We start from the raw sequence: 539,050 nt of genomic DNA, 5'->3' as shown, positions 1-539,050 counted from the left end.
GCAATTAGAGGTCATGTTGCACATTTTTGGTACGCTCCATCGGGCCCCAAGGATCTGCAAGGGCCTCCAGTCGGGCATCCACTGACTGGTACCCTTGAACCAGCATCGGGTTCAGCACCGGTTCTGTTGCTGATGTTTTTCCTGCGCCACCTTCTGCGCGAGTTCCTTTCGTATGCATGACACCAGAGGAGGATTAACAGCCTATTGTGCTATCGGACTCTGAGCAGAATCTGCCATGACTTAGGCCACAGCTCTGCCGCTCTCCAACCAGCAAATAGGCAATCCTTTCCATTCCGACTCTTTACCCATAACACAACTGTTTAGTGTCAATTTTTTGGTTGGATAGTAATGATGAAAGGAACACTTATCTCTCACAATATGATGAGTAAAACTGGTAGAAAGAATTCCAAGATGGTCTGGGTACTGGCTTTGTATCTACCTGGCCCTGTTAGGGAGGAAAGCACTTTCTTCACAGGTTTTCTGAAGGGGGCCACAGAATTCTTAGACCTAGAAGCTCCCAGTATGGAGGTCAAAACTAATTGTTTTTCACTTGGGTACTTCAGCATGATCTAACATATCCTCCAAGGGGTGGCAGGCAATCACTTGTAATTAGTGGGCCCTCCAAATTGTCCATCAGGGATTAATCGTTCCATTTCTTTCTACTGTGCCACACCTTCCACCACTATCAAAGCAGTTGGTGGTGGACCATTTGTCTGTCTTGGAGCAGGAAGTGCAGCCCTTTTGGCCATAAAGAGTGTTCCAGCCTAGGAAGTAGGAACTGGGTGTTAGTCCAGCTACTTCCTTGTGCCAATGAACAGATTATTTCGCCCTATTCTGGATCTTCACCCTCTCAGTTCCTTCCTTCAGAAGGACAGACTCAAGATGCTCCTGCAACACTAGGTCCTCTCGGTCTCAGACCTATTAGACTGGATTGCAGGACACTTATTTTGATATCTCAGCCCTGGAGGCCCACATGGACTACCTACTGTTCTATGGTCCAGGAGCATTTCCAGTTCGCAGTGCTTAGTTTTGGCCTCACCAGTGCCCCTCTGGTGTTAACGAAATGGTTGATGGTGAGGGCAGCACACCATCGGGGGTACCAGTCGTCCCCTACTTTGACACTAGGTAGTCTCAACCCTAGCAGTATTAGGAGGTGGTTAACTATCAACATGCCAAAGTCGCACCTGAGTCCTTCAAAGACGCATTAATTTATCTGAGCTATTCTGTATACAATAACGTTTTATGTCCCTTCCCCGAAGTTGATGGTGGTCGCAGACTGGGTTGGAGAGGATATCTGGGAGAGGTGGAGATGGCCTCTGGTGGAGACTCCACAACAATTTGTTAGAGTTGAGGGTGATACACTTGGCACTGAAGGCTTTGCTGCTTACCTGCAGAGGAAGGCTGCTCTAAAGACAACTCAATTGCCATGTGGTACTGCAACTAGCAGGATAGGTTCATATACTCTGTCAGGAGGTTCTGCACCTCTGGAAGTGGCTCGACCACCAGGGAATTTCTCTGCTGTTTCAAACCTAGTGGGACTCTTTAAACACCGTTGTCGTCCAGTCATGTGAAAACCCTGGTGCAATGTTTTTGCCACTGCAGAGAACAAAAAATGTCAGCACTTTTGTGTGTTAAAATTTCCAAGGCAGCTTTACCTCAGAGATGCCTTTTGTCTAGAGGGGTGCTTGGGATACCTATATGCCTTCCTGCCACTGCCTAGAGCAGGGTTCTCCAAAGTTGATCCTGGAGGGCTGGATCCATGCCAGATTTGTATGATAACTATGTTTATCTAAATGGGAATATACAAAAAAAATCTGCCATGGACCCGGCCATTCCAGAGTGACTTTGGAAAAACCTGGGTGATAGTTCTGAAGCTTGGCAATGGCTGGGCCCAAGTCATCCTAGTGGGACCAGATTTGGCCAAGACTATAGTAAATAGAACTCCTGAGCATGAACATCTGTCCAAGTATTAAAATGGTGTATGCCAGTCATTCGGACAACTTTATGGATCGGTGTGGCACCTAACAAATATGTGCTTAATTTGAGCCTGTGGTTTCCGGTGCTCTGCACCGGCACTTATGACAGTCTGCCACATGGTGGACTGTTTGTCCGTTTCAGAGTAAGCACAACAACAGTTGTTTACTAACTCAATATACGTTAAAAATGACTATTACCTGCCGCCCAGGCTCATCTTCTGGCTTTGAAGGCATCGAATAGTAGCTGGTTTGGTACTGTCATTGGTAGCGCTAACAGGGAGTCTCGATGGTTGGAAGCATATAGTCGGTAACTGTTTGCTTCCACGAGCTCGGTCCTTGAACACGTCCTGCATGTTTACATGGGCTACCTCTGGGACTCGGAGCGTTTCCTTCCCCCACTTTCAGAAGGCCCCCCTTGCTGAAATTGGGTGCGCCCGGATGGGCGTGAGCTGGCGCAACTTTCAATTCGGTCTGCCATGGACACTACTGATTCTGTGGGTCGGGCAATGCTCAGATCAGTCGCTTTGCGTCGCCATGCTTGGTTTTGTGATCGCACTTTTCCAGAAAATATTCAGGTGCGTTTTTCGGGACTTACCGTTTGATGGAGCCCATCTTTTTGACAGCCATGCTAACTGAGCGGTTCAGTGTCTTTTGTCTGGTTTTCGGTAAAGGGCATTGGTTCTAGGCCCTTGTGATGGACTTCTTGTTTGAATTGGTTGCAGTGTTGTCACAACTTTTCTCTGATGTTCGTTGCTGGGTTCAAGTTGTTATTTCACAGTCGGACTGTACAGCTATACAGCTGGTTCTGCCTTTACTTTGTTTCTTCTGTCTAACAGTTAGTCTCAAGAGGTAATCCCTTTTTATGGGACGTGACATACCCTATGTGAGGTATTTGTTGGTTATTGTGTACCCATTCTAGCTTGCCACAGGCAGTGTTGTACATTGTTCCAGGGAGAGTTTTTTCCTGGGTGGTGCAGGTCACTCCTGAGGATGTGGCGTGCTCCTCCGAGGATTGTTATCGTTCTCCTCTCTGAGGCGATTTGTTCTGGTATATGCCATAGCAGTGTAGCACTAAAGGAAACAAGACTTGTTCTTGTTTCGTAATGCTCCACTAGATGTTGTAGGATTTCTTCTTAAATGAGCCTACAGGGGTAGCGTACCCCTCTTGGAGCTTCCATATTTACATTTAACTTTGTTTGGTAGTACTCGTTCTGCCTCTGAGGATGCAGACCTCGCTAGCGTGCTCTTGGTTTACCCCCCGTCTGCCTATCACGGCGTGCTCACATATGCCCCCCCCTCTGCTTCTTTTGAGCATTCCGTTGTGTTTACACCACTTGGCCTAAGTTGGCTGGCTACGCTGTAAGCCAATGTCTCTTGTGAGAATGTTGGTCTGTTCCCCTTACGGAACAGTTGCCTTTCTGGTTTCAGGTTGGCATGGTGTGCTCAAACACACTGGGTATGTTATTGGACACGCTGTGTTGCTGGTCCCACATGTCACAGCATTGTCTGGGTTTGATTCCGGTGGTATTGTCTATTCCTTCCTCTCTGGAGTCCGTAAGTGCTTCTGTCCTTGGTCTTTCCCCCCCATGGCTCAGAACCTGTTTGGGTGTTTTTCCTGGGCAGCTGTGGTTCTACCACTTTTTTGTTGTGTACTTCTCTGTCAGGGGCCAAGGTCGCACTGCTCCTGGTTTCTGCCACATGTTGCCCATATTCGTCTCTCTTCAAAGATGCTCTTGTCCCTGCTATACCAGTTTCAGGTTATATGTCTATATATCTCTATTTCCTGTTTTGCGAGCTGCTGTACTTGTCTTGGGCATACTCTTCGAGCATTTGTTTAAAAAAAAAAACTACCCAAGAAAATAATAATACATGAATGAGTTTTGAATGTATATGTGTTTGTGTGTATATATACACAAAATACTTTTATTTATCTGTATCTGGATATATATCTCTATATGTGCATATGTCCATTTATATAGGTTTGCGTGTTATATGATATACACACTGCGACGGAGCACACTGCCTGCGTCTCTCTTATGACAGCGAGCTTGTGTGTGCGCACCTCCGGCTTCTGCCGGTGTCCTTTCACCGCTGTCCTTCTGCGTAGGATGGGTTGGTATGGCTACCTAGGGGTACATTCTGTATCTTTCTAACCACGCAGGTGTGCTGTCGATGCTCCGTTCGAGGGGCTTTTTGTATGTGTGTGGTGTGACTTCACGGTCCACACAGTATGCGTCAGCAGGTCCCTCTTAACTACATACCTGTATCTACCTGTGATTATGGTTTTGTATGTCTTGGCATGGGTGACATCTGTCCCTACACATGTCCGTTTTGGTATCCCCTGTCGTGTACACTTATTTTGTACGGCCAGACTTGTCATACTGTTTTGCCCATTTCTGGGACATTATTTTTTGCAGAGCCATGGATCTTGTGCATTGTTCTGCTTCTTAACTTATTGCAGCTGCTTATGCATTTCTTCCATTGTGTACTGTCATTTCAAGTCTATGTTTCTCTTTCGTCCTTTCTTGGGAGGTGTAAGTCTTGAACTGTCCTCTGACAGACTGTGGTGCCTTTGTTTGTTGATGCTCCCTTTCGAAACTTTAATGGTCTAGTGTCAGCTACGCTTGCACTTGTGGTCTCCACCTGTTTTAGTCCATTTTCTTGGCGGACTGGTTCTCTAAAGGAACCTGGTGGTGTTGAGTTGCAGACCCTCCTCCCAAGGGGGATAGCTTTGGTATCTATTCTAAGTTAAGGAATCTGTGGCTAGATGTCTCTATCCAATGTACAAGTTACTTAACTTCGGTAACTATGTATCTGGTAGAGAGACAGTCTAGCCGCTGATTCCTTAACGCCAATCCATCCTCCCCGCTCTGCAAGGGCATTTTCAGGTTGGTTTTTAATCTCTGGTTTTCTACCAGTACTGTCTTCATTCGTGTTGGTATACTTCACATCTTTCACCTGGTCAGGTTGTGTTTTTCTGTTTTATCTGCTGCTTCTCTGCCCATTCTATCCAATGGGTGGTGGGCTCATATGTCCATGCGTGTACTTGCACCCTGGTTCTTCCATTGTGGTTGTTGGTCATGTCCTTTTCCCGTAGTGATGATTTTTTGTCTATTAGTTTGGGGTCTATTTGACTTTGATGCAGCCAATTGATCATATTTAGGGGGCGTGGTTGCACAGTCTCTGTTGCAGAAATCTTCTCTTTAGCCTTACATTCATGTTGTCAAGGTCTTGTTGTTGTTTACATTGGCATTCATGTGGTTGCAGACTGCTTGTCGTTGACAGTAATATTGATTGGCTGTTTTGCCTCATTGGAGGGTCTCGCTTATGCCAGACTGTGTCTGCAGGGCGAGTGCTCTCGTCCTTCAGGCTTTTCCATTATGTAGTGTTCCTCTCTTAAATGCATTGTGAAGTTTCTCATCATCATTGTTGTCACAACAGTTGTTTACCCGTTTTTGGCACACTATGCCTACATTTAGCTTTAGTATTGGCTTTGCGTTTTTGGTGCAGAAAAGTTTCACAGTAAAAAACTGCCATGCGACGCAGTCCCCCAGCGCGCTGAGGCACTGCTGAAGAATCTCCAGATCCAGACTGGTGCCTTGGGAGATATTATAAGTTACAGAATCTGCGGCTAGACTGCATCTCTAGATACATTGTTACCGAAGGTAAGTAACTTGATCATCAACCACGTGAGATACTTCCCTGTATATAAGTATCAACCATGTGAGATCCTTCCCTGTATATAAGTATCAACCAAGTCACTACCTTCCCTATATATAGGTATCAACCTAGTCACTACCTTCCCTATATATAAGTATCAACCATGTGAGATCCTTCCCTGTATATAAGTATCAACCTAGTCACTACCTTCCCTATATATAGGTATCAACCATGTGAGATCCTTCCCTATATATAAGTATCAACCACCTGAGATCCTTCCCTATATATAGGTATCAACCACGTGAGATCCTTCCCTAGATATAAGTATCAACCACCTGAGATCCTTCCCTATATATAGGTATCAACCACGTGAGATCCTTCCCTGTATACAAGTATCAACCACGTGAGATCCTTCACTATATATAAGTATCAACCTAGTCACTACCTTCCCTATACATAAGTATCAACCACGTGAGATCCTTCACTATACATAAGTATCCACCATGTGAGATCCTTCCCTGTATATAAGTATCAACCACGTGAGATCCTTCCCTGTATACAAGTATCAACCATGTGAGATCCTTCCCTGTATATAAGTATCAACCTAGTCACTACCTTCCCTATATATAAGTATCAACCACGTGAGATGCTTCCCTATATAAGTATCAACCATGTGAGATCCTTCCCTATATATAAGTATCAACCACGTGAGATCCTTCCCTAGATATAAGTATCAACCTAGTCACTTCCTTCCCTATATATAGGTATCAACCTAGTCACTACCTTCCCTATACATAAGTATCAACCACGTGAGATCCTTCCCTGTATATAAGTATCAACCTAGTCACTACCTTCCCTATACATAAGTATCAACCACGTGAGATCCTTCCCTATATATAGGTATCAACCATGTGAGATCCTTCCCTATATATAAGTATCAACCACCTGAGATCCTTCCCTGTATACAAGTATCAACCACGTGAGATCCTTCCCTGTATACAAGTATCAACCACGTGAGATCCTTCCCTGTATACAAGTATCAACCACGTGAGATCCTTCCATATATAGGTATCTACCTAGTCACTACCATGTGAGATCCTTCCCTATATGTATGTATCAACCACGTGAGATCCTTCCCTGTATATAAGTATCAACCACCTGAGATCCTTCCCTATATATATATGTATCAACCACGTGAGATCCTTCCATATATAGGTATCTACCTAGTCACTACCATGTGAGATCCTTCCCTATATGTATGTATCAACCACGTGAGATCCTTCCCTGTATATAAGTATCAACCTAGTCACTTCCTTTCCTATATATAGGTATCAACCATGTGAGATCCTTCCCTATATATAGGTATCAACCTAGTCACTTCCTTCCCTATATATAAGTATCAACCACGTGAGATCCTTCACTATAAGTATCAACCACGTGAGATCCTTCCCTATATATAGGTATCAACCACGTGAGATCCTTCCCTAGATATAAGTATCAACCAAGTCACTACCTTCCCTATACATAAGTATCAACCACGTGAGATCCTTCCCTGTATACAAGTATCAACCACGTGAGATCCTTCACTATATATAAGTATCAACCACGTGAGATCCTTCCATATATAGGTATCTACCTAGTCACTACCATGTGAGATCCTTCCCTATATGTATGTATCAACCACGTGAGATCCTTCCCTGTATATAAGTATCAACCTAGTCACTTCCTTCCCTATATATAGGTATCTACCTAGTCACTACCATGTGAGATCCTTCCCTATATATAGGTATCAACCATGTGAGATCCTTCCCTATATATAAGTATCAACCACCTGAGATCCTTCCCTATATATAGGTATCAACCACGTGAGATCCTTCCCTATATATAAGTATCAACCATGTGAGATCCTTCCCTGTATATAAGTATCAACCTAGTCACTTCCTTCCCTATATATAGGTATCAACCATGTGAGATCCTTCCCTATATATAGGTATCAACCACGTGAGATCCTTCCCTATATATAAGTATCAACCATGTGAGATCCTTCCCTATACATAAGTATCCACCATGTGAGATCCTTCCCTGTATATAAGTATCAACCACGTGAGATCCTTCCCTGTATATAAGTATCAACCATGTGAGATCCTTCCCTGTATATAAGTATCAACCTAGTCACTTCCTTCCCTATATATAGGTATCAACCACGTGAGATCCTTCCATATATAGGTATCTACCTAGTCACTACCATGTGAGATCCTTCCCTATATGTATGTATCAACCACGTGAGATCCTTCCCTGTATATAAGTATCAACCTAGTCACTACCTTCCCTATATATAGGTATCAACCACGTGAGATCCTTCCCTAGATATAAGTATCAACCTAGTCACTTCCTTCCCTATATATAGGTATCAACCTAGTCACTACCTTCCCTATATATAAGTATCAACCACGTGAGGTGCTTCCCTGTATATAAGTATCAACCTAGTCACTTCCTTCCCTATATATAGGTATCAACCTAGTCACTACCTTCCCTATATATAAGTATCAACCACGTGAGGTGCTTCCCTATATATAAGTATCAACCATGTGAGATGCTTCCCTATATATATATATATATATATATGTATCAACCATGTGAGATCCTTCCCTGTATATAAGTATCAACCACGTGAGATCCTTCCCTGTATATAAGTATCAACCATGTGAGATCCTCCCCTGTATATAAGTATCAACCTAGTCACTTCCTTCCCTATGTATAAGTATCAACCACGTGAGATCCTTCCCTAGATATAAGTATCAACCATGTGAGATCCTTCCCTGTATATAAGTATCAACCTAGTCACTTCCTTCCCTATGTATAAGTATCAACCACGTGAGATCCTTCCCTAGATATAAGTATCAACCACCTGAGATCCTTCCCTGTATATAAGTATCAACCACGTGAGATCCTTCCCTATACATAAGTATCAACCACGTGAGATCCTTCCCTGTATATAAGTATCAACCTAGTCACTTCCTTCCCTATATATAGGTATAAACCTAGTCACTACCTTCCCTATATATAGGTATCAACCATGTGAGATCCTTCCCTATATATAAGTATCAACCACCTGAGATCCTTCCCTATATATAGGTATCAACCATGTGAGATCCTTCCCTGTATATAAGTATCAACCACGTGAGATGCTTCCCTATATAAGTATCAACCTAGTCACTTCCTTCCCTATATATAGGTATCAACCTAGTCACTACCTTCCCTATACATAAGTATCAACCATGTGAGATCCTTCCCTATAAGTATCAACCACCTGAGATCCTTCCCTATATATAGGTATCAACCATGTGAGATCCTTCCCTATACATAAGTATCCACCATGTGAGATCCTTCCCTGTATATAAGTATCAACCTAGTCACTACCTTCCCTATATATAAGTATCAACCACGTGAGATGCTTCCCTATATAAGTATCAACCATGTGAGATCCTTCCCTATAAATAAGTATCAACCACCTGAGATCCTTCCCTAGATATAAGTATCAACCTAGTCACTTCCTTCCCTATATATAGGTATCAACCTAGTCACTACCTTCCCTATACATAAGTATCAACCACGTGAGATCCTTCCCTGTATATAAGTATCAACCTAGTCACTTCCTTCCCTATATATAGGTATCAACCTAGTCACTACCTTCCCTATACATAAGTATCAACCACGTGAGATGCTTCCCTATATAAGTATCAACCATGTGAGATCCTTCCCTGTATATAAGTATCAACCTAGTCACTACCTTCCCTATATATAAGTATCAACCACGTGAGATGCTTCCCTATATAAGTATCAACCATGTGAGATCCTTCCCTATATATATATGTATCAACCACGTGAGATCCTTCCATATATAGGTATCTACCTAGTCACTACCATGTGAGATCCTTCCCTATATATAAGTATCAACCATGTGAGATCCTTCCCTGTATATAGGTATCAACCTAGTCACTTCCTTCCCTATATATAGGTATCAACCTAGTCACTACCTTCCCTATATATAGGTATCAACCATGTGAGATCCTTCCCTATATATAAGTATCAACCACCTGAGATCCTTCCCTATATATAGGTATCAACCACGTGAGATCCTTCCCTATACATAAGTATCAACCACGTGAGATCCTTCCCTGTATATAAGTATCAACCTAGTCACTTCCTTCCCTATATATAGGTATCAACCTAGTCACTACCTTCCCTATATATAGGTATCAACCATGTGAGATCCTTCCCTAGATATAAGTATCAACCACCTGAGATCCTTCCCTATATATAGGTATCAACCATGTGAGATCCTTCCCTGTATATAAGTATCAACCACGTGAGATGCTTCCCTATATAAGTATCCACCATGTGAGATCCTTCCCTGTATATAAGTATCAACCTAGTCACTTCCTTCCCTATATATAGGTATCAACCTAGTCACTACCTTCCCTATATATAGGTATCAACCATGTGAGATCCTTCCCTATACATAAGTATCCACCATGTGAGATCCTTCCCTGTATATAAGTATCAACCTAGTCACTTCCTTCCCTATATATAGGTATCAACCTAGTCACTACCTTCCCTATATATAAGTATCAACCATGTGAGATCCTTCCCTGTATATAAGTATTAACCATGTGAGATCCTTCCCTGTATATAGGTATCAACCTAGTCACTTCCTTCCCTATATATAGGTATCAACCTAGTCACTACCTTCCCTATATATAGGTATCAACCATGTGAGATCCTTCCCTATATATAGGTATCAACCACGTGAGATCCTTCCCTATATATAAGTATCAACCATGTGAGATCCTTCCCTATACATAAGTATCCACCATGTGAGATCCTTCCCTGTATATAAGTATCAACCTAGTCACTTCCTTCCCTATATATAGGTATCAACCTAGTCACTACCTTCCCTATATATAAGTATCAACCACGTGAGATGCTTCCCTATATAAGTATCAACCATGTGAGATCCTTCCCTGTATATAAGTATCAACCTAGTCACTTCCTTCCCTATATATGGGTATCAACCTAGTCACTACCTTCCCTATACATAAGTATCAACCACGTGAGATCCTTCCCTGTATACAAGTATCAACCACGTGAGATCCTTCCCTGTATACAAGTATCAACCACGTGAGATCCTTCACTATATATAAGTATCAACCACGTGAGATCCTTCCATATATAGGTATCTACCTAGTCACTACCATGTGAGATCCTTCCCTATATGTATGTATGAACCACGTGAGATCCTTCCCTGTATATAAGTATCAACCTAGTCACTTCCTTCCCTATATATAGGTATCAACCTAGTCACTACCTTCCCTATACATAAGTATCAACCATGTGAGATCCTTCCCTATATATAAGTATCAACCACCTGAGATCCTTCCCTATATATAGGTATCAACCACGTGAGATCCTTCCCTATATATAAGTATCAACCATGTGAGATCCTTCCCTATACATAAGTATCCACCATGTGAGATCCTTCCCTGTATATAAGTATCAACCACGTGAGATCCTTCCCTGTATACAAGTATCAACCATGTGAGATCCTTCCCTGTATATAAGTATCAACCTAGTCACTTCCTTCCCTATATATAGGTATCAACCTAGTCACTACCTTCCCTATATATAAGTATCAACCATGTGAGATCCTTCCCTATACATAAGTATCAACCATGTGAGATCCTTCCCTATATATAAGTATCAACCTAGTCACTTCCTTCCCTATATATAGGTATCAACCACGTGAGATGCTTCCCTAGATATAAGTATCAACCTAGTCACTTCCTTCCCTATATATAGGTATCAACCTAGTCACTACCTTCCCTATACATAAGTATCAACCACGTGAGATGCTTCCCTGTATATAAGTATCAACCTAGTCACTTCCTTCCCTATATATAGGTATCAACCTAGTCACTACCTTCCCTATACATAAGTATCAACCATGTGAGATCCTTCCCTGTATATAAGTATCAACCTAGTCACTACCTTCCCTATATATAAGTATCAACCACGTGAGATCCTTCCCTATATATAGGTATCAACCATGTGAGATCCTTCCCTATATATAAGTATCAACCACCTGAGATCCTTCCCTATATATAGGTATCAACCACGTGAGATCCTTCCCTATATATAAGTATCAACCATGTGAGATCCTTCCCTATACATAAGTATCCACCATGTGAGATCCTTCCCTGTATATAAGTATCAACCACGTGAGATCCTTCCCTGTATATAAGTATCAACCATGTGAGATCCTTCCCTATATATAAGTATCAACCTAGTCACTTCCTTCCCTATATATAGGTATCAACCTAGTCACTACCTTCCCTATATATAAGTATCAACCATGTGAGATCCTTCCCTATACATAAGTATCAACCATGTGAGATCCTTCCCTGTATATAAGTATCAACCTAGTCACTACCTTCCCTATATATAAGTATCAACCACGTGAGATCCTTCCCTATATATAGGTATCAACCACGTGAGATGCTTCCCTAGATATAAGTATCAACCTAGTCACTTCCTTCCCTATATATAGGTATCAACCTAGTCACTACCTTCCCTATACATAAGTATCAACCACGTGAGATGCTTCCCTGTATATAAGTATCAACCTAGTCACTTCCTTCCCTATATATAGGTATCAACCTAGTCACTACCTTCCCTATATATAAGTATCAACCATGTGAGATCCTTCCCTATACATAAGTATCAACCATGTGAGATCCTTCCCTGTATATAAGTATCAACCTAGTCACTACCTTCCCTATATATAAGTATCAACCACGTGAGATCCTTCCCTATATATAGGTATCAACCTAGTCACTTCCTTCCCTATATATAGGTATCAACCACGTGAGATGCTTCCCTATATAAGTATCAACCACGTGAGATGCTTCCCTCTATATATATGTATCAACCACGTGAGATCTTTCCCTATATATAAGTATCAACCACGTGAGATCCTTCACTATAAGTATCAACCACGTGAGATCCTTCCCTATATATAGGTATCAACCACGTGAGATCCTTCCCTAGATATAAGTATCAACCAAGTCACTACCTTCCCTATATATAGGTATAAACCTAGTCACTACCTTCCCTATACATAAGTATCAACCACGTGAGATCCTTCCCTGTATATAAGTATCAACCACGTGAGATCCTTCCCTATATAAGTATCAACCACCTGAGATCCTTCCCTATATATAGGTATCAACCACGTGAGATCCTTCCCTATATATAAGTATCAACCATGTGAGATCCTTCCCTGTATATAAGTATCAACCATGTGAGATCCTTCCCTGTATATAAGTATCAACCTAGTCACTTCCTTCCCTATGTATAAGTATCAACCACGTGAGATCCTTCCCTAGATATAAGTATCAACCACCTGAGATCCTTCCCTATATATAGGTATCAACCATGTGAGATCCTTCCCTGTATATAAGTATCAACCACGTGAGATGCTTCCCTATATAAGTATCAACCATGTGAGATCCTTCCCTGTATATAAGTATCAACCTAGTCACTACCTTCCCTATATATAAGTATCAACCACGTGAGATGCTTCCCTGTATACAAGTATCAACCACGTGAGATCCTTCACTATATATAAGTATCAACCACGTGAGATCCTTCCATATATAGGTATCTACCTAGTCACTACCATGTGAGATCCTTCCCTATATATAGGTATCAACCACGTGAGATCCTTCCCTATATATAAGTACAACCATGTGAGATCCTTCCCTGTATATAAGTATCAACCACGTGAGATCCTTCCCTGTATATAAGTATCAACCACGTGAGATGCTTCCCTATATAAGTATCAACCATGTGAGATCCTTCCCTGTATATAAGTATCAACCTAGTCACTTCCTTCCCTATATATAGGTATCAACCTAGTCACTACCTTCCCTATACATAAGTATCAACCATGTGAGATCCTTCCCTATAAGTATCAACCACCTGAGATCCTTCCCTATACATAAGTATCCATCATGTGAGATCCTTCCCTATATATAGGTATCAACCACGTGAGATCCTTCCCTAGATATAAGTATCAACCTAGTCACTTCCTTCCCTATATATAGGTATCAACCTAGTCACTACCTTCCCTATACATAAGTATCAACCACGTGAGATCCTTCCCTGTATATAAGTATCAACCTAGTCACTTCCTTCCCTATATATAGGTATCAACCTAGTCACTACCTTCCCTATACATAAGTATCAACCATGTGAGATCCTTCCCTATACATAAGTATCCACCATGTGAGATCCTTCCCTGTATATAAGTATCAACCTAGTCACTTCCTTCCCTATATATAGGTATCAACCTAGTCACTACCTTCCCTATATATAAGTATCAACCATGTGAGATCCTTCCCTGTATATAAGTATCAACCATGTGAGATCCTTCCCTGTATATAAGTATCAACCTAGTCACTTCCTTCCCTATATATAGGTATCAACCTAGTCACTACCTTCCCTATACATAAGTATCAACCACGTGAGATCCTTCCCTGTATACAAGTATCAACCACGTGAGATCCTTCCCTGTATACAAGTATCAACCACGTGAGATCCTTCACTATATATAAGTATCAACCACGTGAGATCCTTCCATATATAGGTATCTACCTAGTCACTACCATGTGAGATCCTTCCCTATATGTATGTATCAACCACGTGAGATCCTTCCCTGTATATAAGTATCAACCTAGTCACTTCCTTCCCTATATATAGGTATCAACCTAGTCACTACCTTCCCTATATATAGGTATCAACCATGTGAGATCCTTCCCTATATATAAGTATCAACCACCTGAGATCCTTCCCTGTATACAAGTATCAACCACGTGAGATCCTTCCCTGTATACAAGTATCAACCATGTGAGATCCTTCCCTATATATAAGTATCAACCACCTGAGATCCTTCCCTATATATAGGTATCAACCACGTGAGATCCTTCCCTATATATAAGTATCAACCATGTGAGATCCTTCCCTGTATATAAGTATCAACCATGTGAGATCCTTCCCTGTATATAAGTATCAACCTAGTCACTTCCTTCCCTATATATAGGTATCAACCTAGTCACTACCTTCCCTATATATAGGTATCAACCATGTGAGATCCTTCCCTATATATAAGTATCAACCACCTGAGATCCTTCCCTATATATAGGTATCAACCACGTGAGATCCTTCCCTATATATAAGTATCAACCATGTGAGATCCTTCCCTATACATAAGTATCCACCATGTGAGATCCTTCCCTGTATATAAGTATCAACCATGTGAGATCCTTCCCTGTATATAAGTATCAACCTAGTCACTTCCTTCCCTATATATAGGTATCAACCTAGTCACTACCTTCCCTATACATAAGTATCAACCACGTGAGATCCTTCCCTGTATACAAGTATCAACCACGTGAGATCCTTCCCTGTATACAAGTATCAACCACGTGAGATCCTTCCCTGTATATAAGTATCAACCATGTGAGATCCTTCCCTGTATATAAGTATCAACCTAGTCACTTCCTTCCCTATATATAGGTATCAACCTAGTCACTACCTTCCCTATACATAAGTATCAACCATGTGAGATCCTTCCCTGTATATAAGTATCAACCTAGTCACTTCCTTCCCTATATATAGGTATCAACCATGTGAGATCCTTCCCTATATATAAGTATCAACCACCTGAGATCCTTCCCTATATATAGGTATCAACCACGTGAGATCCTTCCCTATATATAAGTATCAACCATGTGAGATCCTTCCCTGTATATAAGTATCAACCATGTGAGATCCTTCCCTGTATATAAGTATCAACCTAGTCACTTCCTTCCCTATATATAGGTATCAACCTAGTCACTACCTTCCCTATATATAGGTATCAACCATGTGAGATCCTTCCCTATAAGTATCAACCACCTGAGATCCTTCCCTATATATAGGTATCAACCATGTGAGATCCTTCCCTATACATAAGTATCCATCATGTGAGATCCTTCCCTGTATATAAGTATCAACCACGTGAGATGCTTCCCTATATAAGTATCAACCATGTGAGATCCTTCCCTATATATAGGTATCAACCACGTGAGATCCTTCCCTATATATAAGTATCAACCATGTGAGATCCTTCCCTGTATATAAGTATCAACCATGTGAGATCCTTCCCTGTATATAAGTATCAACCTAGTCACTTCCTTCCCTATATATAGGTATCAACCTAGTCACTACCTTCCCTATACATAAGTATCAACCACGTGAGATCCTTCCCTGTATATAGGTATCAACCACGTGAGATCCTTCCCTATATATAAGTATCAACCATGTGAGATCCTTCCCTATACATAAGTATCCACCATGTGAGATCCTTCCCTGTATATAAGTATCAACCACGTGAGATCCTTCCCTATATATAAGTATCAACCACGTGAGATCCTTCCCTAGATATAAGTATCAACCTAGTCACTTATTTCCCTATATATATATATATATATATAAGTATCAACCTAGTCACTACCTTCCCTATATATAAGTATCAACCACGTGAGGTGCTTCCCTGTATATAAGTATCAACCTAGTCACTTCCTTCCCTATATATAGGTATCAACCACGTGAGATCCTTCCCTAGATATAAGTATCAACCTAGTCACTTCCTTCCTTATATATAGGTATCAACCTAGTCACTACCTTCCCTATACATAAGTATCAACCACGTGAGATCCTTCCCTGTATATAAGTATCAACCTAGTCACTTCCTTCCCTATATATAGGTATTAACCACGTGAGATCCTTCCCTAGATATAAGTATCAACCTAGTCACTTCCTTCCCTATATATATATATAAGTATCAACCTAGTCACTACCTTCCCTATATATAAGTATCAACCACGTGAGGTGCTTCCCTGTATATAAGTATCAACCTAGTCACTTCCTTCCCTATATATAGGTATCAACCACGTGAGATCCTTCCCTAGATATAAGTATCAACCTAGTCACTTCCTTCCCTATATATAGGTATCAACCTAGTCACTACCTTCCCTATATATAAGTATCAACCATGTGAGATCCTTCCCTGTATATAAGTATCAACCTAGTCACTTCCTTCCCTATGTATAAGTATCAACCACGTGAGATCCTTCCCTATATATAGGTATCAACCACGTGAGATCCTTCCCTATATATAAGTATCAACCATGTGAGATCCTTCCCTGTATATAAGTATCAACCATGTGAGATCCTTCCCTGTATATAAGTATCAACCTAGTCACTTCCTTCCCTATGTATAAGTATCAACCACGTGAGATCCTTCCCTAGATATAAGTATCAACCACCTGAGATCCTTCCCTATATATAGGTATCAACCATGTGAGATCCTTCCCTAGATATAAGTATCAACCTAGTCACTTCCTTCCCTATATATAGGTATCAACCTAGTCACTACCTTCCCTATATATAAGTATCAACCATGTGAGATCCTTCCCTATACATAAGTATCAACCATGTGAGATCCTTCCCTGTATATAAGTATCAACCTAGTCACTACCTTCCCTATATATAGGTATCAACCACGTGAGATGCTTCCCTATATAAGTATCAACCATGTGAGATCCTTCCCTGTATATAAGTATCAACCTAGTCACTACCTTCCCTATACATAAGTATCAACCATGTGAGATCCTTCCCTATAAGTATCAACCACCTGAGATCCTTCCCTATATATAGGTATCAACCATGTGAGATCCTTCCCTATACATAAGTATCCATCATGTGAGATCCTTCCCTGTATATAAGTATCAACCACGTGAGATGCTTCCCTATATAAGTATCAACCATGTGAGATCCTTCCCTATATATAGGTATCAACCACGTGAGATCCTTCCCTAGATATAAGTATCAACCTAGTCACTTCCTTCCCTATATATAGGTATCAACCATGTGAGATCCTTCCCTATATATAAGTATCAACCACGTGAGATCCTTCCCTAGATATAAGTATCAACCTAGTCACTTCCTTCCCTATATATAGGTATCAACCTAGTCACTACCTTCCCTATACATAAGTATCAACCATGTGAGATCCTTCCCTGTATATAAGTATCAACCTAGTCACTACCTTCCCTATATATAAGTATCAACCACGTGAGATCCTTCCCTATATATAGGTATCAACCTAGTCACTTCCTTCCCTATATATAGGTATCAACCACGTGAGATGCTTCCCTAGATATAAGTATCAACCTAGTCACTTCCTTCCCTATATATAGGTATCAACCTAGTCACTACCTTCCCTATACATAAGTATCAACCACGTGAGATCCTTCCCTGTATATAAGTATCAACCTAGTCACTTCCTTCCCTATATATATATATATAAGTATCAACCTAGTCACTACCTTCCCTATATATAGGTATCAACCATGTGAGATCCTTCCCTATATATAAGTATCAACCACCTGAGATCCTTCCCTATATATAGGTATCAACCACGTGAGATCCTTCCCTAGATATAAGTATCAACCTAGTCACTACCTTCCCTATATATAAGTATCAACCACGTGAGATCCTTCCCTAGATATAAGTATCAACCTAGTCACTTCCTTCCCTATATATAGGTATCAACCATGTGAGATCCTTCCCTATATATAAGTATCAACCACGTGAGATCCTTCCCTAGATATAAGTATCAACCTAGTCACTTCCTTCCCTATATATAGGTATCAACCTAGTCACTACCTTCCCTATACATAAGTATCAACCATGTGAGATCCTTCCCTGTATATAAGTATCAACCTAGTCACTACCTTCCCTATATATAAGTATCAACCACGTGAGATCCTTCCCTATATATAGGTATCAACCTAGTCAATTCCTTCCCTATATATAGGTATCAACCACGTGAGATGCTTCCCTAGATATAAGTATCAACCTAGTCACTTCCTTCCCTATATATAGGTATCAACCTAGTCACTACCTTCCCTATACATAAGTATCAACCACGTGAGATCCTTCCCTGTATATAAGTATCAACCTAGTCACTTCCTTCCCTATATATATATATATATAAGTATCAACCTAGTCACTACCTTCCCTATATATAGGTATCAACCATGTGAGATCCTTCCCTATATATAAGTATCAACCACCTGAGATCCTTCCCTATATATAGGTATCAACCACGTGAGATCCTTCCCTGTATATAAGTATCAACCTAGTCACTTCCTTCCCTATATATAGGTATCTACCTAGTCACTACCATGTGAGATCCTTCCCTATATATAGGTATCAACCATGTGAGATCCTTCCCTATATATAAGTATCAACCACCTGAGATCCTTCCCTATATATAGGTATCAACCACGTGAGATCCTTCCCTGTATATAAGTATCAACCTAGTCACTACCTTCCCTATACATAAGTATCAACCATGTGAGATCCTTCCCTATAAGTATCAACCACCTGAGATCCTTCCCTATATATAGGTATCAACCATGTGAGATCCTTCCCTATACATAAGTATCCATCATGTGAGATCCTTCCCTGTATATAAGTATCAACCACGTGAGATGCTTCCCTATATAAGTATCAACCATGTGAGATCCTTCCCTATATATAGGTATCAACCACGTGAGATCCTTCCCTAGATATAAGTATCAACCTAGTCACTTCCTTCCCTATATATAGGTATCAACCACGTGAGATCCTTCCCTAGATATAAGTATCAACCTAGTCACTTCCTTCCCTATATATAGGTATCAACCTAGTCACTACCTTCCCTATACATAAGTATCAACCATGTGAGATCCTTCCCTATATATAGGTATCAACCTAGTCACTTCCTTCCCTATATATAGGTATCAACCATGTGAGATCCTTCCCTATATATAGGTATCAACCATGTGAGATCCTTCCCTATATATAAGTATCAACCACCTGAGATCCTTCCCTATATATAGGTATCAACCACGTGAGATCCTTCCCTATATATAAGTATCAACCATGTGAGATCCTTCCCTATACATAAGTATCCATCATGTGAGATCCTTCCCTGTATATAAGTATCAACCACGTGAGATGCTTCCCTATATAAGTATCAACCATGTGAGATCCTTCCCTATATATAGGTATCAACCACGTGAGATCCTTCCCTGTATATAAGTATCAACCACCTGAGATCCTTCCCTATATATAGGTATCAACCATGTGAGATCCTTCCCTATATATAAGTATCAACCACCTGAGATCCTTCCCTATATATAGGTATCAACCACGTGAGATCCTTCCCTGTATATAAGTATCAACCTAGTCACTTCCTTCCCTATATATAGGTATCAACCATGTGAGATCCTTCCCTATATATAGGTATCAACCTAGTCACTTCCTTCCCTATATATATATGTATCAACCACGTGAGATCTTTCCCTATATATAAGTATCAACCACGTGAGATCCTTCACTATAAGTATCAACCACGTGAGATCCTTCCCTATATATAGGTATCAACCACGTGAGATCCTTCCCTAGATATAAGTATCAACCAAGTCACTACCTTCCCTATACATAAGTATCAACCACGTGAGATCCTTCCCTGTATACAAGTATCAACCACGTGAGATCCTTCACTATATATAAGTATCAACCACGTGAGATCCTTCCATATATAGGTATCTACCTAGTCACTACCATGTGAGATCCTTCCCTATATGTATGTATCAACCACGTGAGATCCTTCCCTGTATATAAGTATCAACCTAGTCACTTCCTTCCCTATATATAGGTATCTACCTAGTCACTACCATGTGAGATCCTTCCCTATATATAGGTATCAACCATGTGAGATCCTTCCCTATATATAGGTATCAACCATGTGAGATCCTTCCCTATATATAAGTATCAACCACCTGAGATCCTTCCCTATATATAGGTATCAACCACGTGAGATCCTTCCCTATATATAAGTATCAACCATGTGAGATCCTTCCCTGTATATAAGTATCAACCTAGTCACTTCCTTCCCTATATATAGGTATCAACCATGTGAGATCCTTCCCTATATATAGGTATCAACCACGTGAGATCCTTCCCTATATATAAGTATCAACCATGTGAGATCCTTCCCTATACATAAGTATCCACCATGTGAGATCCTTCCCTGTATATAAGTATCAACCACGTGAGATCCTTCCCTGTATATAAGTATCAACCATGTGAGATCCTTCCCTGTATATAAGTATCAACCTAGTCACTTCCTTCCCTATATATAGGTATCAACCACGTGAGATCCTTCCATATATAGGTATCTACCTAGTCACTACCATGTGAGATCCTTCCCTATATGTATGTATCAACCACGTGAGATCCTTCCCTGTATATAAGTATCAACCTAGTCACTACCTTCCCTATATATAGGTATCAACCACGTGAGATCCTTCCCTAGATATAAGTATCAACCTAGTCACTTCCTTCCCTATATATAGGTATCAACCTAGTCACTACCTTCCCTATATATAAGTATCAACCACGTGAGGTGCTTCCCTATATATAAGTATCAACCATGTGAGATGCTTCCCTATATATATATATATATATATATGTATCAACCATGTGAGATCCTTCCCTGTATATAAGTATCAACCACGTGAGATCCTTCCCTGTATATAAGTATCAACCATGTGAGATCCTTCCCTGTATATAAGTATCAACCTAGTCACTTCCTTCCCTATGTATAAGTATCAACCACGTGAGATCCTTCCCTAGATATAAGTATCAACCATGTGAGATCCTTCCCTGTATATAAGTATCAACCTAGTCACTTCCTTCCCTATGTATAAGTATCAACCACGTGAGATCCTTCCCTAGATATAAGTATCAACCACCTGAGATCCTTCCCTGTATATAAGTATCAACCACGTGAGATCCTTCCCTATACATAAGTATCAACCACGTGAGATCCTTCCCTGTATATAAGTATCAACCTAGTCACTTCCTTCCCTATATATAGGTATCAACCTAGTCACTACCTTCCCTATATATAGGTATCAACCATGTGAGATCCTTCCCTATATATAAGTATCAACCACCTGAGATCCTTCCCTGTATATAGGTATCAACCATGTGAGATCCTTCCCTGTATATAAGTATCAACCACGTGAGATGCTTCCCTATATAAGTATCAACCTAGTCACTTCCTTCCCTATATATAGGTATCAACCTAGTCACTACCTTCCCTATACATAAGTATCAACCATGTGAGATCCTTCCCTATAAGTATCAACCACCTGAGATCCTTCCCTATATATAGGTATCAACCATGTGAGATCCTTCCCTATACATAAGTATCCACCATGTGAGATCCTTCCCTGTATATAAGTATCAACCTAGTCACTACCTTCCCTATACATAAGTATCAACCATGTGAGATCCTTCCCTATAAGTATCAACCACCTGAGATCCTTCCCTATATATAGGTATCAACCATGTGAGATCCTTCCCTATACATAAGTATCAACCACGTGAGATCCTTCCCTAGATATAAGTATCAACCTAGTCACTACCTTCCCTATATATAGGTATCAACCTAGTCACTACCTTCCCTATACATAAGTATCAACCATGTGAGATCCTTCCCTGTATATAAGTATCAACCACGTGAGATGCTTCCCTATATAAGTATCAACCATGTGAGATCCTTCCCTATATATAAGTATCAACCACCTGAGATCCTTCCCTAGATATAAGTATCAACCTAGTCACTTCCTTCCCTATATATAGGTATCAACCTAGTCACTACCTTCCCTATACATAAGTATCAACCACGTGAGATCCTTCCCTGTATATAAGTATCAACCTAGTCACTTCCTTCCCTATATATAGGTATCAACCTAGTCACTACCTTCCCTATATATAGGTATCAACCATGTGAGATCCTTCCCTATAAGTATCAACCACCTGAGATCCTTCCCTATATATAGGTATCAACCATGTGAGATCCTTCCCTGTATATAAGTATCAACCACGTGAGATGCTTCCCTATATAAGTATCAACCTAGTCACTTCCTTCCCTATATATAGGTATCAACCTAGTCACTACCTTCCCTATACATAAGTATCAACCATGTGAGATCCTTCCCTATAAGTATCAACCACCTGAGATCCTTCCCTATATATAGGTATCAACCATGTGAGATCCTTCCCTATACATAAGTATCAACCTAGTCACTTCCTTCCCTATGTATAAGTATCAACCACGTGAGATCCTTCCCTATATATAGGTACCAACCCCGTGAGATCCTTCCCTATATATAAGTATCAACCATGTGAGATCCTTCCCTGTATATAAGTATCAACCATGTGAGATCCTTCCCTGTATATAAGTATCAACCTAGTCACTTCCTTCCCTATGTATAAGTATCAACCACGTGAGATCCTTCCCTAGATATAAGTATCAACCACCTGAGATCCTTCCCTATATATAGGTATCAACCATGTGAGATCCTTCCCTAGATATAAGTATCAACCTAGTCACTTCCTTCCCTATATATAGGTATCAACCTAGTCACTACCTTCCCTATATATAAGTATCAACCATGTGAGATCCTTCCCTATACATAAGTATCAACCATGTGAGATCCTTCCCTGTATATAAGTATCAACCTAGTCACTACCTTCCCTATATATAGGTATCAACCACGTGAGATGCTTCCCTATATAAGTATCAACCATGTGAGATCCTTCCCTGTATATAAGTATCAACCTAGTCACTACCTTCCCTATACATAAGTATCAACCATGTGAGATCCTTCCCTATAAGTATCAACCACCTGAGATCCTTCCCTATATATAGGTATCAACCATGTGAGATCCTTCCCTATACATAAGTATCCATCATGTGAGATCCTTCCCTGTATATAAGTATCAACCACGTGAGATGCTTCCCTATATAAGTATCAACCATGTGAGATCCTTCCCTATATATAGGTATCAACCACGTGAGATCCTTCCCTAGATATAAGTATCAACCTAGTCACTTCCTTCCCTATATATAGGTATCAACCATGTGAGATCCTTCCCTATATATAAGTATCAACCACGTGAGATCCTTCCCTAGATATAAGTATCAACCTAGTCACTTCCTTCCCTATATATAGGTATCAACCTAGTCACTACCTTCCCTATACATAAGTATCAACCATGTGAGATCCTTCCCTGTATATAAGTATCAACCTAGTCACTACCTTCCCTATATATAAGTATCAACCACGTGAGATCCTTCCCTATATATAGGTATCAACCTAGTCACTTCCTTCCCTATATATAGGTATCCACCACGTGAGATGCTTCCCTAGATATAAGTATCAACCTAGTCACTTCCTTCCCTATATATAGGTATCAACCTAGTCACTACCTTCCCTATACATAAGTATCAACCACGTGAGATCCTTCCCTGTATATAAGTATCAACCTAGTCACTTCCTTCCCTATATATATATATATAAGTATCAACCTAGTCACTACCTTCCCTATATATAGGTATCAACCATGTGAGATCCTTCCCTATATATAAGTATCAACCACCTGAGATCCTTCCCTATATATAGGTATCAACCACGTGAGATCCTTCCCTAGATATAAGTATCAACCTAGTCACTACCTTCCCTATATATAGGTATCAACCTAGTCACTACCTTCCCTATATATAGGTATCTACCTAGTCACTACCATGTGAGATCCTTCCCTATATGTATGTATCAACCACGTGAGATCCTTCCCTGTATATAAGTATCAACCTAGTCACTTCCTTCCCTATGTATAAGTATCAACCACGTGAGATCCTTCCCTAGATATAAGTATCAACCACCTGAGATCCTTCCCTATATATAGGTATCAACCATGTGAGATCCTTCCCTGTATATAAGTATCAACCACGTGAGATGCTTCCCTATATAAGTATCAACCATGTGAGATCCTTCCCTGTATATAAGTATCAACCTAGTCACTACCTTCCCTATACATAAGTATCAACCATGTGAGATCCTTCCCTATAAGTATCAACCACCTGAGATCCTTCCCTATATATAGGTATCAACCATGTGAGATCCTTCCCTATACATAAGTATCCATCATGTGAGATCCTTCCCTGTATATAAGTATCAACCACGTGAGATGCTTCCCTATATAAGTATCAACCATGTGAGATCCTTCCCTATATATAGGTATCAACCACGTGAGATCCTTCCCTAGATATAAGTATCAACCTAGTCACTTCCTTCCCTATATATAGGTATCAACCACGTGAGATCCTTCCCTAGATATAAGTATCAACCTAGTCACTTCCTTCCCTATATATAGGGATCAACCTAGTCACTACCTTCCCTATACATAAGTATCAACCATGTGAGATCCTTCCCTGTATATAAGTATCAACCTAGTCACTTCCTTCCCTATATATAGGTATCAACCTAGTCACTACCTTCCCTATACATAAGTATCAACCACGTGAGATCCTTCCCTGTATACAAGTATCAACCACGTGAGATCCTTCCCTGTATACAAGTATCAACCACGTGAGATCCTTCACTATATATAAGTATCAACCACCTGAGATCCTTCCCTATATATAGGTATCAACCACGTGAGATCCTTCCCTAGATATAAGCATCAACCTAGTCACTTCCTTCCCTATATATAGGTATCAACCATGTGAGATCCTTCCCTATATATAAGTATCAACCACCTGAGATCCTTCCCTATATATAGGTATCAACCACGTGAGATCCTTCCCTGTATATAAGTATCAACCTAGTCACTTCCTTCCCTATATATAGGTATCTACCTAGTCACTACCATGTGAGATCCTTCCCTATATATAGGTATCAACCATGTGAGATCCTTCCCTATATATAAGTATCAACCACCTGAGATCCTTCCCTATATATAGGTATCAACCACGTGAGATCCTTCCCTGTATATAAGTATCAACCTAGTCACTTCCTTCCCTATATATAGGTATCAACCATGTGAGATCCTTCCCTATATATAGGTATCAACCTAGTCACTTCCTTCCCTATATATATATGTATCAACCACGTGAGATCTTTCCCTATATATAGGTATCAACCACGTGAGATCCTTCCCTAGATATAAGTATCAACCAAGTCACTACCTTCCCTATACATAAGTATCAACCACGTGAGATCCTTCCCTGTATACAAGTATCAACCACGTGAGATCCTTCACTATATATAAGTATCAACCACGTGAGATCCTTCCATATATAGGTATCTACCTAGTCACTACCATGTGAGATCCTTCCCTATATGTATGTATCAACCACGTGAGATCCTTCCCTGTATATAAGTATCAACCTAGTCACTTCCTTCCCTATATATAGGTATCTACCTAGTCACTACCATGTGAGATCCTTCCCTATATATAGGTATCAACCATGTGAGATCCTTCCCTATATATAGGTATCAACCATGTGAGATCCTTCCCTATATATAAGTATCAACCACCTGAGATCCTTCCCTATATATAGGTATCAACCACGTGAGATCCTTCCCTATATATAAGTATCAACCATGTGAGATCCTTCCCTGTATATAAGTATCAACCTAGTCACTTCCTTCCCTATATATAGGTATCAACCATGTGAGATCCTTCCCTATATATAGGTATCAACCACGTGAGATCCTTCCCTATATATAAGTATCAACCATGTGAGATCCTTCCCTATACATAAGTATCCACCATGTGAGATCCTTCCCTGTATATAAGTATCAACCACGTGAGACCACGTGAGATCCTTCCCTGTATATAAGTATCAACCATGTGAGATCCTTCCCTGTATATAAGTATCAACCTAGTCACTTCCTTCCCTATATATAGGTATCAACCACGTGAGATCCTTCCATATATAGGTATCTACCTAGTCACTACCATGTGAGATCCTTCCCTATATGTATGTATCAACCACGTGAGATCCTTCCCTGTATATAAGTATCAACCTAGTCACTACCTTCCCTATATATAGGTATCAACCACGTGAGATCCTTCCCTAGATATAAGTATCAACCTAGTCACTTCCTTCCCTATATATAGGTATCAACCTAGTCACTACCTTCCCTATATATAAGTATCAACCACGTGAGGTGCTTCCCTATATATAAGTATCAACCATGTGAGATGCTTCCCTATATATATATATTTATATGTATCAACCATGTGAGATCCTTCCCTGTATATAAGTATCAACCACGTGAGATCCTTCCCTGTATATAAGTATCAACCATGTGAGATCCTTCCCTGTATATAAGTATCAACCTAGTCACTTCCTTCCCTATGTATAAGTATCAACCACGTGAGATCCTTCCCTAGATATAAGTATCAACCATGTGAGATCCTTCCCTGTATATAAGTATCAACCTAGTCACTTCCTTCCCTATGTATAAGTATCAACCACGTGAGATCCTTCCCTAGATATAAGTATCAACCACCTGAGATCCTTCCCTGTATATAAGTATCAACCACGTGAGATCCTTCCCTATACATAAGTATCAACCACGTGAGATCCTTCCCTGTATATAAGTATCAACCTAGTCACTTCCTTCCCTATATATAGGTATCAACCTAGTCACTACCTTCCCTATATATAGGTATCAACCATGTGAGATCCTTCCCTATATATAAGTATCAACCACCTGAGATCCTTCCCTGTATATAGGTATCAACCATGTGAGATCCTTCCCTGTATATAAGTATCAACCACGTGAGATGCTTCCCTATATAAGTATCAACCTAGTCACTTCCTTCCCTATATATAGGTATCAACCTAGTCACTACCTTCCCTATACATAAGTATCAACCACGTGAGATCCTTCCCTGTATATAAGTATCAACCTAGTCACTTCCTTCCCTATATATAGGTATCAACCTAGTCACTACCTTCCCTATATATAGGTATCAACCATGTGAGATCCTTCCCTATAAGTATCAACCACCTGAGATCCTTCCCTATATATAGGTATCAACCATGTGAGATCCTTCCCTGTATATAAGTATCAACCACGTGAGATGCTTCCCTATATAAGTATCAACCTAGTCACTTCCTTCCCTATATATAGGTATCAACCTAGTCACTACCTTCCCTATACATAAGTATCAACCATGTGAGATCCTTCCCTGTATATAAGTATCAACCTAGTCACTACCTTCCCTATATATAAGTATCAACCATGTGAGATCCTTCCCTATAAGTATCAACCACCTGAGATCCTTCCCTATATATAGGTATCAACCATGTGAGATCCTTCCCTATACATAAGTATCCACCATGTGAGATCCTTCCCTGTATATAAGTATCAACCTAGTCACTACCTTCCCTATATATAAGTATCAACCACGTGAGATGCTTCCCTATATAAGTATCAACCATGTGAGATCCTTCCCTATATATATATGTATCAACCACGTGAGATCCTTCCATATATAGGTATCTACCTAGTCACTACCATGTGAGATCCTTCCCTATATATAAGTATCAACCATGTGAGATCCTTCCCTGTATATAGGTATCAACCTAGTCACTTCCTTCCCTATATATAGGTATCAACCTAGTCACTACCTTCCCTATACATAAGTATCAACCATGTGAGATCCTTCCCTATACATAAGTATCCACCATGTGAGATCCTTCCCTGTATATAAGTATCAACCTAGTCACTACCTTCCCTATATATAAGTATCAACCACGTGAGATGCTTCCCTGTATACAAGTATCAACCACGTGAGATCCTTCCCTATACATAAGTATCAACCACGTGAGATCCTTCCCTGTATATAAGTATCAACCTAGTCACTTCCTTCCCTATATATAGGTATCAACCTAGTCACTACCTTCCCTATATATAGGTATCAACCATGTGAGATCCTTCCCTATATATAGGTATAAACCATGTGAGATCCTTCCCTATACATAAGTATCCACCATGTGAGATCCTTCCCTGTATATAAGTATCAACCTAGTCACTTCCTTCCCTATATATAGGTATCAACCTAGTCACTACCTTCCCTATATATAGGTATCATCCATGTGAGATCCTTCCCTATACATAAGTATCCACCATGTGAGATCCTTCCCTGTATATAAGTATCAACCTAGTCACTTCCTTCCCTATATATAGGTATCAACCTAGTCACTACCTTCCCTATATATAAGTATCAACCATGTGAGATCCTTCCCTGTATATAAGTATCAACCATGTGAGATCCTTCCCTGTATATAGGTATCAACCTAGTCACTTCCTTCCCTATATATAGGTATCAACCTAGTCACTACCTTCCCTATATATAGGTATCAACCATGTGAGATCCTTCCCTATACATAAGTATCCACCATGTGAGATCCTTCCCTGTATATAAGTATCAACCTAGTCACTTCCTTCCCTATATATAGGTATCAACCTAGTCACTACCTTCCCTATACATAAGTATCAACCACGTGAGATCCTTCCCTGTATATAAGTATCAACCTAGTCACTTCCTTCCCTATATATAGGTATCAACCTAGTCACTACCTTCCCTATACATAAGTATCAACCACGTGAGATGCTTCCCTATATAAGTATCAACCATGTGAGATCCTTCCCTGTATATAAGTATCAACCTAGTCACTACCTTCCCTATATATAAGTATCAACCACGTGAGATGCTTCCCTATATAAGTATCAACCATGTGAGATCCTTCCCTATATATATATGTATCAACCACGTGAGATCCTTCCATATATAGGTATCTACCTAGTCACTACCATGTGAGATCCTTCCCTATATATAAGTATCAACCATGTGAGATCCTTCCCTGTATATAGGTATCAACCTAGTCACTTCCTTCCCTATATATAGGTATCAACCTAGTCACTACCTTCCCTATATATAGGTATCAACCATGTGAGATCCTTCCCTATATATAAGTATCAACCACCTGAGATCCTTCCCTATATATAGGTATCAACCACGTGAGATCCTTCCCTATACATAAGTATCAACCACGTGAGATCCTTCCCTGTATATAAGTATCAACCTAGTCACTTCCTTCCCTATATATAGGTAGCAACCTAGTCACTACCTTCCCTATATATAGGTATCAACCATGTGAGATCCTTCCCTAGATATAAGTATCAACCACCTGAGATCCTTCCCTATATATAGGTATCAACCATGTGAGATCCTTCCCTGTATATAAGTATCAACCACGTGAGATGCTTCCCTATATAAGTATCCACCATGTGAGATCCTTCCCTGTATATAAGTATCAACCTAGTCACTTCCTTCCCTATATATAGGTATCAACCTAGTCACTACCTTCCCTATATATAGGTATCAACCATGTGAGATCCTTCCCTATATATAAGTATCAACCATGTGAGATCCTTCCCTATATATAGGTATCAACCACGTGAGATCCTTCCCTATATATAAGTATCAACCATGTGAGATCCTTCCCTATACATAAGTATCCACCATGTGAGATCCTTCCCTGTATATAAGTATCAACCTAGTCACTTCCTTCCCTATATATAGGTATCAACCTAGTCACTACCTTCCCTATATATAAGTATCAACCACGTGAGATGCTTCCCTATATAAGTATCAACCATGTGAGATCCTTCCCTGTATATAAGTATCAACCTAGTCACTTCCTTCCCTATATATAGGTATCAACCTAGTCACTACCTTCCCTATACATAAGTATCAACCACGTGAGATCCTTCCCTGTATACAAGTATCAACCACGTGAGATCCTTCCCTGTATACAAGTATCAACCACGTGAGATCCTTCACTATATATAAGTATCAACCACGTGAGATCCTTCCATATATAGGTATCTACCTAGTCACTACCATGTGAGATCCTTCCCTATATGTATGTATCAACCACGTGAGATCCTTCCCTGTATATAAGTATCAACCTAGTCACTTCCTTCCCTATATATAGGTATCAACCTAGTCACTACCTTCCCTATACATAAGTATCAACCATGTGAGATCCTTCCCTGTATATAAGTATCAACCTAGTCACTACCTTCCCTATATATAGGTATCAACCATGTGAGATCCTTCCCTATATATAAGTATCAACCACCTGAGATCCTTCCCTATATATAGGTATCAACCACGTGAGATCCTTCCCTATATATAAGTATCAACCATGTGAGATCCTTCCCTATACATAAGTATCCACCATGTGAGATCCTTCCCTGTATATAAGTATCAACCACGTGAGATCCTTCCCTGTATATAAGTATCAACCATGTGAGATCCTTCCCTGTATATAAGTATCAACCTAGTCACTTCCTTCCCTATATATAGGTATCAACCTAGTCACTACCTTCCCTATATATAAGTATCAACCATGTGAGATCCTTCCCTATACATAAGTATCAACCATGTGAGATCCTTCCCTATATATAAGTATCAACCTAGTCACTTCCTTCCCTATATATAGGTATCAACCACGTGAGATGCTTCCCTAGATATAAGTATCAACCTAGTCACTTCCTTCCCTATATATAGGTATCAACCTAGTCACTACCTTCCCTATACATAAGTATCAACCACGTGAGATGCTTCCCTGTATATAAGTATCAACCTAGTCACTTCCTTCCCTATATATAGGTATCAACCTAGTCACTACCTTCCCTATACATAAGTATCAACCATGTGAGATCCTTCCCTGTATATAAGTATCAACCTAGTCACTACCTTCCCTATATATAAGTATCAACCACGTGAGATCCTTCCCTATATATAGGTATCAACCATGTGAGATCCTTCCCTATATATAAGTATCAACCACCTGAGATCCTTCCCTATATATAGGTATCAACCACGTGAGATCCTTCCCTATATATAAGTATCAACCATGTGAGATCCTTCCCTATACATAAGTATCCACCATGTGAGATCCTTCCCTGTATATAAGTATCAACCACGTGAGATCCTTCCCTGTATATAAGTATCAACCATGTGAGATCCTTCCCTGTATATAAGTATCAACCTAGTCACTTCCTTCCCTATATATAGGTATCAACCTAGTCACTACCTTCCCTATATATAAGTATCAACCATGTGAGATCCTTCCCTATACATAAGTATCAACCATGTGAGATCCTTCCCTGTATATAAGTATCAACCTAGTCACTACCTTCCCTATATATAAGTATCAACCACGTGAGATCCTTCCCTATATATAGGTATCAACCACGTGAGATGCTTCCCTAGATATAAGTATCAACCTAGTCACTTCCTTCCCTATATATAGGTATCAACCTAGTCACTACCTTCCCTATACATAAGTATCAACCACGTGAGATGCTTCCCTGTATATAAGTATCAACCTAGTCACTTCCTTCCCTATATATAGGTATCAACCTAGTCACTACCTTCCCTATATATAAGTATCAACCATGTGAGATCCTTCCCTATACATAAGTATCAACCATGTGAGATCCTTCCCTGTATATAAGTATCAACCTAGTCACTACCTTCCCTATATATAAGTATCAACCACGTGAGATCCTTCCCTATATATAGGTATCAACCTAGTCACTTCCTTCCCTATATATAGGTATCAACCACGTGAGATGCTTCCCTATATAAGTATCAACCACGTGAGATGCTTCCCTCTATATATATGTATCAACCACGTGAGATCTTTCCCTATATATAAGTATCAACCACGTGAGATCCTTCACTATAAGTATCAACCACGTGAGATCCTTCCCTATATATAGGTATCAACCACGTGAGATCCTTCCCTAGATATAAGTATCAACCAAGTCACTACCTTCCCTATATATAGGTATAAACCTAGTCACTACCTTCCCTATACATAAGTATCAACCACGTGAGATCCTTCCCTGTATATAAGTATCAACCACGTGAGATCCTTCCCTATATAAGTATCAACCACCTGAGATCCTTCCCTATATATAGGTATCAACCACGTGAGATCCTTCCCTATATATAAGTATCAACCATGTGAGATCCTTCCCTGTATATAAGTATCAACCATGTGAGATCCTTCCCTGTATATAAGTATCAACCTAGTCACTTCCTTCCCTATGTATAAGTATCAACCACGTGAGATCCTTCCCTAGATATAAGTATCAACCACCTGAGATCCTTACCTATATATAGGTATCAACCATGTGAGATCCTTCCCTGTATATAAGTATCAACCACGTGAGATGCTTCCCTATATAAGTATCAACCATGTGAGATCCTTCCCTGTATATAAGTATCAACCTAGTCACTACCTTCCCTATATATAAGTATCAACCACGTGAGATGCTTCCCTGTATACAAGTATCAACCACGTGAGATCCTTCACTATATATAAGTATCAACCACGTGAGATCCTTCCATATATAGGTATCTACCTAGTCACTACCATGTGAGATCCTTCCCTATATATAGGTATCAACCACGTGAGATCCTTCCCTATATATAAGTACAACCATGTGAGATCCTTCCCTGTATATAAGTATCAACCACGTGAGATCCTTCCCTGTATATAAGTATCAACCACGTGAGATGCTTCCCTATATAAGTATCAACCATGTGAGATCCTTCCCTGTATATAAGTATCAACCTAGTCACTTCCTTCCCTATATATAGGTATCAACCTAGTCACTACCTTCCCTATACATAAGTATCAACCATGTGAGATCCTTCCCTATAAGTATCAACCACCTGAGATCCTTCCCTATACATAAGTATCCATCATGTGAGATCCTTCCCTATATATAGGTATCAACCACGTGAGATCCTTCCCTAGATATAAGTATCAACCTAGTCACTTCCTTCCCTATATATAGGTATCAACCTAGTCACTACCTTCCCTATACATAAGTATCAACCACGTGAGATCCTTCCCTGTATATAAGTATCAACCTAGTCACTTCCTTCCCTATATATAGGTATCAACCTAGTCACTACCTTCCCTATACATAAGTATCAACCATGTGAGATCCTTCCCTATACATAAGTATCCACCATGTGAGATCCTTCCCTGTATATAAGTATCAACCTAGTCACTTCCTTCCCTATATATAGGTATCAACCTAGTCACTACCTTCCCTATATATAAGTATCAACCATGTGAGATCCTTCCCTGTATATAAGTATCAACCATGTGAGATCCTTCCCTGTATATAAGTATCAACTAGTCACTTCCTTCCCTATATATAGGTATCAACCTAGTCACTACCTTCCCTATACATAAGTATCAACCACGTGAGATCCTTCCCTGTATACAAGTATCAACCACGTGAGATCCTTCCCTGTATACAAGTATCAACCACGTGAGATCCTTCACTATATATAAGTATCAACCACGTGAGATCCTTCCATATATAGGTATCTACCTAGTCACTACCATGTGAGATCCTTCCCTATATGTATGTATCAACCACGTGAGATCCTTCCCTGTATATAAGTATCAACCTAGTCACTTCCTTCCCTATATATAGGTATCAACCTAGTCACTACCTTCCCTATATATAGGTATCAACCATGTGAGATCCTTCCCTATATGTAAGTATCAACCACCTGAGATCCTTCCCTGTATACAAGTATCAACCACGTGAGATCCTTCCCTGTATACAAGTATCAACCATGTGAGATCCTTCCCTATATATAAGTATCAACCACCTGAGATCCTTCCCTATATATAGGTATCAACCACGTGAGATCCTTCCCTATATATAAGTATCAACCATGTGAGATCCTTCCCTGTATATAAGTATCAACCATGTGAGATCCTTCCCTGTATATAAGTATCAACCTAGTCACTTCCTTCCCTATATATAGGTATCAACCTAGTCACTACCTTCCCTATATATAGGTATCAACCATGTGAGATCCTTCCCTATATATAAGTATCAACCACCTGAGATCCTTCCCTATATATAGGTATCAACCACGTGAGATCCTTCCCTATATATAAGTATCAACCATGTGAGATCCTTCCCTATATATAAGTATCAACCATGTGAGATCCTTCCCTATACATAAGTATCCACCATGTGAGATCCTTCCCTGTATATAAGTATCAACCATGTGAGATCCTTCCCTGTATATAAGTATCAACCTAGTCACTTCCTTCCCTATATATAGGTATCAACCTAGTCACTACCTTCCCTATACATAAGTATCAACCACGTGAGATCCTTCCCTGTATACAAGTATCAACCACGTGAGATCCTTCCCTGTATACAAGTATCAACCACGTGAGATCCTTCCCTGTATATAAGTATCAACCTAGTCACTTCCTTCCCTATATATAGGTATCAACCTAGTCACTACCTTCCCTATATATAGGTATCAACCATGTGAGATCCTTCCCTATAAGTATCAACCACCTGAGATCCTTCCCTATATATAGGTATCAACCATGTGAGATCCTTCCCTATACATAAGTATCCATCATGTGAGATCCTTCCCTGTATATAAGTATCAACCACGTGAGATGCTTCCCTATATAAGTATCAACCATGTGAGATCCTTCCCTATATATAGGTATCAACCACGTGAGATCCTTCCCTATATATAAGTATCAACCATGTGGGATCCTTCCCTGTATATAAGTATCAACCATGTGAGATCCTTCCCTGTATATAAGTATCAACCTAGTCACTTCCTTCCCTATATATAGGTATCAACCTAGTCACTACCTTCCCTATACATAAGTATCAACCACGTGAGATCCTTCCCTGTATATAGGTATCAACCACGTGAGATCCTTCCCTATATATAAGTATCAACCATGTGAGATCCTTCCCTATACATAAGTATCCACCATGTGAGATCCTTCCCTGTATATAAGTATCAACCTAGTCACTTCCTTCCCTATATATAAGTATCAACCACGTGAGGTGCTTCCCTGTATATAAGTATCAACCTAGTCACTTCCTTCCCTATATATAGGTATCAACCACGTGAGATCCTTCCCTATATATAGGTATCAACCATGTGAGATCCTTCCCTAGATATAAGTATCAACCTAGTCACTTCCTTCCCTATATATAGGTATCAACCTAGTCACTACCTTCCCTATACATAAGTATCAACCACGTGAGATCCTTCCCTGTATATAAGTATCAACCTAGTCACTTCCTTCCCTATATATAGGTATTAACCACGTGAGATCCTTCCCTAGATATAAGTATCAACCTAGTCACTTCCTTCCCTATATATATATATATAAATATCAACCTAGTGACTACCTTCCCTATATATAAGTATCAACCACGTGAGGTGCTTCCCTGTATATAAGTATCAACCTAGTCACTTCCTTCCCTATATATAGGTATCAACCACGTGAGATCCTTCCCTAGATATAAGTATCAACCTAGTCACTTCCTTCCCTATATATAGGTATCAACCTAGTCACTACCTTCCCTATATATAAGTATCAACCATGTGAGATCCTTCCCTGTATATAAGTATCAACCTAGTCACTTCCTTCCCTATGTATAAGTATCAACCACGTGAGATCCTTCCCTATATATAGGTATCAACCACGTGAGATCCTTCCCTATATATAAGTATCAACCATGTGAGATCCTTCCCTGTATATAAGTATCAACCATGTGAGATCCTTCCCTGTATATAAGTATCAACCTAGTCACTTCCTTCCCTATGTATAAGTATCAACCACGTGAGATCCTTCCCTAGATATAAGTATCAACCACCTGAGATCCTTCCCTATATATAGGTATCAACCATGTGAGATCCTTCCCTAGATATAAGTATCAACCTAGTCACTTCCTTCCCTATATATAGGTATCAACCTAGTCACTACCTTCCCTATATATAAGTATCAACCATGTGAGATCCTTCCCTATACATAAGTATCAACCATGTGAGATCCTTCCCTGTATATAAGTATCAACCTAGTCACTACCTTCCCTATATATAGGTATCAACCACGTGAGATGCTTCCCTATATAAGTATCAACCATGTGAGATCCTTCCCTGTATATAAGTATCAACCTAGTCACTACCTTCCCTATACATAAGTATCAACCATGTGAGATCCTTCCCTATAAGTATCAACCACCTGAGATCCTTCCCTATATATAGGTATCAACCATGTGAGATCCTTCCCTATACATAAGTATCCATCATGTGAGATCCTTCCCTGTATATAAGTATCAACCACGTGAGATGCTTCCCTATATAAGTATCAACCATGTGAGATCCTTCCCTATATATAGGTATCAACCACGTGAGATCCTTCCCTAGATATAAGTATCAACCTAGTCACTTCCTTCCCTATATATAGGTATCAACCATGTGAGATCCTTCCCTATATATAAGTATCAACCACGTGAGATCCTTCCCTAGATATAAGTATCAACCTAGTCACTTCCTTCCCTATATATAGGTATCAACCTAGTCACTACCTTCCCTATACATAAGTATCAACCATGTGAGATCCTTCCCTGTATATAAGTATCAACCTAGTCACTACCTTCCCTATATATAAGTATCAACCACGTGAGATCCTTCCCTATATATAGGTATCAACCTAGTCACTTCCTTCCCTATATATAGGTATCAACCACGTGAGATGCTTCCCTAGATATAAGTATCAACCTAGTCACTTCCTTCCCTATATATAGGTATCAACCTAGTCACTACCTTCCCTATACATAAGTATCAACCACGTGAGATCCTTCCCTGTATATAAGTATCAACCTAGTCACTTCCTTCCCTATATATATATATAAGTATCAACCTAGTCACTACCTTCCCTATATATAGGTATCAACCATGTGAGATCCTTCCCTATATATAAGTATCAACCACCTGAGATCCTTCCCTATATATAGGTATCAACCACGTGAGATCCTTCCCTAGATATAAGTATCAACCTAGTCACTACCTTCCCTATATATAGGTATCAACCTAGTCACTACCTTCCCTATATATAGGTATCTACCTAGTCACTACCATGTGAGATCCTTCCCTATATGTATGTATCAACCACGTGAGATCCTTCCCTGTATATAAGTATCAACCTAGTCACTTCCTTCCCTATGTATAAGTATCAACCACGTGAGATCCTTCCCTAGATATAAGTATCAACCACCTGAGATCCTTCCCTATATATAGGTATCAACCATGTGAGATCCTTCCCTGTATATAAGTATCAACCACGTGAGATGCTTCCCTATATAAGTATCAACCATGTGAGATCCTTCCCTGTATATAAGTATCAACCTAGTCACTACCTTCCCTATACATAAGTATCAACCATGTGAGATCCTTCCCTATAAGTATCAACCACCTGAGATCCTTCCCTATATATAGGTATCAACCATGTGAGATCCTTCCCTATACATAAGTATCCATCATGTGAGATCCTTCCCTGTATATAAGTATCAACCACGTGAGATGCTTCCCTATATAAGTATCAACCATGTGAGATCCTTCCCTATATATAGGTATCAACCACGTGAGATCCTTCCCTAGATATAAGTATCAACCTAGTCACTTCCTTCCCTATATATAGGTATCAACCACGTGAGATCCTTCCCTAGATATAAGTATCAACCTAGTCACTTCCTTCCCTATATATAGGTATCAACCTAGTCACTACCTTCCCTATACATAAGTATCAACCATGTGAGATCCTTCCCTGTATATAAGTATCAACCTAGTCACTTCCTTCCCTATGTATAAGTATCAACCACGTGAGATCCTTCCCTAGATATAAGTATCAACCACCTGAGATCCTTCCCTGTATACAAGTATCAACCACGTGAGATCCTTCCCTGTATACAAGTATCAACCACGTGAGATCCTTCACTATATATAAGTATCAACCACCTGAGATCCTTCCCTATATATAGGTATCAACCACGTGAGATCCTTCCCTAGATATAAGCATCAACCTAGTCACTTCCTTCCCTATATATAGGTATCAACCATGTGAGATCCATCCCTATATATAAGTATCAACCACCTGAGATCCTTCCCTATATATAGGTATCAACCACGTGAGATCCTTCCCTGTATATAAGTATCAACCTAGTCACTTCCTTCCCTATATATAGGTATCTACCTAGTCACTACCATGTGAGATCCTTCCCTATATATAGGTATCAACCATGTGAGATCCTTCCCTATATATAAGTATCAACCACCTGAGATCCTTCCCTATATATAGGTATCAACCACGTGAGATCCTTCCCTGTATATAAGTATCAACCTAGTCACTTCCTTCCCTATATATAGGTATCAACCATGTGAGATCCTTCCCTATATATAGGTATCAACCTAGTCACTTCCTTCCCTATATATATATGTATCAACCACGTGAGATCTTTCCCTATATATAAGTATCAACCACGTGAGATCCTTCACTATAAGTATCAACCACGTGAGATCCTTCCCTATATATAGGTATCAACCACGTGAGATCCTTCCCTAGATATAAGTATCAACCAAGTCACTACCTTCCCTATACATAAGTATCAACCACGTGAGATCCTTCCCTGTATACAAGTATCAACCACGTGAGATCCTTCACTATATATAAGTATCAACCACGTGAGATCCTTCCATATATAGGTATCTACCTAGTCACTACCATGTGAGATCCTTCCCTATATGTATGTATCAACCACGTGAGATCCTTCCCTGTATATAAGTATCAACCTAGTCACTTCCTTCCCTATATATAGGTATCTACCTAGTCACTACCATGTGAGATCCTTCCCTATATATAGGTATCAACCTAGTCACTTCCTTCCCTATATATAGGTATCAACCACGTGAGATGCTTCCCTATATATAAGTATCAACCACCTGAGATCCTTCCCTATATATAGGTATCAACCACGTGAGATCCTTCCCTATATATAAGTATCAACCATGTGAGATCCTTCCCTGTATATAAGTATCAACCTAGTCACTTCCTTCCCTATATATAGGTATCAACCATGTGAGATCCTTCCCTATATATAGGTATCAACCACGTGAGATCCTTCCCTATATATAAGTATCAACCATGTGAGATCCTTCCCTATACATAAGTATCCACCATGTGAGATCCTTCCCTGTATATAAGTATCAACCACGTGAGATCCTTCCCTGTATATAAGTATCAACCATGTGAGATCCTTCCCTGTATATAAGTATCAACCTAGTCACTTCCTTCCCTATATATAGGTATCAACCACGTGAGATCCTTCCATATATAGGTATCTACCTAGTCACTACCATGTGAGATCCTTCCCTATATGTATGTATCAACCACGTGAGATCCTTCCCTGTATATAAGTATCAACCTAGTCACTACCTTCCCTATATATAGGTATCAACCACGTGAGATCCTTCCCTAGATATAAGTATCAACCTAGTCACTTCCTTCCCTATATATAGGTATCAACCTAGTCACTACCTTCCCTATATATAAGTATCAACCACGTGAGGTGCTTCCCTATATATAAGTATCAACCATGTGAGATGCTTCCCTATATATATATATATATATATATATATATATGTATCAACCATGTGAGATCCTTCCCTGTATATAAGTATCAACCACGTGAGATCCTTCCCTGTATATAAGTATCAACCATGTGAGATCCTTCCCTGTATATAAGTATCAACCTAGTCACTTCCTTCCCTATGTATAAGTATCAACCACGTGAGATCCTTCCCTAGATATAAGTATCAACCATGTGAGATCCTTCCCTGTATATAAGTATCAACCTAGTCACTTCCTTCCCTATGTATAAGTATCAACCACGTGAGATCCTTCCCTAGATATAAGTATCAACCACCTGAGATCCTTCCCTGTATATAAGTATCAACCACGTGAGATCCTTCCCTATACATAAGTATCAACCACGTGAGATCCTTCCCTGTATATAAGTATCAACCTAGTCACTTCCTTCCCTATATATAGGTATCAACCTAGTCACTACCTTCCCTATATATAGGTATCAACCATGTGAGATCCTTCCCTATATATAAGTATCAACCACCTGAGATCCTTCCCTGTATATAGGTATCAACCATGTGAGATCCTTCCCTGTATATAAGTATCAACCACGTGAGATGCTTCCCTATATAAGTATCAACCTAGTCACTTCCTTCCCTATATATAGGTATCAACCTAGTCACTACCTTCCCTATACATAAGTATCAACCATGTGAGATCCTTCCCTATAAGTATCAACCACCTGAGATCCTTCCCTATATATAGGTATCAACCATGTGAGATCCTTCCCTATACATAAGTATCCACCATGTGAGATCCTTCCCTGTATATAAGTATCAACCTAGTCACTACCTTCCCTATACATAAGTATCAACCATGTGAGATCCTTCCCTATAAGTATCAACCACCTGAGATCCTTCCCTATATATAGGTATCAACCATGTGAGATCCTTCCCTATACATAAGTATCAACACGTGAGATCCTTCCCTAGATATAAGTATCAACCTAGTCACTACCTTCCCTATATATAGGTATCAACCTAGTCACTACCTTCCCTATACATAAGTATCAACCATGTGAGATCCTTCCCTGTATATAAGTATCAACCACGTGAGATGCTTCCCTATATAAGTATCAACCATGTGAGATCCTTCCCTATATATAAGTATCAACCACCTGAGATCCTTCCCTAGATATAAGTATCAACCTAGTCACTTCCTTCCCTATATATAGGTATCAACCTAGTCACTACCTTCCCTATACATAAGTATCAACCACGTGAGATCCTTCCCTGTATATAAGTATCAACCTAGTCACTTCCTTCCCTATATATAGGTATCAACCTAGTCACTACCTTCCCTATATATAGGTATCAACCATGTGAGATCCTTCCCTATAAGTATCAACCACCTGAGATCCTTCCCTATATATAGGTATCAACCACGTGAGATCCTTCCCTGTATATAAGTATCAACCTAGTCACTTCCTTCCCTATATATAGGTATCTACCTAGTCACTACCATGTGAGATCCTTCCCTATATATAGGTATCAACCATGTGAGATCCTTCCCTATATATAAGTATCAACCACCTGAGATCCTTCCCTATATATAGGTATCAACCACGTGAGATCCTTCCCTGTATATAAGTATCAACCTAGTCACTTCCTTCCCTATATATAGGTATCAACCATGTGAGATCCTTCCCTATATATAGGTATCAACCTAGTCACTTCCTTCCCTATATATATATGTATCAACCACGTGAGATCTTTCCCTATATATAAGTATCAACCACGTGAGATCCTTCACTATAAGTATCAACCACGTGAGATCCTTCCCTATATATAGGTATCAACCACGTGAGATCCTTCCCTAGATATAAGTATCAACCAAGTCACTACCTTCCCTATACATAAGTATCAACCACGTGAGATCCTTCCCTGTATACAAGTATCAACCACGTGAGATCCTTCACTATATATAAGTATCAACCACGTGAGATCCTTCCATATATAGGTATCTACCTAGTCACTACCATGTGAGATCCTTCCCTATATGTATGTATCAACCACGTGAGATCCTTCCCTGTATATAAGTATCAACCTAGTCACTTCCTTCCCTATATATAGGTATCTACCTAGTCACTACCATGTGAGATCCTTCCCTATATATAGGTATCAACCATGTGAGATCCTTCCCTATATATAGGTATCAACCATGTGAGATCCTTCCCTATATATAAGTATCAACCACCTGAGATCCTTCCCTATATATAGGTATCAACCACGTGAGATCCTTCCCTATATATAAGTATCAACCATGTGAGATCCTTCCCTGTATATAAGTATCAACCTAGTCACTTCCTTCCCTATATATAGGTATCAACCATGTGAGATCCTTCCCTATATATAGGTATCAACCACGTGAGATCCTTCCCTATATATAAGTATCAACCATGTGAGATCCTTCCCTATACATAAGTATCCACCATGTGAGATCCTTCCCTGTATATAAGTATCAACCACGTGAGATCCTTCCCTGTATATAAGTATCAACCATGTGAGATCCTTCCCTGTATATAAGTATCAACCTAGTCACTTCCTTCCCTATATATAGGTATCAACCACGTGAGATCCTTCCATATATAGGTATCTACCTAGTCACTACCATGTGAGATCCTTCCCTATATGTATGTATCAACCACGTGAGATCCTTCCCTGTATATAAGTATCAACCTAGTCACTACCTTCCCTATATATAGGTATCAACCACGTGAGATCCTTCCCTAGATATAAGTATCAACCTAGTCACTTCCTTCCCTATATATAGGTATCAACCTAGTCACTACCTTCCCTATATATAAGTATCAACCACGTGAGGTGCTTCCCTATATATAAGTATCAACCATGTGAGATGCTTCCCTATATATATATATATGTATCAACCATGTGAGATCCTTCCCTGTATATAAGTATCAACCACGTGAGATCCTTCCCTGTATATAAGTATCAACCATGTGAGATCCTTCCCTGTATATAAGTATCAACCTAGTCACTTCCTTCCCTATGTATAAGTATCAACCACGTGAGATCCTTCCCTAGATATAAGTATCAACCACCTGAGATCCTTCCCTGTATATAAGTATCAACCACGTGAGATCCTTCCCTATACATAAGTATCAACCACGTGAGATCCTTCCCTGTATATAAGTATCAACCTAGTCACTTCCTTCCCTATATATAGGTATCAACCTAGTCACTACCTTCCCTATATATAGGTATCAACCATGTGAGATCCTTCCCTATATATAAGTATCAACCACCTGAGATCCTTCCCTGTATATAGGTATCAACCATGTGAGATCCTTCCCTGTATATAAGTATCAACCACGTGAGATGCTTCCCTATATAAGTATCAACCTAGTCACTTCCTTCCCTATATATAGGTATCAACCTAGTCACTACCTTCCCCATACATAAGTATCAACCATGTGAGATCCTTCCCTATAAGTATCAACCACCTGAGATCCTTCCCTATATATAGGTATCAACCATGTGAGATCCTTCCCTATACATAAGTATCCACCATGTGAGATCCTTCCCTGTATATAAGTATCAACCTAGTCACTACCTTCCCTATACATAAGTATCAACCATGTGAGATCCTTCCCTATAAGTATCAACCACCTGAGATCCTTCCCTATATATAGGTATCAACCATGTGAGATCCTTCCCTATACATAAGTATCAACCACGTGAGATCCTTCCCTAGATATAAGTATCAACCTAGTCACTACCTTCCCTATATATAGGTATCAACCTAGTCACTACCTTCCCTATACATAAGTATCAACCATGTGAGATCCTTCCCTGTATATAAGTATCAACCACGTGAGATGCTTCCCTATATAAGTATCAACCATGTGAGATCCTTCCCTATATATAAGTATCAACCACCTGAGATCCTTCCCTAGATATAAGTATCAACCTAGTCACTTCCTTCCCTATATATAGGTATCAACCTAGTCACTACCTTCCCTATACATAAGTATCAACCACGTGAGATCCTTCCCTGTATATAAGTATCAACCTAGTCACTTCCTTCCCTATATATAGGTATCAACCTAGTCACTACCTTCCCTATATATAGGTATCAACCATGTGAGATCCTTCCCTATAAGTATCAACCACCTGAGATCCTTCCCTATATATAGGTATCAACCATGTGAGATCCTTCCCTGTATATAAGTATCAACCACGTGAGATGCTTCCCTATATAAGTATCAACCTAGTCACTTCCTTCCCTATATATAGGTATCAACCTAGTCACTACCTTCCCTATACATAAGTATCAACCATGTGAGATCCTTCCCTATAAGTATCAACCACCTGAGATCCTTCCCTATATATAGGTATCAACCATGTGAGATCCTTCCCTATACATAAGTATCCACCATGTGAGATCCTTCCCTGTATATAAGTATCAACCTAGTCACTACCTTCCCTATATATAAGTATCAACCACGTGAGATGCTTCCCTATATAAGTATCAACCATGTGAGATCCTTCCCTATATATATATGTATCAACCACGTGAGATCCTTCCATATATAGGTATCTACCTAGTCACTACCATGTGAGATCCTTCCCTATATATAAGTATCAACCATGTGAGATCCTTCCCTGTATATAGGTATCAACCTAGTCACTTCCTTCCCTATATATAGGTATCAACCTAGTCACTACCTTCCCTATATATAGGTATCAACCATGTGAGATCCTTCCCTGTATATACGTATCAACCTAGTCACTACCTTCCCTATACATAAGTATCAACCACCTGAGATCCTTCCCTATATATAGGTATCAACCACGTGAGATCCTTCCCTATACATAAGTATCAACCACGTGAGATCCTTCCCTGTATATAAGTATCAACCTAGTCACTTCCTTCCCTATATATAGGTATCAACCTAGTCACTACCTTCCCTATATATAGGTATCAACCATGTGAGATCCTTCCCTATATATAGGTATAAACCATGTGAGATCCTTCCCTATACATAAGTATCCACCATGTGAGATCCTTCCCTGTATATAAGTATCAACCTAGTCACTTCCTTCCCTATATATAGGTATCAACCTAGTCACTACCTTCCCTATATATAGGTATCAACCATGTGAGATCCTTCCCTATACATAAGTATCCACCATGTGAGATCCTTCCCTGTATATAAGTATCAACCTAGTCACTTCCTTCCCTATATATAGGTATCAACCTAGTCACTACCTTCCCTATATATAAGTATCAACCATGTGAGATCCTTCCCTGTATATAAGTATCAACCATGTGAGATCCTTCCCTGTATATAGGTATCAACCTAGTCACTTCCTTCCCTATATATAGGTATCAACCTAGTCACTACCTTCCCTATATATAGGTATCAACCATGTGAGATCCTTCCCTATACATAAGTATCCACCATGTGAGATCCTTCCCTGTATATAAGTATCAACCTAGTCACTTCCTTCCCTATATATAGGTATCAACCTAGTCACTACCTTCCCTATACATAAGTATCAACCACGTGAGATCCTTCCCTGTATATAAGTATCAACCTAGTCACTTCCTTCCCTATATATAGGTATCAACCTAGTCACTACCTTCCCTATACATAAGTATCAACCACGTGAGATGCTTCCCTATATAAGTATCAACCATGTGAGATCCTTCCCTGTATATAAGTATCAACCTAGTCACTACCTTCCCTATATATAAGTATCAACCACGTGAGATGCTTCCCTATATAAGTATCAACCATGTGAGATCCTTCCCTATATATATATGTATCAACCACGTGAGATCCTTCCATATATAGGTATCTACCTAGTCACTACCATGTGAGATCCTTCCCTATATATAAGTATCAACCATGTGAGATCCTTCCCTGTATATAGGTATCAACCTAGTCACTTCCTTCCCTATATATAGGTATCAACCTAGTCACTACCTTCCCTATATATAGGTATCAACCATGTGAGATCCTTCCCTATATATAAGTATCAACCACCTGAGATCCTTCCCTATATATAGGTATCAACCACGTGAGATCCTTCCCTATACATAAGTATCAACCACGTGAGATCCTTCCCTGTATATAAGTATCAACCTAGTCACTTCCTTCCCTATATATAGGTATCAACCTAGTCACTACCTTCCCTATATATAGGTATCAACCATGTGAGATCCTTCCCTATATATAAGTATCAACCACCTGAGATCCTTCCCTATATATAGGTATCAACCATGTGAGATCCTTCCCTGTATATAAGTATCAACCACGTGAGATGCTTCCCTATATAAGTATCCACCATGTGAGATCCTTCCCTGTATATAAGTATCAACCTAGTCACTTCCTTCCCTATATATAGGTATCAACCTAGTCACTACCTTCCCTATATATAGGTATCAACCATGTGAGATCCTTCCCTATACATAAGTATCCACCATGTGAGATCCTTCCCTGTATATAAGTATCAACCTAGTCACTTCCTTCCCTATATATAGGTATCAACCTAGTCACTACCTTCCCTATATATAAGTATCAACCATGTGAGATCCTTCCCTGTATATAAGTATCAACCATGTGAGATCCTTCCCTGTATATAGGTATCAACCTAGTCACTTCCTTCCCTATATATAGGTATCAACCTAGTCACTACCTTCCCTATATATAGGTATCAACCATGTGAGATCCTTCCCTATATATAGGTATCAACCACGTGAGATCCTTCCCTGTATATAGGTATCAACCTAGTCACTTCCTTCCCTATATATAGGTATCAACCTAGTCACTACCTTCCCTATATATAGGTATCAACCATGTGAGATCCTTCCCTATACATAAGTATCCACCATGTGAGATCCTTCCCTGTATATAAGTATCAACCTAGTCACTTCCTTCCCTATATATAGGTATCAACCTAGTCACTACCTTCCCTATACATAAGTATCAACCACGTGAGATCCTTCCCTGTATATAAGTATCAACCTAGTCACTTCCTTCCCTATATATAGGTATCAACCTAGTCACTACCTTCCCTATACATAAGTATCAACCATGTGAGATCCTTCCCTGTATATAAGTATCAACCTAGTCACTACCTTCCCTATATATAGGTATCAACCATGTGAGATCCTTCCCTATATATAAGTATCAACCACCTGAGATCCTTCCCTATATATAGGTATCAACCACGTGAGATCCTTCCCTATATATAAGTATCAACCATGTGAGATCCTTCCCTATACATAAGTATCCACCATGTGAGATCCTTCCCTGTATATAAGTATCAACCACATGAGATCCTTCCCTGTATATAAGTATCAACCACGTGAGATCCTTCCCTGTATATAAGTATCAACCACGTGAGATGCTTCCCTATATAAGTATCAACCATGTGAGATCCTTCCCTGTATATAAGTATCAACCTAGTCACTTCCTTCCCTATATATAGGTATCAACCTAGTCACTACCTTCCCTATACATAAGTATCAACCACGTGAGATCCTTCCCTGTATATAAGTATCAACCTAGTCACTTCCTTCCCTATATATAGGTATCAACCATGTGAGATCCTTCCCTATAAGTATCAACCACCTGAGATCCTTCCCTATATATAGGTATCAACCATGTGAGATCCTTCCCTGTATATAAGTATCAACCACGTGAGATGCTTCCCTATATAAGTATCAACCTAGTCACTTCCTTCCCTATATATAGGTATCAACCTAGTCACTACCTTCCCTATATATAAGTATCAACCACGTGAGATGCTTCCCTATATAAGTATCAACCATGTGAGATCCTTCCCTGTATATAAGTATCAACCTAGTCACTTCCTTCCCTATATATAGGTATCAACCTAGTCACTACCTTCCCTATACATAAGTATCAACCACGTGAGATCCTTCCCTGTATACAAGTATCAACCACGTGAGATCCTTCCCTGTATACAAGTATCAACCACGTGAGATCCTTCACTATATATAAGTATCAACCACGTGAGATCCTTCCATATATAGGTATCTACCTAGTCACTACCATGTGAGATCCTTCCCTATATGTATGTATCAACCACGTGAGATCCTTCCCTGTATATAAGTATCAACCTAGTCACTTCCTTCCCTATATATAGGTATCAACCTAGTCACTACCTTCCCTATACATAAGTATCAACCATGTGAGATCCTTCCCTGTATATAAGTATCAACCTAGTCACTACCTTCCCTATATATAGGTATCAACCATGTGAGATCCTTCCCTATATATAAGTATCAACCACCTGAGATCCTTCCCTATATATAGGTATCAACCACGTGAGATCCTTCCCTATATATAGGTATCAACCACGTGAGATCCTTCCCTATATATAAGTATCAACCATGTGAGATCCTTCCCTATACATAAGTATCCACCATGTGAGATCCTTCCCTGTATATAAGTATCAACCACGTGAGATCCTTCCCTGTATATAAGTATCAACCATGTGAGATCCTTCCCTGTATATAAGTATCAACCTAGTCACTTCCTTCCCTATATATAGGTATCAACCTAGTCACTACCTTCCCTATATATAAGTATCAACCATGTGAGATCCTTCCCTATACATAAGTATCAACCATGTGAGATCCTTCCCTATATATAAGTATCAACCTAGTCACTTCCTTCCCTATATATAGGTATCAACCACGTGAGATGCTTCCCTAGATATAAGTATCAACCTAGTCACTTCCTTCCCTATATATAGGTATCAACCTAGTCACTACCTTCCCTATACATAAGTATCAACCACGTGAGATGCTTCCCTGTATATAAGTATCAACCTAGTCACTTCCTTCCCTATATATAGGTATCAACCTAGTCACTACCTTCCCTATACATAAGTATCAACCATGTGAGATCCTTCCCTGTATATAAGTATCAACCTAGTCACTACCTTCCCTATATATAAGTATCAACCACGTGAGATCCTTCCCTATATATAGGTATCAACCATGTGAGATCCTTCCCTATATATAAGTATCAACCACCTGAGATCCTTCCCTATATATAGGTATCAACCACGTGAGATCCTTCCCTATATATAAGTATCAACCATGTGAGATCCTTCCCTATACATAAGTATCAACCATGTGAGATCCTTCCCTATACATAAGTATCCACCATGTGAGATCCTTCCCTGTATATAAGTATCAACCACGTGAGATCCTTCCCTGTATATAAGTATCAACCATGTGAGATCCTTCCCTGTATATAAGTATCAACCTAGTCACTTCCTTCCCTATATATAGGTATCAACCTAGTCACTACCTTCCCTATATATAAGTATCAACCATGTGAGATCCTTCCCTATACATAAGTATCAACCATGTGAGATCCTTCCCTGTATATAAGTATCAACCTAGTCACTACCTTCCCTATATATAAGTATCAACCACGTGAGATCCTTCCCTATATATAGGTATCAACCACGTGAGATGCTTCCCTAGATATAAGTATCAACCTAGTCACTTCCTTCCCTATATATAGGTATCAACCTAGTCACTACCTTCCCTATACATAAGTATCAACCACGTGAGATGCTTCCCTGTATATAAGTATCAACCTAGTCACTTCCTTCCCTATATATAGGTATCAACCTAGTCACTACCTTCCCTATATATAAGTATCAACCATGTGAGATCCTTCCCTATACATAAGTATCAACCATGTGAGATCCTTCCCTGTATATAAGTATCAACCTAGTCACTACCTTCCCTATATATAAGTATCAACCACGTGAGATCCTTCCCTATATATAGGTATCAACCTAGTCACTTCCTTCCCTATATATAGGTATCAACCACGTGAGATGCTTCCCTATATAAGTATCAACCACGTGAGATGCTTCCCTCTATATATATGTATCAACCACGTGAGATCTTTCCCTATATATAAGTATCAACCACGTGAGATCCTTCACTATAAGTATCAACCACGTGAGATCCTTCCCTATATATAGGTATCAACCACGTGAGATCCTTCCCTAGATATAAGTATCAACCAAGTCACTACCTTCCCTATATATAGGTATAAACCTAGTCACTACCTTCCCTATACATAAGTATCAACCACGTGAGATCCTTCCCTGTATATAAGTATCAACCACGTGAGATCCTTCCCTATATAAGTATCAACCACCTGAGATCCTTCCCTATATATAGGTATCAACCACGTGAGATCCTTCCCTATATATAAGTATCAACCATGTGAGATCCTTCCCTAGATATAAGTATCAACCTAGTCACTTCCTTCCCTATATATAGGTATCAACCTAGTCACTACCTTCCCTATATATAAGTATCAACCATGTGAGATCCTTCCCTGTATATAAGTATCAACCTAGTCACTTCCTTCCCTATATATAGGTATCAACCTAGTCACTACCTTCCCTATATATAAGTATCAACCATGTGAGATCCTTCCCTATACATAAGTATCAACCACGTGAGATCCTTCCCTGTATACAAGTATCAACCACGTGAGATCCTTCACTATATATAAGTATCAACCACGTGAGATCCTTCCATATATAGGTATCTACCTAGTCACTACCATGTGAGATCCTTCCCTATATATAGGTATCAACCACGTGAGATCCTTCCCTATATATAAGTACAACCATGTGAGATCCTTCCCTGTATATAAGTATCAACCACGTGAGATCCTTCCCTGTATATAAGTATCAACCACGTGAGATGCTTCCCTATATAAGTATCAACCATGTGAGATCCTTCCCTGTATATAAGTATCAACCTAGTCACTTCCTTCCCTATATATAGGTATCAACCTAGTCACTACCTTCCCTATACATAAGTATCAACCATGTGAGATCCTTCCCTATAAGTATCAACCACCTGAGATCCTTCCCTATACATAAGTATCCATCATGTGAGATCCTTCCCTATATATAGGTATCAACCACGTGAGATCCTTCCCTAGATATAAGTATCAACCTAGTCACTTCCTTCCCTATATATAGGTATCAACCTAGTCACTACCTTCCCTATACATAAGTATCAACCATGTGAGATCCTTCCCTATAAGTATCAACCACCTGAGATCCTTCCCTATACATAAGTATCCATCATGTGAGATCCTTCCCTATATATAGGTATCAACCACGTGAGATCCTTCCCTAGATATAAGTATCAACCTAGTCACTTCCTTCCCTATATATAGGTATCAACCTAGTCACTACCTTCCCTATACATAAGTATCAACCACGTGAGATCCTTCCCTGTATATAAGTATCAACCTAGTCACTTCCTTCCCTATATATAGGTATCAACCTAGTCACTACCTTCCCTATACATAAGTATCAACCATGTGAGATCCTTCCCTATACATAAGTATCCACCATGTGAGATCCTTCCCTATATATAAGTATCAACCATGTGAGATCCTTCCCTGTATATAAGTATCAACCATGTGAGATCCTTCCCTGTATATAAGTATCAACCTAGTCACTTCCTTCCCTATGTATAAGTATCAACCACGTGAGATCCTTCCCTAGATATAAGTATCAACCACCTGAGATCCTTCCCTATATATAGGTATCAACCATGTGAGATCCTTCCCTGTATATAAGTATCAACCACGTGAGATGCTTCCCTATATAAGTATCAACCACGTGAGATCCTTCCCTATATAAGTATCAACCACCTGAGATCCTTCCCTATATATAGGTATCAACCACGTGAGATCCTTCCCTATATATAAGTATCAACCATGTGAGATCCTTCCCTAGATATAAGTATCAACCTAGTCACTTCCTTCCCTATATATAGGTATCAACCTAGTCACTACCTTCCCTATATATAAGTATCAACCATGTGAGATCCTTCCCTGTATATAAGTATCAACCTAGTCACTTCCTTCCCTATATATAGGTATCAACCTAGTCACTACCTTCCCTATATATAAGTATCAACCATGTGAGATCCTTCCCTATACATAAGTATCAACCATGTGAGATCCTTCCCTGTATACAAGTATCAACCACGTGAGATCCTTCACTATATATAAGTATCAACCACGTGAGATCCTTCCATATATAGGTATCTACCTAGTCACTACCATGTGAGATCCTTCCCTATATGTATGTATCAACCATGTGAGATCCTTCCCTGTATATAAGTATCAACCTAGTCACTACCTTCCCTATATATAAGTATCAACCACGTGAGATGCTTCCCTGTATACAAGTATCAACCACGTGAGATCCTTCACTATATATAAGTATCAACCACGTGAGATCCTTCCATATATAGGTATCTACCTAGTCACTACCATGTGAGATCCTTCCCTATATATAGGTATCAACCACGTGAGATCCTTCCCTATATATAAGTACAACCATGTGAGATCCTTCCCTGTATATAAGTATCAACCACGTGAGATCCTTCCCTGTATATAAGTATCAACCACGTGAGATGCTTCCCTATATAAGTATCAACCATGTGAGATCCTTCCCTGTATATAAGTATCAACCTAGTCACTTCCTTCCCTATATATAGGTATCAACCTAGTCACTACCTTCCCTATACATAAGTATCAACCATGTGAGATCCTTCCCTATAAGTATCAACCACCTGAGATCCTTCCCTATACATAAGTATCCATCATGTGAGATCCTTCCCTATATATAGGTATCAACCACGTGAGATCCTTCCCTAGATATAAGTATCAACCTAGTCACTTCCTTCCCTATATATAGGTATCAACCTAGTCACTACCTTCCCTATACATAAGTATCAACCACGTGAGATCCTTCCCTGTATATAAGTATCAACCTAGTCACTTCCTTCCCTATATATAGGTATCAACCTAGTCACTACCTTCCCTATACATAAGTATCAACCATGTGAGATCCTTCCCTATACATAAGTATCCACCATGTGAGATCCTTCCCTGTATATAAGTATCAACCTAGTCACTTCCTTCCCTATATATAGGTATCAACCTAGTCACTACCTTCCCTATATATAAGTATCAACCATGTGAGATCCTTCCCTGTATATAAGTATCAACCATGTGAGATCCTTCCCTGTATATAAGTATCAACCTAGTCACTTCCTTCCCTATATATAGGTATCAACCTAGTCACTACCTTCCCTATACATAAGTATCAACCACGTGAGATCCTTCCCTGTATACAAGTATCAACCACGTGAGATCCTTCCATATATAGGTATCTACCTAGTCACTACCATGTGAGATCCTTCCCTATATGTATGTATCAACCACGTGAGATCCTTCCCTGTATATAAGTATCAACCTAGTCACTTCCTTCCCTATATATAGGTATCAACCTAGTCACTACCTTCCCTATATATAGGTATCAACCATGTGAGATCCTTCCCTATATATAAGTATCAACCACCTGAGATCCTTCCCTGTATACAAGTATCAACCACGTGAGATCCTTCCCTGTATACAAGTATCAACCATGTGAGATCCTTCCCTATATATAAGTATCAACCACCTGAGATCCTTCCCTATATATAGGTATCAACCACGTGAGATCCTTCCCTATATATAAGTATCAACCATGTGAGATCCTTCCCTGTATATAAGTATCAACCATGTGAGATCCTTCCCTGTATATAAGTATCAACCTAGTCACTTCCTTCCCTATATATAGGTATCAACCTAGTCACTACCTTCCCTATACATAAGTATCAACCACGTGAGATCCTTCCCTGTATACAAGTATCAACCACGTGAGATCCTTCCCTGTATACAAGTATCAACCACGTGAGATCCTTCCCTGTATATAAGTATCAACCTAGTCACTTCCTTCCCTATATATAGGTATCAACCTAGTCACTACCTTCCCTATACATAAGTATCAACCATGTGAGATCCTTCCCTGTATATAAGTATCAACCTAGTCACTTCCTTCCCTATATATAGGTATCAACCTAGTCACTACCTTCCCTATATATAGGTATCAACCATGTGAGATCCTTCCCTATATATAAGTATCAACCACCTGAGATCCTTCCCTATATATAGGTATCAACCACGTGAGATCCTTCCCTATATATAAGTATCAACCATGTGAGATCCTTCCCTGTATATAAGTATCAACCATGTGAGATCCTTCCCTGTATATAAGTATCAACCTAGTCACTTCCTTCCCTATATATAGGTATCAACCTAGTCACTACCTTCCCTATATATAGGTATCAACCATGTGAGATCCTTCCCTATACATAAGTATCCATCATGTGAGATCCTTCCCTGTATATAAGTATCAACCACGTGAGATGCTTCCCTATATAAGTATCAACCATGTGAGATCCTTCCCTATATATAAGTATCAACCATGTGAGATCCTTCCCTGTATATAAGTATCAACCATGTGAGATCCTTCCCTGTATATAAGTATCAACCTAGTCACTTCCTTCCCTATATATAGGTATCAACCTAGTCACTACCTTCCCTATACATAAGTATCAACCACGTGAGATCCTTCCCTGTATATAGGTATCAACCACGTGAGATCCTTCCCTATATATAAGTATCAACCATGTGAGATCCTTCCCTGTATATAAGTATCAACCATGTGAGATCCTTCCCTGTATATAAGTATCAACCTAGTCACTTCCTTCCCTATATATAGGTATCAACCTAGTCACTACCTTCCCTATACATAAGTATCAACCATGTGAGATCCTTCCCTATACATAAGTATCCACCATGTGAGATCCTTCCCTGTATATAAGTATCAACCTAGTCACTTCCTTCCCTATATATAGGTATCAACCTAGTCACTACCTTCCCTATATATAAGTATCAACCATGTGAGATCCTTCCCTGTATATAAGTATCAACCATGTGAGATCCTTCCCTGTATATAAGTATCAACCTAGTCACTTCCTTCCCTATATATAGGTATCAACCTAGTCACTACCTTCCCTATACATAAGTATCAACCACGTGAGATCCTTCCCTGTATACAAGTATCAACCACGTGAGATCCTTCCCTGTATACAAGTATCAACCACGTGAGATCCTTCACTATATATAAGTATCAACCACGTGAGATCCTTCCATATATAGGTATCTACCTAGTCACTACCATGTGAGATCCTTCCCTATATGTATGTATCAACCACGTGAGATCCTTCCCTGTATATAAGTATCAACCTAGTCACTTCCTTCCCTATATATAGGTATCAACCTAGTCACTACCTTCCCTATATATAGGTATCAACCATGTGAGATCCTTCCCTATATATAAGTATCAACCACCTGAGATCCTTCCCTGTATACAAGTATCAACCACGTGAGATCCTTCCCTGTATATAAGTATCAACCATGTGAGATCCTTCCCTGTATATAAGTATCAACCTAGTCACTTCCTTCCCTATATATAGGTATCAACCTAGTCACTACCTTCCCTATACATAAGTATCAACCACGTGAGATCCTTCCCTGTATACAAGTATCAACCACGTGAGATCCTTCCCTGTATACAAGTATCAACCACGTGAGATCCTTCCCTGTATATAAGTATCAACCATGTGAGATCCTTCCCTGTATATAAGTATCAACCTAGTCACTTCCTTCCCTATATATAGGTATCAACCTAGTCACTACCTTCCCTATACATAAGTATCAACCATGTGAGATCCTTCCCTGTATATAAGTATCAACCTAGTCACTTCCTTCCCTATATATAGGTATCAACCTAGTCACTACCTTCCCTATATATAGGTATCAACCATGTGAGATCCTTCCCTATATATAAGTATCAACCACCTGAGATCCTTCCCTATATATAGGTATCAACCACGTGAGATCCTTCCCTATATATAAGTATCAACCATGTGAGATCCTTCCCTATACATAAGTATCCACCATGTGAGATCCTTCCCTATACATAAGTATCCACCATGTGAGATCCTTCCCTGTATATAAGTATCAACCTAGTCACTACCTTCCCTATATATAAGTATCAACCACGTGAGATGCTTCCCTATATAAGTATCAACCATGTGAGATCCTTCCCTATATATATATGTATCAACCACGTGAGATCCTTCCATATATAGGTATCTACCTAGTCACTACCATGTGAGATCCTTCCCTATATATAAGTATCAACCATGTGAGATCCTTCCCTGTATATAGGTATCAACCTAGTCACTTCCTTCCCTATATATAGGTATCAACCTAGTCACTACCTTCCCTATATATAGGTATCAACCATGTGAGATCCTTCCCTATATATAAGTATCAACCACGTGAGATCCTTCCCTAGATATAAGTATCAACCTAGTCACTACCTTCCCTATACATAAGTATCAACCACCTGAGATCCTTCCCTATATATAGGTATCAACCATGTGAGATCCTTCCCTATACATAAGTATCAACCACGTGAGATCCTTCCCTGTATATAAGTATCAACCTAGTCACTTCCTTCCCTATATATAGGTATCAACCTAGTCACTACCTTCCCTATACATAAGTATCAACCACGTGAGATCCTTCCCTACACATAAGTATCCACCATGTGAGATCCTTCCCTGTATATAAGTATCAACCTAGTCACTTCCTTCCCTATATATAGGTATCAACCTAGTCACTACCTTCCCTATATATAAGTATCAACCATGTGAGATCCTTCCCTGTATATAAGTATCAACCATGTGAGATCCTTCCCCGTATATAGGTATCAACCTAGTCACTTCCTTCCCTATATATAGGTATCAACCTAGTCACTACCTTCCCTATATATAGGTATCAACCATGTGAGATCCTTCCCTATATATAAGTATCAACCACGTGAGATCCTTCCCTAGATATAAGTATCAACCTAGTCACTACCTTCCCTATATATAGGTATCAACCACGTGAGATCCTTCCCTGTATACAAGTATCAACCACGTGAGATCCTTCCATATATAGGTATCTACCTAGTCACTACCATGTGAGATCCTTCCCTATATGTATGTATCAACCACGTGAGATCCTTCCCTGTATATAAGTATCAACCTAGTCACTTCCTTCCCTATATATAGGTATCAACCTAGTCACTACCTTCCCTATATATAGGTATCAACCATGTGAGATCCTTCCCTATATATAAGTATCAACCACCTGAGATCCTTCCCTGTATACAAGTATCAACCACGTGAGATCCTTCCCTGTATATAAGTATCAACCTAGTCACTTCCTTCCCTATATATAGGTATCAACCTAGTCACTACCTTCCCTATACATAAGTATCAACCATGTGAGATCCTTCCCTATACATAAGTATCCACCATGTGAGATCCTTCCCTATACATAAGTATCAACCACGTGAGATCCTTCCCTATACATAAGTATCCACCATGTGAGATCCTTCCCTGTATATAAGTATCAACCTAGTCACTTCCTTCCCTATATATAGGTATCAACCTAGTCACTACCTTCCCTATATATAAGTATCAACCATGTGAGATCCTTCCCTATATATAAGTATCAACCACGTGAGATCCTTCCCTAGATATAAGTATCAACCTAGTCACTACCTTCCCTATATATAGGTATCAACCACGTGAGATCCTTCCCTGTATACAAGTATCAACCACGTGAGATCCTTCCATATATAGGTATCTACCTAGTCACTACCATGTGAGATCCTTCCCTATATGTATGTATCAACCACGTGAGATCCTTCCCTGTATATAAGTATCAACCTAGTCACTTCCTTCCCTATATATAGGTATCAACCTAGTCACTACCTTCCCTATATATAGGTATCAACCATGTGAGATCCTTCCCTATATATAAGTATCAACCACCTGAGATCCTTCCCTGTATACAAGTATCAACCACGTGAGATCCTTCCCTGTATATAAGTATCAACCTAGTCACTTCCTTCCCTATATATAGGTATCAACCTAGTCACTACCTTCCCTATATATAGGTATCAACCACGTGAGATCCTTCCCTGTATACAAGTATCAACCACGTGAGATCCTTCCATATATAGGTATCTACCTAGTCACTACCATGTGAGATCCTTCCCTATATGTATGTATCAACCACGTGAGATCCTTCCCTGTATACAAGTATCAACCACGTGAGATCCTTCCCTGTATATAAGTATCAACCTAGTCACTTCCTTCCCTATATATAGGTATCAACCTAGTCACTACCTTCCCTATACATAAGTATCAACCATGTGAGATCCTTCCCTATACATAAGTATCCACCATGTGAGATCCTTCCCTATACATAAGTATCAACCACGTGAGATCCTTCCCTATACATAAGTATCCACCATGTGAGATCCTTCCCTGTATATAAGTATCAACCTAGTCACTTCCTTCCCTATATATAGGTATCAACCTAGTCACTACCTTCCCTATATATAAGTATCAACCATGTGAGATCCTTCCCTATATATAAGTATCAACCACGTGAGATCCTTCCCTAGATATAAGTATCAACCTAGTCACTACCTTCCCTATATATAGGTATCAACCACGTGAGATCCTTCCCTAGATATAAGTATCAACCACCTGAGATCCTTCCCTATATATAGGTATCAACCTAGTCACTACCTTTCCTATACATAAGTATCAACCACGTGAGATCCTTCCCTGTATACAAGTATCAACCACGTGAGATCCTTCCCTGTATACAAGTATCAACCACGTGAGATCCTTCACTATATATAAGTATCAACCACGTGAGATCCTTCCATATATAGGTATCTACCTAGTCACTACCATGTGAGATCCTTCCCTGTATATAAGTATCAACCATGTGAGATCCTTCCCTGTATATAGGTATCAACCACGTGAGATCCTTCACTATATATAAGTATCAACCACGTGAGATCCTTCCATATATAGGTATCTACCTAGTCACTACCATGTGAGATCCTTCCCTGTATATAAGTATCAACCACGTGAGATCCTTCCCTGTATATAAGTATCAACCACGTGAGATCCTTCCCTAGATATAAGTATCAACCTAGTCACTTCCTTCCCTATATATAGGTATCAACCTAGTCACTACCTTCCCTATACATAAGTATCAACCACGTGAGATCCTTCCCTGTATATAGGTATCAACCACGTGAGATCCTTCCCTATATATAAGTATCAACCACGTGAGATCCTTCCCTAGATATAAGTATCAACCACCTGAGATCCTTCCCTATATATAGGTATCAACCTAGTCACTTCCTTCCCTATATATAGGTATCAACCACGTGAGATGCTTCCCTAGATATAAGTATCAACCTAGTCACTTCCTTCCCTATATATAGGTATCAACCTAGTCACTACCTTCCCTATACATAAGTATCAACCACGTGAGATCCTTCCCTGTATATAAGTATCAACCTAGTCACTTCCTTCCCTATATATATATATAAGTATCAACCTAGTCACTACCTTCCCTATATATAGGTATCAACCATGTGAGATCCTTCCCTATATATAAGTATCAACCACCTGAGATCCTTCCCTATATATAGGTATCAACCACGTGAGATCCTTCCCTAGATATAAGTATCAACCTAGTCACTACCTTCCCTATATATAGGTATCAACCTAGTCACTACCTTCCCTATATATAGGTATCTACCTAGTCACTACCATGTGAGATCCTTCCCTATATGTATGTATCAACCACGTGAGATCCTTCCCTGTATATAAGTATCAACCTAGTCACTTCCTTCCCTATGTATAAGTATCAACCACGTGAGATCCTTCCCTAGATATAAGTATCAACCACCTGAGATCCTTCCCTATATATAGGTATCAACCATGTGAGATCCTTCCCTGTATATAAGTATCAACCATGTGAGATCCTTCCCTGTATATAAGTATCAACCTAGTCACTACCTTCCCTATACATAAGTATCAACCATGTGAGATCCTTCCCTATAAGTATCAACCACCTGAGATCCTTCCCTATATATAGGTATCAACCATGTGAGATCCTTCCCTATACATAAGTATCCATCATGTGAGATCCTTCCATATATAGGTATCTACCTAGTCACTACCATGTGAGATCCTTCCCTGTATATAAGTATCAACCACGTGAGATCCTTCCCTGTATATAAGTATCAACCATGTGAGATCCTTCCCTGTATATAAGTATCAACCTAGTCACTTCCTTCCCTATATATAGGTATCAACCTAGTCACTACCTTCCCTATATATAGGTATCAACCACGTGAGATGCTTCCCTATATAAGTATCAACCATGTGAGATCCTTCCCTATATATAGGTATCAACCACGTGAGATCCTTCCCTAGATATAAGTATCAACCTAGTCACTTCCTTCCCTATATATAGGTATCAACCACGTGAGATCCTTCCCTAGATATAAGTATCAACCTAGTCACTTCCTTCCCTATATATAGGTATCAACCTAGTCACTACCTTCCCTATACATAAGTATCAACCATGTGAGATCCTTCCCTGTATATAAGTATCAACCTAGTCACTTCCTTCCCTATATATAGGTATCAACCTAGTCACTACCTTCCCTATACATAAGTATCAACCACGTGAGATCCTTCCCTGTATACAAGTATCAACCACGTGAGATCCTTCCCTGTATACAAGTATCAACCACGTGAGATCCTTCACTATATATAAGTATCAACCACCTGAGATCCTTCCCTATATATAGGTATCAACCACGTGAGATCCTTCCCTAGATATAAGCATCAACCTAGTCACTTCCTTCCCTATATATAGGTATCAACCATGTGAGATCCTTCCCTATATATAGGTATCAACCACGTGAGATCCTTCCCTATATATAAGTATCAACCACCTGAGATCCTTCCCTATATATAGGTATCAACCACGTAAGATCCTTCCCTGTATATAAGTATCAACCTAGTCACTTCCTTCCCTATATATAGGTATCTACCTAGTCACTACCATGTGAGATCCTTCCCTATATATAGGTATCAACCATGTGAGATCCTTCCCTATATATAAGTATCAACCACCTGAGATCCTTCCCTATATATAGGTATCAACCACGTGAGATCCTTCCCTGTATATAAGTATCAACCTAGTCACTTCCTTCCCTATATATAGGTATCAACCATGTGAGATCCTTCCCTATATATAGGTATCAACCTAGTCACTTCCTTCCCTATATATATATGTATCAACCACGTGAGATCTTTCCCTATATATAAGTATCAACCACGTGAGATCCTTCACTATAAGTATCAACCACGTGAGATCCTTCCCTATATATAGGTATCAACCACGTGAGATCCTTCCCTAGATATAAGTATCAACCAAGTCACTACCTTCCCTATACATAAGTATCAACCACGTGAGATCCTTCCCTGTATACAAGTATCAACCACGTGAGATCCTTCACTATATATAAGTATCAACCACGTGAGATCCTTCCATATATAGGTATCTACCTAGTCACTACCATGTGAGATCCTTCCCTATATGTATGTATCAACCACGTGAGAGCCTTCCCTGTATATAAGTATCAACCTAGTCACTTCCTTCCCTATATATAGGTATCTACCTAGTCACTACCATGTGAGATCCTTCCCTATATATAGGTATCAACCATGTGAGATCCTTCCCTATATATAAGTATCAACCACCTGAGATCCTTCCCTATATATAGGTATCAACCACGTGAGATCCTTCCCTATATATAAGTATCAACCATGTGAGATCCTTCCCTGTATATAAGTATCAACCTAGTCACTTCCTTCCCTATATATAGGTATCAACCATGTGAGATCCTTCCCTATATATAGGTATCAACCACGTGAGATCCTTCCCTATATATAAGTATCAACCATGTGAGATCCTTCCCTATACATAAGTATCCACCATGTGAGATCCTTCCCTGTATATAAGTATCAACCATGTGAGATCCTTCCCTGTATATAAGTATCAACCTAGTCACTTCCTTCCCTATATATAGGTATCAACCACGTGAGATCCTTCCATATATAGGTATCTACCTAGTCACTACCATGTGAGATCCTTCCCTATATGTATGTATCAACCACGTGAGATCCTTCCCTGTATATAAGTATCAACCTAGTCACTACCTTCCCTATATATAGGTATCAACCACGTGAGATCCTTCCCTAGATATAAGTATCAACCTAGTCACTTCCTTCCCTATATATAGGTATCAACCTAGTCACTACCTTCCCTATATATAAGTATCAACCACGTGAGGTGCTTCCCTATATATAAGTATCAACCATGTGAGATGCTTCCCTATACATAAGTATCCACCATGTGAGATCCTTCCCTGTATATAAGTATCAACCACGTGAGATCCTTCCCTGTATATAAGTATCAACCATGTGAGATCCTTCCCTGTATATAAGTATCAACCTAGTCACTTCCTTCCCTATGTATAAGTATCAACCACGTGAGATCCTTCCCTAGATATAAGTATCAACCATGTGAGATCCTTCCCTGTATATAAGTATCAACCTAGTCACTTCCTTCCCTATGTATAAGTATCAACCACGTGAGATCCTTCCCTAGATATAAGTATCAACCATGTGAGATCCTTCCCTGTATATAAGTATCAACCTAGTCACTTCCTTCCCTATGTATAAGTATCAACCACCTGAGATCCTTCCCTGTATATAAGTATCAACCACGTGAGATCCTTCCCTATACATAAGTATCAACCATGTGAGATCCTTCCCTAGATATAAGTATCAACCTAGTCACTTCCTTCCCTATGTATAAGTATCAACCACGTGAGATCCTTCCCTATACATAAGTATCAACCATGTGAGATCCTTCCCTAGATATAAGTATCAACCTAGTCACTACCTTCCCTATATATAGGTATCAACCTAGTCACTACCTTCCCTATATATAGGTATCTACCTAGTCACTACCATGTGAGATCCTTCCCTATATGTATGTATCAACCACGTGAGATCCTTCCCTGTATATAAGTATCAACCTAGTCACTTCCTTCCCTATGTATAAGTATCAACCACGTGAGATCCTTCCCTAGATATAAGTATCAACCACCTGAGATCCTTCCCTATATATAGGTATCAACCATGTGAGATCCTTCCCTGTATATAAGTATCAACCATGTGAGATCCTTCCCTGTATATAAGTATCAACCTAGTCACTACCTTCCCTATACATAAGTATCAACCATGTGAGATCCTTCCCTATAAGCATCAACCACCTGAGATCCTTCCCTAGATATAAGTATCAACCAAGTCACTACCTTCCCTATACATAAGTATCAACCACGTGAGATCCTTCCCTGTATACAAGTATCAACCACGTGAGATCCTTCACTATATATAAGTATCAACCACGTGAGATCCTTCCATATATAGGTATCTACCTAGTCACTACCATGTGAGATCCTTCCCTATATGTATGTATCAACCACGTGAGAGCCTTCCCTGTATATAAGTATCAACCTAGTCACTTCCTTCCCTATATATAGGTATCTACCTAGTCACTACCTTCCCTATATATAGGTATCTACCTAGTCACTACCATGTGAGATCCTTCCCTATACATAAGTATCAACCACGTGAGATCCTTCCCTATACATAAGTATCCACCATGTGAGATCCTTCCCTGTATATAAGTATCAACCTAGTCACTTCCTTCCCTATATATAGGTATCAACCTAGTCACTACCTTCCCTATACATAAGTATCAACCATGTGAGATCCTTCCCTGTATATAAGTATCAACCTAGTCACTTCCTTCCCTATATATAGGTATCAACCTAGTCACTACCTTCCCTATATATAGGTATCAACCATGTGAGATCCTTCCCTATACATAAGTATCCATCATGTGAGATCCTTCCATATATAGGTATCTACCTAGTCACTACCTTCCCTATATATAGGTATCTACCTAGTCACTACCATGTGAGATCCTTCCCTATACATAAGTATCAACCACGTGAGATCCTTCCCTGTATATAGGTATCAACCACGTGAGATCCTTCCCTATATATAAGTATCAACCACGTGAGATCCTTCCCTAGATATAAGTATCAACCACCTGAGATCCTTCCCTATATATAGGTATCAACCACGTGAGATCCTTCCCTGTATATAAGTATCAACCACGTGAGATCCTTCCCTATATATAGGTATCAACCACGTGAGATCCTTCCCTGTATATAAGTATCAACCATGTGAGATCCTTCCCTAGATATAAGTATCAACCTAGTCACTTCCTTCCCTATATATATATATATATAAGTATCAACCTAGTCACTACCTTCCCTATATATAAGTATCAACCACGTGAGGTGCTTCCCTGTATATAAGTATCAACCTAGTCACTACCTTCCCTATACATAAGTATCAACCACGTGAGATCCTTCCCTGTATATAAGTATCAACCATGTGAGATCCTTCCCTGTATATAAGTATCAACCATGTGAGATCCTTCCCTGTATATAAGTATCAACCTAGTCACTTCCTTCCCTATGTATAAGTATCAACCACGTGAGATCCTTCCCTAGATATAAGTATCAACCACCTGAGATCCTTCCCTATATATAGGTATCAACCACGTGAGATCCTTCCCTATATATAAGTATCAACCATGTGAGATCCTTCCCTGTATATAAGTATCAACCTAGTCACTTCCTTCCCTATGTATAAGTATCAACCACGTGAGATCCTTCCCTAGATATAAGTATCAACCACCTGAGATCCTTCCCTATATATAGGTATCAACCATGTGAGATCCTTCCCTGTATATAAGTATCAACCACGTGAGATGCTTCCCTATATAAGTATCAACCATGTGAGATCCTTCCCTGTATATAAGTATCAACCTAGTCACTACCTTCCCTATATATAAGTATCAACCACGTGAGATGCTTCCCTGTATACAAGTATCAACCACGTGAGATCCTTCACTATATATAAATATCAACCACGTGAGATCCTTCCATATATAGGTATCTACCTAGTCACTACCATGTGAGATCCTTCCCTATATGTATGTATCAACCACGTGAGATCCTTCCCTGTATATAAGTATCAACCTAGTCACTTCCTTCCCTATATATAGGTATCAACCTAGTCACTACCTTCCCTATACATAAGTATCAACCATGTGAGATCCTTCCCTGTATATAAGTATCAACCACGTGAGATCCTTCCCTGTATATAAGTATCAACCACGTGAGATGCTTCCCTATATAAGTATCAACCATGTGAGATCCTTCCCTGTATATAAGTATCAACCTAGTCACTTCCTTCCCTATATATAGGTATCAACCTAGTCACTACCTTCCCTATACATAAGTATCAACCATGTGAGATCCTTCCCTATAAGTATCAACCACCTGAGATCCTTCCCTATATATAGGTATCAACCATGTGAGATCCTTCCCTATACATAAGTATCCATCATGTGAGATCCTTCCATATATAGGTATCTACCTAGTCACTACCATGTGAGATCCTTCCCTGTATATAAGTATCAACCTAGTCACTTCCTTCCCTATATATAGGTATCAACCACGTGAGATCCTTCCCTAGATATAAGTATCAACCTAGTCACTTCCTTCCCTATATATAGGTATCAACCTAGTCACTACCTTCCCTATACATAAGTATCAACCACGTGAGATCCTTCCCTGTATATAAGTATCAACCATGTGAGATCCTTCCCTGTATATAAGTATCAACCACGTGAGATCCTTCCCTGTATATAAGTATCAACCACGTGAGATGCTTCCCTGTATATAGGTATCAACCTAGTCACTTCCTTCCCTATACATAAGTATCAACCATGTGAGATCCTTCCCTATAAGTATCAACCACCTGAGATCCTTCCCTATATATAGGTATCAACCATGTGAGATCCTTCCCTATACATAAGTATCCATCATGTGAGATCCTTCCCTGTATATAAGTATCAACCACGTGAGATGCTTCCCTATATAAGTATCAACCATGTGAGATCCTTCCCTATATATAGGTATCAACCACGTGAGATCCTTCCCTAGATATAAGTATCAACCTAGTCACTTCCTTCCCTATATATAGGTATCAACCACGTGAGATCCTTCCCTAGATATAAGTATCAACCTAGTCACTTCCTTCCCTATATATAGGTATCAACCTAGTCACTACCTTCCCTATACATAAGTATCAACCATGTGAGATCCTTCCCTGTATATAAGTATCAACCTAGTCACTTCCTTCCCTATATATAGGTATCAACCTAGTCACTACCTTCCCTATACATAAGTATCAACCACGTGAGATCCTTCCCTGTATACAAGTATCAACCACGTGAGATCCTTCCCTGTATACAAGTATCAACCACGTGAGATCCTTCACTATATATAAGTATCAACCACCTGAGATCCTTCCCTATATATAGGTATCAACCACGTGAGATCCTTCCCTATATATAAGTATCAACCATGTGAGATCCTTCCCTGTATATAAGTATCAACCTAGTCACTTCCTTCCCTATATATAGGTATCAACCATGTGAGATCCTTCCCTATATATAGGTATCAACCATGTGAGATCCTTCCCTATATATAGGTATCAACCACGTGAGATCCTTCCCTATACATAAGTATCCACCATGTGAGATCCTTCCCTGTATATAAGTATCAACCTAGTCACTTCCTTCCCTATATATAGGTATCAACCACGTGAGATCCTTCCATATATAGGTATCTACCTAGTCACTACCATGTGAGATCCTTCCCTATATGTATGTATCAACCACGTGAGATCCTTCCCTGTATATAAGTATCAACCTAGTCACTTCCTTCCCTATATATAGGTATCAACCTAGTCACTACCTTCCCTATACATAAGTATCAACCATGTGAGATCCTTCCCTGTATATAAGTATCAACCACGTGAGATCCTTCCCTGTATATAAGTATCAACCATGTGAGATCCTTCCCTGTATATAAGTATCAACCTAGTCACTTCCTTCCCTATGTATAAGTATCAACCACGTGAGATCCTTCCCTAGATATAAGTATCAACCATGTGAGATCCTTCCCTGTATATAAGTATCAACCTAGTCACTTCCTTCCCTATGTATAAGTATCAACCACGTGAGATCCTTCCCTAGATATAAGTATCAACCACGTGAGATCCTTCCCTATACATAAGTATCAACCACGTGAGATCCTTCCCTGTATATAAGTATCAACCTAGTCACTTCCTTCCCTATATATAGGTATCAACCTAGTCACTACCTTCCCTATACATAAGTATCAACCATGTGAGATCCTTCCCTATAAGTATCAACCACCTGAGATCCTTCCCTATATATAGGTATCAACCATGTGAGATCCTTCCCTATACATAAGTATCCACCATGTGAGATCCTTCCCTGTATATAAGTATCAACCTAGTCACTACCTTCCCTATACATAAGTATCAACCATGTGAGATCCTTCCCTATAAGTATCAACCACCTGAGATCCTTCCCTATATATAGGTATCAACCATGTGAGATCCTTCCCTATACATAAGTATCAACCACGTGAGATCCTTCCCTAGATATAAGTATCAACCTAGTCACTACCTTCCCTATATATAGGTATCAACCTAGTCACTACCTTCCCTATACATAAGTATCAACCATGTGAGATCCTTCCCTGTATATAAGTATCAACCACGTGAGATGCTTCCCTATATAAGTATCAACCATGTGAGATCCTTCCCTATATATAAGTATCAACCACCTGAGATCCTTCCCTAGATATAAGTATCAACCTAGTCACTTCCTTCCCTATATATAGGTATCAACCTAGTCACTACCTTCCCTATACATAAGTATCAACCACGTGAGATCCTTCCCTGTATATAAGTATCAACCTAGTCACTTCCTTCCCTATATATAGGTATCAACCTAGTCACTACCTTCCCTATACATAAGTATCAACCACGTGAGATGCTTCCCTATATAAGTATCAACCATGTGAGATCCTTCCCTGTATATAAGTATCAACCTAGTCACTACCTTCCCTATATATAAGTATCAACCACGTGAGATGCTTCCCTATATAAGTATCAACCATGTGAGATCCTTCCCTATATATATATGTATCAACCACGTGAGATCCTTCCATATATAGGTATCTACCTAGTCACTACCATGTGAGATCCTTCCCTATATATAAGTATCAACCATGTGAGATCCTTCCCTGTATATAGGTATCAACCTAGTCACTTCCTTCCCTATATATAGGTATCAACCTAGTCACTACCTTCCCTATATATAGGTATCAACCATGTGAGATCCTTCCCTATATATAAGTATCAACCACCTGAGATCCTTCCCTATATATAGGTATCAACCACGTGAGATCCTTCCCTATACATAAGTATCAACCACGTGAGATCCTTCCCTGTATATAAGTATCCACCATGTGAGATCCTTCCCTGTATATAAGTATCAACCTAGTCACTTCCTTCCCTATATATAGGTATCAACCTAGTCACTACCTTCCCTATATATAGGTATCAACCATGTGAGATCCTTCCCTATATATATATGTATCAACCACGTGAGATCCTTCCATATATAGGTATCTACCTAGTCACTACCATGTGAGATCCTTCCCTATACATAAGTATCCACCATGTGAGATCCTTCCCTGTATATAAGTATCAACCTAGTCACTTCCTTCCCTATATATAGGTATCAACCTAGTCACTACCTTCCCTATATATAGGTATCAACCATGTGAGATCCTTCCCTATACATAAGTATCCACCATGTGAGATCCTTCCCTGTATATAAGTATCAACCTAGTCACTTCCTTCCCTATATATAGGTATCAACCTAGTCACTACCTTCCCTATATATAAGTATCAACCATGTGAGATCCTTCCCTGTATATAAGTATCAACCATGTGAGATCCTTCCCTGTATATAGGTATCAACCTAGTCACTTCCTTCCCTATATATAGGTATCAACCTAGTCACTACCTTCCCTATATATAGGTATCAACCATGTGAGATCCTTCCCTATATATAGGTATCAACCACGTGAGATCCTTCCCTATATATAAGTATCAACCATGTGAGATCCTTCCCTATACATAAGTATCCACCATGTGAGATCCTTCCCTGTATATAAGTATCAACCTAGTCACTTCCTTCCCTATATATAGGTATCAACCTAGTCACTACCTTCCCTATACATAAGTATCAACCACGTGAGATGCTTCCCTATATAAGTATCAACCATGTGAGATCCTTCCCTGTATATAAGTATCAACCTAGTCACTACCTTCCCTATATATAAGTATCAACCACGTGAGATCCTTCCCTATATATAGGTATCAACCTAGTCACTTCCTTCCCTATACATAAGTATCAACCACGTGAGATCCTTCCCTGTATATAAGTATCAACCTAGTCACTTCCTTCCCTATATATAGGTATCAACCTAGTCACTACCTTCCCTATACATAAGTATCAACCACGTGAGATCCTTCCCTGTATACAAGTATCAACCACGTGAGATCCTTCCCTGTATACAAGTATCAACCACGTGAGATCCTTCCATATATAGGTATCTACCTAGTCACTACCATGTGAGATCCTTCCCTATATGTATGTATCCACCATGTGAGATCCTTCCCTGTATATAAGTATCAACCTAGTCACTTCCTTCCCTATATATAAGTATCAACCAAGTCACTTCCTTCCCTATATATAGGTATCAACCATGTGAGATCCTTCCCTATATATAAGTATCAACCACCTGAGATCCTTCCCTATATATAGGTATCAACCACGTGAGATCCTTCCCTATATATAAGTATCAACCATGTGAGATCCTTCCCTATACATAAGTATCAACCACGTGAGATCCTTCCCTGTATATAAGTATCAACCTAGTCACTTCCTTCCCTATATATAGGTATCAACCTAGTCACTACCTTCCCTATATATAAGTATCAACCATGTGAGATCCTTCCCTGTATATAAGTATCAACCACCTGAGATCCTTCCCTATATATAGGTATCAACCACGTGAGATCCTTCCCTATATATAAGTATCAACCATGTGAGATCCTTCCCTGTATATAAGTATCAACCATGTGAGATCCTTCCCTGTATATAAGTATCAACCTAGTCACTTCCTTCCCTATATATAGGTATCAACCTAGTCACTACCTTCCCTATATATAGGTATCAACCACGTGAGATCCTTCCCTATATATAAGTATCAACCATGTGAGATCCTTCCCTATACATAAGTATCCACCATGTGAGATCCTTCCCTGTATATAAGTATCAACCACGTGAGATCCTTCCCTGTATATAAGTATCAACCATGTGAGATCCTTCCCTGTATATAAGTATCAACCTAGTCACTTCCTTCCCTATATATAGGTATCAACCTAGTCACTACCTTCCCTATATATAAGTATCAACCATGTGAGATCCTTCCCTATACATAAGTATCAACCATGTGAGATCCTTCCCTGTATATAAGTATCAACCATGTGAGATCCTTCCCTGTATATAAGTATCAACCTAGTCACTACCTTCCCTATATATAAGTATCAACCACGTGAGATCCTTCCCTATATATAGGTATCAACCTAGTCACTTCCTTCCCTATATATAGGTATCAACCACGTGAGATGCTTCCCTAGATATAAGTATCAACCTAGTCACTTCCTTCCCTATATATAGGTATCAACCTAGTCACTACCTTCCCTATACATAAGTATCAACCACGTGAGATCCTTCCCTGTATACAAGTATCAACCACGTGAGATCCTTCCCTGTATACAAGTATCAACCACGTGAGATCCTTCACTATATATAAGTATCAACCACGTGAGATCCTTCCATATATAGGTATCTACCTAGTCACTACCATGTGAGATCCTTCCCTATATGTATGTATCAACCACGTGAGATCCTTCCCTGTATATAAGTATCAACCTAGTCACTTCCTTCCCTATATATAGGTATCAACCTAGTCACTACCTTCCCTATATATAGGTATCAACCTAGTCACTACCTTCCCTATATATAGGTATCAACCATGTGAGATCCTTCCCTATACATAAGTATCCACCATGTGAGATCCTTCCCTGTATATAAGTATCAACCTAGTCACTTCCTTCCCTATATATAGGTATCAACCTAGTCACTACCTTCCCTATATATAGGTATCAACCATGTGAGATCCTTCCCTATACATAAGTATCCACCATGTGAGATCCTTCCCTGTATATAAGTATCAACCTAGTCACTTCCTTCCCTATATATAGGTATCAACCTAGTCACTACCTTCCCTATACATAAGTATCAACCATGTGAGATCCTTCCCTGTATATAAGTATCAACCTAGTCACTACCTTCCCTATATATAGGTATCAACCATGTGAGATCCTTCCCTATATATAAGTATCAACCACCTGAGATCCTTCCCTATATATAGGTATCAACCACGTGAGATCCTTCCCTATATATAAGTATCAACCATGTGAGATCCTTCCCTATACATAAGTATCCACCATGTGAGATCCTTCCCTGTATATAAGTATCAACCACGTGAGATCCTTCCCTGTATATAAGTATCAACCATGTGAGATCCTTCCCTGTATATAAGTATCAACCTAGTCACTTCCTTCCCTATATATAGGTATCAACCTAGTCACTACCTTCCCTATATATAAGTATCAACCATGTGAGATCCTTCCCTGTATATAAGTATCAACCACCTGAGATCCTTCCCTATATATAGGTATCAACCACGTGAGATCCTTCCCTATATATAAGTATCAACCACGTGAGATCCTTCCCTGTATATAAGTATCAACCTAGTCACTACCTTCCCTATATATAAGTATCAACCACGTGAGATGCTTCCCTATATAAGTATCAACCATGTGAGATCCTTCCCTATATATATATATGTATCAACCACGTGAGATCCTTCCATATATAGGTATCAACCTAGTCACTTCCTTCCCTATATATAGGTATCAACCTAGTCACTACCTTCCCTATACATAAGTATCAACCATGTGAGATCCTTCCCTGTATATAAGTATCAACCTAGTCACTACCTTCCCTATATATAAGTATCAACCACGTGAGATCCTTCCCTATATATAGGTATCAACCTAGTCACTTCCTTCCCTATATATAGGTATCAACCACGTGAGATGCTTCCCTAGATATAAGTATCAACCTAGTCACTTCCTTCCCTATATATAGGTATCAACCTAGTCACTACCTTCCCTATATATAAGTATCAACCACGTGAGATCCTTCCCTATATATAGGTATCAACCTAGTCACTTCCTTCCCTATATATAGGTATCAACCACGTGAGATGCTTACCTATATAAGTATCAACCACGTGAGATGCTTCCCTATATATATATGTATCAACCACGTGAGATCTTTCCCTATATATAAGTATCAACCACGTGAGATCCTTCACTATAAGTATCAACCACGTGAGATCCTTCCCTATATATAGGTATCAACCACGTGAGATCCTTCCCTAGATATAAGTATCAACCAAGTCACTACCTTCCCTATATATAGGTATCAACCTAGTCACTACCTTCCCTATACATAAGTATCAACCACGTGAGATCCTTCCCTGTATACAAGTATCAACCACGTGAGATCCTTCCCTGTATACAAGTATCAACCACGTGAGATCCTTCACTATATATAAGTATCAACCACGTGAGATCCTTCCATATATAGGTATCTACCTAGTCACTACCATGTGAGATCCTTCCCTATATGTATGTATCAACCTCGTGAGATCCTTCCCTGTATATAAGTATCAACCATGTGAGATCCTTCCCTGTATATAAGTATCAACCATGTGAGATCCTTCCCTGTATATAAGTATCAACCTAGTCACTTCCTTCCCTATATATAGGTATCAACCTAGTCACTACCTTCCCTATATATAGGTATCAACCATGTGAGATCCTTCCCTATATATAAGTATCAACCACCTGAGATCCTTCCCTATATATAGGTATCAACCACGTGAGATCCTTCACTATAAGTATCAACCACCTGAGATCCTTCCCTATATATAGGTATCAACCACGTGAGATCCTTCCCTATATATAAGTATCAACCATGTGAGATCCTTCCCTGTATATAAGTATCAACCATGTGAGATCCTTCCCTGTATATAAGTATCAACCTAGTCACTTCCTTCCCTATATATAGGTATCAACCTAGTCACTACCTTCCCTATATATAGGTATCAACCATGTGAGATCCTTCCCTATATATAAGTATCAACCACCTGAGATCCTTCCCTATATATAGGTATCAACCACGTGAGATCCTTCCCTGTATATAAGTATCAACCATGTGAGATCCTTCCCTATATATAGGTATCAACCATGTGAGATCCTTCCCTATATATAAGTATCAACCACGTGAGATCCTTCCCTAGATATAAGTATCAACCTAGTCACTTCCTTCCCTATATATAGGTATCAACCTAGTCACTACCTTCCCTATATATAAGTATCAACCATGTGAGATCCTTCCCTGTATATAAGTATCAACCTAGTCACTTCCTTCCCTATATATAGGTATCAACCTAGTCACTACCTTCCCTATATATAGGTATCAACCATGTGAGATCCTTCCCTGTATATAAGTATCAACCTAGTCACTACCTTCCCTATATATAAGTATCAACCACGTGAGATCCTTCCCTGTATACAAGTATCAACCACGTGAGATCCTTCCCTAGATATAAGTATCAACCTAGTCACTTCCTTCCCTATATATAGGTATCAACCTAGTCACTACCTTCCCTATACATAAGTATCAACCATGTGAGATCCTTCCCTGTATATAAGTATCAACCTAGTCACTACCTTCCCTATATATAAGTATCAACCACGTGAGATCCTTCCCTATATATAGGTATCAACCACGTGAGATCCTTCCCTATATATAGGTATCAACCACGTGAGATGCTTCCCTAGATATAAGTATCAACCTAGTCACTTCCTTCCCTATATATAGGTATCAACCTAGTCACTACCTTCCCTATACATAAGTATCAACCACGTGAGATCCTTCCCTGTATATAAGTATCAACCTAGTCACTTCCTGCCCTATATATAGGTATCAACCACGTGAGATCCTTCCCTAGATATAAGTATCAACCTAGTCACTACCTTCCCTATATATAGGTATCAACCTAGTCACTACCTTCCCTATACATAAGTATCAACCACGTGAGATCCTTCCCTGTATACAAGTATCAACCACGTGAGATCCTTCCCTGTATACAAGTATCAACCACGTGAGATCCTTCCATATATAGGTATCTACCTAGTCACTACCATGTGAGATCCTTCCCTATATGTATGTATCAACCACGTGAGATCCTTCCCTGTATATAAGTATCAACCTAGTCACTTCCTTCCCTATATATAGGTATCAACCTAGTCACTACCTTCCCTATACATAAGTATCAACCATGTGAGATCCTTCCCTGTATATAAGTATCAACCTAGTCACTTCCTTCCCTATATATAGGTATCAACCTAGTCACTACCTTCCCTATACATAAGTATCAACCACGTGAGATCCTTCCCTGTATACAAGTATCAACCACGTGAGATCCTTCCCTGTATATAAGTATCAACCACGTGAGATCCTTCCCTGTATACAAGTATCAACCACGTGAGATCCTTCCCTGTATACAAGTATCAACCACGTGAGATCCTTCACTATATATAAGTATCAACCACCTGAGATCCTTCCCTATATATAGGTATCAACCACGTGAGATCCTTCCCTAGATATAAGCATCAACCTAGTCACTTCCTTCCCTATATATAGGTATCAACCATGTGAGATCCTTCCCTATATATAAGTATCAACCACCTGAGATCCTTCCCTATATATAGGTATCAACCACGTGAGATCCTTCCCTATATATAAGTATCAACCATGTGAGATCCTTCCCTGTATATAAGTATCAACCTAGTCACTTCCTTCCCTATATATAGGTATCAACCTAGTCACTACCTTCCCTATATATAGGTATCAACCATGTGAGATCCTTCCCTATATATAAGTATCAACCACCTGAGATCCTTCCCTATATATAGGTATCAACCACGTGAGATCCTTCCCTATATATAAGTATCAACCATGTGAGATCCTTCCCTGTATATAAGTATCAACCATGTGAGATCCTTCCCTGTATATAAGTATCAACCATGTGAGATCCTTCCCTGTATATAAGTATCAACCTAGTCACTTCCTTCCCTATATATAGGTATCAACCTAGTCACTACCTTCCCTATATATAGGTATCAACCATGTGAGATCCTTCCCTGTATATAAGTATCAACCTAGTCACTACCTTCCCTATACATAAGTATCAACCACGTGAGATGCTTCCCTATATAAGTATCAACCACGTGAGATCCTTCCCTATTTATAGGTATCAACCTAGTCACTACCTTCCCTATATATAAGTATCAACCACGTGAGATGCTTCCCTATATAAGTATCAACCATGTGAGATCCTTCCCTATATATATATGTATCAACCACGTGAGATCCTTCCATATATAGGTATCTACCTAGTCACTACCATGTGAGATCCTTCCCTATATATAAGTATCAACCACGTGAGATCCTTCCCTAGATATAAGTATCAACCTAGTCACTTCCTTCCCTATATATAGGTATCAACCTAGTCACTACCTTCCCTATACATAAGTATCAACCATGTGAGATCCTTCCCTGTATATAAGTATCAACCTAGTCACTACCTTCCCTATATATAAGTATCAACCACGTGAGATCCTTCCCTATATATAGGTATCAACCTAGTCACTTCCTTCCCTATATATAGGTATCAACCACGTGAGATGCTTCCCTATATAAGTATCAACCACGTGAGATGCTTCCCTATATATATATGTATCAACCACGTGAGATCTTTCCCTATATATAAGTATCAACCACGTGAGATCCTTCACTATAAGTATCAACCACGTGAGATCCTTCCCTATATATAGGTATCAACCACGTGAGATCCTTCCCTAGATATAAGTATCAACCAAGTCACTACCTTCCCTATATATAGGTATCAACCTAGTCACTACCTTCCCTATACATAAGTATCAACCACGTGAGATCCTTCCCTGTATACAAGTATCAACCACGTGAGATCCTTCCCTGTATACAAGTATCAACCACGTGAGATCCTTCACTATATATAAGTATCAACCACGTGAGATCCTTCCATATATAGGTATCTACCTAGTCACTACCATGTGAGATCCTTCCCTATATGTATGTATCAACCTCGTGAGATCCTTCCCTGTATATAAGTATCAACCATGTGAGATCCTTCCCTGTATATAAGTATCAACCATGTGAGATCCTTCCCTGTATATAAGTATCAACCTAGTCACTTCCTTCCCTATATATAGGTATCAACCTAGTCACTACCTTCCCTATATATAGGTATCAACCATGTGAGATCCTTCCCTATATATAAGTATCAACCACCTGAGATCCTTCCCTATATATAGGTATCAACCACGTGAGATCCTTCACTATAAGTATCAACCACCTGAGATCCTTCCCTATATATAGGTATCAACCACGTGAGATCCTTCCCTATATATAAGTATCAACCATGTGAGATCCTTCCCTGTATATAAGTATCAACCATGTGAGATCCTTCCCTGTATATAAGTATCAACCTAGTCACTTCCTTCCCTATATATAGGTATCAACCTAGTCACTACCTTCCCTATATATAGGTATCAACCATGTGAGATCCTTCCCTATATATAAGTATCAACCACCTGAGATCCTTCCCTATATATAGGTATCAACCACGTGAGATCCTTCCCTATATATAAGTATCAACCATGTGAGATCCTTCCCTATACATAAGTATCCACCATGTGAGATCCTTCCCTGTATATAAGTATCAACCACGTGAGATCCTTCCCTGTATATAAGTATCAACCATGTGAGATCCTTCCCTGTATATAAGTATCAACCTAGTCACTTCCTTCCCTATATATAGGTATCAACCTAGTCACTACCTTCCCTATACATAAGTATCAACCACGTGAGATCCTTCCCTGTATACAAGTATCAACCACGTGAGATCCTTCCCTGTATACAAGTATCAACCACGTGAGATCCTTCACTATATATAAGTATCAACCACGTGAGATCCTTCCATATATAGGTATCTACCTAGTCACTACCATGTGAGATCCTTCCCTATATGTATGTATCAACCACGTGAGATCCTTCCCTGTATATAAGTATCAACCTAGTCACTACCTTCCCTATATATAGGTATCAACCTAGTCACTACCTTCCCTATACATAAGTATCAACCATGTGAGATCCTTCCCTGTATATAAGTATCAACCTAGTCACTTCCTTCCCTATATATAGGTATCAACCTAGTCACTACCTTCCCTATACATAAGTATCAACCACGTGAGATCCTTCCCTGTATACAAGTATCAACCACGTGAGATCCTTCCCTGTATACAAGTATCAACCACGTGAGATCCTTCACTATATATAAGTATCAACCACGTGAGATCCTTCCATATATAGGTATCTACCTAGTCACTACCATGTGAGATCCTTCCCTATATGTATGTATCAACCACGTGAGATCCTTCCCTGTATATAAGTATCAACCTAGTCACTTCCTTCCCTATATATAGGTATCAACCTAGTCACTACCTTCCCTATACATAAGTATCAACCATGTGAGATCCTTCCCTGTATATAAGTATCAACCTAGTCACTTCCTTCCCTATATATAGGTATCAACCTAGTCACTACCTTCCCTATATATAGGTATCAACCATGTGAGATCCTTCCCTATATATAAGTATCAACCACCTGAGATCCTTCCCTATATATAGGTATCAACCACGTGAGATCCTTCCCTATATATAAGTATCAACCATGTGAGATCCTTCCCTGTATATAAGTATCAACCATGTGAGATCCTTCCCTGTATATAAGTATCAACCTAGTCACTTCCTTCCCTATATATAGGTATCAACCTAGTCACTACCTTCCCTATATATAGGTATCAACCATGTGAGATCCTTCCCTATAAGTATCAACCACCTGAGATCCTTCCCTATATATAGGTATCAACCATGTGAGATCCTTCCCTATACATAAGTATCCATCATGTGAGATCCTTCCCTGTATATAAGTATCAACCACGTGAGATGCTTCCCTATATAAGTATCAACCATGTGAGATCCTTCCCTATATATAGGTATCAACCACGTGAGATCCTTCCCTAGATATAAGTATCAACCTAGTCACTTCCTTCCCTATATATAGGTATCAACCTAGTCACTACCTTCCCTATACATAAGTATCAACCACGTGAGATCCTTCCCTGTATATAAGTATCAACCTAGTCACTTCCTTCCCTATATATAGGTATCAACCTAGTCACTACCTTCCCTATACATAAGTATCAACCATGTGAGATCCTTCCCTGTATATAAGTATCAACCTAGTCACTACCTTCCCTATATATAAGTATCAACCACGTGAGATGCTTCCCTATATAAGTATCAACCATGTGAGATCCTTCCCTATATATATATGTATCAACCACGTGAGATCCTTCCATATATAGGTATCTACCTAGTCACTACCATGTGAGATCCTTCCCTATATATAAGTATCAACCACGTGAGATCCTTCCCTAGATATAAGTATCAACCTAGTCACTTCCTTCCCTATATATAGGTATCAACCTAGTCACTACCTTCCCTATACATAAGTATCAACCATGTGAGATCCTTCCCTGTATATAAGTATCAACCTAGTCACTACCTTCCCTATATATAAGTATCAACCACGTGAGATCCTTCCCTATATATAGGTATCAACCTAGTCACTTCCTTCCCTATATATAGGTATCAACCACGTGAGATGCTTCCCTATATAAGTATCAACCACGTGAGATGCTTCCCTATATATATATGTATCAACCACGTGAGATCTTTCCCTATATATAAGTATCAACCACGTGAGATCCTTCACTATAAGTATCAACCACGTGAGATCCTTCCCTATATATAGGTATCAACCACGTGAGATCCTTCCCTGTATATAAGTATCAACCTAGTCACTTCCTTCCCTATATATAGGTATCAACCTAGTCACTACCTTCCCTATATATAGGTATCAACCATGTGAGATCCTTCCCTATATATAAGTATCAACCACCTGAGATCCTTCCCTATACATAAGTATCCACCATGTGAGATCCTTCCCTGTATATAAGTATCAACCACGTGAGATCCTTCCCTGTATATAAGTATCAACCATGTGAGATCCTTCCCTGTATATAAGTATCAACCTAGTCACTTCCTGCCCTATATATAGGTATCAACCTAGTCACTACCTTCCCTATATATAAGTATCAACCATGTGAGATCCTTCCCTATACATAAGTATCAACCATGTGAGATCCTTCCCTGTATATAAGTATCAACCTAGTCACTACCTTCCCTATATATAAGTATCAACCACGTGAGATGCTTCCCTATATAAGTATCAACCACGTGAGATCCTTCCCTGTATACAAGTATCAACCACGTGAGATCCTTCCCTATATATAAGTATCAACCATGTGAGATCCTTCCCTGTATATAAGTATCAACCTAGTCACTTCCTGCCCTATATATAGGTATCAACCTAGTCACTACCTTCCCTATATATAAGTATCAACCATGTGAGATCCTTCCCTATACATAAGTATCAACCATGTGAGATCCTTCCCTGTATATAAGTATCAACCTAGTCACTACCTTCCCTATATATAAGTATCAACCACGTGAGATGCTTCCCTATATAAGTATCAACCACGTGAGATCCTTCCCTATATATAGGTATCAACCTAGTCACTACCTTCCCTATATATAAGTATCAACCACGTGAGATGCTTCCCTATATAAGTATCAACCATGTGTGATCCTTCCCTATATATATATGTATCAACCACGTGAGATCCTTCCATATATAGGTATCTACCTAGTCACTACCATGTGAGATCCTTCCCTATATATAAGTATCAACCACGTGAGATCCTTCCCTAGATATAAGTATCAACCTAGTCACTTCCTTCCCTATATATAGGTATCAACCTAGTCACTACCTTCCCTATACATAAGTATCAACCATGTGAGATCCTTCCCTGTATATAAGTATCAACCTAGTCACTACCTTCCCTATATATAAGTATCAACCACGTGAGATCCTTCCCTATATATAGGTATCAACCTAGTCACTTCCTTCCCTATATATAGGTATCAACCACGTGAGATGCTTCCCTATATAAGTATCAACCACGTGAGATGCTTCCCTATATATATATGTATCAACCACGTGAGATCTTTCCCTATATATAAGTATCAACCACGTGAGATCCTTCACTATAAGTATCAACCACGTGAGATCCTTCCCTATATATAGGTATCAACCACGTGAGATCCTTCCCTAGATATAAGTATCAACCAAGTCACTACCTTCCCTATATATAGGTATCAACCTAGTCACTACCTTCCCTATACATAAGTATCAACCACGTGAGATCCTTCCCTGTATACAAGTATCAACCACGTGAGATCCTTTCCTGTATACAAGTATCAACCACGTGAGATCCTTCACTATATATAAGTATCAACCACGTGAGATCCTTCCATATATAGGTATCTACCTAGTCACTACCATGTGAGATCCTTCCCTATATGTATGTATCAACCACGTGAGATCCTTCCCTGTATATAAGTATCAACCTAGTCACTTCCTTCCCTATATATAGGTATCAACCTAGTCACTACCTTCCCTATATATAAGTATCAACCATGTGAGATCCTTCCCTATACATAAGTATCAACCATGTGAGATCCTTCCCTGTATATAAGTATCAACCTAGTCACTACCTTCCCTATATATAAGTATCAACCACGTGAGATCCTTCCCTGTATACAAGTATCAACCACGTGAGATCCTTCACTATATATAAGTATCAACCACGTGAGATCCTTCCATATATAGGTATCTACCTAGTCACTACCATGTGAGATCCTTCCCTATATATAGGTATCAACCTAGTCACTTCCTTCCCTATATATAGGTATCAACCACGTGAGATGCTTCCCTAGATATAAGTATCAACCTAGTCACTTCCTTCCCTATATATAGGTATCAACCTAGTCACTACCTTCCCTATACATAAGTATCAACCACGTGAGATCCTTCCCTGTATATAAGTATCAACCTAGTCACTTCCTGCCCTATATATAGGTATCAACCACGTGAGATCCTTCCCTAGATATAAGTATCAACCTAGTCACTACCTTCCCTATATATAGGTATCAACCTAGTCACTACCTTCCCTATACATAAGTATCAACCACGTGAGATCCTTCCCTGTATACAAGTATCAACCACGTGAGATCCTTCCCTGTATACAAGTATCAACCACGTGAGATCCTTCCATATATAGGTATCTACCTAGTCACTACCATGTGAGATCCTTCCCTATATGTATGTATCAACCACGTGAGATCCTTCCCTGTATATAAGTATCAACCTAGTCACTTCCTTCCCTATATATAGGTATCAACCTAGTCACTACCTTCCCTATACATAAGTATCAACCATGTGAGATCCTTCCCTGTATATAAGTATCAACCTAGTCACTTCCTTCCCTATATATAGGTATCAACCTAGTCACTACCTTCCCTATATATAGGTATCAACCACGTGAGATCCTTCCCTAGATATAAGCATCAACCTAGTCACTTCCTTCCCTATATATAGGTATCAACCATGTGAGATCCTTCCCTATATATAAGTATCAACCACCTGAGATCCTTCCCTATATATAGGTATCAACCACGTGAGATCCTTCCCTATATATAAGTATCAACCATGTGAGATCCTTCCCTGTATATAAGTATCAACCATGTGAGATCCTTCCCTGTATATAAGTATCAACCTAGTCACTTCCTTCCCTATATATAGGTATCAACCTAGTCACTACCTTCCCTATATATAGGTATCAACCATGTGAGATCCTTCCCTATATATAAGTATCAACCACCTGAGATCCTTCCCTATATATAGGTATCAACCACGTGAGATCCTTCCCTATATATAAGTATCAACCATGTGAGATCCTTCCCTGTATATAAGTATCAACCACGTGAGATCCTTCCCTGTATATAAGTATCAACCATGTGAGATCCTTCCCTGTATATAAGTATCAACCTAGTCACTTCCTTCCCTATATATAGGTATCAACCTAGTCACTACCTTCCCTATATATAAGTATCAACCATGTGAGATCCTTCCCTATACATAAGTATCAACCATGTGAGATCCTTCCCTGTATATAAGTATCAACCTAGTCACTACCTTCCCTATACATAAGTATCAACCATGTGAGATGCTTCCCTATATAAGTATCAACCACGTGAGATCCTTCCCTATTTATAGGTATCAACCTAGTCACTACCTTCCCTATATATAAGTATCAACCACGTGAGATGCTTCCCTATATAAGTATCAACCATGTGAGATCCTTCCCTATATATATATGTATCAACCACGTGAGATCCTTCCATATATAGGTATCTACCTAGTCACTACCATGTGAGATCCTTCCCTATATATAAGTATCAACCACGTGAGATCCTTCCCTAGATATAAGTATCAACCTAGTCACTTCCTTCCCTATATATAGGTATCAACCTAGTCACTACCTTCCCTATACATAAGTATCAACCATGTGAGATCCTTCCCTGTATATAAGTATCAACCTAGTCACTACCTTCCCTATATATAAGTATCAACCACGTGAGATCCTTCCCTATATATAGGTATCAACCTAGTCACTTCCTTCCCTATATATAGGTATCAACCACGTGAGATGCTTCCCTATATAAGTATCAACCACGTGAGATGCTTCCCTATATATATATGTATCAACCACATGAGATCTTTCCCTATATATAAGTATCAACCACGTGAGATCCTTCACTATAAGTATCAACCACGTGAGATCCTTCCCTATATATAGGTATCAACCACGTGAGATCCTTCCCTAGATATAAGTATCAACCAAGTCACTACCTTCCCTATATATAGGTATCAACCTAGTCACTACCTTCCCTATACATAAGTATCAACCACGTGAGATCCTTCCCTGTATACAAGTATCAACCACGTGAGATCCTTCCCTGTATACAAGTATCAACCACATGAGATCCTTCACTATATATAAGTATCAACCACGTGAGATCCTTCCATATATAGGTATCTACCTAGTCACTACCATGTGAGATCCTTCCCTATATGTATGTATCAACCTCGTGAGATCCTTCCCTGTATATAAGTATCAACCATGTGAGATCCTTCCCTGTATATAAGTATCAACCATGTGAGATCCTTCCCTGTATATAAGTATCAACCTAGTCACTTCCTTCCCTATATATAGGTATCAACCTAGTCACTACCTTCCCTATATATAGGTATCAACCATGTGAGATCCTTCCCTATATATAAGTATCAACCACCTGAGATCCTTCCCTATATATAGGTATCAACCACGTGAGATCCTTCACTATAAGTATCAACCACCTGAGATCCTTCCCTATATATAGGTATCAACCACGTGAGATCCTTCCCTATATATAAGTATCAACCATGTGAGATCCTTCCCTGTATATAAGTATCAACCACGTGAGATCCTTCCCTGTATATAAGTATCAACCTAGTCACTTCCTTCCCTATATATAGGTATCAACCTAGTCACTACCTTCCCTATATATAGGTATCAACCATGTGAGATCCTTCCCTATATATAAGTATCAACCACCTGAGATCCTTCCCTATATATAGGTATCAACCACGTGAGATCCTTCCCTGTATATAAGTATCAACCATGTGAGATCCTTCCCTATATATAGGTATCAACCATGTGAGATCCTTCCCTATATATAAGTATCAACCACGTGAGATCCTTCCCTAGATATAAGTATCAACCTAGTCACTTCCTTCCCTATATATAGGTATCAACCTAGTCACTACCTTCCCTATACATAAGTATCAACCATGTGAGATCCTTCCCTGTATATAAGTATCAACCTAGTCACTACCTTCCCTATATATAAGTATCAACCACGTGAGATCCTTCCCTATATATAGGTATCAACCTAGTCACTTCCTTCCCTATATATAGGTATCAACCACGTGAGATGCTTCCCTAGATATAAGTATCAACCTAGTCACTTCCTTCCCTATATATAGGTATCAACCTAGTCACTACCTTCCCTATACATAAGTATCAACCACGTGAGATCCTTCCCTGTATATAAGTATCAACCTAGTCACTTCCTGCCCTATATATAGGTATCAACCACGTGAGATCCTTCCCTAGATATAAGTATCAACCTAGTCACTACCTTCTCTATATATAGGTATCAACCTAGTCACTACCTTCCCTATACATAAGTATCAACCACGTGAGATCCTTCCCTGTATACAAGTATCAACCACGTGAGATCCTTCCCTGTATACAAGTATCAACCACGTGAGATCCTTCCATATATAGGTATCTACCTAGTCACTACCATGTGAGATCCTTCCCTATATGTATGTATCAACCACGTGAGATCCTTCCCTGTATATAAGTATCAACCTAGTCACTTCCTTCCCTATATATAGGTATCAACCTAGTCACTACCTTCCCTATACATAAGTATCAACCATGTGAGATCCTTCCCTGTATATAAGTATCAACCTAGTCACTTCCTTCCCTATATATAGGTATCAACCTAGTCACTACCTTCCCTATACATAAGTATCAACCACGTGAGATCCTTCCCTGTATACAAGTATCAACCACGTGAGATCCTTCCCTGTATATAAGTATCAACCACGTGAGATCCTTCCCTGTATACAAGTATCAACCACGTGAGATCCTTCCCTGTATACAAGTATCAACCACGTGAGATCCTTCACTATATATAAGTATCAACCACCTGAGATCCTTCCCTATATATAGGTATCAACCACGTGAGATCCTTCCCTAGATATAAGCATCAACCTAGTCACTTCCTTCCCTATATATAGGTATCAACCATGTGAGATCCTTCCCTATATATAAGTATCAACCACCTGAGATCCTTCCCTATATATAGGTATCAACCACGTGAGATCCTTCCCTATATATAAGTATCAACCATGTGAGATCCTTCCCTGTATATAAGTATCAACCATGTGAGATCCTTCCCTGTATATAAGTATCAACCTAGTCACTTCCTTCCCTATATATAGGTATCAACCTAGTCACTTCCTTCCCTATATATAGGTATCAACCACGTGAGATGCTTCCCTAGATATAAGTATCAACCTAGTCACTTCCTTCCCTATATATAGGTATCAACCTAGTCACTACCTTCCCTATACATAAGTATCAACCACGTGAGATCCTTCCCTGTATATAAGTATCAACCTAGTCACTTCCTGCCCTATATATAGGTATCAACCACGTGAGATCCTTCCCTAGATATAAGTATCAACCTAGTCACTACCTTCTCTATATATAGGTATCAACCTAGTCACTACCTTCCCTATACATAAGTATCAACCACGTGAGATCCTTCCCTGTATACAAGTATCAACCACGTGAGATCCTTCCCTGTATACAAGTATCAACCACGTGAGATCCTTCCATATATAGGTATCTACCTAGTCACTACCATGTGAGATCCTTCCCTATATGTATGTATCAACCACGTGAGATCCTTCCCTGTATATAAGTATCAACCTAGTCACTTCCTTCCCTATATATAGGTATCAACCTAGTCACTACCTTCCCTATACATAAGTATCAACCATGTGAGATCCTTCCCTGTATATAAGTATCAACCTAGTCACTTCCTTCCCTATATATAGGTATCAACCTAGTCACTACCTTCCCTATACATAAGTATCAACCACGTGAGATCCTTCCCTGTATACAAGTATCAACCACGTGAGATCCTTCCCTGTATATAAGTATCAACCACGTGAGATCCTTCCCTGTATACAAGTATCAACCACGTGAGATCCTTCCCTGTATACAAGTATCAACCACGTGAGATCCTTCACTATATATAAGTATCAACCACCTGAGATCCTTCCCTATATATAGGTATCAACCACGTGAGATCCTTCCCTAGATATAAGCATCAACCTAGTCACTTCCTTCCCTATATATAGGTATCAACCATGTGAGATCCTTCCCTATATATAAGTATCAACCACCTGAGATCCTTCCCTATATATAGGTATCAACCACGTGAGATCCTTCCCTATATATAAGTATCAACCATGTGAGATCCTTCCCTGTATATAAGTATCAACCATGTGAGATCCTTCCCTGTATATAAGTATCAACCTAGTCACTTCCTTCCCTATATATAGGTATCAACCTAGTCACTACCTTCCCTATATATAGGTATCAACCATGTGAGATCCTTCCCTATATATAAGTATCAACCACCTGAGATCCTTCCCTATATATAGGTATCAACCACGTGAGATCCTTCCCTATATATAAGTATCAACCATGTGAGATCCTTCCCTGTATATAAGTATCAACCACGTGAGATCCTTCCCTGTATATAAGTATCAACCATGTGAGATCCTTCCCTGTATATAAGTATCAACCTAGTCACTTCCTTCCCTATATATAGGTATCAACCTAGTCACTACCTTCCCTATATATAAGTATCAACCATGTGAGATCCTTCCCTATACATAAGTATCAACCATGTGAGATCCTTCCCTGTATATAAGTATCAACCTAGTCACTACCTTCCCTATACATAAGTATCAACCACGTGAGATGCTTCCCTATATAAGTATCAACCACGTGAGATCCTTCCCTATTTATAGGTATCAACCTAGTCACTACCTTCCCTATATATAAGTATCAACCACGTGAGATGCTTCCCTATATAAGTATCAACCATGTGAGATCCTTCCCTATATATATATATGTATCAACCACGTGAGATCCTTCCATATATAGGTATCTACCTAGTCACTACCATGTGAGATCCTTCCCTATATATAAGTATCAACCACGTGAGATCCTTCCCTAGATATAAGTATCAACCTAGTCACTTCCTTCCCTATATATAGGTATCAACCTAGTCACTACCTTCCCTATACATAAGTATCAACCATGTGAGATCCTTCCCTGTATATAAGTATCAACCTAGTCACTACCTTCCCTATATATAAGTATCAACCACGTGAGATCCTTCCCTATATATAGGTATCAACCTAGTCACTTCCTTCCCTATATATAGGTATCAACCACGTGAGATGCTTCCCTATATAAGTATCAACCACGTGAGATGCTTCCCTATATATATATGTATCAACCACGTGAGATCTTTCCCTATATATAAGTATCAACCACGTGAGATCCTTCACTATAAGTATCAACCACGTGAGATCCTTCCCTATATATAGGTATCAACCACGTGAGATCCTTCCCTAGATATAAGTATCAACCAAGTCACTACCTTCCCTATATATAGGTATCAACCTAGTCACTACCTTCCCTATACATAAGTATCAACCACGTGAGATCCTTCCCTGTATACAAGTATCAACCACGTGAGATCCTTCCCTGTATACAAGTATCAACCACGTGAGATCCTTCACTATATATAAGTATCAACCACGTGAGATCCTTCCATATATAGGTATCTACCTAGTCACTACCATGTGAGATCCTTCCCTATATGTATGTATCAACCTCGTGAGATCCTTCCCTGTATATAAGTATCAACCATGTGAGATCCTTCCCTGTATATAAGTATCAACCATGTGAGATCCTTCCCTGTATATAAGTATCAACCTAGTCACTTCCTTCCCTATATATAGGTATCAACCTAGTCACTACCTTCCCTATATATAGGTATCAACCATGTGAGATCCTTCCCTATATATAAGTATCAACCACCTGAGATCCTTCCCTATATATAGGTATCAACCACGTGAGATCCTTCACTATAAGTATCAACCACCTGAGATCCTTCCCTATATATAGGTATCAACCACGTGAGATCCTTCCCTATATATAAGTATCAACCATGTGAGATCCTTCCCTATATATAGGTATCAACCTAGTCACTTCCTTCCCTATATATATATATATATATATATAAGTATCAACCTAGTCACTACCTTCCCTATATATAAGTATCAACCACGTGAGGTGCTTCCCTATATAAGTATCAACCATATGAGATCCTTCCCTATATATAAGTATCAACCATGTGAGATCCTTCACTATATATAAGTATCAACCACGTGAGATCCTTCCATATATAGGTATCTACCTAGTCACTACCATGTGAGATCCTTCCCTATATGTATGTATCAACCACGTGAGATCCTTCCCTGTATATAAGTATCAACCTAGTCACTTCCTTCCCTATATATAGGTATCAACCTAGTCACTACCTTCCCTATACATAAGTATCAACCATGTGAGATCCTTCCCTGTATATAAGTATCAACCTAGTCACTTCCTTCCCTATATATAGGTATCAACCTAGTCACTACCTTCCCTATACATAAGTATCAACCATGTGAGATCCTTCCCTGTATATAAGTATCAACCTAGTCACTTCCTTCCCTATATATAGGTATCAACCTAGTCACTACCTTCCCTATATATAGGTATCAACCATGTGAGATCCTTCCCTATACATAAGTATCCATCATGTGAGATCCTTCCCTGTATATAAGTATCAACCACGTGAGATGCTTCCCTATATAAGTATCAACCATGTGAGATCCTTCCCTATATATAGGTATCAACCACGTGAGATCCTTCCCTAGATATAAGTATCAACCTAGTCACTTCCTTCCCTATATATAGGTATCAACCTAGTCACTACCTTCCCTATACATAAGTATCAACCACGTGAGATCCTTCCCTGTATATAAGTATCAACCTAGTCACTTCCTTCCCTATATATAGGTATCAACCTAGTCACTACCTTCCCTATACATAAGTATCAACCATGTGAGATCCTTCCCTGTATATAAGTATCAACCTAGTCACTACCTTCCCTATATATAAGTATCAACCACGTGAGATGCTTCCCTATATAAGTATCAACCATGTGAGATCCTTCCCTATATATATATGTATCAACCACGTGAGATCCTTCCATATATAGGTATCTACCTAGTCACTACCATGTGAGATCCTTCCCTATATATAAGTATCAACCACGTGAGATCCTTCCCTAGATATAAGTATCAACCTAGTCACTTCCTTCCCTATATATAGGTATCAACCTAGTCACTACCTTCCCTATACATAAGTATCAACCATGTGAGATCCTTCCCTGTATATAAGTATCAACCTAGTCACTACCTTCCCTATATATAAGTATCAACCACGTGAGATCCTTCCCTATATATAGGTATCAACCTAGTCACTTCCTTCCCTATATATAGGTATCAACCACGTGAGATGCTTCCCTATATAAGTATCAACCACGTGAGATGCTTCCCTATATATATATGTATCAACCACGTGAGATCTTTCCCTATATATAAGTATCAACCACGTGAGATCCTTCACTATAAGTATCAACCACGTGAGATCCTTCCCTATATATAGGTATCAACCACGTGAGATCCTTCCCTGTATATAAGTATCAACCTAGTCACTTCCTTCCCTATATATAGGTATCAACCTAGTCACTACCTTCCCTATATATAGGTATCAACCATGTGAGATCCTTCCTATATATAAGTATCAACCACCTGAGATCCTTCCCTATACATAAGTATCCACCATGTGAGATCCTTCCCTGTATATAAGTATCAACCACGTGAGATCCTTCCCTGTATATAAGTATCAACCATGTGAGATCCTTCCCTGTATATAAGTATCAACCTAGTCACTTCCTGCCCTATATATAGGTATCAACCTAGTCACTACCTTCCCTATATATAAGTATCAACCATGTGAGATCCTTCCCTATACATAAGTATCAACCATGTGAGATCCTTCCCTGTATATAAGTATCAACCTAGTCACTACCTTCCCTATATATAAGTATCAACCACGTGAGATGCTTCCCTATATAAGTATCAACCACGTGAGATCCTTCCCTGTATACAAGTATCAACCACGTGAGATCCTTCCCTATATATAAGTATCAACCATGTGAGATCCTTCCCTGTATATAAGTATCAACCTAGTCACTTCCTGCCCTATATATAGGTATCAACCTAGTCACTACCTTCCCTATATATAAGTATCAACCATGTGAGATCCTTCCCTATACATAAGTATCAACCATGTGAGATCCTTCCCTGTATATAAGTATCAACCTAGTCACTACCTTCCCTATATATAAGTATCAACCACGTGAGATGCTTCCCTATATAAGTATCAACCACGTGAGATCCTTCCCTATATATAGGTATCAACCTAGTCACTACCTTCCCTATATATAAGTATCAACCACGTGAGATGCTTCCCTATATAAGTATCAACCATGTGTGATCCTTCCCTATATATATATGTATCAACCACGTGAGATCCTTCCATATATAGGTATCTACCTAGTCACTACCATGTGAGATCCTTCCCTATATATAAGTATCAACCACGTGAGATCCTTCCCTAGATATAAGTATCAACCTAGTCACTTCCTTCCCTATATATAGGTATCAACCTAGTCACTACCTTCCCTATACATAAGTATCAACCATGTGAGATCCTTCCCTGTATATAAGTATCAACCTAGTCACTACCTTCCCTATATATAAGTATCAACCACGTGAGATCCTTCCCTATATATAGGTATCCACCTAGTCACTTCCTTCCCTATATATAGGTATCAACCACGTGAGATGCTTCCCTATATAAGTATCAACCACGTGAGATGCTTCCCTATATATATATGTATCAACCACGTGAGATCTTTCCCTATATATAAGTATCAACCACGTGAGATCCTTCACTATAAGTATCAACCACGTGAGATCCTTCCCTATATATAGGTATCAACCACGTGAGATCCTTCCCTAGATATAAGTATCAACCAAGTCACTACCTTCCCTATATATAGGTATCAACCTAGTCACTACCTTCCCTATACATAAGTATCAACCACGTGAGATCCTTCCCTGTATACAAGTATCAACCACGTGAGATCCTTCACTATATATAAGTATCAACCACGTGAGATCCTTCCATATATAGGTATCTACCTAGTCACTACCATGTGAGATCCTTCCCTATATGTATGTATCAACCACGTGAGATCCTTCCCTGTATATAAGTATCAACCTAGTCACTTCCTTCCCTATATATAGGTATCAACCTAGTCACTACCTTCCCTATATATAGGTATCAACCATGTGAGATCCTTCCCTATATATAAGTATCAACCATGTGAGATCCTTCCCTGTATATAAGTATCAACCACCTGAGATCCTTCCCTATATATAGGTATCAACCACGTGAGATCCTTCCCTATATATAAGTATCAACCATGTGAGATCCTTCCCTGTATATAAGTATCAACCATGTGAGATCCTTCCCTGTATATAAGTATCAACCTAGTCACTTCCTTCCCTATATATAGGTATCAACCTAGTCACTACCTTCCCTATATATAGGTATCAACCATGTGAGATCCTTCCCTATATATAAGTATCAACCACCTGAGATCCTTCCCTATATATAGGTATCAACCACGTGAGATCCTTCCCTATATATAAGTATCAACCATGTGAGATCCTTCCCTATACATAAGTATCCACCATGTGAGATCCTTCCCTGTATATAAGTATCAACCACGTGAGATCCTTCCCTGTATATAAGTATCAACCATGTGAGATCCTTCCCTGTATATAAGTATCAACCTAGTCACTTCCTTCCCTATATATAGGTATCAACCTAGTCACTACCTTCCCTATATATAAGTATCAACCATGTGAGATCCTTCCCTATACATAAGTATCAACCATGTGAGATCCTTCCCTGTATATAAGTATCAACCTAGTCACTACCTTCCCTATATATAAGTATCAACCACGTGAGATGCTTCCCTATATAAGTATCAACCACGTGAGATCCTTCCCTATATATAGGTATCAACCTAGTCACTTCCTTCCCTATATATATATATATATATATATATATATATATATATATAAGTATCAACCTAGTCACTACCTTCCCTATATATAAGTATCAACCACGTGAGGTGCTTCCCTATATAAGTATCAACCATATGAGATCCTTCCCTATATATAAGTATCAACCATGTGAGATCCTTCCCTATATATAAGTATCAACCACGTGAGATCCTTCCATATATAGGTATCTACCTAGTCACTACCATGTGAGATCCTTCCCTATATGTATGTATCAACCACGTGAGATCCTTCCCTGTATATAAGTATCAACCTAGTCACTTCCTTCCCTATATATAGGTATCAACCTAGTCACTACCTTCCCTATACATAAGTATCAACCATGTGAGATCCTTCCCTATATATAAGTATCAACCACCTGAGATCCTTCCCTATATATAGGTGTCAACCACGTGAGATCCTTCCCTATATATAAGTATCAACCATGTGAGATCCTTCCCTATATATAAGTATCAAACTAGTCACTTCCTTCCCTATATATAAGTATCAACCACGTGAGATCCTTCCCTAGATGTAAGTATCAACCTAGTCACTTCCTTCCCTATATATAGGTATCAACCTAGTCACTACCTTCCCTATACATAAGTATCAACCATGTGAGATCCTTCCCTGTATATAAGTATCAACCTAGTCACTTCCTTCCCTATATATAGGTATCAACCTAGTCACTACCTTCCCTATATATAAGTATCAACCACGTGAGATGCTTCCCTATATAAGTATCAACCATGTGAGATCCTTCCCTATATATAGGTATCAACCATGTGAGATCCTTCCCTATATATAAGTATCAACCATGTGAGATCCTTTCCTGTATATAAGTATCAACCACGTGAGATCCTTCCCTGTATATAAGTATCAACCACGTGAGATGCTTCCCTATATATAAGTATCAACCATGTGAGATGCTTCCCTATATATAAGTATCAACCATGTGAGATCCTTCCCTATATATAGGTATCAACCATGTGAGATCCTTCCCTGTATATAGGTATCAACCACGTGAGATCCTTCACTATAAGTATCAACCACGTGAGATCCTTCCCTATATATAGGTATCAACCACGTGAGATCCTTCCCTATATATAAGTATCAACCATGTGAGATCCTTCCCTATATATAGGTATCAACCATGTGAGATCCTTCCCTGTATATAAGTATCAACCATGTGAGATCCTTCCCTATATATAAGTATCAACCATGTGAGATCCTTCCCTATATATAGGTATCAACCATGTGAGATCCTTCCCTGTATATAGGTATCAACCACGTGAGATCCTTCACTATAAGTATCAACCACGTGAGATCCTTCCCTATATATAGGTATCAACCACGTGAGATCCTTCCCTATATATAAGTATCAACCATGTGAGATCCTTCCCTATATATAGGTATCAACCATGTGAGATCCTTCCCTGTATATAAGTATCAACCATGTGAGATCCTTCCCTATATATAAGTATCAACCACGTGAGATCCTTCCCTGTATACAAGTATCAACCACGTGAGATCCTTCCCTAGATATAAGTATCAACCTAGTCACTTCCTTCCCTATATATAGGTATCAACCTAGTCACTACCTTCCCTATACATAAGTATCAACCATGTGAGATCCTTCCCTGTATATAAGTATCAACCTAGTCACTACCTTCCCTATATATAAGTATCAACCACGTGAGATCCTTCCCTATATATAGGTATCAACCTAGTCACTTCCTTCCCTATATATAGGTATCAACCACGTGAGATGCTTCCCTAGATAGAAGTATCAACCTAGTCACTTCCTTCCCTATATATAGGTATCAACCTAGTCACTACCTTCCCTATACATAAGTATCAACCACGTGAGATCCTTCCCTGTATATAAGTATCAACCTAGTCACTTCCTGCCCTATATATAGGTATCAACCACGTGAGATCCTTCCCTAGATATAAGTATCAACCTAGTCACTACCTTCCCTATATATAGGTATCAACCTAGTCACTACCTTCCCTATACATAAGTATCAACCACGTGAGATCCTTCCCTGTATACAAGTATCAACCACGTGAGATCCTTCCCTGTATACAAGTATCAACCACGTGAGATCCTTCCATATATAGGTATCTACCTAGTCACTACCATGTGAGATCCTTCCCTATATGTATGTATCAACCACGTGAGATCCTTCCCTGTATATAAGTATCAACCTAGTCACTTCCTTCCCTATATATAGGTATCAACCTAGTCACTACCTTCCCTATACGTAAGTATCAACCATGTGAGATCCTTCCCTGTATATAAGTATCAACCTAGTCACTTCCTTCCCTATATATAGGTATCAACCTAGTCACTACCTTCCCTATACATAAGTATCAACCACGTGAGATCCTTCCCTGTATACAAGTATCAACCACGTGAGATCCTTCCCTGTATACAAGTATCAACCACGTGAGATCCTTCACTATATATAAGTATCAACCACCTGAGATCCTTCCCTATATATAGGTATCAACCACGTGAGATCCTTCCCTAGATATAAGCATCAACCTAGTCACTTCCTTCCCTATATATAGGTATCAACCATGTGAGATCCTTCCCTATATATAAGTATCAACCACCTGAGATCCTTCCCTATATATAGGTATCAACCACGTGAGATCCTTCCCTATATATAAGTATCAACCATGTGAGATCCTTCCCTGTATATAAGTATCAACCATGTGAGATCCTTCCCTGTATATAAGTATCAACCTAGTCACTTCCTTCCCTATATATAGGTATCAACCTAGTCACTACCTTCCCTATATATAGGTATCAACCATGTGAGATCCTTCCCTATATATAAGTATCAACCACCTGAGATCCTTCCCTATATATAGGTATCAACCACGTGAGATCCTTCCCTATATATAAGTATCAACCATGTGAGATCCTTCCCTGTATATAAGTATCAACCACGTGAGATCCTTCCCTGTATATAAGTATCAACCATGTGAGATCCTTCCCTGTATATAAGTATCAACCTAGTCACTTCCTTCCCTATATATAGGTATCAACCTAGTCACTACCTTCCCTATATATAAGTATCAACCATGTGAGATCCTTCCCTGTATATAAGTATCAACCTAGTCACTACCTTCCCTATACATAAGTATCAACCACGTGAGATGCTTCCCTATATAAGTATCAACCACGTGAGATCCTTCCCTATTTATAGGTATCAACCTAGTCACTACCTTCCCTATATATAAGTATCAACCACGTGAGATGCTTCCCTATATAAGTATCAACCATGTGAGATCCTTCCCTATATATATATGTATCAACCACGTGAGATCCTTCCATATATAGGTATCTACCTAGTCACTACCATGTGAGATCCTTCCCTATATATAAGTATCAACCACGTGAGATCCTTCCCTAGATATAAGTATCAACCTAGTCACTTCCTTCCCTATATATAGGTATCAACCTAGTCACTACCTTCCCTATACATAAGTATCAACCATGTGAGATCCTTCCCTGTATATAAGTATCAACCTAGTCACTACCTTCCCTATATATAAGTATCAACCACGTGAGATCCTTCCCTATATATAGGTATCAACCTAGTCACTTCCTTCCCTATATATAGGTATCAACCACGTGAGATGCTTCCCTATATAAGTATCAACCACGTGAGATGCTTCCCTATATATATATGTATCAACCACGTGAGATCTTTCCCTATATATAAGTATCGACCACGTGAGATCCTTCACTATAAGTATCAACCACGTGAGATCCTTCCCTATATATAGGTATCAACCACGTGAGATCCTTCCCTAGATATAAGTATCAACCAAGTCACTACCTTCCCTATATATAGGTATCAACCTAGTCACTACCTTCCCTATACATAAGTATCAACCACGTGAGATCCTTCCCTGTATACAAGTATCAACCACGTGAGATCCTTCCCTGTATACAAGTATCAACCACGTGAGATCCTTCACTATATATAAGTATCAACCACGTGAGATCCTTCCATATATAGGTATCTACCTAGTCACTACCATGTGAGATCCTTCCCTATATGTATGTATCAACCTCGTGAGATCCTTCCCTGTATATAAGTATCAACCATGTGAGATCCTTCCCTGTATATAAGTATCAACCATGTGAGATCCTTCCCTGTATATAAGTATCAACCTAGTCACTTCCTTCCCTATATATAGGTATCAACCTAGTCACTACCTTCCCTATATATAGGTATCAACCATGTGAGATCCTTCCCTATATATAAGTATCAACCACCTGAGATCCTTCCCTATATATAGGTATCAACCACGTGAGATCCTTCACTATAAGTATCAACCACCTGAGATCCTTCCCTATATATAGGTATCAACCACGTGAGATCCTTCCCTATATATAAGTATCAACCATGTGAGATCCTTCCCTGTATATAAGTATCAACCATGTGAGATCCTTCCCTGTATATAAGTATCAACCTAGTCACTTCCTTCCCTATATATAGGTATCAACCTAGTCACTACCTTCCCTATATATAGGTATCAACCATGTGAGATCCTTCCCTATATATAAGTATCAACCACCTGAGATCCTTCCCTATATATAGGTATCAACCACGTGAGATCCTTCCCTGTATATAAGTATCAACCATGTGAGATCCTTCCCTATATATAGGTATCAACCATGTGAGATCCTTCCCTATACATAAGTATCTACCACGTGAGATCCTTCCCTAGATATAAGTATCAACCTAGTCACTTCCTTCCCTATATATAGGTATCAACCTAGTCACTACCTTCCCTATACATAAGTATCAACCATGTGAGATCCTTCCCTGTATATAAGTATCAACCTAGTCACTACCTTCCCTATATATAAGTATCAACCACGTGAGATCCTTCCCTATATATAGGTATCAACCTAGTCACTTCCTTCCCTATATATAGGTATCAACCACGTGAGATGCTTCCCTAGATATAAGTATCAACCTAGTCACTTCCTTCCCTATATATAGGTATCAACCTAGTCACTACCTTCCCTATACATAAGTATCAACCACGTGAGATCCTTCCCTGTATATAAGTATCAACCTAGTCACTTCCTGCCCTATATATAGGTATCAACCACGTGAGATCCTTCCCTAGATATAAGTATCAACCTAGTCACTACCTTCCCTATATATAGGTATCAACCTAGTCACTACCTTCCCTATACATAAGTATCAACCACGTGAGATCCTTCCCTGTATACAAGTATCAACCACGTGAGATCCTTCCCTGTATACAAGTATCAACCACGTGAGATCCTTCCATATATAGGTATCTACCTAGTCACTACCATGTGAGATCCTTCCCTATATGTATGTATCAACCACGTGAGATCCTTCCCTGTATATAAGTATCAACCTAGTCACTTCCTTCCCTATATATAGGTATCAACCTAGTCACTACCTTCCCTATACATAAGTATCAACCATGTGAGATCCTTCCCTGTATATAAGTATCAACCTAGTCACTTCCTTCCCTATATATAGGTATCAACCTAGTCACTACCTTCCCTATACATAAGTATCAACCACGTGAGATCCTTCCCTGTATACAAGTATCAACCACGTGAGATCCTTCCCTGTATACAAGTATCAACCACGTGAGATCCTTCCCTGTATACAAGTATCAACCACGTGAGATCCTTCACTATATATAAGTATCAACCACCTGAGATCCTTCCCTATATATAGGTATCAACCACGTGAGATCCTTCCCTAGATATAAGCATCAACCTAGTCACTTCCTTCCCTATATATAGGTATCAACCATGTGAGATCCTTCCCTATATATAAGTATCAACCACCTGAGATCCTTCCCTATATATAAGTATCAACCATGTGAGATCCTTCCCTGTATATAAGTATCAACCATGTGAGATCCTTCCCTGTATATAAGTATCAACCTAGTCACTTCCTTCCCTATATATAGGTATCAACCTAGTCACTACCTTCCCTATATATAGGTATCAACCATGTGAGATCCTTCCCTATATATAAGTATCAACCACCTGAGATCCTTCCCTATATATAAGTATCAACCATGTGAGATCCTTCCCTGTATATAAGTATCAACCACGTGAGATCCTTCCCTGTATATAAGTATCAACCATGTGAGATCCTTCCCTGTATATAAGTATCAACCTAGTCACTTCCTTCCCTATATATAGGTATCAACCTAGTCACTACCTTCCCTATATATAAGTATCAACCATGTGAGATCCTTCCCTATACATAAGTATCAACCATGTGAGATCCTTCCCTGTATATAAGTATCAACCTAGTCACTACCTTCCCTATACATAAGTATCAACCACGTGAGATGCTTCCCTATATAAGTATCAACCACGTGAGATCCTTCCCTATTTATAGGTATCAACCTAGTCACTACCTTCCCTATATATAAGTATCAACCACGTGAGATGCTTCCCTATATAAGTATCAAGCATGTGAGATCCTTCCCTATATATATATGTATCAACCACGTGAGATCCTTCCATATATAGGTATCTACCTAGTCACTACCATGTGAGATCCTTCCCTATATATAAGTATCAACCACGTGAGATCCTTCCCTAGATATAAGTATCAACCTAGTCACTTCCTTCCCTATATATAGGTATCAACCTAGTCACTACCTTCCCTATACATAAGTATCAACCATGTGAGATCCTTCCCTGTATATAAGTATCAACCTAGTCACTACCTTCCCTATATATAAGTATCAACCACGTGAGATCCTTCCCTATATATAGGTATCAACCTAGTCACTTCCTTCCCTATATATAGGTATCAACCACGTGAGATGCTTCCCTATATAAGTATCAACCACGTGAGATGCTTCCCTATATATATATGTATCAACCACGTGAGATCTTTCCCTATATATAAGTATCAACCACGTGAGATCCTTCACTATAAGTATCAACCACGTGAGATCCTTCCCTATATATAGGTATCAACCACGTGAGATCCTTCCCTAGATATAAGTATCAACCAAGTCACTACCTTCCCTATATATAGGTATCAACCTAGTCACTACCTTCCCTATACATAAGTATCAACCACGTGAGATCCTTCCCTGTATACAAGTATCAACCACGTGAGATCCTTCCCTGTATACAAGTATCAACCACGTGAGATCCTTCACTATATATAAGTATCAACCACGTGAGATCCTTCCATATATAGGTATCTACCTAGTCACTACCATGTGAGATCCTTCCCTATATGTATGTATCAACCTCGTGAGATCCTTCCCTGTATATAAGTATCAACCATGTGAGATCCTTCCCTGTATATAAGTATCAACCATGTGAGATCCTTCCCTGTATATAAGTATCAACCTAGTCACTTCCTTCCCTATATATAGGTATCAACCTAGTCACTACCTTCCCTATATATAGGTATCAACCATGTGAGATCCTTCCCTATATATAAGTATCAACCACCTGAGATCCTTCCCTATATATAGGTATCAACCACGTGAGATCCTTCACTATAAGTATCAACCACCTGAGATCCTTCCCTATATATAGGTATCAACCACGTGAGATCCTTCCCTATATATAAGTATCAACCATGTGAGATCCTTCCCTGTATATAAGTATCAACCATGTGAGATCCTTCCCTGTATATAAGTATCAACCTAGTCACTTCCTTCCCTATATATAGGTATCAACCTAGTCACTACCTTCCCTATATATAGGTATCAACCATGTGAGATCCTTCCCTATATATAAGTATCAACCACCTGAGATCCTTCCCTATATATAGGTATCAACCACGTGAGATCCTTCCCTATATATAAGTATCAACCATGTGAGATCCTTCCCTATACATAAGTATCCACCATGTGAGATCCTTCCCTGTATATAAGTATCAACCACGTGAGATCCTTCCCTGTATATAAGTATCAACCATGTGAGATCCTTCCCTGTATATAAGTATCAACCTAGTCACTTCCTTCCCTTTATATAGGTATCAACCTAGTCACTACCTTCCCTATACATAAGTATCAACCACGTGAGATCCTTCCCTGTATACAAGTATCAACCACGTGAGATCCTTCCCTGTATACAAGTATCAACCACGTGAGATCCTTCACTATATATAAGTATCAACCACGTGAGATCCTTCCATATATAGGTATCTACCTAGTCACTACCATGTGAGATCCTTCCCTATATGTATGTATCAACCACGTGAGATCCTTCCCTGTATATAAGTATCAACCTAGTCACTACCTTCCCTATATATAGGTATCAACCTAGTCACTACCTTCCCTATACATAAGTATCAACCATGTGAGATCCTTCCCTGTATATAAGTATCAACCTAGTCACTTCCTTCCCTATATATAGGTATCAACCTAGTCACTACCTTCCCTATACATAAGTATCAACCACGTGAGATCCTTCCCTGTATACAAGTATCAACCACGTGAGATCCTTCACTATATATAAGTATCAACCACGTGAGATCCTTCCATATATAGGTATCTACCTAGTCACTACCATGTGAGATCCTTCCCTATATGTATGTATCAACCACGTGAGATCCTTCCCTGTATATAAGTATCAACCTAGTCACTTCCTTCCCTATATATAGGTATCAACCTAGTCACTACCTTCCCTATACATAAGTATCAACCATGTGAGATCCTTCCCTGTATATAAGTATCAACCTAGTCACTTCCTTCCCTATATATAGGTATCAACCTAGTCACTACCTTCCCTATATATAGGTATCAACCATGTGAGATCCTTCCCTATATATAAGTATCAACCACCTGAGATCCTTCCCTATATATAGGTATCAACCACGTGAGATCCTTCCCTATATATAAGTATCAACCATGTGAGATCCTTCCCTGTATATAAGTATCAACCATGTGAGATCCTTCCCTGTATATAAGTATCAACCTAGTCACTTCCTTCCCTATATATAGGTATCAACCTAGTCACTACCTTCCCTATATATAGGTATCAACCATGTGAGATCCTTCCCTATAAGTATCAACCACCTGAGATCCTTCCCTATATATAGGTATCAACCATGTGAGATCCTTCCCTATACATAAGTATCCATCATGTGAGATCCTTCCCTGTATATAGGTATCAACCACGTGAGATGCTTCCCTATATAAGTATCAACCATGTGAGATCCTTCCCTATATATAGGTATCAACCACGTGAGATCCTTCCCTAGATATAAGTATCAACCTAGTCACTTCCTTCCCTATATATAGGTATCAACCTAGTCACTACCTTCCCTATACATAAGTATCAACCACGTGAGATCCTTCCCTGTATATAAGTATCAACCTAGTCACTTCCTTCCCTATATATAGGTATCAACCTAGTCACTACCTTCCCTATACATAAGTATCAACCATGTGAGATCCTTCCCTGTATATAAGTATCAACCTAGTCACTACCTTCCCTATATATAAGTATCAACCACGTGAGATGCTTCCCTATATAAGTATCAACCATGTGAGATCCTTCCCTATATATATATGTATCAACCACGTGAGATCCTTCCATATATAGGTATCTACCTAGTCACTACCATGTGAGATCCTTCCCTATATATAAGTATCAACCACGTGAGATCCTTCCCTAGATATAAGTATCAACCTAGTCACTTCCTTCCCTATATATAGGTATCAACCTAGTCACTACCTTCCCTATACATAAGTATCAACCATGTGAGATCCTTCCCTGTATATAAGTATCAACCTAGTCACTACCTTCCCTATATATAAGTATCAACCACGTGAGATCCTTCCCTATATATAGGTATCAACCTAGTCACTTCCTTCCCTATATATAGGTATCAACCACGTGAGATGCTTCCCTATATAAGTATCAACCACGTGAGATGCTTCCCTATATATATATGTATCAACCACGTGAGATCTTTCCCTATATATAAGTATCAACCACGTGAGATCCTTCACTATAAGTATCAACCACGTGAGATCCTTCCCTATATATAGGTATCAACCACGTGAGATCCTTCCCTGTATATAAGTATCAACCTAGTCACTTCCTTCCCTATATATAGGTATCAACCTAGTCACTACCTTCCCTATATATAGGTATCAACCATGTGAGATCCTTCCCTATATATAAGTATCAACCACCTGAGATCCTTCCCTATACATAAGTATCCACCATGTGAGATCCTTCCCTGTATATAAGTATCAACCACGTGAGATCCTTCCCTGTATATAAGTATCAACCATGTGAGATCCTTCCCTGTATATAAGTATCAACCTAGTCACTTCCTGCCCTATATATAGGTATCAACCTAGTCACTACCTTCCCTATATATAAGTATCAACCATGTGAGATCCTTCCCTATACATAAGTATCAACCATGTGAGATCCTTCCCTGTATATAAGTATCAACCTAGTCACTACCTTCCCTATATATAAGTATCAACCACGTGAGATGCTTCCCTATATAAGTATCAACCACGTGAGATCCTTCCCTGTATACAAGTATCAACCACGTGAGATCCTTCCCTATATATAAGTATCAACCATGTGAGATCCTTCCCTGTATATAAGTATCAACCTAGTCACTTCCTGCCCTATATATAGGTATCAACCTAGTCACTACCTTCCCTATATATAAGTATCAACCATGTGAGATCCTTCCCTATACATAAGTATCAACCATGTGAGATCCTTCCCTGTATATAAGTATCAACCTAGTCACTACCTTCCCTATATATAAGTATCAACCACGTGAGATGCTTCCCTATATAAGTATCAACCACGTGAGATCCTTCCCTATATATAGGTATCAACCTAGTCACTACCTTCCCTATATATAAGTATCAACCACGTGAGATGCTTCCCTAGATATAAGTATCAACCTAGTCACTTCCTTCCCTATATATAGGTATCAACCTAGTCACTACCTTCCCTATATATAGGTATCAACCATGTGAGATCCTTCCCTATATATAAGTATCAACCATGTGAGATCCTTCCCTATACATAAGTATCAACCATGTGAGATCCTTCCCTATATATATATGTATCAACCACGTGAGATCCTTCCATATATAGGTATCTACCTAGTCACTACCATGTGAGATCCTTCCCTATATATAAGTATCAACCACGTGAGATCCTTCCCTAGATATAAGTATCAACCTAGTCACTTCCTTCCCTATATATAGGTATCAACCTAGTCACTACCTTCCCTATACATAAGTATCAACCATGTGAGATCCTTCCCTGTATATAAGTATCAACCTAGTCACTACCTTCCCTATATATAAGTATCAACCACGTGAGATCCTTCCCTATATATAGGTATCAACCTAGTCACTTCCTTCCCTATATATAGGTATCAACCACGTGAGATGCTTCCCTATATAAGTATCAACCACGTGAGATGCTTCCCTATATATATATGTATCAACCACGTGAGATCTTTCCCTATATATAAGTATCAACCACGTGAGATCCTTCACTATAAGTATCAACCACGTGAGATCCTTCCCTATATATAGGTATCAACCACGTGAGATCCTTCCCTAGATATAAGTATCAACCAAGTCACTACCTTCCCTATATATAGGTATCAACCTAGTCACTACCTTCCCTATACATAAGTATCAACCACGTGAGATCCTTCCCTGTATACAAGTATCAACCACGTGAGATCCTTTCCTGTATACAAGTATCAACCACGTGAGATCCTTCACTATATATAAGTATCAACCACGTGAGATCCTTCCATATATAGGTATCTACCTAGTCACTACCATGTGAGATCCTTCCCTATATGTATGTATCAACCACGTGAGATCCTTCCCTGTATATAAGTATCAACCTAGTCACTTCCTTCCCTATATATAGGTATCAACCTAGTCACTACCTTCCCTATACATAAGTATCAACCATGTGAGATCCTTCCCTGTATATAAGTATCAACCTAGTCACTACCTTCCCTATATATAAGTATCAACCACGTGAGATCCTTCCCTGTATACAAGTATCAACCACGTGAGATCCTTCACTATATATAAGTATCAACCACGTGAGATCCTTCCATATATAGGTATCTACCTAGTCACTACCATGTGAGATCCTTCCCTATATGTATGTATCAACCACGTGAGATCCTTCCCTATATATAAGTATCAACCATGTGAGATCCTTCCCTGTATATAAGTATCAACCACCTGAGATCCTTCCCTATATATAGGTATCAACCACGTGCGATCCTTCCCTATATATAAGTATCAACCATGTGAGATCCTTCCCTGTATATAAGTATCAACCATGTGAGATCCTTCCCTGTATATAAGTATCAACCTAGTCACTTCCTTCCCTATATATAGGTATCAACCTAGTCACTACCTTCCCTATATATAGGTATCAACCATGTGAGATCCTTCCCTATATATAAGTATCAACCACCTGAGATCCTTCCCTATATATAGGTATCAACCACGTGAGATCCTTCCCTATACATAAGTATCCACCATGTGAGATCCTTCCCTGTATATAAGTATCAACCACGTGAGATCCTTCCCTGTATATAAGTATCAACCATGTGAGATCCTTCCCTGTATATAAGTATCAACCTAGTCACTTCCTTCCCTATATATAGGTATCAACCTAGTCACTACCTTCCCTATATATAAGTATCAACCATGTGAGATCCTTCCCTATACATAAGTATCAACCATGTGAGATCCTTCCCTGTATATAAGTATCAACCTAGTCACTACCTTCCCTATATATATATATATATATATAAGTATCAACCTAGTCACTACCTTCCCTATATATAAGTATCAACCACGTGAGGTGCTTCCCTATATAAGTATCAACCATATGAGATCCTTCCCTATATATAAGTATCAACCATGTGAGATCCTTCACTATAAGTATCAACCACGTGAGATCCTTCCCTATATATAGGTATCAACCACGTGAGATCCTTCCCTATATATAAGTATCAACCATGTGAGATCCTTCCCTATATATAGGTATCAACCATGTGAGATCCTTCCCTATATATAAGTATCAACCACGTGAGATCCTTTCATATATAGGTATCTACCTAGTCACTACCATATGAGATCCTTCCCTATATGTATGTATCAACCACGTGAGATCCTTCCCTGTATATAAGTATCAACCTAGTCACTTCCTTCCCTATATATAGGTATCAACCTAGTCACTACCTTCCCTATACATAAGTATCAACCATGTGAGATCCTTCCCTATATATAAGTATCAACCACCTGAGATCCTTCCCTATATATAGGTATCAACCACCTGAGATCCTTCCCTATATATAAGTATCAACCATGTGAGATCCTTCCCTATATATAAGTATCAAACTAGTCACTTCCTTCCCTATATATAAGTATCAACCACGTGAGATCCTTCCCTAGATATAAGTATCAACCTAGTCACTTCCTTCCCTATATATAGGTATCAACCTAGTCACTACCTTCCCTATACATAAGTATCAACCATGTGAGATCCTTCCCTGTATATAAGTATCAACCTAGTCACTTCCTTCCCTATATATAGGTATCAACCTAGTCACTTCCTTCCCTATATATAAGTATCAACCACGTGAGATGCTTCCCTATATAAGTATCAACCATGTGAGATCCTTCCCTATATATAGGTATCAACCATGTGAGATCCTTCCCTATATATAAGTATCAACCATGTGAGATCCTTCCCTGTATATAAGTATCAACCACGTGAGATCCTTCCCTGTATATAAGTATCAACCATGTGAGATCCTTCCCTGTATATAAGTATCAACCTAGTCACTTCCTTCCCTATATATAGGTATCAACCTAGTCACTACCTTCCCTATATATAAGTATCAACCATGTGAGATCCTTCCCTATATATAGGTATCAACCACGTGAGATGCTTCCCTATATAAGTATCAACCACGTGAGATGCTTCCCTATATATAAGTATCAACCATGTGAGATGCTTCCCTATATATAAGTATCAACCATGTGAGATCCTTCCCTATATATAGGTATCAACCATGTGAGATCCTTCCCTGTATATAGGTATCAACCACGTGAGATCCTTCACTATAAGTATCAACCACGTGAGATCCTTCCCTATATATAGGTATCAACCACGTGAGATCCTTCCCTATATATAAGTATCAACCATGTGAGATCCTTCCCTATATATAGGTATCAACCACGTGAGATCCTTCCCTAGATATAAGTATCAACCTAGTCACTTCCTTCCCTATATATAGGTATCAACCTAGTCACTACCTTCCCTATACATAAGTATCAACCATGTGAGATCCTTCCCTGTATATAAGTATCAACCTAGTCACTACCTTCCCTATATATAAGTATCAACCACGTGAGATCCTTCCCTATATATAGGTATCAACCTATCTCACTTCCTTCCCTATATATAGGTATCAACCACGTGAGATGCTTCCCTAGATATAAGTATCAACCTAGTCACTTCCTTCCCTATATATAGGTATCAACCTAGTCACTACCTTCCCTATACATAAGTATCAACCACGTGAGATCCTTCCCTGTATATAAGTATCAACCTAGTCACTTCCTGCCCTATATATAGGTATCAACCACGTGAGATCCTTCCCTAGATATAAGTATCAACCTAGTCACTACCTTCCCTATATATAGGTATCAACCTAGTCACTACCTTCCCTATACATAAGTATCAACCACGTGAGATCCTTCCCTGTATACAAGTATCAACCACGTGAGATCCTTCCCTGTATACAAGTATCAACCACGTGAGATCCTTCCATATATAGGTATCTACCTAGTCACTACCATGTGAGATCCTTCCCTATATGTATGTATCAACCACGTGAGATCCTTCCCTGTATATAAGTATCAACCTAGTCACTTCCTTCCCTATATATAGGTATCAACCTAGTCACTACCTTCCCTATACATAAGTATCAACCATGTGAGATCCTTCCCTGTATATAAGTATCAACCTAGTCACTTCCTTCCCTATATATAGGTATCAACCTAGTCACTACCTTCCCTATACATAAGTATCAACCACGTGAGATCCTTCCCTGTATACAAGTATCAACCACGTGAGATCCTTCCCTGTATACAAGTATCAACCACGTGAGATCCTTCCCTGTATACAAGTATCAACCACGTGAGATCCTTCACTATATATAAGTATCAACCACCTGAGATCCTTCCCTATATATAGGTATCAACCACGTGAGATCCTTCCCTAGATATAAGCATCAACCTAGTCACTTCCTTCCCTATATATAGGTATCAACCATGTGAGATCCTTCCCTATATATAAGTATCAACCACCTGAGATCCTTCCCTATATATAGGTATCAACCACGTGAGATCCTTCCCTATATATAAGTATCAACCATGTGAGATCCTTCCCTGTATATAAGTATCAACCATGTGAGATCCTTCCCTGTATATAAGTATCAACCTAGTCACTTCCTTCCCTATATATAGGTATCAACCTAGTCACTACCTTCCCTATATATAGGTATCAACCATGTGAGATCCTTCCCTATATATAAGTATCAACCACCTGAGATCCTTCCCTATATATAGGTATCAACCACGTGAGATCCTTCCCTATATATAAGTATCAACCATGTGAGATCCTTCCCTGTATATAAGTATCAACCACGTGAGATCCTTCCCTGTATATAAGTATCAACCATGTGAGATCCTTCCCTGTATATAAGTATCAACCTAGTCACTTCCTTCCCTATATATAGGTATCAACCTAGTCACTACCTTCCCTATATATAGGTATCAACCATGTGAGATCCTTCCCTATATATAAGTATCAACCATGTGAGATCCTTCCCTGTATATAAGTATCAACCACCTGAGATCCTTCCCTATATATAGGTATCAACCACGTGAGATCCTTCCCTATATATAAGTATCAACCATGTGAGATCCTTCCCTGTATATAAGTATCAACCATGTGAGATCCTTCCCTGTATATAAGTATCAACCTAGTCACTTCCTTCCCTATATATAGGTATCAACCTAGTCACTACCTTCCCTATACATAAGTATCAACCACGTGAGATCCTTCCCTGTATATAAGTATCAACCTAGTCACTTCCTTCCCTATATATAGGTATCAACCTAGTCACTACCTTCCCTATACATAAGTATCAACCATGTGAGATCCTTCCCTGTATATAAGTATCAACCTAGTCACTACCTTCCCTATATATAAGTATCAACCACGTGAGATGCTTCCCTATATAAGTATCAACCATGTGAGATCCTTCCCTATATATATATGTATCAACCACGTGAGATCCTTCCATATATAGGTATCTACCTAGTCACTACCATGTGAGATCCTTCCCTATATATAAGTATCAACCACGTGAGATCCTTCCCTAGATATAAGTATCAACCTAGTCACTTCCTTCCCTATATATAGGTATCAACCTAGTCACTACCTTCCCTATACATAAGTATCAACCATGTGAGATCCTTCCCTGTATATAAGTATCAACCTAGTCACTACCTTCCCTATATATAAGTATCAACCACGTGAGATCCTTCCCTATATATAGGTATCAACCTAGTCACTTCCTTCCCTATATATAGGTATCAACCACGTGAGATGCTTCCCTATATAAGTATCAACCACGTGAGATGCTTCCCTATATATATATGTATCAACCACGTGAGATCTTTCCCTATATATAAGTATCAACCACGTGAGATCCTTCACTATAAGTATCAACCACGTGAGATCCTTCCCTATATATAGGTATCAACCACGTGAGATCCTTCCCTGTATATAAGTATCAACCTAGTCACTTCCTTCCCTATATATAGGTATCAACCTAGTCACTACCTTCCCTATATATAGGTATCAACCATGTGAGATCCTTCCCTATATATAAGTATCAACCACCTGAGATCCTTCCCTATACATAAGTATCCACCATGTGAGATCCTTCCCTGTATATAAGTATCAACCACGTGAGATCCTTCCCTGTATATAAGTATCAACCATGTGAGATCCTTCCCTGTATATAAGTATCAACCTAGTCACTTCCTGCCCTATATATAGGTATCAACCTAGTCACTACCTTCCCTATATATAAGTATCAACCATGTGAGATCCTTCCCTATACATAAGTATCAACCATGTGAGATCCTTCCCTGTATATAAGTATCAACCTAGTCACTACCTTCCCTATATATAAGTATCAACCACGTGAGATGCTTCCCTATATAAGTATCAACCACGTGAGATCCTTCCCTGTATACAAGTATCAACCACGTGAGATCCTTCCCTATATATAAGTATCAACCATGTGAGATCCTTCCCTGTATATAAGTATCAACCTAGTCACTTCCTGCCCTATATATAGGTATCAACCTAGTCACTACCTTCCCTATATATAAGTATCAACCATGTGAGATCCTTCCCTATACATAAGTATCAACCATGTGAGATCCTTCCCTGTATATAAGTATCAACCTAGTCACTACCTTCCCTATATATAAGTATCAACCACGTGAGATGCTTCCCTATATAAGTATCAACCACGTGAGATCCTTCCCTATATATAGGTATCAACCTAGTCACTACCATGTGAGATCCTTCCCTATATGTATGTATCAACCACGTGAGATCCTTCCCTGTATATAAGTATCAACCTAGTCACTTCCTTCCCTATATATAGGTATCAACCTAGTCACTACCTTCCCTATACATAAGTATCAACCATGTGAGATCCTTCCCTGTATATAAGTATCAACCTAGTCACTTCCTTCCCTATATATAGGTATCAACCTAGTCACTACCTTCCCTATACATAAGTATCAACCACGTGAGATCCTTCCCTATATATAGGTATCAACCTAGTCACTACCATGTGAGATCCTTCCCTATATGTATGTATCAACCACGTGAGATCCTTCCCTGTATATAAGTATCAACCTAGTCACTTCCTTCCCTATATATAGGTATCAACCTAGTCACTACCTTCCCTATACATAAGTATCAACCATGTGAGATCCTTCCCTGTATATAAGTATCAACCTAGTCACTTCCTTCCCTATATATAGGTATCAACCTAGTCACTACCTTCCCTATACATAAGTATCAACCACGTGAGATGCTTCCCTATATAAGTATCAACCATGTGAGATCCTTCCCTATATATATATGTATCAACCACGTGAGATCCTTCCATATATAGGTATCTACCTAGTCACTACCATGTGAGATCCTTCCCTATATATAAGTATCAACCACGTGAGATCCTTCCCTAGATATAAGTATCAACCTAGTCACTTCCTTCCCTATATATAGGTATCAACCTAGTCACTACCTTCCCTATACATAAGTATCAACCATGTGAGATCCTTCCCTGTATATAAGTATCAACCTAGTCACTACCTTCCCTGTATATAAGTATCAACCTAGTCACTACCTTCCCTATATATAAGTATCAACCACGTGAGATCCTTCCCTATATATAGGTATCAACCTAGTCACTTCCTTCCCTATATATAGGTATCAACCACGTGAGATGCTTCCCTATATAAGTATCAACCACGTGAGATGCTTCCCTATATATATATGTATCAACCACGTGAGATCTTTCCCTATATATAAGTATCAACCACGTGAGATCCTTCACTATAAGTATCAACCACGTGAGATCCTTCCCTATATATAGGTATCAACCACGTGAGATCCTTCCCTAGATATAAGTATCAACCAAGTCACTACCTTCCCTATATATAGGTATCAACCTAGTCACTACCTTCCCTATACATAAGTATCAACCACGTGAGATCCTTCCCTGTATACAAGTATCAACCACGTGAGATCCTTTCCTGTATACAAGTATCAACCACGTGAGATCCTTCACTATATATAAGTATCAACCACGTGAGATCCTTCCATATATAGGTATCTACCTAGTCACTACCATGTGAGATCCTTCCCTATATGTATGTATCAACCACGTGAGATCCTTCCCTGTATATAAGTATCAACCTAGTCACTTCCTTCCCTATATATAGGTATCAACCTAGTCACTACCTTCCCTATATATAAGTATCAACCATGTGAGATCCTTCCCTATACATAAGTATCAACCATGTGAGATCCTTCCCTGTATATAAGTATCAACCTAGTCACTACCTTCCCTATATATAAGTATCAACCACGTGAGATCCTTCCCTGTATACAAGTATCAACCACGTGAGATCCTTCACTATATATAAGTATCAACCACGTGAGATCCTTCCATATATAGGTATCTACCTAGTCACTACCATGTGAGATCCTTCCCTATATGTATGTATCAACCACGTGAGATCCTTCCCTGTATATAAGTATCAACCTAGTCACTTCCTTCCCTATATATAGGTATCAACCTAGTCACTACCTTCCCTATATATAGGTATCAACCATGTGAGATCCTTCCCTATATATAAGTATCAACCATGTGAGATCCTTCCCTGTATATAAGTATCAACCACCTGAGATCCTTCCCTATATATAGGTATCAACCACGTGAGATCCTTCCCTATATATAAGTATCAACCATGTGAGATCCTTCCCTGTATATAAGTATCAACCATGTGAGATCCTTCCCTGTATATAAGTATCAACCTAGTCACTTCCTTCCCTATATATAGGTATCAACCTAGTCACTACCTTCCCTATATATAGGTATCAACCATGTGAGATCCTTCCCTATATATAAGTATCAACCACCTGAGATCCTTCCCTATATATAGGTATCAACCACGTGAGATCCTTCCCTATATATAAGTATCAACCATGTGAGATCCTTCCCTATACATAAGTATCCACCATGTGAGATCCTTCCCTGTATATAAGTATCAACCACGTGAGATCCTTCCCTGTATATAAGTATCAACCATGTGAGATCCTTCCCTGTATATAAGTATCAACCTAGTCACTTCCTTCCCTATATATAGGTATCAACCTAGTCACTACCTTCCCTATATATAAGTATCAACCATGTGAGATCCTTCCCTATACATAAGTATCAACCATGTGAGATCCTTCCCTGTATATAAGTATCAACCTAGTCACTACCTTCCCTATATATAAGTATCAACCACGTGAGATGCTTCCCTATATAAGTATCAACCACGTGAGATCCTTCCCTATATATAGGTATCAACCTAGTCACTTCCTTCCCTATATATATATATATATATATAAGTATCAACCTAGTCACTACCTTCCCTATATATAAGTATCAACCACGTGAGGTGCTTCCCTATATAAGTATCAACCATATGAGATCCTTCCCTATATATAAGTATCAACCATGTGAGATCCTTCCCTATATATAAGTATCAACCACGTGAGATCCTTCCATATATAGGTATCTACCTAGTCACTACCATGTGAGATCCTTCCCTATATGTATGTATCAACCACGTGAGATCCTTCCCTGTATATAAGTATCAACCTAGTCACTTCCTTCCCTATATATAGGTATCAACCTAGTCACTACCTTCCCTATACATAAGTATCAACCATGTGAGATCCTTCCCTATATATAAGTATCAACCACCTGAGATCCTTCCCTATATATAGGTGTCAACCACGTGAGATCCTTCCCTATATATAAGTATCAACCATGTGAGATCCTTCCCTATATATAAGTATCAAACTAGTCACTTCCTTCCCTATATATAAGTATCAACCACGTGAGATCCTTCCCTAGATATAAGTATCAACCTAGTCACTTCCTTCCCTATATATAGGTATCAACCTAGTCACTACCTTCCCTATACATAAGTATCAACCATGTGAGATCCTTCCCTGTATATAAGTATCAACCTAGTCACTTCCTTCCCTATATATAGGTATCAACCTAGTCACTACCTTCCCTATATATAAGTATCAACCACGTGAGATGCTTCCCTATATAAGTATCAACCATGTGAGATCCTTCCCTATATATAGGTATCAACCATGTGAGATCCTTCCCTATATATAAGTATCAACCATGTGAGATCCTTCCCTGTATATAAGTATCAACCACGTGAGATCCTTCCCTGTATATAAGTATCAACCATGTGAGATCCTTCCCTGTATATAAGTATCAACCTAGTCACTTCCTTCCCTATATATAGGTATCAACCTAGTCACTACCTTCCCTATATATAAGTATCAACCATGTGAGATCCTTCCCTATATATAGGTATCAACCACGTGAGATGCTTCCCTATATATAAGTATCAACCATGTGAGATGCTTCCCTATATATAAGTATCAACCATGTGAGATCCTTCCCTATATATAGGTATCAACCATGTGAGATCCTTCCCTGTATATAGGTATCAACCACGTGAGATCCTTCACTATAAGTATCAACCACGTGAGATCCTTCCCTATATATAGGTATCAACCACGTGAGATCCTTCCCTATATATAAGTATCAACCATGTGAGATCCTTCCCTATATATAGGTATCAACCATGTGAGATCCTTCCCTGTATATAAGTATCAACCATGTGAGATCCTTCCCTATATATAAGTATCAACCATGTGAGATCCTTCCCTATATATAAGTATCAACCACGTGAGATCCTTTCATATATAGGTATCTACCTAGTCACTACCATGTGAGATCCTTCCCTATATGTATGTATCAACCACGTGAGATCCTTCCCTGTATATAAGTATCAACCTAGTCACTTCCTTCCCTATATATAGGTATCAACCTAGTCACTACCTTCCCTATACATAAGTATCAACCATGTGAGATCCTTCCCTATATATAAGTATCAACCACCTGAGATCCTTCCCTATATATAGGTATCAACCATGTGAGATCCTTCCCTATATATAAGTATCAACCATGTGAGATCCTTCCCTATATATAAGTATCAAACTAGTCACTTCCTTCCCTATATATAAGTATCAACCACGTGAGATCCTTCCCTAGATATAAGTATCAACCTAGTCACTTCCTTCCCTATATATAGGTATCAACCTAGTCACTACCTTCCCTATACATAAGTATCAACCATGTGAGATCCTTCCCTGTATATAAGTATCAACCTAGTCACTTCCTTCCCTATATATAGGTATCAACCTAGTCACTTCCTTCCCTATATATAAGTATCAACCACGTGAGATGCTTCCCTATATAAGTATCAACCATGTGAGATCCTTCCCTATATATAGGTATCAACCATGTGAGATCCTTCCCTATATATAAGTATCAACCATGTGAGATCCTTCCCTGTATATAAGTATCAACCACGTGAGATCCTTCCCTGTATATAAGTATCAACCATGTGAGATCCTTCCCTGTATATAAGTATCAACCTAGTCACTTCCTTCCCTATATATAGGTATCAACCTAGTCACTACCTTCCCTATATATAAGTATCAACCATGTGAGATCCTTCCCTATATATAGGTATCAACCACGTGAGATGCTTCCCTATATAAGTATCAACCACGTGAGATGCTTCCCTATATATAAGTATCAACCATGTGAGATGCTTCCCTATATATAAGTATCAACCATGTGAGATCCTTCCCTATATATAGGTATCAACCATGTGAGATCCTTCCCTGTATATAGGTATCAACCACGTGAGATCCTTCACTATAAGTATCAACCACGTGAGATCCTTCCCTATATATAGGTATCAACCACGTGAGATCCTTCCCTATATATAAGTATCAACCATGTGAGATCCTTCCCTATATATAGGTATCAACCATGTGAGATCCTTCCCTATATATAAGTATCAACCACGTGAGATCCTTCCCTAGATATAAGTATCAACCTAGTCACTTCCTTCCCTATATATAGGTATCAACCTAGTCACTACCTTCCCTATACATAAGTATCAACCATGTGAGATCCTTCCCTGTATATAAGTATCAACCTAGTCACTACCTTCCCTATATATAAGTATCAACCACGTGAGATCCTTCCCTATATATAGGTATCAACCTAGTCACTTCCTTCCCTATATATAGGTATCAACCACGTGAGATGCTTCCCTAGATATAAGTATCAACCTAGTCACTTCCTTCCCTATATATAGGTATCAACCTAGTCACTACCTTCCCTATACATAAGTATCAACCACGTGAGATCCTTCCCTGTATATAAGTATCAACCTAGTCACTTCCTGCCCTATATATAGGTATCAACCACGTGAGATCCTTCCCTAGATATAAGTATCAACCTAGTCACTACCTTCCCTATATATAGGTATCAACCTAGTCACTACCTTCCCTATACATAAGTATCAACCACGTGAGATCCTTCCCTGTATACAAGTATCAACCACGTGAGATCCTTCCCTGTATACAAGTATCAACCATGTGAGATCCTTCCATATATAGGTATCTACCTAGTCACTACCATGTGAGATCCTTCCCTATATGTATGTATCAACCACGTGAGATCCTTCCCTGTATATAAGTATCAACCTAGTCACTTCCTTCCCTATATATAGGTATCAACCTAGTCACTACCTTCCCTATACATAAGTATCAACCATGTGAGATCCTTCCCTGTATATAAGTATCAACCTAGTCACTTCCTTCCCTATATATAGGTATCAACCTAGTCACTACCTTCCCTATACATAAGTATCAACCACGTGAGATCCTTCCCTGTATACAAGTATCAACCACGTGAGATCCTTCCCTGTATACAAGTATCAACCACGTGAGATCCTTCCCTGTATACAAGTATCAACCACGTGAGATCCTTCACTATATATAAGTATCAACCACCTGAGATCCTTCCCTATATATAGGTATCAACCACGTGAGATCCTTCCCTAGATATAAGCATCAACCTAGTCACTTCCTTCCCTATATATAGGTATCAACCATGTGAGATCCTTCCCTATATATAAGTATCAACCACCTGAGATCCTTCCCTATATATAGGTATCAACCACGTGAGATCCTTCCCTATATATAAGTATCAACCATGTGAGATCCTTCCCTGTATATAAGTATCAACCATGTGAGATCCTTCCCTGTATATAAGTATCAACCTAGTCACTTCCTTCCCTATATATAGGTATCAACCTAGTCACTACCTTCCCTATATATAGGTATCAACCATGTGAGATCCTTCCCTATATATAAGTATCAACCACCTGAGATCCTTCCCTATATATAGGTATCAACCACGTGAGATCCTTCCCTATATATAAGTATCAACCATGTGAGATCCTTCCCTGTATATAAGTATCAACCACGTGAGATCCTTCCCTGTATATAAGTATCAACCATGTGAGATCCTTCCCTGTATATAAGTATCAACCTAGTCACTTCCTTCCCTATATATAGGTATCAACCTAGTCACTACCTTCCCTATATATAGGTATCAACCATGTGAGATCCTTCCCTATATATAAGTATCAACCATGTGAGATCCTTCCCTGTATATAAGTATCAACCACCTGAGATCCTTCCCTATATATAGGTATCAACCACGTGAGATCCTTCCCTATATATAAGTATCAACCATGTGAGATCCTTCCCTGTATATAAGTATCAACCATGTGAGATCCTTCCCTGTATATAAGTATCAACCTAGTCACTTCCTTCCCTATATATAGGTATCAACCTAGTCACTACCTTCCCTATATATAGGTATCAACCATGTGAGATCCTTCCCTATATATAAGTATCAACCACCTGAGATCCTTCCCTATATATAGGTATCAACCACGTGAGATCCTTCCCTATATATAAGTATCAACCATGTGAGATCCTTCCCTATACATAAGTATCCACCATGTGAGATCCTTCCCTGTATATAAGTATCAACCACGTGAGATCCTTCCCTGTATATAAGTATCAACCATGTGAGATCCTTCCCTGTATATAAGTATCAACCTAGTCACTTCCTTCCCTATATATAGGTATCAACCTAGTCACTACCTTCCCTATATATAAGTATCAACCATGTGAGATCCTTCCCTATACATAAGTATCAACCATGTGAGATCCTTCCCTGTATATAAGTATCAACCTAGTCACTACCTTCCCTATATATAAGTATCAACCACGTGAGATGCTTCCCTATATAAGTATCAACCACGTGAGATCCTTCCCTATATATAGGTATCAACCTAGTCACTTCCTTCCCTATATATATATATATATATATATATATAAGTATCAACCTAGTCACTACCTTCCCTATATATAAGTATCAACCACGTGAGGTGCTTCCCTATACAAGTATCAACCATATGAGATCCTTCCCTATATATAAGTATCAACCATGTGAGATCCTTCCCTATATATAAGTATCAACCACGTGAGATCCTTCCATATATAGGTATCTACCTAGTCACTACCATGTGAGATCCTTCCCTATATGTATGTATCAACCACGTGAGATCCTTCCCTGTATATAAGTATCAACCTAGTCACTTCCTTCCCTATATATAGGTATCAACCTAGTCACTACCTTCCCTATACATAAGTATCAACCATGTGAGATCCTTCCCTATATATAAGTATCAACCACCTGAGATCCTTCCCTATATATAGGTGTCAACCACGTGAGATCCTTCCCTATATATAAGTATCAACCATGTGAGATCCTTCCCTATATATAAGTATCAAACTAGTCACTTCCTTCCCTATATATAAGTATCAACCACGTGAGATCCTTCCCTAGATATAAGTATCAACCTAGTCACTTCCTTCCCTATATATAGGTATCAACCTAGTCACTACCTTCCCTATACATAAGTATCAACCATGTGAGATCCTTCCCTGTATATAAGTATCAACCTAGTCACTTCCTTCCCTATATATAGGTATCAACCTAGTCACTACCTTCCCTATATATAAGTATCAACCACGTGAGATGCTTCCCTATATAAGTATCAACCATGTGAGATCCTTCCCTATATATAGGTATCAACCATGTGAGATCCTTCCCTATATATAAGTATCAACCATGTGAGATCCTTCCCTGTATATAAGTATCAACCACGTGAGATCCTTCCCTGTATATAAGTATCAACCATGTGAGATCCTTCCCTGTATATAAGTATCAACCTAGTCACTTCCTTCCCTATATATAGGTATCAACCTAGTCACTACCTTCCCTATATATAAGTATCAACCATGTGAGATCCTTCCCTATATATAGGTATCAACCACGTGAGATGCTTCCCTATATAAGTATCAACCACGTTAGATGCTTCCCTATATATAAGTATCAACCATGTGAGATGCTTCCCTATATATAAGTATCAACCATGTGAGATCCTTCCCTATATATAGGTATCAACCATGTGAGATCCTTCCCTGTATATAGGTATCAACCACGTGAGATCCTTCACTATAAGTATCAACCACGTGAGATCCTTCCCTATATATAGGTATCAACCACGTGAGATCCTTCCCTATATATAAGTATCAACCATGTGAGATCCTTCCCTGTATATAAGTATCAACCATGTGAGATCCTTCCCTATATATAAGTATCAACCACGTGAGATCCTTTCATATATAGGTATCTACCTAGTCACTACCATGTGAGATCCTTCCCTATATGTATGTATCAACCACGTGAGATCCTTCCCTGTATATAAGTATCAACCTAGTCACTTCCTTCCCTATATATAGGTATCAACCTAGTCACTACCTTCCCTATACATAAGTATCAACCATGTGAGATCCTTCCCTATATATAAGTATCAACCACCTGAGATCCTTCCCTATATATAGGTATCAACCATGTGAGATCCTTCCCTATATATAAGTATCAACCATGTGAGATCCTTCCCTATATATAAGTATCAAACTAGTCACTTCCTTCCCTATATATAAGTATCAACCACGTGAGATCCTTCCCTAGATATAAGTATCAACCTAGTCACTTCCTTCCCTATATATAGGTATCAACCTAGTCACTACCTTCCCTATACATAAGTATCAACCATGTGAGATCCTTCCCTGTATATAAGTATCAACCTAGTCACTTCCTTCCCTATATATAGGTATCAACCTAGTCACTTCCTTCCCTATATATAAGTATCAACCACGTGAGATGCTTCCCTATATAAGTATCAACCATGTGAGATCCTTCCCTATATATAGGTATCAACCATGTGAGATCCTTCCCTATATATAAGTATCAACCATGTGAGATCCTTCCCTGTATATAAGTATCAACCACGTGAGATCCTTCCCTGTATATAAGTATCAACCATGTGAGATCCTTCCCTGTATATAAGTATCAACCTAGTCACTTCCTTCCCTATATATAGGTATCAACCTAGTCACTACCTTCCCTATACATAAGTATCAACCATGTGAGATCCTTCCCTGTATATAAGTATCAACCTAGTCACTTCCTTCCCTATATATAGGTATCAACCTAGTCACTACCTTCCCTATATATAAGTATCAACCATGTGAGATCCTTCCCTATATATAGGTATCAACCACGTGAGATGCTTCCCTATATAAGTATCAACCACGTGAGATGCTTCCCTATATATAAGTATCAACCATGTGAGATGCTTCCCTATATATAAGTATCAACCATGTGAGATCCTTCCCTATATATAGGTATCAACCATGTGAGATCCTTCCCTGTATATAGGTATCAACCACGTGAGATCCTTCACTATAAGTATCAACCACGTGAGATCCTTCCCTATATATAGGTATCAACCACGTGAGATCCTTCCCTATATATAAGTATCAACCATGTGAGATCCTTCCCTATATATAGGTATCAACCATGTGAGATCCTTCCCTATATATAAGTATCAACCACGTGAGATCCTTCCCTGTATACAAGTATCAACCACGTGAGATCCTTCCCTGTATACAAGTATCAACCACGTGAGATCCTTCCCTGTATACAAGTATCAACCACGTGAGATCCTTCACTATATATAAGTATCAACCACCTGAGATCCTTCCCTATATATAGGTATCAACCACGTGAGATCCTTCCCTAGATATAAGCATCAACCTAGTCACTTCCTTCCCTATATATAGGTATCAACCTAGTCACTACCTTCCCTATATATAGGTATCAACCATGTGAGATCCTTCCCTATATATAAGTATCAACCACCTGAGATCCTTCCCTATATATAGGTATCAACCACGTGAGATCCTTCCCTATATATAAGTATCAACCATGTGAGATCCTTCCCTGTATATAAGTATCAACCACGTGAGATCCTTCCCTGTATATAAGTATCAACCATGTGAGATCCTTCCCTATACATAAGTATCAACCATGTGAGATCCTTCCCTGTATATAAGTATCAACCTAGTCACTACCTTCCCTATACATAAGTATCAACCACGTGAGATGCTTCCCTATATAAGTATCAACCACGTGAGATCCTTCCCTATTTATAGGTATCAACCTAGTCACTACCTTCCCTATATATAAGTATCAACCACGTGAGATGCTTCCCTATATAAGTATCAACCATGTGAGATCCTTCCCTATATATATATGTATCAACCACGTGAGATCCTTCCATATATAGGTATCTACCTAGTCACTACCATGTGAGATCCTTCCCTATATATAAGTATCAACCACGTGAGATCCTTCCCTAGATATAAGTATCAACCTAGTCACTTCCTTCCCTATATATAGGTATCAACCTAGTCACTACCTTCCCTATACATAAGTATCAACCACGTGAGATCCTTCCCTATATATAGGTATCAACCTAGTCACTTCCTTCCCTATATATAGGTATCAACCACGTGAGATGCTTCCCTATATAAGTATCAACCACGTGAGATGCTTCCCTATATATATATGTATCAACCACGTGAGATCTTTCCCTATATATAAGTATCAACCACGTGAGATCCTTCACTATAAGTATCAACCACGTGAGATCCTTCCCTATATATAGGTATCAACCACGTGAGATCCTTCCCTAGATATAAGTATCAACCAAGTCACTACCTTCCCTATATATAGGTATCAACCTAGTCACTACCTTCCCTATACATAAGTATCAACCACGTGAGATCCTTCCCTGTATACAAGTATCAACCACGTGAGATCCTTCACTATATATAAGTATCAACCACGTGAGATCCTTCCATATATAGGTATCTACCTAGTCACTACCATGTGAGATCCTTCCCTATATGTATGTATCAACCTCGTGAGATCCTTCCCTGTATATAAGTATCAACCATGTGAGATCCTTCCCTGTATATAAGTATCAACCATGTGAGATCCTTCCCTGTATATAAGTATCAACCTAGTCACTTCCTTCCCTATATATAGGTATCAACCTAGTCACTACCTTCCCTATATATAGGTATCAACCATGTGAGATCCTTCCCTATATATAAGTATCAACCACCTGAGATCCTTCCCTATATATAGGTATCAACCACGTGAGATCCTTCACTATAAGTATCAACCACCTGAGATCCTTCCCTATATATAGGTATCAACCACGTGAGATCCTTCCCTATATATAAGTATCAACCATGTGAGATCCTTCCCTGTATATAAGTATCAACCATGTGAGATCCTTCCCTGTATATAAGTATCAACCTAGTCACTTCCTTCCCTATATATAGGTATCAACCTAGTCACTACCTTCCCTATATATAGGTATCAACCATGTGAGATCCTTCCCTATATATAAGTATCAACCACCTGAGATCCTTCCCTATATATAGGTATCAACCACGTGAGATCCTTCCCTATATATAAGTATCAACCATGTGAGATCCTTCCCTATACATAAGTATCCACCATGTGAGATCCTTCCCTGTATATAAGTATCAACCACGTGAGATCCTTCCCTGTATATAAGTATCAACCATGTGAGATCCTTCCCTGTATATAAGTATCAACCTAGTCACTTCCTTCCCTATATATAGGTATCAACCTAGTCACTACCTTCCCTATACATAAGTATCAACCACGTGAGATCCTTCCCTGTATACAAGTATCAACCACGTGAGATCCTTCCCTGTATACAAGTATCAACCACGTGAGATCCTTCACTATATATAAGTATCAACCACGTGAGATCCTTCCATATATAGGTATCTACCTAGTCACTACCATGTGAGATCCTTCCCTATATGTATGTATCAACCACGTGAGATCCTTCCCTGAATATAAGTATCAACCTAGTCACTACCTTCCCTATATATAGGTATCAACCTAGTCACTACCTTCCCTATACATAAGTATCAACCATGTGAGATCCTTCCCTGTATATAAGTATCAACCTAGTCACTTCCTTCCCTATATATAGGTATCAACCTAGTCACTACCTTCCCTATACATAAGTATCAACCACGTGAGATCCTTCCCTGTATACAAGTATCAACCACGTGAGATCCTTCACTATATATAAGTATCAACCACGTGAGATCCTTCCATATATAGGTATCTACCTAGTCACTACCATGTGAGATCCTTCCCTATATGTATGTATCAACCACGTGAGATCCTTCCCTGTATATAAGTATCAACCTAGTCACTTCCTTCCCTATATATAGGTATCAACCTAGTCACTACCTTCCCTATACATAAGTATCAACCATGTGAGATCCTTCCCTGTATATAAGTATCAACCTAGTCACTTCCTTCCCTATATATAGGTATCAACCTAGTCACTACCTTCCCTATATATAGGTATCAACCATGTGAGATCCTTCCCTGTATATAAGTATCAACCACCTGAGATCCTTCCCTATATATAGGTATCAACCACGTGAGATCCTTCCCTATATATAAGTATCAACCATGTGAGATCCTTCCCTGTATATAAGTATCAACCATGTGAGATCCTTCCCTGTATATAAGTATCAACCTAGTCACTTCCTTCCCTATATATAGGTATCAACCTAGTCACTACCTTCCCTATATATAGGTATCAACCATGTGAGATCCTTCCCTATAAGTATCAACCACCTGAGATCCTTCCCTATATAGAGGTATCAACCATATGAGATCCTTCCCTATACATAAGTATCCATCATGTGAGATCCTTCCCTGTATATAAGTATCAACCTAGTCACTACCTTCCCTATATATAAGTATCAACCACGTGAGATGCTTCCCTATATAAGTATCAACCATGTGAGATCCTTCCCTATATATATATGTATCAACCACGTGAGATCCTTCACTATAAGTATCAACCACGTGAGATCCTTCCCTATATATAGGTATCAACCACGTGAGATCCTTCCCTATATATAAGTATCAACCATGTGAGATCCTTCCCTATATATAGGTATCAACCATGTGAGATCCTTCCCTATATATAAGTATCAACCACGTGAGATCCTTCCCTGTATACAAGTATCAACCACGTGAGATCCTTCCCTGTATACAAGTATCAACCACGTGAGATCCTTCCCTGTATACAAGTATCAACCACGTGAGATCCTTCACTATATATAAGTATCAACCACCTGAGATCCTTCCCTATATATAGGTATCAACCACGTGAGATCCTTCCCTAGATATAAGCATCAACCTAGTCACTTCCTTCCCTATATATAGGTATCAACCTAGTCACTACCTTCCCTATATATAGGTATCAACCATGTGAGATCCTTCCCTATATATAAGTATCAACCACCTGAGATCCTTCCCTATATATAGGTATCAACCACGTGAGATCCTTCCCTATATATAAGTATCAACCATGTGAGATCCTTCCCTGTATATAAGTATCAACCACGTGAGATCCTTCCCTGTATATAAGTATCAACCATGTGAGATCCTTCCCTATACATAAGTATCAACCATGTGAGATCCTTCCCTGTATATAAGTATCAACCTAGTCACTACCTTCCCTATACATAAGTATCAACCACGTGAGATGCTTCCCTATATAAGTATCAACCACGTGAGATCCTTCCCTATTTATAGGTATCAACCTAGTCACTACCTTCCCTATATATAAGTATCAACCACGTGAGATGCTTCCCTATATAAGTATCAACCATGTGAGATCCTTCCCTATATATATATGTATCAACCACGTGAGATCCTTCCATATATAGGTATCTACCTAGTCACTACCATGTGAGATCCTTCCCTATATATAAGTATCAACCACGTGAGATCCTTCCCTAGATATAAGTATCAACCTAGTCACTTCCTTCCCTATATATAGGTATCAACCTAGTCACTACCTTCCCTATACATAAGTATCAACCACGTGAGATCCTTCCCTATATATAGGTATCAACCTAGTCACTTCCTTCCCTATATATAGGTATCAACCACGTGAGATGCTTCCCTATATAAGTATCAACCACGTGAGATGCTTCCCTATATATATATGTATCAACCACGTGAGATCTTTCCCTATATATAAGTATCAACCACGTGAGATCCTTCACTATAAGTATCAACCACGTGAGATCCTTCCCTATATATAGGTATCAACCACGTGAGATCCTTCCCTAGATATAAGTATCAACCAAGTCACTACCTTCCCTATATATAGGTATCAACCTAGTCACTACCTTCCCTATACATAAGTATCAACCACGTGAGATCCTTCCCTGTATACAAGTATCAACCACGTGAGATCCTTCACTATATATAAGTATCAACCACGTGAGATCCTTCCATATATAGGTATCTACCTAGTCACTACCATGTGAGATCCTTCCCTATATGTATGTATCAACCTCGTGAGATCCTTCCCTGTATATAAGTATCAACCATGTGAGATCCTTCCCTGTATATAAGTATCAACCATGTGAGATCCTTCCCTGTATATAAGTATCAACCTAGTCACTTCCTTCCCTATATATAGGTATCAACCTAGTCACTACCTTCCCTATATATAGGTATCAACCATGTGAGATCCTTCCCTATATATAAGTATCAACCACCTGAGATCCTTCCCTATATATAGGTATCAACCACGTGAGATCCTTCACTATAAGTATCAACCACCTGAGATCCTTCCCTATATATAGGTATCAACCACGTGAGATCCTTCCCTATATATAAGTATCAACCATGTGAGATCCTTCCCTGTATATAAGTATCAACCATGTGAGATCCTTCCCTGTATATAAGTATCAACCTAGTCACTTCCTTCCCTATATATAGGTATCAACCTAGTCACTACCTTCCCTATATATAGGTATCAACCATGTGAGATCCTTCCCTATATATAAGTATCAACCACCTGAGATCCTTCCCTATATATAGGTATCAACCACGTGAGATCCTTCCCTATATATAAGTATCAACCATGTGAGATCCTTCCCTATACATAAGTATCCACCATGTGAGATCCTTCCCTGTATATAAGTATCAACCACGTGAGATCCTTCCCTGTATATAAGTATCAACCATGTGAGATCCTTCCCTGTATATAAGTATCAACCTAGTCACTTCCTTCCCTATATATAGGTATCAACCTAGTCACTACCTTCCCTATACATAAGTATCAACCACGTGAGATCCTTCCCTGTATACAAGTATCAACCACGTGAGATCCTTCACTATATATAAGTATCAACCACGTGAGATCCTTCCATATATAGGTATCTACCTAGTCACTACCATGTGAGATCCTTCCCTATATGTATGTATCAACCACGTGAGATCCTTCCCTGTATATAAGTATCAACCTAGTCACTACCTTCCCTATATATAGGTATCAACCTAGTCACTACCTTCCCTATACATAAGTATCAACCATGTGAGATCCTTCCCTGTATATAAGTATCAACCTAGTCACTTCCTTCCCTATATATAGGTATCAACCTAGTCACTACCTTCCCTATACATAAGTATCAACCACGTGAGATCCTTCCCTGTATACAAGTATCAACCACGTGAGATCCTTCCCTGTATACAAGTATCAACCACGTGAGATCCGTGAGATCCTTCCATATATAGGTATCTACCTAGTCACTACCATGTGAGATCCTTCCCTATATGTATGTATCAACCACGTGAGATCCTTCCCTGTATATAAGTATCAACCTAGTCACTTCCTTCCCTATATATAGGTATCAACCTAGTCACTACCTTCCCTATACATAAGTATCAACCATGTGAGATCCTTCCCTGTATATAAGTATCAACCTAGTCACTTCCTTCCCTATATATAGGTATCAACCTAGTCACTACCTTCCCTATATATAGGTATCAACCATGTGAGATCCTTCCCTATATATAAGTATCAACCACCTGAGATCCTTCCCTATATATAGGTATCAACCACGTGAGATCCTTCCCTATATATAAGTATCAACCATGTGAGATCCTTCCCTGTATATAAGTATCAACCATGTGAGATCCTTCCCTGTATATAAGTATCAACCTAGTCACTTCCTTCCCTATATATAGGTATCAACCTAGTCACTACCTTCCCTATATATAGGTATCAACCATGTGAGATCCTTCCCTATAAGTATCAACCACCTGAGATCCTTCCCTATATAGAGGTATCAACCATATGAGATCCTTCCCTATACATAAGTATCCATCATGTGAGATCCTTCCCTGTATATAAGTATCAACCACGTGAGATGCTTCCCTATATAAGTATCAACCATGTGAGATCCTTCCCTATATATAGGTATCAACCACGTGAGATCCTTCCCTAGATATAAGTATCAACCTAGTCACTTCCTTCCCTATATATAGGTATCAACCTAGTCACTACCTTCCCTATACATAAGTATCAACCACGTGAGATCCTTCCCTGTATATAAGTATCAACCTAGTCACTTCCTTCCCTATATATAGGTATCAACCTAGTCACTACCTTCCCTATACATAAGTATCAACCATGTGAGATCCTTCCCTGTATATAAGTATCAACCTAGTCACTACCTTCCCTATATATAAGTATCAACCACGTGAGATGCTTCCCTATATAAGTATCAACCATGTGAGATCCTTCCCTATATATATATGTATCAACCACGTGAGATCCTTCCATATATAGGTATCTACCTAGTCACTACCATGTGAGATCCTTCCCTATATATAAGTATCAACCACGTGAGATCCTTCCCTAGATATAAGTATCAACCTAGTCACTTCCTTCCCTATATATAGGTATCAACCTAGTCACTACCTTCCCTATACATAAGTATCAACCATGTGAGATCCTTCCCTGTATATAAGTATCAACCTAGTCACTACCTTCCCTATATATAAGTATCAACCACGTGAGATCCTTCCCTATATATAGGTATCAACCTAGTCACTTCCTTCCCTATATATAGGTATCAACCACGTGAGATGCTTCCCTATATAAGTATCAACCACGTGAGATGCTTCCCTATATATATATGTATCAACCACGTGAGATCTTTCCCTATATATAAGTATCAACCACGTGAGATCCTTCACTATAAGTATCAACCACGTGAGATCCTTCCCTATATATAGGTATCAACCACGTGAGATCCTTCCCTGTATATAAGTATCAACCTAGTCACTTCCTTCCCTATATATAGGTATCAACCTAGTCACTACCTTCCCTATATATAGGTATCAACCATGTGAGATCCTTCCCTATATATAAGTATCAACCACCTGAGATCCTTCCCTATACATAAGTATCCACCATGTGAGATCCTTCCCTGTATATAAGTATCAACCACGTGAGATCCTTCCCTGTATATAAGTATCAACCATGTGAGATCCTTCCCTGTATATAAGTATCAACCTAGTCACTTCCTGCCCTATATATAGGTATCAACCTAGTCACTACCTTCCCTATATATAAGTATCAACCATGTGAGATCCTTCCCTATACATAAGTATCAACCATGTGAGATCCTTCCCTGTATATAAGTATCAACCTAGTCACTACCTTCCCTATATATAAGTATCAACCACGTGAGATGCTTCCCTATATAAGTATCAACCACGTGAGATCCTTCCCTATATATAGGTATCAACCTAGTCACTACCTTCCCTATATATAAGTATCAACCACGTGAGATGCTTCCCTATATAAGTATCAACCATGTGAGATCCTTCCCTATATATATATGTATCAACCACGTGAGATCCTTCCATATATAGGTATCTACCTAGTCACTACCATGTGAGATCCTTCCCTATATATAAGTATCAACCACGTGAGATCCTTCCCTAGATATAAGTATCAACCTAGTCACTTCCTTCCCTATATATAGGTATCAACCTAGTCACTACCTTCCCTATACATAAGTATCAACCATGTGAGATCCTTCCCTGTATATAAGTATCAACCTAGTCACTACCTTCCCTATATATAAGTATCAACCACGTGAGATCCTTCCCTATATATAGGTATCAACCTAGTCACTTCCTTCCCTATATATAGGTATCAACCACGTGAGATGCTTCCCTATATAAGTATCAACCACGTGAGATGCTTCCCTATATATATATGTATCAACCACGTGAGATCTTTCCCTATATATAAGTATCAACCACGTGAGATCCTTCACTATAAGTATCAACCACGTGAGATCCTTCCCTATATATAGGTATCAACCACGTGAGATCCTTCCCTAGATATAAGTATCAACCAAGTCACTACCTTCCCTATATATAGGTATCAACCTAGTCACTACCTTCCCTATACATAAGTATCAACCACGTGAGATCCTTCCCTGTATACAAGTATCAACCACGTGAGATCCTTTCCTGTATACAAGTATCAACCACGTGAGATCCTTCACTATATATAAGTATCAACCACGTGAGATCCTTCCATATATAGGTATCTACCTAGTCACTACCATGTGAGATCCTTCCCTATATGTATGTATCAACCACGTGAGATCCTTCCCTGTATATAAGTATCAACCTAGTCACTTCCTTCCCTATATATAGGTATCAACCTAGTCACTACCTTCCCTATATATAAGTATCAACCATGTGAGATCCTTCCCTATACATAAGTATCAACCATGTGAGATCCTTCCCTGTATATAAGTATCAACCTAGTCACTACCTTCCCTATATATAAGTATCAACCACGTGAGATCCTTCCCTGTATACAAGTATCAACCACGTGAGATCCTTCACTATATATAAGTATCAACCACGTGAGATCCTTCCATATATAGGTATCTACCTAGTCACTACCATGTGAGATCCTTCCCTATATGTATGTATCAACCACGTGAGATCCTTCCCTGTATATAAGTATCAACCTAGTCACTTCCTTCCCTATATATAGGTATCAACCTAGTCACTACCTTCCCTATATATAGGTATCAACCATGTGAGATCCTTCCCTATATATAAGTATCAACCATGTGAGATCCTTCCCTGTATATAAGTATCAACCACCTGAGATCCTTCCCTATATATAGGTATCAACCACGTGAGATCCTTCCCTATATATAAGTATCAACCATGTGAGATCCTTCCCTGTATATAAGTATCAACCATGTGAGATCCTTCCCTGTATATAAGTATCAACCTAGTCACTTCCTTCCCTATATATAGGTATCAACCTAGTCACTACCTTCCCTATATATAGGTATCAACCATGTGAGATCCTTCCCTATATATAAGTATCAACCACCTGAGATCCTTCCCTATATATAGGTATCAACCACGTGAGATCCTTCCCTATATATAAGTATCAACCATGTGAGATCCTTCCCTATACATAAGTATCAACCATGTGAGATCCTTCCCTGTATATAAGTATCAACCTAGTCACTACCTTCCCTATATATAAGTATCAACCACGTGAGATGCTTCCCTATATAAGTATCAACCACGTGAGATCCTTCCCTATATATAGGTATCAACCTAGTCACTTCCTTCCCTATATATATATATATATATATATATATAAGTATCAACCTAGTCACTACCTTCCCTATATATAAGTATCAACCACGTGAGGTGCTTCCCTATATAAGTATCAACCATATGAGATCCTTCCCTATATATAAGTATCAACCATGTGAGATCCTTCCCTATATATAAGTATCAACCACGTGAGATCCTTCCATATATAGGTATCTACCTAGTCACTACCATGTGAGATCCTTCCCTATATGTATGTATCAACCACGTGAGATCCTTCCCTGTATATAAGTATCAACCTAGTCACTTCCTTCCCTATATATAGGTATCAACCTAGTCACTACCTTCCCTATACATAAGTATCAACCATGTGAGATCCTTCCCTATATATAAGTATCAACCACCTGAGATCCTTCCCTATATATAGGTGTCAACCACGTGAGATCCTTCCCTATATATAAGTATCAACCATGTGAGATCCTTCCCTATATATAAGTATCAAACTAGTCACTTCCTTCCCTATATATAAGTATCAACCACGTGAGATCCTTCCCTAGATATAAGTATCAACCTAGTCACTTCCTTCCCTATATATAGGTATCAACCTAGTCACTACCTTCCCTATACATAAGTATCAACCATGTGAGATCCTTCCCTGTATATAAGTATCAACCTAGTCACTTCCTTCCCTATATATAGGTATCAACCTAGTCACTACCTTCCCTATATATAAGTATCAACCACGTGAGATGCTTCCCTATATAAGTATCAACCATGTGAGATCCTTCCCTATATATAGGTATCAACCATGTGAGATCCTTCCCTATATATAAGTATCAACCATGTGAGATCCTTCCCTGTATATAAGTATCAACCACGTGAGATCCTTCCCTGTATATAAGTATCAACCATGTGAGATCCTTCCCTGTATATAAGTATCAACCTAGTCACTTCCTTCCCTATATATAGGTATCAACCTAGTCACTACCTTCCCTATATATAAGTATCAACCATGTGAGATCCTTCCCTATATATAGGTATCAACCACGTGAGATGCTTCCCTATATAAGTATCAACCACGTGAGATGCTTCCCTATATATAAGTATCAACCATGTGAGATGCTTCCCTATATATAAGTATCAACCATGTGAGATCCTTCCCTATATATAGGTATCAACCATGTGAGATCCTTCCCTGTATATAGGTATCAACCACGTGAGATCCTTCACTATAAGTATCAACCACGTGAGATCCTTCCCTATATATAGGTATCAACCACGTGAGATCCTTCCCTATATATAAGTATCAACCATGTGAGATCCTTCCCTATATATAGGTATCAACCATGTGAGATCCTTCCCTGTATATAAGTATCAACCATGTGAGATCCTTCCCTATAAGTATCAACCACCTGAGATCCTTCCCTATATATAGGTATCAACCACGTGAGATCCTTCCCTGTATATAAGTATCAACCACGTGAGATCCTTCCCTGTATACAAGTATCAACCACGTGAGATCCTTCCCTGTATACAAGCATCAACCACGTGAGATCCTTCACTATATATAAGTATCAACCTAGTCACTTCCTTCCCTATATATAGGTATCAACCATGTGAGATCCTTCCCTGTATATAAGTATCAACCTAGTCACTTCCTTCCCTATATATAGGTATCAACCTAGTCACTACCTTCCCTATAAGTATCAACCACGTGAGATGCTTCCCTATATAAGTATCCACCATGTGAGATCCTTCCCTGTATATAAGTATCAACCACGTGAGATCCTTCCCTGTATACAAGTATCAACCACGTGAGATCCTTCCCTGTATACAAGCATCAACCACGTGAGATCCTTCACTATATATAAGTATCAACCTAGTCACTTCCTTCCCTATACATAGGTATCAACCTAGTCACTACCTTCCCTATACATAAGTATCAACCACGTGAGATCCTTCCCTGTATATAAGTATCAACCTAGTCACTACCTTCCCTATACATAAGTATCAACCATGTGAGATCCTTCCCTATAAGTATCAACCACCTGAGATCCTTCCCTATATATAGGTATCAACCATGTGAGATCCTTCCCTATACATAAGTATCCATCATGTGAGATCCTTCCCTGTATATAAGTATCAACCACGTGAGATGCTTCCCTATATAAGTATCAACCATGTGAGATCCTTCCCTATATATAGGTATCAACCACGTGAGATCCTTCCCTATACATAAGTATCAACCATGTGAGATCCTTCCCTGTATATAAGTATCAACCTAGTCACTACCTTCCCTATATATAAGTATCAACCACGTGAGATGCTTCCCTATATAAGTATCAACCACATGAGATCCTTCCCTATATATAGGTATCAACCTAGTCACTACCTTCCCTATATATAAGTATCAACCACGTGAGATGCTTCCCTATATAAGTATCAACCATGTGAGATCCTTCCCTATATATATATGTATCAACCACGTGAGATCCTTCCATATATAGGTATCTACCTAGTCACTACCATGTGAGATCCTTCCCTATATATAAGTATCAACCACGTGAGATCCTTCCCTAGATATAAGTATCAACCTAGTCACTTCCTTCCCTATATATAGGTATCAACCTAGTCACTACCTTCCCTATACATAAGTATCAACCATGTGAGATCCTTCCCTGTATATAAGTATCAACCTAGTCACTACCTTCCCTATATATAAGTATCAACCACGTGAGATCCTTCCCTATATATAGGTATCAACCTAGTCACTTCCTTCCCTATATATAGGTATCAACCACGTGAGATGCTTCCCTATATAAGTATCAACCACGTGAGATGCTTCCCTATATATATATGTATCAACCACGTGAGATCTTTCCCTATATATAAGTATCAACCACGTGAGATCCTTCACTATAAGTATCAACCACGTGAGATCCTTCCCTATATATAGGTATCAACCACGTGAGATCCTTCCCTAGATATAAGTATCAACCAAGTCACTACCTTCCCTATATATAGGTATCAACCTAGTCACTACCTTCCCTATACATAAGTATCAACCACGTGAGATCCTTCCCTGTATACAAGTATCAACCACGTGAGATCCTTTCCTGTATACAAGTATCAACCACGTGAGATCCTTCACTATATATAAGTATCAACCACGTGAGATCCTTCCATATATAGGTATCTACCTAGTCACTACCATGTGAGATCCTTCCCTATATGTATGTATCAACCACGTGAGATCCTTCCCTGTATATAAGTATCAACCTAGTCACTTCCTTCCCTATATATAGGTATCAACCTAGTCACTACCTTCCCTATATATAAGTATCAACCATGTGAGATCCTTCCCTATACATAAGTATCAACCATGTGAGATCCTTCCCTGTATATAAGTATCAACCTAGTCACTACCTTCCCTATATATAAGTATCAACCACGTGAGATCCTTCCCTGTATACAAGTATCAACCACGTGAGATCCTTCACTATATATAAGTATCAACCACGTGAGATCCTTCCATATATAGGTATCTACCTAGTCACTACCATGTGAGATCCTTCCCTATATGTATGTATCAACCACGTGAGATCCTTCCCTGTATATAAGTATCAACCTAGTCACTTCCTTCCCTATATATAGGTATCAACCTAGTCACTACCTTCCCTATATATAGGTATCAACCATGTGAGATCCTTCCCTATATATAAGTATCAACCATGTGAGATCCTTCCCTGTATATAAGTATCAACCACCTGAGATCCTTCCCTATATATAGGTATCAACCACGTGAGATCCTTCCCTATATATAAGTATCAACCATGTGAGATCCTTCCCTGTATATAAGTATCAACCATGTGAGATCCTTCCCTGTATATAAGTATCAACCTAGTCACTTCCTTCCCTATATATAGGTATCAACCTAGTCACTACCTTCCCTATATATAGGTATCAACCATGTGAGATCCTTCCCTATATATAAGTATCAACCACCTGAGATCCTTCCCTATATATAGGTATCAACCACGTGAGATCCTTCCCTATATATAAGTATCAACCATGTGAGATCCTTCCCTATACATAAGTATCCACCATGTGAGATCCTTCCCTGTATATAAGTATCAACCACGTGAGATCCTTCCCTGTATATAAGTATCAACCATGTGAGATCCTTCCCTGTATATAAGTATCAACCTAGTCACTTCCTTCCCTATATATAGGTATCAACCTAGTCACTACCTTCCCTATATATAAGTATCAACCATGTGAGATCCTTCCCTATACATAAGTATCAACCATGTGAGATCCTTCCCTGTATATAAGTATCAACCTAGTCACTACCTTCCCTATATATAAGTATCAACCACGTGAGATGCTTCCCTATATAAGTATCAACCACGTGAGATCCTTCCCTATATATAGGTATCAACCTAGTCACTTCCTTCCCTATATATATATATATATATATATAAGTATCAACCTAGTCACTACCTTCCCTATATATAAGTATCAACCACGTGAGGTGCTTCCCTATATAAGTATCAACCATATGAGATCCTTCCCTATATATAAGTATCAACCATGTGAGATCCTTCCCTATATATAAGTATCAACCACGTGAGATCCTTCCATATATAGGTATCTACCTAGTCACTACCATGTGAGATCCTTCCCTATATGTATGTATCAACCACGTGAGATCCTTCCCTGTATATAAGTATCAACCTAGTCACTTCCTTCCCTATATATAGGTATCAACCTAGTCACTACCTTCCCTATACATAAGTATCAACCATGTGAGATCCTTCCCTATATATAAGTATCAACCACCTGAGATCCTTCCCTATATATAGGTGTCAACCACGTGAGATCCTTCCCTATATATAAGTATCAACCATGTGAGATCCTTCCCTATATATAAGTATCAAACTAGTCACTTCCTTTCCTATATATAAGTATCAACCACGTGAGATCCTTCCCTAGATATAAGTATCAACCTAGTCACTTCCTTCCCTATATATAGGTATCAACCTAGTCACTACCTTCCCTATACATAAGTATCAACCATGTGAGATCCTTCCCTGTATATAAGTATCAACCTAGTCACTTCCTTCCCTATATATAGGTATCAACCTAGTCACTACCTTCCCTATATATAAGTATCAACCACGTGAGATGCTTCCCTATATAAGTATCAACCATGTGAGATCCTTCCCTATATATAGGTATCAACCATGTGAGATCCTTCCCTATATATAAGTATCAACCATGTGAGATCCTTCCCTGTATATAAGTATCAACCACGTGAGATCCTTCCCTGTATATAAGTATCAACCATGTGAGATCCTTCCCTGTATATAAGTATCAACCTAGTCACTTCCTTCCCTATATATAGGTATCAACCTAGTCACTACCTTCCCTATATATAAGTATCAACCATGTGAGATCCTTCCCTATATATAGGTATCAACCACGTGAGATGCTTCCCTATATAAGTATCAACCACGTGAGATGCTTCCCTATATATAAGTATCAACCATGTGAGATGCTTCCCTATATATAAGTATCAACCATGTGAGATCCTTCCCTATATATAGGTATCAACCATGTGAGATCCTTCCCTGTATATAGGTATCAACCACGTGAGATCCTTCACTATAAGTATCAACCACGTGAGATCCTTCCCTATATATAGGTATCAACCACGTGAGATCCTTCCCTATATATAAGTATCAACCATGTGAGATCCTTCCCTATATATAGGTATCAACCATGTGAGATCCTTCCCTGTATATAAGTATCAACCATGTGAGATCCTTCCCTATATATAAGTATCAACCATGTGAGATCCTTCCCTATATATAAGTATCAACCACGTGAGATCCTTTCATATATAGGTATCTACCTAGTCACTACCATGTGAGATCCTTCCCTATATGTATGTATCAACCACGTGAGATCCTTCCCTGTATATAAGTATCAACCTAGTCACTTCCTTCCCTATATATAGGTATCAACCTAGTCACTACCTTCCCTATACATAAGTATCAACCATGTGAGATCCTTCCCTGTATATAAGTATCAACCTAGTCACTTCCTTCCCTATATATAGGTATCAACCTAGTCACTTCCTTCCCTATATATAAGTATCAACCACGTGAGATGCTTCCCTATATAAGTATCAACCATGTGAGATCCTTCCCTATATATAGGTATCAACCATGTGAGATCCTTCCCTGTATATAAGTATCAACCATGTGAGATCCTTCCCTGTATATAAGTATCAACCTAGTCACTTCCTTCCCTATATATAGGTATCAACCTAGTCACTACCTTCCCTATATATAAGTATCAACCATGTGAGATCCTTCCCTATATATAGGTATCAACCACGTGAGATGCTTCCCTATATAAGTATCAACCACGTGAGATGCTTCCCTATATATAAGTATCAACCATGTGAGATGCTTCCCTATATATAAGTATCAACCATGTGAGATCCTTCCCTATATATAGGTATCAACCATGTGAGATCCTTCCCTGTATATAGGTATCAACCACGTGAGATCCTTCACTATAAGTATCAACCACGTGAGATCCTTCCCTATATATAGGTATCAACCACGTGAGATCCTTCCCTATATATAAGTATCAACCATGTGAGATCCTTCCCTATATATAGGTATCAACCATGTGAGATCCTTCCCTGTATATAAGTATCAACCATGTGAGATCCTTCCCTATAAGTATCAACCACCTGAGATCCTTCCCTATATATAGGTATCAACCACGTGAGATCCTTCCCTGTATATAAGTATCAACCACGTGAGATCCTTCCCTGTATACAAGTATCAACCACGTGAGATCCTTCCCTGTATACAAGCATCAACCACGTGAGATCCTTCACTATATATAAGTATCAACCTAGTCACTTCCTTCCCTATATATAGGTATCAACCATGTGAGATCCTTCCCTGTATATAAGTATCAACCTAGTCACTTCCTTCCCTATATATAGGTATCAACCTAGTCACTACCTTCCCTATATATAAGTATCAACCACGTGAGATGCTTCCCTATATAAGTATCAACCATGTGAGATCCTTCCCTATATATAGGTATCAACCATGTGAGATCCTTCCCTATAAGTATCAACCACCTGAGATCCTTCCCTATATATAAGTATCCACCATGTGAGATCCTTCCCTGTATATAAGTATCAACCACGTGAGATCCTTCCCTGTATACAAGTATCAACCACGTGAGATCCTTCCCTGTATACAAGCATCAACCACGTGAGATCCTTCACTATATATAAGTATCAACCTAGTCACTTCCTTCCCTATATATAGGTATCAACCTAGTCACTACCTTCCCTATACATAAGTATCAACCACGTGAGATCCTTCCCTGTATATAAGTATCAACCTAGTCACTACCTTCCCTATACATAAGTATCAACCATGTGAGATCCTTCCCTATAAGTATCAACCACCTGAGATCCTTCCCTATATATAGGTATCAACCATGTGAGATCCTTCCCTATACATAAGTATCCATCATGTGAGATCCTTCCCTGTATATAAGTATCAACCACGTGAGATGCTTCCCTATATAAGTATCAACCATGTGAGATCCTTCCCTATATATAGGTATCAACCACGTGAGATCCTTCCCTATATATAAGTATCAACCACGTGAGATCCTTCCCTATATATAGGTATCAACCTAGTCACTACCTTCCCTATACATAAGTATCAACCATGTGAGATCCTTCCCTGTATATAAGTATCAACCTAGTCACTACCTTCCCTATATATAAGTATCAACCACGTGAGATGCTTCCCTATATAAGTATCAACCACGTGAGATCCTTCCCTATATATAGGTATCAACCTAGTCACTTCCTTCCCTATATATAAGTATCAACCACGTGAGGTGCTTCCCTATATAAGTATCAACCATATGAGATCCTTCCCTATATATAAGTATCAACCACGTGAGATCCTTCCATATATAGGTATCTACCTAGTCACTACCATGTGAGATCCTTCCCTATATGTATGTATCAACCACGTGAGATCCTTCCCTGTATATAAGTATCAACCTAGTCACTTCCTTCCCTATATATAGGTATCAACCTAGTCACTACCTTCCCTATACATAAGTATCAACCATGTGAGATCCTTCCCTATATATAAGTATCAACCACCTGAGATCCTTCCCTATATATAGGTATCAACCACGTGAGATCCTTCCCTATATATAAGTATCAACTATGTGAGATCCTTCCCTATATATAAGTATCAAACTAGTCACTTCCTTCCCTATATATAAGTATCAACCACGTGAGATCCTTCCCTAGATATAAGTATCAACCTAGTCACTTCCTTCCCTATATATAGGTATCAACCTAGTCACTACCTTCCCTATACATAAGTATCAACCATGTGAGATCCTTCCCTGTATATAAGTATCAACCTAGTCACTTCCTTCCCTATATATAGGTATCAACCTAGTCACTACCTTCCCTATATATAAGTATCAACCACGTGAGATGCTTCCCTATATAAGTATCAACCATGTGAGATCCTTCCCTATATATAGGTATCAACCATGTGAGATCCTTCCCTATATATAAGTATCAACCATGTGAGATCCTTCCCTATATATATATATCAATCAACCACGTGAGATCCTTCCATATATAGGTATCTACCTAGTCACTACCATGTGAGATCCTTCCCTATATGTATGTATCAACCACGTGAGATCCTTCCCTATAAATAAGTATCAGCCACGTGAGATCCTTCCCTATATATAAGTATCAACCACGTGAGATGCTTCCCTATATAAGTATCAACCACGTGAGATGCTTCCCTATATATAAGTATCAACCACGTGAGATCCTTCCCTATATATAAGTATCAACCACGTGAGATCCTGCCCTATAAGTATCAACCATGTGAGATCCTTCCCTATATATAAGTATCAGACTAGTCACTTCCTTCCCTATATATAAGTATCAACCATGTGAGATCCTTCCCTGCATATAAGTATCAACCTAGTCACTTCCTTCCCTATATATAGGTATCAACCTAGTCACTACCTTCCCTATACATAAGTATCAACCACGTGAGATGCTTCCCTATATAAGTATCAACCACGTGAGATGCTTCCCTATATATATATATATATATCAACCACGTGAGATCCTTCCCTATATATAAGTATCAACCACGTGAGATGCTTCCCTATATAAGTATCAACCACGTGAGATGCTTCCCTATATAAGTATCCACCACGTGAGATGCTTCCCTATATAAGTATCAACCACGTGAGATGCTTCCCTATATAAGTATCAACCACGTGAGATGCTTCCCTATATATAAGTATCAACCACGTGAGATGCTTCCCTATATATATATATATCAACCACGTGAGATCCTTCCCTATACATAAGTATCCACCATGTGAGATCCTTCCCTGTATATAGGTATCAACCACGTGAGATGCTTCCCTATATATAAGTATCAACCACGTGAGATGCTTCCCTATATATATATATATATCAACCACGTGAGATCCTTCCCTATATATAAGTATCAACCATGTGAGATCCTTCCCTATACATAAGTATCACCCATGTGAGATCCTTCCCTATATATAAGTATCAACCACGTGAGATCCTTCCCTGTATAAGTATCAACCTAGTCACTTACTTCCCTATATATAGGTATTAACCATGTGAGATCCTTCCCTATATACAAGTATAAACCTAGTCACTTCCTTCCCTATATATATCAACCTAGTCACTTCCTTCCCTATATATATATATATATGTGTATCAACCATGTGAGATCCATATATATACATATACATATATATATATATATATATCCAACAATTGCAGTTTTCCCAATTCGGAGAGAGCCAGGGGAGACCACTTGGTGTGCAGCAGAATTTTATTGTTAGAATGACAGCCTGCCGGCAAAGGTTCCTTCAATGTGCAAAAATCACCCCTCATTCAAAGCCAGACGCGTTTCAGATCAGTCTCTTCATCAGTGGCTTGTCAGAAGACGAAGGGAAAGCGCATCTACAGGCACTTCTGGTTTAAAACGTCTCCCGCCCTGTTGGGCAAGGTCACACGGCCTTCTGGGAGAGGTAGTCCATGCCATATCAACACCCCAGTGGGTCCGCGATATATATCAACCTAGTCACTACCTTCCCTATATATATAAGTATCAACCATGTGAGATGCTTCCCTATACGTAAGTATCAACCATGTGAGATGCTTCCCTATACGTAAGTATCCACCATGTGAGATCCTTCCCTGTATATAAGTATCAACCACGTGAGATGCTTCCCTATATAAGTATCAACCATGTGAGATCCTTCCCTAGATATAAGTATCAACCTAGTCACTTCCTTCCCTATATATAGGTATCAACCTAGTCACTACCTTCCCTATACATAAGTATCAACCATGTGAGATCCTTCCCTATATATAGGTATCAACCACGTGAGATCCTTCCCTATATATATATATAAGTATCAACCATGTGAGATGCTTCCCTATATAAGTATCAACCATGTGAGATCCTTCCCTATATACAAGTATCAACCTAGTCACTACCTTCCCTATATATAGGTATCAACCTAGTCACTTCCTTCCCCTATATATATATCAACCACATGAGATGCTTCCCTATATAAGTATCAACCATGTGAGATCCTTCCCTATATATAAGTATCAACCTAGTCACTTCCTTCCCTATATATAAGTATCAACCACATGAGATCCTTCCCTGTATATAAGTATTAACGACGTGAGATCTTCCGTGTATATACAAGTATCAACCTAGTCACTTAATTCACTATATATAAGTATCAACCACATGAGATCCTTCCCTGTATATAAGTATGAACCACGTGAGATCCTTCCCTATATATAAGTATCAACCATGTGATTTCCTTCCCTATATTTAACTATCAACCTAGTCACTTCCTTCCCTATAGCCTGCAAGGCTTGAAGCCGGTCTTCTTTGTCAACATCGTGAAGGAAACAAAGTAACAGAAAAGCGAAGCAAATAGCAAAAAGTTACTAAGAGGCTACAGAGATTTCCCGAAACCGTTTGGTCGATGACGCGGAAAAAAGGGAACTAATGTCATCACGCCGGCGTGGGCCTATTGTAGTGTCGGGGACGCCAGCGGAGTCGCGGGCGATGCCGTGCCTCTATGACGTCGTCCACGTCATAGAGGCGCGAAGCTACAAAAAGAATTTCCGAATGTTGCTGACGCAAGGGGATATTCACAAGGTGAGGAATCCACTGGCAGATGTATCCATCAGAAGTATGGACCTTACTACAGGGCAAAAAAACTATTTTAAATAAGGTGACAAAGTGCATGGTATGTCCGGCTGCTATCTGCAGCTGATGACTTTGGCATGTTAAGCTTCATTGTGCATTTCTGAAATGCACCATGGATAAAGGCTTGGGTTTCAATGTGAAATCTTAAGTGTTGAAGAATTCTTTTTGGACTAAGTTAATGCACTAGATTCTGTACCATTTAGTCTACATTTTCGTCAAGTTAGAAGAAAACAAGTTACTTACCTGTAACTTTGGTTCCCCAGTATTGGTAACTTTCATAGATTCCTATGCGCCCACCCTCCTCCCCTGGGAAAGCTCGGCCTTTTACTGCGATAGTGGCTGTTTGCACAACGGCTACGAAAATCTGAGGCTCTGAGGCTCTCTCAGGAAGGTTCTATGGGGTGAGGCTATTCTGATTGGTGGTTGTGGAAAGTTTGGGCTCTTTTACACAAAGAGGGTGATAGGCTACAAAATGAGATGAGGCCTAGGCCTGTTTTTCTCTTTTGTACCTATGGTTATGATAATTTTTTATTTACCGAGGCTCCCATTCCGATGACGGAGAATGATACAAAGCATGGGAATCTATGAAAGTTACCAATACTGGGGAACCAAAGTTACAGGTAAGTAACTTGTTTTCTTCTAACTTGACGAAAATGTAGACTAAATGGTACAGAATCTAGTGCATTAACTTAGTCCAAAAAGAATTCTTCAACACTTAAGATTTCACATTGAAACCCAAGCCTTTATCCATGGTACCCCAGTATTAGAACTTTCATAGATTCCCATGCTTTGTATCAGAATAGCTAGCAGTAAGTCACCAAAGCACATTTTGTTGTATACCTGGCATCACATAACCATATGACAATTCTCATAGCATACTTTGCTAAATTGTAGACAAGAAATAAAACATTGCTGATACCAAAAAATGTGCTTACCAGGATGGAGGGATTGTAGGGAAAGCTCACCTCTCATTGAAAAAGATTCCTAAGGACTGCTTGACCAACAGCAGCGTCGTCCCGTCCTGCGGACTCCAGGCAGTAGTGCTTCGTGAAGGTATGTGTACTGCTCCACGTTGCCGCCCTGCATATGTCTTTGATAGCGACTCCAGAGAAAAGAGCCACCGACGATGCAACAGATCTTGTGGAATGCGCACTGACTTTTCTGTCCAGGGGCTTGCCTGCCTCCTGATGGCAGAATTGAATCGCACTAGAGATCCAGCGAGAAATGCCACTCTTTGCTAAAGGAAACCCCTTCCGTGGTGCGCTGTAGGACACAAATAATTGTGATGACTTTCTAAAGGACCTTGTGCGTTTTAAGTAGAATTTCAAGCATCTTTGAACGTCCAAAGAATGTAATTTCCGCTCCGCCGGAGTAAAAGGCCGCAGAAAAAAAGACTAAGATCAAGGGTTCATTCAAATGGAATTCAGATGGCACCTTCGGGATAAATTTCGGATTGGTGCGAAGGATAAGCACATCTTTTTTGAATTGAAGGAAAGGATCCACTATTGAAAGTGCCTGGAGCTCACTAACTCTTCTTGCTGATGTTAGCGCTAAGAGGAGGGCCAGTTTCCTAGACAGGAATTTCAAGTCCACCTTTTGAAACGGCTCAAACTGAGTTTTCAGGAGTTGAAACAACACTAGGTTGAGCTGCCAAATTGGCAGAGGTGGGCGAACTGGAGGATACATCCAAAACAAGCCTTTCAAAAACTGTTTAACAATTCGAGAGGACCATAGGGACGGGCCTGAAGAAGTGCGCTGAAACCTCGATATGGCAGCAAGATGCACCTTTACAGAAGAATGTGCCAATCCAGATTTAGCCAATGATAGTATACATGGCAAGATTTGATGAGGCAGAGATTTGAAAGGATGGAGACCTTGTCTTTGACACCACAGGCAGAATCTTTTCCATTTTGCCTTGTATGTTTTATTAGTGATTGGTGCTCGAGCCTGGGACAAAACCTCTCTACACTCCTTGGGGAGAGTCAGATGACAGAACTCTGTGTTCAGGAGCCACGCTGTCAAGTGTAGTGACTTCGGATCAGGATGGAACACCTGACCCTGATCCCTCGATAACAGGGACGGAATCTGTCGCAAGCGAATGGGATGATCCTGGGAGAGTAGAAGGAGTTCTGTGTACCAGAACTGCCGGGGCCATGCTGGTGTAATGAGAATCATCCTGCATGGCTCCGCCTTGATTTTCCTGAGTACCCGTGGTATGAGGGGGATTGGCGGAAAAGCGTAAAAGAATGCGCCGTACCAGGCAATCGAAAGTGCGTTCCCCAGCGATCCCTGATGGTGAACTTTGCTTGCGTAAAACCGGCATTTGGCGTTCTCCGGAGACGCAAAGAGGTCTATGGTCGGTGTTCCTGAGACCGAGAACACACCCTCCAGGATGGACTGGTTCCATTCCCATTCGTGATTCACCTCTGTCTGGCGACTCAGAGCATCCGCTGTGATATTGAGAGAACCTGCCAGGTGTTCGGCCTGCAGATTGATCTTGTGAAGAATCGCAAAATCCCAGATTCTTTGAGCTTCTTTGGACAGACTTTGTGATCTTGTCCCCCCCCCCCCCCCTTGTTTGTTGACGTAGTGCATGGCCGTCGTATTGTCCGTCCGGACCAGCACTGTTTGATTCCGAACTCTGGGAAGGAAAGCTTGCAAAGCTAACCGAATGGCTGTCAGCTCCAAAAAGTTTATATGGCATTGGCGTTGCTCTGGACTCCAGTGCCCGCGGACTTGAAGCTCTCGGAGCACAGCTTCCCAGATTCCAAGGAGGCATCTGTGGTCATGATCATAGGAGATGGTGGAATTCTGAATGTCAGCCCTTCAGCTATGTTGTCCTTTACCAGCCACCACTCGCATGCCTTTCTCATTTCTGGCGTTACCAACACCTTGTCGTTGAAAGAGCCCTCTGCTTGGCACCATTGTTTTTCTAGTTCCTCCTGCAGAGGACGCATTTGCAGCCTGCAATGCGGTATTAATGGTATACAAGAGGACATCGAACTGAGCAGGGACTTGTAAAGCCGCACTGAAAGGCATTTCTTTGTCAGCACCTGGCATGCCGAGACGATCAATTTATTTTGACCTTCTGAAGGACGAGCTGTGCATTGCTTCGTGTCGAAAATGGCCCCAAGGAATTTTGTGGACCTGGAGGGTTGCAGAACTGACTTGGTCTTGTTGAGCTGAAGGCCCAGGTGACTGAACAATTGGATGCAAGTTGACACGGCTTGGGAAGTTTCCTTGAAAGATGGAGCTTTGACTAGCCAGTCGTCCAAGTAGGGGAAAACTTCCAGGGATTGTCTTCGGAGAAAAGCCGCCACTGGTGCCAACACCTTTGTGAATATCCGTAGTGCAGACCGAAGGCCAAACGGAAGCACCTTGAATTGGAAATGGCTCTTTCCTACTGTGAAGCGCAAATATTGTCTGTGAGTTGGGTGTATCGGTACGTGGAAGTACGCATCTTCTAAATCCAGAGACGCTAAATAGTCACCTGGGTTCAGTAGACGAAGAATATCTTGGAGAGTAACCATCCTGAACGACAGTTTGATGAGATCAGTGTTGAGCTCTCGTATGTCTAATATGGGGCGCCAAGTGTCTGCTGTTTTCCGCACCAGGAAGAACCTGGAATAAAAACCTCTGCCCCTCTGAGAGAGAGGTACCGGCTCTATTGCCCCCTTGATGAATAGCTGGTGGGCTTCGAGATGTAACAGTCCCAGATGTTTCGTGCGGTTGGCGCCTGGAGCTCTTGTTGGAGGAAGATCTTGGAATTCCAACATATGGCCACTCTGAACAATATTCAGGACCCACCGGTCCAATGTTATACTCTTCCAGCTGTCCAGACAAAAAGATATCCTGCCCCCCACTGATATGACTGGGAGGGGAGGAACAGTAGTAAGAGCCAGGAGGCCGCTATTGTCTCTTGGCATTGTTGCGTCCCTGGCGGTTCTGACGCCCTCTCCGAGATTGGCGAGAGAAAGACGCCGAATGGCCCTGGCGTTGGTTCGAATATTGAGTCCTATAAGACTGCGATGAATACCTCTGCTGGTTGTTGCCTCTATAAGAAGAGAAACCTCTGCCTCGTGCTCCTTTAAATGGGACCTTTCGATAGTTCAACGACCCCAAGGATTTAGCCGTCTTCGTATCCTTTTTAATACTTTGCAGTGCATCATCAATATGCTTACCAAAAAGCATTTCACCGTCGAATGGGAGGTCCAGGATCTTGTTTTGGACCTCCTGACGAAGCCAGGTGGCTCGCAACCAGCCCTGACGGCGCAACACTGCCGACCCTTCCAAGGCACGAAAAGCCTTAGAAGCTATATCCATAGCATAATCAATAACTTCGGAGGATGATTGTTCTCCCTCCATCAGTACTCTCCTTGCCTCTTCCCTTGAGGAGTCTGGCAGTTGTTCCACAAATGGCTCCAAGTCACACCACATCTGGCGGTCGTATCTGCCTAGAATGGCTAGAGCATTTGCTGCTCGAACAAGCAAGCTGGCCATGGAAGAAAACCTCTTCCCCACGTTATCCAAGCGCCTACAGTCCTTGTCCGGAGGCGTAGTCAGAGGCGTTGATGGGTTCTTGGATTTGCTCTGTGCTGCCTGCGAGATCACCGAATCAGGCTTAGGTTGTACAAGAAGACACGCAGGGCTGCCATCTGGAGCCTTATATTTCTTCTCCAGCCGGGGAAGAACAGGGATGACAGTGGCCGGATTCTGCATGATCTTGATCCCTACATCCCACACATGCTCAATTATGGGAATGGATCTGACAGATTTTCTGAATTGTTCTTTGAAATCATATAGGAAACAGTCAAGACTGCTCCGTTGTAACTGGCAGTACGAACCTTTTCGATGCTCTTGCCATGAGGTTATGGAACCCCCCCAATATCTGCTGGCGGCGACACGGACGTAACCCGTCCAGTGGCGTCCGGATCTCGCAACCCACTGTCACCGGGATCCAAGTCTGGGTCCTGCAATGGATCAGTCAAAGGATCTGCATGTACTTCCTCATCGGAAGATGTATCCTGCAGAACCACATTTGTTGGTTCAGGGTCAGTTGTCCGTGATAGCACCGCTGGTATTACCACTGGTGGTGTCCAAGGTACCACCTGTGTTGGAGGTAGCATGACAACTGGCTGCGCCTGTGGCAGCACTGGAGCAGGAGGACGTTCAGGCTGTTCTGTAGGTTGTGATGGAAACCTGGTCCTGTAGTCCTGCAGCATCATTTGTAAGTCAGAAACTAGAGAGGCCGGCATGGCCACCATATCCTGGCCCAACCCTAGAGGACGTCGCTCAGGAGGAACATAGTGATGCACCTGTTGTTCATACGCATGCTCATAGTATTCCTCTGTGTCAGTCTCTTGTAATTTTACATTCAAATCAGAGGGACTGTAGGCATCCCCATAATGGCCTCCAAATTCCTCCTCTTCATCCGACTCGTCATCCAGAAGCATTGATGGTGGAAAAGACGAAACCCGTCTAGGAGACGTCATTTCTGGAGTAATTTTCAATTTTTGTAATGGAAACTGCAATTTTTGACCTGCCGACGGCCTCGTCGTCGATGGAGCCACCGTCGATGGGATAGTCGACGGCACACTGGACTTCGTCGACGGAGTCTTTATCGTCGCCGACGGCATTATCGTCGACGGTTTCGTAGTCGAGCTCGTCGCCATCACCATTAGCATCGTCATCGACGAGGCCGTCGACAGCACCTTCCCTGACACCATCATCGACGACGAGGAAGAAGTCATTGTCGACGAACAACCAGGTACCTTAAACGCCGACGGAGTCATTGACGTCGACCCCTCCAACGGTCCTGTCGACGGAGTCGATGAAATAGTTGAAATTTTAAGGGAAGGAATCGTCGTCAACGTACCAGATGTTTTCGTCGTCGACGGAAGCCGTTTTTTCTCAGGCATGGTCCCTGAAGTAACTGCAGAGTGTTTTTCGCCATTTTTTTCCTTTTTGTACGGAGGAGAAGTGATAGAAACCTCCTTTTTGCCCTTTGCGGCTGTGTCCAATCCAGTAGCCTGTCCCAGCCTCTCCTTTTCACTTCCGTGAGGAGATTTCATGGGACCAGCCCTTTCAGACCTGTCAGAGATCTTATGAGGGGCCTTGATAGGGGGCTCGGCTGAAGTAGAGGGAGGAGACCTACCCCTCTTCCTGGATCTCCTAGAGGAAGACATACAAGTAGAATCTTCCTCATCCGATGAGAGCACCTCCTTCCGAGTCTTCATCTTCTGCAGCCAGGTCAGAAGCCGGCCCTCCCTGTCTCGCAATGTTATGTTAATTTGGAAAGCGCGCATACGCCCATAGGCTTCTTGGCGCTGAGGAGAGATAAAAAACATAAGAGAGATGCCAGCAGGAGTCACTATTTCAAGTAGGCCTGTGTAAATAGGAAGGTCTTAAATTCCTTTCTAAAGGCAAGGAGATCCTTCCTCTGTCTAAGGGTCAGAGGCAGAGAGTTCCACAGGGAGGCTGCTAGAAAGTGGAAACAACTGCCTCCCTGTCGCTTTCTCTTGAACCGGGGTACCTCAAGTAGGTCTTTGTGGGCTGATCGCAGACTGCGCGAGGGGGTGTATCTCCCTATCAGTTGCCTTATGAACAGGGGACCCTTGCCTTGTAGAGCCTTGAAGATGATACATCCGGCTTTGAATGCGGCTCTCTGGGCCACAGGTAGCCAATGCAGTTTCTCTAGCCCTAATTTAATCGATTCCCATTTAGGTACCTTACAGATCAGCCTGGCAGCTTGATTCTGGAGGTGTTGCAGTCTTCTGAGTTGGCCTACAGGCAAACCTAGGTAGAGACTGTTCGAAAAGTCGATGTGGGAAAGGACTAGGGCAGTAACTACTTGAATCAGGGCTGAGTGGGTAAGAAGGTGTGCTATTCTTTTTATTTTTCTTAGTTGGAAAAACCCTGAGGAGACTACTGTTCCGATCTGGGAATTTAAGGCAAGGTCCTCATTAATGGTCACTCCCAGACTCTTTACTGATTGGGACTTTTTGGGAGGGAGGCCCATATCTGAAGGCCAGAAGTGTGGGCCCCAACTAATCTCGCTCTTCCCGGGCTAAATCAATTCTGTTTTCCCCGGGTTTAGTTTGAGATGGTTTAGGGACATCCATCTCTGAATCTGGATCATAGTTGCCTGAAAGTCTTCAACAGCATTAGGTGAGTTTAATGTAAAAACTAGCTGTAAGTCGTCTGCATAGTTGTATGCAGTGACTTTGTGCTCTCTCAAGGAAAACAAGAGGGGCCGCATGTATAAATTAAATAATAATGGGGACAAGGAGGAGCCTTGGGGGACCCCACAGAAGGAGTTAATTTTGGAAGCTGTGAAAGACCCTAGCCGAACAGACTGGGTGCGTTCAGATATGAAAGATTGCAGCCAGGCCAAGGCAGAGTAGAGAAGGTTCTACAAATTTTGCAGTCTGTGGCCTTGTGGTCCAGGTATAAGCAATAAATACAGTTCTCATGCTTATCTTCTACAAAAAGCCTCTTTTTCCCCACAGTTGAATTGTAGATGAAAAGTTGAAGTAATAAGTTGAATGGAATGGAAAACTGAGCAGAGCTCAGTGGAGACTCCCTAGCACAACGTGCGGTAGAAAAATCTGAGGCTCTCTCAGGAAGGTTCTATGGGGTGAGGCTATTCTGATTGGTGGTTGTGGAAAGTTTGGGCTCTTTTACACAAAGATGGTGATAGGCTACAAAATGAGATGAGGCCTAGGCCTGGTTTTCTCTTTTGTACCTATGGTTATGATAATTTTTTATTTACCGAAGCTCCCATTCCGACGACGGGGAATGATACAAAGCATGGGAATCTATGAAAGTTCCAATACTGGGGTAAGTGCACCTTTCAGGAAACAGCATGCCTGAGTTCCAGAATGTCTGACAACTGTTTGCACTGATGACTCCTTAAGACCTATACCGCACTTTTAGCCAGTTCCTTTTGATATAATTTGCCCAAAATACGGCTGAACACATGTTAAAGTTTCAAACACAGTATCTCTGGTGGCTTGGACGGCAAAGGTCACAACTGTAAACATTTAACAAAGGTACCTTGTAGATGTGAAAACAACTGGAATCTTCAACTTGAAAAAACTGTTAAAAGTTGATCTTTAAGGAGGCACGCTTTAGAAGACAAGGGCAAAATAGATCAGAGTCATATCTACTGAACTTCACAGACTGACAGTTGAGATAAAAGTTACATTTTCCCTAGACACACTCTGGGGTTTGGCTCAATATCAGTTGTGCAAAAACAACAGTTGATGGACAGAATGCAAAACAATGTCAGACATTCACCTCAGTACAGAGATCTGGGCCTGGCTGAAGATGGCTGATAGCCAGAAACCGGCCCTAGGATGCTTGATTCCGGTCCAGGAAAGACATGGCTTGGCAGTTCGGGCTGGGCTGTTCACGTGAGGCACAGGGTCAAGACTGATTTGCATGTCTGAACTGGGGTGGTGTGAGTGCAAAAAAACGATGGATTTAGGCCCAGATCTCTGTACTGGGGTGAATGTATGACATTGTTCTGCATTCTGTCCATCAACTGTGGTTTTTGCAATATCAGTTGTGCCAGAAATGACATTTGTGGAACCCATATTTTTTTTAAGCATAGCATACAAACAAAATACCTCCCCCCCCCCCCCCCCGACCAACCAGACTACAATTTTGCGTAGGTTTTAAATGTATAGGATCCCTGTGGCAAAAGGTTATTTTTAACCACACACTTAAGATTAACTCCATACCAAATGTTTGGGTACACAATGCCTCTGTAAAAAAAAATAACAAAAATCTCAATCACTTTTTTTGTTTTATAAAGTGTAAATATATTGCTTCCATCTCTAAAAAAGATCAAACTAAAAATTAACATACAGACTGGCTTGAATGCAATAGATGTTTATTAATCATATTTTATTGATGACTAACAGATTTAAAACAAACAGACAAAAATAAAATTAAAAAAAAGATAACAGTGGTGGCACTGATGTAAATAGATTTATAAAACTCAGAATAGCTACTACGAGGGAAAAATAAAACGGCACTAGCAGAGCCAAGCATTCCAACCAGTGAAATAAAGGGGAGGAGGTTTACTTTACCCAATGATTTGCATTGCACAAAGCATTTTACAGCTCTAGCCTATTTCAAAGTTCTACATACGCAACTAATGCAGCCTACCCAAAGGAAACAAAATGAAAAAAGATTTTCTTTAATGTCAATAAATTAAACAGTCCATCTTACAGGAAGGAAAGTTGCCTGTGTCCCATTCTTGCTTGACAGTTTAATAAACCTAAATTTTGAAGGCGTATTTACTATGGAGAATGGGTATAGTTTTATAAACTATTTTTGTTTGCAAATTTAGCCTATGCTATCTTTTAGCTGAAAGGCAGAAAAACAGTTTAATTAATTAGAATTCTATTTTTGTGTGGTGTTCAGCTCAAGTCTTACAGGCATAGAATATGCATACCATTAGAGTTTGTACAACTGAAACTATCGGACAGTCAGATAATGGTTGCAGAATGTATTCTTTAGGTGTCCTAAACATCTACCAGAAGGTGCAATCTGTTATTACAATGTGTATGTTTAAAAGAACCAGCTTAGTCGTTTAATTTTTGTGCACTCGTGTATGTTTTTTCGTTTTATACCAAAGACAAAAAATTATCTATGTAAGAGTTCTCTGGTGTACAAAACTAAAGTGAAACTATTTTCAAATGCCTGTAGCCAGGGACACTCGCCTAGCTGAAGTCTGATTCACAGCAGATTAATCTTATTTAGGGTAGGCTAAAAAGGGCCATTGGAAATCTTTTGGTATGCATGCAATTGTGAAAAATCTAAAATAGTCTACAAAGTAAGAAAATGCTTTCAATGTTCCCATTTCACTTCTTATCTAATGGTTCTTCTAACCACCAGCATGAGTACATTAAAAAAATCTGAAGTTTTCCCCCCTGTGCTCTGCTTTTAGTTCATGTTGCACCTTAAGTATCTCATCTTACAAAAACCAGTACTGATGACAAAGCTGCATCCTGTTCCTGAATGAAGTGTCCATTTCATTATTTGATGACCTACATGGACTCATTCAGCTGTCTGATTTAAACCATTGAAGTACATGTCGTGCAAAAGCCCCAAACCCTTCTGTTCACTGTACCCCGCTGTATAGGTATTCTTACCAACAGCCTGCGTTTCCATGTTTAACCTGCTTCAAAATTGTGTAGAGTCTTTACTTCCATACCTATATAATCCGCAGTTTCCACCACTTCATCCCTATTTCAGGGGCTTTTTAATGCAGGATTCTATCGATCTTTCCGCTGAGGGCTGAAGGGTGCAGAAGACCATCCTCTTTCGGAGCATACTGCACGCGCTATGGAAAAAACTAATTTTCACATCATTCTGACAGTATCTCATTGCAGCAGACTGGAAACAGCGAAAAACCCTCCACTTGGAAGAGCATTCAAGCTCCATTTGGTTATTCCCAATATTCTCCGTTTTAGGGAGAAGACTGATCAAAGTCATTGCTGCAAACTTTAAATTACTCTGAACATTCCCTGCAATGTTGGTAATTAAAGTTTAAACTTTTAAAACACTTCTGAACAAGGATCTCCCTGATCCTTAGTCAAGATAGAAGATGCAAGCTACTTCTAAAACTTGAGTCCACCTTTGCATCAAAAGTTGGATTAAACCAGCTTTTAGTGAACAACCCATTCTGAGTGGTGCCCACAATGGCATTTTGACATGAAGGCAACAATGTCACCTTCAAACAAAACCTACATCTCAAAGTTGAGCTCTTGACACCATGCGAGCCATTTGCGGTAGGTTCATAGCATACTTGATTCAAGATTTTCTGCTCCTGAAATGCCACCAATGCAGTGCTATATTCAGCTTCTATGCAAGAGAACAACTATGAGATGAAGATTTCTTCTCCTGCACTGAAAATCCTACGCTTTTCTCAAAGAAAAGTGGAACAGAGTGGTGATCGCTTAAGGCCCTTCTCTCTAGCTTATTTGGGCTGGGGGGAGCAGAGTCTCAGCTGACCATTCAATTCTATTAGGGCGATTTGATGGTAGCATTTTTGCTGATGCGCACAATCGGGTCCCGTCTTTCCCAAGGAAGCGCAGACCAGTTCTCCAGTTTCCTCTTCTCTTCTGTCTTTCGCCTTGTCTCAGTGTGCCAGCAGTGGTCTCACTCTCCGTGTCGCTCGCTCTCTCGATTGGTTGGTTTCTCTCGTCGTCCTCTTTCTCTCCTGTTGCTCTCACACAGTGGTGCTTCAGTTTTAGCAGTGGAAAACAGGTATCCGTTTTATTTTATTTTTTATTACCCAGAATAAAATGCGGATGAACTAAGCTCCACACAAGCTTAGCTCTTCTTCCTCATCCTAAACAAAAAGAAAAGAATAAATATTTCAAATTTACCATGCTAAAGAAAGTATGAAATGCTATTATATAATTAGGCTTACTGTATCAGAAGACAGTTCACACAACTGATCATTCCAGAGCTTAGAGCAATACAATTCCAACAACTTTCTTAGCATGCTGCTACAAAGCATGTATACATTACTTATCAAATACATGCCCTTTAAAGAAACTTATCAGAAGTCCCTCATTAGTGTCGTATGGCAATCTTTAGCCAAAGTGCAAATTACTTATCTTCTGTAACTCAGGTGCATACTCAATCTAGCCGCAGATTGCTCAGCTTGTGAATATCCCCAGGCGCGCTAGACTGGATTTGGAGAATTTTATTCAGGAATCCCCTCACTTTTTGGTGGTGTCGTGCGGCTCCAATTAGGGCAAGTCTAACCCAGTATGGGAGGTCAGGAACCTTATATAACCTCCACCTCTGTGCAGAGGTCAGTTTCTTTCAGATACCTGACTGTGCTGTCGGACAAAGAACCTTCGATAATCAGATTGTGTCAGTGTGTGGAACTCTTGATTGGAATCTTTTTAGTACGGACTAGATAAGCCCAATCCATGTAATAGAAATGTGGGTTTGTCTGTGAGGAATCTTGTAGTTACAGTATCCCCAAGAAAGAGCATTTCGAGAGGTAACCAACCTATCCTTTTGGAGTATACTTCCTCATCTTGTATACAGACACAAAGCAGTACCTCCATAGGAGGTGGGTCTGTGGACAGTCAGGGCAAAATGGCCCTCCTGCCAGACCGAGCATTAGTACTTTGTGAACGTATGGAGAGACGCCCATGTAGCAGCCTGGCAATTGAACGAGCTTGGCACATCATGCACAAGCCTTTGCTCTTGTAAAATGAGAACCTATGCCTTCTGTTGACTGTTTCTTGGCTAGTCCTTAACAGATCTTGATACACTAGACAATCCATGTGGCGATGGCTCTTTACTCAACAGCTTTCCCCTTTGTCACCTCAGAGAACCCAACAAGAAGCTGATCGTCCATGCAATGTTTTTTGGTGCTTTCTTTGGGTCAAGCTGGGGGCGAAGAAAGCTTGCAGGGCGATAGACTGCCCTATGTAGAAAAGCATAACTTCCAGGAGAAATGGCGCCTTCGTCTTAAGGACTAGCTAGTCAGGGAGGCTAATGCTGTACCTCTGCTGATCGTAGCAACTGTAATGCATTCATGCGACCAATGGACGTAATCGCTATGAGGAATGTCGTTTTCCTACTAAGTAGGCGCAGATATCAGCAGTTTACTGGTTCAAACTGGGTAGACATGAGTAAAGTGAGAGCCAGATTAAAGTCCCAGTGAGGCATCACAAATGGCATTGGCCGAAATATATGGGACAGCCCTTTAAAAGAAATGCATCACAACTGGTAGTTTGAATGAAAATCGCTGAATATGTAAACAAATGACGGCTGAAAAGGCCAAACTGCACACTTTAACCGCTACCACAACACGGTCTTGTTGGGCTAGCAAAAGAGAAAACAGTTGTCAAACACCCTTCTGTAGAGGCTGCATATACGGGGACGAACTCAGAACAACAAACTTCAACTTGCGTAAACTGTTTTAGTCAAGGGATATCTGGCAGCCAGGATGACACCTACTACTTCAGGAGGAAGATCAAATTCCATCAACTGTCGCTTCAAAATTACCACGCATGAAGATAGAGGTTATGCAGACTCAGTGCGGGGTCCTGGCCAGCTGCTGTGACAGGCAGCCCCCCGAAGGTGCAGCCGTATCGGAGGACATCGGTCTAACCAGGGATTTCCTCATTACTGGGATCACGTGGTCACATTATGCTCGAGCGAGAATACCACCATTTTACATGTTCGCGTTCAAACTTGACATCTTTTCTCGAACAACGACATTTGACACATTTAATTGCGTGCCTGTGCAGGATAATATTCTCTTAAATTAATTTGCTTACATTGCCACTTTGTGGACATATTATTATGATCATTCTGTACAAGGAATAAGCGTACTGCGCAAAATGTTCTTGTTTGTTATTGTCTGCTCAGCCACAGTGCTATCCCAATACCATCAACAATAGAGGCATGGCAACATAGGTGATGTTTATTATATCAAAGACATCACTCTCTTGTTCAGTTAGAGGAAAACTTTGCTGGCACGGAGAGGCCCCCCCCCCCCCCCCCCCCCCCATGCCGAAATTCCAGCCCAGCTGATTCCTGTTTACTTCTTGTGAGGGACGATGCCCAGCTCCCCACTAAGACGGGCAGCCTGATGACTCTTACCCACAGGTAAAGGGCCGTAAGATTACCCTACAGGGTTTTGGCAAGCTCTCTTCCAGGGGATCCTCATCAATAGTTATAAGCACATGAATATTCCCACCCATGTGCGGAACCCCAGAAAACATATATATATGTAGCTCTACATATATGTATATATACATATCTATACTCTATACTACTATTATAAAGAGAGAACTGTGTCCTTTGAGCCAGGTAAACTCGAAAAGTAAACCACCAATCGCAACACCCAATACAGCGTTGGAAAGGGGGGATCCAGTAGATGGACATAGGCTATAACAAAAATAAAAATACACGTTATTTAAAAAATAAACAATAAAAAAAAGTAGTCCCTAAGAAGTAGCGCCGGCCGTGTGTGCTAACAACGTGCGTGCTGACATCAGAGGACAGGAACGCGAGGAGGGGCGGAAAACTTAGCCAGACTGGAGGGAATGAGGTACGTGAACCGCGGGGAAGAGCGGCTGGAGCGGAATGGAGGACAACAGCGCATGGAGGAGTGGCGAACGTAGCAAGACTGCAGCGTCATGAGGTATGTGAAACGCGGGGCGGAGCGGTGAAGTACGCGGGAGGAGCGTTAAGTGAGGCGGAATGGAGCGGGATAGCAAAATAAATGATAGGTTTTAAAACAGCATTCACATTTGGTGCAGACATTTAAGTGAGAGTAGTGGGGGGGCGGTGAAGTGAGGCGGACTGGAGCGGGGGCCAGGGTTTGTGCGACTGGGAGCAAGCGCTGAGGTAAGGTGCATGCAAGCCTGAAATGCTGCCCCCAGCCCCCTTCTGCCCCGGGCAACGCTGGGGCGGGCTGATAGTATATATATTGTTATTGTTATATGTATTGTATACAGCCTGTTGCTGTCAAAGCGCGGAGATAACCCTTTCGGGCTCGATTCTTGCGCTATAGAAATATATAAATAAATATATATATTACTCTCAAACGATCCCGTCGCAGAGGGAACAACTTCAAGTCGGTGCTTGGTTCGGGGCCAGGACCGGGTCCCGATGATTCTTCTCGCAAAAAAGGAAAACCAGCACTCCGCTCTTTGGAATTGTAGATTTATTAAGACACTGTTACAGCGCCTTAATAAATCTACAATTCCAAAGAGCGGAGTGCTGGTTTTCCTTTTTTGCGAATATATATATATATATATATATATATATATATATATATATATATATATATATAAACATATACAATGCAATCCTCTCTGGAAAAGCTGAACAATGCTGTAATAGAAGTCTTTGCACATAAAACATTCCAATAAAGTAGGGAGAAAGAAAAATACCTTTGAAAACTGCTTTATTATACAGTCGAAAGGGTAATCCTGCAAGGAAAGTGAAAGCATTGTCAGCACATAGGCTGCATTGTAGAAGAAACCATAGAGTAGAAAGCTAACTTGCATAAACAGTATCAGAAAAACTGGCACCGTGCCTTTAGGCAGCCATGACCCCTAGCTCCCATCATGCCTCAGGGGTGATAGTTAGGTAAGTTGTGCTTTCCGACTCCTTCTGACAGGACCCTGGTCTCTACGGCTCTACTTTTTTCTGATTTTTGTCAGAATATTTCTCTCTTTTTGTGGCGAAACTTGTTTCCTTCGACAATTTTAAGTGTTGAAGTACTTTTCAGGTATTTTTTGAGGGGTTGAGCATTGTTTTTCCCACAGAAATTCCTTCCCTGCCCGGGACCAGGGTTCGATTCCCGGCGCGGCAGGTTTCTGGACAAGGGTCAGCGGACTCGATAATTCTCTCACTCCGGTGCCCACTCTGATCAGCGTTCACACTCGGCAACTCTGGGCATTAGCTTGCCTCATCTTCACTAACGGCCCCACCAGACCGCCGGGGATGCCTGGTCTCACCCTGGAGATACCCATTAAGGGACCATCTCCCAGGGAAGCCAGGAAGGGTTTCGCAGCGGTCGAAGCGCCTTGGGACCCTCCGGGTAAGTAGTGCGCTATATAAATGCCTATACATATACATACATACATACATCCTTGCCCCTCCTGTTGCAAGAAGAAGGCAAAAACAGACTCTCATCCGGTCTGTATATTGTGTTTACCTTCTGACCATGATCCTCACACTTGCCAACATTGCCAGCACCTGTCCAAAAGAACTTTGAAGGACAGGGAGAAGATTCACATCTGTGGACTGGCAGAATGGAGAAGATCTTCCTCCAGAGGCAGGTCGCCACTGAAGAAGGAGAGGCCTTCTACAAGTAAGAATCCAGTGGGCACTCCATTGGCGTCGGGCTCAGCGCCTCAAATCGATTCTTTGGTGTGAAAAACGGCAACAAGAAGACCATCAACGGCGGGCTCGCCGCCGAGAGAAGACCGGTCGTCGTCGAGGATCACAGGTACGTCACTGCCTCCGCCGTCGTCGTCAACCAGGCGATGATCTGCATCGAGGCAGCAGTCGTCGCAGAGCCACCAGCTATCGACGTCTAAGCATAAATCTCTGTCGATGTCAACCAGGCAATTGTCGGCATCGAGTCACCTTTTGCCGTTGCAGGTTCAGCAACTGGCGTCGAAGCATACCTCTCCGTCGACGTCATCCAGACGGCGTTCAATGTCGAGACAGGTACCATCTTCTCCGTCGAGGCGACGTTCAACGTCGAGGTCTAGATCTCCTATTTCACATTCGACATCGAGACTAGGAAAATCGTCGTCGAGGAGGCTTTCCCTGTCGAACCGGACATCAAGGAGATCACGAACACGCTCACCTTCAAGAGCAAGATCTGGAGGCTCCAGGCATTCAACGTCATTCCATTCGACATCGAGGCATTCAGAAAGACCGACGTAGAGGAGACATTCCACATTTAGAGTCTCTCCCATTATGGTGACACAGAGCAGATCTACGTCTAGGCACTCGCCTGCGACGTCTCGTCGTTCTTCGCGATGGAGGTCGCGCTCAAGAACCCGTGGGCCCTCCTCACATTCTGTCAGAAGTTCCCCCCAGACAATTGCATCTACTCACAGTGCATCCAGGCATCCTGAAAAGCCTGTAGGTTCTCCTACAAGAGGTTCTCCGAAGAGACAGAGATCTCCCTCAGTACATCTCTCTCCCAGGTGGCTGCAACCCCTGCATTTCTGGAAACCAGTGTCCAGCGGGTGCTGCGCAAAAGGCGGCTGAACATTCGAGCCCTTTACATAGATCCCCGTTACAGCGATTGGTGCAAGAAGTGGACAAGTCACCTCACACTCGCACCAGAGAGCACCGGGGCAGATCCTCTGAGCGCAGGTCTACGCATGGCCATCGTAAAAGGCGACATACACCGTCTTGGTCGTCTTCCTCAACACACTCTTCAAAGAGGGATTACCCTCCCACCCTCACAGAGAGTCCGCCTAGCAGGATTTCTCCTATTGATGATATCAATACTTTCCATGATGTGCTCTCTAGAGGAGCACAGAAGTTGAACATCACCATGGCCACTACACAAACTCATCCATCATCTTTGAGACTTTGCATCAAAGATCTATTTCAAGGTCTCATCAAACCGGTAATGGAGGTTTTTCTAACTCCGGCCACCGCCAATGCGGCTCCTGCGAGAATTTTAAAGAAATACAAGGCAGCTGCATCGGAACCTCTCTTCCAGAGATCAGATCCTCCTCCTGATTCAGTGATAATTGCAGCAGCGAGGAAAACACATTCAGCAGCATCCTCGTCCTCTGTTCCTCCTGATAAGAATAGTAAGGCTCAGAATGCTTGGGGCGAAAAGCCTGTGGTTCAGCGGCCTCCTCACTGCAACTTTCCAAAGCAGCAGCTCTGTTAAGGCGATATGACAGCTCCCTGTGGGACTCTTTGGAGCGCTTTAAAGAGAAGCTTCCGAAAGAAGATCAGCAGGACTTCTCAGAGATCATTCACAAGAGTGCTCAGGTATCAAACCAGGTCATAAGCACTGCAGCTGATGACGTGTCTCTAGCAGCTCCCTCCTATGCCCATGGCATTTGTGCACGTCGTTCCTCCTGGTTACGCCTAACTGCTCTGAAGCCCGATGCACAACAACGCATAATGAATTTTCCCTTCTCAGGTACTTCTCTGTTTGGGTCCCATACAGATGAGGAAATGGGAAGAATGAAGGCGGAATTAGACACTCTGAAGGCGGTGGGCCTTGAGAAAAAGAAGGATTTCAGGAGGCGTTACAGGCCCTATAATAAGAAAGGAAACCAACAGAGGGTTCAAATCCCTCAATGGTCACAAGGCAAGCAGGGGAAATCCCAGTACCAGGGCCAACGCTCCTCGAGGGGAAGAGGAGGACACCAGCAACAATCCACCTCCACATCAAAGACAGCAGGGAAGCAATGAGTCAATGCTTCCTCCAGCACCGTTGCGTACTCCAGTGGGAGGAAGTATCACGCACTACGCTCAAGAGTGGCGCAGGATAACAAAAGATCAATGGGTGCTAAATATATTAAGCAATGGATACGCCCTACTTTTCTGCACGGCTCCAAAAGACTCTCCTCCGGTAAAATCCAAGCAGCATCATCTGGATCTCATGCGTCAGGAGGTGTCGACCCTTCTCGTAAAGTAAGCGATAGAAGAGGTCCCCCCACTGCAGAGAGGGAAAGGAGTCTACTCCAGATACTTTCTTGTCCGGAAAAGAGATCAGCCGAACAAGTTCAGACCCATATTAGACCATCGGTTCTTGAACGATTGGTAAAAAAAGAAAAATGTTGAATGCTGTCTCTCCATCAAATTTTTCCACACTTACAAAGTCCCTGCGTTTCACAATAGGAAAAGACCACTACCAGTTCAAAGTCTTACCCTTTGGTCTCAAGTCAGCGCCAAGGGTATTCACGAAATGCATGGCGGTAGTAGCAGCCATCTTACATCGTCAAGGCCTACACGTCTATCCATACCTGGACGATTGGCTACTAAAGGACTCATCTCAACTCCTACTGCGGAAGCACCTTCTCATGCGTCTAGACTTACTTCACCGTTTGGGACTTCATGTCAATTGACAAGTCGATCCTTCAAACCACACCACACAGTCAATTCACTATCTAGGGGCCACTATCAACTCCGCTCTAGGAAAAGTGTTTCCTTCGGCGGACAGACTGTCATCAATGACAGTGAAAGGCAACACCATTCTTCAAGCTTCTCCGCCTTCAGTACGACAGGTGGCATCTCTCCTGGGCTCAATGGCCTCCTGCATCTTCCTCATTCCCAACGCCAGGTTGACGATGAGGCCACTTCAGCAGGACCTAGAAGACTAGTGGAATCAAGCATCAGGGCAGTCGAACGATCGGATTACACTATTTCCCAGTGCGAAGAAGTCCATCCTCTAGTAGATGCATCCACAACATCTCACTGGGAGTTCCTTTTCTTCAGCCTCTGCAATCCCTTATCACATACGCTTTTCTTAAGAGTTGGGGCGCACATCTAGGTCCCCTTCAGACACAGGGAAGATGGTCCCATAAAGAGCAAACCTACCATATCAACATGCTCCAGCTGAGAGCAGTTCACTTGGCTCTCAAGGCTTTTCAACCTGCCATACAATCAAACTCAATTTTAATTCAAATGGACAATACAACCACCATGTACTATTTAAACAAACAAGGTGGAACACGTTCTCGTCCTCTGTCTCTTGAAGCCCAAGCGATTTGGCACTGGCTACTGGCCAGGAACCTATCGATCACGGCAGTCCATCTGCCAGGAGAGCAGAATGTTCGAGCGGACTTGCTGAGTCGTCACTTCCAAGAACAAGAAGACTGGGTGCTTCACAACGACTTAGTGGCAGATATTTTTTCGGCAGTGGGGGTCATCCTTCCAACGACCTCTTCGCAGACGACGAAAACAAAAAATGCCACGCCTTCGCATCCAGGTTCTACAGACCAGGAACGAGGGGGAATGTACTTTTGATAAGCTGTTCAGGGACGTTTGCATACGCCTTTCCTCCCCTCCCTCTCATTCCGAAGGTAGTGGCAAAGCTCCTCCGGTCCAGGATGAAGATGATCCTGATAGCACCAGACTGGCCTCGCCAATGGTGGTACCCGGATCTGTTGCAGTTGTCAATTCGCCCTCACCGGAGACTTTCATGCAGACAGGACCTTCTAACCAAGATTGGGGGGGGGGGGGGGGGGGGGGGGGGGGGGGGGGGGAGGGAGATCTTGCATACCAGCCTTCCCTCTCTCAGCTTAACCACATGGCTCCTGAAGTCCTGCAGTATGGACACTTAAACCTCCCCGCAGACTGCATGGACATTCTACGGGAGTCAAGGAGACCTTCCACAAGATCCTCATACTCTATGAAATGGAAGAGGTTTTACTTGTGGTGTAGAAACAACGGTTGGAGTCCAATTACTGGCCAGGAGGACATCATCTTGCCATACTTGTTCTATTTGGCCAAGTCTGGATTGAAATATTCCTCCATAAAGGTACATTTGGCAGCCATTACGGTTTACCGTAAATCTCCTAACCAACCTTCTTTTTTCCAGCTACAAGTGGTAAAGGACTTCCTACAGGGGCTAAGGAATATGCTACTAACCAGTATGCATCTGTTCTTGGCATAGAGGGCTGCAGAGTGGTACATTTATGAATAGATCGCCATCTGGTGTTGGGCTCGGATGATTGCACTTGTTTTTCTCTTGGAGAAGTATTTTGTAGTCACGAGACCGATGACTCTTCCCTTGGGTGCTAGTGCGCATGGCATCGGCACCATCCTTAGATTGTTTTGCCATAGTAGGGTTAGATGGAGTAGTATGATAGAATACAGAAAGAGATGCCCATGTAAGTGTATCTAAATAAGATAGTGTTGGAACAGACACAGGTTCCCGGGGAGGCTGGGAGGGCATGTACCACTCTGCAGCCCTCTATGCCAAGAACAGATGCATACTGGTAAGTAGCATATTCCCTTCGAGGCTTATGGGCGGCAGATGGCACATTTAGGAATAGACTATACCGCAGTTACCTCCCTAGCGCTGGTCACCAGTGTCTGTTGCAACAGTTTGAAATAAAGTTTTTAGTACAGCCTGGCCCACTCTAGCCTGTTGTGTTGCCTGCACATCAACACAGTAGTGTTTTGTGAAGGTATGCGGTGTAACCCAAGTTGCTGCTTTGCATATGTCATCTAAGGGAATGTTTCCTAAGAATGCCATAGATGCCCCAAGTTTACGTGTAGAATGAGCTCTAGGAGGAACAGTTAATGTCCTCTTTGCTTTTATGTAACATATTTGTATACATTTTACAATCCACCTGGCAATGCCTGCTTTAGAGATAGGATTGCCCTTATGTGTTGGGGAAAACGCTACAAATAGTTGTTTGGTTTTCTGAAAGTTTGTGTTCTTTCTATGTAATACAATATTGCCCTTTTGACATCTAATGTATGTAGGGCCCTTTCTGCTACCGCCTATGGTTTTGGAAAGAAGACTGGCAGTTCCACTGGTCGATTGATGTGGAATGCTGAAATTACTTTAGGCAAGAATTTTGGGTTTGTTCTAAGAACCACTTTATTCTGGTGTAACTGTAGGAATGGTTCTTGTATTGTGAATGCCTGTAATTCACTCACTCTTCTGAGGGAAGTAATGGTTATAAGAAAGGACACCTTCCATGTAAGGAATTGTATTTCACACCTATGCATAGGTTCGAAAGGTGGTCCCATTAGTCTGGTGAGTACTATGTTGAGATTCCAGACCGGGGAAGGCGGTAGTCTTGGTGGAATGACTCTTTTGAGGCCTTCCATGAAGGCTTTTATTGCTGGCCCTCTAAACAGGGATAGATGTTGCCTGTTTTGCAGGTACGCTGCTATAGCTGCAAGATGTACTCCAATGGAGGTGTAAGAAAGGTTACATTGCTGTAAGTGTAGTAAATAGCAAATAATATCTTTTGTGGATGCGTCCATAGGATTGATGTTGTTACTGTTACAGTATACAGCAAACCTTTTCCCCTTTGCTGCATAGCATGCTCTGGTGGTAGGACGTCTTGCTTGCTTAATGATTTCCATACAGTTTGGAGGTAAATTTAAGTATCCAAATTCTATGACCTCAGAAGCCAGATCGCTAGGTTCAATTGTTTGGGATCTGGGTGCATTATTTCTCCATGGTTCTGTGTAAGGTGCATGGGTAATATTCTTAACTTTTGATGTGGCACCTGTGAGAGTTGCAGGAGCGTGGTGAACTACGGCTGTCGTGCCCACGTGGGTGCTACTAGTATCATTATCATTGAATGTTGTTGCAGTTTTCGAACCACTAATGGAATTAGTGGGAGAGGGGGAAAAGCGTATGCAAATTTGTTGGACCAATTTATCCAGAACGCATTGCCCTGAGTGTGGGTACCTGGATGCGAAGCTTTGGCATTTGGCGTTCTGATGAGTGGCAAACAGATCTATCTCTGGTTGTTCCCATCTTTGGAAGAATGGCTGCAGTATTTGGTCGTGCAGTTCCCATTCGTGTATTTGTTCTGACTCTCTGCTTAAGATGTCTGCTATCTGATTTTGAACTCCTGGGAGGTGTTCGGCTAACAGATAGATGTTTTGAGGAATGGCCCATCTCCAAATCTCCTGCGCTAGTCTGGATAGTTGGAGAGAGTGTGTCCCCCCCTGTTTTTGAATATAATACATTGCTGTCATGTTGTCTGTTCTGATCAGGACTGCTTTGTTGAGAATCTGCATTTGAAAAGCTTTTAATGCTAGAAACACTGCTAGTAGTTCTAGATGATTGATATGCAGTCTTTTTTGCTGTACACTCCATCTTCCCTGCACTGAATATTTCTCCATATGCGCTCCCTATCCGGTGAGCGATGCATCCACTGTTAGTATCACTTGTGGAATTGGTTCTAGAAACGACCGCCCCTTGGAAATGTTTGTTGTGTTCCACCACTTCAGAGAGCGATGTGTGCGGTCGTCTACCAACACCAGATCTGTAATCTGACCTTGAACCTGATTCCACTGTGTTGCTAGACATTCTTGCAGCGGACGCATTTGTAGTCTGGCATAAGGTATTAGCAGTATGCAAGAGGAAATCATCCCTAATAGCTGCATGAACACTCGAGCTGTTAGTGAGTGTTGTGGTTGAAATCTTGGAATCAATGTGAGCATTGTTTGAATCCTGACTGGATTGGGTATACTCTGGCTTTTTCTGTGTCTATAGTAGCCCCTAGATATTGTTGAACTTTGTTTGGTTGCAGGTGGGATTTTGTGTAGTTCACCGTAAACCCTAGCTGGTGCAGCAATTGAATGGTTTTTTGTGTGTTTTGAAGACATTCTTTTTGTGATTTGGCCTTTATTAGCCAGTCGTCCAAGTAAGGGAAGACATGTATTTGTTGTCTTCTTAGGTGAGCTGCAACCACTGCTAGGCATTTTGTGAACACCCTTGGTGCCGTTGTGACCCCAAACGGAAGGACTTTGAACTGATAATGTTGTCCTTCTACAACAAACCTGAGGTATTTCCTGTGGGCTTTGTGAATTGGGATATGAAAGTAAGCGTCTTTTAGATCCAGTGTAGAAAGAAAGTCCCCTTTCTTCAGTAAAGGAAGTACTTGTTGGAGCGTGACCATGTGGAAATGTTCAGAATTTATGTATGCATCGAGAGGTCTGAGGTCTAGTATTGGCCTTCGAGACCCGTCTTTTTGGGGAATTAGGAAGTAAAGAGTATACCCCTGTTCCCTGTTGATGTTGTGGAACCTTCTCTATGGCATGCTTTTGTAGCAGTGATAGTACTTCCTGCTTTAACAATGTTAGATCTTGACTCATTGGACGCTGTTTGGGGGGGTTGTTTGGTGGGGTAGCTGTGAGTTCTAGGCAATAACCATGTTGGATAATTTGTCTCACCCACCTGTCTGATGTGATGTTTTCCCAGACAGGTAGGAACTGTGATAGACGTCCCGCGACCGGTGTTATATGGTCTGGGGGGAGCTGTATGAAGTCACTGTTTTAGGGTAGGGGAGTTGCGGTTGATGTTATTTCCGCGACCTCTACCCTTGTTGTTGTTACCTCTGTAACTGCCTCTAGAATTACCTCTGGGTGATGTTGGTGTAAAAGAGGTCGATTGCTGGCTTGTGCCAGTATTCTTTGATCCGCCTCTATAGGTGGACCTTCGAAAGGAACCCCTTTCAGTTGGCTGTTGCAATGCTCCCATTGGCTTAGCCGTTTCTGTGACTTTTTTCATCTTTTCCAACGTCTCATCTGTACCTGAGCCGAAAAGTGTTTTCTCATCAAAAGGCTGGTTCAATAAGGATGTTTGTACCTTTGATACTGGTGTTCATGGATCTTGCTGCAGTGTCTGCTGCGTCTAAGGCGCACTTAATGGAAGTGTTAGTTATTATCTTCCCTTCTTGTATGACCTGATCTGCCCTTTTTTGATGTTCCTTAGGAAGATATGTAATGAGTTTTTCTAACTCATCATAATGAGCTCTATCATAGCGTGCAAGTAGCGCTTGTGTATTAGCTTGTGTATTAGCTATGCGCCAGCTGTTTGCTGCTTGGGATGCTTCTCTTTTGCCAGAGGCATCTATTAACTTGGACTCCTTGTCAGGAGGAGGAGCTTCTCCTGTAGTTAATGAGTTTGCTCTCTTACGAGCGTTTGTGACTACTAGCGAGTCCAGAGGTATTTGTCCTTTGATAAATATTAGGTTCTTTGGGGCTGCCTTACATTTTTTATCAATTCTTGGGTTTAATACCCTAGCCCTTACAGGGTCTTTGAATATGTCTGATGTGGGATTGAGGAGACCCTTAAGCATTGGTAGTGTTCCTGATGTTCTTTGTGCAGCAGGTAGTGTTTCAATACACATTGAATTCATACACCACAATGCTGCGAGGCTGCCCCGGGACGTACCCACGGCCCCTTCGCCTGCCGCTCCTGCAAACTTACCAGCATTAAGACCCATACTACATCCACCAACACCAAACACAACTCCGACTCCAACCACCTGAAGTGCATCCTGCTGAACACCCGCTCGGTCCACAGACACGCCACCGAACTCTGGGATCTACTCGACACTACATCACCGGACGTCGCATTCCTTACTGAAACATGGATGAACGCATCATCAACACCCGACATCGCCATTGCCATCCCGGACAATTACAAGATCATCCGAAAAGACCGCAACATCCAAACAGGAGGTGGCATCACCATCGTCCATAAGAACACCATCAAAATCACGACCAGCTTCGACGATAACCTTACTACCGCCGAACACCTCCACTTCCAGATCCACACCGACCCTAGGACCACACTCAGAGGCACCCTCATCTACAGGCCTCCAGGAACCCGTAAACAATTCAGCGAAGACATCACTGACTTCATCAGTCCACATGCCCTCGCCTCCGAGAACTACATTCTACTAGGAGACCTCAACTTCCACCTGGAAAAGAAAAACGACAGCAACACCACCACCCTTCTGGACAACCTGGCCAATCTCGGCCTCATACAACTTGTTGACACCCCCACCCATGCAGCCAGACATACGCTCGACCCAATCTTCACCTCCAGCAAACACATCTCCTTCGATCACACCACAGCTCTCCATTGGACGGGCCACTGTTGTGTTCACTTCAGCTACAAAACCACCTCGACCCACAACCCCCCACAACCTATCCCCCGAAGAAAAGGGAACAAAATCACCACCGACCAACTCCTCACATCGCTCAACCAAAACCCACCCGCCCTCTCATCAGACCCAAACCAAGCTGCCATCAAATTCAAACAATGGATCACTCACAGCGCTGACTAATTAGCACCCTTGAAAAACCATCACACCAAACAAAACAACAAAAAGGCCCCCTGGTTCAATGATGACCTTAAAAAATCCAAGAAGCTATGCCGCACCCTGGAGAAATCATGGAGAAAAAACCCAACCGCCGACAACATGGCCACCCTCAAGGCAGCCACCCGCAAACACCACCAGCTGATTCGATCCACCAAGAAATCAGCATTCAAGAGTCGATTCGACAACAACGCCCATAACAGCAAGGAACTATTCAACATCGTCAAAGAATTCACCAACCCCACCGCAGCCTCAAACGACATCACTCCCTCCCAAGACCTCGCGACTCGTTATCCTCCTTCTACAACAAAATTGCCGACATGCATAACAGCTTCGAAAACAGTTCCAACGAGCAATCCTCCCCACCCCCCTCAGAACCTAAACCGCCCTCTAACAACCTCAGCGCCTGGAACCCAATCACCACTGAAGACACCATCCGCCTCATGAATTCCGTCCACTCTGGCTCGCCAACCGACCCATGCCCCCACCACATCTTAAACAAAGCTGACTCCATCATCGCACCCCATCTCCGTGACGTCATAAACTGCTCCTTCAACTCGGCTACCTTCCCAGAAAGTTGGAAACATGCCGAAGTCAGCGCCCTCCTGAAGAAACCCACAGCAGACCCCTCTGAACTTAAAAACTACCGCCCCATATCCCTCATCCCATTCCCGGCCAAAGTCATTGAGAAAGCCGTCAATACCCAACTCGCCGCCTTCCTCGAATCCAACAACTCCCTCGATCCCCTCACAGTCCGGCTTTCGAGCCAAACACAGCACAGAAACCGCCCTCATCGCAGCAACAGACGACATCCGAACATTACTAGACAACGGAGAAACAGTGGCCCTCATCCTACTCGACCTCTCCGCCGCCTTCGACACAGTCTGTCATAGAACCCTCATACAACGCCTCAGCAACATCGGCATACAAGGACAAGCCTTGGACTGCATAATCTCGTTCCTCGCCGGAAGAACCCAGAGAGTCCGACTTCCTCCATTCAAATCAGAGGCCACCGAAGTCATCTGCGGTGTACCAAAAGGATCTTCACTCAGTCCCACCCTTTTCAACGCTTACATGAGTCCACTCGCTTCCATCGCGCGTAAACACAACCTTATCATCATCTCCTACGCTGACGACACCCAGCTGATCCTTTCCCTCACCAAAGACCCCAACACCGCCAAAACCAATCTTCACGAAGGCATGAAAGAAGTAGCCGTATGGATGAAAAACAGCCGCCTAAAACTCAACTCAGACAAAACGGAAGTGCTCATCCTAGGATCATCCCCCTCTGCCTGGGACGACTAATGGTGGCCTTCGGATCTGGGCTCAGCACCCATACCCACAGACCACGCACGTAACCTTGGCTTCATCCTAGACTCCTCACTCTCGATGACCAAACAAGTCAACGCCGTCTCATCATCATGCTTCAACATACTTCGTATGCTCAAAAAAATCTTCCATTGGATCCCCACCGAGACAAGAAAGACTGTCACCCACGCACTGGTTACGAGTCGACTAGACTACGGAAACACCCTATACGCCGGAATTACAGCCAAATTACAGAAAAAACTCCAACGCATCCAAAACGCATCGGCGAGACTCATTCTGGACTTCCCTCGCCAAGATCACATTTCCGGCCATCTAAAAGACCTCCACTGGCTTCCCGTCCCGAGAATAACATTCCGTCTCCTCACCCACGCACACAAAGCCCTCTACAAACTAGGACCCGAATGCCTCAACACTCGACTATCCTTCTACACTCCCACCCGACAACTAAGATCCTCCAATCAAGGCCTCGCCGCAGTTCCGCGTATCCAAAGATCCACCATGGGAGGTAGATCCTTCTCCTACTTGGCGGCCAAGACCTGGAACTCACTCCCCACTCTCCTCCGCCTTACACAGAACCACATCTCCTTCAGAAAAGAACTTAAAACCTGGCTATTCGATAAATAATGTACCCCTCCCCAAGCGCCTTGAGACCCTCTGGGCGAGTAGTGCGGTATATAAATTCTTGAACTAAAAGGAAATCCTCTATTTGAGGTTCCGTATGCAAGTCTACCTTGTGGTATTTTGCTGCCCTATTAATTAACTGTGCAAAACCTGTATTATCATCAGGTGGTGAAGGTTTTGAGGGATACAGTTCGGGGTCATTATCATTATCTGACCCTGCGTTATAATCTTCCCATGGGTCTGCTTCATCTGGGGCAGTGTCGTCATCCCTAGGAAGTTCTCCCTCCCCTGTGTCACTTTTTACATCTGTTTGAGGTGTAGATGGCCGTGGTTTAGAAGGTGGAGGAATAGCTGGCAGAGTGTGAGGAAGAGTAGAAGAGGGTGTGTCTTTAGGTTGAGGAGAAAGGGGAGGAGTTGTATTTGTCCCCATTGTTCTCTTTTCAGGAGGAAGAGCTTTGTCGTCCAACTGTTCATTCTTCCTCTTTTTAGGTAGTTTTGTCACCACCTTGCCAGTTTGTGGATCGATAAACAAAGTCTTTTGTTTTGGATATGTCTGATGCTCCTGTGTCGATACCGAAGTTTTTGGTTCCAAAAGGTGTTTTGTGTTTTCGGCACCGAGAGCTTGCTCGAATCCGATTTTTTCGGTGTCGAGTAAGTCTTCGACGTCGAAGCATGTTTCGGCATGGAATGTTTCGACTGCGAGCCTTCCTTTGTATGGAGCTTCGGTGCCGATGTCGATGTCGACCGCTTCTCGGATCCGACATGGTGGGAGGCCGAGTGTTTCGGTTTCGTTGCCGGGCCCGAAGGCGGGGCGCCGGAAACTTTTTTCGGTTGTCTGACCGGGCTTGAAGGCGGGGTCGACACCAAACGGGGTCGGTTTTTTGGTAAGGGGACGTCGTCACTCACGGTTTGATGAGCGTCGATTTCTTCGACGTCAGACTCGTCCACTTCCGACCCCGACTCGTCCTCATCTTCTTCGGGGTGCTGGGCCTCGAACAGCTCCGGGATTGCCTCTGACTGCATTCTCGACACCTCGTGTCTTCGGGCTCGACGGTTTCTAATCGTCGACTTGGAGGAGAATGCTGCGCAGGCTTCACAGTCCCTGGATACGTGTTCAGGTGATAAACAGAGATTGCACACCTCGTGTAGGTCCTTGTGTGGGAACTTAGCACCACACGATGGACATCTTTTGAATGGAGTCCATTCCATGGACTCCAGGCTGGACTACGTCGAGATAGGCCTCCGGTCTCGTCGACGTAGAAGTTGGAAATTTTGTTGTTGACGTCGAAGCGCGTCGAAATGGAAATGAACTCGCGCTCGATAACAATACCGTCGAATTGGAAAGGGAATACGCGCCGAAATATCACTTTTTTAGTCGATCCGGAGCGCTTCAATCCTCATCCGAACCCGAAGGCGGAAAAAAACAATCTAAGGATGGAGCCGATGCCCATGCGCACTAGCACCCAAGGGAGGAGTCATCGGTCTCGTGACGACAAAAGACTTCTCCAAGAGAAAAACAAGTGCAATCATCCAAGCCCAACACCAGATGGCGATCTATTCATAAATGTACCATCTGCAGCCCATATGCCTCGAACAGAAGGTTATACCCCCGTTAGACCTCCTTCCCCCCCTTGGGAGTTGAACCTTGTATTGTCTAAACTGATGGGTCCTCCTTTTGAACCCATTCATAAGGCTTCATTGCAACACCTTACGTGGAAGGTGGCGTTTCTGGTAGCAATCACTTCTGCGCGCAGAGTGAGCGAAACTCAAGCGCTATCCTCCAAAGAGCCCTATACAGTCTTCCACCATAATAGGGTGGTTATGCGAACCCACCCTTCCTTACTGCCAAAGGTGGTGGTGGAGTTCCATGTAAATCAGACTATTTCTTTACCTTCTTTCTTTCAAAATCCTACGACTCCAGCGGAGAGGTCTCTGCATTCGCTGGATCTTAAGAGGGTTCTCAAATTTTACTTGGAGGCCACAAAATCTATAAGAAGCTCTAACCAATTATTTGTGAACTATGGTTCTGTTAGAACCGGTTTTGCTGCTTCTAAGAGAACCATCTCAAGATGTATAGTGTCTTTTATAAAGTTATCTTACCAGTTGGCAAATAAACCTTTGGTCCCTTCTCCTAAAGCTCACTCGACTAAGGGTAAAGCGGCAACAGTGGCTTTCCTGCACAACGTTCCGATGACCGAGATTTGCAAAGCTGCAACTTGGAAATCGGTTCACACATTTACCAGGATATACTGCCTAGATTCAGACTCCAGAGCAGATACCCAAGTGTGCCAGGCTTCTTGCGGAATCTGTTCCAGTGTTGATAATTGCGCAGTCTGTGTTCGCCTTATGGCGGGTGCCGCTCGCAGCCTACCTTCAGCCTACACAGTTGCGGGAGGAACAGAGGAGAACTCTTTCTTGACAGAGCCACGGAGGAATCTCACCGGGCATATTTCCTTGAGGAGTGACTGTTGCCTACAGCCCACCGGGAGCGGGACTGCGAGTCCTAGCAGGCGGAGCGCAGAATCAATCAGGCGCACCTGCGACTCTCCCCGCCCCCCTTCCCTTCTGCATATAGGTGTGCTCAAACACGCGCACGCGGGACGCGCGCGGGACGGAGCGCGGGGCGAAGCCCGGGCAAAGGGTGGGCCGTTTGAGGCCGTTAGAGGACGGTAGAGACCGGACCGGGCCACCCCCCTAAGTTCTCGCCTACCAGAACATTTCGACCTCAAACTTGCCTGGCTACCCTGACGACATGGCAACGAGGGAAACAAGAAGCAAGGCGGCCACCATGGTCACAGGTACTCTGGATAATTTTCTTGCTAAGGCCAATACTGTGGTAAACAAGGGTCTCGCAGTCTTAGAAAAACAAATAGCAGAAGGGATGGAAAGCTCGCACCTGGTTTCCCCGGGGTCATCTTTTAATGTTAGATCGTCGCAACTGCTGGATGCTACACACTTATCACTTATGGATAGCATCGATCAAACTATAGAGTCAGTTTTGCAGCAGTTGAGGACACCATCTAACTCACATAGGGATCGAGACTCAGTTCACATCCTTGATGGGGTGGCATCTTCCCCAACTCCACAGACAGTTCTATCTAGGGACATGGGGAATGGTTCTACTGCAACGGATCACATGGGTCTCCGAGAGGACGCTGTCCCGAAAAGGAAAAGATCGAGGAAGTCTAAAGGTGCTAAAAGGGCTAAAGTAGATCCCACCCCAAACACCTCTGATGACAGCACCGACGCCCAGGAACCTCTTCCTCTGGGAGCGTCACTGAAACGGCGAGTCCTGTAGTCCACGCCCCCAACCTCATACCTCTGCACACTGGTCCATTCATCTTTGGAGGGGGACTTCCAAACACCTCAGAGCATATTATCTGCTCACTCACTGACATTATTAAAAATCTTTTGAATCCCCTCTCGCTCAAATTGGACTGCATTGAGGCTAGACTTCTAGCAATAGAAAAATTAGGTGGTAGTGGGGCTGATCAGCAAGGGTTGCGACTAAGTACAAATGATGGGATTTCTTTCCCGCCCAGTGCTTCTACTACCGTGGTTCCAATTCTGCCAACAACTCTTTCCACGGAGAACGCTCCCACAATCACCCCACCACAACCTGCCCCTGTACCTCTCCCCAGGCAACTGCCCCCGGTGCCACCTGTTAGGAAGTCGTAGTTACCTACTTCGGCTGGCTCATTGGGACAGGAGAGACCGCCTAATGTAATGGCTGACTCCCCCAATCGGATAACCAACAACCCTAACCAGCGAAAAGCAGTTAACTTGCCTCTCGAAGCGGCGGCCTATACTGTAATTTGGATGGGGGTACCTGAGCTCTCCAGTAACGTGATGGAATCCTAAGACTCCCTACGTAACAAAGTTATTAGCTGGCTAAATTTTCAAAGGTCCCTACCACCCAATCTAAGAGGAGAAGTACTGATGGTCAGAAGGGTCCCATGGGTCGGGTACACTGTCAAGAAAAATGGGGGAGATTGTATAATCGTAAGCTTCAGGAGTTCCCAGGTTGCTACTTACATCTGCAATTGGCTTGGGAGTCCAGGGAATACATCTATAGAACTGGTCCCCCTGTCGTTCTTCTATCCCAATGTACGAGATGAGACTACGAGGAGGGACGACGGCTGGACCAGGGTGGGATTCGCTGTTGACGGGTCACGGTATAGGCCCCCTCACTATGATACCCCTGTCTATGGCAATTATGCTCACCCCAATAGATACAGTTGCCTCAACCAGGTTGACTGACTTCAGAAGGGCGCATCTGCTGGGGACACTCAAGGTGTAGCTTCTGAAACCGCTGGGTTGGGGACAGGAAGAGATGTAATTGATATCACCATCCGAGACCTTGATGCATCTCCCTCGGAGAGCATAACTGCCAGCAGTTCCCGGGGTCATCCAGCTAATTTATCCCAGAGTCCATTCGGTTCTAATCTAATATTTGAAGCTCCATTAGATCTGGGAGTATTACCGGATAGGTCTGAACTACCATCACTAGGTATCGCCGCTGAGAGGACCAGGGGGACGGTATCTAAGACTCCCGTAGGACTCATGAAGGTCCTCTCCTGGAATGTGGCAGGTATTGCCAACAAATTAGACACAAATGATTGGGCTTCCCTAGTAGGCAGCAGCGACATCTGTCTCTTTCAGGAGACTTGGGCTAGGGAACCCTTACTTAGAGCAGGCTACGCTACATTCTACATCAACGCCAAGTGGAATGGTAAAGGGAGGCCTTCCGGTGGACTAGCTGTCTAGGTGGCCAGTCACATTGGTTGTAATGCGGAGATAGTACCTACTTTCTCGGAGGACATACAATGTGCTCTCCTTAAATGGCCCAATGCCTTCAATCTAGCAATTGTTAATGTGTACTCACGCCCAGTCAGTGCGTCCATTGAATCACCCACTTTGGATGATCTATCATCATTTCTGGGTCAACTTCCCACAGACTGTAAGATATTGATGGGTGGAGACTTTAACTGCCACTTCGAACCCCTCTAAGGTTTGAAGGAGGGCGCCCTAACTGCTCAAGACGATTATTGGGGGATCCCTCCATGTCAATCCCCTCATCCTAAATCATGGTCCCCTCTAGCAGTGCAGATTATGTCCCTGACTTTGAACTTCGCCCTGAGGGCCTGCAACGGGCGCACCCCATCTGATACCCCTTCCACGTGCACCTTTAACAGGAAGGACCACGAATCGCGCCTGGACTACATTTTTGTAGATACAGGCTTGAGGTCCAAGGTCCAGGATTTTAGGGTTATAGAAAGATCAGATAGCGACCATAATGCTCTCTGTCTAGATATGGCTCACCCCGTTCCTGCTGTAGGGTCTTCATCTATTGACCCCAGTGAAGACCTAGGGAATTTGGTTCTTAGCAACAACAGACGCAGGGTAAGATGGGGGAAATTAGTAAATTCAAAAGAGGCATAATTAAAATCTATGAATTGGTACTCCCCAAGCTAGACGAAATAGACGGACTGATTAACAAACCTAGAGCCACAGATTTTATTGAGAAAATAGTCCAAATCCATACAGATTTGGTGGAAACTTTAGGAGAGGTTTTTTACCCGGTGGTGGTGCCAAGGAAGAAAAAGACTCGAACCTCAGCTTGGTATAACTCCACCTGTAAAAAGATCAAGACCGAGCTGATCTCTACAATAAAATCCGGCACTAATAAGGATAAGGTTGCTGAGCTTAGACGTAAATATAGGGAAGCCATGGCACAAAAAGTCAGAATGGGACTGGAATAGATGGCAGGACCTCTCCCTAGCACTAGAAACGAGGGACTCTAGAAAATTCTGGTCTCTGGTTAACACTGGCTCAGGAGAACCAAAAACAGCAGTGGAGCCAAACATCGCTGCCTCGGTATGGGAATCCCACTTTAGTAAATTGTACCAAGATACTCCTGAATTTGCTAATGAGGTGGCCCTTGATATCACATCTGTCCCTGCAGCTGGACTAGAATTTACATTGGGTGAGGTAGTTAACGCCATTGAGAGATTGGCGTTGGGGAAGGCCCCGGGACTCGACAGATTGCCCGGTGATCTGTTTAGACATCACCCAGAGATCTGGGGCCCGTACCTCCTAATTCTTTTTAATTCCATCCTGGGAGGTATGGAGATCCCCTGTACTTGGCTGGGGGCAGAGATAGTACCAATTTTCAACAAGCATTTACAATGCAATGGTTTTGCCTTTGTTAAAGTTAGAGCTATTGGCATTGCTCTTGACATTATTTTTATTTATGTTTTTTTAACATAAATAAATGGCATTGTCATTTACAATGCCACTAGCTTTATCTATCGCAAATGACACACACAAACACACACAGAGCCGCCCCACACACACCCCCACACAGAGCCCCGCACACACAGCCCCCCACACACACAGCCACACAGAGCCCCCCACACACACAGCCACACAGAGCCCTCCACACACACAGCCACACAAAGCTTCCTACACACACAGCCACACAGAGCCCTCCACACACACCAACACAGGTATCCGGGTTATCTTCACATAAATAAATAAGACGATAGTTTCCTCATCGGATGCTACCTACGCTTAATTATTACAACTTAACACAACCCATAGTGCATGTGCTGTTTTAGGCGAGACCGAAAAACTAATGGAGCCGAGGGTCATGATGCCTGCTCCTCCTACATTTGAAATGATGCCTGGCAATTCTAGCCTTTTGCTGACAAAGCACTTAGTTGTATTAAAGAAGAGCAATTTTTGCACTCCAATGTGTATTTTACCCCTGACAAATACAATTATTACTATCCAAGTATATGAACTGACATAGCACTTTAAAGGTTACTAAAGAAACATTAGTCAAAAAATGTCCTTCTAGACAACAAAGACCGATTTTTTTCACTACAAATCTTGGAAAAAGCTAATAAATATTTTGCCACTTTTAGAAAAATTGGTGTTTCTTATTTTCTATGTAATTTTGTCTACACGAGGCTGGAAAAAATAATTACAAATAATTTACATACAGGCAAATTTAAAATAAAGACATTTTTTGATGGGAAGTTGCTGCCTTCGTGAATAACTGCGATTCCTGCTTTCAAGTGCATGAAACACTTATACTTCCAAAATGGCATTCTCGTCTGGGTAGGTGCAGAATAATGTGCGCCTATGCATGCCTTTATCGTCCCTTTTCTATATCTATGCTTACTGTACTGAACTGTACAGTACAGCTGCAGCTCCATCCGGGTAATTTTCTTCCCCTGGGCAGCAAACGAAACGGCGGCAGCAGAGGCTACATCCGGGTACTCGCTGGCTACAGGTTAGTGCACCGAGTGGGTCCATGCTGGTGCTTCAGCCCGCGAGACGGTCTTCCGTAGTCACTACCAGAGGAATGAGCCGCGATGGGCAGGGAAAGGCCGCGACGAAAGGAAGGGGCGCGTGAACGTTCAAATCCTGCCCAGCGGGGCCTCGTCGCTCGTCGCTCGTCCCCCGGGGGTGAGAAGACACGGGCGGAAATGACATTCCAGTCAGCGCCGAGAGGCCAACCGCCATTTTCACAGGCAGAGGGGAAGCCATGCGCAAGGCAGGGCGTAGAGGAGGAAGGGTGCTATTAGGCAGGGTAGAGCCCTGTGCAGGCAGATTAGCGGGGGGACTTTACTGCCGGAGGGCGGGCAGCCGCTGTCGGCCGGGGAGTGGGGTGGTGGAAGCTGTGCTCTCTGTCAGTCAGTATGGAGGGAAGAGGTGCGGCCGCTGACTCACCGGGGACGATGAAACGCTCTGCCTTCGAGTATGGAGGAGGAGAAGCTGCCGCCGAGGGAAAAATCTGCAGTTCAAGTTCAAGGGTTTTCATGCAACATAGTCTTGTTTCCTCTAGCGTGGAAGTCTAAACCTTTGTAGCTTAAAGATATTCATCTTGATCATGACATTGACAATACCTCATGCTCAATGCATGGAATAATGGTTGGCTGTCGGCATCAAGCCGGCATTTGAATGCATCGGCATTTTTAGAATGCATCGTAAAATCAACACATCTCGTGCAGTCATTTCTGTATCCGATAGCCCGAAAACTCGATCGACAATGGCTGCAGGCATACTAAAATCACCATTTATTTATTGATTCCATCCGCATGATGACATTTTCCTATTGTATTTTGCTATTGTTTCACGCGCTAGCATACAATTAACGCCTTTTCCAAAAACGCACTCTGACTATACTTCCGACTAGTGGTTGTGAATTAAGATAGGCAGAAACTGAGACCCCACCGTTGGAATTTAGTGAAATTCACATCTTGTGAGCTTCCCTTTACCTAGAGACAATCATTTTTTTCTTGCCTTACGTAGGAGGCCACAGCATTAAATGACATCCCTGATCCACGTCCATGCCAACTTGGTGTACTTCAATTTTAATACAATGGCTGTGCACCATTAACAGTACTAGCTGATTTTGGTACCTGATTCGAGTGAATAGCTAATTGTTTTATTCCCAGCATGCATCTTAACTGTGTTCTCGTTGGCTCTCGTGTCTGTCATGTTGCCAACTTTCCTGACTCATCCCGTCTTTCTGCCGCTCATTATTTTATTTTTCCTTCTGTTGCAATTTATGCAGCTCATTCCTCCAGGTACCATGTATGACGGTGATTTTCCTTTTATCTCAGACTAGTACTCTTATACTTTGCAGTTTTAATTATTGGGCCGCTACCCGTTACTCTACCTGCACCATTCCATTACCTCCTCCCCCATTATAGTACTCGTTGCCCCTGGACATTGGTCTGCTGGTTTCGGTCCGTATGCCGCACCGCAAAGGTAACTGTTTGTTTCTAAGGTAGCCCGAAAAAAGCGCCGCAGCATTCAGTCACATTTATCCTATTTAGCAACCTCGGCTTTCTCTGAAACATGATTTGCGAAAGCCCCACCCACGCGATGAAAGCCGATAGGGTCCCTTCATATTCTGCTTTTTGCCGAGTGGTTGTTCGGACTGGCAATTTCGGAACGACGTCACTTCCTCCATCAGGTTTGCTGGAAGGGGAGACCTTGGCCTTGGGGGTTGGTATGCTGGAGGTGTGTCCCGGCCATCTGAGCCGACTGCGCGCCTCTGCTTTGCCTGTAATAGGCAGTGTGCAGCAGCCTACAGCAGCCGACCGATCGGAAACCATGCGAAGTAGGTAAGAAGCAGCAGATTATCGTACTTTTAAAAAACCTTATTTAGCTTGTTAAGAACTATAACTAGTTGCATTGCACGAATGTTAAAAAAAAAAATACCCCTTTTTAAAATGTAATCTCGGGGGCGTTCTTGACATAATTTTTTGTTTTCTCAGCAGGAATTGTACTCGCAGAGGCAAGCGGGTTTATTTCTGTCGTTGCAATCGTATATTTGGCGTTTTTGAGGAAAACAGACTAGGTAAGAGCTCGAGTTGTAATCTCCAACCCATTGCCTAATATACTATCCATTAAACTATCGGTGTATTAGTTTCTTATATGACTTTTTAAGTAGTAACTGCACCGGGACAATATTTTTTTTAATCTGTCTTGACCGCACATACCTATCTGCAACTTCTGCTGAGGGTCCCGGCCAGGCGAGCTCCGTATACTCTTGCCGTCTTCCTTCTTCCCCCGGGCTGCGGGGGGCGGGCACTTCCGGCCGGCCGCGCTAGGATTGGCCGGCCGGCCAGTCACGGGGCAGGAGAGACGCAGAAGTGCCGGCAATGCCGGACCAGACTCGGGGGCGTTCCCGGCGTCGCGTGACGTCGGCAAAAGCCAAAGAATGTCGGGAACGCCCCCGTGTCTGGTCCGGCATTGACGGACAGGCCCCTCGTCCAATGACAAGGCTCCATTTACGGAGCCAGCCAATGAATGACGAGGGCCGAGCCAAAGCACACTACAATTCTCATCAGGTTTTCGCCTGCGCGAAAAAGCTGCGCAGAAAGCGCAGCTTTCGCCAGGCAAAACCTAAAAAGGGCTCTCCTCTGCTCCCAGCCAACTACAGGCCGATCAGCCTTATAGATGTACCCCAAAAACTATTTTCTCGCCTTCTCCTGGACCACCTTCTAGACTGGATGGAGGATAACGCGATTCTTAGTCCCCTCCAGGCGGGCTTCAGGAAAAACACGTCCACCATGGATCAGATTTTCCGCCTCGTCCTCCTCTACTGGAAAACAGTGAGGATCGAGGGGAGGGGGGAGGGGAGTCCATACATGGTGTTCGTGGACCTGAGGTCCGCATTTGACTTGGTTCCCCGCAAGAAACTATGGGAGGTTCTAAAGGAGCTGGGCGTTCCTTCTCAACTACTGCATGCTATAATTAGGCTCCACTAAGGCAATTTTGCTCAGGTTAGGTGTGGGAGGGATGGAGCGTTGTCCTCTAGGTTCCCAGTTCTCAGAGGGGTAAGACAGGGTTGCGTTCTTGCGCCGACCCCGTTTTGCCTCTTTGTTAACAGTGTCATACTCCATCTTGACAATGTCAGGGACAACAACGCACCCCTGCTGGCAGGCAGGAGGGTACCGGCTATCATGTTTGCCGATGATACCCTCCTGCGTTCCAAATCCCCAATGGGGATTCAACGGATATTAGATGGGTTTAGGGTTTTTGGCAGGCAATATGGTCTGGAGATAAATACAGAAAAAAAACCAAATTCATGATATTTATTCCCTCCTTTACAACTAGGCCTAACCCAAAACTGGGTTCTGCAAGGCTGGAAAGGGTAAAAACGTTCCAGTATCTGGGGTAACTTTACACAAGAATTTATCATGGGGCCCTTAGATAGCCAGATCCCGGTTAAAGCTGTCCCAATTGTCGGGGGCAATTCTGAAGGTCGCAAACACATCAACCTTTAAACCCATTAGTCCAGCTGTGGAGATGTACAAAACTCAAGCCAAAGCGGCGCTTCCTATGGTAGTGAGTTGTGGGGTCACAAAGCCGGGACAGAACTTGTTAGAGTAGAAAATAACTTCCTCAGACGCCTTTTGGTTCTTCCCCAAGGCACACCCTTGCTACCCCTAAGACTAGGGGCTCCCTTCAATAGGGGACGAATTTGAACTAAAACCGTTGAGGTTCTGGCACAGGCTCTGGTCCACTGGCGAACTTGCACACTATAGGGAAGACCTCAAGCACGTCATGAATCTTAATCAGCGTGAGAGAATCCAGTGGTTGGCCTTTATCAAGAGAGAACTTCATCGTTTGGGACTTCCGGAGTTGTGGGAGGTTCCCGAGAGAGGCTGCTAAAGGGTCCCACGCAAAAGGCTGGTTGAAATATTCAAGGAGAAAAGTCTAGTCTCTCTTGTGTGTGCACCCAAAATCGGCACACTGACTGAACAATTCCTGGATTCCAAAAATTCTCATCATTTTGAAGGTTTTATGGACATCATATTTCCTATTTTTGCAAAGAAACTGGTCATTCAATGGAGGCTAGGCACCCTGCCCCTGAAAACCTTCACTTGCAAATGGACAATGCGGGATGATAAAATCTGTCCTGGGTGCAATAAGTACGATGAGGAAGAAACTCACGTTTTATTTTTTTGCCCGGCCTACACTAGACCGAGGAAATACTGGCTACTGCCATTGTGTAGGAACTTGGGCATAAGAAACTATTTACATTCATACAGAATACTGAAGACAAGTACCCTGCCCCATGTAGTCTTTGCAGTTGCCAAGTTTATAATGGCCATGTGGCAGATAAGGGGAAAAATACCAAAAGTTTGAAAAGCGATATGAACTGTAATGAAATCGCTTCCTCATGCCCAGACTCTTCAGGGAAATGAACTACCTATGAAATGTACCAGGTCATGTTTTTACTGTATGTCGGATGTGTTTTAAATGTTTTTAATGAATCTTTTATGGTCTTAAATGGCCGAAATAAAGAATTTTTGGATTGGATTGGATTATGGCGGGTTCTTATGTCTGGAGAGTTCTCTATCTACTTGTCCGCAGGATGAGGGGATGGGCTTGCTATTCTATTCATGTGCTTATGACTATTGATGAGGATCCCCTGGGAGAGAAGGATTAGTTACTTGCCTGTAATCCTAGTTCTCTTCCAGGGGTATCCTCATCAAAGTCATAAGCAGCCCACCCGCCTCCCCGGGCAAGTAATCATGTGAAATATATATATATGTTTTTTTAAATGTCTGCGGTTATCCGCAAAGAACAACTGACCTAACTGTCACCCCTGAGGCATGATGGGAGCTAGGGGTCATGGCTGCCTTAAAGGCACGGTGCCAGTTTTTCTGATACTGTTTATGAGAGTTAGCTTTCCAGCTTTTTACCCTATGGATTCTTCTGCAATGCAGCCTATGTGCTATATATATATATATATATGTATATATACATATATGTAGAGCTACATATATATGATATATGTTTTCCGGGGTCCCGCACATGGGCGGAATATTTATGTGCTTATGACTTTGATGAGGATACCCCTGGAAGAGAACTAGGATTACAGGTAAGTAACTTATCCTTCACCCACCCTATGATAGGTTGCGCTAGGTAGGAGTACAATATATTACAGTACTTATATGCAAGCATATAATCTCTGTAACAGTTAAATGTTTAAACTGTTTATCTTCTTCACTCTCGTAATGCTATTTATGTTATTCCGTTTCTTTCTTTTGAATACTGCAGCGCTCATATTTTACTCAAGAATCACAATGCTTCAATAAATATTGAAAAGCCATGTTGTATATCTCTTTGGCTATACATGAGTAATCAAACTGAAAGGTTCTAGATCTGTTACCACAATTTATTTCGGTGAGTCATTGTTATGTTCTTAGGTTGCAAATTCCAACTATTTCCTTTCCTAATTAGGGGTACAGATGGTGCACTGTGAGCTAGCAGGACTAAGGCAAACATATCCTGATGGGGTGCGTAGAAATCAGTATTGCAGTTTTTACGTTTATGTTGTGCAACAAATGCACAGTTTTACTGAGAAGTATAACCGGTACAGAACAGGAAGGTGCTCTGTGCCACCGCTGAGTGCTGCCGCCATTCGTGATCCTCTAGACAACAACAACTCAGTTTGTCCACCCTGGTGTTCAAAGGTCCTCCTAGGTGTTGTACAATCAAGGTAAAACCCTGATGATTCAGACACTAACAAAGGTGGAAAGCTTGATGGAGCAGGACTCACAACCCCACTTAGCCCTGTTTGTTGCAGTAACTAATGGCAGTAGTGTTGTATGTGAGAACCGGCACCTGTTCACCCTTGATGAGTGGTAGGAATGCTTTCAGTGCCAAGTGTATCGCAATTACCTTCAACAAACTGATGCGGAGCTGGGCTTCTGCTTGAGACCAGAGGTTTCTGATCACTACCTCTCCCAGATGATTACGCCAACCCAGCAACGATGCAGCATTCACAACTGTTAGCTCTGGGTGGGGAAGGACGCATGGTTTGCCAATGGTTTAATTGCAGTCCAAAGCCACCACTGCAGCTCTTTTGAAGCCTTCTCTGCCACCTGGATGTAAATCAGACAGGTTTCCTTGATGCTTAGCTCAACAATACTTCAAATGCTACTGCAGAGCCAATATAAGCCACCTGACATGATCCACAAGCAGGATGCCAAGACTCAGCTATCAGAGACCCCGGTTGAAGACTGAAACATCGGGTTCACAGCCGGAATGTCTTGCACTGGCTGAGGCACATAAAAAGCCAGTCCAGAATGGCTCCAACGCAAGGGAGACAGGTGTGACATTGGCATGTTGATGGAAAGACCCAACAATATGAACATGTTGGCTGTTGCCTGGAGGTGGTTTATGACTGTTTGAGGCGAGCCTGCTTTTATCAGCCAGTTGTCCAAGTATGGGGCCAGTACTTACAATCTTCCCAGATGGGCTGTGACCTCCACCATCAGTTTCTTGAGCACCTGAGGTGCACTGGTAAGGGCAAAAGGTGAGCACTGAGAACTGAAACTGCTCGTGGTCTCCATGAAACTGAGGAAGTGTCTGTATGACTACAGGATGGGGAGTTGGAAGTAGACATCCTGCAGATCCAACATCACCATACAGTCTCCTATATCCAGGCCATACAGAACTTGCGAAAAGGGTGACCATTTTGAACTTGCCTTTCTCCTTGAAGTATGGACAAATGGGCCCCCAGGATGTGTTGTGGTGTAGGAAACATGTTGTGGTTGTTGGTCAGGAAGCAACCATTCTGGACAATTTGTAGCATCCACTGATGGATGTGATGAATTAAGGAATACTACTGTGTGAATACCCAATGCTGGGGAGTTCAGATAAGCTAGAGTCTGGGCCAAATCCAGGGTCAGCTCCAGTTGTGGTGTCAGATGTACCACTCGGTGGAGCGGACTTCATCAACTCTATCAAGGAGGATGACAATCCTGCAGGAAAGAGTGTCACTGAAGACTTACTTTTGCTGTGTTATTTTCTTCCATGCTTCTTCCACTTACTGGATGAATAAGGTGGTGACCTTGAAGAGGTCAGCCATCTGTTCTTAAGCCTCCTTGGTGGGAATGATAACGCTTGACTCTTAGGGCATGGACTCATGGTCTTACTCCAAGCATCACAGATAGCGTGGATGTCAGTAATGAATGTCTGTCCTCGCAATCAATACAAAATTTAAAGCTTGAACGCTTCTGGGGAGACATTGTAGCACTACACAAAGAATTTCTGAGTGGAAATGCACAAACATAACTCCCAGAGTGTGCTCTGGAATGTATGGAAAAAAGGGAACAGGTGTCATTATGCCAGGCTGGGTGCTATATTGCTTCAGTAAAGTCATCCAATGTCACTTCCAGAGTTGATATAAACCCAGCGCTTAACGAGTTTCGATGTTTCTGTTTCAAGTTGGACTCCTGGGATTAATAAACTGGTGAGGAATATGCATGTAGAAGTATCCCCAGAAAATGATACTGCTTTCAGTCTCAATTTCAGTATGTTCCAATATATTTACTAAAATTATCTAACTGAAGACAAGGCACCTATATCCTGTGGCTTTTTAAAAAAATGTATTTTTACATTCGGTGCACGTGCACAAAAAGGAATATGCTACTTACCAGTATGCATCTGTTCTTGGCATGTAGGGCTGCTGACATTCATATCTTGTGCATAGATCGCCGCCTAGTGTTGGGCCCGGATGATTGCACTTGTTTTCTTGGAAGAGTTTTTAAAGTATCACGAGATAGGGGACTCCTCCCTTGGACTACAGTGCGCATGGGCATCCTCTGCATCTTCAGATTGTTTTTCGTCATTGTGGCAGTGATGGAGATAGCAAAGTAAGAGATGGCCATGCCAGAGAGAATGCTGCAGCTGCTACAGGCACCGGGGAGGAGGGCGGGCGATATGAATGTCAGCAGCCCTACATGCCAAGAACAGATGCATACTGGTAAGTAGCATATTCCGTTCGAGGCATGTGGGCTGCTGAATTCATATCTTGTGCATAGACTGTATAGCAGTATCTCCTCTAGCGGTGGCTACCTGTGCCAGCTGCAGCAGTTTGATAAAGAGTTTTGAGGACAGCCTGGCCGACAGCAGCTTGCTGTTTTGTTTGTACATCTACACAGTAATGTTTTGTGAAAGTGTGTATGGTGGACCATGTGGCTGCCTTACAGATGTCTTCAAGAGGAATATTTCCTAGGAAAGCCATGGATGCCCCCATTTTCCTAGTGGAGTGTGCTCTTGGGGGGGGACGGTTAAAGTGTGTTTGGCCTTTTGATAGCATATCTGAATGCATTTAACTATCCATCTGGCTATTCCCGATTTTGAAATTGGATTCCCCTTGTGCTGTGGTGCAAATGCAACAAACAGTTGCTTTGTTTTACGAAAGGATTTAGTTCTGTCCACATAGTAAAGTAGAGCTCTCTTTACGTCTAGTGTGTGCAGTGCTCTCTCAGCTACTGACTGTGGATTTTGAAAGAACACTGGCAGCTCTATTGATTGGTTGATATGGAAATTGGATACAACCTCAGGCATGAATTTAGGGTTTGTTCTAAGAACCACCCTGTTGGCGTGTACCTGCATGAAAGGTTCTTGAATTGTAAGCGCTTGTAATTCACTCACTCTTCTGAGTGAGGTGATGGCCACTAGAAAAGCAACTTTCCACGTTAGGAATTGTATTTCGCAAGAATGTAAAGGTTCGAAAGGAGGGCCCATGAGTCTTGTAAGCACTATATTGAGATTCCAGACTGGGGAAGGGGGTGCCTAGGAGGAATCACCCTTTTTAGACCCTCCATGAAAGCTTTGATTGCTGGTATCCTAAACAGTGAAAGGTGTTGTCTGTTTTGAAGGTATGCTGCAATGGCAGCAAGGTGTAGCCGTATTGAAGAGTATGCTAAGTTACATCTTTGTAGGTGCAGCAGGTAACATATAATGTTTTGTATTGATGCGTCTAATGGATTGATTTGGTTATTGTTGCAGTAAATTACAAATCTTTTCCATTTAGCTGCATAGCACGCTCGTGTGGTTGGTCTTCTTGCCTCAATGATATTCATGAAATCTGGGGGCAAGTTAAGATATCCAAACTCTAAGACCTCAGGAGCCAGATCGCTAGGTTCATTTGGTTGGGATCTGGGTGTCAGATTTCTCCATGGTTCTGAGTTAGAAGATGAGGCGCAAGGTGCAGTCTTTGATGGGGAACTACTGAGAGCTCTAGGAACGTTGTGTACCAAGGTTGTCTCGCCCATGTGAGAGCAACTAGGATTAGTGTGAGGAAGTGTTGCCGCAGTTTGCGTGCTACCAGCGGGATCAGTGGTGCTGGGGGAAAAGCGTACGCAAATCTGCCTGACCAGTTCATCCATATCGCATTGCCCTGTGACAATGGATGTGGGAACCTGGCGGCAAAGTATTGGCATTTTGAGTTTTCTTTTGTGGCGAACAGGTCTATTTCTGGGTGACCCCACTCCTCGAAGAAAGGTTGGAGGACCTGGGGGTGAATCTCCCATTCGTGTAATTGCTGGCTGTGCCTGCTGAGCAGGTCAGCAACTTGGTTGTCCTTCCCTGGAAGGTGTTCTGCTAGGAGAAAAATGGTTTTGAGAATCGCCCACTTCCAGATGCTCTGTGCCAGATGGGACAGCTGTGGAGAGTGAGTTCCCCCCCTGTTTCTGGATATAGTACATTGCGGTCATGTTGTCCGTCCGGATCAACACCGTCTTGCTGTACAAGTATTTATGAAATGCTTTCAGGGCTAGGAATATAGCTAGCAACTCTAGTTGGTTGATATGCAGCCTTTTCTGCTTGTTTGTCCAGAAGCCCTGTACCGTGTATTGAAGGAGATGGGCTCCCCAGCCGGTCAGTGATGCGTCCGCTGTTAGTACTAGTTGTGGAACCGGCTCTTGGAACAGTCTCCCCTTGGAAAGGTTTTGTGTGTTCCACCACTGCAGAGAGTTGTGAGTGCGACTGTTTACCAACACTAGGTCTTTTAGTTGTCCTTGAGCCTGGTTCCATTGCCGTGCTAGGCATTCCTGTAATGGGCGCATTTGTAGTCTGGCATGGGGGACAATGAATATGCAGGAGGCCATCATGCCCGAGTGAGTGGTGGCCTTCCTCTCTTGGTACTTGCCCCACTCCCTCTCAATCCGCCAAAAATCTGGGTGTGGTGTTCGATACATCACTCTCGATGTCTCTACAGGTGAGTCGGACTGTCGCGACCTGCTGGGGCGTGATCAGGACACTCAACAGAATCCGCAGCTACCTGTCCCCTCAAGCACGCAAGCAGATTGCAGTCGCCCTTGTTGGTTCCAGGTTAGACTACTGCAACTCTCTCTACATGGAAACCAACAAGGGCCTCATACATCGACTGCAAGTAGTGCAGAACGCTGCTGCACGTTTTGTCCTGGATCTTCCCAGGTCTTCTTCTGCCACTGCTGCGAGGAGAGACCTTCACTGGCTGCCTATCCAGCACAGAATTTATTTTAAAATTCTGTGTCTGACCTACAGAGCTCTCGAGGACGGACCTAAAGGCGCTATCAGCTCCCTGCTTACTCGCTATCACCCTCCAAGGTGTTTGCGCTCCTCGGGACAACTCCAACTCGCCGTCCCTCGCTTTAAGCTCACCAGATGGGGAGCTAGGGCCTTCTCCGTCGTTGCCCCACAGCTTTGGAACAGCCTGCCGATGGAGATGAAGACGCTACCTTCTCTGGTGCTGTTTAAAAAGGCCCTAAAAACATGGTGCTTCTCTAGAGCCTATACAGGTTGAGCTGCAGAGTTCTTTGTTATGAGCTGGATTTGGAATTAGGCGCCTTGATGCCCACTGGGCTAAGTTTGCGCACGATAAGATCCCTTTATTATTATTATTATTATTATTATCTGCATAAAGACTTGAGCTGGGAGAGAGTGTTGTGGCTGGAATTTTCGAATGAGTGTCTGCATACTGGCTATCCTTGTTGAGTTTGGATACGCCTTTGCCACCGAGGTGTTTATGGTGGCTTCCAGGTACTGCTGTATGTGGAACGGTTGCAGATGTGATTTTGTGTAGTTGATTGAAAATCCCAAGCTGTGTAACAGCTGGATTGTTTGAGACGTGTGTTCTGCACATTGTTGGTACGATTTTGCTTGTATAAGCCAATCAACCAGGTAAGGGTACACATGGACGTGCTGCCTCCTGAGATGTGCTGCCACGGTCGCTAAGCATTTTGTAAACACTCTTGGAGCCGTGGACTCCGAAGGGCAAAACCTTGAATTGTTAGTGTTGACCTTTTATTGTGAACCTGAGGTATTTTCTGTGGGCAGGATGGATGGGTATGTGGAAATACGCATCTTTGAGGTCCAGCGTTGCTAGGAAATCCCCCTGTTGTAGCAACAGGAGCACTTGTAATGTGATCATATGAAAGTGCTCCGACAGTATGTATTGATTTAGGGGTCTGAGGTCCAGTATTGGCCTGAGAGCCGTCCTTCTTGGGAATAAGGAAATAAACGGAGTACACTCCCTTCCCTTGCTGTTGGAAAGGGACTTGCTCTATGGCCCTCTTTTCTAGCATGCAGTTCACCTCTTGTTGTAAAAGGGTGATGTGTTCTCTGGACATTGGACGATGTCTTGGTGGTATGTTTGGTATGTTTGGTGGTGTAGAAGTCAGTTCTAGGCAGTAGCCAGACTGGATAATTTCCCTCACCCACCTGTCTGTGGTAATTGTGTTCCAGACGGGTAGGAACTGTTGTAGTCTGCCTCCGACCGGTGTTATGTGGTCTGGAGATAGTGTGATACAGTCACTGTTTTGAGGCAGTGGAGGCTCTGGTGTTATTGCCTCCACGTCCTCTTCCCTTGGAATTGTTACCTCCGTAGCCTCCTCTGGTGGTGTTTTTAGCAAAGGAGCTTTGTGCGTTACCTTTATATGAGGTCGTTGTTTGTGAGGCATGTCCTCGTGTGTTTGCCCTATATGAGGAGCGACGAAAGGAGCCCCTTTGTTGCTGAAATTGCAATGCTCCCATAGATTTTGCGGTCTCTGTGTCCTTTTTCATTTTATCCAAAATGGTGTCGACAGCAGGGCCAAACAGAAAGTCCTGGTTAACAGGTTGATTAAGGATAGTGGACTGTACCTTATTTTTGAAATCAGAAATACACAGCCACGCATGTCTGCGGAGGAGAACGCTAGTGCTCATTGACCTAGCTGCAGTGTCTGCTGAATCAAGCGCGCATTTGATGGAGGCGTTTGTTATGAATTTTCCCTCCTGTATGAGATCTTGGGCTTGTGCTTTGAAAGGCTCAGGTAGGTGTTGCATTAGGGTCTCTAGCTGGTCGTAATGCGCCCTGTCGTACCGAGCCAGTAGGGCTTGTGTATTAGCGATCCTCCACGAGTTGGAGGCTTGTGCCGCTACTCTTTTCCCTGATGCCTCTAGTATCTTTCACTCTTTGTCTGGGGGAGGTGCTTCCCCGGTTGTTTGAGAGTTGGCCCTTTTAAGTGCGTTGGCCACTACCAGAGAATCAAGTGGTAACTGCCCTTTGATGTAAGTAGGGTCTCTAGGGGCCGCGTATACTTTCTCTATTCTGGGGTTGTTTACCCGTGCCCTGGCTGTGTCCTTAAATATGTCAGGTGCATGTTTGAGAACTCCCTTTAACATGGAAAGTGTCTTGACACTTTTTTCTGATGTAGGGAAGGTGTCAAACAAGAAGTCCTCTTCAACTGGGTCATTATGCATATCCACGTTGTGGAACTGTGCAGCCCTATCTATGAGCTGATTAAAAACTACTGTGTCGTCAGTAGGAGACGGTTTAGTAGGGTAAGAGGACATGTCAGGGATGGGATGGGTGTTATAAGGGTCAGTTGGCTCTTCCCATGGTTCCTGAGGGTCAGGTTCCTGTGGGAAGTCATATTCAGGCTGTGGCTTCATTATCCCCGTGATGAGAGGGAGAATAAGGAATGTATGGATTAAAAGGATTAGTAGGCATGATAGGTTGAAAAGGAAAGAAGGGTCTAGAAGGAGAAGTCACAAAGTCCTTTTTCTTCATTGGAATGGGGGACTGAGGTTGAAAGTCCAAAGGCCTCTTTTTCCTAAGCAGGATGGTAACTTTGCCAGTGTGTGTGTCAATAAAATTTTTTGCTTGGTCGTCTGGGTGGAAGAATTCTTCCTCAACAGTCCTGGGTTGAGCCTTGGGCTTTGGTGAGTAGACTACTTTAGGTTTAGGAACCGGCTTTCTCGGCTCGGGGCCTTTTTTCGGGTCGACTGTGTCTTTCGGGTCGACGTGTTTTTTGTACTCCGTAGGCTTTTTCGGAGAAGTGTTATCTCCAGAGTCTATGTTTTTATTGGAATCGACTGGAGTCTTTATTTTTTTCCGGCTGAGCGTCTTTCCCGGAGTCGATTGTCTTTTTTGGATCGACTGGCGTCTTCGGATCTGGTGTTTTCGGTCCGAGAGCACGTTCTGGCTTGGACGCGTGCTTTAGTACGGCGCCTTTTGTTGGGTTGACGTTTTTCGGTGCAGAGTGCTTGTTCGGGTCGGCAACCTTCTTTGGTTCGGCGCCCTTGGGTTGTGTGGCCTTGTTCGGGTCGACAACGTGTTTCGGCTCAACACTTTTGGGCTGTACGGCCTTCTTGGGGTCGACAGTCTTTTTCGGCTCGACGCTCTTTGGCTGTACGGCCGCTTTCGGATCAACGCCCTTCTGGTCGGCGACCTTCTTTGGCTCTGGAACCTTCTTCGGGACGGTGTTACTGGACCCTGGGGTTTCTAAAGGTTTCGGTTTCGGAGCCGAGCCGGATGGCGGGGCAGTCAAACTTTTTTATGATCTTGGCTAAGGCCTTTTGGCGATGCCTTGACCGGAGCCGTTGTTATTGGGGTAGATGGTGTTAGGGGCAGAGTACTCCCGATTTGCCCCGGCGGGATCTCGTCACCGGAGTCCGAGTAGTCCTCTACAGTGACGATCTCTAGGTCCGAATCCGGCGCCTCTTGTAGTTCCTGGTCGTCATCGAAGATGTTGTCCGGGTCCGGTGCCTGTCGCTGCATTTCTTGCCTGGCTGCACGTCGGTTCCGAATAGTTTTCTTGGATCGAAACTGTGCACAGGCTGGACAGCTTTCCTCTTTATGGTCTCGGGAAAGGCACTTGTTGCATACTGAGTGCTTATCGGTATGTGGGAACTTGGCGAGGCATTGCGGGCACCTTTTAAATGGGCTTCTTTCCATTGACGGTCGGCTCACGTGGCGTCGAAAAGGCCCAACGGCCCGCGTCGACGACCGCTTTGAGATGGAAGGCTGGATCGAGTAGAGAAGGTACCGATCGAGAACAATACCGTCTAACCAAAGGCCTTTAGAAAAGTTTTGTTTCGCTTCCGAAGTTGGAGTATAGGAGTTTGCATCCGAACCCAATGGTGGAAAAAACACAATCTGAGGATGGAGAGGATGCCCATGCGCACTGTAGTCCAAGGGAGGAGTCACATATCTCGTGATACTTCGAAAACTCTTCCAAGACAACAAGTGCAATCATCCGGACCAAACACTAGGCGGCGATCTATGCACAATATATGAATTCAGCAGCCCACATGCCTCGAACATAGTTATTTGAGCTCTCTTGGGATGGGGCGCCACAAGGAAGGAAAATGCTACTAAAACAAAGTGCAAATATCCGGACCCAAAACTAGATACCGGGCTATGCAAGGCATGTGATCTACAGCTCACATGCCTCGAACATTTTTATAGGGAATAAGTATTTGAAATGAATATATCCAACCGTGAGTGATGGCAAGCAGCTAATTTAAGGAACAGGAAATGGCTTTCACATCAAAGACCCCAAAACCAAGTCTCTGTGAGAGTACTAAATGAGCCTTGGGAAGTTTTAAGTTGGATGTTTAATCAGTAAAGCAGTCAGAAAAAAAAAAACAGAAGTTTAAATGCTACTAAATCATGAGAAAATAGACGACTGATAGATCAAATATTAAGACAACATTTTCCATATGTTCACCAAAAGCACAATTGTCGCAGGTCTAGAATGTCTTAATTAAGGGACAATTGTAAAGATGTTTGTCATGCTGCAAGCCATTTACAGAGCAAACTTTGGTTCTTGATCTCCTACAGACCAGAGAACAGGGACGTTCTGAGTGATTTTCAAATTTTAAGATAACTACAGCTGCTAAAAGTCATTACTATTAATAGTCCATCATCCCCTTTTGTATCGCATTACTATTAATAGATATGGACATAGGATTCCACAAATCCAGCATTACAGAAAGTAGCACTGTTAGATAAAGAGATCTTATGGCAAAGGGCTCATGGGGCTTTACAGTTCTGGCAAAGTACTCAAAGGTGTTTATGACTGACAGAAAAAATGCTGCTCAAGAACAAAGACTTCATTTCAGGCAAGTGCATACATCCAGATATGTCCTTTTGTCCTGAAAGGGCAGGAAAAGCAAGCTAATGTATCGCGCTTCCTACAACAATTCATTGTCAACCACAATTCCTTTGAAATCTAACATGCTCAATCTGTTATATCAGAACAAATGGGGTCCTTCTTGAGTTTAGCAATTAATACACCATATTGTGAAAAAAGTTCCATATTATATGGGGCATTAGATATATTAAAGAGGAAATTCAAAAGTATTGCATAATATTGTGACAAAGAAAATTATGTAACTTGATGCACAGAACACAGACTACCCTGCATTTCATATTTAAGTGTTAATCATCTCTGCAAAGCAATTGCATAAACAGAAAAAAACAAAATGCTAGTCCAGTTGAAGAGAATATCTGCTATGTTTGCGCAGCATAGGATCAGAATAAAATATAAACTGCTTACACTCTAGTATTGTGACAGCCCTGTCACACCACCATGTTGATAAGCCCGTTCACCCTGGTAAGTCGAGTCTTGTGACAGCGCCACATCAATCTGGGACTTAAACTCATCTCCAAGGTAACTGTCCTAAAATGGAAGATGAAGATAGCACAGTGTTTGGAAAAACTGACATATTATATTGTAGTTTATTGTAATGTTAACAGTATTATGAATCAAAGCAATCTTTTAACCTAGTGCCAAAATTATAACATATGCGCAATCCAGAACTGACCGAAGAGAGGCAAATGTCAGATTTTGCTTGGGTGCTAACAGAAGCCAGAAGTGTCAACATTGAAACAGTAAGTAAAATAAATGTGAAGAGTCTAGCAAAGCCTCCATTTCCCTAAAAAAAAAAAAAAAACTCATTTTCATTGTCCCTTTAGTTCAAAGGCAGAAAATTGTAAAGGGTTATCTTGCCAACAGGTACTGGGAACATGGACTATCGCTGGATTACACCTTATAGGTGCACTGGACTGCAGAGGTTTAGGCATTTATGTTCGCAAACCATGTTAGCAGTTTGAACCATCTTAGTTGAATAATAAAAAAATAGCTGTCACATAGTGTTAGTAAGGAGCTCGGCTTCATTACGTCCAGTAGTGAACACCTCACTTATGGACTCACCAGTGAAATTTCAATTATCGCAATGTTATTAAATTAATAATTATCTATTATCTTAATTATTAAATTACCTATTATCTTAATTAATTATCTATTAATTTTTATTAATCTCAATGTTATTAAAATAAACAATTAGCGATGCACGATATACGAAAAAGTAAACCATCTTAAGGCTTGATAAAGGTTTCCTTGAAAAACTGGTCTCTTAGACCATAAATAAGGCATTTCAAGAAGGATGCATTGCATTAACCCCTTTGCTGCTCATGACGAGCTCAGCTCGTCATGAGGCACAGTGGAGCTGTGCTTATGACGAGCTGACCTTGTCATGAACAATGATAAATCTGGGAACCCAGCACCGGGGGGGGGGGGGGGGGGGGGGGGGGGGGAAACCCTTAGCAGCCAAGGTGTTCAGTATTTTCAATAACATTGTTTTTCAATACAGTTTGGATAGTCATTTAAGATGAAAAAACAAATGGCATAACTTTTAAGTAAAGCTACAGAAAACAAACCAGACAAAGGTTACCTGTGATAATTCTGGTTGAGAAAGACCAGGTTGGCTCATCTGAGATGGTTGACTCATTGAAATATAGCCCTGTGTCAATGGACCCTGTGAGAATGGCTGGGACACAACATCCTGACTACCCTGGCTGTTCGGCATATTTGACTGGTTCATTCCTTGAATACCCATGCCACGATTTTTTTGTCGCCCACCTCGACCAGTTTTTCCTTTGGGCATACCACGACCTAATTAAGGAAAGAGAAACCCAGCATTAATGCAGTCTGAAAAAACAGAGATCACTGTGTTTTAAATTTTTTTTAAATAGAAGTTTGAGAGTGGAAATGGGTAGCTTTTTGCTTTACTGAAGGAAATTCGAATGCATCTTAGTTATTTCAAATGAATTACACTGCGTCTGTACCTACTCCGCCTGCCCTTCCTTTCCCCTCAAACAGTGCTTAATTTAAGCTGGCAGTTGCAGGTGGGGCTCACAGGCACTCATTTCTGGGGATTAGCACCTATCTTTTCTCATCAGATTATAACTAAGCAAGAGAGGGAAAACCCACAAGGGGGAAGAGAAAGAAAAACAGCGACAAAGGGAGAAAGCAGGAACCAGCAAGTGTGAAATAAAGGGGCAGTGAGGGTATGGTAGTGGATAAATAAGGCATGAAGTAGAATAAAGACGAAACAACCTTGGTATTAGGCACATCAACATTAAATAGTAATGGCTGAAGGCTTCTGAGCAAAACTTTGGGTCCAGCAACTTTTTCTTTTACAAATTAGGCAAAGGTCTTAAGTTCCATCCACCAACCTGGAGAAGTGAATTAGCAAACAACTGAAATTAGAGGAAGGAAGGAGCTCATCTACCCCAGACACTTGGAACAAAAGGATGTTTCACATTCACTGTAATCTTTCCAACTCGCCACGCACAAAGACCTTTCTCTGGTCTTCTCAACCAAATCCCCTTAAAATATAACATGCTTGCATAATAAATGGTGATCTAGAAAAGTAAAGTTACTAACCTGCAATCTTAGTTCTCCTCCAGGGAAATCCAGCATGCTGGATCCCGAAGAACGTGTGTGTGTGTGTGTGTGTGTGTGTATATATATATATATATATATATATATTACATATATATATTACCTACTGGCTGTCGCCAGTAGGTAGTTATAGTTAGGATTATTTTGTATAGGGAATTCGCAACATTCTATTGGGAATAACTTTGGCGCCGGTTGAGGAATCTGCCTGAAATTTTCATCAAATTTGCCTCGCGGCGCTCCGCTCCTTCCCTGAAAGTTTGGGGGGGATTCGTCAAGCGGGGGCAGAGATAAAGGGGGGTCCCAAAACGTGTTTTCCCCATGTTAATTTCCATAGGGCGGTCGAACTCACTTTTAGCCCGAACGGATTTCCACCAAACTTGGAAAAATTGTAGGGACTGGTAGCCCGATGTGCCTTTGCTATGTCTCAAGATATGTGCTCCAGTGGATTTTGAGTAATTTAGGTTCAAAAAAATATATATATATCTATAAGCGCGCCCAGGTACGCGCCCCGGGGCGCGAACCAGCGCGCTACGCGAGTTCGCACGCGGAAAGCTGATTGGCTCTTGGGTGTCTGTCAACATTCCAAACAGTCCGGAGCGGCTGCCATCTTGTGTCTCGGTAGGATCGAGACACAAGAGGTGGCAAAAACAAAGGGGGAAATGATAAAAAGGGGGCAGAGTACACCCCCCCCTGATCCCCTAGGTTTGATGTGGGGGCCATAAAACGGCCCCGTGGGGCGAAACATTTTTGTTTTTCTTTTTCGATTTGCGCGGGGGGAGCGCCCGGTACGCACACCGGGGAGCGTACCATGGGGAAAAAAGAATGACAGAGTTTTTTTTTAAATTTAGCTTTTTTTTTATAAATTGGAGGTAGTTCTAAAAAGAACTGTTTTTTTTCTTCTTTTTGTTGTTTTATATTCATGTTAGCAGCTACCGCAGACATGAAATGCAAAAAACTAATTTTAAAATTTGACACTGCGTTCAAGGGCCTCACACTTACTCCAGTGTCCCAACATGCTCCATAGATAGCTGTTAGACCAGTGCAGAAATGAGAGGGTCCTGGGTACAATTAAAACACTAAGAAAGGGGAGGTCAAAGGCTTGCTTATGAAGGTTATGAGAATTTCCCTGGATAAGGATGATTACAGCACAATTAACTTTTCATTCTCCTCCAAGGCATCCTCACCAATACTTATTTGCACTAAATAGAATAGCAAGCTCACCCCACTAGAAAGTTACTACTGAAGATGCTTCTTGCAAGTGGTGGGTGTATCGGGGAGGAGGCCTAGGCGGCGCCATCCCCCCCTAAATAAGCAACTATCTGGTTTAACTGGCTTCTTTATTAAAAAAAAAAAGGTTTAATTTTACCAATTATTGGTCTGCAAATCCAGTTTTTATGTTTAAAATGCTCTTTTCCAAAGAAAAGCTTTGCACGTATATACGCATGTATTTTTTGGTAACATGCTTCGGGATCAGGTGCGATGGACAATTCAGTGCTTGGGACTACTGAGGAGGGGGGTGGGAGGTTTCACCTATGGAGGCTTACATACTTGCTCATGGGTACCCTAACCTCATAAAAATAAACAATTTAGCATGCTCATTGCTTCATTCTCTCCTCTTTGGCCCCTTGAAAGACAAAAAACAAGTGGACAATGAGAAGACAATGCAGGGATTTATAAAGGATTGTGTTACTTACCCTGCAAGCATCTGTTTATGACATGTAGTGCTGTAGATTCACATGCTCTGTATACTCCTGCCATCTAGAGTTGGGCCCGAATGACTACAAATTGTTTTTCTTTGAAGAAGTCTCTCGAGTCAAAGGGTAAAGTATATCCTCCTCTCGGTGATATTGGGCATGAACATCAACTTCATTGTTTTCCAGCAGTCGGGTGAGAATGGAGTGTGAATAAGTGTTAGTAAAAAGAAGACCATGCATATAATAGTGTATCTATGTACTACAATGGCAACAGGTGTCTGGAGAGGAGGGCAGGCACATGTGACTCTTCAGCACTACATGCCACAAACATATGCTTACAAGGTTAAGTAACATATTCCATTCCATGGCACGTGTTGCTGTAGATACACATGCCCTGCATACACTATAAAGCAGGGCCCTCCAAAAGCAGTGGCTAACCTGTAGGTGTTGAAGTTGTTTGAAAAAGAGTAAGTAGCACTGCCTGTCCTACATTTGCTAGTTTGCATGCTAAGACATCCACACAATGTTGAGTGAAAGTGTGTGGGGTTGACCAGGTAGCTGCTTTACAAATCTCAACTATTGGTATATTGTCCAGGAAGGTCACTGATGCTCCTATTTTACGGTTAGAGAGGGCACATTTCTTTTAGCTTTAATGTAACATGTCTGAAAGCTTTTAATTATCCATCTAGAGATACTGGATTTTGATATGGGCTTTCCAATGTGAGGGGGCGATAAACCCACAAAGAGTGGTTTCGTTTCATGAAACTCTTTCGTTCTGTCAATATAGTACATTAAAGCTCTTTTACCATCCAGTGTAGGAAGGGTTCTTTCTGCAACTGTCTCAAGTAGCAAAAGACAACCAGTAATTCAACTGCCTGTTTCAGGTGAAAAGTAGAAACTACATTTGGAAGGAATTTTGTGTTTGTTCTAAAGACTACCTTATCTCTGTGCAGCTGGAAGAAAAGGTATTTCACCTTCCAAGGTTAGTGCCTGGAGCTCACTGACATGTCTAAGAGAAGGAGTAGTTTCTGTCCTGTAACTCCAGTTCTGTAGTAGGGGTATCTCTGTTATAGTCATAATCTAGTGAATAGTCCCGCCCATGTGCGCGGACCCCGGAGCAATCAAAAATAATCTCTTAAGCTGTCAAAAAATGCAGAAATGCATAGACACTTAAGAGAGAATTTAAAGACAGATAATGCAGCCTATATCCACAGGCTACACTGTCCAATACTTCAACTGGAAATTCCACCAAAAACCACAACAGCACAGCCTGTCCAGGGTTTTCCACAGAGAAAAACCTTGCTTTGAACAGCAAAACCCTCTGGAATGATAGAGAGGAAGGAGTGGACAGACAAGCCCCATAGGCTGCCATTATGTGGCTTAAAACAGGATACTGTGCCTTTAAGAGAACTTCCCAGAAGCCTCACAGTATCCCAGAATGCAGTGCAGGTCCCTTTCACCTTCAGTTCTTTTTGAAGGCGTAACACGCCAGACCTGTAGCATTCCTTACATGAATATCTCTCTCCACCGGGGAGGAGGGCGGGCGCTTATGACTATAACAGAGATACCCCTACTACAGAACTGGAGTTACAGGACAGAAACTACTCCTTCTGTAGTAGGGGATCTCTGTGTATAGTCATAATCTAGTGAATAGAATGGCAAGCCCATCCCCACACCAAAGCGGCGGTGGAGAAACGAGAAATAACACCACTATTGTGCGAACAAATTTCGCAGCGAAGCCTGCCCAACCTGAGCATCTGCCATGGTATCAGTGTCCAGACAGTAATGCTAAGCCAAGGTATGGACCGTCTTCCAAGTGGCGGCCATGCAGATTTCTGCAATCTGAACATTTAGCAGCAAAGCAGTCGCGGCAGCTTTTGCCCCTGGTGGAAAGAGCCTTAGGTTTACCTCCTAAGGTCGTATTAGTCTGTTGGTAACACAATAGTGTACAGGACACAACCCACCTAGAGATGGACTGTTTTGAGGTAGCAAAACCGGTCCAGACTGATTCATAATTGTCAAACAATTGATCTGAACCACGAATATCTCTGGTTTTAGCCAGATAAAATTCCAACACCCTCCTAACATCCAGGGAATGTAGGGACCTTCCCGCTGGAGATGCCGGATTCTGAACAAACATAGGCAAAGTTATTGTCTGATTGACATAAAAACCAGAAAGAACCTTAGGAAGACATGCAGGGTGAGTATGCGTAACAACCTCAGCAGCATGAAATACAGTAGAAGGTCCTTGGCAACAACGCCTGAATACCACTCCCCCTGCGGGCCGATGTGATGGCCACGAGGAACGCCGCCTTCCAGGACAGATGCTGCAACGAAGCCTTATGAATAGGTTCAAAAGGCTCCTGCATCAATCTGGACAGCACCACATTCAATTCCCATGAAGGCGAAGGAAGCCAGACAGGAGGGAATGCTTTCTTCCAGCCTTCCAAAAAAAACTTTGATCACAGGGATCTGGAAGAAGGAAGTCTGAAGGGCATTTCCTGTAGGCAGTCAGCGCAGCAATATGAACCGTAATGGAGTAGACATTAAGGCCCGACTGCGCCAGGCGTAGAAGATACAGAAGGAAGACAACTTCCTTACACGCCGACAAGGCACGGTCCTTGGACTCGCACCAGATGCAAAAACTTCTACCACTATTAAGCAGAAGAAGTCCTAGTGGAAGGATGCTTAGCCTCCTTCAGTATGTCCATACAAACTTCTGGTAGATTCAAATGGCCATATCACACTATCTCAGGAGCCATGCAGCCAAACTCAAAGACGAGAGGTTGGGGTGCAACGTCTGCCCCCTGAACTTTGCGAGAAGGTCCGGCCTGCAAGGCCTCCGTATGAGAGGACGGAGAGACCGGTGAAGCAGGTCCGTGAACCACCACAGTCTGGCCCATTCCAGGGCAATCAGGATCATCCGCGCCCTGGACTGGGACAGCTTGATGAACACCGCCGGAATCAAGGGAAAGGGTGGAAAAGCGTACAGAAAGCTGTTCGACCAGTTAATCCAGAACGCATTCCCCAGCTTCCCCCCAGGCAGTAACTGGAGGGGAAGTCTCGGCATTCGCCGAAGACTTCTCCTAGCACTTCGTCGTTTATGACCCACTCATGGCTTTCCTGAACAGTCTGCTCAGCACGTCTGCCCGAGCAATCTGAACACCTGGCAGATGGGTAGCCGTTCGAGTCAGTCGCCAGATCGCCCGCGCCTCCTGCGACAGAGTGCGCGATCTCGAACCCCCCTGCTTGTTGAGGTAATACATTGTGGTCAAATTGTCCGTCTGCACAAGCAGAGAGTTGGTCTGGAAGGACGGAAGAAACGCCTTCAATGCCAAGGGAACAGCTCTGAGTCCCCAGAAAATGATGTGATACGTGGACTCCATCGGGGACCACGTACCTTGTATCTGCAAGTCTCCGGAAAGCTCCCCCCCCCAGCCGTGGGGAGACGCATCCGTCACGACAGTCTGTGTGGAAATGTCCTTGTGAAAGAGAACCCGTCTTAGGAGATTCTCAGCTGCACACTACCACCTCAGAGACTGAAGATCACACAGAGAAAGTCGTATCTTGTCGCCCAAGGATCCATTCCTCTAATCCCACTGATCCTCCAAGCACCCCTGCAAAGGTCTCCTGAGCAGCCGTGCGTGTGGCGTGAGGAACATACAAGAGGCCACCGACCCCAGTAGAGAAGACACCGTCTCCACTACCGTAGATGGGGTGGTCACAAGAGCCTGAGCCTTCCCAAGGGGAGATAATCGACTCTCCACCGAAGGAGACACGCTTGCTGACAGCGTATTGACGGAGGCTCCCAAGTACTGTATGCACTGGACCGGAATGGGGACAGACTCGGACATGTTGATGTGCAACCCCAGCTCGTTCCAGAGAACGCACGTCCTCCCGAAGTGTGCCTGAGCTTCCGAGAAGGAGGAGGCCCTGATCAACCAATCGTCCAGGCACGGTTAGAGAAGCCACCTCGTTTTTCCACAGGCGTGCAGCTACCACTGCCATGCACTTCGAGAATAGGCTGGGCGCAGACTTCAGCCCGACTGTCAGTACTGTGTACTGATAATGCTGGGCGCAGACCTGGAATCGCAGGAACTCCCTGTGTGCAATGAGCACATGGGAGTATGCATCCCGTAGATCTATGGCACCAAGCCAATCTCCCTGTTGCAGCAGAGCATAACCTGATGCAACGACAGCATGCGAAACTCCTCTACTGCGAATCCACTTGTTTGCTTGTCGCAAATCCAGAATGGGCCGGAACTCGTTCCTGTCCTTCTCCTGAACCAGAAGAACCGGGAGTACAGACCTCTCCTCTTTTGAGACAGAGGTACATCCTCTATCGCCCTTGTCCTAGACAGGATAACGGCCTCTGCTTAAAGCTCGCACCGCTGAAACCGCGAGCCGACCGGAGGAAGTGCTGGAGGAGGGCCGATGAACCGAAGACTGACTTAGACCCAGCCGGCCTTTGTTCGCCGAGGAGCCACAAGCTCTCCCGCGTATGCCCACAATCTACTTGTAAAGCATTAAATGGCGGCCCGGGACCACCGGAAAATCCTGGGAGGAAAAAACGCCGCTAGAAAGGGCAGAAGGCCTCAGGCCGTTCCCCATGCCCCAAACCTACAGCCGACCAAAAGTCTCCGATTCAGACTTCATGCGGGCCACCCACTACTCTCATGGCAACCCCAGGGTTGCCCAAAGAACGGGAGAGTAGAAGCACACTGCTGAGCCGCAGGCTGCAGAGACGTCAGGCAAATAAAAGTATGGCAATGTAGGACAAACCCACAATACCTGGGGGTCGGCAGGAGAGAAAAACTCCGCTCCGACACTGATGCCTAGATCCGAAACTATCAGGCCCATTAGACCACCTCTTGTAAGGCTTCCCTCCTGTCTCTCGGCAGAGGAACCACAAATCAGTGAAGAAAAACCCCCCCACAGAGGGATCTCCCAACAACGGGCCAACAACCGCGGGCCACAGCGCGAGGCCTACATGCAGCCACCCCTGCGACCAAGTCAGGAGCACGGTCGGAGCCAGAACCTCCTGCCAGGCGGTAGTGGACGAAAGGTAAGTCCCGCCAACCAGTAACGAGTCGGAGAGGGACTCCCCGTACTCATGGCAGACGCATCCCTGGCATCAAGGCACGGAGGTTCGCAGACTGAGGGGCAAAAGGCCCCTGGGGTGGTGGACGGAAGAGGGAACCGAGGGGATTCTGAAACATCCCCGGTGGTCTCCCCAGTAGTGGTTGAGCAGGAGGCGACCTAGCAGACGTGCAGGCATGCAAGCACTCAAAACTAAGCAAAAGGACAAACGTCCCTCGTGTACACGTGGTGAGTAACCACAAACTCCCCATCAGAAGGGTTCCTCGACGCTGATAAACTGCTCTGCGCCGTGAGTGGAAGGTGCCGGGAACACCAAAGTCCCCTCTACGACGGGGGGCTCACCAAGGAGCGAGGCCTGGAACCAGACCCAGGCGTCAAGAGCCGGCAGTACTCTGCGGCTGTAACCCATGACGCCGACCTCACTACGACGTCACCATCACTAAGACAGTGACTGTCTCTATGACAACCAACACTCAGACGTCAAAATGTGACTAGGTGTCAACCAAGGAGATGCCGAGCCATCCCTAACGGTGACGTCCTGACCCAACGGAAGAGGGCAGAGCCCAAGTTACCAATGCCCCAAAAGGAGCATCACTGTTCTATGACGTTGAGCCTCACCGCTCCATGACGTCTAGCCTCACTGTCCCATGACGTCGAGCATCCCTGCCCCATGACGTCGAGCATCCCTGCCCCATGACGTCGAGCATCCCTGCCCCATGACGTCGAGCATCCCTGCCCCATGACGTCGAGCATCCCTGCCCCATGACGTCGAGCAACACCGCTCCATGACGTCGAGCAACACCGCTCCATGACGTCGAGCAACACCGCTCCATGACGTCGAGCAACACCGCTCCATGACGTTGAGACACTCCATGACGTCGACGTCGAGACACTCCATGACGTCGACGTCGAGACACTCCATGACGTCGACGTCGAGACACTCCATGACGTCGACGTCGAGACACTCCATGACGTCGACGTCGAGACACTCCATGACGTCGACGTCGAGACACTCCATGACGTCGACGTCGAGACACTCCATGACGTCGAGACACTCCATGACGTCGACGTCGAGACACTTCATGCTCGAGGCCCTTCATGACGTCGAGGCCCTTCATGACGTCGAGGCACTTCATGACGTCGAGGCACTTCATGACGTCGACGTCGAGGCACTTCATGACGTCGACGTCGAGGTACTCCATGACGTCGACACTCCACGACGTAGACGTCGAGGCACTCCACGACGTCGACGTCGAGGCACTCCATGACGTCGACGTCGAGGCACTCCATGACGTCGACGTCGAGGCACTCCATGACGTTGACGTCGAGGCACTCCATGACGTTGACGTCGAGGCACTCCATGACGTCGACGTCGAGGTATGACGTCGACGCCGAGGCACTCCATGACGTCCAGGCACTCCACGTGCCGACTGGAACCGCGTCATAGCTCAGACGTGCCCTTACTGGGGATAACCCCAGAGATTACAGCATGGGACTCGGTAGAGGAGCTACCCTCACCTCACCCAGAGGCTGAAGATGCCTTCAAACTCCTCTGTTTGAAACCTGGAAGCCGAAGCCCCCTAGAAAAGAAGGTACAGAGAAGACAGGTGTCCAAAGACACAGGCAAGCACAGAGTACAAACCCTGTGAGCTTCAGCTTTGGCCTTCAGTTCAGCTGCAGACAAAGCACATGTCAGACTAGAAATAGTCTAAAGATAAAAAGACTGCAGAAATTCTGCCAAAAAACCACAGCAGAATGCAGATAAAGGCCAAAGACGTCGAGTGAAGCTACAAAAATCCAAAAATATCACAAAAATAGTATAGAAAAAGCTCAGAAAAGAAGAGCTAATGCTCCAGGGTCCTGCTAGCAGGAGCCGGAAAAAAGAACTGAAGGTGAAAGGGACCTGCACTGCATTCTGGGATACTGTGAGGCTTTTGGGAAGTTCTCTTAAAGGCACAGTATCCTGTTTTAAGCCACATAATGGCAGCCTATGGGGCTTGTCTGTCCACTCCTTCCTCTCTATCATTCCAGAGGGTTTTGCTGTTCAAAGCAAGGTTTTTCTCTGTGGAAAACCCTGGACAGGCTGTGCTGTTGTGGTTTTTGGTGGAATTTCCAGTTGAAGTATTGGACAGTGTAGCCTGTGGATATAGGCTGCATTATCTGTCTTTAAATTCTCTCTTAAGTGTCTATGCATTTCTGCATTTTTTGACAGCTTAAGAGATTATTTTTGATTGCTCCGGGGTCCGCGCACATGGGCGGGACTATTCACTAGATTATGACTATAACAGAGATCCCCTACTACAGAAGTGATGGCTACTAAAAAGGCTAACTTCCAAGATAGGAATTGGAGAGGGCAATTATGCAAGAGTTCAAACAGTGGTCCTTCAAGTCTGGTAAGTACAATGTTAAGCTTCAAGGCAGGTGCAGCAGGAAGCCTGGTGGAATTACTGTTTTAAGGCCTTCCATGAATGCCTTAATAACTGGTACTTTGAACAATGAGAAATGTTGTCTATTTTTCCAGGTAGTCTGCTACTGTAGCTAGATGTAGGTTATTGAAGTGTACGCTAGTCCACTAGTTTGCAAATGTAGTAGATAGCAGATAATGTTTTGAACAGTTGCAACAAAGGGGTCAATGCATTTACCACAGCAGTAGAAAACAAATCTTTACCACTTTGCAGCGTAACACACCCTGGTTGTAGGTTTACATGCCTCTCTGAGAAGGGTCATAAATGTAGTATTTAGGTGGTGTCCCCAGTCCTGGACCACAGAGCTGCAAAGACACCCTGAAGCAGAGGCCAGAAGACAATAAATGCATTGGCCCCAGCCCTACCGGCCTGTCTCCAGCTTCACGACCCTGCAACCGGTCATGCAACAGTAACCTCTGAAACCCCTGGGAGGACTGCTGCCTTCGAAAAATTCCCTAATCTATTGTGGACACCTGACCTGTCCAGAAGAAACAGACTCCATAGACACTTGATCCAGGGCGATCCGCGTCCCCAGCCCAAATGGCCAGAAGTTAAAGTCTTAAAGTAATAGGGTCAGTTTTCATGGACGGGAGCAACACACCAAAAGGAGGGACAAATAGAAGAGATTTACCACAGAAAAGCAAGGTTTTGGAAGGGCACACAAAGTGGAAAGCAGTGAGCATGCTCTAAGCCCACAGAATAGATAACAGCATGTCTTGAAGAGAGAGAGCGCATGCGCTGCCTAGGTGAGTCCTATAAAAGGTTTAGTTCATTATTTGCAATGCATACAAATAGACAGAGGTCTATCTTCAATGTGCAAGGCTTGCTCACAGTTACAGCTTCTAAATGTGCAATAAACTAGTGATTAGTGGGAAAGAAAACTAGGAAAAGGGCACTACTGAATCAAGCTCTGGGGTGAGATCTAGAAAATGTGACAAACTTTTCCAATCTGGACTTTTAGTGAATACAAAATGAATGAGTTTGTATACCTGCAGCTGGACCATTCGCCTGGCCAAAGTATCCTGGTGGTGGCATTGGTGGCATCACAAGGTTGAAAGGAATAGGAATGTTCATAGCAGCCACATGGTTTGGCCCAGAACTTATCATGCCAATCTGATCATGAGTTTGGAAGTACATATTTGAAGGCCTTCCTGTGTGGGGGGGAAAAATTCAACTGTTTAGTCAGAATGTATTGCATAGGTTTCTAGAAAACAGGGAGTAACTAGGGAACATGCATGCAGTATATGAATTTACTCTGTTTTTTATTGTTTAACTGATTGTAATTTTAATAAATTTAGACTGTAAACGATTCTATCTCAGTGTGGAAAACCTATTTTTGTGTTAGTTTAATACCTATTGCATTTTGTGACCTTTTCTCCCTAAATAGGAAAGGCCAATAGTTACTAGTCGACTATTTAACTCCAGGGATCTCCCTTTTTGACTAACATGCATGCATACCTAGACATACTTAAAACACGGATCACAAAGTAAATGTGTTGGAACCTAATGTTGTCAGGTCACCTAGGGTAGCCTGGCCTAGGGTAAGTCAATCTCTAATAGAGGCACATGTGTGAAGGTTGCACACCACCCAGCAGTAACTCAAGGAAATTCCACTCAAAAATGACGCTACACCAATCTTTGTGGAAAAATATGGTTTGCTTTATAAAAATAGTATGGTTTCTCTATATATTTTCTTTATGTCTACACCACTATTTCTCCTTTTATTCCTTCTCACTTAATTTCACAAGTATCATTTCACATTTCTTTTGGTATATCCTTAACAGTACAGGAAAATTGCATTTAACAGTGACTTTTTCAATTACTATCAGTCTGCATAAAGTTCCCACAATTCAGTTTACCAGCATTAATGTACGTTACAGGGGTTTTCAGAAGCAGTGACTGGCCACCTTACAAGTTCAAGTAGAACCGGGACCTTCAGAATAGATAGATAGACTCCAGTTATCCCCCTGATTACAACCACAAGGTGGGATGGTTAACAACCCCCCACTCTACTACTCTGGTAGATTCTTCTCTAACCCTGCCACAAGGAGGTTTGTGTATCATTACCACTTAAACAACATTCCAGGACAGTTTTAATCTGAACGGGTTCCCCTGTGGAAGTCTTGAGGACACTTGATAGATGTAGTTCACTCTAGCGTGGCAGACCACCAGGTATCGCTCCCTGGCCCTTCGATCCCAAGGTCTCCAAACTCTTCCCCCTTCACCCCCTCCTTACTTCGTTTCGCTGGGCCTCCTGGGCCAAAGTTCCGGTTCGCCAGGGGAGGGAAGTTCGATGTGCCACAGCCCGCTATTTGACCCTCTTCACCCGCTAATCCAGCCCCATGTGGTGAGAGCTGACGCGGGGAGAACAGGCCACACAAGCAGAAGGGAGCCGGCGCTTGCCTCACGCCCGGTTCCTCCTTGGACGCTGTCTCCGCCTTCGTTGAAGAAGGCAGCCTTACTGGGCATGCGCGAGGGGGGTAGCGACTCTCGGATAGCGCCTGCTCCGCTCCGGGGTTCCGCCTTCCTCTGCAGTCCAGCCGGGAGTTCCTTTAGCCCTCCACTGGGCCTGCGCGGCGCACAGGACGCCTTCACTCCTCTGGAGCTGCCCGCCTTCACACGCTGGTTACCGCTTCGCGCTACTAAGCATGCGCGGAGACCAGCGTCTCTGATCTCCTACTCCCGCCCAGCAGCTCCGCTAAAATCCCTTGCCTCCGCCTCACAGAGCCTTCGACCGGTGCAGGGAGTTTCACTGCCACTTCTCAGGGCGAACGGTAAGGCAAATCAAAGGGAGAGGATTTTACTCAGTTCGCAGTGAGGCTTAAGGCTAGCAGGGGCCCGAGGATCTCAACAAGGGGGAGGGGGGGAGTGGGCAACTAAAATCTCTGAGCTGCCTCACTCGGATAACAAGGTCCCACCAGAGGGTTTAGTTAAAGGCAAAGGGGGGAACGTCTACCAGAAGAGGCTGTCAAACTTTCTGTGAAACTAACTTCTCTCTGTGCGTCCACCTCCTCTCACCACCACCTTACTCCTCTCACTCTCTAAACTACATAAAATGGCTTCCTGACCCCTGCCCTTATATAGCCTGTCCACACAGGGTCCAGAAGGTTCTGGAAGGCCCCAATGTTAGTCTATGAGGGCATTCTAGGGAATGGCAGTTGTGACAGTTGGTAGCCACCATTTTGTGACTAAGTGAATTCCTGTCAGGAAAGGCATCTAGGCCTGAGGTGAAAAACTATGAGGGCAAAAGAGCACCTATCCCCCAGACCAACACCATAAAACCTAGTGGGCACAAAAAGATACAAAGGTGTGAGGGGCAAAAAGGGGACAAAATAAATAACAAATTAGAGGAACTACGCAAAGGGCCAGACAGGTCTAACACGCGTCCCCCCCAGCTGAAAGTGGGGAGAGCTACCCAACCCCTTGGGAGTCCTCATCACTAAGGCGGAAATACCTAGAGAGACCGTCTGCATTGGCGTGATCTACTCCAGGTCGATGTTCCACCCGGAAGTTCATTCCCTGTAGGGAGATGGACCATCTCAGCAACTTGGGATTCTCCCCCTTCATCTGCATCAGCCAACGAAGGGGTCGGTGGTCAGTCTGAACCAGGAAGTGCGAGCCAAACAGGTATGGCCGCAGCTTCTTCAGAGCCCACACCACCGCGAAAGCTTCCCTCTCAATTGCACTCCACTTCTGTTCCCGGGGAAGCAGTCTCCTGGATAAGAAAACTACAGGTTGATCCAGGCCCTCTTCATTCAATTGCGATAACACTGCCCCAATGCCATGTTCTGATGCATCTGTCTGGACAATGAACTCCTTGGAGAAGTCTGGGGCCCTCAGGACCGGTGCTGCACACATTGCCTGCTTCAGTTTTTCAAAGGCTTGCTGACAAGCCTCTGTCCAGACTACCCGTCGAGGTTGTTTCTTTGAGGTGAGCTCTGTGAGAGGCGCTACAATAGTGCCATACCCCTTAACAAAGCGACGGTAGTAGCCTGTGAGGCCCAGGAAAGCTCGGACCTCAGTCTGTGTCTTGGGGGGTTCCCAGGCCATGATTGCCTCAATCTTTGCCTGCAGGGGCTGCACTGTCCCCTACCCACCAAGTGTCCAAGATACACAACCGACCCCTGCCCAACCGACCCCTGCCCAATCTGACATTTGCTGGCCTTGATTGTCAATCCAGCTTGTTTCAGGGCCTGGAGAACTGCTTGCAAATGTTGCAAATGGTCCTCCCAACTGCTACTGAAGACAGCAATGTCATTCAGATAAGCAGCGGAGAAACCTCATTCCAGAGAGGACCTGATTCACCAGCCGCTGAAAAGTGGCAGGGGCATTCTTGAGCCCAAAGGGCATCACGCAAAATTGGAAGTGTCCCTCAAGCGTGGAGAAGGCTGACCTTTCCTTTGCTCCATCTGTCAGGGAGATCTGCCAGTACCCTGAAGTGAGGTCAAAGGTACTTAGATATTGGGCAGCTCCCAGCCGGTCAATTAATTCATCCGCCCTAGGGATCGGATGAGCATCAGTTTTTGTAACTGAGTTTAGTCCCCGGTAATCCACACAGAACCTCAATTCTGGAGTGGTGCCTGGTGGAGCGGCTTTTGGTACTAGAACCACCGGACTGGACCAAGGGCTGTTGGAAGGTTCTATAACTCCTAGCTCCAGCATCTTGGCAACCTCACCATGGATGCTAGCCTTCACCTTGTCGGACAGCCGGTAGGTCTTTGACTTTACTGGTAGGATGTCCCCTGTGTCCACATCATGGGTACACAGGTGAGTCCTTCCCGGGACAAGGGAGAACAGCGTAGAATACTGCTCCAGTATCTGGCGACAGTCCTCCCGCTGTTCAGGAGTTAGGGTTGGAGAGAGAATCACTCCCTCCACTGACCCATCCTTTTCTTGAGACGAGAACAAGTCTGGGATAGGTTCGCTTTCCGCTTCCTCTCCCCCATCAGTCACCATCATTAAGATGACTTCGGGCCTCTCATGGTGGGGTTTGAGTCGGTTGGCATGAAGCACCCGTAGGAGCTGTCGTGGGGTCTTAAGGTCCACCAGGTAGGTGGCCTTACCCTTCTTCTCCAACACCTCAAAGGGGCCTGTCCAGCGATCCTGGAGGGCACTTAGCTCTCCAGGATCCATCACCCACACTTTCTGGCCAGGCTCCAACTCCACCGGGTGAGCGTTGTGGTCATACCACTCTTTCATCACTGCCTGGTTGGCCTCCAAGTTGTCAGAAGCTTGCTTCCACAACTTCGCCATTTGGCTCCTGAAGGCCAGCATGTAGCTCACCACATCCTGGGGGGGTTTCCTGGGAGACTTTTCCCATCCATCCTTCACCAGGCTGAGAGGACCGCGTACAGGGTGCCCATACAGAAGCTCGAAGGGGCTGAAGCCCACTCCCTTCTGTGGCACTTCCCTGTAGGAAAATAGCAAACAGGGTAGGAGGACGTCCCATTTCCTCCGCAGGCTTTCAGGCAGACTTTTGATCATGCCCTTCAAGGTCTTGTTGAACCTTTCTACCAGTCCATTTGACTGGGGGTGATAAGGAGTGGTGAACCGGTAGGTCACTCCACACTCCTTCCACATTGCCTGCATGTACGCTGACAAAGTTGGTCCCCCTGTCGGACACAACCTCTTTGGGGAAACCCACTCGGGTAAAGATCCCCATTAGGGCCTTAGCCACCACAGGTGCAGTGACAGTCCTCAGAGGAATTGCCTCTGGGTACCGTGTGGCATGATCCACCAGAACCAGGATAAACCTGTGACCAGCTGTTGTTGGTGGATCCAATGGCCCCACAATGTCGATGCCCACCCTTTCAAAGGGGGTGCTAACGACAGGAAGTGGTTCCAGGGGAGCTTTCAGCTTCACCCCTGTTTTCCCACTGGCCTGGCAGGATACACATGTCCGACAGTAGGTGTTGGACGCCACTTTCATCTGAGGCCAGTAAAAGTGGGGGACAAGCCGAGCAAAGGTCTTGTCCTGACCTAAGTGTCCTGCCAAGGGTATTGCATGTACCAATTCCAGCAGAAAGGCTCGGTATCGTTGCGGGACTACCAAGGCCCTTGATGAACCAGGTAAGGGTATCTTGGGTTCACTGTAGAGGAGTCCATCCTCCCAGTAAATATGGTAGTGTCCCGCAACGTCCCCTGCTGCCTGGGCTTCAGCCTGTCGCCTCAGTCCCTCAAGGGTAGGGCACTCCTTCTGGCCCTTACAGAACTCCTCTCTGGTAGGCCCTCCCTCCACATGCCACTCAGCAGGGATGGGCAGGTCCTCCAGAGAAACTACTTCCCCCTCCACGGACTCCTGGTCCACCACCGCAGGTGGCCGATCGGTCACATGGGGTGTGGAAGCCGAAGCAGGCTCTTCCTGTCTTCGGGTCTGTCCCTTTTTGGCAGCGGGTTGGGCCATTGTTCCAGGCTCCAACCCAGGCGAACTCCATCTCTGGGCAGTCGCTGACCTTGTGCTCACACAGGCCCAGTCAGGTGTACCCAGCATCGCAGAGTGCGTCCGGTATTCCACCTCTCTCCAAGCATTGTGGTCCATGTCATTCCCCAGTAGACAATCAACTGGCATGGCAGGGCTTACGGCAACTCGAAGTGAACCTGCAACCCCTTCCCACTCAAAGGGAACCTCAGCCACGGGATAGTGGCCCATTCTGCCGTCAGCCATTGCGGCGGGGTGGAGTACATTGGGAACCACCTGCTCTGGAGACACCAGTTGACTTCTCACCATGGTCATACTGGCTCCTGTATCCCTCAGAGCCTCCCCTCTCTGGCCATTGATGGTGATCCATTGCCCATACTTAGCAGTATTTGCTGGCACCTGGATCTTAGGAACCATCTCCCGTTCTCCCAGGGACACTAAGGTGACACCCGCCCACTCACCCCCCTTATCTAAGGGCAACTCCTCCCCGAGCGATACACTAGCTACTCCCGGGGGTTTTCCTCCGGGGGGAGGGGGTGGTCTCTTTGGGCATCTGACATCTCCCTTATAATGTCCAACACCACCACACTCGAAACAGTGGACAACCCTTGGCTGCTGGCTTTGGCCAGGATGAGGGTTTCTGGGCGGGTTAGCCTTAGGGGTGAAACCTGTTCCCTTTCCCTGGAAATTGTTTTGGGGACCTTTAGAGAACTCCCGCTTTTTATCTCCCCCCCTCCTTCTTCTGAGGGGCGCCCTGTCCGGCCTTTTGGGAATACCCTCCAGTCCCCCTTGAGGACACCCGGGTACTTGCCCAGATGTCCGCCTCCTCTGCAAGCTTCCGGGGGTTGGTCAGCTTGCTGTCCACCAGGTGCTGGCGCAGCTCGGGAAAACATTTCTCGAGTAGATGCTCTTTCAAAAAAAGATCATACAACCCCTCATAATCCTTCACCTTACTGCCCTGTACCCAGCCCTCCAATGCCTTCCTCGCGTAATCTAGGAAGTCCACCCAGTTCTGGGTGCTTAACTTGTGGCTCCCCCTGAACTTCTGGCGATACTTTTCTGGGGTTAACCCAAACTTCCTGATCAATGCTAGCTTCATGGTGGGGTAGTTGGTCTGCTCCTCCGGTTCTAAGGCTAGCAAGGTGTCCCGACCGGTAGGAGGCATGTACTTGTACAACCCACCCCCCCAGTGCTTCTCCTGGATCCCATGGGCTCTTAAGGAGACCTCATAGGCTGCCAGCCATTTGGCTATGTCATCCCCCTGGCTATAGCTGGCAACTATGTCCTTGGGCAAGTAGGGTCTGGACTCCCTGGCTGGTTCTCTAGATTCGCTGCCACCATTCGGAGTAGGAGAGGGTCCCCGTTGCAGGGCCTGGAGTTCTAACTCTTTCAATTTGAATTCATGAGCCATCCTCCGCTCTTCCCTCTCCTGTTCTAGCCTGGCCAACTCCCATTTCAGTTGCCTCATTTCCTTCCTGTCAGTGAGTTCCGCTTCGGTCAAGCTTCCCCCGGAGACACTACTGCCCCTTCTAGAGTAGGTCATTGGTCCTGGGAGTAGGTTTTCCACCTCAGGGTGGAATAATCCCTCTATGACCGTGTCCCGGTCGGTCCCCTCATCCTCCTCCTTCCCTTCCCTGCGTGCTTCCACCCAAGCCCTCAAACTGGTCTGGAGTTCCCCCTTCTTAGCACCACGCTTAAAGAACACCCCCATTTATTGGCAGAAATCCTTTAGCTGGGCCACAGAATAAGTGTCCAGTTCTTCCAGTGCAAATTCCATTTTGCAAAAGGCAATTCAAGGTTAAACACACAAAAAGAATAGAGTTACAAGGCAACCTGAAGCTACCTCCACCCCACCACCAGGAATACATTTGGAAAAAGCAAAAGTAAAAATTAGGAGGGCCGCTAGGAGAAAACTTCAGGTGTAGGTTAGTGGATTACACTCAGTTACTGCAGAGTAGTCGCAACCACAGTCAAGATCCCACCGCTAGACACCAATTTGTTGGAACCTAATGTTGTCAGGTCACCTAGGGTAGCCTGGCCTAGGGTAAGTCAATCTCTAATAGAGGCACATGTGTGAAGGTTGCACACCACCCAGCAGTAACTCAAGGAAATTCCACTCAAAAATGACGCTACACCAATCTTTGTGGAAAAATATGGTTTGCTTTATAAAAATAGTATGGTTTCTCTATATATTTTTCTTTATGTCTACACCACTATTTCTCCTTATATTCCTTCTCACTTAATTTCACAAGTATCATTTCACATTTCTTTTGGTATATCCTTAACAGTACAGGAAAATTGCATTTAACAGTGACTTTTTCAATTACTATCAGTCTGCATAAAGTTCCCACAATTCAGTTTACCAGCATTAATGTATGTTACAGGGGTTTTCAGAAGCAGTGACTGGCCACCTTACAAGTTCAAGTAGAACCGGGACCTTCAGAATAGATAGACTCCAGTTATCCCCCTGATTACAACCACAAGGTGGGATGGTTAACAACCCCCCACTCTACTACTCCGTGTAGATTCTTCTCTAACCCTGCCACAAGGAGGTTTGTGCATCATTACCACTTAAACAACATTCCAGGACAGTTTTAATCTGAACGGGTTCCCCTGTGGAAGTCTTGAGGACACTTGATAGATGTAGTTCACTCTAGCGTGGCAGACCACCAGGTATCGCTCCCTGGCCCTTCGATCCCAAGGTCTCCAAACACTTCCCCCTTCACCCCCTCCTTACTTCGTTTCGCTGGGCCTCCTGGGCCAAAGTTCCGGTTTGCCAGGGGAGGGAAGTTCGATGTGCCACAGCCCGCTATTTGACCCTCTTCACCCGCTAATCCAGCCCCATGTGGTGAGAGCTGACGCGGGGAGAACAGGCCACACAAGCTGAAGGGAGCCGGCGCTTGCCTCACGCCCGGTTCCTCCTTGGACGCTGTCTCCGCCTTCGTTGAAGAAGGCAGCCTTACTGGGCATGCGCGAGGGGGGTAGCGACTCTCGGATAGAGCCTGCTCCGCTCCGGGGTTCCGCCTTCCTCTGCAGTCCAGCCGGGAGTTCCTTTAGCCCTCCACTGGGCCTGCGCGGCGCACAGGAGCCTTCACTGCTCTGGAGCCGCCCGCCTTCACACGCTGGTTACCGCTTCGCGCTACTGAGCATGCGCGGAGACCAGTGGCTATGACCTCCTACTCCAGCCCAGCAGCTCCGCTAAAATCCCTTGCCTCCGCCTCACAGATCCTTCGACCGGTGCAGGGAGTTTCACTGCCACTTCTCGGGGAGACCGGTAAGGCAAATCAAAGGGAGAGGATTTTACTCAGTTCGCAGTGAGGCTTAAGGCTAGCAGGGGCCCGAGGATCTCAACAATGGAAGGGGGGGGGGGGCACTGAAATCTCTGAGCTGCCTCACTCGGATAACAAGGTCCCGCCAGAAGGTTTAGTTAAAGGCAAAGGGGGGAACGTCTACCAGAAGAGGCTGTCAAACTTTCTGTGAAACTAACTTCTCTCTGTGCGTCCACCTCCCCTCACCACCACCTTACTCCTCTCACTCTCTAAACTACACAAAATGGCTTCCTGACCCCTGCCCTTATATAGCCTGTCCACACAGGGTCCAGAAGGTTCTGGAAGGCCCCAATGTTAGTCTATGAGGGCATTCTAGGGAATGGCAGTTGTGACAGTTGGTAGCCACCATTTTGTGACTCTAAGTGAATTCCTGTCAGGAAAGGCATCTAGGCCTGAGGTGAAAAACTATGAGGGCAAAAGAGCACCTATCCCCCAGACCAACACCATAAAAACCTAGTGGGCACAAAAAAGATACAAAGGTGTGAGGGGCAAAAAGGGGACAAAATAAATAACAAATTGGAGGGACTACGCAAAGGGCCAGACAGGTCTAACAAAATGTATATCAGATGACCAACCAAGTGCAACATGAATATTTTTTCACAAAGAATAGACCTCTCTAGACACAAAAATGTGGTTCGCAAATCATGGTTACTCTACTGACCAGTGGAGTGGTAGCAGTGTAAAAGTTACAAAGAAGATGAATAAAACTAGAAGCTGAGACAGCGCGAGACCCGGGAAGCTTAAAAGCTCTTTTCTGGGGAGACGAAAGAGGAGCAAACCTGCACTTACCTGTGAGACGCCGCCACCGCCAGGAGTCATTTAGGGGCAGCCAGGTACCCGGAAGCACGCCGCCACCGCCAGGAGTCTATCCACTGCTGACAAAACGCGCCGCCGCTCCGGGACTACAATTCCCGGCAGCCTACGCGGCGGCGCGCTCTGACACCGCGAGAGCGCCAGGAGGCGCACATAAGCGGCACAGCACCCGGCGGAGTGGGGGAGACGAAAGAGGAGCAAACCTGCACTTACCTGTGAGACGCCGCCACCGCCAGTAGTCATTCAGAGGCAGCCAGGTACCCGGAAGTACGCCGCCACCGCCAGGAGTCTATCCACTGCTGACTACATGCGCCGCCGCTCCGGGACTACAATTCCCAGCAGCCTACGCGGTGGCGCGCTCTCTGACACCGCGAGAGTGCCAGGAGGCGCACATAAGCGGCACAGCACCCGGCGGAGTGGGGGAGACGAAAGAGGAGCAAACCTGCACTTACCTGTGAGACGCCGCCACCGCCAGGAGTCATTCAGAGGCAGCCAGGTACCCGGAAGCACGCCGCCACCGCCAGGAATCTTTCCACTGCTGACTACACGCGCCGCCGCTCCGGGACTACAATTCCCGGCAGCCTACGCGGCGGCGCGCTCTCTGACACCGCAAGAGCGCCAGGAGGCGCACATAAGCGGCACAGCACCCCGCTTCGCGGGACGCCCGGGGCTAAGCCCGGGCAAGAGGCGGGCCCTCTTCGGCAGGAAGAGACCGGGGCAGGAATCTGACCCCTGGCCAATTTGCTCAAGTAAGTTACCTTCTCCCTATTGGAATCACTAGTGATTGTGATACTTCCTAGTGTTTTACATTACACGGATTCACATAGACGCTACTCGATATATCTGCCTTCTAACATGTCTAAAGCAAAATCGACTGTCCCTCTTAATACCGTAGACAACTATATGGTTCAGAAAGTCGCCAAAATTAACAATGACAGGAGATCATCCCTGGGCCTGAGCCTCTCTCCAGATTTGCTCTTTGACAATACACCTTTACCTACTCCTGCTCTTGATATTAGTGATGAAGTGTTTCAGACTCCGGAGAACAACTCACTGACCCAGCTCCTAGTAGCTATTGCTGATTCAGTACCCGAGAGCACACCTGAGGAAGAACTAATACTCCTAGAAGAGGAGGACCCTGCACCGGTCCCAGCACCAAGAGTAGTGAAGGGAGGGGTGAAGAGTATATCTAAACGGGGTGGCCTTCGATCAAGTAAAAAACGTCCTGATGTATCCCCTCTGGACAATAATGGAGATGATACAAGGGGAATTACTGAAGGAAAGGTACACTTGGATGAAGACCAATTTAAGAAGTTGCTAAATGCCCTAGATAATAAGATTAAAACTATAACCAAGCCGCTTTTAAGTAAAATAGACCAGCTAACGGAAGAGGTGAACAGGCTGGGGGGTCTCCTACAAAAATCACTTGAAGAAAAAGCGTATATTCCAATGTCGAAAACACTCATAGTTGAAACAAAAAATACCCAAACCGCCCCCAGGTTAGAACTACTTGAAAATACTCCCCTGTTCTCCACGGAAAACACTGACCTAGGGAGGGAGGGCTCCAGGGATTTACACATCAACCAAAGTGATTCCGAAGGGCTGAGACAAAGGGACAGTAGGGTAGATATTAACCCAGATAAGGGGCCTGTAGAATTAATAGTAGAGGCATCTCCTTTAATATTGGTGCTGGCAAATGTCCCCCATTTGGAACCAGGGCAAGTTGAGAACATCCCATCCCTGATAAATAAATCTTTACATTGGCTATCTGGGAATATGGCTTTTACCCCGGGAGGCAGGGACCAGTTGGCGCAAGAAGTAGTTAAAGCTAGAAGAGTTGAGTGGATCGGGGGTGGCACTAAAACATTTTAAAGGGGATTGTGTGGTGCTACATCTGTCTGATCCAGAAGTGCTGCCAAACATTCTAGCGAATATATACCCCCCCCCAGCGTAGATCAACTGAAATAGTGCCACTAACACTGGACTTCTTTTATACGAAAAGAGGAGGGAATACTTTAAACCCAACAATGCTGAAAACTAAATGGATCCCTGTACAAAAAAAAGCCAGAACCCTTGATATAAGGAATAATTGGGGAATTCTGATGGAAAATAGATTCTCGGCCCTTTCTGGTCTTTCTGGTCTTAATGAGTGTGATTGACTGGAAGTACGGACGATCATAGAAAAGAATAATGTCGTAGAGCCCCAAGAAAGTGGAAATGATGTTTTTAAAAAGCTTTTAGAAACAAATTATAGTGACGGTAAGACATCTGGGTGCAGTGTAGATCATCCTAATACGGTAGAGCTTTTGCCACTAAATCCCCGTATCACTACAAGCAATGGGGAAATTAGTCCCGCACTTCCCTTGTCGTACTATAACCAGGGAGCCTCATTGCAAGAGTGGCCCAATCAGACGAAAGCTAGTCTCAGACTTATTTCTTGGAACTTGGCGGGAATCCACCATAAACTTGAATCCCCTGAATGGTGTGAATTTATTGATTCCCATGATGTTATCATGTTACAGGAAACTTGGGCAGTGGCACCTGTTTTTCTCCAGGGCTTTTTACATTTCTCTGTCCCCGCTAATAAGAACACTAAAGGGCGGCCCTCAGGGGGTCTAACTACTTGGGTACGACAATCCCTACAATGTACCATCAAGCAGAGGCCTGTCAGCAATTGTGACATACTCCCGATTGTGATCACATGGGCCGATGGCCATAACATGGTCTTATATATTATCTATGCCAGGGGAACCCAAAGGGGCAAAGCATCGGAAGTGTTAGGTGCACTGGACAATGATCTAGAGACCCTTCCGGTCCATTATACTATCCTAGTGGGGGGAGATCTGAACACAACATTTGAGCCACTAGGAGTCGAGGATAATAAACTGGCCCTAGAGGAAGATACCAAATGGGGAGTTCCCCAATTGGATCTACCGATGGTAAAAAAATGGACAGAAGTAGCAATTCAGGTGAAGAGTTTGTGCTTGGCTAGGGGGTTGAGGGCAGTAAATGGCCGCACCCCCTCAGACCTGCAGGGCACGCATACTTTTGATAACTCGAGGTCAAGTAGTCGGATAGACTACATCCTCATAGATGTTAGAGACTGGCACAAAGTAGAAGACATGAAAGTGACATCAAGATTGGAGAGTGACCACAATCCATTGTGCTTACTCTTTAATCAGGATCAAGGTAAAAGCTCATCTAACAAGGACAGGGGTGTTACGACATTAGACGTCATTCCAACTAATAATCTCCGTCATGTTAAATGGGCAACTTTGATAGATAATCCTGGGGTTATGCAGGACTTACTGGAGGTAGTTAGTAAAGAGGTTAGTAATCTACAGATCCATTGTAATGAATTACATTTTAACCAACTTATTGAATAGTCACAGCCAAAGTTTATTTACTAATTTACAGAGGTTTTTCCTAAAAAAAACACAGAAGGGGAAGGGTGCTGGTCCCCCGAGAAAAAGAGGGTGGTATGACCACTCATGCAGAAAGGCGCGACAGAACATCAGTTCAGCATTGAGGATCAAAGTAGGTGTATTAAAGGCCAGGGATGACTACAGGAAAGCCCAAACCAGGGCAAAAAGATTGTGGGATGAGAACTTATGGCTAGACCTTAAGAGGCATGTGTAGCCAAACAACAGAAAGAGTTCTGGGCCATCTTAAAGTGGGGTAGTGGGGGAATAGCAGACTGTCCGAAAAACCATGTAGCGAAGGAAGCATGGGTGGATTTTTTTGAACCACAATATGCTGATAACTTGCCCCAATCAACCGAATTGCCCCCAGAAAGAGTATTCTACAGTCATGGAATATTCTCACTGAAAGATGTAAACGAGGCGATGGATGGGGTAACTAGAGGTAGGGCACCAGGAATTGATGGAATACCAGCGGATGTATTTTTATCTGACAGAGCCAACTGGTGTAAATATTTCGTATGGCTTGCGAATTCTATCGCACAAGGAGCAATGATCCCAGCAACATGGAAGGGTGCGGAGATTATACCAGTCTTCAAAAAAGGGGATAAGACTTTACCAAGTAACTATAGGCCCATTAGCCTTATCGATTCGGCACAAAAACTGATGGGCAGAATGATTCAAAATAAAATTCAAGCCTGGATAGACGATAAGGATATCCTGTCCCCGTATCAAGCTGGCTTTCGACCATTAACTAGCTCTGTTGACCAGGTATTCCATTTTTTAACTTTGTTTTGGAAAAATGTAACCTTGATAAATGGACCATTATCCTCATAGATGCTCGTAAACATCCCTCCCCAGTGCTGCGCTGTCCATTGGAACTAGTGCTGAATGGACGTCCAATGGTCGTGCGCAGCACTGGGGAGGTAGTGCTGCCGTCGGCCAACGCCCCGAGGCAGCACTTAAGGGGTTAAATGCTGTTTTTGTTGACTTGAAGTCAGCGTTGGATTTGTTTCCCTGACAAAAACTTTGGATTGTTTTGCCCGATCTCGGAATAAGCCCCGAACTGTTGACTTTGCTTATACGCATGCACGAAAACAACTACGCAAGGTTTAGGTGGGGAGCACAGGGAGAAGTCACTGAACCTTTCCCCGTGGAGCGTGGGGTCAGGCAGGGTTGCGTCCTGGCCCCCACCTTATTCTCTCTTTATATCAACGGCATAGTAGATTTTCTAAAGCAATCTCCTACAGATGCCCCGGTATTAGATGGGGAGCGGGTTCCAGTATTAATGTTTGCTGATGACACTTTACTGGTCTCGTGGACCCTTAGTGGTTTACAATAGACAATCAACGCTTTGAGATTTCTGTCGGATTCGGGGCTTGGAACTAAATACGACAAAGACTAAGTTTATGCATCTGAATCCTGCAAAGCAATTTAAGGGAAAAATGCATTTTAATTGATCTATTTTGGAGGAAGTGAATGCTTTTACCTATCTAGGTATCTCTTTACAGGCCAACATGAACTGGAAATCTCATATGGACTCTGTGGTGCTAAAGTTCAATCAATTGGCTGGGGCTATAGCACAAAAACATAAATCTTCATTTACAAAACCCATTCAGCCCATAATGGAGATTTATAGTATGAAAGTGCTGGGCGCTTGCCTCTACGGATCAGAGCTATGGGGCTTTACCAACTTGAGTACTTTGGTTACTGCAGAAAATAAATTTCTCCGCCGAATGGTTGGTGTCCCACAGAGCACTCCCTCGATCCCGCTCCAATATGACCTTGGGAGGAAGAAAATCGAGGATATGGCTAGATTGCGTCCTCTTTTATATTGGAGGCGCGTAAAGACTACTCCTGAATTGGGCCATTATGCATCAGCTCTCATGGACATTATTAGCTCTGATCGGTTTCATAAAATACCCTGGCTTAAAGAAATTAGGACTTTGCTCCAAAAAATGCACCTAGACCATCTATGGACTGTAGTTGATCCTCAGGCCTTTCCATCTAAGGCATCATTGAAAAAGATGTATTGGGACATGATATACAATACTGTTTTGACCACCAGTCAACCTTCCATGTTGGCATCCCAGTTTTTGGATTCAAAAATAATCCCCAAATGTGAACAGTACTGGGACTTGATTACTAAACCCCTAGATAGAAAGCTGTACTTCCAGTTTAGAATTGGCTCCCTACCACTCAATGCTTTCACTGTTAAATGGTCCCCAGGCAATGTAAACACATGCTGCTATTGTAAAGATCATGTTGAGGACATCCCACATTTCCTGTTTTCATGCCCATTATATGCAGCCCCGAGAACAAGATGGCTAAAACCGATTTGTAGGAATTTGGGGACAAGGAAACATCTAGAGGCACTAAGAATATTAAGATCAAATTGTGCTCCCAATCTTGCTATCGCCTTAGCCAAATACTTGGGATGGGCCTGGATAATACGCACGCGCACTTTAAACTGTAACTAATCATGTAAAATGGATTGCGTAACTTTAAGGACAACCTCAAATAGTTAAGATTTTGCACTGTGACTCGGATTTTAAAATGTATGAATTTTATAAATTGAAGTATTCGTCAGCACATTGTAATTTGATGGTGTTTAATATGTATTTTATGCTGATCTTAACATTTTAGAGTAGTATTTATAATGTTTAGTTTAGGGAAACATGCTTTTATGACAATGCTGTCGAATAAAGTATTTAAACTTGAAACTTGAATATAATTAGGGCTCCCGGTTTACGGTATTTATGTTTAACATTTCCGTCTGCATTTATCCAGATTTCTTTTTTGCCCATCCAACTAGTATATATCCATATTTATTTTGCGTTTTGAGTATAAATGGAGCCATACAATGGTATATAGCAAATCAAGCAGCCACATATAACCAAACACTACAATCACAGGCACATGTTAGCTTTATGCTACAAATACAGGTCAACATATGTCTCTATTTCAGGAAATCTCATCCTGTTTATTAACTCCCCATGCTGTACGTCAGCTCAGCCTTTGCCTGGAATTCATTAATGACATTAAGAATCTCTCACAAGAAGCACCATTTTCAGTACTTTCCCGCTTTTTAAAATAAACCGAGAGGAAACGCATTGTTTTCAGTCTGTATTTATCTGTAAAAATCTGCAAAATTGGAAAACTGGCAGTCTTAAATATAATGTAAACATCATTTATTCTAATATTTTGATTTAAGAATGTCAATTCAGTTCCTCTGTCACTACACAGAATATGTTTGGAATTAGGAGGCTGTAGGCTTCGCCCACATATTTAAATCACTATACATACCACATGGGTCATTGAAATGGGCCCGCAGAATTCAAATTCATATATGTATCTTTATTACAGGATTTAAACAGTATGGTCTTACATCAAGTTTTTCAAGTGTGAGCATTATAGTTTAACAGCATTGCATAAGGTTAATGGCATTACTACATATGCAACATACTTCATTGCATACCAAAATTTGAGGTGCGGGAGCCAGCTATGTATGCTGCATAAGCTATTTCCAAGATGGGCAATTCTTCAGCAGGGGGGATATAATGGGGCACAGTTTGGGCAATGAGCTGCAGCACTGAAACGCTCAACTAAAGTTAAGTTGCGGCAAAACCAATAGGTTTGGGTGTTAAATGCAAACAAGGCATGCAAAATGTGCACTTGTGCATTCCTATAGCCATGCGTTAACCCATTAAATTCAAACACACTGGCTTTGCCTATGATCCTTAAGATAAAGAACAAAAGCACAAAGCCACAGCTCGAATCAAAATACTAGTAAATCATTCCAACTGTCCTAAAAAATACAGTCTGAATTATTTTAGAATGTCACATTTTTAAGGTCCATTCTAGAGAAAAAATAAGCAATTTTCCCAGGGCACCTAGTATACAAAGATAACATGCATTAATGAGCTTTACTGAACTTAAATTTCAGCAAACACATTATCTTTGGGAGTAGAACTCAGTGCACCGAAGAAAGTGTAATGCAATTACCAAACAGCTATGTTATTGAATTAAGGCAAAAGCAATTCTTTGACATCTCTGTTGCAGAATTCTATGGGAGGCATGTATAGTCATTTCTCAAAGAATATCGCAGCATGGTTAACTTTCATACAGTCTCTGGTCTAGGTAAAAGATAAGAAGTTCTTGCAAGAAGGTGGGTCTTAGATTAGTTTAATCTACTGTAACAACTGCGACTGCTCTAGAGGGGAAGAATGAGCAACAATAGTACTAAAGGAAGTAATCTGAGGCTGGTGAGTGCCACAGCATATGGAAAAAAACCATCTGGACAGTAGCCAATGTATGCAATGTTACATTTAGGAGTAGGACTCACTATTTAGACATTAGTGGAAAGTAAGGTCTGTAACCCAGTTAAAGTGCAGGGTATAAACCCCCCTCCAATTTCATACGCAGCTGTCCAGATCCTCTGTTTACAAGTGCATTTATACTCCTTTCTCACTGAAGTAACTCATTTCTTGGGCAGTTATTAAATTTATGTACTAAAATACGATTTAATTCAGTGACACAAGCAAATATATTACTAAAACAATACACTCAAAAAATAAAATGAGTCTGCAGTTAACATGCTACAGAAACAGCGAAAAGCTAAATGAATACAAATTATGTAATTAAACCAAGCCAAATCAATGAACTTGAGCTGCAAGTAAAATATTTGCACTAAAAGGAAGAGGTTGATGAGAAAATGATGGACAGCAAATAATCATGAATACAGACAAATGTGTTTCATAGTTCACTATTTGTGCAGCAAAAAGAGATGCAAATAGCAGCATTGGGTTAAGTGTCTGCCGATACTAGGGCAGAGGCACAATCCATCCAGGCTGTAACAACATCAACAAGCATTTACAATGCAACGATCTCGCCTTTGCAAAAGTTAGAGCTATTGGCTTTGTAAATGACAAAAAGTTTATTTAGGTGTTGCTTTTAAAACGGAGAAATAAATGGCATTGTCATTTACAATGCCAGTAGCTTAATCCCTCGCAAATGCAAGACCTATTGCATTTGCACCCACATACACACACAGAGAGAGCCACACACACACACACACACACACACACACACACACAGAGCCACACACACACACACAGAGCCCCACACACACACACAGAGAGCCACACACACACACACACACACAGAGCCACACACACACAGAGCCACACACACACAGAGCCACACACACACAGAGCCACACACACACAGAGCCACACACACACAGAACCACACACACACAGAACCACACACACACAGAACCACACACACACACACACACACACACACACACACACACACACACACACACACAGAGCCACACACACACAGAGAGCCACACACACAGAGCCACACACACACTGAGCCACACACACACACACACACTGAGCCCCACACACACACACAGCCACACAGAGCCACACACAGCTACGAGCATAGGCTGCCTTGAGGAGGAAAACATGCCAACAGCACACCACATAACACAGAGTGCCATCAAGGAAAGGAAAGTCAGTCAGACACCCGGCAGCAGCAACAGACAGACAACACACTGGGCAGCTTAGGAAGTTATGAATGCCACTCAAATGTAACAGTAAAGTTTAAATGATTCGCCATTAATGTCAGTTTTCAGTTGAAACTGAACACTCAAATCGAGGCAGCACAAAACGGGGCATACTAGAGATTTGATGCATTACACTGAACTAGTTTGAGGATTCTCACGGCTCATTATGAAACTATAAGCATACCCTAAACCAATAAATGCAGTAGGGCAAACTACAAACGAGGCATCTGATAAAATTTAATGAGCGCGCTAGATACCGTCTTCGGTCAGGTGTTTTATTTTAGATGACGCAAGTTATTTTAGTGCGACCTTAACCTGTGTACGATTTGAAATAGTTTTTAAAGCACACGAAAATCGGTGTGGCCGCATTGGCTGCATTTGACAGACAGTGCGGGGATCCTACTAAATTCGGGGCCGGATGAAATTTGCATCGGGTGCCAAAGGGAATATCTTGACCTCACGCAGCTACAGCGACCGTATCCACAAGATTTCAGTAACGCGACATGTAACGGTACATTGCAGCCCTAGAGAAAATCAAAAAGTGTAACTCATGGCGCAGGTAATTCTTGAATGTAATATACAATCCCGCTATAAACAAGCTCGACACTTTTCCCAAACTGAAATTGTGTTCTAGTAAAGTTTGTCTTGTTATTAAACGCTGCCGATTGTCGTTTAACATGAACGTGTTAATTAATGTGAGAGCTATAACCAGGGCGACTGGAATTATGTCCCGGGGAGGACCAAGATATAAATGGATTGGTCGTCTAAATTATACAGCAAGGCCACAAATGATGCGGTGGAATGTAGCATATTTTGTATTATTTACTGTATCACTGTCTTTTTTTTACACTAACAATGGGCAGCATTTCTGCCCAATTAATAACAATTTAAAACTCAAATATGGCAAATAACTACGCAACAAGGCATGCTGCAGTGCATTTCTAGTAGCATTTCAACCGTTTGAGTTACACATTTTTAGGAAAAATCTGCAGAAGCAGATTGATTACATAATGTGCAATAAATACATATTTACGGAAAAACGCAGCGTCCGCAAAAAATCGCCCTGGTAATAACTGCATTGCGATATATTATGGCAGAATGGATGAAAGGCTAATTAAAATAGGATCACAAATATCTGCTGGTTAAGGCTCATAAAGCCATATACAAATACTGGACTTCTAGATAATAATAGTTAAGAGTTCAAAAACGATCAGATTGCACTACTTTGTTTTTTGCTCTATGGACAGCACTAAAGTTTGGAATGCAGGTGTGATATAATTATGTTAGGGTCAAGAGGGGTAACTACCCCTTCCTTTTTTAAAGGCATACTAAAACCCAGTTGAACAAGCAGACAACCGGTATCAACAATAAGATTCTTAGACGCACAAGAGCGGATTGCACCTCTTAAAGCTTCCAAACCAAGATCACGACCTGCAGCCATTGGCTAAAAACACCAGCCCCATCATTTGACCTAAAGTTCAAGACAAGAACACCAGGACACCAATAAAAGATTCGATCTATTCTTGCTCCCTATTCTCCAAGCTTGACTGTGCCATCAGACGCTACCCACCTTCATCAGAACCACAACAACCTAATCAAAAGACTATTGTAAGATTCCTTCGCTCTATTCACCAAAGCAAACACATGCTCAAGTCCGGCAATCCCTCAACTGGCTACCTAGAGCTAATGTTTAAAGCAACATGCATTAAACACAGTGCCTCCCAGAGAAAAGTACCACAGCCATGTATTAAAACCTGGAATAATCGCACCTATAAGTACAATCTATAGTTAACCGTCGACAGACATGTCAATTCATATGTAACAGTTCTGGCCCACACTAATATTCTAAACTCAGAGGACAGCAGCCAAATATAGTACATGCAGGCTGCATAACTCCACCAAACTTATTCATGATCGTCTCACACGGGCATGCAACGTCTGCTATGGTTCTTCAGGATACAGTACTGTACACAGCCAACAGAATTGGCATAGAGTAACTGGAAAGATGCACCACATATTGCTGCCTGATAAATGGAAACTAAATGTAGTCCACAACTGTAGGTCCCAACCGGCTAGATAATTGACATCTAAAATTAGATCTGGATGACAGTAACATTCTACCTAACCAATCCCCCTTACAATTTATCTCTAAACATGACTTGTCAAAGTCATAAACCTTTCAACAACGCATCTCAAATTGGACAACGCAGGGCAGAAACAGGTAAAGAAAGGGACCGGCTGGGTTGTTCAAAGCTGTCAGCCTACTGAAAGCAATCAACTATGCTCTTACGTTTCACACTATCTCCCACACTAAGTGATGTATCCCTTAATCCAATAACCGCAAGTAGGTGGTCATCATGCACACGCGGACACTTACCGCAGAAGAGCACAGACTAAAACAAAACACCCTTAAACATTATAAATGTTTCAACACAGTTAAAGCAGGAAACAGAATATCGACACACTTGCTGGAAGGTGGGAACTGTAAGGTGCAACCTTCTAATGTCTGGCATGGGGCGAGAGTTTTCACAGGACAGATTCACAAAGCTGTGGGTAACACCTAAACATAGCTCCAATTCATAAAGCACTATCTGTGGGTAGTTTCTTTAGGCATAAGACACGAGTAGGTTTTACGCCCAAAGATTAAAGATGACGTTATTTAAACCTGGAGTATGATCCCCTATCCCAAAAGGTTAGTGAATCGTACCAAATAAACAAAAAGGCAAGTTCGAAGGACTTGAAAAAAGGCCTGTTACAAGTAGTAAGGCTAAGAGTCAGACGCTAAAGGCCATTACTCTGGGACTAAGAGGAAGTGGCGCATGTGTCTGAGACTAGCGTAACAAATGCTGGTTAATGTTTCGAAACACTTGTTTGGTAGGAGACAGCTTCTTAGTTTAGTGGGAGCATGGTCTGTGAATGTAAATGTTTGGCCGTGGTTGTTAGAGTTCATGGGTCTAATCTTTTGGGGTCACAGGGAATTTTATATTGTTTGCTCTATAACCTGCGACTGAAGAGACAGTGAGAGGTGCTGCGGTTAGTAAGCGGTAGGAAGGTCAATACTCCTTTCCCTTTAACGATATCGCATTCCACCACCCTGCCGTAGGTCTTGAAAAGTTTGCGCACCTCGTTGACGGTGCACGAGGCGCTGACGTTGCCCACGAACACCTTCCAGCTGTTGAGAGGCCGCGGCTTGCTCAGTTCAACCACCATCTTTCGGCCATTCAGCTCATGGCCGTTGGGTGCCGCTATAGCGGCCAGGGCCCAGTCCTCTGCGCGCATGTGAACGAAGGGGAACTGCTTCATGACTGCACAGCTCACCACGGTGCCGTGGTGCTCGAAGAGCGCGCTCAGCTGTTCCTGCGTCGTTTGCTCATCAACGTTGCCCATTGAGCTTTGGGCTGCGGGCACTTGCAGAGCACGTGCCTGTCCCACAAACGCTCAGTGGCTCGAAGATCTCCGCCTCAAGCTTCCACTTCAGCTTCAGCTTCCCTCTTGTCCCGGTCTGCGCATTACTGCCGGCAGCGTGTGCTGCTTACAAACAAGCACAAATCAGGGTCAGTAACACCGCAGCTCTCCCTTCCCCATACAAGTCCAGACACCGACACGGGGTGATGGTATTTTATTTATGCATTTTTATATAGCGCGGACTTTAACCGAAGGTGTCAGCACGCTTCACAATAGGAACAGTATTGATACATGAGAAGAACAAATTACAAAAGCAAACGTTGTTACATGAGGCAAAAGGGACCATTGTGAGCAAACAAAATACAAGAGGTAGCAAAAGGTACATTACATGAGGAATAGACTGGGACCTCGGCGAGAGGGAGGGTGTCCCTGAACACCACCATGTTTCTACGAGGCGATGCAGACCACTCTTTTTTAATATCTACATGGCCCCCCTTCTCACAGTGATTGAATCCCACGGAATCCTCGTTACATCTTATGCTGACGACACCCAGCTTGTCGTCACCATAGATAAAAAATGCACTGATGCCGCCCTCAGATTCCAGGACTGCCTCTCTCAAGTCTTCTCTTGGCTCAATAATAACCATCTTAAGTGCAATAGTGCCAAAACGGAAATTATACCCTTAGGTAAAGACATCCTCTTCTCCCCAAAAGACTGGTGGCCTCAAAATTCTGAAGCCCCGCCGAGTGCGGTTCCCTCGGCCCGCAACCTGGGTGTCCAATTCGATTAGTCCCTCAGTTTTGACGACCATGTGCGCATCACTGCGGGATGTTGCTTCAGTCTTATTAAACAGTTGAAGAAATTCTTTGATTTTCTACCCATCTCAGCCAGGAAATCTGTCGCGGTGGCCTTAATCCTATCCCGGCTAGATTATTGTAATGGCCTTATGGCAGGAGTAAAGAAGTCCACTCTTAAGAAACTGCAAAGCGTCCAACACGCGGCGGCTAGGCTTGTTCTCAAACTCCCAAGAAGGTCCTCGGCCTCAGCAGCCCTCAACACCCTTCACTGGCTGCCCCTCCACAAAAGAATCCTCTTTAAACTCCTAGTCACGGTTTTCAGGGCCACTAGGAATACAGGCCCTTTCTATCTCTCTAAGCGCTTTTTACACTACACTCCATCGCGTTACCTGAGGTCATCAGGAGCCAACCTGGTCACTGTTCCTAGAATCAAGTTAAAAACGAAGGGAGGAAAGACTTTTTCATTCCTGGCAGCAAAGGCATGGAACAGCCTTCCCTTCAACCTCAGGCACGCCCCAACAGAAAGCCTTTTTAGGAAACTCTTGAAGACCTGGATATTTCCACAGCCCGACTCATTAGTTCTTGCAGCCATCTGATCCATTCCTCTCCGAGCTGGTTCTTCTGTATGCCCAGCGCCAAGATGCTCTTTCCGGAGCGATAGTTGCGCTATACAAACCTCAATAAATATCAATATATCAAATGCCTCGGAGAAACGCAGCCTCATTTTGGGATTCGGGGGCGTGTTTTTCTTTCTCTCCTCTTCCCATTGGCTGGAAGGTAAAATTCCAGCCATTGGGAAGAGGAGAGAAAGAAAGTTAAAAACACCCCCCCGAACCCCAAAAAGACGGGGCTTGAACGGAGTGACGCCCCTCTCCTCCAATGGCTGGCCTCCGTTTAGGAAGCCAGCCAATGGAGAAGAGGGGCGGGTTCAAGCCCCCACTCTAGGAGACATAAGATCTCTCCCTGCGACTGCGCAAGCACAGCCTACGCAGGTCTCGACCTAAAAAGGAAAAATAGGCGGTTATTTGGTTTGCACTAGAGTTCCTAACCAATTCATTTAAAATATTCCTGCAGCAGTCAACAATCACTTCATGTATTGAGGCATGTAAAAGGTACGGGCCAAGGGACTATTTACATTTTTAAAAGTAGAGATTAAGAGTGCTGATTTTTTGTTTTACTTTTCAGATGTAAAATAGTTCCTTGAACATAATCTTTGTACTGCGTGAAAATTGAAGATTGCTAACTTAGCCACAAGGGAGAGGAGTACTGCACAGGGCAGGCCAAAGGCAAAGATGCAGTTGACTGTTTGGAGGGGTAAATTGGTTTAGGGAACAGAACTTACTGTTAAATCATGATAGAGTTTTTTTTAAAGGGTGCCTTCAGCTATAGAGCATCTCTTAGGAAGCAAAATAATATCAAACGTGCAACAGAATGAAGCCCGAGATGACTACTCATCCGAAGTCCACTGAACACAAACATTGACAAAAGCTCTGGCTCAAAACAAAAAGTTTCAGGTACTGATATTAGGGGCAAAAATGAGGTGTGTAGGAAGCTGATCCTGCAATAAATATACCAAACCAAGGTATATTGTGTAGAGTGGGCAAATCAGAGTAGAGTGTCCAGGTATTGCCAAAAGAGGGGCACATCAGGAACCTCACCTTAGGGGTGTGACTGGCCTGGTAGTGTACCAGGTCTTCCTGCATATCTAAATTTCCTGCCTGTCCTGGTGCCAAATGGGTCTCAGGGCAGGGAGGTGGCCTCTCCTAGGTCTGGGGGAAATAGAGCTCGCATATCAAAGGCAGTAGAGGCCTTTGAAGCCTCCTGCCTTGATATGCTGATCACTTAGCCATACTGCTTGGAGGAGGCAATAACATATCCAGCCAGAGCAGGGCTTTGCTTCTGCCCTCAGAGACCGTACGCTCGGCAGGGTGATCTACACCGGTCAGCCAGCAACCAGAGGCTGGTAGGTTTTTGGGGGGCACATCTAAGGTGCCCTTCGGGTGCATGTATTAATAAACTCACACTGATTCCAGTGGATGTATTACTATACGGTGTTAACCTAATCGACGCTCATGACGAGCTCAGCTCGTCATGAGCCACGGCGCTCCGGTGCTCATGACGAGCTGAGCTCGTCATGACCGTTGGAACGCTAGCATGCAGGGCTAATTCCCCTGCTGTGCGAACGTTCTACAGGAACGGGTGTGGTCATGACCAGCTCAGCTCGTCATGAGCACATGACCACCGTGGCTCATGACGAGCTGAGCTTGTCATGAGCACGGGGGCGCTGTGCGCGCCCCCCAGCACAGCGGTGGAATCAGCCCCGCATGCAAGGGGTTAAGGATGGTTTGATACCAAACACCATAGATTTCAGTGAAGCCATCATGCAGCTGGGGAACTCCAGCACTTGTACTTAAAATGGCTTCCCTTTTAACTTGTGATACCTAACACATAACAGGGGCATGTTTGCTCATGCAGATATGCCCACATATGTAGATAGTGTACCCTGCCTTAGGGCTGTAATGCCTGCTGTAGCAGTGGCTTACGTATACTGCCTGCTGTGTTCACAGACATGGCACACAGGGAAGTGTGCCATGTTGTGTTTTCACTTTTATCTGCACCAAGACCAGCAGCCTGCATGAGTTAGGTGAAAGGTCCCTTAGGGTGGCACAATACATGCTGCAGCCCTTAGGGACACTCTTTAGTACCCATGCACTGGGTACCATTTACTAGGGACTTGCAGGGGTGCTAAAGATATGGCCAACTGGGGGAACAATTGTACAGTTTAAGGGAAAGAGATTTGGCACTGGGGACCTTGATAGCAGGTCCCCAGTGCACTTCTGTCAACATTGCATCGAATACCAGGCAAAAAGTGGGGGTGGCCATATCAAAAAGGGGCACTTTTCTACAATGTGACTGGAGGTCCAGTATTCTTTCATTAAATGTAAGATATCAACAAGACAACGTTACTAGTTTGTTCTAGGCAAACAATGGCGGATCTGAACAACTGCAATGAGGTATACAATGTTACCTTGAGTATAAAGTATACTTAAACTCATCTGCTCACTTCACTATTCAGACCCCTTAACTGTGACTTTGTGTACTGTCTGACCCAATTAGAAGTCAGGGAGATAGGAGCATAATCCAAAGTACCGAATGTACTACCAACAGGATCTTAAAAATCACACCGGGGGAGAGAGCTATACAAAAAAAGCTTACATAATTAATATTGCCCCTACCAAAAAGTAAAGTACTACTAAACCTAAAGAAATTGTTCTCTTCCACTTTCATAATGTAAATTCAAAATGGTGGCACCTTTTGTAATCGCAAAGTGACTGGAAGGTTCTGAATATCAACATATGCTGAGTAAAAACATTGTCATAAAAACATCTGCTATGACGCAAAAGTAAAGAAACACTCACATGCGCATTGTGGGCTATGGGAAAATGAGGTAGATCATAATACCTGTACACACCACTTTCTTCATTCTGATAGGGGCGAAAGTTTTAACGAGATCATGGTTTCCCATTACCTCGGTTTTGCTAACAAGTTATGCTCGGCCCCAGAAGAATTTAGTTCAACGTTTATTGGTAGAGGTGTCAGCTTCACCATAGACTTCATTATAGCCCCAAATCGTTATGCATTCTGATTTAACGAGTTCATCATTCACCCCAACGGGTTAAGCGACCACCTACCGCTGAGCAGCAAAATCAGTCTCCCCTGTAATAGTACTATATCGGTGGTTGAGAGCTTGCCCTGGACACAAGACTCTGTATTGGCTCGGCAAGAGGGATACTCTTTGAGCTGGGGCGGTAAAGATCTAGAGGCTCTGAATTAAAAAATTATGTTCAAGGCAAAAGCGTTTTATAAAAACATGGTCGGGGTCGTCATCATACCAATTTTTAAAAAGGGGGATAGGGATAACCGCGCTTGTTACCGACCTATATCCCTCCTAGACTCTCTCATGAAAGTTGCGGGTAGGGTGATCCTCAATAGACTGCAACAGTGGGCCGAGGACAATAATATCCTAAGCCCTGTGCAATACGGTTTCAGGGAGGGTATGGGAACGGTTTAACAAGTCTTACATTTTATCTTAATTCAGGCGAAGTATATCCATGCTAAAGAGGGGAAATTATTTGCGGTTTTTGTCGATCTAACCGAGGTCTTTGATTTTTGTTGTCCATACTAGGTTATGGCAGATTTTGGAAAGCTTTAATGGTGAGCATTCCCTGGTTTTGTTCTTGAGGCAATTATATGCAGGAGCCTCAGCCAGGGTAAGGTATGGCCTAAAGGGAGAATGCACTAAGTCGTTCCGCGTGGAGAAGGGAGTTAGACAAGGTTGTGTACTGGCCCCATTCCTCTTCTCTATATATACTAACGCTTTAGAGGAGGAATTGGTGGCCAGTGCGAGAAACCCTCTGAAAACTAGCAACAAACAGATTGTCTCCCTCCTCTACGCGGACGACGCTGTGCTGATGTCAAGAACCCAACTATGTTTACAAAGAGGCCTTTCTACCTACTTGAATTTTATGGATAAAAAGGCCTTGCAGCTTAATGTGAAGAAGACCTTTGTTATGTCCCGTGGCAAGGGGAGAAATAAATAATATAACCTAGTTGTAGAAAAAGGGAAAATTGGACCAACTAAAAAGTTCTCCTATTTAGGCATTTTATTAGAGGACATGGGATCTGGGAGATCGGCAATTAAAAATATGACACTTCTTTTTAAACAATCAACTGCAGCTGTAATGTTATTCTCACAGAAAATGGGTAAAAGGCCCCCGGAGATCCTGCAAAAAAATTATCAAGCAAAATGCTTAAGTATAGCCATGTACGGAGCAGGAATTTGGGGGTTTTATGACGTCTCCTCCACTCAGGTCATAGAAAATGCTTTTTTAAGGTTTATATTAGCTGTCCCACAAAGCACACCGGTTTTTAATTGCCTTTGGGGATTTCGCACATAGCCGATTTACTCAAAATGCAGCCTATGCTACTTTGGCATAGTGTTTGGACATCGTCTCACTTGGCATTAAATAGAGACATTTTAACAGACTCCCTGGGTCTAGAACAGTCTGGAAAAATCCCCTGGTTAAACTATATAAGAAAGCTGTCTAATGATCTAGGGAGAGCAGATTTTTATACTGAACCAGGTATAATGTGCACTATGACTAGAAAAGAGCTAAAGGGACTCTGTTTAAACCACTATGAGTCTTTAAGAATTGGGCAGGAAATTAATAAAAGTACTGTCTTTCGGCACCAACTGACTTTGAATTGTGGCTCTATCCAACCATACGTGTGCCAAGGTGGTTATGATAGATACGTCCTGACTAGGTTTAGGTTTGATAGTTTTCACCGCTTAGTATCTTTCCCAACCACCAATGATTGGTCGAGACAACTTTACCCATGCCCATGTGATAATCTTTCTATACAATCTACAATGCATGTGACTCTTTTTTGTAAATTTTATGTGAATGAACGTGCTAGATGGAGTTTCCATTTTTTAAAACAAGGAGCATGGAGGCAATGTCGCCCAGCCTTTTTATTTTTACAATTACTAGAAAATGTGTAGGTTATTGGAATTATGACTGGTTTTTTAAAATGTACAATAAGAAAAAGGAAAAGCCTAATTTAAAACATTTTATTAACTGACTAATGTACTTGGAGGGCTGCCATTTGATGTATTTTATTTCGAAAATGAAATGAATTGTATAGTTTTTTGTACTTGTTGCTTTTATGGTTTTATATAATATTTAAAATCGAATAAAGCATTTTCAGAACAAACACAAGTTTGAAGGAAGGGCATTCTTCATCGACTCAAAATTACTTATCTGTAATCTTTTCTAAAGAGTCTCTGGACAAATTGAAGAAAAAAATAAGACTACTGAACCCAAAGAGTAGACCATATTGATCATGTGAAAGAAAAACGATGTGACAAGGCATTCAGTAGAAAAAATGATTTACTCACCTTGACTGCTTCGGTCATACACTGAACCAGGGATAATTGCTTCACGGGCATCATACATGGCTGTTGTCATAAATCGGGCACCCTAGAATGATAAAAAGACAATATAGGAAATAGTAAAAAAAAAAAAAAAAAAGACATCCAGGCACCACTCAATCCGGGAGGAACAGTGTCTTACTGCCTGTGATTTCAGTCCATGAACTTCACTATACTTCTGCTTATGAATGGTCAAATAGCCAAACATTACATTTCCATGCAGGAAAGAAGAACAGGGGGCAAAGTAAGCGGACATGGTTCAACAACACAGGGTACAAAAAATAATCTTTCCAAAAATCAAGTATTTGTACTAAAAGAGAGACCAGGCATTAATGTTACCTTCAAGTATCATACAGAGCTGCCCGGAAACCTACTCGGATATATCGAACTAATAAGCACAAATGTGAGAAGGTGAAATAGCTGAGGAAGGACACACTCAGTGGAAGTATATAATAGTGAAAGATTCAGTACTTAAGCCAGCTCGCAATTGAAGGCAATCAAGGCCAAACCTAATTTTTCAGGATGTTTCACAGTATAATTGTGGCGCTCTTCTTGAACAAGCTAACATTTCTATGGAATGAATAGAGAAGTCAAATAAGACCAGAATGTGAGAAGTTGGCCTGATATATAATGTTCACTATTCTAGTGAGCACTTTTTGTATCAGTCCAAACAACCCTTATGGTGATTGGTTGTAAGTCAACCTTATAGACCAGCTATCCTAGTAGCATGGATACGAGCAGTCTTCGGGCTAAACTCTAGAGGGCGTGTTAAGCCAGCTGTTATACCATCACATATACCCCTTGAACACCAAGTGAAAGGACACCACACAAGTGTTATGAAAATAAACAGTGTATTTATTTAGATCACAACAGCCCTGTACTCTTTATGAGGACAGGGTACTAAGCACACAACAAAACTCTTACGAAAATACTTTAAGTTGCACAATTTACACAAATGCCCGAGGGGCACGAAAAACCATATACTATGAAAGTGGAATGCGAAATTACTAGCAGGTAAGTACTGGACTAATAGGCTTTGGAATCGCTAGGACTTGACTACTGAACCTTCAGATTACTAATAGGAGGCCTAGGGGACTCGGGTGCAGACTGTGCACTCTCACGCGGGATGCGGGACAAAGTCTATGGAGGCTAGTAAAAGCAAAGTTAGTGTTCTCGGGCGAACCAGACTAGGTAGGTCAAAAACTAAAGTGGATCTGGACCCTTGGATAGTGAGGCTATGCTGGGGCACCGAAATGCCGAAGTTACCTAGCCCAGGGGCTGCAGCTGCATAGGTCTCAAAAGACGTCGGAAATCCTCGTTGACGAACCAGGAGCCTGAAGAAAGAAGTTGCTGGAAGGCGACCAGTGAAGATTGTTCGATGGATCCAAGCCTGGATAGAAGATGGATGACACCTGAAAGCAGAGGGGACCAAGTTCTTAATCACTAGCCAGTGATTGAGTGGGCACCAGGATGGCACCGGGCGAAGTCACCTCGACCAGGTGAGTGGGCGACGCTGGGCTCTGCAGTCTCACGGACCAGGAGGTGTTGTCGGCGACCAGGATGGAGGTGCGAGCTGTCCCACGATGGTTGATGCTGTCGACGTCGCTGGACCCAGGATTGGGGCAACAAGTCTTGGCAAATTCAAGCCCACGCGGTGGACCTAAAATGGCGTCTGGAGTGGACCAGGAGGGTCCGGGGTGCTCCTCTTTTGGAAGGGAGCAAGGGCCAGTCTGGAGCAACCAGACCAGCAGTGTTGTCGTCGTCGGGAAGGCCACAAGCCAGCGGGCTAGTTGCCAGACAACGCGGTGAGCAGCCAAAAAGCAGAAGGGCCCCACGCAGATCTCGTGAATGCTGGGGGGCTGATCTTCGGTGCTGGAGCTGCTCAGGGTCGGGACTTCTCAGACCCCAAAGCACTCACCAGAGGATCCCTCGGCGGTCGTGCTGGATAGAAGTCGTGCAGTTCTGATGATGGCCGGTCCCTCGAGGTCTCGTCGCACCTACGGTTCTCAGCTTAGCTGTAGAGGTAGGTAGAGGTCAGAGGTGCCAGGGAAGCCGGGTCTCGTCGAGCTTGTCGGTCGGATTCCTGAGGAAGGACGTGCAGCAAACCGCAGTGTTCTTGATGGTGCCTGCGGGTGCAGGGTGACTACTCCTTAGCCACAAGGGAGAAATCTTAAGAAGAAGTCGAGAGTTCCTTTCGTAGAAAGTAGTTTCTTGATTCAAAGATGATCTAATTTGGAAGGGTCCCCGCTCCTGCCTTTATCCTAAAGAAAGGGGTGGGTAGGAGACTAGGTCCTGCCCTAGGGGTGGGACCAGGAAGGGGGGTGGTTACACCCCTCTCCCATGCCGGACTTTCCCCGGGCCAGGGGCTGGTGTGCCCCTGGAACTGGTTCTAGCCGGCCTATGCATAGTGAGCACCGGGGTGCCACTATGCATAGTGCATAATGCACTATTGCAGTCACCTTCCTGTAAAGCCCTGCCTACCCAAGATACACAAAAACCTGTCTGGGATGGTGCTAGCACCGCCCCTGACAGGAAACCCTTTGTCCAAGCTCCCCTCGCTGGAAGGACTCCCAGCTGTAGGGGTTCAGACTCGTGTCTGTGGTGGCAGCATCCATTTTGTGGAGCTGAGGCTTGAGTTAACTTTAACCGGGGTTCACAGTTACATGCATGTCGTGTCCCATTAGAAGGGTGGAATGCTAACCCCATCGCCAGAATTGTCGAGGGGTTAGTATTCCAATTCGTATGACACCTTACTCGACATGTTTTGATAAAGCAATACCAGAGTTAGCATATAACCGCGAGGATTATAATGCACTTAAGAGTATATGGTATGCGTTATCATGGAACAGCTATTAGGACTTGGTTCCGCAAGCTGCAAACGGGCTCAGCTCATGCCAGAGCACCATCTCACACGATTCCAAGCACTCTGCCTTCAGGATTGTTAAGGCCTGCCATAGGAGTGACTGATAGGAATCTGTGTGTCCATTTTAAGGTTAGATATAGGCATACTATATCTAAAGCAAAGGGTGATTACACCACCTTGCCCCAGCGGTCATGCAGCCAGTTGTGTCAGATTTAGATGGCCAGCCAGGGGTGGCATAATACATGCTTCAGCCCCTGGTAGGCCCTGGGTACACCTATGCCCCGAGTTACAGGGTCTGATGAGGTGGCCCAGTACCAATTGGTAAATGCACCGAAGGTACATGTGGTAATTTATGGAGAGAACAGCAAGGCTGTGGGTCTGATTAGCAGGCCCACAGCCAGAGAAAGTCGTAAACCAGTGAAACAAAAGCAAAAAATCTGGGTGATCATAGGATTGCAGACCCTACTCTCCTACACAGAATACTAAAAAATGTTTCATATTAAAAGACTTTTAAAATGAAAAGCCTAAAAATTAAAACCACCGCTAAAGACCACCACCCTATCTAGGTTAAAAAAAAAAACATTTCAAAACGAAAAAAGGCTCAATTTTACTAGCAAAGTTAATTTCCAAGTCAGAAGCTTTATATTCAATAACGCATTGTATTTACTAAGAGGAGAAAACAAGTTACTTACCTGTAACTTTAGTTCCCCAGTATTGGTAACTTTCATAGATTCCCATGCTTTTGTATAATTCCCCGTCGTCGGAATGGGAGTCTCTGTAACCAAAATAACATAGCAGTAGGCACAAAAGAGAAAGAAAAAGTACTAGGCCTCATTCCCTTTTGTAGCCCATCACTCTCTTTGTGTAAAAGAGACCAAACTTAGGCATCAGCCAATCAGAAGAGCCTCACCCCTTAGAACCCTCCTGAAGGAACCTCAGAGCCTCAGATTTTCGTAGCCGTTGTGTAACAGTCACTATATCTGCTGAAGGCTGAGCTTTCCTCGGGGAGGTGGGTGGGCGCATGGGAATCTATGGAAGTTACCAATACTGGGGAACTAAAGTTACAGGTAAGTAACTTGTTTCCTTGTCCCAGTATTGGAACTTTCATAGATTACCATGCTTTTGTATCAGAGTAGCAAGCAGTTAGCATTAAAAAAAAATTTTTTTTGCGTCATAGCATACATTGCAAAGCCAACATGACAAAGAAACAATGTGCAAAATTACGGAAGGTGGGATAGAAAGGAAAGCTCACCAATTATTGGAAGAGGTTCCTCAGGACTGCCTGGCCCACTGCCGTATCTTCTTGCTGCAAGGAGTCCAAGCAGTAATGCTTAGTAAAGGTGTGGACACTGCTCCAGGTAGCAGCTCTGCAAATGTCCTTTATCTGCACCCCCGCGAAGAGGGCTGTTGAAGAAGCCACTGATCTTGTGGAATGTGCCCGAACCCTGCCAGTCAGTGGTTTACCTGCTGCAGAATGGCAATGTAGGATGGCACTGGTAATCCATCTTGCAATTCCCTACTTTGACAGAGAGAGACCCTTTCTCGGACCACCAAAAGCCACAAACAATTGTGAGGATTTCCGAAATCCCTTGGTCCGATCCAAATAGAATTTCAAACATCGCTGCACATCTAGAGAATGTAGCGATCTCTCCGATGGTGTAGCCGGGTGAGGAAAGAAAGCCTTAAGAATAACCGGCTCGTTCAAGTGGAAGTCCGAGGGTACTTTGAGTATGAACCTTGGGTTGGTTCTCAAGATAACAGTGTTTCTTTTGAATTGTAGAAAAGGCTCTTGGATTGTGAGAGCCTGTAATTCCCCAATAAGTCTTGCCGATGTGAGGGCAAGAAGGAGAGCCAATTTCCATGACAGGAACTTCATGTCTGAACGATGAATTGCTTCAAACTGAGTCTTCATGTGTTGAGTAAGGACGAGATTCAGGTGCCAAGTAAGAGGCGGAGATCTCACTGGTGGATAGACCCTAAACAAGCCTTTTAGAAACTGTTTAATAATTCTGGAAGACCACAAAGACGGTCCGAACTCCGACCGTCTGTATCTTGAAATTGCTACCAAGTGTACCCTTATAGAAGAATGGGCCAGCCCAGACTTAGCCAAGGTCAAGAGATAAGGCAGAAGCTGATGAGGTTTTGAAGAAAAGGGGTCAATCTTCTCTCTCCTGCACCAAATGCAAAATCTCTTCCATTTGAGGCGGTACGTCTTGTTTGTGGAAGGGGCTCTCGCTTGGGAGAGGACTTCTTTAATCTCGGGCGAGATGGGGAGATTCATAAATTCTCGCTGCTCAGGAGCCATGCTGTCCGGTGTAATGACTGTGGATCTGAATGCCAAACCTGTCCTTCTGACATTGTGAGTAGGTCTGGAACAAGCTTCAAGGGAAGAGGCGGAGCTAGCGACAACAGATGGAGCTCCGTGTACCAGAACTATCTCGGCCAAGCAGGGTCTATCAGGATCATCCTGCATGGTTCCACTTTGATCTTCCTGATCAATCTCGGGATCAGTGGAATGGGGGGAAAGGCAGAGACAAATGTTCTTGACCAGGCTATCGAAAGCGCATTCCCCAATGATCCGTGGTGGTGAAGCCTACTTGCGTAAGACCGGCATTTTTTGTTGGCAATGTGGCAAAGAGATCTATCGCTGGTGTGCCCCACTGGCGGAAAACCTCTTCTAAAACTTGTTGGTTTAGCTCCCACTCGTGACTGACTGATGACAACCTGCTCAGTCTGTCGGCATTCTCGTTCAAAACCCCGGCAAGTGTTCTGCCTCTAGTGACATTCTGTGAAGGATAGCCCATTCCCAGATTTTCTGAGCTTCCTGCGACAACGGGAGAGATCTGGTTCCTCCCTCCTTGTTCACGTAATACATGGCCGTGGTGTTGTCCGTCCTGATGAGAACTTGTGAACCTCCTAGACGTGGGAGAGAAGCTTGAAGAGCCAGTTTTATTGCTCTGAGCTCCAGTAGATTGATGTGGAGCCGTTGATCGTGAGGAGACCAATGGCCACTGACGTGCAGGTCCTGCATCACCGCTCCCCAACCATCCAATGACGCATCTGTTGTCACTACTTGAGGAGACGGATCGTTTACGAAGGATAGACCTTGGGACAAGTTGCCTTGGTCTGTCCACCACAGGGCCGCTTTTCGCATTGTCTGAGTGACAGACACCTTGTCGTCGAATGATCCGTGCACCTGTTTCCATTGGATGTCCAATTGTTCCTGAAGAGTCTGCATTCGCAGGAAGCAGTAAGGAATCAGGGGTATGCATGATGAAATTACCCCTAGCAGAGACTTGTAGCGGCGTACTGAAAGACACCTTTTTTGTAGGTCCAGAGCCATGGTTTGAAGCTTTCTCCGCCTTTCTAGGGTTGGAAAAGATCTTGAGAGTTTGGAGTCCAGGATGGCTCCCAGGAATCGTGCCTTCCTGGATGGAACCAGAGATGATTTGTCCTTGTTTAACGTGAGTCCCAGATTGAGAAATAGGTTTGTACAAGCCTGAACAGCGTCCTGCGCTGCTTCTCTGGACGGAGCCTTTAGCAACCAGTCGTCCAGTTAAGGGAAGACTTGAAAATGATGTCTTCGAAGGAATGCCGCTACCGGCGCCAGCACCTTTGTGAAAATCCTCGGGCTGAGAGAAGACCAAAGGGTAAAACCCTGAATTGAAAGTGGCTCTTGGATTCTGTAAACCGTAGAAACCTTCTGTGTGCTGGGTGAATCGGTACATGAAAGTATGCATCCTCGAGATCGAGAGTGGCCATGAAATCCCCCGGATTGATCAACCTAAGGATGTCTTGAAGGGAAACCATCCGGAAAGATAGGGAGATGAGATAGGTGTTGAGCTCCCTGAGATCTAGAATGCGGCACCACTTCTCTAACGTCTTCCTGACCAGGAAGAACCTGGAATAGAATCCCTGTCCTCTTTGGTCAGAGGGAACCGGCTCTATAGCCCCCTTGAGGAGCATTTGATGAACTTCGAGCCTCAGAAGACGTAGGTGTTTCGATGGAACGGCTGCAGGGGGCTTTGTTGGTGGGATTTGGGTGAATTCCAAGGTATGGCCCTTTCGAATGATGTTGAGCACCCAACGGTCCGATGTAATCTTGGACCAATTCAGAAGGTATTTTGCTACCCTGCCTCCAACTGATGACTTCTTGGAGGAGGGTCCAGTAGGAAGAGCCAGGAGGCCGCTATTGGCGCTTGGACGCATTGCGTCCCTGGCGAGCCTGCTTTCCTCTGTTAATTGGAGGATTGGCCCTGCCTTTGTTGGTAAGGCTGGCGGTGCTGCTGTGAACTTGAACCATAGGAAGAGTATCTTTGCTGTTGGTAAGATCCTCTGTAGTTCGTACTCTTACCCCTGGATCCTCTAAAAGGTGTTTTAGGGTACTGGAGCGTACCCAAGGATCTTGCGGTCTCAGTGTCTTTTTTGATGTCTTGGAGAGTGTCATCAATCAGTTTTCCGAACAGTGCCTCTCCATCAAATGGGAGATCCAGGACTTTATTTTGGATCTCTGGTTGAAACCAGGTTGCTTTCAGCCACCCCTTGCGACGAAGGACCGCAGCTCCCGCCAAAGAACGAAATGCCGTCGTGGCAATGTTCATGGCACAGTCTATGATCTCCATCGATGCCGCCTCCCCCTCTTGCAAGACCTTCTTTGCTTCTGCTTTCGCTTCTGCAGTTAGCTGGTCCAGGAACGGTGCGAAATCACACCAAAGCTGACGGTCATATCTGCCCAAAGCTGACGGTCATATCTGCCCAATATTGCTAGGGCATTAGCTGCTCGCACAAGAAGACTCGCCATGGACGAGAATCTCTTCCCGGCATTGTCCAATCTCCTTCCCTCCCTGTCTGGAGGAGTTGTTAAAGGAGCAGAAGGGATGCGTGACTTCCTCTGCGCCGCCTGGGAAATCACTGAGTCTGGTTTCGGGTGGCCTGTCAAGGCAGCTGGACTATCATCAGGCGCCTAGTACTTATCTAGACGCGGTATCACAGGGACACCGTCGCTGGATTCTTCATAGCCTTAAGGCCCTCATCCCAGAGATGTTGCACTATTGGAATGGATCTTGTCATTTTTCTGTAAGGTTCCTTGAAATCGTACAGGAAACACTCAGAGAACACCTTAGGCATTGTCAGTTTGACTTTTCCAGTCGCTCTTTTCATCAGCTGATGAAAACCTCAGATATCAGCAGGTGGAGAATCCACCGGATCCGGACTTGGAGATGGAGGGTCCGGAATGGCGTAATCATACCATTCAGAGTCCTGATCATCTCTACCCTCCGAATCATGATCCTCATCCGAGGAATCATCATGAGTGACAGCAGGTCTGGAAGGCTCCTGTGGAGTCGATGTCAGTGGTTGAAGAGACTCCTGAGGTGGTGATACAGTAACAGCCGTTGAGGCCGGTGCCATGACAGGCATGTTGTGCGCCACAGGAGCTGGAGCAGAGTGTGTAGCCTTAGATTTATAATCTTGCAGCATATTATGCAGGTCCTGTAGGAAAGATGATGGTACAGTAACCATCTCTTGACCAGAGTATTGCTGTGGTTGGGCAGCATAACGTTCATAGCCCCCCCTTCTGGTCATATCCTCGGTCCGAGTCAGATTCCTGGCACTTAACCAGCAGTTACTAAGGGCTGTTGGCATAGCCATATGAGTTCTGATCGTCCTCTTCGGACTCATCGAACAGTAGAGCTGGAGGAAGAGGGGTTACCCTCCTGGGAGATGTCCGGGGTAATCCTGGTCATGGAAATTGTGATCCTCTTTTCCGATGACAAAATAGTCGGCGATCCCGTTGACGATGGAATTGAGAACGCAGCCGTCGACGGAGTATGTGTCGAGATGGGCGTTGTCGATGCCGTCGACTAAGACTGTCGACATCCCAGCCGTCGTCACTGTTGCTGTCGTCGACGCTCTCGCCGACAACACTGTAGGCGTCGTCGCCGCCGTCGTCGCCCTCGTCGACGATGCGGTCGTCGTCGCCGCCTTCGTCGACGATGCAGCAGTCGGCGGAGAGTCCCTCGTTGACGCCGATGTATCTGTCGTCGACGATCCCGTCGATGGAACCAGTTTCAGCTTTTCTTTCAATTTCTTCTTCGACGGAGCCTCCGTCGACGACGCCTTCTTCGTCGACGACTTGGAACTTCTGTCAGAAGAATGGGAAGAGGGCTTCTTGAAGGCTGGATCAGTCTTTAACCCTTCAGAAGGCGTAGATGGTCCTACCCTCTCCTTTTCACCTCGGTGTGGAGATTGGCCTGCACCCTGGCTCTCAGACTCACTGGGGGTCTTTTTTGAGGCCTTAGAAGGAAGCTCCACAGAAGGAGAAGGGGAACCTCTACCCCTTTTCACTGACCTTCTAGAGGAAGATGCCGATGCCGAATCCTCACTGTCACCGGAGACAGTATCCTTTCTGGATTTCAATTTCTGGAGCCATGTCAGAAGCCTACCCTCACGGTCCCGGAGGGTCTTGGTTGAAAAGGTGCGACAGATCTTACAGTCCGCAGCCTTGTGGCCAGGATAGAGGTAATAGATGCAGTCTTTATTCTTATCCTCAATGAAAAGCCTTTTCTTGCCACAGGTGGAACATGGCTTGAAAAGGGCCTTCCTCTCCTTGTCTGACATCCTGGAAGGATCAGCTAACAATCTGAAATGAATCTGAAGAAAAAACCTTGAAGAAACTCTCTGAAGAGTAGAAGTTGAGCAGAGCTCAAAGGAGACTCCCTAAGCACAACGTGCGGTAGAAAATCTGAGGCTCTGAGGTTCCTTCAGGAGGGTTCTAAGGGGTGAGGCTCTTCTGATTGGCTGATGCCTAAGTTTGGTCTCTTTTACACTAAGAGAGTGATGGGCTACAAAAGGGAATGAGGCCTAGGCCTTTTTCTTTCTCTTTTATGCCTACTGCTATGTTACCGAGACTCCCATTTCGACGACGGGGAATGGTACAAAAGCATGGAAATCTATGAAAGTTCCAATACTGGGGCAACCTGTGCTCTCCATGGTGGGTACGAGACTATTGGTTGGCTTTACAGGCGTTGATTTGATTGATTCTTATTCTATAGCATTTCTTGTCCCAGCTTATCAACCTTGTGTTATTCTCTTCCCTAGAGCTGAATCTCTACCATCTGACTGGCTGGCTTCTAACCGTCCAATACTCACTGCACTACTTTTAGGGAACTAGTTCTTTTTGTTTAAGGCTTGACTGAAACCAGAGAACTTTAATAGCAAACATCTCGTACTAATAAACCACCACTGATTCTAGTGATGGATTTATTATATGTGCATTAATATGTGCTCCCACAGGGCACCTTAGAGGTGATAACCTACCGACTGCTAGTGTGCTGAGTGGCTGGTGTAGACTAACTAGTCTGCCACCACAAACCAGTTTCTGAACCCCTGCAAATGAGAGCCCGCACTCTGAGGGCAGAAACTGCCTAGTTTGGCAAGAGGTTGTATCACCTTCTCCATGCAGGATGGCTATCTGATCAGCATATCAAGGCAGGAGGCTTCGAAGGCCTCTGCCGCCTTTGCTATGCAACCCAAGGCTTCCTCAGATAAGGGAAATGCCTGACCCAGTTTCATATAGCACCAAGACAGGTGGGAACATAAGCTAGTCAGGATGCCAGTCCCCCTCTCAGGCTAGTACACTTCTAAGGTGGGCTAACTGTTGTGAACACAATTAAAAAAATTCGACCATCTTCAACGACTCAAGACGTAGCAGCCGTTGAGGGACGTCAGCACCACAGAGACCCACTTCCAGAGTCGTCCAGCTGTCCTATTTTTGCACCCTTGACAGGCGAGATCGACGACTGGGAGGCCCCACTCTGCCCCCGAGCGCCCCAGCCTGGGTACAGACAAACCAACTGTACTCCCTTGTCCCCAGGACCCCTGTGACCTGAGCCCCCCCCCCCCCAATTGGAGCTCCCGAACTTGTCCCAAAGTCCCCCTCTGCAGCCAGTTTTTAAGTGCCCCCCCCTCCTTTTTACCGGTGTAGCATGCACAGTTACCAACGCGACCACCATCTCTGCACCCAGATGCCCCAAGGCTGGTAACAAGAATCTGCTGCTAGTACTTGACCCCCTACGGCCCTACATCCCGAAAGAGACCCCCAGAAACTGAACACAACTAATTGTTTGCTACACATGCCTTTTCGCCCACAGGACGCATTTAAATGAACATTTCAATTACCTGCTAAAATCAATACTTTAGAAAGTACTTACTTGCTATAGAAGTTCTAGGTATCAAAATGTATGTAAAAATAAGACTTATTCAAAATTGGTCTTGGATTTATTCTCGAGTGTGTGTCTTATTTATTACCTCTGTGTGTGTCAACTAATGTTTAGCACTACCCTCTGATAAGCCTAACTGATTGCCCTCACTACTATAAAAGAGAGCTTTTGGGTTATCATTTGTGCCTCTTTAAACCAACTGGGGGTTTCCTGGACTCTTTAAACCCTGCACCTTGTTTTGATCCACTATATAAAGAGCCAGAGTCTCCTTAAAACACGCCATCCTAAATTCACCCATTCAATTCTAGTGCTCAGCCACAAAGTGGAAAGAGCAGTACACATAATAAAATGTGGTACGGTTTTGAGACACCTTCAGAATCCATGGACATTGAGGGTGCTAGCCTGCTGTCAAAGATACTAATAACTGCTGAAGGAGAAATGATCAGATACATTTATTTAGGAGCTGAAAGTAAGGCTCATCTTCCTTGGCACTGTTAATACCGAATTGCCAGCTAAAAGAAGACCCCGCTGGGCAGGCTCTGGGTCGTCTTTCAAATATACTACCTACAAAGCGATGAATAAAGCAGACGTGGGAATAGAATAACTGGTACATAACTTTAGTAGATTTGCATTTTGTTTGTAATTAAAATAGTTATAAAGTACTTACCGGATTTATTGTATTAACAAGTTTACGAGGCTTGCTGAACTGCATAAGGCTTTCTCGAAGGTTGTTTAGAGGTCCTTCAACCAATACCTTCTGCTCTTTGTAGTAATTCAGAAGATGATTCCAAAGAGGTTGTTTAGACAAAGCTTTCGGATTTCCAACAATAATTACTCCATATCTAGAAATTGAAAATATTGAGAGATGTACAACTAAGGCAACTGAGCACATTTGTGCATACAATGTCCATATTTCCATAATGGCCTGGCAAATACTTGTCTGCAAACTGAGCAATACAGTAGAGCCAATAATGACAATATTAAAGAGAAACCAAATGCTACATGACTTATTCCTCCTATAGTACTCAGTTTTCACCTTTAGCATTCAGCATATTAACCTATTTCAGAATGCATGTTCAGATTACATGCCAAAACATGTGTTTAGTCATTGTAACATTAAAAACACCTTTGTTTTCAAGCCATTTTTTAGAGGAATCTTCACAATTCCGTACATTTCCACTGAGATTAGCAAATTGATTAGGCCTATTAATCTATTAGCTAACAAACTGTACCAAATTTACTGGTGCTAACATAAAACCAAATAATACCAATTACTGGACTTTATTTTGTTATTTAGAATCAAATCGTGGAAGCTGAGATGATCAGACCAATCTGAGTAAGCCTTGCTTCAAATTCATGTCAAACTGTTTCTCCTTCAGCGAACAAATGTGAAAAGAAGTTGATCCAAGTGAGGAAAGAGTAGTTACGTACTTGTAATCAAAGATTTTCACCATAGGCATTCTCTCACTTTGTAACCAGGAGACTATGTTCAAGCATGTGTGAAATGCCAGAATACTTTAAATAAGGAGTTTCCTAGCTAGCTACCATCAAGGAAATTTGAACGTAGTTAAGAAAAGGTGGTTGTAGAAAGCTGGCTCTTTATATGATACATCAAGAATCTGATATACTGAGTTAAGAGTCATGGGGTTCCCTCATGAGTGGACAGGAGCTTGCTATGCAAACCCAAAGTGGTCTATTAGTGGGTAGTGTGGTCGAGCGGCCTTAGGCTTAACACAGAGGAGTGCAAGACATTCGCAAATACAAACAATGATTAATAATACAAACGACTAAAGAAGGAGATCCGAACCAATTTATAAAACTAGCAAGTATATTTATATATGTTTAGGCATCAGAGAAAAATCGTTCGGGTAAGTACATTTTAAATATAAATTATTTTCAGTTCAAAAAGTGGACACTGCAATTCATTTGGAATGTATTTTAATAAAGTTCTGTCACTGCGGAAAAGAGGCTGCAGGCCAGTCGGGCTGAACCAGCAAGGAGGTTCAAGCTTGCGATGCTCAGGGACACCTTTGGTGGTCTTGTTAAAGGCCCAGGGACTACAAGTGATGGGGTGTCCTTAGCGTCTGGTTTCTCCTTACTGGAACAATCATGGTTGAAAGGGCCTGCGTGTAGAGGCTGCAGGCGGCGTTGGGGAGTCCAGGAGGGGTGAAACCACAATGGACTCAAACGCTGGAGGGCTGGGGACCCTTGTTGATACCAGTGGCCCGCTTCAACTCATGCCGGAGGAGATGGGTGTAGTGGCGACTTTGGGTTTTGGCGGTTCAGGAGTTCTCAGTCTTCTCTTCTGAAGTTTCTTCAGAACAGGTCCGCTGTTCACAGGAGGTCTGGAGTCTTTTTCGAAGGCAGGCAGCCCTCCCTGCAGCTGGAGGACGAGTTGGCTTTTGCACAGTTTTTGATGAAGGATGCAGATGGGCCAGCAGGGTTGGTACCAGGTCAGCTGCTTCTTCTCTTCTCTCTGCTTTTATGGCTCCTTTGTGTCCTATCTTTTCTCATATACTCAGGATCTGCTTCTCTGGTACCAGGAGCACTCCTAAATACTGAATTTATGGGCTTTAGGGAAGTGTAGGGTTGTAGCCAATGGGCTACTGACCCTTGGGGTCACTACACCTCCTATGTGATCACTTCCTGTGGGAAGCGGGCTTAACCCCGTCCCAGAATTTCTAAGAATACCATCAAGATGGCTACTTCTGCACAATTGTGTCCATGGTAGACCACCTTAGAGGGGGGTACTAGCCTAGAGGTGGCACACTTACCCAACTAGCTAATTTTCCTGCCCGTTCAGGTGCCAAGGGGGTCCTGGACAAAGGAGGGCAGCTCCCTTTCCTAAGAGGGGAGCCAGATTCGTATTCCAAAGGTGGCAGCTCTTTGAAGCTTGCTGGCCTAAGGAGGATAATCAGCAGGTCATCATGTGGGAGGGGGTGTTACACCCTCTTCCCGGGCAGGCTTTTGTTCTGGGTCTCCTGAAAGCAAAATGCTCTCACCCCAAGTGGTCAGAACAGCATCTCGGCAGGCAGACACCAGTCAGCAAGGACACCACTTGTGCCACTTACCTGAATGCCCTTACAATTTGGAATGGGACGAAGAGGATTTTAGACTCCTAAAATGGTCCTGGGACCTTCCTCTTGACCGAGACCTCCACGGAATTGCAAGCTGGGCCGCTGGCAGCTTCAGGGACTGCTTCCTCAACGCCTTCAGTGCCATAGACCAGCAATCAGAGCACAACTTGTAGTTGTGGCTGCACTCCAGACACCACAAATGAGTTGTGGGTCAGTGACCAAAGCCACAGGGTTTGAAACCGGTTTGCCTTGATGAAATCCTCGACATACCAGGTGAAAAACCCCCTAAAAAAAAAGTCAAAATGTTGCAAAACGTCTGTCAAAAACCGATAGAGTGATAGCTCTTCTATCAGATCAGCGCTGGCTTGTGCACAAAGAGAAGAGCAGACATCAGCGTGCCCAGGTGGCGCCTATATAGGTGACGCGGACAAAACTTCTGTCTCGGATGACATGCACAGTCGACAGATACCGCCTACCGGTGTCCAGGGGTACTGCTTTGAAAAGTCTTCAGAATCCAGTCTGATGCATGGGAAATTCAAAGGTGACACCCACTTGATTACACCAAATGCCATAGTTCACTTCACCATCACAGGATCCACAGGCACCACCACCAAGCACACACCCCCAGCCCTAGCACTTAACACAGCTGCTGGAATAGATGCCAACACATCCCGCCTCGATTAATCTTGAACAGGCTGCCAAAAAATTCTCTGCTTGGTTCACCCGTTGTGGGGAGTCACCCCTGTCAAATCAATTAAACCCTGTCGATCCACCAAGCAGGCAAGCTGGTACTTGGTGGAACAAAGAGCTGTGAAACAGCTACTGCAAACAACTAGGAAGGAAATGTAGCTCCAGCAAACAGCCTACAGACAGAACTGTCTTGTGTGCCTGATTTTACTTGTTTGTTGTAAGTAATACATGACTTCCCTTCTTGCGTCTAGCGTGTGTAGGTCCCTTTCTGTTTGTGTCTTTGGCTCTCGGAAAAAAGCTGGCAGCTGCAATGCTTGATCGTAAACCAAGTGTGAGATAAACATTGGTAGGAACTGAAGGGGTTGTCCTCATTACCACCTTGTCCTTGCATATTTGTAAATAGGGTTCTTGTGCTGTGACAGCGATGAAAGCAGCCATCCCGATTGTTAGGTACTTGAGCTGCGCTTTGTGCAGCATTGGTACAAATGGGGTGCTATTGAGCAGAGTCAACACTAGGTTTTTATTTCATAGCGGTGGGGCACGATCGTTCTAGGAACTTTTAAATCCATGGTGTTTTGAAAAAAGGTCCTCCAAGGACTCCTCCAGTGTATGCTACTATAGTGTCAAGGTGGACCTTAAGGGAGGCTTGTGCTTGTCCCTCTCACCTAGGTGGTGCTTAAGGTACTTGCGCATCATGTGTTCTTGTGCTCATTTTTCCTTTGCTGCATGTGTGCTACACCAATGCATCTACATGATGACATCCGCAGGCTCGCTGACGCACCACCTCGTTGAATAAACTTGAAGGCTACATTGACACCTTACTACAAATCCCATTAACTCCTCTGTAAGGCACGGGCAACGCATAAATCTCTCCAGTCACGCACTAACATCAGTACACTTTGACACACCACGTGACCTGTAAATGATTTCAATACCCACCCGCGTGCACCAGTTGCCTAACATACAGGGATTTGAGGACACTCCTGGGCCCTCGGTTGGTCGCGAAACCTTGATGAAGTCTGTCCAGGAATGGGGGAAGATCCAACTTTACCATTTAAATCCACAGCTACTTAAAAATTGCTGATGCTAGCAAGCTATTAAACAAACACTGTACCGTTGCTTCCTCTTAAAATGTGGATACAAGGACCGCCCACCTCAAGGACCCTTTGGCCTTAAACCTAGACTAGATATTTGAAATATTTGCATGTTCTTATGCCATGTGCACTACACCAACTTCAATATATCTTTATTGCTCTCACCTCAGCACTAAGGCAGTGTGTGCTTGCCCTGTACCATAATTAAAGTTAGTTATGATGCTGCATGAGCACCCACACCATTATCTAGGAGTGCTCCACAAGTGACCACTATAGTTGTGGTTGTAAGTTATTTTATGGTCTCCGTCCCCTGGTCAGGCTGATTAAGTCCTTCGGCATTGCGGTCATCAATTATGCCGATGACATGCAACTTATCTTCTCTTGTGAGGGTAGGGATGCTGTGTCACAGGAGACCTTCCACTGCTGCATGACAGCTACCGCGGACTGGCTGAGTCTAAACTCCCTGCAATTTAACAGCTTAAAAACCGAGGTATTGCACTGTTCAATAGATCGCACTCCCCGGCATCTGCCATCGGATTTTTGGCCTTCTTCTTTCCAGGGCACTGTGTTGGCAGCAGATTCGGTTCGAAACCTGGGTGTGATGTTCGCATCTAACTTACAGCTAGACACGTTTGTTAACAAAACTGTGGCTACCTGTATGATGCTGCTCCGCACATTGCGGAAGATTCTCTCTTTGCTCCCGGCTCACGCCCGACCAGAGGTAGTGCGCACTATCATCTTAAGCAGGCTTGATTACTGCAACGCGCTACTTCTGGGTGCGCCAGCTACCCTGGTGGGTAAATTGCAGCGAGTACAGAACATGGCTGCTAAGCTGGCTCTCTCGTCGGCGTTTCCTCTTCCTTGGCGCTCATGGACCTTCACTGGTTGCCAATCGCCCAGCGCATTGATTTTAAAGCATTATGTCTAGTATTCAGGGCCCTTCATGGTCAGGGGCCGTCCCCGCTGCAGGCGATGTTTTCCTTGTATACACCTACCAGATCTCTTCGTTCTTAGTCAGCCTGCTTGGTGGTAATCCCTAAAATTGTGAGGACTCGGATGGGCGGACGCTCTTTTAGATTTACTGCAACTAAACTGTGGAATTCCTTACCCCTGCCTCTGACAAATATGCCATACATACATACATACATTGTAATTAATGCTGCTCTCGAACTATTTTTACAGGTATATAAATGAAGGAAATTCTCTTTGTACGATTTGTCTATGTATGCATTAGACAGCATGTGAAATATTCTTTGATTGGACTGCACAAATAGTGCTTGATCAGTAAGATAAAAGCAGGAGTAGTTTCTTACCTGTAACTCCAGTTCTGTAGTAGGGGTATCTCTGTTATAGTCATAATCTTGTGAATAGTCCCGCCCATGTGCGTGTACCCCGGAGCAATCAAAATAGTCTCTTAAGTGGTCTTCTTCTGCAGTCCTGCATAGACACTTAAGAGATCATCAAAGACAAATAATGCAGCCTAAAACTACAAGGCTACATTGGCCAGCACTTCATCTTGAAGTGAAAAGGATAGCCAAATATTATTAAATTTAACACACTTTGTAAAGTTTCACACTCAGAGAAACTCCCCTTCACAAAAATCCTTTGTAATGATAGAGAGGAAGGGTTGGACAGACAAGCCCCATAGGCTGCCATTGTGTGTCTGGAAAAGAGATACCGTGCCTGTAAGGAACTCTCCAGAGACCCTCGGTATTCCAGGATGCACAGCCAAAGGCTTTTTACTTTCAGTTCTTTTTGAAGGTGTATAAAGCCAGGCCTGTAGCATACAGTACATTATCTCTTCATCCACCGGGGAGGAGGGCAGGCGCTTATGACTATAACAGAGATACCCCTACTACAGAACTGGAGTTACAGGTAAGAAACTACTCCTTCTGTAGTAGGGGATCTCTGTTTATAGGCATAATCTTGTGAATAGAATGGCAAGCCCATCCCAATAAACCAAACCAGCGGTGGAGGAAACAGACAACATCAATACTTTACAAACAGATATCTCAACGAAGCCTTCCCAACCTGAGCATCTGCTCTGGCATCAGAGTCCAGACAGCAAGTGCTTAGCAAAGGTATGGACCGACTTCCAAGTGGCAGCCCTACAGATATCTGCAATGGGAACATAACGTAGCAAAGCCATTGTAGCCGCTTTGCCTCTGGTGGAATGAGCCTGAGACTTACCCCCCTTAGGTTTTGTTAGCCTTTTGGTAACATAAAAGGATGCAGGACACAATCCACCTAGAGATGGACTGTTGTGAGGTGGCAAGACTAGTCCTGACCAATCCATAATAGACAAACAATTGGTCTGACCTACTTATGTCTTTAGTCTTATCCAAGTAGAATTTCAACACTCTTCTTACATCCAGGGAATGAAGAGACCTCTCCGCTGGAGTGGAAGGACGTTAAAAAAACGTAGGTAAAGTTATCGTCTAATTAACATGGAAATCAGAAATCACTTTAGGGAGGAACTTAGGGTGAGTTTGCATCACTACCTTAGAAGCATGAAGAACAAGTTACTTACCTTCGGTAACGCTTTTTCTGGTAGATACTATATCTGCCTGTGGATTCCTCACTTTGTGAATATCCCCCTGGCGTAAGCAACATTCGGAAATTCTTTTCGTAGCCTCGCGCCGACGTGGATTGGATGTCATAGAGACACGGCTCCGCTCGCGACTCCGCTGACGTCACCGACGCCTACAATAGGCCCATGCCGGCGTGATGACATCAGTTCCGCCCTTTTTTCCGTGCCATCGAGGCACACGGACGGACCAATGACAGTAGAAATATACATAGTATGCACAATACACAATAGCCAAGGAGAAACACACAGTGTGAAGCAAGTGCAAGATAGCAAATGAAACAACTCCTTAACATTACAATATATAAACAATACAATACAGTAACTCTGGTAAAGAAGAGTGGACAACGGGGAGGCGGGTGGGTCAGTGAGGAATCCACAGGCAGATATAGTATCTACCAGAAAAAGCGTTACCGAAGGTAAGTAACTTGTTCTTCTGATAGATACATCTGCCGGGTGGATTCCTCACCTTGTGAATAGAGTCCCACAGCAGTCCCCACTCCCGGAGGGTGTCCACTCTTCTAAACCAGGAAATCCTGAAGGACAGAGCGCGCAAAGTGACCCTCCCTCCTCACTTCGGTATCCAAGCAGTAATGCTTCGCAAAAGTGTGGAGGGAAGACCAAGTTGCCGCCCTACAAATGTCGTCAACAGGAACACCTCTAGTCAATGCAGAGGTTGACAACTTAGCTCTAGTGGAATGAGCCCTAATACCCTCTGGAGGTTCCTTACCGGCCAAAGAGTAGCAGATCTTTATACACAGAACGATCCATCTTGACAAGGTTCTCTTATGGACCGCTCTTCCTCTCTTGCAGCCAGCAAATCCAACGAAGAGCTGGTCATCCAAACAACAGTCTTTAGTTCTGTCCAAATAAAAAGACACCGCCCTTTTGGGGTCCAGACGGTGCAACCTCTCCTCCTCCTTGGAAGGGTGCGGGGGAGGATAAAAAGGTAGGGAGGGTAATGGTTTGACCAAGGTGGAAAGGAGTCACCACCTTAGGAAGAAAAGCAGCCCTGGTCCTTAGAACCATTCGATCAGCATGAATGGTCAGGAAAGGGGGCTTGGAACTAAGAGCTTGAAGCTCACTCACCCTCCTTGCCGAGGTTATTGCAACGAGGAAAACTGCCTTAAGGGTTAAAAGCCTCATAGGACATTTATGAAGAGGCTCAAAGGGAGGACCCATCAGAAAGGTCAAGACAAGATTCAAGTCCCACTGAGGCACAATAAAAGGAGTAGGAGGGAACTTATTTATGAGGCCCTTCAAAAACCTTAAAACTACAGGAGACTTAAAAAGAGAGGGCTGGTCAGGCAAACAAAGAAAAGCCGACAGCGCCGAAAGATAGCCCTTAACCGTGGCAACAGCAAGTCCTTGCTGCGCCAAAGAAAGAGCAAACCGGAGAACATCAGACAAACAGGCTCTCAAAGGGTCAATATCATTCTCACCACACCCAGTGACAAATCTTGACCATCTATAAGAATAGACAGTCTTAGTGGAGTCACGCCTGGCCGACAAGATGACATCCACCACGTCAGGCGTGAGGGAAAAGGAAATCAGGTTGCCCCGCTCAATATAGAGGCATGAAGGTGCAATGTCTGGAGGTGGGGGTGTAGAACCTGCCCCTCCATCTGAGAGAGGAGGTCTGCCCTGAGAGGGAGACGGAGCGGCGGGTGAGAGGAGAGGTTGAGTAGATCTGTATACCACACCCTTCTTGGCCAGTCCGGGGCGACCAATATAACTTGGGCCCGGTCTTGGCCAATCTTCCTCAGAACCCGAGGAATCAAGGGTATGGGAGGAAACGCGTAAAGGAGTTGATTTCCCCAACTCAATTGAAACGCGTCCCCCAAGGCTCCTTGCATCGGATACTGGAGACCTCAGAATGACGGGCAGTGAGCATTCTCGCGAGTGGCAAACAGGTCCACCCGAGGAGTTCCCCACGTCCGGAAGGCGAGACGAACCACCTCCGGGTGAAGCCTCCACTCGTGGTCGGCAGAGAACTGCCGACTGAGATTGTCTGAACGCACGTTCAGAACTCCGGCCAGATGATTTGCCATCAGACAAATCTGGTGGTCCTGAGCCCAGGACCAGAGACGCAGAGCCCCTCTGCAGAGACACTGCTACCCCACTCCTCCCTGCTTGTTGATGTACCACATTGCGGTCGTGTTGTCCGTCAGGACTTGGATCGACCGACCGCGAAGGGAAGGGAGGAAGGCCTTGAGCGCCAGACGTATCGCCCGCAACTCTAGAAGGTTGATGTGAAGCAACCTTTCCTCTGGAGACCAAAGACCCTTTACCTCCGGAACCCCCAGATGAGCACCCCACCCTAGAGTGGATGCATCCGTTATCACCGTGGCCACCGATGGAGGTGGTAGATGAAAAGGCTTTCCTTGTGACAGGTTGCCTTCCACGCTCTACCAAGACAGATCCGCTGCAGTTTCTCTGGAGATCCTCACAGACTCCTCGAGATCTCCGTTGTGCCGATACCACTGCCTGCGGAGACACCACTGGAGTGCCCTCATGTGCCAGCGTGCATGGTTGACCAACAGAATGCAAGAAGCCATCAGACCGAGCAGGCGAAGGACCTTCAGGACTGGAACGACCGCTCCATTGAAAAATAAAGGAATCATTTCCTGAATTTCGCGAATCCTTTGAGGAGGAGGAGGGAATGCACGACAAACAGTAGTGTCCAGTACAGCACCTATGAACAGGTTGCGCTGGGAGGGCACCAGGTGAGACTTGGGTACATTTATCGAAAAACCCAACCTGTACAACAACTGAGTTGTCTCTTGCAGATGATGGAGCACCTTCTCTGACGACTCCGCTTTGATCAGCCAGTCGTCCAAATAAGGGAACACAGGTATCCCCGACCTCCTGAGATGAGCTGCCACCACCGCCATCACCTTGGTGAAGACTCGAGGCGCAGTAGTAAGACCAAACGGAAGGACCGCAAACTGGTAGTGTTGCGATCCCACCGTAAAACGGAGATACTTCCTGTGCGACTTCAGGATTGGGATGTGGAAATACGCATCCTGCAAGTCGAGCGACACCATCCAGTCTCCTTCCAGCAGCGCTTGAAGAACCTGAACAAGGGTGAGCATCTTGAATTTCTCCTGCTTCAGATAGAGATTCAAGATCCTGAGATCCAGGATTGGACGTAGTCTGCCATCCTTCTTGGGAATCAGGAAATACCGGGAGTAGCATCCCTGACCCCTTTCCTGCTCTGGGACCACCTCTATCGCACCCTTTCGTAACAGAGTTAGCACCTCCTCCTGCAGAAGAGACAGATGTTCCTCGGTGCAAAAGCCTTGACAAGGAGGGTAATTGGGAGGGAATTCCCGAAAGGGAAGGGCATACCCATTTTCCACAAGATTGAGAACCCAAAGATCTGATGCAACCGATTCCCAATACTGTAGAAAATGGGTATGCCGACCCCCAACCGGACCCACATGATCCTGAACAGCGGATCTAGGGCTGCTTTTCTGAGGCAGGGGGGTTGGAAGAGGTGGAGGAGGAAGAGGCCTGACATCCACGAGGACGCGCTCTTTGCTTTCCCCTGTATGATCTGTACATAGAATTTTGCTGCTGCTGTTGCTGTTGCTGTTGCTGTTGGCCTTGCCGGAAATTCCGAAAGGAGCGTCCAAAGCCCCTGAACCTCCTGTTGGTCGAAGATCCTCTGATCTGGACACCTAAAGACTTAGCTGTCGCTCTGCTATCCTTAAATCTCTCAAGGGCCGCATCAGCTTTCTTCCCAAAGAGACCAGAACCATCAAAAGGAAGATCCAGCAAAGTCGCCTGAACATCAGCCGAAAAGTCTGAGGACTTCAGCCAGGCTGACCTCCTAGTGGCGACAGCAGTGCCCATGATACGAGCCACAGAGTCGGCAGTGTCCAGACCACTTTGAATAACCAGGTGAGCCGCCGCCTGAGTATCAGAGATCACTTCCTCAAAATCCTTCCTGCTGGCATCAGGAACTTTAGGAACCAGGACACGCAAAGAATCCACCAGGGCATGCACATATCTCCCCATCAGACAAGTGGCATTAGTTGACTTCAACGCCATGCTTGCCGATGAAAAGGTCTTTTTTGCAACCTAGTCTTGTTTCTTCGCTTCCTTTTCACAAGGAACCTGGGGAAAAGCACTAACACTCTTCTTAGAACATGCAGCTTGAATGACCAGGCTCTCTGGCGAAGGATGAGAAGACAGAAAAGCAGGGTCCTCAGGTGCAACCCTGTGCCTTCTCGCAACACTCTTAGAAACCGCAGGAGCCGACAATGGTTTCTTCCACACCTCCATAATGGGATCCGTCAAGGCATCATTAAATGGAAGCAAAGGCTCCACCACGGAACTCGGAGAATGCAATTTTTCACCTTGGCTCCCATTTTTTGGAATTCCCTCCCCGACCACTTACGGTCTTGCCCAACATTACTCCTCCTTCCGTAAAGGCCTTAAAACCTTCGTGTTCAAACAGGCCTTCTCTCTGTAAATTATCACCAGCCTATTTCATTGCACCAGTTATCTACGGCCTCTCTCTGCTAAATTAGTCTCCATAGCGACAAAAAACCGCCCGGTGAACGTATCGCTTTATAAGTATTTTAAATTCAAATTCAAGACCTCAGTGAGGGTATTGGATTTAAACTCCACCGTTGGCAAAGTCAATTGAAGAAGTTCAGCAGCCTTCCTCATAACCAGATGGTAAGGTTGGATATCCTTAGAAGGAGCACCAGAGCCTGAGGGCAACTCCCACTCTGGAGAGAAATCAAGACTTCCTGAATCAGCCAATTCCTCAAAACAGCTCTCATCCAATTCACCTTCCTCCACATCAGAATGCGAATCCAAATACCTTTGCTCTTCCAAAAGGCGTTGAGCTTCCCTTCTGGACCTCTCCTTCACACGCCTCGCAGCCGGATCCACCAGCGGCTCAGTCGGATTCGGGGCCGACGCCGGTATCGAATCCGATGGCACAGAGGAAAGCCCTCGGGGACGATCAGGAGCGGGCGACGCCGGAATCGGCGTCGACGACTTCGGCGGAGCCGGGAATTGCCAATGTGGCGTCGGAGCCGGCATGTAAGGCATAAACTGAGCCGGAGGATAGGAGTGAGGAACTCCCAGGCTGTAAGCCAAAGGACCCATGAGACCCGAAGGTGCACCAGAGGGGTACCACGCCCTTGAGAAGACGCCATACATAGCGTTAAGAAACGCACAAGGGTCCTGGCCTGGGGCAGGAAAGGGCGGTTGAAAACCCTCAGGCCGGTCCTGAGGAAGGATCGGATTCGGCACTTCAACAGGTGCAGAATCCACATCCTCCCGAGCCTCTTCCTCTTCTCGGGCCGGGGACGGCGCCGGAGACGGAGCCGGAGAAGGAGAAGGACTCGGAGCCGTAAAAGGATTCGGAGCCGGAGTGGGAGACTGCCCATGCGACTCCGAAGGTGAGGCCTCACCTTCATGGTCAGAGACTTCCAGAGTAACCACCTTCGAACGTACCTTCTTCGGTGACCTCGACCTCGAGCCCGACTCCTTACCAGAACAACGTCGGGACTCATGTCTCCTCTTCTTAGGTTTCTTCTTCGACTTCGAAACATGATCCGATGCCGACCTCAAAGACGACCCCTCTCGAGAACCAGACCTCGCTCTCGACTTCGACCTCGCCCTTCGAGAACGAGACCTCGACGATTTCTCTTTCCCAGCCTTCATCTTCGCAACCAGGAGTTTGGCCACTCTTTCCCTCAGGGCCTTTGGGTTCATCTTCCGACATGAAGAACAATCTTCCACATCATGGTCGGAACTCAAAACACCAGATGCAGTCATCATGCGGGTCGGTAATAGACATAATTTTACCTCACTCCCTGCAGGGCTTGAAGCCGGTCTTCTTGGATGACATCGTCGAAGAGACAGGATACAAAGAAGCAGAAATTTGCAACAAAAAGGCAACAAAGTACCAGTTGGCTACAGAGATTCCCGATAACCGTTAGCGTCGACGACACGGAAAAAAGGGAACTGATGTTATCAAGCCGGCGTGGGCCTATTGTAGGCGTCGGTGAAGTCAGCGGAGTCACGAGCGGAGCAGTGTCTCTATGACGTCCAATCCACGTCGGCGCGAGGCTACGAAAAGAATTTCCGAATGTTGCTGACGCAAGGGGGATATTCACAAGGTGAGGAATCCACACGGCATATGTATCTATCAGAAATACAGTGTAAGGTTCTTGGCAACAACACAAGGCCTGGATTTCACTCATCCGGCGGGCCGATGTATTGCCGTTGCTTTGTCAATTCTATTGGGTTTCTGTAGTATTGGGGCCAATTGGAAAAAATGTCGACGTTTCGACCCTTCGCGTGCCAAGATGAATGAGGTCGCAGCGGGTCTTTCTCAAGACAGTTGTAACAAGCACAACAGTCCTGGAATTCAAGTGCAGTTTAGTCACCTGGATTCGATCGGATTGAGGTCCTTAAATCCGAAAATGAGAAGGAATTTGTCCAAGCAATTCAAGGCTGTACTCGGGAACGCTGCAGTTAGTTAGCTGACTCAACTACAACTGTCTTGAGAAAGACCCGCTGCGACCTCATTCATCTTGGCACGCGAAAGGTCGAAACGTCGACATTTTTTCCAATTGGCCCCAATACTACAGAAAGCCAATAGAATTGACTAAGCAATAAATGGGATTCTGCAAATTTGTATTAATGGACGGCCTCCTTTGAAAGTTAAACCTGTATATATGTGTATAAACTGTCTATATTGGAAATCATTTTTGTATATATTGTATGTGTCACATAAGCACTATTCACTATTGTCACATGTTGCACTTTTTTACTATAATATTGACCGTCATTTATGAATTACTTGGAACGCATTTTGAAAAATATAAAGATACAAATAGTTCTACACAGGCTTTTCTTTTCTTTTCATTTATTGCAAGAACCTGTTGTGAATCTCTGTCATAGGGAGGTGGTAATATCGAATGCAGATAGAATTTACAAATTAGTTGTTTCACTACCCGACGGAACCAATTTCCTTATAAATCATAATACACCCAGGTTCTGAGGGACACAGGGTTAACCCCAGTTTTTTCATGAAAAAGCTTTCATAGAGGTGGCAGTCGTACTGCAGACTTTCCGTCCAGCTGAGTCCATTTGACGGCTCTCCTTGTCCGGAGGGACCGTAGACGAAGGGGCAGTCTAATGCTGCTTCTTAACCGCAGGTACAATTACAGAATCCGGGACAGGATCGGACCTTAAGAATGCCGGATCAGATTACGGGGGCCTGTACTTCTTTTGAAGTCGAGATGGCGCCGACTTCACCTAGGCCGGCGTCAGACAACAGCTCAATGGCCGGTTCCTCCAGTCCTGGCACCAAAGGACGAGAGAGATGTCTGCGTTGCAATGTTTCGAAGATCACAGAGGTAGAAGGAGTGGGCACCGTCAATGTGATCCCTAACTTCGCTGCCCCCCTCGGAGGCTGCGGAAGCAGAGGAGGCTGAGCTGGAACCCCAGGTTGTGGCTGTGGAGGCCGGGGAGGCGGTGGAGGAGGAGGCGGAGGTGGTGGAGGAGGAGAAGGAGGAGTTGGTTTCCGAGGAGGAAGCGGAGGAAGCGTATGTGTCATGGGCCTTGAGGGCGAATAGGTCAGTGAATAATCAGATTCCAGTGACTCTCAAACTCTCCTCTTCTTACGAGCAGGCCTCAAGGAGGATGCTCTGGAGGCAGACCTCTCTGCAGACGAGTGCTGGCGTCGCCGCGACCTGGGACTCGCCGAAGAAGATCAAACACTAACCACAGAGGCACTAGACACCGTTCTGGGCCTCGACTTCCTATTTGACGTCGATTTTTCCTTCCTCGACATCGACCTCTGAGACTGCTCATCTCTCAACGTCGATCTTCTAGACGTCGACGAACTCCTCGACGTCGAATATCTACGCCTCAATGCCGATTTACCTATCCTCGACGTCGATCTTCGCGTTGACGGCGAACGGCGGTGTCGCCTAGACGACGAGCGCCTTCGGGACACATCACAACGTCGATGGTGTGTCGATGCCAGTGAAGTCCTAGTCGTCGACCTCCCCCCCCCCCCCCCCCCCCCCCCGCCCCCGCCCCAGCGGCCGATGCACGAAGTCCCACCTGTCTCTTGATATTTCCTCTGCCCCAGGCATTGGAGACAAATCTTCTCCCTGTCATGCAGAGTCCTCCTGGAGAAAGAGTGACAGATATCACAGGAGTCAGGGACATGGGTGGAAGGGAGGCAGAGTATTTATACTCTCTGGAGGTCTGACTTAGCCTTCTTCCTACCACACTCAGGGCACTTGTCCAATAAAGCTGGCATTTCAACAAGAAAGAGGTGGCAAAACTGGTTAAAAAACACAGCAACTGGAAGAGGAAGACCGTAGATGTTGAGTGAAACACTCAAAACACTGGAAAAGTGCCAAAAATTTAAGTTATACCCAAAAGGGTTGAGCTCAATGCTCCAGGGTCCTGCTAGCGGGAGCTGGAAAAAAGAACTGAAAGTAAAAGGCCTTTGGCTGTGCATCCTGGGATACAGAGGGTCTCTGGAGAGTTCCTTAAAGGTACGGTATCCCTTTTCCAGACATAATGGCAGCCTATGGGGCTTATCTGTCCAACCCATCCTCTCGATCATTACAAAGGATTTTTGTGAAGGGGAGTTTCTCTGAGTGTGAAACTTTACAAAGTGTGTTAAATTTAATATTATTTGGCTATCCTTTTCACTTCAAGATGAAGTGCTGGCCAATGTAGCCTTGTAGTTTTAGGCTGCATTATTTGTCTTTGATGTTCTCTTAAGTGTCTATGCAGGACTGCAGAAGAAGACAACTTAAGAGACTATTTTGATTGCTCCGTGTTCAACACACATGGGCGGGACTATTCACAAGATTATGACTATACACAGAGATCCTCTACTACAGAATTTAGGGATCTTTAGCCTTTGTCCTGAAGAAAGCCATATGCCTTTACGGGTGAAACTTAAAGGCTCAAACATGTAGACCATAGATGTTGGAGTACATTGCATACTCTAGGGACATTCTCTGTTTTTAACCTTCAATTAAAGAAACCTGCAGGGAATTTTTATTTGATACTGATGTACCCTAAAAAAGAGCTCCGCTAGGCAACCTTGTAGAGCCAACCCAAACACATCAAGTATTTTGGGTGAGGACCAAAGCATGAAGCATGTGACCAGTGGAGCTGGTGGGTGAGGGTCCTTTTCAAAACTAACTAGGCACCCCCTCCCCATACAGAACCACAAGCATTTGCAATGCAATAGGTCTCGCAGCATTTAAGTTTGAGTTACTGGCATTGTAAATGACAATGCTTTGCATAATTTTTGTTTTTTGGTGTCCGTATGTGCACGGCAGTGGTGGTGTCTGTGTGTGCATGCCAGTGGTGGTGTCTGTGTGTGCATGCCAGTGGTGGTGTCCGTGTGTGTATGGGAGGGGTGGTGTCCGTGTGTACATGGCAAAGGTGGTGTCCGTGTGTGTGTATGGCAATGGTTGTGTCCGTGCGTGCATGGCAGTGGTGGTTTCCCTGTGTGCATGGCAGTGGTGGTGTCTGTGTGTGCACGGCAGTGGTGGTGTCTGTGTGTGCACGGCAGTGGTGGTGTCTGTGTGTGCATGGCAGTGGTGTTGTCCCTGTGTGTATGGCAATGGTGGTGTCTGTGCGTGCATGGCAGTGGTGGTTTCCCTGTGTGTATGGCAGTGGTGGTGTCCGTGTGTGCATGGCAGTGGTGGTGTCCGTGTGTGCATGGCAGTGGTGGTGTCCGTGTGTGCATGGCAGTGGTGGTGTCCGTGTGTGCATGGCAGTGGTGGTTTCCCTGTGTGTATGGCAGTGGTGGTGTCCGTGTGTGCATGGCAGTGGTGGTTTCCCTGTGTGTGCATGGCAGTGGTGGTTTCCCTGTGTGTGCATGGCAGTGGTGGTGTCCGTGTGTGCATGGCAGTGGTGGTGTCCGTGTGTGCATGGCAGTGGTGGTGTCCGTGTGTGCATGGCAGTGGTGGTGTCCGTGTGTGCATGGCAGTGGTGGTGTCCGTGTGTGCATGGCAGTGGTGGTGTCCGTGTGTGCATGGCAGTGGTGGTGTCCCTGTGTGTATGGCAGTGGTGGTGTCCGTGTGTGCATGGCAGTGATGGTGTCCGTGTGTGTATGGCAGTGGTGCTACGTATATAAGTGTGCTTGGCCTGTGGCCATGGATTAGACTAAGGGTGTGATCAGAGTGTGTGAGTGTTTTGTTTGAGGGGGCAAGTGTGCGTTTCTGTGAGTAGAAAGTGAAGTACGCAGTTGTATGTGTTTGTTAGTGTAAATGGGTGTAAATATTCCACGCACTTACATAGTGGCAATCCAGAACCCTCACACAACACAGCGGATGAGGGGAAAAATCTTGCAGATGCGCACCTGAGCCAACAGAGATTACGTGGGCGTATGTGAGGAAATGAGAATCGGTACCAATTTGTGTATCTTTGCTTCGGGAGGTTGGATATGTGGCGATGTGTCCATAAGTCCCATGAAGAGACAGGAAAAAGAACGAGAGAGAGACCCAGCGAGCACAACCTGCAGCGCCGCGGACAGCCTGCCGGCTCCAGCTCTCTTCTGCCTCCGCCTCCCGCACTCCCAATCAGCCTCTTTATCTTCAGAACTGGTCTTTTCAACCGATGACTGCGTTGGGAACCTGGGGACAGTGAGGACAGGAGGCGAGCCTTCACAGATGTGGAATGGAGGAGTTGGTGACGAGCCACAACAAAGCCAGTCACTCTGCGGTGTCATATGGATACTTCATTACATATATTGCGTTAAGTTAGCATGAGTGTATTACATGTTTAAACAGCCGTTTTGCCTTCGGCTTCAGTTTTGCACACAACACGTACTTGTTGTTGTAGCTTTCACCCTAGAAGCGGCGAGTTGCTTTATTTGAGAATAATATGTTATTCCTATGACATCAGCTTTGCCTGGTACACTTGGTACAACTGTCTGCACACTGAGAGCTGCACACTCTAAGATTAACCTAACACAAGGTTGCTAGGAGGTCTGATCCTCGCACCACATTAGACATTAGACATAACACAAATAATGTTGATGCCAACATTTTGGGCTCTACGCGGGTTTAAGATAGAGTTACACGGAATGAACGCAGACACTTGGTGCTGCGCATGAAGAGAGCTGGTAGCGGTTGATGTGAACTGCTCCTACTGACATTGAGAGGTATGGGGCCGCCCTGCTAAAGCCCGAATGAGACCTTCTTAGATATAATATAATATGCTAGATAGGGTGCGCGAAATATAGGTGATATAGATTTCTATAGAAATTGCATTATAACATGCTAGCACCTTTTGCTTACTATGGATTAGTGACTATGCTGTTGACTCTGATTTTTATAATCTGCATTTTGGTATTATACAAGATACTGCGTTTGAGAACTTTGCATTGAATAATAAATATTTCAAACTTGCACTTGTGTTCTTTGACTCTCAGTTTTGGTTTGAAATGATTATATAACGAAAGAGTGTTCATGTGTTCCACGACTCCTGAGGTATTCTAAAGATCATGTTCTGGTTTGTCTAATACATGTATCATTCCATAATGATCCATGAGACACTGTAGCTAGCTAGGTAACGAGATTTCTGACACTGAGATGAGTTTTTGGATCATCCTAACTCACTGAGGTTCTAGATCTCTATGCACAGTTCTGTGGGAGAACGGAAACCATGCTACATGGCGCCCAACGGATTGGTTGGCCGTATTTCATGACACTCGAGTAGTATATCATTCATACCTTGACACCTTCATTTCCGTTTCCGGTAAACGGCGGTGTCGGAAAACCTACCTGTTTTTGAAATAGGTCTTTTCAAGCTTGAATTCTTCTAAAAAGGTTTCTTTGAATCACTACCCAGTTGTGCTACAAAGTGTTCTTTGTCTAGTTTTTCTTCTTCCTGTGCTAACATGGCAGTGGAAATAGCGCAGCATAGCCGCGTCGCGGTTCGCGACCACTTGCGGGGATATAATGTACCCGCGGAAGGCTTAGCTGTGGTTCTAGTAGTGAGTGCGGAACATGCGTACCCGTACGAATTGTTTTATTCCTGGGTGACATTTCCGGAAATAGACGCTAATTCGGGTGTCTATCATTCATACACTGCCACGGATGTACCGGCGGCTTATGCTCCGTACAGAGCACTGGAAGTACCTATAGACGCTTGGCAGCACGGAGTTTGGTTTGGTGGCGCCCTACCCCATTCTTTGACGGCTCCGAGGTTAGGTCCCTTATCCATTCCGGGCACAAATTGGCCCGCTTTGGGTGGATTTACTCCTCATCCTAATCGCACCACTTGTAATGTGGGTGACCTGCGGCGTCTTCATGAGGTCGCAGTTGGTGTGATTAGAGCGCTTGTTCATTACATTGGTCGTAATATTCATGGCGCAGCCCCCGCAGGGGCGCAGCTTCGAGCAGACCAGGCTGGCTTGAAAATAAGTCCGGTCTTGGTGAATTCCGTTATGGGCAGAAAGCCAGATATTAAGGATGATTTTCCTTACTGGCTTGCCGAGAAATTCGACCAGCTGGAAGCTGTGTTTCCTAATACGACTCCGGGTGAAAAACACCGGATTCTTACGCTTAGTTTACCGAAAGATTTAGCCCCGGAACTTGTTGACTGTGAGACATGGGGTAAGACTTTTGCAGCGGTTTACTCGAGGTGCTTTGGCACACCGTCAGTGTCGAACCTGTCTGCAATCCTCAAACGTGTTCAGGATGATCACGGACCTGAGTCGGCGGTTGAGTTGGGTATGCGCCTGAACGGTTCATTTGAGACAGTTTGCGGTATTATCCTTGCCAATGTAAAAGGGGATGCAGTGAACTTTCAAGTGGCCAATGGTCTGGCGTTAATTCCCGATGCCGAGAAACCCCGTCAGCTGGCAAGAATAATTGTGGCGGCTTATAAAATGGTTGTCCGCAATTCTAAGGGTGCGAAGGTTTTTCTTGAAAAAGAAAAGAAGCAACCCCAGGGGCAGTCTTCGGAAACAGGTGGACAGCCCAGGTCCAAGAAACAAAATTGGCCTAAAAAGCAGAATCAGGGTAAGCAACAACAACAACAGACACAGGTCTCGAGTCCGGCGCCTTCACAACCTGCGCAGTCAGAGCGTGTTTATGAATTGCGCGATCGCGCTACGATTAAAACACCTGATCGATATCAGGATCTGACCAACGCTCTCCTCGTTCCTTTCAGGACTCATCGGCTCCGTCAACCGGTGGTGGAGGGGGCGGCAGGGGCAGGGGTGGTCAGCAAGGACGTGGCCAGCCCCGCACGCGAAGTGAAGGGGATCAGCGGGACGACTCTACGCCTAAGAGACCGCAGTTTGCCAAGAAGAAGGTCGCTGCCTTAACGGCGCATCGATATGCCCCAGATAGTGAGAACGCGGCTTCGGAATCTGACGTGGGCTCTGACCTTGCTGGACAGCGCGGCGGAGATTACCATAGTGAGAGAGGCCCTCCGTCCACTGTTGAAGGTGACAGCGACTGAGACTTTTATTGTAATTGAAACAGCTGATACGCATGTTGCTCCCCCTGAAAGACTTTTTGAAATTGTCCTGTTAATTGAAGGTGACATGCAGCGAACTGTAAAAGGGGTATTTTGGGAGAATCTTTCGGATACGTATGACATTTTGCTTTCGGAGGCTGACTGGCCCCCACCTTTTGTTCTCGCAGCTCCGCGAGGGGAGGAGGTAATCCTCCCCAGTTTCGCGCACACTGTACCGAGAGTGGAAGCGCTGCATTTTGCAGAAGAGTGGGCTCTGGCGCTTGCGCCGGCTGTGTACCGAAATCAGTGTGGCTGGGATAAATTGTCCCCTAGCCATGAGATTCCTTTACGGTCACAGCCTCAGCCACAACCCCAGTATCCCATACGGCGTGAAGCTAAGGCTTCAGTCGCGGCTATCCTTGAACAATTGGAATATCAAGGTGTAATTGAAACATGTGTGTCACCAATGAATAATCCCCTTTTTACTGTTAACAAGCCGGACGGCTCGTATTGTCTAGTTTTGGATTACCGGCATTTGAACTCGCATTGCCGTAACTGTGCAGTACAGAATACTCACGGCTCTGCCCTAGTGAATAGTCTTGAGCGTAAACGGTTCAAAACCACGCTTGACATTTCCAATGGTTTTTATGCACATAGATTAGATGGTCTAAGTTCCCAATGGACCAGTTTTACGTGCGGCGGCGTACAAAAAATGTTTAAACGTCTCCCAATGGGATATAAAAATAGTCCTGGAGTGTTTTCCGCCCGCATAGTCTCTCTTTTGGAGAGTTTCGATCCAGTTGCATGTTCGTATGTGGATGACATTTATCTCACAGACGACGAGCTTTGGGTGCATCTGTGTCGAGTGAACAGCATAATTTGTAACTTTGCAGACATGGGTTACAAGTTTAACTTTGCGAAGTCACACATTGCGGAGTACACAGTGTTGTTTCTAGGTTATGAACTTAACCATGAAGGAAAGGGATTGGCTCCTCACTTCCTGGAGAAGTGCGCGCAGTTGCGCTCTCCGACAACTCTGAAAAAATTACAGTCTTTACTGGGTTTTTTAAATTTCGGGAGGACATACATTCCGGAATATGCCCAGCGTATCAAGCCTTTATATGCCTTGGTACAACCATCTTTTTCCAAATCATGCTGGCTGCCTGAGCATTCAGCCATTCTGCAGTCTTTGCAGGCTGATTTGCTCACTTCTGACTACTTACAAACCCGTGATAACCAGACCAACCTGGTGATAAGAATTATCCCTGGGACGGTGGGTTTCACGTACCTGACTTTTAACGAGGGGGATACTGTACCTATTGCTTACAAGTCACACTTGTACACTTCGGCTGAACTGCGTTTTTCCACTGTGGAGAAAGTGTTAACGGCTGTGCAGATGGCAATTCTTAAAGAACGTGCCCTGTCGCAGGGAAAGCGCATGTTGGTTGTTACCCCGTGTCCTGCCTTGGAGGCGGTCACGAAAGCCAGTGTACCTAATTCTAAAGCTTTGCACCCTCGGTGGATTCAGTGGGCTACTTCCTTGACATCTCAGGATGTCACGTTTATTTTTGACGCCGCTTTACGGTCGCAGGAGTATTTACAGTATGAATTTGTTCATCCTGCTCCTTTAGCAATGCGGCCGTTGGAGGATTTCCACTGTATCATTTACACGGATGGTTCGGCGCAGGTTGCGCATGGCTCTAAACATGCCTACGTTTCCGCTTGCGCCATTGTGGTCGGTGCAATGGTGAACGATGAGTTCAAGTCCAGTGTCGTGCACACGCAGACACTTGGGGACTGCACTGCACAATTAGCAGAGCTACGTGCTCTGATGCTTGCATTGGAGTACGCGGATCCTAGTGTGACGACTTTAATCGTAAGTGATTCTTTCTACTGTGTCCAGTCTTACAATGAGAACTTGTTCTTTTGGATTCAGAATGATTTTCGTGATTCCAAAGGTAGCACAATAAAACATAAAATGATCTGGGTCCGAGTAGCGGAACTTAAAGAAAAGCTACCGCTCGTGTTTGTGATTCATACTCTCGGCCACCAGCGCGTGGGAGTCCACGCTGTTGGCAACTCGCTTGCTGATGAAGCAGCGAAATCAGCGGTATCTAAATACTTAGTTGCAGCAGTCACGAGGTCCAAAAGCAAAATAGATGATGACATCTTGGCGGCTGTTGCTGCCACAGCGAAGGGAGGTAAATATCCTGCGGGGTTCCCTTCGAAATACACATACCACTTAAGTCCCGATAAGGTTCCTTATGTGAACATTCCTGAAGTTGGAGAGCGTCTAGTTCCCAACTCGGATCGCAGAGCTTCTCTGATTACAGCGGCTCATGAAGGTGTGGCGTCTGCGCATGCGGGCGTCTCAGCCACTGTATCTCAGCTACAACAGAGATTCTGGTGGCGGGGACTGTACAAACAGACGCGCGATTATGTCCTTATGTGTGACATTTGTCAGCAGATTAAGCCTTCTACTGCTGCGCGTCCGCCTCAGACACAGTTGTACATCTCTAATAAACCACTTGGATGTGTTTATTTAGATCACTGCGGTCCTTTCTCTTCTGATACTGCGTATAAATACATCTTAGTAGCAGTCGACTCATGCACACGCTTTGTGTGGTTATGGCCGCATCGCAGCGCTGATTCACGGACTGTCATTAAGGATTTGCGTGTCTTTGTGGGAATCTTTGCTTGTGGTGCTTTCCATTCGGACCAGGGTCCGGCTTTCGCCTCTAAGGCGTATAAGGATGCTATGGTTTCATTGGGAGTACAGGTGAAGTTTTCAAGCCCCTACAGGCTTGAGGGCAATTCTGTGGTAGAAAGAATGAACCGCGACTTAAAGCAATCTTTGACAGCCCGAGTTATAGGCACTGGTAGAAACTGGCTGACCCACCTCTATGGCGTGCAGCGTGCGCTTAATAATCTCCCTAGAAGGTCTCTGGGTGGGCGGACCCCATACGAAATGCTCTTTGGTATCAAGATGTACGTCCCTGACCTTGATGGTGCAGACTGCGAGGCCCAGGCCGCGGCCTTTGACGTAGATGAACATTGCAATGTTTTACAGGATCTACAAAAGACCAGAGACAGTCTTGCAAAGGAACACTTGCCCTCCACGTCGGATGATGCGTTGCAGATCCCGGTAGTTGGCTGGCTACCCCAAGTTGGAGAACTGGTTCGAGAGAAGATCGAAAACAAAAAGGAGTTTGGTCCCTCATATCGAGCGCCAGTTCGGGTCCTTGGAGTGAAGGGCACAAGAACAGTCATTTTACCACCACTTCCAGGTCGTAAAGAAAACAGATTTATTTCTATTGACAATGTCAAGACACACAGGGTGGCCGATTCTTCATAGCATGACACCGGCTGTATCCTGTCCTTCCATGGTGAGGCACTCTGTGCTGGCTATTACATCTGGTGCAGATCAGGAGGTGTCCCTCGAGATGCCTGCCATATCAAGTCCTTTATTAAATACTATTCCTGTTACTAACATTGATGAGGTGACCTATGCAGATCCTGCTGATTTATCTATGTCCGATTTACATGCTCGTTTGGCTAACCAGTCCAGATTCTCTTTTGACTCTGATTCGGAACTTTCAAAGAAACCATCGACTATTGCAAAATATGCCACATTGTTTAAAAAACATTTTTTAGTTCCACCTTGGACATACATTTGGCTGATACTATTTTCATTTTATCTTTTTATGTCAATTGGTTTTGTGTTTTATTTTTTCCGCCTGATTGATGGCCATTATGTGAAAGAAAGAACAGGCATTCGGTACCTTAATGGAACATTGGCCCCTCACTCCTCCTCACATTCAGCACACAGACTAAAGAGAGACTTACATTCAGTACAAATTACTGCTTGGCCTGTCCTTGATGGGATTGTGTGGGATGCGGTTAGGTTTCAGATACATGGCCCCACAGAAGTTATTAATGTTCCTAATGTGCTTAGAGTAAACATGGGAGATGTGATTAAGCAAAATATTCGTTCTGATGATTGGGATCTTCAGGCCGTAGAAGCATTGTTCTCTGATTTGAAATATTATGCGGCCTTTGATGATGAGGATTTGTATTTAGATTCTGTCAATTATGGTGATTTGTTTTGTTACCAACATTATGGAAATCATTTCTTGCACAAGACAAGTTCCAGGCGGGTTCCTGTGAATTACACTCAGTGGGAACATTGCCCTGCTCCTTTACAGGGGAGCTCAAGTACTTTTCTGGGAAAATACTCTTACTTTACAGATTTTAATCAATCAAATCCTGAGTCTTTTTACTTCAAGGTGAAACAGAAATCCATGCCAAAAGTTAGACTGACTGACACAAAATTGTTGTATTCAAAATCCTTTCTAGAAAGGTTATCTGTGGATGGCTATGAGTTATGGAAGGATGCTATTGACCTTAAATCGGTTTGGGGTACCAAAGATTGGCAGGTACAAGGCACTGAGGCTTTGCATCGTGCATGTCTCATCCCGAATCACATGTTGTTTTTAAATTCGACTATTTCCCAAACAACATGTTTTGGATTGGCTACATCTAAAAAATTAAATACCCCTACTATCCCTGATTTGGAAGAATATTCAGGTTGGAGTAATTTCACTACATTGTCCATAAGTGAGATACAAGCACTTTTGCAGAATTCCTCCTTTAATATTTCCAGTTTTGATCCGGATGGGTGGCTTTTTTGGCAAAGAAGCTCTGATTCTTGCCAAAGTCGTTTTTTGGGTTTGTCTGAGGGTTTTACACGCATCAGGCCAGATCCCAGGTTTGACTCAGATCACACTGTTACAACTTATTCAGTAGGCAAATTGTGTCAGAACTGGTTACAACATTCCACTTTAGCTGCAGTTAAACTGCATCTGTCCCAGTTGAATGAGAACATAGAGTTAAATGATTTTATAAAAGGCCCGACTATGGGTAGGTCTAAACGCTTTATTTATGCTATTTACAATGAAATTTGGAAATTTTCAAAAGTCGAAGCAGCTAAACGCCTGAGGGCTATTGATCAAGCCAATTTGGAAAAAGTGCTTGCAGTGGTCGATAATAGTATTAACACGCTTTCTTCCAGAATTTACACATTGGATAATATTGTTTCTTCTGTTGTTGATATTGTACATGATGAAGTGTCCACGTTATACCATGGTCAAAATCAATTACGTTCTGTAATGCAGTTTGCCTGGACTCTACAGACAATTAAGGCTGGTCGAGTTCCCTGGACCTCATTGAACGTTTCATCACTTTTTGCCCCTTTTAATCTTACTGATAAACAGCGCATGCTTTCAATGCGTGATGCATCGTTTTCTATGTTACATATTGAGAAGCTAGAATCCTTACCTTTCTCTGTTGCTGAAACCACCACTGCCACGTGGCTTATTCATGGTTTAATTACATTACCATTTCCTTTATATAAATTTACTAACTGTATGCGGTATATTGCTATAGGACGATATGAGCCACTAGGCAATGCATTCCTACATGAGGCATGGTCATTACCATACACATACAGATGTCTGAAAGATGGAAAAGAAGTGAATCTTAATGGTGAGGAATGCTCACAGTCACCTGACCATTCATTAATATGCAGACACATTCAGTTACACGGTTCTTGTAATCAGGACCGCCCAAATTTAGCATGTGTTTTAAAAGGCACGCCAGTTCCAGCAGTAGTTCCCACATTTACTTTATTAGCTAATGGTAGTTATTTGCTTTTAAACAACGAATTATGTTGTGGTTTATTAATTGGTGTGGCTTATATAGTTACTGTATCAGAGCGTGTAGTGTGCTGCAAGAACGTCCTATACCCACCCACGCATGGCTCTTCAGATGTCTCCATCTGGCCACGGATCCCAACCTTGGAAGCGAAATTCAATGGTTTAAGCAGAATAAGGGCTCTTTTGTCTCAAAAACAAGTGACCCTGAGTTCGGCCCGGGAAACTTATGTCCTTCACATAGCTAACACCCGCACAGAGGTGCAGGCGCTTTTAAACACTGATTTGCCATTTCATTTCTGCGAGCTGGTACACCAGATTTTTAATGCTTCTTCAACGACTGGGCTTGCACATTTTTTTAAATTAGTAAGCAGTGGCCTCGTGACTACGTTTGAAAAAGTTTTTGGTCTCATTCCCACGTTTTTCCACACTATTTTTTCGAGTTTGTTTGGTGGACTACCTGTATTGCTGGCTGTAGCCGCAGGCTTTCTGTTGGTGTTTTTCTTCATAAAACATGGATGCCCATCCTGCGCAAGACGCCGTTCAACGCCTCCTGACACTGTGCCGTAATCGGATGCTCAATTACTATGGAACATTGCCGCTTGCAGCATTAAGCACGGCCTATAGATTGTCATTTCGGTTCACCGACTTCACGTGTGTCCAACCTGTGTTTCACTGCCTGAGCTGCGAGTTCGATTGGGCCATTGATTTATGCCTATGCTTAAAGACTGCTCCTGACGTCGATTTTGATCAGCTAATGCGTCCCGTTGTGGCTCACGAGCTGATCTGTTCTGGCGAGAGAGTTATGGCCTTGGCAGCGATAAATGGAGTTCTGGGCCAATGGGAGATCTCTGCAGCGGCGAATGCCTTTCTGACACACAGCGATCTGGTGAACCCACCGAGTTGTCCTCTGACGTTGCAGGAGGATCCGATGCTGGAGGAGCACGTATGTTCTTTCCCATTGCTAAATTGGATGGCTGAACTATTTTCGGATGATGGCAGTGATTTCATACTGGAGGCTGTTGCAACTTTCTTTGCATATACTTTCCAATCGTGAGATGCCTGGGAGGAATGCTTTGTGGTGAAATATGACTTTCCCCTCGCTGAATTGGAGAGATGAACTATGTTCAGCTGATGGAGAGTTCACTCACGTGATGTCGCTGGAGATAACGTCTAGGTGGCACATGACTTTGGATATCGGATAAGTGCCTTGGTTTTTCTCTTACAAACATTTGAAAGGATGAGACCTGGTCCTACATTTCGTAATTTTGAGACCTGGCGGATGACTTTTGATTCAAGGGTTTTGTGGTTTTTTTAAAGAATTGAGGCCACTGTAGGCATTTATACATATTCATTCATACATATTCATTCATACATATTTTTAGCTTATTTTAGCTCAAGATTATTGAATTTTGCTTTCAATTTTTGTATCTGATTTAGTATTGCCTTTTCCCTTATGATTGGCGGTGCTCGGACCAATGGGGGGGTGTCATATGGATACTTCATTACATATATTGCGTTAAGTTAGCATGAGTGTATTACATGTTTAAACAGCCGTTTTGCCTTCGGCTTCAGTTTTGCACACGACACGTACTTGTTGTTGTAGCTTTCACCCTAGAAGCGGCGAGTTGCTTTATTTGAGAATAATATGTTATTCCTATGATATCAGCTTTGCCTGGTACACTTGGTACAACTGTCTGCACACTGAGAGCTGCACACTCTAAGATTAACCTAACACAAGGTTGCTAGGAGGTCTGATCCTCGCACCACATTAGACATTAGACATAACACAAATAATGTTGATGCCAACATTTTGGGCTCTACGCGGGTTTAAGATAGAGTTACACGGAATGAACGCAGACACTTGGTGCTGCGCGTGAAGAGATCTGGTAGCGGTTGATGTGAACTGCTCCTACTGACATTGAGAGGTATGGGGCCGCCCTGCTAAAGCCCGAATGAGACCTTCTTAGATATAATATAATATGCTAGATAGGGTGCGCGAAATATAGGTGATATAGATTTCTATAGAAATTGCATTATAACATGCTAGCACCTTTTGCTTACTATGGATTAGTGACTATGCTGTTGACTCTGATTTTTATAATCTGCATTTTGGTATTATACAAGATACTGCGTTTGAGAACTTTGCATTGAATAATAAATATTTCAAACTTGCACTTGTGTTCTTTGACTCTCAGTTTTGGTTTGAAATGATTATATAACGAAAGAGTGTTCATGTGTTCCGCGACTCCTGAGGTATTCTAAAGATCATGTTCTGGTTTGTCTAATACATGTATCATTCCATAATGATCCATGAGACACTGTAGCTAGCTAGGTAACGAGATTTCTGACACTGAGATGAGTTTTTGGATCATCCTAACTCACTGAGGTTCTAGATCTCTATGCACAGTTCTGTGGGAGAACGGAAACCATGCTACAGCGGGTTACTTGCTATCAGAGCTAAACGCAGGCAGCCCAGTGATTGTGAACACGTGCTATGATTGTCACCAGCCCTCTTATAGACGCCAGAGTTCAACACTGCCAATGCGGTAACGGGGTTACAGGGCAGCATGAGGAGATAAAACTGCTGCAATAAGTACAAAGTCCACGTGGGAGCACCCTAACAAACTGTAGGCATCGGTTAGAGCAAGTGAGCACATTTGTAGGTTTTTAGCTGCTACACCATGCAAGCTCAAGGCCCTGGACAGGCTCCGGTACTTTACAACAACATGGAAACCGCTTGGTTGCAGTGCCATGCTTTGCAAATATGCCCCCCTTGCCTCTCTCATGCTTGGGCTTGTTGTCCTTGGTCTCAGAGACCCTCTTGTTGGTGAAATAGAGTTGCGGCTCCCGAGAGTGGGGGTGTGGCTGCTGTAACGGGGGATGAGCCGGCTCCTGAGACTGATGTGGCTGCAGCTGCCAGGAATATGAACCGGCAGGCATGAACTAAACTACTGCCAAGACGGTGATGGGTAGTCCGGCCAGCGCTGTAAGGACGGGACTATGCGGTTCTGCCATTTTGGGCTCCTATGATGTGTTCTATTGTGGGGGAGGAGCTTGTCACAACCTACTGCCAGGCAAAGCCTGTGACCGATAGTAAGATTCCCCCATGAGACATGTCGGCGGGACAGCAGAAGCAGGGCGCTGCGGCTGCACTGCGGAGGCGGCTGCGCCATTTCAAATCAAAGTAGCGAGTCAAAACACGAAAGCTTAACAAAAACGCATCGCGCTCAAATGTAATGAAAGCAACATAGAACACCTTATTGCCGGACAAAGCCCATGTTCAGCTGTACGATTCACCCATGAGATATGTTAGCGGGGCACAGTCGCTATACTGTGTGGCAGTCTGCGTCGTCCGGCGGCGGCGGAGGAGGAGGCGGGAAGGGGTGCTGTGACGTAAGCCTCGTTCTCGGAGTCCATTGGCCCCGGCCTCGGATCTTCCACGCGCTGGAAGGCGGACATAATTCACAGTGACGCGGGGCTCTCCCTCGGGCGGAGCCCCGCGGAGAACACCGGACTGGCGGTAAGTGGGACGGGGGGCGGTGCGCTTGTGTGTGCGAGCGAGTGTGTGACGGGGGAGCGTGTGTGTGCGCGCGACGGAGGTCTCTGTATGTGTGCGTGCGTGTATGTGCGCTCCTGTGTGTGCGCATGCGTGCAGGGGGAAGTGTGCCTGTGTATGTATGCGCTTCCCAGGAGACAGACACGGCGAGCGCGTTCGCGCGCGCGTGGCCTGCGCCGATCGCCTTTTGAGAGATGCGTGCGGCCAGGTGCTGTCTCCTGGGAAGCAGAGTCAGTAACAATAGATCTCGGCGAGTACAGTGCTTACGCACTGTATCGCTACGAGACCTAAAAAAGGGATTAGAGACACTTAGTCAGGACTTCTCTCTTCAGCGATATTGTTTATGTATGGCTCCAGTCACCTCAGAGGAAGAACTGAGTTGACCCGCAGCTCCATGATGCCATCAACAAGCATGCAGGGGGTATGCTGAAAAATCTTCTGGATCCAGTGTGGTATATGGGGATATGCACAAAGAGAGGAATCTGCAGTTAGGCGTTTCCATTATAAGTGATTGAGCCAGGGTGGTATCTTATATAGCTCTGTGATGTTATACCTGGGCTAAAACTGGAGCAGACTGTATCAACACCTCTCAGCACAAGGGGGCTATTTCAACTTTTCCAATCAAGTCTGGTGCCTGGAAGAGATCCGCAGGTAAAAGTATCCACCAGAATCAGGAGTTTTCACCCAATGTATGAATGACAACTTTTTCAAAATCTCCCCTAGGGTACAGGATTCCATGTGTAACAAAATAGTGAAGAAGAAATTTCTCTTAACAGCCAGTAATGAAAAATAACAAATCTAAATTCATTTATAAATAGTAAATGCTCCAAGTGAATCTCAGCAATTGCCCAGAAACAAATGAAATGAACATATTACTGATAAAGAGGAGCACTATTTCACATGATAAATCATTTCTATACCTTGCTCTGGTGAGGGCTACATTCAGGCGTCGAGGATCATTTAGAAATCCAATCCCCTGGTGCTCATTGGCTCTCACACATGAAAGGATGATAAAGTCTTTCTCCCGTCCTTGGAAAGCATCCACACTTGCAATTTCCACTTCCTAGAAGGCAAAAGTCCAGTTGGTTAAACACAAATTTTCACTTTATCTTGTAACCAGATAGCTTAGCAAACATGTTAATGTATTTTAAGGTAGGGCTTTATCTGCCGGCTCTCCAGAAGCATGTCTATAATATACCTCTCCAAATATAATCCAAGGGTGCAGGGAAAGGCTTCAGGACAGGGGGGCTTGAAGATGGGAAAGGAATTCAGACCAACCCGGTCCTGTTCACTTCCCTAATGTTAACTGCTTTGATGTTAGCCCGTCTGTGGCTATTCCATACTCACATTGATCAACTCAGATTTCCATCAGCATCCCAGACTGACTTTGGACATTGGAGAAACTGATGTTCCACGCAGTCGGAGGGTTTTCTATAGCCAGCATGAAAGGCTATCCATGACAGAGTTTGTGAAATAGTTCAGAGATTGAGTGGAAGAGACAGAAATCTTGGTTAATCCTTGAGGCCTGGAAGGCGAACTGGGAGACAGTTAGGCGAGGGAGACTTGTTGAATGCTCAACTCAGCATATGCACATTCTTTCCATTTGATTCAAACCGGAAGGCAACATTGGAAAAAAGCAAAAAGGTCAGGCTGACCCAACCATTCACCTTATCACAGATAGAATTTCAGAAATGGCAGTGACAAAAATGTCTGGGTGAAATTAAATCTATGGGATGAGAGTTCATTTTACATCCACAGTTCAGGGTTTGGCACCAATCCATGATGGGAACAGATACTGCAGAAAAAGAAAATCACCAAGTAGTAAGAATCGAAGTCTTGACTATTGATAACATATTGAAGTCCTGAGAGGACCCACAAAAGATGTTGTTTGCCTTACACAACAAGATATTCCGAACCTAATCAGACTGAAAAAGGTGGTTTGTTAAGGGTGCCACTTAAGAGAAAAATTCTCTTAAAACTTTGATAAACAAATATGCAAATTTGAGCTCGAGCCAGATATCAAGATACCAAATGTTGAAGAGAATATGGGAAAAGGGCATGGGTGTCACTGAAGAGGAAATTGAATGGATAGAAATACTTCTCAACGGAAGAGCACATTAAGAAAACAATGGGGAAAAATCAACTCAGGTACTGCAAAGTGTGGAGAAATAGGTTGACACATGCCTAGGTGTTGCAGTTTATACCCTCTACAGCAGTGGTTCCAAAACTTTTGACTCCTGAGGACCCCCATTGAGTCACCACTGGAAGCCGGGGACCCCCAAGCAATTTGTATGAGTTAAATTTTAAACATTAAAACAGTAATTCGAAAAAAATACACACGTGTGCACACAAAACAAATACTCTAAGTACTAAGGATTTTGGGGCCAGATGTACGACCATTTCATTTAGCGCCTTGCAATTGGCGACACATTGCAAGTGGCAAATTGCGATTCGCTAAATGAAATGTACAACAGTGTGTTTAACACTGTTTGGGATTCCCAATGGGGTCGCAAATTGCGAGGTTCATTAATATTAATGAGCCTCTCGCAATTTGCGAACCCATTGGGAATGCCAGCCCTGCCAGCGATGGTGGCCTGCTGGGCTCTGCAGGCCACCATGTCTTGGACTGCTTTTAAATAAAGCAGTTTAAAAAAATAAATGCAGCCTGTTTACCATGCATTTAAAAAAAAAAAAATGAAAATGAAACATTTTCGTTTTATTTTCTAAGGGCAGGCAGAGGTCCCTGGGACCACTGCCTGACCTTAAAAAAATAATTTTCCATGCATTTGCAAAGGGGAAGGGGTCCCCTTCTAATTTGCGAATGCATTACCATCTTCTTGAAGTAGGTGGTATATGTGACTGTGTTGCGACCGCAAAACTTTTGTACATGGTTTTGAAACTCGCTATTTGGAAGGGAATGCACCTTCCAAATAGCAAGTTGCAAAACCTATTTAGAGACTCGCAAACAAATTGCGACTCGCGAAATAGGCTATGTACATGGCCCAATAGGTTTTTGCATGCGCAAATGGGTTCGCGAACCTGTTCGCACATATAAAAACAGATCGTACATCTGGCCCTTAGTATTTTATATTGAAGTAATAGCCCCTCTGTCACACGTATTTCATTTGTTTTACAGCATCTCTCATACCATTGTAGGATGTCAGAGCACTTTACATCACACACATATAGAGACATTGAATCATACATGTAAATCAGTGTGTATATAAAATGTTTAAAGAGTGCTTGGTCTGGAAAAGCACAAACTCAGGATTCAGAGCATAACACTGTGGCTAGCATTGACTTTAACATTAAAAATGTATTTCCACCCAAATATATCTTTTTAGCAGCATCAGGATAATGAATAACTGGAACAAAATATAAGTTACGAACTGGTACCATGCAGTTTGCAAGCAGCTCTTTGATGACAGTTTATAGGTCCCTCTGCTAGATTACGATTGTCACTTACGAAGTGCACAGTAATAAAGGAATCTCCGTGACAAAAGCAGTAACCACGAACCTAGGCACATAAAATGCTGCTTTTTAAGATGCATGTTACACGTCCTTTGCAGTAGGCACATTAACCCTCTGTGCTACATTAGTTAAATCAAAGCTGCCACTGAACAAAACTCTCCACACTCTCCAGCAAGTACATTAATCACTGGCATTCTCTTGACATTTTTATTGTTGCTGGAAAGCTGCTAATTATACAAGAAATATTTTTGTGCTTTTAAAACTGTTGCCTACGGACTCCCTGGTAATGTGCCACGGACCCCTGGGGGTCCGCGGACCACAGTTAGGGAAACACTGCTCTACAGGACTATATAGTTCAGTTACAGGATGAGGTTCTGAAGTATGACATAGGGCACAGAAGCAGTACTATTGGATTTCTGCACCCATATTAAAGCACAGACATCGGTGCAGGGCAAGTTGTAGCATTCATGCATGTGACCTATCCCTTGGGTAGGGATTTTGGGATTGCTATCAAAACCATCCTATCTGTATGAACCTGAATAAATGATTCCTCTAAATTTAGGGCTTGCAACTCACTTTCACTAGATGTGATGGCAACCAGACAGGCTACCTTGCATGACAGAAAAAACACTTCGCAAGAGTGCAGTAGCTCACAATTAGGACCCATTAATCTTGTGAGAACAAGATAACCAAGCTGGCATTGGAGCCACCCTTGGAAGAATCTTCTTGTTATGGTCATCCATGAATGCCTTTGATGGGATAACTTAAAAGCGATGAACGTTGTTGGTCCTGCATACAGACTGCCAGGGAAACCAGGTGTAGACAGTTAAATGCAGCATATATTTGTTTACCAGTATTCAGAGGATCGGTTTACCAATGCGGTAGTGGACAACATTTACCCCACTTATCAGCGAAGCAGGTGAGTCTAGGGGCGGGTTACATGACTTGCTCTGGATTTGCATACACTCCTCCTCGGAGGTTCAAGAAACAAAATTTGAAGACCTCCGGTATCACATTGCTAGGTTAAACTGTTTGAGGTTTGGATGCCTGAGGTGACCTTGATGCTGGATCAGGGGATCTGGAATAAGCAGCAATTGTTTGTGCAGAGATATCTGCAGTAGCATGGAGTATCAAGATTGCCTTGCTTAATTTGCTGCCACTAGAAATTAGGGGAATTGACAACTACCTCAGTCCACAAAAAGCAGTGGCTCACCGAAAGAGGTGGAAAAGCATAAGCAAATGTTCCTAAGGTTGAGGGCCACCATGCAGTTGCCCATGTAGAGCAGCAGGACCATATCTTGAAAGGTACGTCAAGTGAAAGTGGTGCAATAGGATGCACCTGTTCTACAGCCTGAGTTCTAAGATAGGACACAGAGTTCACTCCTTTAAGTGGATCAGGAATAAGTTTCCATGACCAAGCTGGCGAGGGGGCCACCAGCTCAATAGATCCTTAGCGAGCAGGCCTCAGGGCTGAAAGTGCAGTAGCTTCCTTTGGCGGAACACAAACACTAGGAGTGAAGGAAGGCCTGAGTGTGGGCGAGGGTCCCAGCAAGCCCCAGACATTTGCTGCCCCAGCGAGGCGAGATCCTGCTGGGGCTTCAGTACTTGGTCCAAAGGGGCAGTGACAGGCGTTGGTAGCTGGGACTGAGCGGATGGCTGCTGTGTGCCTGCCTAATATGCATACGGCAGGCTCGTAGAGCAGACTAAAGGTCCGGCCTGGGCCAGAGGCAGTAATGGGCGAAATCCCTCTCTGGAGGTTGTGTGGGCCAAGGACCTGCCAGGAGACTGGACAGACTGTGGAGCTGAGTGGGGTCCAGCTGACCCCTGCGGGAAGCCTCATTATAGGGCACTGAGGCTCCGGAAGGGCCGAAACATTTTGGGCGGCCATTGCTGGGCGGTATGGGAGTGCACGTGGCATCCCCCCTTCGAATAATGCTTTCCAATTTATCCACGATACTTGGCAATCCTCTGAAAATGTTATTCAATTAAGTTCCTGCCAATAAAGTGAGGCTTTCACTTTACAGAAACAAAACCCTCCCATTTCCACTCCTCTATTCTTTCGCATCAAACATCACAGGCTAAACTGTCTACCCAGCTACAGTTAAGTGGAATCTTACATTTAGCAAATAGTTAAACAGCTATGATAGTGCTTCTGTCACCCATCTTCTATCTCGCTTAATATTATCATTGATCCATACCAGCTGTATTGCCAATATTCTTTCAATTTTGCTAGATGCATCCACTCTCTCTTCCATTAGCGGACATTACTACAGATGCACACTGGTCTTGTTCACATACCTGTAGGTCACCTTGTTAATTTCGTAATGCAAATGATTCCCTCAAACTGAGCCCTCCTATCCTTAGACTTGTCCCAAAATATTATTCCTCTATAACCAAACACACACCTTCCTTATCTTCAGTGTTTGTAAAAAGTGGTCACTTATCTTGCGACCTTTGAATCTGTCTCTCTCATTTGAACTTTCTAGCTCGGGTATCTTCTAGTTGTCATAAGATGGGAATTTTATGAATACATAATGCGCCCACTGGAACGGGAGGAAATAATCTCGGCACTAGAGGGATTAAATAGAGTAGCGCTCCGGGAGTGGATGGCCTTACGGTCACATTCTACAAAGCATTCCAGGATCAGCTGGTCACTCACCTAGCTACGCTGTTCGAGGAGATGTGTGTTGGTGGAATCATGCCGCCTTCAATGAGGGAGGCGGTCATTGAGGCGAAACTGAAACTGGACAAGTCCAACTGATTGTTCCTCGTATCGCCGCTTGTTGCTCCTCCACGTTGACACCGAGATTTATGACAAAATCTTGGCACCTCGCCTTACATCCCTAGTCCCGATTCTAGTGGCGTCAGAGCAAGCGGGCTTTGTTCCTGATAGGAGCCTGACCTATAATCTTAGAACGGTATTAGCCGGTACGTCCTGGCGGGTGTGTTGTATCACACAACACACCCGCCAGGACGTACCGGCAGTCGCAGTATTTTTCGATCTGGAAAAGGCCTTCGATTCAATAGAGTGGCACTTTATGAAACTGGTGCGGACTAAGATGGGACTGGGAGGCATATTCTTACAAATGGTAGGGGTATTATATAGTTCCCCAACTGCTAGAATAAAGATTGGCACTTAATACTTCATACAAATTACTTGGGGTACTCACCAAGGGTGCCTATTATCACCATTTTTTTTTATGTGTTGGAGTCATTAGCTTGCGCCCTACTGGAATACCAAAAGCATAGAGGGATATGATTCCCAGAATACGAACGGATAGTTTCCGCTTACGCAGACGACACACTGCTCAATGTGCGGGACAAGGATAGTAACCTGTCCCCCATACTGAGGGAAGTGGTCAAATTTGGTTCGTTTGCGGGACTGAGAGTCAACTGGTCTAAATCGATAGTTTTTTTCCCCTTACTCCTGCTACTGTGGCCTTGGAGCCAGGCTATCCATTGCAGTGGATCATGGAGCCGCCCCAGTATTTATTATTAATTATTATTAATGACATTTGTTAAGCGCATGGTTGCACAAGGAACAGTGCGTCCCCGCGCTGAAAATCCCACTAATCATCTCTTCAGCTTAGCTCACGGAGGATGAGCACTTAGGCCAGGGGAAACTATACTGATTATGTCTTGGGGAAGAGATGGGTTTTCAACCTCTGTCTGAACCTTGCTTCAGATGGTTCCATCCTCAATTCGATGGGCAGGTCATTCCAGTCTTTACTGGCCAGGTGTCTAAAGGACCGTCCTCCCATCCTTGCTCTGTGGATCCGTGGAACCACTAATAGCATGCTGCCCATCGACCTAAGAAGGCGTGAAGGACGATAGATTGGAAGCAAATCCTGGAGATATGAAGGTGCTTTTTTGTGAGCTATGCGGTGGGTAATGCACATAGTTTTAAATTTAATTCGTTCCTTTATTGGAAGCCAATGCAGGGAACGCAATGCACGTTTCCCAGAGGCCCTCCTAGGGAGGTTCAGGACAAGCCTGGCAGCTGCGTTCTGGACGCGTTGCAACTGCATTAGGCCTTTTTTACTGATTCCACATAGGAGGGAGTTCCCATAGTCTAAATGGGAGGTGACCAAGGCATGTACCATTGTTTTTCTGGTGCTGGGAGGCAATAGGTCAAGGATTTTCCTCAGGACCTTCAAAATGCCATAGCATTTACCGACAACATTACCAACATGATTAGTGTAGGCTAGATTACAATCAAGAAGTATGCCAAGGTTTTTGACTGTGTCCACCGGGGCAGGGACAGAGCCCAGTTCTATGGGCCACCAGGCAGATGTCCAGATGGAAGGACAGGGACCAACGATAAGAACTTCTGTCTTATTACCATTGAGGCAGAGATAGTTCTGCTTCATCCACCCATCAAGTGCCACCAAGCAGGCCGAGAATTTCTCAGCATCCACAACTGGATCACGGGACAGGTTGATCACCAGTTGTGTATCGTCTGCATAAGAGACTATGGCAACATCATATGACTCCACAAGTTTGGCAAGGGGTTCCATGTACAGATTGAATAATGTGGGGCTCAAAATCGAGCCCTGTGGAACCCCTTGTCTAAGACATCTTATACTGGATTTGCATGGTGGACAATGCACTTGAAATCTCCTGTTCTTAAGGAAGGAAACCAACCACTCATGAGCAGGCCCGGTTACTCCCTTCTCACTCAGACGGTCCAGTAAAACGGAGTGCGATACGGTGTCAAGCGCCGCACTTAAGTCCAATAGGACCAGTGCGGCCGTGTGACCCTCATCCGTTTAGGAATTAAGATACACACGGACTCAGAGGTGGCCTTCTGTGAGACCTATGGGGTGGCTGTTAGCAGACTAGAGAGCGACACAGAGTACTGGATCCAGCTGCCGTTGTCACTAGTAGGACGGATCTCGCTAATGAAAACGGTAATACTCCCTCGATTTCTGTTCACTAATACTCCTACGGTGCTCCGGGAATTTTTTTCTGCACGCTCACATCGCTCCTGATAAAGCTAGCGTGTGCAGGGAAACAGGCTAGGGTTAGGTGGGAGGTCCTCACACTTCCTTACCATCTGGGAGGACTAGGTGCTCCGGACCTTGATTTGTACTACAGAGCAGCACAGGGGGCCCATGCTCATTACTGGACCCATGGCCTTCCTGACACCCCCCATATCCAGATTGAGAGGGTCGCAGCGACGCCACTCTCGCTACCTGCTATGCTTTTTACCCTGTTAGACCGTAGGACAGTGTTCTAGACTCTATAAACGCTATCAGGCATGCGTGGCAGAACTTGTTTAAACTACAAGCGGGGGCGATACTTTACTCGCCGCTGGCCTCCTTGGACTGGTACCGTTGGCTGCCTTCGTGCACAGAGGAGTGACGAAGGCACTCAGCTTTATAGAAGTCATAACGATAGGGGATCTGTTCAATGATGGAAAAGCCAAGAAATGGGAGGAGCTGGAGAAACCAGACCAACAGACAAAGCTCTTGCATAAATTCCAATTCGATAGAACAAGACAGGCACTGGTGGGAATCTTGGGCAGTGATTTGGTGGACCCCCCAGAAGTGGTGCCACTCACATATGTGATAAAAGCTACCTCTCCAACTCAAATTGTATCCAACATTTACAAATTAGCACTGGGGTACAGAGAAAACTTTTACACCAAAGCTAGACTTGCGTGGCCAACGGACCTGGAACTAGAATTAGATGATGAGACCTGGAGGTACTGCTGCAAAAGTACTAAGCGAATTACGCTAAATGGGAGGCACAGGCTCATTCATTTTAAATTTTTGAATGAAGTATATTACACACCAGAGAGACTATGCAGATACGGACTGCGCGACACAGCGCAATGTGAGCGAGGTGGCGATAGCCTGGAAGATTTTCTACGCTTGGCTTGGGCATGTCATGGAGTGGCTAGTTTTTGGGCATGTGTATTTCAAGAGATAGGGGCCATGATAGACATGCAGTTAGCGCCAGATCCCTTGCTTGCTTTGCTGGGGTATTCTAAGCCAATGACAAAGGCAGTGCATAGATTGGCGGACATGAGTATGCTAATTGCTAAGCATAGAGTGATGATATGCTGGTCAAAAGGCCCGACTCCAACTATTGCGGACTGGCACAGAGACTTGCTATATTGCAGTAAGCAAACCGAAAATTTGTGAGTTACTCCCACCAAGTAGTCGTCCCAAAAATATTTGGGCGTTGTACAAGACATACCTCTCGACCAAAGACAATGATGCCGAAGGCATTGACTTTGCCAGGTGTGACGACCAAGATGAGCAGGCCCAGTAACTAGAGAACCCACTGGTTAGGACATCAGGGATTGGAATGCCAAATTGCTGGTGGTCACTGTGATGCACAAGTTACTACTTGTGTAACGATATATCTGTAAGAGACATTAGTTAGTGATAGATTCTTTACCTTAGAATATCCCCAGGCGTCAGACTGGATCCGGAAACTTTTGCGTAGCAGTACCCTTGCGCGTCGGTAGGCGTCGTCTGCGGCTCCGCGTCAGTCGCCGTGATGACGTCGTCGGAGTACTTAGACGCCGCCTGGGCGTGCTGACGTCAGTTCTTAGACACAGCTTTTCCGCGCCAGAAGCGCAGAGCCATGCCAAAAACCAACACTGATGCCATGAAACTAGGGCCCTGAAAGGGGATAACCTTAACCCTAGATATCGGTTCGCAGAACGGGGAGGATGGGTGGGCCGGTAAGGAATCTATCACTAACTAATGTCTCTTACAGATATATCGTTACACAAGTAGTAACTTGTGCATCTGAAAGACACGTTAGTGATAGATTCCTTACCTTAGAATAGATACCCCAGCAATACCAACCCCGTGGTGGTGGGTCTGCGAACCAATAATCACACCAGAAAGTCCTGGAGGACGGAACGGCCAAAGTAGCCATCCCTACGGACTTGACTGTCCAGGCAATAGTGTCTTGCAAACGTGTGCAGCGAGGCCCACGTAGCCGCCTGGCAAATGTCCTGCAAGGGCACACCGCGGCCCAAGGCAGTTATAGTGGCTATGGCTCTAGTGGAATGAGCCCGCAGCCCAACAGGGGGTTCCTTCTTAGCCAAGGAGTAACACGCCTGGATGCACAAGATAATCCACCGGGAGAAGGTCCGCTTGTGCACCGCTTTCCCTTTCTTAGCGCCCGCGTATCCAACGTGTTGATCATCCACCCGGAACTGTTGTGTGCGATTCAAATAGAATGAGAGCGCACGTTTTGGGTCCAGACGGTGGAGCCTCTCCTCCTCTCTCGAGGGGTGCGGAGGCGGAAAGAAGGTGGGCAAGGTGATGGATTGCCCAATGTGGAAGGCCGTGACTACCTTGGGTAGGAAGGAGGGCCTCGTTCGTAACACAACCTTGTCCGGATGGACTGAAAGGAAAGGAGGCTTACAAGATAGAGCCTGGAGCTCACTCACTCTCCTGGCAGAGGTGATGGCTACCAGGAAGGCAGTCTTCAAAGAAAGAAGGCGAAGAGGACAGTTGTGAAGTGGCTCAAAGGGAGCGCACATCAGAAACGTAAGAACCAGGTTCAAGTCCCACTGAGGCATCACGAAGGGAACAGGAGGGAACGTATGAGTGATGCCCTTCAGGAATCGATTAACGATAGGGGACTTGAACAAAGAAGGTTGGTCAGGCAGCCTCAGAAAGGCTGAAAGAGCTGAAAGATAGCCCTCGACAGTGCCCAGAAGAGAGCCCTGCTGGGCAAGAAAGAGGAGAACCTCAGAAAGAGGGGCATTAAGTGGATCCACAGCCTTTGCTGTGCACCATGCCACAAATCTGTTCCACCTGCAGGCGTATACCGACTTTGTGGAGGGACGCCTGGCTGCCAAAATGATGTTACAGACTTCAGGAGGCAAGTCAAATGGCCTCAACTGTCGCCGCTCAATCTCCAAGCATGGAGGTGGAGACTGGACAGGTTCGGGTGGAGGACCATCCCCTGCTGCTGCGACAGAAGGTCCTCCTGAAGAGGCAGACGAACCGGGGGATCGACTGACATACTGAGTAGCTCGGGATACCAGTACCTTCGTGCCCAGTCCGGAGCCACAAGGATGACTTGTGCCCGGTCGCGCTTGATCTTCTTCAGCACTCTGGGCAGAAGTGGTATAGGCGGAAAGGCTACAACAGACCGCAACTCCACTCGCGACGAAAAGCGTCTCCAAGCGAGTGCCGCCTTGGAAATTCCAACGCGCAGAACTGATGACATTGCGCGTTCTCTTCGGTGGCGAATAGATCTAACCAAGGCTCTCCCCACTGCTGAAAGAGGCCTTGCGCCACGTCCGAGTTCAGACGCCATTCGTGATCCATCGAGCACCGTCGGCTGAGTTTGTCCGCCCTGGCGTTCAGAGAACCTGCCAGGTGTTGAACCATCAGAGTCACGCCCTGATGTTCCAGCCATTGCCGGAGGCGCAGAGCCTCCTGGCAGAGGGTCCACGACCCCACCCCGCCCTGTTTGTTGCAGTACCACATGGCGGTGGTGTTGTCCGTGAACACCTGCACTGCACTCCCTCGGACAGACGGGAGGAATGCCTTCAGTGCTAGACGAATCACCCGCAGCTCCAACAGGTTGATATGGAGCCGGGACTCCGCCGGAGACCAGAGTCCTCTGATTTCCGCCTCTCCCATGTGGCCTCCCCAGCCTTGGAGGGACGCGTCCGTCACAACTACGCGCTCCGGTTGGGGAAGGGAGAGGGATCTGCCGTTGACCCAATCGTGGTCCGTGAGCCACCACTGCAGCTGACTCGCAGTGCCCTCCGAGATCAGGACATGGTCGGACAGGTTGCCCTGATGCTGGGCCCACTGAAACTTCAGGTCCCACTGCAGAGCCCGCATCCGCCACCGTGCGTGATGCACCAGAAGGATGCAGGAGGCCATCAGCCCCAGAAGCCGCAGCGTCAACCTGACCGAAACTCGGGATAAAGGCCGGAAGATCGGAATCAGAGCCTGTATATCCCGAACCCGCTGTTCGGGCGCGTAAACCCGAAACTGCGCCGAGTCGAGAACCGCTCCGATGAAAAGGAGCTTCTGAGAGGGGCACAGGTGTGACTTCGGCACATTGATGAAAAATCCCAGCTGGTGCAGGAGATCCGCCGTAGTCTGGAGGTGGCTGACGACTGTCTGGGGCGAGCCCGCCTTCAACAACCAGTCGTCGAGGTAGGGGAAGACTGAGACCCACAACCTGTGCAGATGAGCTGCGACCACCGCCATCACCTTCGTGAACACCCGTGGGGCGCTGGTAAGGCCGAAGGGGAGCACGGTAAACTGAAAGTGCTCGTGGCCTACCGTGAACCGCAGGTAACGCCGGTGGGCCGGCAGGACGGGGATGTGGAAATGCGCTTCCTGCAAGTCCAACGCTACCATCCAGTCTCCTGTGTCTAGGGCAGCTAAGACCTGAGCCAGAGTCAGCATTTTGAACTTCTCCTTCCGGAGGAAGCCGTTGACGTTCCTCAGATCCAAGATAGGGCGTAGGCCCCCTTTGCCCGTCTTGGGTACCAGAAAGTAGTGGGAGTAGCAACCACGTCCTACTTCTGGCCCAGGAACGCGCTCGATGGCCCCCTTGGCCAAGAGGGCCGAAACTTCCTCCTGCAGGAGCCGCAAGTGATCCCCCGATACGCGGTGGTATTGCAGTGGCATGGCTTGAGGAGTTGTCTCGAAGGGGAGGGAGTAGCCCCTCCGGAAGATCTGCAGCACCCACCTGTCCGAAGTGACAGTGCGCCAGTGAGAGTGGTGATGGCGAACCCTGCCTCCCACTGGCGTCACATGGGCTGAAAAGCACGGACTAGGAGGGTTTAGAGGTGGATGCCGCGGGGGCAGGTGTGGACTGACTTCGCCTGGTTCCCCGACCGCCTCCCCGGCGGTTTCCACGGCCGCCGCCGCGCTGGACGATGGTCTGCGGCGAGTGGCTGGCGGCACGTGTGGGGAGGCCCCTTCCTTGGCCACGAAAGGAGCGAAAGGCACCCGTTTGCTGGCGCGGGGCCGAGAGGCCCAAGGACTTGGCCGTAGCCCTGGAGTCCTTAAAGCGCTCAAGCGCGTGGTCTGCCTTGTCGCCAAAGAGGCGACGGCCATCGAACGGCATGTCCATCAGAGTGTTCTGGACATCAGCCGAAAAATTGGCGGATCTCAGCCAGGCGTGGCGTCTCACCGCCACCGTCGTAGCCATCGCTCTGCCTAGCGAGTCGGTAGTATCCAGCCCACACCTGATTGAATACTTGGCTGCATCTCGGCCCTCCACAAGGGCTTGGCCGAGTTTGGCCCGTACCTCCAACGGGCACTCTGGCAGCACTTCCGCCACCGTCTCCCACAGAGAGTGGGTGTAGCGGCCCAAGAGGCATGCGGTGTTGGAAGACCGCAGTCCCAAACTAAGGGAGGAGAATATCTTCTTACCATAATTCTCATACCTCTTGGATTCCCTGTCCGGCGGGGCTGTCGGGAATGCGGTCTGGGAATTAGAGGCCTGGATGACCAGACTCTCGGGGGTGGGGTGGGAGGACAGGAAACATGGGTCGCCCGGATCCGGGCGGTCGCGTCTGGCCACGTTCCTATCCACGGACGAACCCGTAGCGGGCCTGGACCAAGTGCCCAAAAGAACGTCGGTCAAGGCCTCATTAAAAGGCAGCAGAGGCTCAGCCGAGCATGACTGCGGTTTAAGGACCTCTGTGAGGAGGTTAGTCCTCACGGCCGCGACGGGGAGCTCAAGGCCCAAGGCCTTGGCCGCCCTCGTCAACACCACACCATAGGTAGCCCCCTCCTCCGAAGCCACGGTAGGAGGAGAGACAAATCCAGGGTCTGGAGAGGTATCCAGGCCACTGGCCTCCCCAAGGTCTCCTGCCCAGTCCATATTAGACTGTCACTCCTTGGTCAGAGGGTCCTCAGACCCCTCCCAATCCTCCTCATCACCCACCTCCTGAGATTCTGGGTCGTAATTCAATGAGGTCGGTTCATAGAAGTAAAAATCTCCAAACGGCGTAGGGTGCGGCGCCGACAGGCGCCGTCCCGACGTCGGAACCGAAGCGAGGGAGGTATCGGGGACGGCGCCGCCCGAGGACGGCGCCGGAGGGGACACCACACGGACCGACGCCGGGGGGGTCGTAAGGTCCACCGGTGACGAGCCAGAGCCCGAGGAAGGCCCAGCGGCGCCGGGCCCTAAGGCACCGGCGGTGTCGGGATCATGGGGCCCTGCGGCGCCGGGCCCGAAGTCGCCGGCGGCGTCGGGGCCGAAGCACCCAATGGCGTCGGGGTCGAAGCCCCCGACCCACTAGGGCCCCCAGACGGGTTAGCTGGGCCCGGAGGCGCTGCGGAGCCCGTCGGAACAGAAAGGGACCTCATGGCCATGAGGAAACGCTCAATCTCCTCCGGTGTCGCGTTCAGCCCAGAGACCGGAGGGTATGGGGCCAGACGCGACGCCCGCGACTCCCGAGGAGCCGCGTGGGCGGTGTCACCCGAACCCCCAGCCGCATCGTGCGAGCGTCGGGGAGAGTCAGAAGAGCGATGATGTCTCTTCGGCTTCTTGTGTTTCTTACCTGACGACTTGGATCCAGAGGAGTGGCGCCGACTCCCGGAGCTGTGACGGCTCCGTCCCCGCGACCTGTCCCTCGACCTCCCGTGGGACCGGGACGTCACGCGGCCGACTGCCGGAGTTCGAGCCGCCTGCGGGACCGCTCCCGCCTGGCTTTCCTCGAAAGGGCCCGACAGTCGGGGCAGGCCTCGTCGTCATGGTCAACGCCCAAACACGTCAGGCATTGGCGGTGAGGATCCGTGACCGACATGGTGTGGTCGCAATCTTCACAATGCTTGAAGCTGGGCATCCCTACGGCACTGTTGAGTCGCAAGACTTCGAAAAGGATCAAAAAGATCACCAAAAAGTTAGTCAAAAATTGACTGGGTTACTGCTTTTTCCAGATCTGCGCTGGCTGGTGCGGAAAAAAGAAGAACAGATGTCAGCACGCGGAGGCGGCGTCTAAGTACTCCAACGACGTCATCACGGCGCCCACGACGCCGACGACTGATGCGGAGCCGCAGACGACGCCTACCGACGCGCAAGGGTACTGCTACGCAAAAGTTTCCGGATCCAGTCTGGCGCCTGGGGATATTCTGAGGTAAGGAATCTATCACTAATGTGTCTCTTTCAGATAGTAGGCTTAATGGGAGGGTGGGGAGCCTACATTAAATAAGACTGGACTGTGCTGAAAATAGACTACAAATGCTGTCGCAAAACTTGATTGTCAGTGTGGATAACAGAAAATGTACACTTACTATGGATAAGAATTAATGTAGCAAGATGCGCTGGGGATTGTTTACTTTTCTTGCTGTATTAGCTGGTTATGCTGAATGATGTCAGCTCTCTTATTAAATGTTAATAAATTATTTAAATTAAAAAAGTGGGAATTTTATAAGGGATATATGATGCATAGTGTAGATTTTCAGAACATGAACAAAACAAGCATTTACAATGCAACAGTCTCGCCTTTGCAAAAGTTAGAGCTATTGGCATTGTAAATGACAAACTTTTTATTCGTGTGCTGGTTTTGAAAACAGATAAATAAATGGCATTGTCATTTACAATGCCAATAGCTTAATCTCTCGCAAATGTGAGACCTATTGAATATGCACCCACACACCGAGCCACACACACACAGCCACACACACAGCCACACAGAGCCCCACACACACACAGAGCCACACACACACACCGAGCCACACACACACACCGAGCCACACACACACACACCGAGCCACACACACACACACACACAGAGCCACACACACACACACACACACAGAGCCACACACACACACACAAAGAGCCACACACACACACACACAGAGCCACACACACACACACACAGAGCCACACACACACACACAGAGCCACACACACACACACACAGAGCCACACACACACACACAGCCACACACACACACACACAGAGCCACACACACACAGAGCCACACACAGAGCCACACACACACACACAGAGCCACACACACACACACACACAGAGCCACACACACACAGAGCCACACACACACAGAGCCACACACACACAGAGCCACACACACAAACACACAGAGCCACACACAGCCACAGAGCCACACACAGCCACAGAGCCACACACAGCCACAGAGCCACACACACACACAGAGCCACACACACACAGAGCCACTCAGCCACACACACAGAGCCACACAGCCACACACACAGAGCCACAGCCACAGAGCCAGCCACAGCCACAGAGCCAGACACAGCCACAGAGCCAGACACAGCCACAGAGCCAGCCACAGCCACAGAGCCAGACACAGCCACAGAGCCAGACACAGCCACAGAGCCAGACACAGCCACAGAGCCAGACACAGCCACAGAGCCAGACACAGCCACAGAGCCAGACACAGCCAGAGCCTCACACAGCCACAGAGCCTCACACAGCCACAGAGCCTCACACAGCCACACACAGAGCCACACACAGCCACACACAGAGCCACACACAGCCACACACAGAGCCACACAGAGCCACAGAGCCACACACAGCCACAGAGCCAGACACAGCCACAGAGCCAGACACAGCCACAGAGCCAGACACAGCCACAGAGCCAGACACAGCCACAGAGCCAGACACAGCCACAGCCACAGAGCCAGACACAGCCACAGAGCCAGACACAGCCACAGAGCCAGACACAGCCACAGAGCCAGACACAGCCACAGAGCCAGACACAGCCACAGAGCCAGACACAGCCACACACAGCCACAGAGCCACACACAGCCACAGAGCCACAAACACAGCCACAGAGCCACACACAGCCAGAGCCACACACAGCCAGAGCCACACACAGCCACAGAGCCACACACAGCCACAGAGCCACGCACAGCCACAGAGCCACACACAGCCAGAGCCACACACAGCCAGAGCCACACACAGCCACACACAGCCAGAGCCACACACAGCCACAGAGCCACACACAGCCACAGAGCCACACACAGCCACAGTCACACACAGCCACAGTCACACACAGCCACAGAGTCACACACAGCCACAGAGCCACACACAGCCACAGAGCCACACACAGCCACAGAGCCACACACAGCCACAGAGCCACACAGCCACAGAGCCCCACATAGACAGAGCCACACACAGCCACACAGAGCCACACACAGCCACACAGAGCCCCACACAGCCACACAGAGCCCCACACAGCCACACAGAGCCCCACACAGCCACACAGAGCCCCACACAGCCACACAGAGCCCCACACAGCCCCACACAGCCACACAGAGCCCCACACAGCCACACAGAGCCCCACACAGCCACACAGAGCCCCACACAGCCACACAGAGCCCCACACAGCCACACAGAGCCCCACACAGCCACACAGAGCCCCACACAGCCACACAGAGCCCCACAGAGCCACACAGAGCCCCACGCAGCCACACAGAGCCCCACGCAGCCACACAGAGCCCCACGCAGCCACACAGAGCCCCACACAGCGCCACACACACACAGAGCCACACACAGCCACACACACACACAGAGCCACACACACACACAGAGCCACACACACACAGAGCCACACACACACACAGAGCCACACACACACACACAGAGCCACACACACACACACACACAGCCACACACACACACACAGCCACACACAGAGCCACACACACACACAGCCACACACACACACAGCCACACACACACACAGCCACACACACACACACAGAGCCTCACACACACACACACAGAGCCACACACACACACACAGAGCCACACACACAGAGCCACACACACAGAGCCACACACACAGAGCCACACACACACACAGAGCCACACACACACACAGAGCCACACACACACACAGAGCCACACACACACACAGAGCCACACACACACACAGAGCCACACACACACACAGAGCCACACACACACACAGAGCCACACACACACACAGAGCCACACACACACACAGAGCCACACACACACACACTTACCCAAAATAGTATACAAATGGGTTTACAATGGACATTTAGCAACACTACTAGTGCCTTAAATGTTTAAATCGACGGGATTCAAGCGAAAGTACAAGCACTGGCAGGAAAAATAGAAAAGAGGAAGAAAAATGACTGATCTAGAAACAGGCAGAGTAGAGAGGAAGAGGGGAGAATAAAATGTAAAGAAAACGGATGAAAAATAAACAGGCCTTGTGCGTCTCAGTTCAAAACTCGGAATGGGCTACCATAGGGAAGGTTAATGCGCCTTTTGCTTAGTGACGGACTATAAGGTGCAGTGAGATAGTTCCCATGGTCAGTGTGCAGACAGTAGAACTATTAGTCTGAAAAGTCACGTGTTTAAATGTAATGAGATAGTTAAGGAGGATAACGCACCGGCTCCAGTGATTGTTTTTAACTGTGTACCCGGACGGGTCTGTGACCTCTAAGCCCCCAGGAGGTTGATATGTCGGAGGAGGGATTAGGTGGTGGCTTGCTACTGTGTATCCACCGGCCCTGCATAGAGCCTTCGGGGGCATGGGGAGCGACTGCATCTATGGGTCCTGAGTAGAGCCACCGGGGTTTGCTGCTGTGCATCCATCGGCCTGCATAGGGCCATAGGGAGAGGGGGTACTGTGCATCTATGGGTCCTGCGTAAAGCCCCCAGGAGGTTTATATGGTGCAGCCATCGTTCCTGCACAGAGCCCCCGGGGGCCCGCACTGTGCATCCATCGCTCCTCCACAGAGCCCCCGTGCCCTGCAGCACCTCTCACCCGACCATACACGGTGTGACGCGGGTTTAGCTGTAAATCACTGACGTGTAAACCGCGCCGGGCGAATCGAAAATAAGGAAGGAAAGGCGAAAAGAATATGGCGCAACAAGAAATCAACGGGATTCAAGCAAAAGTACAAGCACTGGCAGGAAAAATAGAAAAGAGGAAGAAAAATGACTGATCTAGAAACAGGCAGAGTAGAGAGGAAGAGGGGTGAGCAAAATGTAAAGAAAACGGGTGAAAAATAAACAGGCATTGTGCGTCTCAGGTCAAAACTCGGAATGGGCTACCACAGGGAAGGTTAATGCGCCTTTTGCTTAGTGACGGACTATAAGGTACAGTGAGATAGTTCCCATGGAGGGGGTGCGGTGGGTCGAGAGGACGGACGTACAGTCTTACATTTTGTGAGCCCGTAGCCAACCCACATAATTCCACACTACATACATCCACTCCAAACCAAAACAAATGGGTAAAAGCCATTGTCATTTACTACGCCAATAGCTCGAACTCACAAATGCGAGACCTATTGCAGTGCAAATGCTTGTTATCCCTAATGCTGTTCTCCTCCTTGTGCCCTGCGTTCTACCTTATGACGTTATAACCACTTAGTGCTTTACTATCTTGTGTCTTGGATATTATGAAATCATGTACCTCTTGTAAATGTATTTGCATATTCACACAATTTGGGATGTATGACGTTACAACGCATGCTTTTACCACTCATGCCGTTACAACGCAGTTTTTACAACGCATACCATTACAACGCATAGCGCTTTGGGGTGCTGGATAGTGAATAGTTTAATTTACTATTCCAACTCCAAGGCCCGTGGATAGTAGGGAAGGTGTTGGATAGTAAATTAAATCTATTCCCTATCCTAGAGCGCCCCCCAGCGCAATGCGTTGTAATGGTTTGCGTTGTAATGGTTGTGTCGTAATGGTAGTGCGTTGTAAAAGTTTTGTTGTAAAGGCTGTTTACCCACAATTTGTAATGCGCTTCGAGACTCGGGTCTTGCGATTGTATTTGCACATTCACACAACTTGTAAAGGGCTCTGAATCTCGAGTACGGCTAGCGGTTTATAAAACTCAAATAAATAAAATACAAAGCTACTGAAAAATGCAACGCAAAATTCCCATTCATTAGCGATCGTGGGAGTCCAAACATGTTATCAGTCTAAACCAGAACTACATTTCCCGCGATGCACGGCCTGGTACAGACAATGCTAAGACACAGTCCTGAAATGTTTGTGACTCTGTATAAGACAAGACTCCGTATCCTAGACCACAAGAAATAAATGGGCAATGCAACAGACTGGCATGAAATGTACATATCCTCACCACCTTCCCAGTCTCCAACATGAATACAGGGCGTCCCTACACAACATTCACTCGCTAGTCAGAGTTAACTGCCTCAGACTAAGTGATGTGACTTGGGGTATGCTGGGAACTGAAGCCTTGGTTAGACTTCTAGCTACTATATGACAGTTATATACTACGAATCCCGGCAGCCATTGCGACGGTCATGCTTCAGATCGCTCCAAGCGGAATGACGCACCCAACGCTTGAGCTGATGGGAAGTGTAGTTGTGCGTCACACTAGTTCCGTTACAGATAGCCAGCTGCGCACTCAATGTCCCGGCATTCAATTCGGCGGACGACGCACCCTGGGTACGAAAAGGAGTGGGAATAAGGGAAAGAGGGGAGGGGGCTGCTGGACCTTACCGGTGTGTCGAAGGAGAACGCACACTCGTCCTTGTGCATGCGGTCGCCAGCTTTGGGCACCCGAATGGTGGGCAGCACGGCCACTAGCGCCTCGCTCACCTCCGCTATGGCCTCGCCTGCTTTACACCTCTTCCAACTGTCACAGGAGCCGGCGGGACGCACACGGGCACGCAAGACAGTCAGAGCCGGGAAGGGGGAGGTGCCTCCCCGCGCATGCGCTGCTTCTCGAAAAAGGTACGGTGCCTGCATTCAAATTATCTACTGGCGCGAGGCGCGGATTTGAGGGTCATACCGGAATTGGTAATCCAGGGGCAGATTTTGCGGATTGACAGAGTATGTGCCTTTAACTGAAAGACACTCTTGGCACAATAACAGAACACCAAAGATGGATAGAGGAACAGTAAACCCAACACGGAAGACCAACAAGCGCTCGCCATGTCTGTAAGCCCCGTCCTTTTGCGATTGGGGGGCGTGTTTTTCTTTCTCCCCTCTTCTCCATTGGCTGGAATGTAAAAAACTGGCGTATTTTTGACTGTTGCTTTTACATTCCAGCCAATGGAGAAGAGGGTAGAAAGAAACTAAAAAACACGCACCTCAATCCGAAATAGATGGAGCTTAGAGCGAGAGAATGACGTCACTGAGACCTCTTCTCCAATGGCTGGCCGCCGTTTAGGAGGCCAGCCAATGGAGAAAAGTGGCGGGGCTTAACCTCGCTACTCAGTCATTCAATCTCGCCAGCAATACTGCGCATGTGCGCAGCCTACGCTAGCCGAGACATAAAAACATCAACAGCACATCAGCACTGGCAAAGAAACATTTTAAGGCACTATAGCAGTGTAGTTGGGCATATCTAGAGCAGCATAAATTAAAATAAAGCATTTAGCGACAAGTGGATGGCACAGTTTGTATTTGAAAGTGATCAATGTTTGTAACCATGTCAATATTCTTCCTTAGAACTGCTAGGCAACCCAAATTATCAAAACTAGCGATTTCTTAAACAGAGTTTAGAGATTATGGGCAAAAAGATCGAATAATATTGTGATCTCCATAGACAAAAAAAAATTGAAGCAGAAAAATTGCTGAATGCTAAAATATTATAGAAATCGTACATTTTGAGACTGTACCTGGTAGAGTTTTGTATGCAATGACCCACTGAACTGCATGTACTGCACCAGGTAAGACCGCTGTCCCTCATATGGAGTAATGATACCAATCTGATCTGGCTTGGCACCTGCTTTCAATAACTTTGTAGTGATCTTTTCAACATTTGCAGCTTCCGTTCTAAGAAAAAAATGGAAAATGTTTATTAAATCGTTAACTACTAAAAAGCACATTCATTTAAAAAGTGACAATTCTGAAGCAATAATTTATTGCAAGTAGCGTCTTGAGATGTACCACATCAAATAGACTGACCAAATGTGATTTTTCCATCCGCGTTCCAAAAAGCAACGTTTTTCTGAACTAGACATATCAAATTACTGTTGAGATTTTGTAAACAAGAAGACTTAGTACATCTGGGTTGTGTAAAATACAATACTTTTTTTTTTAAGTTTGGTGCCAAAAACCAGTGTATGAATGTATGCGTAGGATACTTTGTTTCAGGTTAATCCATTAAGTTAAGACATTCTGGAAAATATGCATTGCAAGAACAATGACATAAAAATAGCGTTGAACTGATATGGCATCATAGAAGACCTTAATCTACTTTGTCTTGCAAAAGTTACTACCTGCAACTACGCTACTCCTGCCGGGAGGTTCTTAAAAATAACATCGCCTATAAAAACATCATGGTCGAGGAACTGGAGACCAGACTTGTATCAAAGTAGTGACTTACAGAAGCTCCAACAGAAGAAACTTGGCTTCGTTTTTTGAGTGCAGTAGAATCAGGAATGGAAGACCTCCCATTCTGAGTAAGGCTAAAACAGAATAACTGCATGGGATTTAATTAAGGCTTCCTGTTTTCTATTTTGACTGATTTTAGAGATCCATACAGACAGAAAAAGTGTTTTGGTCTACATTTATTTTTGAAAATGGAAAAATATAGAAAATGTGGCTTCTTTAGAGTGACTTTCAATATTCAGTTTCATCAGTTCCAAGCCAACCTCTTGGCAGATAAATGGAATGGGCTGTCAAAAATGAGATTTCCTTAATTAACAAGTCAACATCCATTTGCAGTAAAATGCTAATATTTACCTGAAGGTTTATTGTTATGTTAGACTTGCCTGCTTAATTTGCTAAAGCATGATAGGCATCAAAGTATGAGAGCGCGTTTATTAGTTAAATAAATGTGGAAATATACAATTTAACAACTTAATTCTTTCACAGAAAACAAAATAAATATGGATAAATATTGATAAGGTGGCAAAAATATATATGGATAGAAAAAAATGTAAAACAATAAAATAAATACCATGAAACCAGGAACCTTAGATTTAATACAGAATAATGAGGTTTAAGCGATTATCTTCTCTAGACTTCGTGATCAATCTGAAAGTAGCATTGCTTTTTAGCTGTCGTGCACAAGACTCAGGCCCCACAGTTAGAAGTTTTTTGTGCAACGGTCTGATACTACCTTAGGAAATCTCCTGCAGCTGTTAAAACCTGAAGGGGACTTAGCTAAACGTGAGAAAAAGGACATTAAAAATAGGAAAACAGTTCATAAATTCATACTTGTGTGACTATCACATGGTTCTGAGTGGGTTGTAGCCACACCACCTCGGCTGGAAAAGGAACCTTTTATGTATCCTATTACTGCATCTGCCTGAGCAACACCTGGAAAATAAGAGGTGCCTGCTAGTATTTTAAAGAAATAAGTGTCAGAGGCACTAGGAGCAATTAGCGCTAAAAAGTACAAGTGAGATGAGGTTTAAGATGCAAATGCTCTTCAGAAAAGAAACCTGGAACTGTTACGGGGTCAAAAGACTGTGTAATACGCCTTCTTTAGGCTTTACCTGTCGGAGGTCATATTCACTCACAGCACACGTCCACAGTCTGCTACTTTGTTTCAGTTGCCTCATCCACCTACTTTTCAATAACGCAGGTCTCTCATGTACAATGACTGTCGCTCAAAAGGTGTGTGCAATTAGGACTCATAAGCCCAACAAAAAAGGAAAAACGAATTCTCAAACAAAAATATCATCTCAGGACAGGCCTTCTTGTAATCTGCAACACAAAGGTGATGGTTGAAAAGCTTACACATTTTTCAGCCAACAGGCAATCGCTAGGACCGCATTCCAATTCTGCTTTTTCTACTATGCCAATCCAGCTGAAATGAATTCAAGCATTCTACCCCTTAGTAGCAATGAATACCTGGATTGTGAATCCTGTATTCAAGCGTTTGGCATCTGATACAAGCCACACACAACAATAAATAGCCTTTCCAATAGGAAGACATGTGCTTCTCACACATTTCACTGTACATTTATCTGACTTAAGCCATTTGAGGACAACTTCAGGTTAATATTGGTAACTTGGTATAAACTTAAATACTGCAAATAAAGAGATTTTATTAATGGCAATTTTGGGCACTCATCTTCAGAAAGATGGAAGGCACAGCGGGATGCTTGCAGAAACAAGTTAGTTACAAAGCTCCAGTGTTGTTATCTTTCAGATTCAGTCAATGATGCGAAGGTCCATTTACCTCCATAGTTAAACATACTTCAGATTTCAAGTGTGAATTAATCAAATATGCCAGTCCTGTAGGTGAGGACGCCTAACCTCATGTTTTATCTCAAATATTTACCCTTGTGCATGGAAGTTGCAGGTAATTAACGTTTTTGTCACCATTTATTCATATGCCGCAGTCAGAACACCAGGCAGTACAAGAGGAAATGGCATACAAACACCATAGTGGAGGGTGGGAAATGAGGCTCATTCTATTGGAGTGGGTGACAAAGAAGGAGTAGTTTCTGTCCTGTAACTCCAGTTCTGTAGTAGGGGTATCTCTGTTATAGTCATAATCTAGTGAATAGTCCCACCCATGTGCGTGGACCCCGGCAATCAAAAATAATCTCTTAAGTTGTCAAAAAAATGCAGAACTGCAAAGACACTTAAGAGAGAATTTAAAGACAAATAATGCAGCCTATATCCACAGGCTACACTGTCCAGTACTTCAACTAGAAATTCCACCCAAGAAAACCACTCAAACAGCACAGCCTGCCCAGTTTCCTCCATAGAGAAACTTGCCTCTACCAGTAAAAGCCTCTGGAATGATAGAGAGGAAGGCATGGACAGACAAGCCCCATAGGCTGCCATTATGTGGCTTAAATAGGATACTGTGCCTTTAAGAGAACTTTCCAGAACTTCCCAGAATGCACAGCAGGTCCCTTTTACTTTCAGTTCTTTTTGAAGGCGTAACACGCCAGACCAGTCGCATTCCTTACATGAATATCTTTCTCCACCGGGGAGGAGGGCGGGCGCTTATGACTATAACAGAGATACCCCTACTACAGAACTGGAGTTACAGGACAGAAACTACTCCTTCTGTAGTAGGGGATCTCTGTGTATAGTCATAATCTAGTGAATAGAATGGCAAGCCCATCCCCACACCAAAGCGGCGGTCGAGTAAAGAGAAATAATACCACTATTGTGCGAACAGATTTCGCAGCGAAGCCTGCCCAACCTGAGCGTCTGCCCTGGCATCAGTGTCCAGGCAGTAATGCAAAGGTATGGACCGACTTCCAAGTGGCCGCCTTGCATATTTCTGCAATTGGAACATTACGGAGCAAAGCTGTCGTGGCGTCTTTGCCCCTGGTGGAATGAGCCTTAGGTTTTCCTCCTACGGTCTTATTAGCTTTTTGGTAACACAGCTGTATGCAGGACACAATCCATCTAGAGATGGACTGCTTAGAGGTAGCAAGACCCGTCCTGACCGATCCATAATTGATAAACAACTGGTCTGACCTACGAATATCTTTGGTTTTATCCAGATAAAATGTCAACACCCTCCTAACATCCAGGGAATGCAGAGACCTTTCCGCTGGAGATGAAGGATTCTCAAAAAACGTAGGCAAAGTTATGGTCTGGTTGACATGAAAATCAGAAATAACCTTGGGAAGAAATTTAGGGTGAGGACGCATAACAACCTTAGCAGCATGAAATACAGTATAAGGTTCTTGGCAACACAACGCCTGAATTTCACTCACCCTGCGGGCCGATGTAATGGCCACGAGGAATGGCGCCTTACAGGACAGGTGCTGCAACGAAGCCTTATGAATAGGTTCAAAAGGCTCCTTCATCAACCTGGACAGCACCACATTCAATTCCCATGAAGGCGAAGGAAGCCCGTCAGGAGGGAATACTTTCTTCAAGCCTTCCAGAAAATCTTTGATCACAGGGATCTGGAAGAAGGAAGTCTGTGAAGGGCATTTCCTGTAGGCAGTCAATGCCGCGAGATGAACCTTAATGGAATGAACATTAAGGCCAGACTGTGCCAAATGTACGTCGTCGGATCATAGTTCTTGGACTTGCACCAGATACAGAACCTCTTCCACTTATAAGCATAGGAAGTCCGAGTGGAAGGTTCTAAGCGACCTTCCACTCGGACTTCCTATGCTCCTTCAGTATGTCCATGCAATCTTCGGGCAGATTCAAATGGCCATATTGCAGGAGCCATGCCGCCAAACTCAAAGATGAGAGGTTGGGGTGCAACATCTGCCCCCTGAACTTCGTGAGAAGGTCCGACCTGCACAGCAGCCGTATGTGAGGAAGGAGAGACCGGTGAAGCAGGTCCGTGAACCACCACTGCCTGGGCCATTCCGGGGCAATAAGTATCATCCGCGCCCTGGACCGGGTCAGCTTGATGAGCAGCGCCGAAATCAGGGGAATGGGTGGAAAAGCGTACAGAAAGCTGTTCGACCAGTTGATCCATAGCGCATTCCCCAGCGTCCCCTGCTGGTAGTACCTGGAGGCGAAGTCTCGGCATTTGCTGTTTTCGGCGGTGGCAAACAGATCTACGTCTGGAGTCCTCCACCTTGCGAAGACTTCTCCTAGTACTTCGTCGTTTATGACCCATTCGTGGTTTTCCTGAATCAGTCTGCTCAGTGCGTCCGCCTGAACATTCTGTACACCCGGCAGATGGGTAGCCGTTATCGTCAGTCCTCTGGCCAGAAGCCAGTGCCAGATCGCCTGCGCCTCCTGCGACAGAGTGCGTGATCTCGAGCCCCCCTGCTTGTTAAGGTAATACATCGTGGTCGTATTGTCCGTCTGTACAAGCAGAGAGTTGGTCTGGAAGGACGGATGAAAGGCCTTCAGTGCCAAGTGAATAGCTCTGAGTTCCAGGAAATTGATGTGATACGTGGACTCCATCGGGGACCACGTTCCTTGAATCTGTGTCTCCGGAGTGCGCCCCCCCAACCGTGGAGAGAAGCATCCGTCACGATAGTCTGAGTGGGAATGTCCTTGTGGAAGGGAACCCCTCTGAGGAGATTCTCTGCTGAACACCACCACTTCAGAGACTGAAGAGCATGCAGAGACAGTCTTATCTTGTCGTCCCAAGACCCTTTCCTCTGATCCCACTGATCCTCCAAGCACTCCTGCAACGGTCTCATGTGCAGTCGTACGTGTGGCGTTAGGAAGATACAAGAGGCCATCGATCCCAGTAGAGAAGACACCGTCCTCACTGTTGTAGATGGAGTGGTCATAAGAGCCTGAGCCTTCCGAAGGAGTGATAATCGTCGCTCCTCTGAAGGAGACACGCTTGCTGACAGCGTATTGATGGAGGCTCCCAAGTACTGAATGCACTGGACCGGAGTCGGGACAGACTTGGACATGTTAATGTGCAGCCCCAGCTTGTTCAAGAGAACGCACGTCTTCTGGAAGTGTGCTTGAGCTTCCGAGAAGGAGGAGGCCTTGATCAACCAATCGTCCAGGTGCGGGTAGACAAACACCCTGCTCTCCCTGAGGTGTGCTGCTTTCACTGCCATGCACTTCGAGAATGTTCTTAGCGCAGACTTCAATCCGAATGGCAGTACTGTGTACTGATAATGATTGGCGCCGACTTGGAATCGCAGGAACTTCCTGTGTTTGTGTGCAATGGGCACATGGAAGTACGCAACTTGTAGGTCTATAGCACATAGCCAGTCTCCCTGTTGCAACTGAGGATAAATCTGATGCAACAACAGCATGCAAAACTTCTCTCTGCGAATCCACTTGTTTGCCTGTCGCAAATCCAGAATGGGCCTGAACTCGTTCTTGTCCTTCTTGCGAACCAGGAAGAACCAGGAGTACAGACCTCTTCCTCTTTGAGACAGAGGTATGTCTTCTATCGCCCTTTTCCTTAACAGGATATCGGCCTCCGCCTGGCGCTCGCGTCGCTGACACTGTGCGCTGACCGGAGGGATTGGAGGCGGGCTGGTGAACCGAAGACTGTATCCATTGCAAACAATATTCAGCACCCACTTGTCCGGAGTAATTTTTCTCCACTCTGCCAGAAAAAATTGAACGCTTCCCCCCCACCGGAGTGGGTAACGGATGCAGGGGAAGTAAGCGCTCAGGGCCTAGACCCGGCCGGGCCTTTGGTCGCTGCTGCCGACTGTTGGCCGCCTCTGCCTTTCTGGCGCTTCTGGAACGGTCTTCGGAACTGTTGCTGCTGCTGCTGCCCCGAAGTTTGGCCACGCCCTCTGCCCTGTCCACCGAACCGTCTCTGGAACGGTGATAAGATTTCTTGGTATCCTTGGGCTTTTCCAGACCCACAGCCGTGAGCGTTTCGGCCTCCGCCTTCATGCGGGCCATTTTGTCATCTGCATGTTTTCCAAACAGGGTTTCGCCAGGGAATGGTAAATTGGCAACCCTTTGTTACGAGTCAGGCTTCAGTGACGTGAGGCGGAGCCAGGCGTGTCTTCGCTGGTTAACTCCATGGCAGTAACCATGCGCCGCCAGGAGGGAAGAATCGGCTGCAGCACTGATGACCTGATTCGCCACCAACATCCCCTCATTCAACATCTCTTGGAAATCTCTCTTCACGAGGCAGGTGTTCTACAAACTGCTGGAGGGATTCCCAGAGGGCTCGGTCATACCACCCTAACAAGGCTGTGGCACTCGCCGCTTTCATGGAAGTCACCGATGTCCCACAAACCTTCCTCCCCGCCGAATACAGCCATCTAGATTCCTTATCTGGTGGGATTGTGGATGACGGAGTGGTGGCATGCTGCTTCCGAGCCGCCCTCACTATCACCGAGTCTGGCGGAGGGTCCACCCTCAGAAAAGCCGGATCCGAGTCGGGAGCCCGGTATTTCTTCTGGAGTCTCGAGGGGGCTGCCTTAGTCACCGCCGGGGTGAGAAACCGGTCCATGGCCGAATCCTCCAGGCCCGGCACCAGTGGTAGTAATGGCCGTGACAGATGTTTCTGGTGCAGCGTCTCGAAGATCACCGATGTTTTGGGCGTGAGCACCATCAACGAGATGCCCAACTTCGCGGCACCCCTCAACAAGACATCATGGAAGGACACAAGATCGTCAACCGGTGACACCCTTGTCTCCGGCGACCCCGACAACGTCGGTGAATAGTCCCTGGTCTCTGAAGACCCCGTATGCGAACGGGACGTGCGCCTCCTGTGGCGTCGTCTCGACCGCGTGGATGACCTGTTTGACTCCGCGATCGCTCCCTCCTCCTGGAACGAGATCGCGACCTCCCAGTTCGTGGACGCTCCACAGGTCTCCGCGGAGGCGTCTTCTGTGGCCTATCCTGGGTGTTCGGCTTAGGCGTCCCCTTAGGTGGTGTAGGGAGAGGAGGCAGCGACACTGACCTCGGCGGAACAACAGGAGGTACCTCCGGCCGAGGGACGGACCGAGGCGGAGGTGGTGGTGGCCGTGATGGCGAAAGCGGTGGAAGAGGAGGATTGTTGGGAGGAGTCTCCTTAGGTAGAGGTAGAGGAGGTGGGGGCGTCTTCGGCCGAGGTGGTGTATAAACCACCGAGTACACCAAGCCTGGTGACTTCTTCGGGGGAGGGGACTGCGAACCAGCCCGTCCAGTCGGTGATCGCCGTCTCCGGCGTCCACCCCAGATCCAGCGTGACTTCTGGCGCCAGAACTCCTTCTGCGCCGCTTAGGAGAGTTGGAAAGTCTCCAATTCTGATCTCTTCCTTCTCGACGCCGAGCGTCGCTTCTCCGGCGTCGAACGTCACCTCCGTGACTCCGGCGTCGAACGCCGCCTCCGCGACATTGAGTGCTTCTTCCTCGACGCCGAACGCCGCCTCCGCGACGTCGAACGTTCAGTCCTCGACGACGAGCGTCGACTCCTTTTCGACGTTGACCGCTTTCTCGAGGTCCTCGACGTTGAGGAGCCCCTCGACGCCGTCCGTCTTCTCGACGGCGACTGGCGGTATCGCCTCGACGGCGGGCGCCAACGCCTGCCGCTCTTTCTTCGACGTCGATGGCTCGACGCTGACGACGACGAAGAATCCGTCGACGGTGATCTCGACGGCGGCCTACCCAGGCCCTTCGACGTCGATCCTTCATGCCGTCTCGACCCGGAGCCCCGGGGAGATGGGGAACACACCGTCGTCATCCCTCTCGACGTCGTCGATCCAATCGACGTCGACGGAGACCGGGACCTTTTGCTGGGCTTCCTGCCTCTGGAGAGCCCCCCAGAGGCCTCAGCAGAGGCAGAGGGAGCCTTCCCAGCCTGCCCAGACCCACCTGCAGCCAGCAGTCGTCTCTCCTCTAGGCCTTGAAGCCTGCTTTTCAGCCTTTCCCTCAGGGTCCTTGCTGAAAAGGTCTGGCAGATGTCACATTCTTCAGGGGCATGTGCAGCAGGGAGACAGAGGATGCAGACGTCGTGTGGATCCGACTTGGACTTCTTCCTTCCACATTCTGGGCACTTGTCGAAGAGAGCAGGCATTTTAGAGCCCTAAAAAGCCTGAATAAATACACAGAAGTGAAGAAAAACACCAAGCACACAAAATGAAACACTTTTAAAACACCAAAAGTGCACAAAATTCCAATAAACCCTTGAAAAAGGGAGAGCTCAATGCTCCAGGGTCCTGTTAGCAGGAGCCGGAATAAAGAACTGAAAGTAAAAGGGACCTGCAGTGCATTCTGGGATACTGTGAAGTTCTGGAAAGTTTTCTTAAAGGCACAGTATCCTGTTTGAGCCACATAATGGCAGCCTATAGTGCTTGTCTGTCCAGGTCTTCCTCTCTATCATTCCAGAGGGGTTTTTGCTGCTGAGGCAAGGGAAATCTGGACAGACTTTGCTGTTTGTGGATTTTTGGTGGAATTTCTAGTTGAAGTACTGGACAGTGTAGCCTAGTTTTATAGGCTGCATTATCTGTCTTTAATTCTCTCTTAAGTGTCTGCGCAGTTCAGCATTTTTCGACACCTTGAGATTATTTTTGATTGCTCCGGGGTCCACGCACATGGGCGGGACTATTCACAGAGATCCCCTACTACAGAACTTGTGCTGTCTTATTTATTAAAACGTATTGGGCTGCCTGTCATTGCAATCAGGGATAAAGAGACAGAGGAGAGAGAGACAGAGGAGAGAGAGAGAGAGAGAGAGAGAGAGAGACAGAGGAAGGAGAGAGAGAGACAGAGGAAGGAGAGAGAGAGAGACAGAGGAAGGAGAGAGAGACAGAGAGAGACAGAGACAGAGACAGAGACAGAGAGACAGAGAGACAGAGAGACAGAGAGACAGAGAGACAGAGAGACAGAGAGACAGAGAGACAGAGAGACAGAGAGAGAGAGAGAGAGAGAGAGAGACAGAGAGAGAGAGAGAGAGAGAGAGAGAGAGAGAATATGGGAGTGTGAAAGTGAGTGAGACAGCTTTATGGGGGATGGTGGTGGTTAGCACCAACAGTTTTTAAATTAAAAACAAACTTTGAAAGTGGGCCTTTCTTTAAGGCCCTTGTGTTTCAAAGGAAAGAAAATGACTTCTTTCTCAACAATATGTGCAACAACCCTTATGTTCATTCAAGTCGGTGATGCTTTCACGCTTTACTGCAAAATGCATGGTATGTGGACTCCTATTTCCTGAGAGTGATTTCTTTTCCCAGATGATGTGTTTCTGAAGTTTTGTTTTTCGTTTAACATATGAATCTTGTATAGCAACTACTGCAAACTGAGCTGCCTTTAGGTTTAGGAGTGAGTTCCAGAGGTGGCTGAGTGGTAATGATAGCATGCCTGAGAGCTCTATGTGTGCGTGGGGTTCTGTGTGTGCGTGGGGTTCTGTGTGTGCGTGGGGTTCTGTGTGTGCGCGGGGTTCTGTGTGTGCGCGGGGTTCTGTGTGTGCGTGGGGTTCTGTCTGTGTGCGTGGGGTTCTGTCTGTGTGCGTGGGGTTCTGTCTGTGTGCGTGGGGTTCTGTCTGTGTGCGTGGGGTTCTGTCTGTGTGCGTGGGGTTCTGTCTGTGTGCGTGGGGTTCTGTCTGTGTGCGTGGGGTTGTGGGGTTCTATCTGTGTGTGTGTGGGGTTCTATGTGTGTGGGGTTCTATGTGTGTGGGGTTCTATCTGTGTGTGTGTGTGTGTGGGGTTCTAACTGTGTGTGTGTGTGTGGTGTGGGGTTCTATCTGTGTGCGTGTGTGGGGTTCTATCTGTGTGTGTGTGGGGTTCTGTGTGTGTGGGGGGTTCTGTGTGTGTGTGTGGGGTTCTGTGTGTGTGGGGGGGGTTCTGTGTGTGTGGGGGGTTCTGTGTGTGTGGGGGGTTCTGTGTGTGTGGGGGGTTCTGTGTGTGGGGGGGGTTCTGTGTGTGGGGGGTTCTGTGTGTGGGGGGGGTTCTGTGTGTGTGGGGGGTTCTGTGTGTGGGGGGGGTTCTGTGTGTGTGGGGGGGTTCTGTGTGTGGGGGGGGTTCTGTGTGTGGGGGGGGTTCTGTGTGGGGGGGGGGGGGGTTCTGTGTGTGGGGGGTTCTGTGTGTGTGTGTGTGTGTGGGGGGGTCCTGTGTGTGTGTGTGGGGTTCTGTGTGTGTGTGGGGTTCTGTGTGTGTGGGGGGGTTCTGTGTGTGTGTGGGGTTCTGTGTGTATGTGTGGTTCTGTGTGTGTGTGGTTGTGTGTGTGTGGTTCTGTGTGTGTGTGTGGTTCTGTGTGTGTGTGTGTGTGGTTCTGTGTGTATGTGTGTGTGTGGTTCTGTGTGTGTGTGTGTGTGTGTGTGGTTCTGTGTGTCTGTGTATGTGTGTGTGTGTGTGTGTGTGTGTGGTTCTGTGTGTGTGTGTGTGGTTCTGTGTGTGTGGCTCTGTCTGTGTGTGGCTGTGTGGGTGCATGTGGCTCTGTGGGTTGCTCTGTGTGTGTGTGTGGGTGCAAATGCAATAGGTATCGCATTTGCGAGAGATTAAGCTATTGGCGTTGTAAATGACAATGCCATTTATTTTTCTGTTTTCAAAACCAACACATAAATAAAAATGTTGTCATTTACAATGTCAATAGCTCTAACTTTTGCCAAGGCGAGACCGTTGCATTGTAAATGCTTGTTGAGTAAGTGGTTGAGGGCTCGTGGCTCTAGGATAGGACAAAGGCCCTTGTCCTTTTTCTGGACCAGAAAGTAGCAGAAATAATTTCTGGCACCGGAACCCTCTCTATAGCTTCCTTGGCCAAGAGTCATGATTTCCTCCTGGAGCAAAGTCAAATGATCCTCTGTCAGCCAGTCGTAGGACGGAGACATGGCGGAAGGGGTGGTCTTAAAGGGGAGGGAGTAGTCTCTCTGGACTATCTGGAGAACCCACCTTTTTAATGTAATGCATTGCCAGTAGTGGAGATCATCCTGCCATGACTGGATGCCCATGATCTGGAAGGGCGAGAGAGAGTGTTTGTAGGCTGAAGCTGCCGGGGTGGTGGTGACTTGACCGGTCTTCAGGCTGTCCAACCCACGTGGTCAGAATTAACCGTGCCCTCGGCCACACAGGGGTTAAGGAACTTGCACTGCTAAGTGGCTGGGATACGGCTAGCACGCTGAAAACAACATCCATACCCACGAAAGGCAGACTGGGAACATGCGGCCATTAAGATGGCCAAGGACTTGGCCGTAGTCCATGAGTCCTTAAAGCGCTCCTGTCGTGTCTGCCTTGTCGCCAAAGAGACAGGTGCCATTAAAGGGCATGTCCATGAGCAAGGCCTGGACATTCCACAAAAAGCCAGATGTTCTCTGCCAGGTGTGGCATATAATAGCCACCATTGATGAAATCTCTCTGCCCAGCGAGTCGGTCGCGTCTAAACCACACATAATGACGAACTTTGCTGCATCTCTCCCATCTGATACTGCTTGGGAAAGGATGGGCCGGGCCTCCTCCCGCACCTGTGGCAGCACTTGTTCAACAGTTTCCCCACAGAGATTGGGAATAACGGCCCAATAAGCATGGGGTGTTTACAGACTGGAATGCAAAGCTGGCGGAAGAACCCTTTTTCTTGTCCCAACTGTCCAGCCTCTTGGATTCCCTGTCTGGGGGAGTAGAATGGAATGTGCCATGGGATGTAGAGGCTTGGAATATCAAACTCTCCTGGGTGGGGTTTGTAGTTAAGAAGTTTTGGTGATGGCGGAGTTTGAGTTTGAGTTTGAAAGTATTTCTTAAGCGCACGTATACCAGCGGCTTCTTGGCGCTATCCTATTCACAGGATCCCCTGTGCTGGGCTTGGACCATGTTCTCAAAAGGATGTCCGTGAGTGCCTCATTAAATGAGAGCAAGTGTTCCAAAGAGGAAACTCCTGGCTATAGCACCCATGTCAAAAGGTTAGTCTTAACCTCCACTAAAGGAAGCTGAAGGTAAAGGCCCTCTGCGCCACCATAGCATAAGATGCTCCCTCCTCCGTAGCCATGGTAGGATGAGAAAGCATGCCAGTATCTGGAGAAGTATGCAGTACGCTGCTGTTGGACCTGGGGGCTCCAAGTCACATAGGGTAGCTTGGCACAAGTTGGAAGGTCAAACCCAAAGGCAAAAGTGTTAAGCTTGCGTCGCACCCTCACACTAACGCAGCATCCATCCACTCAAAAATTACGCTACACCACTTCTTTTTAGGAAAATGAGCCGTTTATAAAAATAATATTATTTATCTTATTTTTCCTGTGTGTCAACTTGGTTATTGCTCAAATCAAATATTTTTCCATTTGCACTTTTACATAAGTTAATTCTCCAGCAATCAATTCACAGAATATCGTTACCTAACTCTCTGGGGACACCCCGGCCTCCTAAAACTGGTCTGGTACTTTGGTAGCTGATTGGCTAAGGCTACATTTTCAGTTCTTTTTACATAATGAGGTAGATAGGCTGCTAAGTTTTGGGCCTAGTTGGGCCTATATCCTTTTTTAGCCTACTACTAATGGTTTTAGGCACTGCTATATATATATAATTTACCGTGGGACTCCCGCCTCGACGACGGGGAATGATTCAGGCATGTGAATCTATGAAAGATACCCCAATACTGGATAATAGTTTCTTACCTGTCGGTGTAGTTTTGCAGCTTGATGATCTTTCTGGATTCACTATGCTGTGCATATTCCGCGGTCTTGTGGTTGGGTCCGGCGGATTCGTAGTCTTTTCTTTGTTGTTTTTTTTTTTTCGTCGCCCAGGTGGGCGTCGGCGTCACCCCTCCTTGGGTGTATTTCCGGTGACGTCGGCATGCTTCCTGCGGAAGCTCCCACCCTTGGGCGCCATCTTCCGATTCTTTTTTCTGTGTTTCTTTCGTCTCCGAAGTGATTGCATGTTCTATGTGGGTGAAACTTCTTTTAACCGCTTTGTATATAAAGTAATTTCTGCTTTTTTTTTTTGACCACCTCTTTCCTCTTCAGCCTCATCTTTCTGGCGGAGGTGGGTGGGTTGAATTGGTGAATCCAGAAAGATCATCAAGCTGCAAAACTACACCGACAGGTAAGAAACTATTCGTTTTGCAGCGTGAATCTTTCTGGATTCACTATGCTGTGCATAGATTTTGTAGCGGTTTCTCATTTCTGTGGCGGCTGGGTGGAAGATGAGCTTTGGTTTTTGAATATGTGCTGGAGCACCTTTTGTCCGACTTGTGCTTCTTTGTTCATCTGAACATCCACGCAGTAGTGCTTCGTGAATGTGTGCACCGAAGCCCATGTTGCCGCCAGGCATATGTCTTGTATGGGTGTATTAGCCAGGAAGGCTATTGTAGCACCTTTTTTCCTAGTGGAGTGGGCACGTGGCCCCTCTGCTAGTTCTTGTCCTGCCCGTTTGTGGCAGAGTTGGATTGTTTGCGCGATCCATCGTGCAATAGTGTTCTTGGTTACAGCCGTTCCCATGAAACTGTTGGCGAATGACACGAAGAACTGCTTTGTCTTCCCGTGTCCCTTTGTCCTCTCGATATAGTGCATGACCGCCCTTCTGGCGTCTAGGGTGTGTAGGGCTCGCTCTGCGCCATTTGTTGGTTTTTGGAAAAAACTTGGTATCTGTATGGACTGGTTCACGTGGAATTTGGACACCACCTTTGGCAAGAAGTGTGGGTCGGTCCTCATCACAACCCGGTCATTGTGTATTTGTATGTATGGTTCCTGCAGCGTTAGCGCTTGAAGTTCGCTTACTCTGCGTAAGGACGTTATTGCAACCAAGAAAGCTGTCTTCATGGTCAGCATTTCTAGTGAGGCCTTGTGGAGTGGTTCAAAGGGCTCCTTCATGAGTTCCGTCAGGACTATGTTCAAGTTCCATGCCGGTGGCGGCACGCGCTTGGGTGGTGCGATCCTCTTCACTCCTTCCAGGAATCTCTTCACAACCTGTGACGTGAAGAAACTCCTGCCCATCTCACCCCTTGTGTAGGCGACTATCGCTGCCAAGTGGACTCTTAAGGAGGACGAGCTGAGTTTTTTCTCCAGTAAGTGAGTGAGGTATTTTAGCACTGTGGAGTCCTTCATTTTATTGTGAAGTCTTTCCTTCCTGCACCATATTGTGAATCTCTTCCACTTTGCCACGTAGCACTTCCGTGTGCTGGGCCTTCGTGCCTCCCGAAGGACCCTGAGGGTGCTCTCTGGCAGCCTCAAGTGTGCGAATTCTATGTCCTCAGGAGCCACGCCACTAGGCTCAGGCTCTCTGGCTCTGGGTGCAGTACCTCTCCGTTGTGCATGGAGAGCAGGTCTTTTCTTCTGCCGAATCTGTGGGGTGCACTCTGTGCCATCTCCATGATCTGCGAGTACCATGTCTGTCTGGCCCACTGTGGTGCGACCAGTATCAGGGTCATGTTGCTCGCTCTGCACTTGCTCAGTACTCTGTGTATCAGTGGTATCGGGGGGAAAAGCGTATGCAAATGTCCTGCACCAATATATCCATAGGGCATTCCCAAGGGACCCCTCTTCGGGTTGTCTGGATGCGAAGCTTTGGCATTTGGCATTCTGGCGTGTTGCAAACAGGTCCACTGATGGCGTTCCCCACGTGTTGAACAACCACTTCGTCTCCTGAGCATTGAGCTCCCACTCGTGGGATGTCGATGTCTGTCTGCTGAGCCAGTCTGCCTGAATGTTCTTCTTCCCCGGTAGGTGTATGGCCAGTAGGTCTATCCTGAGGGGGATGGCCCATCGCCATATCTCCTGCGCCAGTGTCGAAAGCATTGTTGACTGTGTTCCACCCTGCTTGTTGATGTAGAACATCGCTGTGGTGTTGTCTGTCTGCAGTAACACCCTGTGCTTGTACAGTCTTGTTTGGAAGGCTTTCAGTGCAAGGAAGATTGTTTTCAATTCTAGGTAATTGATGTGCTTTGTCGCATCTGTTGGTGTCCACAGACCCCTCACTTTGAGCTCCTCCATGTGAGCGCCCCATCCCTTCAGGGAGGCGTCTGTGGTGATGGTCACTGTTGGTGTTGGGGGTGTTAGAGGCTTTCCCTTTGTTATGTTCTCCATGGTCCACCATGCCATTTCCTTCTGCACTGCGTGCGTCACAACCACTAGATCCTCCCAACTTCCTGAAGCTTGTGACCATTGTTCCTGGAGCCATTCTTGGATGGGTCTCATGTGAAGTCGTACATCTGGTACCAGGTGGATGCATGATGCCATCATGCCAAAGATCTTGCTCGCAGTCCTCACTGTCCGAGCTTGTCCCTTCCGGTAGAGGCGAGTTTCCCTCACCCGGGGCCCTCGCGTCGCTGGGGAACACCCTGCCCTGTAAGGTGTTGATCTGTGCCCCCAGGAAGATCTTTACTTGTTCCGGTTCCATTGACGATTTTTTCCAATGGATGGAGAACCCCAGGTTCATCAGCGTGCTCGTCACTGTATGTGCGTCTTTCCTGCATTTCTGGTACGAGTTTGCTTTCACTAACCAGTCGTCCAGGTAAGGGTATACGTGTATTCCCTGCCTTCGTAAGTGCGCTGCGACTGCAGCGAGGCACTTTGTGAAGACCCTCGGTGCTGATTTTAGGCCGAAGGCTAGTGTTGTGAACTAGTAGTGGCTTTCTCCGACCGTGAACCTGAGCATATGTTTGTGCTTTACGTTCATTGGTATGTGCAGGTAGGCGTCCTTGAGGTCTATCGTGACCATGAAGTCTCCAATCTGCAATTGCGGTAGCACCTCCTGCAGGGAGGTCATTTTGAATTTTTGTGTTCTTATGAATGTGTTCAGGAACCTGAGGTCCAGAATAGGTCTCATTGTCTCGTCGACCTTTGGCACGAGGAAATACGTTGAGTATATTCCCCTGTTTCTTTCTTTGAAGGGAACCCGTTCTATGGCCTTCTTTTGTAGGAGCTCTTTTGCTTCTTCCTGAAGCCGCTGTAGCTGGTCGTTTTCTAGTGGCTTTCTCCTTGGTCTCCTGCTTGCTGGCCTCCCTTCCAATTCTATGCAGTAGCCGAATTGGATGATGTTTAGTATCCATTTGTCTGATGTGATCTCTCTCCATTCCTGGAGGTAGAATCTTAATCTTCCACCCACTGGTGTTATGTGGTGGTAGTTGTCCATTTTGTCCTGACCCCTTTGTACGTGCTGCCCCCTGGGATCTTTTCTGTGGGCGGGCACACGGATGTCTTCAAAGTCATTTAGAGGCGGGCTGCTGGCCCCCTCTTTTATGCTGTCCTCGTACATTTCCTCTCCCTCGAAAGGACTGGCCCCTTGACTGGTATTGCCAGGACTGCTTCTGCTGACTCGGTTGAGCCTGCGAGTCCGCCTAGTGCGTCTGTTGGAAAGCCTGGTGTGAAGTACCTGGCTGGTTTCCACCTCTTCCGCCGGGCCTCCGTGACTGAGTGCCCCTCTTGTTGCCTCTGAACTGCAAAGCTCCCATGGATCGTGCAGTTTCATTGTCTTTCTTTAGTTGACTGAGTTTTTCGTCAACTGTTGTCCCGAACAGCGTCTCGCCGTTGAATGGAGTGTTCATGATCCTTTGTTGCACCTCTGGCTTGAAGCCCGGGATTCTGAGCCATGCGTGTCTTCTTTCCGTGACACCCATCATCATGAGCCTGCTGGAGGTGTCTGCTCCATCTAGGGCCGTCTTGAGGCAACAATTTGCCGCATTCTTCCCGTCTTCCACCAGATTCTCGGCCTTCTGCCTGGCCTCCTGGGGCAGGTCTTTCACCAGTTTTCCTAGCTCCTCCATGATCTGATACATGTGCCTGCTTTGAGGGCATTGGAATTAGCCATGCGCCATTGGGTCGCGGCATTCCGTTCGATCCTTCTGCCCACTAAGTCCATCCTTTTGCTCTCCTTATCAGGAGGTGGTCCAGAAGTAGTGGCCACGTTAGCCCTCTTCCTTGCTGTGGCCGTGATGATGGAGTCAGCTGAGACCACGCCTCGAATGTAGGCTGGGTCCTTTGATGAATGCTTGTACTTCTTTTCCGTTCTGGGAGTGACTGCCTTTCATGTTGCGGGCTCCCTGAATGCTTCCATCCCCTGCGCCAAGACGCTGTCGAGCATAGGTAGATACTGGCTCCTTGTTTGCGTGGGGAGTAACGTCTTGTGAAGAAAGTCCGCTTTCTGCTTCTCCTCGTCGAGCTTGAGTTCTGAAAGCTGCTGCCGCAGACCTTATCACCGAGTTGTAGGCCCCGATGTCGTCCGGCCGCGATGACCTCGAGGGGTATGTGTCGACCGCCTCTTCCGGGCTCTCGGTGTCGACATCCAGGTAATCCTCCTCCTGTGGGTCAGAGGTGGCCGACTCGGCGTCCAACCTGCTGTCCTCTTCCTCCTCATAGCTGTAACTCTCGTAGGGATTCTCGTCCTCTTCCTGGTCATCGACCATTTCGGCGCCAGGCTCATGTCCCTCGACGTGTTAGTCTTCCTCCTCGACCAGTTCTAGCACGGGTTGCTTGGTCTTGTGGGGAATCGTGAAGGCTCTCATCTTGGCGTCGAAATCTTTTTTCCGCTGCAAGATGTTTTCCATTTCGGCTTCTAGTCGCCGTCTTTTCTTTTCCATCTCGGCCGCGTTGTCTGCGCCGGATTGTTCGGCCCCTCTCTTCGTCGCCTGGCTCGGCGGTGAGATTTTCGGTGCAGAGGACTTGGACGTCGAACTGGGTTTCGGGTCCCTGGACGGCGTCGGGGCTTTAGGGTCTTTCTCCCTCGACGTCGATCGGTCCTTTTCGGAGACGATCTTCGACGACTTCTGCTGTTCAACAGCTCTCGGCACCAGGGACTCCTTCTCACAGGATGCGCTGGGCCTGTGGGTAGCCGCGGACGGCAGATGTCTCTGCGCGGCGCTTTCGGGGTCTGGCCCTCGTTTTTGAGACTCCGAGTCTCTCGTGTTCTTGGGGAACGACGAGTCACCTACCTTATCAGATGTCTTCGTGTAATCGGTCTCTACGACCGTGTAGCTGTCGTCTTTGGCGGCAGCGTTGTCCTCTTCCTCCGAGGACATCCCCAGCTCGTACAGCGATGGTGTCGGGGCTTTTCCTTGGAGGGTGGCGTGCGCTACCCTCTGGCTCTTCCTCACACGAAGGGTCTTCGGGGCGAAGGCGGAGCAGGCGGAGCAGGCGTTGCAGTCCTCGCTTCTGTGGTCTACCGGTAGGCAAAGGTTGCAAACCGGATGTTTGTCTTTCTGCGCGTACTTATGGCGGCAGTTAGGGCAGAACTTGAACGGCGTGTTGTCCATCATCGAGTGTGAGGCCTCCCTGACCGCGTGGACGTCGACGATCGTCGAAGTTCTCGATGATTTCTCCTTCCTTTCGCTCGTCAGTGGTCGGCGAAGTCTTCTGTAGTCGTCTTCTTTGGATATCTTCTCCAATTTCAATCTTTTTCTAGTACTTTCTCCAAAAATGTCTGGAGCCTAACGGGAACGATCCAGACCCGACCGCGGAAAAAAGAATCTGAAGATGGCGCCCAAGGGTGGGAGCTTCCGCAGGAAGCATGCCGACGTCACCGGAAATACACCCAAGGAGGGGTGACGCCGACGCCCACCTGGGCGACGAAAAAAAAAAAAAACCAAAGAAAAGACTATGAATCCGGACCCAACCACAAGACCGCGGAATATGCACAGCATAGTGAATCCAGAAAGATTCACGCTGCAAAAACAGAGTTTAACGCTTTTCAAGGCACAGGTGTGTAACCACAGGGTTTCAGATGAAAGATTAAACATTACATTCAGCTTAATCAGATTAATTCAGAGGATTGACAGAAGACATGCCGTAGTTTCCTTCCCCTTCCACCACTGAAAGAAAAAGGTTAAACAACAATCTCCGTCTTATTCAGCCTGAAGAGAGTTCAGTCACTCTCCTTTTCTTTACTGGTTTCCCCTCAACACTAGTCCTGGTGACTTCTTAGTCTCAGACTCCCCAGTCTTTTCAGACCTGTACTTCCAATTTTAATAACTGTAGAAAAGAGAGATCTCCCTCATGGGACCTGGTTTTATTAACCCACGGCCCCACAATAGCCCCCAGTTTCCACCTTACTTGAGGCCAGCGGGGCACTGTACTGTTCCCGCTAACCGGCACTCGTCAACAGTCGTCTTCTCCCCGCAGCGCCTCCCTCGTGGGCCAGGCCAAGCGAAGTCCAAGCCGGCACCGAGGGGGAGGCCTCACTGAGCTAACGGCGATGCGGGTTCCTCAAGACACCTCCTCCGACGCTTCTCTCCTCACATCAGCGCCACTGGGCAGGCGCGAGAGAGCAGTGGTTCAGCTTGTTGCCGCCCCTCTTCTTCCCTCAGATGGACGGAAATTCCTCTTCGGGCCTGCGCACCAGCCAACGCTTCTCCGTCGGCGCTCCGCCCCTCTTCCTTCAAGCAGGCGGAACCTCACAACAGGCCTGCACGGAATCGAGCCACCTTCTCCGACGCTTCTCTCCTCACCCGGATCTCCCACAGCAGACCTGCGCAATATCGCGCCACTTCCGCAGGCACTTCCCTCACTTCCAGGTTCACCCAGCGCTAAGAGGGACACCTCCAGCTGCGCTTTCAAGTGCCGGTAAGGGGAATCGTAGAGGGCCAGTCACAGACGGCAGGTGTTGTCTTGGTGATGAGAAGGGGGGAATTCAATGTCGCCTCTCACAGGAATCTCTTTAGGTGTTTTGGCGAACAATGTCCATAGACCAATAACAGGGCTCGGTCAAAGGCTAAGGGGGGAACGTCCTCAAGCAGTGACTGTTCACTTTTAACAGGAACTAACCACTTCTAGCGCGCCCACCTCCCCACCACTGCCTCACTCCTCAACTCTCTGGTGATCACACAATGTCCGCCCACCCTCTGGCCTTTATATAGGCAGGCCTCAGGCTACTAGAACCAGCTAGAAGGTTCTAGAGCATCCCTATACTATCCTAAGGGCCTTTTTCCCGAAATTACAGTTATGGCAGTTACTAGCCACCATTTTGTGGGTCTTGTTAATTCCAGTCAGGAAGGCCCCTAGGCCTCAGGAAAGAGACTATGAGGGCAAAGAGCACCTAACCCCTAGGTCCACACCTGAAAAGTCCAGTAGACATCAAAAATAAAGAGATTGAGGGGCGAAAAGGGGACAAAAATAAATAAATAAATAAATAGGAGGGACCACCCAAAGGGCTGGCAGGTCTAACAGCTGCCCTCACCCAATTCCACATACCAGTCTATTTCCTCATAAGGCTGGTATATTAGAGGGTCCAGCGACCTGTCCCAATCTTTTCCCACTCCTAGCCTTTCACAATAAGCCTCAGGAAGAGACCTAGGCCCTGTAGGTCCTATTGGCGCTAGAATCTGCGTCATCAACATGGTACCAGCTACGGGTCGTCGGGAATCAGAATGGGGTCGACGCCGTTGGCAATGTCAGTAGCATCAGTGTCGGGGAAGGTCGCAATGGCATAATCAGCACCTGTCCAGATCCATACCGGGCATAGGCGCCCGGGCTGGAGCCGCCGATGTGTAACCTGATAGGCCACCTTCTGACCTCATCGGGCCCGAAGGCACGCCCAAGGGGTCAGGCCACTCAAAAATGAGGCGTACGGCCTCATAAAATTCTTTAATTTCAGCGGAGGTCGCTCCAGCTCCAGGAAAATCAGGGAGGCGTGAAGCTGATCAGGTTCCAGTGAACAAGGCTTTGAACGTCAAGGTTCCTCCGTTGCGTCAACCAATGGACAGGGAGAAGTCCTTGTGTTTTTTTGTGACTTACCTGAATATCCCAATGATTTTGAGTGGGGCGAAGAGGACTTGGTACTCCTGGAGCGACGCAGGGACCTTCCTCCCGACCAGGACCGTGAAGGATTGGAGTTGTGGTCGCGCTCCAGATCTCACAAATTAACCAAATGTGGATTGGTCACAGATATCGCACGGGGCAGGTACCGCACAGCTTGAATACTGAAGTCTTCCGCAACAGGACTTCCTACACACCTAAAAGGTTGAAAAATCCTGTTAAAAGTGAGAGGATAGCTCTCCAAGGATCAGCGCTTGACTTGTGCGGAAAGAACAGATATCAGCACGCCATGGTGGCGTCTATATAGGTGACTCGGACGTCACTTCTGCACAAACGATGTCACGCCGAGCCAACTGATGCCACCTACTGGTGCACAGAGGTATTGCTTGAAGAAAAATCTATCTAGTCTGACCCCTGGAAAATTCAAAGGTAAGGAATCTGTAGCTAGATGTTTCTATCAGATAATCTGGGCCAGGAACATACTGAACTCCTACTTGCTTGATGGCACACACTAGTAGAAAGTCTCTCAAGAGGACAGAGAAGCTCTTCCACACACTGAGTAGCAGATATATCAAACTCTCTTTGCCATGCTGCAGGGATTATGAGACATGACCCACACTTTATTTTGCTGATGGTCAATAGGACTAGGCGCAGCGTTCTATTCCAGGATAGACAACAGACTTTAAACTTTAAACTGGATTACTAAGCACATGCAAGAGTAAATAAAGCATTTTGTTGTTGGTGTTGCTATCAACGACCTCGCAAATGGGCTTTCCCTATAACAAAATGCTTATATAGTTGGACTGGTTTCAGCGCCTTCTCTTGACACTTCCCTTTCAACCTGCTGAGTGGTGTCAGTCCAATCCTATCTGGTACCAGGCATATGTTCTGTTCTCAGTGTGATCCCGTGAAGATTCCGATTTACTGTTTAAGTACAATGCAAAGTGTTGCGATGAGGAGGTGGGTAATATTAAAAGGATGTATTAAGGTCCTCGGTTCTCCTAAAATAGAATCATTCAGAATACTTCCAAGTTTCTTTAAAATATGACCAAGAGTTCACAAAAGCAGACTTTCAATATGAAATGGCAAACTGGAGTTTCAATTTAGGATACTAATCAACTAACGGTACTATTCACAACACACTGTTCACACTAGCAAATGATATAGTTTGTTATGACGCCTGAATGATTATCAATCAATGCAATTACCTGTTTAAATAAGAAGTGCCTGAACTTGCAATTTCTTCTTGCCCCTGAGTCACATAAAAGAACATCGGTTTGTCTGGCTGTGGCCACTGGAAATCAAATCCTTTTTTCACACGATCAGCTAAAGGAGGGAGAGGTTAAATTTTTATTTTGTTTAAATGGTACAGGGTGCAGCTTTGTAAAGGGAAAGCAAAATAGGATAGAGTAACACGACAGGCATACTGAAGTATGGTATACAAGTTACTCCAGTAAATAAGGTATGGTTAACCTCCACATCCAGTAAATCTGCTATGGTCAATTAATCGTAGCATAATCAACACTTTTAGGCATGAATTTTTTTTTACCCGTGACTACAGTTCTCCAGCATTGAATCTTTCTTAAATTCCTATCTTGAATTACTCCCCGAAGTCCGACTGGGAACCCTTGGTAGCCAATGATATTCAAGCAGTATTCCATTTCAGCAACTAATATTGAAGTTAGCCATCGAATAGAACCTCATTTTGTGACAGGGTGTCCGGTCAATCAGGTGGAGGAGCTCAGAGCACCACCGGACAGATTTTCGTTGGAATATACATAAGATACAGGGAATCCTAGATTTCAAATTCCAAATCTCTTTAAGCAATGTAAGTTGTGTGATGTGAGAAAAACCTTCACAGAAATACACAAAATATATATTTTGTGCCCTTAAGTATGACCATGTGCCAAAGAACTCTTAATCAACAGGATATTCAACACAATAAGTGAATTGTGTAAACCCCAACCAAGAGACATTCTGCACCTGCCTAGAAGATGCAGACTTCTAGTCATGGTGATCTGACTGTAGTACTTGACGATCTAGGGGTTGTCGTCTATGACGTCGTTGACCATTTTTTTGTCTGTGCCTCACAAAATCTGTAGAGGCTCTATGATGTTCCTTTTCCTTTCTCACAGGAGTGGTGGGAACAGATGACGCAGGCTCTAAGAAGACTTAATGACGCTACTCCTTTTTAGACGGCTTGCCCTCCTGGGAGGGTTTGAGGTGTTTCCTGCCCTCTCCAGAGTAGTCGTCCTGGGATCTGGCTCTCTTGTGAGGCCTGGATGAGCCCGCACTGTCCTCATCAAAAGACATTTGTTGCTTAGTGGACTGGTGCCACAAAAGTAGCCTCCCCTCTCTATCTCAGACAGTCCTGGAAGAGAAAGTGCGACAGGTTTTGCACCGTCTCACCTCATGGGTGGGATGAAGGCAATAAATGCGGTCCTTATGTGGATCGTCCATATGAACTCTTATCCTGCCACAGGTCTTAGATGGGTGGAAAAGGCCTATGTTTTTTCATCAGTCCTGCTGTAGGAAGTTTGAAGAAGAAACGGAGTAGAACTCAGGGAGACTCCCTTCAAACACAACATGCAGTGGAAATCTGAGGAAAACTGCCTCTGCTGGGAGAGTTCTAGAGGGTGCTAGCAGCTGATTGGTTGCTTCTCAGCATTTGCTCCTTCTTTTAAAAGGACATAGATAGGCTATTTCAAACATGTTTCAGGGCCATTGTAGCTTATAGCATTAATAAAATACTGATGATTATGTTACCTCATGACAGGGAATAATTCAAGCATGCAAACCTATGAAAGATACCCAAACACTGGATAACCACCGATATGTTCCCATCTACTCCTTCAAAAAACGTAATCTTTACCATCCATGATCACACCATCAACAATTCAGGATAAGGAATCTGCCACAAGAACTCAGTCGTCCCCAAATACACAGATGATGAGCATGGCTTCTTAATTATTGATAGGATGGCAGTCAATGAAAATACAGTTGATAACCACACCAAGACACTGATGCAACAGGAGTGTGCTCCTGCAGGGGGCACACTTCAAGATGTGTTCGGTCTAAGGTTTCTAGGTAGAATGGTCTGCATACTGCTGCTAATTGACGTGGTGCTGGCAGGCACTAATAATTAATGCAACAGCGTCAGATGTGTGCATGTTAAACAGATGCCTGTACTACTTAATACTCTGAGCATGCTTGGTAAATTCATCAAAAATATGTCAGTGCTTGAAGTGTAAAGACATTAAGTTTGGAATCCGTAGCAGTTGGAATTGTCTGGGCAGACAGGCATGGAGAAGAGTGAAATTGCTTGTTCAAATGCAAAACATTTTTTTTTCCTGCAATGCCCGTTTGAGCAGCTAAACAAGCATTATTGTTTCGCAGCTAAATGGGTTGTTTTTACGCCTCTCTTCAATATGAAGGTCAGGGTCAGTCCTATTTGGATTTGCACACACAGCATACCACTTTCTGAAGTGCACAGACTACAAGAATTTTGACGTGAGCAGGAGGGAAGAAAGAGTAGCAGGAGATGGGGTGGGGTCAGCCTCCCCAGACAGTGAGCATGCATTCCTCTGATTTGAGGGTGTAGAGTGGCCTCTAGGGTAATAGGAGAGCTTAATCTTCCACCTCATTGGCTGTAGTTTGGGTTCTTTCAAATGATGTGGACATGCTATTAAATATACATGTTGTCAGACCTATGGCCATTTTACACTGTATACTGCTATCTTAATGTACCGGGGATTCCGACCCGGACGACGGGGAACAATTCAAGCATGTGAATTTATTAATGATCCAATGCTGGAGAGCTGAAGAGATCTACCACATTCTGCTGCTGCTCAGGAAAATTACCTTTATTGAAAATATTTCCGTATGGACAACCCAGTGCAGTAACCAGTTAAGAGGACTATGAATATATAAAAAAATACCATAAAGGGACCTGCAGAGCTGCTCAAACCTGCCAGCAAGCTGAAATCCATAGGCTGCCTGCCTATCACCCACTCTTTTATCAGCTAAGCACTGTGTCTTATTACACGATAACCGCTGCTCGGTGGTACTTGTGCATGATACAAAAACACCTCCCCCACACAGGATCAAAACAAAGACACTATACACGGTGTAGTGTGCTACCCATGTAAGCAAGAGTTTTAGCACTCCACTTATTAGTTGTAAGAGCTTTATAAATATTACAATATAATGTGTTTTAACCATTGCCAACACTCGGCTATTTTCAATCTTTTCACCATCTCGCTCATGGATTCTACAAGTTAGGAATGCGAAGGGCTATAGGTCAGAGACATATACAAATTAAGTAGACATTCAATGCTTTGACATTTACTGCTTATCCCTAAAATTATACTATACCTGCAGTGACTCCATTCTGAAGAGATCCTTCATAGAAAATGTTTGATGGGAATGCACTAAGCGCAGGATGCATACGATACTGAACTTGAAGGCGAATTGGGCGGATTCCCAAGACAACAAGCCTTTCAAAGAGGGACTGAGAAAGCCCAGCCTTTGCTGCTTTTTTACACATTACAACAGGACCAAGCTGACAGTGATCGCCTACCAGGATCAGCTGTGGAAAACAAGAGAAATTGGGTTTTCTGAGAAAGTGTTTGACTGTCAAAGGGTCACAGAAGATATTACAAGCCCTCTCTAAAATGAAATTCAAGTAACAAATACAGTGTTTTATCAGTTACACAAGGGATACCAGTAAAGGAAAACTTGCTTCCCAGCAATCCTTGTTCTCATGGAGGGGAATCTACATTAAAATAATAAGCACTGATTTGTCCTGTCCACGCACAGGATCACGCTGTAATTTTTACAATTTTGAAAGCATATGGTAGGATATATTGGCAAATGTTCCTTTTGACTGAAGCATTTTTTTCACTTGGGATTGTTTAACAAGGCGGAAGTCACAGTTTTACCTCTAGCAGAATGTTCTTTGGGTTTACCTAATAAAATATCTTCTCACCATTTGTAGCTGATTCTCCTCCCCCCGGCCCTCCCCCTGATCTCCTTTCAGAATTAAGTCAAGGAGTGAAAGTCTCCCAGGAAATGGGCAATTAGAGTTTGGTTTTTGGTGCTTCTTCCTCTCCTGTGGCACATCCTTAACTGTGCCTTAAAATACATAAATTCTTCAACGTCAGACCCAGGTCTCCTTGGGTCTCCTCTAACTATTAACTTTTCTCATCACTGAAGAGTTTTTGGGTCTTAAGGGACAATTGGGCAACACCATTGCCTAATGCACCCACTCGTGTTTTTACCTCATCTTAAAGGTTCTCAAGAGCAATTTGGTATGCACCTTACAACTTTCAGTCTGCTGGTCCTTTGGGAGGCACACTTAGTGGTTGTTCTGCTGTACAAGCTCATGGTGTCTATTGGGACAGAATTCAAAAGTGCAGTTTTACATTCGTTTGCAGACCAAGTGTAGACGAAATGCACCTCCCGCCTCGGCTGTACATTCACTGATGACTATGAAGCCCATAAAAAATAAAAATGATTTTTGGGGGGGGTGGGAGGTTCTTCAGCGTCTCTCCATAGTTGACGATATCTGTCACTTTGTCTGTGTCTTTATTGGAATCTTGCTGTCTTTGACCCAAAACTGCAGAACCCGACGAAAGAAAAAACAGAACATGGTGTCCATGCACTACAGGCTCTGGAGCGGACATTTTACATTGGGGGACTGTGGATTTACCTACCTACTGGTCAACCACAATATGGCGGAATAATCCATGTGAATCAAAAAAATATTCAGTCTGCAAAACCCATAAAGATGTGTATGTAAAATACTTCAAAGATATAATCATTAAATGATTACAGGCATATGAACAACCTACCTGTTTAGCTCCAAGAACAACTGGGACCATACATTCAGGCTCAGTAGCTTGTGTACTTTCATCAATCAAAATCGATCGAAACTGCATTTTTGCAAGTCTAGGATCACCGGCTCCCACACACGTGCAGCAAATTACATCAGCATTCTATGAATAAATATAATAGTTTGTTGTCAGGGATATCAAAAAATGCAAAACGTTTACTTCAGTATGATGGCACCTTACAATTTTTACAATGATAAATAGATTTTTGAGGACACTGAAGTATGTACAACATCTCTAAATATTGCACAATTGTGGATTAGTCTAAAGTGTTAGATGATATTCTTGCCATTTAACCTCTCTACTAACTTACAGTCTCTCTTCTGGGGGTAGGGGAGTGCACACAGTGAGAAAGACGAGTCCTCTACTGAAAAATGTGGACCATTTTCTCAACCGTGCAGCATAAAACTAAAGCTGGAAGGGGCATCAGAATATCCAACGAAACTAAGGCATAGATAAGCGGTGTAGGGGGCAGGGTGGCCTTCAAAGGAGGAAATAACTTGGAGGAAAACCTCAAATTCAAGTAAGAATTCAGAAATGAACAGAACAGTCTCAGGCTTTTAACAATATACGAGCAAACCAAATAAGTTCAGTTATTTCGGCAGAGGAATAAAAAGTTTTCTTGGAAAAAATCTATCTGCATGTAGTGTTCTTGACGTGACTGATCAGATTCCTTTATGTAGTGAGAACAAACGCCTGAAGGATTAACCCTTTCGATGCTCATGACGAGCTCAGCTCGTCATGATGCACAGTTGAGCTGTGCTGATGACGAGCTGAGCTCGTCATGACACCAGCAAAATGGCAATTTTCAGCACAGGGGGGGGAAAACGCCTAGCAGCCAAGGTGTTAAGACATTTTCAGTTTTGAGAATCTAGAATATATGAGTTTGGTTAAAGTAAGGATTCTGAAGATGGACAAAGGTACAATAGTTAAGGGCTTACTAAATGTTTTAGCAGTTTATATTTAAGAGTAATTAAAGTAAACTAGCCTGGCAGTTTTTTTTTTTTTAAAGATTGCAACTAGAACTCTGGGAGGAATACCAGAACTTCACAATTAAAGCTCATACACTACTGACACCTATTTTTAGATAAATTCTTGAAAAATATGTTGCAAAGTATGATACCACTAACAGATGCAGATTTAAAATAAGTGATGAAATGGAAATTATCGAGACTCATCGTTGTATGATTTATAATTAATTAGCTACATGAAATTGGATTCCAACTTTGGTTTGTCTCAGCAGAATGTGGCATGCTAATTTTACTGAAACATAGAAGATCCAAAGGGGAGGAAGTAATACTGTAACCCAATGGTCTTACTCAGCTTCCAAGATCATATGCAATGGGAAATGGGGTTAGAAGAATTTAGCTGTTCTGATCTTAGAGTTCCTTGAACACCGAAAAGAAAAAAAAACAGCAGACTTCTCTTTTTAAAGGAGTCTCACCCACCAAACCTTGGTGGCATGCTTTACACTGATCCTGCATGTAAATCTATCCAGGTTGAGTCCACCATTCCCTCAAAAAGGGAGGACTCTATGAATCTACAAATATTAAAATTACCTAGGAAACTTCCAAAAGAACAAGTTACTTACCTTCGGTAACGCTTTTTCTGGTAGATACTATATCTGCCTGTGGATTCCTCACCTTGTGAATATCCCCCTTGCGTCAGCAACATTCGGAAATTCTTTTCGTAGCCTCGCGCCGACGTGGATAGGACGTCACAGAGACACGGCTCCGCTCGCGACTCCGCTGATGTCACCGACGCCTATAATAGGCCCACGCCGGCGTGATGACATCAGTTCCGCCTTTTTTCCGTGCCATCGAGGCACACGGACGGACCAATGACAGTAGATATATACAAAGTATACACAGTACAAAATAGTCAAGGCAAAACACACAGTGCAAAGCAAATGCAGGAAAGCAATTGAAACATTTCCTTGACATCAAAATAAATATACATAACAGTACAATAACTCTGGCATAGAAGAGTGGACAACGGGGAGGCGGGTGGGTCAGTGAGGAATCCACAGGCAGATATAGTATCTACCAGAAAAAGCGTTACCGAAGGTAAGTAACTTGTTCTTCTGATAGATACATCTGCCGTGTGGATTCCTCACCTTGGGAATAGAGTCCCACAGCAGTCCCCACTCCCGGAGGAGGGTGTCCACTCTTCTAAACAAGGAAATCCTGAAGGACAGAGTGCGCAAAGTGACCGTCCCTCCTCACTTCGGAATCCAAGCAGTAATGCTTCGCGAAAGTGTGGAGGGAAGACCAGGTTGCCGCCCTACAAATGTCCTCAAAAGGAACCCCTCTAGCCAAAGCTGAGGTTGACGACTTAGCTCTAGTTGAATGAGCCCTTATACCCTCTGGAGGTTCCTTACCGGCCAAAGAGTAGCAGATCTTAATACACAGAATGATCCATCTAGATAAAGTCTTTTTATGGACCGCTCTTCCCTTCTTGCAGCCAGCAAAGCCAATGAAGAGTTGATCATCCAAGCGACAGTCTTTAGTTCTGTCCAAATAAAAAGACACCGCCCTCTTAGGGTCCAGACGGTGTAGCCTCTCTTCCTCCTTGGAAGGGTGCGGGGGAGGATAAAAGGTAGGGAGGGTAATGGATTGACTAAGGTGGAAAGGAGTCACCACCTTAGGAAGAAAAGCAGCCCTGGTCCTTAGAACCATCCGATCAGCATGTATTGACAGGAACGGGGGCTTGGAACTAAGAGCTTGAAGCTCACTCACCCTCCTTGCCGAGGTAATTGCAACTAGGAAAACTGCCTTAAAGGTTAAAAGCCTCATAGGACATCTATGAAGAGGCTCAAAGGGAGAGCCCATCAGAAAAGTCAAGACAAGATTCAAGTCCCACTGAGGTACAATAAAAGGAGTAGGAGGGAACTTGTTTACAAGACCCTACAAAAACCTCAAAACTACAGGAGACTTAAAAAGAGAGGGCTGATCAGGCAAACAAATAAAAGCCGACAGCGCCGAAAGATAGCCCTTAACCGTGGCAACTGCAAGCCCCTGTTGCGCCAAAGAAAGAGCAAACCGGAGCACATCTGATAAATGGGCTCTCAATGGGTCAATATCATTCTCACCACATCAAATAACAAACCTAGACCATCTATATGAATAGACCGTCTTAGTGGAGTCACGATGGCAGACAAAATGACATCCACCACATCAGGCGTGAGAGAATAGGAAATCAGGTTGCCCCGTTCAATCTCCAGGCATGAAGGTGCAATGTCTGGAGGTGGGGGTGTAGAATCTGCCCCTCCATCTGAGAGAGGAGGTCTGCCCTAAGAGGGAGAAGGAGCGGCGGGTGATAGGAGAGGTGGAGTAGATCTGTATACCACACCCTTCTTGGCCAATCCGGGGCGACCAATATAACTTGGGCCCGGTTTTGGCGAATTTTCCTCAGAACCCGAGGAATCAAGGGTATGGGAGGAAACGCGTAAAGGAGTTGATTTCCCCAACTCAACTGAAACGCGTCCCCCAAGGCTCCTTGCATCGGATACTGGAGACTGCAGAAAGACGGGCAGTGAGCATTCTCGCGAGTGGCAAACAGGTCCACCCGAGGAGTCCCCCACGTCCGAAAGACGTGACGAACCACCTCCGGGTGAAGCCTCCACTCGTGGTCGGCAGAGAACTGCCGGCTGAGACTGTCTGCACGCACGTTCAGAACTCCGGCCAGATGATTTGCCATCAGACAAATCTGGTGGTCCTGAACCCAGGACCAGAGACGCAGAGCCTCTCTGCAGAGACACTGCGACCCCATTCCTCCCTGCTTGTTGATGTACCACATCGCGGTCGTGTTGTCCGTCAGGACTTGGATCGACCGACCGCGAAGGGAAGGGAGGAAGGCCTTGAGCGCCAAACGTATCGCCCGCAACTCTAGAAGGTTGATGTGAAGCAACCTTTCCTCTGGAGACCAAAGACCCTTGACCTCCATATCCCCCAGATGAGCACCCCACCCTAGAGTGGATGCATCCGTTATCACCGTGGCCACCGATGGAGGTAGATGGAAAGGCTTTCCTTGCGACAGGTTGCCTTCCACGCTCCACCAAGACAGATCCGCCACAGTTTCTCTGGAGATCCTCACCGACTCCCCGAGATCTCCGTTGTGCTGATACCACTGCCTGCGGAGGCACCACTGGAGTGCCCTCATGGGCCAGCGTGCATGGTTGACCAATAGAATGCAAGAAGCCATCAGACCGAGCAGGCGAAGGACCTTCAGGACTGGAACGACCGCTCCATTGTAAAATAAAGGAATCATTTCCTGAATGTCGCGAATCCTTTGAGGAGGAGGGAATGCACGACAAACAGTGGTGTCCAGTACGGCACCTATGAACAGGTTGCGCTGGGAGGGCACCAGGTGAGACTTGGGTACATTTATCGAAAAACCCAACCTGAACAACAACTGAGTTGTCTCTTGCAGATGATGGAGCACCTTCTCTGACGACTCCGCTTTGATCAGCCAGTCGTCCAAATAAGGGAACACAGGTATCCCCGACCTTCTGAGATGAGCTGCCACCACCGCCATCACCTTGGTGAAGACTCGAGGCGCAGTAGTAAGACCAAACGGAAGGACCGCAAACTAGTAGTGCTGCGACCCAACCGTGAAACGGAGATACTTCCTGTGCGACTTCAGGGTGGGTATGTGGAAATACGCGTCCTGCAAGTCGAGCGACACCATCCAGTCTCCTTCCATCAACGCTTGAAGAACCTGAACAAGGGTGAGCATCTTGAATTTCTCCTGCTTCAGATAGAGATTCAAGATCCTGAGATCCAGGATTGGACGAAGCCTGCCATCCTTTTTGGGGATCAGGAAATACCGGGAGTAGCATCCCTGACCCCTTTCCTGCTCTGGGACCACCTCTATCGCACCCTTTCGTAACAGAGTTAGAACCTCCTCCTGCAGAAGAGACAGATGTTCCTCGGTGCAAAAACCTTGACAAGGAGGGTAAACAGGGGGAAATTCCCAAAAGGAAAGGGCATACCCATTTTCTACAAGATTGAGAACCCAAAGATCTGTCGTAACCGATTCCCAATCCTGTAGAAAATGGGTAAGCCGACCCCTAACCGGACCCACATCATCCTGAATAGCGAATCTAGGGCTGCTTTTCTGCGGCAGGGGGGTTGGAAGAGGTGGAGGAAGAGGAGGGCTGACGTCCACGAGGATGCGCTCTTTGCTTTCCCCTGTACGATCTGTACACTGAATTTTGCTGCTGCTGCTGCTGCTCCTGTTGGCCTTGCCGGAAATTCCGAAAGGAGCGACCAAAGCCCCTGAACCTTCTGTTGGAAGAAGTGCCTCTGATCTGGAGACCCAAAGACTTAGCTGTTGCTCTGCAATCCTTGAATCGCTCAAGAGCCGCATCCGCCTTCTTCCCAAAGAGACCTGATCCATCAAAAGGAAGATCAAGCAAAGTCTCCTGAACATCAGCCGAAAAGTCCGATGACTTCAACCAGGCTGACCTCCTAGTGGCGACAGCAGTGCCCATAATACGAGCCACAGAGTCGGCAGTGTCCAGACCACTTTAAATAACCTGGCGGGCAGCCGCCTGAGTGTCAGAAATCACCTCCTCAAAATCCTTCCGGTTGGCGTCAGGAATTTTTGGAGCCAGGATACGCAAGGAGTCCATCAGGGCATGCACATACCTTCCCATAAGACATGTGGCATTAGTTGACTTCAACGCCATACTAGCCGATGAAAAGGTCTTTTTTGCAACCTGGTCCTGTTTCTTTGCTTCCTTCTCACAAGGAACCTGAGGAAAGGCACCAAGACTCTTCTTTGAACAGGCAGCCTGAATGACCAGGCTCTCTGGCGATGGATGAGAAGACAGAAAAGCCGGGTCCTCAGGAGTAGCCCTGTACCTCCTCGCAACACTCTTAGAAACCGCAGGAGCCGACAAAGGTTTCTTCCACACCTCCATTATAGGATGTCAAAGCTTCATTGAATGGAAGTAAAGGCTCAACCACAGAATTCGGTGAATGCAAGACCTCAGTGAGGATATTAGACTTGAACTCCACTGTAGGCAGAGTCAATTGAAGAAGCTCAGCAGCCTTCCTCATAACCAGATGGTAAGGCTGGATATCCTCAGAGGGAGCACCCGAGCCTGAGGGCAACTCCCACTCTGGAGAGAAATCAAGAGTCCCTGAATCCGCCAATTCCTCAAAACGGCTCTCTTCTAATTCACCTTCTTCAACATCAGACTGTGAATCCATGTATCTCTGCTCTTCCAAAAGGCGTTGAGCTTCCCTTCTGGATCTCTTCTTTACATGCCTCGCAGCCGGATCCACCTGCGGCTCCGACGGATTCGGGACCGGCGCCGGTATCGAATCCGACGGCACAGAAGAATGCCCTCGAGGACGATCAGGAGCAGGCGACGCTGGAATCGGCATCGACGACTTCGGCGGAGCCGGGAACTGCCAATGCGGCGTCGGAGCAGGCATGTAAGGCATAAACTGAGCCGGAGGATAGGAGTGAGGAACTCCCAGGCTGAATGCCAAAGGTCCCATGGGACCCGAAGGTGCACCAGAGGGGTACCACGCCCTTGAGAAGACGCCATACATAGAGTTAAGAAACACTGAAGGGTCCTGGCCTGGAGCAGGAAAGGGCGGCTGAAAACCATCAGGCCGGTCCTGTGGAGGGATCGGATTCGGCTCATCAACAGGCGCAGAATCCACAACCTCCCGAGACACTTCCTCTTCACGGGCCGGGGACGGCGCCGGAGACGGATTCGGAACCGGAGAAGTATTCGGAGTCGGAGTGGGAGACCGCCCATGCGACTCAGAAGGTGAGGCCTCACCTTCATGCTCAGAGACTTCGAGAGTAACCACCTTCGAACGTACCTTCTTCGGTGACCTCGACCCCGACTCCTTACCAGACCGACGTCGGGACTCATGTCTCCTCCTCTTGTGCTTCTTCTTCGACTTCGAAACATGATCCGACGCCGACTTCGAAGACGACCTCTCTCGAGAAGCAGATCTCGACCTCGCCCTGGACTTCGACCTCGCCCTTCGAGAACGAGACCTCGACGACTTCTCCTTTCCAGCTTTCACCTTAGCAACCAGAAGTTTGGCTTCTCTCTCCCTCAGGGCCTTCGGATTCATCTTCCGACATGAAGAACAATCCTCCACATCATGGTCGGAACCAGATGCAGTCTTCATGGGGGTCGGTAATGGACATCATTTTACATCACTCCCTGCAGGGCTTGAAGCCGGTCTTCTTGGATGACATCTTCGAAGAGACAGGATACAGAGAAGCAGAAATATGCAACAAAATGGCAACAATGTACCAGTAGGCTACAGAGATTCCCGATAACCGTTAGCGTCGACGACGCGTAAAAAAGGGAACTGATGTCATCACGCCGGCGTGGGCCTATTATAGGCGTCGGTGACGTCAGCGGAGTCGCGAGCAGAGCTGTGTCTCTGTGACGTCCTATCCACGTCGGCGCGAGGCTACGAAAAGAATTTCCGAATGTTGCTGACGCAAGGGGGATATTCACAAGGTGAGGAATCCACACGGCAGATGTATCTATCAGAAGTGCAGGGTTATTACTTGTGTGGTCCACTAGTAAAGGATAAAAAGAAGATGGATGCTGATGAAGTTCCTTGTTTATTCGAGAATCCATTATTAAGGTCCACATGTTTCTGTCTACACTTTTGTGCACATTGGGGTCATTCGGCTTTTGCCAGGACTGGGTAAATCGCAGACATTCCCTTATTGTCCATTGCTACACCATCGGAGTCACCAGTCATCTGACATGCTCACATAGTAATACAAACCAAACTTTGTCAGGTTATTTGTGGGTGTTAGACCTGTCAGCCCTTTGGGTGGTCCCTCCTAATTATTATTTATTTTATCCCCTTTTTGGCCTCTGTATTTTCCTTGTGTCCACTACATTTTTTTTCTCTGGTGTTGACCATAGGCCTCTGGGCGCCACTGATTATTAATTAACCATGAGGCGCAGATGCTTCTTTAAAATGGAGGGAGTGGGAGAGTCATTCACAAAATGGAGGCCTGTCAACTGTAAAAGTTTTACCTCAGAGCTTGGCCCATAGGTTAGTATGGAGGGATCTAGAACCTTCCGGGCCATTCTAGTGACCTGGGCCTAGGGGTATATAAGATCAGAACCTGGGCGGCCATTTTGTGTGGCTGGACAACTAGCTGGAGTGCAGGCTGTGGCCCTAGTGGGTTAGGACACTCAGAGGGTTGACTTCTTTTTAAGGTTGCTTCCTAGTGTCACCGCCCCTCTACCTGTAGACCTGACCCTGCCTATTTGCTCTCCTGATGAACCCGTGCCCTGGTGTCTTCACGAGCTAGGAGGAACTGACCCCTGTCACTGGGGTGATCTTGAGAGACTGCTGGAAGGTTTGAGCTGAGTGGAACGTTCTGCCCCGTTGTCCATTGTGAGGAAAAGCAGCTCTAGCGCTCTGAAAAGCTTTGGAAGGGTAGGGACGGGACTATGAGAACCTGACACCCTTCCCCCGTTCCGCTAGCGATTCCACTCTTGTCCCGCCTGTCCCCTCTCACCTGTGCCAAGGAGCGCTGCACGGAAGCCGCCCCCCCAGGGACGAAGTTGTTGGTAGCGGGCCGTGGTGGTGTGAAGGCTGCCTGACTCGCAACCTCGAATCTAGAGGTGCACCGGGTGGTTGTTGTGGCTCCCTTCTGAATGGGAGGGCAGTCACGGAGGCGCCACCGGAGCTGCTGTCTGCCCTGAGGGGAAAACGGAATAGGCAGCGGGGTAAAACTGTGGCATCTCATCCTGGCGCAGGCCCAGCAGAGGACTGATCACAATCCCAAGGGGGCGGAGTGGCATTGAGGCATAAACCTCTCATAAGCAGGTCTGGAGGAGGGCCTGACAGCTGCCTGAGGAAAGAGGCGGCGCCGCATTGAAGCCACTGGTCCCCCACGCAGGCCCAGTAGCGCAGCTCTTCGGGGAAACAAAGAAAGTGCCTTTGTGAGGGACCATGACGAGGCGAATACAGCGGCACCGGTCAGTAGAAGCGTCCTTTTCCCAGTGCAGGCTCTGAATGTAAGACGGCCTTGCCTGCGAGGGAGTAGACGCTGGACAAAAGGGCTGACGGTGTGGTCTGATCTCTTCCAGCTGCCTGTGACGGCTGAGACGAAACCTAACAGCCCCACGGCTACAAGTAAGCAGGGATCAGGGGGCTGGTGAGGGACATGGAAACGAAAGCACACGCCAAAGGTCCTAGTGGATGGTCCATCCATATGAACCCTAATGAAACTGTCCTAACGGCCAAGGGAGCCCGAACTAGCAAGACTATCACACTGGAACTAGAGTTCTACCAGACCTAGAACTATTGCTGGTTCGTCATTAAAGTTAAACAAAGGCCAGTGTATTACGAGTTACCTGAACAAATGCATATACTGACTGAACTTCCTGCCTGCTCTTATTTCTAACAGGGGGGAATAATTCTGGCACCTGATGTGTAAACGCATTGTTCAATTTAACTACACGAGTTATACAAAATGGTCTCTAGACTGTATTAATGCACAATTTTGCTGACCTGATTTGATGTAAAGTGTTTTTCCTGCTGAATCTTATCTAAACTGTCAAGGAACTGCCTGCAACGTAGAGTAATAAGTGGAATTATTGAACCGATTTCCTCTACGGAACAATGTAATGTTGAATTCTCATTGATGCAAGTAATTGAAGGGGGAAGTGCTTGATGTGTATAAACAATACATGACTAACGGAACAGGCTAACTTAAAGATTTTTATAAAGCATTCCATATTTTTCTAATCTGGTGTAGTGTCATTTTTAGTGGATGGGCGCTGTGAGGGGTGTTACACAAACATAACAATTGCCTTTGGGAATAGTCATTTCCGCTTTGTGCCAGGCTACCCTATGTGGACTGGTAACTGCAGGTCCAACAGTGGGCAACAAGAAAATCAGTAGTTATTCTCATGAAATCACTCTGAATTCTTGTTATAAGCTTCTGGCTAAGTGAACACAGTGTCCCCTTTGTTTAGTGTTTCACAGAGAATTAGTGTGTTCAATATAACTTGTGCCACTCACTAGAGACCCATTACCTGTACTGCAGCCATTTCATTGACTTTTTTTACGTTGTGTTTCATATTACCTTCCGTTCATTTGCACACATAGGCACTGGTATTTTCAAATGGATTTCAGTCATGCACTAATCGCACACTGCATGTGTGACCAACATTCTTCTAGCTTTAGAAAAGCTGGCTGTTTTCCGAAAAATGAATCTTCTTATATCATGGCTTAGTGTCAAATCTCACATACTTCTTAAAGCACCTTATTTAACATAATACGGTGCTAGATGGGCAAACCTTGCACTCACACTCTGCGACACAATGTGAAAAGAATGGCAGAATTAAGAGGTTAGCAGGCGGTCGAGATGAAGGCTGCAATTGTCAGTACGAACAGCATCAAAGGTTCCAATCTGCAGTCACATATGGAGGAGCTTCTCCAATCACTGAATGTTAGAGTATCCTGGAGCTCCCTGCTATTTACAAGCCTTCTCTGGGCTACTGCATCATGTGATGGGGTGCCATGTCCAAGTCATAACGCACTTTCTCTGTCGACATGCAGGCAGTTTGTTGTGTAGCCTATTTTAGTGTTTATTCATATTCATGTTGGGGTTCTTCTTTCCACATTTTCACTGGTCAAGTATTTGCGGTTCACAAATAATATATACTTATCAATTTGGTGATTAGAAAATTCCTAACACTTGTCCAGACACACCGAAAATGTTTTTTATTAAAAGGCCTAGTGCATGTTTTTTATATATGTATACCAGGGACACATACGCCTACAGGGGAAGTGTATGTTCTGGACTGCCTGCCTCTAGCAAAAAGAACACATTTTCCAGAAGGATGCTAGAGAATGGTAGGGTGTAAAAGGCACAATTTAAAACTATCTTTTAAGTCTTTCCTTACTTCTGTTATTTAAAAAACAAACAAAAGGCACACCACTAAAGAAAGATATGGTTTATATTGCAAAATAATCCACTACAAAAAATGTAACATGACAGAATGACCACAAAAATAATACCATAAGCAATTCCCGTTCAGCAGTTCGTTTCAAAGCACGATAACGTTTCTCATCAGCCGAAGACAGCTCTCCAGTTTCATCTTTTAATTGTTGCAATTTCTGAAGCTCGGGCATACTAAAAGAGAAAATGCACTCAAGGAAATAAGAATCTATCGCAATAAAGTACTATCATCACTTCAAATGAGTCTTTTAGCTAGGTAGTATAACAGTAGATATTACTGTATGTAAAAAAAGAAATTTAGGTAAGAGGAGTATTATAAATGATGTATTAAGTCAATGGCGCAACAAATGTCTGAAGATGGGCTTTGGTATGAGACTATCACAACCATTAGCCAATTACCTCTTAGGAAACAGGAGAGCGAAGTATAGGTACACACGAAGTTTGGGAGGCCCAACTACTTTATTGGTGTGACCCCGGCTTTAGTGCAATAGCTCCAGTGAGAGGTGGTCAGAATACATTTCTTGAAAGAGGATTCAACACCCAAGCCAAGGATATTCACTGTGGAATATGTCCCAAGTGCCCCTAGTTCCCAAGAGTCTCTAAACAAAATCCATTGAAGTGCCTCAGTCTCATTACATTACGGATGTGATGTTAATTTTATTTAGCACACCCAAGCAAAGCTCATTGATCGTAATTGAAACAAAACAATAAAAAAATAGAAACAAAGACCGTCCAAAATTCAAGTCTAGATTACATGGGTAAAACAAGGGGATATGCCATTGATTAATACCCCCGTTTTGACATTTCCTGAATTTTCCAAAATTAGGTTTGACACATGCAGGGGCCAGGCTTTCTTTCTGCAGCCATTGAAAAAGCCTTCACAAATGTAGCAATTTTAGACACAAAATATGAAGTGGTGGGAATATCTTAGGGTGTGACATGAAACATACTGTAGGAAGCTCGCTGTTTAACTGACCAAAAAGTGGTACACTGTGTGAAGAGCACAGGCAAACCCCATAGGAATTACAGAGGAACAAATGACACCCCAAAGGCTCTCTTTAGTAGTAGTGTGGGTGAGCAGTTAGGCATATTAGAGGCTAGTGCTAAGCATTTATTGTGCAAACAGAGGCAGTAAGTGAGAGAGACACTTAAATCAGAAACCAATTTATAAAAAAAAACAACATGTACTTATAAATTAATTTTGATACCAACATTATCGGAAAGTACTTTTAGAGTTATGAATTTTTACAGTTTACAAAAATGGTCACTGCTTTTTCGGTATCGGCAATGTCCTATGGAGGATAAACATGTATTGCATTTGGGCACTTGACAGCGACTTACAGGACTGTTCTCCAGGACAGTCGAAGACTCACTTCTTAGCCTTTGTTCTACGTGTTTCCCTGGCGTTGGTGTCCGGTCTAGTCACAACAAGCATTGGTTGCTACAAGGAGTCCAGTACCCCAGGTATTGGTATTATGCGGCTCTGGTCAGTCCTGGCGTCCCCACACTCGAAGGGAGGAGCACAGCTACCTCTTCCTGGGCAACGGCTATGTCGGTAGTCCCCGTAGATGGCAGGTCGGTGTACCTGACATTGCTTCTTTGGTGGCTGCAGGGGAGTAGCCCTCTTCTCCAAGGGAGTTTCTTTGGCAATTGGCAAAGCACTGGCAGCCCTCCAGGTTTCTTGGAGTCTGCACAGCTGCAGGGCGAGTCAATTACTACACAAGGGTCAGGTGCAGCAGGCTGGCAGGGTTGGCGTCACGTCAATCATGCTCTTCGGTTCTCGGGTTAGCAGTCCACCACTCCTTTTATGTCCGTCAAAATTGGAAGTCCTGGTATCAGGGGGTCCCTTAAATACTCAATTTAGGGTTGTGAGGGGTAGTAGCCAAGGACTTCTTACCCCGGGGGTCACTACACCTCCTAGATGACCTCTTACAATGGGGAGTGGGCATCACCCAGTGTCATAATTCCTAATTCGAACACACAACATGGTGGAATTTCTAAAATAGTTTACTTCAGGCTGGGTCTCCCTGGATGAGTGCTCTGCCTGGCAGCACAACACCTCTTGCGAAGCTAATTCTCCCACCTGTACTGGTGCCAGTTGGGCCCAGGGCAGGTGGTGACATTTCCCCAGTCTGGGAAATCCTTAGGTCGCATATCAAAGGCGAAAGGCAGCAGAGGCCTTTGTAGCCTCCTGCCTGGATATGCTGATTTACCAGGCATCAGTGCTGATGGTTCACCTTTGGTCCTCTTCTCCAAGGCCTAGAGCCAACGGGTGCAGAGGTGTACTTAGGCGTCTGATTTTTCCTTATCAGAGAAGTCACGGTCGAGGGGGTCGGTGTGCAGAGGCTGTAGGCGAAGTTGGGGAGTTCAGGAGGAGTAAATCCACGATGGACTCAAGCTCTAGATGGCTTGGGAACCTTGTTGGAACCGTTTGCCCACTGGTTGCCTTTGGTGTTGGATTTTGCCAGTTCCAGAGGCCTCAGAGTCTTCTCCTTTGAATTTCTTAACAAGTCCACTTTTAACGGGAGGTCTCAACTCTTTCTTGGAAGCAGACAGTCCTCTCAGGGTTTGGAGGCACACAGTTGCAGGACGAGTTGTCTTTGGCACAGAACGGCAGACAGGTCAGCTGGGCTTTGGCCAAGAGGTGCTCTCCTCAGTCTTCTGCTTTTCATGTCCTTCGCAGGTCATCAGTAACTGCTTCTCTGGTGCAAGGGACTCCAATAAAAACTGCACTTAGAGGTGTTAGGGGAGTGTTGGGTATAACCACTTCATGTGGGAAGTGGGCATAATCGTATCCCAGAATTTTCAAGTATCCCACCACAAAGATGGCTACTTCTGAAAAATCGTGCCCACCTTAGGGGTGGTATGAGCCTGGAGGTGGTACACCTACCAGACTAGCTAATTTTCCTGTCTCTCCAGGTGCCAAGAGGGATCTGGATTGGGGGAGCGCTTCCTCTGCTGTAAGGGGAGCCAGATTCGCATTTCAAAGGCAGCCCAAGGAGGCTATTCAGCATGTCATCCTGTGGGAGCGGTTGTTACACCCTCTTCCGGGACAGGCTTTTGTTCTGGCTTTTGTTCTGGGTCTCTTGAGAGCAAAGCCTCTCATCCTAGGAGGTCAGAACAGAGTCTCGGGTGGCAGAAACCAGTCAGCAAGTACACCAGAGGCTGGTAGGTTTTCAGAGGGCAGCCTCTAATGTGCATGTATTGGTAAATCCAACACTGGCATCAGTGTTGGTTTATCAAAACGCGATGTTTGGTACCAAACATCCCTATTTTCAGTGAAACCATCATGTAGCTGGGGGAACTCGTTTTCACCAGTGTCCAGCACATGCTTTAAAATGGCTTCCCTGGTCACTTGTACTCGTAGTAATAGGGAAGACCAGCACAGAGGCTTATCTGCTCATGCTGGTATGCCCTCACATGAAACATTAAGCACCCTGGCCTTCGGGCTGTTAGGCCTGCTGTAGGGTTGACTTACAAATATTCCATGCAGTGGTAGGGGACATGGCACACAGGGATGTGTGACATGGTGTTTTCACTTCTGTCTGTCAAAAGACACACAGCCAACAAATCATTACAGATTACACATGGTCATGTATAAACATTTTAAAAAATAAACGAATTACTGCATAATTAGTCAAGAAAAAAAACAGTTTAGCATTACAATGAAATCCTCTAGCAGTTGGCTACTTTTGATAAACTATTAAAATGCATTATTATTATTATCCCTTAAAATGCACATCTTTATGGCCCTCATATTATGGGCTTGCAGTATTTTATACTGATATTTGTCATCAAGCTGTAATCCGTTCATAAGAAAAATTATACGACAACTATATTGCTTTGGCAATCACTGTTAAATAAAAAGAAAGCTAGCTGTCTGAATATCTAAATCCACCAGTGAAGTGTTCTCAAGAGGATCAAATGATTAGACAGAAAGGAGTACAAATATATGGGGATAATAAATACGATCTGAAAATAATGTTTACCTGTCCATGTTCCGAATTTGATTGTGCAATGCCAGAAACGATACAGGAGAATCAATGGCTTCCCGACTCTTTGCACAAAGACGAACCACTTTCAGTCCAGTTTGGTGGATCTTCTCAGTCAGTTGATCAACAGCTATGTTACTTGGAGCGCAAACCAGCACAGGTCTTGAAATAAGTAAACAAACATAAGTATAAACATTTACATTATTGATTAAGTGAAGCAGCTAAACTGCCCACATAATTTTAGAGAAAAAGTGTTGGGGGGGGGGGGGGCTAAAAGCCAAAATATAATGTATTTATATTTAGCAATTCAACAGATACATAAAGGTTCATAAAACAATTCAAAAACCTCCTCCAATTGACCCTATTATGCTGTTGAACAGGGAAGAATTGTACATGGCTCCATCCTTGTATGGGAAACAAATGACCTTAAACAGTTATTTCATGCCTTTAACACACCAAAATAAAGGAGCAAACACCTGGTTGCTAGTAAATGAAAATAGCATGAGACTAAAATCCCACAGAACATTTGCCTTTGGGACCCACTGGCTTTACCAATGCTTTTTGGTGATGCTGAAGAGCATCAGAAAAATTCTGTGGTTTTTAGTGATACCATTATGCATCAGCAAAACAAAGTCAAAATGACACAGCGACTGTTGGCAGACACGTTATTCTGTAGCCGTTCTAAGGTGGAGCACACTACTTTGATATTCTAACAAAACATTTAAAGTGCACAAAGGAACTAATGTGGATGGCTAACAGTAATTTTCTGCTTTGCACTCAAAAGATATATCTTTTTTTTTTAAGAAAGGTGGGAAGAGGGGGCCAACGAGGTAGGTGGAGAGATCTCTCTGGAACACACTCAGTCACAGAGTTTAACCAAAAAGTGAACAGCGGGAGAATGGAAAGGGGCGACCATTCGGTCCCCCCGAACGTATGGCGGAGTACCACGATCCCCCCGGGAAGCCATCTTGGGCGGGAGGCGAGTCTCGGCTGGTATGCCCGAAGCGGCGTAGCCGGGGCGCGCTTTTTCCCGCCCTGGAGTGGGCTGGCCTAGACACTGACGCGGCCGGCCACGCCCTTCGGGGCAGGCAGGGGCGGGTTTACGCCCGCCCTGAAGACGGATAAAAGGAGCAACAAGCCAAGAAAGCATCCTCTTGTTCCTGTGCTCTGAAGCTGCACCTCCTCGCTGCACGTGAGCTCGAGACGGAACGAAGAGCCAATTTTGAGCGTGGTAATCTTTCCTTTTGTCTTACAGATACTCTGTCGGAGAATGCCTAAGAAAGTCGGAAAGCGAATGACTACCGACCAGATGCTGCGTATACTCATGAAAGAAGTGACCGATCTGAAGAAACGGATGGCGGATAGAGATGGGGAAGGGGGACCGAAACGACCTTTGGCAGGAGCAGCTCCGGGAGGAAAGGGCAAGAGGCCCAGAAGGGGAGCAGCTGGGGGGGACATCCCGGTTCCCTGTGCCCCACTCGAAGAGCCAACTCCGGTGCCGGCAGAGGGGAATCCGATTCCCGTGGTGATTACCCCCGTGTCCGGGGGGGATATGCCGCCCGAGCTGGCAGCACAATTAGCAGCGTGGTTGGGGAAAGAAAGCGAGGGCGCCACGGCTGACGACGCACGGGTGTTGATGAAGCAACTGCGTGAAACGAGGGAGGCGGCGAAGGCATCATCGCCAGTTATCACGCCGGCTGCGGCAGTAGAAAAACCACCAGGAACAGGTTCAGCCGCAGATACAGCTTCCGGTTCAGGTAAGCGGCCTTTGCCGATTGCGAGGGATGAGTCTGCACCTTCACGAAGGGAAAAGTTGGGTCAACATGTCCCTCTGGCTATTAAGGAGAAGATATGGGCAAATGAGTATATAAACATCTTCTCGTTGCTTACCGATCATTATGAGATGGAGCATGTTAAGAGCCAAAAGGAGCTCATGCATCCGAGTGTTTGGCGCGCAAAGATGGCCGCCTTTAAAGTTGATGAAAACATTGGCACTTGGGGGAAGGCGTGGGGAATTTTTACCTCCATCATGGGCGAACGTAGACCCGAGTTGCTGTCCGAATTGCCGATCTATCAGACACGGATCATGGAATATTCCGTATCATATGGGGGCAATCAGTGGTTCTGTTACGATAATATTTTTAGAAAAGCAAAGGAGCACGATAAAAACTTAACTTGGGATTGTTACGATTCTGTTTCATGGTCAAAAATGGAGAGTACTGGTATGTTAAAAGTACCATTAGTAGGGAGTAGCGGGGGTGAATCCTCCCGCCAATATGCCGGGACCCCCTTTCGATCAGGTACAGGTAACGAATACAACTCGAGGCCGAACGGCAACACAGGTAAAAGGGGGATTTGTTGGAACTTCAACAGAGGTAAATGTACGAGGCCCCAGGGGTCATGTAAATTCCGTCACGAATGTGGAGGGTGTGGGCAGCCATCCCATCCGGAGTCCATGTGCAGAGCCAAAACGGGTGATAACGGGGGGAGAGGAGGCGCCAAACAGGTCTAAAATAGTCAGAGGGGCGCCTTTACCTACTCCGGTTGATACCATGGCAATGATTCCTTGGCTCAGCGAATACCCGGATCACGCTTCCGCTGGGGTGTTGAGGAACGGGTTTTCATATGGTTTCCGCATCCCAGTGGGGGAGTTTCGGGGTGTAAGAAAATGTAAACATCAAATATCGGTCTTGCAACATACGACCGTGGTACAAGAAAAGATTGGGAAGGAGGTTACTCGAGGTCGAGTCGCCGGTCCATTTGATGAGCCACCGTGTGCTAACTTTGTTTGTTCTCCTTTGGGGGTGGTCCCTAAGAAGGACCCGGGTGAGTTCCGACTGATACATAATTTATCAGCCCCACGTGGTCTGTCCGTAAATGATGCAATAGACCCGGATGTGTGTTCGGTGCGGTACGCATCTTTCGATGAGGCCGTGGCCATGTTGAATCGCCTAGGGCCCGGGGCGCTGATGGCAAAGTCAGATATTGAGTCAGCGTTCCGGTTGCTCCCGGTACACCCAGACGATCAGCGTCTCCTTGGTTTCATGTTTCAGGGTCAGTATTACATGGATAGATGTATGCCAATGGGTTGCTCTATTTCTTGTGCATATTTTGAACAGTTCAGTTGTTTTCTGCAATGGGTCTTCACAAAGAAGACGGGTTTACAGCATGTCATGCATTATCTCGATGATTTTTTGTTTCTGGGGGCGGCCGGGGGTCCGGAATGTGGACAGGCTTTGAATGAATTTTGTACTTTAATGAAGCATTTCGGTGTGCCATTGGCACCAGGTAAGACTGTGGGTCCCTCGACTTGCCTCGAGTTCCTGGGGATCGAGCTCGACTCTGTGGAAGGTTGTTTTAGATTACCTAAAGAGAAGGTGATAAGATTCAGGGCTTCCCTGGAAGCTTGTATTAGCGAGTCCAAGGTCAGGCTGCACCAGTTGCAACAATTGGTGGGACAGCTGAATTTTGCCCTGAGAGTCATGCCGATGGCCCGCCCCTTTTCCCGCTCGATCGCTCAGGCCATGGTCGGCCTGAAGGAGGGTCATCATCGCACAAGGTTATCGGCAGAGGTTCGTCAGGACATGCGCATTTGGTTGGCATTTCTGGCGGATTTCAATGGTCGAATTGTCTGGAACAAACCGGCGGTGTCCTCCGAGGAGCTGGGGCTGTGGACAGATTCGGCAGGGAGCACTGGTTTTGGTGCCATATTCGGCACACGATGGTCGGCTCAAAAATGGCCGTTATGGTGGCATGAGTGTGGGCTGACAAGTAACATTGCCTTTCTTGAACTTTTAGGTTTCGCTGGGGAGCGGAGCCGATTAGGCTCCGCCTCCAGAGAAATCTAATGAGTATAGTAAGCACTATGGAACACGCCCCCCCGTCCGATTGGCTAGCTCCATAAATGGAGCCTAGCCATTGGACGAGGGGCCTGTCCATCAATGCCGGACCAGACACGGGGGCGTTCCCGAGATTCTTTGGCTTTGGCGACGTCACGCGACGCCGGGAACGCCCCCGAGCCTGGTCCGGCCGGGCCGTGCTTGCTGCTGTCCTGCCTTGTGTCCCTCCTCCCGCCGTCCCCACGTTTCCCGCCTCCCTCCCGAAGTCCGCCACGTTTCCCGCCTCCCTCCCGACGTCCGTGACCTTTCCCGCCCCCCTCGTCCTCTCCCGCCCCCCCCCCCCCGCCCCCCCCCCCCCCCCAGCCCTGTGGGAGGCACTAGGACCCAGGGCCTGCTCGATCCCCGTTCGGGGTTTCTTCAGCCGGCCGGCCAATCCTAGCGCGGCCGGCCGGAAGTGCACATGGGAGGGGAGAGGGGCCTGGACCCCGCCGTCCTCAGCGTCTTCGAACCGTTCTGGGGCGCAGCGACATTAGAGGTGTCCGAGGGTAAGCCGAGACCCGCTGCCGAGGTCACGGGGGCAGCCGCAGCCCCCGAGGCCGGGGCCTCGCCATTGGAAGACCCGCTGTCCTGCCCTAACACCAGCAGGGCACACGCGAGGGCGAGCAGCAGCGCCGGGATGCAGGAGTGCGCCTTCATGCTGACTGACAAGTGTCTTCCCTCGTGTGGAGTCGTGAACTGCGGCCAGAGGTTGAGAAACTCGCAGCTGGGGCGAGGGTGCTTACATGGAGCCTGCTTCCAGCCCGAACCTAGACAGAGAGACAGACAAAACACGCATCAGCACAGCCAGACTCGGGTACACTGCCAAACAGGGACGTAGCTAGCATCGGTGCAGTGGCACCGGGGCACAGGCTCTGATTATTTTTTACACTGCCAGCCTGGGGCCTAGCTCTGTGTTTACACTTTGGTGAGGGCTCCCACCCCGTCTTATTTTCCATCAATCTGCCATGTCTCAATTTTCAGCCCTCGGCAGCTTTACAGCTCAGGGCGCTATACCCAGTCACGCCTCCCCACCTTCAAAAGCTCTGAAGAGGCCGAAAGGTGACACGTCGGTACTACGGCAGCAACCAGAAAACAATGAAGGCTGCTGCCCTGCCCCGCCCGCACCCCTCCCCCCCGCACTACCCCCCCCCCCCCCGCACTACTCCCCCCCCCCATCCCCCCCCCCCCCAGCGAACTAACGTTTCTGCTGCTAGTGGGCAGCGGTCACAGCACTTGGTAGCAGATCCCGAGATCCATCACCACCCCCCTTTTGTACCATGTCGGTACTAAGGCAGCAACCAGAAAACAATGAAGACTGCTGCCCTGCCCCGCCCGCAGGGCAAAAAGTGAGCAGCACCGAGCTGTGTACAACAATAGCGGTTAGTGAAGAGCTTCCACGCCTAAGGGTTTACAATTACATTAAAAAGTTAACCGCAACCACCTTGACGCAATACTGCACCAGCCCCTTGCCTTCGCCTGCGTGCCTTTAAGTTAAACACTATCGGGAGGTTAGCTCCCCATCACGAAAAGATGATGAACTTATTATGCTCACAACGAGAGCCCCACATTTTGAGAAAACTGGTAGAGTAAAATAAATCAATAGCATTTTTGTGCGGAAGCGCGACCGTCTGTGTTATTGAATTATGAAAATATACTCGAAGCCTTCGAGGTTATGGGCTGTAAGAACCAATTTACTGTTTTCAAGAAAGCGCTACAGGTAGTCGGAGTCTGTCTCAAATTACAAACACTACTGGACGGTTCTTTAAATATATCATTCAAACACAGCAAGCACGGGCTTTGATGTCCGGCTGATGCGTTGATACGCAGCGTTGTGTCCGAATCTCACCACTGGCTGTTCTTTCTTTGGACCGGCATCCTAACAGCTGGAGGTGCTGGTGAGGTACCGGCAATTGAAGTACAAACAGCGCATTGAAACCTCCTGGAGTGAAGCTACCGGGAAACTGCCTGGAGCTTTCACAGAGGTTACAGACTGCAGAGGTCGGAGAGGCAAGAGGTGAAGGGGTGCAGACCTGAGGGTGGAGCCAGGAGGTAGGAGGAACCGACTAAGCTGATTTTTTTTTAAATCAGATTAAACTAGCCATAATGCTTAATTGGTGCACAGGAATTTCTTTGAGATCAAGCATTTTGCTCTAGGCAATGGCCCGGGGCACCCAGTTGTGCCCCCTCCTCCATTGCTAAAGGTAATATCTCCCGCCTCTTTGCTGCATTTGCCCCTCCCCATTGCTGTCTGCGCTCTGTACAAGAAAAGAGCATGGTTTAATGGACTCAGAAATTTAGCTCTTTGCACCCGGTTTACTCTTGCTTCGTGGCAGTCATGAAGTTGCTGCGCGGTGTTCACTCTCCTTCAGTTCCTCCGGGACACATATTGTCTCCTTGCCTCTGTGGCATAACGCGTTTGAATTTAGCTTTAGATCGGGCATCGAACACATTAATAAGAATGTATATGTGCATTATGGTCAAATGAATCTATTCTTTGTACGCTTGTCTCTGATCTAGTGTTTTCTAAAAGGGTTCGTTATTTACGCATCAGCGGTGTGCATTCACTTGTCCTTGGTTCGTACTCTTTGAATGTCAAACATTAACCCTTTCTGGATACACACTACATGCTGCTACTACAAATGGAGGCTTTCAAGCTACTCGAATCCTCTGTTATGTTTCGTTTAGTGCTAAGTTTTTGCCTTAACATGTTTTAATGATGTACTTGGCCAGTTTGTTTCTGAAAAGCAAGGGAAAGGCTGAAACCGATTAACAGCTCAAGACCATTCCTACAGCTTTGGCAAAATGGTACACACTGTTTACAATTACTGCTACCTTGAATTCATTCTGATTATACCCAAATGCCAATTTTAATTTGAACTTTGGCTACCCAAATGGACTTCAGCCTTTATTATTAGTGTTTTGTTTTATTGTTCATGGTTCTGACCTGGTTAAATCGCACGGCCCGACGGCAAGGAGGACAAGCGCAAGAAGGACCTGGTGAGTGCGGGAGCGAGGGGGGCAGTGGGGCCTGGGCACTGCTCCGGAGTGTAGGCTTGGGCTGGACTGGCTGCACCAAGAGTAAGGATGAGAGGGGTAAATATGACCGGGGGGGGGGGTGGGGGGCAGAGCAGGCCCGGGCTCTGTCAGCAACAAGAAGACAAGCGCAAGAAGGAGCTGGGGAGTGCGGGAGGCGAGGGGCCGGGCCTGGTCCAGAGTATAGTCTAGGGCTGGACTGGCTGCACCAAGAGTAAGGATGAGAGGGGTAAATATGACCCGGGGGGGGTGGGGGCAGAGCAGGCCCGGGCTCTGTCAGCAACAAGAAGACAAGCGCAAGAAGGAGCTGGGGAGTGCGGGAGGCGAGGGGCCGGGCCTGGTCCAGAGTATAGTCTAGGGCTGGACTGGCTGCACCAAGAGTAAGGATGAGAGGGGTAAATATGACCCGGGGTGGGGGCAGAGCAGGCCCGGGCTCTGTCAGCAACAAGAAGACAAGCGCAAGAAGGAGCTGGGGAGTGCGGGAGGCGAGGGGCCGGGCCTGGTCCAGAGTATAGTCTAGGGCTGGACTGGCTGCACCAAGAGTAAGGATGAGAGGGGTAAATATGACCCGGGGGGGGGGGGTGGGGGCAGAGCAGGCCCGGGCTCTGTCAGCAACAAGAAGACAAGCGCAAGAAGGAGCTGGGGAGTGCGGGAGGCGAGGGGCCGGGCCTGGTCCAGAGTATAGTCTAGGGCTGGACTGGCTGCACCAAGAGTAGGGATGAGAGGGGTAGGGCCCCGGGGGCAGAGCAGGCCCGGGCTCTGTCAGCCAGAGCCAGGAAAACAGGGTTGTGGACGAGTTCTCGAGGGTAGTCAGTGAGAGAGATCCTGAGTGTACGTGGGGGTGGTGGTGGGGGGGGGGGGGGGGGGTGGTCCAGAGGATCCAGAGAGACCCGGGAGGGGAGAGCCGGAGAGTCCAGAGTTGTCTGTGCTTTCAAGGTTGGGAGGGGTGGGATTCATTCCTGAACCCACTGGCTGCAATTGAGAAGGGGGGGTATGGGGGTGGGTATCGCGGGATACACAGCGTAAAACACAAAGGCTGATAGTGAGGGTGGGGCACTTGCGGCCAGTCTACTGGGGTGTTGGGGTCGCGTGTGTCAGTGTCGGGTCCCTCTCACAGGCCCCTGCCTTGAACTCAATGTGCAGGGGAAGCAGTAGCAGTGTGGCCGGCCAAAACAAGACCTTCGCCCTCTTTAAGAGGGGCCCCTTCCCTCACAACATTTTCGTCCACCTTCTGATACGCTTCGTGTGAATTCATAAGCGTCCCCTGCTGCGCACTGCCAGAGCCTTAGGTCATGGTGTGGGGGCACCACTCTGGTTATAGCGCCCAGAAGTGATCGTATTTCAGCAGCGCCTTCTTTCTGCTGGATGCGAAACGCAGCAATTGATTGAATTTTTTTTTCAATGCGCATTACATACAACTCTTTATAGTGGCCATGCGTGCCTTTACGGAAACAGATTTGGTTTGGTAATTTTTTAATTTGTCTGATCATGGGTCAAATTATCTGTCTCTCTCTCTCTCTCAGTATCACTATATTACATTATCTTTGTATGTGTGCGTGTACACACATGTAAGTGTGTATATGTGTGCGAGTATGTGTCTGTGCATATATATATACGTTCGTGTATCTATTTATTTATTATATTTTGACACGCAGAGAATGGTATTTTATTTATTAATGTACTTTATACATAAATATAATTAATAAAATGTTCTCTGCCTGTCAAAATATAATAAATAAATAGATACACGCACATATATATAGGCACACACACATATACACACTTACGTGGATGTACACGCACACATACAAAGATAATGTAATGCAATAATCCTGCGTGCAGACAACGTGGATGCATTCGTCAGTATTGGGTGACCCTGTGAACGGCTCCCCCGGCGCCCCTCAGGCTGGTAGATGCCCCCCAGAGCCCTGGACCACTCTCTCTCCTCAGTGTTCGAAACCGTCCGGTTTATTTATGTGCAATGTCCGCAGAACCCCTGAGCACAGACTAGAGGCCTGGTGAGGATAAACGGGGGTCCCGGCCCTGCGAAGCCCACCGGGAGCACAGACAGAGGGCGCACCCCGAGGCCAGCGAGGGGCCTCTCTGGCCGGCCTGCACCCGCGCGGTCCAGGGGCTCCCGGCTGCGGCTGTGAGTGAAGCAGCCCCCTGGGACACAAACATTGATGGATCAATAGAGCAGCCGGCGACGGACCCGCTGAGCAGTGTTCCCATTGGTATTGCTGTTCTCCAGTTGTGTTTTTTTTTGTCCTCGGTGTTGTGATGTTCTAGTCTTGAAGGCGATTTATTTGTGTGCACTTCCATCTTAAAATGTGGAGTTTAATTAATATTTGATGGTGTAAACGTTGTAAATGTTCAATAAACCACTGTGTGTTTTTACAGAGGGTGTTTTGCTTATGTGCTTGGAAAGAGTTGTAGATAACCTGGAGGAGGGCTGCAGGATAGCGCCCGGCAGGCTCTCACACACTGCTCCCACGGCCCAGATGTTTGGTGTCAAACAGGGCTTCATTTCACAAGTAGCCTTGTCGAAATGTAGCCACCTGGGTTCCGAAAATCCATGTGGTTGCTGTTGGCCTGTAAAGTAGGTTATTATAGCGCAAACATTCTTGGCTTTGAGGGCTGTCATTTTTTTTAAAAATAGGAAAATCCAAGATTATATAAATTGTATAGCTGGACGCTTAGCCATGGAGAGTACACATGTCTGATGGTGCTGAGTGGCTGTATTTTGTGTCCATTAATAAACCGCGCATACTAGTTTGTGGAAAGGTGACCCCAGTTTTCAAGCCCCGGACTTGAACTCTGCTTTACCCCTGCAGTTCTTGGCCTCCTCGACGCCTGCTCGTGTCCAGCATTACCTCAGATGTCCGAGGCGGGAGAGGCGCGCGGATCAGCTGTGCATTGTTTTGCTAATGAGACCTTCACTTAGGTACATGGGGTCAGGGCTCCAGTCTTTGTTGAGGCTCCTTGCAAACAGGGTTATTAATGCTTCTGTGACGCAGAACCCTAAATCACTTGGCCCCTGAAGTCATACTTGCAGCCCGGGGCCTTCCCTTAGCAAAGTGTTACACCGGCAAGATGGTGGGCAGGAAGCTGCCATGCAGGCCGACAGACACGTAGATAATGCGAGAGGCAACCGGCAGAGGGGCAGAGAAAGAGACAGAAAGACTGTGGCCAGTCTGAGTGCATAGATTGGGGGCACATGGGCAGATCGAATACCCTGCGACACAGCATGTATACTGACAGTGAGTTGTGCTCTGTGTGTATCGAAATGTGGGGTTGTGTGCACTGTGAGTATGCATAGTGTGGGGTTGTGTGCACAGTGTGTATACGGGGTGTGGGGGTTCAGTGCACTGTGAGTATGCAGGGTGTGGGGTTGTGTGCACTGTGTGTATGCAGAGTGTGGGGTTATGTACACTGTGTGTATGCAGAGTGTGGGGTTATGTGCACTGTGTGTTTGCAGGGTGTGGGGTTCAGTGCACTGTGAGTATGCGGGGTGTGGGATTCTGTGCACTGTGTATGCGGAGTGTGGGGTTGTGTGGCGTTTGTGTGCACAGTGTGTATGTGGGTGGTGGGGTTCAGTGCACCGTGAGTATGCAGGGTGTGGGGTTGTGTGCACTGTGTGTATGTGGGGTGTGGCGTTCGTGTGCACTGTGAGTATGCGGGATATTGGTGTGGGCGATGTACTCTTTCAAATAACTTCGCCAGCACTGTGGCTGTATTTTGTGCGACGTTTGCATTGTTTTTGAGCATAGAGTGTTGTGACTTCACATTGTTTTGTATTTCTAAATTTTAAATGAATGATTACAGGGAAGAGAAAATGAAATGCAAATAATATATAACAGACGTAACCTGTATTCATACCCATCGGCACTGAAGTACAATGAGTCAAAATCACCACACACCTAAGAAGGGCCCCATATATTATCAAACCGAAGTAAATTGTCATTTAGTTTATATGACATTTTCTCAAAATGAGCCACATCATACAAATCTGCAAGCCAGGAATTAAGCGCTGGTATAACATTAGTTCTCCAAAAACATAAAATATTGATTTTAGCTGGACCTAGTGCGTTGGAGAGCCATTTGAAGGTATTAATAAAGATATGTGGTATTTCAGAAGTATTGTGTAAGCGCGAGCTTTGTTTTGTGAGAGAGAAATTAAGAAAAGAATGTACCTTCAAATAGTCTTCAATCTAGATTCAAAATGTACGAATACTAGGACACGTCGGAGTTGGTTAAAAACCAAGTTTAAGGAATATGGAATACGCACCTGCCAGTGCCTATACTAGCTCATGGTGGCATCTTCTGGTCTTGCATGCACAACGAAGAGAGTAGTGCAGACACGCCTAAAGGCGCACCAGAGGTACCATTACTGAGGGCTGCTCTATCGTCTGCAGCATCCCCTAGTATGTGTAGGTAACACGTATCGGGTTTGCATCTAGAGATTAGGGGAAATCCTAGACACTTCATGAACATGGCAACCACGTGTACCCTCCAGCACAATTCTGAAATAAACCGGGTGTATCCAAAAGTCCCAGAGCCAATGAGCCAACGTCAAATCAAAACTACGGAAGATCAAACTCAGCATGGCAATGTCCAGGTGCAGCTTCTCCAACAGCTCCTCGCACAGCCTGTGAGGTGAGAGACACAAACTTCTAGTGCTCTGCTCTGTTCCCTCCTTACACAAGCCACCATCCTTCTCTGAGGCATCGGCTCCACACCTTTCTGACCACTCTCTGATCCCAGAAGGAGCAAAGCTGAATCCAGGCCGAGCAGTGCAGGCCTGGCAGTTATGGCTGGACTGTTCCCATTGGGGGCAGGGTCAAGACTGATTTGCATATGGCTGGGTCCAAACTGGAATGGCATGGTGAGCAAAGAAAAGATGGATTTAGGCCCAGATCTCTGTACTGGGGTGAATGCATGACATTGTTCTGCATTCTGTCCATCAGTAGTTCATTTTGCATTTGTCACCCCGAGTATGGGCTGCGAGAGCTGTGTGGGCTGCGAGAGCTGTGTGGGCTGCGAGAGCTGTTGGCAATGTAAATAACAATGTTGTTTGTTTATAAGTTAAAAAAAAAAAGAAATGTCATGAGCAATGCCAATAGCTCTAACTTTTCCAAAGGCGAAACCATTGCATTGTAAATGCTTGTTTCCCATTCTTGTGGCCCTGAAAACTTGGCCTGAGGGGTTCAGAGATCACTCTGTGGTGTTTTGGTCTGATAACATGACCGTGGTTGAGTGTATCAATAGCCAGGCAGCACGATGCAAATGGATTCTGAGATTGCTCAAAGAAATTGTGTTATTGTGTATGCAATTGAACGTGCTATTTAAGGCAAAACATGTGCCAGGGGTAATGAATAAAGCGGCTGATGCGCTTTCTCGTTTTCGTATGCAGGCCTTCTGGGGTTTTCTGCCCACAGCGGACCCGGTGGCGGCACCCTTTCCCGAAGCTCTCTGGTCTCTCGGTGCCCCGAACTACAGAACCTCGTGGGAGAGAGTTTAGCACCCAGGACGAGGAAGGCATATGAAGGGGCGTTCCGATCCTATTGGGCCTTTGTGGGGGCTGCTAGGGGAGAGCTTTGGGGCCAGGAAGAACTAGTAGTAGACTTTCTGCTGTCGTTACATCAGGCAGGCAAATCAGTGGCTACGGCCCAGAGGCATCGGGCCGCCATTTCCTTTATGGCAAGGGCCCATGGGATTCAGGACCCGACTGCGTCTTTCGTTGTGCAAAAAGCGCTACGTGGGTGGCAACGCCTTGAGGGTCGCAAAGTAGATGCAAGGCGCCCGATAGGTCTGGATAGGTTAGCTCTGTTGTTATCTGTACTCCCTGCAACATGTTCATCCCTGTATGAAAGAAGGTTATTCCGAGCCGCTTTTGTGCTAGCATTCCATGGGGCTATGCGGGTAAGCGAACTAGTGGCAAAGAACAAGCAGGATACCATGGGGGGACTGTGCCGAGAGCACGTTCAGGTCAGGGGGGAGACAATGACTGTCTCGTTTGTCAGGTCCAAGACCGATCAGGGTGCGATGGGGGACTGCATAATCATACAAAGGATTCCCGGGTCTTCCATGTGCCCGGTGAGTTGCGTAGAGGAATATTTAGCGCAAAGGGTGGCATCATGGGGGGGGGACCTTGTTGAGACACGCTGACGCCACCCCACTGACGAGGTTTCAGTTTCAGCGGGTGCTTGCGATGTCGATTTCTGCCGCGGGCTTGAACCCCGGCGAGTTTGGGACCCATTCCTTTCGGATAGGGGCTGCTACAGAGGCTACAGCCAGGGGTCTGAATGTCGAACAAGTTAAACGTGTGGGGCGTTGGTCCTCGAACTGTTATAAAAGGTATGTGCGGTTGCACATGTTGTGAAGCTGTAATGATGTACTCACGCTTCTTGTTTTTGTTTGGTTTTCAGTTGCGCAAGCCTACGAGGCGGGGCGGACTGTGCAGTCGACCCAACACCGGGCCAGCGGTCAGACATCACCGGCTGTGAAAAAGGAGGTGTGGGTCGTGGGCCACTCATACGTGAGGCGTGCCGCGGACGTATTCAAAGCAGGTGACATGATTCACGTGGCTGGGGAATACGGGTACAGTGTGTCCTTCTACGGAAAGGGCGGGCTCTGTATTGACCAGTTTCGATCATTTTTCGAGGGTTTGTTAGGGCGGACGAGGTCACCGCCGTCTATAGTCATAGTACATCTTGGGGGCAACGATTTGGTGACCACTGGTAGACGACTTCTTCTTGAGGCAATGCTTTCCACTGTAAGTTGGTTAGCAAGGAGAGTTCCAGGGTGCACAATTGCATGGTCCCATATGATCCCACGGAAAGTGTGGCGGGGGGCTCTTTCGGTTTCTGCTCTGAATCATTCAGTAAGGAAAATTAATAATAAAGTGAGTAGATTGTTCCGTTCAAGTACACTGCATTCTATTTCGCATGGTTGTATTAAAGGGGACAGTATGTATTTGGGGGATGGTGTTCATTTGTCCCGGGTGGGGAACGAGTTACTCATAGGAGATCTGATAGCTTGGCTAAGGACTTTATGACATGACCTTTAGGCAGGAGTGTTGTGGGGGGTCCGGATAGCCGGTCAACTATCCGGCCTGTGGCGGTTAGGTCATGATCGGTGAGCAGTAATTGGAAGATCCCTATGGGTGGGCGTCACCCATTACGGATGGGAGCGCTCGAGGGAGGTGGCCATTGGCCCCTCAACGGGGAGGCGGTCCCTTCTAAGGATGGGCCGCCGAAAGGAAAGGAAAGGCGGTCAAGGCCCCTTCCTGGGTAGGAGGGGCTACAGCCCCCTCCTGGGGAATTTCCCGGGGCCAGGACATCTGCGACGGCAGATGTGGTAAGTTGTGTGGGGTTTGGGAGGGGGTCTACGCTACCTTCTAGATACCTCACACGAGTCCTCGGACGACCTTTAAATGGCGTCGAGTTTATTGGGGCCCCCGTCAAGTCAAGGGAAATTGGTAAATGCACTTGAGGTACGCCTCTGTGCGGTCGCCCCTCACAAGTGAGGGGGATATGTCTGGTTTAGGGATCTTGACACCGGTTACGACCTTGCAGTTGGCCCTTAAACGTTAGGATGTACAATTTCAATTTAAAGTTTTGTAGGATGTTAGTTCGGCTAGGAGAACCTCTGTATTAGAGTATATGTTAAGGTTAGCCAAACATCGCAAATGTGGAAATGAAATTGTACATTAATATGAAACTGTTATTTTAACGTTTTAATTTTGTTTCATATTTTAATAAATACGGCCGGGAGGGTCACTCCCTCCCGTCTTCCAAAAGTTCAGAACGTTTCCGGTTTCCCATCCTTGGGGATTGTGTTGAGAGGGGGTGGCGGGTATCTCAGCCATATACTTCTGAGTAAAGGTTCTAAGTTGTGGACAGTTATCTTATCATAAGTGTTTTTAAATAAGACTTCAAGATTTTAGGTTTTGGATTGCAAATTGCAAGGAACTCTTAAGAATACTGAGTAAGATATCCATTTTCCCTCCATGTTTAGTTACTGCTGCATACTAAATAGCAAATTTATGAGTCAAAAACTAACTGCAGCTAAATATCTTTTCTTCTATATCAGAACTTCAGTTCGAGAATGCAGAGATATCTTTGAAATATGCCAATCAAAACATAAGTAAAATACCATCATACTGGGGACTGATATGGATAGACCATATTTCAAATGAAAAATTCTATGTTTGAATGTTAAATACTTGTACATTTAGAGTGAAATGGCAAGCCTTAACTTTATAGCCCTATACTTGTAAAAATGATGGCAAAAAATGAATTTACTGTACAGAAAAGCAACCTTAATAATAAAGGACGTCCACAATTCATGAATATTCATTATTTACCTACACTTTTTGAAGAGTGCAAGTCAAGTCTGTTTAGGGGCAAGAGAGCTCAAAATGTATAGCTGTTAATTCTGAGGCAAATGAAAGACTATGAATGTCTTAAATAAGCCATTCCATAGACAAATCTTATATACTAGAATACGCTTCATGGTGTTCTTTATATCATATACATTTATTTTACTTTTTAATCAAGTAGTTCAGTGGGGGTGGGTGGGAGGTTAATGGACAGAGTCACACAACTATTACATTTGTTTAAAGATAACAAAAATTAAATTAAATAAAATACAAATTACCCATTGCCTTGGCGCGCCAAATGGTATACAATGGTAGCTGATGTCACAGTTTTTCCTGTACCAGGAGGACCTTGGATAAGGCTAAGAGGACGCTGTAATACAGTCTTCACAGCATAAACCTGAATGGGATGAAAAGGCATTTAAGCTACTAACAATCTAAATATATTTCTATTTCAAAAGGAAGAATAATTGAAAGCCGTGCTCTTCAATGCGTGAAAGAAGCCAACATAAAACACAAATGATAAATACCGTTGCACCTTAGAGGTGTATCAGATCTTTCCCGTCCCTCCCCCAGGCACAGTTGAGTGCTTCAATTCTTTCAAATGAATGAAAAAACAGTATTCCAATGTTAGTGTGAAATAATTTTAATCTACACGCTCAAGCTTACCATTTCAATGAAAAATGAAAAGGAGTACATGAAAACTCAACTGAATAAAGTATTATTCAAAATTAATAAGTTACAGGCTTCTTTGAATAAGAATTTAAGCTCAGCAGTGACTTGGGGTATAGCAAGAGCCTCTAAAACTGTACAAGTGGGCAATAAGTTATATTTATGAAGCAATGGCCCTGAGAGGAAAAGGGAGGGGGTCTGTTGAACTTAGAACAAAATTGAGACACAGGCATGCTTATGGGCAGTGCCAACATAATAACCTGTGTTTTTTATTTGTTATTCTACAATAATTTCTAGAAGTACTTGTAGGACATTTTCGCCTTTTGCTGGACCCTATATTTCTGCTGGCTTTAGAACCCTGTGCACTTTACGCTGTTAACCAGTAGCAAAGTGCCTGTGCTTCCCTCCCAGTTCCTATATTTAACTTACCTGTACGTCCTTGGTATATGGTTCAAGGTGTTTAACAGGAGGGGGATTCAGAGGCTCTTAAAGTCAGTCAACTAAACCCTCAAAGATACGCTGGAGTTTCCCCTTAATGACCGCATAAACTAACAGACCAGGTCTTAACAGATGAGTCAATTTCGCAAGGGTTCTTTATTCAGAAAAATATATTCTTTTCATGAATGGAAAACTGGCCAAAACGGGTTTCACAAAATCAAGGTCACTTGTTGCAGTGGTACCCCCACTTTTTTGCCTGGTATTTGATGCAACTTGGACTGGCGTGCACTGGGTTCCTGCTCACAATGTCCCCATTGCACTGGATTCCTGCTCACCAGGTCCTCAGTGTTCTTTCCCCAAAACAAGGTAACTGCTCAATTGATCTCCAAATGGTCAGCCCTTTAGCACCTCTGTAAGTCCCTATTAAGTGGTACGCCTGGTACCTAGGGCATAGGTACTAAAGGGGGTCCCTGAGAGCTGCAGCATAGATCGTGCCACTCTAAGGAACCCAGCATCAATCTCAAAGATTGCCACTGCAGGCTGCATGACAAGGTGCTCTGAAAAGAGAAAACATGGCGTGTGCCATGTCCCCTAACACTGTATGTGACATTTTTAAGTCACCCCCCTACACCAGGCCCTACAGCCCCAAGGCATGGTGCATTATATTACATATGAGGAAAGATCTGCATGAGCAGATATGCTCCTGTGCTGGCCAGTGCAACTACTAACAGTTAAAATGAACAGGGAAGCCATCTTAAGGTATGTACTGGGCACTGGGCAAAACTAGTTTCCCAGCTACATAATGCCTACACTGAAACCTATGGTGTTTGGTATCAAACACCTCGTATTAATAAACCCGCACTGACTGCAGTGATGGATTTATTAATACATGCAACCCAGAGGTACCTCTGAAAACCTACCGTCCCCTAGTGTATTGGCTGACTGGTACTGTACAGCCTGCAACCACAGATGTTTCTCTGACCCCCTGGAGGTGAAAGCCCGCACTCTCCGCGGGCAGAAACAATGCCTGCTGTGGCAGGAGGTGTTGTCACCTCCTCCAAGCAGGATGACTAGTAATGAGCATATTAAGGCAGGAGGCTTCAAAGGTCTCCACCACCTTTGGTATGCAACCCTGGCTTGCCTCAGAAAAGAGAAATGCCACCCCCAGACCATGGCCCATATGACACAAGGACAGGCGGGAAAATTAGCTAGTCAGGAGGAGTTGTGTTCACCCTCAAGCTAGTACCACCCCTAAGGTGGCTACCTGAAGTGCACACCACTAGGAAAATACCACCATCTTGGTTTTTGGTGGAATTTGGTCCTCTGGGTCAGGGGTATGCCCACTTCCCACATTAAGTGGTTATATAGAGATTGTAGTCACTATGAAAGTGGGTAGCCCATTTGCTAAAACGTGAAACTTTCTGTAATGCCCTTTTATACCGTATTTTGGTGGCACCCCTGATGCCAGGAGTGAACAAAGAAGATTGCAGACATGAGAACCGAAGAGCAACTACTGATTTGGCACCAACCATGCCAGCTGCACCAGACAGTTGTGGAGAAAGACTTGACCTGCCACTGTGCAGACTCCAAGAAAGCCGGAGGACTGACAGTGCTTCGCAAATCTCCATAGGAAGTCTCTTGGAGTAAATGAGCTACTCCCCTGCAACTTCAGGCACCAAAGAAGCAAGATCCAGTTCACCTTCCTATTGGTCACGGGGGACTACCGATGAAGCAGCCGCACAGGAAATAGTCACCGTGCTCCCACAGGTCAGATCCATCCCCCCTCCAAGTATGGGGATGCCAGGACCAATTGGAGCCGCACAGCTCCAATACCCTGTATACCGGACCCCTTGCAGCAATCAAGGCTTGCTGTGCCCAGACAAGGAAAAAACCGACCTGCACAACGAGGGACTTCAGGGACAGTGAGACTCACACCTAGAGTAACCAAGCTGTTCTGTATGCTCCTTTAGGCAAAACCAAAGACAAAGATTGAGTCTCCGACCGACGCTATACACCTCAAAGTACCTCTGCACCCACGCCCCACAGCCCGTGTCCGAGGGAGGTGACTGGACCAACGGGCTCCGAACTTATTGTAAACTTAAAGAAATGAATGGCAAGTAGCACATGAATTGCAACATGTAATGACAATGGTAAATGCATAGGCACTGATGAACCGGCCTTGATGTCGTGAAACACGTTGGCCAGTTTCCAAATTCAGGAAATTATTTTTTGGAATAAAGAACCCTTACAAAACGGACGGTCTCATCTCTTTAGACCTCAAACCTTGTCTGTCTAAGGTACAGGGTGTAGCCAGAGCCTGGAAGTTAAATGCCACTAGTGAACTGCAGCACCTATTGAGTAATCCACTGCAGTGCAACTGCAAAAATGGTTTCATTCCTACCTTGGGAGCCAGACTGTAGCAGTGTAAATACTGCAATTCGTCCTCCCAAAATAAACCCTTTTGACAGGTCAAAACCTCAATTTTCATTAATAAGCCATCCATCTGTAGGCCTTGTAGCCCACAATGTAGAATGCATGGTATTTAAAATTAAGACCAGTAGAAATTTTAGGCTCGATTACGATGTCGGTCGGAGAAGTTGCGGTCTCGGGACTGACCGACCTTCGGAACAGGCAATACAATTACAATGCGACCGCACATGGTGCAGTCGCATACTCCCATTTCTCTATGAGAGCTGGCGCTGCGGCCGGAAACCGGCAGTAGCACAAGCTCCCATAGGGAATTGGGCGATTCCGGTAATCCCTGCACCGTGTGATGTGCACCTAAAGGTGCCTGCCACATGGTGCAGGGATTAACAGGGGAGCACCATAGGGACCCATTCACCCCCAACCGGAGGCCGCAAGGAGAAGGGGGTCCTGCTAGGGGCCTCAAATTCGCCTTTCGACAGGCTTTCAGTGTCAGAAAGCCCGGCATGGAAAGCCTGTCGGAAACAGAGCATCATAATCCCAACAGCGGAAACGCCGTCAATTGGGATTACGGGCCGGTCCCTACTGGCAGACGGGCTCCTGAGCCCGTCCGAATCCAGCCGGTTTCAAATTTTGACTGCCCAGATTGTAACTAGGCTGTCGGAATTGAAACCGTCGAAGTCGGTCGGAAAGCCTCTGTTTTGTGGTCGATGGCTTGCTGACCTACATCGAAATAGGCCCCTTAATGTTGACATGTCCTTTGAGTGACAAGCCCCTAAAAGCTATTTTTCACTTTAGCAGGTCTAGCTGTCCTATGTAGAAAACCAGAGTATGGATTAAAAATCACTATGTTGTACCTCGGGAATGGGACTAGCCAGAAAAAAATACAACTATTTTAATGGTAAAGTCAGATTTAGAATAAAGAACATTTTTTTTTTAAAGTTACCCTTTTTCTGCCTTAAGTTCCTGGAAGCTAATTTGCTGTCAAATTTCTCCTAGTCGTTGATTAGACTTTGAATGGTGTATAAAAAAAAAAGTCTAAAAAGTCTCCCAGGACACAATGGGCTGACTTGATTTGGCAGAGATAACTTTTCAGAACCTTCTGGAATATGCTGTGAGCATCCCTTTTCACATTACAGTGTCACACCCTGGTTGAATGTCAAAGCCTGCTGGACATGTCTAATGGGTTTACATTGAACACTAGGGGGTGCACTTGAAAGGACAGGAACAGCACAACCATTCTTGGGTATCCACGTCTACTTGTTGATTAACCCCGTTTAGTTTGGCCAGACTTCAGTGTCTGGGCTTATTGTGGGTACAGTGGCTGTACCTAACAGGATTTTAGTGTTCGATGTAAGAGTACACTGATTACCATAGTAACTCCCCACACCTTCCTAGCCAGCAGAGCCCAAGTTGAGTATGACTGAAGACTTTCACCATCTTGAAAATACCCAAAGTGGGTTGGGTTAGCGTCAGCAACCTTTACCCCATTGGTTACGGTGTGCCTAGGAGTCATTTCCACCCACTGGCACTTGGACATGTACGTGTCTAGTAAGAGTTTATTATCAGGGCAAGGTGCAAAGGATCCACATTACTATGTTGTTATAAAGTACTTAATATTTATCAGAAACAAGATAGAAATTAGGGTGAGGTTCTGGCTTAACAGAATCTTCAAAGATCAGTCTCTAAGTAGACAATATTGCATTAAAATTGGCTGCATTTCTGGTTAAATTCCAAAGAACAAGTTGCGTACCTTCGGTAACGCTTTTTCTGGCAGATACAGTATCTGCCTGTGGATTCCTCACCTTGTGAATATCCCCCTGCGTCAGCAACGTTCGAAAAATTCTTTGTAGCACGCCGGCGTGGACGACGTCATAGGAGCACGGCATCGCGCGCGACTCCATCTGACGTCACCGACTCCTTATTAGGCCTACGTCGGCGTGATGACATCTGTTCCGGATGGACCAATGACAGAAGAAATATACATATACACTGTACACAGTACATATAATCCTAAAACTGCACTACAGTGTGTGGCTAAGGTCTGAAACCAAATATAAATACAATCATAAACATGCATATGAATACATAAATACAGGTATAGCAGAGCGGACAACGGGGAGGCGGGTGGGTCAGTGAGGAATCCACAGGCAGATACTGTATCAACCAGAAAAAGCGTTACCGAAGGTAAGTAACTTGTTCTTCTGATACATACATCAGCCTTGTGGATTCCTCACCTTGTGAATAGAGTCCCACAGCAGTCCCCACTCCCGGAGGAGGGTGTCCACTCTGCTACACCAGAAAATCTTGGGAGGACAGAGCGCGCGAAGAGGCCGTCCCTCCTCACCTCGGTATCTAAGCAGTAGTGCTTCGCGAAAGTGTGGAGGGAGGCCCAAGTCGCGGCTCTGCAAATGTCCTCAACAGGAACACCTCTAGACAAGGCGGATGTTGCAGACTTTGCTCTAGTTGAATGAGCTCCGATACCCTCAGGAGGGTCCTTAACCGCCAGAGAGTAGCAAATCTTGATGCACAGGATTATCCATCTGGAAAGTGTGCGCTTGTGCACCGCTCTGCCCTTTTTGCAGCCAGCAAAACCCACGAAGAGCTGATCATCCATACAATAGTCTTTAGTCCTATCGAGATAGAAACTGACTGCTCTCTTAGGGTCCAAGCAATGAAGCCTCTCCTCCTCCTTGGAAGGGTGAGGGGGAGGATAGAAGGTAGGAAGGGTAATGGATTGTCCTAGGTGGAAGGGAGTTACCACCTTAGGGAGAAAAGCAGCCCTGGTACTGAGTACCATTCTTTCAGCATGCATAGTCCAGAATGGGGGCTTGGAACTAAGAGCTTGAAGCTCACTTACCCTCCTTGCCGAGGTAATTGCAACCAAGAAGACCGTTTTAAAAGATAAAAGCCTCATGGGACACTTGTGCATGGGTTCGAAGGGAGAACCCATCAAATAGGTTAAAACAAGATTCAAATCCCAATGAGGAACAATAAAAGGAGTAGGAGGGAACTTATTAGTAAGACCCTTCAAAAATCTTAAAACCACAGGAGACTTAAAAAGAGAGGACTGACCCGGCAAACAGAGAAATGGCGATAAAGCAGAATGATAACCATTGACTGTGGCAACAGCAAAACCTTGCTGCGCCAGAGAAAGAGCAAACTGTAAAATGTCTGACAATTGAGCCTTCAAAAGGGTCAACAGCCCTCTCCCTACACCAAGAGACAAATTTAGACCACCTATAAGAATAGATGGACTTAGTGGAGTCACGCCTGGTAGAAAGAATGACATTCACCACATCGTGAGGGAGAGAAAAGGAAATTCAAGTTGCCCAGTTCAATCTCCAGGCATGAAGGTGTAATGTCTGGAGGCGGGGGTGTAGAACCTGCCCTTCCATCTGAGAGAAGAGGTCTGCCCTGAAAGGGAGACGGAGCGGCGGGTGAGAGGAGAGGTGGAGAAGATCCGTGTACCACACCCTTCTTGGCCAATCCGGGGCGATCAATATGACTTGGGCCTGGGCTTGGCGAATCTTCCTCAGAACCCGAGGAACTAAAAGGTATGGGAGGAAACGCGTAAAGGAGTTGTGAGCCCCAACTCAACTGAAACGCGTCCGCCAAGGCTCCTTGCATCGGAAACTGGAGACTGCAAAATGAAGGGCAGTGAGCATTCTCGTGAGTGTCGAACAGATCCACCCGAGGAGTTCCCCACATCCGAAAGATGTAGCGAACTACCTCTGGATAGAACCTCCACTCGTGATCGGCCGAGAACCGCCGACTGAGTCTGTCAGCACGTACGTTTAGAACTCCGGCCAGGTGATTTGCCATCAGACAAATCTGATGGTCCTGAACCAGGACCAGAGTCGCAGAGACACCACAACCCCACTCCTCCCTGTTTGTTGATATACCACATCGCCGTCGTATTGTCCGTCAGGACTTGAACTGACTGACCGCGAAGGGAAGGGAGGAAGGCCTTGAGCGCCAGACGCATTGCCCGCAATTCTAGAAGGTTGATGTGAAGCAACCTTTCCTCTGGAGACCAAAGACCCTTGACCTCCAGATCCCCCAGATGAGCACCCCACCCTAGAGTGGATGCATCCGTTATCACCGTGGCCACCGATGGAGATAGATGGAACACGAACACGGCCGGGAAAACACTGGTCAGATCACTAGTCCTGTCCTCCTTGGACTATTGTAACGCTCTATTCTTAAATGCCCAAGTCCGAGTGACAAATAAGATGCAGTCAATCCAAAATGCAGCCGCACGAATGCTGGCTGGGATCCCCAAGTTCGCACCAGTTACAAACATCATTAGGGATCTCCATTGGCTCCCGATACGCAGCCGTATCAAATTCAAATCGCTGTGTATTGTTTACAAGTCACTCAATAATCAAGGTCCCCACTTTCTCAAACAGAATCTTCTCCATCATGTCCCAACCCGATCTCTTCGTTCCTCTATTCAGAAGTTCTTGGCTGTGCCTCGCACTAGAACAGTCACCTGGGGCGACAGGCGTTTCCTGGTTGCCGCCCCTAGACTCTGGAACACCCTTCCTGCACATATCCGAGCAAGTCCCTCCCTGTTCACATTCCGCAAACAGCTAAAGACGTGGTTATTTGACCAATAGCCATGTATATCTTCTTTACCCCAGTTGCTGATCCATCCCTTAATTAGCGCTGAGACGCCCACGGGTATTCGCCGCGCTCTACAAATGTCAATAAATAAATAAATAAATGGAAAGGCTTTTCTTGAGACAGATTGCCTTCCACGCTCCACCAAGACAGATCCGCCGCAGTTTCTCTGGAGATCCTGACTGACTCCCTGAGATCTCCGTTGTGCTGATACCACTGCCTGCGGAGGCACCACTGGAGTGCCCTCATGTGCCAGAGTGCATGGTTGACCCATAGAATGCAAGAAGCCATCAGACCGAGCAGGCGAAGAACCTTCAGGACTGGAACGACCGCTCCATTGCAAAACAAGGGAATCATTTGCTGTATGTCGCAAATCCTTTGAGGAGGAGGGAATGCACAACACACAGTTGTGTCCAGTACTGCACCTATGAACAGGTTGCGCTGGAAGGGCACCAGGTGAGATTTGGGTACATTTATTGAAAAAACCCAACCTGTGTAACAACTGAGTTGTCACCTGCAGATGACGGAGCACTGTCTCTGGAGATTCCGCTTTGATCAGCCAATTGTCCAAGTACGGGAATACTGGAATCCCTGACCTTCTGAGATGTGCAGCCACCACAGCCATCACCTTGGTGAAAACTCGAGGCGCAGTAGTAAGCCCAAACGGAAGGACCGCAAACTGGTAGTGTTGCGATCCCACCGTAAAACGGAGATACTTTCTGTGCGACTTCAGAATAGGGATGTGAAAATACGCATCCTGCAAGTCGATCGACACCATCCAGTCTTCTTCCATCAGCGCTTGAAGAACCTGTGCAAGTGTGAGCATTTTGAACTTCTCCTGTTTGAGATAGAGGTTCAAAATCCTGAGGTCCAGGATTGGACGTAACCTGCCATCCTTCTTGGGGATCAGGAAATACCGGGAGTAGCACCCCCGACCCCTTTCGTGCTCTGGAACCACCTCTATCGCACCTTTTCTGAACAGTGCCAGGACTTCATCCTGCAGGAGAAGCAGGTGGTCCTCCGAACAAAAACCTTGGCAAGGAGGGTAATTGGGAGGGAACTCATACCCATTTTCTATGAGATTGAGAACCCAAAGATCTGTTGTAACCGATTCCCAATCCCGTAGAAAATGAGTAAGCCGACCCCCTACTGGACCCGCATAATCCGGAATGGCGGTTCTAGGGTTGCTTTGCTGCTGCGGGTGGGGGATGATTGTTAGAGGAGGAAATAGAGGAGGAGGAGGCTTGGCGTCCACGAGCACAACTCTTTTGTCTACCTCTGTAAGACTTATACAATGGGTTCTGCTGTTGCTGCTGCTGGCCTTGTTTATAGGGACGAAAAGTGGATCTACCAAATCCCCTAAACTTCCTGGTGGTAGAGCCTCTAGCCTGCAGGCCCAAAGATCTTGCCGTCGCCCGGCTATTTTTGAACCTCTCCAATGCTACATCCGCTTTTTTTCCAAAGAGGCCAGTTCCGCCAAATGGTAAGTCCATTAGAGTAGACTGTACATCTGCTGAAAATTCAGATGAGTTAAGCCATGCAGCTCTTTTCGTGGCAACAGTAGAGCCCATTATCCTGGCCACAGAGTCCGTCGTGTCCATGCCACTCTGAATAACCTTACTCAGTAAGACAATAGATAAAGCTAAATGAATTAGTTTTACCAAGACAATTTATTTTGTCAGTATCTTTAGAATCAGTTTTTTAGATGATTTTAGGTGCTCATTCAATGAGAGAAAACAGAAAGATTCTTTTTGAACCAAAGAAGACATAATTCCTACTCACAGCGCCACACGCTCGATTGCGGTGGGCTGTTCAGCCTTTAGAGTTATTATAAAATAACCAACTCTAAGCACAGTACCTCACGCAAGGTTGCGGTGGACTGTTTGGCTTCTGAATAGAGAAGACTTGTCACCTTGGAACAATAAACAATGCCTTGACAAGAGACCATCCTTGAGGCTTTCACTTAAGTGTGAGACACACAGTGGCGGCCACACTACTATTAATAAAAGGTCGCACTCAAGCCCTCAATCAGTCCCCCGTGGAATCCATTTAATGCTGCCCTGATGAGAGCCCTGTGACTTTCTTAACAGGACTCGAAACGCGTCGGCTACGGCACTAGTTCGCATAAAATTCTTGTTAATACATTTAATATGAATGTTCAAGTTTAAAAGGAATGTTTACACTTTGGCTCATGTGGTTCTAAAAAGAAATAGTGCACCACATTGTGGAAACAATGCATATTTAATATTGGCAAATTCTTTCTGTCCATGATTACCTGTTTTTTGATAATTGGAATGAAATGATATATGTTGATTTAATGTTCTTTGTATGCCACATGTACATTAGTCCTTTTTTGTTAAGGTCTATTGATGATTAATTCAATGTTTTTTGTATGTTATTTGTACATTAGTCTTTTGTGAAAATTCAGTCGCTAGAGGTTCAGTTGATAATGTTGATTCTCTTGCCTAAAAAATAATAATCTAAAAAACTGATTCTAAAGATACTGACAAAATAAATTGTCTTGGTAAAACTAATTCATTTAGCTTTATCTATTGTCTTACTGAGTGATTTAGTAATACATCCCAGAGGCATAGGTACAATCCCCTTGTTTTACATTATTATTGTGGCCGTACCTACCCTCCGTCCCCTAAGGGCCCACCCCTTCCTTTCAATTGCACTCTGAATAACCTGGCGGGCCGCTGCCTGAGTATCAGAGACTACTTCATTGAAGTTCCTTCGATCTTCCTCCGGAAGCTTAGTTGACAACTGTTTCACAGAGTCCATCAAAGCATGAATATATCTCCCCAGCAGGCAAGTAGCATTGGTTAAGAGCCATGCTACCCGAGGAGAAAATCTTTTTTGCAGACTGGTCCAATTTTTTAGAGTCTTTATCTGCTGGCACCCGTGGAAAAGAACCTACAGACCTGTTGGAACAAGTGGCCTGCACAACCAGACTTTCCGATGAAGGATGCGAAGACAGAAACTCCGGGTCACCAGGTGCCACCCTATAACGTCTTGCCACCGACCTGGACACCGCAGGAGCAGTCAATGGTCTCTTCCAGACCTCCATTATTGGCTCAGTCAAAGCCTCAGTGAATGGGAGTGTAGGCTCTATCATAGAGGAAGGCGAATGCAAAACCTTCGTGAGGATGTTAGGCTTGAACTCAACAGTAGGTAAAATCAGATTAAGCAGCTCCGCAGCCTTCTTAATGACGACATGGTAGGGTGCCACGTCCTAAGATGGTGCATTAGAAACTGATGGCAAACCCCACTCAGGAGAGAGTTCCAGGCCACTAGCACTATGTAGGTCCTCAAAACAGTCCCCTTGATCCAGAAGCTCTCCTTCCTCTACTTCAGGATCTTCGTACTCCTTTTCCTCCATGAGGCGTTGAGCTCTGCACCTCGATCACTCCAGACGAATCGAAGTCGTCGGATCCAGTGACGACTCAGACGGAGCCGGCGTCGAACGAGGAGCCGGGACAGATGGAGGACGAGAATCTCGAACCGGCATCATACCTCGATCCAGTTTTCAAGGTCGCTCCGGAGCCGGCGAAGCAGTGTGCGGAGTCGATGACCTCGGCGGCGCCGTACCGAGCAAAGGTGTATAAGGCGTCGGCATAAACTGCATAAAAGGTGCCGGAGCGTAAGCTTGAGGGACACCCAAGTTAAAAGACAACAGACCCATGGGACCAGCCGGTGCACCAGTGGGGTACATTACCCTTGCATAAATGCCAAACATGGCATTAAGGAAATGCGAGGGGTCCTGTCCAGGACCAGGAAAGGGAGGTTACGAACCCATAGGCTGCTCCGAAGGAGGCTGCTCCGGCATCGGTTCTTCCTGGCCCTCTTGGTCCTCTGGGTTTCCCACCGGAGTCGGTGCCCGAGGAATCTCCTCATCTTCTTCATGCGCCGAAGAATGACGCGAATCTGGATTCGGTTCTTGCTCCGGAGAAACCTCACGAGATCACTCAGGTGAAGGTGACACGAAGTCCTTGTGATGTTTACGAGAAGAAGACTTCCTCTTCGAGTCCGAAGACTCTTTGCCAGAGTGATGTCTTGAGCTATGCTTCCTCCTCTTGTGCTTCTTCTTCGAGGAGCCCGAAGCATGACCCAAAGCCGACTTCGATCTGGACCTCGACCTACTCTGGACCTCGACCTCGAAGCCGATCTCGACCTAGAATTCGATCGCGACTTCTGCTTTGACCTCAAACGTCTAGATGTTGACCTCGAAGACCTTCCAGCTTCTTTTCCTTTCACCTTGGCCAGCAGAAGTTTCGCCTCACGTTCTCGTAGAGCCTTTGGGTTCATCTTGAAGCAGGATCGGCAGCTCTTGACATCATGGTCCGATCCAAGACACCACAAACAATCGTCGTGCGGATCGGTAATAGACATCATCCTGGCACACGATCTGCACTGTTTGAACCCGTCTTCCTCGACGAAGAACAGACACTCGACAGAGAAACAGTAACTCAAAATAGAACCAAGTTACTAGCTGAATCACGGAAGATCCCAGAAACCAAAGGGAACCGATGTCATCACGCCGACGTAGGCCTAATAAGGAGTCGGTGACGTCAGACGGAGTCACGCGCGATGCCGTGCTCCTATGACGTCGTCCACGCCGGTGTGCTACAAAGAATTTTCCGAACGTTGCTGACGCAGGGGGACATTCACAAGGTGAGGAATCCACAAGGCAGATGTATCCATCAGAAAGCCTGATTGAGGAGTTTCTGGAAAATCCACGAAATGGTAATAGTGTAAAAAAAAACGCACATTTATTAAGTACCTGCAGATATTAAAATGGAAAACCTTGAAGTGTCAAAAATATATACCGGATTCTATGATTTAAATCTCCTGAATTCGGATTATATGAACTATCAGCCCTTACTGAAAAAGAGACAATTAAAGGCTAGAGTTTGCATACACGTTTTTTGGGTAAATAAATTGATCTAATCGGTGCTGGATGATCTTCCTAATCTTGGCTCTTCCTTACTTTAGAAAAGAAAAAGTACGCAAATGAACTGGTATGATTAGCAGTTTGATGGCGCGGTAAATCTGCTCTCTTTGGACGGCTGAAGCTAAGCTCAAACTGCCGGAGTCTGCAAAGTATTACTTGGCCACAACCTTACATTATTTCACGAGATTTCTGGGTCCGTGGCACATTTTAACAAATGCAACTGGAGACAGACCTACTACAGGAATGAGCTAAACAGACTTCTGAGGATATGTAAGTGCTGGATACATTATGGGGTATGCCTGAAATTCCAATCGTCAGCCTCTTGCGAATAACAGAACTACGAAATTCGATTATTTTTGGTTTAAACAGTCATTTGAAACAAGCGCTGGCAAAATCATTAAGTCTTAGCAGTGGAATCTCAAGTGGATGAAACAAAGCCCACAATGTATACTGGGAACAGACATCTATATTTTAATAAAGTGCTCCACATTATGCACTTTGGTGGAACTATTCAGAGAAACTACCATCAATGGGAACTGTTAAATGACAACACAAGAAGTAAACAGACTGACAAAAGATGAGACATTGTATCAGTTGATTCAATGAGGAACATTATATATATAAATTTCTTGATAAAGCCACCAAGAAGGCCAATCATGAAAGGCTGAAACTTGCCTATACAATCTGCATCAGGCTATGCACATTTTTACTAAATAATTAGTCCCTCAAAGAACAAATGCCAAAAAAACAAAGCCTGGTACCAGCTTTCTTACAAAGAAAGTTAAATAGTTTCTTTCAGAACGATACTTAAGAACTGCGATTTAAGTCTTCATACACTTGCATGTGGACAGTGGGAAATGCCCTGCTCCTTTGTCTTCCGGACTCCACACCGGAACCCTTTACAGGAATCCTGTGACACGTCTCCCATCAACTCAGTACTGATAGAACTCAATTGGCTCTCTCTGTCTGCCCACATCCTCTACAAAACCAGCTTAATAATTTACATAGCCATTATGACTGGCACCCCCTGCTTGTCTGGAGAACAATTTCACCATCTCTAATGACAAAACACACCCCGCAGTCAGCATAGCTGGACTGTAAAAAGGAAAAACAATCCTTAAGTCCATAAGGACTGCCTCAATGCAATACCAATTTAGGAAAGTGTTGAACACAAATCCTAAAAGAATACTAACATCACAATGTAGTAACAATCGAACAACCAGTTACCTTTATCACTCATTGCAACTATGCTTGCCTTCAGCCTGTACAGCACTCTGCTGCATTTTTGACTACGTTTGCACTATACAAATACCACATACATATATAATTGTATACAAGAATAATGTAGCTTATATTAGCATTTAGTGTCTCGAATGCCATTACTAATTAAACACTGCAGTTTATGACCACCTTAGGTAGGTAAAGCCGTTAAATCAAATCCTCTGCATTGAAGTCTTAAACGCTTGAGAAAGGTTATTAAACTCCCAACCAGTACCTAAGGTGGTCTAACAGTACCAAACATTTCTCTAGGTTTATACAGGACTTTGTACACCAATAAAAAGATGGCTGCTGTATTAATTCACAACTTCATCTGGCATCTGCACTTCAGACTTAGTCCCTCACCTGCACTAGCTGTTGCTATCAAGAACACATAGATAACAGCACACTTAAAGAATGCTTCATTGACCAGGGTTCAGAAAATGCAAAGCTAACAGCAGAGCATTTGCAATTTCTCCCCATGAACTGGTATATTGCCAGTTCAGGTAAACTTTTGTCAGCCTTTGATGTGGAGGCATATCCATACTACAAGTTAACTGAAGTCCTTGATATTCCCCTTGCAGATTAATACAACTGGGTTAAAAATGGCAATCCACCCCAGTGGCAGGGTGCCCAGATGTTAGCTTGGCATCATGGTACACTGTGATCCTTTAAGGAAACTAGGACCTTGGACGCAGCTTTTACAAGTCTACCGGTTTGTACCCCCTTTACCCTCCCCCTCCTCTTTCATGCTCTGTCTCTCACCCTCCACCACCGCTTTCCCTCTTTCATTCCTTGTTTAATTCCTCTCCTCCTATCCCCTCTCCCCTCAATCTCTTCCCTTGCCCTCTACCCCATCTAGTCCCCTGTCCCTTGTGCCCTTTGGCCAAGCACTCCTTCTCCCCTTGTTAGGGAAAGATCCAATATGTATACTCTGGAGTCTCAGAGTCCACAGCTCCAAGGGAGCCACTCACAAATGAGGTGAGGTATGGTGCCCCGTGCCAAAGCACTCCCTCTCCCCCTTTTTGGGGAAGGATCCAGTAGGTAGGCCTTGGAGTCTCAGAGACCACTCAGAGAGTCCACTGCATAAAGGGAGCCTCTTGCAACGGAGATGGGGGAATGATACCACTTCCCCCTGGGATCACAGCTTACTGGACTTTGGACACAGCTATTACTCGTCTACCGGTTTGTGCACCTATCACCCTCCCCCTCCTCTTTCATGCTGTGTCTCTCACCCTCCCCCTTTCCTTCCTTCAGTTTGTCTACTTCCCCTGCTCCTACCCCCCTCCCATGAATCTCTCCTCCTGCCTGCTTTTTCCCTTACGTACATGTCCTTATTGTTTGTCTCAACCTAACATGTAATTATGTAGCTATGCTCTAATAACTGTGTAACCTTTGTAACGATGTAACCTGCAACTATGGTCTGATACTCATGTAAAGTGCTCTGATACCTCCGGGTCTAGCCAACGATATATAAAACCTTTCAAATAAATAAATAGGACTTGCAGATTGGATCAAGTATCTTTTTTTCTGAACGGATGCATTTAACAGACTTGCACTACTGCTTCTGGCATCTAGACACAGATTGAAGAGTTTCTTTACGACAGTACCTGCATTCCCTAACATGTCCCGAGTATGCACACTACCATGAAATTATATCAGGATCACAGGCGAGATATACTACAGCTCAATAGAACCATTTCTTCTCAAACGTGACATTGGTTCAACTACTGTTCTAGTATTTGGATTTCCAAGGAACCACTTCCAAATCCAATAGTAACAATGTTTTGGTTACAGAATTATAAGCTCTGTTGCAGGTCCACTGAAATTCTTCAACACAAGTGTGGGCCAGAGAGGAGTCATCTGGAACGCAGAAAAGACGTGTTCCTAAAACAGACTACAAATCATACTTGTTTGGACACACAACTTGTGAATGTATTCCTCACACTACCTTCGCATGCCACTCAATGCTGTCATGACTACTTTTGAACACATCTCAAAGCTTCACGCATGACACCAAAACACACCCGTTGAAGGAGACATTTCAACTAACACTTCTCATGGCACAGGATGATTATAGTTTCATATTTGTAACAATTTAAATTAACTTTTGCTAATAAACATTTAGAATAAGGAGTTCCATAGTGTCACGATCCAGCATCCACAGATAAGTCATTTCCCAGCTACAGTGGCTTGGTGATATAGAGGTACATATATAATCGACTCCAACAAAACCTTTACAGAAAAGAAGTTCAGTACTTGAGAGGGGAAGTCAACCAATGATCGAACATCAATCAGACACTGAAGACAAGGAAAAGCTCCTTAGCCGCCATTCTAGTTCTCCAACACAGGGTGTCATCTTTGAAATCATAAAATTGAGCTCTGCCTTTGAAATGGGTCACAGAACAATAAGCAAGATGAAAGTCTTATTTTTGTTAATCATAATGGCCACCAAGGGGAAAATCTCACTTTATTTTTTTATTAACTACACAGATAAGAAAAGTTACTTACCTGTAACTTTGGTTCTCCAGTATTGGTAAATTTCATAGATTCAACAAAGATTACAGAGTGCACATCAATCTCTTTCTATAGCCAAAGATTGTCCATTTTGCATTTTGTTCGCGTGCTGAGCCCAAAAACGTGGTCTGCCTAAAAACCACGTACTGTGAAGATAATTGCAAAGTATGGGGCGACCTCTCACCCCAAAATCAGGCGCACAGCGATAGTATGAGCATAACAATGATGCAGAACATTAATCCAAATTTCACCAAAAGTTTATTCATATTTCATCCAATGTATTCATCTTATCATGATTTATCCATGTGTCACACGAGAGGCGGCATGTGTATAACACTGTAACCTTAAACGCTGCGGAAATGCCAATCCAGGCCTATTTCGGTAGCTAGGAGTGTACATGCGTCATCCTCATTAGTTCATCCCGATAACCCAATTGTGAGAAGTTGGCCTCATATATGATGTCTCCAATTCTGGGGGCACCTTGTATCAGTCCAAACAATCCCTTATGGTGTCTGGTTGTAAGTCAACCTTATAGACAAGCTATCCTAAGGGTAGCATGGACTAAGCAGCCTTAAAGGCTTAACTCAAGAGGTCGTGTTAAGCAAGCTGTTTTACCAATCACAATCCTGTAATATCAAATGAAAGGATACCACACAAGTTATATATTATAAAAATATATGTATTTATTACTAGAATAATCCTCTGTACTCTTTATGAGTGTAGAGGCACAAGCGTTTAAACAAAAGCACAGTTAAACATATAAAAGTTGCGCAATTATGGATGAGGCCGGGGGGCCACGCAAACCATATATTAAAAAAGTGGTATAAGTATCACTAATCGAACAGTGGTTAGGCCTAGGACCTAGGGAATCGCTGGGAGCAGTCGGGACTAGCAATGCTGAAGTCGGGAAAAGCCCGCGGGATTCGGGTGCAGCGCTTAAAGCACACACATGCACCAATGCAAAGTGAATGGTGCGTAAAAGTTACAAAGTTACTGTTAAAGGAACCTTCCGACTGACCTAGAAGGACGAAACTTTAGACATATACACTAGAGGTGTGTACCAGTACAGGAGCACCGGCGTTGCTGAGTTACCTCACCCACAGGAAGCGGGTGCACTGGTGCAAAGTAGTGTCGGGTTCCGTCACGCAGGTCGATGGTGCCTGAAGATGAAGATGCTGCAGGCGTCGAGAAGAGAAGTGTCCGGTGTGATCCAAGGGTGGATCGAAGATGTAGATGACCTGAAAGCAGAGGGGACAGAGTCTGGGTCACTCAGCAGTGACCAGGGTGGAACCAGGAAGGAACAAGGCAATGTCGGGCGCAATCAGGTCGATGTCGAGAAGCTTGTCTCCGCTGCCACGTGGACTCTGGGGCACCGAGGATGTCCAGGAGTGGATCACGAGCTGTCCCACGAAGGCTCTCGCTGTCGGCGGTGTCGGCTTCCAGATTGGAGCAAACAAACCTTGGCAAGCACAACCCACGCAGGATTCGAAGATCGCTTAATACTTGGACCAGCAAGGTCAGAGCGGGTGCTCCTTTTCAGGGGAGCGAGGGCCAGTCCAGAGCAACCGGACTGGCAGGTCAAATTCAAAGGTTCGTCGGTACTGGGGCCGCTAGCCAACGGGCAAGCGACCGGACCAACGCATTGAGCCAAAAGATGCAGAAGGGCCCCATGCAGCACTCGGTGAGTGTAGAGGGGTGAGCTTTGGTGCAAGAGTGGCTCAGGGCTGGGGCTTCTCAAACCCCAATGCACAGCTTCGAGGGAGCCTCGGAAGCTGCACGGTCAGCGCCTCGTGGTCTTACCAAGATGGCCGGCCCCACGCTTCAGGTCGCCTCCACGGGTCTCAGCTCTGCAGGGACTGTGGATCGGGCTGTTAGAAGGCAGGCACGCTGGGTCTTGTCGATCTCTGTCGCTCGAGTTCCAGCGGGAACTGCAACAAAGCAAATGTTGAGGTGCGGGATGGTGCCTGTTTGCACAGGGTGGTCTCTCCTTGACCACAAGGGAGATTCTTCAGTCTTCTACGTCAAGTAGGATGTCGAAGGGTCCAGAGTTTCGTTTCATAAGTTTCAGTCAGGATAATCTGAGTGCATGGGCACTGCTCCCACCCATATTCCAAACTGGGGGGCTGGATTACCTGCGAGGTCCCTCCTATGGGTGGGACCCAGGAAGGGGGTGGTTACACCCCTTTCCCTTTGTCCAGGGTTGCGCTGGGACTGGGGCTGGTGTGCCCCAGAACCGGTTTGACCGGATTATGCAAGGGGAAGCCTTGTGCTCCCCATGCAGTGTCTGGTTTCTTTCAAACCTCCCTGCTACAATCCACTATCTCCTGTCTGGGGTGGTGTGACACCTCCCTGTGACAGGAAACCCTTTGTCCAGGCCTCCCATGCCAAGTTTCGGTCAGCAGTAGGAGGTCAGACTTGTGTCTGTGACCGAAGCGTCCATTTCGTGATGCTGAGGCTCTTTTAAAATCAACCGCGTTTTAGCAAAGTAACAGGTCTTCTCCCTCTAGAAGGGTGGAATGCTACCCCCGTCGCCAGGACTGGCGAGGGGGTAGTATTCCAAATCGTATGACACCTTACACAACATGTTTTGATAAAGCCAAACCAAAGTTAGCACATAACCGCGATGGATTATAATGCACTTAAGAGTATATGGTATGGCAATATCCCGGAACAGCTTAGGGAATTGGTCCCAACAGCTGCAGACAGGCTCAGCTCATCTAGAGCACCATCTCACATAAAACCACGCACTCTGCCTCCAGGATTGTTAAGGCCTGCCATAGGAGTGACTTATAGGTATATATGTGTCCAGATAGGTTTAGATATAGGTATACTATATCTAAGTAAGGGGTGATTACACCACCTTGCCCCAGCTGAGTGATCAGCCAGTTGTGTCAATTTTGGATAGCCAGCCAGGGGTGGCAAAAGATATGCTGCAGCCCCTGGTAGGCCTTGGATGCACCTATGCCCTGGGCACCTATAGTGCTCTGTACAGGGGCTGATAAGGTGACCCAAGCCAATTCAGTTATGCACCTAGGGTACATGGAATCCATTTTACAGAGAGAGTAGATAGCCTGGGGCCCTGATTAGCAGGGAACCAGGCCAACTAAGTCGAAAACCAGTTAAACACTAGGCAAAAAATCTGGGGTAACCATAGTCAGGTAGCCACCTTCCTACACCAATGCATTTCGGGCCTGTACTTGGCCCTTCGTCAGGGGTACTCTACGATAAAAAAACATTGTTGTAAAAACCATTTGTACATGTTGACGCCTTAATAAACATTGTGCGACCTTATCCGATAGCTTGTAGATATAATTAACGTCTTTCCCGCTAATTGTAGCTAAACCGCTACTGCTAAATTCATGCCCAAACTCACATCACTAAACCCCTCCATCTTCTCCCATAATCCAACTAACATTTTAACATCCGTATACTAGTGCCCAAAAACGTGTATACAAAATATACTCTCGCTATAAATTCACGACGTGATCTGAGTTGTTACCTGCCGAGAAGGGGGTGTACATTGAGATTAAACTCAGACTCACAGTGACATTATATATACGACACCCAAACTGCTGCGGCAGGATGTAACGGGAGATAAAGGGTTAAGAGTTCACGGAGTGAGAGGAAGTAGCGGTGGGTGGAGACACAATGCAGGTGTTATAAACGTGAAACGTGGATAGAGCACGGGATCAGAATCAGTTTGGGAGGCGAACAGAAGGATATATTGAAGGTAACAACTCAGGTCACGTCGTGAATTTATAGCGAGAGTCTATTTTGTATACACGTTTTTGGGCACTAGTATACGGATGTTAAAATGTTAGTTGGATTATGGGAGAAGATGAGGGGTTTAGTGATGTGGGTTTGGGCATGAATTTAGCAGTAGCGGTTTAGCTACAATTAGCGGGAAAGACGTTAATTATATCTACAAGCTATCGGATAAGGTTGCACAATGTTTATTAAGGCGTCAACATGTATAAATGGTTTTTACAACAAAGTTTTTATATCGTAGAGTACCCCTGACGAAGGGCCAAGTACAGGCCCGAAATGCATTGGGTTATCGGGATGAACTAATGAGGATGACGCATGTACACTCCTAGCTATCAAAATAGGCCTGGATTGGCATTTCCGCAGCGTTTAAAGTTACAGTGTTATACACATGCCACCTCTAGTGTGACACATGGATAAATCATGAAAAGATGAATACATTGGATGAAATATGAATAAACTTTTGGTGAAATTTGGATTAAGTTCTGCATCATTGTTATGCTCATACTATCGCTGTGCGCCTGATTTTGGGGTGAGATGTCACCCCATACTTTGGAATTCACTTTCATAGATTCCCATAGCTTGTATCAATCCCCGTTGTCGGAATGGGAGTCTTGGTTACCAAAATAACATAGCAGTAGGCTATGTTATTTTTGCCACTGCATTGTTTAAAGACCACGGTCATAATAAACATATATTTTGACTTGACTTGAATAGCAGTAGGTACAAAAGAGGAAGAAGGCGGCCTAGGCCTCATTCCCTTTTGTAGCATATCCACCTCTTTTTGCAAAAGAGACCAAAGTAAAGCAACAACCAATCAGATTAGCCTCACCCCATAGAACCCTCCTGAGAGAACCTTAGAGCCTCAGATGTTCGTAGCCGTTGTGTAACAGTATAACAAAACCTGATGAGGGTTGAGCTTTCCCAGGGGAGGAGGGTGGGCGCATGGGAATCTATGAAAGTTACCAATACTGGAGAACTAAAGTTACAGGTAAGTAACTTCCTTTCTTACTCCAGTATTGGAACTTTAGATTCCCATAGCTTGTATCAGAGTAACTAGCAGTCAGAAGCACATTTCGCTCCCTCATTGTCATCTCTTCCTCTATTTTCTATTCCCTTTTTTTCCTTCTTTAAATTACATCAAGCTAAAACATTAAACAGTGCAATAACATTAAGAACACATAGCAAAATGTGCTAATACCAATAAAGAAAGGAAGGAGGGAAGAAAGGAAATCTCATCACTCAATGGAAGAGGTTCCTCAAGACTGCTGGCCTACAGCCGTTTCTTCTTGTGTCGAGGTCTCCAGGCAGTAATGTCTTGTGAAGGTGTGCATGCTGATCCAAGTTGCAGCCCTGCAGATGTCTTTTATCTGGACTCCCGCAAAGAGAGCTGTAGATGAAGCCATGGACCTTGTAGAGTGTGCTCTGACTCTGCCCTCTAGGGACTTGCACGCTGCTAAATGACAGAACTGTATAGCACTGGATACCCACTGAGCAATACCCTGCTTGGACAGGGGCAAGCCCTTGCGGGGAGCACTAAATGCAATGAACAACTGAGAAGATTTCTGAAATTCTTTAGTACGGTCTAGATAAAACTTCAAGCAGCTCTGCACATCCAGCGAGTGGAGTGCCTTTTCCACCGTCGTAGAAGGCTGAGGAAAGAAAGCCTTAAGAATCACCGGCTCATTTAAATGAAAGTCCAAAGGCACCTTAGGTATGAACTTTGGATTACTCATTAAAATCAGTGTATTTCTCTTGAATTGGAGGAAAGGTTTCTGGCGTATACAAATGCTCCTGAACAGGCTATCGATAGCGCATTCCCTAGCGATCCGCGATGGTGTAGCTTGCTTGCGTAAAACTGCCATTGTTTGTTCCCCGGGGTGGCAAAGAGATCTATTGAGGGTTTGCCCCACCGCTGGAAAATCTCCTTCAAGACAGTCTGGTTTAGTTCCCATTCTTGGCTAACTGACGAAAGCCTCCTGAGCATTTCCGCCTTTTCGTTTAGCACACCTGATAGGTGTTCTGCCTGTAGCGATATTCTGTGTAAGATCGCCCACTCCCAAATCTTCTGGGCCTCCTGCGACAACGGAAGAGATCTGGTACCCCCCCTTTGTTTATGTAGTGCATGGCCGTGGTATAGTGCGGACGAGAACCGCTGAACCCTGCAACCGTGGAGGAAAAGCTTGCAGTGCCAGACGAATCGCCCTGAGTTCCAGGAGATTGATATGAAGAAGGCAGTGCTGAGGCAACCAATGTCCGCTTACATGCAAGTCTTAAAGCACCGCACCCCAGCCTTCCAGCAAGGCATCTGTAGTCACTACTTGAGGAGCTGCATTGATTACAAAGGATAGACCTTGGGATAAATGTTCTTCCTTCATCCACCACAAGGCTGCCTTTTTCATTGCCGCAGTGATCACCACCTTCTCGTCGAAAGAGCAGTGTACTTGCTGCCATTGCATGTCGAGCTGCTCCTGAAGAGACCGCATCCGCAACCTGCAGTGGGGTATCAGAAGAATGCCTGAGGAAATCACTCCTAGCAGGGATTTGTAACGGCGTACTGAAAGACACTTTCTTTTTCGCAACAGATGAGCCATGGACATAAATTTCTCTTGCCTTTCGAAAGATGGAGAAGCCTTGCTGAGACATGGCCAGGATAGCTCCTAGGAATCGTGCTTTTGTGGACGGGCAGAGAGATGACTTCTCCCTTTTGAGAGTCAGGCCCAGATTGCTGAACAGACTTGTACGTGCATCGACTGTTCCTTCCGCTGCATGCCTGGTCGGGGCCTTCAGCAACCAATCGTCCAGGTAGGGGAAGACTTGAAAATGTTGCTTCCTTAGGAAAGCTGCCACCGTTGCCAGCACCTTGGTAAAGATCCTCGGACCAGACCAAAGTCCAAAAGGTAGAACTTCGAATTGGTAGTGGCTCTTGGCTACTTTAAACCGTGGAAACCTCCTGTGGGCTGGATGAATGGGTATGTGAAAATACGCATCTTCAAGTGTGGCCATGAAGTCTCCCGGGTTGAGGAGGCGTAAAATATCCTGAAGAGACACTATCCGAAAGGATTGACTTATGAGTAGGGCTCCCGGTTTCCTGTTTTTGCGCATTTTTACATATAAATACAGACGGAAAACAACTTTTCCTTTATCAGTATTTATATATAAAAACGGGAAAATACTAGTACATTTTGCTGTGCTGCCGTTTGGTGTCTCTCCCTCCTAAGAGGGTTAAGAGGTGTCAGCCTGGGCTGAGACAGCTTCCCGGGCACACACACACAGCTGCCAGCCGCACCAGAGTACTTCACAGGTCTTCGAAAGACCATTTACTTGTTATTGAGGCTTTGTTGTTATTTCACCCCTTTTAGAGACTCTGCCAGAGTCAGATTAGGAGCCTCTATTCACACCATTGTTGTGCGAGTTGTGGCACTTGCACCATGTTGTGAGCGCGATTACAGCAATGGAGCATTTGGTGACATGGTGGGACTCCGCTCCCTGATGGAATTAGCAGGTCTGGGAAGCAACAGCTACCTCTGGGGACGCAGAGTCGGTGCTTGACACGTGGCTATAAAAAGTGCCCCCCCCTTCTAGACGGCAAGCTATAACTGTTCTTCCTGTCTCATGGTCCCTCTACAGTTGATCGCTTTCCCACTCGTGTGGGTACATCAGCTACCCCGTTCTGTGATGTAATGTCTGTGAGAGCAGCAGTCACTGGTGTGTGTGTGTGTGTGTGTGTGTGTGTGTGTGTGTGTGTGTGTGTGTGTGTGTGTGTAATGTGACTGATGGTGGTTGTATGGGGGGCAGAGACTGGGTGTTATTTGATATGTCTCTGTTCAGTGCAATACGGAGCACTGGGCTGCACTGCTGCTGGCTGTACGCTGCTGGGCATCTCGGGAGGGGGAAATGCAGGCAGCAGACCGGGCTGTGAGCCGGAAGGGAACTCAAAACAGGAGCGCTGTGGGTGTATACATGTTCACTTCTGACACATAGAAGCAGGCGTCTGGCGCAGTGCGGCCCTCTTAAACTCAGGTTGGACATCCTGCGCTATGGAGACAGCGCTTCTAATAGCACCATTTAGGTGTTTCTAGTCGCACCCTACATCATTTAGCATTCCATTCAAACCATGGCTTCTCCTTGCTCAACACTACAAACATTCCCCCACCCCATACAATCCTCCAAATCCTACAGAGCGTGGCCATCACCCTGCACTCGCCCTAACACAATGGCACTGCCTCCCATTCAATCCATTCCCACTTTCCACCCCAGGCCTTCACCTCCATCGCAAAACCAAAGCCTCATGACACTACCTGCAAATCTTTACACACCCTGCCTCCCCCCTCACCTACTAAAATTCAGGCTTCACAAACTTTCGTGTATGTTGCTAGGGGTAAAAAGCAACACAGGATTTACAACATCCTTGGGGGTCTCGCTGCTGTTGCATTAGGAGCCCCTGCAGCAGCATGAACGCAGTTTAAATGGACTCTTTATTAATTTTCCAGGGTGGCATTAATCATTTTGGACATAGGGCACAATGGTGTCTTGTACTAGCCTGTCCCTTGACAGCAGGCTGGGGAAAGGTGCATCTTCTTGCATCACAGGGCATGGCAGACCTTTAGCAACAGACTTGGAACAGCCAAGAAGCACCACATTTTCTATTCATTTCTGTTACAAGAAGCTTTCCAGTCTCACTGGAACATGCTATGGGCAGACAAAGGAGTGATAAACAAGCATTTTCAATGCAATAAGAATCACATTTACCCAAGTTTAAGCTATTGGCATTGTAAATGATAATGCCTTTTATTTATGTTTTAAAAACAAAAATAAAAGGCATTGTTATTAGCAATGTCAATAGCTCAAACTCACGTAAATGCAAGACCTATCGCATTGCAAATGCTTTTTCTTTGTGGTGTCTGTTTTTCTGTCCTACTTCAAGCACTAACTTAAGCGCATTTGCAATGCAATAGGTCTCGCATTTACTTGAGTTTGAGCTATTGGCATTGTAAATGACAATGCCTTTTATTTATGTTTTGGTTTTTTAAACAGATAAATAAAATGCATTGTCATTTACAATGCCAATAGCTTAAACTAGCAAAAATGCGAGACCTATTGCATTGCAAATGCTTGCTCTCATCTGCACACACAAAACATCAATCCTCAGTGAAGGCCAGGGACAGCTTTAGCGCTGGTGGGGCACAATTGGTTTGCAGCTGAAGGCAGTGCGAGTTTCTCTCAGTGGGGCAGTATGGGGCTCAGTGGGGGAAGAGGATGTGGCACTCTGCCAAAGACAGAAACTGCAAGGCTCTGAGTCAAATGGCTTGTGATAGCACTTTTAATCATATTTCGGACATTTTGCAAATGGCAAAGTTTTCAAATGAATGTATAGTGTTGACCAATAACAACTTAGCGCATATGTGCATTATCAATTGAAACAAATGTGGAAAAATACTAGCTGTAGCGTCGTCTTTTGCTTATGGCAAAAATAAATGTGGATAAATACAGGAAAAAATGCCCGAAAAATAAATATGGATAAATACAGACGGAAATGGCAAAAAAATAAATACCATTAAACCGGGAGCCCTACTTATGAGATAAGTGTTTAGTTCACTGAGATCTAAAATGGGGCACCACTTCTCCAGAGTCTTCTTGACCAGAAAAAAATCTTCTCCCTTTTGGGAAAAGGGAACCGTCTCTACAGCTCCCTTGAGGAGCATCTGATGAACTCCGAGCCGCAGAAGACGCAGATGTTTCAAAGGCATGGCGGCAGGGGGCTTGGAAGGTGGAAAATGAACAAACTCCAGCGTATGGCCACCTTGAATGATGTTGAGTACCCAAAGGTCTGATGTTATCCGCTTCCAGTTGTGGAGGTATTGAGACACCCTGCCTCCCACAGATGTTGTCAGAGAGGGGGGTACAGCAGACAGAGTCAAAAACGCAGATTTTCCCATTAAAGGGTGTCACGCCCCTGGCGATTCGGTTTTCCTCTAGAGTTAGACCTAGAGAAAGAAGAGGTCTGGCCTTGCCTTTGTTGATATGACGGACGGTAAGACTGAGGCGTTGAACCATAAGAAGAATACTGTTGCTGCTGGTATGAACTCCTGAAGGATGTGGTACTCTTTCCTCTGGCTCCACGGAAAGGACCTTCAGATATTGTAGAGTTCCTAGGGATTTTGCTGTCTCCGTATCCTTTTTTTATGTCCTGGAGGGCATCATCAATATGTTTGCCAAATAATGCCTCACCATCAAACGGAAGGTCAAGGATCTTGTTTTGGAACTCCGGCCTGAACTATTTCGCCCTGAGCCAGCCTTGGCGACAAAGAACAGCTGTGCCTGCCAGAGAGCGGAAAGCTGTTGTGGCAATATCCATTGCACAGTTGATCACCTCCGCTGATGTAGCCTCTCCCTCCTGCAAAATCTTCTTCGCCTCCACCTTGGACTCCTGTGGCAGCTGGTCTAAATATGGTGAGAGGTCGCACCACATCTGGCGATCATATCTGCCAAAGATCGCCAACGCATTGACTGCACTAACCAAAAGACTCGCCATCAAAGAAAACCTTTTCCCCGCATTATCTAGGAGTCTGCCTTCTTTATCAGGAGGAGTAGTCAAGAGCGCAGAAGGGTTGCATGATTTTCTCTGAGCCGCCTGCGATATTACAGAATCCGGCTTTGGTTGACCTATTAAGGATGCTGGACTATCATCAGGGGCCTTGTATTTTTTCTCCAGGAGTGGCAAGACTGGAATGACGGTAGCTGGATTCTTCACTGCCTTTAATCCTTCGTCCTAGACAAGGCTGACAATAGGAATAAAACGGAACGTTTTCCGATAAGGTTCTTTAAAATCCTAACTAAAGCACTCTGTTTGAACAGAAGGCATGGGAAGTTTGAATGTACTTGAGGCTCTTTCCATCAGTTTGTGAACCCCCCCAAAGTCTGCAGGGGGAGAATCAACTGCATCCGGAGTAGGGGAAGCTGGGTCCGGAATCACGTCATCCCACACTGGTCAGGCCTGTTGCTATCGTCGTGATCCTTATACGAGGAATCGTCCTAAAGTTGTGATACCATCTCAGATGGAGCTCTTGGGGAAACCACCGAAGAAACTGGAGGAGCAGACCCACCTTGCACCACAAAAAATGAAGGAGGAGGAGGTTGGGAGAATCTCTTCCTATAGTCCAGCAACATGCCCTGAAGATCTGCCAAGAGGAAAGAAGGGACAGAAATCTTCTCTTGGCACACGTCCACCTGACAATGAAAAGACTGCTGGCATGAGTGCTCATGAAGGTATTCACCTTCAGAATCAGTGTCCTGGCATTTGACCAGAAGCTGTGAGTGGCTATTGGCATAACCAAAAGAATCATCGTCACCTCCCTCAGAATCTACTTCCTCTTCAAGCAACAATGCGGGAGGCAAGGGGGCAACCATCCTTGGAGATGTCATATCCGGTGTTCTTCTGGACGAAGTGGCAGATGATGAATCCTCTGTCACTTGACAGTGTTTCCTTCCTCGACTTCAGATTTTGGAGCCAAGTGAGGAGGCGACCAAGGTCGCGGAGAGTCTTTGTTGAAAAGGTGCGGCATAGTTTGCAGTCCGCTGCCTTGTGGTCAGGATACAGGCAATATATGCAGTCCTTATGCCTGTCCTCCACATACAACCTTTTCTTGCCACAGGTGGAACATGGTCAGACATTCCAAGATGAAATATGAAACAATTCTGAAGAAAAAACTGTTGAAAAATAGCCAACTAGAGTTGAAGTGAGCAGAGCTCAAAGGAGACTCCCTTAGTACAACGCGCAGTAGAAAATCTGAGGCTCTAAGGTTCTCTCAGGAGGGTTCTATGGGGTGAGGGTAATCTGACTGGTTGTTGTTTTACTTTGGTCTCTTTTGCAAAAAGAGGTGTATCTGATACAAAAGGGGATGAGGCCTAGGCCTGCTTTCCCTTTTGTACCTACTGCTATGTTATTTTGGTAACCGAGACTCCCATTCCGACGGGAAATGATACAAGCTATGGGAATCAATGAAAGTTTCAATACTGGAGTAAAGATGACTTGCTAAATGGACAAAGTGTGAAACTACTCAATCGTTACTTCAAAAAGAAAGTAATTGAAGACAGGCTAGTGATGCACCAGGGCATCATACCCTATTTAGAATGGAAATTTTAGACAGACACTGAGCTCCACTGCCACAGAATGAAATACAGAGACAGATGTGACTAAGACTTTTGACAGCTCAGTTTTATAGAGGGGATGTCTATCTCTAATCAAATGCTAATATTCTGGAATTATTGCTGATGTGGGCAAGTGGTTTTTGAATTCAAGGAAAATACCCATTAACAAGCAGCAAACAGTACATTTTCCTTTCATGTCATTGAGGATTCGTCGATATACAAAAACACTGAACAGAATAAGAGGCATAACCTCTGACATAGAATGTCAAAAATACGATAATGACCGAAGGAAGCAGAAAGATGAACAGCAAAATTATCTAGAATATTACAGAGAGGGGTTTGATCCAACTCAGTAGGTTGACAAATCGCCCCAGATTTCCCTGGACAGGCCCAGTTTTGAGAAATCTGTCCTGGTTTTGAGATGTCTGTCTCATTGTCAACTGGGACAGACCTCTTAACTATTTTAATTATAGGTCCCTTTTTTATTTTGATCTTTTTACAAGAATTAAAAGTAGACAAAAATTGTATTCACATAAGTATATAAACATACACTGAGTCCTACTTCTATGTTTGGCCTGTCCACGTTTCTGCTTTTCAAAATCAGGTCACCATTAACTCTGCAACTACCCTGGAAGTAAAACCTAAGTTATAATTAGCGAGCGAGGGAATGTGCCTTTGCTATGTCACCAATATGGTTGGACAGACCTCTCAAACATCAGAGGCTTTGACATGTTAACGATATAAAATGAACTAAGGCCATGGTTGTCAAAGGTTGGCCCACAGGGTCCAGAACCATGAATGCTAGATTTTAGAAACTTGAAACTAGCCAGGATGTTCATTAAATAAACATGCATATAAAAATGTAAATTGGAATTGCACATAAACTAACACATGACAGTGGTTAGCCCTCCTGGACCAAGGGTCAACAAAACTGCAATAGATTTACAGCTCCTCAATACAGAAGGACAGCATTACATAAGAGTAGTCTGGTAGTCTGACGTGCAAGCTAGTTAGGTGGAATTACATGGTATCAATCCATACCTGTTAACCGGATTATAGAACTAGACAGTACTGCATCCATCTGTGACACTCTATAAGATCTACTTCTGAGAACAACACAGAGGAAGAACTATTTTTGTTTTGTAACAGTTGCCTTGGTTCAAGATCTTGACAACAAACAAAAAGAAATAATGCAAAGATGGATTAGTTACTTACCTGTAATCCTAGTTCTCTTCCAGGGGTATCCTCATCAAAGTCATAAGCATTAGAATATTCCCGCCCATGTGCGGGACCTCGGAAACACTATATTATATGAGCCACATATATATATATATATATATATATATATATATATATATATATATATATATATATATATATATATATATATATATATATATATATATATATATATATATATATATATATATATATATATATATATATATATATATATATATATATATATATATATATATATATATATATATATATATATATATATATATATATATATATATATATATATATATATATATATATATATATATATATATCCACACACGAAAAGGTTACCCTTTAGGAAACGCCAACACAGTTTGGTAAGTACCTCCAAGTTTTATTTCAGGCAGCAGGTACAGCGTAAGGTCTCTCACTCACAAAGGTTTGCCAAATGCATTTCGGGCTCCTGCCCTTGTTCACTGGCGTTCACAAAATTATCGGCAGCTGTGTGGACTTTGAATACCATTACACCCCGCCCAAGTGGGTTTCTTGCCTCAATGCTTGCTGGGTGTGGTAGTCCGTACAAAAACCATTGTTGGTGCTGCTACAATATTCATGCAAAGTTCAAGTATTCCCCAAGTGGGTTCTGTGGGGGAGACGCACCGCCGTGCCTGCCAGTCACCATGCCCCAAAATACTGGAATTACCAACTCCTCATAGCACCCGACTATTCAAGTGCTGCAGGTCCGCTTTTCAGGCAGCAGGGCGTTTCCGCGACGAGGCGCGCCGCTTTTATATCCACACACGAAAAGGTTACCCTTTAGGAAACGCCAACACAGTTTGGTAAGTACCTCCAAGTTTTATTTCAGGCAGCAGGTACAGCGTAAGGTCTCTCACTCACAAAGGTTTGCCAAATGCATTTCGGGCTCCTGCCCTTGTTCACTGGCGTTCACAAAATTATCGGCAGCTGTGTGGACTTTGAATACCATTACACCCCGCCCAAGTGGGTTTCTTGCCTCAATGCTTGCTGGGTGTGGTAGTCCGTACAAAAACCATTGTTGGTGCTGCTACAATATTCATGCAAAGTTCAAGTATTCCCCAAGTGGGTTCTGTGGGGGAGACGCACCGCCGTGCCTGCCAGTCACCATGCCCCAAAATACTGGAATTACCAACTCCTCATAGCACCCGACTATTCAAGTGCTGCAGGTCCGCTTTTCAGGCAGCAGGGCGTTTCCGCGACGAGGCGCGCCGCTTTTATATCCACACACGAAAAGGTTACCCTTTAGGAAACGCCAACACAGTTTGGTAAGTACCTCCAAGTTTTATTTCAGGCAGCAGGTACAGCGTAAGGTCTCTCACTCACAAAGGTTTGCCAAATGCATTTCGGGCTCCTGCCCTTGTTCACTGGCGTTCACAAAATTATCGGCAGCTGTGTGGACTTTGAATACCATTACACCCCGCCCAAGTGGGTTTCTTGTCTCAATGCTTGCTGGGTGTGGTAGTCCGTACAAAAACCATTGTTGGTGCTGCTACAATATTCATGCAAAGTTCAAGTATTCCCCAAGTGGGTTCTGTGGGGGAGACGCACCGCCGTGCCTGCCAGTCACCATGCCCCAAAATACTGGAATTACCAACTCCTCATAGCACCCGACTATTCAAGTGCTGCAGGTCCGCTTTTCAGGCAGCAGGGCGTTTCCGCGACGAGGCGCGCCGCTTTTATATCCACACACGAAAAGGTTACCCTTTAGGAAACGCCAACACAGTTTGGTAAGTACCTCCAAGTTTTATTTCAGGCAGCAGGTACAGCGTAAGGTCTCTCACTCACAAAGGTTTGCCAAATGCATTTCGGGCTCCTGCCCTTGTTCACTGGCGTTCACAAAATTATCGGCAGCTGTGTGGACTTTGAATACCATTACACCCCGCCCAAGTGGGTTTCTTGCCTCAATGCTTGCTGGGTGTGGTAGTCCGTACAAAAACCATTGTTGGTGCTGCTACAATATTCATGCAAAGTTCAAGTATTCCCCAAGTGGGTTCTTATTAACGGGCCATCAAAGACTGAGAGCGAGGCACCCACTTGGTATTCATTACATTGCACTACATCACCCAGAAGGCTATGAGATGGCCACGCCCACTGGGGTCAGGTGGTGAAATTTGAATCGTGCACGTTATGCAGCGCTCCTGGTCACTTTGCCCCAACGCCACTGAAGAAAGGTTAATCCTGAAACGCGTCTGGCGTTTAGTGAAGACTGCTGTTCCTTGATGCTTCCTGCTGGCAGGCTGTCCTTTCAATAAAGCAAGTCAAAACTTACCTCCGTGTGGCGTCTCTCCAAAGGGTTTCCTGTGTGTGTTGGATATAATTGGCGGCTGTCCCGGTCGCGGAGAGAAGCCCACTGCTGTTGCGGGTCGACGGCAGCATCACAGCGTGTTGCTGCAGGATCTACGAACGGAGGCTGACTGGTGCCCTTGCAGGGGGGAGACCGGTTCGAAGGCTCAGAGAGGCGGCCGCAAAGCAGGGCAGGACCCGTCCAGGACTTTTTAGCAACTTATTAACGGGCCATCAAAGACTGAGAGCGAGGCACCCACTTGGTATTCATTACATTGCACTACATCACCCAGAAGGCTATGAGATGGCCACGCCCACTGGGGTCAGGTGGTGAAATTTGAATCGTGCACGTTATGCAGCGCTCCTGGTCACTTTGCCCCAACGCCACTGAAGAAAGGTTAATCCTGAAACGCGTCTGGCGTTTAGTGAAGACTGCTGTTCCTTGATGCTTCCTGCTGGCAGGCTGTCCTTTCAATAAAGCAAGTCAAAACTTACCTCCGTGTGGCGTCTCTCCAAAGGGTTTCCTGTGTGTGTTGGATATAATTGGCGGCTGTACCGGTCGCGGAGAGAAGCCCACTGCTGTTGCGGGTCGACGGCAGCATCACAGCGTGTTGCTGCAGGATCTACGAACGGAGGCTGACTGGTGCCCTTGCAGGGGGGAGACCGGTTCGAAGGTTCAGAGAGGCGGCCGCAAAGCAGGGCAGGACCCGTCCAGGACTTTTTAGCAACTTATTAACGGGCCATCAAAGACTGAGAGCGAGGCACCCACTTGGTATTCATTACATTGCACTACATCACCCAGAAGGCTATGAGATGGCCACGCCCACTGGGGTCAGGTGGTGAAATTTGAATCGTGCACGTTATGCAGCGCTCCTGGTCACTTTGCCCCAACGCCACTGAAGAAAGGTTAATCCTGAAACGCGTCTGGCGTTTAGTGAAGACTGCTGTTCCTTGATGCTTCCTGCTGGCAGGCTGTCCTTTCAATAAAGCAAGTCAAAACTTACCTCCGTGTGGCGTCTCTCCAAAGGGTTTCCTGTGTGTGTTGGATATAATTGGCGGCTGTCCCGGTCGCGGAGAGAAGCCCACTGCTGTTGCGGGTCGACGGCAGCATCACAGCGTGTTGCTGCAGGATCTACGAACGGAGGCTGACTGGTGCCCTTGCAGGGGGGAGACCGGTTCGAAGGCTCAGAGAGGCGGCCGCAAAGCAGGGCAGGACCCGTCCAGGACTTTTTTGCAACTTATTAACGGGCCATCAAAGACTGAGAGCGAGGCACCCACTTGGTATTCACTACATTGCACTACATCACCCAGAAGGCTATGAGATGGCCACGCCCACTGGGGTCAGGTGGTGAAATTTGAATCGTGCACGTTATGCAGCGCTCCTGGTCACTTTGCCCCAACGCCACTGAAGAAAGGTTAATCCTGAAACGCGTCTGGCGTTTAGTGAAGACTGCTGTTCCTTGATGCTTCCTGCTGGCAGGCTGTCCTTTCAATAAAGCAAGTCAAAACTTACCTCCGTGTGGCGTCTCTCCAAAGGGTTTCCTGTGTGTGTTGGATATATATATATATATATATATATATATAAAAAAACATGCAATAGCAGCCAAATAACATCAGAGCTGAAATATGCTGTGAAGAATTTCCACCATACATGTAATAATAAGCATTAGAAACAACACTAAATATTGTTTAGAAACTGTTTTAATGCTTAGAAGGCAGTAGAAATTCTCATAACTCACTGGACGCATAGGAAGCTCCCAGGCTGCATTGCAAACACACAGTCTAAAAAAAACTGAAAAGCTAACCTGTAGCTGAATAGCAATAAAACTGACACCGTGCCTTTAAGGCACTCATGACCCCCTGTATCCCATCATGCCCCAGAGGTGACAGTTAGGTCAGTTGTTCTTTTCGGAGACTGAAAAACAAACCCACTAACAAATAGGTTAACAATATCTCCTTATTAAAGATTATCCTTTGCCCGGGGAGGCGGGAGGGTTGCTTATGACTTTGATGAGGATACCCCTGGAAGAGAACTAGGATTACAGGTAAGTAACGAATCCTTCTCTTCCAGGGGATCCTCATCAATAGTCATAAGCATTAGAATAGAATAGCGAGCCTCTCCTCTTCCCTGCGGGCAAAGGAATGATAAGACAGTAATCTCATCAAGTCTGAGTAGACTATAGACTACCCAAACAGATTCCTCAAGGAGGCTTGCCCTACTTGAGTATCGGCCCTGGAATCAGATTCGAGGCAGTAATGCCTCGTAAAGGTATGAACCGATTTCCAGGTTGCAGCCTTGCATATTTCTGACATTGGAATGTCATGCAAGAAAGCTACTGTAGCGGCTTTCCCTCTAGTGGAATGCGCTTTTGGTGACATCAACAAAGGCTTGCCTGCAAGCTGATGGGCCAATTTAATGCAAGAGACAATCCATCTGGAGATGGACCTCTTGGCCGCTGGAAAACCTGTTCTCATTGAACCATAGTTCACAAACAGTTGGTCCGTTTTCCTAATCCCTTTAGTCTTTTCCACATAAAACTTTAGCACTCTCTTAAGATCTAAGAAGTGAAGCGACCGCTCGGCTGGGGTCGTAGGATTTGGAAAAAAGGAAGGGAGGGAAATAGACTGATTGATATGAAAATCAGAGACGACCTTAGGCAAGAAAGATGGACGAGCCCTTAGGACTACTCTGTTGTGGTGGAAAACAGTATATGGTTCCTTCGCACAGAGCGCTTGTATCTCACTTACTCTGCGCGCAGAGGTAATCGCCACCAAAAAGGCTGCCTTCCAAGAGAGATGGTGCAAGGAGGCCTTGTGGATGGGCTCGAAAGGAGGTGACATTAACCTGGATAGAACTAGGTTTAATTCCCAAGGAGGAGAAGGATTTCGCACAGGGGGATACACTTTCTTCAACCCCTGGAGGAAGTCCTTAACCACTGGAACCTGAAAGAAAGACATCTGATCAGGTGATTTTCTGTATGCTACAATGGCTGACAAATGCACTCTAATAGAAGTGTACTTTAAACCAGCAGTTGTCAGGGAAAGGAGGTATGGTAAGAGGACGTCCTCCTGCCCTTTAGTCGGATCTAAGTGATGATCCCTACACCACAAGTAAAACCTTTTCCACTTGAACGCATAGGACGCTCTCGTGGAAGGTCTCTTAGCCTCCTTTAAAATGTTCATGCATTCGGGAGGCAAGTTCAAATGTCCATATGGCAGGACCTCAGGAGCCATGCTGTGAGGTTCAATGATGGGAGGTTGGGATGCATTATCCTCCCGTTCATCTTGCTCAACAGGTCCGGCCTGCAAGGGAGTCGTTTGTGTGGACACACAGACAGATGTAGAAGGTCCGGGTACCACCACTGCCGCGGCCAATCCGGAGCAATCAGGATCATTTCCATGTCCGACCTGAGGAGCTTGGAAACTACTCTCGGAATCAGAGCCAGGGGAGGAAATGCGTATGCGAACGTCCCTGACCAATCCATCAGAAGAGCATTCCCCTGCGTTTCTGGCCGGTGGAACCTGGACGCGAAGGCGTGGCATTTGGCGTTTTCGTCGTCTGCAAACAAGTCTATGGATGGTCGACCCCAGCAACGAAAAAGCTCTTCTACTACTTCGTCGTTTAGCACCCAGTCTGGCTGATCTTCGAAGTGCCTGCTGAGTGCGTCTGCTTTTAAGTTCAACTCGCCCGGAAGTTGCACTGCCACTACTGTGAGTCCTCGAGAGAGAAGCCAATGCCAGATTGTCTGAGCCTCTCTCGAGAGTGGGCGAGATCTTGTGCCTCCTTGTTTGTTCAGATAGAACATGGTGGTAGTATTGTCCGTCTGAACTAGGACTGAGTTGGATTCGATCGCTGGTAAGAAAGCTTTGAGAGCCAGGAATACCGCTCTGAGTTCCAGCATGTTGATGTGGTATGTCTGCTCCTGCGCAGACCACTGTCCTTGAATTTGAAGCGGACCCATGTGTGCTCCCCAGCCTTGCAGGGAGGCATCCGTCACTATAGACTGGGAAGGAACAGGTTGGTGAAACGGTACCCCCACCAGCACATTCTTTCTCAGAGTCCACCATTTGATGGCATCTTTCGTTGCCTGGGAAAGAGTGATACGATCTTCCCAGCGTCCTGTCGCTTGGTCCCACTGATCCTCCAGAGCCTGCTGTAAAGGACGCATCCTCAGCCTGGCGTTTGGGATGAGAAAAATGCAGGACGCCATGGAACCCAGCAGGGATGCTACTTGTCGGGCTGTTGGAAGCCGAGACTCTAGCAGAATCCCACATTTCCGACTCATGGAAAAAAGTCTCTCCTCCGAAGGAAACGCTTTTCCCAAGCTTGTGTCCAGAACGGAGCCTAGGTAGTCGATGGACTGTGTAGGCCGCTGGACTGACTTCTCCAGGTTCACATGGAGGCCGAGCCTGCGTAGCTGGTGCAGGCACAGATCGTGCGCTACCTGTACCGGGGATGGGCCTTTTAGGAGCCAGTCGTCCAGGTATGGGTAGATGAAGAGTCCCCTCTTGTGAAGAAAAGCCGCCACCACTGCCATGCATTTGGTGAAGACTCGTGGTGCGGACTTGAGACCGAAGGGTAACACCTTGTACTGGTAGTGCTTGTTCCCTACGACAAACCTCAAGTACTTGCGATGTTGTTGAGCAATTGGGATGTGAAAGTACGCATCTTGTAGATCCACCGAACACATCCAATCTCCGGCTTGAAGATGTGGACATATTTGGTGAAGCGCTAACATGTGGAACTTTTCTTTGACGATGACTTTAATAGTCGTAGGTCGAGTATTGGTCTGAACTTGTCCTCCTGATCATTTTTGGGGACAAGGAAGTATCTGGAGTAAACTCCCTTTCCTCTTAGAGCGAGAGGAACCTCCTCTATCGCTCTTTTTTGCAGTAGGACTTTCACCTCTCTTCGGAGCAAGCTTAGCTGGTGAGGGCAAGAGCTCTTTGGAGGGATGCTCTTTGGAGGAGCACGGAAACGTATCTTGTATCCATTGCGCAGTATATTCAGCACCCACTGATCTTTTGTGATGCTGATCCACTCTGCCAGGTGTTGTGAAGCACTTCCTCCCACTGGAGTGGGTAACGGCGCCAGAGGAAGCCACTGTTCAGGCCTTTCCTCCTCTTGTGGTGTTGGAGGATTGCTGGTGACCTCCTCTACCTCTGCTGGGCTTGCCTCGAAACTGGGGTTTCCCTTGGTTTTTATTTAGGGACCACTGAGGGGTTTGAACCGTCTGTTGAGCCCCTTTCTCCCTGTTGGTCTTGAAGCGGCGCTTGAATTCTTTCTTCTTCTCCAAGCCCACCGCCTTCACCATATCCAGTTCCGTTTTCATTTGGGTCATCTCTTCGTCCGCATGCTCCCCGAAGAGAGCGGAACCCGAAAAAGGGAGATTAAGGATGCGATGCTGAGCATCCGGCTTCAGACCTGTAAGGCGCAACCAGGCTGATCTTCTGGCACAAACCCCATGAGAATAGGAATGAGCCGAAAGCACTGCACCATCCGCAGCCGTGCTTATCATCTGATTCGCCACCAGACACCCCTCTGTAACAGTCTCTTCAAAGTCCTGCTGGGCTTCTTTTGGTAGTTTGGCTTTGAATCTTTCCTTAGAGTCCCATAAGGGTCTGTCGTATCGACCCAGAAGCGCAGCCGCACTAGACACCTTAAGAGTGGAAGCAGCTGAGTTGCAAACCTTTCGACCCCAGGAGTCTTGCGTTTTGCTGTCCTTGTCTGGTGGGACTGAAGAGGAACCAGCGACAGCGTGCGTCTTCCTTGCCGCTGCCACAATTACAGAGTCCGCTGGAGGGTCCGATTTTACAAACACCGGGTCAGAAGATGCCGGTTTGTACTTCTTCTGAATGCGGGCTGGTACCGCTCTGATAGCCGCTGGAGTTAGGAAAACCTCTTTTACAGGGTCCATAATCCCCGGGACTAAAGGCAGTAGAGGACGGGAGATGGCTTTCTTGTGTAAAGTCTCAAAAATGACTGTCGTTGTTACTTGAGGGACAGACATTTCAATGTTCAGTTTCAGTGCTCCTCTTTGCAGTACATCCAGATACGTGCCAATGACATCCACTGGGGAAGACCTGGACGTTGGACTGTCCGTCAACGTAGGGGAGTAGTCCCTCTTGGATGATCTGGTTGAGGAGGTAGATGAAGTAGACGGGGTACGTCGACGTCTACGGTGAGCACTGTATCTCCGCTCCCTCGATCTTTTTGAACGCTCCTCCCGTCTAGGAGAGCGCGACCTGATCCAATCTTCTGACCGAGGTCCCTTTCTGGGAGATCGGGATCTTCTGGGAGATCTGGCTGGTGGTCTCACAGGTGATTTGCGCCTGGGAGGACTACGCTTGTCCATTTCTTCTTACAGATTCTGAAGAGGGGACCTGTGTTGTGGGTTGGCATATTCTTGCATACGTTTGGTAGCCCCAGAATTTCGCCAATGGTCCAAAGACTTGTACCATCTAGGTGACCGTCTGACTTGCTCGGCCGAAGGATCTGGCCGACGCTTTCTGTGCACAGGACTTCTGGACCTTGAATGTTCAGTTGAGGAGCCAGAGGACCGTGAAGATGAGTGACAGGAAGCAGACTCCGTCACCATGATCGCATCTGAATGCCTCGACGTCGAGCATTCTTCCCTCGCCGAACGCCTTCGAGGAGTCGGCGGGTCAAACAATCTCGACCTCGACTGTCCCTGAGAGGATCTGTGGTCTCTCGACGGAGTCCTCTGTCGCGACGCCGAACGGTGATGACCGGCCGTCGACGGAGCTCACTCTCTCGACGTCGAACGACGATGTCCAGTCCCCGACGGAGGCTTCTCTCTCGACTTCGAAAGACGATGTCCTGTCGTCGACGCAGCTCTCTGTCTCGACGTCGAACGGCGATGACCGGCCGTCGACGGAGTTCTCTGTCTCAACGTCGAGTGCCTGTGAGACGACGGCGGAGGGGTATTGGGCACCCTCGACGCCGAGCGCCGACGAGGCACTGACGGAGACTGCGTCCTCGACGCCGATCGACGAGCTACTGTCGACGGCGGAGGGGTCTTGGTCCTCGACGCCGAACGCCGCTTCTTGGACGATGGCGGAGGGGTCACACTTCGACGCCGGTCGTCGCCTGGATGACGACGGCGGAGGAGTAACCTCCCTCAACGCCGGTCGTCTTCTGGTTGACGACGGCGGAGGGGTTATGGATCTCGACGCCGACCGTCGCCCGGTTGACGGCGGCGGAGTGGTCTTCCTCGACGCCGATCGTCGCCCGGTTGACGCCGGCGGAAGGGATTTGGACGACGGAGCTGGATCCTTCGACGTCGTCGACGTACCTGGTCTTCTCTTCGACGGCGAGCCCGCCGTCGACGGTAGTTTAGAAGAGAAAAAACCCACCGGTGGTTCTTTTCTCAGCGCCGAGCCCGACGCTGAAGTTGAAGGGTGTGAAGACTTCCTTTTTGAAGACGTGTGAACCTTCTTGGAGCCTTTCTTCACCGGTGATCTTCCTCTTGAAGCCCTGTGAGCCAGGCCATAAATACGAATCCTCTCCCTGTCCTTGAGAGTTCTTCCTGACAGGTGCTCACAATGAGGACAGGTGCCTGGATCATGATCTTCAGGCAGACACAGGATACAGACGTCGTGGTTGTCTGATTTTGCCTTCTTGTTGCCACAAGAAGGACATTTGTCAAAGAGTGAAGGCATTCTCAGAAGAAAATGTTCACTAACTGACTGGGAAAAAAAACAGTAGCTTACTTGACTAGATGTTAGCTGTCAAAGTAAGAGCAAAAGTTGTTAAAAGTGAAGTATTTTTCTGTCAAAAACCAGAAAAATAGTGGAGCTGTGTAACCAGGGTCCTTCTCTGAAGGAGCCGGAAAGAACAACTGACCTAACTGTCACCCCTGGGGCATGATGGGATACAGGGGGTCATGATTGCCTTAAAGGCACGGTGTCAGTTTTATTGCTATTCAGCTACAGGTTAGCTTTTCAGTCTTTTTAGACTGTGTTTGCAATGCAGCCTCGGAGCTTCCTATGCTTCCAGTGAGTTATGAGAATTTCTACTGCTTTCTAAGCATTAAAACAGTTTCTAAACAATATTTGGTGTTGTTTCTAATGCTTATTATTACATGTATGGTGGAAATTCTTCACAGCATATTTCAGCTCTGATGTTATTTGGCTGCTATTGCATGATATATATATATATATATATATATATATATATATATATATATATATATATATATATATATATATATATATATATATATATATATATATATATATATATATATATATATATATATATATATGTGGGGCACATATAATATAGGGTTTCCGGGGTCCCGCACATGGGCGGGAATTTTCTAATGCTTATGACTATTGATGAGGATCCCCTGGAAGAGAATTTCCAATTACCGGTCATGTTTTCCATAAGTGCATTTAGAATATTGCACATCTGAGCAGAGAAAGGACTTTGTTACCATTCTAGCTTTGACTTACTGTAAATGATCTGTCTTGAGCATGTGTGTACTTTGACACCAGAAGACATGTTGCAGTATTCAACGTGGAAAAGAGGCAAAACCAAATGGCTCAGTTTTCCCGTAGTGGCTTTCAGTCATGGCATTTCATGTGGTCTACTGGCATCAATTTTAATGTTCATTAAGGATGGAATGATACCAAAGGGATGTTTACCAAAGCCAGGGTTTAGAATGCCTATGCATGAGCAATTTTAACAACTGGTTACTATAATAAGTCAGTAATTCAACTTCTGTAAATCTATCGCCCAACACAGGACTGAAGGTACACGGGCATAAAGCTTTGAATCCTGGATGAGATGAAAAATACTCTTTTTAGCACTTCTGTGACTATCTCAGAAACATATGACCACATAAACCTAAGACTTTGGTATTAGGATAGTTCCTTTGTTGGATTAAAGAATATTTACATATTGAGAGAGAAGGTACTTATTGAAATGGACAGATATTCCTGTGCACTGCATCTTACAGCTCCCCCAACTGAAGACTACATACTGGTGTGAAGGCAGATTTTCTGTTATGTGAGACTGTAGGAAGCTGGCTCTTTATACAATGGACCAAAAAGAGGTACACTGTGTAAAGAGTCCAAGCTACCTCAAAGAAATTACAGACGCACAAATTACAACCCAAATGCTTTCTTTTGTGGTAGTGTGTGCGAACAGTTAGGCTTATCAGAGAGTAGTGCTAGGCATTTATTACATACAAAGGCAGTAAATGAGACATATAATCCAAGAAATCGGACACACATTTATAAAAATAACACTTAATATATTTAGATACCAAGATCATCAGAATCGGGCAAGTGCTTTTTGAGTTACTAATTTTTACAGTTCTCAGAAAGAAATGGACAATTAGTAGATTTCCTGAACCGGCAATATTATCCTATGGAAGAAAAAAACGGTATTGCATTTCGGGGGAACTCACAGGGGAGCACGAACCTCGAGATTCTCGGACACGAAGGGACACCTTTGATCTACTTCTTGGGCTGTGGGGCTTAGGTACAGTATTGTCTTTTGGGGTCAGATTCCAGTGCAGGAGTCTCTCGCAGTTGGAGGGAGCCTGCAGAAAGAGGCTGGAGGTGGCGAGTGGAAGTCCAGTCTGGGCAAACTCAAGCATGGGCTTACCTCTTGTGGGTCTTGGGACCCTGTTAGCATGGTCTCCTCCCTTGGACTCAGGTTCTGGGGCATAGGTGCTCAACAAGCTTTGGCTGCTGAAAGGGATCCAGTTCCCTAGGGATTGGCACCGGGCTGCTCCGGTCGTTCCTGGCCTCCCCACACTGAGGGAGGACGGATCTGACCTGTGGGAGCACTGCTACCTCTTCCTGGGCAGCTGCTGCGTCGGAAGGCTCTGTAGACAACATATAGGTGTACCGGGTCTTGCTTTTTGGTGGCTGCAGGGAAGTATCTCCTCTACTCCAAGGGAGATTCTTTGGCAATTTACAAAGCACTGGCAGGTCTCCGGGTTTCTTGAGGTCTGAACAGCGGCAGGGCGAATCAGTTGCTCCACAAGGGTCGGGTGCAGCAGACAGGCCGGTAGGGTTGGCACCAAGTCAGTCATACTCCTCGGATCGCAGGTCAGCAGTCTTCTTCCACTCCTTCCTTTGCGTCCAACGAAAATTTGAAGATCTATCATCAGAGGGATCCCCTAAATACTCAATTTAGGAGCATTAAGGGGCATGAGGGGTAGCAGCCAATGGGCTACTTACTTACCCTTGTGGTCACTACGCCCCCTATGTGACCACTTTCTGTGGGAAGTGGGCATAACCCTATTTCAAAGTTCCTAAGTGTGCCACCACAAAGATGGCAGAATCTTTTAGGTCGTACCGACATCAGGTTAGGCCATCTTAGGGGTGGTACTAGCCTGGGGTAGGCATGCCTGCCGGAATAGATTTTCCAGCTTGTCCAGGTGCCAAAGGGCTCTGGGCAAAGGGGGCGAATTCCTCTCCTGTGAAAGGAGCCAGATTTGCATTTCAAAAGCAGCAACTTCTTTGAAGCTTGCCGGCCTAGGAAGGCTAATCAGCAGGTCATCCTGTGGGAGGGGGTGTGACACCTTTTTCCAGGACAGGCTTTGTTCCCGACCTCCTGAGTGCAAAAGGCTCTCACCCTAGCCTCTGGTGGGAGACTGGCAGAAACTAGCCAGCCAACACACCGGAGGCTGGTAGGTTTTCAAGGGGGCCCTCGAAGGTGCCCTCTGAGTGCATGTATTAAGAAATCAGACACTGGAATCAGTGTGGGTTTATTAATACGAGGTGTTTGATACCAAACATCATATGTTTCAGTGAAGCCATGATGTTGCTGGGGAACTTTGACTAGTGCCCAGTACATACCTAAAGATGGCTTCCCTGCTTGTAATAACCAGAAAGAAAACTAGACATCACAGGGGCATATCTGCTCATGCAGATATGTTCTCATTTAAATATAATGCACTGTCCCTTAGGGCTCAAAGGCCTGCTGTAGGAGTAGCTTACATGAATTAGAGTCAGTGACATTGGCATGACACACAGGAGTGTGTCATGTCATGTTTTCAGTCTGAGTGAAATTTGTATGCGGGTCTCTATTAGGGACTTACAGGGATGCAAAGGTCCTTAGCCAATTGCAACATAATTAGACTTTACCTTGCTTTAGGTAAGGAGAACTGGTGCTAAGGTCTGGTTAGCAGGCCTCAGTTCACCATCGGTGTCAAAAATCAGCATCTGTAGCTAAAACGTGGGCAAAAAAATGTTGGGCATGTCTTTCTCTGCACTGAGAATAGTCTTTCAAACAGAGATTACTGGCTTTACAGTTTATCTGAAATGGTACATTCCCATCTATCGAAGCATCCACATCAATGAAGAAAGTGGGGAGACACTGTCATCAGGTTTTTCTGAAGAGGATGCTACACTTCTCCAACTCAGATTATGGTGCACCTGGTACAGTGTACATAGTTGGTGATGGCATAACAATGACAATTTATAAATATTTCATTAGCAGTGTTCCATGGGTTTATTAACCACATGCGTGCGGTGCATTCTCCCGCTGTGTGCTGAAGAATGCAGAATCCCATTGTTCATGATGACCTCAGCTCGTCATGAGCACACGACCAGTGTGCTGCATGATGAGCTGAGCTCGTCATGAGCAGCGAAGGGGTTAAGAAATGCCTTTTCAGTTCAGACAATTCAGTACCAGTTGGAAGAAGTACAACATAAAAAAACATGAATGAAAAATGAGTGCAATATTCAGAATGAAATCGAAAGTGATCAAGTCAAATGTAAAATTATGAAATCTAAGAGCACACTATGCTTAGTTCATACTAAAGAGATTACCTGAGAATGGTTGAGGTCAGGGAGACCCTGTGCAGTGAAGCGTTTTGGCAACTGGCATTTAATAATTACATCCTCCACCTCATGCCCCAACAATTTGTGGTAAATGTAACCAGACACAGATGTTTCATCCACGGCAAATGTTTTCAAAGCACTTTGCATTCTAAAAACAATTAAATAAGGAGGAACATATTAAGATTAGCATTAGAGAAAACAGCTCAATGATGCGACGGCTACAGGGCACAAGAGTGCATACCGGACAACTGATGCTAGTCAGGAGCAAGTACATTTACTCTTACTAATGCTGATGCCCACCACTGGCCACCATCTCAATAACAGAGTGTGGTGAATGATAGGTTTGTGGAGCTGAATGTTAGAGAAGGTGGGATATCCTTGCTTTCCTAAATACATGGAATCACGTATATAATGTTAGAAAGATAATTAAAGTGTTTTTTCTTGAGTTAGACTGCTAATGGTATGGTTTGGGCTTTCTTAATGAAGATTTTTGTTAAGTCAGTAGAAACAATATTAGGGATTTACGATCACAATACCTAATAATGACATCAAAATAGTACTAAACATCCTGTATAGGTGGGAGCTTGGTTTCATTTATATATGTAAAATAAGTTATAACAGCATACAAAGGAGAGATGGCTTTACTTTAGGTTTCTAAGACACAACAGTGTTATTCAAGGCAAACCAAGGGTATCTTCAGACTTTAGGACCAGCAAAGGCCATACACAACTTATTTAGTTTACAATTGTTTTGTTTGTTCTTGTCCAAAATTGTGAATTACTATTTAGCAAAACAGTATTTGCACTCCTCTTGCCCCCATTATCACAACCTAGGATGTTATACAGCTCAAGGTTCTCGCAAGTAGAAACTCTTTGTCCAACAGAACAGAGAGGGAAGCAGGCTTTGGTGTCCTAGTCACGTCACTATCTGCCATATATGTGCTTTCCCCTGGCCCGCCTCCCCGCGACCGCCTCCCACCTGACCCTCCCACCACCCACGAACACAGGCACAGGGCTCTACACCTCCCTGGCTAATCTGTGACCGCCTGGACCTCGTCCCGAACTGTCGCTCCCCCACGCTCCCTGGCTCCAGCTCGCTATCACTGCTACAGCGCTCACAGCTGAATTAACTTCATTGGAGCACTCGTGATTGGTATCGTAGCTCTGCTGCTGCTAAAACTCGTGCGTGTTATTGCTGTAAAATTCATAGCGCTTTGTGCAGCATTGAGATTGGGTGGCGCTTTCATTAAATAGCATTGCATTGGGAATTATACTGTGGAATTGCAGCAGTGTTGACTGAATAGCGCTCTCACTGTTTGGTGCATTTATTCATTTTGGGCTTTGTGCTAAGTTTCGTTTTGAATCCCTCCCACCATTTTGTTGTTGTGCTTTCCCCTGGCCCGCCTCCCCGCGACCGCCTCCCACCTGACCCTCCCATGCTCCGCCCCCTACACTACCCTTTTAAGTCAGATGTCCCAACGCGCAGCGTCCATGCACTGCGGCCGCGCCGAAGGTAAGCCCGTCTACGCCCGTCCGCGCCAAGCCCGTGCCCAGCGCCAGACCCCCTGCCCCTCGTACCATCCACCCCACCCGCATTACATACGACCCCTCCACCCTCATAGCCCTAAACCCCGGCCGACTACCCAACTGCGCCCAAGCCTCTCCTGGACACACCCATGGACCCTTCACATGCAACTTCTGCAAGTATGACGGCACCAAGACCAACTCCTCATCCACTAACACCAAACAGAGATCTGACACCAACCACCTAAAATGCATCTTGCTCAACACCCGCTCGGTCCACAGACACGCCATCAACCTATGGAATCTACTAGACACCATCTCTACGGACGTCGCCTTCCTAACAGAAACATGGATGAACGCCTCCTCAGCCCCAGACATCACCATTGCCATCCCGGAAGGCTACAAGATCATCCGTAAGGACCGCACCAAGCGAACAGGAGGAGACATCGCCATCGTCCATAAGAATTCCATCCGCATATCAACCAGCTCAGACGTCAACCTCGCTAGCGCCGAGCACCTTCACTTCCAGATCCACACCGACCCCAAGACCACACTCAGGGGCACCCTCCTCTACAGGCCACCTGGACTCCGGGCACAATTCATTGAAGACATCACTGACTTTATCACTCCACACGCCCTCTCCTCTGAGGACTACATTCTACTGGGAGACCTCAATTTTCACCTGGAAAAGAGCAACGACTACAACGCCTCCACCCTTCTGGACAATCTCGCCAACCTCGGACTCAAACAACTTGTTAATACCCCCACTCACTACGCAGGTCACACACTCGACCCTATCTTCACCTCTAGTAAACATATCTCCTTCAGTCACACCACAGTTCTACATTGGACGGACCACAGCTGCGTTCACTTTAGCTACAAAAAGAACACAACCCACAACCATCCTCAACCTACTCTGAGAAGAAACTGGAACAAAATCACCTTCGACCAGATCTCCTCATCGCTTCTTCAAAACCCCCCTGCCCACTCTTCGAACCCCAACCAAGCAGCCATCAACCTCACTCAATGGCTAACCAACAGCGCCGACATCCTAGCACCTTTAAAAAAACGTCACATCAAACTTAGCAGCAAAAACGCCTCCTGGTTCAACGATGATCGTAAGAAATCTAAGAAACTCTGTCGCTCCCTTGAGAAGGCCTGGAAAAAAGACCCAAACACCAGCACCAGGGACGCCTTCAAAAACGCCACCCGCATACACCACCAACTGATCCGGACCGCAAAGAAAGCCGCATTCAAAGATCGACTAGACAACAACGCCCACAACAGCAAGGAATTATTCAACATCCTCAAAGAGTTTACCAACCCCACTGCCAACTCCAACGACATCACTCCCTCTCAAACGCTCTGCGACTCCCTAGCTTTGTTCTTCCACGACAAAATCGCAGACATCCACAACAGCTTCGACAAACAACCCGAAGACCAACCTACACAACCTTCCGCTATACCTTCACCCCCCTTGAACATCCTTAAGGACTGGAACCCAATCTCCACTGAGGACACCATCCGCCTGATGAACTCCATCCACTCAGGATCCCCCACAGACCCATGCCCTCACCACATCTTCAACAAAGCTGATTCCATCATAGCACCACACCTCCGAGACGTCATCAACTGCTCCCTCCACTCCGCCACCTTCCCGGAAAGCTGGAAACACGCCGAACTCAGCGCCCTTCTGAAAAAACCCACAGCTGACCCCACCAAACTCAAAAACTACCGCCCCATCTCGCTCCTTCCATTCCCAGCCAAAGTCATCGAGAAAGCCGTCAACAACCAGCTCGCCGCCTTCCTCGAAACCAACAAATCCCTCGACTCCTCACAGTCCGGCTTCCGAGCCAAACACAGCACTGAGACCGCACTCATCGCTGCAACAGACGACATTCGAACTCTACTGGACAATGGAGACACAGTCGCCCTCATCCTCCTCGACCTATCCGCAGCCTTCGACACAGTCTGTCACAGCACCCTGTTTCAACGCCTCAGAAACATCGGAATCCAAGGAAAAGCACTGGAATGGATCACCTCGTTCCTTGCCGGAAGAACTCAGAGAGTCCGCCTCCCACCATTCAAGTCAGAGGCCACTGAAGTCATTTGTGGTGTGCCACAAGGATCTTCACTCAGCCCCACCCTCTTCAACGTATACATGAGCCCCCTTGCGGCCATCGCTCGCCAACACAACCTCAACATCATCTCCTATGCTGATGACACTCAACTGATCCTCTCACTCACCAAAGACCCTAACACCGCCAAAACCAATCTACATGAAGGAATGAAAGAAGTAGCCGAGTGGATGAAGCACAGCCGTCTGAAACTGAATTCAGACAAAACAGAAGTCCTTATCTTAGGTACCTCCCCTTCCGCCTGGGACGACTCTGGGTGGCCTGAGGCCCTTGGAAAAGCAACGCAGTCTCATCGTCTAGCTTCAACATTCTCCGCATGCTCAAAAAAAACATTTCGCTGGATCCCCACCGAAACTAGAAAAACGGTCACCCATGCACTGGTTACAAGCCGCCTGGACTACGGAAACACCCTATACGCCGGTACCACTGCAAAAATTCAGAAAAGACTCCAACGCATCCAGAACGCATCAGCCAGACTCATACTAGACATCCCGCGTAAAGACCACATTTCTGGTCACCTGAAAGACCTCCACTGGCTCCCCGTCAATAAGAGGATAACATTCCGCCTCCTAACCCACGCACACAAAGCACTTTACGAACTTGGACCCGAATGCCTCAACACACGACTCTCCTTCTACACCCCCCCCCCCCCCCCCCCCGCCAGCTACGCTCTTCCAATCAAGCCCTTGCTGCTGTACCTCGCATCAACAAAACCACCATGGGAGGAAGATCCTTCTCCTACCTGGCGGCTAAAACCTGGAACTCACTTCCCATTCACCTTCGCCTCACTCAGAACCACCTAGCATTCAGAAAGCAACTTAAAACCTGGATATTCGACAAGTAATTCCCCACCCTTCCTCAAGCGCCTTGAGACCCTCTGGGTATGTAGCGCGCTATATAAATTCATTGAATTGAATTGAATTGAATTCTAACAGATCTGTATGTTACTTCATCATAAACCAGACACTGTTCGTAATAGAAGGAAGGTGTGGCAAATCCCTCTCTGTTGTTGAATTAAGAGAACTATCTGAGGGAGCTACGCATAAAGGTGAAGCATGATAAATAAAAATGTGGCATTCCATGTCAAAGCGTGATTCAAACTAGATGGGGAGAAAAAATATACAAAGCATTTGCAGGATCTCCTTTTCGATATTTTTTATATTTCCTTTTTATATATTCTCTCACGTTGCTATGATCATGAGGTTATGGCTTTCTTTAAGTGCTGCCTATATCTCTTGATATTTCCTAATATGAGCATCCAGCCATTACATTATACTTAAACCTGTGAGTTGATCAGATGTCTTTACTGAAACGGTTGTCTGGTGGTAGTTGAGCAGTGGACAGATTGTTTGTCTGAATCTAGTCCCCATCATAGTACCTTTGATAGCGATATGCTATAATTCCTGTGAGAGACAACAGGCACACAGAAGGTGATGGAAGGAGTGCTTGCATATGTCTATGTCTATGTCTTACTTGATTGTATACGTTCCCTCGTTGTATATTGTTTGTATACGCTCCCTCTTTGTATATTTTTATATTGTTGACGCACCTTTCTGACTTTGCACACTGTATATTTTCGGCGCAACTGCTTGAATATGCACCTTGTATCAACACTACCTCACCTATGATCTACCTCATGTTTTTGACCTACCTATGTATCTACGCACCTTGTACCTAACTACCTCAACTATTACATTGTATTACCCTATCACCCCCGTGTCCTGTAAAGCACTCTGATATCTGCAAAGATCTTGTTCGCGCTATATAAAACTTTCAAAATCAATAAATTTGTTGGAACCCGGATTGAAAACCAAATCTGCCACAAACAAAAACTGTGCTGGTCCTGTAGTTCAATCGTCTAAAAAGGAAGACCTAGATGAACCAGTGAATGTTGCTTTCCAATACAGGGGTTCAGCAAATGTAAATAGGTTGTCTCACTGAAATGTCCATGGCTCAAAAGCCAGTTCATGCAGTAAACAATACTTTTTTTGTGAGAAACGTTCCATCATTAAGGATAAAGATTTTCAGTCCACAGACAATGACATAACCCCAGACTGTTTGTGGAGTGCCATTTCCCAGTTTTTTTACACACTACAACACCCTTAAGTCTGTAGTATTTGTAGAGGCTCCACGGTTAACATAGGTCTACTGCGCAATACACAAACCATATGCATTGCGCTTCTTGCAACAGAATTATTTTCATTGATCCTTGCATAAATATGTAATTGAAATTTGTCATACTATCTGTCTTTATTAATACTACTTGATTCTTATGATGTCGGACCGCTCTTAAAGCCAGTCACAATTCATTTATTTGGAGGTTTTGCTATGTGGTTCCAGAAGCACAAGTATACCGCGTCTGAAGACAAAGCTCCAGTCTTTCAGGGAGGAACTAGTTATTAAATGAACATGTGTGTTGAATGTGCAGAGCTTGACTTGCACGATCTAGTCTTAACATCAATCACTAGAGTAAATTCTTTACGAGTGGAGTTATTACAGGCTTATCACAATGATAGTTTATGTATTGCCATTGAAGGTCTAATGATTTCTGTAGATGCGCAAATGGCACCAGGGGAATGTACAGCATCATGCCCGCCAACAGTTTGTATTAATAAGCTACGATTTGTTTTCTTGAACAAGTGTCTCAGGTCATAGTTATTATTTTGATGTACTCTTTTGAAGTAAACACCTTCAGAGTTTGAGAACATATGTGCACCAAGGAATATTAGTCTTGGCAGGAGACAGATTTGGATTTCTGACATTTAGTGATGACCCAAATTGATGCAAAAGATTGGAAGTTCTTTCAGTTACACTATTCACTTCCTACTGGTTCCATTAGAAGCCATTGGTCTAGGTTAAGTAAAACTCCTTACCCCATGTCTACACTGACAAGCCACCACTGGCGCCAGGCATTTTGTATAGACTCTGGGTAGATTTAAAGACAAAAAGGTAAGGTCTTGAACTGAAAATCCTGAACGTTGACCACAGACCTTAAAACACACCTGAGGACATTCATGAATTGGTATGAAGAAGTACGCCTGAGCTCAGGCTTGAACACCATGAAATCTCCTGCATTTACTGGTTTAAGTATACTGAGTAGTGTCACCACTGTGAAGCCTTGTCCTTAGATACATTTTATGAGAACAGTTTTTGAGGGGCTACTTCAGGAGTTCTTTTTGTAATGTCTCTAGATGAAGAAGACCCCCTTTCTTTGGAGGCTGGGAAGGTGGTCTTGATTTCAACCCTTGACCGGCGAAAATACACAATATCCAGTACACAGTGGTCTGAAATTATGTTAAGTCAGACCGGAGAGATGCCTGTTAATTTACCGCTACTGGTATGCAATAAAATGTGTCTTAACAAATTTCAAAGAGTAGTGCCAAATAAGATCGCAGAAATGTCTGAAACAGATTTTGACTGAAGAGCGCACATCTAAGTTGTGAAACAGAGAGCATGTACTTAAAAGCTTGAAAATGGATATCCAGGGATGTTTATGTGGTATTTAGCTTAAGTGTTCCAACATCGAAGCAGGATTTAATCATTCAACATGTTTAATCCTAAATGCTTGTAGCTATCCTTTAGCTCAACAAAAGGTTATTTTAAGAATCATTTCACAGATGCATAATTTTTTTGAAGATCAACATACCTGTCAAATGAAGTAGACTTCCAAACAAAATCAACTTGAAAATTGTGAGTAACCTCCACAGGTGCACCAACACTACTCCTTAACTCGATAGCAATTTCATCACCATAATCTGTTAAGGTTTGTTAAGCAGTTTACCCAATTTACATTCTTAAATGAAGCTGTAATGATTAAAATATAATGAGCAATAGCATGTCAGGAAAAACATTAACAAGACGAAAAAACAGTCTACTAAACAATACACAGCGCATCCAGGTAATTTCAAGAAACAAACACAATGTCTTAATTTAAAAGAAAAAGTAAACACATGACCATCTGTAACAATCGGACCTTGAGCACAAATATATTCTCTAACTGCAACTCGTAATACAGTAGCCACTTCTTATATCAGCAAGATCAAACTGACATTTAAGTCTATGGTACCTAAGTTTACACCTCCAACATCAAAACAAACCACAAATACAGTAAAAATGTTAGTTTATTTAAAAAAAAATAACAATAGGTATGGCATTAGCAAGGTACTGTGAAGTTCAAATCCTTAATCTTGCTTGCAAGGATATGTAACCTAAAAAGTTCGCCTACATTTTGCTTTAACCATTGCATACAATATTAATAGAACAAGCATCTGCAATGCAATAGGTCTCGCATTAGGAAAGTTTGAGCTATTTGTATTGTAAATTACACATTTTTTATTTATGTGTTGGTTTTGAAAATAGCGAAATTAATAGCTTTGTCATTTACAATGCCAATAGTTTTAACTTTTGCAAATGTGACACCTGTAGCATTTGTAATGCTATATGTGTTGTATTTACGTGACTTAGATGTATTGATATTACAAATAACAATGGCTTTTAACATACTGATTTATATTTATTATATTGTTTTGTAACCTATAACACTAACGTGTTTCTTTCAGATCTATGAAATTGCCTATCTTTGAACTCCAATAAAAAATTATGACACAAAAACAATGGCTTTTAATTTTTTTAAATAATTAATACTTAAAAGTTATTGCAATTTATAATGGCAATAGCTTAAACTTTTGTAAATAACTTTTGTAAAGATTATGTTCAGTGTATTTTATTGTGCCGAAAATCCAAGAGCAGAAGTGAAATATTAACATCTTTTTGCGACATTTGTAATAAAGCTTGAAACATTGAGAGAACATATTTGAACCAGTTGTTGTTGAATGGTTGCACAGATTGATGCTGTGGTGGCGCTGAGTGATGCTGTAGCGTTCAGTGATGCTGTGGTAGCGCAGTGATGTTGTGGTGCCCCTGAGTGATGCTGTGGTGGTGCAATAGATAGAGTGAGGGCGATAGATAGGTAGATAGATAGAGGGTGACAGTAAACATCCCGTATTCGAGGAATTTACTGTGTGCAATTTTAATATTGATTCAAGGTTTCAATGCGTCCCCTCGAGCACCTGTGTTATGCTACTAATATAAATGAATTCTAAGATGTTAATCACTGTAACCAAACAAATGGAGGCGGACATGTGGCCTCTGGCTTCAAAGGCACAAAACCTGAGTTCAGATCTTAGTTCCTGCACATAGGCAAAGCGTCTTATCTGACAGTTTTGTGCTTTGAGCGGGCGGGCACAGTAAGTGCTGAGAAGCCGGACTACCTGTGTGCTCATTGCTTTGACTGCCTCCTTACAGTTTTTTTTCTATCCAGCCATGAAGTGAAGGCACCTCAGCAAGTTAACTACACCACATATTTCTGCGTGCAACAAGAAGTATCTGGGGTCTGATTCTAGTCGGGGCGAGTTAGACGTTTATCCTTTTTTGACCAACAAAGTCAGTTTGAAATGGACAGTAAAATAAATAAAACACACTGCACGCCTTCTGCTGTGGGCTCAGAGACGAGAATAGACAGGGAAGGAAGGCCCGGCAGAAGAGCTGTTATGTCTGATGCTTGTGGATGGCTGACGCTTGTGGATGCCTGAAGCTTGTGCATGCCAGACCCTTTTTGGATGCCTGACGCTTGTGGATGTCTGCTGGGTGATGCTTGTGGATACCTGATGCTTGTGGATACCTGATGCTTGTGGATGTCTGATGCGTGCTGCTTGTGGATACCTGATGCTTGTGGATGTCTGATGCGTGCTGCTTGTGGATACCTGATGCTTGTGGATGTCTGATGCGTGCTGCTTGTGGATACCTGATGCTTGTGGATGTCTGATGTGTGATGCTTGTGGATACCTGATGCTTGTGGATGTCTGATGTGTGATGCTTGTGGATACCTGATGCTTGTGGATGTCTGATGTGTGATGCTTGTGGATACCTGATGCTTGTGGATGCCTGATGCTGGTGGATGTCTGATGCCTGATGCTGGTGGATGTCTGATGCCTGATGCTTCTGGATGTCTGATGCCTGATGCTGGTGGATGTCTGATGCTGGTGGATGTCTGATGCCTGATGCTTCTGGATGCCTGATGCTAGTGGATGTCTGATGCCTGATGCTGGTGGATGTCTGATGCCTGATGCTGGTGGATGTCTGATGCCTGATGCTGGTGGATGTCTGATGCCTGATGCTGGTGGATGTCTGATGCCTGATGCTGGTGGATGTCTGATGCCTGATGCTGGTGGATGTCTGATGCCTGATGCTGGTGGATGTCTGATGCCTGATGCTGGTGGATGTCTGATGCTGGTGGATGCCTGATGCTGGTGGATGTCTGATGCCTGATGCTGGTGGATGTCTGATGCCGGATGCTGGTGGATACCTGATGCTGGTGGATGTCTGATGCCGGATGCTGGTGGATACCTGATGCTGGTGGATGTCTGATGCCTGATGCTGGTGGATGTCTGATGCCTGATGCTGGTGGATGTCTGATGCCTGATGCTGGTGGATGTCTGATGCCTGATGCTGGTGGATGTCTGATGCCTGATGCTGGTGGATGTCTGATGCTGGTGGATACCTGATGCTTGTGGATGTCTGATGCGTGATGCTTGTGGATACCTGATGCTTGTGGATGTCTGATGCGTGATGCTTGTGGATACCTGATGCTTGTGGATACCTGATGCGTGATGCTTGTGGATACCTGATGCGTGATGCTTGTGGATACCTGATGCGTGATGCTTGTGGATACCTGATGCGTGATGCTTGTGGATACCTGATGCGTGATGCTTGTGGATACCTGATGCGTGATGCTTGTGGATACCTGATGCGTGATGCTTGTGGATACCTGATGCGTGATGCTTGTGGATACCTGATGCTAGTGGATGTCTGATGGCTGATGCTAGTGGATGCCTGATGCTGGTGGATGTCTGATGCTGGTGGATGTCTGATGCTGGTGGATGTCTGATGCTGGTGGATGTCTGATGCTGGTGGATGTCTGATGCTGGTGGATGTCTAATGCTGGTGGATGTCTGATGCTGGTGGATGTCTGATGCCTGATGCTGGTGGATGTCTGATGCCTGATGCTTCTGGATGCCTGATGCTAGTGGATGCCTGATGCCTGATGCTTCTGGATGCCTGATGCTTCTGGATGCCTGACGCGTGCGGGTGCCCGGCGCTTGCGGACGCCCGGCGCTTGCGGACGCCCGGCGCTTGCGGACGCCCGACGCTTGCGGACGCCCGACGCTTGCGGACGCCTGACGCTTGCGGACGCCTGACGCTTGCGGACGCCTGACGCTTGCGGACGCCTGACGCTTGCGGACGCCTGACGCTTGAGGACGCCTGACGCTTGAGGACGCCTGACGCTTGAGGACGCCTGAAGCTTGCGGACGCCTGACGCTTGCGGACGCCTGACGCTTGCGGATGCCTGACGCTTGCGGATGTCTGACGCTTGCGGATGTCTGATGCTTGCGGATGTCTGATGCTTGCGGATGTCTGATGCTTGCGGATGTCTGATGCTTGTGGATGTCTGTTGCAGGACCAAGGGGCTTTCAGGGTTCAGGGGCGGAAATAAGATTATGATAGGAAATAACTTGCGCAAGGGAGCAGACAATGAGCTAGGTAAACGAGGAAACTATGGAAGGCGGTATTAGGAGCCAGTGATCGGAAATAAATCAGGGAAGCCCAATGAGGAGGAAAGAAGAAAGGGGTTAGCTGAAGGAATTCTTGCAGTGGAGAGAGAGAGAGGAACATCACCAAATGCAAGCAGTGAGGATAGTTAAACTCTCTGCGTTAGAGAACTGCTCGTAGATGGTCACATGTGCAGTGCAATGACAGATCAGACAACCTACGCATCTACACATGGGGTGGCATAAGACCTACTGAAACCAGGACTAGCTCAACAGAGAGAGGAAGTGGGAATGATATGGGAGGACACCAAGTTTGCCATCGGGTTGTAAACTGGAAAGAGCTACACAGACCAAGGCCTTCACCAAATTAGTAGTGGTCCTGGGAAAGAACGAGGATACGAGCCATGGGGTACGAGAAGGAACTGGAAAGGGAAAGAATAGGATTGTGAGTAAAGGACATGTTCTGTTAAGTCCTCATATGTATATGTTCAACTTTGGACAAGAAATACAATTTAGGGTTACTGGACCAAGCATTCTTGAGTTTTAAAAAAAGTTACGATTCTGGGGCTGGAGAGCACCTTTAAAGGGGCAACCATGCAGTCTTGTGCATCCACTGCAGTAATTCGTGTTTGACCCCCTAATCACAAATTAGAGTCTTGGCGGGTCCTCTCAGTCCTTCATTCTTCCAAGGTTGATAACATGAGCACCGCGATTTCGGGCAGAATATGAATGTTAGTCAGAACCAAGAGCACGCTTGGATTGAATGCTCACTTCACAAATGTAATCTGTGCAAGGGTGGTCGACAGTGAGAACGTACTTACGGTATGAAACCCATAGACAATGAGTGACGCTTAATGTGTGTGGAGAACGCGTGGATGTATCTATGGCAAGATGCTACCTGTCAACATGCTAATGCCAGACTCTTGTCTGCGTCTCTGCACGTGTATACAAATCAAAGTGTGCATGCGTTAGACGAACGAACACAGAAAGACTCCGGCATTTACCGGCAACTGAAAATCAAACACTTTAATCTAACCTCAAGCAAAGGAAAGTGGTGCCTTTGGCACGGCAGACAACCTCAAATGTGAACAAAACATTACATTCTATCTGTAACAGTACAAAATGCGACACCAAGTCTGGGCATGTGTTCCACAGGCTCGCATGAACTGCTAACAGCAGAAGCCATGGGGACAGCAGATTTACAGTCTTACAAATCTCCATGTGAGAAGACGCATGAAGCAGATCCCTTTGAAGCTCTCGGAGGCCGGCCGTGAAAACAAGGCAGTGCTGGGAAGGGGGCTGGGCAGAAATGGGAGTTACGGCCGTGAAGAAGTGGGCAGGGAAGCAGGAGCAAATGGTAAGGGGAGCCTTTGAAGAGCAAGGCAGGGGGATAGAAGTGCGTTCACGGGCACGTGCACTTCTACAAATCCTCAGCTTTCTGGTTTGACTGCAATAGGTCTCTCTAGGAGACCTAAAAAGTGGTGCTTCCTAGCAGACAGTTGTACTTAAAACAGGACTAGAAAGTGGTTTTCACTATAATGTACTTCACAGGAAAATGGGATTCTTGTTAGTGCAAACAAATGACACTATAGGAGTGAGAACTTTTGACTCTGAATTACTATGACATGAAAACTTAGTTTAACACAGGAAGAGGAAAAAAAATATGAAAAAAGGATAAAGAACAGAAAAAAACCAATGGCTTGAGTACCAGCCTGCTAGTCCTGGCAATGAAGTGAGTTTGGATATGAGATCAGGTAATGCCGTTCCACTGCACAACACTGTGATGGGTGGAAGGAAAAGGTGAATGAAACACCAATAGATAATAAAAAGGGCAGAAACCGCGCTTATCGGTGGACATCAATATGTATGCATTAAAGAGGTGTGTAGGAAAACCCTAAAAAGAATCCAAATGTAAAAAAGTTCAAAAGTTAAAATTTGCCTTACACTTTGTATCAAAACTATGGGAAATGGGACTGAATACAGCAACCATGTTACAGATTTAGGACATAAGTCATAAGAGAAAGACAGGCAATCATAAATGGCATACAACCAGTAGAACAAAAGGCAAGCGAAGCAGGCTCGAGAACGATTGATGCAATATGACAACATATATCTGTATTTGCCTTGGTCTCCCAGCACAACTATAAGTCACAGTGATTGTTGCTACATGGTTTTTTCTATGCACTATGGTATCCAAGTGCAAAAGTCTTAAAAAGTCAGTATTTGGGAAAAATGTGTAGGGCTGATGTTGATTTGACCCATCATATACTGAATGTAATAACTGTCAACTTGGCAATACAGCCTCTTCATATAAGGTTTGGTATATACCAAAATGGTGAACAGAAAATACTGAATTATAAGTTTTTGGCAAACTGTCAACAAAGGTTATAATCTAGCAAGTAATCAAAATTGACCTCTTAACCCCTTCCGTGCGGGGCTGTTTCCCCCGCTGTGCTGGGGGCGGGGGGGCGCGTACAGCGCCCCCCCATGCTCATGACAAGGTCAGCTCGTCATGAGCTACGGCGCTCATGACGAGCTGAGCTCGTCATGGCCACACCCGTTCCAATGGACAGCAGGGGAATCAGCCCAACATGCGAGCGTTCCACGGAACGGGCGAGGTCATGACGAGCTCAGCTCGTCATGAGCACCGGAGCGCCGTAGCTCATGACGAGCTGACCTAGTCATGAGCACTCAAAGGGTTAAAGAACTGCTTTGGGACTATAAGATGGTTATGTAATACAGCGTACAAAATATGTAGATTGAAAAAATAACTGAACACAAGATAACGCTAGCATGGATCACAATGCAGTTATGTTGCTTCACCAAGGAACATCATTGAGCCCAAACAACTTTCCTCATTTGACTACTGACATTCAAATATACAAAGATATTATACAACTAGAGGACATGACTACAAAAAGAAGACTTTAATAGAGTAAGGGGCAGATATCAAGCACCTTTTCTGCTGGAAGACCAAAGGAAATATGTACTCTCACATCCTGCCCCGAAAAAGCAGCAGAATAAAAGTCATGGTCTGGGTATAACAAACTTTCTCTCAAACTTCTTATACAGAGAAGATATTCTGAGCTTGCCCTGAAGGTTCAGACTTCTGGTCACAGCACAAGGTAGATAAGGACAGCATAGAAATAACAATAAAAAAAAGACACTGAGAAAAACACCAAGCAAATACATTTATCTCACTCCAAAATGTAGTAGAACTCATCTCAAAGCTACTACAATAAAATGAAGCATACCTCCGATTTGGAAATTCCAGTAAAAAAAAAAAGCAAAAAATTGGCTACGGTAACCGATTCCTACTTCATCGGTTAGCTAGTCCATTAATAGTGCAGGTCAATCAGTTGTGCGGTACAGCCAAACAATTCATTGACTGCAGAAGTTTTAGCTCCCTCGTCAGTTGTACCTCTGCCAAAGGAGCAAAGTACAGCTCCACCAACAGCTGCTTCGTCAGTTATTCGGTCAGTTCCTTCCCTTCTCTGGAGGACTAAAGGCTAAAGGCTACCTTAACAGTTGAATCTACCAATGCATCCTCAGTTTTTGTTTTTTTGTAATTTTATATAGCGCAAAGTCAACCCGAAGGTATCAGAGCGCTTTACATGAGCACCAGTTGCGTTACAGATGGAATCATTTCTTTTCTTAGGCACAGGGAGATTAAGTGATTTGCTCAGAATCACAGGATGTTGAGCTTCCCTACTGAGTCTTAAACCTGGTTCCCCAGCTTCAAGGTTTCCTGCTCTAGTCATAAGGCCACATCCTCTCCTAGTCAATTAAGATTCTCCTATTAGGTGCCATTGTATCTTCTGCTCTCCATTTCATCTTCATTTATCTTTACAGACATTTGACGCCTCCAAAGAAGTTGTTGCAATACTCTTGTGGAAAAGAAGGGACTGAAGCTCTTAACATACGCTGCAATGATTTCAATAGAAAATATATTTATATCAACAGACGTTGAAAATAAGGAAGACACACATTACCAACTGAGCAGCCATCACGCTGATCCTCCTCTTTAACCCACATTAGGGATGACAGAAAATATTATGCTCCTCAAATGCTTAAGTTTAATGTGCCTTTCGACATATACCATAGGCTTCCATATCTAGGTCGGTCTGGTAAAGGATCTTCTTCAGTGACGGCTCCTTCATGTCAACTTATCAACCCTTATGTTCTGGAATAACCACCCAAAAAATCATCCAAGTGGTTTGTATCACCAAAGCCACCTTCTTCACCACCACCTCTACGTCCATGAGCTCCACCCATTGCCCAGGTTGTGGAGGATACAGAAAGACAAAAGTATGTGATTAAATACATTTCAAACATTACCAGGGCAGTTCCTTATATGAAAGGAGCAGGGATGATGAGGATGACGTCATGGCTTACAAATTCACAGATTTGAAAATTCATACCATATGGGATCTAAATACTAAGAATGTGATGACTTGTGGCTTCTGCCAACATCAATCCTGAGCAAACACTTAAAGATACTCCCACAGACAAGCATGGAAGGAAATTGGTCAGAGAAGTGGTTTGTGGAGAAAGTCAGACTGGCTCACATGTTGAAACTTCATCCACCTAAAAGACATTTTAAAGGTTCTTCTCAAAAGGAGTGGAATCCACTGCTGGTTTATCAGAAGGATAAAGGTTTCTACTCTAGATTTTTTCTTACATTAAACAGTCAGGAAATAGCATAAAAATTTGGACATGTAAAAAGTAAACTCAATGAAAGAAACAAGGGAGAAAGGAAAACATACTGAAAGGACTACATTGAAAGAAACACAATGGAAATAAAGGAAAATGTTACCGACCCTGCAAGCATCTATTTATAACATGTAGTGCTGTAGATTCAATGCTCTGTATAATCTTGCCATCTAGTGTTAAGCTCGGATGTTTGCAAGGTTTTTTCTTCGCATTATGGAGTGGGGAGTGAATACAGTATAGTGCACAATGTCTATTATGAAAGTACATTAATTGGTTAAAGAAAATCTGCAAACAGAGCCAAACGCTCCCAGAGTAGAGGGCGGGAGCATGTTCATCTGCAGCACTAGTCTACAAACAGATGCTTAGGGGATAACATTTTCAGTTTGCAACATTTCTTCCTATGGATATCAATTTTCTGCATAGGCTGTAAAGCTGTACCCCTACAAATGGTGGCTAGCATGGAGATGTCTGGAACAAAGCACTTAGGATGTGTGGCCAATCGTAGCCTTTTGGCGGGCTAAAATATCCACACAATAGTGCTTAGTGAATTTTTGTGGGGTGAACAAGTGGCATCCTGTTAGCTGATGTATGTAACAAAAGAAGGCCATGGTGGGTGCTTTCTTGAGTTTAGTGAGCCCTTAGGGGGTACAAGTGAGCGGTCTTTTTGCCTCAGGTTAGCAGGATTGGATGCTTGTGGCTATTCATCTGGGGATTACGGCCTCAGAAACAGGCGGGCCTTTGTTATGTTTTGCAAAGGCTAGAAACAACTGATCGGACCTGCTGAAGGGCTTGGTCCGGTCAATATAATACAGAAGACCGTAGATAACATCTAGGGCAGTGGTTCCCAAAGTGTGCGCCGCGGCGCCCCGGTGCGCCGTGATTAGAAGCCAGGGGCGCCGCGGCGCAGGATGTGGATTCAATGTGTGAATGACTGAGAAAGCCTCACACATGCCAGACATTGCCCCGCAGTCTTGGGAGGGCAGAGAGGTCTGTGAATGGGGCTGTGGCTGGACAGCCCTGAGAAGCACCAGGGTTTAGTGGCGGTCGGAGGCAGATAGCTGGCTGGTGGAAATACAACTCTGGAGCTGCAATTCATTCAGGGTAAATTACAGAGCTGTGCGCACAGGACTTCCCGAAGGAAATCTTAAACACTGAAGCAACCGGGACGCCTGGGGTGTCACAGACCCCAAGACATGGGCGTAGGAAGTGTGGGGGACGAGGGGAGTGGCGTGCACACGGGAGGGGGGGGGGGGGGGGGGGGGGGGGGGGGGAGGAAATTCTCCTCTGTGATTAACAGGGCCATTAGCGCGCGAAAGCGCTATGCATAATGATGACCCTCTAACTGCCTCCTGATACCTGTGGTCAGACTGCCCGCTTGTAGGGGCTAAAAGGAATTTAACACCCCTGCCTCTCCCATCTCTCCTCTGTCCTCCGGCCTGTGTCTGAGCCCGGGCTGCTGCAACTCGCTGCTGTTTCTGGCGTCTTAACACATACGTTTTTCACAGGTATTCAAAAGCGCATTTACGTTCCTTTGGAACTGGTTAAGGAGGGTTTGAGGATTTGTTGTTTTGCTGACTGATTCCAGTATCCCATGTGTCCCCACTCTGCCTATTCGATATTTCACACTTTTTATTTTATTTTTACTGCCTCAGTGGGGGAATGCATGTAGTGAAAAGACATCTCACAAGTAGGGACTACACATTTTCCCATGTTCACAGAGAGAGCATTTTGTTATGAATAAATTGTTACTTCATTTTCATTTTTGTTGTAATTTAGCCGTTAATGTTGGTTTTCCACAAGGGGGTTGTCTGGGGAGTCCATAGGATCGCCTTTATCCCATGTAGAAGCAGGCAGGGTCAGAGGCCTGGTGGAGAGTGTTAGGTGGGTGGGTGTGGGGTCAGGGGCCTGGTGGAGAGCGTTGGGTGGGTAGTGGGTCAGATGCCTGGTGGAGAGTGTTTGGTGGGTGGGTGCGGGGTCAGAGGCTGTTTACGAATTTATGCTGATGTGAAAAGCCTCTTGCGTCGTGCTCTTTGTAATTTTACTACGTCATCCGATTAGGTGCTCCCCAAAAGCAGCACCAGTCCCCTTACAAAGTATTTTTTTGCAGTTTTATATAGCGCAAACTCCACCGGAAGGCATCAGAGCGCTTTACATTAGCGCCAGTTGCGTTACAGACGGACACATTCATTTTTAGGCACGGGGAGTCCATGTTTTTGAAATGGTGCTATTGTTCCAGGTGGCAGCCCCCTCCATTGGGTGGGAAGGGTGAAGGGTGCAAGGCGGAAGGGTAAAGGGTGCAAGGCGGAAGGGTAAAGGGTGCAAGGCGGAGGGGAGAAGGGTGCAAGGCGAAGGGGAGAAGGGTGCAAGGCGGAGGGGAGAAGGGTGCAAGGCGGAGGGGAGAAGGGTGCAAGGCGGAGGGGAGAAGGGTGCAAGGCGGAGGGGAGAAGGGTGCAAGGCGGAGGGGAGAAGGGTGCAAGGCGGAGGGGAGAAGGGTGCAAGGTAGAGGAGGGTGCAAGGCGGAGGGGAGAAGGGTGCAAGGTAGAGGAGGGTGCAAGGCGGAGGGGAGAAGGGTGCAAGGCAGAGTGGTTGCAAATAAAGTTTTATGACCGTGATGGCTACTCTCTGAATCCTTCATCACGTCTAGGCTTTGATCTTCATGTAGACCAGTGGTTCCCAAAGGGTGCGCCGCGGCACCCCGGTGCGCGGGTAAAAAACATGGTGGGGAGCCACGTCCAACTGCCAATTAGGTCAAGGGAGCCACGGGTCAAAAAAGTTTGGGAACCACTGATCTAGGGTATGAAGGGCCCTCTCCGCTACAAAGTCTAGGTGAGGGGGAAAAGACTGGCATCGCTATAGTCTTGAGGTGGAAAGGGAAACTACTTTTGTAATGTTTCTCAGAATGAACCGGTCAGTATGAACTTGAACAAAGGCTTCTTTCGGAGTGTGAGGCATGCAGCTCACTAATGTGTTGCAGGGAGGTAATGGGTAAGAGGAATGCTACTGTCCATGATAGTAATTGCAGAAAGCAAGAATGCAAGGGCTCAAGGGACAAACTCATTAGACTGATAAGGACAATGTTAAGGTTCCATACAGAACCAGAGTGGACTCTGGGAGGGATTCCTCTCTTGAGGCCCCCCACAAAGGCTTCGATTACTGAGATGCAAAGGAAGAGTGTTTCCTGTTTAGCATATATGCAGCCACAGAAGCTAGATTTAGCAATATAGAGTGTAGGTGAGGCCTGACTTCTGTAACAAACAATGCTACACTAGACCTACGATGATCTAGGTGACTGGAGATGCAATCTCAATATATTACTTCCACTACTTCAAGTCCTCAGTCTCTCACCTAATTTGTGCTGTTCAGTAGGAATTAGCACAGAGTCCCACACGGTCTAATGTGTACATATCCCATATGGCTCAGCTTCTTCAGTCCTACTATTGAGACAAGAGCTTCTCAAACCTTTCACTTCAGAGGAACCTTAAAGAATCACTATTGGAAGCTAGGGGACACCCACCAAAGCAATTTCTGTAAGTTAAATCAAATCTGGGAAAGAAGCAGCCCTCTGGAACACACCAATTTAGCTCCTTGGGCTCTGAGGTATATAGACACAGTTGATAATAGTGGATATTTGTCTAAATGTCTTGCCCAATGGATTGTACTTGTCACAAGCCCATGGACATGCCCATTTAGGAGTGTTCAAGAACATTCTACTAGAGAAATCAAAGCCATAGAAGCACGTTTTCTTGTTGTGCTATTCAAGACTACAAATTAAATAAATGTAGAAAACCGCTGAGCTTAATTAGGTCAATTTGTAATTACAAATGGAATAACCTTTGAAAAACGAATCAAACTATTAAGAGTAATGAGCCTTACTTAGGCGGGATCACTGTGCCTGTGAATAAAGTAAACACTTTATAAAAAGGAGTTATATTCCAGTAACTTATCTAAACCTGGAGAAATATAAATAAGTTGCAGCTAAACGCCACTTGTCAGCTGAAGCATATGTGGAACTTCATGTAGATTGCGGTAGACAGGAAGTAAAGGATACTATCAGGAACTTTGATAACATGGCCGATTCCTTTCCACAGAGGTGCCAGATCTCCTTTGTATCGCAGACATATCTCATCACCTTGCATAAGACGCATATCTAAAATATGGTAGCATGAAATCGGACCAAACAAGGGGGAATAAAAAAAAGATTAAAAGTTAACTGGGGAATCTCAAACAATGTACATTTGAAAACAAATGCCTAGCCGCTTCTTGCATCAAGTTAGTACTTACAGAGGCGGATGTGCAGCAGATTACACCTACCTGATCAGCTAGGAACAAATTAGAGATTACGAGTCAAATCTTTTTTAGCAGCTCGGAGCACAACATTTTATCCACCGGAAACAAAAATGCTGTGGAAATCACATCAACAGAACCATCATAAGAAAGAGGTACATCGTTCATCAGGAGTATGAAAGGTGGTTAACAGAACTGATACCCAATAACAAAAATCTGATTACAGCAGTTTAGGTATGCTATAATAACTACAATGTTATGCCAAACCATCAAGATGTGATCTCAGTGAATTATCTAAGCTTTTCTATATCCTACTGACAGATATGCCTAAAATGTAACAATATCAAAGTGTAATAAAGGCCAGGTTATAGCAAACACTTTCGTTTTCAATAAACATATATAAAAGCAATGCATAGGTAACTGGTCTCCTGGGTGAAATACAGTCGTTTGGATGAAAATCTAAAAAGACAGCCACGCTCGAGAATGACTGCGATAGGTTTAATACACAAGCACAATAATATATCTTTTACAGGACTACATGCCTTTTTTAAAAATATTTCAACTATTTGCCTCAGCGGGCAGTTTTCTCACCTTGGTAAAACAATCAGCAATGCTTTGTCCACTGTGGCATCAAGGCTGGGTGCGCACAGAAAATAAGTACAGATCCCGCTACCACTCAGCAAAGAAATGTGCAGTCCTTTCTACTACCACAAATTGTCATTAGGTAGCAGACTCTGATGCTGTAATTACAGCACTTGAGCATCGTTCTCTCATAAGCTCACATGCTTGAATTATTTCCTATATATTAGGTTGGGCACCATCTGCAGTTAAAGTTAACATCACAGTATATAATAATACAGAAAACAAATTGAAAACCTACATAGGCTACAAGTAAGCCTCCCACCACATGCTATGACTAACTCCAGCCAAAGAGGTGGATTGGCTCAGGGTTCCAACCGTCAGATTTTCTGAGCTCAAGTGGCAGCCTCATAAACGGGAAGGAGGGTGGTTGCAGGTGAATCTATGAAGGACATTTATGCAAAAGAACTGTAGTTACAAGTAAACAGCTGTTTCTCTTTCAGCACTGGCTCATTCTCAGATTCACATGCTTCATGCTTCAAAAACCAGTTTACCATCATGAATGCAGACTATACATGACTGAGACTCAACTTAGTGAACAGGTTGTGTAGTACCAGATGTCAAACTGTGGTTTCAGTCTTCGAAGGTAAATCCAAGAAGCACTGCCTGGTGAAGGTATCCCTGACTAGAGGAAGCACATCCAAGGGAGGCATTGGGGGTAGCTGAATAGCTCTACATTTCAAGCAGCCTTTCGTTGCTTCACTGACTAAGTACATGGAAACCTGAACAATTGGTGTTGGAGGATAAACAGGAGAGTCTCTGTAAGGCTGAGATCGCCCATGCTCTATGATTCTTCAAAATGAAGTTAGTGTTCATCAGAATCACTTAGAACGAAGTGAATATTGAAGTTATGAGGTCCTTCTGCTAATGTCAGAGTGGACTTTAAAGTAAACGCGGTCACATTTTTGCACTCGCTTGTTCTATGTCATTATGGGCAGGGAAGAGTCATCAAGATGGGTAGGTGGCTCTGGTGTAATACTAACCAGCGTGATCAAGTAACAAATGCACTGTAGATGAAATAGGTATCTAAGAAAAGAATGGCTTCGGAAAGGTAGCCACTGATGCAGAGGACCGTTCCATTGAGGAGGTGGTAGTCAGCAGTGAAAAGAAAGTTTCTTGCAGATGGTACTGTAGTAGATGATGGGGTGAAAACTAAGATGATGGTGGTGGTTTCTTCAGCAACTATGCAGTTGCCAGTAAGGGCTTTGTCACCAACTGTGCTGCCTCTGTTAGCAAAAATGGTTTCAGAAGGTGTTTGTTTCCTTAACTGACTTCGGCGGCAGTGGTGTGTTTGTCAACCGAGATCTTGTGACCAGGGTGGTATGACAATTTTTTACCATGGCTGATTATTCCTGCCCAAAGACAGTGCAACAGAATGTATGTGACAACAAATGAATTTACCTCAAAAAAGGCCGCCTTTGAAAATGTTTTAGCATTCTGTGTCAGAGCTAGATGTCTGGCCCAAAATGGGCATGGAGGGCTTGTGTAGATGTATGTGTGGTAGTACTTTTTTACCGAAGCCTCACCTCCCGACCCCACCCAGGAAGTCAACAGTTAAGGTCTGGGGAAGGAGACTTTAAATGACAGAAGGCGGTGTCATTTAGTTTTTGAGGTGTAAGTCCCACGGATTAAAGTCTTTAGAACATGGTCAAGTTTGTGAAAGACTCTTCTGTAAAAGTACGTGTAGCCCCACACATTGGCACAAGGCTTAAAAGGAGATCATGAGGTCGCAGCCATGATGACTAGATAAGCCCAATACTATACTGAGGTAAAAAATTGAAGGGATCAACCTCCAAACCAGACGCAGAGGCTGCCTACCTTCTGTGGTATAACATCTGACATTTGGAGCCTTTGAAGAGGGATTGAATTAAGCACCACTTCCTCTTAATTTCAGGAGGTTAGTCATAAAAAAGGTGAATAGGCAACTGGTAGTCTATGGAGCTTTCAGCTTGTGTTCAGAGTTGGTTTGCTGGATAGCAGCCTGATGTGTTAGCAGGACTGCAAAGAGTTTCCAGCCAGACATCAGGGAAATATTTTAGGCATGTGAATCTATGAAAGATCTAATGCTGAAGAAAAACAAGATACTTACCAGAAGAATTCAGGAAAGGATTGACTGTTTGCTCAAATAGCAAAAAAGGTTTGAGTACTAAATCACCAAACAGAAATTGGTGCAAGTCAAGTCAAGTCAGTCAAGTCAGGAAATTTATATAGCGCTCTACATACCCATAGGGTCTCAAGGCGCTTGAGGAAGGGTGGGGAATTATTTGTCGAAAATCCAAGTTTTAAGTAGCTTTCTGAATGCTAGGTGGTTCTGGGTAAGGCGAAGGTGAGCGGGAAGTGAGTTCCAAGTTTTAGCTGCCAGGTAGGAGAAGGATCTACCTCCCATGGTGGTTTTGTTGATGCGAGGTACAGTGGCAAGGGCTTGGTTGGAGGATCGTAGCTGACGGGAGGGGGTGTAGAAGGATAGTCGTGTGTTGAGGCATTCGGGTCCAAGTTCGTAGAGTGCTTTGTGTGCGTGGGTTAGGAGGCGGAAAGTAATCCTTTTATTTACGGGGAGCCAGTGGAGTTTTTTCAGGTGAACCGATATGTGTTCTTGACGCGGGATGTCTAGTATGAGCCTGGCTGAAGCGTTCTGGATGCGTTGGAGTTTTTTCTGGAGTTTTGCGGTGGTACCGGCATATAGGGTGTTTCCGTAGTCCAGGCGGCTCGTGACCAGTGCGTGGGTGACCGTTTTTCTAGTTTCGGTGGGGATCCAGCGAAATGTTTTTTTGAGCATGCGAAGAATGTTGAAGCAAGATGATGAAACGGCGTTGACTTGTTTGGTCATCGAGAGTGAGGAGTCCAGGATGATGCCCAGGTTCCGTGCGTGGTCCGTCGGGGTGGGTGCTTTTCCAAGGGCCTCAGGCCACCAAGAGTCATCCCAGGCGGAGGGGGAGGTGCCTAAGATGAGGACTTCTGTTTTGTCTGAGTTCAGTTTCAGACGGCTGTGCTTCATCCATTCGGCTACTTCTTTCATTCCTTCGTGTAAGTTGGTTTTGGCGGTGTTAGGGTCTTTGGTGAGTGAGAGGATCAGTTGAGTGTCGTCAGCGTAGGAGATGATGTTGAGATTGTGTTGGCGAGCGATGGTCGCGAGGGGGCTCATGTATACGTTGAAGAGGGTGGGGCTGAGTGACGATCCTTGTGGCACTCCGCAGATGACTTCAGTGGCCTCTGACTTGAATGGTGGGAGGCGGACTCTCTGGGTTCTTCCGGTGAGGAACGAGGTGATCCATTCCAGTGCTTTTCCTTGGATTCCGACGTTTCTGAGGCACTGTAGTAGGGTGCTATGACAGACTGTGTCGAAGGCTGCGGAGAGGTCGAGGAGGAGGAGGGCGACTGTGTCTCCATTGTCCAGTAGAGTTCGAATGTCGTCTGTTGCTGCGATAAGTGCGGTCTCAGTGCTGTGTTTGGCTCGGAAGCCGGACTGTGAGGGGTCGAGGGATTTGTTGGTTTCGAGGAAGGTGGCGAGCTGGTTGTTGACAGCTTTCTCGATGATTTTGGCCGGGAATGGGAGAAGCGAGATGGGGCGGTAGTTTTTGAGTTCGGTGGGGTCGGCTGTGGGTTTTTTCAGAAGGGCGCTGAGTTCTGCGTGTTTCCAGCTTTCCGAGAAGGTGGCGGAGTTGAGGGAGCAGTTGATGACATCTCTGAGGTGTGGTGCTATGATGGAGTCTGCTTTGTTGAAGATGTGGTGAGGGCATGGGTCAGTTGGGGATCCTGAGTGGATGGAGTTCATCAGGCGGATGGTGTCCTCAGTGGAGATTGGGTTCCAGTCGTTGAGGATGTTCAAGGGGGGTGAAGGTCCTGCAGAAGGTTGGGTGGGTTGGTCTCCGGGTCGGTTGTCGAAGCTGTTGTGGATGTCTGCGATTTTGTTGTGGAAGAAGGAAGCTAGGGAGTCGCAGAGGGCTTGGGAGGGGGTGATGTCGTTGGAGTTGGCTGATGGGTTGGTAAATTCTTTGACGATGTTGAATAATTCCTTGCTGTTGTGGGCGTTATCTAGTCGGTCTTTGAATGCGGCTTTCTTGGCCGATCTGATTAGTTGGTGGTGTATGCGGGTGGCGTTTTTGAAGGCGTCCTTGTTGCTGGTGTTTGGGTCTTTTTTCCAGGTCTTCTCGAGGGAACGACAGAGTTTCTTCGATTTCTTAAGATCATCATTGAACCAAGAGGCGTTTTTGCTGCCTGGTTTGCTTTGACGTTTTTTCAACGGTGCTAGAATGTCGGCGCTGTTGGATAGCCATTGGGTGAGTTTAATGGCTGCTTGGTCGGGGTTTGAGGAGTGGGCGGGGGGGTTAAGAAGAAGCGATGAGGCGATCTGGTCGGTGGTGATTTTGTTCCAGTTTCTTTGTAGGGTAGGTTGAGGATGGTTGTAGATTGTGGTCTTATTGTAGGTAAAGTGAACGCAGCTGTGGTCCGTCCAATGAAGAGCTGTGGTGTGACTGAATGAGACATGTTTGCTGGAGGTGAAGATGGGGTCGAGTGTGTGACCTGCAATGTGGGTGGGGGTAGTGACAAGTTGTTTGAGTCTGAGGTTGGCCAGATTGTCCAGAAGGGTGGTGGCGCTGCTGTCATTGCTCTTTTCCAGGTGAAAATTGAGGTCTCCCAGAAGAATGTAGTCCTCGGAGGGGAGGGCGTGTGGGGTGATAAAGTCAGTGATGTCGTCACTGAATTGTGTACGGGTTCCTGGTGGCCGGTAGAGGAGGGTGCCTCTGAATGTGGTCTTGGGGTCGGTATGGATCTGGAAGTGGAGGTGTTCGGCGCTGGCAAGGTTGACGTCTGAGCTGGTAGAGATGCGGATGGAATTCTTATGGACGATGGCGATGCCTCCTCCTGTTTGTATGGTGCGGTCTTTACGGATGATCTTGTAGCCTTCCGGGATGGCAATGGTGATGTCTGGGGTTGAGGAGGCGTTCATCCAAGTTTCAGTTAGGAAGGCGATGTCCGGAGAGATGGTGTCTAGTAGATTCCAGAGGTCGATGGCGTGTCTGTGGACCGAGCGGGTGTTTAGCAGGATGCATTTTAGGTGGTTGGTGCCAGGTCTTTGATCGGTGTTGGTGGATGAGGAGTTGGTTTTGATGCCGTCGAACTTGCAAGAGTTGCACGAGAAGGGTCCATGGGTGTGTCCAGGAGCGGCTTGGACGCAGTTAGGGGAGCGGCTGGGGTTAAAGGCTAGGAGGGTGGTGGCATCGTAAGTGATGCGACTGGACTGAGTATTACGGGAACCAGGGGGTCTGGCGCTGGGCGCGGTCCAGGCGCGGACGGGCGCAGACGGGCTTACCTTTGGCGCACCTTCGGCGCGGTCGCTGCGCGTGATCGCTGCACGCGATAGCAACTGTCATAAGTGGTTGGGGAGGGGGGAGGGGCGAGGGAGGATCAGATGGGAGGCGGGTGCGTGGTGGAGGGGGCGGTCTCAGGGCAGAACAACAACAACAGAAGCAAATGGCGGCTATAACGCGATTTCTGACCGGGTTGGAGGAAGGAGCAGAGGTTTTAGCCAAAAACGCTGAGAAATGGTCAACAAATGCAGGTTTCAGCAAAGGATTTCAATATAATCAATTAATGCAGGCACAGTTGAGCACAAGCAGGCAGGCACGTTCTAGCGCTAAACGAGGGCAGCAGCGCTATGCAGGCAAAAGAGAAAGTGAAGAGCAGCGTCAGGAAAGCTCAGCAGCGCAATGTGCACGATACCAGGCAGCTCAGGGCAGGAGTCAGCGAGGGCAGGAGGGAGCGACCGTACTCAACGAGGTCGAGATTCGACCACAAGGCGAAGGACTCCGAGGTGTAGGACCAGGAAATTGTTTGGAGAAGGAATTGCCAGGAGCCGGTTCAGTGGAATAAGAAAAAAGCAATAGCGAAAAGGACTGCAACAGAATGCTGAAAGCATTTTCATTTACTGCTCCTTTACACTCATAGTAAACTATACAATAATCTATTTCCTGATTCATTTTCTTTCAAGTTGCATTTGTTTGGTAACTTATTTGACAATTGGTCTAACCAGCTATTTAAAAAGACAACTCTTCATCCCACAGGATTGTTTTCTACTTAAAATCCATTCCACAATGGTATTGTATACAATAACAAAAAAAGGTTTTCCAGGAGGGGGCGTGTCTAAGATGGCGGCGAGATCGGACGCAGGTCTCCGGAGCTCCCTGCCCGATCCCGCCACTTCGCCAATAATAGCAGCGATTCTCCCTTAATCGGCACTCAGAGGTCAGAGGAATCGACCGCCGGTGTACGACCAGCCGAGATACGGCTGCACTTTGCGCCTGCTGCGGGGGAATCGCCGGAGACTCGGACTTGGCGCCATCAAGCAACGGCCGCGCCGCAGGACCGGAGGGGGTCCCCTTGGCGGCCACCGGAGGTCCGCTGTCCCCCTGTGAGGTGGGGACACTCCTGAACACCCGGCGAGGCTTTGCTGAGCCCCGCCACCGCCCGCTCGGGCCCTGGGGGCTTGCCGCTGCACCAACGCTTCTGCCCGGGCCGCCCTGATCCGGCGGCGGCACACGCAAGACCCCGGCTTCTGGCCTACTCGCGGACCGCGAGGGGCCTGTGCATCGGACCGGCGGCGAGTCCAGCAGGGCGCCGGCCCGTCCCTTCTGCAGCGGACCTCCTAGAATACCTTCCGGGCTGCCACACCTGTCGCCGGAGAGAGGGCGGCTGCCGCCCAAGCAGCCCGGTGGCCGTGCAACCCGAGGCCCCGGCTTCGGGCCTAATCTACTCCCCCACCTACCTCGGATTCCTGCCGAGAGCCCACCTGAGCCCCGACAGGCCCCGCAACCGGAGGGGCCCTAGACGCTGCCCCCTGGATCTCCAGATGGCCCCCAACAACCCGGGGCAGCACTGCTGACTTGGCCTGGCGAAAGGAGTCCCTGGGCGCACCGACCTACCACAGGTGAGGAGAGTGGAGAGGGGAGTGGGAGAGCTCGGGGGGCGCAATCGAGTCCCCGGCGAACGGACATCCCTGTGGGCCCCCACCGCAGAACCCTAACTGGTACCTCTGAAGCGCCTCTCCGGGGGGGGTAGGCCGCACTCCACTCACTGCGGTCTGTTGCCGGCTGGGCAGAGGCCACCTCCTTGCCCCCCCCCCCCCCGGGCTTGCGGTCATCTGAAGACATTGGTCCCTGCCCGTGCACAGACATATATATAGCCGCCTGGACATTGCCATACCCGCCACTCCCCGCCCGCCTCCTCACTGGTCCCTCTTGGGACGCGCGCTCCACTGCCCTACTGCCTGTCGGGGCCCTACCCCCTCACACGCCATGACGGGGCAAAGAGGCAAGAAAGGATCACAAACTCTCCCTGAACTGTTAGCTAAATCGCAGCCCAAGCTTGGCAAAGACCCACCGTCCCCTGGGACTGGGAAGGCATCACCTGCGGCCACGGATGACCAAGTGCCCATCACCAAAGCCTTTCTGGAGACGCTCTTCAACTCGCTACGGGAAGATTTCAAATCCCTGAAACAGGAGGTGGCGGGGGAAGTAAAGGAACTCCGGCGGGATGTGGAGGACCTCGGCGAACGGGTGGTCGCAGTCGAGGAGGCTGATCAAGCCAGGAGCTCCGAGATCGAACTGCTCCAGCAAGAAGTCCTGTGGCTCACGGACCAGCACCTTGACCTCCAGGCCCATACGGAGGACCTGGAAAACCGTTCCAGACGGAACATACGGGTCCGGGGGGTCCCTCAGAAAGACGAGGGGGCTGATGTCACCGCGTACCTGCAGACCCTCTTCAGAAGCATTCTGGGAGAGGCAGACTACTTCCACATCCGCATTGACAGGGCACATCGCGTAGGACTGCCCCGCAGAGCCCCAGCCCCGCCGCCGGACATATTGGCCTTTCTTCCGGACTTCCCGCTAAAAGAACGGATCCTCCGGGAAGCCCGGAGAGCTCAGCCCATCCAGTTTCAAGGCCATTCCATTGCCCTATACCAAGATCTTTCCGCCACAACTCTCCAGAAAAGGAAGGAATTCAAGCCAGTCACGGACTTCCTGCGGGAAAAAGAAATTTCATACTCCTGGGGGCACCCCTTTCGGATCATATTCAAGTGGAACGGACGGCTACAGCAGCTACGATCTCTTAAAGACACTTGTGATCTCCTGGGTCTAGACCAAGTGGATACTGAACCGGTTTTCAGGAGCTCGCAGGGCTCCGCCAGAGGGGGTTGGCAGACTGTACACCGCAAACGATCCCCTCCTCAGCGCTTCAAGCCCGATGCCTCTGTCATTTCCCGGGAGCGTGAGACTGCAGTGGCAGAGGTGGTCAAGGAAACCTCTTCCCCAGAGTGACAATAACTCTTGCTATGGAGATTGTGTATCGCACCTGCTCAGCCCTGACGGCGGGTGGGTCGGGCGGGGGGCCCGGAGGAGCCGCCATCGGAAATGACCCCTTCATTGTTCTTTACCACGATCCTGTGTGCCTTAACAGGATTGGGACTACAGGTTTCAGTTTTGTTGGGATTGGGTTGGGGGAGCTGGGTTTGGGGTTTTGTTATTATGCTGCTGCCTACTACTGTCCTTATCTGCATGTACTACGTTGCATACTTTGGTGGCTGTGGGCTGTTTTTGGGGGGGATGTTGGGTTAGGGAGGGATCCAGGGTGGGGACCAGTGTGCCACGCTAATTCAGCTCTCTCGCGGAGAGACCCTTCACCAAGATGCATGTGTCGACTTGGAGTATTCACCCACATAAAAGGTTCACACCCAGACACAACTAGAGGCCATACCATACACTATTCGCCAAGAACCGCCAAATGCTCCTTTGGCATGCCTATAGCCCAATCAGCGCTGCATCACACACCCCTTGCGCGATGACAGATAACACCCTTAAGGTTATTACGCTTAATGTGAAGGGGCTTAACAACCCGATCAAGAGGAGAGCTGTTCTCTCTTACTTGGAAAACTCTGAAGCCGCTATTTGCCTGCTACAGGAGACGCATCTCCTCCAGAAGGACTGGCACAGAATGCGCTCGCGAGCCTTCCCACAGCAATTCTTTTCCTCCCTTCCAACAAAGAATGCCGGGGTTGCGATCCTAATCTCTAGCTCCTTTAGAGGGAGGGTGGGTAGCAAGGTGGGGGAAATCAAAGGCCGCCTCCTGGCGTACACCCTCACTGTGGGTGACACAACACTCACAATCGGCTCCCTGTACGCCCCAAACACAGGTCAGGAAGCCTTCTTAAAAGGCGCCATATCCGAAGCCCTCCAAACCCCACATACACCCCTACTCCTGGGCGGGGACATTAACATTGTTATGGATACACATGCCGATCGGTCTGGCCACCGCTATGGAGATACTGGGGCCTTGTCATCTGCCGGACATGAATGGCTGTCCGAAAGGGGCTTGGTAGACCTCTGGAGGGCCCGTCATCCGACTGCCTCACAATTCACATTCTACTCACATGTGCACCACACCTACGCCAGGCTTGACCACTTCCTGGGTTCTTCAGACCTCCTTACAACCCTTGAGGACATTACCATCACGCCCGCAGCCCTCTTTGACCATGACGCGGTGGAACTCTCCCTCGCTCTCCGGCAACCCCGCCGCCCATGGCGCCTCCGCGAAACCTTGCTACAACGCCCTGATGTCACTAAACGTATTGTGGACTGCATAGACACTTACCTATCTACCAACGACACACCGGGCATCTCAACGACGGCTCTTTGGGGGGCTCTGAAATCGGTCGTGCGGGGCGAACTCATAGCTATTGCGGCTGCGGAAGCTAAAGACCGCAAAAGCAAGAGGGAGGACCTTACGGCGCGGGTGGCGGAGCTGGAACGGGTACACAGTCGCACATGTGCCCCTCGAGTGTGGAAACAGCTAAAGGCTGCTCGGGCCCAACTCGCCAGTCTGGACACAGACAGGGCGGAATTTGCAGCTCTCCGCCTACGGCATACTTACTATGTCGGAGGGAACAAAACGGGGCGTCTACTGGCCAGTGCTCTAAAAGCCAAGACCCAACGGGCCAAAATCACCACTTTGGTTGGCACCAATGGTGAAGAGCTCACAGACGACGCCCAAGTGGCCGAGGCGTTCTGTTCATACTACGCTTCCCTATATGGGGGGGAGGAAGTCTCATCCAGGGATATTGAGGCATACCTAAATACTGCGGCTATCACTGCGATCCCTGAATCTACTGCAGAAGCTCTCGATGCCCCCATAAGCCAGGAAGAAGTCTTGGCTGCCATTTCTCGACTGCGCCCACTTAAATCCCCAGGACCAGACGGCTTCTCAGCGGGCTTCTATAAGCTCTTCCATCGGCGTTTGGCCCCGGTGCTTGCTCGCCTCTTCAACTCCTTCGAGGGGGCGGCAGCCATACCTCCGGACATGCTAGCCGCTGAAGTGGTGGTGCTTCCTAAACCCGGGAAAAAACCCACGCACTGCTCTGCGTTCCGCCCCATCTCGTTACTGAACCTAGACCTAAAGCTTTTTACAGGTATCCTTGCTGCCCGCCTTGGCCCGTGCCTTCCTGGTCTTTTGGAACCAGACCAATCTGGCTTTGTTCCAGGCCGCCAATGTGCAGAAATACTAAACGGGTGCTCCACCTTATTGATAAGACACATTCTCGAGCTTCTGACTCTGCGCTTCTTGCCATCGACGCGGAGAAAGCGTTCGATCGCGTGAACTGGGATTATTTACAACACATACTCCGCCGGTTCGGTCTCAGTGACCGTTTTTGCTCGCGCATAGCGAGCTGCTATCATCACCCGCAGGCCACGGTTCGCCTGGGGAGCCTGCGCTCGCTCCCGTTTGAGATCCAGCGAGGCACCAGGCAGGGGTGCCCCCTCTCCCCCCTCCTATTCGCGATGTATATCGAGCCGCTAGCACAGAGAGTCCGCGATAACCCGAGGATAGAGGGCATCGACTTCGGGCGCGAACCCCATCCTATCAGTTTATACGCGGACGATGTCATAGCCACTCTACACAGCCCTGATACTTCTATACCTGCCTTCATGGAGGAACTTGGCTCGTTTGGGGCTGTTTCAGGCTTCCGCATCAATATCGCAAAATCCCTCATCTTACCTCTAGGCAAACATGCGCGCCCGCTGGCCCCGGCAGTGGGTCACCACAGCGGCCTACAGGTGGCCGACCGGATACCATACCTAGGTATTACCCTGACTCCCTCAGCCGACCTCACGGTCTCCACTAATTACGCAGCTCTCATCACCCAGATACGCTCAGACCTGACGAGATGGTCCAAACAACCTCTTTCTCTGTTGGGGAGGGTGGCCGCTATAAAAATGTCAGTCCTGCCGCGGATTTTATATTTGTTTCAAACAATCCCCATTATGCCTCCAACGGGCACATTGAAAACCCTACAAGACTTACTGTCTGGCTTTATTTGGGAGGGGAAGAGAGCCCGACTTCACAAACTGCTTGCGCACAGGAGCATGGACGAGGGCGGTCTCAGAATCCCGGACTTGGTGCGATACTTCCAGGCATCCCAACTCCGGTACCTGGTGGAGTGGTACAGACCCGAATCGGAGAAGAGATGGCTCTTCCAAGATAGAGCCATGGCTCAGACACCGCTGTGGCGGGTTCCATTCCTGGCCAAACACCACAGGCCCAAATACATGTCACGGTCCCCAATCACTCGCACGACCCTACAGGTGTGGAATCGGGTAGCACTTAAACGCGGACTGACTACTTTCCCTTCCCCTTTCACTCCCCTTCTGGACAACCCTGACTTCCCCCCAGGTGAGGGCCCGGGTGCATTTTCTCAGTGGCGGGGCTCAGCGTGCCGAGCTGCGGGTCACCTTTTTGACCTGAACGGATTTCTTTCCTTCAACGACATTAAACAAGGATACGGGATAGAACACCCCCACTTCTTCCAATACCTTCAGCTCCGACACTGGCTCACTGACCCGAACGTCATTACCCTAGTGGGCCGCCCCATGACGGACTTCGAGAAGTGGCTGCTTACTAAAACCACAGACAAGCGCCTCATCTCCGAACTCTATAAAATGCTTGCCCCTTCACCCTCCCAGGCTAAATCACCCGGTCAACGGCGCTGGGAGGCTGAACTTGGGAGAACCTTGTCATCCAAAGAATGGGGGTACATCTACCACAGAGCCTCACACACTACACGAAACACCAAAGCAAGAGAAACTGCAGTCAAACTCGCCATATATTGGCACCTTACTCCAGCCCGATTACACCAAGGAAACCCGAAGCGCAGCGATCTTTGCTGGAGAGGGTGCGGGGAACGTGGTACCTTAACTCACATCCTCTGGGAGTGCCTCGAACTGGGAGACCTTTGGAAACAGGTCCTGGATGACAGACTCCACTTTCGAAACTGAAGTCCCGAGATTCCCTGCATACACCGTGTTAGGCCTGCCCAATGCCTTAACGTTTCCCCTCAAATCACTGCGAGGTCGACAGATGGGCATCGCTATGCAGGCAGCCACACAACACATCTTGTCACTATGGGGCACTACGACTAAACCTACACACACGGGATGGCTCCACAAACTGTGGTTCACCCTTGGGATGGAGCGTATCCACGCCACTCTCACCAGCTCCACAGACGCCTTTCGCAAAACGTGGCTTCCTTTGCTGACCCCCTTATCCAAGGAGTTCAATGAAGTTACCTGCCCCAAATATCTTAGGGTTTTACGTCTCACTAGCACCACCGATGACTCCCGGTGACTCTACTCTTGGCATCGTCGTACTCCCGCGACACATTGCAGATGCCACTGACCTTCCTGGGCACACTGGTCGGGGTGGAGGGAAGGGGGATTTTGTGGGGAGGGGGTGGGGGTTTTTGGTTCGTGTTGTTTTTTCCATGTCAATCTTTTGCCCTTCCAAGCATTACGTCAAATCGCTCATTGAGCATATCTTCATTGCTTATTCTGCTGCACAAGGGAAGACATGCTTGTCTGTCCCGCCCGCGATGTATGCTCTGAGCTTACTTTTCTCACAGAGATGTCTTACTATATGCCTGTTAAAAATTTCAATAAAAACACTTTTGAAACTAAAAAGGTTTTCCAGGATCCCAAGCACGAAGAAATATTCAATTGTGAATGTAGGTAAGAATCCCATGATGGAGAATGGTATCATGCATGATGCAAAGCATGCAAAATCCTTGCTTCAGCACCATCAGCGAATAGCCTTCCATAACTCATGAACATGCACTGTGAAGTGTGTATGATGCACCAATCCATGAGAGACAACCAAGGCAAGGGGTTGCAGCTTTACTGAGACAGGTATTTTGTGTCAATTTTGGTATTTGAACACTTGGATTGTTTTGCAGAATTTAAAGTCAGCAGTACTGGAGTTTAGAGGAAAGTGAAACATACCATCTGCAGCTTACCGCAGGGAAAACTCAACTGTAGTGTAAATGAAAGGTAACTGCTTCACTGAAAATTGATTACAATTTCACTCCTAAAGGAAGCCTAGAAAACTAAATCAAAGCTGCAAGGACTACATCTGCCACATTGCGATACAACCTTACTGAAGAAATACTTGAGGAAATCATGTTTGAAACATACTGTGCTTCTTTGAATACTCCCATAATCTTTTTGCGCTAAAATATGAATGTAAAACTAGACCTTACATAAACATCAGCTGGAACAGTGATGACAGACTTGGCAAACTGTCTTCACTTCATACATTTATACAATAAAGAAGTATTTCTACAGCAATGAAATAAATGAAACTATCATTACCAGAGTCTGTTTTTGGCAAGGTGAAATAGGCAATTCTCTTCTTGTTTAAGCCCAGGTCCCATCTCACAGTAATGTTATCTTGGGTCTAGTGTAAAAAAGGCAATGTACATTACAAAACGTATGGCAAAGCATGTTTTGATTTCAAAACATATATATAAAAGACATTTCCTGTGTTGAGAACAACACCATAAAATGATCACCTTGGGTACCCCATTGTTTAAAGTTTTGCTCTAGCAAGGTGAAACAATGTAGACATTTTGAGACACTAAAACCGTCAAGTGGAAGGTTGAGCCCTGGCAGCCATTTACCCTTTTCACTCTTATCAGCGGTGCATGTCCAACAATGTGCCTACCCCTTGATTTAGTGATGGGATCTAATCTGCAGTATTTCAACCTCTGGTGTCCATGTAATGTCCAAACATTCAGGTGTATAAAAAGGTTATGTTGTAGCTAAGATAAATGTAGGTTTGCCGTCGTCCCCTCACCCAATACTCTAACGAATGGGATTAAGCCTGGCATGTCCAGTGCATTTCTGATTTATCAAGATCACTATTTATAATAAAAGACTTACATTCATTGTGCCTACATTCATCTTATGAAGATACCCTAAACTTTATGGCATAAACCTGCCAATTATGGAGCTATTGTATGCAACCCAGGTTGAGACATATCTGTTTTACTCTCCTTCACAGTGAATGTCTACCCAAGCTGCCTCATGACTCCACATTAACATACCCTATGCAGGGGTTTGAAATTTTAGAAAATATCTACTGTCCAAGTAAAGGAATTCTTCGGAAATCTACATGTCCTGTAGAAAAAAACATCCACTTGCTCTTTTTATTACAGTGCAGAGATAAAATTATGGCACCGTTTTCATTATATCTGAGTTCTGATAATTGCTTCTCGGATTATGCCAGGGTTCATATTATACCAGTTTGGGCGGTAAAAAAAAACCTTTAATTTTGCCAACTTTCGGCACGTCTACATACAAGGGATAGGTGCCGTTGGGAGCAATGATTACAGGGCAAAAATACTCACACAATTACATGATTACGGGTATTCCCCTACTCCTAACCACAACCGAAACGTGTGAAAAATTTACTCCTGACAAGGCGGAGGGGGGAAAAAGGGGTGAAGGGAAAATAAAAGTGCATTTGTTCAGCAGATTTTCATGAGTGCATTTTTGCTCAGGTGGAAATGAAAATTATAATTGTTTTTAGGAGTAACATTTCTATGTCTACTTCTGTAAACACTTGAGAAATCCAGAAACTCTGTATAAATGCAAGGATATATATATATATATATATATATATATATATATATATATATATATATATAGATGCCTTTTTGTGACTAATTATCGGGACCCTAATTTATCTTTATGTTGCCTATAATGCTACTCATTTGTTCTACACTGATAACATGGTATCATATGCAGACGATACCCAGCTTGTGATCACTCTAGCTGAGGGGCCATCTACATTGGCTACTAGGTTCAGAGACGGGCTGACAGCTGTGGCCCAATGGATGGCAGATAACTGTCTTCAACTTAATGCGACCAAGACGGAGGTCCTGCTGCTTGGGAAAGATACCACCCTTTGGAATGCGCATTGGTGGCCGGACTCCCTAGGGACTATGCCTATACCTAAGATCTTAGCGAAGAACCTAGGAGTTTGGATGGACTCCTCGATTAGCTTTCAGACCCACACTAAGCGAGTGGCTGCCACATGTATGGGCTTGTTAAGAGGGCTTAACCCTCTTCTGAAGTTTTTTGAACCAGCAGTGCGACAGCTCATTGTTCAATCTACTATTCTGTCTCGATTGGACTACGCTAGTGTGTTACTCCTAGGGGCCAATAAAGCTGAGACTCAACGACTCAAACGAGTCCAAAATCTGGCAGCTAGAATGCTGGTCGGGCTTCCCCGCCGATGTTCGGCCCGATTTACCATCAAGGGATTACATTGGCTTCCAATTTCTGCCCGGATTCAGTTTAAGGCTCTGTGTCTTGGGTTTAAGATTGTCAAACTTGGAAGCCTAGAACTTCTATGCACCCTTCTGACCATATATCCCTCACCGAAACCTACGTTCACTTGGACAACATCTGGTGACGGTACCACGGGTCAAACTCAGCCGCATCGGTGGCCGCTCATTTAGATACAGGACGGCCAAGTTATGGAATTCTTTGCCGGCCCATATCCGGGGAATGGAAGATGTGTTCGTTTTTAGGAAAGCAATTAAAACCCTCCTCTTCCCTTCAGTATAGCCCTGGCTGCTGCCTGGTGAGCCCTTTGGGGAGTTCTGTTCCAGTTAGATCTGTTAGCGCCGGGACGCCTCTCTGCTGGGGCAGCTGTGCGCTTTAAAAAACATATAACATAACAATTTTTTTTAAATACTGATATGAAACAAACATGTTTTAGTAAAAGCCTCAGAGAATGGGTAGGTAAAGCAGCCCAATAATCTTGCATTTTGTTTCATGTTGCAAGCTTTGTGTACATTTTATTTTCAAAGCAGGTAATCACCAATCTTGGATTTAGGCTTCTTCATATACATGCATATACTAAAAGAACATAAGTAGCCTCAAACTGTTTAAAAGTGTAAACCTTAATACTGGAACAAACCATCACCCCCACCCGTCAGTAAAGTGAGCTCACTGCATTTACTACCAAAATTCAACCTAACAGTACAGGCGTTGCAAGAATGCACCTATAAAACCATTAATTAACATTATACCGATGTTTATTTACCCCAATTTTTAGGGTGCCCAACATAGCCCAAATCACCACAAGAATTACCTGAAATCAGCAAAATCTAGGCTCCTCAGCACAAAAAGAAACACGCTTTGCCCATGTAGAAAGATACTAATATGAACTTTACAAAGAAAAAGGTTCAAATCATAAACATGCCTTCAGCCGCATACTGTATTTCCTAGAACTTCTAAGCCATGACAACCCCAAACCTATGAAAATGCACTTTTTACCACAGCGAAAAACCAAATTAAATATAAACCCAGCCACGTGCCATAAGTCATGTGTGACACTTTCCTAAATATCAATGCTGCCATCTATATCTTGTAGATAAAGCAAATTGCTCGCACTTTATTCAAAATAGCCAGCTATCACACCCATATTCGCAGGTTAAAAAAAACTAAAAAACTCACATAAGCAAACAGTCCAGACAAGCCACATGAGTTAATTAAAAAAAAATACAACTTTATTCTTCATGCTAGCGATCTATACTTAGTAGGATCCTCCTTTCAGAGCTCAACAATGACACATATATATTAACATTTTAGCAACTACCTTCAGATGAACCAAATCCCTTCTGTTGAGCTGCCCACATTTTATTCAAAATGGAACTTCAAAAGCCCCTATGGACAAAGCTTTAAGGGCGTTCAACAGGCTTATTTTACTCAATGGTTCAGAGAAAACAGATTACCTGGGACTCCTTCAATTTTTTATCATAATCAGCCTCCAGTTTGACCAAAGGTCCAAAGATATTTTGGTACTGATAGGCATCCTCATATCGAAGAAGGACATGTTGAGGTTCCTCGTCAACACCAGGTTTCTCCAAATCCTCAAGAGTTGCAGATGGGTTTTCCTAATGTCAGAGGGAAAAAAACAAAACATTTTTTTCTACACTGGTATTAAATTAAGAAAAACCATTTGAAACTGAAAGTTAAAAGTTTCATTTAAATGTCAAAAAAAAAAAAAACACAAGTGTTGTTTGACACTCCAAATGTTGTACGTCTGTTTGCATTTGATACCAAAAGAATTCAACGTGGTAATTAAATGTAAATTATAAAAAGTAAAGACCCCACGTTTCCAAAGAAGGACATTTACAGTAATTATGAATATATATGAAGTAGGGAAGTGGGAAGTCATATTACATGAATGGACATTTACAAGAGTAGTTAGTTTGACCCTGATGGGGTATCCACATGTGCATGGAAGCTCAATTACTCACTGTTATTGTAAATAACAACCAAGTCCCCAGTTTAAAAAAATGCTTAGATTTAATTTTCTGGTATAGGTACTTTTGCCAGCACATATCTCCGTGCAGAACAACCGCCACATACAGGTCTGCAATATGCAAGACAAGCTGTGCCCAACTGACCCATTTAGTGTCATCTTCAGTATTATGACCAAGTTGTATACTAAAAGAGCAGGATGGAACATGTAATACAGACAAATTCTCAATCGTACAAGTCAATTAAAGAGAACAAAAGATCCTCTCCTCCACAACCAGAGGATACCCTGAGCCTCCAAAGAGCTTTGGCTATTGTATCCAATCTTAAGCAAGAACAGCTCATGGCTCCCCCCAAAAAAACAAAGTAGAGCAAAAGTGAACAAACAAACATTATGCTCCAGACTAATCGATGCTCTGATATTTTCATGGATTTAAAATTTTGAGTAGGTCTTCAGATGTTGCAGGGAATATGATTCGGCCCAGACAACCTGCCACTGGAAATTTCGGAAGTTCAACTTTAGTCATTAATGAAGACTTTGAAAATAAAGGGGATATCATCAGCACATATTCTTCGCGGCAGAGAGAGATGCAAAAAACAAACATGATTCTGAGGTTACAAAACTGTTTATAAATGTCTATATGTTAAAATCAGATGTCTGGGAACATAGGGGCTTTAAATAGCCCGAACACACCGGGACTCCGGATGGGCAACAAAATCAGATCATTAACCTCAAATCAATACTGCTTTTTTCCAGGACTTCAATATCAAGATAGAAGTCATGTTACGGTCAGCGACAGTAAAGCGATGCTTATGTACCAAAGGAGGATTATTCTCCATATTCCACGAATTAACCTGAGAAACAGTTGGGCTTCAGAGAGAAATTAGAGCACTTATCCGGGAATTCCAGACACTTTCAGTTCCAGCAATGTAAGTCTCCGTATTTTCACTGAAAATTAATTGGAATGGCCCCATTCATGCCTTCTCAGAAGTCACAAAAGCTATACTATTTTTTACCCAACCAAGACTTCTACGATCTGATGTTTGTGTTGCGGTCCTGAATTTAATTTGAAATGGGTAAACACGAATATCACTACAAATATGATCTTTTGTTCTCTTGTGAAGTCTATTCATATTTCCATTGAAAATAAGAGCTCATGGCGAGTCGGCAAGATGGCGGCGGCAAACGGGGATGTGTAGGACAGTGTTCCTTGCCGCTCCCGCTTGGCGATTCTATTAGTATAGCGGGATACAATGTTGCAATTCTAAGCAAAGGAAAAGCTTGGGACGACACAATACTGCTTTGAACTTACTAGCAGGAGAAGCTGCGCTGAATCAGAGTTTCGCGGCTCTTCGACGGCGTACCTATCATTCCAGACGCGGAGGTTTCAGCTTTCTGCTTCTCCGCGACGCTGGGGAGGGACGGACGGTCTGCGGACTCGAAAAATCTACTTGCTGCTGCAGAGGACGCGGCCGGATTAAGGAATCTAACTGCTTCCTCTCCTTCAGGATTAAGATTAATTTGTGGAGGGACGTGGGAGGCTCCGAGCTCAGGATAATATGCCGGCTCCCATTCAAGATCCGCGAGCCTCAGGAGGCACGACGACTTTAGAGGAGAACATTGGAGCTGGGGCTGACAGCTCAGAGGTGAGCAATGGGGGCAGCAGGAATCCCTCGGCAGTTGCTGAGAAGGGCAAGGCTTTAGACGATGTTGCTAGGGGAAAGGTGGTCCAAGAGGCAAAGAAAATACCAGCAATTTTTTCTGCTAATAAAGATAAGCGGCGAGGGAAACAACAGGCCCTCCCTTTACTTACCCCCTCCACTTACAGATCTAGGTTTTGCTGTGCATAAGCAAGGGGATATGTTTCTTCAGCCTGCTCTGATTAAAAACACGAGTGTGAGAGAAAGTGCTCAGGCAACCGCACAGAATCTAGGTCAAGCAGTTTCAGTGTTATCAATGGCAAATGGGGTTATACCTTTGTTGATGAGACAATTGCCCCAGGTTCTTGTGATCAAGCGACAAATGGACAGGATGGCGATATAACACCTATGGTTAATGTGGAGGGGGGTAGGAGCTAGTGTGGCAAGCATAACTGGGGGCCATCTGCAGCAATATGACGCTGAGTCGGCGGATTACTATTCGCTATCTGAACAGTCTATGTCATCATGTGAAGACCTGGTACGTCAATATGCAACACAAATGAGTGTGAACGAAGGTAGTGATCGCAGCAGTTTACTGCTGGAGGAACTGACTGAACAAACCGAAGGAAAAACAGACAGTCCGTAAGAGATTCGAATTGACGCTGGTGGACGGGGGAGCAAATGCAGAATGCTTAGGCCAGATACAAACATCAAATTGCTGAAGATATTTCTCTCTCCCTAATTTATCAGTCTATAATGTCTTTTTGTACTGAAACGAGGGAAGAGAGTCAAAGAATGCAGAATATTTGTAGGAAGTTACAGAATTCAGTACGTAGAATGTCGAAGTCTCATGCGGATTTTGTCTCTCGATTCAATGAGGCTGAAACGCAAATTTCCAATCTTGAGGATGAAATACTCCAACAAAAAACAGGGACTGCCTCCCTGCAAGCTGTTAGGGAGGATACAGCCTGGTAGATGGCGGATATTGAAAACGAGGCAAGACTGAATAATCTGCGTATTCTTCAGATTCCAGAAGGGAAGGAAGGACAGGATCCTCAGCGTTTTATCGTTGAACTATTTAAGAAGGCTTTTCCTGAACTTTCTAAATAGGATTGGGATCGTGAATTTGAAAGAGTGCATCGTTTTCCTTTCACTAGACGCACTTCTTCGAATGCTGATCCCTCAAAAGAAAAACCCAGGGCTTTTCTCATTTCATTTAATAGTTTTTTGGCACATGAAGAGGTTTTCCAGCTTGCGAGTCCATATAAGAAAAGATCTGGGGGTGACTTCGAATTTTTTGTACAACTTGATTTTTGTAGATTCACAGTTGAATTACGGTGGCAGTTACGAGAGTTAATTGCTCAATTTCAGGGTAAGGGTGCGCAGTCTTATTTGCTGAATCCGGCAAAATTGAAAGTAATTTTTAAAGATCGAACACATTTCTTCACTAATGAGGGATCAGCCAAGAATTTTCTGCAATCTCTTTAGTGGGTGGATCAGGTTGACATTGTAGTTGCAACAGAGTTTCGTGCTTTCCAATATAGGGTTATGTGTATATTGGTATATAGTATTTTTGGTTTGGGTTTTTTGTCTCATCTGTGTTATATGGCAATATACACTGGTATATGGTTAGAGTTGTGGGGGGCTGGCAAGGGGGCACACGCTAGTCTGCATCTATAGAACCATTAGTCCTAAAGCCTTGTTTGAGGGGGGTTGGAGGGGTGGGTTTGATCGGTGGGGGAGGGTGGGCGTAGGGGTTGGGTCACAAGGGTGGGGAAAAAAAGGGAGAAAAATCCACAGTTATTCAAGAGGTAAATAAAGAGAACTTTCGGCAATTGCAAATATATTATATTGGAATTATTCAGCAATCTGAGATAGCATGTGCAGTAATATTGCTTAAACAATCAATCAGGCAGTTAGGGGGGGAAAAATTTGTCCCTGGAATGTCGCCGGTCTAAACAGCTGCAGTAAAATGAATTGTGTGACAGCTGAATCACGTACAACCCAGCCTGATGTGGTCTGTCTCCAGGAGACGCACATACCTTGGGCACTTTTAGAAACCTTGGGCTACTCATTGATAGGGGCTTCACACCAATCATCCATGATCAGAGGAGTAGCAATATTAGCTAAAGATAATAGGGTTACAACGGGACGGTGTCTAGCCGATAAGTGAGGAAGATGGGTGTTGGACCTGGGTCCTCCAAGTCACATAAGGTAGCTTGGCACTAAGTGAGAAGGCCTAACTCCAAGGAACATGTGCTAAGTTTGCGTCACACCCATCAGTAACGTAACATAACATCAATCCACTCAAAAATAAGGACACTACACCAATTTTGGAAAAATACGAGCTGTTTTATAAAAGTTCTTAGTTCCTTCGTTTTCCAACTATTCCACAATTTAATGTAATTAAGTTTTCACAATCCCATTTCTTTTCTACATTGACCAGGTAAACATTTACATCTTTCAACAGGGTATGTGCAACAGTAAAGCTCTCCAGTAATCGCTTTTATACCTCCTCCTGAAGTTATACTTTTACCATACAATTTAACCATAACCCACACGTATCTCATTTCGAGAAAAGCAAGCTGGCATGAACTGTTCCCCAGATGACTCAAGGTTAACAATTTACTAGATAACCCCACCGGACAGAGAACCCCTTTCTCCTGTTATGGATGAAGAAGGTTACACACAACTGTAGCTGGGAGAGAACAGGCAAGTTGAATTACATTGGCTTATGTCAGATCAAATCCCCTCAACAAAAGAAGAGTCTAAGTCTTACACATGTGCAGCCTTGCCCTGAGGAGTCCCCGCTAGCAACTAAGGTGAATCAGCTGGCTTGTTATGATTCTTTTCCCCAGCAGACCCCTTTTCCTAGATAACCCTGGAACCAGCCAGTGCCGTACTGAGTAGTTGCTACTGAATAGGCTAGGTGCAGTGCTGCCCAGTTCTCCTTTCTTGACAGACTTCGGTTTGTCCTGCTGCTCCCCCCACCTTCCCGGCTTACTTGGCCGTGTAGCTCACGAGGTCAGACTCCGTCCGACCCTTTCGCCTTCAAGTGCCTCTTCCGCCGTGAAGGGGGTTTCCCTGCCCTCTCCCCAGTCAGGAGAGCGGGCGTTCTTCCTGGTGCGACACCCGGCAGCCCTCAAACTTCCCCAGCAGTCGAGCGGGCGCCCCGCAGCAACGCGTCTCGCTTCAGCGCCCGGCAAACCTCCGCGCTCTTCTCCTCACCGACTCCTCCCACAGGGCTCCGCCTTCAGCCGACCTCTTCCGCAGTGCTCCGCCTTCAGCCGACCTCTTCCGGCGCCCTCACGCCTCCTCACCCGGCATCAGAGTCTTCCTGCAGCCGTCCTCTTCTGGCGCCCTCACGCCTCCTCGCACAACACCGGGGTCTTCCTGCCGCTACACTTCCAGCGGTCCTTACCGAGGAATGATTTGACCGCTGAGCAGATCAGCTGTGCGGTAAGCTTTTCCTCACAGCACCTGCAGTCGCGACCTCACACAGCGCCTCAGCAGGGGTGGGGGCCGAACTCGCGGCTCAGTCAGGAAGTTTTCCCCAATTAGCAGAGAGGTCCAATTACTACACTGAGGCGGTGGCACGCCAGGGTCAGCTTCACCCCACTCCTCACTCCTTGTTGTGCATTCCGGAGCAGGTAGGGTTATAAGCTGGGGCAAGTGTGTTTACCATGGAGGCAGGGTTCGGTAAACAGACAAGGGGTCACGCCAGCGTGGAAGGGTAGTCTGCCCACAGGTCGATCTCTCCCCTCTCAGTGCGTGCTCCTCCTCACTAAGTCGCCTTACTCCGGACCAGTCCCACTTCACACTTTCTCTGCCCAGAACTCTAAAATGGCCGTCCTGGTTCTGGCCTTATATAGGCTAGCCCTGGCTATCAGAACCCTCCAGAAGGTTCTAGTACCTTCTTAGTGTAACCCTATGGTCCCTTTCCTAGAGGTGACAGTTATGGCAGTTAATGACGACCATTTTGTGGGTCTTACAAATCTAGTCAGAAGAGGCACCTAGGCCTCAGGGAAAAGGACAACGAGGGTCAAAGAGCATCTAACCCCTAGCTAACACCGCAAAAATTCAGTGGACATAAAAAATTAAGGGATTTGAGGGGCAAAAAGGGGACAAAAATAAATAAATAGGAGGGACTACCCAGGGGGCAGACAGGTCTAACAATGGGTTATTGTAGAATGTCTTTTTGGGCGGGTTAAGTTTACAATTTGTGTTGTGTATGGATCCAATTTGGATGAAGCTTCTGTCTTTGAAGAGTTAAACATTGAATTAGCATTATGGGGAGCACCATTAATATTATGTGGGGACATGAACATTAATTTAACGAATTTAGACTTGCAGAGAGGACCGCGGGGAAATCAAGGGCAGAAACCTCGGGTGTTTAAAGTCTTGTATGATCTTGTAAATTATCATGCTTTAATGGATGTTTGGAGCTATTTAAATCCGACAAACCCAGGGTTCACCTACTACTCTTATCCTCATAAATAGTTTGCTTGTTTGGATTACTTTTTTTTGTCTCTTTCTTTAAAAAATGATGTTGCAATCCAATTTCTACCAAGGATTACCTCAGATCATTGCCCGATTTTAATGATATTAAATGTCAACACTCAGCTCCCACCCATGAGGTCATTCTCATTTGATAGCAAACTTTGCGTAAATGAGCGCTTTTGGGAACAACTGTCCTGGTGGATTAGTGAAATTTTTATCAATAATAGAAACTCAGCTCATTGTGCTATAGTCTGGGACTCATTTAAAGCATGTTTTAAGGGGGGAATTATTAAGTTTTGTATATGGGCAAAATCGGACGAAAAAGGCAGAGATACAGGATTTGTATGCAAGGCTTTAGGATGATCAGGACAAGTCAATTCAGGGTGTTGGACTAGGGGCAAATAATATTGAGGAATGTGAAGAAGCTACGAACAGGTGAGGGCTAAAAAGGGATCTGAAATACTGAAAACGCTCGCAAATATCTTGCTAATAAAAAGCAATTGCATGAATATGGGGAATCTGTGGGTCGTTGTTTGGCATGGCGGTTACGCAGGAAGGAAGCGATGGGGCGGATTAAGGCCTTGAAAGATAAGGATGGGGTACTCTGTCAAGAACCAAAAGGGATTCTTTCGATTTTCCATAAATTTTACTCTGATTCATATACTCAACAAGCACAAGATCATAGTTATTTCTTTAACCTAATTGAGGGGACTTTGGGACATCTAGATTCCAGTGATCGTGCATCACTGGATAAGCCTATTTCTATGGAAGAGCTAGAAATTGCTGTTAAAGGACTAGCTATAGGAAAAGCTGCTGGGCCAGATAGATTACCCACGGAGATTTATAAGCTTTTCTTTTTAGCTTAATTAAAACTGATATGTTAGATACATTTAGGGCCGCACAAGAGGGGTGTGCACCGAAATCTTGGGCCGAAGCTACTATAGTAGTATTTAATAAAAAAGGTAAAGACCCGGAGTTAGTCGGTTCATATAGGCCAATATCGCTATTGAATTGCGACAGCAAAATTTACTCAAAAATATTGGCCACCCACATTTTTAGAGTCATTAGTTCACTGGTCTTCCGATCCCAACATGGGTTTATAACAGGACGTAATACTAACGTGCTTATTAATAAGGTAGTGACACTATTTGATATTGCACAAGTCGAGAAACGTGATCTGGGTCTAATTTTATTGGACGCAGAAAAAGCGTTCGACCGTGTGGAGTGGGCATACCTGTGGGAATTGATGCGTCTTTTAGGTTTTGGCCAACGTTTCCTTACAGCCCTACAGGTTTTGTACACTTCACCGGTCGCTAAAATTTCTACTATGGGATTAACATCTGAGACAGTGAATATCACCAGGGGCACTAGACAAGGGTTCCCCTGTTCACCATTGTTGTTCGCACTTTATATTAATCTGTTCATTGAGTTACTGGGCAACAATGATTTGATTTTACCATTTCTTGTACATAATATACCATATTCGGTATTTGCTTATGCGGATGATGTCGCTATAGTCTCCACGGATCCTTATGTGGCATTGCAAGAGATAGAACGAGTGGCTATAGTATTAATTTCAGAGACTGTTATAATGATGATGCGCGAGTCGAAAAGGAAGTAATATTTAGGTATCAAAATTCGATCATCCACTCAGGAAATATTGGACGTAAATTATGGTTCGTTAGTAGCTAACATTTGGAACTCATTAGATAAATGGTCATGATTACATCTTACACTCATTGGTAGGGTGAATGTAATTAAGATTAATGTTTTAGCCAATGTATTATACCGGTTTAGAGCGATTCCATTAGAATTCACCGTATCTCAACTTCAACAATTACAGTCTATCTGTTCGAAATTTGTTTGGGCACCTGGGAAACTGAGAAGGGCTATGCGATTTCTGACCTTACCAATTGAACGGGGGGGGGGGGGGTTAGCTATGCCTGATTTTCTTTTTTATTTCTATACATGCTCTTTGTTAAGAATGCCGATTTTGCTGACTGGAGAAGACATAGTTAATGAAGCGTAGGCCCCTTCTATTTTTCATATGTTGTTAGGATCGGAGGCGAGACAATCTTTATTCAAAGAAATAGATGGAAGCCATTTTAAACGGACTAGGTTTAAAGTGTTAATATCGGCGTTTAATGTTTGGAAAAAAATTCGAAAACTGTGCCAAGTGGGGGAAATATCTTGGTATACCCCTACCAATGCCAAAAAACTTTTACCCTCTATTTTTTGGGATGCGGTGGCTACTGGGTTCGAGGTATTGTGCAATTGGAGGATTTTTTAGGAATAGATGGTTTATTAATTTCTTATGCTGACTTGTCCCGATGTTTAATTTACCAAAGCAACAATTCTTTAAATATTTGCAAATTCGTGATTTGATACGACAAAGGATTGCATTCAAATCCAACTCAGTTATTAAGGCTACGCAACGACAGGTGAAAACTGGGGAGGCGTATCAGTTACTGCTGGCATATAGAAAAGATGACCTAGAGAAAAATGTTGATAAATGGTCTGAAGTTTTAGGGGGTTGACAATGCATCATTGAATTATGCTATCTCAACGTCAAGGGAATCGCTCTCATCTGCCAATCTGCGTGTGCAATGTTTAAAATGTTTTTTAATTTGTATTATACCCCGGCATATATGGCTACGTGGAAATCTGGACATGATGGGAAATTTTTTCGATGTAGTGCAGACAACGCTGATATAAAACATAACTTTTTAGGTTTCGCCTGGAGAACGGAGCGTAAGCTCCGCCTCCAGAGAAATCTCTTGATTTCAGTAAGGACTCTGGAATACGCCCCCCTGTCCCATTGGCTAGCTCCATAAATGGAGGCTAGCCATTGGAACAGAGAGGCGTCCGTCATGGCTGGACCAGATTCGGGGGCGTTCCCGAGAATTTTTGGCTTTTGGCTACGTCAGCCAAAAGCCGGGAACGCCCCCGAATCTGCACGGCCTCCGCTCTCCCCCTTCCCTCCCACAGCAGATCCCCGCCTCCCTCTCCCCTCCCACAGCAGATCCCCGCCTCCCTCTCCCCTCCCACAGCAGATCCCTGCCTCCCGAGCCGCAGCCGGTCCCGATGCCGTTGTAACACGGCCTCCGCTCTCCCCGCCTCCCTCTCCCCTCCCACAGCAGATCCCCGCCTCCCTCTCCCCTCCCACAGCAGATCCCCGCCTCCCGAGCCGCAGCCGGTCCCGATGCCGTTGTAACACGGCCTCCGCTCTCCCCCTTCCCTCCCACAGCAGATCCCCGCCTCCCCCTCCCCTCCCACAGCAGATCCCCGCCTCCCGAGCCGCAGCTGATCCCGATGTTTCGGAAGATAGAAATTACGGGATGTCACTGTATTTCGCAAAATGTGTGCAAGCGGAAGAAGTCCAGGTGAGTGCCCGTTCCTGCTTCCCGCTGTCTGTGTGCCGTTCCCGCCCCCACCCCTCTTCCCGCTGTCCGTGTGTGGTTCCCGCCCCCCCCCTCCCGTTGTCCGTGTGCCGTTCCTGCTCCCTGTAGTCTTTGCCTCGGCAAACTGGAAACAGACACATAAGATCAGGAGTATCGTGTGAATCTCAACAAAATGAATAGACTTGAAGACTTGACACAATAGCCAATTATTATCCTCTCCAAAGTATGTCCCTCTTTGCGCCAGTCACAAATGGTTTAAAACCTTCAACAAGCAGAGGGAGCCACCGTCTTTAGCAAGCCGCTCCCGGTGTGGGCATGTAACGCGAGAAGTCTGTTGGTCTGGGAATCAGAAAGCTCACAGCCCCCGCCCTATTCTCCACCCCCCCCCCACCCCCCGCGAGGCACCAACACATGTTCGCGTGGGTGTTCTGCAGCAGGAAGTGTTCCGGCGATTGCTCATCTAGTTTCATGTGGCGCGTGGTTTATTTCCCCTTCTTATGATTGAATCCCCAGGCTGCATAATATGCACACTATGATTGGCATAGGTTTTTAGCTGAGGTGGTTTAAGCCACACTTTTAACTGCTTCGGCCACGCCCCTTTGAGAGACACCGCCTTCACCCAGGTCTGATGGGGAGGGGAGCCCTGAACTATCACTGCTCCGATGGTACATCTTACTGCAACTAGTTTCATTGTGGAACAGTCCTCGCATTCCTTAGTAATGTGTTCATCGGACGAATGTCACACTAGTGCTCAAAGGAGGAGGAGGGGCTAGTGGAAAAGCACTGCTTGCACCCAGCAGTGGAAATTCAGATTATCCAGGCGGTGATACCCTCTGCTGGGGAGCTGTGCTCGGTCACAGCGTGTGCCGTGCACATGGGGCTGGTGTATGATGACGCCTTGGCCCCAAGCGGCCTTTCACTCTCAACCTAGTAACTTTCATTGTAGGAGAGGCTCGTTTTATTCGTGCATCCAACAGCTCGGGGACCCCTTTACAACCCCCTGAAGGCACAGCTGGATTAGAACTCAGACTATCAGCTTTCGGTCGAAGGTTCATTGGAAAGACAGGACAGAGGCTGCGGTTTTATCCACACCTCAAATTATGACTTGTCCGAACCTGTTACTCCCGATTAAAGATCTGATTCACAAAGAAAGATGAAAATATATAACATTGAATTCCATTTTGGGGCTTCTAAAATAATAATTACACACGAAATCGAAATACCCTGGAAACGAATTCAGTACTGCAAATTGCTTTGAAACTACAGGCTAAAATTCAATAAGAAGGCTTACCGCATGTAATAAATATATGTGTACACACACACGGTAAACAGGTAAGCGTGTATTATTCTCCAGGTATATTTTCGGGGGACAAAGGGCCATAATGCTGAAGGTGGCTTGAAAATGTCACCAGAGCTTAAGAGCCCCCCCCCTCCCCCCCCCCCCACCACTCCCTCCCCCCCCCCCTCTCCCTCCCCCCCCCCTTCCAATAAGAACATATTTTTTAAAGGATTGGTTAAGCAGTAAAAAAAAAAGATATTCATGGGGTGGGTTTTTATTGAAGACCTGTTTTGCTCAGCTGATCAACACATTCTCTTTACGCCTTACTATGGTTCTGAATGCATACTTTATTTATGCCTTCCACACATGAAAAGATATAAAACGGAAATGCAGTACGGCTGACTGCGGGTGGGAATTCAGATCCACTCACGCCATGCCCCAGCCACGGCCCCTTCCATTCCTACTGTAAACAGAGGCAATAAAGAGCAGGCTGCACCTCGCACATCCTAGAACACAACCCGAGCTACGCTTCACTGCCAATTCATGCCCTACAATCAGCACAATGGGCAGGAGTGCCTGCACTGGCCGTCTTTATTCAGGAAGGGAGGAACTCACATGGTCTACTGGGTTTATGGTGACATAAACCAAGCTCTGCAGCGCATCACACTGACGGCTGAACCACAGGCGGAGCAAAGGGTCAACACGAGATGTTTTATCATCCCGACACCAAGCCATGCACGTGCCAAACAAGTGTTCATGAGAGTCCACATCCATAATACAATGGATGTACATAGCGGCCATTCCACGCACACGGCGCACTTACAACTGTATGCAGACTAGCACGAAGAACCAGCAGCGATGGAATGGAATGCTGCTTCACGGACGGCAGCGCCATCAGATTCCTTCACACAGAACAGGCAGGTGCATACTGCGTCAGTGCAAGCATCAGCAGTGGAGCATTCTTCTTGACTCAAGACAACTACAACTTGGCGAGCAGGGTTAAATGAAGCTGTGGCATAACGGCCAGAGCTGCCGATTATGGCACTATAACTAAAGCTTGTAGAATCATGAGGACCAAGCTGTGCCCTCAGGCCTTACAAACCGAGGCTGATAAGAGGGAACTCGGGGCTGGGGAGAGAAATCTCTTGAGCTCACGATCTGTACGTTTTATGGCCAACTCGTGGCAAAATAAGCAGCATTTCTATTATATTTGTAGACTACCATGTCAGCAGATAAGAAGAGAATTGATAAGATTAAGAATTGGTGTTAACCCTTTATGCAAACAACGGGTAAAGTTCATCTAAATAAATAACACCAGCGAATCTGCCTCTTCTTGTCCCATTTCTAGACCTCATGTTAATGTTCTCTCGAGGTGCAGGTCAAACGTGAATGTTTATAATTAACCTTTTCCAGATTGCGCTGTGTCGCCGTATGGATTATACTAGTGAAAGGCTTGCAGGGACAGGGTAGGATCAGTCATTGCTTTCATCATGCTTCAAACGAATGTCAAGGCCACTGGAACTATGAGATTTTCATGTGCAGCGTTTTTCGCACAATTATGGAGTTACCGTATTTGCCACGTAATCCTTCAACTGCTGCTTAATTTGCAGATTTTAATGGAAACAATTTGTATGTAGCTCAAACAGAACAAAAATGACAAAATGTGCAGCAAAATGTGCTGTTGTCCAGCAGAAGGTTGTCAGGTAAACTTTGTTTAGCCTAATACTGTTTTTAAGTGCTAAAGTGGTGCAAATGCATCCTATCATTTTCTAAGACAGTGTTAACATTGGTAAATACGACAAAATAAAGAAGAAATACTATCACAAAAAGTGCCATATTCCAACACATAATTTGCCATTTTTAGACACATGACTTAGTTAACTCTGCCACACTCTTGCCACATAATGGCGACCACTTTTCAGAGTATTAGTGCTGTAGTTGTTATCTCTTTCAACAAGAACAACTATTTTCCGAGTGGCTCCTGGGAAGAGTCCAGTTAATATTGCAGGCCTTTAGTCCTGAGGGGTCCATATTTCCTGGGACAGTCTTCTATCACAGCTTGGCCTCACTACGCCGGCTGATGTGCTTGGAACGTTGACATCGCATTTGCGACAGATTAAGCTATTGCCATTGTAAATGACAATGCCATTTATTTATCTGTTTTCAAAACCAACACATAAATAAAAAGTTTGTCATTCACAATGCCAATAGCTCAAACTTTTCCAAGGGCGAAACCGTTGCATTGTAAATGCTTGTTTAGTTGTGGACATTTAGGAAACTTTATTGTTAATCTTGAAAAAAATCTAAGTAGAATTATTAGGAAGCCGATCTGTATAACACCTGCAATTATGCTCTTGGGGTCGGGCCGCAATTTATGAGGGGTGGTCCTTTCTTTAAACATCAATATTTAATATTCATTGCGATGACCGTAGCCAGGTTGTGTATTGCGGCAGACTGGCTCCAATCAGAAGCTCCTTCTTTCCCACGATGGAGGAATAGAATGTATAGTTTATTTAATCTTGAGTTTAGTTTATATGCAGTTAAAGGGGTGAAAAAACACAAGATTGGTATTGCAGTATGGGGATCATTTGCCGATTAAATGGATGTACATGCTTGAAGTAATATTTCAATGGATATATGTATTTTGGTTGTTAATATACTGTGGAATCAAAAATAAAATAAAAATAAGAGCTCATTCATATTAAGTGCTATTAATTTTTATGTTACCTCTATTTAAGTATCAAAAAGGTATTCACAGTCTACAAGTGCCATACAGTGTCCTGGATATCAGACACTTGTAGTAGACTGAGTTCTAGTTACCAAATCCCAAGTCCATATTGGGGGACACTATTTTGATTGAACTCACAAATACAATAGGTTTCCTGGAAACCTTTGACCCGGTATTGAATTTGATGAGAACCACCAATGGTTGTAAAGTAGATTAAATATACTCAGTGAATTGTCTGGCTCTACTACAAATTGCACACCAGTGGCAAGATCCCACATATCCGGATATAGGTAGATGGGTGAAAGAACTGGAATGTATTATTTTGATGCATTACAGTATATAAAATATTAACATTTTGATATATATCGATCTTCTAATAGAGAACAGTTTCCTAAACCTGCAAAGTCTAGAACATATTCCGGGATGGGGTAGGATCATTCCAACATACAGCAAACTTTGTTTTTCCTTTCGTTTCCATTAAGACAATATATCACCTGTGGATTATAAAATAGTCATATAGATATGATAAAGCCATTGTGGCTCTTTGTCTTTTTGGCTGGAGTATTTTAAGGCACTATCCAATTTGGTTTACCATATTTAATGATGAGCATATTTCTATTTCTAATGCTCAATAAGTCCCTTTACAACACAAGGTTGGAAAGCGACTCAAAGATGGGTCAGTGTTTAGACATAACAGCAAAAATCCAGTTGACAAAGGACTTCACAAAGAATGCAAACCACCTACAGATCTACCCTGAAAAGTCCAAGCACAATGAACTTGCTGAATGGATCACAGCAATGTCCTGGGCCAAACTTGAGTCCCTGAACAAGCATTATAATCATTAATTTTGCCACATGAGATATGTGCCAACTGGCTTAAAGCCGAACATTAGTAAAAGACAAGATGTTTGTATTTTCACTGCCCACTCCTTTGCAGAGGTGAAAAAGTTGGTCTGATCCAGAATAAGACTCTCTCCCCAATTTAAAATGACTTCTCCATCACGGTCTCTTGATGTTTTATTATTCCTCATGGAGTTACATTTCACCTGCACTCCATTTCAAAATGAGTTGTCTTTGTTAGATCAAATGCAAAATACTTTACACATTTCACCTACAGTTGCAATCAAAAGTGGCTGAATGCTTGACGACTATGGCTGGGTAAACTACAATTTCCAAAACTGTTAATGCATACCTTCCAAAGCTCTTCCAATTTGTTAATTTGCTGAGCTGTAATCTGACGAGCTCTTAATTGTTCCTGTTCTGAAGGAATCTTCACCAACCAGGAAAGAAAGCAGCGATCTTGAATAAGTGGCTGCCACTGGGAGCTGTCCCAATTAATATCTTTCAAGCTGCTTTGACTGGCGCATGGTTGCCTGAAATAAAATTAGAATGCAAAAAGGGCATGATTGACGAGTAACTTCGCTAATCAAATAAAATGCACAATATCACTCTTGAAGGTAACGTGAAACTTCTACTCCCTAGCGCCAAGTTCTAACAAATGCATACTTCAATGTGGTATCCTGTTACTGGTATGTACAGCACATGATCAACACTGTTGTGGGATATGAGTGCTTGCAGGTAATTTAGATGTTAGTGGCCACATTTGCTCCATCAAGGTGGGGTTTGTGATGCCGAATGTCAATGGGAGCCGCAAAAAACAAATGGTGGTTGTGTATCAATATGTAGGACATGCCTCACACATCCTCGGAGGCAGTGGTGGAGCCTCACAGGAACAAGTACTGCGCCTGGGTGTACAGATGTGTTGGTCAAAGCGGCATACTAACAACTTTGTCATTTGGCATGGTTGTGGTCATGCTTGGAGATTAGTAAAACAAGATCTGAATACACAGGGTGTATAGGTTTGATGGCAGGGAATACAGTTCTTGCGAGTGAGCCTTGTTGGCAGTGGGTTATACTTTGACAGTAATGTGGGCATGTTCTAAGGTATATGCCATGAGTAAGAAATGGGGTGTGCATGTTTTGTTAGATGTGTAGCAATAGATACAGTCATTCAATTTACAAGTAATTGGAAGGATTATATGTAGAATGCATACTACCATTCTTAACTTTACCTCTAAGGGAATTGAAGTGCAGACATCTAAACAGCGAATGGTTTACTTACAGAGGAATCTGCAAGGATTAATTGTCAAAGCTAATGGAGTGTCAACACCATACAACACAGCTACAGGTCACATAAAAGACAACCAAAGCATTGTATCGCCTCATCTATGGTCAGTAAAGTCCAGACTTGCTGATGCAAGTATCAACCCACATACTAAATGAATAAAGCATGCATGCGGACATAGACAATTTAAAATGATGGCACTACATAGTCACATATCTAGGTTTCTGCTAAGTAAGCAGAAACCTAGATATGCAGCTCACATGAAATATAATAGCAAGCGATGAGAAAGAACTCTTTGTCCGCTTCCCAAAGTTGCACATTTTAAATAAGAATGAGATTATAGTCCTGCCTAATGGCAGGAAGGCAACCCAGGGAAAGAAAAAGGAATCGATTTGCGACTCGACCACCAACATGCCATCAAATGAGAGAATATGCAAAAATCAACACTACAGTCATCAAATGGTATTAATCATTTACAAAGGTTACATAAAATTCAGCTAGATAAATGTTCACTGGTGACATCCAGTGGGGACTGCAAAAGGTATGTTCCTAAGGCCACCATGGCTTTTGATAGTTCAAGACCAACACGCTGTACACTGTTAAAATGAATATAGATTGAGAATAAACGTATTTATATTTAAGAATTCATTTTTTTATATAATGCAAAATATTTGAAAACATAACTTACCTACACAACAGAACCACCACAGAGTCAGCCTTGGCAGGAATGAATCCAAGAAGAAACACATTGCGACATCCGCAGTTGTAGCACTCCAAAACAGTCTCTCCGAGGGGTCCATCCTTGTGGAGAGTCACCTCCTTGCACTTTGCTCTCACAAGGTGATTCACAATGTGACTGCAGGCAAAATCAAATAAACACTTATTTTAAAAAGCATCACTAGAACAGTCATCTCCACCTTCTTATTTTGTCTTTGTGGGAGCTGTACTAGAAAACATTAAGTTGAAACAGAGGTTGAAAAATCAGCCCGCAAGGATTGAAAAATAAGAGCACAGTACCATCTACCTAAAAATACCAATAGCCATAAGCACAGAACACAGTCGCAAGCCCATCCATGTAAACAATGAAGACAAAAAAAACACACACATTCTTCCTCACCCACACTGATTCCTCAACAAGGTCTGACTCACTCGAGGGTCTGGCCTTAAAATCCTAATCCAAATGATATGTACGTAAATGTTTGCATAGATCTTATTATATAAAATTATTATTATATAAAATTTATAACGCGCTCAGTTACCCAGGGGCATCCCGGCGCTTTAAGGAACGAGAAGGGAAAGCTCAGGCTCAGTCACTACACCGGAAACAAATGCGTCTTCAAAAGTTTCCTAAAGTGCAGGATATTGGGCTCTGAACGAATCTTAAAGGGCAAGGAGTTCCACAGTGCCGCCACTTGCACTGAAAAACGCCAGCCCCCAGAGCGAGCTCTTTTTACTCTGGCTGACTGCAAAAGATGTCTTTGGTCCGAACGCAGTGGGCGTGTGGGCTTATAGGGGCGTGCCATAATGGACAGGATAGAGGGGCCCCTACCATGCAGGATTTTATGAGCCGTGCATAACGCTTTGAATTTCACCCGCTCCTTAACAGGGAGCCAGTGAAGCGTTTTCAGGGCCGGGGCAGCTGAGTGTCTCCTAGGAACCTCCATCAGCACTCTAGCGGCTGCATTCTGCACCTGTTGAAGGGTTTTAAAAGTCGCTTCGGGAGCACCAAGAAACAGCGCATTCCCGTAGTCAAGTCTCGACAAGATTAAACCACGAATCAAGAGCTTCCTAGATGGATTAGGGAGCAGTGGTAGCAACTTGCGAGCTGACCGCAACAGGCCAAAACACACCCCTGCGGTCTTCCTGGCGTGCGTCCTGAAGGACAGATCTTCCTCTAACCAAACTCCCAAGCTCTTGATCTCCTTCTTGGGAGATGGTGGGTCACCCAGAGACCGAGGCCAACAGCTAGCGATGAGTGAGGGACTAGATTTGCCCAGCAACATAAGCTCAGTTTTCTCTCCATTGAGCTTAAGGGCAGAGTAGGACATCCAACGTTGAACATTGGCAAGGCAGTCATGAAGGACTTCGGGTTGTTCCACCAGCTGGGTGAGGCCTACAACCAGCTGAGTATCATCAGCATAGTTGATGATCTTCACTCCTGAAGGGGAGACCACTCTTTCAAGAGGAGTCATATAAATATTAAATAAGGTAGGGCTCAAAGATGAGCACTGAGGGACTCCACATTGAAGAGGGAACAAGGTCGACTGGTCTGCCCCTTCCCAGACTTGATAGAAGCGGTTGGAGAGGAAGGATTTGAGCCATTCCAAGGCCATCCCTGTCACACCCACCTCTGACAGTCGTTGGAGGAGCACCTGGTGACTTACGGTGTCGAAGGCAGCACTCAGGTCCAGGAGGATCACTGCCACTGACCCCCCTGTATCAAGAATGCTCCTTACTTCCTCCACCACTGCCAATAAGGCTGTGTCCGTCCCCTGACCAGGGCGAAAGCCCGTCTGGGAGTCTCCCAGCAGATGATGGGATTCTAGGTGATAAGAGCTGGCGGTTAACCATCTTTTCTGCGACTTTTGAGAAGCCGGGCAAAAGTGAAATAGGCCTAAAATTGGCCAGATTTGAGGAGTCTAATCCTGGTTTTTTCAGTAGTGCTTTGACAACTGCATTTTTAGGTTTTGCCTCGCCGAAGATGCGCTCTGCGCATCTTTTCGGCGCAGGCGAAAACCTGATGAGTTGCATAGTGTGGCTTGGTTCGGCCCTCGTCCTTGATTGGCTGGCTCCGTAAACGGAGCCTTGCCATTGGACGAGGGGCCTGTCCGTCAATGCCGGACCAGACACGGGGGCGTTCCCGACATTCTTTGGCTTTTGCCGACGTCACGGGACGCCGGGAACGCCCCCGTGTCTGGTCCGGCATTGCCGGCACTACTGCGTCTCTTCTCCCCCGTTTCCCGCCCCGTGACTGGCCGGCCGGCCAATCCTAGCGCGGCCGGCCGGAAGTGCCCGCCCCCCGCAGCCCGGGGGAAGAAGGAAGACGGCAAGCAGTATGGCGGCGCTCCCGTGGCCTGGAGGGAACCGCCGCCGTCGACGTTGCCGGTCTCCCATGCCGAAGAGGGAGACCGGAGAAGTGCCGCCGTCGCAAGGTGCAGGTGAGTCGATTTGTTTTTTTTTTTTTCCCCTCCTCTCTTCCCCTGCCTTCCTGCCCCAACCTCTCTCCCCCTGTCTCCTACCTTCACTCCGCTGTGTGAATGCTTGTTGCTCTTTGCAATGGTTTACCGAGTCTTGGTTATCACAAATGCCTTGTGTTAAGGGCCCTGACAACCATTTTAGTTAAGAGTTCCTGTATAACATGAACCTAAATGAAATATGTTTCTGTGTCTAAATGCTACGTTTTGCATAAGTTTTAAAATATTTTTTCGAATGTGCTTACATCTGAAATGGGAGTACTCCGAACAAAAATATTGTATAATCAGTAAATAATTCTACACAACCAACTCTCACTTTCCAGGACATATACGATGGGCTCTCCCTCTGTAGCACCTACATACATGAGCCGCCCTCTCGGTGCTCGGTCTCCCCGAAACATTAATGCTGCTGGAGGCGCCGATTCGGGTAGTTAGTCTCATAGGAAATCTGCTGCCAGTTTAGTTAACAGGGCAGGGTCTGGGGGCTCGGCTCTTGACTATGAAACTGGCGTCCCCTTTTCGAGCTGTGTGGCCACAAAGACGTTTTTTTTTTAGCCGCCTGGATAGTGGCCCTTCTCTTCACTCAGGTGGGGTCTTTAGTTCGGTATGAAGCCTTTAGGGACCCTTGTTTTCACGATCTAGTCTCCGGGGAGGCTGCCCTTTACACCCTAACCTTTCTGGGCCCTGTTCCGGGTATGGGCCCTGCTCTTCATTCTGGACAGTCAACAGGTTTCAAAGACCAGTCTCTCCGAAACATTAATGCTGCTAGAGCCTCCCAATCCATTCCTACTTAGGTTTCGAATCGCGGTACATTCCGGCTGGGCTCCCACCTACGTATACTAAGATTGAAGGATATACCAAGTACCATTTCCCAACAGCATATGTTTGCAGGACACTTCCGTGCACATAAATAGGATTGTCAAGCTTCACAGCAAACACATAAGTCCCTTCCTCCCAGTGTATACAAAACGAGGCCCTCTCCCTCAAAGCAGACATATAAACAGGGATCTACCAAACCAGTAAATGTATACAGGCAATATAAGTTTCCTTAAGTCAAGAAACTACATTAAAATCTTCCACAGAAGTGCATACATAAGTGGTCCACTAATCCCATTTGCTACAAAAGAGCACCTAAATTAAGTGGCACCTGCCCCACAACACCGACCATGTACATGCACTTCAGCACAATGAGTGGTCTCTTCTACCCTGGAAAACATAAACCAAGATTTCCATACATCATACGTATATACTACCCACTCACATTCCAGGGACAGTGCGTGGTATGTCCCTCCAGTTCCTGTACACACAGCCTGCCCATTCAACATGTACGTAAGGGACACAATAACCCCCAAAGCGCATACAAAGGTTGTCTATGCTTTCCTGGTAGGGTGTGCGTATTCCCTATTCACAAGTGGTTTCTCACCTGTCTGGTTCACAGATGTTTGAAGCTCTTGGGGGCCCTTGGCCGGGCTGTTTGGCCCTGGGATGCACAGTTCTCGTTGATGGGGCCCGTTGGGGCTGTATTTCAGTAGGCTTCAATAACAGTGTAGCCAGTAAGGGGTGTGTGCTGAGCTCTGTGGTTCTTGTGAGTCCCGTGTAAATATCCGATCCTGTAAGGCACTGTGTGGCCCTTTTTACCCTCGCGCTCCCGACCACGCATCCACTATCCTCCCCTGCGCCCCCCCAACACTTAACAAGCAGGCACCCTTTCCCGGGCGCCACTCCCTGCACACCTGTCCCGAGGCCCACTTCTCCCAACCTTCACACCTACTCTCATGCACTCGGTCTCGCCCCTCTGCTGTTATTATTGTTACCCGAGCACCAATAGCAATCCTGCCCCATTCCGACGTGCGCCACTCCAAATGCCGACCTTTTCCTAAAAGTAATGACACCAATCTTGTCAATTCCAATCCATCCATGAAACCTGGGCACCCCCATTATCAGGGTGACGCAACACTTAATTAACCAACCCGCACCCTCTGAGCAACCCTCATTTGTATCCATGCGGTGGAATCCAGGACGCTATACCTGTTCTTTGTATAGGCAGTAGAGGCCTTCTTACATCGTGTTCTGTTGCTGGCTTTTCCCTGCCTTTCCTTCTCATTGACATCGCGCGTGCTTCCCGCTCAGAAGGCCTTTCGTAACCAAAACCCCACGAGCCCGCCAGCTGGGGTTGCCTGTGCGCGGGCGAGGTAGGTAGCAGAGTATCTCCCTTTCGGCTAATTAAGCTGGAATATGCATCAAAGCAGCCTATTAGCATGGCACGCTCAAAGATGTATCAAGGCCTTTAGAGTAGTATGTCGGGGAGGGCATGTGATGAGCCCCCCGCCGTCACCACCGCCCCCCAATCCCTCGGTGCCATTAGCCTTTATTTTTAATTTATTTATTTCTTTATTTTTTGATGTGACAATGTTTTTCTCGCTGCCTAGTAACCCTCAACCTTTATGTAACTCATGTAATCCCTAGTCCTTATGTTTGCAACTAGTTCTTATGTAAAGCGCTCTGACACCTTCGGGTAAAGTTTGCGCTATAGAAAATCGCATCAAATAAGTAAATTATGGCCAGGCAGTTCTGTCTGTTGTCTCGTTCATTAACCTCCGCAAGCACAGGAGGGGTGGGGCAGCTCCCTGGTGTCGACCCACCATGCTCTCGTCCCAGCCGCACCCTCCTCCTCCCCTCCTTCTGTTGTCCTGCCCCTCCCCCAAAGCATTCACTGCATCAGGCAATTTCCGAATGGCGCCAACTGGTCATCCCTCGCCCGCTCTGATATCCTTATCTCTATCCATTCATTCTCCTGGACAGCCCCCTACCCCCAGCCTGGTTCCTCCCTCCTTTACCCTGCAATCCGACCCGACGCTGCCTCTTCCTTGGTCCCTACTTAGTGCCTTTGCTTTTTACTATCTTTTACAGTGGCCTTGAAGGGGCGTTCTCGCGCATCCAATACTCACTCTGCACTTTTACCCGAGCAAGTTATCTCTATCTATCCATCGACATTATAACGCTATGCATGAAACATACTACAGGACCCAGTGAGGTGTCTTATCTACCCGGTGTTCCTGCACCTTTGCCTACCTTAAACGGCACATAATGAGTGATAATAGTCAAGAGGTGAAATCGCCCTCGTGTTGCGAGTAGCCAACTCAAAGGTATGCTTTCTTTGAAAGCTAAAGGAACTAAGGAAAAATGCCCTCAGTTTTGTAAAGCGCCGACTTTCATCTTGCAATCACGTAGTAAATAAAGTCAGTTACTAACGGCAGCCCGCTTTGAACACCATCCGACATGTGAAGAGTATAGAGTGAATGGTCCTAGGTAGTTTACTAATTCGGAAGCAGTTTCGTTCAACTTGCAGAAAGTCGCATTATATTTCACTAGCACATCCAGGTTACACATAGGGTGCACACGCCCTCCGTACATGCCTTTCTTACACTGCTAACTCTGAAGTGATCCTTTGGACTTCACACAATCTGATCTGTCATGTGCACTTTCGTTGTACTATATATAAAGTATTCTGGTACCCAATCTTTTCCTTAACTGAGAACGTAATTTGTGCACTCCTCTACCCATCTCCTGCCATCCTGTCTCCCTCCGTTCCCAGCATGCCCACCCCGAAATCCAAACGTACTCCTCCGCATTACTCTTGCCACTGTCATAACCGCCGCCAATACACCCTTCCTGAAAACCATTCTTCGGACTTTAATTTGTTGTTCATTGCGCTCTCACTGCCGGGAGGAGGAGTGGGATCTTGGGTGGTAAATAAAAAAAATATTGCACCAATTTATCCAGAAGCATTGTTTGGAGGGTACGTGTAAAAATACTGTAAAACGTAAGATTAAAGTCGGATGCAGTTTCCGATAGTAATGACTCATTGTAGCAAGCCGACTAGCAATCGTGATGGGCGTGTGAGGCTATTGAAAAGGAGCGCTGCATTTACTTCCGCCTTAGTAACGCGTTGGACGGTGACGTCTTCTTAAAGCCCCAGCCATGTACTGGTGTCCATCCCCGTTGTATTGAAAAACGTGTTGCTATAGCTCGTCAAGTTTACTGTGTATGAAGTGGCATGTTTTCGATGTGTTATGTCTTAAATCACTTTTAAATGCTCGAACTCCGTCCAGATCGTGGGTTCTGGTAGCAAGGTGAATGTAATGCATTTTGGTCCAGTAGCCCCAGCACCATTTTGGTCACTTTGTATCACATCTTAATGCCAAACAATACCAGGCGCACACACGGAGCATGCGTAATAACACATTATAATCTTACACATGATGTGTCATTTTGACAAAATTACTCATTTTAAGTACCTTATACTTGGGGGGGCTTTGTGTGGCTGTGTGTGTGGGGGGCTTTGTGTGGCTGTGTGTGTGGGGGGCTCTGTGTGGCTGTGTGTGTGGGGGGCTCTGTGTGGCTGTGTGTGTGGGGGGCTCTGTGTGGGTGTGGGTGTGTGTGGGGGGGGGCTCTGTGTGTGTTTGGGGGGCTCTCTGTGTGTGTTTGGGGGGGCTCTCTGTGGGTGTTTGTGTGTGTCATTTGCGAGATAAAGCTAGTGGCATTGTAAATGACAATGCCATTTATTTATGTAAAAAAAAACATAAATAAAAATAATGTCAAGAGCAATGCCAATAGCTCTAACTTTAACAAAGGCAAAACCATTGCATTGTAAATGCTTGTTAGGTTTTGCCTCGCCGAAGATGCGCTCTGCGCATCTTTTCGGCGCAGGCGAAATCCTGTTGAGTTGCATAGTGTGGCTTGGTTCGGCCCTCGTCGTTGATTGGCTGGCTCCGTAAACGGAGCCTTGCCATTGGACGAGGGGCCTGTCCGTCAATGCCGGACCAGACACGGGGGCGTTCCCGACATTCTTTGGCTTTTGCCGACGTCACGGGACGCCGGGAACGCCCCCGTGTCTGGTCCGGCATTGCCGGCACTACTGCATCCTACCACTTTGCCCTCTTGCGCACTAATGAGGATTTATGGCGAGTCCACTAGTCCTTAGTATTGGGAAACCCTTTCCCCATTCTTTCAATCGCTGAAACCGCCGCCGTGGCTTCGACAGCGCGACCAGAGCCAGTGGGCTCGTCAGGAGGGCCGCGCTGCCATTGGGTGGCCCAGGGAGAGTTGCCGCGCAGCCATTGGCTGTTCCCCGGAAGCAGAGGTCCGGCCCGCCGCCTGGTTGTGGGCGGGGCCGGGAGGACGTGTTGTTCCGCTTCCCCCTGCCTGGGGGAAGCCTTTGCGGGAGTTGCCGGTCTCCCGTGCCCAGAGGGAGACCGGGGAAGAGGAGAGGTCGCGTCGCCGCTGCTGGGGGCTCCCGGCGCCCCGGAGGAGAAGTGGATCGGGAGCCTGGCGGCTCCACTCGGGAGGACGACGGCGGAAGGAGAAGGCGGTGCTTCATTATGAGGAGGAGACCCGCCGCCCAGCAGAGAGGCCGCCGCCCGGAGGAGCCCGCCCAAGAGAGCCCGGTGAGTCTGAAGGGCTGGGGAGGGCTCCGTGCGGCTGCTGTTGGTGCCGGAGAGCGGCACATGGGCGGGAGTGGAGGTAGGGCGGCCCCAGCTGGCCTCTGCCCCCACCTCTTCTCCTCACGTTCTCGCCACCTCGTCCATTGGTACGTGTGTATTCGTAAAGCCATCTTTTCTACCCGCTGCATTTTTCCCCCAACTAACCTGCTGTTCCGTTGTTTATTTATTTATTTGTGATGGTGGTCTGGCAACAGTCCGGCTTGGGTTAAAATGGCGTCCTGGTCGCTCATGAATCTTGGGACGTGTAGTATTTTCGTTCTCTGTTAGCTATTGGCTTACTAGAAGGGGAGGGGTTTGTATACTACAAGTCCCAGGGGGCACGACAGGTTCCCTGCTTGAATGTACCGGCGGGAAGCCTCTGGAGGAGGATGAGGCAGGGAGGTTAGGAGTGGAGAGGTTCAGATCCCCGAAAAATTGTTGGTTTCTGTTCCGTATGAAGTAAACCACACCGGACCCGAGGCCCCGTCCGGAGCCTCCCTGTCCCCCGCTCACTACTTCCGATGCCTTGCCTAGGGCTGCAACCACAGCTGGAGGACAACTGGAGAGCCACAGTGAGTAAAGTCTACAACCGGAGGTGCATCTCTGTTGCTGGGCACGGCGCGGCCAACTCTGCGTCCGTGCCTCGCACAATACGTGTGCCTCTGTGTCTGCATCCCGGTCCTCGACACCGAACATAAGCACCACCCTTCATGTGGTACTTTAACCGCTTTGGTAAACTGGAGTGAAGCCTGGCTACAGCCGTCCTCCTGCCGCTAGTGTCTGTTTAAAGGAACCGGGGCAATGTCATAATGCCTATGTACCCTGCCAATGACTCGATGCCAGTTTTCGTTTTGCAATGGATGGGGGAGAGGTTAATTGTGGGATGGTAGATTCTCTAGTAATGGTACAGACTCCAAAATAACGATTCCAGGGTTATCAAGTACTTGTACCTGCTGGCCCCGTCCTACTGTTTAATCGACATATTTTAGGTTTAAAGGCACCTAACGTCGATTACACGGCTTGGACGTAATATTCCAGTGGTATTCGTTTTTTTGTACTCTTAAGGAGGAAGTTGCCGTGTAGCTGATGCTTAACAGTCCTTTTAATCATGCAGTTTAGGGGTATGAGGAACATAGGCGCTGTACTTGGTATCCGGTAAATGTTTGCAATGGGCAGAGGTAAAAGTACACATGTTTAGTATTTCCTGCCTTTGGAAGGCAGACCCTCCTTGGTAGTTAAATGTTTGGAAGTATAGGTTGTAAAATCCAGGGTAGTCACGCCGGTGTTTACGTCAAATAATTTCTACTTTTTGTGGTGGCGCTCATCTGGAGGTTTGTCAATGTTCTGCCATTTCTTTGGCCCGCGGTTCTCGATCGTCGGCGTTGTCACCAGAAGCTCCTTTAGCTGCCCCTCCCCCACACAAACTGGAGGTGGGCCGGAGATGGCTAGGATCCTCCCTCCCCCCAACCCAGGAGAATAATGAACGCTCACGTACATTACTCCGCCCTTCGTCTCAGGCGAAGGAAGGGTGGAGAAATGCAGAACCTCCGATGTTATACAAATCGCATTAAGCGTTGTGGGATTTATTCTGTGAAGAAAGGCAGCCTTTTTATTAGGACACTTTATACAACAATTGCATCTTTTTAAAATTGCTTAATTATAATGTTTGGGCCTCGTCGATGCATGTTTAAACCGCCAGTATTAGCAGAAATTTGCCTTATGCAAAACTGTGTCCAAAAGACCTTTTTTTAAATAAATATGTCGGGGCTGTTATCTTTTATTAGTGATTCGGGTGGGGGGGGGGGGGGTGATCCATCTTACACTTTGCAGCAACCCAGTTCTATTTTACAACCAGAGTGTTACCACAATGTACATGCCGGCGGATAGATTGTATTTAATCAAACTAGCGACAACCATGTATGAATAATGTTTAAAGAGCATGGTGTTTGCGCAGCTACTATTGAGTAAATGCACAGTACGTTGGGGTAAGACCTACATGGCGATATAGTTAAAGTTAGTATGGTGGGTGATGCACTTAGAAGACATTTTTAATAATGATCATATTACACAGTAACGTAGTTTCTGAAAGGTTCGTGGTAGTTATCCTAGTAACGGTGGGTGCTGTAGGATGATTAAGCAGGCGAAGTTCGAGAGTTGGAGTAGAGACGTGTTTTTGGCGGCCAGCCAGGCAAGTGTAGAAGTAGATGTGATAATAAATCTAGGGAAGGTTTCTGTAGTTAATGTAGTCCTTTATCAAGGCTTTTTCTGAAGGAGAGGTAAGGAAGTAAAACCAAGAGAGGGTATGTAATGTGTTTAATGCAGGTTTGTTGTCACTGGAGCAAGATAGCGGTTCCGAACATAGGAATGCACTAATCAGGACGTGGTTGCAGTCATTGAAGAAGGATTGTACACACTAAGGCAGGTTCGCTGACATTGACACGATTGCATTCAAGCAGAATTATAGTAACTAAGGGGGTTTGCTGCCACTGACAAAAAAGTGCGTTCGCTTTGTTTTCTGTACTAAAGTTAAACTAGAACTTCGGGCACTAAAGCAGGTATGTTTTCACGTTAACAAGACAGACTGCAGTTTCTCTGGATATCACTTATTAACTCAGGATTAATACAAGATTACTGTCACTTTGGCAGAACTGCGCCCCCTGAATCAGGATCACACTCAGTAACAAGATTGTGGTAACTCTACTGCTACTCTCACAAAATTGCTACCACTCTGGTAGTATTGCTGCGCGCAAGTAGGGTCGATGACTGTGGAATAGGATTGCCGTCAGTGAGGCTGATTCAAGTCACTCCGACAGGACTATCCTCATCCAGGCAGGGCCGCAGTCAGAACCATATCTTCCTGAAAGTCTCCAAATCGCTTTCCTAGTGTTACATTTGTTCAAAGTTTTTGAGCGTGCTTGCTGCCTGGTTGTAGGGTCGATGACTGTGGAATAGGATTGCCGTCAGTGAGGCTGATTCAAGTCACTCCGACAGGACTATCCTCATCCAGGCAGGGCCGCAGTCAGAACCATATCTTCCTGAAAGTCTCCAAATCGCTTTCCTAGTGTTACATTTGTTCAAAGTTTTTGAGCGTGCTTGCTGCCTGGTTTGTTCTATCTATAGATTTTGTGTACCATGCAGTGCGTGTGTATGCCTCTTTTCTCTGGCCAGCTTGAGGGATCCTTGCTCCTGTTACTCGTGAGCATCTCTAGCTGCTTCTTGTTTGAACCATGGGGCGTTATTACAGTAACCGGGGGAGGATTGCAGCCTCTCGTACAGGGCTGTAGTGACTCAGCCAGACTCGCTGCCTCAAACCACATTGCACTCACTTGGGTAGGATAGGACTCACCATGTCAGGGTTGCAGTCACTGATGCAGACAGGTACCTCTGCAAACGGTAGTGCAGTTGTTTTGAGGCACGGGTTGCACAGGAATCTTTATGGGAGTGCATTCATTCTTTGACAGAGCTGTTGACCTCTAGGGTCCCACGGATCATCTGAGGTGGGGTTTCGTTTTCTCAGCCAGGATTACATTCCTAAACACGGGATGCCCCGCTGTTGTTTTAGAGATCGGTTCTGACGTGAAACCCTAAATTAGCAGCACTGTCCGAAGACGCAGATTATTTACTCCTAGGGCGAGCAAGCGCTAGATATCGATTACTCCATAAAATGGATCATTCGTGGCGGGGTGGGGAGGAGAAGGCGGGCGTGACAGTCTCCATGCCTCATTCAGCTTGATGCCCCTTCTGCGGCACCTGGACCAACGAAAGCATAGCAGGCTGTTTGCTGTATAGATGCTAAAAACCATTGACCCTGTGCTTAGAAACCCTGGAACTATTGCTTGTGAGGATTATCAATATTCATTCCCTAGTGCCCAGGCTATCGAAAGTCCTTCGATGCTGAACAGGTTTCTTTTTGTTTGTGCGCTATATAATCGCTAAATAACAGCAGCATTGTGATCAAAAGCTCCGAGACAGCTAATAAAACAAACCTGTCTTCGCTTTCATTGTGGTTAGGAGTGTGAACAGGTTTGCAGTTTTTAACCGCTCTTCACCTGTTGTGACTTGAATGATCGGAGCAGATGTGCTGCCGTCTACAAACTGACTGCCGTGCACGTTAGAGGCAACCCCTGGCACCCCATCTTGTCTTCAATGGATGCACATTTTTTTTTTATTGTTGCCTAATCGTTTATAGTTTTTGTTTCCAGAGTCGACTAGCATATTCATAACAACCCTGCTAATGCGCATTTTCTTCTCCATGTTGTAGTTAGAGTTTACCAGGGAGGGAAAGACTATCGTGATTGTACCTAAGATATCTGTTTCGTGTACACCATTATTCACGTTTGGAGGGAAGCGGGCTGCGCGTTAACACAAGTGATGTCAGCATTTCCACCTTGCATGGATTCAGTATACATGTTTATTTGGCAGAATAACATCTGTCGTTCGTTGAACGAGATCTATGTACGTAAATCTAGGTCAGTCTGGGGGATAAACAAGAGAACTCTTAAGTGATGGTGGTTGGATTACATTTTCTTCTCCCTACCAAAGCACAATATACCTGGAGAAGTAGAAAAGTATTTGCATCTTACAAGCATGGAAACATTGCGAGAAATTGTGGTTATGGTGTTCATGTCATTTTGCGTTCTTCTCCTATCACTTGGACCTTGATCCAAAAGAACCTCTTGGGAATCATCTGCACATGTGAGTCAGTGGTAAAAGATAGAGGATTCTGATTCAATGTATCTGTGATTGAGGAAAGCTCCCATAACAGGAAGTCTTAACATTCCTGACCGTAGAATCCAAGTTTAAGACAAACCAATGTGACTTATCAAGTAATTCATCATGTTGGCAATTTTTGACTTGCATTATCTTTCTTGACTCGCATTAAATGTAGCATACTTCTGCTCTGTGTGGGGGGGGCTCTGTGTGGGTGTATGTGTGGAGGGCGCTGTGTGGTTGTGTGGGGGGGCGCTGTGTGTGTGTGTGGGGGGGCTCTCTGTGGGTGTTTGTGTGTGGCATTTGCGAGAGATTAAGCTATTGGCATTGTAAATGACAATGCCATTTATTTATGTTAAAAAAAACATAAATAAAAATAATGTCAAGAGCAATGCCAATAGCTCTAACTTGAACAAAGGCAAAACCATTGCATTGTAAATGCTTGTTCCATCTCTGAGGCACCGTGCCCTGGGAGAGTGAAAGGTTAATGAGGTCAGTAAGCGGAGTGGACAGAGTGTTTGCCACTTGTTTGAGATATTTCATAGGCACCGGGTCACTAGGAGACCCACTCTTCATCCCTTTAAGGACTTTTACGACCTCCTCCTCCGAAAAAGGGCCGAAAGAGGACAGCTCAGCGGGGCATATTACTGGGCTAAAGTCCATCTCCGGGATCTGAGAGGTCGCAGGCAGCGAAGACAAAATCTTCTCTATTTTCGCATGAAAAAAGTCAGCCAGCTCTTCACATTTTTCTTGAGGGTTGTCGTGCACAACTAAAGGGACCGGAGCCTTCAGGAGTTCCTTAAAAATTTTAAAGGATTCCCCAGGTGAGTTACTTGCCCTCTCGATCCTATCGCTGAAAAAGTTCCTTTTGGCGTCTTTCAAAGCGACTTTATACTTCCTCATCGATATCTTGTAGTCTTCCCGACTTTCTTCCGTCCGCTCTCTCCTCCATGCCCGTTCTAATCTTCAGGCAGCACCTTTAACCATTTCTTTAGAACTTTGTTTTTTACATCTAAAGAGTGAAGCACTCGCTTTTCTGGACTGCAAGGGTTCAAAAAGAATCTTTGATAAAGAATGTATAAGGATTTATATGAAATTCAGACATTACTTTGTGGGAACACTCTGACGAGTCTCAGTGCAACCCTTTTCTGGGGAAAACCATATGCAGTTTTTGTGAAAAGAGACTGAATCTGGAGACAAAAAAGCAGCCTTCCATGTTAAATGTTGCTGCCTAGCCTTCTGCATTATCTAAAAACGTGGGCCCAATAATTTTGAAAAGATATTCAAGTACCATGGAGATGAAGGGACTGTAGTAGGAGAAAATACCCTCCATAAAGTCTTTCGCTGTGGGCATTCTTACGATTTGCGAAGGAGATTTCCTATATACAGTGACTGCTGCAAGGTCTACCTTTATTGGTGTAAAACAGAGTGAAGATCTCCCGGTGGAATGGAATCATTTTCTCAGCATTGGCAAGTTATTTTGTATACAGCAGACACTCTTCACGTAAATGCATATTAGGTACTAGTGGTAGGGAGTTTTGCCTCTTTCTGAATCGATAGTCTTGTGGAAGATTTAGATGACCATATTTAAGCAACTTCAGAAGCCAGACTAAGTTCTATGATGGTAGATTGCGGTGAAGGATCTGGCACACAAACTTGTACAGGAGATCCAGTCTACAGGGCAGCCTCCTGTGTGGGCTTCTGGAACAGATATAGAAGGAGATCCACAAATCAACCCAAACACAACTTCTCTAGGGCAATCAATATTATTCCACCTCACATAGCACAGTTTTATCAGCACCGTTGGTATTAGCAGAACGGGAAGGAAAAAATATAGAATTCCCCAAGTAAGTCCGGGGATAGCCCCATTCTTCGAAGATTCTTTGTCACATTTCTAATGTGAAAAACCCATTACAGTTTTATTTTATTGAAAAACTGAGCAAGTCTGCCTTTTCATGCTGCGCCCCAAGTAGAAGGACTTCGCTAACAGCCGTAGCCAAATAATCTGAGCCTGCAGTGAAAGAAGTCTTAGGGTGGTTCGCCACTGCATGTTCAGATACTACATTGTAATGTTGAGGTCCATCTCAAAGGAGAGTTCTTGAGCCGATTGATGAAGGAATGACTGCAGCACCAGATGAACAGCTCTCAACACAAAAAGGATTAGATCAAGCTTTACTTTACCAACTTGGTCCCTTATATTTGCAGATGGTCCCGGTGAGCCCCATGACATAGGAGGGAAGCATCTGTCACTAGGGTCTATGTTGGAACATCCTAATGAAAAGGGTCCCCTTTCAATAGACTAGCAGATCAACATCACCGTACAGATGATGAAGCACTTCTTGAGTTAGTTTTAAATTGTCTTGCGAGCTGCCTGAAATTTGGTTGCACTGGTCTTTAAGACACAGTTATAAATGGCTCAAAAGAAGTCTAGTGTTAGGAACTATAAGTATGCATGACAACAGTAATGAAGAAATCTGTCGAGCAGTCAGCTGGAGTCTGTGTACTAGACAAATTTTAAACATATCAAAATGAGTCTCTCCCCTGGAAGGATACACTTCTGATGCCTGGGAGTCTAGGGCATGCTCCTAGGCAGTAAATCCTTACACAGAAATAGCAATTGATATTTGCACACTGATCAGTAAATCCAGAGGTAGCAGGATGACTGCCTTTTGATTGATATGTTCCTTTGGTAGTTCTTGCTAGGCCACCTTTATCAATATCCCTTCCAACTATCAGTGGACTAAGATCTTTTGGTTTCTCGGGTAAGCCTGCACCACTGGCATGCACTTCGAGAAAGTGTGAGGAGAAAATTTCAGGATGAAAGGAGACCTTGAATTCTTAATGGTCCAACCCTATTACAAATCATAGAAACTTGGGGTGCTTTCTTACAATTGGATTGTGAAGGTTGGCATCCTGTTAATCTACTGCGCAAATCCAGCCCTCCAATGTAATTGGTGGTAAATCTGGTGCGACACCAACATGCTGAATTGCTCATTCTTGATCCATCGGTTTGTCAATCTGAGGTCAAGAATGGGTCTGAATTCTCTTTGATTGTTTCTTCCAAACCAGAAAGTAATAGGAATAAATCCTCGATAATTATTGATGAGGAGACTTCCTCCACTGCATGCTTCTGGAGTAGGCGCTTGCCTTTTTCCAAAGCAAACACATATGCTGTTGGTAGGATTTCTTTGTCAGTATGAAAGATGGAGTTCATCTGACCTGGTGATTATGTCCATTCTGAACAATATCCAAGACCATTTGTGTTTTGTGATATTTTGCCACACTTTCATATGAATGGTGACACTTCCTCCCACCGGAATAACTAACAGACGAGTGGAGGAAGAACTCATTGTGCAAGATGAGGTTTCCCTGCGGCCACTGGTGCTTGACAGGCTCTTTTACCCTTTGAAGGTCTCCCCTGAATGTATATCAGTCCCAGTTGCTTGAACAGTTGTTGCCACCGCTATCTTCAAGAGATATCAACCCTCTGGTTGAACGATCTCCTGTCATAAGGCCTATATAGTCTCCAATATGCATTGTTCCCATCACTGCTTTTAACATGCCCATCTCTGATTTCATGCAGGACATTGCATATTTACCATGAGATTCAAACAAGGATGTACCACTATAGGGTAAGGTCTGGGCCTCTGGCTTTAATTCAGTAAGCAGGAACTTCCACCTGAGTCCGTCTATTTGCTCTCCCTATCCGGAATGTTAAAGAACGGCAGAACAGCGTGAAACTTTGTTGCCTCAGACCCCATGAAGAAGTCTAGTGTTAGGGTCATGCTTAGGAAAAGCAGACTTTGGTATTGCACTTTCTATGTTTTTCTGGAGCCTAGACTGGGCAGACTTTGCAGAAGTGAGAGTTATGAACTTCTGTGGCAGTTCAATACTGTATTTATTTATTTATAAAATGTTATATCGCGCGAACTTGACCCACGAGGGTATCAGAGCGCTTTACATTTAGGATCATTGCGTTAAAATTTACATCAGATACAAGAGCACAGTAAGACACAGTACACATAAACAATGTTTCAAGATTCGTAGGAGGGAGGGGAGGAAGGCGTAATAGCAGGGAGACGAGGCAGAACTGTGCCCAATATCCGGCTGGGTAGGAGGTCTCGCACCTATGACATGTGGGGCTTAGAAAATGTTCTTTGACAAAGTTTTAAAAATAACACTGGGAGTTGGTTAGGGTATGAAATGCGTTACTTACCTGTAACAGCAGTTATCCAGTATTGGTATCTTTCATAGATTCACATGCCTGAATCATTCCCCGTCGTCGGGGTGGGAGTCCCCGGTAAATATTAATAGTAATGTCACATAGGCATATACTTAGTACTAGGCCAGAGGCCTTACATTAGTAGCCTATCTAGGTCCTTATGTAAAAAGGACCAAACTTTGGCCAGGAGCCAATCAGCTACTATCACACTCCTCACCTTCCTGGAAGGAGCCCTAGTCCCTCAGATTTTCGTAAGCACAGTGCTAAGTAGTACTTACTGAGAGGGTAAAGGTGAGCCCTTCCAGGGGAGGCGGGTGGGTTGCATGTGAATCTATGAAAGATACCAATACTGGATAACTGCTGTTACAGGTAAGTAACGCATTTCTTATCCAGTATTATGGGTATCTTTCATAGATTCACATGCCTGAATCAGAATAGCAAGCAATAATGAGCACATTTCGTCTAATACATTCGTCAAGACATAATAATCTTATCATAAGCTGCTACACAGTTTACATGATACTGACAACCTGATAAGAAATGTGCGATAAATTACCTGGAAGGTGGGATGATAGGAAGAAGGCTCACCACTAATGAAATAGATGACGTAGGACCGCCTATCCCACTGCTGCATCCTTCATAAGTTCAGAGTCCAAGCAGTAGTGCTTGGTGAACGTATGTGGTGTCTTCCATGTCGCCGCTCTGCAGATGTCGACAATGGGTACCCCAGCAAAGAGCGCCATGGAGGTGGATACCGCTCTAGTGGAGTGTGCTCGAACCTTTGAAGGCAGAGGATGGCCCGCCTGTTGGTGACAGAAGGCGATGGCCGCTGAAATCCATCTGGAAATGCTCTGTTTTGTCAATGCTAGGCCTTTCCTGGGTCTGCTAAATGCAACAAACAATTGATTGGACTTTCTAAATTGCACCGTTTTGTGTAAGTAGAACTTGAGACATCGTTTGAGGTCCAATGAGTGTAGGGATCTTTCAGCCGCAGATGATGGATTCGGGAAGAAAGATCTCAGGACAATAGGTTCGTTGAGATGGAAAGAAGACGGAACCTTCGGTATAAACTTAGGGTTAGTCCGTAGAATGACCCTGTCGTTCTTGAACTGGATGAAAGGGTCTTGCACAGAAAAAGCCTGCAGTTCGCTCACTCTCCTTGCTGACGTGAGCGCCAGTAATAGAGCGGTTTTCCATGACAAATATTTTAGATCTGCTCTGTGGATTGGCTCAAACGGGTGTTTCATTAGTTGAGCTAGTACCACATTTAGTTGCCATGTAGGAGGAGACGCTCTAACTGGAGGGAAAGTTCTGAATAATCCCTTCAGAAACTGTTTGATTAGTCTGTTGGTCCATAGTGAAGCTCCACACGAAGATCGTCTGAACCTGGATATGGCCGCCAGGTGGACTTTTATCGAAGCGTGTGCCAGCCCTGAATTGGCTAGGTGGAGCAAGTAGGGCAGAATTTGCGCTGGAGTAGAAGTGAACGGATGTAATTTTTGAGCTTTACACCACAAACAAAACCTTTTCCACTTGAGGGAATACGTCTTATTAGTACTTTCAGCCCGGGCCCGGGCTAAGACGACCCTGCATTCCTGTGGAATATCTAAATCCTGGAACTCTCGGAACTCAGGGGCCAAGCCGATAATTTTAGAGATGTTGGATCCGGCTGTTGGACTTGTCCCTGGTTCATTGTGAGGAGATGTGGGCATGTCCTGAATTGAATTGGAGGTTCCAGCGATAGAAGGTGTAGTTCTCTATACCAGTGCTGGCGCGGCCGCGCTGGGGCTATCAGGATCATGGTACAACTCTCTGCTTTCAGTTTCCGGAGAACCCTGGGGATCAGGGGAAACGGTGGAAAAGCGTAAGCAAAGACGTTGCACCATGTCATCGAAAAGGCATTCCCTAGGGACCTTTTCTGGGGAAGCCAGCTTGCATAATGTTGGCATTTCGCGTTCACTTCCGTCGCAAAGAGATCCAGGTGAGACTTGCCCCAACGGGAGAACACTGAGTCGAGCGTCGTCTGGTCGAGCTCCCACTCGTGGCAAATGGAGCGCTGCCTGCTTAGCGAGTCTGCCAGGGTGTTGTCTATTCCTGGAACATACTCTGCCCGCAGAGAAATGTTGTGTTGTAACAGCCAGATCCAAATTATCTGAGATTCTTGAGACAACGTCCTGGATCGAGTACCCCCCTGTTTGTTCAGGTAGTGCATTGTGGTGGTGTTGTCCGTCCTCACAAGCACTGGGGAGTTCCTGATCCGGGGTAGAAATGCTCGAAGCGCCAAGCGCACTGCTCGTAGCTTTAGCTGATTGATGTGGAGTTGTTTTTCTGCCACTGACCTCTGACCGTGTACTTGCAGTTCTTGAAGGAACGCCCCCCATCCTTCCAGTGAAGCGTCTGTGGTAATCACATGAGGAGAGACTGGGAGTAGAAAAGGAAGGCCCTTGTTTAAGTTGTCGCCCAGAATCCACCATCTCAGAGCTTTCTTCATGACCTGAGTGATCTTGATCCAGTCGTCGAAAGATCCTGTACTTTGGATCCACTGATTTGTTAAGGCTTCCTGTAGAGGCCGCATGTGGAGGCGACAGTGAGGAATGAGAAAGATGTTGGAAGACATCCTTCCTAGCAAAGGACTTGAAGAGTCGAACTTTGACTCTCTTTCTGGTCTGAATGTGGACGGCCAGGGTCTTCAGCTTAACCTGACATTCTCTGGAAGGGAAGGCTTTTTCCTGTTGTGTATCCAACGTTGCTCCCTGAAAATTGAGACGCTGTGACGGTTGTAGAGTTGACTTTTCCTGGTTGAGTGTTAGGCCCAGGTTCTCGAAGAGATGAAGGCAGGCCGTAGAGGACCTAGTTACTCCTGTCCGAGTAGGAGCTTTGACGAGCCAGTCGTCTAGGTAAGGAAAGACTTGGTGATGATGCTGGCGAAGGTATGCCGCTACCGGAGACAGACACTTCGTGAAGATGCGTGGAGCTGACTTCAGGCCGAATGGTAAGACCCTGAACTGGTAGTGTCTGCCCGCCACTGCAAACCTCAGGAATTGTCGATGACTCTTGTGAATGAGGATATGAAAATAGGCATCCTGGAGGTCTAAGGATACCATATAGTCTTTTGAATTGAGTAGGTGTAATACTTCCTGGAGGGTAACCATACGGAAGGACTGCTTCTTGAGGTATTTGTTTAGGTTTCTCAGATCCAGTATTGGTCTCCACTGCTTTTTCTCCTTTTTTCTGATCAGGAAGAATCGGGAATAGAATCCTTTCCCCTTCTGACCTCGAGGAACTCTCTCCACTGCTCTTTTCTGGAGCATTAGAGAGAGCTCCTTTTGAAGTAGGTTCAGATTCTTGTGCTGCAGAGGACATGGTGGGTTCGGTGGAGGATGCTCCACAAACTCCGTGTGTCCGAAACGAACTAACTGCAACACCCAACGATCTGTTGTAATTTGCTTCCAATTGTGAAGAAAGTTGGTAATTTTTCCTCCAACTACGAATTGTGGAGAAGAGGTGGAGGCCTGCTGGAGAAAGCAGTCATTGGCGTCTGTAATTGTCTTTCTTTCCACCTTTTCCTCGAAAGGACGATTTGTTGTATGAGGCTCGTCCTTGTTGCTGCCTCTGCTGATATTGAGGCCTGTACTGCTGGGAAGAGTTATAAGCGGACTTGTAACCGTGATAGCTGCCACGATTCTGTTGCCCTCTACCTCTGGATCCTCGAAAGGAATTAGTCTTGTATTGCAGGGTGCCTAAGGCTTTCGCCGTGTCGGTATCCTTCTTAATACCTTGCAGCATGTCATCTATATGCTCACCGAAGAGCAGTTCTCCATCAAATGGCATGTCTAGAACTTTGGCTTGCACTTCAGGCCGGAATGCGGTGGCTTTAAGCCAGCCCTGGCGTCTCAAAACTGCTGCTCCTGCCAATTGACGGAAGCCTGTGGAAGCGATATCCAAGGCCACATCGATCATCTCTGATGCCGAACGTTCGCCCTCCAGCAAAATCTTCTTAACCTCCTCTTTCTGGTCTTCTGGGATCGCTCCTAGATATGGGGCTATATCTGCCCATATTTGGCGATTGTAGCGACCTAGTAAAGCCAGAGAATTTGCAGCCCTGACTGATAGGGCGGACATGGAGGAAAATCTCTTGCAGATGGCATCAAGTTTTCTTCCCTCTTTATCAGGAGGCGCTGTTATTGCCGCTGACGGGTTGCTGGACTTCTGCTGAGCGGCCTGAGATATAACCGAGTCAGGTTTAGTTTGGCCAGTTAAACATGCGGGTGCAGTGTCTGGGGCTTTGTACTTCCTTTCAAGTCTAGCCGGCACTGGAATAAGATAGGCAGGATTTTTAATTATTTTAAGTCCTTGCTCCCATATATAATCAATTACTGGAATGGAGCGAGCAGATCTCTTGAAGGGTTCTTTAAAATCATGAAGGAAACAGTCCTGTGTTTCCGATGCTATTTGGATGTTGAACCTTGCAGCCGCTCTCCCTACGATATTACGGAATCCCCCTAAATCTTCAGGGGTTGAATCGTCCTGTCCTTGGTCAAATGATGCTGAATCCACGTTGGCGTTATCCTCAGAATCATCATCATCATGTATTTCACCTTCCTACTCTTGTGTTTCGTCACCTCTCATTTCTTCTTCATATTCATCCTCATCCGAAGAAATTTGAGGAGGAAATCTGTCTGGTTCCTGACGCACAACCAGCGGAGGTGGCCGCTGTTGATGTTGAGGAGTCGGCGCTTCCTGTTGTGCCTGTACTCCTGATGTAGGAGAAGATGATGGGAATCTTTGTTTATAGTCCACAATTAGAAACTGGAGGTCAGAGACAATTGACGCTGGTAGGCACACCATAGGCTGGGCAGTGGTATGCTCTTGAACTTCCTCTTGAATTGTAACCTCCTCTAACTCTTCACAGTCCGAACTCTCATGAACTTTAATGTTAAGATGAGATGGACTGGACGCTATGGGAAACATGGTCTCCATCTCAGGATCTTCAGATTCTAGAAACTGCGTTGGCAGCAGCTGTTGGACCTTGCTAGGTGAGGTCATCTCTGGTGTCACCCTGCATGATGACATTCTAAAATGTGTATAAGTATATTTCAAAGAGGGAGAGCCCTTAGATTGTAGATCCGTTGACGCGGTGTCCGTCGACGGTGGAGCGTCTACGAATCTTGAGGACTTATCAGGAATTTTCATCGTCGACTGTATCGTCGTCATTGATGTTTTCGTCGACGACGTCGATGACAACGATTCCTTAGTCGACGGCGGCTTGGACAGCGTAGAGGTCGACGACGATGGCTTCGTCGACGGTCTCGTCGTCGACGGTGGTGTCGACGTCGATGGTTTCGTCGACGGTGTCCTCGTCGACGGAGTCCTCGTCGACGGTGGTGTCGACGTCGATGGTGTCCTCGTCGACGGTGGTGTCGACGTCGATGGTTTCGTCGACGGTGTCCTCGTCGACGGAGTCCTCGTCGACGAGGTAGTCTTAGTCGACGCTGTAGTCTTCGTCGACGGTGGGGTCGTCGACGACGATGGGGTCCTCGTCGACGATGGGATTTTCGTCGACGATGAAAGCTTCATCTTCGTCGACGATGAAGCCGACGTCCACAGGAACTGCGTCGTCGACAGTTTTGTGACAGGAATTATAGAAGGTATTGACCTACCCATCGTCGACGATATTGTAGAAGTCGACGCCATGGAGAAAGTAGACGCCGTGGATGTCGAAATGGAGATTGTCACAGGTAGACCAGAAGACACCATAGCAGGCTTCTTGAAGTCTCATCTGAAGAGAAGGTTTCTGAGGCTTGACCTTAAGATGACCCTCCATGGACTTTGGCTTCTTGTGAGGAGGCGCAGCAGACTGACCTGGGGATGTCTGTCGAGGCCTTTTAGGAGAGGATTGGAAACTCCTGAAGGAACACTCGCTCTCACCTGAAGAGACTGCTTGATCTTTGTCCTTTAGTCTCTGAAGCCACAGAAGCAGGCGCCCTTCCCTGTCCTTCAATGTTTTGACCGGGAGAGTGCGACAAATCTTACATTCCTTGGCAGAATGCTGAGGATAGACGCAATACAAACAGTCTTCATGCTTGTCCACTATATCTAGCCTCAATTTGTTACAAGAGGCACAGGGTCTAAAGAGCCCCTTTTTAGGAGTAGTAGACATAATAAATACCAAAACTCCTACCAAAGCTGAAACTTGAAGAGAAAATAGAATAAATCCAAAGATTTGGGAAAAAACCTGAGCAGAGCTCAGTGGAGACTCCCTTAGCACGACGTGCGGTAGAAAATCTGAGGGACTAGGGCTCCTTCCAGGAAGGTGAGGAGGGTGATAGTAGCTGATTGGCTCCTGGCCTAAGTTTGGTCCTTTTCACATAAGGACCTAGATAGGCTACTAATGTAAGGCCTCTGGCCTAGTACTAAGTATATGTCTATGTGACATTATTATAATTTACCGGGGACTCCCACCCCGACGACGGGGAATGATTCAGGCATGTGAATCTATGAAAGATACCCATAATACTGGATAAATTAAGTTTAGCTGCACCCCATACCAATATCTCAATAAAAGTATTAATGTCATTCACAAAGGAAACACGGAAAGGCAGGGAATCAGCCACTGACAAAATAGTCTGATGGAGGAATAAGTCAGATTTATGTGAGGGCCAGAAAGGGGAACGTCAGTGACTGGTGCGGTGAGAGCTAGATCATCTTACTAGGACACCTGGAGCATCTTGAACTAGACCGCTCCCAAGGGATCTAGGTATATCTCAATATAGCCTACTTCTGCTTCACCAGGTTCAGGTATGTTCCAGTGGTTCCTCATAAGGCACCACAACTACTCAGACTTCAGCAGGAGTGAAGTCAAGGGTATTAGAGATTCAGGTGGTGGTGGAGAAAAGCACTTGCTTCTCAGAGTGCACTGAAGTTGCCCCCTGTAGGCCTAGCAGGCTGACCTTCCATCTGTCCTTTAGGACATCTTCTGGAAGTGGCCAGACTTCAGGGTGGTGTGCCTCAGGGAGACACGACTATACACACATAATGAGGGTCTGTCAGGTCATTTTTCCTCCCACAGACAGGGCACATCCCAAATAGTGAAGGCAGTCTGACTAGAAAATAAAAAGATACTGTACACACCTAGTCCTAAAGAGCGAGATGTATTCGAGGAAGTTGGAAAAGGGTCTCAATTGAGATAATACATTTTAAAAGACAAAAAAAGTTCAGCTCCATAATACCGGCCTGACCCCTTGGTCTACTAGTACTATTTGTATTATGTCTTACTTGAGTGTATATGTTCCCTCTCTGTACTACTTGTACCACTGGTATTATGACTTATTTGATTGTATTTGTTCCCTCTTTGTATTTTGATGTACTATTGACGCACCTGTCTGACTTGCACACTGTACCTACACCACCTCAACCATCCCTACTTTTGTACTACTGATGCACCTGTGTGACTGTACATCCTTCACGCACCTACCTCAACTATGCCCACCTTTTATGTTATCTCCAAAAACACTTGCAGAACGTTTAAATAAGTATATGCATACTTTTGTACTTTTATATTATTGGCGCAACGGTTTGACTATGTACCGTGTACTGACACTACCTCACCTATGATCTACCTCCAGTTGTTCTTTGACCTACCTATGTAATTATGCATATTGTACCTAACTACCTCAACTGCTACATGCTATTACTGTAAAGCGCTCTGATATCTGCAAAGATCTTGTTCGCGCTATATAAAACTTTCAAATAAATAAATAAACTGACTCGACAGCTCTGAAGCTTGATTGGTCACTCGCGATATGGCAATGCCCTTCAAGGAAGGGAGTTTTTTTTTTTTTAAAGCTCCTTGTTAAGTCCAGCCTATCTTCTGGCATAATGATAGATTTCCTTCTAAACTTTTGTGAAAGGTGTTTATGTGTCACGGTTCTTCATTTAGTGACTTATTTTCATTGGAGGTCTTTTTAAATAAAAATTAAATTAAATGTGGGTGTTTTTACAAGTTTAACAGCTACAAAAAATTTGGTTTTGCTACTTCAGCACGTCTCTACGTGAAAGGTTTTCAGTATATACACATATATACTTTTTTGGTATATACTTGGCGAGGTCCTCAAGGTGTCTGTCTGTCTGCATGTGAGAGGGACAGTTCATTGATCATACGGAAGGTAGACAGGGTTGTGAATACCTCCTCTGACACAAACTATCAAGGGGGATATCAAACTCCTGACTGAAGGACTCAGATAAGTTTGAAGGTCTTGAACAGTGTGATATACATCTTAAACTAAGGAGAATGAAACACCAGAGTCACCTTCTCCCAGCTTCTTAGAAGCACACAGGGATTTGAAGTACGGCTTGTGTTTTAAATCAGTTTTAGCCTGAATCAAAAAGAAATGAAAGCGACATATTGCGCCAACATCCAAGCTATGCCCGGCATCAGTAATAAGAAACTTCCTTTTAAACCAGTAACACAGGTTGTGCAAATCAAATGAAAGAAATCTGCAATTAAAAATAAAGTCATCACTGAGTAATAAGCCCTTACCACACCCTTGGATAATAGGGAAATGCAAAACAGCCACAAATACAACCAGTTATATGTACAAAATAGGAAAATACATTGTACCAAATTAATTTTGAACATGAGTAATTTTTTTTGCCACAAAACAACACCTTAAGTGAGGAGAAATATTTATCTTCCTGCTCCATCAAATTACGTAATTTTTGCAAAACAAATCTGTGAAATTGTTGCAGCATTTGCAACCCCAAGAACTAGTCATAAAGGTTGGACAGCTTCCTTTGAGTCTTTTCATTTCAAGTCCGACTTCTCAAATACCAGCCCGAGGACAATTTCACAATATGCTGGCACTCTTCAGTCAGTCACCAGAAATCAACTTGAGCCAGCAGAATTCTAAAAGCCAACATCTTCAGGCAAAGGTCTTCTTGGGAGGAATTGTCACACATGTACCAAAGATTGGTACACAGAGAATGTACCCTAGACAAGTGTTCTGGAAAATTGGACAGTCTTTTCTTGATAGAGCTCTGGGTTGACTTAAGAGTACAAAATGTCATCTTAAAACAAATATAAGGTTGCCAGGCTAGGTTTTCTTTAACTTGAATACTTATTCATAGCACCACAACTTCAAAAAGTGGTAAACAATATCAAAGAAGGAGCAGGAACTGATACACAGTACTGACTGGAATGTAGGACACCAGGGCATGGGAAGATGAGGTACGATTCTAATACTTTTAAGAATTTCCTCACCAATTTAACAAGGTCAGCATCATCTATTATTTATGAGATACTTGGAGGACTGTTTGTTTGAAAAATCAGGCACCTCTAGGGTTTGACCAACTTCAGGAAGGCCCTACAGGATAAGCATTAGTTGAAAGGCGGTCAATTGTAGGATGATGAAAAATATGTACACTTTCCTGCTGCGACATCTCAAATGCAGAGTTTTTAACAGTGTCAAATGATGGGGAAAACAGCTTAACAGACAAAAGGGACTTTTCATGCTGCTCCAAGGAAACAAGCATTGAAAAGTAGGTTGGTATCACTGCAGGAAACAGTGTATCTTCTTTACATAAAGTGGTAATGGCAAACATGGTGAAAACCACAATAGAGAGAAACCAAGGACCCTGACACTACGTTCAGCGATGGAATATACGTTTGCACACAATGGTTAAACTAATGCATTTTTAATACTTAAATACCACAGAACTCCTGACACATGGGTCTAACATTGCAATAGAAGATAAATGTCAGACCAGACAGATATGTTATCTAGTTTTGACAATCCATGTGGTAAAAGAAAACCAGAAAGATCCCATACATACAACTGTCTCTAGAACAGAGTACTTGTACCTGGTGGGAGATTTAGGTAAAATACAAACTTGTGATGCAAATAACTATTGCTTAAACATGGATGTCAACAGACAAACCACTGCTACAAAACTGGTTGACAGATTGAGCAGAAGTGGAAAAGGTGCACATGCTTAGAACTACAAGCTTCTTCCCGACAATGACTAGAATACAGACTAGACGGCACAATCCATTTTTCTTAGAATGGAATCGCAATACAGTAATATGCAATGGTCCTTGTTAGACCTGTCAGCCCTTTGGGTGGTCCCTCCTGTCAGTTATTTATTTTGTCCCTTTTTGCCCCTCATAACCTTTCATTTTTGATGTCCACTGGATTTTTGAGGTGTTCACCTAGGGGTTAGATGCTCTTTGCCCTCATAGTCCTTTTTCCTGAGGCCTAGGTGCCTTTTCTGGCTAGAAAGTGCGAAATACACAAAATGGTGGCTATTAACTGCCACAACTGCCAACTCAGGGACTGGGCCCATAGGGTAGAATAGGAACCTTCCAGAACCTTCTGGTCCCCATGTAAGAGACTGCCTTTTCTGCCTCTTGGCCCCCGCTCTGACTTGAACTTGTGATCCCTGCCTTTCATTCTGTGCTTCACCCTTGGGCCTCTTACGGCCCCAAGATTCCTCTACATCCTCACCTCCAGGAACTACTGTAAAGCACATTGTTTTCCCTTCTCATGAAGCTCGTGCCCCCCCTCCCCTTTGTATTTCCTATACACCTTATGTTTTACCCGGTGCCTATACCTGCTAACCCCCCTCCGCCGCCATCTCGGACAGCCCTGACCCCCTTCTCTTGGCCTCTCATATCCTACGTGTACATTACATCTCCTTACTTTCCCCATGGGGCTTTCATGCAGGCCTCAGGCCCACACCTACTTCTGTACGTGCACTTCGTCTCACTTTTTGCCTTCTCCAGGGTGCACCGTAAACACACAGTTGTAGCAGCTACTGCAGCTGTGAGGTTCTTGATAGGCGTCTTTCATCTGCAGGTTCACAGACAAAGGCTAATTGATGTGAAAGGGTGGGTGAGTGGGTTAAAGGGTAGATGGATAGATGCAAGGATTGATGCAAGAATGGGTGAGTGAAAGGATAGAAAGATTAACGCAAGGGTAAATGAATGGATGGGGTGAACGAGGATGGATGAGTGAAAGGATGGATGGCTGAATGAAATGGTGGATTGACAAAAGAAAGAAGATGGATGGGTGGATGGTTGGTGGGTGGATGGATGATAGGTGGGTGGATGGATGGATAAGTGGGTGGCTCGGTGGAAAGGTTTCTGGATGGATAAGCGGATGGATGGATAGATTGATGGGTGGATAGTGGAGTGAAAAGGCTGATGAGTGAAAGGGTAGATGGAGAGGGTTGAAAGGGTGGATGAATGAGCAAAAGGACAGATTGATGGTGGGATGGCTGAAAGGGAGGCTGGATATAGGAGTTGAAATGAGTATGGGTAGGGTGAAAGGATGGATGGATGGATGAGTGAAAGAATGGATGGAAGATGAGTGCAACTGTGGATGGATATCCGAGTTAAAAATAGGATGATGGTGTTAAAGCGTGGATGTATGAGTGAAAGGATGGATGGAGGGAGAGATGAATGAATGGAAGGAGGAATGGATGAGTTTGATGGATAGATTTGGGGATGGAAGGATAGGGTTGGAGAAGGGTGTCACCAACCCCCCCATTGTAGCAGCTACAGTGGGGGTGCAGCCCTTAATGTGCCTCTTCGGTCTACAACTCAGCAGACAAAGGCTGATCAGTAATGGGAAAGAGCAGGTGATTGAGTGAAAGGATGGATGGATGGATGGATGGATGTGTGGGTGTAATGGTGGTTGGATGAGTGAGTGTAAGTGTGTCTGGCTAGATGGATGGATGAATGAATGAGTGAAAGGATAGGTTCATGGATGGATGAGTGACAGGTATGGTGGATGGACGACTGATGTGATGAAGGAAAGAGTGGATGCATGGTTATAGAGTGGATGGATTAGTGAGAGAAAAGATGGATGAGTGGAAGGATGGATGGATGAGTGGAAGGATAGGTGGGTGGGCGGAAGGATGGATAAATGGATGGATGAATAAAAAGGAGGGTGGGTGAAAGGGTGGTGGATGGGTGAGAAAAAGGATGGGTGGGTGGCTGCAATAGATGGATGTATAGGTTTGGAGATGGTTGGGTAGGTTTAGATATGGGTGGGCGGATGTTTGGATGGAAAAACAATGGTGAAAGGCTATTGGATGAAAGAATGAATGGATGACAATGTAAAGGTAAAATGGTAGATATCAGTCGGCGAATGAAAAGATGAATGGGTAGATGCTTGGATGGGAAAGACGAGAGCTTTTCTAGAGAGGGTTACAATGGCTTTCTTCACTTGCTAGGTAGCATAAGAACTTTGGTTCAAAGTGGGGTGTATTTTAGTTTTCTGCTCATGCACTTGGCCTGCACTATGCTCCTTACTCTATCTCGGCTTATCAGGTGAGCGTGGTGCTGTTTGCCAGCACGTTCTTCCTAGACAGCCAACTGTTTTTGTTCTCAAAAAGCCCACATTGCCACAGTAGTTCCTGGAACTGAACAAAACTACTTTTTGTGCAGATATGCTTCTTGTAAAAGAGCAGAATGCTGTTACACACAGTGGTCAGCCGATAGAGATAGCATTTTATTTAAAACAAAAGTTCTTGGTTAAAGCTCAATTGTTAAAGAAAGCCACAAAAGTGCACAATGATTGATGTCCTTGCATTAATGCAGATTTACATCTTTCATGAATTCACACGAATTTCCTTAAGTAGGCCAGGAAATCATACTCTGGGAAATATTTGTGAATTGAACTTTCACATGAGATATGAATGATTAGTTTTGCCACTGCGAAAATCTGTTGAACGTTTACAAGTTCACTTTTCTTCGAACCACATTTTTCCCAGCCCTCAAAGAAATGTTACTACTGCCAGGAGTACATTTCCAACCCTTCTCAGTATTGGAAAGGATTAAAGAGAGCTGATGAAAGCCCTCAAAATATGCGCGTTAGTAGGTTTGCATAGACTCGAAAGAGCATTCTAACCCTGCAAATATTGCTTACTGCTACCTCCAAACCCAGCATGTAGACTTGCAGAAAGGATGCAAAATAAGGGATTTGCTAGTATTCAAATCCGTCTATACTAGGAGCCTGACATAACCATAGTGGCAATTGCCGAAGCTCTTTTATGACGAGACTGCTGCCATTATTTGACGGCGCACTATATGGCACTAAAGGGAAAAGTGGGTTTTGTTAAAGGACAAGCAGATTTATGAAGCTACTTGTCCCATGGACAACTAGATATTTTATTAAATTCCACACCCCTGGGGTTGGATACAAGGCAGCGAGGTGAGGGACTATGAGGGGTTGTACGACCTTATTCTCAAAGAGCACCTACTCGAGAAATGTTTTCCCGAGCTGCGTCAACACCTGGTGGACAGCAAGCTGACCAACCCCAGGAAGCTTGCAGAGGAGGCGGACATCTGGGCAAGTACCCGGGTGTCCTCAAAGGGGACTGGAGGGGATTCCCAAAGGGCCGGGCAGGGCGCCCCCCAGAAGAAGGAGGGGGAGATAAAAAGCGGGAGTTCTCAAAAGGTCCCCAAAACAGTTTCCAGGGAAAGGGAACAGGATTCACCCCTAAGGCTAACCCGCCCAGAAACCCTTATCCTGGCCAAAGCCAGCAGCCAAGGGTTGTCCACTGCTATGAGTGTTGTGGTGTTGGACATTATAAGGGAGATGTCAAGTGCCCAAAGAGACCACCCCCTCCCACTGGAGGAAAAGCCCCAGGAGTAGCTAGTGTAGTGCTCGGGGAGGAGTTGCCCTTAGATAAGGGGGGTGAGTGGGCGGGTGTCACCTTAGTGTTCCTGGGAGATCGGGAGATGGCTCCTAAGATCCAGGTGCCCTAAAATACTACCAAGTATGGGCAATGGATCACTATCAATGGCCAGAGAGGGGAAGCTCTGAGAGATACAGGAGCCAGTATGACTATGGTAAGGAGTCAACTGGTGTCTCCAGAGCAGGTGATTCCCCATGTACTCCACCCCGCCGCGATGGCCGATGGCAGATTGGGCCACTACCCTGTGGCCGAGGTTCCCTTTGAGTGGGAAGGGGTTGCAGGTTCACTTCGAGTTGCCGTAAGCCCTGCCGTGCCAGTCGATTGTCTGTTGGGAAATGACATGGAGCTCAATGCTTGAAAGGAGGTGGAATACCGGACTCATTCGGAGATGCTGGGTACACCTGACTGGGCCTGTGCAAGCACAAGGTCTGCGGCTACCCAGAGAGAGAGTTCGCCTGGGCTGGAGCCTGGAACAATGGCCCAGCCCGCTGCCAAAAAGGGAAAGACCCGAAGACAGGAGAAGCCTGCTTCGGCTTCCACGCCCCATGAGACAGATCGGCCACCTGCGGTGGTGGGCCAGGAGTCCGTGAAGGGGGAAGTAGTCTCCCTGGAGGACTTACCTATCCCTGCTGAGTGGCATGTGGAAGGAGGGCCTACCAGGGAGGAGTTTTGTAAGGGCCAGAAGGAGTGCCCTACCCTGGAGGGACTGAGGCGACAGGCCGAAGCCCAGGCAGCAGGGAACGTTGCAGGGCACTACCATATTTACTGGGAGGACGGACTCCTCTACAGTGAACCCAAGGTACCTTTGCCCGGTTCATCACGGGCCTTGGTAGTCCCTCAACGGTACCGAGCCTTTCTTCTAGAATTGGCTCATGAGATTCCCTTGGCAGGACACTTAGGTCAGGACAAGACCTTTGCCCGGCTTGTCCCCCACTTTTACTGGCCTCAGATGAAAGTGGCATCCGACACCTACTGTCGGACGTGTGTATCCTGTCAAGCCAGTGGGAAGACAGGGGTGAAGCTGAAAGCTCCCCTGGAACCACTTCCTGTCGTTAGCACCCCCTTTGAAAGGGTGGGCATCGACATTGTGGGGCCATTGGATCCACCAACTACAGCTGGTCACAGGTTTATCCTGGTTCTGGTGGATCATGCCACGCGGTACCCAGAGGCAATTCCTCTGAGGACTATCACTGCACCTGTTGTGGCTAGGGCCCTGATGGGGATCTTTACCCGAGTGGGTTTCCCCAAGGAAGTTGTGTCCGACAGGGGGACCAACTTCATGTCAGCATATATGCGGGCAATGTGGAAGGAGTGTGGAGTGACCTACCGGTTCACCACTCCATACCACCCCCAGTCCAATGGACTGGTAGAGAGGTTCAACAAGACCTTAAAAGGCATGATAAGAAGTCTGCCTGAGAGCCTGCGGAGGAAATGGGACGTCCTCCTGCCCTGTTTGCTATTCTCTTACAGGGAAGTGCCGCAGAAGGGAGTGGGCTTCAGCCCCTTTGAGCTACTGTACGGGCACCCTTTGCGTGGACCTCTCAGCCTGGTGAAGGATGGATGGGAAAAGTCTCCCAGAAAGCCTCCCCAGGATGTGGTGAGCTACATGCTGGCCTTCCGGAGCCAAATGGCAAAGTTGTGGAAGCAAGCTTCTGACAACTTGGAAGCCAGTCAAGCAGTAATGAAAGAGTGGTATGACCACAACGCTCACCCTGTGGAGTTGGAGCCTGGCCAGAAAGTGTGGATGATGGAGAGCTAAGTGCTCTCCAGGATCGCTGGACAGGCCCCTTTGAGGTGTTGGAGAAGAAGGGTAAGGCCACCTACCTGGTGGATTTTAAGACCCCTCGACAGCCCCTACGGGTGCTGCATGCTAATCGCCTCAAACCCCACCATGAGAGGCCCGAGGTCATCTTGATGATGGTGACTGATGGAGGAGAGGAAGCGGAAAGAGAGCCTCTCCCTGACCTTTTTTCGTCTCAGGAAAAGGATGGGTCGGTGGAGGGAGTGATTCTCTCCCCATCCCTAACTCCTGAGCAGCGGGAGGACTGCCGCCAGATATTGGAGCAGTACTCTTCGTTGTTCTCCCTTGTCTCGGGAAGGATCCACCTGTGTACCCATGATGTGGACACAGGAGACAGCCCAGTGAAGTCAAAGACCTACCGGCTGCCAGACAAGGTGAAGGCCAGCATCCACGGTGAGGTTACCAAGATGCTGGAGCTAGGAGCCATTGAACCTTCCAGTAGCCCCTGGTCCAGTCCGGTGGTTTTAGTACCAAAAGCTGCCCCACCGGGCACCACTCCAGAACTGAGGTTCTGTGTGGATTACCGGGGACTGAACTCAGTGACCAAGACTGATGCACATCCGATCCCTAGGGCGGATGAACTTATTGACCGGCTGGGAGCTGCCCAATACCCGAGTACCTTTGACCTTACTTCCGGGTACTGGCAGATCTCCCTGACAGATGGAGCAAAGGAAAGGTCAGCCTTCTCCACGCCTGAGGGCCACTACCAGTTCTGTGTGATGCCCTTTGGGCTCAAGAACGCCCCTGCCACTTTTCAGCGGCTGGTGAACCAGGTCCTCTCTGGAATGGAGGCTTTCTCCGCTGCTTACCTGGATAACATTGCCGTCTTCAGCAGCAGTTGGGAGGACCATTTGCGTCACTTGCAAGCTGTTCTCCAGGCCCTGAAACAGGCTGGCTTGACTATCAAGGCCAGTAAATGTCAGATTGGGCAGGGGTCGGTTGTGTACCTAGGCCACTTGGTGGGTAGGGGAACAGTGCAGCCCCTCCAGGCAAAGATTGAGGCAATCATGACCTGGGAACCCCCCAAGACCCAGACTGAGGTCCGAGCTTTCCTGGGCCTCACAGGTTACTACCGTCGCTTTGTGAAGGGGTATGGCACTATTGTAGCGCCCCTCACAGAGCTCACATCCAAGAAACAACCTTGACAGGTAGTCTGGACAGAGGCTTGTCAGCAAGCCTTTGTGAAATTGAAGCAGGCAATGTGTGCAGCGCCGGTCCTGAGGGCCCCAGACTTCTCCAAGGAGTTCATTGTCCAGACAGACGCATCAGAGCATGGCATTGGGGCAGTGTTATCGCAACTCAATGAAGAGGGTCTGGATCAGCCAGTAGTCTTCCTGTCTAGGAGACTGCTTCCCCGGGAACTGAAGTGGAGTGCAATTGAGCGGGAAGCTTTTGCGGTGGTATGGGCTCTGAAGTTGCGGCCATATCTGTTTGGCTCGCACTTCCTGGTTCAGACTGACCATCGACCTCTTCGTTGGCTGATGCTAATGAAGGGGGAGAATCCTAAGCTGTTGAGATGGTCCATCCCCCTACAGGGAATGGACTTCCAGGTGGAACATCGGCCAGGAGTGGACCACGCCAATGCAGACGGTCTCTCTAGGTATTTCCGCCTTAGTGATGAGGACTCCCAAGGGATTGGGTAGCTCTCCCCACTTTCAGCTGGGGGGGGGGGGACGCGTGTTAGACCAGTCAGCCCTTTGGGTGGTCCCTCCTGTCAGTTATTTATTTTGTCCCCTTTTTGCCCCTCATAACCTTCCATTTTTGATGTCCACTGGATTTTTGAGGTGTTGACCTAGGGGTTAGATGCTCTTTGCCCTCATAGTCCTTTTTCCTGAGGCCTAGGTGCCTTTTCTGGCTAGAAAGTGCGAAATACACAAAATGGTGGCTATTAACTGCCACAACTGCCAACTCAGGGACTGGGCCCATAGGGTAGAATAGGAACCTTCCAGAACCTTCTGGTCCCTTCTGGACCTTCTGAGGTCAGCCTATATAAAGGCGAGAGGGAGGTCAGCCATTTGGTGATGAACAGTGAGTTGAGGAGTGAGGCAGAGGCTTGGGGAGGTGGGCGCGCTGGAGGTGGTTAGTTCCTGCTACAAGTGGACAATCACTGCGTGAGGACGTTCCCCCCTTAGCCTTGGACCAAGCCCTGTTACCTGGTCTATGGACTTTGATTGCCAAAGCTCTTTAAGAGATTCTTGGAAGAGGCGACATTGGATTGCTTTCCCCCATCTCCTCTCCAAGTCAATACCTGCCGTCGGTGACTGGCCCTCTACAATTTCCCCCTTACCGGCACTGCGTATCTGGAGGTGTCCCTCTTAGCGCTGGGTGTACCTGGAAGTGAGGGAAGTGGCTGAGAAGGTGGCGCGATACGGCGCAGGACTGCTGTGGTGCTCCTTCAGCCAGAGGAAGAGGAGCGAAGTGCCTTTCCCAGCCCTGAAGACCCTGACAGGGCGAGAAGTGTCTGAGGAAATGGCGCGATACTGCGCAGGACTGCTGTGGAGATCCGGGTGAGGAGAGAAGCGTGGGAGGAGGTGGCGCGATTCCGCGCAGGCCCGTTCTGTAGATCCGCCTGCTTGAAGGAAGAAGGGCGGAGCGTCAACGGAGGAGCGTCAGCGGGTGCGCAGACCCGAAGAGGAGAGGCGGCTACAAGCAGAGCCACTGCTCTCTCGCGCCTGCCCAGTGGCGCGGAAGTCGGAAGGTCAGAGGAGCCGTCTGGCGGAATCCATATCGCCGTAATCTCAGCGAGGCTTCCCCCTCGGTGCCGGCTGCGATTCTGCTTGGCCCGGCCCACGAGGGAGGCGCTGCTAGGCGAAGAAGACTGTCGGCGAGTGGCGGTTAGCGGCAACAGAGCGGTGCTCGGCTGGCCTCAAGTAAGGTGGAAACTGGGGGCTGTTGTGGGGCCGGGGATTGTGGAAAACAGGTCCCAGGAGGGAGATCTTTATTTACCCCAACGAATAGAAGTGGTTATACTGGTCTTAAGAGACTGGGACGTCTGAGACTGAGAGGTCACCAGGACTATTGAGGAGGAGAATTAAGTAAAAGTAAAAGAGAGTGACTGAACACTCTTCTTGCTGGAAAAGACGGGGATTGTTGTGTAACCTTTTCCTTTCAGGGGTGGTCTGGGAAGGACACTACGGCATGTCTGCTGGCAAACCTCTGAAATAATCTGATTAAGCTGAATGTAATCTGTAATTCTTTTTCAATTGAAAACCTTGTGGTTACCCACCTGTGCCTTGAAGAGCGTTAAGCTCTGTTAACCAATGTACCAGTCCAGTTTAGGAGGCCGGGGTGTTCCCAGGGAGTAGTAATGTTATTCTGTGAATTGATTGCTGAAGAATTAACTTATGTAAAAGTGCAAAGGGAAAATATTTGATTTGAGCAACAACCAAGTTGACACACAGGAAAAACAAGAGTAAATAATATTATTTTTATAAACAGCCCATATTTTCCTAAAAAAAAGTGGTGTAGCGTCATTTTTGAGTGGATGGTTGCTGGGTTACTAAAGGGTGTGATGCAAACTTAACACATGTACCTCTGAGATAAGCTTACCTACTCTGTGCCAAGCTACCCTATGTGACTTGGAGGGTCCAACAGTCCTTATGTATAGAAAACTTTAATTAAGTGGTTAAAACAGGACTGGTACAAAAGCTATGTTAATTTTACATGCAACCATCCCATCTGAAATAACTAGGAACATCCTTTTTATGCTTAAAAAGGATACAATGAAGCTATGAGCTAAAATAACCTAAAGTGAAATGCACTATAAATAAATTCAATAATTGAAGTATGTTCCTTCTCCCCTTGTAGACACCTACCTTCCAGATGTATTTCCACGTCCATTGCAGAACCATTTCTTGCTAGTATTGCAGTACACCACACAGGCTGGGTCATGGATCCCACAGTAGCTAGAAAAAAGATGCAAGTGGTTAATCATCTTGTCAACTCTATAGTTCTTTCTGCAAGATTCAACAATAAAATAAGACTCCAGCAGTCAACATTTTGGTACAAATAAAACTATTTCTTGGCAATGACCAATTATCACAAAGTCAAATAACGGCTATGGATATACACTGCCCATCTTAGGGTTTCTTTTAAACTAAAAGTAGCAGCAGAGGGAAACAGCCTTTTCAACACAATGTTAAGAACATATCAGCCAAGAAAGGGTATATAGTAAAATATGTATGGTTAAGGGCATTTTTAGTGTTTGGGGGTAAGGTATTGGGTGGATGGGTGAATTTAGGGTTGTGGGGTGGGTAAGGGTTTTAGTGTATAGGGGTGGGTTAGGGTATTGGGTGGTAAGAGTGTTTTTGCAGTTTAAGGGTAAAGGCGTATGCATGGTAAAGGCATTTGTTGTAATGTCAAAACTAAAATAATAAATACAGTAAATACAGGGGCAACTTATGTGCAGTGACACCGTCATAGAAGGCTGTTAAAAGTGTATGCATAAGATCAAGGTACGTACAGCAGAAAAAACATGGCAGACTAAACAGTGACTGAATGGCATAGGGCAGGGACAAAAAAAAGAAAAAGACATCAGAAGGAAGTATTTAGAGGGTAACAAGACAAATGGTTCAGAATAACCAATCAACCTTTAAAATATATGTAACTAAAGCACTTTCCTATCAAATCCAAAACAGTATCTGGGCTCCCTGTTGGGGAACAGAGGCGTGTGTGGTAGACTTTTTCTGAATCTAAGAAAAATCCCAAAAAGGTCTCCTCTAAGCTGGGGAGCAGAACTGGATGCCTGATAAAGGAGCAGGAGGAAACAATCAAGAAGAGGAGACTGGAGGAGAAAGGACTAGAAACAACCATCATCCGTCTAATTTAGTCCCTGGCCCCAGTTAGTTTCTCTGTTGGTGGGTTGTGAGGGATGGTTGGAGGTAAGGAGGGGCAGTAGATGTTGGGCTGCTACTACCTCTCCGACTCTCCGACCCCCACCCCACCCCACCCCCCCCAAAAAAATCGGAAAAATAGTGGCAGGAGCTGCTGAAGGGTTAGCTAGAGGGGGCTGGGGTAGTAATAACTTCTGTAGACCTAGGAAGGGCTAGGGCATTTCTCTTTAGCTCATTCAATGGTAATTAAGCTATCACATGAATAGTAATGCGCCAGCCACCTGTTTTGAGAGCTTGACAATATCTTGCTTCTGCAAACTTTTTTGTCCTTAAAACCATGTACTTCACATTGCCAAAACAAAAGCGGGGGTGAAGAGGGGTGTGTGTGTGTGTTGGGGATGAGAAAGAGATGCCATTAGGCATATAAAGTGTTTATACATGAAGTTATAAAAAACACAATTTATTACTCTGTACCACCAGTACCAACTTCTAGACAATGTACAACTTCAGCCTCTAAAATAGTGCATCTTGTTTGTAATTAAAATTAAGTTTGTCTTTCAGATTTTGGACATGCCACACAATTTGTAAACTAGCAATTTTGTCTACAACCCCAAATTTCAATCAAGCCAATGAACACAAAGCAAGGGTCTCTAGTTTAAATGTTGTTAAAAACGAGAATCAAAAGCAGGAGATTAAAGACTAATCATAGCAGGGCTTGAAACCTTTTTTATGCAGACACTAGTAAATAAAGGATGAAGTAAAAAAACAGGACTAGGACAGAGTTTAGAAAGAGCTTCAGGCTTCTTATCACCATAAAAAATAAAGCACTGCTGTGGTACCTCATCATGTATTGGCTACTTCAATTTGGGACTGGAAAACGCCGTTTTAAAAATTAACGAGGTCAAATGATTGACCAGTTGCAGAATTGTGTGTGAACAGAACATGAAAAAATATCAATCATATGGTCATAAAAAAAGACAAATTAATCTAAAGTTAATAGGTATAAAAACCAAGTGGGAACCTTCCAGAGCTCTGCAACATGGGACTGGTCAGATTAAAGCATGGGAAGAAGGCTTGGATTCTGAAGGTGGTGGTAAGATGCGCATACATGAGCTCTTCGGCAAATTCATATAAAAGTAAATCTGCTGCAGCAAATATCTTGTGCTCAACTCTACACGTAGGACAAGCCCTTTTCAAGCATAACAGCCACGCTCCACTAGCAAGCAGATTTTGAAGCATTTATTTACCGTAAGTTTACATAGACTGTGCACCCATTCCAAATAACGAAGATCAAATGAGTAAGGTTTGTCATGTGTACTGAAAATAAAATCAATGACATGCTAAAACTGCAAAGGCAGGGGAAAGTAGGTCATGACTGGCAGACTGTTTTACTTTTCTAACATAACTGTGTTCCGTTTAAAATTTATCAGGTTTTTTTTGTTTTGGTTCCTACCGATCTTGTATTACGGAGATGGGCGCTGGGTTAACAAAAATATTATTGAAGTTATTTTTTTTAATATGGTTTACCTGCAAGCATGAGTTGGGAGGTCTTTTGTATAATAGGTATCTTCTTCATCTTCCTCAAAATTCAATTCTGCCAGCAGTTGGCTAGTCTTGGCTACGTCATCAACAGCGCCGTTCTGCAAAACGCCATCAGGTCCATTAACCTGCGAAGAAAAATCATAATTATTCTACTCTGTAAATGTATTAACTTGCGAAAACACGCAATGACCTCAGACAACATTGTGAGATAACATGGCATAGACCATTTACTTCCCAGTAAATTAAATAGCTTTCTCAGGCTACTGAACCAAACTTTTTTGCTTGGTAAAAATGGCCCTGCGTCAAATTCTTGTCTTACGAAGAAACTCAAGTCATTTTAATGATGCTTTAATTTCTTATTATAGTTACATGCTGCAAGTAGGATAGATAGTTATATGCATCTATCTCCAGGGAAGGTAATTGGAGAAAGATGGTAGACTGGATTTAGTTTCTTTCTGCACTGTCCCCAAAAATGTATTTCTCGTAAAGCTGATGTCAAGTGAGAAACGAAACAAGCAATATGCATGTAATACTCCTCTCTGAAGGACAAAGGGTATAAAAGTTAAACATTACCTGCTGAGTCAAGTGGATTAGGCCTGCACTTAACTGTTCACTGACTAGTCTGTTGTTTCACTAGCCATACAATCAATCAGTCGAATTAAAGAGCGCTGCTTATCACCCGAGAGGGTATCCAGGTGCTTCCAGGTCTGAGAGGTTCAGTTGAATAGCCAAGTCGTGAGTGCTTTCCGTAATTCTGGTGGGGAAGTGGAGGTCTGAATATGCATGGGGAGGTCATTTCAGGTCTCTGCTAAGTGGTAGAAGGAGGTTAATCCTCCTCCTCTGCTTTGGTGGATCCGGGGAGTGTGGGTGAGGGAGGGATGCGGAGCATAGCTACCTAGATGGTTGGTGGAAACTCAGGTGGCAGCTGATGTACACAGGGGCTTGGTTGTGTGGGTCAACTGCTTGAATTGCAATTTCTTCTCTATTGGGAAACAGTGGAGTTCTCGGGGGTAAGGGGAATGTGGGCTCGTCAAGGGAGATCAAGTACAGTTCTGGCTGCGACATTCTGTATTGTCTTTAGTCTCTGTAGCAGGTGAATGGCAATCGCCGAGTACAGAATGTTGCATAGTCCAGTCAGTTGGTGATGAAGGCCTGTGGGATGGCGAGTCTTAGGGAAGCCATTTGAAGATGTTTCGTAGAATGCCCAGGGTAAAGAAGCAGGCAAAGGAGACTACCATCTGCAACTTAATGGTCAGCTTACTGTCCAGGATGATGCAGTGGTTTCTGGTATGGTCGGTCGGGGTAGGAGAGCGTTCTACCTCTGAGAGCCTCCAGGAAGCGTTCTAGGGGAGGTGGTGTTGCCGCAGACCAATACTTCATGTTGAACTTCAAGCAGTTGTCCATGTTGAACTTCAAGCAGTTGTCCTTCATCCAGTGGCGAGGCTCGTCATGCACCTGTGGAAGTTGGTTCCGCTGGTGGCTGTGGTCTTTGGAGGGGGAGAGGATGGTTTGTCATCAGCGTAGTATATGATGTGGAGTCTGTGGGATCTGACGATGTTGGCCAAGGGGGTCATGTAGGTGTTTAAGAGGGATCAGCCCTGGGGAACACTGCTGAGGATTTCCTTGGGTTTGTACGTGAGCGGTGGTAGGCCCACCTGCAGTGTCCTTTCAATGAGGAAGGTGGTGACCCAACAGAGCATCCATTTGGATGCCAATGTGGTGCAGACTTGCGATCAGTGTGTGATGGGACAAAGCGTTTAATGCCGCTGAGAGGTCTGGAAGAGTCAGTGCCGCCTTCTCTCCCCGGTCGAAGAGGGCTCAGATGTCATCGGTGGCTGCGATCAGGGCAGTCTTGGAGCTGAGATTGCTGCTGAATCCAGACTGGGAGCAGTCGAGAAAAAGGTTTTGTTTGAGATGCGAGATCCGAAGATGGTTTTATAAGTAGCGGGTTGACTACAGCGTGTTTTCAGTCTTCGGGGAAGATGGCAGTGGGTATTAAGGTTGTGAGCTCGCAGCTTGTCCTGTGGCTTCCAGGTTTCAAGATGTTGTGAGGACAAGGGCCTGTGGGAGCTCCTGAGTGAACTGAGTTTGTCATCAGTGGTGAGCTTCCATGTGGTCAGTTGGTGATGTGTGCTGGTTGTGGTGAGGGAGTGTAGGTTGAAGATGTCTAAGCTTGAATTGGAAGTTTTTGTAGATGGGGCAATCTTGTCGTAGAAGAAGCTGGCAAGCTTATCGCAGAGTCCCCGAGATAGATGATGCTGTTCTCTGTGGCTGCAGGGTTGGAAAAGTCAATGAAGAGTTCTTTGCTGCGGTTGGAGCTGAATTTGATGAGACCAGCTATGGCGGTGTTCTTACTTTCTCTCAGCAGACAGTGGTATAGGTTGAGGGAGGTCTTGAAGGCAGTCTTGTCGGAGATGTCCCTGTTTGAGCACCATCAGCTTTCCAGTTGTTTGCTGATCTCAGTTGTTCGGTGCACCAGTTGGCTTGTTTGGCAGATCTCCTGTCTGTAATTCTTGATAGAGGCGATGCAGTTGGAGATCTTGATACCCTGGTCCAGGTTAGTGGCATGGTCTGGATTGAAGGGGTTGAAGGAGTCGGTCCATTGGGTCTGTGATATGTTGTTCCAGCTGCAATGAGGGGTGCTGGGCAGCAAGGTAGGGAGATGTGTAAGTGGAAGACGGAGTGGTCTGTCCAGGTGAGTTCAGTGATGTGACTGTATTTGACAGGGTTACTGGAGGTGAAGATGGGGTCCAATATGTGTCGAGTGATGTGTGTGGGGTCGTGGACGAATTGGGTGAGTCAGATGTTATTCACGCTGTCGAGGAGGTTAGATGTGTTGGTGTCGCAGAGGACAATTTAGTCTTCGGAGACTATGAGGTTGGAGAAGCTGGGGCACGGTCCAAGGGGTTCAGTAGCAAAAGAGAGCCTCTGATAGTCGACTAGCAGTCTGTTCGGAATTTGAAGTTAAAATGTTCAGCAGTTGGAGCGACATGGTCTGTTGCAGCAGTGCACCAAATGGTCTATGTGGATGATGGGGATCAAACAGTGTCACTAAGCAACAGGGCTGCTTCAGAGTGCATATTTACAGTATCAGATCACATAGCTACATCTCTGACCTTCACTCGACTGATGCGACTACAGGAATAATATGCTCAGCATATATTGAACTTCTTCCCTATTAACACAAAATATGACAGGCTTAGTACAAACTACAATAAATATAACTACATCGCCGTCTGTGTTAGTCTACAACAGAGCCTCTATTTGATAAGTGACAAAGTTCATTTGGGTTTTTGGACTTATTACCACATTTAGGTTACTTAGCTGGCTGTGATGAGTTACTAAAGATGCAAACATTATTAGTAAGAATATATTCTTTCCAATTGTAGACTTTGAGTGTAATGACCATTTCACATTGTCTGGCTACTCTAGTCTAGGTATTTCTAAAAAAACACTAAGATGTTGCAAATACAATACCAGGCAGCATTTTCTGTATTACGATTGAGCTTGCTCAGTCCATTGGGTAGTACTATGGGTCAGTTCTACATTTTGATTTTACAAATATAAACATCACACCAACAACTCATTTTACCGTTGACAAGGACGTGTTACTTTCATGGCCAACAGGAGGAACTATCTACGAAGTGGTAAAGGTTAACAACAGAATACCACTGTCATTAAACATACAACACTAAGTATGAAAGAAACTCCTTGTGGCAGAATTATATTATATATATACACATATACATGTACACACACGCAGGATTATTAAGCATTTGTGAAGGTAACAGCAAAAAGGTTAAAAATGTTGGAAGTAACGAAGCATGCCATGATTCTGTAACGACTTCAGGAGGGTCAATCTAAATCATGTAGGCTTCTTTTTAAAATGTGTTGTAAATGGGAATTACGCGGATATTCTTGAATTACAATACAAATCTTCCTAGGCCCTTCAGGCCTTGAAATCAGTAGAAATACTGGGCATGCATTAGAAAATATCAAGCGTAGCAGATACTTTGGCAATATTGCTACAAGCTACGTTCTTGTTTAGGATTGTAAACCTGAAACTTTCTAGCATAGCACAACACCATAATGCTGGTAGTATTAAAATTTCCACAATTTTGGGAGGGAAACTAATTGTGCTAAAACAATGAAAACGCGATCTGCACTGTGCGCTTGTCTTGGGAAATCCTGTGTGTTTGTGCTCATTTGTAAAGTATGCTAAATGTAAAGGAGCACTCTTGTGCAGGGTAGTGTACATTCCTCCTCTATTCATACGTTTTTGTCTGACAAGTAAAGGTGTTCACGTACTTGCAATATGTTAGAAAGATTATTTCTTTTAATTAACATCTAAACCTGCACTGTCTGCGCTGATGTCACCTCGTGAAAAAGTAGGAAAATTTCCTGGTTTCACCATAAAAATGCCCCCATTACCTTCCACCTTTCCTAGTGTGGAAATACAATTATAGTAGAAATCAGTCTGCCAAACTCCTGCCTGACTGCACTCTTTCGATCCTTGCCCCAAAAAAATAAATGGGGCATAATTTGAATGCAATGGGGGGGAAACTACTTGGAATGAGCCCCGCTGAGGCTCATTCCAAGTAGTTTCTCTGGCATTCCCCCATCGCTTAAAAACGATGTCCCATCACTTTCTCGAAACTAAAATGATTTTTGGTTCTATAGAACTCTTTCCATCTCTCATTAAGAAACAGATGGTGACTAGATCACTTTCAAACGTTTCCACCTACTTAAAGAAGATGAAGTGCAACAAGGGTGAGAACAGGAATGCAAGTGCTTGTTACTACTCACAAATGTACAACTTTATGTAAGTTCATCATATCTGTAAGGCCAAGCCCATGGGTACCCCATTGTTTATTAGCCAGCTTACAATTTAGAATGTGAAAATTCACCCATTTGTGGCACTTTTAAAAATAAATGCAACCGATGCTGGGCAAAATCTGAACATAGTCAATGTTATAGGTGAACACAGCATAAATTCATAACCATTTTACTCTGTTGTGATACATCTTTCACTGGGTGTAATGCACCTGTTTTGGTTTTTAAGCTGCTCCTTCAGAGGAAGAAACAATACACACTGTGCTTTGGGCGACTGAATACGTGGGCTGGTGAAGAATTACCAGGCTCACTGCCTTCAAGGGAGAAAGTAATTTGAAAAATAGGCCTGGTGACAGTTCATGTGAAGGTCTATAGCACCAGTCTATAGCATCATCTGTCTGGGGAGGATTAGGAGATCGGGATCAGGCAAAACACAGCTAAGATTCCTTTTCAGGCAAAATATTATTACACCTAGGGTGGAGTATCACTGTTTTGAGCCATGGTACAGTCAGCAGTCAGATTAGTACGGGATGATGGATTCTCCAGTGCTGACTCTCACTGGGCAGGTGCCCAGGAAAGGAAAACTGGGTGGAAGAAAGAACAACGCTGACACACAGTTGGCACAAGCATAAAACGAGAGTTAACTACCATATCCACATAAATAATCTGCGCACTCCCTTATTATGTGATCAGAGTAAATTGGTCCATAGCTATGTTGGGTGCCAACAGGGTGTCGCGCATTGATTCAGTGTCTTCAATACTTGCCAATGATGCACTGACTAAGGTTAGTACAGTGTCCCCCTGGCACACCTTTGGGTCCCCGGCAGGGGTACAGCAATTTCTAATCAAAAGGTAAAACGCTTATCAAAGTCTTTTTTCAATATTTGTTTTATTCTTTCTTCAAATGGTGATGCTCATGGTAAATAACATTTTAAATCTCCATTAAGTCCTCACCCATAAATCCTCCTCAAATAAATATCAAATCCTCAATGCATTTCAGACAAAAATGTCCTTCATCGGGAGGTAAATGTATACTGTGGAACGAAGGAAAACAATTTTCCAAGTGAGGTTCGCTAACCTGGTTCTAGTGTTAACATTTACAGGTCAAATGACGAGATGTTGCATCAAGTTCTGTCCATGAGAATAAAATGCAGATAACGTTATTAGTGAGGGGATAATCTGCCACCCCACGCTTAAATTAAAATGTAATCAAAACGTAGGTACACCTATAAGAACAAGTGACTTACCTTCGGTAACGATATATCTGTAAGAAACAGTAGTTAGTATTAGATTCCTTACCTTAGAATATCCCCAGGCGTCAGTCTGGATCCGGAAACTTTTGCGTAGCAGTACCCCTGCGCATCGGTAGGCGTCGTCTGCAGGCGTCCACTGCGGCTCCGCGTCCGTCGTCGGCGTCGCGATGACGTCGCTGGAGTATATAGACGCCGCCTCCGCGCGCTGACGTCAGTTCTTTGTACACCGCTTTTCCGCGCCAGAACACTCAGAGCCATGTGAGAACCAACACTGGTGCCATTTGAAACTAGGGCCCTGAAAGGGATGTCCTTAACCCTAGGTATCAGTTCGCAGAACGGGGAGGATGGGTGGGGCGGTAAGGAATCTAATACTAACTACTGTTTCTTACAGATATATCGTTACCGAAGGTAAGTAACTTGTTCATCTGAAAGAAACAGGTTAGTATTAGATTCCTTACCTTAGAATAGATACCCCAGCAATACCAACCCCGGTGGTGGGTTTGCGAACCAATACAACCTACACCAGAAAGTCCTGGAGGACCGAACGGCCAAAGAAGCCATCCCTCCGGACTTGACTGTCCAGGCAGTAGTGCCTCGCAAAAGTGTGCAGCGAGGCCCACGTAGCCGCCTGGCAAATGTCCTGCAAAGGGACTCCCCGGCCCAGGGCAGTAGTAGCCGCCGTGGCCCGAGTGGAATGGGCCCTAAGCCCAACAGGAGGCTCCTTCCGAGCCAAAGAGTAGCACGCTTTGATGCACAGAACGACCCACCGAGAGATGGTCCGTTTATGTACCGCCCGTCCCTTCTTCTCACCCACGTCGCCAACAAACAGTTGGTCATCCACCCGGAACTGGCGTGTGTGATCCATATAAAATGAAAGCGCACGTTTTGGGTCCAGACGATGGAGCCGCTCTTCATCATTTGAAGGATGCGGAGGCGGGAAGAAGGAGGGGAGGGTGATGGACTGCCCGATGTGAAAAGCAGAGACAACTTTGGGCAGGAAAGAAGGTCTAGTCCTCAAAACCACCTTGTCTGGATGAATGGACAGGAAGGGAGGTTTGACAGAAAGAGTCTGGAGCTCACTCACTCTCCTGGCAGAGGTGATGCCAACCAGGAAGGCCGTCTTTAAAGTCAGGAGACGGAGAGGAGAGGAATGAAGTGGCTCAAAGGGAGCACATATCAAGAAGGTTAGAACCAGGTTCAAGTCCCACTAAGGCATCACAAACGGAACAGGAGGATACATGTGTGTGATGCCTTTCAAGAACCTTGTTACTATAGGGGACTTGAACAAAGAAGGTTGATCAGGCAGCCTCAGAAAGGCCGAAAAGGCAGAAAGGTAGCCCTTGATAGTGCCCAGAGCAGAGCCCTGCTGGGCAAGAGAGAGAAGGAAGAGGAGAACCTCGGAAAGAGGGGCAGAAAGGGGATCCACAGCCTTTGCTGTGCACCATGCCACAAATCTGTTCCACCGGCAGGCGTATACCGACTTTGTGGAGGGACGCCTGGCTGCCAGAATCACATCACAGACTTCAGGAGGCAAGTCAAATGGCCTCAACTGTCGCCGCTCAATCTCCACGCATGGAGGTGGAGGCTGGACAGGTTCGGGTGGAGGACCGTCCCTTGCTGCTGCGACAGAAGATCCTCCTGAAGGGGCAGGCGGATCGGGGGACCGACTGACATGTTGAGAAGCTCGGGATACCAGTACCTTCGAGCCCAGTCCGGAGCCACAAGGATGACTTGGCCCGGTCGCGCCTGATCTTCTTCAGCACTCTGGGCAGAAGTGGTATAGGCGGAAAGGCGTATAACAGACCGCAACTCCACTCGCGCCGAAAGGCGTCGCCGTGCGAGTGCCGTCTTGGAAACTCCAAAGCGCAGAACTGATGACATTGCGCGTTCTGTTCTGTGGCGAATAGATCTAACCAAGGCTCTCGCCATCGCAAAAAGAGGCCTTGCGCCACGTCCGAGTTCAGACGCCATTCGTGATCCATCGAGCACCGACGGCTGAGTTCGTCCGCCCTGGCGTTCAGAGAACCTGCCAGGTGTTGAATCGTCAGAGTCACGCCCTGACGTTCCAGCCATTGCCAGAGGCGCAGAGCCTCTTGGCAAAGGGTCCACGACCCCACCCCGCCCTGCTTGTTGCAGTACCACATGGCGGTGGTGTTGTCCGTGAACACCTGCACCACACTCCCGCTGACAAAGGGGAGGAATGCTTTCAGTGCCAAACGAATCGCCCGCAGCTCCAACAGGTTTATATGGAGCCGGGACTCCGCCGGAGACCAGATGCCTCTGATCTCTGCCTCTCCCAAGTGGCCTCCCCAGCCCTGGAGGGACGCGTCCGTCACAACAACGTGCTCCGGTTGGGTAAGGGAGAGGGATCTGCCTCTGACCCAATCGCGGTCCGCAAGCCACCACTGCAGTTGTCTCGCAGTGCCCTCCGAGATCAAGACATGGTCGGACAAGTTGCCCTGATGCTGGGCCCACTGAAACTTCAGGTCCCACTGCAGAGCCCGCATCCGCCACCGGGCGTGATGCACCAGAAGGATGCAGGAAGCCATCAGCCCCAGTAGCCGCAGCGTCAACCTGACCGAAACCCGGGATAACGGCTGAAAGATGGGAATCAAAGCATGTATATCCTGGACTCGCCGTTCCGGTGGATAGACCCGAAACTGCGCCGAGTCGAGAACCGCTCTGATGAAAAGGAGCTTTTGAGAGGGACACAGGTGTGATTTCGGCACATTGATGGAAAACCCCAGCTCGTGCAGGAGGTCTGCCGTCATCTGAAGGCGGTGGACGACTGTCTGGGGCGAGCCCGCCTTCAACAACCAGTCGTCTAGATAGGGGAAGACTGAAACCCCTAATCTGCGCAGATGGGCTGCGACCACCGCCATCACCTTTGTGAACACCCGTGGGGCGCTGGTAAGGCCGATGGGGAGCACGATAAACTGAAAGTGCTCCTGGCCTACCGTGAACCGCAGGTAACGCCGGTGGGCCGGCAGGACGGGGATGTGAAAATACGCATCCTGCAAGTCCAACGCTACCATCCAGTCTTGCGGGTCTAGAGCAGCCAAGACCTGAGCCAATGTCAACATCTTGAACTTCTCCTTCCGGAGGAAGCCGTTGACGTTCCTTAGGTCCAAGATAGGACGTAGGTCCCCTTTGTCCTTCTTGGGTACCAGAAAGTAGTGGGAATAGCAACCACGTCCTACTTCTGGCCCAGGAACGCGCTCGATGGCCCCCTTGGCCAAGAGGGCCGTAACTTCCTCCCTCAGAAGTGCCAAGTGGTCCCCCGACACACGGTGGTTCTGTGGTGGCATGGCTGGAGGAGTGGTCTCGAAGGGGAGGGAGTAGCCCCTTCGCACGAGCTGCAGCACCCACCTGTCCGATGTTATTGTGTGCCAGTGGGAGAGGTGTTGGCGAACCCTGCCACCCACCGGCGTCACATGGGCCTGAAAGCATGGACTAGGAGGATTTAGAGGCGGATGCTGCGGGGGGAGGTGTGGTTTGACCTCGCCGCTGTCCCCGACCGCCACCACGGCGGTTTCCACGGCCGCCGCCGCGTTGATAAGTCTGTTGCGGCACATGGCTGGCAGCATGTGTGGGACCGCCCCTTCCTTGGCCACGAAAGGAGCGAAACGAACCCGTTTGCTGGCGCTGGGTCGAGAGACCCAAGGACTTGGCCGTGACCCTGGAGTCCTTGAAGCGCTCCAGCGCGTGGTCCGCTTTGTCGCCAAACAGGCGACTGCCATCAAACGGCATGTCCATCAATGCATTCTGGACATCAGACGAGAAATTGGCGGATCTCAGCCAGGCGTGGCGACGAATCGCCACCGTCGTGGACATCGCCCTGCCCAGTGAGCCGGTCGTATCAAGACCACACCTTATGGAGTACCTTGCTGCGTCTCGGCCTTCAATCATAGCCTTCCGAGCTTAGCCCGTACCTCCTGCGGGCATTCAGGCAGCAGGTCCGCGACCGTATCCCACAGAGAGTGGGTGTAGCGGCCTAAGAGGCATGGGGTGTTGCAAGACCGCAGTCCCAGACTCAGGGACGAAAAGACCTTCTTACCATACTGGTCGTACCTCTTAGATTCCCGGTCGGGCGGGGCCGACGGGAATGCGGTCTGGGAAGTCGAGGCCTGGATCACCAGGCTCTCAGGGGTGGGATGGGTGGACAAGAACTTGGGGTCATCCGTACACGGACGGTGGCGTCTGGCCACGTTCCTATCAACAGGCGAACCTGAAGCAGGCCTGGACCACGTGCCCAAAAGAACGTCAGTTAAGGCCTCGTTGAACGGCAGCAGTGGCTCCTGTGGGCATGACTGCGGTTTGAGTACCTCAGTGAGGATGTTAGTCCTCACGGCCGCAACGGGGAGCTCAAGGTTTAAGGCCTTGGCAGCCCTCATCAACACCACTGAATAAGCTGCCCCCTCCTCCGTAGCCACGGTAGGAGGCGAGACAAAGCCAGGGTTGGGGGAGTCATCCAGACCACTGGCGTCACCCAAGTCACCTGTCCAGTCCACACTGTACTGACACTCGCGGGTCAGAGGGTCCTCAGACCCCTCCCACTCCTCTCCGTAATCTACATCCTCACCATATTCGGAATCAACAATGTAGACCAGCTCCCCGGGGTCAACAGGCCCCATCGGCGTCGGACTCGGCGTCGGGTGACGCCGGTTCGACTCTGCGTCCGGAGTCGGAGAGGGAATGGGGGCGGCGCCACCCGGAGCCGGCGGCGCGGGGGCGGCGCCGTGGGTTGCCCCGATGGAATCGGCGCCGGAGAGGCCGGTTGACTAGCCGCCGTCGACCCTGAAGGCCCCTGCGGCGCCGGGGCCGGAGCAGTCGGCGGCGTCGGGCCGGAGCACCCGACGGCGTCGAGGCAGGAGCACCCGAACAGCTAGGTCCCTCGGACGGGACCACAGGGCCCGCAGGCCCCGTCGGAGACAGTGCCCTCATGGCCATGAGGAACGCCTCTATCTCCTCGGGCGATGCGCCTTGCCCAGGGACCGCAGGGTATGGAGCAGGCCGCGTCGGCAACTCACGCGGAGCCGCGGGGGTGGGGCCACCCGAACCCCCGGCCGCATCGGGGGGGAGTCGGGGGTACGATGACGACGCCCCGACTTCTTGTGCTTCCTACCTGAGGAACGAGAGGAATGGTGACGACTCCCGGAGCGCTCGTGACGGCTCCGCGACCGCTCCCTCGATCGCTCCCTAGACCTCCGGCAGGACCGGGACCGCTCTCGACGCGGGGCCGACACCCGGAGCTCGAGTAGCTTGCGGGACCGCTCCCGTCTAGCTTTATTGGTCAAGGCCCGGCAATCGACGCAGGCGTCCACGTCGTGGTCGGGGCCCAGGCACCGGAGGCAGAGACGGTGATGGTCCGTGACCGACATCGTGCGGTCACAGTCGTCACAGTTCTTAAAACCGGGCATCCTACCGGCACCTTAAGAAAGTAACAGAAAGATTAAAAAAAAAAACTTTGGTCAAAGACCGGAGTACTGCTCTTCGGATCTGCGCTAACTGGCGCGGAAAAAAGAAGAACTGACGTCAGCGCGCGGAGGCGGCGTCTATATACTCCAGCGACGTCATCACGGTGCACGACGCCGACGCCGGACGCGGAGCCGCAGGGGACGCCTGCAGACGACGCCTACCGACGCGCAGGGGTACTGCTACGCAAAAGTTTCCGGATCCAGACTGACGCCTGGGGATATTCTAAGGTAAGGAATCTAATACTAACCTGTTTCTTTCAGATATATATCTTGTTCTCCAAATATTTTGACAGTGACAAACAATTGCCTGTCTCTGAGGGAGTCCATTAAATGTAGCTTTCAAATTGGCTTTCTTAATTCTCGGAGAGGACTAACTGACTGTTTGAACAATGATAACCCTGATCATTCTTGCCCACTGCAATGCTTCCTTTGAGTTCCCACCAGTAATCCTGGCTTCCTCTGGTTAAGCAAACAGTGAAAAAGTGAAATATGTGATAAGCCAGACATTCATGTGGTGACACAAAATCTGAAAGAGGCCAGTCTGCAGCAATGGTTTACATTAAATCACTACCACCAACCAACTCAAAATTGCAAAATGAAGTTACACATAGAAGTATTATCTATAATTATTTCATCTCAACACACCTCAGCCCAAATTCTGAAGAGACCATCCCATTCTCTCTCATTCACTTAGGACATGAGCATCCAAGGAGTATTCCTTAAAGATCTGACGGTTTCTGGCTCAGTGACCATTAGATGGAGATGAAATGAAGATAAATTAAATAAGTTGGTCTAGACGTTGGCTCAGAATACACTATTATTCCCAGACATTTATTTCATCATCCACCAATGCTTAATGTTCCTGACAGAATTTGCAAAAGGGACTCCCAAACAAACATCTGTTGGGCATGCCCTAAAAGTAACACTTAAATTTAGGACTTGCACTTCACTGGTAGTAAATAGCTGGAGGATGTGGGAACCTTCTTCCTAAAACTTCTCTAAGATTCTCCTTATTAGAATTATTCCCTTTATTTTAAGACCACATTCCCCTCTCCAAACACACCTAAACCGAACTTCCAGGCACCAGCTTTTCCTACACCACTACAAAGAGTCACTACTTGATGGAAATTTCCTGAAGCGACGTTTATTCTTTATGGGGACTCTTACACAAATGGGTTGTTCACTGCTCTAAGCAGGTGTCATTTTCTTAATGCTGCATGTTTTCCCTATGTGCTCTTATATCGCTGCTGCCTTTCTTCCAATATCAATGTACTGCCCTGGAAACGTAACAAAAGAAAAAACTGGCTTGTGAATTGCTGACAGAATCAAACACTGCAATCAGTTTCACTCACAAGTCCAAAACCTATGAGCCGCTACTGGCCTTCAGACTACTAGCGGATGCTGCTGCCATCAGAATCTATGAACTCAAAGGAGGGACAGGTGTTAATACAAAAAAGATACCAGAAAACAGTGAAGAAATCTAAACTAACTGCTAGATGATCCAAGTTGCACTTTAATCTCAAGACAGAGAACTGCAAGCCAACTGCAGTGTAGACTATTAAATTGATAACAATTAAATTACTATCTTTCAGCAATTTTCAGCCCCCCCAAAAAAAAGTCGCCTCTGCCCCTACCTTCTTACCACTCTACAAGTCCCTCCAAACTCGTTAGACACCTTCCTCCATACCATCTATAGCATCAACCTTTGCATACTGTGGAACCAATCGTTCAAACAACCAAACGTCTGTTTGAATTAAAAAAAAATTGAACTGCCTCCAAATTTTGTCTGGTCACACATTAATCCAGGTAAATCCTCAAAGTCATCTTTGCCTCACCATATCACTGTAATAGACAAGCATTTACAATGCAATGGTCTCGTCCTTGTTAAAGTTAGAGCTATTGGCATTGCTCGACTTTTTTTTGTTTTTAAAACATATAAATAAATGGCATTGTCATTTACAATGCCAATAGCTTAATCTCTCGCAAATGGGAGACCTATTGCATTTGCACCCACACACGCAGAGCCACATGCACCCGCACCCACACACACACACACAGAGCCACACACACACACAGACAGAGTCACACAGAGCCACGCACAAGCCGGGAACAGAGGCACAAGCAGGGAACAGAGGCACGAAAACCGGATCACAAGCAGGGAACAGAGGCAGGAACAGAGGCACGAGCAGGGACAGAGGCACGAGCAGGGAACAGAGGCACGAGCAGGGAACAGAGGCACGAGCAGGGAACAGAGGCACGAGCAGGGAACAGAGGCACGAGCAGGGAACAGAGGCACGAGCAGGGAACAGAGGCACGAGCAGGGAACAGAGGCACGAGCAGGGAACAGAGGCACGAGCAGGGAACAGAGGCACGAGCAGGGACAGAGGCACGAGCAGGAACAGAGGCACAAGCAGGGACCAAACAGGGAACAGAGGCACAAGCAGGGACCAAACAGGGAACAGAGGCACAAGCAGGGACCAAACAGGGAACAGAGGCACAAGCAGGGACCAAACAGGGAACAGGGGCACAAGCAGGGAACAGGGGCACAAGCAGGGAACAGGGGCACAAGCAGGGAACAGGGGCACAAGCAGGGAACAGGGGCACAAGCAGGGAACAGGGGCACAAGCAGGGAACAGGGGCACAAGCAAGGAACAGAGGCACGAGCAAGGAACAGAGGCACGAGCAAGGAACAGAGGCACAAGCAGGGAACAGAGGCACAAGCAGGGAACAGAGGCACAAGCAGGGAACAGGGGCACAAGCAGGGAACAGGGGCACAAGCAGGGAACAGGGGCACAAGCAGGGAACAGGGGCACAAGCAGGGAACAGGGGCACAAGCAGGGAACAGGGGCACAAGCAGGGAACAGGGGCACAAGCAGGGAACAGGGGCACAAGCAAGGAACAGGGGCACAAGCAAGGAACAGAGGCACGAGCAAGGAACAGAGGCACGAGCAGGGAATAGAGGCACGAGCAGGGAACAGAGGCACGAGCAGGGAACAGAGGCACAAGCAGGGAACAGAGGCACAAGCAGGGAACAGAGGCACAAGCACCGGATGACAAGCAGGGTACAGAGGCACGAAAACCAGGAACAGAGGCACAGGGAACAGAGGCACAAGCAGGGAACAGAGGCACAAAAACCGGGAACAGAGGCACGAACATATACAATATCGCTGCTCCAAGAGCCGGTAAGGTTTACTTGTGTATTTATAGGGCGCAGAGAGAAATAGAGCATACATGTCTAAAATTGAGTGAATATAATGGGCGTAATTTAGACACTTTGAAGGCCCCTTCCACAGAACTCAACAATTCAGTCACATAATTAAAACATTTCCAATATTAGTTATTTACATCAAAATCATCGCAAGGTCATAATTTCTGGCTGGTTTTAGCATGTCAGTTGTGTTACATATCTGATGCAATAACAAAAATGTCAGTCACCAAAATACTGTTCAGATGGCACACTTAGGAAATCATAGAAATGTAGTTTACATGTTTAAGCCACGCTCCTAATTACATAAACCACGCTCCATTTAAAGACCACCCAGCCACTATTTTCACCCCGCTTAAAGTCCTGAGTGGAGTAATACTACTGAGAACGTATGCTTCTAGTGGTGCGCCAGGTAAGAACTACATGTTTAAAGTAGGAGTAAACAAAATAAATCATGAATAGTAAGGGGAGATGATTTGTTTCCAAAACATATAGGACCAGTTATAAATCTAGTTCTGTCTAAAGAAAACAACAGCTATTTTCACCTACTTTCATGTTTTTGTTCACAATAAATAAACCAAACGGAAGAAAGAACTATTAAAGAAGTCAAAAGGCAAATGTATAAGGCCTTACGTCTTCGGGAAAAACACGAACTTGTGTACCACGTACTCCAGTCCTCTTGTCGTGCACAAGAAAAATGCAGATTGACAAAGACTTTTTCATACATGCAAACATTTGGAAAGCAGCAAAAAGGGACATTTGAAAAATTAGGATATATTTACCCTATTGACTTGTATTGAAAAGGAGCAATTTAACGAGAGAGAAAGACTTGAATTAACCTGTTTTGACTTTAAAATTCGGCCATCTCCCGTCTGAATCGGGTATCTTGGCGAGTACACACGTCTTTTTTTAATTGCAATGAATTTTGTTAATCGAGCAATAAAGACTTTATTCAAGTTCTAGATGATTGATTGTAGCTAATTACACAGCGTAGCGCCCACATATATAACTACCTGGATTGCGGGTGGTGATGTGTGTGGGTGTGTGTGTCAGATTACAATTAGGCTGCAACCCCAGTCCACGTCCCCAGTGGGCCAAAGTCAGGTTGAGTTTAATAGACAATGTCAACTTAATAAAGCCAATTAAAATGAATAAGTGTCCTAATTTTCGGGGTGAGAGAGGCATCACCACATGCTATGAACAGCCACTTGCTAGCACCCGCAAGTTTTTAAAATTAATTAAATGTTATCTTTGATACCGCGTATCCTGTGCTCTTCATTTACCATTGTTTTCTTTCTTCTATTGCTTTCCTATTGGTTGTTAATTCTTGTGCTGTGGCTTTCGCTGATGCAAAACGCCCCTTTGCTCTTCGGGGCGGAGCGCTCCTAATAGGTGTTGAAATTAAAATGAACCGCAATACTTACATTGAACAATTCTGCATCACATCTCATGACCAGAGTCGCCTACGGCTCTTAAATCCAGTTTTATAAGTATCGACCCCAACATCGTTTTTGACGTACTGTGATCAACAACCTAAGGGATACACCAAGATCATTTTAGCTAGGGTTCAACTCACTGAGCTATCTTATGGGCTATTATTACCTGCACTGAATAGACACATCACACAGAGACGCGCGCGCACACACAGATGTCATGAAGCGCCATGAAGCATTCTCAAGTGCACTAGTGCTTTGTAAAAACAAAATAACAGAAAAACGCTCAGTGACTGGTCGTGAACAGGGCGCTTGTGCGAGTGTGATCAGAGGTTTCAATGGTGCTAAAGGCAACTTGCGCACTGCACTCTGGGCTCTTTGTTAAGGGGTCAGGGGCACTCCTGGCTCATGTAGGGGTTGGTGTAGGTGGGCCCCACGGGTGGACCAGCTGGAGCTTTGGGTACTTAAAGAGTATAGCTGCGGGTCCTGGTCAGTCCCCTATGTACTTGGTGGGGCCCTAGAGGGCACTGGGTGAATATGTGGCCTCTAGGTTGTGGTAGAGCTGTAGTCGGCCATGGGAGAAGTTGTGGGCGCTGGGTGGAGCTGTGGGCGCTGGGTGGAGCTGTGCCTATCGTATGGAGCAGGAGCTACGAGCACTTCGTGGAGGAGGTGGGCGCCGGTTGGAGCTGTGGGCAATGGGTGGACCTGTAGGCTCTGATCACTAGATGGAGCTGTGTACATTGAATGTATAGAGCTGTAGGCGCTGGGTCACTGAGCTGCAGATCCTGGATAGGTGGAGGGGAGTGCGGTATGCTGTGGGCAGTTAGAGAAGCTGTAGGCCTCAGGAGGTGCTGTGGCGAGCATTTGGTCGAGCAGTGTGCGTTGGAATAGATCGGAGCTGCAGGCACTGGGTGGAGGCGCGTGAACTCGTTTTCTGTGGCTGCCTTACACAGCGCGCGCTCTTCGTGAGGGTGACCACGTTCAACTGGCACGCGCGGTGAAGGCTACGAATTTCAACAGTCCGCACCAATCTCCCCTTCCCAGGAGTCTTCCGTGGGTGCCGTGCCAGTCCTCAGCGCTTCGTGCTGCCAACAACCCTGAGAGGGACTGACGACTCGAACCACAGCTCGCGCCAGTCACATGCGACAGGAAACCAGAATTTCTGCCCGAACCTCCACGGCCAACTAGTAATCAGCGCGTTGCAACAGACAGGAGGCCCTTTGGTGATGGTGATTAACAGGGAGGTTTCAAAACAAAAAAACACACGCTAGCAGGTTGAGATGTGAAATTCCAGGGTTTTTGCCGGAAGCGGAAAAAGACCCGCACATTTGCTTGCGTGACGCAATAGAACATTGTGGCAGAGGGTTTGGATGCCTTTCCAAGGGGGCAGCATGTTTGTTTTTTATCTAAAGGTCGATTATTTCTAGCGTGAGAGTGCCCCCTTGACGCTCGTGCCACTGAAACTGGGAGAATGCTTCAGAAGATGATCACAAGTTTATTAAGGGCGCAACACAAAGATCATAGCAGAGCACAACTTAATAAAATGTACTCTTTATAAAGTGCAGGCAGTGAAACTGGATTGGTGTCCCTGCCCGATTACCTGAATCTCTAAAGTAAGCCTGGGCCAAATTTATATTACCCCAGAGTAGTCTCCGTATTCCATGTTACTCGGGGCACAAGTCCTAAAACAAGCGAAGGATAACGTCGTGAGCATGCACCTCAGCTGTACCATAGCTGCTAAGGTTTCAGATTGCTATGTGCGACATTTCATAATTTATGTGTAATTATGAGTGACATGTAAAGAATTATGAGTAACACTTTCTCCGGAGCATAATCAAGCAATGAAGACGAGGGAAACATATAAATATAAATTACACAAGCCCTGCCAAGCACCACGCATCAGTGGTTGGACTAACGCACATAGCTGCCAAGATTTTAGCCTGCATATTAATGACATTTTTATGTGTATACTCTACTTATGAGTGGCATTTACATCTATCATGTGACACTTTATTTTATATATTTATTGGTTTATATAGCGCTGGAATCAGCTCTCAGTGGAGTATCTCTGCGCTTTGACACCTGTAGAGCACCAAGAAATAAATGTGGGTGGAAGCTAAATTTCATTTTTAAACAATATTGTTTTCAATTGTTTCCGGAATTTTAAATGATCTGTGCATTGTTTGAGTGATAAAGGGAGTTTATTCCAGAGAGTAGGCCCTGCTATGGAGAGTGCCCTACTCCCGTGTCTGGCTTTCTTAGCCCGTGGTACTTGCAACAGAAAATCGTTGCTGGACCTAAGAGATCGAATGGGGGTGTAAGGGATAAATTTATTTTTCAAATAGGCAGGTCCTTGGCCATTTAGGCACTTGTGAATCAAACAACATGTTTTAAATTTCGTTCTCTGCCGGACAGAAAGCCAGTGTAATTGGTCAAGAAGGGGTTTGGAGGCAGTTCTAGGAGGGGCATTAAGAACCAGGCGGGCCGCCGTATTCTGGATGACTTGTAGTCTATCCAATACCCCTTCATTGGCAGCAAGCAGTAGACCATTACAATAGTCAATCCTGCTTAGAACAAGTGCCTGGACTAAAGTTCTCCTCACCGAATCAGGCAGAAGGGGAAAAACCTTACGCAGTAGGCTGATGGTATGAAAGCATATACCTGAGATATAATTAACATGTTGCTTGAGTGTCAGATCTTGATCCAGACGGACCCCTAAGTTCTTTACCATTGATTTGGGTTCGGGAACAACACCCAAGTCGTTGGGCCACCAGTCCGGAGACCAAAGCAGTTTAGCTTCCCCAAACAACATAACCTCAGTTTTACTGACGTTGCACTGAAGGCAGTTGGCCGACATCCATTGTGCAACTGCCTTCATACCAGCTGAAAAAGAGCTCTTCACTTCAGCGGAGATAGTTTTGAACGGGAAGAGGAGCTGTGTGTCATCAGCATAAGACACGGGGGTGAAACCGTACTTACGCATCACTCTTGCCAGGGGTGCCACATAGATGTTAAAAAGAGTAGGGCTCAGACAAGAGCCCTGTGGCACCCCTTTGGAGATCTCTACCTCCGCTGACCGATATGCACCCATGGTGACACTCTGGGTGCGGTCGGATAGGAAGCTCTTTAGCCAAGCAAGGGCTTTGTTTTTGATCCCGGCGTTCGACAACCGTTCTGTCAAGATGGAATGTGACACGGTGTCGAACGCCGCTGATAGATCTAACAAAACCAGGATCACTGAAAAGCCCCTGTCTTGGTACATGTGCAAGTCGTCAATCACGGATACCAAGGTGGATTCCGTACTATGCCTTGGCCTAAACCCAGACTGGGAATAGTCAAGAACGTCTGCCAGTTCGATGTATCTGGATAGATGGAAATTAACATGTTTTTCAGATATTTTCCCAAGAAAAGGTAGTAGTGAGATTGGCCTTAGATTGGTCAATTCCGTCCAAGGAATGGCAGTGTTCTTCCTAATGGGTCTGATAAGGGCTCGTTTCCAATCTTTGGGGACATAGCCGGAAGTGAGAGAAAGATTCACAAGTTGCTCAAAAGCAGGGCAAAGCTGCCCTGCTAGAGCAGGTATAATCCTGGCTGGAATAATGTCCTCCGGGCTCCCACTTTTTATACTGGTCATCAATCTCAAAATTTCCTCCCCAGAAATGGGGGGGAAAGATTCCAGAGAATGTATATCCTGTTTCCACTCTGTATCAGCCTGAGAGAGTGCTGTTATTGAGGAAACCTTATCATTACCAGCATTAATTATTTTTTCATAGATCTTATCAATTTTTGTGGTAAAGAAATTGGAGATCTCATCACACAACTGCTGGGATGCTATTTCTACAGATTCGCAAGCTGTGGGTTTAACAAAAGATTGCAGAATCTGGTAGAGAACTCTGGGGGAGTTTCCAGCCTCGGCAATTTGCGCTATGTGTGATTTTCGAGCTGTCCGAATTGCCTTATGGTAGATAGAAAGTGAATCCCAATATCTTTTTTTATCTTCTACCAAATGGGTGGTTCTCCATCTCTTCTCAAACTTCCTCGCAGAAAGTTTCAAGGTCCTTAAGTGATCAGAAAACCACACTTCCTGTTTAGCAGCTGGTCGGGGTTTAAAATGTCTCATAGGGGCTATTTTGTCAATGGCTATTTTAGTCGCCTTGCTGAATTTAATTAATGCCATGTCAATATTATCACTGGGAGGGATAATGGGCATTTTATCAAGAGAAGTTAGGAAGAAAACGTGTATGGGACAAAATAGCAAATCATCCATGTATTGTAATACATGGATTAGATCACCAAATCCAACAAAGGACAGTTTAGGATTTCTAAAGTTGGTATGCATGAGGTCCCAGAGTACTGTGGTTAATCTAATTTTTTTTTAAAAATGTAAAATATATTTTGTTTCATTAATTGCAATGGCTAACCGCTCAACCATCATTAACAACCTTAAAAACCCCTTACTGCTCTCTTGACCCCCTTTCTCCTCCTTCATGGCCTCAAAATAAACAAAAGAGGGACAGGGGAGGGGCGATAACAGGGCTTCAGAAAGGGCAATAACTACATCAGAGGGGGCAATAAGAATGCATCAGAGGGAGCAGTAACAGGGAATAGAGTGGGCAAAAACGCATCGGAGGGGGCAATAATGAGACCTCAGAGGAGACATTAACAGAACAATAGAGAGGGCAACACTGGCATCAAAGTTGGCAGTAATGAGGTATCGGAAGGGGTATTAACGGACAGATGGAGCAGGCAATTACGGCATGAGGCAGGACAATAATATCACGGGTAATGGGTTAATAACAGGGCACTAAATAAAGAAATCATACTACTTCCGAGAGAACAATATTACTGCATCTGAGGAGGCCTTAAGAGGGCATCAGGGGGTTAACATGGCATCAGAAAGGACAATGATAGGGCCATACAGGTGTAACAGCGCATCAGTGGCAGGAATAATAGCAAATTAGATAAGACAATAACAGGGCGTCTAAGACTGAGTACAAAGGTGGTGCTTCAGATGGGGCAATAATAGGGCATTGAGAGGGCAGCAGAGCAAATCAGAGGGGTTATATTGTCATCACAGGGGCAATAAAAAGGCATCAAAGAGGACAATAATAAGGCGCCTGCTAGGGTATCCGGACACAACAATAATATGGCACCAGCGAGTGCAAAAACCATATACTGGACACAATAATGAGGCATCATAGAGGGCAATAATGAAGCATCAAGGAAATAGAGCATCAGGACAAGAAATACCATGATCCATCTTATAGACTTAAACACAGGCTCTGGGCAGGTACCTATTTGGGCGGCGATGAGTGTGAGTGTCCATAAGCTGCACGGGGGATGACGCTCGCAGGGAGTGACGCAATCTGGTCTACAAGGGCTGGTTGCGGCACTGCAGACAGGCTGTGCTCAGGCGAGGACGCTATTTCAGTACTGTTTGCCACCCTGCCTGCGGCCTCCACACAGTGATCGGGGTGCTGCTGTACAGACTATATTCACAAAAGGGGGTGGTGATGAACAGAGTGTCTGAATTAAGCAGACCACTCTTACCCAGTCCAAAGATCAAGGCTTGATCCATCACCGTTATTTAGCTCACTGCACCATCCCAGCTCAGAACCTGGCTATATGCAAATCAGTCTGTCCCTGACCCAGTGCATCATGGGAACAGGGCAGACTAAACTACCAAGCCAATTCTTCACCAGAAAGGAGACAAGCTTCCGGGGACCGGTTTCTGGCATTTCAGCCGTCGTCGGCCCGGCTTGCTTGAATCCTGATGGTGCAGTGAGCAAGGGACTCATGTCTGAGTATACCCTGCCACACCTATAGTGCCCAAAAACGATTGAGAAAAGGCGGTGGTGATGAACAGAGTGTCTGAATTAAGCAGACCACTCTTACCCAGTCCAAAGATCAGGACTTGATCCATCACCGTTATTTAGCTCACTGCCACATCCCAGCTCAGAACAGACTCCTCATGAGTTCAGTGGGGGACTGTGAGGCCTGTGATACTTTCCTCGAGGCCGCTTGGCGCTACAATTCCTGGGTAACTTTTCTGAATTGGCTGCATTCGGCGGGGTACAATTAATAGCAGCTGCGGTAGCTTGGCAGCCCGGGCCGGTGCGAACTGCCTGCAGGAGTGCTGCGAGAGGTGCCACCATTGAATTTGTGGCACCGCCCGCAAACTTTCATACAGCCCGAAACCACCTCAAATCTCAGCATGAGCCGCACAGGGAGCCGCGACCGCAGAGCTGCAGCACACTGCATGATGCCCTCTGCAGTCTTCTCCCCGACTGAGTGACTGAATCGTCCCCCGCCGGCCAGCACAACATTGCGACCGCGATAATTATCACCAAGATGCCTTAGATGCACGGCGCCATGTCGTGTCAGTGTGGTGGTCGACGGTGGGTGACAGAAATTAGTGTGTCTGAATTAAGCTGCGCTGCGCCGCGGACTGCCGGCTGCTGGGCAGATCGGTTACAAATACTTTACGGGCGCACACTGCAGTGTTGCCAGATTTTTAGACCCGTCCCAAGCCCAAAGCCGCTCAAATATAAGCCCAAAACAAGCCCAATCAGACCAGTTCCAGCCCAAATTAGCATGTCTCAAATTATGCACAAATTGTCATCAGAAACAATTTTAAGGACAAATATACATTCTATATCACGAACAGGTTTATCTTGGCAGTCTCTGCTGGGACTAATCAGTATGTGAGAAGGAAATGAGCGAGTAAAAGTTGCACAATTAGCATTCTCACAAACTATTCCCCATTAATCACACCACTGTAAATATGCACTATCCACAAAACAGTTATATGTATGTTATTATTAGATAAATGTAAATAACCATTAGGGACTTATTTCAAGTTGTCTAGTAATAACCGAAGCAAAAACATTACAGAATAAGTACCATTCACACAACATACTTGGGCATTTTTTAAACTAGACAAAAAGTCTACTGTATATAACGGGGAATAACATGTGAACAACTATTTGGGGAGCGATTCTGCACACTTTTGCTCCCATAATTTCCTCTAGGTAGGGCTAGGAGAAAAGTTCACGAGCATAATCAGAAATGAGCAGTTTAAGGGCTCATACTGTAATAAGTGAAAAGTGGAAAACCAGGCACAAAAACATTTGCAATGGACATTTCTCCACCATTTGCAGTGGATATTTCTCGTCTTACACCAGTTTAATGCGACAATATAGTGTTCTTCTTAGAAGAATTGCACTATCTCCCATGCATGCATATATCAGCCCTTGCCCAAAGGTTAAAACCATAACAAATCTCATTGTTGTGGAATTCATTATTTTAGTTTCAGCAGAGTAGATCCTGGACACTGACTTGACCCTTCCAAGTTATCTTCCCCGGGTGATATCCCTGGTCCGCAGGGTAGGATGCGATCAGTGGAGCTGACCTCCTTTGGTACTGTTACCATGGAGGAAGTTCTCTTGATTTTGAGGACCATGAAGAGTGGCTCCCCGAAAGATCCAGTACCTGTTAAATATCTAAAACAGGTGGCATCTACCATTGGTGGCCCAGTGACGGACCTTATAAACTTGTCCCTCACTCAAGGGGTAGTACCCCCCAGTTGGAAAGGGGCGGTCGTGAAGGCCCTTTTAAAAAAGCCTAATCTGGACCCCGCCGACCTTGCCAACTTTAGGCCTATCTCGCTGCTGCCGGGCCTTAGTAAGATCGCTGAGAAGCTGGTCAACAGCCGCCTGTCGGACTTCTTGGAGGCCAATTCCCTCTTAGGTGACTCCCAAACCGGTTTCCGTCCCGGTCAGGGGACTGACACCGCCCTGCTGGCGGTTGTGGAGAACGCTAGGAGCATTTTGGATTCAGGGGGATCAGTGGCAGTGATCCTCCTGGACCTCAGTGCTGCTTTTGACACCGTGGACCATCAGGTGCTTCTCCAACGGCTGGCAGGGGTGGGGATCACCGGTCTGGCCCTCAAGTGGTTTGCTTCCTTCTTGGAAGGTCGCACATTCGAGGTATGGGAAGGCCCTGAAAAATCATCTTCAATCCCTCTCCAGTGTGGTGTGCCACAGGGCTCTTCATTGAGCCCTACGTTATTCAACGTCTATATGGCCCCCCTGGAGAGTGTGGTACTACCGCTGGGTATCAAAATCATCAGTTATGCTGATGATACTCAGTTGGTGGTAGGCCTTTCCCAGTCGGCTCACCATCCTGACCGGCTGCACTCGTGTCTGGAGAAGATCTACACATGGATGTGCAGCTCAGCTTTAAAGCTCAACGGCTCCAAGACGGAGCTGATGCTGCTGGGAAACTCCTCTCCATCTCTGTCTCCCAGCAGCTGGCCCGACTGCCTTGGACCTGTACCCACCCCCAAGCAGGAGATTAAGAGCCTTGGGGTTTGGCTTGAGCAGGACCTGTTGTTTAAAACCCATGCCAATAAGACTGCTGGCGTGTGCTTTGGCCTGCTCCGCTCGGCTCGGAAGATTCTACCGCTGCTCCCAGCGGCCACTAGGAGACTTCTCATCCAGGGGCTTATCATCTCGCGGCTGGATTTCAGCAACGCGTTGTTCCTGGGTGCTCCAGAATCTACCATGAACAAAGTGCAGCAAGTGCAGAATGTGGCCGCCAGGCTTCTGACGGGTATCCCCAGACATCAATCTGCTCGCCCTGCGCTCAAGGCACTGCATTGGCTCCCTGTGAGGGACAGGGTGAAGTTCAAATCACTCTGCATCGCTCATAAAGTCCTGCAGGGGGCAGGTCGACCTATTCTGGGGAAGATGGTTCAGCCCTACAAAGCCCTCCGCTCTCTCCGGTCTGACCACCAACATCTTTTGCAGGTTGGGAGGGTGAAGAAAGTAAGAACTGGTGGCAGAAGGTTCTCTATAAATGTAGCCACTCTGTGGAATTCCCTTCCCCTACAACTTCGCTCGGAAGCCAGTTTGCTTCGGTTCCGCAAGCTTTTAAAAACTTTTCTGTTTTCTGCCTAAACCCCCGCATTACTCTGTAGTTTCATTCCCTGGTGAGCGCTGGGATGCCTTTCTGGTAACCAGGCGCTATATAAAACTCAGAATAATAATAATAATTTGTAAACTGATAAAAGCTTGAAGTGGTTTATGTTTTTAAATAACATGAAGCATTTACAATGCAAGTGGGCCAGTTTTCTCTTCTGTGCTGTACCATATGCTCTTTACCCCTCCACAGTTGTCTTAAACCTACATACAATCACTATTAGGTTTTACATTATCACTAAATACAATTGCATCAATTCTTGTTTACCATTTTCCAGGGAGGCTGGCCTACAGTGCATCTAGCAGTGCCAGAAGGACTGGTCTGAAAAATTAGTATACAGACATGTTTTCTGTTTTGAGGGCCCGTTTTATGGTCTGGTGGGCCAACTTTTGCTATGGATTTCCCTGATATTACCACAAACACTCCCTACAGCAAGCACAAATACCACATGAAGACCAAAAACATAGCGTGAATGGAGACGGATAGGACACCAGACAGGCAAAATCAGCAACGTCTACAGGCCAGGCTGGCAGGTGGCAGCTGAGGGTGGGAGAAGTCTGTGGGCAGTTTTAAGTTAATACCACCCGGGACCGTCCATAACCCAGACCCACTTACCGGAGGTTGAGGAGAGGTACCGCCGGAGTCCGGACTCAGTCAGCTGAGCTCGCTCACTCACTCACTGTAGTGCGGCTGCGGCGTCGTGACTCTCACTCATGTCACGTGCCGCCGTCTGGCTGTGCTGTGGGGCTGGGCCTGGGCTTCTAAAGGTCTAGCTGGGGCTTCTAAAGTCTACCATGGGAATGTGCTCCCTCAGGAGAGTGGTCTGGTGGACTGTTCATGAAGGCTGAACCTGGTTCCCCAGAACCAAATTCGGCAGCTCTGGCGTAGTGCCACATCCCCCAATGAACACCATACTATCCCACTGAGACACCCACACTGCCTTCAGCTACAACCCAGTTGTGCCCGGCTATATATACCTGGATGCAGCTCAATTCAAATTATGCACAAGAGTGATATGCTGCCTGGAAAAAAAAGTACCTTCCTGGAAAAAGCAAACCCTCATATGGATGCAAGATTAAGTAAAGCATGTGAAATGTAAGTAGAACAACATGGCTACCTTAACACTTTTATACTCATTATCCAGAAATCAAGAGTGTTTTTTACTGGAACTTTAAGCACCACTACAGATCCCTGGAGGGACCAGTATCACGGTCCATTGCTTATATCCTATTAAACGTGAGCAGTATGGTTTAAAAAGACTACATTCCTAAACACAGAGCCGTGGTACGCATTTTATGAACTAAAATAAGGAAAAAAGCGGATAAGGATCACATTAAATCGGTTTCCACTCCACCCATCAACCAGGTATTGCAGTACCTCCAGGAATGGTGCACCTCATCACCCAGGGAAAACAATGCTGTTCAAAGAAAGAGGAGAAAACAAAAAGCAGTGCTTCGCTGGCAAACTCTGTAAAGTGGCACTACTGTGTTTGGGTGTTAATAAAACTAATCTGGCCAGTTTGTTTGGTGCATCAGGCTCGCGAGACAGGAGATGGGCACTTCGAGTGTGTGACTGTGTGTGTGTGTGACTGTGTGTGTGTGTGACTGTGTGTGTGTGTGACTGTGTGTGTGTGACTGTGTGTGTGTGTGTGTGTGTGTGTGTGTGTGTGTGTGTGTGTGTGTGTGTGTGTGGGTGTGTGTGTGTGTGTGAGCGTGTGTGTGTGTGTGTGTGAGCGTGTGTGTGTGTGAGCGTGTGTGTGTGTGTGAGCGTGTGTGTATGCAGTGTGTGTGTGAGTGTATGTGTGTGTGTGAGCGTGTGTGTATGCAGTGTGTGTGTGTGCGCGCGCGACAGAGAGGCATGGCTGACTGACTGAGATGTGCACGGCTCGGGGGTCGGGGGGGGGGGGGGGGAGCTGGGCGTGCGCGCCCACGATGGGAAATCGACACTCGTGCCCCGGTCTGTCTCCGTTGAGACATATCTCGACAGCAATAGGTCTCGAGGACGAGACCTAAAAAATGACCAGTAGGAAAACCATATCACCCATCCATTCAAATCTCCAACACCAAAATATTCACAGGCCTCAGAAGAAATCTCTCAATAATACCACTAAAGGACATTTCGGCAGTTCTGTATGTTTCTCTGCTACCTTCAGCTCACTGCTCTCCCACAACCTCAAAATCGACTAAATATCTGAAGTTTTCCATCAAACATAAAACTCTGGGGACATAGAAAATGGAATCATGAAAAAGACAAGGGGGAAAAAGTATAGCAGCAAGATGCCTTGCCAATGTCACTCCACAATTTCCAAAGGGATCGCAAAAACTGGCTTCATCGTACCTGCAGCAACCCTGACGTAGTATGCCCATTAACGGAAGTACACAAAAGCATTGTAGACTTTGTAAATCCAAAAGCACTTCAACACACCATCCTCTGATCCTCTAGGTACCAATCCATGCTGGTCTCCTAGTTACTTTCATCCAATGAAACACTTCGAGGCCATAGCATTACCCATAGCTGAAAAACCAGTGTCCCACTAAAATGTTTTAGAGCATACTACACTGCTGCGTTCGCAGAGAAAACCATCAATAAATGTCTAACATCTGAAAACTTTCTCAGTGATCAACGGCCATCACATCTAAAGCAATCAGCAGGTTATTTGTCCAGCTAATAACCAATGACTAACGCACCCTCAAGAGGCAAACTAATTCAGTCTTCACTCATATCGCCTTCCTGAAAGACAACAGTTGCCTGATGTAACTAAGCACTGCGGACAACTCACCACTCTCCTACTAATGAACCTCTCCTCTAGCATGGATGCCAAACATCACCCCATACTTCTACAGATACGGAACATCAGAATACAAGGTACCAACTTGGGCTCAACTTAACCGTACTTCAACAAATTCTACACCATTTCCTTAAGCCTCTTTTGGCACCCTTCACCTCTGTTGCACACTTCTTACAAAAGGTCCACTAGCTTGTCTCAAATGTGTACATCGCTCACTTAAGTCACTACACTGTACAATACAAACATTGTCACTGGGGACACTGCACATTTTTTTGAGAATGGTTGGATCTTTTGTTCAAGGACAAAATAACTGTTTGAGTTGTGATGTACAGATGAAAACTTGCTGCTAACTAGGACTTCCCTGCATATTTCGCCTTTAGGTCAAATGAGATTCATAGCAACCATCTGTCTCTAATAACTGCATAGACAGGTTCACCTTGGCTGGTGAGTTGCTCTTGTTCTACTAAAACAACGGCAATAAGCTTGCAGGAAAAAGCAGAATCAACTACTATTTGGCATTAGAAACTACAACACTCACTAACCCCCTCATTGAAAGTGAGGAACCTGGAAGTCTTTACATACTCAACCTCTATTGTGTGCAACAGTTTATTCAAGTGCCTTTTAAATCTTTAAGTCTGCGCCACATTTTGGATTCCATCAAAGGAGCAAGCCACCATTGCTGTGGTTCTGTGGCACCTACTTTACTCCAGCAGACTGAACCGTAACTCCCACTCTATACCCATCAACTGAAATCAGTGAAGTCAGAACGTTGCTACCATGCAACTTCTACACCCAGGCACATAGAACCACGACAACTTGGCTATTCATACTTTACAAAAGATACCTTTAAAACCGCATGTATCTCACCCAAGATTGTCTGGGACTTCAAACTGGCTATCCTGGTAAGAGGCACATTCTCCTTTAACTGGACATTCACACTTAGGAATGCACAGATTCAGAATAGCGACTCTCCCAGCCATTCTGTCATGCTGAAAGTCCTGTGTAGGTGGCATTTCCTTCTAAATTCCCACTCTTTAGCCGAAGCTCCAGATAAACCTTCAAGAAAAAGGCTCACCCAGAACCACCACAAACTGATAACAAGCATTTGCAATGCAAAAGGTCTCGCATTAGGAAAGTTTGAGCTATTAGTATTGTAAATGACAAATTTTGTATTTATGTGTCATGTTTTGAAAATAGCTAAATGAATAGCTTTGTCATTTACAATGCCAATAGTTTTAGCTTTCGCAAATGTGACCCCTATAGCATTTGTAATGTAATATGTGTTGTATGTATGTGACTTTAGATGTATTGATATTACAAATAACAATGGCTTTTATTTTTTTTAAATAATTAATACTTAATTATCGTTTTGAAATTACGCTGCCATCCTGCACGTCGTGATCGCGTGTGACTTCGTTCATCTGTTCAAAGCTCGAACATCTACCCATTACCTTTTGAAGCAATACCCACGATTGATACCTGGACCTTTCTTGTTGTATATATCATTTCTTTACACAAGCATATTTTGCTTCGGTTGCCTTCGATCCAATCTTCTAAAAAGCACTGCTGATTTACCTCAAGCAACACTACTGATTCCTCTCGTGAAGTTGTCTTTTGACAAACCTGATCATTTTCTGCTTTGGACACCCTTGATAAAATCCTGCATTAAACATTGTTGATTTATTTCTAAAAACACCACTATCTCCCTGCGGGAAGTGTCCGTCCTAGAACCTCAATTTTTTTCTAGGGTCATCAACGGTAAATGCTTAAAACTCAAGTCCTGATGATGGTCTTATGAAATCATCTCCAAAAGACCGAAACGTCGACTACCAAGTCTAATTCTGCCCAATATTTATTAACCACTATTGATTTTCATTTACTCTTGATTTGAAATCAGTGTTCATTGGTTAGCAGCATAGACTTTTTTGTGATATATTATAGGAATATACAACACGCTCCCTTTTTATATCCCAAATGCATTGTTTTGTACCCTTTCTGTAATGCTGATTTAATTTTCCTGTTACAAAGAAAATAACAATCTTTTGACTCATAAACACCTGGTTTTTGTACTTTTTGATGTCTTCAATGTGTTAGTGTGGTAACACTTTCTGATGTGTATTTCTGAAACCTTATTCAGCCACTAATCTATAATAGTGTGGGTACCTTACTCATCATAGTTCCTACCTGTGCTGTAATTGATAAATCCCTTTAAATAAATCCCTTGCTGGCCCAAACTTGAAACGTTGTGGAGATGAGGCAAGCTAATGCCCAGAGTTGCCGAGTGTGATCCCTGGTTAGAGTAGGCACCGAGGCGAGAATTATCGAGTCCGCTGACCCTGGTCCACGACCCTGCCGCGTTGGGAATTGAACTCTGGTCCCGGGCCGACCTCTGCTTCCGGGTCTGCCGCCTCTAACCAGTGAGCCACACCACTCCACATATAGAAATCGGATATTTGCATTCAGATAACCTCACCAAATTTCAAACATAACACTCATTCCCCATAGTGAAGGAGGAAAATGCGTCGGCCACAAACACTAGCCAGTGATTAACAGCGTTTTATGGAATTAGTTTTTAAGTGATGCATCTGAAACAAGTTATAATAGCTGGAATGCGATCTGATGTACAAGCACACAGTGCACTAAGCATATAAATTACTCATGTGTAATAAAAATTATATGAAACTATCAAATGTAAATAGGATTTGTAACAAGGATTCATATTATCCATCACTGGAGGCTATGATAAACATTAAGAAAATGATGTGTCAAAAATCAATGTCTACAATACAACACAAACTGACACTGTTGTCACCTTTAAATAGAGAAAGAAAACAAGTATTATTTTGGGAATCATTTTCATGCATGACTGGAAAAAGTGTGCTTTTTTTAAGAAGGAATATGATATACTAGATTTTTTTACGATATATTGCAGAAAAATGAATTTCCAGCTTTTATTTACTAGTGCACTAAATACTATAAGTGAGACCATGTGGCATTCGGGTCCTCGAAAAGATAACGTGGTTGTTTGGATGATGACACAAATTGCATATACCCTCTTCTTGTGAAACTTTTAAGTGTGGGAAAAATAAAAAGTATAAATGTGATTACAAATTACAATATCCACGCTGTTTGAATCTACTGTGCAAGACGTAGGACTCCACATTTTTATACATTTCAGAAAATAAAATCAGGTTACTTTTTTCAGTGATCTATTGCTTAGTTAATGGAGGCTTACTAAGAAATCTCACATTCCTATACTGGAAGGAGAAGCCTACCAAATGTACAAGTAGTCTAGCAATAAAAACTGGTAAAGACTATTTCTATGTGCCACTGCTTTTTCATCATGCATACACAATAGGACTGTGCTATTTCTATAGGGAAAGTCAGTAAGTAGTACTGAGTGACAGATTTTAAGTATGCCAGAATATAGTCTACAACTTTCATGCAACACTGAAAAGACAGGCCATATGTCAAATGCAATCAAGAATATTTCCCTCAAATTAAACTTCCTCTTTATATTTTTCAATTGTGATCTTTCTTATATCTAATACGCATAATTACGACTGAGGTGCAATCATCGCTAAAAAAATTCTAGAAGAATGATTTTCCTTTCTAGGTTTGATGTTCATCACAATTAAATGTGCCCATAGACTTAAGGAACCGAAGATAACCAGATACTTAATAAGAAAGAAAATTCTTCCAAAATGCAATGTTTTGTGCCTTGTAAAGGTGAAATGATTTCTTACAAACTTAAAGATTCTATTCAACTACATCTGCAGTTAGTTATCCTAACATTCTGCCTTGTTGAGGAATTGTACTCATTTCTACAGTCTGTAAATGCTCCCTTTGCCCAGCACATGGACCACATATAAACAACGTATGGCATAAAGGCACTTTTTACTAAAGTGTTCTAGGCATCATTTCTAGGTTTGCACCAAAGAAAACCAAACACTTTTCAAATAAACAGTTGCATTGTCTTTTTGACCCTACACTAAAACTTTAAATGGGCAGTACTCTAAGAAATTAATGGAGCTCCATTGAGCACTGTGACAAAGATAGTTCTGGCCAAAAAAATCCGCAAGACCTTGACACAATTTAAATGTTGCCTTCTCTCAATGTATGACATCCAAACAGTCACAATCACATGCAATCTTCTGTGTGACTAAAGCTTCTGTCCCTATGGTGTTGAGAAGCACTATGTTGCCATTTGCTAAAAATAAAGTTTCCAGAATTTGTGGAATTCCTCCCTTTACTAAAATTAATGATTTCAAATGGATCCTGCCAGCGCTTGGATGCCCTCACTGGTGACAAGAAGCACTCTTGATTTCAATACATTCTGCGTAGCATCAGGACTTCATTTCCCATAGATGTCAACATTAAAAGTGGGCGTTTAACTCAAAACCAGGGACATGTCCAAAGAAAGACACATTAGTCATAATGTATACGTTCTATGAGTGGGAAAAAGCGAAGCCATTTCATTTTCCTAAAGAGGGAGCAAAATACCAAAGAAAATAGAAGATTTCTAATTTTCAATATGCAGGTACTCCAACATGTCAACTTTGTACGACCTTTTTATAGGGGATTATGTGAAAGTTAAATGTAATCCTAATCGAAGGGAATTAGGTAGGCATGTAAATCCGCTGGTTATATTACTCTTTCACTGAGTTGTAAAACGTCTGAGGAACCAACAGGGCCCACATAAAAGAAGATATTACATTTATATGATAACTGTAGAGTTAAGTGGGTAAAAAAGGAAGACACTTCAGCACACGTTAGTGTTGCTTTACACTCCTTTTAAATCGTCATGAAGCCAGCATCAAAACCCTGCTGTCCATTACAATCAGTCTCACGACTGCATAGATACGATCTACCAACATTAAGTGGTGTATACTTAGCAACCTGGAAACAATAGGTAACTCAAGCTTTCAGCATGACACAGACCATAACTTGATCTTGCTCGGGTTACTGTTCCTTACAAGAAATGAGGCACACTAGAGAAGCAAGCACCACCCTCTGGTACACGGTGAAAGAAACAAACATACACTAGGTTAATTATAAACAATGTGCGTTTAGGGGAAATCCTACATAAGCAGCATGAATTCAACATACACCTAATCCCATACAGCATCCAAATGCTACACATTGTAAATAAGCACCTTTGCATACATTTATGAAGTGGAGGATCATTTCTAGTTAACAGGCAACCTTATTTTGCCATTAACAAGAAATAATACTGGTTGCCATTTAAAACTATTTTAATTATGATTTACACAAGTATAGACTAGTTGCATTCAATATCTTGTCAAACTGTTTTCATGTGAACAATTTCCTGCAATCGCTCTAAATTTTCAAATCACCGTCCAACATTCTGTTCATATACGACAACAAAGAAATAGTCTAAAAAGGTAAGTAACTGCTGAGGTACTTGTATTCCATGGTCGACCAAAAGGAATTTGGGAATTCCCGCATCAAAACGCACCGGTCAGGGGCATCAAATGAACCATGAAATTTGCGATAAGAACATGGGCTTGAACTCAGGCGGGATCAAGGGCAGTGTCCCTAGACACAATGTGTCTCTGTACTAAGCCGCCTTTAACATGCTTTCTGAACTTCACCCAGGTTAGAATAGTGAAATTGGGACCTATTCGGAACTTTCAGGCAAAAGAAAAACATAACATTAAAAGCCTGTATTTTTTTTACAAAAAAAGCCTAGCTGCTTTTTATTGATCTGATATCAGGCAAGTAAGGCCTTGGACCAAGTGTAGTAAAAAAAAAAAAAAAAAAAAGAACATGTTTAAAAACCTATTGCATACCCCATTTATGAGATTGGCCAGCTTCACAGGATCTACGTATGAGTGATAAGATAGGCATATACATCGATATGCAATATGCCTCTGAAAACACACTGAATAGTTTAGTGGCAACAGTCTACTAGGAACTGCTTTTACTTCGAATTGGTCGGTAACTATACATCCTGAAGTAGCTAAGAAATAGCTATTTGGAAACGGTAAGGAGCCCTTCAAAGCAAAAAGGCAATTGGTGACTTGCATCGTCCAGGGCACAATACAGACTTCCATTTGTATTGGTGTAATTCACACTGTTGGATATATCCAGAAACTATGTGATGTTTATATGACTCTTACTCTGGCCTCAAACAATGAAAGCTATTTTTTTTTTTTTAAATACTATCAGGATTATATACCACAAGTCTTCCAATGGTGCGGTCTCTGTGCTTGTGAGCTGTGACAGCATGTGTAACTTAACTAGTTCACTGCTGCCCATAGAGCGTGTCACTCCATGTACCTGAACTGCGCGATTATGCATGTTCGTCCTGCTTATAGGCACAAGACCCAGTCTCCAGGCAAGAGAGCCTCTTTTACAGGCAGCCCAGAAAACTTATCAACCTGCACTCGCACAGGTAGTCATGCAGAACATGCTCTTGTATGCAAGGAAGAGTTGTAAAGGAGACATGCTTAGCACGGTTAGTTTGTTTAGCTCACAGAGTGCCAGTTAGATGGTTTCTGTGACATTGGTGTGTGAAAAGGCAACTGATTTGGGCCACAGGCATGCATGGTAATTGGCAGATGGTGAAAGCACCTTTAATACAGTTTATTAACTCTTTGCCAGCAGGCTGTGCTTTGGTGCTGCAGAGGATGCGAAAAGAACATCATGCATTAGCGTCTTGTAGGTATCAAGGACCCCATGATATGGATAGGACTCCTGGGTCAGGGACAACCATTTTTATGTAACGGCATATACCCAGGCAGGCTTTAAGAACAAAAGCTGGCTATAAAGTAGGACATATACATATATACATAACTGATAAAAATTAAAAATTAATGCAATAGACTCGAATGATATCAAAAAAGAATTTTTAATAAAAAATAAATAAATACATATAATTAAATTACACAATAAAAAAGTTTCTCTTAATGCTCATGTGGCTCTTTTTCAATTATATATTAGAAAAACATCAATCTCTATCCAGCATTGACAGATTTGTCTAGGAATATGTTTGTGAATATAATGATATAGATGTATTGTTGTTTGTTAAGCCTACGAAATATGTATTATGTATGTTTTCCAACTATGTGTGTTTCATGTAACCCGTACTACAATATAAGTCTGGCTAGGAACATTTTATCAACTGAATAATATTCTATTTTTGAAGAAAAGCAATGCACTGTGATCTTAACGTTACTTAAATATTGTTTTATTCTATTTAGAAAAAGTGGCTGAATATCCATTAGTCCTGATGAAGACAAAAGACTTTGTCGAAACGCGTTGACAGACAGCCCTATTCTTCATAAAAGGAAAAAAGATCCTTTTTTTATATATCATGATGTTTTTCTAATATATAATTGAAAAAGAGCCACATGAGCATTAAGAGAAAATTTTTTATTGTGTAATTTGTTAATTATATGTATCTATTTATCTTTTATTAAAAATTTTCTTTTTTGATATCATTCCAGTCCATTGCATTAATTTTTATCAAATATGTATATATGTATATGTCCTACTTTATAGCCAGCTTTTGTTCTTAAAGCCTGCCTGGGTATATGCGGTTACATAAAAACATCATGCATTAGCGTCCATGTCTTTCATTAGGCACTGGGGCAATAGACACAGCCTGCATGTTCTAGTCCCTGAGGAGGTCTCCGATACAGTAGACTTGTTTACAGGAATTTTGATTTATGACGACCTGAATGGTAATAGTGTTGACAGAGAGAGCATTAATGTAAAGAGAACAAACACTTAATGTTTGTTGAATACCTTCAGGGATAAGAAACTAATATAGTCTTACAACGCTGAATGAGATCTGAAGAATGAACCGAACAACAAGTAAAGGACATAAACACATTTCAACAAAACTATTATTGCTTTTATATTCCTAACTTTAAAAGATACTGTACATGCTGCCCAACTATACAATAAATATTTTAAAATTGCTCACTACAAAATAATTATAAAGCAGGTATCAGAATCATCTTAAACTATGGTATCCCCTGAGACTAATCTGGCATTAAGTTCTAGGTTCCTACCAGAATTTCACACTTTTTTTTAGTTTAACCATAAATTATTTTTCAGTGGCTAGAGCATACTCTAATTAATGTTGTGTAACTTTCTAGTAGTAGTTACTCTACATTTCTAACAACTAACTCTTGAAACGTGTTTTCTGTCCTTGCTGTACCTCAGAGAGTTTCATGTCAATGTATAGAAGAACGGGAAGTTTTTTCTTCTTTTACCGCTTTTATAACAATACTACAGACAATTCCTAAGGCACAAGGTTATCAGGCTTTTTAAGTCCAGAAACAAACAACAATACATTCTTCATTAAAACCATGATGTTTGTTATAAGACATATTTTGCTCACTCGTTATTACTTAAATATCTAAAATGAACTGATTTGTCAGAAGTACTAAAATGAACCAATGAAAACTACTAATTCATCAAGTGCATATTATGTGGGCCAGGCTTTGTTTTAGGCTGAATTCACAATATGTTTCCATATTCAGGCTATTTAAAAAACAGTGAGATTGGATACCTCTTGGGTGTTACACCACTTTAATAATAAAAGTCTGATGAAGGGTCTGGAAAAACTGCTGGAGTAGAAACAAGTTCAGCTATCAAGTATGACATGTTGGTGTATCTTACCCACCTTGCTAAAAACAACGCTTCATGGATTGAATTTAGTCCAGTTTCTGAAACCATGATCATCAACATCATTTCCAAACTCAAACCTTCCTTCCATACCAAAGATCCTCTCTCCGCCCATCTGGTTCAAGAACTCAAATACATCATTGCCCCTATTTGGACCAATATCATCAACTCCTCTTTTTCCTCTGGCTGTGTCCCTGCCTCCCTTCAGCTTGGCCAAATCTCCCCCATTCTTAAAAACCCCTTGGCTGACCCTAGTGACCTTAACAACCTACGCCCCATCTCCACCCTTCCTTTCCTCTCCAAGGCCCTTGAAAATTGTGTCCTGGTCCAATTAGAGAACCAGATCATCTCCTTTAATCTCCTAGACATTTTCCAATCCGGTTTTAGAAAGGGATGCAGCACAGAAACTGCTATGTTAAATATTACAGATGATATTCTTCCTTCCTTTCCTCTCCAAGGCCCTTGAAAATTGTGTCCTGGCCCAATTAGAGAACCAGATCATCTCCTTTAATCTCCTAGACATTTTCCAATCCGGTTTTAGAAAGGGATGCAGCACAGAAACTGCTATGTTAAATATTACAGATGATATTCTTCGCTCCCTAGACAAAGGTGAATCATCACTACTAATCCTCCTTGACCTCTCTGCTGCTTTTGATACTGTCCACCATCCCACCCTTCTCAACACTCTCAAAAATCGATTTGGCTTTGAAGGCACTGTATTCAAATGGTTCTCCTCATTCTTTCAAAATAGATCACAGCAAATCAAGCTCAACCACTGCCTCTCCAATCCACAACCTGTCTCACTCTGTGTGCCTCAAGGATCTATCCTCTCCCCAACCCTATTTAATCTTTTCAAGGAACCACTCACTCTCAAACAAGCCAAAATCAGTTACCACTTCTATGCAGACGACATCCAACTATACTACAAGATCAAATCCCACAATGACATTCTTCACCTCAATGACACCTTGACTAGAGTTCAAGCCTGGCTCCATCTGAACCATCTAAAACTGATTCCGAAAAAACTGAAATCATCCTTTTCACTCCTAAAAACAATTCCCTTCCCATTCAACTGTGGATCAATGATATCAAAGCACTAATTGCTCCCTCTCCACATCTAATTCTGTTAAATCCCTAGGCATCAGCATCTACCAGAATCTTAATCTCATCCCCCACATTAAAAATGCAGCCAAAAGTACTTTTTTCACCCTTCACCACCTCAAAAAAATCAAACCTTTTATTCCAGCTGATGATTTCAAAACTGTTGTCCAATCGCTTGTCCTTTCCAGGATTGACTATGGTAACGCCACACTTGCAGGCACCCCTAAAGTCCATCTTGCACCGATTAAATCTGTTCTCAACCTAGCCGCTAGACTTATCTCTGACTGTAAAAGATTTGACCACATCTCCCCGTCATCAAAAATCTCAATTGGCTCACAATAGAAGGAAGATCCACCTACAAGATTGCCTGTATCACTCACAAAGCTCTTCACCAAAACACCCCCTCTTACCTTGCAGTCAAACTACAGAAAGCAGGGGGCTCCAGGTCCCTGAGGAGCACTAACTCCCTTGTCTTGATCCCTCCCAGACTCAAATGTAAAAATGCCCAATCCCGGGCATTCTCTGGTAACGCTCCTACGATTTGGAACTCTCTCCCAAGGATCTTCGCTGCAACCCCTCTTACCCTCTCTTCAAAAAAAGGACTCAAAATACTTCTTCTCAACAAATATTGGGGTATCTAATGATACGGACTATGAACTTGTTCACTCTTTACTCTTCCCCTGCCCACTCCATCACACCCTCTCCCGTGTCATATTCTCTCTCCCCTCCTCTACACCCCCATCTCTCTCGTATCTTTCAACCTTCATCTTCCCCTTAAATTATCTCACTGTTTCTTTGCTCTCATAGCTCTTCGAAATGCAATGCTATATCCCGTGTAAATTTTCTGCACTTTTTAATGTTATAATATTATGTTTACCTTCCTTGTAAAGCGCTCTGATACTCTTGGGACCAGCAGCGCTATATAAAACCTTCGAAATAAATGAAAAAATATTACTAATTTATTAAGCAATGTGCTTCCGCATTTTGGGCAACTCACAAGCTCTTAGTAGTATTTGAAGGCTTCAAAGAGAGAATATTGATATTTTTGAAAACTTTATTTAAGTGACTAAAATCTATATTAATTACTTGACGTGTATAGGTTAAGTCATCAGGTACATATAACTAAAAATGCTAGCAGGATGGCTCTAAGCAAAAGATTACGCCTCTAACAAGGAAGTGTTCTGCAGGCTGGATTTTCTACTCTCAGCAAAGCAGAAGCAGTGTCCATCATTCTGAGATTCAATAGAACAAATTGCATAACAGTAACCTCTTATTTGCAGTGCTTTAGAATCCGTAAAAGTGTGAAATGTAGCACTATTAATTTATTTTAACTAAAAAAGCAAATGGTCTGATGGGTAAAACATTATCCGCTTCAGAATGGCCCACATTAGGCAACAGAAACAGCAAGCATACCTGTACATTTCAAAATTTCCCCCACATTATGTTATCAGTGGAAAGGCATCTGTCCCACCTAAAAGCAAACAGCTGCAATCGACCAGTGAAATAACTCTGCTTTTCTCTGGACCAGCCTATCTTCTCCTTACCCAGAACAAACTACTTCTAAGATGAGCAGATCCTGCAGAAAGACTGTCAAAAAGGATATTAACAAAACTGCTTCTTGCTGATGTCACCTTAACACATTCTCTCTTGTTTAGTGACCATTCCGGAACCAATTTCCTTTATCTTAAGGGCCTGTCTGAACTGCTCGTGCACTCATTTACAAATACACAGGTTTTCAAGTGCATCCAACTCAACGCAGGAGGAACGGTCACCCAGGCTCTTATCACAAGTAGACTGGATTACAGAAATGTCCTCTACATCGGAATACCACATTATGTCCTACGCCACCTCCAAACCACCCCGAACACCCGGGTCAGACTCACCATGAACATCCCACAAAAAAACTACACCTCGACAATCTCCACTAGTCAAAGTCCAGGAAAGATGTAAGTTCAAGCTACTCACCTACGCCTACAAAGCTGTCCACAAAACTGGTCCAGTTTGCCTCAACTATCAACTCAGCAGACACCTATGATCTGCGTTCCAGGCAAGACACAACTCACTTGCATCAAGAAGACTTGAAGAGAAGGACGCTCCTTCTCGTACTTTGCAGCCAACACCTAGATCGACCTCCCAAAACACCTTGGAACCCCTTCCTCATAAACTTCTGAAGCAACCTCAAGACATGGCTCTTGCAGACAAAACAAACATGATCTCCTCGACACTAAGGTCTAACTATAACCAGCGCCTGGATAACCTTACAGGTGATTCGCACGCTCTACAAATTCACATAACATAAGACTTCGTTCTAACAGTTCACATAATACCCGAAATACATAGATGGGAATTACCCAAAAATGGATGGTTAGGTGAAGTTTACATCCACCACTAAGAAAATAAATGTTGTTCTGAAAGTCTTCAAACCATGGCAATGCATAATCAGGTTTCCATACACCAGGGGTCGTTAACTGAATACCATACTTTGGGTAATTGAATATGTTATTTAAAAGAAGTAGAAGTATTTAAAAGGATATTATTTAGTTATTTTATATGTTATTTAAAGGGCATAAAAGAGTAGAAGTGAGGAATAAACAAAACTATCTGGCAGGTAGTTACTGATACTCACTCTTAGGCAAGAAAAGTTGTATGCTGCTATACCAATAGTGGGAAGCAAATGTAAATAATATTTAAATAACAATATAAATTATTAATCTGGTTCATATTGTGTGATTCTCTAAAAAGACAGGTGTCCTCAAAGCTCCAAAAGTAATGAAAAAAATGCTTAAAACTAATGAAAGAGGAGACTGCATGAGCAGGCAGCAGGGCAATGCGGAAGAGGAGTGCGAGAGGGCACTTAGATGACAGGTAGGGCACACGAACCTGTCCGTCCAGCTGGTTCTGGCTCTGCCCCGGAGTCTGCGTCTGGCTGGGCAGGGTGAAGTCGGTGAACTCGAACTCGGAGCCCTGGGTGTCGGCGCCCAGCAGCTCGGCCTCCTCCGTGTCCAGGAAGGTGAGGGTCTGAGAGCTGGGTCCGTACGCCTCCACGCTCATGCTGGCGGCTGGCTGGGGCCTGTCCTCGGGCTTGCGGAAGGAGGGTGGCGAGTGCGCCCGGCCTGCTCCCTGCGGGGATCGGAGCCTCTTTAAAAGGCCTGCTGGGACCGGCCCGGCGGCCCGGAGAGGAGAAGGCTCGCGAGGGCGGAGGGCAACAAACGGCACCGAACCTCCCGGCACGGTTGAAAGGAAGCGGCGCGAGCGGCCAACGGGCAGAGGCGGCGGAGGCAGAGACGGCAGGAGGGAGGGCTCAGGCAGCGCTGACGGCAGAGTGCGGCCCGCGCAGGAAGTGGCAGTGACAAGGCGCGCTGCGGCGTCCTCCGTGTCACACGGCGTCACTGTCGTCACGGGAGGGCTGCGCGGAAGCGAAGCCAGGCACCATCTTCGAATGGTGGGAGTCCTGCAAGCGCTGGAGAAAAATATCTGAACAGCAGCAGAAATACTGAAAAGAATGCAGAAACGTCATATCTGTATCTTATCTTTTAAATATGGATACATTATCGATCATGAAAAAAGGCTTACTGTAAATAACTAGTTTGGTTACTATTTTGATTTTCAGGAATTTTTTTCTTCCAGGTGTTCATAATATTGCTCAAGTTTATATTGAATTAATGTGCTTCTTTTAAATACGACGCAGCTTCTGTTAAACAGCTATCCCAATATAAACATTACAGTGGGGGCTAAAGGAGCGTTAGCTCCGAAGGCCGACCCATAACAGCATGGTATTCTAGTCCTTCCTTTGTTTCCCTACCATTGAACTTCTAATTTCCGGTAATTCAGTTTTGACACATTAAAAAAGCAAAATGTTCAAGTTAGTCCTAATTGACTCTCGGATAGGGTAATAAAAGCTATAGGCTTTGAAGAAACATATTTTCCACCACTTGCATTAATGCAGGCACATTTATAAAAGTTCATGTAACCTAAATGTAACGAAGAAAGGTAAGGTAGTCCGATAAAAACATACTACACCATTCTAAATAGAAAAACAAATATTTTCATTGCAACGCGTTTCAATAAGTAAGTATGTGCTTATTGCTTCAAGGCCTCTTTCAAGTGAATTGTGATAGATACACTTTTGCGCTCGGTTACCTGTCAGTGCTTTTATGAAATTGAAAGAAAGAAAAAACGGACTCTGACGACCGTGGACAACCTTTCGTAATTCGTGCCCGTTCGTGAGATGGGCTCACACGTAGGTGGGTGTATACCTGATGACGTGTCTTTTTTAATGTCTGGTTAATCACAAGTCACATGTTTCAGCTCCTGCTGAGATACTGCGTCTTATCTAATTAAAAAACATTCTAATATCTTTTTGCAACAAGTATTTCACTTTTTTTGATATGTTTAAATATTGTTTTTATTTTTCATGTTTGCAAACATGCTTTCTCTTCTATATGAAAGAGATCTGTACCGAGGTTTTGAGTAGATTGTGGCAAAGATGATGTAACCATGTTTTATAAGGGAAAAAGTACATCCTGCCCTACATGATAGGGCTATTGCAAGTATTTATTTGTATTTTATTTATTTATTATAAGTTTTGTATAGCATTAGCTGGACCCAAGGGTATCAGAGCGCTTCACATCAGGTACAATAATGTGCCTTAACGGCGAAGGCAGAATCCACATCTGGTCAACTTAAGAGCATTGCAAATAACATAACCATACAGATCATTAGGTCCACAGGAGGGTGCTATGTTCTTCCCGTTAAGTTCAGTTGCACTCAAGGAAGAGGGCTTTGAGTAAAGTTTTGAATTTCTGCAAATAGGTCATTGCAATATGGGGGGGGGTGGAGTTCCAGATCTTGGGTGCATTTCCCGCAAAGGATTTACTTGTAGTTTTGCGTTTCCGAGATTTAAATGGAATGAGAAGGAACGTGGCCGGCTATATGGTCATGGAACTCCTTGGTGACTTGCATTATCCTTATAATGTATGACAGGCAGTATTTTATCCCCTATACTATATGAAGAGTAGACAAATATGTAAACTCACAATCATTTGTAAGCTGTTACATTCTTTCTGGTGATATTCATCCTTCCTAATTAATGTTGCCTTTAAGATCACCTTCTTTGCAAACCTGCACAAAATTGTTTATCATTCAATCACTTTATGCAATCACCTTCGCCTGACAAATGTGATATCATCAGGAAAGTATATGCCGAACATTATAAATTACAAGCTATCATGATTATAAAGTAAGGTGGCCTGGATTTTGAAAACCAAAAACCGGGGCATTTCTCAAATATAGAAGTAGGGCTACAATTTTACATTGACTAAGGGGCACAGAATGTCTTAATCCTCAGCACCCACCAGCACAAGCAGTAGATAACACCTTTGAGGCCGATTGGTTTTGTTAATGCTGTACAGCATGATTAAAATAACAAAATGCTTTTTGCAATGCTGTGCAGCATCGATTAAAAAAAAAATCCCTCTTGTTTTGATGTGCTTGGAGCGCCTAAGTGTCAAAATGGTACTGCTGTCCAAATCATTCAGTAGGCACTTGTGAGTGATAACGTGTGTGTGCATAAATCACCATCCATGCATGCACCTACTGAATAAAGCAGGCACCATATATTTTTTGTATTTACTGATCCAAGATAGAGGATGCCACTTAGCATCCTTAAAAAACACATATTCATGTCTGCTGAAGTGCATTTCATGCAGCGGAACAGCTCGGCATCAGCCTTAACCAGGAGTTGCTGCGCTTTCCAAGAAAATAATGTTTTTGTAAACGGACAATGAAGGGTGGACGAGCAACCAATGAGCAGGTTGATGGAAGCAGCGAGGAATGGGTGTATCAAAACCTGTTTCAGCAGGTTGGTATGCAAGAAGCTGACATCTGAGAAGGGTAAGCGCTACCCCTCTGAAAGTGATTGTATTGGTCTCTGGACTTAAGAGTTGGAGGAATATTTGATTTGGTTGATAAGAATTACTGGTCAAATTGGAAATACCGCATTCACAATACTTCTTCAGGGAAGTTTCATTACCCAAAAGCTGCTGAAACTTCCCCGGTAAGAAATTGCTGGACAACTGAGAGTTATAGCGGGAATCCAATGCTGCAACTGCTTGCTGAAGTAATATTATTTTACTAAAGGTACTTTCATGGTGCTAGTCAGAATACTTTCTTATTCCACCTTCCTGAGATTACCAGATCCCAAAGTATGAGTAATTCTGGTAGTGGGAATACAACATACCTATACCCTTACAAGTCAGATTGAATGTGTTGGTGTAGGAAGCTGCGTTTCTGTTGCAGTAACCCCCCACCCACTTTTTGCCAGACTACTGATGCACTTTGACTTGATGTGCCCTGGGTCCCTGCCAATCAAGTTGCCAGGGCCTGTGTTCTTTTCCCGAAACTGTGCCCCCAATTGGCACCTATCTGGCCATATGTCAGTCCCTTGTAAAAAGGTACCATGGGTACTGTTAGACCTGGCATCCTTGGCGTGGTTTCCCCTGACTTTTTGATCTCTGCCTCCTATGTTTTTGACTCTATGCTGGATTACGTTTTGCTGGTTTAGATGCTTTGAGCACTTTGCCACTGCTGATCAGTGCCAAAGTGCAAGTGCTCCCTGGTTAATATTGTCCCAGGAATGGGATATACATGATTGGCATATTTGCTTTACCAGTGGGTCCCTAGTAAAGGGCACTGAGTGTGCCAGGGCTGGTAATCCAAATGCTACTAGGGGGCTTGCAGTACTTGTTGTGCCGCCACAGGTGTAGTGCTGAAAAGGTGTCTCAGGCCTACCACAGCAGTGCCTGCGTGCAGTTTGAAAGATGCCCTATTAGCCTGGCCAGTGTACCCACTTGCCAGGCCGGATCCTGCCCTTTCCTTACACATTGGTCACCCCTAGGGAAAGCCCTGGGTACCCCCCCCCGTGCAGGGTTAAGTGTGGGTGAAAGGTAGAGCCTATACTGATGTAGGGGACATACTCTAGTAGTGAACTACTGCCAAATTCGTTTTTCGCTGCAGCAAGGCTATCTTGCCCATAGGACAGAATGGGGGAGGGTTAGGTCCCATGTGTACCTGCCTATCTCCCCCAGGAGCAAGATAGAAAATCCAAACCTGGTTTCCCAGGATTCAGAAATTGATAATACATCTTTTAGCACAGATGGTTTTTAAATTTTGTGTCTGAAAATAGCACTTTTAGAAAGTGACTATTTTCTTGTCCAGTCTGTCTGTGGGCCTGCAAGCTAGAGGGAGTGTGACAGGGTCTGGGAAAGCTCCAGCAGTGGGGTGATATCTGGCTGCCCCTGAAGGTTAGGGGGAGGAGTGGTGCTGGGCTGTGCCCTGCCTTTTTACGATACCAGCTCCCGTGTCTGCTGGATGACGGATGTCCCTGCCTCCCTGCTTCAAAGAGAAAGATTCCCCAGGACCAAGAGACTCCCACCGCCAGGATCTGGACAAGGGCAACCCGTGCCTGAATCACAAAACCTCAAAGGCATCAAAGACAATTTGCTGTATAAAGGAAAGACCCGTGCACAATAGAATCAGACTACTTTTGACTCAAGAGGAGGATCCCTGCTGAAGAAGAACACCGGAAGAAGACCTGGGGAACAGTGCTGCCATTGCTGTGTGTCTGGGAGCTGACCTGATATCTTTATTGTTCTACCTAAGAGGGACCGTTGGGACTGTGCTGTGTGCTTGGTCCCCCTCCTGCCAAGAAGAACTCTCCAAGGGCTAGAAGTAGAGCTAGCCTCCTGATCCCAGGAATCAGGGCCATCAAATTCCTGCCGTTTTGACCTACACCGCTCTGCTGCCTTAAGAGCAGGAAGATCACCCTTTCTTGCGTCTGCACCAGAGGAGAACAAGAGCGGCGTGTGCCTTGCCGGCCCGCTCTCCCCCTGGTGCCTGTTTTACCAAAGATCACCGCTGCGGCCACGGGGCCTGTCTGGCCGTGCCTTCCCCCAAGCGCCGAGGGCCCCTGACCTCCACAGCTGGAGCCGCGAGGTCCAGAGGTGCCCCCCGCCGAGGAATCGCACGGAGAAGATCGCTGTGAGGGAAGAGGGGCTTGTCGTCCCCGCCGCGCTGCGATTGGCCCGTGGGCCCTGACGTCATCGCCGGAATCCCCAGAGGCCGTGCCGTGAGTGGCTCGGGGCTCGCCGAGTCATCAGGAGGAAAGCCCGGAAGCAGCGCTGGGATTGGCCCGGCGCGTCTGCCACGAGCTTCGCGACACCGGGAGCCGTACTGCCTGCCGCTTCCCCCCCAGGTAATGCTCAAGTGTGTGCCTCGGACGGGCGCGTGTCCATCTGGGGGGAGAGGGAGGCGCTGAGTGTGTGGATCGCCGGCGTCAGCCGGCGCTGAAGTGGTCTATCGCCGAGCCCCTCCCTGGAAGCTTGTACCGGCACCAGAGTGAAGTGTGGTACCGGGCTAAAAGGAAGATATTGTTTGTATCATCATCCGAGCAGCCTTAAGGAGTTACAGTTCATGGGTGCATTACATTCTTACACGCACAGGGTCCCCATGAAGAGAGGGGCAGTCCTTTTCAATCAAAGACTGCTCGTGGTGCATTCTGAATTGCACAATCTTTTGCAACAGATTCTTTTTACTTTTTAAGAACACTTTCCACAAGAAGAATACTTTTGTTTCAAGAAGAATATGTTATGTTGGTTTATGTCCGTTTTTTTTAAAGTCTGCCTAAAAATATATAAAGATATATTATTTTTATAAATATACCTGTGTGGTGTCCGTTTGTGGTGCTCTATTTCATTACTGTATGTGTTGGCGCAAATACTTTACATATTGCCCTGGAGATAAGCCTGTCTGCTCTGCCAAGCTACCAAGGGGGTGAGCAGGGGTTATCTACACACATGTATCCCCCTTACCCTGACTGGAGGAGAGGGTCCCTATTTGGTCAGAAGCCTTGGCCTCTGCCAACTAGAGACCCCCAATTCTAACAGGTACCAAGGGCACTGTGGCCAAGGAAGGCCTCTAAGGGCTGCAGCACTTATTGTGCCACCCTTAGAGGCCTGGTACCTT

General features: G+C 45.0%; 1 protein-coding gene across 3 annotated transcripts; it reads right to left on the bottom strand.

Annotated features, from left to right (window-relative positions):
• Positions 1 to 150,841: 150,841 nt before the first annotated feature.
• UPF1 (UPF1 RNA helicase and ATPase) lies at positions 150,842 to 533,401 on the bottom strand. 3 transcript variants are annotated; one of them, XM_086947036.1, is made up of 24 exons: positions 532,910 to 533,401; positions 492,282 to 492,421; positions 489,738 to 489,827; positions 453,500 to 453,667; positions 451,879 to 452,059; positions 436,609 to 436,770; positions 433,175 to 433,259; positions 418,609 to 418,707; positions 405,887 to 405,995; positions 398,568 to 398,727; positions 354,688 to 354,806; positions 339,113 to 339,277; positions 335,183 to 335,297; positions 324,102 to 324,245; positions 322,624 to 322,837; positions 319,458 to 319,575; positions 296,955 to 297,111; positions 275,809 to 275,951; positions 245,353 to 245,527; positions 233,571 to 233,652; positions 204,841 to 205,002; positions 193,580 to 193,800; positions 192,403 to 192,525; positions 150,842 to 153,327 (listed from the first exon to the last, which is right to left on the bottom strand). In XM_086947036.1, the coding sequence occupies exons 1-23, from the start codon at positions 533,078 to 533,080 to the stop codon at positions 192,406 to 192,408; spliced, it is 3,300 nt and encodes a 1,099-aa protein (XP_086803162.1). In that variant the 5' UTR covers positions 533,081 to 533,401; the 3' UTR covers positions 150,842 to 153,327; positions 192,403 to 192,405. The 3 variants fall into 3 exon arrangements, with proteins under 3 accessions (XP_086803162.1, XP_086803163.1, XP_086803161.1); XM_086947037.1 differs by having other exon boundaries at positions 296,940 to 297,111; positions 532,910 to 533,380; XM_086947035.1 differs by having other exon boundaries at positions 296,940 to 297,111; positions 405,887 to 405,989; positions 532,910 to 533,366.
• Positions 533,402 to 539,050: the final 5,649 nt, after the last annotated feature.

The sequence above is a fragment of the Lissotriton vulgaris genome, chromosome 12 (assembly GCF_964263255.1).
Source record: "Lissotriton vulgaris chromosome 12, aLisVul1.2, whole genome shotgun sequence".
In the NCBI taxonomy this organism is placed as follows: Eukaryota; Metazoa; Chordata; class Amphibia; order Caudata; family Salamandridae; genus Lissotriton; species Lissotriton vulgaris.
This window is presented reverse-complemented; position numbering and strand designations above follow the sequence as displayed.

Coding starts and splice junctions, on each gene's coding strand:
- UPF1 (XM_086947037.1), bottom strand. CDS start 533,080: ATGAGCGTGGAGGCGTACGGACCCAGCTCTCAGACCCTCACCTTCCTG. Junction 489,828..492,281: donor CTCCCAACTCATGCTTGCAG/GTAAACCATATT, acceptor TCTTTTTTCTAG/CTACTGTGGGATCCATGACC. Junction 418,708..433,174: donor CTTGCCAAAAACAGACTCTG/GTAATGATAGTT, acceptor ACCATATTTTAG/ATATGCGTCTTATGCAAGGT.